This window comes from Pleurodeles waltl, chromosome 3_1, assembly GCF_031143425.1.
Source record: "Pleurodeles waltl isolate 20211129_DDA chromosome 3_1, aPleWal1.hap1.20221129, whole genome shotgun sequence".
Lineage (NCBI taxonomy): Eukaryota > Metazoa > Chordata > Amphibia > Caudata > Salamandridae > Pleurodeles > Pleurodeles waltl.
In genome coordinates, this window is record NC_090440.1 from 1,902,011,453 (window position 1) to 1,902,525,417 (window position 513,965).

Consider the following 513,965-nt stretch of genomic DNA (forward strand, 5'->3'; position numbering starts at 1 on the left):
AGGAAGGTGGTCAGCTGTTTGTTGACGGTCTTCTCTATTACTTTGGCTGGGAAAGGCAGAAGAGAGATGGGGCGGAAGTTTTTTAGGTCGCTCGGGTCAGCCGTAGGTTTCTTTAGTAGGGCGTTGACTTCGGCGTGTTTCCAGCATTCGGGGAAGGTAGCAGAAGAAAAAGAAGAGTTGATGATGTCGTCGGCTTTGTTAAAGATGAAGTGCGGGCAGGGGTCCGAAGGGGCACCGGAATGGATAGAGTTCATGATGGATTTGGTTTCTTCCGTGTTGATGTGGGACCAGTTGTTGAGGGTGATGGGCGTGGATGCCGGTTCGTGGTGTATGGTTGGGTCTGGTGTCCGAAGCTGTCGTGGAGGTCGCTAATCTTGCGATGGAAGAAAGTGGCGAGGGATTCGCACAGATCCTGTGAGGGCGTGACGGCGCTGGCGTTGGCGCTGGGGTTGGAGAACTCCTTGACGATGCTGAAGAGTTCTCTGCTGTTGTGTCTGTTTTTGTCCAGTCTGTCGGTGAAAAAGTTCCTTTTGGCAGCGCGGATCAGGTGGTGGTGTTCGCGGGTAGCGTTCTTGAGGGCGGTCATGTTGTCAGCGGTGCGGTCCTTGCGCCAGGCTTTCTCAAGGGCGCGACAAGTTTTCTTTGATTCTTTGAGGGTGTCAGAGAACCAGAGAGGTTTTTTGGTGTTGGTCTGTCGATGCGTGCGTTTGAGGGGAGCAAGGATGTCTGCGCAGTTGGAGATCCAGTTTGTGAGGTTGAGGGCTGCGTCGTTGGGGTCGGTGGTGAGGGTGGGTTGGTTGGCGGCGAGTGCGGAGAAGAGTTGCTCTTCGGGGATCTTGTTCCACTGTCGACGAGGGATGGGTTGGGTGCGGAGGTGGCGGGTCTCGCGTCGGAATGTGAAGTGGACGCAGCTGTGGTCGGTCCAGTGTAGGGCGGAGGTGTGGCTGAAGAAGACGTGTTTGCTGGCGGAGAAGATGGGGTCAAGCGTGTGTCCGGCGATGTGGGTGGCGGTGTTCACCAGTTGTTTGAGGCCGAGGTTGGCGAGGTTGTCGAGCAGGGTGGTGGTATTGGGGTCGTTGTTTTGTTCCAGATGGAAGTTGAGGTCACCCCTAGGAGGATGTAGTCCGGCGAGGCGAGGGCGTGCGGGGAGATGAAATCGGCGATGGCGTCGCTGAAAGGGGCACGTGGCCCGGGAGGACGGTAGACGAGGGATCCTCTGAGGGTGGTCCTCGGATCGGTGCGAATCTGAAAATGCAGGTGTTCAGCGGCGAGAGGGGTGTCTTCGGTGGAGGTGGTGACGCTGATGGAGTCTTTGAAGACGATGGCGATACCTCCTCCTACCTGGTTGGTGCAGTCTTTTCTGGAGATCTTGTAGCCTTCGGGGATGGCAGTGGCAATGTCAGGGGCCGAGGAGGCGTTCATCCAGGTCTCCGTGATGAAGGCGACGTCCGGTGCTATGGAGTCCAGGAGGTCCCAGAGTTCAATGGCGTGTTTGTGGACGGAGCGAGCGTTGACTAGGATGCACTTGAGGTGGTTGATGGCGCGTGGGCTTGTGGTCGTGGTTGTTGCGTGATGGAAGGTGCGTTTGCAGGAGTTGCAGGCGAAGGGTCCATGGGTGCGTTTGGGGTGAGCTTGGAAGCAGGTGTTGGAGCGTCCTGGGTTGAGGGCGTGGAGGGTGGTGGGGTCGTAGCGGGTCAGCGGGGCTTGGGAGAGCTGGGGACCAGGGGTCGTGGCGCTGGGCGCGGGCCAGGCGTGGACGGGCGCAGACGGGCTTGCCTCTGGCGCGACCTACCCTTGGGTCAAGGGTCGCTACCACTGTCGCGCAGCGGCCGCCATATGAGGTAGGAGGGGGGGGGAGGGGTCAGGTGGGGGCGAATGGGAGCTGGGGGGTGGGGGCGTGCAGGAGGTCGCGGCGGGAAAGCGCGAGGGAGGGGGGGACAGGTAGAGTGAGAAGAGCTGGGGGAGGGGAGTTTAAGGGTGGAGGGGGGTGAGTGTTAGGAGGTTTAGGAGATAAGGGAGAAAGATAGGAGTAGGGTTGAGAAGATAGGGGAGGGGGGGTTGTAGAGGTGGGTGAGGGTGAGAGGTAGAGTGAGAGGATAGGAAGATAGGTAATAGAGGGGGTGAGGGAGGGGGGAGAGATAGAGAAATAGAGAAAATAGATAGGGAAATCGATAGATAGGGAAATAGATAGAGAGATAGGAAGATAGGAGGAGGTGGAGAGTGAGGGAGTTAGATAGTGGGATAGAGAGATAGGTAGATAGGAGGAGTGAGGGAGGTAGATAGTGAACGGGTTAGATAGGAGAGATAGAGAGGGGGATGCGAGTGGGGGAGGGGGATGAGGCAGGAGCAGGAGGGCAGGCGCGGGGAGAAGAGGACGGAGGAGGCAGAAGAGCCGAAGACAAGAAGAACAGAAGACAAGAAGAACAGAAGAACAGAAGAACAGAAGACCGGAAGGAGAGAAGAAAGGAAGATCTGAAGACCGGAAGGAGAGAAGAAAGGAAGACCGGAAGAACACAGAAGAAGACCGAAGAACACAGAAGAACACAGAAGAAGATACAGAAGAAGATACAGAAAAACGAAGAACAGAGGGCAGAAGACCACAGAAGAAGATGAGGAAGAAGAGAAGAAGAGTGAAGACGGGGGAAAGAAGAGTACAGAAGAAGATTACAGACGAGGAGCGAGGAGGAAGAACAGAAGAACAGAGAAGAAGAAAAGAAGAAAAGAAGCAGGAGCAGGAGAGAGGGTGAGTAGCGCGGGGCAGAGCGAGGGGCTGGGAGGGGGGGTACTTACTGTGAGGTGGGTCTCAGGAACTCAGGAACTCAGGAACCTGGAGGAGCTGCAGCGGCAGGGGGAGCGACCTACCCTTGGGTCAAGGGTCGCTACCACTGTCGCGCAGCGGCCGCCATATGAGGTAGGAGGGGGGGGGAGGGGTCAGGTGGGGGCGAATGGGAGCTGGGGGGCGGGGGCGTGCAGGATGTCGCGGCGGGAAAGCGCGAGGGAGGGGGGGGACAGGTAGAGTGAGAAGAGCTGGGGGAGGGGGGTTTAAGGGTGGAGGGGGTGAGTGTTAGGAGGTTTAGGAGATAAGGGAGAAAGATAGGAGTAGGGTTGAGAAGATAGGGGAGGGGGGGTTGTAGAGGTGGGTGAGGGTGAGAGGTAGAGTGAGAGGATAGGAAGATAGGTAATAGAGGGGGTGAGGGAGGGGGGGAGAGATAGAGAAATAGATAGAGAAAATAGATAGGGAAATCGATAGATAGGGAAATAGATAGAGAGATAGGAAGATAGGAGGAGGTGGAGAGTGAGGGAGTTAGATAGTGGGATAGAGAGATAGAGAGATAGGTAGATAGGAGGAGTGAGGGAGGTAGATAGTGAACGGGTTAGATAGGAGAGATAGAGAGGGGGATGCGAGTGGGGGAGGGGGATGAGGCAGGAGCAGGAGGGCAGGTGCGGGGAGAAGAGGACGGAGGAGGCAGAAGAGCCGAAGACAAGAAGAACAGAAGACAAGAAGAACAGAAGAACAGAAGAACAGAAGACCGGAAGGAGAGAAGAAAGGAAGATCAGAAGACCGGAAGGAGAGAAGAAAGGAAGACCGGAAGAACACAGAAGAACACAGAAGAAGATACAGAAGAAGATACAGAAAAACGAAGAACAGAGGGCAGAAGACCACAGAAGAAGATGAGGAAGAAGAGAAGAAAAGTGAACACGGGGGAAAGAAGAGTACAGAAGAAGATTACAGACGAGGAGCGAGGAGGAAGAACAGAAGAACAGAGAAGAAGAAAAGAAGAAAAGAAGCAGGAGCAGGAGAGAGGGTGAGTAGCGCGGGGCAGAGCGAGGGGCTGGGAGGGGGGGGGTACTTACTGTGAGGTGGGTCTCAGGAACTCAGGAACCTGGAGGAGCTGCAGCGGCAGGGGGAGCGACCTACCCTTGGGTCAAGGGTCGCTACCAATGTCGCGCAGCGGCCGCCATATGAGGTAGGAGGGGGGGGGAGGGGTCAGGTGGGGGCGAATGGGAGCTGGGGGGCGGGGGCGTGCAGGAGGTCGCGGCGGGAAAGCGCGAGGGGGGGGGACAGGTAGAGTGAGAAGAGCTGGGGGAGGGGGGTTTAAGGGTGGAGGGGGGTGAGTGTTAGGAGGTTTAGGAGATAAGGGAGAAAGATAGGAGTAGGGTTGAGAAGATAGGGGAGGGGGGGTTGTAGAGGTGGGTGAGGGTGAAAAGGTGCCACTGAAAAGGCCCGGTCTCCCCATTTTACTTTTTACACTGCGGTACCAGAACCAACCTAAGGTTCACGGACCTCAACGTGCGGGGTGGAGAGTACCACTTAAGAACATCTTGAAAATATCCTAAACCCTGGGAGTGGAGGGCTTTACAGGTCAGACACAATGCTTTAAAGGATATATGCTTCCTGACAGGCAGCCAATGCAGCTCCCTAAGGCCCTCCCTAGCAGAAGCAAACTTCAGGAGTGTGAACACTAGAAGGGCAGCTACATTCTGAGTAAATTGAAGCTTATTCAAGGAGGATTGATTTATATTTAAGTACAGGGCATTGCAATAATCCAGCCTTGATATAATAAGTGCCAAGAACACTGTCACTTTGAGTTCAAGGGGTATATAAGGCAAACCTTTTTTCAAGATCTTAATCAGCCAGAAACATGCACTTATAACCCTGTTGACCTGCATGTCAAAAGTCAGGGTAGAGTCAAACATGAACCCCAAGTTCTTAGCTACTGTAATGGGGATGGGCAAAGTCCCAAAGTACTCAGGCCAACAATGGTTGCTCCAAATAGAATTATATGCCCCAAATATCAAAATATCGATTTAATCCCCATTCATTTTCAGCCCGTTCAACTCCATCCATTGACTGACTTCCCTCATGCAAGCTGTAAACCTGTCTGCCACTATTATCTGATAGAGACAATAATCTAGGTATCGTCCAAATACGGGGACACCTGGAACCCAAAAGAACGAACCAGTTTTGCCAGGGGGGCACGTAAGGTTAAATGGCAATTGGTTGACTTCATTGTCACTCTGATTTGTTAGCTTCTTCAATGGCTTGCCTTCCTTTTCTTGTGTTTGTCTTTGCTCTACAGCAGTGGTTCCTATATAGCATGGACGATGTGTGGCTTCCATTGAATTTAGAAAAGCTCCAACCTCCCTATTAAAATTCTTTTTTTTTATTTATATTTGTTTCCAAATGAAATAAAATGTGTTATCATTTGTGTATGCGTTTGATGAATGCTTGTTCTGTATTTTTTGTGTACAGTTTTGCGTTTCAAATCATCAAGAATGTTTACGCTGGGGTCCCCGGCTTCCAGTAATGACTCAGTAGGGGGGTCCCCGGATTCCAATAATGATTTAGTAGGAGTCCACAGAAGTCAAAAGGTTGGGAACCACTGCTCTACAGTATAGTCTCATTATTGTTTATTTGATTGTCTGCCTTGTAGCCTTACACTGCTCGCATCTAGAGACCTACTTTTTCCTTTTTCATTAGGCACTCCACGGGTGTCAATGTCATTTCTTGCTGTCTCATTTGCAGCTTGCCCCTGCTCAAATAACCCTGTTACTCTGTTGCTTGCCTACCTTTGTAGTCTTTCAAGTAAAGGTTTTAATTTGAAACTTTTTGTTTAGGGCTGGGCAGCTGCTTTCCCTTCCCCCCCGCCCCTCCACCCCCCACCAATTTCCTGTTGCTTTACCCACCAGCCATTCCTTAGTTGCTTACCTCCATCTGCTTCTCCGTGGCTTCACCCTCCCTCTGTTGCTTCTCGACCCCCTTATGGGCGCATATATATTATTATTATTTTTAATCGAATTTGTTTTTGAATTCTCGGCTGCTGCAATCAGCCATCTAAAAAGCAGTTTTGCATGATAAAGTTGAATTTATTTTTTAACAATCCAGGTATCATCCACTATCTTCGATTGGTAAATAAAAAATACTTAAATAACACGAGGTCCACGTCATGCCATAAATGCGTGTATGGTGACACATGCATGCACGTATGCCAACACACATGCATGCACCTACATAATGATACGTTTGCATCACTGCCCTGTTTTTTGGCCCATCAGATAGACCGTAATGCAGAAACATGACATAAATGTCCCTTTTAAAAGCTACAAATTCCAAAAAGCGAGGCACAGATCTAATAGCTAATGCTGCTCGCATATCTTAAATTGTAAATCGCGCGACTGTCCCTCATACTGCTTTCACTCGCTGCACTGAGAAACGCTGCATTCCAAAACACAATAGTCATTCCTTCGAGGCCATCACGCACAACCTGAAAGCACTTCCCACATTGGCTCAAAACTAAGACAACACGCTCCCAACAGCACACCCTACCGGATATAAAACGCTACCCACGCGGAAGAGCACTTCAGCGCCCCTCCTGTGAGTATTAAGTGATTTATAAATGTTACAGTACAATATATTAATTATCAGTTCCTTACCCAGATCGAAAAGGGTGTTATCACAAAGGGCTTTATAATAATCTGTAATGCGACGAGGCTCAGAATAAACTTGAACACTGGATTCATTTCCTGAAAGAATTCACTTAGACAAGAAACATTCCTTCAGTTGTAAATATTTAAACCAATGATTTAACATTGACTATATTTGCTGCCTTTCAGTGACTTAATGGCTTAGCACCATTATTGTTCATTACTGCAGGGGACTTGGATGCCTTTTTACTCCTTGTGAATAAATATTGCTTGGGCCTCTCATGCTTATTCCTCCTCGGAACCATTAATGTTCATTACACTCCCAGGGATCATTCAGGCGAATTAACTTTAAGGTATAAGGTTACTATCTAAATAAGGATGACACCCAGTTGGTTTTTTCGTTGGTGGAATTCTAATGGATTGATGCTGGCCTTAGTCTTTAATGGGCCCGGTGGTGGATATCTACAAAGTTTATGAAATTGAACCCCTTGAAAACGGAGCTGTAAACCACCCTAGCTGGAAGCCTAGCATATGAGTTGCTACTGTAGCCAGACATTATGGGCCCATGCCATGATCCACTGTAGGAGATCTGTACCTTGGGGAGTTGGATTGACTCCAACATGTGTACTTAACAGCAGATAGCAAAAGCAACACATTTTCCAGCAATTGAAAACCCCAGTTTCTATCATCAATGTCCTGGTCCACTCTCAACTATGGTAATGCCATCTATCTCTCTGTCCCATCCAATACAATGAATCACCTTCCAGTGATTCAGAATACTGCTGAATGCCTTACCAGCAATGTTTCAAGACATTAATATATTTTCCAGTTTTAGAACAATTACACTGGCTCTTAATCCAGAACGGTGATTTTCAAGTCCATGGTTATATTCCTTAGAGCAGTCTACCAAGGGTTCCCTAATTTCAAAGCTGTATGTTTGAACATCTGTGTTTTCAGTCAGTGCAGCCAATGAATGGAACTCCTTGCCATTATTCTTGCGACATGAATCTTTTTTCGTCCTTTTTAGGGATTTTGTGAAGATTCATGTGTTCAGTCAATAGAAATCGACATTATTCTGTTATCATCTGGTTCTCAAGTACCGTGAAACTCTGGAGTGCTTGCACTCTACAAATAACTGCTAACAAACCCTAACAATGTATTCGGTGATTACAAATTCCTACAGGCTTGGGTTAGCAATGCTTATTAAAGTCAGAGTCGCTCAAGCAGGCCTACTAATACTTAAAATAAAGTGCTATTAATACCTGGGGCCATTAATGGTTATTAAATCATGTGGCCAATAAGGTCATTCCAACTAGAGGACATTGATCCTCTTTGAGCTAGGGCTTATTGACAATACGAAATTTTGCTTGGAACCACAAAAAGTGCAAGAAAATACACTGGGAAATACATTAGTTAAGGTGTAGTTAATGTTGAATTGGAGTTCATAGTGACTTTAGCACAAAGACAGGAAATACAACTGGTAAGGTAGCTAAGGTACATGGAAAGTGGAAAGCTGTTGGCAATAGACAGTGCCAAATGTAAGCCAGTGGTTGTCTGTAGGGCCCGCCGACACACAATTATGGGGAACAACACTTATTTCCCCTCAATGGATATTTACCATGAGCAAGAAAGAGAAAAAAAAAAGAAAGGATAAAGAGAGAGAAAGAGACAGACTATAAGAAAGGCTGAAATCGGGGACCGGGAAGAGCAAGGGAATGGGCAGCAGTGTCTGGTAGTGCATTAAAGGGGACTGGGGTGAATTCAGTACTACAGTGTGTTGCTGTTCAGCGAGGCGATTTTTAATATCATCGCCATAGCAGAGCTTTGGGCACTGACACTCATTCCTTTACAAATTAAGCACTGGCAATCAGTACTTAATTTGAGGGGATAATTTTGGGTGTTTGGCACTTAATTATTAAGACCGGCACTTATGACAGTCTATGACATGGTGGTGCTGTCTGTCTAATTTTATAATGAGCACAACAAAAGCTTTATAGTTCAATATACAATAGAAATGACTAATAAATAGCTTTGAGTGGCCTGGAATAGTCTGAATTGTCACAATTGTAGGAGTGTCGGTATCGTCATTGGCAGTGCTGGCGGGGATAATGGGTGGTGCAGGCTGCAGCAGGCTCCTGAGAAGGGCCCTGGTGCTTACTTTTTTTTTTTTTTTTACAAATTCCAAGTGCCCTGATAAATCTAACGGGTCTAGGCTCATCGGAATTACAAGTTGTTGTTTTTCACACAAAAACAGATGAAATCTGTGTGAAAGACCAGGGAGCACATGAAAGAACAGGTACAGAAACAAACATTTGTGCATGTTGTTCCCCTAAATTAAGTAATGCCCATTATTTTTCAACCCTGGAATTAGCACAACTCCCAGTAATGGTTCGGGATGGGGAATTGACAGGAATGATTTTGTGGCTCTCATATCCAAGGCCTGAGTGTGTCTTTTCCAAAGTTTTTTGCATTTTCAAAAAATCAGTTACTACATTGGCGGAATGATATATAAATGTAAGTTCAAATTGCACGCTAGTATTTGTTTTCTTGTACAGGTTGTTAATTAATCAAAGAATTTTATGTTGCCACATGCAAGCTACGTTTCTTTGCATGCTGAGGGTGTCTTCCCACACTGTTAATTGCTTCTTATATAATACTGTATCTTGTTTATTTATTAGCAGTTTTATATAGAGCACACCAGACCTACAAGACCTCTACCAGACCTCTCTCTGCTCCACTTCCCCACCAAATGCCTTGAGCAGGCCATCAATTGCCAACGCACCGAACACCTGGAGAGAAGCAACTTGCTGGACACTTACCAATCCGGCTTTCGCACCAACCACAGCACTGAGTCCACCCTGATAGCTGCCACTAACAACATCAGAATCCTCCTTCACTGGGATGAAACAGCGGCCCTGATCCTCCTCGACCTCTCAACAGCATTCAATACCATATTCCACCACACACTCATCAAGAGACTCCACCACACCTGGATCCAAGGAGAATGTCTCAAATGGATTGCATCCTTCCTCACGGGATGAACCCAGAGAATATTCATTCCTCCCTTTAATTCGGAACCCAAGAGAATCATCTGAGGCATCCCTCAAAGTTCGTCCCTCAGCCCCACCCTGTTCAATACTTACATGATGCCCATCCAACATCATCAGACCCGCTGGCTTCAACATCAAATCCTATGCAGACAGCACCTAGCTCATCCTTTTGCTCTCCGAACACCCCTCCACCACTAGGACCAACTTCCACAATTGCATGACAAGTGTCGCCTTCTGGATGAGGTCCTACCGCCTGAAGCTCAACAGGAACAAGATGGAAGTGCTGGTTTTTGGGAACAACACCTCCCCGTGGAACAACACCTGGTGACCCTCCGAACTTGGAACTGCACCCACACCGATAGGCCATGCCCACAACCTTGACACCATCCTGGACAGCAAATTCACCAGGAAGTGGCAGATCAACACAGTGTCATCTGCCTGCTCCACACCTTCTGCATGCTTAGAAAGATCTTCATATGGCTTCCCGTCAACACCAGGAAAACCATAACTCAAACCCTAATCACCAGCCAGCTGGACTACGGCAATACAAGCTATGCAGGAATAACCATCCTGCTCCTGAAGAGCCACCAGTCTATACAAAACACAGCAGCCCGACTCATCCTCGAGCTCCCCAAATAGACCAAGATCACCCCTACCTCAGGAACCTCCACTTGCTCCCCATCCAGAAAAGATGCCAATTCAAGATCCTGACGCACTCCTACGAGGCCCTCCCAAGACCAAGGACCAGCATACATCAACCACTGCCGGAATTTCCACCAACCCTCCGGAGACCGGCACTCCTCCTTCCTGGCCCTTACACACAATCCCCGCATTGGCAGAAGCTACAGTGGAGAACAATCCTTCTCCTACCTCAACGCCAGGTCCTGGAATTACCTTCCCCTTCACCTCCGAACATCTTCCTTGCTACCGGAATTCAGAAAGAGACTCAAGACCTGGCTTTTTGACTGATCCCAGCAAGAACCTAGCACCTAGATACCCTCACGAGTGATTAGCTGTGATCTACAAATCCGAATTGATTGATTGATTGATAAAGAGGTGACAGGGTGCTTTATGTAGTGTCATTATGTGCAAAACATAACAATTAGTGAGGATACAGGAAATGGTGAAGTATGAGGAAGTGTCCATAATACAACATATGCATTGAGAAACAATTCTGAACAAGATAGAATATAATTATTTACAAAAGTGCACCCAAACTAATCTGCAAGGATACTTCAGACAGATTGAGGACAGATGCACATTCCGTTGTGGAGGCCTATCTTTAGAAGGAAGTGCAATTGGAACAGTGAGCTTTTCAGCTCTTTCTTTAAAGATTGATTGGATTTGATTATCCTGATGGCTGGTGGAATGGAGTGTCAGACCCTGGGTGTAATCTGGAGAAGGCTTGCTTTAGCATTTTTTTTGTTTGTTTCTTAAACAATGGAGCTTCCATAAAGGGCACAGGCCGACTGAAATGCTCAGTTTGATTGCAAGATAGATCAGAGTTACAATGTGTAGTGCTTTACACAGAGCCCACTTTAGCGCTAGTGGCACTCAGTGCAGCAATCATTTTTGGCACCTCTCCACCCCCATGACCTGTTCCTCAGAATCCCTCACTACCACTGGACAAAAATGCCTCTCATCTGTCCATAGCTCCACTCTTGCAAACATTTCATTTGTTTAAAAGCACTTATAAAGGTTGGCTTTACTAATAAGAATGTATAGCTATCCAAACAAACACTTTTTAGCGACATTAGGAATAGATAACGAAAGACTGGGGAATAAACATAACATCCAAACCTATTTTATGCAGTTTGCATGTAGCTCTTTGAGGACAATTTGTTACGGTCACTGTTCTATTTTAGGGCTGCATCTTTTGATCTTCTGTAACAGAAGGATCGTTGTGACAAAATCAGCAATCCATTCAGCTATCCACATAATAAACAGATCTGTGATCTGCATGATACATGTTCTTTGCAGCAGGCATATTAACCCTCTGCGCTACTTCATGGCGAATTAAAACTGCCACTAGACAAAACTCTGATCTCTCTAGCAGGAGCATTAATCAAATGAGTTATCGTGACATTTTTATTGCTGCCCGAAAGGCTGGCACACAAGGAACTTTACAGCATGTGTGTTTTTAAATCGTAAGCTAGCACTAAACAAGAAGCCCCCTTGAGGTCAGCACTGAGCGCGGCTGCACCCGTCGCACTACCTTATAACCAGGCCTGGCTTCACAGGTGATGCAGGCTAGTCTAAGTTTAATCAACTCGGTTTAAGCTTTGTTTTCTTACATCTAAAGAGAGCCGTTTGAGCATGATGACAGGGTGGGCCATCATGTGACCATATTTCCTCGCTACAGAGACATCTCTCAGCGGGCTGGGTTGATCTTTTGGGATTCTTGTGAGCTGAGCATTTCTATAGTCCAATCTCAATAACACTAGGGATTAAAATACTAGCTGAATTCTTCTTTCGGGACTTCCTTGGGGGTCAGGGCTGTTACTGTTCCTAGAAGACTCAGTTCATATTGTGCCCCTTTAGCTAACGTGCGTTTGGAGATTCAAGCTCTTGTCTAGGAAGAAACCAAGAGATTTCGCACATTCTATAATGTCAGGCTCACAGGTTAGCAATGTGATAGCGTAATCTGTTTGACGCTGTCATTAAGCATTTTGGGAGAGCAATTGGAAGATGCTCTGCTTTTATTAGGGTCTAGTTTGAGATAGTATTGAGGCGTCCACAATTAGAAGTCACTGGGAGGATGAGCAAGGAATGATATTGCATTTGAGGACAACATTTTCATATAATTTCCGACGAGAGGCGAGGTGGTATGGTTCACCATGTCAAAAAGAACTGACGGGTCGGGTACCATTAGAAAATATGAGTCCCCTTTATCTAGTGCTTAGAAACCATCTTCCAGTAGCTAAAGTATGATAGACTCTGCTTTGCAATCTGACTGAAAATCTGATTGACGCTGATCCAGGCTATGATTGTTAACAATAAACTGTTTGAGTTAAACCAACATTCATCTGCCAATCTAGTGCTCATGTAAAGTGCTCTAATGCTCTTGGGCCAAGCTTCCCCTAGGACTGGGCCAAATTGTAGTTACGCAGGCTTATTGGACATAATTCTGGTAATTTTGCGTAGCAACATTTACACAAAATTACAGAGATTATGCGATTATGCCACTTCATCTAATTTTGGGCAGATATTTTGACACAAGATGTACCATTTGAGTAATCTTTGAATGTGAGAAGCATTTCAGTTTGATTTACTTTAGCGGACTATTCGGGTATTTTTTTTTAATGTAAAACTACAAATCCGATCGCAAGCGGTAGTGTTTTTAATATGAGTGGTGTATTTTCAACATGAGCAGGATGTCCCTTAACATGGGGGGGTCAACAAACATTTCAGGTAGATTATTTGTACCCATTTGGACCAGTCAAGCAATCTTTGAGTGCAAAACTACAAATACGAATGCAAGCAGCAGTATTTGGAACACGAGTGACCAGAAATCAACTCATAATTACATTTTTGAGTTGATTATTTTCCCCAAACTGACCCCTTTGGTAATTTTCTGGGTGCAAGATGCATTTCAGGTAATTACACTACTGAAGGGTATGTCGTATACAGAGTAAAAGCTATTTAAATCCTCTGTATTGGCACCTGTTTTCTTTAGTAGTGGTATGGGGTGGCCTATTGTGAGACAATGAAGAGCCTTTCCTCGAATTAGAGAGGTTCTCCAATAAGGTGTCACCAAGGTGGCTGATATCGTTGAGGGAATGGGATTTATGGTTTCTGGGAAGTAAGAAGAAAGAAGGTTGGGTTTAGCAATAGTATTTATTAATTATTTTTATAAACATTGCTAGTTGTGTTTGTTTTATGGACGTGTCTGTGGCTAGCTTAATTCTCAGTAGGTTTAGTAAGAAAGAGCTCAATGTTTTTTTCTTCACTTCGGAGAAATTGGAATAGGTATTGCAGCATTTGTTGAGAGAGTGATAAAAATGGTAGTAGGCATTTTGGTAGGCTGTTTCACACTCACAAATGGATTTTAAGGCAGTTTTGGCTACATTAGTCTCCAGCCTAACATGTTAGCTTGTTCTCGAAGACATGATTTTTTTTTTTTTTCTTCCCATATTCTGTGATGAGGTATTGTGGAGCCACACTCATGCTACCATCCTCAGAACTATACACATTAAGCTTTTCTGTGTACCTTTGGCTCTTCTTTTAGTTTTTAGTCTGGTTAATTTTCTGTGGTACTAGGTTATCAATGACCTTGGTCATGGTTTCACTACATTAAGCTGTGAGCTTCTCCACATCTCCTCAATTTGGTTTAATATCAACAGCCAAGTAGACATTTTTTATTATAAAAGGATCGATTTTTCAGTGATGTACTTGATGAGTTATTAAACCAAAATGTTGTTTCCTGGGAAGTGCTAGATGATGTGCAATTTGAAGACTTATGTTTCCACTATCATTATTTCCACTGATAAATATTGAACGGGGGAAATGTGGTCATTTTTATTAGATTGGGATTTAGCTAAGACCTTTACATTTTAATCAAATTAAATGTATAGTATACTTATAGGGGCCTTCAGCCATCCCTCTTCATCCATTGATCTGTTATTGTATCATTCAGATTTTTGGGTCTGGCTACACAGCACAGCTATCGGCAGATGTAATGTGATCAGTCTACAACGTGCTTTCAGGAGTACTAAAGAGAGGGCTTTTGCTTCAACCACATGTTGGTATTCAGAAATACATGTTTTGATTGGACAGAACTTGTGTGCTTCCAAAGACAGCTGTGATTATGTTGTCTAAGCCAGGAGCATTATGCATGCCTCGGTGAGAACCTTCAGAGGCACACAAATTACACCGTAATGCTGTTAAAATGTTTTAAATAATTAGATCATTTACAGTGTTTGTTTTACTCTGGCAGTAGCACAGATGGGATTAGCACAGTCATGAGGAATCTACAGCAGTCTGAGCACTCCCCCCTTCTACCATAAACTTTAGACTTCGGAGTGCAGTTTGGCATTTGGGAGCAGTGTGGGATTCTCAAGGCTAATATACACAGATTTTTAGCCTTGCCTTGACAATGCAAGGTGCATAATATAGCTGTCAGAGTACTATTAATAGAGGGGTTTAGGCACCATCCACTTGATGGTTCTCTTGAGTACAGGATCTGATTAGGTTGAATGTGTGTGCTTCCAATAAAAAGACTGCTTGTATGGACTTTTCAACATGTGACAGGCTTTGTGCCTGATACAGAAGGACTGCGTTGCTTATGTTGGCAAGCCAATGATCATGGCTATATTTATTGTGGAACAATATAAGAACGTTAATAGGCATTTAAGTGTGTAATGTTATTGCTCTGTAATAAAGCCTGCAGGTAAGTGTGCTACATGGATTCTCACATTTTACCATAGTAGGTAATGTTTTGATGTTATTTATCTAACATTACAAACCCCAAAAATAGGCCTTCTCTGTGAGAATCATTGTTATGCCCTCTTAGAAAGATACTATTTTTCTTAGCCACCTGCAATTTAGTATACTATTCTATTTTATGTCTGTGTCTGATGGTTGCCTTGTGGAAAAGTTTACACTTGAAACTGTAGGCCTGAGCTGGTTATTGTATTGTATTGTATTATATTATAATAGTACTTATATTCCCAGCCAAGGTCATCGAGAAGATCGTCAACAGACAACTGACCCACTACCTCGAAGAAAACAACATCCTGGACCCATCTCAGTCAGGGTTCCGCAGCAATCACAGTACTGAAACTGCCCTCATCGCCGCCATCGATGACATCAGGGCCATGCTCGACAATGGTGAAACCGTGGCCCTCCCCCTCCTGGACCTCTCTGCCACCTTCGACACTGTCTGCCACCACACGCCTCCACAACGCAGGGATCCGGGACAAAGCTCTGGAGTGGACCACCTCCTTCCTCTCCAGCAGAACCCAGAGCATCCGCCTCCCCCCTTTCCGATCCGAAGCCTCCAAGATCATCTGCAGCGAACCACAGGGATCATCCCTCAGCCCTATGCTGTTCAACGTCTACATGGCCCTGCTCACCCACGTCGCCAGGCTACACAACCTCAACATCGTTTTCTATGCCGAAGACACCCAACTGATCCTCTCCCTCACCAAGGACCCCCTCACCAGCAAATCCAGCCTCCACGAATGAATGAAGGCCCTCACCGAATGGATGAAGAACCGCAAACTAAAGTTGAACTCAGATAAGACGGAGGTCCTCATCACCGGCGCCAACCCTTCAGCCTGGGACGACTCCTGGTGGCCAACCGCTCTGGGAGCAGCCCAAACACCCACCGACCACGGACGCAACCTGGGCATCATCCTCGACTCAACACTCTCCATGACCAAACAAGTCAGTGCCGTCTCCTCATCCTGCTTCAACACCCTCTGCATGCTCCGCAAGATCTACAGATGGATCCCCACAGATACAAGAAGAACAGTCACCCAGGCCCTCGTCAGCAGCAAACTTGACTACGGAAACGCCCTCTACAGAGCCTGAACTCCTCAAATGACTGCAACGCATACAAAATGCATCCGCGTGCCTGATCCTCGATGCCGCCCGCCACAGCCATATCACTCCCCATCTGCGAGACCTACACTGGCTCCCCGTCAACAAAAGGATAACCTTCAAGCTCCTCACCCACGCACACAAGGAGCTCCAGAACACCGGTCCAGCCTACCTCAACAGACGACTCATATTCTACACCCTGCCTCGCCAACTCCACTCAACCAACCTCCCGCTCGCTACCGTCCCCAGCATCTGAAGAACGACCACTGGAGGCAGATCCTTCTCCCACCTTGCTGCCAGAACCTGAAACACCCTTCCTTTGCCCCTACAGCAGACCGAAGACCTGCTGACCTTCAGGAAATGCCTCAAAACCTGGCTATTCGAGAAGTAGCAGCACCCCCCTCCCCTCAGCGCCTTGAGTCCCTTACGGGTGGGTAGTGCGCTCTACAAATACATTGATTGATTGTGATATAAGATGAGAGCAGGGATTCATAAGTATCTGGTATAGCAACTTATCTAGGAGTTATGCAATGACCTATGAACATGTTAAGCATAGAATAACATACACACACACACATATATATATATATATATATATATCCATACACACATACATATATGTACATACATACATATACATATTCAAACCATGAGTAAATATACATTAGTTACAGGTTTAAAGAGTGTGTGTGTAGTTTATTGTTATGACATAGTAGCAATACATATTTTCTAAAGAACTATATATAACCAGAATATACACACAATCAGAAAAAAATATTTATCAACATAGGCATATGCAGTCCATAGCGGTTTGAATATGGTGGTTATGAAGGAAAGAGCCAACTCTTGAGTAGTTTTCTGAAGACAAGATAGTTATCTGTGGCTCTTATAGTTGGGGGTAATGAATTCCATAGTTTGGCTGCTTGAACAGAGAAGGATGTACCACCTATAGTATTTTTCTTGTATGGTGGTGTTCTAAGGCGGGGGGCCAATCTTGAGCGGAGGTTTCTTTGTTGAATGTATTTGGTTATTTTGTTTCTGATAAAAAGCGGTCCTGCTCCATGTATAGCTTTGTGGGTGATACAAAGCAGCTTGAAGGTGCATCTTCTGGCAACGGGTAACCAGTGTAGTGCTCTCCAGGCAGGGGAGATGTGCGATTGTGGCTTTACATGTAATAGTAGCCTGGCTGCGGAGTTCTGAATACGTTGTAGTTTTTTCATAATAGATAGAGATGATCCATGGTAGAGGCCATTGGAATAATCCAGTTTGGATAGTATAAGCGAGATAGTAGCTTGCACCTTGTGTGGAAATCCAAGGTGGGGAAAGATGCGGCGTAGAATCTTCAAGGTGATGAAGCTTGTTTGTGCTAATTTGTCCACTTGGGCATTCATAGTTAACTTGGAGTCCATTGTGATTCCAAGGTTTTTAACTTCCTTGGATAATTGAGGAGGTGGTCCGAGATTGTCAGGCTAGGCGCATAGTGGGTCATGACTTTTCCAGGCACCGCATATGAGTATTTCTGTTTTGGAGGCATTTAGTTTAAGATGGCTCCAGGTCATCCACTGATCAACGGCTCTGAGGCAACTGAAGATTTGTGAGCTTTCAATATTTTTGGGGCATTCTAATTTAAGTAGTAATTGTGTGTCATCTGCATAGTTGTAGCATGTGAGATGAAAATCATTGATCAGTTCTGGTAATATCATCATGTAGATGTTGAAAAGCAAAGGTGAGATGATTGATCCTTGGGGGACCCCTGCTTTTGTGAGGTAGGGTTTGGACGGAAAGGGGGGATAATAGATGAAATTAGATCTTTTTTTAAGGTAGGATGTAATCCAGGCGAGAGCAGTCCCTTCTATGCCGGCTTTGTGGAGTCTTTGAATTAGGGTGTCATGGTCAACCGTATCAAAGGCAGCCAAGAGGTCCAAGAGAAGTAGTGCAGCAACTCCATTGAGGTTGACTGTGTTCTTAAGATCACCCCAGATTGCTATGAGTGCCGATTCAGTGCCTCTTCCTGGGCGGAATCCAGTTTGGAAGTCTGAAAGTATAGAATTGTCTTCAATGAATTGTGACATCTGGGTGAATGATGCTCTTTATATCAGTTTGGCCAGGAAAGGTCCATTTCTGATTGGTCTGTAGTTGTTGGGGTCTTGCGGGTCTAGGTTTGTTTTCTTTAATAACGGTCATATGTATGCCTTTTCAGGTCTACAGGAAAAGTTCCTGTAGTTAAAGAGTTCTTTGATAATTCTTCTTACAGGTGTGGCAGCAAAAATAGATAAAAGAATGTTCTTAAAGATGTGTGGTCGACAAGGGTCAGAAGGGCAACCTGAAGGTCTGCTTGCTTTGACCAAATCCATAAATTCACCTTGGGATATTTGTTTGAAGGACTGTAGAGGATGGGTTGGTTTATTCTTAGAGGGTATTTTAGGAAAGGGGTCGGTGCTGATGGTTTTCTTCTGTTTTAAATAGGAGTCCAATGTGTCTGCCTTGGTTGTGTAATGAGTTGCCAGTTTGTTTGTGAAATCTTGAGTAGTGAGATGACTTCCTTCCATACATGTAGGTTTTTGAAATTCATTAAGAATTTTATAAAATTCTTTGGTTGCAGATTTAGCATTTTGAAATCTGAGTAGTACCTTTTTTTTAGCTTTTTTGATTGATGATTTGTGTATTCTGTTAGGTTTGTGTAGCTGCCTTGTCTTGACTGTTGTTTGTTTTGAGCCATGTCCGCTGCAACTTTCTGATTTGTTACTTTATCTTTTTAAGTTCTGTGTTTCTCTAAGGTGTTGGTTTTCTTTTGTCATGTTTAGTTTTTCTGAGTGGTATTAGGATATCAAAAGCTTCCTGTAGCCACTCAGAGTTTAGGAACATAATTAATTGTATCTAGATCTGTGCTGGCTGTTAGTTGTGTTTCTAAGTCATCACAATTGAGTTTGCTCCAAGGTTGATAGGTGCATATATGTAAGTAGTTGTGGGGTGTGTTGATTTGTGGAGTTTTATGTCGGAAAGTTATCAAATGGGGGTCTGACCATGTGATTGGTGTGATGCTATGTAACTAGTTCAGACTTAGCAAAAATGACATCTAAGATGTGTCCAACGATGTGTGTGGAATTGTGTACAATCTGATGTAGGTTCAATGCGACTAGGCCAGTGGTGATAGCTTTTGGATGGGGCATATTGGGTTTGTCAAACCTAATGTTTAGGTCCCCAAGAATGCATAGGTTTGAGTATAATGTATTAAGGTTTGAGACTGTATCTAGAAAAGCGTCTGGGAATGTTGAGTTGTTAGGTGGAGGTCTGTAAAGGAGGAGAAAGTGACAGGAGGAAGTTGGAGTAGGGTGGTATCTGGTGAGGAGGGCTTCACAACCTTGTATAGAAATGTTGTCTGTTTTACTGAGATTTATTGCCTGTTTGAATATAATAGCTAGTCCACCTCCTCTCTTGCCTATACGGTTTTGTGTGATGGTTTCAAAGTCCGGAGGAAGGGCTTCGTGCAACACTGGGGCCATGTCATCTCCCAACCATGATTCGGTAATGAATAGTAAGTCAGATTGTGTGTCTGTGAGCAGGTTGTAGATGTGGTGCTTGTTTTTTGAGAGTGAACGAGCATTTATGAGCTGGCAGTTTAGAAAAAGTGTGTTAGTGGCGGTGTTGTTTTGCTTAGGAGAAGGGTAAGCAGTATAATTTGAGCTTGAAGCAGGTGTGTTGTTAGTTGTGATAACTGTGTGAGGGTCACAATAGTCTTGTTTTTCAATATAGTGTTCCTCTTCCAGCAGATTTAGGAGGCATTTTGTTGGGTCTGTGTGCGTGGGTGGTGGACTTGGTGGCGGAGAGAGACATGAGGAGTGTACTGTTTTTTGTAGGGTAGCCTTATTATGTAATAGACCAAGGGATGCGAAGTTGTTAAGAGTGGCATGTTGTTTATTTTGTTTGCTTCTGTTTAGTGTCGATGGAGTATGGGTTTGGGGTGGTGGAGGAGCATGTGGATCATGATGTAAGGCTCTAAATTGTGCAATGGAGGAGAGGCGAGTGAATGAAAGTTGCTGGGTTGAGGTGCTTGTGATAGGTGTTTGTGAAGAGTGAGAATGTAGGGGTAAAGATAGGACGGGATTTGTATTCTTTGGGTAGTCATGAGGGCGGGAGTGGGTGTGACAATAAGTATAATGAAAGTTTGTGTTGATTTGATGTGCTGATGTGTGTGGTCTGTATTGCATTTGTTAAAGCAAGTAAGCCTTTTAACCATTGGTTGTTATCCCATTGTGTTAAGGTTATCGACAGTTAATTTGTGAAATATAATCTCACAGATTAGCATAGTAGGTGAGAGTTTTGGCATTGGCCAAACACTGACAAATCCTGCGGGGTTTCACTGTGATGATTCTTGTTAGGCCCTGTTGAGGGGGCTGTATATTGTTTTTAAAAGATTTTCTACATATGGGTATTTTTATAACTGTGTGCATGAAGGTTGACAGCCTGACATTAACAAAGCCAAAAGGTTTGTGGAAAATTCCGGCCTTGTTGGTTTTGCCAATGCTTGTTAAATTCTTGCTTTGAATGGTACATGTATAGCTCACTGCTGCACCTGCGCCACTGTAATCTGACTGGTAGGTGCAGCTAATGGTGTCTTCTGGTTTGTCCTTCCCTGGCTGACAAGTTTAAGCAGTATGAAAGATTTGATTGTATGTTGGTGCTTCACGTTTTATCCACTTCTAAGTGTAATTCTACATATTTGTCGTACCATTTTACTTAGATGATACAATGTGTTATTGTAGGTTGTGATATCTTGTCCGCTCATAAAGATGGCATGGTGGGCGTTAAATCATCACCTTCAATATATTTACTGTCAGTTGAGGATTTTTATGCTGCAGGGGTATGTCTGTCTGTCTCCGTCCCACCCCTAGACAGGCCTATAGCTAATGTGAGCTATTGTGTCTCACCCCAATCACCTCTCAAGAGCCTACGGCCTAGTGATAAATTCTACAATGCTCTATTAGGCGACACTGCATCTGACTGTATCTCAGCTATGAGACCGGGTGTTTCTCATAGCGTCCCTTTGTCCCTTGTTTTGATTCCTCTGCTTCTACCAGTGATAGGCGGCCTGTGGGGAGGGGCGCTCCCTGGCACCTGGTGTGAGGTGAAGTGACGAGATCACCTACACTGTGTGACCTGCTCACAGCCTGTCACGGTGGGGGGAGACTGCCTGCCGAGGTGGCAGGAGACTGTAATGCACGCCGTGCCAGAGGTGCAGGGCAGGAGATACGGAAACCGACAGGAGGAGGCGGCAGGAGATACAGTCTTTGCCACGAAGTTCTTACATCGGACTACAATTACAACGCATTTTTTATAACGCAAGATTTTAGCACATATACGTCTTTACCACGTATGACTTTACCACGCATTTGAGGTACTTATAAATGTTTGTGTGTATTTAAGTATTTATGTATATATACAAGTGTGTGTGTGTGTGTGTATATATATATATATATATATATATATATATATACACACACACACACACACACACACACACACACACACTCACACACACACACACACATATATATATATATGTACTGGAAGATGCAGGATCACAAGAAAACAGCCAGCCAGGGCAAAAATCTGGATCCCAAAGGATACAATGAATCACAAGAAAATGTAATATCCAAGAAAGAAGTGACTCAAACAGATGATCTCACTAAAGAACAAAAATATATTTCTACTACAACGTTTCAGCTTCTGCCTTCCTCAGGTAGTACAAGATGGTTTGCTCAGTGGCTGCACAGCTGACACTGCTGGATTTTCAAAAAGCATCGTGAGTGAAGATTCCAATTGGAATGTGGAATCAATGCAGTCCTGAGAACTCTTCAGATAGGCAGAAATCAAGTGGTATTGTCAGTGATGTTCAGTCCATCTGGTTGCAGTGATTTTAAACGGTACATCCAGAAATTTTCTCTGATGTCCAGTAGTTCTTCCTTCAAAACATGTTAGGAGTTGTGTTACACAAACTAGAGATGGGCGAGCCGCTGAAAGCTCGAGCCAGGCTACAGCCTGAAGCCTAGCTCTGGATTAGCTAGAGCTCCTGTTGGAACCTCAAGCCCGTGGCGAGCCAAGCTTATATGTGTCTTTGCTTGCCTCGTTCCCTCTACCAGGATGAGGAATTACAGTCATAGCTGTTGACTGTCAAACTAGAGTCCCAGATTCTAGGCGAGGCATCTGCTCAACACCCTGTGATTATGGGCAATTCACTTTATTTCTCTATATGTGTGACCTTGTGTAATGTAACGGGTGGTCATGTGAAGCACTCGCCCTTCAGGTCGAGTTTGCACTATATTTAAAAAATATACTAAGAGATAAAAGCAAAGCTTTAACATAAAGAAAGACAAATGGATACTGTTGTAACTTAATTATTAATGACTATCATTCTGAAATTAATATTTCTCCTCTTCCATTCAACTTATTTATCTTTCTCTGTAATATTACTGTTGGCACTTCCCTTTTCTCCCCCTCTCCCTTTCTGACCTTGGTACTTCCCAAACTCTATGGAGCTCACTTTAGAATGTTGAGAGTGATGGGGCTGTGAGAGAGAGAAGATAGCGACCTTATTGATCAGAGCTTGGAGTTATCAACTTTACTTAATTCTTTGTTCCTGCTTCTTCTTGGCCATGTTACGACACCTCTTTATGGTAACGACAATCGGATGCTGTGTTGGGAACAGCTAATTACTCCACCCCACTAACCTTGCTCTCTGCTGATACTACTATTTGACTATTGACTGTGGTGTGGATGACCTACTCTCACTCTTCCAGACTTTGTGGTTTCCAGCACTTACTCTTACTCTGAGCCTCACTAATCTACTACTTTGCCAGTTACATGAAGAATACAGCCCTTCAAGTATTCTATAAAGTATTCGCTTTTACTGGACCGACATCACTTCTTGCCTTGGGGATCCTCAGTCTACTCCAACATGCTGCTTGTCTGCCGGATCTGAAGGATTTAGCTGCTGCCAGATGGGAGGGAGGAGTTCTCTGACCATGTGAGGTGGAGTTATGTGGTTAGTTCCTGCCTCTTCTGGATGGACCTATCTCTTCACACGTCTGCATCTTGGCATCACCTCATATGCCTGATTCCACTTCTCTATCAAAGTGAGTCCCATGTCTCTAGCTATCTGTCTGACTTGGGTGGACTCCACCAGACTGTTCCTTCCAAGACTTTTCCTCTGCGTCCTCTTTGGAGGACTGCCACACTTTGGATCATTAAAGGAAGCGTCCACCTGATGGAGCACTCCTCTGAGTCTTTTGCAGAGGCTGACTGACCGGACAGGTTTATCATCGTGGGCCAGCTGGTTGAGGAGATTTCGTGGCTTGGCCAGACGTGAACCTACATACCGCAACATACTGTGACCTAGTTGAGCTTCCTCATATGGTCTGTACTGTGAGCGTACCAACATATAATTAATACTTTTACAGGTCTCTTGCTATTGCTGAGACGCCACTTATGTTCTGTACATAAGTACCTTGGTTACGTTCTTGCTACTGGTCTGCTCTGTATGTATTTTGCCTTATATTTTTACACTTCTTGCCACATATATATTTAGGCAATTGCATTTTGATCACATCTTATGTATTTGAGTATTGCTTCTTCTTATCTTATCCAAATGTGGTTTTCTATACTACTTATAGAAGGTCAGTGGTTGGAGGGACACACTATTGCTACATTTAATGTCATAGATTGTTAATTTATCTATAGTTGCAATAGTTCCACCTACCATGGTCTTTGCATAAGGTCCCATGGTGTACTTCTTTATTTGTACTTTATTGCTGTGGAAACAATAAAGCTGCTTGAATCTTACCTGATTGCCACTGGAGGAGAGAAAGTCTTTCCTTATCGCAAATAGCATATACTGTTGCATAATTTAGAGGTACATGCAATTAAAGTATTTGAAGATTTGCTTGAACCTCTAGATTCAGATAAAGAAGGTGAAGAGGTACTGTTAGACAGATATCCGATTTGCTTCAAGAAACTAAAAAAACACTTTTCAGAGAAAATCAATAGTGTACTTAAGAGGCACAAATATTTCAGTAGATCGGAAGGAAAAAATGAAAGTGTGGCCAGCTATATACCTACTCTAAGGAGTTTGTCTGCCACGTGTGATGTTGGTCACCTCACCGACTCTCGAATAAGAGACCTATTAGTTGGGTGCACCGATGACCAAAAGAAAAACTATTATCCCAGATTCCTGATTTAGCAGAGGCTACTTACATACCTAAAAGCATTGAGCATACTGCACTTTGCATCTGTGAAATTAAGCAACCCCTAAAGGCCCCTAATATTAGCACTGACATGAATTTGGTATCTGGAACTAGAGAAGTGTGCAAAGTTAAGACGCTACACAACCACAAGGGTGCAGAGAAACAAATGCTATACGTGTGGTAACGACAATCATTTGGTAAATACTATCAAATGTCCTGCAAAGGGTGTCATATCCAGGAAATATAACAGGAAGGGACACATTGCCAAAATTTGCATATGCTTAATAAAGAAGAATAACCTTGATGAAGAAGTCAAGGAAATGTTCGTATTTAGGTGTGGTCAAATGAATAGAGTGGAAATGCAAACTACCCTACATGTGAAATTTTTCTCAACTACAACTCTGTCAATGTATATGCAGACTCGTGTTCACCTTATACTTTCACAGAGAGGCAGGGTTGTGTTGATTTAAAAGATCTGAATGCCTACATCTGGGTCGATAGACATCCCCTTCCTAAGATAAATGATATGTTGAGCCTTATTCATGAAGGGAAAGTTTTCAGTGTGCTTGATATGTCCTCAGCATATCATCAAGTTGCTTTGCATCATGATTCCAAACGCCTCACAATATTTATCACTCCTTTTGGAGCATACCGATTCCGTAGAATGCCGTTTGGCCTGCCTCTGCAGCAAACGTGTTCCAGAGAATAATGCTACAAATCCTTCAAGATAATGACAAAGTCATGTGCTTCCAAGATTACATCCTCATTTATGGGACTTTAGAAAGGGAACATAATCTGGTACTGAAAGGTGTATTCAGTAGATTAAAAGAAGCAGGTTTTAGCACCAAATTTGACAAGTGTAAGAATGGAGTAGCTTGAATAGACTACTTAGAACACACCATTTCAGGATAAATCATAAAACCTAAGTATAGTTTGGTTGAATCTGTGGAATAAACTTCTATTCGTACAAATAAGGAGGACATAAAATACTTCCTGTGGCTTGTTGTATATGTGGCAAATTTGTTGAGAAATTTGCTGGACAACTACATCCAATATGTGTCTTTCTAAAGAAAAAAATAATTCCCTTTTGTTGGAGCCCAGAATGTCAATCTGCTTTTGAAAGGATCAAACATGCCATCACAAAGGCATCTTTCATTAGGAACTGTAATGCTGATCTCAAAACTGTACTCCCCCCTCCCCCCCACTCCGACACCTGTAATGTGGGGTTTGGTGCTATGTTATCACAATTGAAGAAGGAAAGGAGAGATTAGTGGCCATTGTTTCAAGGTCTCTAGTTGGATCTGAACAGAACTACTCTACAGATGAGAAGGCAGCCTTGGCTTACTTCTGGGCTGTTAACCACTTTACATATTTCCTGTGGAGATTACCTTTCACTCTCCGTACCAACCACAAACCCTTGATTTCTGCTTTTGCTACAAAATTATTTGAGAGAACCAATATTGCCTTGTGAAATGGGTTTGGGGCTTATTAGGCTTCAACTACGGGATGGAATATGTACCAAGCATGAAGAACCAGAGGGCGGATTGCTTATCTCGCTTGCCTATAAACAAACCAGAACAAGAATGTGAATTACTAGATGAAATTGTTCTTAAAATAGGCTATACTAAAGGAAGAATGGAATAAATGTATGGGGCAGGATACCACATTATCACAAGTTAAACAAAGAATAGTGGAAGGATGGCCAGAAAAATGCAAGGAGACACCAGAAAGCATGCAACCATACTGGAATGTGAATAAAGATTTATCTATAGATGGAAATCTTATGTTGAGAGCTAACCAAATTGTCTCTCCAGAAGGGATAAGAGACCGTATTGCTGATACTGCCCATGAAGAACACCTAGGAAGGAGTCTTACTAAAAACAAGGTACTAGCAGACTATTAGGTCCCCAGTATGGTTGGCTTATTGGAAAACAAGGTAAAGGATTGCTTTGCCTATAGTATGAGGGATAAATCAAACATCGTACACAAAACATCTTTATTACCCACAGAGGTGCATTCTGAACACTGGAATAAACTAGGTCTCAATATCATTGGCCCGATCAATCTACGTGGGATTAAAGGAAACTTGACTATCATTCTCACTGGGTTACTATATCCAGAGTACACAATATCAACACCAAATCACTCTTCAATTTTATAACTGAAATGTTTTCAAGGGAGGGAATTCCCAAACCCCTAATTACTGAAAATGGTGTAGAGTTTGTATTGGAGGAAGTAAACATTTTTTTGAGAAGTCTATCTATCCAACAGATCAAGACCCTCTTATTGTCCATTTGCCAATGGATTGGTTGAACATACTGACTAAATGATTCAATTGACTCGTACAGCAGGTAGGCCTATACAAGATTTTCTAAGGGGAATGCTATTGTCGTACCACACATCTCCTAACACTGTTCTGGTGTTTCTCCTTTTGTTTCTCTAAAAGGAAGGAAACCAGGGTCCGAACTAATGCCCAACTGGTTAAACAGAGGGTGGCCCAGGTGGGTCCACAAAGAACACATGTGGAGAGCAGATCATCAAAAAGACTTCAAACAGAGTAGCCTAAAAAATGGAGTAGCTGAATCTAAGTGGGAAGTGGGGCAATGGGGAAAAGCTACAATCACACGGAACAAGTTCAACATGTATTCTAAACCATTAAGAAGTAAGCGAATAAGGAGAAATGTGATAACGTTAGAGGATGGGCATACATGGAGCATGGGCAAACAGGCTAAATGCCTCTCAGTGTTTATTCCTAAGGAACATTCATTTGCTCATGAGGTTTTTTCCTATTCCGCTATTATCTGTTCTGGCTATTTATAGTTCCCTTGGGATGGTTTGTCTTTCCCAATTAGGGTAAGGAAAAGTTTTTCAACATAATTATTTATGGCAGTTAGGCTGAAATTTTTATATTTTTCCTCTTTCATTCAACTTATTTATATCTCTGTATAATGATACTGTACTGTAGGCAGTCCCCTTTCCTTTTCCCACCTCCCTCCCTGACCTTGGTACTTCCCAAACTCTCTTTGCTCACTTTAGAAAGTTGAGAGTGAGGAGGTTGTAAGAGAGCAGAGATAGCAAGGAGAGCTTATTGAGCAGAGCTTGGAGTTATCATCTTAATAAAGGAGTTTAGCTTACTTCTTTGTTACTGCTTCTTCTTGGCTATGTTACAAAGGATACCCATTTATTGGCTAATTTGTACAAAGTGAAACCAGAAAACCTGGCTCAATCGTGGCTTTCCTGCTTAAACTGTGTGATCCTTGGCAAATGTATTAATTCACCACAACATTGTTCTTTGTTATCGCATATGAAAACACCTTAAAATATGTGAGTTCAGAATACCAAATGAATAAAATTATCAATTTTTATAAGTACTTATCATTGCCACATGTTAAAAAATCTTTTTCTGAAATTTGAAGAGACTTCAAAATATTTAGTGTAGTGTTTGTCGTATGATATACATAGCAAATATATTCAGGGCTCGGCTCGTGCACAGGCTCTAAGATCTGAACCAAAGCATTGCCTGGGCTTGTCTTAGCTCTCCCTGTTAATTTGTTGGCTTGCCCACTTTTAACACAAACATATAATAAAAACAGTACCAGAGGGTAGGGGTACAGTGCTTAATTTGTGCTTGTTGTTTCCGGTGTGGAGCACCAGCACTTATTTTTGAGGGCCAGCACTTATTTTTCTGCCTCAAGCATTTACTGGGAGCAAAAGACGCATATGGGAAAGACGGAGGAAGAGAAAAACAAAAAAGTGTCAAAATGAGAGAAAGCAGAAAGCTGCAAGAGTGAGCTGAATGGGCAGGGATTGGCTGTAAATGGATTAAAGTGGCCTAAAACAGCTTTAGGATTACCTGCCTCAGTATTCTGTGTTCGCACATTTGATTGCAGTAGCCACGTGTTTAAGAGGAGAGCTTTGGGCTTCGGAACGTTTTTATTTACAAATTAAGCACTGTGGAGGTAGGAGACACAGGATCTAAATTAGAAAGGGGAGGAATATGTACGGGCACCGTAAACAGAAAGTACCGAGGAGCAAGAGATTCGGGTAACATGGGTGGGCAAAAGGTAAAAAGATCAGATTGATGAGGAAGAAATGGCTGGACATAGAGGGGTGGCTCAAACAGTCTATAACAGGTGGGCAAGGGGAAGGAAGCACAGGACCAGGATGAAGAACTATTTAAATAGTGCTGTTTGATTCTCTGAGCTCTGGACAAGAAGCGTGTAAATAACCAACCTTGGGGTACCCAGTTTGAAAGGCATGGGGTGGACGGGAGATCTCAGTTATCTTTACAGGCATTCAAATCCGTGGCTGACGTCTTATATCAATGGAGAGGCCATCTTGTCGACCAGCAGACAGGCTAGCTTATAGACGAGCACCAGAAACAGACGAGGCATCAGGGCTGGGGTGAGGGTGCCAATGGCTCTCTTGCAAGCAAGGATAATAGCCCCACTACTTAGGGTTTGGTAGTAAACACAGAAATAACCGAGTGCAGAGGTTCCTCAATGTCCCGATGCCACTGCACTTGCTGCACTTTTCTAACCACGCCCAGGGTGAAAGAAGGAGGCTGAAAACAGAGAGGCGCCTCAGACAGACAGAGAAAGGGGTGACCGGGGAGGAGACATATAAAGGGCCAAAAAGACGGGCAGGGCTACGGAGAATAGGGTAAAATGAGGAGAGAAAATAGTTTAATGAACAAGGTCGTGGACAGGAGAAGCAGCCGGAAGTTGAAGGCGGGACATACACACACGGGTTAGACAACAGATCCGCACTTTGAGACACCGTGGGAAAGATACCAGTGATAACATAATCATGGAAAGAAGAAAGTGAGCCAGTGAGAGAGGGGGACTCACACCAGAATGTGTTCTCACCCAGGCGCTAATTGGTAGTCATACTGCACGAGGCGCTGAGACCGACAACGTGACAGATGCTAGTGTGTCGGACACCAGGCAGTGCCCGCTCCCGGCAGCTGGGGCTTGGCGCTGAGCTCTGCAGGGGTCTTTGCACCCCCCGCCTGTGAACCACACGCCAACATCCATTCCGTTTCCACACCGACTTGCTGTCACGTGGTTCAGAGGATTGCCATCTGCATACCCTTCATTAAACGTGTATTTCTTCAAAGGTGGCGCGTGTGTTTGCAGATATATTATTACACTTTGAGTAGGCCACAGAGTAAGCAATAAATTATGACAGGTAAATACGAGGCCAGTAGAGCTAAAAGGGTGAACACATGTTGCTATCGGCTTACACAACTGCTCATGTATTTTTTCAATACAATATTCAGGACTCATCATAGACATTCTACTTATTCCCGGACCAGGACATCTCAGTCTTCGTCATTGGCAAACCTCAGGTCATTGCTATAATCTAAATATTACTACCTCGCCCACCTTCCTCGTCACAGCCCTTACCACTTAAGCATCTTGCTACCCAAGGCAGGGCTCTATCACTGGCCGCTTCTTTTCTTTCAATGTTTTTCTTAGAAGAAACAATAACTCACCCATCAACTCTCTGTTCCCTTAAAATGACCCCTGATTTTCCAGCACATCTGATAAAAGACCCCATCACTCTTTGTACTGCCTCTGTTATTCCTGTCTCTGTTAAACAAGGCAGATGTTGTCCTCATGCAAGGTGACTATGGCAGGTGTTAGGAATTGTATCTTTTTATGATCAAATGCTAATACCCAGGGGATACAGATCCCTCATACCTGCACCTTAGCGAGTATGGAAGAATTCAGCAGATCTCAGTCTTCCACGAGGGATTATATGACCACACTAGATTTAGAAGAGGCTTCCAAGCATATTCCGATCCTTCCACCTCAAAGGTAATTTATTTAAGATGTACAGTGCAAGAACCCCACTATGCATCTGTGGGACTTTCTTTTGTTCTTGCACCAGTGCCAAGAGGTTTTGCAAGGGAGCTGGTGTGATTGGTTGAACATTTCCATGATCTAGATATTAAAGTGTTTCTATATTAATATGACTGGTTGATATCTGTTTCTCTATCTAAGGAGGAAGCACATACAAAGCTGATTTGTACAACATTGGAGCAGCATAGATTTCTGCTGAACCAGGTCAAGTCATCCCTGTCTCCAGTCCAGAATCATTAGTTCAAAGGTGCCCATTTCAGAGCTGACCTGAGGCTTGTCTTTATGCCAATGGGCAGAGCCTTTCCATTACGGAAACTTTTAACAGATATTTTGAATTGCTCATAGGTGTTTTCTTGGCAGTGGCTGACTTGTCAGAGTCATGTGGCAGCCACAACAGCAAAGACAAACTAGGCTCTCTTGTATATAGGGGCACTCATATATCATCTGATGGACTATTTGCCACCAACAGCAAGAGAGTACGAATCATTATTTTCAGGTAGCTTGGGTAGCAAAAGGGAGCGAGCATGGTGAGTAGATTTGGAGCACTTCTTGAAAGGGGTTTGCCTGGCTTCCTTATCTCTTGTCATTCTTACAAAAGGTGTCAGTCATGTGGGGTGGGCAGCAGTCCTTTTAGACTAAGAGTACCTGAAGGAATGGAGATGGCTGGTGACTCATTGTAAATTTGACATCCACGTACGAGGCTCTCCACTTTACTCCCCTGCTGGAAGGGAAACAAGTACATACTGACAACAAGGTGGCAAGGAGTCATGTCACCAAACAAAGAGTCCTGCTCTCTATGTCTGAAGAAGGTAGCCAAAAAAATGTATTTATTGGGGGCACATGCATTTGGAGGCTGTATCAGCAGTATATCTGCCGGGGACTGAAAATAAGCATGCTGACAGGTTGAAACACTTTTTTCCATCATTAGTGAATTTTTATCTCCATCAACAAATCAAATAGAGATTAGGTATTCCAACAACATCTGTTTGCCAGCAGGCAGGATGGCATACTTGCAACATTTTGTTCAGTTCAATCAAGTGACATTCTCGGAGAGTGATTGCAATGCCATACCATTAGCTCCAGGGTCTACTTTAAGCTCTCCCTTTATTTCCTCTCCTTCCAAAGGTATTGGAAAAGATAAAATACCAAGTGCTCTCTGTAGGTCTTCTAGCAGCATCATGGTCTCGTAGATCTTGGTGACCTTGATTTGCTTCATTTGTCAGTGGGACAACCTTTGGTCACTCTAATCCAACCGTTTCCTCTCCTTCTTCCTTAACTGTTGGAAGCAGCCCTGTAGCATCTTTATCTGGTGACCTACAGATTGCACAGCTATACCTCCAAAGAAAAAAAGTGTTTGTGACATTGTTGTTGATATTCAGACATCTAGGCATCCAGAAACATTTTAGGTTTGTAAAAGACACTAGGAACATGTTTCTGAGTGGTGTGTAAAAGAACTTGCATGCTATACTTGTCTTAAGCATTAGAATTTTTTTAAGGGACGCAATTATTAAGCCTTATCCCCTTCTTCTTTGAGGGGACAATGTGATCAGAGACCCTTTCTTATTGATGCCTTAGCAAGTCAGCTTCGGAAGAGTTTTGAGAATGGATCAGGGTGATGGCAAGCTCCAGAGACAGGTGCAGGCCAGATCTAACCAACTGAAACCTGGTTGGTAACTGTGGCCACGGTATTTTAATGTTGTCGCAGGTTGCTGCGATGGCAGTCATTGGCTGATAGGGGTCAGCGGGGCTGCCTGGGCATCCGGCAGTGGCAGCAAGTTAGGGCAAAACATACCTATTACTACCTTGATTCCGTGGCTGACCCTAACGACTGCCAATGCACAGTGCAACACCTTCTTCCAGTCCTGGAGTAGTTCCAGTTTTGTTGCAGGCAAATCAACTTTTAACTGATTCCACTGGTGGCAGGAGCAGGTCTTGGTTTCATTTGGGCTGGCAAAGGCAGTCTTTACTTAGATGGTACCTGCAATCTCAACAAAAGAAGAGGTGGGTACTGCCACCTGCACTCATCATCGCCACACAGTGGGGGTAATGATTTGGCTGCAGTGGACCGAACAGCCCTATTGGGAAACTTTATGAATTAGATCCGGGTGCAGTCATTGCATGGCCCATGTCATCTCGAGGTGAGTCTGTCAGGCTGGTCATCTAAAGGCCTTAATGTGTTGGTCAGGTGGTTGAAAAGCTGAGGGTGCTAAACACAGCATCATTAAATTACTTTGCACTGGTTTCTTCGCAGGGAGTCACTGTTACACAGGAATGAAGTTCACCTGTCAGACCAGGGTGACAGTTGTTTTAGAACTTGGTGTCCTATGCAATACAGCATTTTTACACAACAACAGGTGATGCAAGTTGGGGGAAGGTGTGGTCGGTCGGGGAACCACCCAGGCCTGTGGCAGGAAAGGAGTCATGTTTGGCCACAAAACAGGTAGACAACATTGCATCAGGCATAAAAGTGCAGGCTGATTGAAGATGGAATTGGATGTGAAATCTGTAGCTCTAACTGGGGCAGGGATACTACGGTCTCTAGTGAGGGGCTGTGAAGCCCACTATAGCAATTGTCCAAAGCCTTCCAGAGTACCCCATTATATAGCTCTGTGGGTGTGGGGGGGATGGTGGCTGTGTCAGGCAACCAAGGTATGGCCGGGTTTCCCAGGCTCATCCCCCATTGGTGCCAGGGCGTATCCCTTTATTGGGTTAGCTCTGGCATGATGGTTGCGGGGGGCAAGATTTGATGCTGGCCTATGCTCCTTCTATCTTGAAGTAATCAAAGAAGTTTGTCTTGTAAAGCAATATGTATGGGGTGATTTGCAGGTTATACCTGGGGCCCCAAGTCAAGCAAATTGAAGTTGTAGATTCTACAAGGGCCTGAGGGGTGGTCAACCATGACTCCTTTGAGAACTCAATAGGATATTACATGTATTACTTATTGTACATGGAATAATTCACAACAATATACATATTGTAAATAATATCAAATTGCTGGTTCAATTAGGTATTTTATGATGTGTGATAAATATGGCATGAGAATGGTATATTCTCTAATACAATGATGACAACTGGCTAGTCTCTGGTTATTTGTGTGTGTAATCCTCTCCCAGTTGGGAGAGAATAATACTTGGGTGGTGATTACTCTCACAGGTCTTGTTATAGTCACTCATCTGCCACAAACCAGTGGTTCGTTCTACTCTTCCCTTGTGGTACTTGCCATTAGTATTGACATTACTAAGGAGAACACCATTTGAGCCTTGGGAATCAGTTTTCCTTTCAAACTTATCATACATAATTTCGCTGGATTGGGGATTTAGGAGCTTTACGTTGTTGAGCCCCTTTTAAAGGTTTGTTTTTAGATAAATTGATATTAATACCAGATCCTTCTTTTTGTCCAACAGTCTTAATTATGTTCCATTTAGAACAGGATAGTGTATTGCCAGTTTTTTTTTTTTTAACCGAATCCATTTTCTGCAAAATTAAGGGTTTACATACTTGAGATGTACATAGGACTCTATTTGCATATCTTCATATATATTTCTCTTTTCGATTATCTAAGTATTTGTTTTTTGTTTCTTTTAAAATGTTTGCTAAAGATAAAGAGCAATCATTAGCTACTCTGAATAGTAGGCTGTTTAACTATTTAAAACGCCTATGCAGAACCACCAGATCCATTTCCCTGAAGGAGTAAAGGGCCTTACTAGGCTGCATCAGAGGGGGTATCTTTAAAGGATGTCTGTATGTCTGCTGCATGCCCTATATTTGTGTTCGTTACTATCAGCGGCACATGGAGAACAGTTTTTCTAAATCATTTGGGAAAGGTAATTTGTCAGGTTTTCATTAATGTGTATTTTGTGTTGAAAAATAAATTCGGTCGACAGCATCACTTGGTATTAGTGCTCTTCTTTTTCGGATGCTTTCTTATCACAATCCTGTGTGGCCTCCCCCCCCACCCTTCTCATTGAATCATTGCTGGCCAATGTCACAGAAAGTGCAAAGGGCAATGGAAGCTGTTATCAGATGTGCAGGAAGAACAGAATTGTTTCAAAGGGGACATAGAATTCAGCAAATATTGTGGCATAGGCCAAGAGGAGTCACTGTTCATAAATTATTGAGATTATAAATCGGTCCATTTAAACCACTCAGGAAAATGAAACCATGAAAATAGTTGTCATTTTAAAGCTCAGCATCAGTGAATGTGGGACAAGCTATTATGAAGCTGTTCTGCTCTGAGGAGGTACTTTGGGCCTTGCAGCCATGGCCCAGGAAATGGGAAGGACCCCCTGTACCTCTGCCCATTCTGCACAAGGCTGGTGCCCGTCCTGGGAGATCCCTGCACCACTGTCTAAGGGCTCCTTGTTTGTTCTGCACTCCAAGAGATTCCTTCAGGAAAGGGGTCTGAAAGAATACCCCGAAAGGAGCATGGTTGTAGGGTTACACAAATTGTCAAGGTGTTTCCACCCAGAATGCTCCCAACCAACCTTCGACTGGTTTACTCACATCAAAACCTCAGTGTGAGTAAATCCATTTACAACTGAGAAGCAAACTTTCCTGAATGAGAAAATGTGGGTTTGCACTTGTAAATCAGCCTGTACGCAGGTGTAGTCTGAGTTACACATGCAAATACTTTTAAGAATGAGGCCCTGAGTGTTCTGAATGTAATAACACTTTTGATGTATATTGTTGGCCCAACATAATTGTTACAAGATGGAAATTAGCTATATCTCCAGTACGCAGTACTGTTAGGTTGGTAACCTTATATGTAATATCCAAGATTCTTGAACAATTTAGTTGGAAGGGATTGCTTTTTTATGGAATTCCTGCATTCATAATTGCAAAAATGTCCCATGGCGCACCTTCTATATTGTAATTTTAAAAAGTGCATTCGACTTGATAGTTCTTCATCGATATTAACATGCTGAGTTCCAAATATAAAGGTTAACAGCAGTTCATAGTTTCATACAGCTACATTTGCTTTGTTTGGTTTAGTTTTTATTGCATGAAAGGTATGATTGAATGTTTTTGGACTGTGCATTATTTTTTAAGACTTATGGTCATGTATTGCCTCGAACAATCACGGCTTTGGAGCAGTAGGTAGACATACATGATTGTGTGGTTTGTGTATCACAACAAATTTGGGATATCATAAATTCACCTTGGCATTTGGATAATCCAGCCCCTTAATCACACAAACCTGCTCAGTTCCTACTCCTTACCATGCCAGATGCCCAGGACCAGCTCCGGTTATTTTTTTACCATGCTCCTAAGCCTGGTGTTTTTTGAAGGCTCTATCGTTATCTGGGGACATAATCTATTGTGGGTACCTATTAGTGTTCATCATCCTTACCAGTCGAGTGACTGGTTACTTCCTCACAGGTTTCTTCATGTATACTATGTGCTTCCTCTTATATATTCTTATACCTGAATGTGCTCTGAGGCTACAAGTGAATGGGTAGTAACGCTTTTCAAAAACCCTAAATAAAATAAATTTTAAAAAATTGCATGCCTGTACCGAATATAGATAGCAAGGTTTATATTTACACTGTGGCTGCAAAGAAGGTTATGTTAAATTTGTGATAGCCCTTTCTATAATAATGTATGATAATTATTCTTCCAATTCTTTTCTTTTGGACTTGTCCCTTGCTTTTCAACCTCCAGGGTGTCTATTTGCTGATTGGTTGTCACTATGCAAATTTAGTCAATCAGATGTTTAATGGTAGTTCTGGAGTGCACAGTCATTCATGGGTCTTTTACATGGACCATCAGGCACATGAGTCTAGGCCACACACAGCATCTAGCCATGATGGAGTTGTTCATGTGATCTGGGGCTGGCACCACGAATTAGGGTGGTCACTTCACCTTTATTATCAAGGATACCATTTCCAGTCCAACTCTTTTCATATTAGAAATAAATGCTACCAGTTGCGTTCAATTGTCAATGGAAGCAAACCAAGGCTGGAATACCCAAAATGCATTAGGCCGTCACACTAAAGCACAGACAGTGTGTGTGCATGATGACAAGGTTTGAGGTGGCCAGTCACCTTCTTAAGCTAAGCAATAATTCATTCATCCTGTCTATAAGAGTGCAAGGCCTCGTCCCGTTATGCAGAGATAACCTTGACGATGACGTCCGAACTCTTGATCATGCACCAATGACGACATCTTAAGCTTCGCAGGTTTCCATGCTCCTTCCTCTCAGTCTTCTGAACCTTTCCTGGCATGGCTCAATCGACCTCGGGAGAAATGTTCCCAGCAACAGAAAATGATTTCCAACAGGCAAGCACGCTGCTTCCTCGCCAGATATAAAATGCCACTTTCTGGTCAGACATCTGATCAAGGGCCACCCTGCTGTTGTCGAGGCATGTGGGGGTGTTCAGAATGCGGGAGACGGGCATAAACACGTTCTCATTATCACAGAATAAAAAGGCAAAATGAGAAAAAAAGAGAGAAGGAAAGTTTCCAGGCTCTTGAGCCACCTGCTGTGCCAGTAATGAAGCTGTGTCACATGACCAGGGAGCCAGGACTTTCATCTGCGCCTTCGCTGAAGTGACACCTGTCACATGACCTGGCTGAGGCGCCTTTTATGTGCGCTCCCCCCGACGTGGCTCCCTCCTGTTCTCTCACACAGTTATAGGATATCAAATTAACAAGGCGGGGCTGCGCCCGCGCGCGGAGGGGAGGCTTGGTCTCACTTCCAATCACTATCTTTGTCTCCTGTTTTAGGGATCATTAGGCCCTGCCGAAGATTTATATTTTACTGCAAATTTGTATCTCCATCACGTGACACCTTCAGCTAATCCATCCGTTTTAGGACACAGCACCTTCCATTCTGACGCATGCGGTTTCACTTTTCACATTTTTGGGCAGGGTTACAGCATGCCACATGTTGTAGGACGAAGAACTGGCTAAAAGCGACACGCTTGACTCAGGAGGACTTGCATCTATGATGAGAATGGTGCATCCAATTCATCTCCCCAATTATAACATTACTAATTCATATCAGTGTCCTCGCACTCAGAGCTCTCAAGTTATAGTTCCAGGTGTGACTCGTCCAGTCCAGTTTTTTATGGCATTCTGGGCTCTGTAGTCAATGAAAACCATCATAACACCAAGACTACAAGGCCCAGAATTCAAAGAAAATCCCTTGGATTCTCTCGCATGGAATTAGGAAAACTTAAAAGCTATTGTGAGACCATTAACCTCAATTCACCAAAATGCCAGGGGTGGCGGAAGTGACATCACACACCCTTTACTTTAAATTACATTCCCACACACGCTTACATATACACACATTCACTCTTGCACTCTTAAACACATACTCTCCCTGAAGCACGCACACGACATATACTTAAAACATTTTTTTTTTTACTTACCTCAGCTGCCAGAGAGGGCAATAGTCCCGCTAATTATACTCATTTTTTAATTACATTAGCAGAGAGCATTTAAACACTATTAACTATTAGTGTAATAAGAAAAAAATCAGAGAAACAACGAGAAAGGATCCCCAACCGACATCCATAAGGATGTGCGGCCACTGTGTTCCTGGCACTGATTTTGCCCCCTCTGAAACCAGGAGTCAAAGCCAGTGCCTGGGATCCAAGGGGCAAGCCAGGGATCGCAGCTGCGCCCCCTAAGTGACGTCTATGTGTGAGACAGGCAACTTGCTACCTGGAAGAATGAAAACTCAGCCCTCTCCTCTTTCCAATTGGCCAAAAAGTACAAACTCCCTCACAACTCTCAAAGGCGGAAGGTGCACGCACCGTGGAGCTTGTAGTAGGTATAGAGCCTCTTTACATGTCTTGTGTGAAGACGGAAATAAAGGCAACCCAAGCAGAGGACACTGAGGTTGAATGTAGCGAGGGCACCCAGAGAGAGGCTCCTGGCAGTCTTGTTGGAAGCCAGCAAGCTGCACATGTACACACTGTGCAGACCCATGGCCAGTCAGTGCTGGTGAACGTCTATTAGGCACTAGCTGGACAATCATGGCCTGGAAGAATCAAGACCCCACTTGGCCTCTCATTTCCTACCTCTTCAAAAACGTCTGCTATGTCACAACACAAGGGCTGTGCTACACAAACCTTCGAACCCCCAAGCCAGTCAGTGGCAAGTTCAAGTCCCATGAATTATTTGCATCTCACCACTGGATCACACCACAGTAAACTTGGGGTCAAATCATGGTTCGCACTTTCAAATCCTCATTTGAGGTCTCCATTACCTGCACTCTCATGCCTTCAATGCCATTTATCTCTCCTTCTTCCTGTTCCAGTTAACGGTGATGTCTGCGTATGTGACCCTGCGTCCTCTGAGGCTTAACAGAATCCTTGAGGCCTCTTTTAATGCTTTTACTAAAGGGCTTTCTGCTTGTAGTATGGTAGTACTCTGTCTTGGTCCTTGGGATCATCCCTCTGAGTACTCGGTGTGAAGTTACCTGCCGGAGAAATCTCCAACAGGTTCTATGACACTCTATCAAAGTCCATAATATCAAACTACCATACTATCTCATCCACTATGTCGACTACCACAACATCACAAGGCAAGAATATACTTACTCTCTTTACCTCCACCCGTACTTACCTTGGGAGGTGGGTATTTAATCACTGTTCTTACCTCCACCCGTACTTACCTTGGGAGGTGGGTATTTAATCACTGTTCTTACCTCCACCTGTACTTAATGTGGGAAGTATGTATGTAATTACTTTTCTTAACTTTACCCATGCGCACCTAGCTATGTAAATGGTTAGTTCAATGTAGTGTACGCAATGGTATTAACATGCAATATAACACGTGAAAGTGGTGGCAGCCATTCAGCATCCTCAGCTGTCAGAAAGTGATTGGGCCCTCGCGCTGTGGAGCTGTCAGTTCCTTTAACACAAATGGATATCCTACAATCTAAAGTTCATGCACATGTTTTGCATGTTGCAGTCAGTGGGAAAGGAAAATGCAACCCATAAAGGAAGCCCTGATGGTTGATGTGTTAGACCTTCACCCACTATATTAGTGCCATTGTTTTTCTTCAGGTCTCATCCTAGACCCTGAAAATCAAGATGAGATCGACCATATGCCAGGGAACACTTTGGATAATTTTCCTGCTGGGGTAGAGTACCTTGAGACACCCAGGTTTTCCTTTTGATAATGGGTTTTCCTTTTAATAATGGGTGTTCGTGGAATGGATAAAAATAGTTTGAGTGAGTGTTTGCTGGGGTATAATGACCCTCCACTCTCTTTTCAGTCATCATGTTCCAGTCCTTATTTATAGGTCCATGGGGTCCAGGGCTTCACTCAGGACTGCAAGTGATGCCCCAGGACCTCAGCTTGTTGATGTAAGCCTGTCCTCCTCTCTATTTCAAGCATTTCAAACAACATAGAACATTTATCATGCACACATAGGGTCTCCTCGGCCTCTTGTCTGTGTTTCCTCGTCTGGGATCACTCTGTGTGACAAGAAAGGAGTGGGGCTCTGCCCCTATAGTCACAATTGTCAAGAGTGCCACGTCACACTTAGTATGTAACAGCGCTCCGGTCTAATTTTGTCTGCCCACAAAAGGGGCTGTGAACCAACAAGGGCAATTTTATTGAGTTCATTCCTTACCCATACTCTTAGGGCGATATAACGGGTATCCTCTTTGGTAATATTACTGCCAAACTTATCAGTGGTTAAATGTCGTGAATAGCTCAGTGTCATCAATATCATATTAATTATGCAGCTCAGTGTGAAAAGTAGTTCATTACCTTTATCAATGGTTCACTGTTTGTCAGTGGCCCAGCATTCAGCCAACATTCACCGTGGTGCAGTGCCAGCCGGACACTGGAGGATTTGTTTAATGTCCTGGTGAATAAAACTACTTTGGGTTTAATGAAAAATTAATTTCCTATTAACTAAATAGCATACAGGTAGAGTGCTTTTCTATTTTTTTAAATAAGAGCGGGTGTGCAATTTCTGCATCGAAAACGCGGGTGCCATATTGCCCTGTAATAGCAACCATCAGATGCATGCCGTTAACGATCACTTACTTAAGGAATCCCTTTAACTTGCTATCTTCTCATCAGAGAGTATTATCAGGAACTCAGCATCAATGGCTCAGAGTTGCTCTGACTCAGTACCACCAGTCAATCATTTTAAGACCAATCAGCACCTCCGTACAATGACAGATCCAATTAACATATGGCTTACATTAAAAGAGCTAGGCGTGTCCACAACCTGATGTTTCTGATGTATTTGTTTTTGTAGCTGCAAATACCCTTCTGATGTCTGGATGTAGTGCAGTATATAAACCAGCAAGGAGTGAAATATGTAGGGGTACGTCTGGAATGATGGGGCTCAACATTGTCGGGGGACAATGTCTGGCAGTAGAGGAGGTCTCCAGCTATGCACAAGGTTGTATGACATCATTAATTACATGTTATGTGATACCATTGATACCATCGATAACTGCACTGCAACATCTGAAATTACATTATTGATAACAAAACTGAGTTATAGTTACTTTAGGGCACAAGTTATAATTATTTGAGATAACTATAATTGGTGAATTTCAGTGATTTTGTTAGTTTAAAATAGTATGTTTTTACTGACATTTCCGCCTCATTATAACATCCTTTTAACCTTTATTTTTTTCTCTGAATCTCTAAAGTTTTTTAAATACTTAACTATAACCATCATTTTAACCTTTGTATTATATATATATATATATATATATATATATATATATATATATATATATATATATATATATATATATGCATTGAGTGGTAAAAACTGTGAGACTGTGTGGTAAAGGCTGTTTCCTTTTGTAAAGGCCACTAAACTTGCTGAACCAGCAGAGTGAAAGAGGAGAGGCAGAGAGAAAGAGGGAAGGCAGAGAGAAAGAGGGGAGGCAGATAGCGTAGTAGAGGAAGAGACATACATGGCAAGGACAGCATGAACAACTGATAAGAAATTTAAATGTGTACATAAAAGGCCCCTAAAATCTGTCTTGCCCGGAGCCCCAAAATACTTAGACAAATAGTAACAAATAGTGGTGGGTGAGCCATTGAAAGTTTGAGCCAGGTTCGAGAGTGAAGCCTTGAGTCTGAAGCCTGGCTCTGGCTCGGGCTCAGCTCGCGGTCCTGTTTGAACCTCAAGCTCATAACAAGCCAAGCTTTCATGTGGCTTCTCCCTGCCATCCTCTAGGATGGGCTACAAAGCTCCCCACACCAAGCAAGGATTCAGACATCTTGGAAGTGGGCAAAATTGTGCACTGTGGGATAGCTAGGATGTTGTTAACCGGAAAGCATCATACAGTGGGAGAGAACCTGGTATCCCATGGGCTAGTGATCGCTTCATTCCCGAGGGCATAAATATTGCATCCCTGGCACTCAGACCTCAGGTCATATCTGGACTGGAGAGAGGACTGAAGAAGAACTGTCCTACTGACCTCTAGACCTGGCAAGAAAGGCTGCACCAACCGGTGGACTGCACCGGCTTTTCCTTGGGCTAGCAAAGAGAGGGCAGTGCCTGTGGGGCCCTGGTTCATGGAAAAGTCACTCCAGAAACCCAAAGAGAAAAGGTGAACTTCAAGAGTCAGTTGTCTGACTACCTGATCCAGGACCATACCCATAAAAGCTGAGGTTGCCCGTTCGGGCCAGTCAGTATCCACATTCATTGAATCCCTTCTGACTGCCACTGCAGCCAAGAAGACCATTCCTAAACAATCAAAAGTTGCATCTGAGTCTGTTGGACCTGGTAAAGTTGTCATAGTGCAGATTGGTCACCAGAGACGGACGCTAGTCCTCACCAAAGGAAACTGATGGACCAGCTGTGACTGGAGACCAGTAGCCCAGTCGTAACTGGCTTTCTGCTGGACCAAAGAGGACATTGAAGGACATCAACCCTTGTGGCCAAAGTCACCTCACCTCGACTGTGGACCAAGGAATAACCCCAGGAAGCCCCTCATCGACTGCACAGCATCCTCAGCATCCTCAGAATCCCCAGCATCAGGACAACTTCATTCAAGTCTACGGCGGTCCGTGCATAAAGTGTGGAACTGGACTTGAGACTGCTTTGGTGACCAGATAACTGTCCTAATACTCATGTTGGTCCACCTGACCTTCTCCCACTCAGAATAGGTCTTCTAATCTGGGTCTGAGTAGTCAAACACAACTCCTGAAACGTTGTGGAACATTTTCAAACTTTAGTTACCAATGCTTGTTTTCACTTTGGACTAAAAAGCTGAGATTTACATTTTACTTAAAAATCCGTTCCTCCAGAACCCTTTGGTAGATTCTGCTCATCTTGGTGTCTATAAATTCATACAAATATTATCTATTTTTATAAACTGGTGCTGGTTTTCTTTACTGTTGTGTAACATTTTTATTCTGTTGTGTAGTGCATCTAAATACTTCATGCTAGTTCCTTTGTTTAAGCCTTGCTGCTCAAGGCCACAGCTACCTAGGGTTGAGCTAGAGGTTTTACAACTGAACCTGTCTGGACCCAAAAAGGTTTAATGAGCAAGTTACAAAGTGAGTTTGCCCAACCACTCCATATAACATACCACAATTCTCACAGTATATATTACATAAAGTCAAAACTACCACTGTGTCAGTGTTTGTTTTCTCCTACTGCCACAGTTGAAACCATTAATATTTGCATTTAGGCTGTGATTATTAATTTATTGCAGTACTAACTTTTAAAATACCCAAGGCGAACCAACATTTATTAGGGGATATATCTGTTGTTTTGTTATATCAAAAGATCTGCACTACCCCCTCCTGCAGTCCCTTTCTCTTGATCCTCAACATGTTCGGTGAGGTGATTAACATTTCTCGTAGCTGTGCACAGTCCCATTTTATGGGGATTTCACTGCACTACCCATTTTGGTGACAGCAGGTGATGTTTCATATTCCTGGCATCGGACCTGCTCGTGGCCCCTCTCGGAAAAGGAGCCTGGCTCTGCCCACTCATCGTGTTGGACTTGCTGCTGGAATGACTGTTAACTTTCTGATAACTGCTTAACTGGTCTGGATGGCAGAGAACGCTGCGCTGATTCTCTTCTGATAGTTTGGGTCAGTCGAGACAATTCTATGATGGTGGTCTGTCAGACTCCTATCTTCTTGATGCAGGATGACCACGGGAGATCGCATGGCAGTCTATTATGGGGCCATTAGATGGTTAGCCATCTTCATGCAAACAGTGAGGTGACTACAGTGTCAGAAGCATTTTGAAGCAGCACCTGCAGTCCATTCTTTTGAAACTGCTTCTTTACCTATCCAAGATGCTAATTATTATGCTTTTCCCTTATGAGACCACAGTCCAAGATGGCCACCAGCTACCAAGAGACTGTATACTTTCTGGTCCATGTACCCTTCCTGTAAAATGAAGCATGAACATTTTCTCAATGTGTTGCAAAACAGTTGAGTATTTTTGATGGTTTTATTGTCCCAGTGGTCACATATTTGTCCCTTTTTGCCTGTACTCTCTTAGTAAGAACTTTGTAGACCCCCTCACATTCAAAGTTAGAAAAAGGGAATTCAGCCTGTTGCTAAGGAATGGATTTCCTATGCCAGTGGAAGCTAATTTGGAGATTGACAATGAGGTAGAGAGATTAATGACACCCCGGGCTTTTAAGAGCTATAATTGAGGAAGCAATCGATGGTGATGAACAAGCCCGAATAATAGCTGAAGAGCTACAAGGAACCTCACCAATGAGACAAAACTGGCAGGAGAAGCAGGATTTGCAGGATTTCCAGCATGCAATGATTGACCAAAAATGGAAATGCCACCAGTAGAAGATCTTGCAACTGTGTAGGAAGGTTTGTTCAAAACATGGCAATTGATTCTTGAGGCCTTAACCTATCAACGAAATAAAATGGATGTACAAATAGATCTGCTGAACTTAATGGCAACTTCAATCTTGTCTATTGACCAGAAGCTGGCTGAATTAATTAATGTGATCGCACGAGCACAAATTATGGCAGTGTCATCCAATATTGAGTGTATGTGTGCTCCTGTGGTTGATAAATTAGAATCCATACTGGAGGTTTTAACTTCTATAATAAAGGATTTAAGAGTAAAGTATGTTGGTCCAAATTTAATATCTCAAGGGAAATTGAAAGAGTGTAGACCCGCTAGGCAGGATGGTCAACAAACCCCAGGTTGTAATGAATGGATAATCTTAAAGGGTACAAAAGAAGGTGAATCTATTGAGCCCAAGAGTGGAAAAGTGTAATGAGCTGCAAGCTAGGGTTGTTTTGAGTGTCAAAAGTGAACCCATTGGGGAGAAACAGCAAATAGTAAATGGTACTAAAATGCAACCTCTAAATCATTCATCAGAGTGGGGAATGACAACAAAACAGAGAAATAAATTGTGTAAAGCTAGAAATAAGTGACAAGCAAGTTTTACAAGGCTGGAGGTCCTAAATGCATGGAAGAAAGGGGGAAAAAGCTGTGAGATGATAGACACAGTGGAGTAAACTGAGTCAGAAAGTATTCATTTTTCCCCAATTTTTAATAATGCTCAAGATGATCATGTTAAAAAGGCTTTGGATGCTGAGCCAATAAAGGTAGATGATCCTCTAATAAGCACAACGTAGGTAGACAAGCCTCTAATAACTTTATTCCAGAATGGCACAAAGAATATGGAATCTCAACAAGGGTCATGCAACATGGATAATAAGGAATTGAGAGTACAAAAATTGGAAGTAGATAAAAATACTGCAGACTTGCATAGTGGAGACAATACATATGAATGTCGATAAAGGACATGAGTCTCTGGTAATAAAGAATTGAGAATACAGCAGCCAGAAGTAATTTAAAAATACTGTAGAGGTCTATAAGAGAGGTAATAAATGTACAAGTCAGGTGTTGGACTGTGGAGTGGATGGAGATTGGCAAAATGTTGTAGGTAGCAAAACAATATGTAAGGCTAAAATACCTATAAGATATGAGGAATTTGATTCTGCTACCCAACTTTTGACCCCATCAAGTAAAATAAATTTTACCCTCACATGTGAATCGAGAGGCTTGCATGATGCCTTGAATCAAGGGAACATATGGAATCTATTACATGCAATTTCACCGTTATCTAAAATAACTTAGAGTGATTTATTGTCAATTGCGTTTCTTGGCCCAATGGAAGGCAAGTGCAGGAAGCTACCATGTTAACATTGCAAAATAGTTCAATGGTACAGCAAGTAATGAGAGAAAAGGTATCATGGCAGCTTGGGGAATTGAGTTAAGCTTACCCCCTATTGATGTGTATCCTGCGCCATTTGTGATGGCAAAATTAAATTCAACTGCACACTCATATGATAGGGGGATCAGATATACTTAGTTTTGAGATCTGCAAGTGGTAAGATAGAGAAACTTGTCGAGACACGCCATCCATTAAGTATAGCGGAGGAAAAAAGGGATATAAAATAAATGTAGGCTAGTTAACCGAGTCAGTGCATGGTAAGGGTAGTACATGACCAAACAGGGGCAACGTAATAACCACACAAAATGATATGATGACAATTTTCTCATGGAATATCAATGGAGTACAGACTAAGGACTCTATTCCGAGTTTGGCAAACAGGAATACCCGTGTGCCAAACTCCCGACAGGGTGGCCGCGGCCTATGCGGTGACCTCCCTGCCGGAGTTACTAAGAGTTTCCTGTGAAGTCGGTGAGTGGAAGCCTGAGTTTCCACCCGCTGGCCTAGCGGGAAACAGGCTACAGCATTGTCTCTGGCTCGTAATCCTGTAGCCTGCAGGGTGCACCAGCACCCTCTCAGACAGTGAACATTGCCACGGTGCTGGCCAGGGGGGCCTCTGTACCCATTCTACGCTAGCCTTTTCCAGATTAGGACTGCCACCATCCTCCAGACCGCCGGGGTCTGAGATCCTGGCGGAGCTGGCGATTCCCTGGCAGTCCGACCACCAGAGTTGTAATGTGGCTGTCGGACTGCCGAATTGTCAGCGGTCCTGACTGCCACCATGAGTGTGGGGGTCTAGATACCACCACACTCGTAGTCGGGTCCTAAATCTCAGAAAAAAAGATCTTGCTCAACTGCTAGAAGGAACTCGGATAATATGTCTTCAAGAAACATGGGCTCTTGAAGACTTTGAAATCATCCGGTACACAGGCTGCTTTAGACCTGCAGTTAAAATGAAGTATCGGGGGCCCCCAAAGGGAGGCTTAGCAATTTTTGTAGACATAGCGCTGAAGATTGAGGCCGCCCAGGTGAAATTATATTGGCTTATGGGGTTATTATCAGCTTGGATTCACCTGTGAGCATTTATAGCGCTATTGCAGTTAAGAATTTTCTGACGTTGTACAGAATTGGGTGTTTACTTAGAAATTTTGATAATCTGAGTCGTTATTGTGTTCTCTTTATAACGTTTATTTATTTGTGATAGGTGTGTCAATTTTATTTATCTTATTTCATTTACACTAATTATTATGAAGATTGTCTTGGATTAGCCTATTATGTTTTCCTCTATTATATTCTGCTTGTGAAGGGCATGTGTGTTATCTATAAAATGTATATTCGGCAGTGTATGAACGAGCGGATTTTTGTGCTACGCAGTTATTTTAGATCTGGTCTTATCTGCTGTCCGTTTTTGATTTTGCTGCCCTTAGACTTGAGAGTGGGAACCCGGAAGTATATTTAACTTCCGGGTTCATGTGCGCGCGATCAGCGCACTCGCTAGGCGTCCTGACACGAAGACGCCGGTATTCGGAATACGGATGTGATAATCGTGAATATCGGGGTGAGTTTGAATGTTGAGCTTAGGAGTTTGGTTGGGACTGGAATAATTTATTTTAGTGAGACTACACTAAGTCGATATTTGCTTGGGATAGATTTAAACTTTTACAGTTATTATAGAAATACGAATCATTTCTCAGATGCATTAATAGACATTAATCTCTTATGGGTTACTGTTCATGCCTAGTGGGCATATATTACCACTTTCTTGTTAAAATGTGGTAACTGCAGCCTTTTGAGATATATCTGTTCTTTTCTTGACAGTAGATCGGAACTTTCATTTGGATAATTTATACGTTGGAGCACATTTGTTTCGGATTAACTGGCATTACTGTTTGTTGCTTAAGTGTTTGTGGACAAATAAGGTATTTTGGTATAGAATATTTGTATTTTAGATGCTTTAAGGCACTATGGGTTGCATGTGGTTGCTTTTAGACTTGTTTTGAAGATGGTCTATCACTTATATAGAGCATGCTGTTAGCTTCTATTTACGTATTGGTTGTGGGTATGTTTTTGAAGGTCTTCTAGTAGGTTTCAATTTTGTGACTTACTTTCCTTTCACCAAGCTTAGGTGATTTTATTTTCTAAATTTCACCTCCCTTTGGGCTTTGACACACACTTGTTAGTAACTTGACGGTTGAGCATATTGGTTTTATCTCGTTCGTGTTGTTTATGATTTCTAGCCCTGAAGAAGTCGTAAGGGATGTAAACAATTCCTAAGACGAAACACGTGTTGGCTGGAAGGCTGGAAGTACAAATCTCTTTGGATTTCAGACTGTCTAATGTGAAATCACATTCTGAATAAACTTTGGACTTATCGATTGACTTTACTGGTTGATTCCAGGACCTGTTTGGTGCAATATGGACTGATATATGTAACTATTTTCCATGTGAATTGTATATTTAAATTCTCTTTGTTTACTTTAGGGGTCCCTCATTGTGCATTTTTTTCAGGTGAAATTAGAGAATAATAATATTTTAGTGGTTAAATTGAAAAACTGGAAAACTCTATATAATAAATATTTACATACCCCCAAGTGTAAAAAAAAGTGCTCAATAGTATCTGAGCTTCTTAATGTGACAATGGCGCCAATACAGGACTCATGTATTCCTGACATATTAATAACAGGGGATTTTAATATGGATTTAATTAATGATTTTGTTCATGAGGAACAGATCACCCAACAAGACTATGGGCCTCATTACAACCCATGGCGGTCATACCGCCTACAGGCTGGCGGTACAAATCGCCATATTTTGACCGCTGTGGTCATCCATGGTGGTTTACCGCCATGGATGTCCCGGCGGTCAGAATCCGCCAGGGCAGCGCTGCCCTGGGGATTTTGACTCCCCTTACCGCCAGCCTGTCCATGGTGGTAGACACCACCATGGACAGGCTGGCGGTAAGGGGAGTTGCGGGCCCCTGGGTACCCCTGCACTGCCCATGCCCTTGGCATGGGGAGTGCAGGGTTCCCCTGGCACAGCCCCGTTGCGATTTTGACTGTCTGCCTGGCAGACAGTGAAAAGCACGACGGGTGCTGCTGCACCCGCCGCACCGCCACATTGCCGCCGGCTTCATTAGGAGCCGGCTGCAATGTTACAGCCGACATTCCCGCTGGCCCAGCGGGGATGTCCAAATCCGTCCGGCGGGATTCCGGCCGCATGGGCGGCCGACTGGCGGTTCAGCCTTGGAGGTCGGTCTCGTCCAACCGCCAAGGTTGGAATGCGAGCCTATATGTGGTCGGTGCTCCACAAAGCACAAGGGACCTAATTAGAAGAGCACAGGATAACAGGCCAAACATTTTATTAAAGGACTAAGGTGGTCATTCTGAGTTTGCCGGTCATTACCAAAGACTGCTGTGCAAATGGCCGCCGAAACACCACCAGCGATGGCAGAAGTGAAGACTTCCACATTACGAGTAACCCACACAACACCGCCAAAATTAGACCAAAAAAAACACACCGTCAGCTCAAACGACAGTGTGAAGGAGGCGGCTGCACCACCACCACTGCCACGCCGGGAATAAACCACCCACCAAATTACGAGTCACAAATCGGCATCACGGATCCCAACACAGCGGCAATCCATTGGTGGCCCAAACCGCCACAGGGGAAAAAAAAGGCACCATCGCATTAACAGTGCACCAGAGTGGACAACACCAATACCCAACACCTGAGATACATACAAACACCTGTCCACAGCACTACAAAACACACTCCCACACATACCCAGAAACCATTGCAAATAGAAACTGTGACAGAGCGAGAGAAGAGCAAACTGAAAGGAGGCACTGCACCGAGATACCACAGGCACCATCATACTGAGCACGCATCACACAACACACCACTGCACACAAACACCACAGAGCACACGCACATACCACCACACAAATTCACAACTACAAACAGCACACCCAGAATCCCTGCACACCATACACACCCACCCACAACACAACCACCAGGGCACCACAAAAAAAGAAGAAATCGTCAAAGCAGAGCCGCGGCTGTTTGGAGCACAGGTCCAGCAGACATCCATAGCCCGGAAGAACAACTTTTGGCAGAGGATAGTCAACAGGGTGAATGCAGTGGGGAACCATCCACGCACCAGGGAGGACATAAGGAAGAGGTGGAACAACCTTAGGGGGAAGGTACGGGCCATGGCTTCAAGGCATCAAGTAGCCATCATAAGGACTGGTGGAGGACCCCATCACCTCCCCCAGAAATGTCACCCTGGGAGGAGACGGTCCTGACCATACTACACCCAAAATGGCTGAATGGAATATCTACTGGACTGGACACTAGTAAATCCACTGTACTCACCAGCCAACATGTCCCCATGCACAGCATGTACCCCCACCACCCTCTCACCCCCTCACACCACCCTAATGTGCACCAACCCACCATGGACCCTATACCCAACCCTGCATGCCCCAGCTCCCCACTGACACCATTCCCTCACAGCCCCACCTAGTGCATGTATGCCTCACACAGCAGCAAGTACCACAATGCAACACTCCCTACCCTTGCCTGACTGCTACATACAGATCACTTCTCTGCAATTGCACGTCAAACCATGTCACTTCCCATCACCAATAAGTAGGAGGAATGCACATCAGTACATGGCAATGACATTAGCAAGACAAAAAATAAATGTACTCCAAAATAGGCCCATTGCAACTTTCCACTGATGGTAACACAAGCAGTGGACTGGTAACTGTCAATACCATTACTCATCTGCAAATGCAGTTATTGATGGCATACAACCACGTGTGTCACTGCAACAATATAATCATCTAACATGATACCCCTCATTACACAGGTCCCCCAAGTACTGATACACAGCAGAGGAGCCCAGTGACAGAAAGTCCAGGCCTAGAAGCAGGTCCAATAGGGGAGGACTCCCCAGGAAGTCTGGATTCGGACGACGGACCGGGCCCATCAGGCATGAGTGGTCAGTCCAGCACCACCAGCCTTAACCTTCCCACAACTCATACCACCTCCCCTGTGGCAGCCAGTGCACAGCAGAGCCCACCTTCCAATACCTGTGTCCCAAGGTCACGTCAATCATCAGTGTGCCACACAGGACATGGGCAGGAGTCAACCGTGCAAACACAAGACAATTACGGTCCTGGTGTCAGTCGGAGGGGGCACGCTGCACCAGGGGCACCGCGGCAATGGTTAGTAGGAGGACAATTGTGGGCCAAGGGATGAGGCAGGTACAGGACACGACTGGCCAGGAGGCTGTCTCCAGAGTCCTGGGAGCCTACCAGCAAACCCACGACAAGATGGGCCACATACTCACAACATTGCAAGACACCCAAAGGCTGCAGGGGGAATACCACCAGAAGGCCAGGTAGCAGTGGCAGGCACTCAATGCCACCATGGTCCACATATTAGGGGAGTTCAAGGAACTCAATAACATCCTGCAGACATTCTCCACCCAATAGCAGGCCCCATCTAGTAGACAGTCAACACCACTGCCCTCAACATCAGCACCTGCTACTGGAATGGAGGCCAAAGCAGGAGGACTCACAGGCCAACATCACCCCTACCCCTGCAGCTGAGGAACCCCCTGCAAAAGAGGTCGCCCATCCAGACATCCTGCAGGACCTCAGCCCAAGACCAATCCCCCCCCCAGGAAGTGATCCCCCTTCTGAACTGTCACCCTTGTGTACCACTGTTAAATCCTGTTGGCTGTCCAATACCAAGGTAACATCTTTCCGAGACAAATGGATAAAGGAACTGTGAACCAAACATCTGTACCACCCACTCTGATCATCACAGAGAGCATTACCCCACTCCTCAGGACTGTGATAGTCAACACTTAATAAACACCAACTATCACAAGTCATGGTGCATGTCTCTTCATTGTTTATATTGCCAATGTCACAGGACAACAAAAGAATACACATGTCTACACAACAATAATGTCAAAGTCACAGATGTACTGGGATACTCAAGCAGGTGTGTAAGTACATCCACATTGTTGTAACATCCACTGTAAACTATGCCAACTGGCAACTCAGCAAGCAGATTGCAAACAGAGATGTCACCTGAAGAGAGGAAAATAAATGGAATGAGGTACAATGTTGTAAGGAATGTAATCCACAGTCATACATCAATAGCAGTTGCACACAAACACAGGTTCAGTGTCCCAGCAGCTATGATGCACCATATGTAAGGGCCTGCATAGGCATTCACACATGTGTGGAACAGGAAAGATGTAACATAGGTAACATCCTCTATTTTATGCCCCCCTGAGTAGTCAGGAACATGTACTTGGCACTCAGCAGCTGACAATGCAACATGACATGCCTACGTAGCAGGACAAGACTGATAAATCCCCCTAACATATCCCCACACAGACAGACTGAGGACCCTAAACCTTTAGTACAACTTTAAGGCTGTACCTCAATGGCACCAGCATTCCACATATGTACTTAGCAGCTGTGCATTTCCACTACCTCTCATGGTTGTAAACCAACATGTAAGGCTCTATTCCCCACAGATACCTTGATGCATGCAAATACTGGCTACAGATTGGCTTCAGCAATACATCTCCCATGTGCAGATGATATGCAATGCAGACATACCTGTCCCTCCATGAAAGTAGTGACAAATCATGTTAGTCCTTTTGTCATGTTCCTTATCCTCATCGGCCTCCCACTCAGCATCAGTCACCTGCCACAAACAACGCTCCAGCATTAATGTCCCCCTCCTCCAACAGTGGGATTTGCCTTCTGAGGCCTAGATTAAGGCACATGCAACAAGCAACAATGATTTTGCAGACTTTCCCTGGTCGGTACTGTAGGGCACCACCAGACACATGAAGACAATGATATCTAGCTTTCAAGAAACCGACGGTCCACTCAATCACATGCCTCCGAACATGTGCTTTATTGTACCTGTCCTCCCCTAATGTAGTTTGATGTCTTACAGGTGTCAGGAGCCAGGGCAGGTTGGGGTATCCGGAGTCACCTGTGTGGAAATGGGAATATGACCAAAAGTAACAAGGCTAGGCAGAGATCTGACTGTGTTGGGAGGGGCAAAAACGTCTGGCGTGGAGAGCAGTACACATACCTATGAGCCGGGCCCTTTCTCCCTGTAGCTATAACATCATTGCAGGGACACTGCTGTTCCTCAGGATGTAGGAATCATGTAGTGATCCAGGGAATTTAGCATTCATATATGTAATATATTCATCTGCAAGACACACCACTTGTACTTTGAGCGAATATGTACTCTTCCGGTTTCTGTAGATCTGTTCATTGATCCTCTGAGGTACCAAGGCAATGTGAGTCCCATCAATGGCCCCAATTACATGTGGGACATTTGATATGTTGTAGAAGGTTGCTTTTATAGTGGGAAATTCTGGAGGTAATGGGAACCTAATGTACCTGTGCACATGCTTGAGTAGGGCATCCAGCACATCCTGCAACACCCTGCAGAACTGGGGCTGTGAAAACCCTGCAGCCATTATCACTGTGACCTGAAAAGAGCCACTCGCCAGGAATGCAGGACTGACAACACCTGGACTGTTGGAGGAATGGCATGGGGATTCCTCAAACCCTGCAGGAGGTCTGGCTTCAACTGGGCAACCAGTTTCTTGATGCACAAACGGTTTAGTTGATAGGTCATGATAATGTGGCGCCCTTCTATGGTTTCAAGATCTATGAGTGGCTGGTAAATTGGTACATTCCTCATCACTCCATAGTGGCGATATCTGTGTGGGGACACAAATAACCTCCCAAAATGTAAGCTACCAAGTATGACACATGACAGTCATGAGGTTTTAGTCATGCAAGTTGCCTGTCATGTTGTGGGACTACACATTACTCCACCCTCCATTCCTAACCAGACGATGTCACATAATTCCTGTGGGAATGGACGTATACAGGACATGTACACGTACACCTTCCATGTGTTCATATATGCTGACAAATGTTGTGACAAGTGTGGTAATGTCAACAGACACGCACTACATGTGTCAATATCCACAATGTGTGACCTAAAGTATGTATTTGTGAGGACATGCAGGTAGTTACGCTGTGTGAACTCAGGACAGTAATGTCACAGACTAATATGGCATCCGCGTGTCCGGCATGAATTGGACAGCTGGAAGTGACTTTGTTCCGCCGGCGGAAGTCGTCATGGCGGAGGGCGGTCTGAACTGCCGTGCAACTCTTCATTGGTTAACATTGATGTCTATGAGAGACTGGGACCAATGACGATCACCACCAGCAGTGACGGTCATGACCTCTGCGGTCGTAACCGCCATTTTGTGTGGGGCAGCTCACTTGACTCCTGGCATTTGGGCAGAACAGACCTTCACTTTGTGTGCTGCTGTGTCCTGTCTCTTGAAGCAGTGATGGCAAGCACTTCTGGGGAAAGGGCCACAGCCTTCTCAACGGAGAAACTAAAGAAAATGGTGGAAGGGGTCCTATCCCAGTATGGGCAGTTGTACAGTGCTCCAGGGCAACAGGCCAGTACAACGTCCTTTGTCGGACATGTTGGGTGGTGTATGACGATGTATGTGTGTGCACATTGACATGTCATGACTAATCAGGCATGTAGCACATGATATGTGTGGGATATTTTCAGTGTGCATGGTCCGTGTTTGTTGTGTGTCACCAAACCTTACTGCTGTATTGGTATTATTTACATCATGTCCACCCCTTTTCTCACTGTTTACCATTCAGGTGAGCGCCCACCAGAAGAAAAGGTTATAGCGAGCGATCGCCAAGGAAGTGCGGACCATGGGGTCCATTGCCAGCAGAGCACCCACTGCAGGAAGCGGTGGGAGGACCTGCAACATTGGGCCCAGAAGACCCAATGTCGGAAGGGTGCACGTCAGACCCCGACACCCCCAATGGCCTGCATACTGGCGGTGGCGTACCCTGAGTTGGATGGGCGCTTGAAGGCAGTACAGCAGCCACAAGGGGGTAAGTGTTGACTGTCAGGTGACTACTGCATGGTTGTGCACTGTTACCCTCCTTGGACTAGAAAAAAATGTAGTCAGATGTGATTTAGGGAATGTACAGTCCTGGTTGTCACACCCATCACGTAGGAATGTGTGACGGTTGCTATGTTGAGCCGTGTAGGATAAGAGTGGTGGTACTGTGACACAGGTTCACATGTATGTATGGGTCTCTCAAGTATGCTATCTCATCACTGTCTGCATCCTCTATCTCTGTGCGTACTGTAGTAGTACAAGGTGGTCATATTGGTCATATTGGCACCGTATACGGGTAATGACAGGCATGTTACATGAAGATTAACATTTCTTCACTTCCTACATCAGTGGACCTCTGTACCACATGTACTCCACACATTCCTGTCAGTTAGTTAGTGTCCTCTGTCCCTCTCTGCTAAGGTTTGTATCATCCTTTAATGGATGACATGTGTTTAGGTATGTGCCTGGGCTTTAGGATTAGTCATTTTGGCAGTTGGTAGGCATGTAGGTGTCTTCATTCAGGTATTTAGGCTGCTGGGCTGAGATGACTTTATTTGGAAATAAATGCTAAATGGTCTATTGTTTCGCAAGCAGGGACTGCTATCTGCATTGTTTGTATGTGAAGTGGATGTGTGGGTTCTCATCATTTCTTCCCTTTCTGTTTTTCCCACCCTCCTTTTCTCTCTCCTCCTCTTTCCATATGTGCATTAGCATCATCTGGCGAAGGAGGAAGGGCAACGGCAAGTGGGGATGCAGCAGCCCACGGGACCCAGGTGGCTGGCACCAGTGAAGCCGAGGTGACCAGTGGGATGGAGGGTGAGGGGAGCACCACGGGGAAACTGGACCTACCAACACATCTGATTCAGATTCCTTCTCAGATGGCAGCTCCCTGGCAGTGGTGGACCCTTCTGGGACCACACCAACACCATTGTTGTCCACCACCACCCTTACCAGCACCGCCCTCCCGATAGCATCCCACCCAGTTGCCCGTGCCCGCTCACCCAGGAGGGTGGGTGTCTCCTTCGCCGCAGGCACCTCTGCCCCTGCTCCAGTCAGCCCTGCTGCCCTCAATGAGGAGGCTATTGACCTCCTGAGGTCCATCTCTGTGGGGCAGACAACGATCATGAATGACATCAAGGGACTGGCATCCCAGATGCAGCAAATGCGTTCCTGGAAGGCATTCATGGTGCCTTGTCTGGCCTCCAGAGATTTTTTCAGGCTCTTGCCTCCTCGTTGATGGCAGCCAGTGTCCCTCCAGCTACCTGTTCCCAATCCACAGCCCCTCTCCCTACACCAGTCCAAAGCACACCTACAAACCAGCATACACCCACTACAACAGACAAGGTTCGCAAAGACAGTCATAGGCATCACAAACGTTCACACAGGCATGCACACATACAACACACATCTGCAGACACAACAACAGACACTTCCCCCACCACCTCCTCTCTTACAGTCATATCTCAACTCACACCTGCCAGCACTGCATCACTGGTCCGACTACCATTCCTGTCATACCCTCAGTCACCACAACAGCAGACTCACAGACACACACATCCCACACACCACATTCGCACTCACCACGACTACCATCCTGCAACTGCAGCACATTCACCTCACTTGCACACACCACCACAACATTCACTCACACATCTCCAATTCCCTCTCCCTGCATCTCTGACCCTCCTCCTCCAAAAAAATGCATATGTACCCACTCACCCACCCAACATTCAGCCACCACAAACATACAGACATTGCACACACCAGCATCCATGTACAGCACACAGACACATCAGACAAGCACTCCCTTTACCTCCACTCCTAACCCTCAATCATGTGACCACCCCGTGTACCTAAGAAAGTTTTCCTTGCTGCCCTTGACCTCTTTCCTACTCCTCTCCCACCCAGTCTTCCCGTGTCCCCCTGCCCCTCTCAGGCCCTTCCACCTATCATTCCTTTGGTGCCCCCTCTGGTGTTTCCCCTGCTCCTCCAACCAGCAAGGATTCCAGCCCGCCCAGTGCCAAATCAAGTCTCCCAAGCCCAAACCTAAACGTGGCCCTTGCACATCCAAGCCTCCCCTACCACCTCCACACCCCTGAGGTGCCTGCCTGTCCCACTGCTGCCCCTATGACGTGGAGGCCTGTTTGCAGTCAGGAGTCAAATTATTCCCATGTTTGATGGACAATGTGTCCTGCAGTTGTGGACATTGGACTTGCCATGGGCACATTTTGTATATAGTTTCTTTTATTTGTATATGAATACATCTGCCCACATTGCTGTGGATGGCAAGATGAAATGCTTGTCCTGGTTTCCTTCTACATGGGGTGTGACATCTGTGTGAATAGGTGTGTGAGGTCTTTGTGTGGATTGTGTCTGTGTTGTTGCATGCACTGGATAGATGGTTTGGGCCATGGGGATGTTGTGATGTGTGTGACTGCTTGCTTGTGTAATTGTATGGGGTGTTGTGTGCGTCCATGTGTATACTGCTGCATGTGTGGATTTCCTTGTATGTTGGTTGTACGTGTTGTGTCACCTGTATGATTGTTTGGATGTGTGTTAACAACTATTGATTGTGTGTCAATGCTACATGGAGTTTATGGTGTGTCTGTATGTGTGGTGTCGCACGACGTGCCTGTCTATGTCAACATTGAGGTGTATGTGGTCTAGTTGTGGTTGTGTGGTTTGGAGTGTGTTGGTGTGCGTTGTGCTGTATGTTTGGCACATGTCTGCTTGGCTTTTTGTGTGTATTGGGTACTTGGCATTGACGTATGTTGTGTGTGCCTGTGTCTGCCCTTCACTGTATGTGTGTTCTGTGTGGGAGTGTATCACTGCCATTTCCTCTCCTCTGTGCTAGGTATACTTACGGTTGTCGTCTCCTTCGTTGTCAGTGGCCCTGAAGGTGTATGGCGAGATACAACGCTTGGAAGACCAGCAGTTCGTTTGCCATGGCGACCACGGAAGCGTCTCTGTGCCTGGAGGTGGGTGTTTCCTTTTATACTTTTTGTCTCTGCCAGGTTTTTCATGGCGGCAATGCCGCACAGGATATCCTGGAGGAGTGGTTACTTGGAATATGGAGGGCGGGACATTGGCTTCTGCTTGCATGGAGTCGGCTTCTGCCACCGGATGCTGCTCGTCGGTGGTGGCGGTGGTGGCGGTGCTGGCGATGGGTTGTCTGTGTTGTGTTGGGTTCTTGCCTTACTCTTTATATGGCTGCCTGCACTGCCGCCAGCGTGGCCGTTCAGTTACCGCCAATCTCGGAATGACCACCTAAGTCTTTAGGTATGCGACTGTTAAATGGCTGGTATCAATTAGACACCCCACCTTAGTGGACATATTGCTCAACCTTATCGCAGTCTATAATAGATTACACGTCTGCTATGCTTACACTTCTGGTTTGGGTAATATCTTTTTATATTAGAAAAACAGCCACTAGTGATCATGGGCAGCAAAGGATAGTAATCACTGCTCGAGTAAAGTGTCATCAAAAAAATCCATTTCTGGCTGGGGAACAGGGCACTATAAATTACCGAAGGCTTATATGGTCAGACAACTTGAAAGATCAAAGTAAGGAATTAGCTGAAAATTTGTCACAAAGTAAATTAATCAAGTTAAGCAGTGGGTGACATTTTTGGAACAAATAGTAGCCAACGAAGTAGAAAGTAGGTCCAAATGGGTTGCCGCATGTCCTTTTTAAATCAAACCCAAAATTCTAGGTACTGATCAGTAATAAACCTGATATTTAAGAAAGGAAATGGCCATCCTCCAGAAAACTACAGTCTGATTACACTCCATGATGTTGAAGCTAAATATTTTGCTGGTTTATTACAAGACGAGTTGCTTGGGTTGGCAGTTGAAAATAAACTCATGCCATCAAATCAAATGGGATTTACACAAGGGGTGGGAACTGAGATCAATATATTAACCCTGTCATTGTTAACTGATACCCAGAATTGTAGGAAGCAATCGATGTATCTCTGCTATGTCGACTTTAAGTTGGCATTTGATTTTGTGAATTGAAGTTGCTCTGGAAAAAACTCTCATCACTGGGCATTTCCCCCAGACTACTTTAAGCAATCCAGCTTCTCTATAGTGATACCTGGGTTATGATACGTGCTCGGGATGGAACTGTTTTACCCAGGAACATTTTTTATCTTCAAGGCTTAGAACAAGGTTGTGTCTTGGCACCCTATTTATTTAATTTGTTCTATTCTGTTCTATTCTATAGGATTTAATGCAGATAATTCACATGCACCCAGGTTACGTCCCATGTTTATCTCTAATCTGCTGTATGCAGATGATGTCATACTTATTAGCCAGACAAAGGTAGGGCTACAAAGACTTCTAGGAAAGTTATACAAACACTACAAATTGTTTCTAATTGGTAAACAAGTGGAGCAAGTTTGGTTTTATAGATACCTGGGGGTGCTCTTTGATGAACGCGGATGTTTCATACAGCATAAGAAAGTGCTAAAGAGAAGACGTATGCCTTTGGACTTGATGTTTCCCTCCTTAAAACGATCTCTGATTGGCCCAAGCATTTCACCATTATTAAAAGTGATATCAGCTATACTGGTACCAAGCTCAGCTTATGGAAGTGAAGCCCTTTTTGAAAGAGATGCGTTATGCTTAAATACAATAATAACAAAAGTGAATAGGCATCTTTTCTGCCTTCCGCAAAATGCATCTCCGGCAGAAATATGCTTGGAGTTTGGGCAAGTAAACCAGATAATAGCCAGGAAAGGGTTCTAAGTGAAGATCTGGTATAGAATAAGAATGGCTAAGGAGAATGAGTTGTGCCAGGCACTTTGGCAAGAACTGCAAAGAAGTTCTTGGGCTCCTGCAAGCCACCATTTAGATCAGGCAATAAATGATTTGGGTTTGCATGGTATTTGGGAAGGTGCTCCATCTATAGCGTGTTTTAAGGGAGTAGTAAATGGTAATATGAAGAGTTTGTCAGTGCTGAAGGATAAATAACTCTTATCTAAAAGGTCACGTGTGGTGAGTCCTGAATGATTATGAGACTCTTCGATACCAATCGTATTTTGAGACGGGATGGTCGTTTGTTTTAAAAATAGCCTTCTTGCATTTCCGACTGGGGAAGCTGCCAGGTGAAACAAATTGGGATTTATGGGAAAAGAAAACATTGACAGGGTGCTGTTGCTTTTGTAAACATGGTAAGGGGAACCTTATCCATTCTTTATGTGATTATCCAGCTCTGGTGCAGGAAAGAAGACTTTTGTTAATGACTCTTTTTAATCAACGTGGCATACGGACAATTAGACAAGCAGTAACCCCATATCTTAAACCAACAGACCCAATATTGAATTCCCCTATGGTGAAACTACTAAAAGTCGCAGGGAAGAAGCTAGTTCTTCATGATGTTAGTAATGGGGTATAGGTAAAATCGAAAATACCTTTTCTTGTAGCTGGTCCAGTCTATAATTGTGACATCTCGCATGTTAATGATGTGTTCTCCGATTTGCATGTACATTATTTCTGTCTAAGATTTGCACAATTGCATTCTGCACAAACGTTAATTACTGGTGATAAGGGGTTCAGTTTTTTAATCATTGTGGCACATGGTATTATAGAGAAGCATAAAATCATGACTTAAACCAATAGACCAAAAACTGAATTTCCGTATGGTGAACCCATGAACAGTCATAGGGAGGAAGACAGTTCCTCATGATGTTATTAATATGGTATTGGTAAAACTGAGAAAACCTCTCTGTAGTTGGCCAGTCTATAATAGTGTCATCTAGCATGTGAATGAATTGTTTTGCTAGATTTGTATACTAAGTAAGTTTGTTTCAGCTTTGCACAATCACATTTTGCATAAATGATAATTGCTGCAGAAAAAGGGTTTAATTTTTTGATTGGTATTACAAATTGCTTCTCTTGGAAAAGCGGCAGATTTAAAATTTTGGGTAGTACCCTGTAGTAGGATTTTAGAAAGGATCAGAGGTATTTGTAAAGCATTTTTACTTTTGTTTCTAATAGTGTATATTGTAGATGATGTTATGGACTTTTTTAGATGATAAATGGAAATAATGTTTTTATTTTTTTAAATAAATGTATATGTTTTTGTAATGGTTTAAATAACTGTATAATAAAATAATACAATAAAATATAACTTTGCAAACCCCGATTCTTCATCTCTGTGCTGTATTTTACTTCCTACTGAGACTTTTTTACTTGTTCCTCTGGATCATCTCCAAATCACGCCCTGGATCCTCTCCAAGATTCCTCTCGAATTCTCTTCAGTCCTCATTAAGACCCCGGATTTTGCTCCTCTGGCAATCTAGGACTCTTGTGCTAGCACCTATCTTTTGGGATGATTCTGAGCAGTCCAAAGAAACATTGACACCAGGAAGGTGTCACACACCTAGGAGTAGCCAAGACCAAGGCTAACCATGTACAGTGACATCCAACCATTAGCATGCTTATAAGTGAACCTTCCATTGGCCTGGAATTGCTTGCATTCATAGTTCTGGGTGGGGTTGATCTTTCTTAATCAGTGTAGTAATTATAGATATGAAAGGAATACTCATTGGTTTTTGATTGAAACATAAATTGTGAATTGCCTCTTGGATCCAGCATGAACACATTGAAGACTGTTAAGCTACAGCCTATTACGATTTTGTTATCACATTCAAATCAGGTGCCAGAATTGCTACCAAAATAAGTTCTCATTCTTAGGGTTGACCTGTCAGCATTGTTGTTGTTATTTATGACTTATAAACAGCTTTTCTTTCATTTTAATTTTAATTTTATCATAAATACAACTTTAGCTAAATACAGAACGATCCTGGTCCCATATGCACAGATGAAATATAGTTCAAATATATTTAATATAAATAATACTGATGTAAATCCGCAGATATGGCATAGCGGAGGTCAGTTGAGTTCTGAGTAAACAACAAATGAAGGCGAGAACCCCAATGGGGACCCCCATGTTAACATGAAAATAAAGGCAAATCCCCAAAGAGCTAAAAAAGAATTGCCTTTTTATACTTTATATGATCAGAGTTTAATTGGCAGCTGAGCATGCTCTGTCCGCTGTGAATAGCCCTGCCACACATCAGAGTTTTCTGTCATCAAGCACAGCAGTCAGTCCCACTTTCTTAGGAAGAGGCGTTTCGCACATCACAATCAAAGCGCACCACACCACAAACGGAACACATCGAAGTTTCCTGCCAAAACTCAATCCCTTCTGTGACACACATACGAGTTCTGTCAAAGAAGGGCTACTCAACCTATATTAGAGTTCCTTTGGATAACAGCGTAATTCGGCAACACATGGAAGTGTCTGCCAGGCATTAAACCTCCTGTCACACATACAAGAATACCTTTAAGCATATCAAATAAAAGTATTTTTCACACATCAAAACTTTTTGTCAGTCTACAATCTTCTGCCACACGTTTAGGATGCCTTTCGCACACTGTATACACTAAAGCTTTGTATCAAAGGCTTGGATCGCACACAAGAACCTTCACTCAAACTTGAAACCTATTTTTGGACATAAAAATGGAGTTTCATGTCAAAACCTGCTGTGACACCTCTATCATAGAACAAGTACTTCTGTCATACATAGAAGCGTTCAGTCAGATCCCAAAGTATTGGTAAGTACATGAACCCCTTTGCATGCCACAAGCAGCATTTGTTTAAACTGTTTAATTTCATCCTTTCAAGATGACCGATGAAGCCACTAAAAAGTGCTTGACTCATGTTCACTTGGATAAGGTCCTTTTAATTTCATATTTCCAGCTTTCCTCACAATTCCAGCATTTGGAACAGTCACTGGAGAAGCTTCGTCAGCAATGGCCGCTCCCAAGATTCCGGCACCTGTGACGTAGGAAAAAAATTGTCATAATAATTAATTAAAAAATAACCATGCATTGAACAAAAACGTAGCCTATACAACAATACTCAAATATGAGTTATTACTTATCAACATGATAGTACTCAAGGGTTTTCAAAAAAGAACACTGGAAAAATAGTTTACTAAGATCTAATCAGACTCCAAGGGCCTGATTCAGAGTTCCATGGATGGGGTACCCCATCATAAATGTGACAGATATCCTGCTCACCATATTACAAGTTCATTATATCCAATGGCACTTGAAATACGGCAGGCACAGTGGTTTAACGTAAGCCCCAGCAGCCCCCACATCAAAAGTGGTAGGCGATGAGCTGTGGAGGGGAAGCCCCTTCCAGGTACTGTTGGGGGGAAGTTTGTTATGCCATTGGACGGGTGGAATATCAGTCACTGTAAAACAGGATCAAAGTTCTTTTGTGCTGTAAAGTTACACATAAATTAAAACATTTTATGAACCTTGAAGTGAAGAAAGGCTGAGTCAGCTTTACTCAGATTCAAACCAATCAATCAATCAGTAGACTTGTAAAGCGCAGCTAGTCACTCGCTAGGGTATCAAGGCGCTGAGGGGGGGCAATAAGTAAGTGGTCATCGAAGAACAGAGGGGATCAGGTGAAGAGCCAAGTTTTGAGGTCTTTTCTGAGGTGGATGGGAAGGTAGTTCCAGGTCTTGGTGGCGTGGTGGGAGAAGGACCTTACTCTGGCTGTGGCGTTCCGGACACATGGGACGGCGGCGAGGGTGAGGTTGGCGGAGTGGAGCTGCCTGTAGAAGAGGAATCTCTGGTTGAGGTATTCTGGTCCGACGTTGAAGAAGGCTTTGTATGCATGCGTGAAAAGTTTGAATGTAATTCTCTTTTCTATTGAGAGCCAGTGCAGATCTCTCAGTAGGGCGGAGGTGTGGCTGTGTGCAGGGGCGTTCTTGATGAGACAGGCAGAGGCGTTCTGGATGTGTTGTAGACTTTTCCGTACCTTGGTGGTTGTTCCGGCGTAGCGTGCGTTGCTGTAGTCAAGACGGCTGCTGATGAGGCCTGGTGACTGCTCTTTTGGATTCGGATGGGATCCATTTGAAGATCTTCCAGAGCATGCACATGGTGTTGAAACAGGCGGAGTGCTGAGTCCAGGATGAATCCGACATTGCGGGTGTGGTTGGTGGGGGCCGGAGCGCTTCCGAGGGCAGTGGGCCACCAGGAGTTGTCCCAGGCTGAGGGGTTGTTGTCGATGACGAGGACTTCTGTTTTTTCGGTATTTAGCTTGAGGCATCTCTCCTTCATCCAGACGGCGACTGCCCTCATTCCGTTGTGGAAGTTGGATTTGGCTGTATAGGTGTTGTTGGTGAGGGAGATGATTAGCTGAGTGTCATCGGCGTATGAGGCAATGTTGAGTGCGTGGTGTCTGGCGATGGTGGCTAGGGGGGCCATATAGATGTTGAAGAGAGTGGGGCTCAGAAAGGAGCCTTGAGGGATGCCACAGATGATCTTGGTGGCCTCTGAGTAGAACGGGGCAGTCAGACTTTTTGGGTCCTGGCGAAGTGGAAGGAGGTGATCCATTCTAGTGCCTTGTCTTGGATGCCGGCATCGTGGAGACGAGTCCGGCGAGTGCGGTGGGAAATGGTGTTGAAGGCAGCGGACTGGCTGAGGAGAATGATAGCCACGGTCTCACCCCTGTCTAGGAGGATGCGAATGTCATCTGTGGAGGCGGGGAGGGGGGTCTAGGTGCTGTGGTTGCTCCGGAGGCCTGACTGTGAGGGGTCCAGGATGTTGTTAAGTTCGATGTGTTTGGTGAGTTGCTGTTGACAGCCTTTGCAATGACTTTAGGTGGGAAGGGGAGTAGAGAGATGGGCGGGTAGTTTTTTAGGTCATCTGGGTCTTAGGTGGGTTTCTTCAGTGAGGGCTTGATTTCAACGTGTTTCCAGATTTCTGGGAAGGTGGCGGTTTCGAAGGAGCGGTTGATGATGTGCCAGAGTTTGGGTGCGATTGTGCTACTTGCTTTGTTGAAGATGTCGTGGGAGCTTGGATCGGAGGGAGAGCCGGAGTGAATGGAGTTCATGATGTTGAGGGTTTCCTCGTCTGAGATGTTGGCCCAGCAGAGTAGGTGGTGGGGGTTTGGAGGAGCTTTGGTGGTGGGTATGACGGTGGTGGGCGTGGGATGGTCCTGAGTCAGGAAGCTGTTGTAGATGTCTGCTATCTTGCGGTGGAAGTAGTTGGAGAGGTTGTTGCAGAGTTCTTGTGAGGGGAGGATGCCCGTGAAGTTCGCTCTGGGGTTGGTCAGTTCTCTGATGATTGCGAAGAGTTCTTTGCTGTTTTGTGCGTTGTTGTTGATGCGTTCCTGGAAGGCACTTCTCTTGGTGGTCCTGATGAGTTGGTGGTGTGTGTTTATGGCTTTTTTGAAGGCTTCGTGGTTGGTGGGGGGTTATGTCAGTGCGACATTTTCTTTTGAGGTTTCTGCAGTTTTGTTTGGACTCCTTGAGGGCGGGGGTGAACCAACTGGCTTTCATTGATGTGCGTCTGTTGGAGGGTTTGTTGATGGGGGCTAAGGTGTTGGCGGAGTCTAAGTTTATGAGGTCCTTGGCAACTGTGTTAGTGTCGAGGTTGTCTGGGGGGGTGAGTTGTTGAGGCTGGTGAGTAGTGGGTCCTTGGTGAACTTGTTCCAGCTCCTGCGGGGGGAGTTGAGTGAGGTGTCGTTGGGGTTTGCTGAAGGTAAAGTGGATACAGCGGTGTTAGGTCCATTGGAGTTTGTGATGTGGCTAATGGGGATGTGGTTGCTGGCAGTGAAGATGGGGTTGAGTGTGTGTCCGGCAGAGTTGGTGGACGAGGTTGCTGTGTAGCCATTTTAGTTTTAGCTCCATGCACGTTATTTTAACACACTAGGCCGCTATGCACTTCAACCTAGATATATTTTATTCAGCTTCGTCTTATTATTGTTACAATAACCATTTTTACGGTCTTGTTTTATTTCCATCTAGCTAACTTTTTTTGCATAGGCCAGGACTCTGTTCTCAAACAAGACATTCTTGATCACTCTGTGCTTCTTCCAAGGCTTCAGCACGGTACATTGCCGGTGAACGTGGTAGAAGTTTAGTCTACAACATTTATAGAAAATACACATCCTTACGTAAGGACACTTTCTCAGAATATCAGCTGTGTTATTAGAAAAACACTTCCTTGTCCCTTACACGTTAGCGGGAGATTCCAGCCAGGGAACCATGACTGTATGCTGATTGCCGAATGCTTCGCTATAGATGCTAACGCAGACCGCAGGCCTTTGCTCAGGTAAGGGGGTTGATGTCTTCCCAGAGGAACCTGAAGGGCAGAATTAGAGCTTAACATGCTGTGCTCTATCCTAGCCTAGGTAGGGATTAGTCCATCGAAAAAAGTGACAATATGATAGCATTGTTTCTATGCTTCACTCTTCTCGTCACAATTTTAATACGGTCATGTTGTGTCATCCTGGTTATTGCAGCTCATGCTTTGCTATCTAAGATGCAGTCGTTTTATTAAATTCATCATTAAAACACATACTGCTTCTGTTTGTCATTCATAAATGAGACTGAATTGTAAGTGAGAGAACCGGATGAGACCTGAGTGACCAGGACTTCCCTGAGAAGCCAAGTTTGTCATGCGCTCGGCTGCCCAGTCATCACTATCCTTTGGTGGGGATGAGGCACTGCTAGTTAGCCAGAGCAAAACCCAGATTAGAGCGACAGGTGTCACCCGCAGTGTGTTAGACTTAGTCTCCCACACCACGGGCGATTCTGCCGCTCAAAATCCAGTAGTCTCATTAGAATAATGAGAGCCTTCACGACATGGCACCACCAACGTTTGGTCAGGCCCTAATTTTTGGGTCCTCCGGAGTATCTCTGTCTCATTATATATAATGATGCCTCAATACCGTATACGGAGACGTCCGTGGTACTGAGGTTTTCCACCCCAGCTAGTTAGGCTATCCTATTTGCAGCTGGAGGTTGTTCAAGCTTGAACTTTAAAAGGAAAACCCCATTTGGTGTGCCTACTCTGAACTTATAGTCTGTCTATAATGGCGCATCCACAGCAGGAACAAATAGCAGTTAATATGAGACAACCTCTAACTACACATTTATTAACAATGGCCTAACGCCCCAGGGGGGGTCCAGTCACATTCGTGGTGGATGCCCATGCAGCTTATAGAACAGAACTTTTTTTTTCTTGGGTCACATTTCCAGCAGTTGATGGGAACACAAATACATTTGATCATTATGCACTTGCAAATGTGCCTGGACAATACAGAGCATACGCATATTTAGAAATACCTTTATCTTATCAAGAACATAACAATTGGCTTGATGGCGCCCTATCCCACACAATATTACCAGTAAGGTTAGGTCCTCTAAGTAATGATGGTCCTACCTGGCCCTTATTGGCCACCTATACACCACATCCTGAAGTTGCAAATTTAGCGGTGGCTGAGGTTTGTAGTTTATATACTGAATTAACAGCGATATATAGACGATGAGTACAATTCATATTGCAAACATTAAATACAAACCCAGCACGTGCTGCTCCAGCACATCCACATGCAGCAACGGCAGGTATAAATCCTGCGACTGTACATTCAATAATGGGTAAAGTACCCGCCAAACGTGAGGAAACTCTGTTTTGGTTACCATAAAAGATGAATGCGCTGGAGGTAGTACTTCCCCATATGGGACCGCAGGATAAACCTAGAATATTAACAATGTGCTTGCCTTTTTGGAATGTCCCTACAGTAGATAACTGTAATACCTGGGGCACGGTATTTGCCGCGCTCTATACAACCGCACACGGCACACCGACACTTGCCAATTTACCGGAGTTGTTGAAACAAATTCAAGATGAGAATGGGGCTGCCCCGGCCCTAGAATTAGGGATGCAATTGATGGGCAATTTCGCCACAATTTTCTCAATCATTTTAAGTAATCTTAAAGGGGAAGCGGTTGCACTTCCGTGACGTTCCGCAACAGGATCCGGAACGCGAGCTGCCTAAAATAATCGCAGAAACTTATTCTAGCATAGGTCGAGACAGTTTTAGGGGCCAGGCCATCTAAACCACAATTTCAGGGCAAGTCAAAGAAAGATTTTCCCAAGCAAGATCCTGAGGGCAATAAGAAACGCTAGGGTAAAAAACAACAAACTCCTAAAAAAGAGAGGGAAGAATCCCCACGTATAGAGACCCTGGAGAACAGATATAATCTCAGAAATAGAGATAATATAAAAACGCCTGATGAATATCAATATACTGATACATGCCAATCTCGTTCCTTTCAGGACTCATCGGAAATACGAAATGTGAGAGGTGGGCGATCAGAGCGACGGATAGAGTACGTGAAACCGAGACAGAAATCACAACGCTCTTCTGAGGTTTCTGTTAAAAAGGAAGAGAAGCCTGCCCAACAAAAACCACAATTCAAAAAGGAAAAATTGGCAGCAGTCACAGTTCAACATGCCACTCAGGAAGAGGGTCCTCTTGAAGAACAAGAAGTGGGCTCTAGCACTGCTAGACAGCACAGCAGAGGTCACAATAGTTCGCCAGAATCTTCTAGAGCATCTGGAGGTGAAAGCAACTGATGACTTTATACAAGTAGAAACTGCGGACATACGTGTCTCCACGCCTGATAGGGCATATAAAGTAACGCTACAGTTAGAAGGAGACATTGAGCGCATAATAGACGCAATCTTTTGGGATTGTGTAGTAAACATATATGATATTTTGTTGGCCAAACAAGATTGGCCACCTGAATTTGTCCGCACCTGCCCATATGTAGAAGACGTTATTAAGCCTTCCTTCTCGACCCTTGTTCCAGAGGACCTCACTGAATCCTATGCCATTGATTGGGCTTTGGGCAAGCACCTGCGTTATACCGAAATCACGTAGGATGGGATAAAGAATCCCACTACCATGTAATTCTAATTAAAAATGAACCTCAATCCCAACCTCAGTATTCTATAAAACACGAAGCAAAAGCACCTGTGAGAGAAATACTCACGCAATTAGAGTACCAGGGCTTAATTGAACCCTTTGTCTCCCCAATGAATAATCCATTATTCCCAGTAGCTAAACCAACCATTCATATAGAATAGTCTTAGACTGCAGACACTTAAACAGTCATACATGCACTTATGCTATACAAAACTCACATAGCACAGCACTAATGAACAATATTGTGCGTAAAAATTACAAAACAACACTGGACATTTCCAATGGTTTTTTCAGCCAGAATATAGCGCCTGAGAGTAGAGACTTAACAAGTTTCAGTGCACTAGTCTCCCAGAAAAAATTCTGTTGTTTACCTCAGGGGTATAAGTACAGTCCAGGACTGTTCGCAGCTCATGTGACAGCAATTTTGCACGAGATTGATCCTGAAGCATTGTCCTATGTAGTTGATATCAATCTTACGGATGATGAACTACTACAACATTTAAGACAGGTAGCCCGCACTGTTGTAGGAATTGCTGAATTTGGCTACAAATTCAATTCCCCCCCCAAAAAAATTGCCTTCCTCAGCGTCCTGTTTTGGGATATGAGCTATCAAGTGAAGGAAAGAGTCTAGCGCCACAATTCTTAGAGAAATGCACACAGTTACAACCACCAAATACAATTTAAAAACTCCAATCTCTATTGGGTTTCCTAAATTTTGGCTGAATTTACAATTTCAGATTATGCTACATGCATAAAACCTTTATATGATCTGATACGTCCCGATTTTTCAAGTAAATTCTGGACAATTGAACATACACGCATTCTTCGAGATTTGCAAACAGACATGCTTGCAGCACAATACTTACACACAAGGGACAACAAAACACATTTGGTTATCAGAGTAATAGCTGGTGCCATCGGTTTCACCTATGTGACATTTAATGAAGGTGAGACAGTCCCGATTGCATACAAATCACACTTATATTCAGCGGCAGAACAGCGCTTTGCTCCCACTGAGAAAATTCTCACTGCTGTACAGATGGCTGTCATTAAGGAAAGACCTATTGCCAAAGGAAAACGCATTATTGTAGTTTCTCCGATCCCAGCCATAGAGGATGTTACAAAAGCCAGCGTTCCGAACGCAAAAATATTACATCCACGTTGGATACAATGGGCTACGTCTTTGACAGCCACTGATGTAGGCTACATTTTTGACCCAAAATTACAAACTCACGAATTTTTACAGTATGAAATAGAATACCCAGTGTAGGAAAGTACCATCTTGCCTGGCATGTTACCCCCATATTTCACTGTATATATGTTGTTTTAGTTGTATGTGTCACTGGGACCCTGCCAGCCAGGGCCCCAGTGCTCATAAGTGTGCCCTGTATGTGTTACCTGTGTTATGACTAACTGTCTCATTGAGGCTCTGCTATCCAGAACCTCCGTGGTTATGCTCTCTCATTTCTTTCCAAATTGTCACTAACAGGCTAGTGATCAATTTCACCAATTTACATTGGCATACTGGAACACCCTTATAATTCCCTAGTATATGGTACTGAGGTACCCAGGGTATTGGGGTTCCAGGAGATCCCTATGGGCTGCAGCATTTCTTGTGCCGCCCATAGGGAGATCTGACAATTCTTACACAGGCCTGCCTTTGCAGCCTGAGTGAAATAACGTCCACGTTATTTCACAGCCATTTACCATTGCACTTAAGTAACTTATAAGTCACCTATATGTCTAACCTTTACCTGGTAAAGGTTGGGTGCTAAGTTACTTAGTGTATGGGCACCCTGGCACTAGCCAAGGTGCTCCCACATTGTTCAGGGCAAATTCCCCGGACTTTGTGAGTGCGGGGACACCATTACACGTGTGCACTATACATATGTCAAGACATATGTGTAGCGTCACAATGGTAAATCCGAACATGGCCATGTAACATGTCTAAGATCATGGAATTGGCACCCCAATGCCATTCTGGCATTGGGGAGACAATTCCATGATCCCCCGAGTCTCTAGCTCAGACCCAGGTACTGCCAAACTACCTTTCCCGGGGTTTCACTGCAGCTGCTGCCAACCCCTCACACAGGTTTCTGCCCTCCTGGGGTCCAGCCAGGCCTGGCCCAGGAAGGCAGAACAAAGGACTTCCTTAGAGAGAGGGTGTTACACCCTCTCCCTTTGGAAAAAGGTGTCAGGGCTGGGGAGGAGTAGCCTCCCCCAGCCTCTGGAAATGCTTTGATGGGCACAGATGGTGCCCATCTCTGCATAAGCCAGTCTGCACCGGTTCAAGGATCCCTCAGCCCTGCTCTGGCGTGAAACTGGACAAAGGAAAGGGGAGTGACCACTCCAGTGTGCTCCAGACCTCTGCCATCTTGGAAAAAGAGGTGCTGCTGGCACACTGGACTGCTCTGAGTGGCCAGTGCCAGCAGGTGACGTCAGAGACTCCTTCTGATAGGCTCCTTCAGGTGTTGCTAGCCTATCCTCTCTCCTAAGTAGCCAAACCTCTTTTTCTGGCTATTTAGGGTCTCTGCTTTGGGGAATTCCTTAGATAACGAATGCAAGAGCTCATCAGAGTTCCTCTGCATCTCTCTCTTCACCTTCTGCCAAGGAATCGACTGCTGACCGCGCTGGAAGCCTGCAAAACTGCAACAAAGTAGCAAAGACGACTACTGCGACCTTGTAACGCTGATCCTGCCGCCTTCTCAACTGTTTTCCTGGTGGTGCATGCTGTGGGGGTAGTCTGCCTCCTCTCTGCACTAGAAGCTCCGAAGAAATCGCCCGTGGGTCGACGGAATCTTCCGCCTGCAACCGCAGGCACCAAAGAACTGCTTCACCGGTCCTCTGGGTCTCCTCTCAGCACAACGAGCGAGGTCCCTTGAACTCAGCAACTCTGTCCAAGTGACTCCCACGGTCCAGTGACTCTTCAGTCCAAGTTTGGTGGAAGTAAGTCCTTGCCTCCCCACGCTAGACTGCATTGCTGGGAACTGCATGTTTTGCAGCTGCTCCAGCTCCTGTGCACTCTTCCAGGATTTCCTTTGTGCACAGCCAAGCCTGGGTCCCCGGCACTCTAACCTGCAGTGCACGACCTCCTGAGTTGTCCTCCGGCGTCGTGGGACCTTCCTTTGTGACTTCGGGTGAGCTCCGGTTCACTCCACTTTGTAGTGCCTGTTCCGGCACTTCTGCGGGTGCTGCTTGCTTCTGAGTGGGCTCCTTGCCTTGCTGGACGCCCCCTCTGTCCCCTCACACAATTGGCGACATCCTGGTCCCTCCTGGGCCACAGCAGCATCCAAAAACCCTAACCGCGACCCTTGCAGCTAGCAAGGCTTTTTTGCGGTCTTTCTGCACGAAAACACCTCTGCACGACTCTTCACAACGTGGGACATCCATCCTCCAAAGGGGAAGTTTCTAGCCCTGGTCGTTCTTGCAGAATCCACAGCTTCTACCATCCGGTGGCAGCTTCTTTGCACCCACAGATGGCATTTCCTGGGCATCTGCCCACTCTCGACTTGATCGTGACTTTTGGACTTGGTCCCCTTATTCCACAGGTACTCTCGTCTGGAAATCCATCATTGTTGCATTGCTGGTGTTGGTCTTTCTTGCAGAATTCCCCTATCACGACTTCTGTGCTCTTTGGGGAACTTAGGTGCACTTTGCACCCACTTTTCAGGGTCTTGGGGTGGGCTATTTTTCTAACCCTCACTGTTTTCTTACAGTCCCAGCGACCCTCTACGAGCCCACATAGGTTTGGGGTCCATTCGTGGTTTGCATTCCACTTCTAGAGTATATGGTTTGTGTTGCCCCGATCCCTATGTGCTCCCATTGCATTCTATTGTGACTATACATAGCTTGCACTGTTTTCTATTGCTATTACTGCATATTTTGGTATTGTGTACATATGTGTATATTTGCTATCCTCATTCTGAGGGTACTCACTGAGATACTTTGGCATATTGTCATAAAAATAAACTACCTTTATTTTTAGTATATCTGTGTATTGTGTTTTCTTATGATATTGTGCATATTGTAATTGTAATCGTATTTATATAGCGCTTACTACCCCTGACGAGGCGTCGAAGCACTTTTCGATGAGTAGCACGCTACTCCGGTACCCAACAAGAATTAGTGATGGATTAGTATAATTTAATAAGGAGTACAGTTTTAGTATTATTATGAGTTAATTTGAGTTGCGGATATGAGAGTTTGTTAGTTAGATTGACTGGAGTAATGGAGGGGTGGAGGAGGAAAGAAATCCAGAAGTGTTAATTGGGAGTTTATCCTTCATTTACTCAATCCAAAGGCTTGAGATGAATAAAAGGGGAGCGGAGGGGAAAGAGGATGTGGAAGGGTTAGGGAGAGCATAGTAGCAGGGTGAGATGAATGCAGGAGAATTTAGTAGGGTTGTGTGGGAGGTCACAGAGGTAGAGTGAGGTTTGGTGAGTTAGATGTGGAGGTGGAGGGAAGAGCTTAGGCAGAGATATTTAGGAGATGAAAGTGGTCGAGGGGATTTGGGATGAGTCCGAGTGAGAATGGAGGATAGTTTGATAGAGACATGACATAAGAGTGATGAGTAGGAGCCATGCAATGATCCACAAACATGCCAGGCACAGAAACAACATATACACATACATACACATATATATATATATTTATACACACACACACATGAATACACACACATATGCACATACAATACATAATTAGAATCATGGGTAAAAAATACCTAGTCATCCATCCACCATCCTGGTAAAAGGCGGGAATTCCTTTACCTACTTCGAGGGTGGACGGGGTGTGGCTCAGCGGGCGGAGCTTACAGGTGCTTTATAAAGGGAGAACCTTCCACTCTGCGTCTCCAGCAGAGGAAGACAGAACCCGCGCGTCTCAGTCAGACACAGACTACGCTCCAGTACATCACCAGCCCACCTCCAGGAAGGATTCCAGATCCCCTCTGCCATGGGATCTCTGAGCGCACAGCCCCGCCCCATCTTTGCCAAGCCCAAGAGTCAGGGTGGCCTGCCCCTCCAGAAAGGTGAGCCTCAACTGCGGCATCTGCTGCGTTTATATTGTACACTAGGGGTACGTGATGGGCCATGGGGTAAACGTCTCCAGCAACCTTGTGTGCCTTTGGCAATGTTATTGTTACTAGTGCGTCTTTGAGGAGATGTCCTCGTGCTTCTGCGCATCAACAACGCACCACGTGAATCGGCGGTAAACGCAGTGGGGTCGTTTTGGAAAGCTGTCCATCATCCTGGTAAGAGGCGGGAATTCCTTTACCTACTTCGAGGGTGGACGGGGCGTGGCTCAGCGGGCGGAGCTTACAGGTGCTTTATGAAGGGAGAACCTTCTACTCTGTGTCTCCCGGAGAGGAAGATAGAACCCGCGCGTCACAGTCAGATACAGATTACGCTCCAGTACATCATCAGTTCACCTCCAGAAGCTGAGCTTCAAACTGCGGCACCTGCTACGATTATAATTGTAAGTGCTTCCTTTGAGGTCTAGTTTCTGCAAAATGAGCACCGTGGCCCACGCAACCGGAGCATCCTCCACGAGTATGTCAGCAAGCGCCACCTAGCATGTTCCACACGCCCCGTTTATAACACTAGTGACACTAGTGGTACTGTAGGAGCTTCACTCGTCTCCTAGTTCAGCCTAAGCTGCTCTGCTAAGCTACCTTTTCTATCAGCCTAAGCTGCTAGACACCCCTCTACACTAATAAGGGATACCTGGACCTGGTGTAAGGTGTAAGTACCCCTTGGTACTCACTACAAGCCAGGCCAGCCTCCTACATTGGTTGTGCAGCGGTGGGATAAGTACTTGCAACTACTTACCACTTTGTCATATTGTACTTTTCATAAGAGAAAAATATACAAAACAAGTTCAGTGTATGTACACCTAACCAAAAAGTTTTGCTTTTCTTCTCTTACTCTTTTTCTAAGTGCTGAAAAGTACCTCTAAAACTTTCAAAAAGTTCTTAAAAAGTTTTAAAAGTTTTTCTCTGTTCTTTAAAAAGTTCTGAAACTTTTTTTTCTTTTTCTGTCCCTCAAACTCTTGTCTATCATGTCTGGTACAGGCCAAACTCTTGATCTGGCCAGCATAGCTTATGACAACCTTAGCTGGAAAGAAGCAAGGAGTCTCTGCATAGATAGAGGTTTAGGGGTAGGGAAGAATCCCTCAAGACAACTGTTAGTTAATATGCTCATTGAACAAGATAAGACCTTAGTTGGCACTTCTGGTGAAAAATTAGCTGATGGTTCCCACTCTGATTCTGGGGCACCCCTAGGAAAAGGGTTAGAAGGATACCTTCCCAACCTGCCCCTTAGCAGGCCACCTAGCATAGCTGGTACTAATGTGACTTCTCATCACAGTAGGAGTGTGACTTCTGTAGGCCAGGGTGTTAGAGTGCCATCTGTTAGGGACAGGTCTCCCTCTGTTCATTCACACCATTCTTCTGTGTCAAAGCATGCCCAACCCACCCTCCCTGAAGACAGAATGTTAGAAAGGGAACTCAATAGATTGAGAGTGGAAGAGTCCAGGCTGAGGCTTAAACAGCAACAGCTGGCTCTAGACAGGGAATCTTTAGACTTAGAAAAAGAAAGACAGAGTTTGGGGTTAGGACCCCATGGTGGCAGCAGCAGTATTCCCAATAGTCATCCTGTAAAAGAGCATGATTCTAGGAATCTGCACAAGATAGTTCCCCCTTACAAGGAGGGGGATGACATTAACAAGTGGTTTGCTGCACCTGAGAGGGCCTGTGTTGTACAGGAGGTCCCTCAAAGGCAGTGGGCTGCTATCCTATGGCTATCTTTCAGTGGAAAGGGTAGGGATAGGCTCCTTACTGTTAAAGAAAGTGATGCCAATAATTTTACAGTTCTTAAGAATGCACTCCTAGATGGTTATGGCTTAACCACTGAACAGTACAGGATCAAGTTCAGAGAAACCAAAAAGGAGTCTTCACAAGACTGGGTAGACTTTGTTGACCATTCAGTGAAGGCCTTGGAGGGGTGGTTACATGGCAGTAAAGTTTCTGACTATGACAGCCTGTATAACGTAATCCTGAGAGAGCATATACTTAATAATTGTGTGTCTGATTTGTTGCACCAGTACCTGGTAGACTCAGATCTGACCTCTCCCCAAGAATTGGGAAAGAAGGCAGACAAATGGGTCAGAACAAGGGTGAACAGAAAAGGTCATACAGGGGGTGACAAGGATGGCAAGAAGAAGGATGGTAAGTCTTCTGACAAGGGTGGGGACAAATCTAAAAATGAGTCTTCATCAGGCCCACAAAAACACTCTGGTGGGGGTGGTGGGCCCAAATCCTCTTCAAATCAAAACAAAGAAAAGAAACCATGGTGCTATTTATGTAAAATAAAAGGCCATTGGACAACAGATCCCAGTTGTCCAAAGAAAAGCACCAAGCCTCCTACCACTACAACCCCTGCTGCTACACCTAGTGCCCCTAGTAATAGCAGTGGTGGTGGGAGCAAACCTACTAATAGCCAATCCAAGGGAGTAGCTGGGCTCACTTTTGGTAATTTCGTTGGGGTTGGTCTTGTTAGGGAGACCACAGAGGCTGTGCTAGTCTCTGAAGGTGCCATTGATTTGGCCACCTTGGTTGCTTGTCCCCTTAATATGGATAAGTACAAGCAACTGCCCCTAATAAATGGTGTTGAGGTTCAGGCCTACAGGGACACAGGTGCCAGTGTTACCATGGTAATAGAGAAACTGGTCCAACCTGAACAACACCTACTTGGTCACCAGTACCAAGTGACTGATGCTCATAACAACACACTTAGCCACCCCATGGCTGTTGTAAATCTCAACTGGGGGGGGTTACTGGTCCAAAGAAAGTTGTGGTTGCCTCAGATTTACCTGTAGACTGTCTACTTGGTCAGAAGTGGAGTTGGAGGCTCATGCAGCAATGCTGGGCATTCCTGGGCATATTTTTGCTTTGACAAGGGCTCAGGCCAAAAGGCAAAAAGGACAGGGTGACTTGGATCCTGAAAGAATGGACCAAGTGCTCCCTAAAGCTAGGGTTAGTAAAGGTAAAACACTACCTACTATCCCTCCCTCTACAGTGGATTCAACTTCTGAGGAAGAAGAATTTCCACCCTGTGCAGAACCTTCACCAGAGGAGCTGGAAGCAGGCACTGCTGAGCTTTTGGGTGGAGGGGGGCCTGCCAGGGAGGAGCTGAGTGTGGCACAGCATACCTGTCCCACACTAGAGGGTCTAAGACAGCAAGCTGTCAAACAAGCAAATGGGGATGTCAGTGACTCTCACAGAGTTTACTGGGAGGACAACCTCTTGTATACTGAAGCAAGGGATCCTAAACCTGGAGCTGCCAGGAGATTGGTGATTCCTCAGCAATACAGAGAGTTCCTCCTAACTCTAGCCCACGACATTCCCTTAGCTGGACATTTAGGGCAAATGAAAACTTGGGACAGGCTTGTCCCCTTGTTTCATTGGCCTAGAATGTCAGAGGACACAAAGGAATTTTGTAAGTCCTGTGAAACCTGTCAAGCCAATGGCAAAACAGGTGGCACTCCAAAGGCTCCCTTTATTCCACTACCTGTGGTTGGGGTACCCTTTGAAAGGGTAGGGGTTGACATAGTTGGCCCCCTTGACCCTCCTACTGCTTCAGGCAATAGGTTTATTTTGGTGGTAGTGGACCATGCCACCAGATATCCTGAAGCAATTCCTCTAAGGACCACTACAGCTCCTGCAGTGGCAAAGGCCCTCCTGGGAATCTTTTCCAGGGTGGGCTTCCCAAAAGAGGTGGTATCAGACAGGGGAAGCAATTTCATGTCTGCTTACTTAAAGGCCATGTGGAAGGAATGTGGTGTTAGATACAAGTTCACCACACCCTATCATCCACAAACAAATGGACTGGTTGAGAGGTTTAATAAAACTCTCAAAGGAATAATAATGAGACTCCCTGAAAAACTCCGCAGGAGATGGGATGTCCTGTTACCTTGCCTCCTTTTTGCTTACAGGGAGGTACCCCAAAAAGGAGTGGGCTTCAGCCCCTTTGAACTCCTATTTGGACACCCTGTAAGAGGTCCTCTAACACTTGTTAAGGAGGGTTGGGAACAACCTTTAAAAGCTCCTAAGCAAGACATAGGCCCTCATTCTGACCTTGGCGGGCGGCGGAGGCCGCCCGCCAAAGACCCGCCGTCAGGTTACCGTTCCGCGGTCGAAAGACCGCGGCGGTAATTCTGACTTTCCCGCTGGGCTGGCGGGCGGTCTCCTTCAGACCGCCAGCCAGCCCAGCGGGAAAGAGGCTTCCACGATGAAGCCGGCTCGGAATCGAGCCGGCGGAGTGGAAGCTGTGCGACGGGTGCAGTTGCACCCGTCGCGTATTTCACTGTCTGCGCAGCAGACAGTGAAATACATGTAGGGGCCCTCTTACGGGGGCCCCTGCAATGCCCATGCCAGTGGCATGGGCACTGCAGGGGCCCCCAGGGGCCCCGCGACCCCCCCTACCGCCATCCGGATCTCGGCGGTCCGACCGCCGGGATCTGGATGGCGGTAGGGGGGGTCGGAATCCCCGCGGCGGTGCAGCAAGCTGCGCCGCCGCGGAGGATTCAATGGGGCCGCGGTACACTGGCGGGACCCCGCCAGTGGTGCCGGTCCGACCGCGGCTTTACCGCCGCGGTCGGAATCCCCATTGGAGCACCGCCGGCCTGTCGGCGGTGCTCCCGCGGTCCTCCGCCCTGGCGGTCAAAGACCGCCAGGGTCAGAATGACCACCATAGTGGACTATGGCCCTCATTCTGACCTTGGCGGGCGGCGGAGGCCGCCCGCCAAAGTCCCGCCGTCAGGTTACCGTTCCGCGGTCGAAAGACCGCGGCGGTAATTCTGACTTTCCCGCTGGGCTGGCGGGCGGTCTCCTTCAGACCGCCAGCCAGCCCAGCGGGAAAGAGGCTTCCACGATGAAGCCGGCTCGGAATCGAGCCGGCGGAGTGGAAGCTGTGCGACGGGTGCAGTTGCACCCGTCGCGTATTTCACTGTCTGCGCAGCAGACAGTGAAATACATGTAGGGGCCCTCTTACGGGGGCCCCTGCAATGCCCATGCCAGTGGCATGGGCACTGCAGGGGCCCCCAGGGGCCCGCGACCCCCCCTACCGCCATCCGGATCTCGGCGGTCCGACCGCCGGGATCTGGATGGCGGTAGGGGGGGTCGGAATCCCCGCGGCGGTGCAGCAAGCTGCGCCGCCGCGGAGGATTCAATGGGGCCGCGGTACACTGGCGGGACCCCGCCAGTGGTGCCGGTCCGACCGCGGCTTTACCGCCGCGGTCGGAATCCCCATTGGAGCACCGCCGGCCTGTCGGCGGTGCTCCCGCGGTCCTCCGCCCTGGCGGTCAAAGACCGCCAGGGTCAGAATGACCACCTATGTACTTGGCCTAAGATCCAGAATGGCTGAGTATATGAAAAAGGCCAGTAAAAACCTTCAGGCCAGCCAAGAGCTCCAAAAGCAATGGCATGACCAGAAGGCTGTGCTGGTTCAGTACCAACCAGGGCAGAAAGTGTGGGTCTTGGAGCCTGTGGCCCCAAGAGCACTCCAAGACAAATGGAGTGGACTCCACATTATTGTTGAGAAAAAGGGAGAAGTCACCTACTTGGTTGACTTAGGCACTGACAGGAGTCCCCTTAGGGTGCTCCATGTCAATCGCCTGAAACCCTACTATGACAGGGCTGATCTCACCCTGCTCATGGCAACAGATGAAGGACAGGAAGAAGAGAGTGACCCTCTCCCTGATCTCTTCTCTTCCACAGAGCAAGATGCTCTAGTGGAAGGTGTAGTTTTAGCAGATTGTCTTACTGCTGAGCAGAAAGACCACTGCATAAATCTCCTGGGTCAGTTTTCTGAACTCTTTTTTTACTGTGCCAGGCACCACCTCTTGGTGTGAGCACACTATAGATACTGGAGACAGCTTGCCTGTCAAACGTAAGATCTATAGGCAGCCTGACCATGTCAGGGACTGCATAAAACAAGAGGTTCAGAAAATGCTTGACCTGGGAGTGGTTGAGCACTCTGAAAGTCCATGGGCCTCTCCTGGGGTACTTGTACCAAAACCTCATTCCAAAGATGGAAAGAAGGAAATGCAGTTTTGTGTAGATTATAGAGGTCTCAACCAGGTAACCAAAACTGATGCTCACCCTATACCCAGGGCAGATGAGCTAATAGATACACTGGCATCTGCCAAGAATCTAAGCACCTTTGATTTGACTGCAGGGTATTGGCAGATCAAGTTATCAGAGGATGCAAAAGCAAAAACTGCATTTTCAACCATTGGAGGGCACTACCAATTCACAGTAATGCCTTTTGGGTTGAAAAATGCACCTGCCACTTTTCAAAGGTTGGTGAATACAGTCCTGCAAGGGTTGGAGGCTTTTAGTGCAGCATATCTAGATGATATAGCTGTCTTTAGCTCCACCTGGGATGATCACCTGGTCCACCTGTGGAAAGTTTTGGAGGCCCTGCAAAAGGCAGGCCTCACTATCAAGGCTTCAAAGTGCCAGATAGGGCAGGGCAAAGTGGTTTATCTGGGACATCTGGTAGGTGGAGAACAGATTGCACCACTTCAGGGGAAAATCCAAACTATTATAGATTGGGTTCCCCCTACAACTCAGACCCAGGTGAGAGCCTTCTTAGGCCTCACTGGGTATTACAGGAGTTTCATAAAGAACTATAGCTCCATTGCAGCCCCTCTTAATGACCTTACATCTAAGAAAATGCCTAAAAAGGTATTATGGACAGCTAGCTGTCAGAAAGCTTTTGAGGAGCTGAAACAGGCCATGTGCTCTGCACCTGTCCTGAAAAGCCCCTGTTACTCCAAACAATTCATTGTCCAAACTGATGCATCTGAATTAGGGGTAGGGGCAGTCTTATCACAACTTAATTCTGAGGGCCAGGATCAACCTGTTGCTTTTATCAGCAGGAGGTTGACCCCTAGAGAAAAGCGTTGGTCTGCCATAGAGAGGGAGGCCTTTGCTGTGGTCTGGGCACTGAAGAAGTTGAGGCCATACCTGTTTGGCACTCACTTCATTGTTCAGACAGACCACAAACCTCTACTTTGGCTAAAACAAATGAAAGGTGAAAATCCTAAATTGTTGAGGTGGTCCATATCCCTACAGGGAATGGACTATACAGTGGAACATAGACCTGGGAGTACCCACTCCAATGCAGATGGACTCTCCAGATATTTCCACTTAGACAATGAAGACTCATCAGGTCATGGCTAGTCTTATTGTCCTTCGTTTGGGGGCGGGGGGTTGTGTAGGAAAGTTCCATCTTGCCTGGCATGTTACCCCCATATTTCACTGTATATATGTTGTTTTAGTTGTATGTGTCACTGGGACCCTGCCAGCCAGGGCCCCAGTGCTCATAAGTGTGCCCTGTATGTGTTACCTGTGTTATGACTAACTGTCTCATTGAGGCTCTGCTATCCAGAACCTCAGTGGTTATGCTCTCTCGTTTCTTTCCAAATTGTCACTAACAGGCTAGTGACTAATTTCACCAATTTACATTGGCATACTGGAACACCCTTATAATTCCCTAGTATATGGTACTGAGGTACCCAGGGTATTGGGGTTCCAGGAGATCCCTATGGGCTGCAGCATTTCTTGTGCCACCCATAGGGAGATCTGACAATTCTTACACAGGCCTGCCTTTGCAGCCTGAGTGAAATAACGTCCACGTTATTTCACAGCCATTTACCACTGCACTTAAGTAACTTATAAGTCACCTATATGTCTAACCTTTACCTGGTAAAGGTTGGGTGCTAAGTTACTTAGTGTGTGGGCACCCTGGCACTAGCCAAGGTGCTCCCACATTGTTCAGGGCAAATTCCCCGGACTTTGTGAGTGCGGGGACACCATTACATGCCATTCTGGCATTGGGGAGATAATTCCATGATCCCCCGAGTCTCTAGCTCAGACCCGGGTACTGCCAAACTACCTTTCCCGGGGTTTCACGGCAGCTGCTGCTGCTGCCAACCCCTCAGACAGGTTTCTGCCCTCCTGGGGTCCAGCCAGGCCTGGCCCAGGAAGGCAGAACAAAGGACTTCCTCAGAGAGAGGGTGTTACACCCTCTCCCTTTGGAAAAAGGAGTCAGGGCTGGGGAGGAGTAGCCTCCCCCAGCCTCTGGAAATGCTTTGATGGGCACAGATGGTGCCCATCTCTGCATAAGCCAGTCTGCACCGGTACAGGGATCCCTCAGCCCTGCTCTGGCGCAAAACTGGACAAAGGAAAGGGGAGTGACCACTCCCCTGACCTGCACCTCCCCTGGGAGGTGCCCAGAGCTCCTCCAGTGTGCTCCAGACCTCTGCCATCTTGGAAACAGAGGTGCTGCTGCCACACTGGACTGCTCTGAGTGGCCAGTGCCAGCAGGTGACGTCAGAGACTCCTTCTGATAGGCTCCTTCAGGTGTTGCTAGCCTATCCTCGCTCCTAAGTAGCCAAACCTCTTTTTCTGGCTATTTAGGGTCTCTGCTTTGGGGAATTCCTTAGATAACGAATGCAAGAGCTCATCAGAGTTCCTCTGCATCTCTCTCTTCACCTTCTGCCAAGGAATCGACTGCTGACCACGCTGGAAGCCTGCAAAACTGCAACAAAGTAGCAAAGACGACTACTGCGACCTTGTAACGCTGATCCTGCCGCCTTCTCGACTGTTTTCCTGGTGGTGCATGCTGTGGGGGTAGTCTGCCTCCTCTCTGCACTAGAAGCTCTGAAGAAATCTCCTGTGGGTCGACGGAATCTTCCCCCTGCAACCGCAGGCACCAAAGAACTGCTTCACCGGTCCTCTGGGTCTCCTCTCAGCATGACGAGCGAGGTCCCTTGAACTCAGCAACTCTGTCCAAGTGACTCCCACGGTCCAGTGACTCTTCAGTCCAAGTTTGGTGGAGGTAAGTCCTTGCCTCCCCACGCTAGACTGCATTGCTGGGAACCGCGTGTTTTGCAGCTGCTCCGGCTCCTGTGCACTCTTCCAGGATTTCCTTTGTGCACAGCCAAGCCTGGGTCCCCGGCACTCTAACCTGCAGTGCACGACCTCCTGAATTGTCCTCCGGCGTCGTGGGACCTTCCTTTGTGACTTTGGGTGAGCTCTGGTTCACTCCACTTTGTAGTGCCTGTTCCGGCACTTCTGCGGGTGCTGCTTGCTTCTGAGTGGGCTCCTTGCCTTGCTGGACGCCCCCTCTGTCCCCTCACACAATTGGCGACATCCTGGTCCCTCCTAGGCCACAGCAGCATCCAAAAACCCTAACCGTGACCCTTGCAGCTAACAAGGCTTTTTTGCAGTCTTTCTGCACGAAAACACCTCTGCACGACTCTTCACAACGTGGGACATCCATCCTCCAAAGGGGAAGTTTCTAGCCCTGGTCGTTCTTGCAGAATCCACAGCTTCTACCATCCGGGGCAGCTTCTTTGCACCCACAGCTGGCATTTCCTGGGCATCTGCCCACTCTCGACTTGATCGTGACTTTTGGACTTGGTCCCCTTGTTCCACAGGTACTCTCGTCTGGAAATCCATCGTTGTTGCATTGCTGGTGTTGGTCTTTCTTGCAGAATTCCCCTATCACGACTTCTGTGCTCTTTGGGGAACTTAGGTGCACTTTGCACCCACTTTTCAGGGTCTTGGGGTGGGCTATTTTTCTAACCCTCACTGTTTTCTTACAGTCCCAGCGACCCTCTACGAGCCCACATAGGTTTGGGGTCCATTCGTGGTTCGCATTCCACTTCTAGAGTATATGGTTTGTGTTGCCCCTATCCCTATGTGCTCCCATTGCATTCTATTGTGACTATACATTGCTTGCACTGTTTTCTATTGCTATTACTGCATATTTTGGTATTGTGTACATTTATCTTGTGTATATTTGCTATCCTCATACTGAGGGTACTCACTGAGATACTTTGGCATATTGTCATAAAAATAAACTACCTTTATTTTTAGTATATCTGTGTATTGTGTTTTCTTATGATATTGTGCATCTGACACTAGTGGTACTGTAGGAGCTTCACTCGTCTCCTAGTTCAGCCTAAGCTGCTCTGCTAAGCTACCTTTTCTATCAGCCTAAGCTGCTAGACACCCCTCTACACTAATAAGGGATACCTGGACCTGGTGCAAGGTGTAAGTACCCCTTGGTACTCACTACAAGCCAGGCCAGCCTCCTACACCCAGTTCCAGCAAATACATTGCCTATTGAACAATATCATAGAGTCATGTACACCGATGGCTCAGCACAACCTGCAATTGGCACAAAACACCAATATCCTGCTGCTTGCGCAGCAGTAAGTGGTTACATGGAGAGTGATACATTTTGTCCTCTACAAACCTTTACGCAAACCCTAGGGGATTACACAGCACAGTTGTCAGAACTAAAGGCTCTGCTGATGGCACTGGAGCACACGGATCCTGCACAGCCTACGCTGACTGTTTGTGATTCATATTATTGTGTCCAGTCCTTTAATGAATACCTGCATTATTGGCGCCAGAATGGGTTCAGAGATTCCAAAGGCAAAACCATCAAACACAGACTCCTGTGGGGGAAAGTAGCAGATCTGAAAGAGGCGCTACCAAATGTCCATGTTGTACATACACTTGGACACCACTGCGTTGGGATACACGTTGCTGGAAATACATTGGCTGATGAAGCCACAAAGTCAGCAGTGGCTGTGCCTGCTGTAGCTGCAGTGACTCATTTGAGTTCAAAACCGGACGCAGACATATGGGCTGCCGTGACAGCTATGGCTGATGGTACGCCCTATCCTAAAGCATTTCCTGACAAATATTCCTACCGAATGGGAAGTATGCTGAACGCTGAGGTTAAGATACAAGGCCTAGGGGTACGAGACATTCCCAATAGAGATATAAGATCACAATTAATTAAAGCAGCGAATGAGGGGGTGGCATCTGCCCATGCTGGTGTGGTGGCTACAATTTTGATCTTGCAGGCCCTTTATTGGTGGCCAGGTCTCTATAAAGAGACCAAGCAGTATGTCCTTTGTTGTGACATCTGTCAACAAATTAAAGTTTACACTGCCAAACGCCCACAACAGACACCCCCTCTTGATTTCCAAACAAACCATTACAATGTGTGTACTTGGATCATTCGATCCCCTAACACCGGATAGTGCATACAAGTATATTTTAGTCGCTGTTGATTCATGCTCCAGATTTTTATGGGTGTGGCTACAACGCTCGGCTGGCGCTCGGACTGTTATTAAAGATTTGCGAGTCTTTATCTGTACGCATGCGGTTGCGGCTTTCCATTCGGACCAGAACCCTGCTTTTGCCTCAAGGGCATTCAGGGACGCCATGGCTTCGTTGGGGGTCCAACTCCAGTACTCGTCTCCATTTCATCCCGAGGGAAATAGTGTTGTGTAGTGATTAATCCGTGATTTAAAGCAATCCTTTACAGTCAGAGTCTTAGGTACGGGTCGTAGTTAGCTTAACCACCTATATGGAGTCCAGAGAGCATTTAATAATCTGCCTAGAAGGTCCCTGGGGGGGGTCGTACTTCATATGAGTGCCTGTTCGGAACTCGAATGTATGTTCCGGATCTTGATGGTCCTGGCATGGAGGCAGCAGAAACACCTTTTGACATCAATGAACCTGTCACTGTCTTACAGGAATTGCAACAGTTCTGTGACGATAATTCTTCTCTCAGTGCTGCCTCCACAGGAATCAAGTATGTGCCTGTAACATCTACCAGCTGGATTCCCAGAGTTGGAGAACTTGTATGTGAGAAAGTCGCTGTGAAAAAGGAATTTGGCCCTTCTTATCGAGCACCAGCCCCAGTATTCAGGATACACGGTACCATAACTGTAATTCTAACACCGTTGGCAGTTGACAAAAAAAATCGTTTTGTCTCCATCGACAATGTCAAATTACACCATGTGGCCGATCCTGCACAGCCGACCAAGAGGAACATCCAGTAGTAACCGATTCCCTCTCACTACTGGTCAAGAAGTTCCTCTACAAGTTGTTTATACCAACACCAACACCTCTCCGAGCTTGGGGAGGGTGGAAGATGATCTTGCATTGGTTCCACTAACATCATACAATATAGAAATGGTTGACCGAGTAGACTCAACTCCAACATAGACGGATGGTGCTATCTATAGTGTGCCACCACGGGAAACACCAACTCCACCACTGACCACGGCTCCACCATTTGCACGAACTGCTTCTAGATATTTTGCCGACTTCAATGATGACTTCTCAGACTCATTCGCCTTTTTGACAGCTGACTTGTCAAGAGCACGTAAGCTAAAAAACTGGCTTAAAGAAACATACTTTGTTTTTCCAAGGAACTATCTATGGCTCTCTTTGACTGTCCTAACTTTCCTACTTTGGATTGGTTTTGTTATTACCTTTTTCTTATTAATACATGGTCATTTGATATATATGGTCCCACAGAAGTAATTCAAATACCATATGTGTTCAAATTATCAATGAATGATATTATAATATAAGGCATTGTTTCTGATGATTGGGATGCGAAAACAGTTGATTCTATGATGACTGAATTGCAGTATTATACTGTCTTTGAAAACGAAGATGTTTATCAATCTAAAGAGAATTATGGTGATATGTTTTGCTATAATTATTATGGGCACCATTTCATACATAGAGCGAGCAGCCCCAAAACTGTTTTTAATTATACACAATGGGAACATTGTCCGACTCCACCACAGGGGAGTTCCAAAACATATTTTGAAAAGTTTACATATTTTTCTGGGCACAATTTAAAAAATGCTGAGTCATATTATTTTAAGGTACCACCTACAAAGGAGATACATATATTAATGACGAATACAAAATTTATATATTCGAAATCCTTTGTTTCCCGGTTGTCTATAGAAGGCTATGAATACTGGCTGAAGTTGATCGATATGAAAAGTGTATAAGGAACAAAAAATTGGCAAATTAGGGGAAAGGAAGCTTTATTTAGAACAGTCCTCATTCCTGTACAAATGATATTTTTAAATGACACTGTACAACAAACAAGTTGTTTAGGATTAGCTAAAATTAAGGAATTAAACATGCCCAGTATACTTTCCCCTGCAAAGTTTTATAAATGGCAAAAATATACAAATGCAACTGAAGATCAGCTTGACGAATGGGTCCAGAATGGTACATTTACTGTTTCACTGACACGTCCTGGCGGGTGGTTATTGTGGCCAATAGATACCAATGGGTGTCATCAACGTTTTATCAACTCCTCGGGGGGTTTTAGAACTAGTAGGCCAGACCCTCGCTATATATGATCCGAACATGTGGGTATAGTTACAACATTTACGTAGGAAAATTGTGCCAGCAATGGTTAAAATCATCCTCACTAGATGCGGTTAGAGAACACCTCAGTCTCCTGTCTACTAACACTGACTTACAGGACTTCCTGTTAGGCCCCAGAAAACACCATAGGAAGCGTTTCTTATATGAAGTATATAATGAAATTTGGAAGCTTTCCCAACAAGAAGCAGCTGCCCGGTTAAGGCAAATAGACCAGGAAAATCTAAAAAAGGCATTGGATGTTGTAGATAATGGGATTAATACCTTGTCCGACCGGATATATACTTTAAATAAAATAGTCTCTTCTGCTATTGACATTATACAAACAGATATATCTTCTTTACACCATGGACAGAGTCAGCTAAGGTCCATTATGCTGTTGGGTTGGACACTTCAAACATTGAAGGCAAGTCGCGTTCCCTGGCAGCATGTCAGTGCGAGGGAGATATTTTCTTCCTTTAATTTAATGCAACAACAACAACTGATGGCTAAGAAGGAAGTGACTTATGTCATGCTTAACATCGAGAAATTAGAAAAGTTGCCTTTTACTGTGGATGAAATATCATCTGCTGAGTGGCTAATACATGGGGTAATTGATCTGCCTATTTCAACACTTCAATTCACCTCCTGTTTAAAACACATTCCGGTAGGCAGATATGAAAAGCTGGGAGATAGTTACATCCATGAGGTGTGGGAGCTTCCCTTCTCGTACAAATGCTTCAGTGGCATGAAAGAAGTCTTTCTTAGCGGTAGTGAATGCGAGACTTCAGTCATCCATTCAATGCTTTGTAAACAGCTGTCCTTGCATGGGGCGTGTAACGCATCTGCTGCGAACTTGGCTTGTTATCTGAAGGGAGTTCCAGTCCCCTTGATTAGACCTACGTTCCAGGTGCTTTCAAACGGCAGCCCGGAATAGTTTACGTTGTTTCAGTCTCTAAGGTCATTACATGCTGCGGGAATGTACTTTTTCCCCTCACTAAAATTAAAGAGGTAGCTGACATTTGGCCTCACATTACTACTTCAAATGTGGAATTTGACAAGTTGAGCAGACTCATGGCTTTACTATTTCAAAAGCATGTGGCCCTTACATCTGCACGCGAGACCTACGCACTTCAGGTGGCAAGGTCGTCGGCAGAGATACAGTCCCTATTAAATACAAACTTTCCGAGACACTTTGGTGAACTTGTGGGATGAATATTTAATGCGTCCAGTACAACTGGAATCGCACATTTTTTCAAAGCTGTTGGTTCTGGTTTGATTCACACCTCCTCCGTATTCGGTTTGATACCATCAGCAATCCACTCAATTTTCTCTAGTATTTTCGGGGGATTTCCGATACCTTTAGCCTTATTAGCTGGCATCTTGCTGTTGCTATTTTTTTATGCGCAATGGCTGTCCCGCCGCAACGAGGAGGAATGAAGGCACTCCCATCAGCGCAGCTGTGTCGTGAACGCATTAAGCAGTATTTTGGAGCAACACTCCTGGAGCAATTGGAGTGTGGCTGGTCTTTGTCATTCAGACTGGTCTTGCATTGTGTGCAGCCCGTGTTTCGGTGCCTCTGGTGCTCTTTTGAACACCCACCAGAAGTCTGTCTTTCGACGCAGTGCTTGCCTACAGTGGACGCTGATCTGTTGATGTTCTCGCTGAGGATTCGTTGCCGGACATGCGCATTGAGGTTGCGTTTGCTATGAGAAGCTACTTATGAGTTACTCTTCTTGGAGAATGTAGCTCACGACTCATCACTGGGCACACCACGGAATGCCGCTGAGGCTGAGGCTACAGAACACAACTGCTCCTTGATCCTTCTTGGCGATGACTTTACGACTTTAACATCGGCAGAAGTGGAAGATCTCCTATTCTCCATGACTCAGGAATCAATTGGAACTTTTCAAAATTAACTTGCCCTTTGAATTAGGTCTTATGCCACATGCTCATGTTTTAAATTGTCACATTGGATGCTTATGTGTCCCTTCGACTTGTCATCATTGACATTGCTTTTTATATATATATATATATATATATATATATATATATATATATATATATATATATATATATATATCTTAGGTTGAGCTTTTTAGCAATACATTTATATATCTTTTGCTTTGAACCACTTTCAACCGACAAGGGGAGGGTGTTGTGTAGCCATTTTAGTTTTAGCTCTATGCACGTTATTTTAACACACTAGGCCGCTGTGCACTTTAACCTAGATATATTTACTCAGCTTCTTCTTATTATAGTTACAATAACCATTTTTACGGTCTTGTTTTATTTTCGTCTAACTGTTTTTGCCTAGGCAGGCACTCTGTTCTCAAACAAGACATTCTTGATAACTCTGTGATTCTTCCAATGCTACAGTACGGTACATTGCCGGTGAACGTGGTAGAAGTTTAGTCTCCAACATTCATAGAAAATACACATCCTTATGTAGGGACACTTTCTCAGAATATCAGCTGTGTTATTATAAAAACACTTCCTTGTCCCTTACACGTTAGAGGGAGATTCCAGCCGGGGAACCACAACTGTATGCTGATTACCGAATGCTTCACTACAGATGCTAATGCAGACTGCAGGCCTTTGCTCAGGTATGGGGGTTGATGTCTTCCCAGGGGAACCTGAAGAGCCAAATTAGAGCTGAACATGCTGTGCTCTATCCTAGCCTAGGTAGGGATTAGTCATCAAAAATAGTGACGATATGATAGCGTTGTTTTTATCCTTCACTCTTCTTGTCACAATTTTAATACTGTCATGTGTCATCCTGGTTATTGCAGCTCATGCTTTGCTATCTAAGTTACAGTCGTTTTATTAAATTCATCATTAAAACACATACTGCTTCTGTTTGTCATTTATAAATGAGACTGAATTGTAAGTGAGAGAACCAGATGAGACCTGAGTGACCACGAGTTCCCTAAGAAGCCAAGTATGTCATGCACACGGCTGCCCAGTCATCACTATCCTTTGGTGCGGATGAGGCACTGTTAGTTAGCCGGAGCAAAACCCAGATTGGAGTGGCAGGTGTCACCCGCAGTGGGTTAGACTTAAGTCTCCCACACCGCGGGCGATTCTGCCGCTCAAAATCCAGTAGTCTCATTAGAATACTGAGAGCCTACGCGACAAGGTGATATGCTTGAGTCCAAGGTTGGCGAGGTTTTAGAGTAGTGTCGTGGAGTTGTTGTCATTGCGGTTCTCCAGGTGGAAGTTTAGGTCCACGAGGAGTATATAGTCCTTGGAACCAAGCACGTGGGTCAGTAATTGTGTCACAGAATGGGGGCAGGAGCCCGGCAGCCTGTAGATGAGAGTGCCCAGCATATTGGTTTTAGGGTTGGTTCCAATCTGGAAGTGGAGGAGTACCATGTTGGTTGTGGAGTCTTCGCTGCTGGTGGAGAGGCGCAGGGACTCTTTGTGGACGATGGCGATGCCTCCCTGGGGCGGTTCGTGCAGTCTTTGCGGATGATCTAGTAGCCGTCTGGGATGGCGATGGCAATCTCTGGAGCTGAAGAGGGGTTAAGCCAGGTTTCTGTGAGGAAGGCGACGTCCGGGGATGTGGTGTCGATGAGGTTCCAGAGTTCGTTGGCGTGCCTGTGGATGGAGCGAGTGTTGATCAGGATACATCTGAGGTTGTGTTCTGCTTTGTGGGTCCTTGGGGGTGGGCTTGAGTGACGGAGGCTGGTGAATTTGCAGTGTCGACAGGTGAAGGGTCCCTTGGTGTTACTTGGTGATGCCTGCTTACAGTTGTTGTCGTGTCCTGGGTTGAGTGCGATGAGTGCAATTGACGAGTAGCAGTGGTGGGCGAGAGATCCAGGGGTCATAGCACTGGTCGCGGTCGGGCACAGAGGGCTTGCCTTAGGCACGCCTTTGGTGCACCCACTGTACTCGGCAGCCATTAAATAGGGAGGTGGGGAGGCGAGGACAGCTGGGGAATCGGGAGCAGGAAACGGCGCAAAAAAGGGGGGCGGGCCGCGGGGGCAGCTGCAGCAGGGAGAGAGTGAGAGAGAGAAGCAAGAATGAGAGGAGTGATAGTAAAAACGAGAAAAGCGAGGGAAAAGATAAAGGAAAGCACAGAAAGCGAAAGGCGCAATAAAAACAGCACACTCGGAGAAAAACGAGGAGAGAGGACAGAGAAATGGAGCAGATGGCAGCGCAGCAGAAGAGCAGAGCTCTCCCACTAGACACCAAGGATGAGGCGTAGGCAGTGCCTGCGGGTGGAGTAGGGCCTCGAACTACTGACCGGGGTCAGAGTTCAGAGTCAGATGGGCTTCACTTACTGGTGGAACTATACGGTGGCAGAGCAGTTCACTGACCAGGTCAGTGAGGTTGCTCTTCCTACTGCACAGAAGGGTGCCATTAAGTAGGGAGGGGGGGAGGAGAGGACAGCTGGGAGGCGGGAAACGGCACGAAAAAAGGAGGGCGGGCAGCAGGGAGAAAGGGAGAGGAGGGGCGGCGCTGCTGGGGCAGCAGCAGTGGGGAGAGGAGAGAGAGAGAAGCAAAATGAGAGGAGTGATATTAAAAACAAGATAAACGAGGGAAAAGATAGAGGAAAGTGCAGAAAGCGAAAGGCACAATAAAAAAAGCACACTCAAAGAAAAACAAGGAGAGAGGACGGAGAAAATAGAAAAGGGGCAGAGGGCAGCCCAGCAGAAGGGCAGAGCTCTCCCACAAGACACCAATGACTAGACATCAATGACTAGAAACCAATGATCTGCAAATTAAGTATGTTTCCTGCTTCAGGCCCCAAACCAAACATCTGTATGGCTGAATGATCATAGGACCCGGATGTAGAGGTGTGGGAGGGTGCTGCAGCTCCCCCAGAATAATTATGCGGTAGTTCAGAAGGTAAATGAGCGATAAACACGCCATTCGATTCATATACTATTTTTTCACATTTGCTGTGCATTGAAAGAAGGGTACGAAATGGCATGCTATGTCTTCTGGCAAATCGCATCTTATTCTTTTAACATGAAGATTGGCGTTTACTTATCATTCTCTGACTGCAGAGTGAGAGAATTTTGTAAACTGAACTATGTGACAATCTTACTCTTGTGAGAAAATAAAAGATGCTGGGTGCCTTTATTTTTCTAACGCACACCAGCAGTTAAATACCTGTAGATTAACTCTACTAATAGTTCAAAATTTCTCAGTACTTAGGAAAGCAGAAACAAAGCACAGTTTATGTATTTCTGAAGTGTGATGGAAACAACGATTTTAATACGATCCAAACAATTCAAGACACCTTACTTAGTGAATTGCAAATGATAAACATATGCTGAAACCTCACACGTTATCTATCAATTGAGTCCTATATAGCTGTAGCAGTAAAACTTCATGTCTTGGCAAATTTAATAGCCAGTTCAATGGAAATGCGATGTCTGTAAATGGCAGTGTGCTTTCACAGATTGCTTTAGTAATATATTTGTAAGTGTGTTGCAAATGCACCACCGGCTACATTCCACCCCATACCACTCTCCAGCTTACTGATCAGAGGCTCATTTGGTATACCTTTTCTTTGTGTGACACTTGGATTTTGAACAATCCCTATGATTTCAGTGATGTAACAGTGATGGCAGCACCCTCACTCTGTCAATTGTTCCCACACCATTGTGAGTGACTGTAGAGCCAAAGGGGAGAGAGAAAATGAGAAGAGGTAGAATGTAAATGGGTTTACAATACAGTTCTTCATATTTTTTTACACAACTGGGCAGGTGTTTGCCACCGGATGGTCCAAGCCAGGGCTCAAATCCTGGGTCACTTACTGGAGGGCTTTCTGCTTCAAATGCCACCTCATTGGTTGACCTCAGACTGCAGATCATGAAGTATGCTAATAATTCATGAGCGTCCCGTCAGAGCTGTCCCTAAACATGCTGTGAAACTTGCCCCAACCAATTTCACACACTTGCATTGTTCTATCACCTGTGAAGTTTGGTTGTGGTACTTACATCCCACCCGTATGAAAGCTTACCTACCGCCACTGGGTCACTTGAAAATTAAACAGGGAATATTGACTATGTAGCCTGGTTTTTACCACCAAGGACAAGTCAAGCATGAGTTAAAACTGGCCAAATTAAATTGCGGACCTGTTCTAGAGAAATTCAATATCAGAGACTTTGAGTGTCTCTATAAACCGCAAATAAGTTCCCCTGTGAAAGGATGAACCTAGCCTTTTTTCCTGGTGTTTAGAATCTGTGCATCAGTCCTGAGAATGTGCAGTGTTTCACAGGACATATGGCTCCCTCCCTCCCTGCTCTGACTGCATCCTAAAACACATAGGGCCTGATTACGACTTCGGTTGAGGGGATTACTTCGTCCCAAATGTGACGGATATCCCACCTGCTGCATTACTAGTCCATTATTGTAATATGGCGGGCGGGATATCCATCACATTTGGGACAGAGTAATCCTTTCCTTTGAAGTCGTAATCAGGCCCATAGTGGTGTCTGATTTCTGTGATTGCATTTGCTCCTCCTAGCTATCATTTTTTTCAGCACTGCATATTCGGTGTCTCAGACTGTTCCAAGTTCGACTGCTGTAAGGCAACGTGTTGATGCATTAAAAATCACCAAAAATACTCTTGTTATACATCAGGTGCCCCCTTAGATAGCATTCATATGGCCGCATCTATAGGACGCCTAGGTGAGCCATGCCCTTCAATATTTTATCTGGTTTCTCCTCCCCTAAATCAAGCTCCCAGCCAGGGTCTATAGCAAAACACTTATCACTGTACCTGGACCAAACAACAGTGTTTCTGTGCTGGAATACATGAGATGTGGCCGCATATTTGTAAGTCTCTTCCTCCTTTCCTCTTCTCTGCCCTTCTCTCTCCAGTTTTATTGTGTTCTCTGCCCCACTTCTCTCTACTTTCTCTCCTCCTTTTCCTCTTTCTTCCTGTAGCATTCTACACGTTTTTAGGTCGAGCGTAGCAGAGCGCAAAGTGCTGCTTTTCCGACGTGTTGGTATGTATCTGGGCTTTTAACAACACCCACCTCACGCCCATCACTATCACTCGTTCTTGGGCTCGTCCCATTAAAACTCATACTGGTAAATGGTTTACATTTGTCCCTCCTTGGGTGGTTTTGTTACTGCCTTGGCCATCGCATCTGTTACATGGATAATTGCACTTTTGCCGATAAGTTTGAATGTGAGTGAACTTCTTTTTCCTTTTGTGTGTCTCTTCACGCTGATGCTCATGGCGGCCGTGGTGCTGTGAATTGGCTCGCTTATGTGAAACTGTTTTACTTTTCATTTTATGTGGCAAGAAATGTCCAGTTAGGCATTTGCATCGCTAATAGCTCTAACTCAAGCAAATGCGAGACCCATTGCATTACAAATGCTTGTTCTTCATACTGTCCCTCTACTTATTTTCTTCTTCCCCTTTCTTCTCTCTCAGTATCTGCTTCGTACAAAGGAGTTCTCCTGGTTAAATGACTGTCTCGTTTAAGGTTTACCATTTATATCCTAACACTTGAGTGAGATTTATCAAGGCTTTATCTACCCTGCTGGAAAGTCACAAAAAGTAATGCCTACCACTGCAGTGTCTTGACAGAATGCTTACCTTTCAGTTCAACACATTTCTTGCACTAGAAAGTTGTATAAAAGTAACACAAATAGCGTTTTTGTGCTTCTTTGTGTTACTGTGCATCAAGAGGACATTTCATGGGAGGTACATTACCATTCCTAAGCTACCACCCATGTTTTTTTTTTTTACACAAACCCTATCTGCTAACTTTTATACACTGGGCTTTGCACAAAACATATGCCTCCTTATGGCAGGCATAAAGTAAGAATAAACATTTTTTTCTACAATACAAACTTGTCAAACTTTACATGTTAGCTGCACTGCACAGCACACACACTAAGTGGAAAAATGTTTAAAATATGTCTGAGCCTGGTATTCTGTACTGGTAGGGTACCTTTCCAGTCCAAAACATATGCTAGACAACACACACACTTTTAGTAGATATGGCACTGTCCTGCTCTCTCCCTCTGAACAGCTCAGAGCATCAACTTTTATTGCTCTGCTTCTTGCCTCTAGCTCCTCTAGTTTTAGTGAATAATAGAAAGAAATTTAACAAATGTTTGTTCGTTAGTACTGCTGCTATTTCTAAGCACCGTAAATAGGTTTTATCATTAACATACATGTTCTCGGTTTACCAGTGTATGTAAGCCCCTGACTAGGATGTGGCAGGATCACAATTGTGATCTCTCCTTCACAGTCGGTGTTGGCCACCAGCATTTAACTCATTGCAACTTCTTGCCAACAGCAAGTAAAATTACATACTACATACAGTATAAAGCTGCATATATGTATATGGTGGTGATACAGGCTGCCGACCGAGATCTGTGGAAGGCCATAGGAGCCACCCACACGAGGGATTTATACTTGGAGGGCACCCTTATGATGTTCCAGGACATCGCTGAGATATACCCTATGCCACCTGGACAATTTCTCACATACTGCGCATTACAAAATGCACTACAAAATTCATGGGAAGCTTCCGACAGGGAACCTCACACATTGCCGGTATTACATGTTATGCTCTTGGCGGGGAGCACATGACACGCTTTCTCCACTCTATGCAGCATTACATGTGACCACACCAAGGGCCATATGTACGAACACATTTTCCCATAGACATAGAATGGGTAAAACTCTTTGATACATCTGGCCCCAAGTCTCATGGCGAACGCACGTGCCAACTGAGATGCAGTGTTATCGCATCCGATCTCTGGTGTGGACTAGATTAAAGTACTCCATCTAGTAAAAAAAGGGGTGTCCCGGGACATTAGGTTCAGGTTTATACAATTTAATTATGTCCATCAGGCTTATTTAGACCCCTGTTGCATCAAACGCCTGATCCCCCTGTTCTCCCTTGGGTGCTCACGCTGTACATTGCCATTAGTGGGATTTTATCACATGTTGTGGGAGTGCCCAGTCTTACAACTCACTTGGCCAAGGTGACTGAAATTGACTACACATGTCCTTCCCACACCCACTTCATGTTTACTATGTCTTTGCCCCTGAAAAAAGGGTGATAAGTATCCCAACAGATTTATCAACCTTGCCTTTGTACTGTATAAGCATAGTGGAGCTATGTCGTGGAAGTAACCAGCACCACCAGACCTTCACCAGTGGCTTCGTGATTTGCTGACACGTGTAGAGGCCCACACTATTCTTTGGTTACAAGCATGTGGAATCATCCGCTCTGAGTGACCTTTCTACTGAATGTAGAAGTTAAGAATGTCTTCCGTCCTCCTTGACAACTGTGTTGACCCACGACGCATGACCATTCACACATGATGGGACGCTCATAATCTATCTCGCATTTCCACTTCCAACTACCAGCCAAGCTCCAGAGATATCCACATCGGATACGCTATCCCTAGGTAAAATATGGTCTATCGCACACCACATATAGTTTCATGAGCCTGTGAACCTATGCTTGATTGTTATACAATGTTATTAACAGAATTAATAAGTCTGTTTCTGCAATCATACCCGGACTGAATCTTGTTCTAATGTTCATTGACCCAAACCGCATACGGTGGCATGTCGTTTATTGCTGTGACTATTGCACCCGATATTTCAAATGTCAAATATAAACTAATAAACACATGTGAAAAAAATATATATATATCTATATATGTGTGTGTGTGTGTGTGTGTGTATGATGCTGGTACATCGCGTGATTGCCTTAATAAGAGTGATTACAGAGACACTGTTTCTCTAAATTTAATTAACATGTGATGAGTGATGACGCTAGTCAGAATTTGTTTAGTACACATATCAACTGATTACATGAAGAGATGCACGAAGTGGCTGAAAATACAACTGGAATAAGAGACACATAGAACAGAACCTGTTTGAGGACACAATGAAAAGCATTCCTTCTCGGGAAAGTAGAAAATGCTGTGTTCCAGCACAGAGGAAAGCTCTCTAGCAGTACATGAAGAAAGGCCAGATAACTGGAGAGAGGCTGCCTACAATATTAATACTGTTAATGATTTTCAACAGTTGTGCAAATAGCTAATGTTACTGAAGCTGCATTTAATGTACAATTAAATGCAGCTTCAGTAACATTAGCTATTTGCAGATTACCAAACTCAGAATTATGGAAGCTTGGTCAGCTTTGTGACCTAACTTGCAAATGGCCAAATGTTTCGGCCCCATGTGTAAGCAGCAAGCTTTCAATTCACTGAACTATCATGCTCATTTAGCGGCAGGTGCAGTGCATAGAAGCAGCAAGGTAGTACGAGGCAAAAATGTGAAATAGCAGATTTTAAAGGTGAGGTGGCATACTGAGGCCGAAGCACTCGTAGACAGAATCAGATATTTGCAGACCATGCGGAGGCATGGGTCCCCATCAGTAGTGACAACTTACAGCAGTAGTGGAGGGAGTTAGGAACTCTGATTTTGTATGGCACAGTAAATAATTATAAAAATCAATATCCAGGCAGTAATTTTCTCTAGGGGAAGGAAATAACTATATTGTAAGTAAATAGTTCAATTAAAAAGAAGTACACATAAAAATCCAAAATGTGCTAGCACCTTCTAGGGCCAAGAAATACCCCCAAACATTATTATAGTTCCTTAGCACTAGGGGCCACGTGTCAAAGGGTTTTACCCATTGTATGCCTATTAGTAAATGAGTTCGTACATATGGCTCTAGATTTCTGTTAACATTCACCCTATGACGGATCCTATTATGTGGTTACTGTGTCAGACTGATGCAGGGAGTTACATGAGTCTCTACAACTTAGCAGAAGCAAAACTGTTGCAAATGTGGGTCTGAATTTGGGCAATAGACATAGTTGCGGTGACTCTAGACCCCAATTTAATCCACCAATGCCTCTGTGATGCAATGGGGTGAAATAAAAGGTGTCACCATTAAAGGCAGAAGGCAAGAATAAAAACGGCCACTCTAAAAAAAAAAAAAAAAAAAAAAAACGTATACCCTACATCCTACTCCTCAAAGAGCTGGGACCCCATCCATAAAAGTATCTTGTGCTTCCAATGCTGTCAATAATATTCTGGGGACTCAAGGTACTGTCACCAGTGTTCAGATATAGACATAGTACACAGTAAAATGGAGTCCATGGACATGTTAAGGACACAACCCATCTCTGTTTTTAAGGGAATTGAAGGAGATAGTGGGTCAGCTCCCTGTACTGTTTCAAAACACGCCTTTCCCTTAAGGGCCTGAGATGTGCCAGTCACTGATAAGATTATGTGGTGATGGGGTGACATGTGACCTGTAGGACTCTCAACCGTTCCTGGTGGCACCAGTCGGAACTGAGAACTGGTAAGTTTATGTTTAGGTTAAACTGTGACTACAATCAGCAATATTTCCAGAATCATAAGCACTAGAATGATTGATGAGGCAACCTCCTCCAGCTAGCGCAACTAGAACCTACACTGGAAATATTAAGTCTGACTGCTTCCTGAGCCCTCAGGATTGAAGGAGGCTGATACAGGTACCTTTTTATGCACAGGATGGGTTGAAGAAGGTTTAAGTTCACCCTTACCTCAGTGGCTGGGAATGCAACAGATCTGTGACCCTGATGCTCTTCTTGTTTCCTCCTGCCTACTAGGGTGCCTATGTGACTTCTGGACAGACTCTATTCATTGAGCTGACCTCACAAAGAGTTTCCAGTCAGCCAGGCCTTTTGCAGACTTTCCCAAGCATAAGGTCACTCCTCCTGGCAGAAGCAGTTCCGCTCATCAGTGGTCTATCGGGTCCTCCTTCTCTTGCCATATCACAGGAGTCAGTCAACACTGCAGTGTTCCTATACTTAAGTTAAGTCTGGAGGGAGTCTAGGAATCCAACAAAGATTCTACCTTGGGTCGCTCTTCCCTTCCACACTATTGTGATAGCTCCTTGGCATTTCAATGGCATATAAGGAACTAAATGCTGTAGGGTTCAAAACCTATACCCCTGTGATAGCGTAGACCAAAGCGAACCAGAGGATCTTCTACATGCAGTAGTAAGCAGACTGTGAGATCCTGTAGAAGAAAGCTTTCCCTCTCCCTGGGTAGATGTTTTTGCTTCTGAGGCCACAGCTTGCAGTCAAATCAGTTATGACTGGTCAAAGTGGTACTTTTTCACCTCCACCCATTGCCAAAGGAGAGAAGCACAACACAGGGAATTAGATCTGCATAGATTTTCTTTTTCCCCATATGGATATAGTTCTCTGAACTGAGTGAAATAAGTACTATTGGCTGAAGTAAATTAAGTTAAAGCTAGTTACATGACTGCATTAGAGCACAAAAATGTAATACATGTTCAATTACTTTTATCTTTTGTGGTACCGTATATGTACACTAACATGATGACTGCAGCAAATTTGGGGTTATTGTGCAATGATGTGCAACAGTTTGCTTCATGCTAATATTTCTGGTATCAACATTGATTTTGAGTGTCATTCAAAAGCTAGCAAGGTTTGACCAGTGTGAGGTATTTGCTGGGGTGTGGATGGGCACCAACTAAATACCAGCATTTGATTCAGGTTTCTATATGGAGAGCTGGAATTGATGTGTACGTATTACAAAGCGTTTGTTCTATTAAGGTGAAGCATTCTATAGAACTAAGTTTGAGTTGATACTAGTGACCAAATATGCTCCAAGGTACACCATTTGGAAAATATTTTCCACATCTTCTTTTGGGGGAGAACCATACTATGTTATATTTCAATCCTATCAAGTGTTTGCAAATCATGCTCCATTGATCTTTGAAATTTAGCTTTAGCCTGTATTTTTTCCATAAGCCCGATTTGTGGTAACCCAGAAATTCTTTATAAAGGTGCATTTAATGTTTTAAGTTTTCCCTTACGTTACAGATCCAGTAGGTTTTTGATGCTCCATTTGCTTTAACGTTTGACAGAAATGCCTCTGTAAAAATCCTATATCCCGGATAAAGCCCTCTTTATGTTTTTTCTATGTTCGAACAGAGTAATTGACCCAATGTTCTATATATGTACAACTAGACGCTGACATTCCCTACAATTACCTAAGAACACCAAACTCTCTATGAAGTTGCATTTAAATTATGTTCAACCAAGCATAAGCATAAATAGACTGCCATCTTGGAATGGATTGAAAGCCCATTCAAAGATGGCCACCAATGTGTGTGTGCATCTACATACCTGAGCATGCACAGGCTGCCATCTTTGAATGGCATTAAAGCCCATAACGAATGCCTGGTGCAACTCACTGTGAGTGGTATCAAAGACTCAATAACAGTGTGTGCAGAACTGCTGGACCCTCATAGAATAATAATTTAAAAAAAATAAGCACATATTGGCACAAACGTCACAGAAACTCAAGGGAACTACTTTTCTTGGCAGAAGTGCACTGTGTGCACAAGCAGAATACTATTGCTCACAGTGAAAGGGGCCATTGCCCCACTGAAAGACACAGCAGCAGGCCAGTGGATGAAGAAGCAGGCTGAAGGCCCTATAAGTAAATATATTGCATATTAAATTGACCCCATGCCCCCCCAATTTGAGAGTTAGTGGAGAGTATAAGTGTGTTGGCAGACATGCCATAGAAAAAGGGCTGTCTGTGTATAATGGAGTGGGTATGTCTGCCAGCATTGGCAAAGTGAACATTCCGTCGCTCTCATCCTTCTACATTTCAAGAGAAAACATCTAAGTTCCTACCCTAGTACTCTCTCTAAAAAGAGAATGAAGATACCTAATGCATGTGAGGACTCACTGTCACAAGAGCATATATAGAGCTGTACATAAAAAGAATAATTAAAAGGTCTCTGATAGCTCGCACTTTTTGAACAACGCAACAACCTTGGTTGGAGCTGGATGCCTAACCAGTTCCTCTTTAAATAAAGTATCCCATGGACAGATATATTGAAGCACTAACCAGGCTGGTGTTTACCTAGATGCTTCAACTGTGATTTGCTCCTCTTTACCGGAATGGGACCAAACCTGTACTATGTTGTTGATTTATGTTCATTGGCAAATAAACAACCAGAGTATTGTTTTGGGATCTTTTCATTTATTTCTTTGTTCGTCTTTGTAAAGAAAGCAAATTTAGTAGCTGTTCAGAGTCTTTGAGTATACTGCTTCTTTGAGGAACTGTGAAGGGTATATCTCCTTGAGACCCTCATGGGTGAGTAGCGCGCTCTATAAGTCTCTTTGATTGATTGATGCTTAGTTGACCGTCTCTTCTTTATGTTTCTTTCCCTTTTAGATGGTGTGAGGAGTTCTCCTTCGGAGCCATTGATAAAGAAAGACACAGGTAAGTGTTTTGCCCTTTACTGATAGGGTTTTCTCTACTTCTCTTTACTTATTCCTTGTATTTTCTTACTTAGTTTCTCTTCCTGTGTATAATTCACTTTCTGATAGTTATGGAACTTATGCCTAGATTACAGAAGGGTCTGGTATTACTTTTCTGGCCTCTAGTGATAGTTTCTTCTCTCTAACAATGGGCTTTTCTATGGTTGTATCTCTTCTCGGGTCTCAGAACATAACCAGAGGAAAAAAGAATAGTGAAGAAGGGAAAAAATAAAGAAAGAAAGAAATCTAATGGACTACTTGTCCTACTGTTGTCCAGATGTTAATAGCTTCATTTTTCCCCACTTGGCTTTTCTTTTATGTTGTTTGTAGCAAAACCAAACAAACAAAACAAACTCCAGGTTTGAAGATTCTCTGTCACTTTCCATATTGCTCTCAATGCATTCCCGAGTCTCCTTTTCCTGTCCCCCACCCTCATACTCCCTCATGCACCTGTTGAAGCCACGTTCCTCCTGGAGCATGATAGGTCTGAGGGCCTCTCTGGTAGTTCCTGCTTTCTCGCTTCTCCATCGTCTTCACTCCCTAAGAGGCTGAGTCGGACAACTGTCTAGCGGCACTGCTTGGAGTCTTCCCTGTTATCAGCATTTCCGTAGAAACCTGGTCTTTCTCGTTGACGCACGGATCCCATTACCTCCACACCTTTAAAAGCTCAGTTGCTCTCAGCTGCACTCCTGGTCCTCTTCCTGTTTTGCTCTTCCACTCTCCCTTTTTAAGATGCATAACTCCTCATTCATTCCTCCATTCGCTCCTGATACCTCCTTCCTTTCCTCATCATTTCTTGATGTCTCCTTCCCTTTTGTTGCGTTTCACTTTCCTTTTCATCAGTCCGTTTTCTGTTTTAACTTCTGTTATTCTTTCCTTGTAGGTGTTGGGTCTGCTGCAGCAGACTACTGGAGCATCTCAGGTAAGTCTTCTTTTTCATGTATATCACGTTCATTACATATGTGCTAGAGGCAATGCTGCTATGCCATCTCATCTACCCAAGATTCTTATCCTACAATAGGACACACCCTTTACTGAAAAACAAAAAGACATTCATGCAGCTCCTGTGACCACTCAAGTGAGTCACTCTAGAGACAACCTGCCTGGTGAGGATCTCTGTGTCTTCAATGGATCCACCAATGTGGGTGATGCCCTAAAAGCACAAATAAATCTCAAGCAGGTGCCACATTTGTTTGGGCCACTTATCATTCATTTGTTGTGTTACCGAACCACACTTCCAAAGCAGGAGTTTGTTTCTTCAAAACAAAAAACTGTGGGCTTGTATGCCACAATTGGATTAAGAAAACCAGTGGTGGTAGTCCCACTGTCCTAAATACTGCAAGGCTATATATGTGTATATATATATGTGTATACACATATATGTGTATGTTATTCTATGCTGAACATGTTCATAGGTCATTGCATAGCTCCTAGATAAGTTATATTAGATACTTATGAATCCCTGCTCTCGTTTTTATATCACACTGATCAAATATTTTATTATCATAAGCATTTCACTATTCTAAAACAGAGGAAAGATAAATAAATGTTAGAAAAGTACACTAATTAATTAACTTGAAATATTACAAATCTTGAAAGTCTGTGTTTATACAATACTACTTTTCTTCTCATATTAATATAGCCATTATTGTATTCCTTGGACACATATTCCCTTACTATGCATTTACATATCTGTTTATTTATTCCTCTAGTCCTACTGTACTAGATAAAAATTAAATAAAAATAAATAAAATAAAATCTATTAATAAAATTCAAATTATAAATAAGTAAATTAAAGTGAAAAATAATAATACTGAATAAATAAATAAGAATAATGATTAAAAATGTGTACATATATATATATATATATATACATATCTATATAAATACATTCATAAATAAATAATGATATACATTTACTCTCTTGTAAGCTTTACTTTGTCTACCTATCACCATATGTCATGTCTCTAGCAATGTATCCTCCATCCCCACTCTGACACATTCCAAACCCATTCTACTACTTTCATCTCCAAAATAACCCTGCCTAAGCTCTTTCCTCCTCTTCCACATCTAGCTCACCCAAACCTCAGTTTACTACTATGATCTCCCAAACAATCCTACTAAATTCTCCCTCATTTACTCACCTTTGACTCATCCAAAAACCCTCCTGCTACTATGATCTTTCTAACCCTTTCCACAGACTCTTCCCTCCATCTCTCCTTTACACATCCAAAGCCTCATCCTATGACTATAAACTCCCAATTAACACTTCTGGATTCTTCCCTCCTCTATCCCTTTATTACTCTAGGCAATCCAACTAACAAACTCACATATCCTCTGCTCAAATTAATTCATAATAATACTAAAACTGTACTCATAATTTCCTATACTGATCCACCACTAATTCCTCTTGGGTTCCAGAGTAGCATGGTACTCACTGAAAAGCGCTTTGACACCTCATCAGGGGTAGTAAGCACTATATAAATACTAATACAATTACAAATACAACCACTATGAAATGAAAATTCTGTGGTGGATAGTCTGCCAAGTCAATGGTTTTTTAAAGCAAATCTAGTTGAACTCCGCCCTTGAAAACTAGTTGGTTTCAAATGACTCTAAATGAGCCAGTAGACCTACTATTTTGGCAGGGCTGGGGACATAAACATGTTAACAGAACTAATTCAATAAAAGGCTTTTTCGGCATCAAGGGATGATTCCATCACTTCAGGCGTGCATGCTTTTACTGATCCAATTATGTAAAACCATCTTAAGTCTAGTACTCTGTTCATTCCAGGGTTGAACTGAGCTTCATCATTCCCTACCAGATCCACAAACATATCCTAAACCTAACACTGTTGTTTCTCTTTAGTACTTTTAAATGTAAGTTTTGTCTGCTTCATCCATGCCATCTTAACCACTGCCCTCAAAGTGACATGCAGATTTATATGTGAAGGATTTAGGACTATTATTTATTTTATACATGCATAGAACTCTGGAAAAGTCCACACCATCAAGTGTCCTGCGGCCGCTGCTAGTGATGATAAGTGGGTGGGAGGCCAGGGAGGAGATGTGGGGAGAATGGGGGATAAATAACAAAATAAAAATGTACATACCTGCCGCTGCTGGCCGCCGTCTGTCTGTCTTCTGTTCCTGTCCCAATTCTCCAAGGGCTGGTAAACACTGTGCAGGCTCCCAGATGCCAATCAAGACACTGCTTTCACGCTGGTAATACTGTTTACTAGCCGTGATTGGGCTGAGCGAGCTGGTTTAATGCTCACTCAGAGCCTGGGAGCCTGTGCCTCTTCTCCACCCGTCTGTGCAGCACAGCCGGATGTAGAGACCTAACTGCGCGTGTTGGTTTGGCCGTCCTTGGCCAGCCGGCCAAACCAACATGCGCGCTTACTGTGCACACTACTCCTCTGACTCCTGCTACCATCATCGACCCACCCTGTCCTAGACTCAGCTTGCTGTAGCACCCTATGAATGATAATAAATTAGTTTTATTATCATTTTATTTTTCACTTTTCCCTCTGCTGGCTCTCAGCGGGGTGGGGGTGACATTCCTGCACCATAACGGAGGAGCCACCACTGGTGTCTTGTCTTTTTTTCTCCATTGGTTAGAGAGCAAGTATTAACTCTCATTCCACTAATGGATTATCTTGCAGTGGTCTAGCCTATCTGCCAATTACTCTGCCTAGGTTAATGATTACTGTTATTTTCTCTGCTTGCCAACTAGTTTATCAGATTTGTTTTCCTTGTCACGCTGCCTGGTTTTGTACTCCAAATAATCAAATGTCCTAAGTTCTTCTGAGTCTTTCCACCTTTTTTTCTACTAGATGACCCTTATTTGGGAATGGTACATGCTTTTGCCAAAGGATCTTATTCTATTTTTCCAACTGCAAAACCTCCTGCCAAATCTTTCCTGATTTCTTAAATAGCGGAAATACAGACTCCACGCATTCAATTGTAAGTAGTTCCCACATTAATCCAATAACTTCTATCAAGCTTCGATATTCCCTAATAAACGTTCTGGATAGCCTTCTGAACCATCCAACTTCTCTCAGTCTTCGCAATGGTGTCTTAAGCCTCATCCATTTCCACTGAATGCGGCCAAGGGGAAAGAACATCTGTTGTGTGACTCAAATAATTCTTCTTTGTGAAGGCATGCAAGGTCTCTGCCCAAATGACATAAAATCCATATGAGTATGGGCTGCGAACGTATGGGTAAAAGTAGTAGTCTCTCCTGTTCCCATTGTGGCCCTCCAAACTTCATGTAAATTACACTCTGTTGCTTTTTCGAAATGTTTTATTTTTGCCTTCAACTGTGCTCCACTAGAGCAAGATAAATCTATTCAAATCTACAACAAATATGAAGTGAGAGTCACCAACTCAGGAAAGAAAGTCTGTCCTGGAGGGTCTGCTTCTTTCTACCACTTCTGGGGGAATGGGTTTCCTTATTAATTGAAAGCAGACACATTTATCAAACAAATGTTGGCAGTTTAGTGTCCCTCTTACTATGACGTTTCTACTACCTGAGTCTGACAACACCGTGTACTTCGAAAGGGAATTCATTTAATCTTTAGACAGAAACTCCCCTGGCAAAGCTGTTGTTGAAGGCCTATATAGAGTTTGGTGCGTGGCCCGATGTCCAACAGGTTGACAGAAGAGATTACATCCAACACTCTCATGGACTACTGCCGCCAAATTTAGAGATCACTGCCAGATGAGTGGGGATTTCTGTACCTTCAAAGGAGCCTCCATTACAGCAGTTCTTCTGAAAGTACCAAATGTTTGGTGGACAGCCGCTGGCAATTTTTGTTTAAAATGGGATTTTGTTTTTAGAAATCAAATAACTAAGGACCTCCACATCCAGAGAGTTAATTCCCTGGAAGGTGGGGGTCATTATTTTAATTTTTCTGTCTGTCACTGCCACGTTTTTGCATGGCAGTGATGGCTAGAAAGAAAGGACGCCTGACCATCTGCTCTGAAGATGCTGGGCAGTGTGATACCCATACTCTAATGCCAGCACTTCTTCAGGCTGTCGGAGTAAGCTTTCTGTCGATTGAACCAATGGGGTCACCGCCGATGGAAAGCTGACAATGCTACTGACTTACAATAAGACATGTGGTCCAGGAGGTTGTCAGGCAGCGTACTCTATGACATTTGTGATGGCGTACCCTATCCGCCAAAACCTAAATCAAGCTCTGAATCTTAAAATACTTACCCCATCAAGCACTACTTTAATTTCCTATAATGTTCTTTACCAAATCTAAAGAAGCATTTCAGTTGAAACATTCAATTTTCCAAGGTATATGGCCTAACCTAGGTTTTTCTTATCATGTGTTGTTTTTTTTTTACCAAAATTACACATTTGTTGCAATTTTGTATTGTGCGAACTTGGCATTAGAGTGCTTTATATAAAAATATGATTGTTACATATGATTTCTTTTTTTGGGGCTTAGAGAGAATAAGTAAGTTCAAAGATTGACAGCAATGATTGGTAGCTCACACCTCCTTTTGGTGCACATGTAAAAGTGTGTTTGCTTTGGGAGTAACATGGTGTTTTTATAATTTCTCATTATCCTCAGCCTGTCAGCAGCCTATGTCATTCTATTCTTTTTTATTGAACAGACTATTCGTTTTCTATTTTGGAAACTGTTATGCATGGAAACAGACTGGTTCCTCAAACAGTCAATTTTTAATAGGGAAGACTTCCAAACTCAAGGTCCAGAGTCAAAAGGTGTTAGGCGTCCACTTGTGTTAATTACTAACTGGTTGAGGTCAGATGCCTCTGGTTATTTCATCTACAGTCAGCAAATGGTCTACAGTTCATCACAGTAGAAATTGGTTACACCATTCCACTTACAGACATGGTCTCTAATGGGAGAAAAGAACTGGGGGAACTTTCCTTAAATAGTTACCATGAGTTATCATGGTGACAATTGATCACCAGGAGAGACTAAGAGAAACTATTCAGTCTCATGAATGTTTCTGTCCCAATCTCAGTTTTGGAAATATGGAATTAGCAACAACCAAGCTGACATTGAGGCACCGTGCAGTGCCTATATCCCAGTTAATGCTGAATACATCATTCTCATCCACCGTTTAATGAAAAAATGGGGTACCCCATTAGTGGCCTCAGAGAACGGGGGAAGTGCTAAGCAGTCAAAGAGCCTTCCCCCATAAATTACGGCTTTCATGGGACTCTGAAAACATTCCTGTTCTATAAAGATATTTTGTTGTTGGGTCAACCCCAGAATGTTCTGCTGAATAAGTAAAAGTTAGCAGGAGGGTCTCAAAAATGTCACAATGTGCCCAGGAACGTATGGTCAAGCAGTGCCTGATGAGTATAGTACCAGAAACAAAGAAGGGAAACATAAATATAAGTTTGGTATGTTGGGAACAATACTCCGAAAAAGAATAGTGGCAAACTGGCTACAACTACAGGGCCAAAGTAAACGAGCTGTGGGTACGTGGGCAACAGCAGAAGAGAGGCATAGGAATCAGACCAGGCATGATGAAAAACTGGGGAAAGCCTGCAAGCCAATGCTAAGCATGCTCTTAGACTCCCCGGACATAAGGTTGCTGTGGGCAAGCAATGGCCCTTACTACTAAAGTTGTAGGAGTTGACAACTATGAATGTAAGAGATTACACAACTTTGATCTCTTAACTATTAAAGCCGCGTTTTAGATCATCATGAAAAAACTGTCTATGTCGTCTGATGCCAGCTGTAATGTCTGAATATGTGGCATTGTCCAAATGAATGCCCTGCTCGCTGCAACTTCATTCATATGCATAGATCAGAACTGCAGAACATCTCTTAGAAGACTGTTTTAAGAGGGTGAGAGAGATAGAGACCCTTTTTACTGATGAACTCGTTAATATGTTTTACTGTAACAATAAATCACTAAGAACGCATTCCTCATTCCTTCCAAAAGGCATCTAAGACTTCCCTGTTGGACCATTTTATTATCTTCCATTTCAGGTTTTCGGGTAGCAGCTGAAAGAATTTATTGCACAAATGCAAAGCTTATGATTTCCAGAGATTACTGACAGAGGATTTCCCACACATATGCACTGGTGCAGGGTGCCCCAACACTAGATGGAGCTCATATATATTTCCTACAACGCTCACGATTGTTAGTACTGATCACATGACAACATTCTCACGAAGAGAACATGAGATGCCTAGCTGAGCCTATGAGAATTAGTAGAAGGCTTTCACCAGTAACAACAATGAAGTCAGTTTCAGGTGAACTAGCTATTTTGCAAACATTTGCATCTTGAGTGCCAGGACACAATGCAAACTGAAGTTCAGAGATGGGCTATTTAGCCTGAGCAAGAAAAAATGGCAGTGGCAGGTTACAGTATTCATGTTTCTCTGTGCTGTGATCTCTCCATATATTGGATTTTTAATCCTTTAATATTGTCTTGTTTAGACAACATATGAGTAATTCAAAACATGTTTTATAAACTGTGTGATTATTTTCACTTAGTGTTCTACCACAATACTGAGTTTTTAATATCGACCTTAAACAATGTCAATCGCAACATATTGACTACCACTAATGTCTTTATTTCTAGTTGCCTGGAATAGTATTCTCGGTCGACATACCTCTCGGGACACTTGCAGGATTCTGGTGTCTGGCAGTGGGATTATCATGCCTGCAAATCAGGCATCCAGGGAGAACGAACCCGGAACTGACAGAGGTGCTGTTGACACTGCAGTCAGCGTCTGCAGCAGGCCCCTGCCACCCTCTTTCTGCAGCATTTGGGGAGCTACAAATGATTTGCCAGCTCTCTATGCTCCTGGACCTTCCCTTGTCCCATCGCAAACTGCACCATTGGCAAAAACAATGTTCCCTCACCTATTTACCATCTGCTCCAAGCATTCTGGATGAGAAAAACGCTTTGATTTGGGCCCAGTGTACCCAGGTCCAAGAGTTATTCTCCATTCCCGGGAAAATAACTCGTAATCGTTATGTTTTGATGCAGGGATATGGGCCAGAATCTGTGATTGAGACCCCTGGTATCCCCGCCAAAAAAGTTCTCATAACTCGTAATAAGCGCCTATATCGTCAGGATCAGTGCATATGTTAGCGTAGATTTCCTATTCTTAATTCCACATCTATGGACATTGACATAATATATTTCTGGCCGAGATACTTATATGTAGTCTTAGGGTTAGTACAACTAAGTTTACCTGTATATACTTACCTTGACAATAGTGGTAGTTGACATTCTGAACTCAAGATAATTAAAATGCAGCCATATTTTGTCCAAAGTCACTTGCATAGTGACTCGGCAGCTCACAAGTCGTTGAGCCTCTAACAAAGATAGCCCTAGTAGCTAAGCCATTTATACGATTCAATGGTTGTTTTTTTCAGTCGCTGTCTATAAATAGTCTTTAAGTTGCTCCAAGCAAAATGATCACAAATGGTAGTGTTCCTTACCTGCATACTTCTGTTCCTCAAAAGCGCCAATCAAATCGTGTTTGGTGTTGCATTTTTGGGTAGGGGGTGAAAAGGTCACTGAATTCCGTTTCCAGCTTCACTCCCGGGACGGTAAATATTGATCGAACTGTTGGAAACCAAGAAAGCAAATGTAATTTTCATATTGTCAAAGTTTCAGTGCCACTAAAATGCACTTCTTGAGTTTGAAGAATTTTACCTGATTTTATGTATCTATAGTCTAATCTAGCTTCACCCCAATTTAAAGCGCTCTTACGTCGTCTCATCTAGCCCACGCTATATAGAAAGAACCAGAATGCGTTGTACCGATATACCCACCACTCTGCAATTCAGTCCATGCAGACCCTTGTCTTCCCACAGTGCTACAAGGCCACACCAACAGCATAAGTGAGCTACACAACAATCGCGTAAGGTAAAGCCCAACTACTCGCTTCAAGGCAGGTTTATAGAGGCCAGAGGTTCACTCAAAAAACATGCCGAAGTCTGTAACATTAGCTAAGGACGCCTTTCATTTATAAAAAATACCGAATTCCTTTGTACGCACCCCCACCCCCTTAACCCCCCCCCCTCCCCCCCCCCCCCTCCCCCCCCCCCCCAAGAGCAGCGCACTGCCTGGCCTAAAGCGCTTCGACGCCTCGTCAGTGGCAGTAAGGGCTATCTAAGTACAATTATAACATAATACAAAAAAGTTTTTCCATTGTGTATTCTGATATACAAAAAAACACCAAGTGACCACTAGGCACGTGCGACAGTGAATACCAGTGTATTACTAAGCTACATTCTGACATGCGCCTTGAAACCATTACATCGCCTCCTAAATCCGCTGGCTAGTCAGACGAGGGCTGTCCCTGCTAATTGCTGTGACTCAGACGCAAGGAGAGCAATTATGCGGTTTTACAGCAGGTAAGTGGTGTTAATTAGTCGTAGGGAAGTACAGACTGCCCACGCCCCGTCTGTGTACACAGCTGTAAAGTGAATGCATGGCATTTAGAGAAATACTGGTACCTGGAACCAGGAGATGCTTTTTTAAATGCCAATTGTCGAGCTGGAACCATTCTATCCCGCCGAGGTTCCCCCAAGGTCAAAGTTGTGCCCACTAGGCACACCTTATCCTGTGGCGGAACACTGAAGTGACCTAGTTGGCACATCCTTTTAGGATTTTAGTTTACAACCCCTTCTAGCTAGGCCATAGGTCTGCCCTCTTCTGCGCTAGGTTTCCTTACTGCCCACAATGTCTAAATCTCAGGCTCTGTATCTATTTCATACAGCCACGCGGTTTCACAGAGGTTTTGATTGGACTGGGCAATGCACGGAAATCCCTTGGCTAACGTAAGTCTTTAATAATAACCTGTAAATTCATTAACTTTACTTTAATTCATGTACGGGCCAATAGGGCAGATCTACACGATTTCTACACTGGAGCAGGAAATAGCTTATAAATAACACACCATTTACTCATCGCATGTGTAAAACGAAAAACAGTGCTGTTTGACCAGATTCGCAGGAAATAGTATTTCAATATACCCCTATGCACCAGTTAAAACAAGGAGAAAGATAATTAATTCACGAAAACAATGTTGTTCTTGATCACAACAGAAACACAACTTAAGCACCAAAGACACATTAGAAGCCACATAGTGAGTTCTTACTGAGTTGCAAAAATTGAAATCTTAATCTAGGAAATCCTTCTGGAACCTGGGCAATTTAGACCAACTCTTTACCTTCCCCCATGCTTCTTCCAGCACAGCAGGCATCACCCCTGATGCCAGCTACATTGTCTCACACAGGTTCTCGTCCAAGAATCTTAATGTTCCTCAAGGTCTCAAGGCTGTTACAGGCCCGACATCTCCCACTTACACAGTTCCTCTCCTCCTCCAACCCTATCTTTACTATTCCTAGTGCACTCTTTCTTCAAAGAGTCAGAGGAATATGCCAGAGTAGCAGCAGAGCAGGCTTTGTAGCAGGGGGATCCTTGAGCATATTCCAGCCTATATTTGCATGCAGGACATCTTTAAAGCCACTTGGTTTGCCTTCCTCAGTTCTTTTTCTACCCAAATGTATGGGACAAATCTATGAATCATCTATCCTCTGTCTTTGGTGGCTACCCTGTAGGGACAGCAGCCGCTAAAGCTTTTATTACTCATTGTCTAGTTTAATGGTGTCGCTATTGCAGGTAAGGTGGTGCCTAAAATCCCCACAGAAATAGTTGTTTATTTGAATGTTGCTGTGCCCAAGGCTTTCTCTAGCAGACAAAAGGTTATGCCCATGCTAGCAGGAATACCATAGACTGGTGCACCAGCCTTTCAAAGACATGTTCCTATTGAGGTGAACTATAAAAATCTACAAAAAATATAATTTACATGACAGCCTGAAGATTCTTGGTATCTTTTGTCTCCAGTGATGTTTAACGCTTATGAATCTTCCCGTGTATAAGAAAACAGAAGGGCTAAGGATTTAAGATTAACACATTCTATGCACTATATAAGTATATGTACATTTAGTCCTACAGCTCTGCAATGTCTTTCATAAGACAGGCCTTTTATCCACTAAGCACAAGTCTACTTAGAGAGAGATGGATAGACACACAGATGCACACTCGTTCTCTTCCCATGTAACAGACACTTATGTCCTGCCGCTAAGAAAAACAGATGATAAACAGAGGAGGAGTTGATAAGGAGGTAAGTGCCAGAAATGTATCCATGCTGTTTGTTTGCATGTATGTGGTATTCATATGGATTGCAAGCCTACACAACAGGCAGTGTAGCGCTGTAGAGGGCCACAGGTAAAAAGGTACAAATTATAGGAAGATTACCAGGTGTGTGAGCTGTAACTGCACCATGACTTAAGAATCTTTAAAGAGCTCTTCCCTAAATTGGGGAATGGTTGGAACAGTCCTGTTGCATACAGGGATCTAGTTCTAAGTCTTAAGTGTATAGCTGAAGACTGTTACCTTGTTTTTATTTTTTGGACTTTTTTTTCTCCTTTCTAATACTGTCCTGGCTGCAGGTGTGGTGGGAGCCACCGGAGATGGTGAGCTTGTCAGCCAGTCATGATGGTTTTGTAGATGAGGTAACTGATTTTAAAGGTGTTGTGGGCTGGCAGCAAGGGGAGCCAGTAGAGTTCTGTCAGGGTGAAGGGTGATGTGATTATATTTCTTCAGACCCTTAATGGGGCATGTTGCAGAATGCAGGAAATTCCCTAAGGATAACCAGTATAGAGACTGTGAGGCAGTGAAGCAGGTCATTAAAATCATCCAAATGTAGGAGTACATAGGATTGAACAGCACTCTTAAATTGCTTTCCGGAGTGAATTATGTCACTTTCTCATAGAGAGGTAGCTGGTACCAGGTAGCCTCGCTTTTGTTGGTGATGTGTTCCTTGAGGGTGAAATTGGTGTTCAGGATGAACCTCAGTGATTTTTCATTGGTTGAAGGTTGTGGCTCAAATCCCTCCAGGTTCATGGTGTTGAGCCAAGATTGGATTAGTTATTGCTTGTTGTCCTCCAGTGAATAGCAGAAATTCTGTCTTTTTGGGTCAAGCTTCAGGTAAATTCTGTACATCCCAGTCTGGATTAGGTGCAAGCAGTGTTTGATGCATTAGATGTTTGGAGCAGAGGAGACTTTCCAATAAAGTTGTGGGTCACCGTGGTATTGGTGAATGTTGATGTAGGTATCTGGAGTAGAGCCCCAAGGGTCTCCATACAGAGGTGGAAGATGATGTTGAACAAGACTGAACACTGGGGAACTCCATAGGTGATCAAGCTTTTCTGAGATCTTGAAATGCCCTTAGGAATGATCTGGTGTCTTCTGGACAGGTATGGGGAGAAGCAGTAAAGGACATATTCAGTGACTCCCATTCAAGACTTCAGAGTGTGGATAAGGGAGGGGTGGTAGACCATGTCAAAGGTCACTGAGAAGCTCAGCGATATTAGGCAGTGGGGTCACCTTTATCTTTGGCTAGGAGAGTGTTAGACATGATTTTTAAGGTATCTGTCTCCTTTCCTGTCATGAAGTTCTGCATAGACTGCTTTTTTGATGCTATTGCTGATGAATGGGTGGTGGGCTGGAAGATGGTAAGGTACTAGTATGGGTTTTGCCAGGCGTAGAAAGATCTGGCCTGTCGTGATTGTTTCTTGGAAGATTCCTTGGATGAGGGAGAAATTGACAAGGGTGATTAGGGATGAGAGCACTGGCCCAGAGAGAGTTTTGATGAAGGTTGAGGGTAAGACATCATCTTGTTGAGGTCCTTGAGAGTACGGGTTCTGAAGAATGACCATTGTGGGATGCAGCATGGAGGAATGGATGTCGTCGGAGAAGCAGGTATTTTGTTGTCAATGTATTGTCCTATCTTTTGTATTTTTTTCACTGAAGAAGTGGTTAATGAGGTTGCTCCTGTCCATGCAGTGTGGGATAGGAGGGTCAGGCAGAGGGCTGATGGAGTGCTTGATCATTCTGAAGAGTGATCTGCTTCTTTTCACAGCTTCTTTGATGATGTTTCTATAGTCATTGGCTTTGCCTGATATGATGAGTGGTCTGAATGTTCAACAGAGCAGAGGGACTGCAGTACCATGAGGTTGTCAGGGTTTTGTTTTCTCCCATTTTCTTTCTTATCAGCAGATGGAACAGTTGTGGTCCTCTCTGGAGTATCATGGTGCTGAAGGTTTTGGGCTTGCATGTTTGTGTCAGACTTTGTTGCAGAGAGTGGGGAATAGCATGTATGGAGCTCAGGAGCTGAGAATTGAATGCTTGCATATGGTGCAGGACCAAGAGGACTTTTGGATGATAGCCTGGCCTCCTTTCTTCTAATGAGCACAGTCAGTATACTGGATGCTGAAGCCTATGTAAAGATGGACGTCTTGGATGCTCAAGGATGAGGGGGTGAGTCATGTTCCTGTGATAAAGACTGCATCAAAGTTGTGGTAGGTGACGAGGCCTGGACTGTCTGAAGCATGAAGAACTGCAGAGCATGCATTGATAGCCATGAGATAGAGCTTGTTTTTTGTAGTTTGAGGGTGTGTGGTAGTTACTGTGATTTGTATAAAGCTGAGTCTATAGATTATGAGGATGCTTTGTGAGTGTTTGTGTGGTCTGGGTCTCTACATGATTGTAGAGATGGGTAATGTGGGGTTCCAAGTGAGGCCATGAATATAGCTTACTCTGTAGGTTGCAGATCCTTCCTGGCCCTAACTGGAAAACCCCATGTCTGTGCCTGCCATTTTCTGGGGACTGCAAGGCTGTAGAACATCCTGTGAAGTTGACTGATGCAGGGAGATGGCAGGAAGTAATGTTATTTTCTAAAGAGATGGGAGCTGGGACCTGTAGGTATGTCACTTCCTGTCAGCATGGGTGCTGGGAACTTCAGTGGCTCAGGCATTTGCCAAAAGGGGAAAAGTAAAGCATTGAAGACCAAAGTGAGGTCTCACCCATGAAAACACAGTGGGAATAAAAGAGCCACCTTGCATCTGCTCGATCAGAAAAAAACAAAACAGAAATATGTTGTGGAAGGCTGTAATTAAAGCAGAGGAAACAGCAGCCTTAGTAAGTTAGTTACTTCCAGAATAGTCAGAACTGGCCACCTATATGCTTCACCAGAATTATGCAGGAATTCTGAACACTCAATCTCATAAGGCAAACCTTTCAAGAACCTAATAGTTTGTTGCATGCCAGCAGTAGTCATGTATTCTGTACACAAATTGTATATTGACATTACATATCATGCAGCTCTTCAAATGATAAGAGGTTTGGTTTCCGGTGTTCATATAATTTGACTGATCGGCAAAAATAAGGCTTTCCCCCTTCTTTTCTTTAAAGTAAAAGCTGCCCCTTTCTGTATTCTACTTCACATTTTCTATTTTCGTAAAAATAAAAAAGAGTGCTTCGCTAGGCCTTCATCTAGCTCATAGTTTACCATGAATATTAGGACAAGAAAACCCACCAGGTTTCTGACTTTAACTGAAGACCACTTTTGAGTAAGAATGAAACAGCAGTATAACTGTTGCTATTAAAGTTTAGGTAAAGCTTTCAAAATGCACGTTAGTTACTTGAAAAATCTCCCTCTCCTAAAACTTGCTGTCTACGTTTTTCACCTTGATGAAATACAGAATGAGTTACTGCGGCTCTTTTCTCAGTGGCTTATTGAGTTGGAGCCATCAAGGTCTGGAAAATGCCTTATAGTTACAATCTAAAAGCATTAATTGGCTAGACTGTGGGCAACGTAAGATAAAAGAAAGCTTCCAGTTATGAAAATCTTAGTCTTGGCAGGGCAAGATACACCTCTCACTCACTGAACAGGACTGCCAGGCTATGGCCTGGTTTCTCCACTAACCAAAACACTAAAACAAATATGGAGATCATATTTAACTCAAACTTCTAATTCACCTGTGAAATCGACACGATGGTCGAGAGGGCAAGTATGCAACTGTTCTTCCATTGCAAAATCCTTCAGTTCCTCCAATCCTTTCACCGGCTTAAACTAGCAAAATGTCTTGTCAGGATGTTTAGTCTACTAATGTGATTTACACAGGCCTCCCAAATAACCTCGCTGTCCGGCTGTAAAATAAAGCCACACAAATGTGCCCGGACTTCCGAATGTTTGACTGTACAAAACAATCTGTGAAAGCACTCTATTAGTTCCCAATGATGCTAGAATACACTTCAGATCACTGTGCACCATCCAAAAGGCCTTCTGAAATAAAGGTGCAAAAACTGCCTCCACAGTACTCGTCAAGGACATACCTTCACTCAGCGGTGTTCCTCAGCTTGCTGCCGCCTGGATCTGCTTATAAGCTGCTGCTGCCTGAAGCTTCCTGTTTGTGCATTGAAGTTTGAACCTCTGTGCTTTGTTTTTTGTTTACTTGACCAATTCCTGCCATGCTTCATCCAGAGCCCGGGTCCTGTTCATGTAGAGCTTGCTAGAGAGTTTTTCTTCCAGCCTTGCTTGCATTTTGCTTACTCATTTTTCTACCTTTTGTCAGGTGCAGCCCCTGCGACTACTCCCTCTCTCTAAGTGTTCCTAGTTTGTTCCTTCTTTTCTGCTATTATTTCCATTGCTTATCCCTTTTGTTTGTCATAGTCCTTGCATTTTCTTCCCAGTCTCCTTGATTGCGCTGCTTGTTTGTGTGTCCTTTTACTATATTTCTCTTGCACTCTCCAGTTCCCTTGCAGTCCTAGTCCCTTGCAGGCTCTATTTCACTTACAGTTTCAGTCTGTCTCTTCCTTGTTACAGTGCCTAGAATGAGTGTGCTTGTCTCATCTTAAGTTTTAACTTGATTCCTTGCTCTAGTATCAACCCTTTTTCTTGTAGTCCTCTGCTTACAGTTTCCTTGCCTATGCATGCTACTTTACATACTGCAGTTTTCTCTCTTATCCCCGCCTTGTACTCCTCTTCAACGCAGTGTCTGGTAATGTACTATTTAGTCCTCGTCTGTGTGGGAGTATTCATTTGTACAGGGGTTGGCTCCTGGTTTCTAGAAAGTAGTTCCTGTCCCATCTCTTGTTGTATGTTACATGAACGCTTACGTATCTTAACTGTTGACAGTATGACATTTTATATTTTTTGGAATCCCCACTGGGTCTCCGGCTGGCCCCATTGTGTACAACACTAGTGGTGAGTGTTTATCATTTATTAGTTCCTACTCCTGTGTGTACACATTAGGACCGCCTTGCCTTTTATGTCCTCGTCTTGTCCCTTACCATATTTATGTCTGTTCTTTCCCGGTGTATGCCTATGCCTGCTCTGTTCTATATACTCACCAACTCTCACTTTTGCAGGTGATTTCATGGCCATTAGGGGGCTCATCTCGAGCCACATAGCACTACCCAGGGCATCTCCGCCCAGGCGCCGAGTCAAATGAGGGAGAGATCTAGGCTGTCTTCCATGTTTGGGCGTGTCAGCCCCTGGCAGAGCCCAGGACCAGAAATGCTGCCCAAGTGAAATATCTAAAAAAAACAGATGATGGACGGAATGTGGAGCCAATCAAACATTCACCCCCAGGCACAGATCTGTGTTTAATCCATCAATTCCTCTGCTCACCATGTTAACCCAGTTTGGACCCAGCCATATGCAAATCAGTCTTGACCCTGTTCCTCAAGGGAACAGTCCAGCCTGAACTGCCAGGCCAGGTCCTACCTGGACCGGAAACAAGCATCCTGGGACCGGTTTCAGGGTATCACTCTTCATCGGCCAGGCTAGCTTGAATCCAGTGGCACACTGAACCCGGGACCTATATCTGGGCATACACTGTGCACTTGAAATCTCTAGGCAACGCATACGGGAACCTTCAATGGTGGCCACTATGCACCTTCTCCACCTGCCAATCCTTCATGTTTCTACAATGTGCCTCCACCCAACACACCAGTCCTCTTTTAGCACCACTCAAAACCACTGCCCAACCTTTTATCCCTTTCTTCCTCTGTAGCCTAGAGCTGGAGTGCCATTCCACTTTGCACCCCAGCTCTGGGCTATATCACTGCTAACCTCAGAAGGAACACACCACTAGAAGCACCTAATAAGGGACCTAGACCCTTATGTATCAAAGTGTTTCTCCATATGTCTAAAATACTGTATGTTTTGTGTGTGTGTGTGTGTGTGTGTATGCATGTCTGTTTATACCTTTGGAAACATGTTTTTATATAGGTATCATTAGAAAAAAATCTCCTCTGCACTCTCAACACACACTGCCATCCATACTCTGTATAAACTCCTGATTCCCCACCCAAATCATTCTTTATTCCTCTTCCGTATTCTCAACACCGCTCATCATTATCTCCCACCTATCACTGGCAAAAAACTCCCATTTCCCCACCCAATTATTTCATCTTCCACTCTTCTTGACTTCTTCCACTATCTCCCGACCTCTCTTTGTTAGAAATTGGGTCTCTAGTTGGCAGAGGTATGTATCCTGTCCAAGTAGGGACCACTATCCCAGTCAGGGTAAGTCAGATACATAATGTAAATTAACCTGTGTTCACCCTCCAGTAGCTTAGCACAGAGCAGGCAGGCTGAATTTAGAAGGCAATGTGTAAAGTATGTGTGCAACACACACACAGCAATCACAATGAAAATTTTACAAAAAGACTCCACACTGGTTTATGAAAAATAGAGCTTATTTATCCATGTAAATCAAGACCAAAATGACAAAAAATCATTTTAGCAGATCAAGATATATTCATAAAGCTATTAAAGCAGTTCTTTTATCAAGTTACGCAGTCTAAAATGTTGCAGGGAATTCTATGATGTGAATGTGCTTAGTTTAGGTAAATTATGGTAATACTCCAGTCGCTCTCTACCCTATAGAGTGGCCAGGGGTTGCATTCTCAATCAAGTCAATTCCCCCCATCACAGCGGAGAGAAATTCTGTCAAGTACACAGGGGAAGCAGTTAGTGAGCCGGCTGCTTCAGGGAAACACTGCTACGGGGTAAAAAGCAAAGTAGTATTGTGGCAGTTGGCAATGAAGCAGACGGTGGAAGCAAGCACAAAGCTGCAGCGATCCTCCGCTACCTTCGCAGCTGGGTGGAGACTGCCACAGCTGGAATGAAATTGCTCAGCCGGCTGCAGGAAAGCCACTCTAAGGTCCTCACAAGGTGGGCGGTAGGTTGCACGGAGGCCGCTCCAACATCTTGGTAACATGGGCAGCCAGCTGATATGCACCAGCTCTGCAGTATTCACGAAGCTTGCGGCAGGATGCAGGGAGGCTGCTCCGATGTCTTGGTAATGCAGACAACCGGCTGAGATGAAGCCGCTCAGCATTCCTCACAAAGCATGTGGCAGGTTGCAGAGAGGCCTCTCTGAGGTCTTTGACGTCATGGAGACACCTAGTAGAACCGGAGGAAAGTCAGCAAGACCTTGGGGTCACTCTGACGGTAGTTCTTGGTTCCTTGTCTGCAGGGCAGATATCAGCAGGCAACAGGGCAGCACATCATGGCAGAGAAGCAGTTCCTGGGAACAGTCAATCCTGGTAGGGTGGTGATCCTGGCACATATCAGTCTTCCATTGAGTCCAGAAGTGTACTGACATTAGGGGGTCAGAGACCCAGTACTTATACCTAAAAGTGCCTTTGATATGGGGGATGACTTCAAAAGGTTTCTCTGAAGTGAACAGGTCCCCCCTTCAGCTCAGCCCCACCTCCAGACTATCAGTGGAAGTGATCAACCCATTTGTGGGGGCTCAGGCCACTACCCTTTGAAGTATAAGTGGGGGCCCTTCCCAACCTCTTCCCCAGGAAGACCCATCAGTATGCTGAGGAATGCAGATGCAATTCAGTATTCTGTGTTGTGGGTGTCTGAAGGGAATGCACAAGTGTAGCTGTCACCTAGCCTGGACCAGAAGTGCACTGGAGGCAGACTGTGGGCACACAGGACAGCGAGAACAGAGAAATGCCCACTTACTAAAAGTGTCATTCCTAAAATAGTAATAGTAAATCCATCTTTACCAGTGAAGAGGATTTATCATTACCATTCCAGTGTTAACACACATGCTGCACCTACTCCTCTTTGATCAGGAATTACAGCTTGGAACTATGTTAAGGAATTTCCAATGCTGGTCTATGAGAGGGGCAGGCCTTACAGTTATGAAAAACAACTTTGGGAGTTCTTCATTACCAGGACATGTAAAACTAAAGAATACATGTCATGCCTTTTACTTACATGGCACTCTCTTCTATGGCCTACTTAGGGCTTACTTTAGAGGTGAATCATATGCAATAAAGGGGGGTATAAGGCTTAGCAAGAGGTTTTAAATGCCTAGTTGAGGTGGCAGTGAGACTTCACACATAGGGTCTGCTGTGGCAAACCTGAGACATGTTTTCAGGTCTACTCGAGTAGGGGGGGACACAATCAGTGCTGCAGGCCCAATAGTAGCATTTAATTTACAGGTCCTGGGTATTAGGTATACCACTTTACAAGGAGCTTGCATGTAAATTGAATATGCCAATTGTAGATATACCAATGTTACCATGTTTAGGGGAGAAGCACATGCACTTTAGCACAGGTTAGCAGTGATAGAGTGCTCAGAGTCTTAAGGCCAACAAAATGTTACAGCAACGAAACAGGAAGTAAAGGCAAACAATCTGGCATAAGATCACTCTAAGGATGCCAGGCCCAACACATTGTCTTTCATAACTACATTTCAAGCTCCCCTCAGCCTGTCTACTCACTCAGCTAACATGGCCATACCTCACTCTTTGGCCATTACTGACTCACCCCTAAATTCTATCAATTCTACTTCTATTCACAAAATTGGCAGTGAATGCTTGGACAAGAATAACCAAATAACAGCTACTCTCCTGTCCTAGTATCATTAACATTGCATTTCAAAGTACTGTGCTACTTGCCATAAACATATGAATGCCTTGTTGATGCCATTGCCAGACTAAGCAACCTAAGTGTTCTGCAACTCCGGCATTCAGCAACATTCTGGCGGTGTACGGGGAAGGAGGCTAAGAAAAGCTTTGGACTAATACACTTATTTGGGGGAGAAGCGGGTATAGCAAAGTAATTACGTAGTACTGATGAAATGGAGTTCTCCCTCAGCATCAACCAAAACAGTCAACTGCCAAAGGGCTCTTGTTATGCTGTTATGCAGTTTGTTGAAGATCATCACTTCATCACAATGGCCCCATGTGGCACCAGAGGGGTTATGTTCTGGAGTTCTTTCAAGTTGGCAGATTATTGGGTGGACAAACAGGAAACATGTGTGCATCGATTTTCAGTGTTTCATATTCTTTCCAACACATATTAAGGAGGCTTATTTAATTTCGCCCCTTCTTGTTGATATTGCAAGATGCTTCGTACCTTCAAACATCTGCCTTTCTGGAGGGGCGAAATGATTAGCAAAAGCCTATATTTACTTCTAAGTGAGAGAATCTGGACTGCACCCAGGGGGTTCCATGGGCCTTATCTAAGAGAGGCCCTGAAGTGACTTGCAGGAGTAAGTTATCCAAGCCCTCTGGCCACCGAGGTCTCCCTCAGCACAGCAATCTATACTAAATCAAAAATAAAAGGGAATGACACCGGGGAAGAGGGGAGGTGAGTGAAGATGCCTCCTAAAAGAGGGACGGCAACGGACAAAGATGTTTGTATAGCTGCATCGTTAACACCCCCCCCCTTGGAGGATGCCTGTAAATGGTGTGCCTGCTGGGTTTGGTAACCACAGAGTTCACTTTGAGTTCACGGAACACCAGCTGAGTCATGCACAGAGATGACGTAGTCCACAGTGTGCCCCTGTGGCAAAATTATGATATGGTAGTGAATGAGTATGAACTAAGGAGGTATCCTGCCGTCTCTCAAGGAAGGACTGTTCTTTGCTAAGAAGAGTATGCTGGGTTGTGTCTACACCTGGTGAACCCACCTCTTGGGGGCAGACGTGCCATAGGCCATATGTATAAAGAGTCACATTTAGAATTGCCCCTTTCGCCATACAGTAATGTGAACATGGACCAACGGAGCAGTTACCCATCCAAACATAGATAGGGTTTAGGGTTTCATTGTACAGTCTGCACAATACTGATGGGTAGAACTGAGGCGTCCAAAATTTCAAGCTGTACCTTCCCAGGTGTGAGAATTTCAAATAGCCCCGGCTTTTTCGTCTTAGACAACTTTACATTCTATGCTTGCATTTTTACATGTCACATTAGAAAGACAGATATACAACTCTCAAAACAGAAAATGATGTGAGCTTATAAAGCAGGACTGGTTGAGCCTTTCAAACCTGGCACAGGGCAACCTGAGAGTTGAGGGATGTCCCTGCTCGCTCTCCCCAAGTTCAGGGAAGAGGATCTCCAACAGAATGGCATTGTTCCATAATTTCCTAGCTGTGGTCACTCGTAATGAGACTTCCATGGGATGGTTGGAGTCTCTCACGTACCACTCCCCGACTCTATCCAGGGCCCACTACAAAAGCAGATGCCAAGGCGGTTCTGTAATTCTATCGTCATCAAACGAGAACCAGTCAAGCTACAGAGGTCTGCTGACTGAAGTGGATGCAGAAAGACCTAATCAGAGAGATCCTCCCAAACCTGTGCTAAGCAGACCCACGCGCATGCACTACTGCTACTATCACCTACCCCTCTACGCCCCCCTCCAACACTGTCCCGCTCCACTGACTGAACACACGAGAAGGTGGAAATGGAGAGATGTGGGAGGGATGAAGCGATCTACATTAGCAATGAACATAACACCTTCCCCTCCAGTGACTCCTCATTTACATACCAACTCTGACAGTCTAATTATCGCAGTCTCTCCACGCTTAGAATAAATAAATACTAAAGTGGGTGATGAAGAAATGTGAAGGGGAAGACTCAGTCATCCAGACAGGGACGAGCCTTTTTAACGTGTTTATTTCCTCAGGTGTTTTTTCGGCTGTAGGGTGTATAATGAGGCCCCAGCCTGAGGTTTAATTGAGTTCCTCGGCACATGTCACCTGTCCAAACTTTGCTTTCACTTTGGTTATCATGTAGTTCGCTATTCTCAGCAGCCAATTGCACAAGGCACAACAGGAGAGTAAAAATCTCAAATGGGCTCACGCAAAGAACGGGAGTTAGTGGTTACTACAATTTTGCAAGTCCTGGGGGACACAAAGGATTGCACTTACACACATGGCCCCAATATTTCTCATGAGTAACCCCCGATGATGATAAAGGAACCGATTCATAAAGGTATACAATAAAGAGATGGCACCAAAGTCCTGGTATTCCACAGAGCTATGGGCCAGATGTAGCAAAGGGTTTTTCCCATTCTGTGTCAATGGGAAAATGTGTTCATACATATGGCCCTATATTCTGAAAAAATACTAGCAATATATTTTTGGTGAGGAAAAATCTTTACATGCGGCTTACTAAGGCATTGACATGCCAGTCAGAGACCTCACCCTTCCTCTCTGCCGCAGACACACTGTGTTGACTATGGCTCTTGTCTGTGGTTTTATCCAGAATGGAGGGTTTGCCTGACACTCACATTAGGGTCTTCTTACGTGTCTCCCCCCTCCATAATGTATTACTTATTAGTAATCTTCATTACTTTTAGACATGCCTTTCCTTGTCACAGTCATTATTAGTGAGGTGAAACCTGTGCCAGAGAAAGAACCTTCTGTGAATGTAAACTACACCCACCCATACTGGGTACCATGAAGTGGTTGGCATTCTCATCTTCCTCGTGAACTATGCAAGCCAATACCCAAACCTAACAGGTACAGCAGATGAGTGAGGTGTGATGACTTTGGTAAGGACGAGTGGGGATAGGCATAATCAAGGTTACCAGTAACTACGTAGAACACTATCTCTAAGTCCCATTTTCCCGTCCCACTCATTAATGAGGCATACCATAAAGGATTATGGCATCTGGTGCCCTAAAAAGTATACATACTCTTCAACATCATCTCATTATTTACTACACAATCTGTAAATGCTCAAGTGACAGCTGAGCAGAGCACACCAACACATAAAAGCCACCATCCCATTGTAGTCCATGGAGCTGATAGTCAGAAACACAAATATACTGAGAAGACAAGGTAGCAATTCCACAGTTTTCAGCAAGAAAAACACCCTCAAACTCTGAGCATAAGGCCACTATCCCCCAAGTAAAGCAAACTTCATCCCCAGAAGACATGGCGACCACAGCCAAAGGCTTTGCTATGGCAAGAGGATACCAAATTCACCTGATGATCATCATGTTACATGCCTTGTGACTCTGCCCTGCTGCACCATCATTAGACCAGAAAAATTATAATAAAACGTCTCACATTCGTCACGTACCTAACATGCTTCTCCACTATAGATGGTGAAGGAAAAAAAAGATGGCACACAATTTACTGGGATATTTCGAAGGCAAAGCCCCTTAGGAATGGAAACAAGAATCTGGAAGAAGAACCACATCACCTGGCCATACCTCTAGGTAAAGGTTCCTATACAGTAGCACCCTACAGTCTACAGCGAATGTCACTTCTTCCAAAAAGACTAATTTAATTCTGAAAAACTTTAAATATATTTCTCACAAAGGTTCGAAAGATTGAGCCTTTAATGCTTTAAGTAAAAGCAGGAGACTCCACGAAGGGGATTCGTGGTCCTTGACAAAGATAAACTTTGAGCAGCCAGAGTGCCTACAGCTTCCGGTCATGATACACCTCGATATTCTCAAAAAAGTCTTTAGAGCTATTGACTGAGCTCAGAGGGTAGAGACTGACACGTCACAGAGAAACCATCCCAGGGAAACTGAGGCACTACATGAATGTCACAGGGTATAGGGCCCGAACACTATTTCTTAATCAAGCAAGTGTCTTACAAAAGGCCTAAGCGTTCACAGACATCTAAATTGCTGCATACCCAGGGCAAGATGAGATGGCAACCCTCATCACTGGAGCCCAAAACCCTCAAGTTCTAAAGTACCTGGGAGCCCGCTGACTGCAGATGTGAAGGAATCTAAAAGTACTTCCATCCCAGATGGGGCTGCAAGGGCATTGAGCAGGGGAGACCATGTCCTGAGAGGTCTGAACTGAATAACGGAAATAATGGTCACCAGCACCCCTACGATCTTGGTCAACAGCCAGGTACTGACGGGAAATGTGTGAAAAGCATACACCAGGTGTGTGGGTTAATAAAGGGGACAATACATCCTTCCCTGGTGGGCGCTGTCAAGAAATCAGGTGCTGAAGTAAGGCAGTAGGGCATTTTCTGGGGAGGCAAAGATCTAGGAATAGAGTTCCAAACCGTTTGCAAGTGGCCTGTAACACTAACGCCTGCAGGACATTTTCTAAGAGTAAGGAAACTCTTCAGAGGCTTAATTTAGAGGGCAGTAGGGACTAAAACTCTCAACATAACTCCACGATTCACTGCACAACATTTACAAGTGCCTTTCCCCTACACCCAGCTTCCACTACAGCCACCAACCTTACACCCTTGGCTCCCGGCACTGCTTCCATCAATGCAGCCCTCCATCCCACCTCGGACAATTATTTGGCCCCCGGTAAAAATGTTCGCGAGTATGAAGTGCATTCCAAGTTTCCTTCTACCTAGAATTCTCTGGTTCACAAAATATGGACACAATAATTCTGGACTCGGAGACAGCAGGGCTATCACTACTGCTGTAGGGGAGGGGGTGCAGGCAGCCTCACAGCCCAGCCTTTGCCCCACTGCTCAACAGTAGGGGATAGCAACAAAGCTCCTGGCACTGACATTTTCAAAGCTGCACTCATCCAACCAACGCACCCACCCAGATGCCTCTCTAGAGTTGGATATCTGTGGTATCCCTTGATTAGGATGTTTGTTCCCCATTCTGAGAAGAAAACGTGTGATTGGGAATTTTATGCAGGAGTGCCAGCTGGGAATCACAGACACCCATGCCTCTCCCTCCCCGCAACATCCCTGCGCCAAATTTCAGCAATCTTGTAATGAGGGTTTTAGAAGTGGAAACCTGGTTCCTGAAGTCACAAAGATTTATTTTTTTCTTACACATTGTAAAAGTAGTTACATTTGATCTTTATTATGAGTCCCTGGCCTGGCCTGCCCATTAACTTAATTAGACTACTGTAAATATTTTAGGGTAGCCCCCTGGTGGATCAGGCTTGCTGCTCTGTAGGTGACCGCATTCCTCACTAGAATTTCTAATGCTAAACATGTTACGGACTCTGTTGGGCAAGAAACTTTAGGCGCTGAATGCATCTAAACCATTTTTATCTTGTAAATAAATGCTGGCCTTCACAGGCACATCCACACAGCTCTTATCCGCTGTCATAGGTGCACCACGGCATGGATACCGGAGGCTTTATCCCAGTGGCGGCCGGCAGCTTTAGGAGGGAGGGGGGCAGGTGGGGCACACACACACAGACACACTCATTCTTTCAGACACGCACGCACATCCATTACCAACCCTCATACCATTCAAACATGCACGCACGCACCAAACATTCATTTTAAAACATCACACACACTCATTCTTTCACACACGTACGCACGCACATCCATTAACGACATTCATACCATTCAAACATGCACGCACGCACCAAACATTCAATTTGAAACATCACACACATACATACACAAACACACTAACCTTCGGACTCCAGGTGCCAGGAGGGTTGGGACTGCTGCCTTACCTAAGGTCAGCCAATGAGGGAAGGCAGCAGTCCCAGCCTCGTCACAGAGTGGGATGTGGTCAGTGACACTGCTGACCCCACCCCACTCTGTGACGAAGTGTCACTGATTGACACTCGCCCTGGGCACTTCAGGGCTTAAACTGAAGCGCCCAGGGAGAGTGTCAATTGGTGACGCTTTCCTCGTCACCCAGGGGAGGGCCTCGAGGCACCTTTGTTGGGCTGAGGAGGTCACGCCAATAGGAGCTGTGATCTCCTCAGCCCAGCAAAGTTCAGCTCAGGCAGCCAGGAGTCTGCACAAACGCATGTCTGCTCCTGGCTGCCTGACCTGAACATGAAGAGTGTCTGTCAGGCTGACCTTTGTTCAGCCTGACAGACACTCTTCATGGGGGGGCAAAAAGTGGGGGGCGTGGCCCCTCCACCCTAAAGGACGGGCCGCCACTGCTTTATCCTGCCCCTTGAGCAATGGTAAGCTAGGAAAACAGCAGCAAGGTTCCTCTGTTCACCAGGGGAACAAATGAAAAGTGCTGGATGGCCGCAGGCGTCCCATGACTCATACATTGAGTATCCCTGGATCAGTTGCATTGCATAAAGAAACGAGGGCAGTTCCCAAACTTGTAGTTATGCAATTTGCACATCCCGTATTTTTAATATGCCCCTAAGACATCATGCTACTAGTCATTGAGCAATGCAGCATTTCTGGCACTGTGGTAGGTTTTCTTTAGTTGGATCATAGTATATCACCTTCCAGAGGCAAAGTCTGCTACAGATAGATTATCCACTAGTTTTAAGGGCATTGACTATCGGAAAATCGGAACCTTACAACCCTGTGGCTGCTCTACTTCGTTTATCCTAGCAGGAACATCCGCTTGTGCAACTTCACTGTGCACTGGTCTAACCAGGTGTCACAGTAACACTCTTGCCTGTGGTTGGGCGGGAAATGAGGCGCTGACAGCTCAGATTTAATTCACATAGTTTACTTTATCCCACTACTTGGATCACAGCCTAAAGGAATGTCTTATTCACTCTTTCCAGGCGTCTGCAAGAACCTATGAGGCTAATTAGAAAATTAATGTCCTGAATATGAAAGGGAATCTGGCATAGCTTCTACAATTGTAATATTCCATTTGTCATCTTCAGTATCCACTGAGTATTAAAGTAACTCATTCGCACAAGGCTTAGCAAGTCCTACCTGTTACTGTTCTTCTATGTTAATTTATGCAGTCCGTTGTACAAAAGATGTTCACTATCCATTCATTTAGAGGCTCTTGTGAAATCCTCCATGGCTTTCTGTGGGTTCCTTTTGCAAATCTACAAGTAATAGATTTTTGGCACTGTGTCTGAAAAGAAACCTTATTCTCTATATCTGCATAACATATTGTCATCTTCCCTTTACTTTTCCACCATGGAAAGGCACTTATACCTGCCTGCCTTTCAAGGGGTTACTTTTACATGAATTTCCAGAGTGGGGAACTTCTGAATCTGCCCATTCATTGCACTTTGCAGACCCACTTCCAGGTAAATTTCACTTACAATTGTAGCAAATCAGCCCTTATGGCTGATTTTCCACAGTTGTGAATTCAGGACAACAGAGAGGAAAGAAACTTTCAGCCGCATTTCCCCAACTGTGGGTCGCAAGCTGATTCTTTGGTGTGTCGCAAAGGTCCAAGCAATGAACAAAGATGCCTTTTAATTCTGTATTTATCTTGTTTACATTTGCTGTGCTTCGATGACAGAGGTCAAATACCAGGCTAGGCCTTTTGCTGCTTATTTTTTTAACATGGGTACTGGTGTTTACAAACTTTTCTCACGTTGTAGTCAGAAAAAGAAAAGTAAAGTGATGTGAAACTCTTGCTGGAGCGTAAAAGGAGAGGCTGTAGGCTGTCTGTTTTTGTAGCAAACAAAATGGAAATACCTGTAAATGAATTGTACACATTTAACCATTAGGAAAGCAAAAACCAAAGCACATTTTTTTCTAATTCTAAGATGTGATGGAAACAAAAATTTGAGTAGGATCAGAACAAATCAAGACATTTTACTTGGTGATGCACAAATATAATATTCACCGAAACCCGATTTCCACACATTATCATTTGTGTGAAATATAGTTTTATCAGTAAAACTGTATCTATGTGCAAGTGGAAAATGCGCTGTCTGTATATGACATTGCACTACTTCACAATGCGTTGATTACATTAAAAATCGCCTTCCTCATGTCCATTAAAGCTAGGTGGACTGTGAAAGATTGTGAGCTGTGGTACTAAAAAGTTTGGGAAGCACTGACACAGGTTGGAAGAAGGGTGTTCTTTCCTACAACTAACACTAACCTCTGATGATGAAGAAGCTGGTACCCTGGTGGGTTTTTCAGCATTATTGAAAAAAACTACTATTATAAAATTCCAAAATCCTTATACTGCAAATAATGATGTGAGATTTACTATCGTAACTGCAGTTTTGACAACCTAACATGCAAAAAATGCAATTGCAACAGTAAATTCCTCATGGTGTGGAAATTGATATGAAGAAGGACAGTGCAGATTGAAGTGGAATTAACACCATCTCTATAATGTTTTCACATGATTTAGCCACCCTTTTCTAGATGCATGTGGATAACACCACCCCCGGAAAAGTAAAGGGGACTGTGTTCCGGAAATGCATACAAATTATGCGTTCTCAATAATATATTACTGTAGTTTTGAAGAGCGCTGATGACAAATTGCCTTCCAGTCACTTAGGGTACTTCGTAACAGAGGTACCGTTTACATAAGAGACATTGGAATTATGCAGCAGGGAAGGGCCAAATTATGAGGCACGGTTGACTAAATTATGCGGCAACAAAAGGCAAATCATGCAGAGTAGTATTACCTCACTATTTTGGCATTTTTACACATACTAACACTATCCGGGCAAAGGTTTCCCCTCAGTAGTACCATTTTGGCACCCAAATACAGAAATAAGCAACAGAAAGATAATCAGTCAACCTTTGCGAAGGGCTTTCCACTACATGTCAACAAGTGTAACCACATTTTTAGTAACTTTCAATCCCTTTGAGCTGGAACTTACTATTTTTTGGTTAAAATCTGCAAATGATGCAGCAGATTTTGTGGCAAAAGGGGCCAATCCATAACTACTCGGAAAACACAGGGGTGAAAAAATAGCATAATTCCAGTAGCCCTGTATTTGCACGATTATTATGTAATAAGGCAGTTTAAAAAAAGGCAAACACAGAACATAAAATAATTAAGCTGCTCAACATGTAAACCGTAAACAATAAAGAAATACTCCATAATATTTGCCATGGTTAAGCATCTTGTCCCTAACCATGGTAACTACTGACCATGTGACTGATTTCTAACAATGCCAAAGAAAAAGAGAAATTAAGTTAGCTGTGTCTTAGATCGTGATGATAGGGTTGAAATGAGAAACATTTTAAATGGTAAATTAAATGATGAGAGAAGCTGAGTCTCAACTTATCAAATGCAGGGAAAACTATCCCCATCACTGCTTGCAAGTATAGGGTGGTCCCTGAACTAACAGTTGGCGACAGTCTTGAGAAAGCCCTTCTGGGAGATTCAGATTTACTGGGTGAATTGTTGACCAATACAAAGAAGTAAATCTCGCTATCACAGTCACCAGCAATTATAGTGTATCATTTACATAGCATTTATATAGTGTGTATGGTTCCCACAAGGCTGATAGTTAGGGCCTTGTTTCCATAGAAAAAGAGTTGACTTGCCCATATCTTGGGGTTGGAATAACGTATAGTAGTTAAAACTACTTTATGTTTAAAAAAAAAAACATAGAAGTTCACTAAAAAAAGCAAAGGTTACAGGGACATTGTAGTTAGGTTATAACTCGCGCCCTAAGGTAATTAAAACTCACGCCTTTGCTGTGCACAGCTCATTACTCCACATATTATGTCATTGATGAGATCTTGTATGGCATCTTTGATATCACGGCAACGTTTTCAATGACGTTATTGATAAGAAAACTGCATGGCAAGGGCATGAGTTATAGTTACCTTAGGGCCTGAGTTATAGTTACTTGAAAGAACTCTAACTACAACTGCTGAATTTCTATGGTTTTTGTACAAGTAAGTTTGGAACCTAACTATAACATCACTGTAACCTTTGTTTTTTTCATTTTTTTCAGAGAATACATATATATATATATATATATATATATATATATATATATATATATATATATGGCACAAAGCAAACTTATAGTGTGATGTATGTGGGTATGGTAGGGTTTTGTGCCTGAAGGGGAGGTGGGTACTATAGTCTTGAAGCTGCAGGCTATGATGCATCGGAGTGTTAGATTAAGAGGACAACACTTTATCACTATGGTACTATGGTATCGGTTTTATCTTCATGAACCAGAGTTGATACTCAGGCCTTTTTTCTGTCCTTCTGTGTTCGTGTACCTGGGGAGCAAGGGAGCTTCAGATTGTTTTGTCAAACACTGTGAACACAGGACATGCTGCTAAAGGTTGGCTGTACGGAGTTCTTGTCTTAAGGAACCAAGGACCAGATGTATTATTTATCTGGATAGCGATTACCTAATTGTGATTTTCTGCGATTCGCAATTAGGTAATCACTATTTGAATGTATGAAACTCCATGAGTTTCATTTAGTGATTCCCAATGGCTCGCAAATCGACCTACCTCATTAATATTCATGAGGTAGGTCGCAATTCGCAACCCATTGTGAATGGCTATAATCACAGGGATGGTGGCCTGCTGGGCTCAGCAGACCACTATGTCTGTGAGTGCTTTTAAATCCTTAAAGGAAAACTGGATGCGTTTAAAAAAGAAAAATGAAAAGTTTTCTTTTCATTTTTTCAAGAGTAAGCAGTGGTCAGTGCAACCACAGCCTGCTCTTAAAATGTATTGACACATGCATTCACAAAGGGGAAGGGGTCCTTTGGGGACCCCTTCCTGTTTACGAATGGATTACCACCTATTTGAAGTAGGTGGTAAAAAGCAAATGTTTCGTGACCACCTTTCGGTCGCAAAACATTTCTACATACCGCTGGGATTCGTATTAGGAAGGGGCGTCCTTGACACGCCCCCTTCCTAATACCGAATCAGTATGTAATCACAGTTCCAAATTGCGATTCAGTAACAAGTTACAGAACGCAAATTGGGATTCATACATACCAAAATGCATTTTTGCGTCGCAAACGGCCCGATTGGGCTGTTTGCAACCGCAAAAATGCATGATACATCTGGCCCCTAGTTAAAGAGGAAATTTCCTGGTGATGATTGATTTAGGAAAGCATCACTTGCACAAGTGCTGAAAGTAGGGATGGGAGGGTGCTGCAGCACCCCCAAAAGAAGCATGCTGGAATCCCTAAACTGAATGAGCAATAAAGATGGCTTTAAATGCTATTTTCATCTTGTGACATTTGATGTGGTTTCAAAGCCAGCCAATCAAATGCCTGGCTATGTCTTCTGACAAATTGATGCTTATTCCTTTAACACTGGGGTTGGTATTTACTTTTCTTTCTCTGGCTGTAAAATTAGAAGATTTTGTAAAACAAGCTATTGGGCCATCTTGCCAGGGGACAGGGAGTGTGAAAGGAAAGGAAAGGATGTCAGATGTCAGTTTTTTCTATCACACATTTAAATACCTGTAAAATAACTATACGGATATTTCAAAATCTATCAGCAGGTATGAAAGCACAAATTAAGCACACTTGTCTTTTGTAATTCTGAAGTGTGATGAAAACAAAGACTTTAATTGGATCAAAACAAATGAAGACACTTTAGTTGGTGACAAGCAAATGGTAAATATTTACTGAAAACCGATTTTCACAGATTATCGTTTTCGCACTAGGTAGTTTTGTCAGTAAAACTGCATGTCAGTGTGAATTTTGTGCCCATTTCATGTTCGTAAATGACTGTGCACTACCACACCATGATTTAGTAATATATTTGCGACATTGTGCTCTGAAATACAGCACTGGCTATGTACCACACACTAACAACTCTCCTACTCAATGGGTGTGACTTGTTTGCAGCACTTGTTCTTAGTGTGATGCTTGGACTGTTCACAATCTCGGACTTCAATGGTGTAACATTGATGCCAGCACCCCTACTCTGAAACTTGTTCCAGCACCACTGATAACTTGCAGCAGCAGCCCGTCCATAGGGGATAAGGTGCCATGCCCCCTCACCTTTTGACCTTCAAGAAGAGTGTCTGTCTGATCAGCCTGACAGACACTTTTCTGGTTCAGGTCAGGGAGCCAAGAGATAGACATGTGCTAAGTGTGCAGGCTCCTGGCTGCCTGAGCTGAGCCTTGCTGGGCTGAGGATGTCCCAGCTCATGTGGGCGTGACCTCCTTAGCTCAGCAAAGGTCCTCAAGGACCCCCAGTGACGAGGGGAAGCGTCACTCATTGCCTCGGGCCTCAGTGCTTCAGCTTTAACCCTGAATTGCCCAGGACCGAGTGTCAATCAGTGTCACAATGTCACAGAGGGGTGTGGGGTGAGCAGTTTCACTGACCGTATCCCACTCTGTAACGAGGTTAGGACTGCTGCCTTCCCTCATTGGCTGACCTAAGATTAATGGGACATAATTTACGGTAATGCATTAAGGGGAAAAAGACAATCTTGCAAAAATCATGGGGTAGTCTTCCACCATTGCCTGGGTAATTTCTCCAGAAGGACCACTACTAACGAGAATTCCAGTTGGCCAATCAGTGGTTTTGACACCTACTGTACGTATTTGGAGAAAATTCCAGTTGGCTCCACCAGTGTCCATAGGGGCTATGGGACCATGTCCCCTCACATTTTGCCCCTAAAGAAGAGGGTCTGTCACGCTGATCAAAGGTCAGCCTGACAGACACTCCTCTGATTCAGGTTAGCATACCCCTTATTCCCCTGCATGCAGGACTCTAAAGTGTGTACTATTAACCTTAGGTCAGCCAATGAGTGAAGGCAGCAGTCCCAACCTCATCACAGAGTGAGATGGGGTCAGTGAGACCCCACCCCACTCTGTGACGAAGTGTCACTGATTGACACTTGGCCCTCTGTGCTTTGACACCTACTGTATGTCTAAGGAGAAAACTCCAGTTGACTCCACCAGTGTCTCAGAATTTTTATCAGTGGTTTAATGGTGCTCACTGGTCTCAGTTGGTGTTTTTTGTAACTACTGGAATGTTCCTTGCTTCATGTTAAACATATTTAGTCCACTGTCCACCAACCTATGCACAGCAACAAGGTCCAGCAGAAAACCATCTCAAACTAATACAGGGAATCATTAGTATTGGAAACTTCTATAACAGCCTCAGTCACAAGGCACTAATGGGCAAATGCTTCAAACGTCTGCTTCAAATTCATGACCTGTGTAAAGGCATGTAATATTCTACCAAGGCCCAAACCTAGCTGAATGTATGCCACAATACACTTATGTACTTGATAAATGTCTGTTGTTGCCTTGTCATGTTTGGTATTTATGTGATTTCCCTCCCAGGTGTAAATGAGTGAGATTTGAATGTTGAGCTATCTCTAGCATAGCAAACAAGGGTGATTTGTCTTTGAAGTTTCTGCCCACTGGAAATTAATTGCATGTGTGCTCCTACTATAGTTTGCTAGTTTACCCACTATCAACAATGCCTAGCAGAAGGGATTACAGAATTGGAGTTATGCTCTGTTGTGAAATGCTGCTAGAAGTCTGTGGTTTCACTATAATGCTAAGTGGACAATCTACCAAACTTAAATTAAGTACCTCAAAAGTCTCCTCTTTAGAAACACTTTTCCTTTCAACTGTGCTCTGTAAGAGATCAAACAGGTCTTGGTAATCTGTCATCTCAACGTTGGCTAGTAGTGCCTTTGTGACAAGAGTGGCACAAGGCCCTCTGCCTCAGGACTAAAGGAGAGCATCATTCGGTATACATAGTATGGCAGTCTCTGGCACATGTACAGCAGGAAAGTCTTACTATATAACATAAGAGGTGTCAGAGGCTTCTCTACAGCTGGGAAGTGAATAACCCCCCACCCCACCCATAAAACATCCCTGGATGATAGACATGCCCAATGATCAAACCTGCCTTCTTCCTAAATAATCAGAAAGATCCAATAAAAGGCAGCTCATGACCGACCCTTACCGATGGGCAGCGTTGATCGACCTGATCACAAATACAGCCCTGTATGAAAGTTCTATAAGTAAGCCCAGAGGAAAAGGTATCCAGATACCAATTTGTTACTTATTTCCCAACAGTTAAACAAATGAGGTTTGGAACAGTTTTGTGGGTCTTAGACCATCTGATTGGAGGATGAATGGCCACAACTATGCAAGCAGCAACATCACTCAACCCAAGTCATTGACTGGTGAAAGCATTCTCCTGCTGAACATTTCCATTGGAAATACAGAGGAAACTGCAATGGGAACTTTATCTTCTCAGATAATCTCAGTGATGCTGGAAAATAAGGTATTAAAATCTTCAATGACACTGGTCAACTTTCATGAAAATATCACTGGTTTTGCCTCAAAGAAGCTCAATAAAACCTTCTTGCGACAACTATTTAGAAATTGGAAACCTGTTTAATAAATCTGATTTCTGATCAGTTGTTTATGATTAACTATCGCTTCCATACTCTGTTGGTGGTGTGGTCCTATAATAGGGGGTCATAAAATGAAACCTGGAGTAATTTCATGAGAGGCAAAGGGCCACTATTTATTATTAGTGTGGTAATTTCATAAAACCACCTTCCAGTTAAAGCTACGGGTCAAAAGAATCATCAGAACTAAACAAATATGGGACAAGCACGAAAGAGTAAGCAGAGGAGGAGGAAAGTACGGCAGGGTGCAGGCTTGAATATAGTGGTTGTGGTTGCTATTGACTGGAGAATGGACAGGTTACTTAGACTCGAGGCTCCGCTTCCACCCTCATTGTCAGTTACCTATTGAAAATTCCATTTAGGGCACTTGCTTATTTCGACATTGGAGTGTAGATGTACATATGTGTGTGTATGTTTGTGTGTGTGATAGATACATATATATATATATATATATATATATATATATATATATATATATATATATATATATAATTTAGCAGCAAGCTGGAACGATTAGATACCAATAACCATATCCAAGATGCCACAGTAATTAATAAAAGTTTTACGGCTGCCATAGGTTGTCGAGAACCACTTACATTGGCAAATATAACAAGTATAAGCCACCAGTACATGGCTAACTAGATTTTCCTTCAGGGTATGGTGATGGATATGTGTATCTTTTGCTGAAATTACTTGAGTCTGTTAGTATTTAACATTCTTGGTTTCTTGTTATTAACGCTTCTCTACTTGTGTTGTCATGCTTTCATAGAAGAGACACCCATAGCCTTGCATGCAATTGCAGGCAACAGACATTTCAGGCATTCAAATTAAATCCAGGAATGGTGTGATTAAAACTGGCATCGAAGAACAAATTAATTAAAATGTACTGCCAACTAAGGGTAACTGAATGGACTATCTTAAAGAATTATTCAGGATTGTTTAATAATTTACAGCTTTTCATCATATGGGCCATTGTATAACTACAATTTGAATGGGCTTTTTATTTCAGTAGGATTATAGTGATGCATGGGCCCAAAAGGGATGTGCTTCCTTTTTGCCATTGGAGATGCCTAATTACATAGATTTCTACAAGTCTGTTGCGGGGTTATAGATACAAAGATCCAGAAGTTGCAATAGGTGGAATTTAAGGAGATCAACACCATTTCTTTTAAAAGAACTGCTCCTCTAAAAGAACTGGAACAGCATGGCAAGCAAAGAAATTGATGGATTACACCCAGATCTGTGACTGGGGGTGAATGTTTGATTTGCTCTGCATTCCATCCATCATCTGTTTTTGCATTTGTTGCCCCAAGTGGGAAGGGTATGCCCAGATGTGTGGGTCCTGTGCTTACTATGCCACCAGATTCAACCTAGCCTGGCTAGGGAAACAGGTCCCAGGATGCTTGTTTCTGGTCCAGGGAGGACCTGGCCTGGCAGTTCGGGCTGGATTGTTCCCATGGGGAACAGGTTCTAGACTGATTTGCATATGGCTGGGTCCAAACTGGAATGGCATGGCAAGCAAAAAAGAAATGATGGATTACACCCAGATCTGTGACGGGGGTGAATGTTTGATTTGCTCTGCATTATGTCTATCATCTGTTGTTTTTGCATACAGTGGGCTTAGAGCTTACAACTGGTCTGCTTTACTGTCACTTTCGTTTGCTTGCTTTTTATTTGTTACCTTGTTTGGGCTTTCTCCTCTTCTCATGTTAGTACCTCCCATGGAGCATGGACACATTACTTGTGTTGTTCCACTGATAGCTTTTCAATATCTAGTTTTTTCTTTTGAGTTAAGCACTCCATGAGAGTGTATGTGTTTTCCAGCTGTCACACTTGTGTACTTCTCTCCCCGGTGCTATTCCGTGTTGCTCTCTGTCACCTCCATGTCACACTCACCCTTATGTACTTCTGCCCCTGCACTGCTTTCTAGTCTGTGTTCCTCTTTCCCACACCTGGTTCACTTTGCTCTCTCTTACCTACTACTTCCCCCTTTGGCACCCTTTGTGTTGCATCTGAACCATCAGCATTCATGTAATTTTCCCTCTTCTGTGACCTTCATGTTGCTTCCCGGCACCTGCACCCTCTATGTTGATCCCCCGACACCCGTGTCTGTGTTGCTACCCCCACCTCCCACATCCTTGCTGCTGCATCCCACCACCTGCGCCCTCCACTATGTTTCCCCAACCCATGCCCTTTAGGATACTTTCTGCATCCCCATTCTTTTTTATGCTTCCCTGTACCCACACCCTCCATAATGCTACCTCTAACTGTGCTTCAAAAAGAGAAAAAAACACATTCACACTATTTTTTATTATTTTTACTTACTGGTCCAGCTTGGTAACTAAACAAAAAAGCACTTGCATCATTTCATAGATGCATGCCTGAGTGGTGAGCACGCCTACAAAATTACACAACTGCCACATCATAGCACTTTTTTGTTTGTTTTCTTTAGCTATGCTGCACAGCTTCATGTCTGCTGTGTAGCATGGCTAAAAACATTGGCAAAGTCCATAGGTCCCAAAGGCGTGACCTATTAGTTTTACCAGTGCTTGTTGCATTGAGCTGGCAAGGTGGCTCAAGAAAATAAGCACTCACTTCTGGCATCCGATGTGTCTTGTGGGTCACAGGTGTAAAACCCAACAAGATGAACTCATCATGTTATAGCTATCAGGAAACGGGTCTGGAGAATCATTAAGATCTAGGCACGTTGGTCTGCTTTACTGGCTCTGGTACTGGGCCATGTGGTACTGATCTATAGTCATTTTGACGTTCTGTGAGCAGCATGAGGGCTAACGACAAAGCCCAGCCATGTTCTCATAGGTTTAGGCAGCTTTAGGTAGCAGGATGCAGGTGTGGGTACATTGATCATGATGGAGAACATGAAATGTTCCCTTCTTGTAACTCAACTTATTCTGTGCATTCTTAGGTCGTCTTCTTCACAGACCAGTGGTGCAAATAATGATTGATTCGAATGGGTATAGAAAGCTACTGTGCTTCTACATGAATATTTTCAAAATGCAATTAATATAAGAATTAATTATGTACAGGAAAATCAAAAAAGGCCATACAGAAGAAATACTGACTTTGAGGATTTTAGAAACTATACTGCTGTACCTAGGAAGAAGAATAAAAAACGCTCAGTGGTCAAGCAATCAAGCATGGGTAGAGTTTTCAAGCACACTAATGTGTATATTCAGAGTGATAAAGGGCCATTCAGGCTCAATAATAATGTCACATGATTAAGCCTTTGTTACACAATGATCAAAAAGTAATTTTTTTGACCCAGTTATCTGTGAAGTTGACGACATTTGTATCCTTGTTTCCCAAAGGGTCATCATCAGTACAATAGGGTATTGAAAGAAATTTGAAGCGAAAGTGGCGAAAACTTCCTAAAGAATGAGAGAGTCAATGGTTGTCCCAATGAAGGGGCTCACTATCTGAACTTAGGATAGGGGTGTGTCTAAGATCAGTCTGACCAAAAGAAGTAATCTGACGGTAAAGTGCAGAAAGTGCTCAGCAGGCTTTGGCCTCTGCGTAGCTTCCGTACTTGTCTGTGGTCGGTAACAGAAAAAATGGGTTTGAGATGTCAAACTGGTGTAGGCACCAAATTATTGAGGACAAATCACAAAACAATCAGGCCAAATTCAGTCATCTGGGTGTGCACTGAAGTAAATACTCAATAAGCTTGGGCCTCTGCACTCCTCCAGTGGGCATCTGAGGTCAGCAACAAAAGGTTGATCACCATTATGGAGGGGACATCAGATTTTGAAGGTAAGTTAAACTTTTGCCATTCAACGGGTTCAGTCTACTTACTGGAGTATTTACTTATTTTTAAAACAAGCATTGCAATGGGTCTCGTGTTTGCTCGAGTCAGAGCTATTAGCGTTGTAAATTCCTAATTATAATTTTTTTGACACACAAATTAAAAATGAAAAGTAAAACAGTTGACAGAAGCAAGTCAATTTCAAAGCGCAATGGCCGCCATGAGCGTGAGCACAAGTTATTGGCTTCCTTCATGAATGTCTAGAAAGGATAGCGGCTGAGATAAAAGGCAAACCGAAACCGGAGGATGGCCAACAAAAATGTTCACTTAGTGAAATCTCCTGGGAGGGAACTCAGCACACAAAGGAGGGACATTTTGCAAAACCGCACCAATCATAATCAAGCATTTAAGACCAGCACAACAAAGAATGAATAGCAAGAGTGGGTGTGCTTAAAGACCACAGAGAGATTACAACAGGCCAGAGCTCTTGCGCGCTCTACCCTAAAAATGTTGGCACACGATTCCATCCACAAATCAGCAGTGAATGATTTGTGACATGCTGCATAGTTCTTCTTACACTTCATAGCACAGAATTGCATTTTCAGGTTTTAATCCATTGAGTAGACCATCTATTGCGGTAACAAACCCAGGTGTCTGTTGCACTTGCAATCCAGCCACAATAACATGCCTGGTATCACTGATGAACCGCAGGGAAGTGCTTTGGGTTAGAAGGGGTATTTCTGTTATGCACGTCCATAGTCATTCAGAGCTTAGGCGTCCTGAAAATAGCCTCCTAGCCTGCAGCCCACCAGGAAAATGGCCGGTACGGCCCTGATTTTACCATCAAAGTCAACATTGAAAATGGAAAATAACTGCCATCCGGTTGGTAAGTCTCTACGGGAACTCATAAATCCACTATCACCAGAAGTGGTTCTTCTTGGAGGAAGGTCACTTTAAATAGGTGCCTTTTGTCAACAACACAAGCAGACATAAGAGGGTGTCAGATTGCAACAAAAGGCCTCCTTGCTAGGGGTTGTGGAGCACCCAAACAATTAACTGTTTTGCGTTGGTCTCTGAAAGTGCAAAGGCCGCCCCCCATAGGGGGCATAAAGGGACGGCGCCGTAACGGCCGCCTTGGCCCAGAAGGGACCAGTCAAACCGGTTTGGGGAAGGTGTGCGCCAACTTGGTGGCGGCACCCCCCTCCCCCCCATTGTTGGCAAAGGGGGGAAAGGCGCGAAAAATAAAGTGACCAATGGGGGGTGGGGGGTTGGAGTCGTTCAACCCCCCCAATGGCGTTTCGGATAATCCAAGCAAGGGGGCAAAGGGGGAGCATTTAAGGGCGCATTTGTCCCGATGGGGTCAGTTCATGATCGGGACAACGCGCTTTTGACTTCGGCACTCGCAGCCCAGACCCGCCAGATCGGATGGCAGGGCATAGGTACACGCCAGGTAGCGAGTTGGGCCTAATCCAAAGAACTTGAAGCTACCACCTGCAACAGTGTGGTAAAACAAACTCTATTGGAGTGAGCCCCCTCAAAAAAAGCGAAATGTGGGACTGCCTAGAAACCGAAGGGCAAAAGGAGACATGACAAATGGAGGCCAGGACTTGAAGGCCCAGCAGTCACTGCAAATTGTGAAATTTTGAATTTAGAACTTATTAAGTGAATAAGCTGAATGTTTTAATTGTCATAAGTAGGATTTTTTTTGGCAGTGATTGAGTCTCATGCTCAATATACTTCATTGCGGGCAGTCGCACGCTTGTCCGCGTTAATAAAGCGGCCAATTTATCACAACTAAAAAAGATTTTCAACGTCTGGTTTCATGCATGCCGATATGTCTTATGTAACATAAATGCATAAATGTGGTTCCATAATGCCAGCTCTGGAGTGTGACAAGTGCGGGTGTTAATGGCTCTGTAAATGGCTCTGCAAAATCTTTCACCAGAGCTGCCCCTCGTACACCAGGTCAAGTTTAATACGTATGGGATCCTCATTCTAAGAAGGATTTCAACTCTGTCAGGAGCACTGATAATAACTCACAACATACCTCTGTAACTCCACTTCAGTGTTTGACTGAGGCACAAAATCTGCATTGGTCGAGGGTGGCTGTAAAAGGAGCTAGCCCTCCTAAGTGGCACACGGTTGCCTCACTTGTTGAACCTAGCTCGGTGTCGCCGTGCCTCTTCCTGCCTCCTCGAGCTATGCTTTCCATGTCACGCGGCTGCCTGAGCGCGCGCTCTCTCGCTGTCCCCCGCTCCGCCTCGCGCTGTCTCCCGGCAGGGGTGCTTTCATCTCCTCCCCTCGGGATTGGAGATGTCACTGCAGGACGTGCTTGTCCGCGTCTCAGGCAGCGGCAGAGGCCTGCGGCTTTGACAAACTTCGTTTAATTGGGAGGCAGCCAGGAAGGTTTGAAAGAACTGAACCACCGATGAAACCCCTTTTATCAGGCATAATTTAAACTCCACGCGGGAAGAAAGAAAAAAACATATATGTCGAAAAGAAAAGTCAACTTCCCTCCTGCTGTGCGCTCCCGCCTCCTCCCCCGGCCCAGGCAGGTTCTAGTGAGATTCCAGCTTTTCATTTTCCGAAAAATGTCAAAGTGGATTTGCGCAGTGTGGCTGGGTGAAGGGAAAAGGAGTGCAGATGTCGCCCCATGAAGGCGGCGGCGTGCCAGGAATGGAAGCTGGCAATTCCTTTGCTGAGGGGATCTGTCAGAAGATTTTAAATAAAGCTTCTAAGGGGCTTGACGGGTCGGACGGAGAAGGTTCGCCCTAATTGAACGCATGCTGGCAGAGGGGCCGGCACCCCGGATACCACTTAGAAAGCTGGAGATCTGGGGCACTGAAAACCTCAGGAGGGAATTTTCCACTTTGGTCCAAAAGTACTGGCTTCGTGGGTAAAGTGGTGGGCACAGAATGAATATGGGTGTCATTGGTAAAAGGAGGTGGCCCAGGTTAGTGCCAGGGTAACGGTGTGGGCTTAAATGGGTGCCATTGGTAAGAAGCAGTATTACGTGGGGCAATTAAAACGGCCTCATTTATTAAAATATCCCTCCTGTCTGTTAATGCCACATACAGTGCTATACTGTACGTCTATTAATTAAATAGTAAAACCTGAGCAGAAGAGTTGGATCTGTGCAGTGAGGCAAACTCTCAGTGTATAAATGTGGTGAGATACAATGACTTTTAGACCTCGGACCCAGGAAGTAAAGACATAATAGGCGGGTATGTGCTGCCCACCCGCTGCGCAGATGTCTGCACAGGAATAAGGCCATCAAAACAGCTTCTTAAGGAAAATTGCTGGGGCAGCATCCATGAAAGATGCCTCTGGGTGGTGTATCTACCGATTTCTTTAAAATGCGGATTTCATTGATAAGAGGTGGTGTATCCCGAGGGTTTCATTGGTAAGAGGTGGCATATGACTTCAGTAGGCTATAATATGGGTTTTAGCAGGGTTCCATTGGTTATTGATGGGAGATAATATGACTTTCTTTGGTAAGAGGTGGGATACAATAGGGGGTGGGATCAAATCGGTTTCACTTGTAAGATATGGTGGTGTAATGTGGGCTTCATTAGTAGCAGGTTGGGTGTGTAATACGGGGGTCATTGGTAACAGGTGGTATAAAAAGAGGTTCATTCGTAAAATGTTGTAGTATGATATGAACTACATTGATAAAAGGTATGGGATCATAAGGGCTACATTGGAATGACATAATACGAGACTCATTCATTTGAGGTGGTATATAAGTGACACAGTGAAACATCTTGTTAAGCAGCTACAGCTGGGGCTACCACTGGGCCTAATGGCCCAGACAGGGACACAGTGAAAGTATAATTACTTCTTTATTGGCTTCTTCTGTTATTCATAGGGAAGCTCATAAATACAATTTCAGACCGCTATGACGGATGTAAGAGGTGTGGGTAGAGAGCTGGTAATCGAACAATAGTGATGGCAACAGGGAAAATAAATTATGAAAAAATATGAAGAAAGGAGCGAGAGAGAGGTGGACAGAGGTGGTCAGAGGGTGGCGGGGATGCTATAAGGTCAGAGCAGCAAAAACAGGAGGGCCTGAAGTCCCTGATCTCTCTTTTGGTTGTGAACCACCATATCCTTTATGGCTGTAAAGACCCCATCGTAAGGGCAGGCTTGCTTGGCAAGGGAAATCAGGGATTTGTAGGACTTTCCATTCTCAACATTAGAAAGGAAAGGGCATCTTTGAGTTGAGTTATGATGATATGAACACAGAGTGGTATGTGGGGGGGACAGAGGTATCCCGGTGAGGGGAGGATATTACCAAGGGTGGATGAAGTGGGTGGCAGGATTCCAGGTATCTGTATTTTATATTTGATTGGGGGAGAGTGGGTAAAATTGACTGTAGGGGGATTGGCAACAAGACAGCAGTTTTCCTTTTTAATATTTGGGCAGGGACAGTGCTTAATTTGTATGAAAGAGTGCCGGAACACAAAACCTTACACAGAAGCAAATGGCCAGAGCACTGATACATCAGCACGCTGAATAGCATGGCTGAGTAGTCTTGAATGCACCCAGGCCTCTTTAATCCACTGCCAGGCACGTCACCTGCCTTTAGCTCACTCCTACATGTCCCAGCTTTCTCCCTTTGTGCCGATTTTCCAACTTTCTCTGCATCCTTCTTTCCAGTTTGTGTGTATTTTCCTTCTTTTGTTCTTGGTTTATGTCCAATCAGGAAAAATAAGTGCCAGTGCTCAAAAATATGTGCCGATGGCCCCCACCGGCAACCACCAATTCAAATTAGGCACTGGGCAGTGAAGAGTATCGTAATGCAGATGGTGGTGGGCATGGAGCAGGACCGCAGATCATTAAAAAAATATTTTGCTGCAAAAGAGGTTAAAGCAGAGATTAGAGAGGTGGGTGACAGGACATCAAGTTATGCCTGTCACCTCCATGATTTGCTCCTTTGGGTAAATGTGAATAACAAGTCAATTTTTCACCGTGAGGTTCTGAGAGAACACATAGACAATTTACACTTTTCTCTCACTGCCTATTTGATATTTCTCAAAACTTCTTAGTGAGAAACATCTCTTCACAGTTACCTATTTATACTCTTTCATTTTATCTCTAAGGCTTGTGACTGATTTTGGGCACTCTGCACAGGACCAAGGATAGGGGTTGAAACTGCGTAAACTCCAAAAGAGTAGGAACATAGATGGGAGACATCAAGCAGAATCTAATCCTAATGCTGAAAGGAATCTCTTTGTACTTTTCATTATTATGGGAGAGGGGCACACTTATGGCATTCTAATTGGTTTTGTGAGTGAAGGGATGCCCTCACAATGTATTGTGCCTTGCCAGGTATAATAAGGGGTAGAATAAGAGTTGATTACACGAGGTTGCCCACAGGCATCTAGGCTGGTGGTATGAAAGAATCTTCTCTAGGAGATCGCCTAGAGCACTTCCATGCAGCAACTTGTGTCTGCCGTATAGGATTTTGAATTCACACTTTGGTTGACCAGTGACGAGTGAAGAGACTTCACTGTTGGGATGATGTTATTCATTCTCTCGGTAAGATGGTTATCCATGTTGTTTTATGCATTTTTGAGCTTCTGAATTGTTTTGGTCACAAGGTCTCTATAAACACATTTGCAGTAGCCAATCTGTGTCTTTTTAGACATCAATATGGTGGGGACGACTAACCGGAGGATCCCACTGAGAAAGCAAAGGCGGACAAAGACATTCTTTGATATATTGTTAGGCAGCATGGCCAATGACAATTCAAAACCAAATGTTACCCCAAGATTGAACATCAAACCAGGTGCTGGCATGGAGAAGTGAAAGCTGTCCAGGTAGAGGTGCAACTTAAAAAAAATACCCTGCAGTTCCCAATGCTGACAAACATAATCTCTGTCGTAGGTCCATTAGGTTAGACAATCAGTTGAAACTCATCCATTGTTGAACATTCGTGGGGCACCCCATTACATGTCTGCAGTAACCCAAATCCTCAGATATTCTATTGTTGGTTGAGTAGCATACATGTACTTGCCGCAGGTTTGGACTGCTATAGTTTATGAATTGAAGAGGGCAAAGGAAGGACTTTAAACATTGTTATACATAACAGAAAACATTAGTGGCCTGAGAAATTCAATGCAAATCGTACATTACTAACTTCGGTGTCTGGGCCTCAATGAGAATAACATCTGTCTTTGTAATTAAAAATGCGTTCAATCATGGGACGTGGTGGGGCCCCTTCGGGTAGCTTGGAGGTGAGGGCACCTTGGGCACAATCTGTAATGAAACATTGTGATGAGCGGTAATTTGGGGAGTGCCTTTTGATTTCGGAAACCCAACAAATCAGAGATTTGTACACAGAGCACAGCCTTAGTGAAGCTTAATAGATTGCAAATAATATGTGGTGCCAAGGAAACTTTACTTCAATAAGTGCCCTCAAATCACAAAAATAGCTATCAACCCAGAAATAAAATCCCTTAAATATCATTCAGATTATATGTGCTCATTTTGTCCCCAAAATTGCTTTTCATTTTCTGAATGTAGACACTGCATCAAACACCCAATTTTTAGTAAAAAAAATACTGTTAATGAATTACTACTTGTTATTTTCGGGAAATACACACATTTGTTCCTAAACACCAGTTTTTCTTTTTTTGTTCCCAAATGTAAGCTTATCATTTTCTGAAAATGCACTAATTTTGTCCCCAGCTACGAACTTGTAACTTTCAGTGCACACAGTTAGCAGCAAGTGCATAGACAACTCATCATATGGCAGTCATTGTCATTTTGTGCCACAGTGATATGGCTCATGTGGCAGCTATGCCATGAGGTGCTTATGTGCCAGTCTTTCCATGATGTGTCACTCTTACAAATATGCCATCCATCCCGTGACGTTCCCCCATTTCCCTTATATGCCAGCCATGCCAAGAGGTGCCTATTCTGCTCCCACATGCCTTTTACACCACGATGTTTGTTTATTCTGCCATATACCAACTTTGTCATTATCTGCCTTTCCCCATTATCAAATAAATCAATGAAATACCCTTTTCCCCATTTGTGCGAGCAACACCATGATGTACCCATATTCTGTCCACATGCCGCTCATATAATGGTGTTCCTCTCACACTCCATATGTTAGCATTGCCATAACACACCTTTCCATCTTTGTGGCCTGCCATCACATGATGTGCACCTGTACCCTACACTAAAGTAATTCCATTATCTGCTTGCGTCCCATATTTGATAGCCATGATTTGCCCGTCCTCCTACATATGCCAGTCATGCCAATATATTCTTGTTTCTCCATATTCTATCCTTGCCACATTGTGCTTGTTTCCCATATATGTTAGCTATGCTAGCTATCTCATAATGTGCTCCTTTTACTCTTATGTTAGCTCTGAACCCATTTCATCCATATGCAGGCCAAATTAGTATATGCCATTGTTCCTCATATGCCAGTCAAGTATGCCATTATATGCCAATTATCAGCTTTACTACATCATAATATGCAGTTGTTCTGTATGATGTACACACTTCCCCCATCTGCCAACCATGCCGTGAATGGTTATTGCTTTCCACATGTCATTAATGCTATTATGTGCCTGCATCCTTCATACACCATGCTATGAAATACTCCTATTACTTAATGTACCGAAAAAACATGCCATTATTTAGCAATTTTTGCCACATTCTATCCAGGTCCCTTTTACCCAATATGCTACAGATGCTAAGATGAGGCAGTTTCCCCTGTGTGTCAACCATGCTATGGTATGCCCCTTTCATACCAAATACCAGTCAATGCTACCAGGGAAGAGGCCCCTAAACACACACATGCCTTCTTATGCACGACGCAATCACACACACACCCAGAGACATATAAACAACCTTTCCCCCACTTATTACAGGTCCTTAGAAAGAAAAGCTCTGCTCTCTGCCAAATATGGTCCGAGTTTGAGGAGGTGTGGCCTGGCCGCATGGCACAGAACTGTGGCAACGTCCTGGTCCTTGAATAATGAGAGATGGAGTACTCAGCTCTCCTACTTCAGATACCATCAGGGCTGTGCTCAGCACCAGTGCCCATAACTGGGTTGTGGCATGGAGGCAGCACTACTCCATGAATCTGTAAGCTCTGACCAGAGCCAGAGTGTCAAGATTTGAATAACTTTTAATTTCATCGCCAACCACTTTCAAATAGATTTCAAGTGGAAAAAATGCCCTGGATTCTACTTGGAAAGAGTAGGGAGTAAAAGAATGTGAATATATATATATATATATATATATATATACATATATATATATATATATATATATATATATATATATATATAATTGCACCCCCTTATGTTTCTGGAGGGAAACCCAAGGTTGAGCCACCTCAATGTTGTAGCCCCAGCTTTTGTGGGTTCTAAACAGCCTACAAGCAAGGCCAAAGGAAAGGTGGTAAAAGCACACACACTGTGCTGTGCAATTATGACTTTAAAAATGATGTTTTCTCATAAGACTGATTGTTTAAATTTCTTTCCTTGTTTTCCTTAAAACTGCACTAAGGCTACTAGTAGGGGGCGGCTCCATCACTATAGTGAAGGAGTGTCTCCACACGGGCTGAGCTAGAAGCAGAAAAATAAAACAATAGTTGACTATTGTTTTATATTTCTGCTTCTGGCACAGCCAGCAGTGCAGGGAGGGGTGGGGCTGGGCCACAGGAGGAGGGGGGAGGGGAGAGTGCACCTAATTGTGCATGTTTGTTTGGCCGGCTGTCTGAAGCAAGCCAAACACACATGCGCACTTAGGTTTCTCCAGCCCATCTGTCTTTAACAGCCGGGCGGGAGAAACTGCACAGATCCCAGGGCTGATTGGTTCTGCATTCTGTCCATCATTTGTGTTTGTTTTCTTTTGTTGCCCTAAGTGTGCCAAGTATGTCCAGACGTGGGTCCTGGACTCCCTATGCCACTAGATTCAAGCTAGCCTGGCTGATGAAGGGTGATAACCTGAAACCGGTCCCAGGATGCATGTTTCCGGACCAGGCCTGGCAGTTTGGGCTGGACTGTTCCCAGTGGGAACAGGGTCAAGACTGATTTGCATATGGCTGGGTCCGAACTGGGTCGGCATGGTGAGCAAAATAATTGATGGATTAAACCCAGATCTGTGACTGGGGGTGAATGTTTGATTGGTTCTCCATTCCATCCATCATTTGTGTGTGTTTGCTAATGAAAACACTGTGATGCATCTCCGGAGACCTAGGATTCCCACACAAGGTTCAAGCTACCATCTCTCTTGTCCTATCAAAATTGCACTATGTTAATGGTCTGTATCACAACTCAACTGTGTCAACTATATGAAGACTACAAAGAATTTAGAACGCTGCCACTAGGCTTCTCCTACATGTAAAGCCACAAGCACACATCCCCTCCCCCCCAACCTTGTGGGCACTACACTTGTTACCAGTTGCTAGAGGATCTTCCTTCAAGCTGCTTTATATCACACACAAAGCAATATATAGCAAAGGACCACTGTTCATCAAGAAGAAAATCAGCAAGTACATACAGCAAAGGAAGCTATGCTCCAGAGTGTCTCCCAGCCTCATAATTCCTACATACAAGAACAAAAATGGTTGGAACATTTTTCTCTATTCAAGCAATCAAACTATGGAGCTCCCTAACCACAAACATAAAATCCACCGACAAACATATACACTTCAGACACTTAGGGGGTTATTACAACTTTGGATGAGGTGTTAATCCGTCCCAAAAGTGACGGTAAAGTGACGGATATACCGCCAGCCGTATTACGAGTCCATTATATCCTATGGAACTCGTAATACGGCTGGTGGTATATCCGTCACTTTACCTTCACTTTTGGGACGGATTAACACCTCCTCCAAAGTTGCAATAACCCCCTAAGTCAAGAGCTGGATCTTCCTCACATGATGGCTATACTCGCACCTCAAGAAAATATCTGAATAGTAAACTCAAACATGAAAAACTATGCATCTCTTTGTATGGAAAAGAGCTGTACTTTGAACTATGCATCCTGTTATAAGCAAGACACATTTATATAAGGAGAAAATATATTACACCACAAAATGCATGTGTATATTAGACCATGTCAAAAGTCCTGCTTCTATGTACATATAGGTGGGTACATAGAGGGTTATGCCTCCTACTAATAAATACAATAAGTGTCATTTCTATATTTATGTATATATAAGTTAAAATGTACTTCATGAAAAATGTGGACAGCAGACCATGTAAATATTGCTCTTTCAATGTACATATGGGCATTTAGTTAGAGAGGTGTCATCAAGCCAACAAAAAATGTCTGTGTGTGTGTTTGTATGTATATATGTGTGTGTGTGTGTGTGTGTACATACGTGTGTGTACATACGTGTGTGTGTATATATATATATATATATATATACATATATTTATGAATTATCTCAATTATTTCATTTTGCTATTAAAAAAAACCTTCTGTCCTTCCCATCCCTCCTGCCTCTGACTCATCCCAAACCTTTCTGACTACTAGAAACTCCCAAACATCCTTCTCAAACTTCCCACCTCCTTTTTAGCAATGCCACCCAACTAACAAGCACACACGAGCACTACTTACAAAACCAATCTTACTACTTCCCCTTTCTAACTCCACTTCTATCATTCTACACCTATTCCAAATAAACACACAAGAACCCAGCAGTGCAAGCACAAAACAACTAATGCACAAGAAAAAAGATTTTACTGCCTTACTTACTACATGGCTTGGGTTCCGGACTAGCATGCTACTCACTGAAAAAGAGCTTCAATATCTCATCACAGGTCGTAAGCGCTATAAAATACATTTACAATGCCCTGAAGTTTTGCAATTGCTATAATATTTATAGCATTTTGGGCAATTTTTAGAAACCGCGCTGAACGCTATAATATACATTTACAATGCCCTGAAGTGTTGAAATTGCTATAATATTTATAGAATTTGGGGCAATTTTTAGAAACCGTGCTGAAAAGTGCAGTTTTGCCGTCATCAGTATTTTTAGAGGGGGTGAATTTCCAATACCCCTCGAGAGGATCCAGTTTGCTTGGCACACCTATAAAGGTACTGGTCTATGTCATTACTTCCCCTTCAGAATGAACCATTTTTAGTGGACTGGCCCGAAGTTCGAAGCTGCCACAGCGGAGAAAAGTGTTTTCTCAGGCGTCATTTTAGATTTCTAATCAAGGATATGGGGCTGTTGTGATCTAAAGTGAATAACTGAAAGCAAGATTCTTCAGTCAAAGCGAATTTGGTGCAAATGATGAATTGCAGTCGGTATGTTTAGTAAGAGATGGTGGGAGCGGGCTGGCTAATTGGTAAAATATGGTGGGATAAAAATGGTTAGAAGTTTTTTTTTAAATAATGCACTTTTCACAGGGTCCTTCTCCAATCAAACTTTGGTTTGATGAACTTACCTTACAACAGTGATTGCAACAATAACCCCTCAACAATGTTTTCCGTGTTTACGTGCCATGTACAAAATGAATTCCTGTAGAAAGGTTGAGGGAAAGTTGGCTGAAGAGGAGTTCCTCTATGTAACTGCCTTTTGGGTTTCAGACGACTTTCAGTGGCTGTGAGTATGTGAATAAAAATAAATCTCATCAATAAAGGAAGCAAGGATTTGGTGCCACAGCGCAGCAGGAACTGAATAATGCCCCAATCATGTGGATAGTTAGGTCAACGTCCTTTTTGAAAAAGATTCCCCAAGGAAAGTGGTGATGGGCAATAAATATTTTTCCTGAGATGAATGCACCCGGCCTGCAAATCAACGACCCTCTGGGAGCAAAAGTGAACGCATAGCAATACAATATAAACCACATACTAAGGCTTCAAATAGTTAATTCATGTGCTTCTCAGAGAGTATCCATGTAATACCCGAATTAATGAATGCTACCGACTTTGGGGAAAACGCATTTAAAATTCGGCCTTTATGTGTGACACATTTGGTGCAGGTTGGTCAAAGGTTTAAAATGTTATGAAGGGAGTCCAAAAGCTAATGACTTTTCCGAACAAACGCAAACCATAGGCGACTTTCTCCACAAACAAATGGGCAAAAAACTCAACGAGAGTCCCACAAATTATTGATGCACAGCGGCCTTTCTTTCTTTCTGTTCCTTTTCTTGGCTTCTTGTAATTTCGCCCTGTCGTTTTTGATTTAAAGGCGAGCATATGAGTGTTCTCTGCCTATGCAGCAGTGCTGTACATTTCAGTAAATATATTAGTAAAAAACAAAACACTGACATACCTATATGCTCCTGGGAAACAGGCTACGGTAATTACTCGTGTCGAAAACTAATAAACTACCTGTATCACTTAATGGAGACCCAGCCCCTCTGTACTTAAGCATTTTAGTTAATGTTCAGGAACATTATCCCTTTTTCTATTTAAATTGATCAGCCCCTTAGCTATGGCTCAAACGTGTCAATGTTTGAGGACATTGCACAATGTGATTGTCTGGAATCCTTCAGGGCAAATCCACACAGTCACGATATGTAACTAAAGAGAATACCGTATCAGGAGAACTGATTTTGCACAATGCAGAAGTGGACGGTCATTGGACCCACCAAACTAGGAAGATATGGAAAACCTTTTCCTATCACTCCCTTGGCTTGGGGAGATCACGTGAGGGGAGGATTGCATGCCTTGCCTAAGAGAGAAGAAGGGTGTTGAGAAGCCACCTACCTTATATATGGTGAGCATAAAAACAATATGTGCATCTTATAGCATACCTATGTCTTCTCTCCTTTTGTGGTGTCCAAGGGCAAGGAGGTATTTCATATTTCTCACTCTCTCATGAGTGGGGAGGTATGTTTCTTACTGTCACTGGCTCAGCTGCTGTCAGTGGTGCTTTAGGTCCTAATGAGAGAATGGAAAATGGACCCCTATTCCCACACCGATTTGTAAAACATTCATACTTGAAGAACAGAGGACCCCCTCAAAGCCCAAGGCCCCACTGATAGCTACATACACTGGCTAGCATGCAGAAAGATAGCAGCATTGTTGTGATCAGTCTTAACTCCAAAGAACCGTGTAATTCACTGTATAATTCCCCATTTAGACTCAATATGATGGGTGAGTTTTCATTATGGACCATGTTATCCACCATGCTGAATAAACCCACCAAAAACCTTTTGCTGTTTTTTTGCTGCATCAATTCTAATTGTGTCTAAGCCTTCTGTCTTCTTAAGACTGACTGCTAATGCCCCCACTGCAGACCCTCAGACCAGCCCAGGTGACTTCCTACTGAGATATAGGGACACACGTACCACAACCTGTGAGAAAGTGCCTCTTTTGACATGGTTAGCTCCCCACTTTTTGCTTGGTATTTGATGTGGTTTCAAAGTTGTTTGTGCCTGGGCCCCTGCTAACCAGGTCCCCTGGGCCAGCTCGCTCTTTCACAAAAATGTTGTGATGCATTGGCACAAAAGGCAACACCTTTAGCTGCCACTATAATACCCTTGTAAATTGTACTTCAGTACTCAGGGCAAAGGGTTCTATGGGTAGGCCCTTGAGGGCAGCAGCACAGATTGTGCCACCCTCAGGGACCATGCATCCAAGTGCACCCAGCGTTGCCATTGCAGGCTGTCTTGGTGCAATCCTAAAATGCCAACTCGACATGGTACACAGACTGTGTGACCTGTCCACTACACACTGCATGCAACATAGGTAAGCCAGCACTCTGGCAGGCCTTCCAGCCCTAAGGCAGGGTGCACTAATACTCCATGTGTGGGCATAGGTGCATGAGCAATATGCCCCTACTGTCTCCTTGCCAAACCTGAAACATAGGTAAGTGTACAGAGCAGCCATTTTAAATGCATGTGCTGGATACTGGTCAGTACGAGTTTCACAGCTACATGATGGTCACTCTGAACTCTGGGTTGTTTTGTATCAAACAATTCAGAACAATAAATCTAAACTGGTACCAGTACTGGATTTATTGCCAAATGTACCCAGGGGTCACTTTAGAGGTGACCCCAGCAAAAACAAACTAACCCTGGCATTGTTCCTGGCCAGTCACAACCACCCTGCAACCACCAGACAAGTTTCTGGAACCTGGGATGAGAGTGTTTGCTCTCTGGGCTCAGAAAACAAAGCCCTCCCTGGGCAGAGGTGTTGCACCTCCTCCCCAGGAATGTGCACTGCCCTGCCAGCGAGCTTTAAAGGGCTTGTCGCCCTAGAAACTCAACACCCAGCCCTGCTGCCAGCAGCAGATGGCCGCCCTCATTGCAAATCCCCACTTTTGGCAGGAGCAACCGTGGGAAAATGCAAAAAGAACAGGAGTAGTGACCATACCCAGCCTGCACCACCCGTGAGGAGTTGCATGTGCGATGACCCCTCCATTTAATTTCCCCCATCTTGCATGGTAGGAAAATAGCCAGTCACGGATATGGAAGTGACCCCTGCCCACAGGAAGTGGTCACATAGTGGGTGTAGCCACCCTAAGGTAGATGGCCCATTGGTCACCACTAGGAACTCCCCTAAATGCCCACTAAATGCAGTATTTAGTGGGCACCCCTAGAACTGCATATCAGATTTCAAGGGTACAAGAAGGCCAGAAACAAAGAAGACCCAAGGCTCAAGAACTGCAATCCTGCTACACAAAGAAAAAGCCGCCAAACCCTGCCTTCTGCTCCCATGACTCGAATATTGCCGCTGAGGGGTTGCATGGACATTGGACAACCCTTTTGAACATCACCAAAGATCTCCCTCCAGAGTGAAGGCATCATTCCCTGCACAAAGAAGCAAAGACCAGTGAAGTTTATTTCACTGTCCGGCAGCTGACCAAGGAACTGGAGAGAGGAGCCAGACCAAATTCCGCCCGACGGACCCGGAGGACAAATCCTGCAGGTGTGCCAAGTTTAGTGGCACTGTGCCCTCCAGTGGCTGAATCATGCAATAGCCAGTGGTACTGGACCCCCAACTTCTGACACCAAGAAGAAAAGTCCACTCTGGACTCTCCAAGGGCCAGAAGCAAGCTCCAGTCGAGGGAATTCAGGACAATTAAGAACTACCCCCCAGAGTGGCCCTGCTGACCTGCAATCCACCCTCAAAGTAATTTCTAAGGGCACCTTTGCGCAAAGCTCTTGGTTCACCTATCTGCTCTGCACCCGGCCTTTCTGGGTGCTGCACCGGAGAACCAGCTATACTCTGTGTCCCCCACCCCTTGCGACCTCTACACTCCAAGGGGACCCACCGGACTCACCTTGAAATCCTCCTCTGCAGTGCTTTTCCAAGTTGTCCCCTGCAGTGGTCTTGCACCAGCTCCAAATACTTTGCAGCAGCTGCTCCTGCTAAAACTGGGAGCCGCCCAAACTTCCTCTGCTGGTCCACAGGACGTCTCGATGACCCCGACCTAAAACAAGAGGGGAGACATTGGTAAACCGCATTGCCTGATTTTATATGCATTTTAAAAGTTTTATCCCATTGATTCCCATTGTGCGTTATTACGCACAGTACAATACATTTTCTAAATTTTGAAAAATCATAACTTAAAAAGTACTTACCCGATTTTGATGATCTTTGTCTTAAAAAATGTATACAAATCTGAAGTATTTTTGTAAATTGGTCTTGAGTTATTCCTTTGAGTGTGTGTCCACATTTAATGATACTGTGCGTACAGCAAATGTTTAGCACTTCTCCAAGACTGGCCTAACTGTTCGAATAAAAATTAGAACATTAGGTGATCTCGTTTTTACCACTGTAAACCAAGGTGGGGTTGCTGGGACTCTGTGCACATCATTTTTGTACACTATCTAGAGACCTGCCTCCTACAGGACCTGCCTAAGGAATATTACTCAGGCCAGCCCCTATTTGCACTCCACTAGACTGGTTACCAACATGTCATTGCATTTCCAAATGGGGAACAATTTTATTTAAAAGCAGCCAGTGTTCTTTAAAGGACACAATTCCTAAATGGGAATGTATCCCAGAGAGATAGTTTCACTTTGCAAATGGATTACCACCTCTTTAGAGCAGTCAGTTATTTATCAATGGTTTGTGACCACAATTGCTTTGGCAAACCATTGATACTGATACTTTTGGGGGAGAGGGTTCACCCTGTTCACACCCCTTACTAATTACGGCTCGCAATGAGTCAGTAAACTGTGTTTTTGATTCAGAAAGGATTTTCTGAATACCAAAACATATTTATTAGACAACAAGAACATTTTTCAGACACAAATCCAGTGATTTTGAGTATCACAGGGTTTGCAACTGCAAAATGGCCTAGTAAATTTAGCTTCTAGTTCAGTAGCACTCCTACTTGAAAAGGTCCTATTTCTGGGCTCTGAGTTCTCTGGAGCACCACCATGCTTTAAAGTGTTTCCACGCAGGAATCTTACAAAGAGGGATAGAAATGTATTACCACATTTGTTGTTGTTGCCAATCTTGGCAAAAGATGCTGCATGCATTGTTAAGGCTGGATCTGATGCAATGCGTTGGAGCAGGCCATACTTAAGCTGTATTGGCTACCTTTTTGTTTAATGTGAGGGTGGGTCGTTTATCATTGCACTCTGCCTTACCCAGCAAACTGAGCTTGAATGAGCTTGTCTCCTAAGGATAACCAATTTGCAAAAAACAGGGTTAATGTATCTCCATGACCATCAATTGATTGTATATTATCTGTGTTTGAGCTGACTGAATCTTGTAGACATAAAGGTCTGCTAAAGAGGTTTCCCTCAGCTGTGACTGGGTTTAAAAGCAATAGTGTGGGTGTGTTTCACAAACAGAACGGAAAAGTGAGGATCTTCCCCTTAATGTCAGGTGATGTACAACACTCAGTACACAGACCAATTTTATGTGATCAATCTTAAGCCCAGAGTGAGACACAAACAATCTGACTTATCAGTCACAGGTATTTCTCCTTTTTCAAGTCTCACCCGAGACACCGAGCCCAAAATGTGTCATTTTGCATTCAGCTGTTGTGAAGGGCAGGGGACCCCTCACCAACATTTTCCAGATTAATCTGGTCCCTCGCCATCCGATGTTGCTTACTACCTGGTTCTTCAGCTCTGCATGGCATGGCTCTCAAAGACCTTGGGCAATGATTTAGACTTGGGGATTGATTTTGACTTGGGTGGCATCAGAAAACTCTCCAGTTTCTGGAAGTGAATCAGACAGTGGAACTCCACCAACATTAGTCTTGTGGAATGGATTCCATTAGCAGGTTCCCCTCTTGAACCTGTAGATGAAGACATTTCAGCTATCACCAAACTCCAAACCAGGGTCTTGCTGTCATAGGCACTATGCATATCATTCCTTCAGGTCCACATGTCATAATGCTTAGTCTGTTTAACCGGAGGTCAGACATCGCTTGTAGCATCTTTTCTTATAGCCCCTGTAGCATCTTGCCCATCCTTGTTACCTGCAAATGAATACACCACATACAGAGCTAAGTATTACGCGTCTTTATTCATCTGGGTGTAACCGCAAATGACATTCTAAACCTGCATTCACTTCACCACGTTCTAACACTTAGTTCACAGCTCTACTGAGTTCTTCAGGAGTTAAAAGGGTTCTGTCAGTCGTACTCACACAACACTACATCTACCCCTTTGTTTAGTAAAAAGAAATAAAAATTTTTTGCAAACATCTACACAATCATAGCTCTTCGATAAGCCTTCTTGGAACTTTGATTACTCGTACCAGCGATGTAGGAGGACTGGCAGTCTGGGGTTTTCCAGTTGTCCTTTCTGAACCAGTCTCTACGTTGACATCAGTATCTGAAGAGTGATGAGCCACTTGTGTGAAATGGGCGAAATCTTGTGTAATGGATTTCCCAGGATGTTGGGCAGTCGCTTTGCTAGTTACGATATAGAATGGCTCGGCATCAAATGGCGTATAAAAACGTAAATTTTCTCAGCTGACGGACGAGCACTCAATCTCCTCTTTTGAAGACAATGGCCCTCATTACGACTTTGGCGGTCAGCTGACCGCCACACTGGCAGTGGCGGTTGTACTGCTTCCAGGCTGGCAGAGATGACTGCCATATTATGACCACGGCAGTGATCCCTTCCACATACAGCCAATGCATCGCTTGAACCACCAGTGCGGTGCGGCCACCGGTCACAGCGGTTGCCACCTGCAGCCCGGCGGAACACCATTCACCGCCCACCGTATTACGACATAGCAGACCCATATAAAAGGAGAGACTCACCTCCAGGGATACAGAGAAGTCTGCAGTTGCCATGGAACCGAACTGGAAGTCCTGCCAATGCTGTACCACGCGATGGGAGTCAAGGAGCAGTGACATCGATGAAGACGACAACCGTTAGTACAGCTGCCCAGCACACAAGGGAGGGAGGGGAGAGTTACACACCCACACGCATGACAAACACCATACACACATACCACACACATGGAGAACAATCCACTGAAAAATACAACTACTACATAAGCCAGAAGAAAAGAAAGCCAGGACGAATACCTGTGAGTCAACCACTGTATTCCGGTGGGAATAGCGCCCACAACAAAACTGTAACTATATACAAAGGGCCATTGGTCAGTTCAATTGTCCATGGCAACCTACAAGGCAATGAAATAGGCCTAAATTGACTCCTGACAGCCCACGTGACGCCACTGGGCAGGGACACCAATGTGGAAGGCAGGCACCTCAGGGGGCAGGAGGGGCAGGGGTTTCTTTTTGGAAGGGGGTCTTTGGACTTTGGTTTGGGAGGGGGTGGGCTCTTGCTCCTCTGTTTAGGAAATGGTGGAGTGGGTCTGGAGCAGGGGGTGGGAGTGGCTGCCATGTGTCCTAGAGAGGAAGTCTTCTTAGCGGGGGAGGGACATTGGAAACACTAGGGGGGCCATGGGAGGACTGGGAGCTGGAGGGACTGGGCTGGGGGAGCGGGACCTTATGTCTAGGAACAACACAGGGTGGGTCAGGAGGAGAGAAGAGGTCAAGGCAGACAAGGAAACGTTTTTTAGGTACAGTAGGGCGGACTGTAGGAGCAGGTTTGGGAGTGGAGGTAGAGGGAGTGGTTGCAGGACGTGTAGGTGTGCTGGACTGGGTTGTAGGTGCATGCAAAGTGTGCTTGTGTGAGGTGGATGACTGCTGAGTGCTTGAGTGGGAGCATAAATGTGTTTTTGGAGGAGGGGGGAAGAGAGGGAGGGAGAGGACAAACAGGTCATGTGTATGTATGTTGGGGTGGTGTCTGCAAGTGAGGTGGGTGTGCTGCATGTGGTCGTGATGATGGTGGTGGTGACTGTGCATGTGGTGAATGGGGTACTAGTCTGCGTGTCTGCTGTTGTGGTGACTGTAGGCAAGGCTGAACAGGTGGCAGGATCTGGGACTGAGGATGCAGTGTTTGCAGGTGTGAGTGCTGATGTGACTGTGAGGGAGGAGGTGGAGGGGGAGACAGTGGAGGCAGTGGCTGTTGTTGTGTGAGCGTCTGTGTGTTGGCTGTGTGCATGCTTGTGGTGTGCTCTGTGGTGCTTGTGCTAATCTTTGTGAGTCCTATCTGTTGTCTTGGATGCGTGCATGTCTGATTGTGTGCTTGGGATGGATGGGGGGAGAGGGCTCTGGGACTGGGTACAGGTAGTTGGAGAGGGGATGGAAGAACTAGGGACACTGCCTGCCATCAAAGAGGAGACCAGAGCATGAAACGGTCTCTGTAGGCCAGCCATGCCAACGTGAAAGCCCTCCAGGTAGGCATTGCATTGCTGCATCTGGGATGCCAGCACCTGGGTGACATTCACTATGGTTGACTGCCCTACAGAGATGGATCTTAGGAGGTCAATAGCCTCCTCAGTGAGGGCAACAGGGCTGACAGGGGCAGGAGCTGAGGTGCCTGCGGTGAAGGAGACGCTCACCCTCCTGGGTGAGCAGGCATGGGCAACTGGGTGGGAGGCAACTGGGAGGGTGGGGCTGGAACGGGAGGTGACGGAAGATGATGTTGCCAGGGTGGTCCCAGAGGGGTCCACCACCAGGAGCTCCCATCGGAGGAGGAATCAGAGTCAGTAGTATCAGCTCTTGTCTCCCCCATGGTGCTCCCATCGCCCTCCAACCCACTGGGCCCCCCAGCATTGGTGGACACTGCCTCCTAGGTCCCGTGGGCTGCAGCTCCCCCACTCGCCAGTGCCCGTGCTTCTTCGCCAGATGATGCAAATGCACACAAGGACAGGAGAAGAAAAGGATGGAGGGTGGGGGAGAAATAAAGGGAGCACAGGGTCAATAATAGTAATACCAGCACATATGGCATGTATATCACAATAACTCACTGGCAAAATACACTATGCAGTGACAACCACAATACCACACCATTGCCTGGAAACAACAGCTGAAATGAACTCTGAAGAAACTGCCATTTGCACACCTACTGAGACTCACTAATCCAGGTCTGCCTTTTGACAAAGACACAGTTACACTTACTCCGTTACAGTGTCTGCATAACTTGCAATTGCCAGGTCATATTACCTAGGCAGTGGACATCACAGCATCACTCCAACACTGGTGAGTCAGGATGTAGGCCCTTACTGAAGCAGATATCCCAGCAAATGACTAATACCAATTGTACATACCACTCACCATTGCAATGCAGAACCATACAACATTACCTACAAGGGCAAACGAGGCATACACTGACTGTTCCTTTGGCATCCAAAGATCATGACAGGCATCAGGAAACAAATGTACACAGTGAGTACTCACCCCTTTGTGGCTGCTGCGCTGGCCTCAAGCGCCCATCCAACTCTGAGTTGGCCACCGCCAGTATGCGGGCCATTACGGGGGTCAGGGTCCGACGGGCACCCCTCCCTCGTTGTGAGGACGTCCCCAGCTGGGCCTCCGCAGTCTTCCGGGCCCAGTGTCTCCGGTCCTCCAACCTCTTTCTGCACTGGGTGCTCTGCCGGCCAGCTATGGACCCCCAGGGTTCACACGTCCTTGGCGATTGCACGCCATAACCCTTTCTGGGGCTGACCTGCATAGGAAACACAGACAGAAGGACACCATTAACTACACACTGCAGTCAGTTACAGTAACGGACTACATACTACATAGATCCCACAATCATCGTACTCATCACTCGTACCTCTGTGTACATATTGCATGCAGCAGACAATACTCCCCAGTGACACACTGCATGCACACACACACATCAACATACAGCCATGCCGCATCCAAAATACATAAAAGGTGCTCACCTGTTGATCTGGAGGCCCATACAACTGTCCATACAAGGGTAGGACCCTATCCACAAGCTTCTCCAGTTCTTCATATGTGAAGGCTGGGGCCCTATCTCCTGTAGCACGGGCCATTGTGGATTCCAGACACAGTACACAGCACCTCACGCAGTGGAGGTCTTGACAGGGTGAGAGCCAGGAGTCAAGTGACATGGGCTTCTGAAAATGGCAGTCACGTCTGTGCCGGTAATCACCGTCACCGCTGGCGGTGATCATCATTGGCCCCTGTGCTCTATAGACTTCATTGCTAACCAATGAGGAGTTGCACGGCGGTGCAGACCGCCCTCCACCATGACGTCAAACGCCGGCAGAGTGAGGTCACTTCCACCTGTCCTCTGCATGCAGGACAGGCGGGCCATTTTCTGTTTGTTGTCACAATAGGGAATTAAATGTGCACCATAGGTACTTATGGTACACACCAAGGAAATCGCTACATGTCTACATTATACATTTGGTGGCAGAATCTGGCTCATAAATAAGAGCTCATACTAAAAAAAGAAAAGTAGTTGACATATATGTTACATGTGATGGGACAAACAATGTCTCACAACTTTCATTGCATCTGTGAAGTACTATGACTATTTAATGAAAATGTATAGTATCAGAAGTCTGTTTGTATGTAGAGGTCACCTGAGCACATTCCAATCATTGGTTGCCTGAAATGTATGACAGCTCTGTTTACTGTGATTTTGTGTTTTTTCACCTTCTTGATATCACACACTTGTGATGCTTTGTTTGTTCTGATACCATCCACTGCAGAGGAGGAGGAATGCACCTGTGTACAGACCCCCAGTTGACTTGGCTACACTGGAGGAACGCCATATAATTCTCACCTATCATCTGGACAGAGCCACAATCACTGAACTGTGTGCACAATTGTAGCCAGATCTCATTACTGCTCTTCGTAGTCCTACTGCACTACCTCCCATAGTACAGAGGCTGTCAGTGCTCCACTTCCTGGCCAGTGGATCATTTCAGGTGACAGTGGGCGTGGCTCCGGTGTTTCTGGAAGTGCTGAGAAGGGTGCTGACTGCCTTGTTGAAACACATGAGCAGCTATATCACACCCCCCCAAAGTGATAAATTGCTGAATGTAAAGGCTGCTTTCCACACAATGGGACATATTCCACTTGTGATTGGGTCCCTCCCAGGATAATTGAGCAGGTGTTCAGAAATAGTAAGAGTTGCCATTCTATAAATGTGCAAATGGTGTGCCTTGCTGATCAGTATATTTCCCACGTTACTGCCAAATTTCCAGGATCTGTACATGATGCCTACGTAATGAGGAACAGCAGTGTCCCACAGATGATGGTACAACTACAGAGAGAGAAAGTCTGGCTCCTTGGTGAGCATGATGTTACACACAATGTATGTCACAGTATGTTACCTGGAGTTGTCCTCTGTCATATTGTACACATGTATTGTGAGTTTCTCACTATTTCCAGGTGACTCCGGCTACCCAAACCTATCCCGGCTGTTGACACCTATGAGGAATCCGAGCACAGAGGCAGAGAATCGATACAATGAGGCACATGGACGGACCTGAAGAGTCATTGAAAGAACATTTTTGCTACTGAAAGCCAGGTTCAGGCTCCTAAATATTTCTGGAGGATCCCTACTCTACTCCCCTGTGAAGGTCTGCCAGATAGTCGTGGCCTGCTGCATGCTTCACAATTTGGCCCTCAGAAGGCATGTGCCATTTTTGCAGGAGGAGGGGGGAGACAAGGCACCTGTGGCTGCAGAGTAAACTGGAGACAGTGATGAAGATGGGGAGGAGGATGATGTGGACAACAGGACACATCTAATACACCAGTACTTCCAATGACAGTCAAGTAAGACTGTAGTTCTGTTCATACCACCAGTTCAATGAAGACCTGTGTGGAAGCAATGGTGTACCAAGCTCTAATATGTGCATGATGAAACCTAACACTGTTCCATCTGTGGTTAGTGTTGCCAGTGGTGTTATGATTGGTTAGAAAGCTAATTCTGCCTATGCAATCTATCTGCTGTTTTGTAGTTTCACATACATGCCCACGTCTAACTCTGTCCATACAGTACTTAGCATTTGTTGCTGGAAATGTAGTGTGATTTTGAACGTGCTTACACAATCTCTCTGTGATTTCATTGTCCCTGACAGTTTGGCCTGGACTAGGTATTATAGAGGAGGGATTGGCTTACTGAGAACATGGCATAGCTAACACCGTGGTATCTTGTCTAAGGCTCATACAAAAGTTGTGTATTGCTCACAAGTAGTATTTGGAGTTCATTGCATTGCAAAATATCAAGTTGATGTGACCAGATGAATGTAGGCTGTCATGTTACAGGGACTCGTGTTGCTTTGCTTCCCTTTACTGCTAGTTTGAATGTCACTAAAGATTTCACTTTTTTCAGATGTTGGTGTGGTCATCACTGTGTACTCATGGAATGCCTACAGACTGCTTTCACACAGTTGGGTGGATGGTGACTTATGGCAAGCACTTACACTGGTAATGTGTACCCCAAGCTGTCTGTACATTGGATGGATTCACACTTCTCATGATATTAGCACCTGGAATAAAGTTCAAGACATTGCATGTACATGCAAGACATGTACAAATCCTTCTGTTGCATTAAAGTGCATTTATTACAATTACAAAAAGGAAAGGATAGTGCAATTGAGTGGGGTGATGGTGGACGAAATCTTGAGTTTAGTGGCCCAGTTCGTTTGTGGCACAGGTCCAGTATCCATGTGGCCATAGGACAAAGGAGCAGTGGCAGTCCAAAGTGAACAAGGTGTCTCATTGGCACACAAGGGAGACATGTTTGTGTGGCTCACTTCCTGGCATTGGCTTTATCTTACCTACAGTCTCTGTAGGATGTCTGGCTCACAGGGAATGTTTGCAGGGTGGTTCCTCTGCTACAGAGGGAGGAGTGCTGGTGGTCTGTGAGTCCTGTGGAAGGGCTGCCAGTTCACTAGCTGCAGCAGATGTAGCGGGCTGGTCAGTACTCTGGCTAGTGGAAGGGGCCTGCTGTTGTGTTGTGGACTCATGCATGATCGTGGCAATTTCACTGAGCACCCCTGCAATGGAGGCCATGTTGGCATTGTGGGCCTGCAACTGCTGCATGACCTCCTGGTGGTGTTCCCTCTGAATCCTCTGGTTCTCCTTCAAGGTGGTAAGTACCTGGACCATCCTGTCCTGGGATTTCTGGTATGGTCCCAGGACATGTCAGTGCCTCCTGGGCAGTCAGTTCCCTGGGTTGGCCCACCCCTTGGCACACAGATATCCTCCCACTGGCCCAGGCCCCCTGTGCCTGTGTCCCCTGAACTGTGTGCCCACTCCCACCACACCAGGACCTTCTTCGTTTTGCTTGAGAGGTGTTGGCTCCATTCCCTAAACAGGTTGGCACACTGTTGGTTGACGTGTCCTGGGGACAGAAGTTTGGGGACGTTGGGTGTCTGCTGTTGTCGCGGAGTACGATGTAGAGTTCTCTGGGGTGGACTTGATGTTGCTTGTGGTGTCTCACTGATCAGTGGTACCAGATGGGCCAGGGAGATCTTCCAGATCCAGTCATCCAGAACGGCTGTCATCACTGGTGCCTTCTTCTGGTGGAGGACTGGGTTGACGTGCACATGCTGCCGGCTGAAATTGCCTGGGGTACCTGTGGACATGTATGATAGTTGTTAATTTCACCCTTAGATACATGTTCAGCATTGATGGGTTTCCCCATGGTATGGGTGTCGTTGTTCCACATTTGGTTCGTATATGGTGATGTATTTTGGGATTGGTAGTGCTTCACGCTGACCATGCATTACTTATGTGTGTGAATGTTGACTTTGGGGAGGTGTGATTTAAGTGGGTTGGGCATGCAGGGGAAAATTGTTGTGGGTGGTTATGGTGGTGGTACTAAGTTTGGGATGGAGTGGGTTGAAGGGCTATAGGGTGACAGGGAGACATGCCAAGCAGGTGTATGTGGTGGTAGAGAAGTATGAGTGACTTACCAGTGTCCTGCCCTCCAGTGACTCCAGTGAGGCTCTTCTCCTCCCATGTTGTCAACTGTGGGGGAGGAGGTGCGGGTCCACTGCCAGTCTTCATGACAGCAATGTGGTGCCTGGATGCCATTGCACGCACTTTCCCCCATAGGTCGTTCCACCTCTTTCTTATGTCGTCCCTTGTGCATGGATAGGTTCTCACAGAGTTCACCTTGTCCACGATTCTACGCCATAGCTCCATCTTCCTTGCAATGGATATCTGCTGGACCTGTGCACCAGACATCTCTGGCTCTACCCTGGCGATTTCGTCTACCATGACCCGCAACCCCTCATCAGTGGACAGGGGTTCTTTTGTGGGGACATGCCGATTGTGTAGTGGGTGTTGTGCAGAGGGTGGAATGTTTGGTGGGGGTGCAGGGTGTGTGAGTATGTGGGATGCTGTGAAGTAGTGATTGAGTGTAGTGGTGTTGTGTGTGTTTGGTGTAGAGGTAGGATGTGTGGTGTGTGTTGCGTAAAGTGTATTGGTAGCTGTGGTTTGTGTGTGCAGTTCTAGGGATATGTGGGCTGGCAAGGTGTAGCAGAATTTTGGATTTTGCAAAGAATTGTGGGTTGTGTGGGGCTGTGTTTTATAGTGCTGTTGGTGGGTGTGTACGGTATGTGTATGTGTATAAGGTGTGGGTAATTCAATCTGGCCAATGTTGGCTTCTGTTGTGGGGTGGAAAAATCGACTGTGGCGGTCCGCATCACCAATGGGTTACCGCAATGGGTTGATGGATCGCTGTGGTGATTCGTGGGTCGTTATTTGGAGGGCGGTTTGTTGTTTGCGGGAGGTAAGGGTGGTGGGACCGACTCTCTCCCGCCTTTGTTGGCTCTGACGGTGTCGCAATTATGGCTGCTTTCTGGTGGTTTTTGGTTTTATGACTCATGATATGGCAGGGCGATTGCCCCCTCCGCAGCAGTCTTTTGGCAGCCGTCACCCCGGCGGTCTTCAGTATAGACCGCCAAAGTCATAATGAAAGCCAATGTCTTTTGCATGTTATCTCCTTTGTGCATAGGCCTTCATTTTCTTTTCTATAGGTTTCTTCTTCAATACTCGCTCTTGTGTTGGTCCATTGAGGTAACTTGTCCATCATTGCTCTCCCAAACATCAAAATTGCAGGTCTTTCACCTGTGGTCGAGTGAGGAGCTGAATGGTAAGCTTGTAGGGTGGACAGTCCTTAGGTCAAGCTTTTCTAATGCAGCACGCTGAACAGCTTTCTTGAAAGTACTCATGAAACGTTCAGCAAAGCCATTAGGCTATGACCAAAGAGATGTGCTCTTTTAATGCTTCACATTAAGCAGATTGAGAAAGGGTCTGGATTCTCGACTAATGAAAGGTGGGCCTTTGTCAGATTTCAAAATCGCAGGAATGCCCCATGTCACAAAAATGCCCTCTGTTCTCTCAATGACTCTTTCCTGAGTGACAGTTGAGAGATCTTCTACTAATAGAAAATGAGAGTATTCATCCACAATCACCATCAAGTGATGTCCATTGTCAAGTGGACCAAAAAGTCAACAGCAATTCTTTACCAAGCATGCTTTGGCAACTCTGATGTTTAAGGGGTGTTGAGTGATTTTCCATGACGGGCAGTTGAATAGATAACAGGCCTTTAATTCTCTTTCAACCCTTTTATCGAGATGGAGACACCAAACTCGATCTCGGAGAGCTCCTTTTGTGACGATTCCACAATGTCCTTCATGAGCCACTACCATTATCTGTTGTCGCAAAGTCTCCAGAATAAAAATTCTTGAACCCCTCAGGATAATGTCTTCTTGTGTCACGGACAGTTCATCTTTAGCATTTTTTAACTCCTAGTATTCACTGTCACAGGTAAGAGGTCGAGTATATTGGTTCTTTGACTGATGGGTAAGAATATCTTTCAGTTTTAACACGACACACTTGTTATATAGCCATTTTAGTCATGTCTCTGGGCACGGTGTTTTAGCAACTAAGCCTGCTGCTTGTGTCCTTTAGCCTAGTGACATTTTATTCTGCTTCATTTTAATATTTTAGAATCGGACACATTCGTGGTGGTGTTTTCTTTTCTTTATCCAGCTGTTCTTTTGCCTACGAAAGCATTACATTTCTTAGCACGATATTCTTTTCACTCTGTGCTTTCCTCAAGACTGCAATGAGATAGGATTGTCAGCACAAGTGGTACAATGCATCGCTAACGTTCACAGATGTATCCTTATATAGGGACATTTCTCAGAACATCAGCTGTTTTATTATAAAATATTTTCCCTGCCCCATACACGTTAGGGGGAGGTTCCAGCCAGATGACCACAACCACATGCTGATTGAATTTTCTGCAGCTGCTTGCTGTGACTATTGATTCCGTGACCTACCTGGGGATGGTGTCTCTATAGACACAGGCTTCCTTGCTACTGTCATATTCAGGTATGGGGATGATGTCTTCCCAGGGGGGAATCCTGAAGGGCGGATTAGGGCTTATCCTGCTGTGCCCTAACATAGCTTAGGTAGGAATTGCATATATTGGACAGAGTGACAGTATGGTGGGACTTTTCCTGTGTTTCACTTTCCTTGTCACCATTTTATTTCTAGTATGTATGTTTCATCATTCTAATTATTGCATTTCATGCCATTTTATCCAGGACACAGCTGATTCAATAAACCTTATTGAGCCATGCCTCTGTCTTTGTCTGTGTGAAACTAATGCAACTAAGAGAAAAGGATGAGATCTGATCCACCACGATTTCCCCAAGAAGTCATCATGTCATGCACCTGGTTGCCACAAATCATCCCTGCTCTTGGGCAGACATGAGGCGCTGATAGCTGTCTGGAAACGGATTAGGCCGACAGTTGTCACATGGTGTGAGATTGGACTCAGTTCTCTACAATTCAGGTGGTTTTACCGCCCAAATCCAGCAATCTCATTAGGATAATGAGAGCCCACGCAACACTATCTTCACTCATGGCACTGACAATTTGCTCCAGGTGTGTTTGATTTCACAATAAAATTTATGTGGGCTTCAGATGTCTTGACCCTACATAGGGACTCTGGAGAAGTAGTTGGCAGGGTTTTAATCTTTCCCAGGGTGATGCACGATTGTGTGGTTGTATTCTTGTAATCGTAGACCCCAAAGTTCAATGCATGGAGTCATCTTGACCTGTGGATTACCAAATATAGTCCACAATGCTTGATAATGTGTCACAAGCATCAAAGGTTTTCATTTTAGGAACATATGGGAATGTTCACAAGCCTATACTACTGCTAAACTCTGTTTTTGAGGTTGTGAATAAGCACAGTCAGTCTGGGACAAACTATTGCTTGCATGTGCCACAGTAAGTCTTCCAGCATTTGAGTGTATGTTGTACTGTGCAAGGATTGCACCTATCCTGACCAAGCTACCGCCAACAACAACATCTGTATATAGCTTTGGATCAAAATATGCCATTTCAGTAGCATTTTCAATAGCTTGTTTGATTCTCTTAAAACTTTGCTTGCATTCATGTGACCAGTGAAATGAAACATTCATTTTCTTCAACTTTCTCAATGGTGCACTCAGAGTGGCAACGTGTTTTATCTATCTGGAACAGTAACTGGCCATGCCAAGGAATGAACGTAACATGGAAACATGTTATGGGGGACTGACAGTTGACAGCTCTTACACTTTAGCTGTGTTATACCACCATCAGAAATGATATGGTCAAGTCATTTTAGCTTTGTCTTATTGAACTCACGTTTATCAGCATTAAACCTGCATCAACAAGTAGACACACTTGCCTGTGAGGTTTATCGTGTTGATTCTGTGTAGCTCCAAAAACTAAGATGTCATCACTATAGTTAAAAGCATTCATGACAGGCTATATGATACGTTTAATGACATCGTGCAAAAATCTCTGCCGCTGATGACACACCAAAACTGAGTCTTTTGTATTGAAACAAACCAATATGTGCAAAAAAGGCTGTAATGTACCTGCAATTCTCCTTGAATTCCAACTGATGATATCCTTTATTTGGATCAAGGTGTGAGAAGACTTTTGCATCAATTGTGTTATCATGTCAGCAATGTCCAGACCTGGATGTCATTCTCTTTCAGTTGCCTTGTTCACTTAACACATATCCAGGCAGATGTGTACAGCTCCTTCACTGTCCTTTTTGGGCACTACCACTCTGGAGGACACCAATGGCATCGGAGCAGTAGAATGCTCAATGTTACCATATTTAGTTCATGATTTGAGGTCCTTTTCAACAGCTTCTTGTAAATGAAATGCAATTCGTCTGTGTAATTGAGCAACAGGACGGGCATCCTCATTAATATGCAATTGTACTTTCATAGTCTTATGTTTTCATAACCCATGAAACAACAGAGGAAACTGACTTACTATTTCATGATGAGTATTAATGTTGTAGTTCACTGAGCAAAAAGAACAGATTATGGACGGAATGCTGAACTCACTGACCCGTCATAGATCTGGGCCCAGTCCACCGTATTTTTTGCTCTGCACACCATTCCAGTTTGGACCCAGCCAAATGCAAATCAGTCTTGACCCTGCTCTCCATAGTCCAGCCCGAACTGCCAGGCCAAGTCCTTCCTGAACCAGAAACCACCATCCTGGGACCAGTTTAGGGGTATCACCACTCACCAGCCAGGCTAGCCTGAATCTGGTGGTGTAACGATCACAGGGCCCACGTCTGGGCATACCTTTCCTACTTAGAGCGACTAATGCAAAAAGAACAGATGATGGGCAGAATGTTGACCCCTAGTCACAGATCTGGGCCTAAATATATCATTTATTTGTTCGCCACGCCATACCAGTTTGGACCCAGCCATGTGCAAATCAGTTTTGACCCTGCTTCCCATGGAACAGTCCACCACAGACTGCCGGGCCAAGTCCTTCCTGGACTGGAAACAAGCATCTTCAGACCGGTTTCAGGGTATCACACCTCATCAGCCAGACAACCCTTAATCACGGTGGTGTATCGAGCACTGGACCCATGTATGGGCATACCCATAGCCTCCCTACTTAGGGTGACAAATGGAAAAAGAACAGATGATGAACGGAATGCTGAACAATGTCAAAAATTCACCCCTCAGTCACAGATCTGAAATCAGTCCCATATCAGCAGCTAAACAGGCACTTGAAGCCGTACATTGAAGCACGTGAATGGACGTTTGCACTTTTTTTTCTTGTGTTTCATGGTCTCTACAAATGAGCCTTTACTTTTCAAGGGTGTCAATGCTGCCCATGTGTATACTTCAGTTTTCAGTGGTGTTAGTCACGGCAATGAAGATTGTTATATTTCTCCTCAGGCATAATATTTATTGCCTCACCACTGTTGACGATAAAAGGTATGGAACAACTGTTTATTTTCAGTGTAATCTTAAGACAATGTTTGAATGACTTTGGTGCTTTTTCATGTTGACATTTTTTTGACTGGTATTTTTCTTCACATGCGGCCAGTCCAACATGTGCACATTTTTCTGAAGTAAACATCGACATTGCACAATCATCTTCTTCACTTTCACTTGATATCAATGAACTTTTTGACAATGATTTAGATGATGATCGACATTGTTTGATGTCGATTTGTCTCAACTGATGCTTTGCCTTGTGGGCATGCATTGAACAACCCTTCTGGTGCGTTGGGTTGGCCATTTTGTTGTTGTATCGTGATGCACTTACTTTTTGCCTTGCCAACAGTTACAAAATGCTTCTCTTTCCCACAGCCTTTGCATATTTGTCAAATGGAGGACATTTACATTCATGTGGAAAAAACAATCTGCACCTGAAACACAACTTCTTTATCTTTGGCCACATCACCTTGTGTCCTTCAGCTCTGTGTTTCTGCTTGCTTTTCATGTTCATGAATCTGACAGGCATCCATCAATAACTCTGAGATGTATTGCTTCTTCATCATTAAATTCATTGAATTTACAGTGTTTGATAAGCATATTCATTCTATCAACAAATTTGTCAGTTTTCTCCAACTTTTTGTCGTCCTTGACTGAAAATGTACCTTTTGTAAACTACGTTGGGCATTGGATTGCACTTTAGATTCAAATCTTTTTTAATTTGACAGTACTTGACTTCATCAGCTTGCAGAATTTTCATTATGACTTCTTTTACACCGTCACCAGCAAGTATCTTCAGGTTCTTGATGATCTTTTTGTTATCTGTTACTTCTAGTGCATCAATGAAATCATTGAATGTCTCCATCCAAGCAATCCAGCTATCACCAATGTTTTGCTTTTTGGCCGTATCGAATGGTGACAGCATTATAACCATTTGTGAGCTTTATTAACATTGATATCGGAGGTCACTCCAGCTTTATCTGCCTTCCATCAGAACCTGTTCCATTCATACCATCAGCCAGGCCTTTTGACGTGCTGGCCTCATGTTTATCTTTTAGAACTGTGGGAAATGCTTTTCATTGGAAGAATAGCCTCCTACGGTGCCTCTCGCCGCTTCAGGTATGGACGGCTCAACCATGGGCAATTCTCCTTGGACCAATTCCTAGTGCTGTGGTATGATGATTCTCTTTAATCAGTACTCCTAGGCAGTACTGGTAAGCAGGTGATCTTTCCTTATATCTGAATTGTTGTGTTTTCTGGTGTTCCTTTGCACTTTTTGACACCTGGTTGATCTCTGCCTAAAAGCGCTGCTGATTACAACATTATCATGTAACTTACTGCACTTTCAAAACTGGTAATATCCTCTTTCAGCAATAGCGCTCCATGTATTGTATAACTTTATATCGCGTAGTAGCATGGTACCTTCCTGTACGGCCTTGCCAGTAGGTTCTTGACCAATGTTGTACTTTGGCTCCACATATGCCAAATGTGGATTCTGCACTTCAACAAAGGTACACGTGGCACACAAGCAGTTTGCTAGGACCACGGCAAACGCTTTGGGAGGTCACTGTCGATCTTGGAAATACTAATCCCCTATCTCGTTGCCAGCTGTAGCGTCCTCCCCAGCCTGGATACCCACCAATGAATACGCCGCATACGGAGCTACGTATTACACGTCTTTATTCGTCTGTGTGTAACCGCAAACTCAAAATTCTAAACCTGCATTCACTTCACCACATTCTAACACTTATGTCACAGCTCTATGGAGTTCTTAAGAAGGCAAAAAGGTTTGTCAATCATACTCACACAACACTACAGCCCCAAGTAATTAGCATTGGCTGAGATTAATTCAAGCATTCCACCCAACAATATGTTGTATTTGTTGGAAATGGCCCTTTCTTCAGGATTATCCCCCATACTTTTTGCCTTTCTCCTTCTACTTTTCTAATACTCTTTTTGTTGACTTTAGGACTCTGGGCACTTTACCACTGCTAATCAGTGCTAAAGTGCATGTGCCTTCTCCCCTAAAAGTTGGCACGATTTGCTTACACCTATTTGGCTTATTTAATTTACCTGTGCCTTGTAAAATCGTATCCCATCTACCAAGGGCCTGTACTACTGCTACTAGTGGACCTGCAAATGTAGCCTTGCAAACTTGTCTCGGGCCTGCCACTGTAGGGCCTGTATGTGCATTTTACTACCACACTGACTTGGCAAGTTAAACTTCTTGCCAAGGCCTAAGCTCCCAGTTTACTACACCTAGGTCACCCCTAAGGTAGGCCCCAGATATCCCTGTGGGTAGGGTGCTGTGTATGTAAAATTGGGGCCATGTACCCTTACGGTTTACATGTAATAGTAGTGACAAAAAGCCTATTTTGTTTTTCACTACTGTGTGGACTGCTCCTCTCGTAGGAGAGCATTGGGAATTCCCATGTATATGTCTAAGTGGTCATTTCTGATCTGTGAGGAGTAGCATGGGCATGTGTTGGAATGGTAGTGAGAAATGCTGCTTACTGGTGTATTTAGATTTTACACTACTATTTTAGAAATGCCACTTATACAAAGTGGGCATTTTCTCTGTGCTTATAACTGTAGTGCTTTGACTCCAATCCACATCTATGGCAGAGTGGCAGCTCCACTTGGTGCATTTCCATTCAGCCACAAGACAGGAGGGGCTGGGTGTGACAGAAGAGGCATCTGCATACTGATAGTCATCCTGCCCTGGGGAGAGGAAGGGTCATTCACACCTTACATGTCAATAGGCTGTGTCCTCCACTCACACAATAGACTGATTACCCTCTACTGATGTCTGGAGCCAGGGCTGGGTTGAAAGTGGGTTGTGTTTCACTTGGAAGCTTTGAAGGGTTCCTTTTGAAGTCATCCCTTCTTCAAAGATGTTTTGGAGTATAATTGCAGGGGCTATGACCCCATAATTATAGAGCACTTTTGGAACTGGGACTGAACCTCTGTCAGAAGGACTGCTGAGCTGCCCAATGGACTCATTAGGACTTCTCTTCTGCTGTTGCCCTGCTCCCTGCTACTTGCTAGGTGACCTAAAGTACTCACTGGATTGCTCTTCTGCTTGTTGCCCCGCTTCAAGCTGCTCCCTGACCCTGTTCTGCCAAGGCACTGTGGTGCTGCCAGGAGAGAACACCATCAAAACCACTGGTCTTGTTGCGCTGTTTCCCCTCTTCTCCTTTAGTGCCCAGGGTGGGGGGAGTGCTGTGGTGGAAACTGTGGGAGTGCTGTTACCTGCTCCTATGGATGTACCTTGGTGTGCGGTGAGCGCTTGATACTGCCGGGAGCCACAGGTGATTTCTCCTGCTCTTGGTTACACCCTTTCCCCACACTGCTGAATGATGCAAGCAGGTGTAGTTTGCCGCTATGGAGCCTGTCCAGAGGAGGCCCACCACCGTGTATGCAGCAGCCTGACCTCTGCCCAGAGGAGAGGCTGACGGTGAGTTGTACCCTGGGGGAGTTTGGCAGCCACTGCACAACCTTGGCTAGAGGCCCAGCCCAACCTAAGGAGAAAAGCTGAATTTATTAAAGCCACTGCGCCGCACGCTCACGGGCAGGGACCTCTTTGGAATTCTGCACATGGGAGCCCACGGAGGGGTTCCCTGCAATCCTCTACCATTTGCGTGCACCCCCATTCCTCCTTACCTTGTACAGGGCCCGGGGACATTGCTTGCTGAGGATATTGAATCACCATAGCGGCCCGAAGAGAGGCGTGGGGTCACCGCCGTGAAAAGTTGCAATAATTACTGTAGTTGTTTCTGCACCCTACGTTTTGCTGGTGAATGTAATCCTTGTCATGAGATCCCTAATTACCAATCTATGACTATTGTGAGAGCATGTGTGCTGCACCCTATGTTCCTTTGGGGAATATTTTGTGATTCATAACTGTATGGCAAACTGTGATGATTCATAGATGTTACCACTGCATGTCATGTCCTGATATAATTATGGTTTTGTTGCTTACATTATCAGGATAGCAAGTAACCTTTCAGTAATTGCATATTATGCACAGTACTTATGATTTAAGTTGTTTTGGTGTTATGATATATCAGCAATATGATCATATATATTTATACAATCCTAGGTGGAATCCCTTTTGTGGTGTATTTATTGTGTCAGTGGTGTGAGTGTGTTGCAAAAATGCTTTACACATTGTCTCTGGGGATTACCCTGACTTCTCTGTGCCAAACTAGCAAGGGGTGAGCACAGGTTATCTTTGGTGTGTAGCTTACTTGCCCTGACTAGAGTGGTGGGTTCTGCCTGGCTTCGGTGTGTAACCTAGCCAACCAGAAACCCCATTTCTAACAGTCTTCCTCTATTTCTTCACCATCATTATTTTTTTAATCATATTTTTCTTAGTCAACACAGTAGTGGAGAGGCTTACACAGAAATATCTCAATCAAATAGTAGGTTGGCTGCAAAGTCAGACAAACATTTAGCAATGGAGCCTCTGACTAGTCAGTAGGGATATGACAGAGCGAGCTGCATGTCAGGTGCAACCTGACTTCTTTCTGATTCTGCCATTGCCCTACTTACCTTTTAGAATGATAACCTTCTGGAAAAATCATCATGCCTATGTGCACGAGCTGGAAATCGGTTAGAATAGTAACCAAGTAAGTAACTCACCATCAGGGAGCTGATACAGCTGACGTGGCAAGGTCTGGAAGAAATAAAGCTCCAATGCCCGCTCGGCAGAGACACGATCTCGAGGGAAGCATTTCAGCATTCTGGATGCCAGCTCTTCAGCTCCCTTCACTCTCCCCAACCTGAAAGACAAATCTAAATGAAGGGTGCTATATGTTCCTCTTCACAGTAGTCCTCTGCAAATTCTGATGCAGTATATCCATTCTTGTAATGCATAGGAGCTTGCAGTAGCTTGCAGTAGGACAACAAAAAGCAGTTCTTCACTAAGCTGTCCACATTTGCAGGAAACCATGGTTTGTAAACCAAAACAAATCCAAGATATGCCCCCCACCACAAAATGGAGTTCTGAACTACTTTAACAAGAACTTAGAAAATTAGAAAGAATAATTACATCTTCTAATGTGTTGTCATGTGACCAGTGCATAATTTGAGCTGGTGGTTGCCAGTGGCGGCCACCAGCACTCATTTTTGGGGACCAGCACTTATCTTTCTTCATCGGACATTTTGTGAGAGCAAAAAAAGGACAACACACCAACGGGAAAGAAGGACGAAGAGAAAAACAGAAAACATTAGTAAAGGGAGAAAACAGTAACCTGCAAGAAAAAGATAAAGAGGTAGGGAGTGCCTGGCAAGGAATTTAGGAGGCCCGAGGTGGATTCAGGATTACCTAGCTTTGGTTATTGGTGTGCTGACATTTAATACTGATACCTGCAGTCGTCTGAGCAGTGCTTTGGGTACCAGCACTCTTTATTTTCCAAATGAAGCACTACGTGTAGCTGTGACACCGTTTCCATGGCCATGCTCAACAGAACGAAAGAAAAGATACATGGTCTCTTTGCAGACCAAGAGATGAAGGAGCCATGGGGCTGAGATGAGCAGACATCACCATGGCTTGGTGTCTGCCATGAAATAATAACATCCTTTGGTCCAGCCAACTATGGATAAACACTGATTTCAAAAGGTTTGGAAAACACTGAGAACATTTTCAAACTGGAGCTTTACATTGCATGGAGAATCTCTGCATGACTTCCGCCTGTTGTGACCAGGACTTGGAACTGAGGTCTGCAAACCTGCCAGCTGGGTGAGGGGACTTCGCTCAAGAGAATCAAGACCACTCACCTTGGACCACCAGCATCTGCCTGACTGCCAAGATCAGAGGACCCTGTGAGGAGGAGAGTGCCTGGAGGGAGTGAGGTCCAATGGGGATCCTATTGAGTGGATCCCTGAAGCACAGTGTGAGATCCTGCATCCATGCTGAGGACCATTGCACCGATCAGGCCATCTGCCCAAGTGCTGCTGTTTTCAACACCCATTGCCAGGTGAAGCTCATGGTGAAGATAAGAGCTATTGCCCTGGTACAGTGCTGTGGCAAGAATCGGGCTGCAACCCCTGCAGTGTTGTGACCCAACGGGCCTTTGCACAGGGTGTGTTGTTTGTGACCCCACATTGCCAGATAAGGGGGCAGTAATAAGAGCCATCACCCTGATACAGTGCAAGCACTGAGGCAAGAAGCTAGCCATCATTTGTGCAGTGTTGCCCAAAGGGGTCATCACCTGGTATGCACTGTTCATGAACCCCATTAACAGGAGGTGGCTGTGGTCAATAGAAGGGTCATTGCCCTGGAGCAACGTATGCAAGAGAAGCAAGTGAAAGGCACCAATTCCATCACCCAAAACCAGGCCCACTCGAAACTGGCTGACCGATTAGGGAAGACGTATCACACTATTGGAGAAGAGCTTTGGACAACTGCTGACTCGCTGCAGCATGCACACTTCTGCTCACAGTCAGGCCAGTGATGCGTGCTTGGCCCTGCTGAACTACAGCTCCAAGCGAGAGCATGTAAGACTTAGGGGGTTATTCTAACTTTGGAGGAGGTGTTAATCCGTCCCAAAAGTGACGGAAAAGTGACGGATTTACCACCAGCCGTATTACGAGTCCATTATATCCTATGGAACTCGTAATACGGCTGGTGGTATATCCGTCACTTTACCGTCACTTTTGGGACGGATTACCACTCCTCCAAAGTTAGAATAACCCCCTTATTGACGAACTATCGAGCTGCTGGGAAATTATCGAATAACTAAAAGTGCAACTGCACTGGAACACTTTGACTTTTAGGATGTCATTGTGAAACATCTAAGACTTTTACTTTCTAACGTTGTCTGACCTGAATGATCGCCTCACCTGATTGGGTAATAACCACCATCCTTAGATAAGGGAGAGGGTCTCAGGCACATAACCGGACAAATCTAGAGTGTCAGCAAAACGTAGACTGTGTTCATTATTTGTTGTGGGATGTATTTCACTTTGTATTATTAGTATATAAATACTACGTTTTTTATAAAAGCAAGAATCTGGCTGGACATTCGTTTATTGGGGTTGCTGAACTTGTTTTAAGTTGTGAGTGAGTCTTTGCACCACTTTGCATATACCTCCCCTATGGTCAAACCTCCCCCCCCCCAAAAGAAGACTTAAGGCCTGATTTAGATCCTGGTGGAGGGAATCATTGTTACAAATGTGATGGACATCCTGTCCCCCGTATTACGATTCCATAATATCCTATGAAGATCGTAATATGGCAGGTGGGATATCCGTCACATTTGTGACGGAGTAATCCCTCCGCCCAGGTCTAAATCAGCCCCTTAGACTGCTTGCCTCTTATCCTCATCAATGCAAGATTTTTAAAAACTTCTTCAAAATAAAGCCAAACTTCATCCTTGCCTTACACATTCACGGGGAAGTGGCTTGATGGAGAATAGGATTTTACTGCTGGCCACAATAAAAGTACTGTTTCTTGAGGGTATAGGTTAAGGCATGGATAATTTAAAAAAAGAGCAGGTGACCTAGAGATCCACAGATTCTAGAAAGAGTTCCTGATGTAAAGAATATACAACCTCGGCAACTAGATGGGTGGGTGCCAACTTTGTCTCTGGCCTAAAAGCTAATCGGCTTTTGAATGTTTGCAAGAACAGCGTGTGGACCCGGTAATTTACCCTGGATATTATACCATTAGCTTTAAGTAAAGTACTGTTTCTGGTTGCATTCTCTTCTGCTAAAACTATATTTCCTAGCATATTTTATTTTAGATGCATGCCACTACTGTAAAGGATAAAAACATTTGAGTATATAATCAAAATGGCATTGGAAAAGACAATTGGTCTCCCCTTGAGGGCGTATTTTCTTTGCCAATGGGCATGGAAACAGCATCCACGTTGCTGTACAGCATGGGTAAAGGGGAAAAAAGCTTCTACAAAAAAAGCTGCTATAACGCGGTGGTCAGATCATTTTGTAGACGTGCGCAACAACAAAGGCAGGTACCTACAAAATAAAGAAAGCAACTTTTTTTAATTGCAGCACAGAAGGGTTCAGCCACATGGAGGGGCAGCATGTGGGGAAACAATAAGACGAGAGAAGCAAATTGGAGGGGTGGGGAAAAGCAACACCGCAGGGAAGTGGTGGGAAGTGACATGGAGGGTGTTGGGAGGAGATGCAACAGGCGAGAGAAAGAGGGCACAGGTGAGGAGAAGCAACACTGAGGGTGGGGGTAGAGAGGAGAAGCAATGCACAAGAGCAATGGAAAGCAACTGGGGAGAAGCACCTGGTCGAGCAAGCAATAGGGGGAATAGTAGGTGAGGAGAATAAGCAATGGCAAAAGAGGAGGATGCAGGTGAGGGGAAGTAACATGGAGGGCGGAGTGAGGAGAAGTAGCAACAGGCAAATTAACTTAAAGAAAAGGAATTGCATTAGAGGGAGAGATGAAAAGCCATGTAGTGTCAGCGTGCTTACACAAAATAAAAAATGAGTTCCCTGAAAGCAATCATGAGAACTGTTAGAATAAATCAAGAAGTTCATTTGGTTGTTAGTAGGTTTATTAACACACCATCAGATCTTCAGCCAGAGAACAAGTGCTATTTGAAATGTTATCGGAATCCCACGACACCTTCAACTTTAAGGAACATTCCATTGTGATGGAATGCAGAGAGAGGGGTGAGAGGAACAGAGAATGAGGGAAAAGAAAATTAGTTACTTACCTGTAACTGTGGTTCTCCAGCATTGGTATCTTTCATAGATTCACATGCTTAAGTACTCCCCGTCGTTGAAGTGGGAGTCCCACGGTACGTTAATAAATCAGTGTATATATATATATATATATATATATATATATACATATTACGTTAATAAATCAGTGTATATATATATATATATATATATACATATATATATATATATATATTAGTAACATAGGCTACAATAGGAATAACATGTTATCTTAATAGCCTATCTACATCCTTTTCTTTAAAAAAGAACCAAAGTTCACTTTGAACAATCAGACGAGAGCACCCTCCAGAACCTTCCCAACAGAGGCTGAAGCCCTCAGATTTTTAAGCACTAGTGTAATTTAATTAACTGTTTATGAGTAAGGGGAGCCTCTGAGGGGATGAGGGTGGGTTGCTGTGAATCTATGAAACATAACAATACTGGAGAACTACAGTTACAGGTAAGTAACTAATTTTCTTCTCCAGTATTGGATCTTTCATAGATTCACATGCTTGAATAAGATTAATAAGCAATGAACTAAATAACCATAAATTTATTATAACCACAATAAATAGAGGATGGAGGGAAAAAACATACAAAATAGAGGCTCACCTAATCCAAAGAGGTGGCATAGCACTGCCTGTCCCACTGCTGCATCTGTTTTAAGACTCTCTTCCAGGCAATAATGGTTTGTGAACGAATGCCTGTTTGACCATGTTGCTGCGCTGCAGATACGGTGAATCAGAGCTGTCGATGTTGCTACAGCTCTAGTAGAGTGAGCTTTAACTCTGCCCTGCAAAGGTTTTCCAGCTTGTGTGTGGCAGAACTGTATAGTAGCCACAATCCATCTGGCAATGGTTTGTTTGGTAACTGAGAGTCCTTTTCTAATCCTTCCGTATGCTAGAAACAATTGGTCTGATTTCCCTATGTGATGCGTTCTCTGTAGGTAGAATTTTAGACATCGTTTGACATCTAAGGAGTGTAAAGACTTTTCAGCTGGCGTCTGAGGATTTGGAAAAAAGGTTTTTAGAACCACAGGCTCATTTAAGTGAAATTCCAATAGAACTTTTAGAATAAAAGTTGGAATAAATTTTGGGTTTGTCCTCAAAATAACGCTGTCTGCAGTGAATTGTAGAAATGGCTGTTTAATGGTAAACGCTTGTATGTCGCCTACTCTCTTTGCTGATGTGAGTGGTAGTAGTATAACGGTTTTCCATGAGATACTTGATATCAAACTTGTGAATTGGCTCAAATGGTGGTTTCATAAGTTGAGCCAGGACTATGTTGAGATGCCACAGAGATGGAGGTTTTCTGACTGGTAGAAAAGTCCTGAAGAGGCCTTTGAGGAATTGCTTAATAATGCGAGCGGACCATAAGGATGGTGTACTACTAGTTCGACAAAATCTAGAAATTGGCGATAGGGTCACTTTAACTGAAGAATGAGATAAATCTGAATTTGCTAGATGTAGCAAATATGGGAGAATTTGATGTGGTTGTGCTGTGAGCGGGTGGATGTTAGAGGATACACACCAAAGACAGAACTCTTTCCATTTGAACTTACAAGCTCTATTTGTTGCGTCCGCTCTCGCCTTTGATAGAATATCTCTGCATTCCGATGGGATGATTTCAGAGGAGAACTCATTCTATTCAGGATCCATGCTGACAAGTGTAGTGATGTTGGGTCTGGATCTTGTATCCGGTCCTGGTTCATTGTCAACAATGACGGTGTTACTTTGAGTTGGAGATGAGGTTGTTCTGAGAGGAGTAGAAGTTCGGTGAACCAGAACTCCTGGATGTCTGGGCCATCTGGAAGCTATTAGGAGTATTCTGCAAGGTTACCTCTTTATCTTGCTGATTACTTTTGGAATTGGTGGAAAAGCGTAGGCAAATATCCCAGACCAAATTATCGAAAATGCATTTCCCCACGATCCTTTCTGGGGATGCCATCTTGTGGAGAACAGACATTTCATGTTCTCCTTCGTCACAAACAGATCCAAGTGTGGTTTGCCCCAACGACAGAATAGAAAGTTCAGGATCCGTTAGTCTATCTCCCATTCTTGAGCGTAGAGTGCTTGGGGCGGGTTCCTCCCTGTTTGTTGAAGTAGAGCATACTGGTGGTATTGTCCGTTCTTATGAGGACTGTTGAGTGAGTTATTTTGGGGAGGAAAGCTTTTAACGCTAAGGTGACTGCTTTGAGTTCTAGTTGATTGATGTGCACGTTTTTCTCCTCTGTTGACCATCTCCCGCTGATCTGTAAACCCTGGAGATGCGCTCCCCAGCCTTCTAATGATGCGTCCGTTGGTATTGTGAAACTGGGCATCATTTGTAAATATTCTAATCCCTTGGACAAATTCTCGGACTGAGTCTACCAAATTATCACTGTTCTCATAACTGGTGTTATTTTGAATGAGATCTTCGAGTGAGCCTTGTGTCTGACGCCATTGAATGTCTATCTGCTCTTACAGTGGCTGTAGATGTAGCCAACGGATTGGGAGTAGAAGAGTGCACGAGGAGATCATCCCCATGAAAGATTTGTACATCCGAACTGAAACCGACTTTTTTCTGGACAGTTTGTTTGCCATCCGCTGGATTTTTTCTTGTCTGTCTTTGGAAGGATAGGCTTTGTTTTTTGTTTTTTTTTGTAGTTGGTGTAAATTGGGATTTGTGGTAATTTGTTGTAAGGCCCAATTTTTTGATGCTGCGATGTAGAAGCTTTTATGAGCCAATTGTCTAAATATGGGAATACCTGGATTCCCTGTTGTCTGAGATGTGCTACTACCAGAGCCAACATCTTTGTCAAGATTCTGGGAGCAGATTTTAGGCCAAACGGTAGCACTTTGAATTGAAAGTGAATCTCAGCTACCTGGAATCGTAGGAATTTGTGATGATTTGGATGTATTGGGATTTGAAAATATGCGTCCTGTAAATCACTAGATATCATATGATCTCCGTTGTTCAGCAGCTGTAGTATCTCCTGACAAGTCACCATGCAAAATGTCTGTTTTTATTTTTTTTAGGAATTTGTTGAGTTTTGGTAGATCGAGTATCGGGCGCCAATCTCCTCAGGGTTTTTAGATGAGAAAAAAGAGAGAGTAGAAATCCTTTTTTTTTTTTAATGATCTCTATCGCTCCCTTTCTTAACATATGGATATTTCCTTCATTAGTTGTTTCAGGTGAGGTGGAGGTGGGCCTGATGGTGGAGTGTATGGAGTATTTTGGAGAAATTCTAAGGAACATCCTTTTGAAATGATATCTAGGACCAACTTGTCCCAGGTTATTGTAGACCATTGTTGGAAATGACTTAATATTCTCCCTCTGACTCGAGCTATTGGTGAGGCAGATAGTGTTATGTTGTCATTGTTTACTAGAATCTCTGCCTCTTGCTGACAACTTGCCTCTGGATCCATGTCTCTATGCAGCTGCTGGAGCCTGTCTGTGTTGTAGTTGCTGTGAATACTGAGGCCAGTACTGCGGTTGTTCCAGGCTGACAGTGCCTATACGGTTGGTAACCTGCTCGAAAGGAATAATTTCCTCTTCCCTAGCTCCTCGAGAGGGTTGTCTTTGGTATTTTGCTGTTTCTGTGTCAGTCTTTATAGATTGCAACGCATCTTCTACATGCTTGCTAAACAAAGATTCACCGTTGAACGGAATGTCTAGAATTTTTGTGTGCATTTCTGGGTGGAAGGAAGTGGATTTCAGTCATCCCTGTCTGCGAAGCACTGCTGCCCCCACTAGCTTTCTAAATCCGGTGGTAGCTACCTCAAGTGCAGTCAATCATTTCTGCTGAGAAGCGTTCCCTTTCCCGTAGGATCTTGCATGCTTCTAATTTTTCGTTCTCTTGCAAAAGGTCTATGTATGGTGTAATGTCTGACCACATCTGGCGATCATAACGAGCTAAAATAGGCAGTGAGTGCTCATACAGTAGTGGCTGCCATTGTCGAGAATCTCTTTACAGTGCTGTCTAACTTGCGGCCATCTTTATCAGGAGGTGATGAGATTGGTTCAGAGGGGTCCTTTGAGCGCCGTTGCGCTGCCTGTGATACCACTGAATCAGGTTTTGTTTGTCTGGTAATGCAAGCTGGAGAATTGTCTGGACCTTTATATTTTTTTATCAAGATGTAGGATTACTGGCGATACAGCAGCCGGATTTTTCATGGTTTTGACCCCTTCTTCCCATATAAAGTCTATTATTGGAATCGCTCTTACTGACTTCTTCGTGGGTTCTTTGAAGTCAAACAGGAAACAGTCTATCTCCCTTGTTAATAGTGGCAGATCAAACCTTTTCGCCACTCTGTCCATAAGGTTATGGAATCCCCCAATGTCTTCTGGAGCGGAGTCTGCCTGTGTCTGTGTCGCCAGAGGTGAAGAGGGGGTGGAAATAATGTAGTTGTCCCACTCTTCTTGCTCGGATACAATGTCTTTTATTTCCCCTTCTTCTGCATCTTCCCCAGACGATATTTCCTTTTCTTCTACTCGTTGTGATACTCCCTGTGCAGGGATAATTGGTGTTGTAAGTCCCGGAATGGGATCTGGTAACTTCATTGGAGTTTGAAACAGGTGTTCCGATTGTGCCCTCTGACTTATGGGTATGGCAAGTGTTCACGGTGAAAATCTACGATAAAACTCCTGTAACATATATTGCAAATTTGTTACTGGGGAAGCAGACATTGGAATAGATTGTTCCAGATGTTCTCCATGGACTGGTTCAGCTTGTTCGCCTGCAGCACAGTACTGATATTCTTTGTAGTCATCATCTCCAGAATCCTGACATTTCACCTGTAATTGGGATAGGCTGCTAGCCACACCAAAAGGGCCTTCATCGTTTGACTCCTCGTCTTCATCCAATAGGTGTAAAAGTGGGTAAGGCAGTATTTTACTTAGGGAAGTATGCTCAGGTAAAATTTTGGATTATACTGACTTTGTTTTTATGGATATTCCTGATATCAGAGGAAATGTTTCCTGACTGGATCTTTCCATACCTCCTTTAACTATCTCCTGTGTTGGATATTTGTTAATTTCTTATTCCCTGGACTGTATTTGTGTTGACGACGGTATCTTCTTTAGATGTTTTTCGGTCGATGGGATGGACAATAGTAGTGTTGTCAACGAGGCCTTTTTCTTCTCCGTCGACGGTGCCTCCGCCAATGGTGCCTCCACCAATGGTGCCTCCGCCGACGGTGCCTCCACCAATGGTGCCTCTGCCGACAGTGCCTTTGCCGACAGTGCCTCTGCCGACAGTGCCTCTTCTGACAGTGCCTCTGCTGACGGTGCCTCCGCCGACGGTGCCTTCGTCAACTGTGTTTTTTCCATTGATGGTGACTTCGTCGGTGGTGTTGTCAACGATGATGCCTTATGTGAGGTCTTTGGAGGCGAGTCCCGTCTTGTAGTCGATATTTTTAATAACGAAGGGAAATTCAAGAAAGCTTTTGTCAGTGGAACCTCCGTCGATTAACACTCAAAAGATTTTGTGGTGACCGTCGTCGTCGAAAGCGGTGACTACGTTATAATTAACAGAGACCTGGCTGTTTTGAACATCGACGTCACTGTTGTTGATGTAGTCGTCTACGGTATTTTTTTTTCTTCTGCGCTCGTTTTTGTTTTTATTGTCGACTGTACAGACTATTTTAGCATTGATTCTCTCTGGGAAGGAGTAGTAGGCTCCAATCTAACTTTAGAGAGTTCCTGTTTTGGGGTCGAAGGATGAGTCTTACACACACTTTCATAGTCAGTGTTAGTATTTTTTGATTTTTTACTGAACTTTGACGGTGGCTCTGAAGAAGAACGCTTTGTTTCCATTCTTTTCCTTTTGCTTGAAGTTGTAGTGTAAGAGGAAACTTAACTGTCGTCCTCTGACAATGGTTTTCAACTTTTGAAGCCACAAGAAGAGCCTACCTTCCCTGTCCTTTAATGTCTTTTGTGAAAAAGTGCAACAAAATTTACATTCCTTTACTTTATGCTCTGGATAAAGGCAATAAATGCACTTCTTATGTGGATCTTCTGAGTGGAGCCTTTTCTTTTCACAGGATTCACAATCTCTAAACAGTCCTTTTTTAGATGTGTGGGACATCTTTCCCAGTCTGGAGTAAGTAGGAAAATGAAATAATACCTCTTCAGAAGAAATGTTTCTGGATTAAATCTGTGAGGAAAAATGGTTTGAGCAGAGCTCAAGGAGACTACCTTTTCACGACATGTGGTACAAAATCTGAGGGCTTCAGCCTCTGTTGGAAAGGTTCTGGGGGGTGCTCTCTTCTGATTGGTCAAAGTGAACTTTGGTTCTTTTTTTAAAGAAAAGGGTGGGGACATGTGCAAAAAACAAGCAAGAACTCTGAGTAGTTCCCAAATTAAGGTGGAGAGCAACTCCAGTAAGGAGCACCCTGCAACACCAGCGACACTCTAAATTTGCTAACCTCAAATGTCTGCTTATCTAGTAACATTTTTAAGCATAGGATCAGCACACTGCTATCCACGCCGAGATATAAATATACTGCTTTATTAACGTACCATGGGACTCCCGCTTCGATGACGGGGAATATTCAAGGATGTGAGTCTAGAAAGATCCAATACTGTAGAAGAGAAAAGACTAGCTATACATTAGTATAAACCTAAAGTCAAGTCTTTACAACACATCTCCTTATCAACATTTGAAAGAATACCAGACTATATACAACTGTGAATGGAGAATGAGTGGTATCAAGAAGGGTTACTATAGCATTAATGCATTTTGAAACCTGTGTGCCATTCATGTACCCCTCTTTCCATTTTCGTGTTATCCACGTCTTGCATGTTCTTATTCATTTTAGGCTGAGCTTGTGTATGGGTCGAGGGTGAGATGTGTCCAATTTCTAAATTTGAAGATTTTGTCCATTCCTCAGGTCTGACGATTCTCTAATATGACAACATTCTTTCCCACCGATGTTACTCTCACTGGTTTAGAGAAATTACTATTCCCCTTTATTCTATTTTCAGGTATGTTGATCTTCACCCAATTTCCCTTCTTGAAGTTTGATGTTATAGTACAGTTTCTTCTTGTTGTATATTTGTATTTATTTTGGTGTCTTTGGATCCTCTCCATTACTTGTTCCCTGAGACCACCACGTTTTTTTCATTTTAAAGCCAAAAAGCAGAGAGTTTAGTTTTGGGCTGTCTTCCTTTAACTGAAAGAAACTGTGACACCTCTGATGGTGTTTGGGGTGGTACGATATGCCCATATGGTTTCTTTAAGAGTTTTGGCAATAGGAACCTGATTTATTTCTTCCCTTTGCATGCCCTCTTTGATCATGCAGTACATGCGTTCCACCATGCCATTCTCCCTGGGACAGTAAAGGGCTGTTTTCATGTGTTTTATGGGTAGTTTCTCTAACAATTTCTGTATCTGAAGTGAAGTGAGTTGTGCCCCATCGTCTGTTATTAGTATCTCTCGAATTCCTTCTTCAAAACAAATACCTTTCAAAAACTTTGAGTGTATTTGTTGTTATGTGAACACACTTTGTTGCAACCCATCTTGTGTGGTAGTCTACTAGTACCAGTATGAATCGTTCACTGAGTGATTTGTAGTTTAGTGGTCCAATTATGTCAACAGCTAATTGGGCCTATGGTTTGTCTGGAACATTGACAGGAGAGAGTGGGGGTTTTCATGTACTCAAAATGTTGTCAGTGTTAGCACAGTCTCTACAGTTTGTAACCAATTCTTCGGCCATGGTGTCCATGTGAGGGCACCAGTAGTCCTCCCTTATTTTGTTCTTTGCTAAGCTGTGCCCAAGTGTACCTCGTGGGCTACATTTGCTATTTTTTCCCTCATTGCTTGGGGAGGCACAATCTTTTCTCCCCTACAAATACATTTTCCTATATCACTTAATTCCATCCTCACCTCCCAGTATTGTTTATGTGTCCGGGTAGTTTGCTCTTATGATGAGGCCAGCCCTCACCTATTAAGGGAAGGAGGAGTTTTAACTCTTCATCATCTTCCATGCTCTGCTCTCATTCTTTAGGCCCTAGGCTAGACAAGGCTATTACTAATACTGCATCCTCTGAGATTTCTTCTTTCTTTCAACTTTGTCCCTTGAGGTGATTCCGGAAGAGGTAATCAGCTACACTGTTCTGTGATCCCGGTAGATATTGTACCCTGAAGTTGTATCCCTCCAGCCCAAGCACCCACCAAGAAATTCTGGGTGAAGTTCTTTCTGATTATTTTGTTTTGAAAGCATATGCTAAGGGTTTGTGGTCTAATCTTATAGTGAAAGGGATCGCCCCATAAAAAAACTTAGTGTTTGACTGCCCGGTATCAGGCCAATGCTTCTTTTCCCACAGCTGGGCACTTGTATTCAGCCCCTTTGAGAGCTCTTGATGCAAATGCAATTAGGTGCTCTGCTTGATGTTCGCTTTCTGTGTGAATGGCTCCTAGCCCCTTGTTATTAGCATCTGTGGTCAAATGGGTAGGCTTGTTAGGATCAAACCTTCCCAGTGGTGGAGCATTAGTTATTGTTGTTTTTATTTTGTGAAAAGCTTTTTAACAACTCTCGTTTCACAGAAATGTAGTATTTCTTTTTAAATTGGTTCATAAGGGAGCCACTATAGTAGCAAAACTTGCTACATATTTTGAGTAAAACCCAGCAAGTCCAAGGAAGGTCTTCAATTCATCTTTACAGGTAGGTATTGGTGCCTTCTTTACTGATTCCACTAACTCTACTTTTTGTTTAATGCCTTCTTTGTGATATAGTGCGGACCACATACTCCACAGAGGTTAACCCAATGGGACATTTTTCTTTTTTTATGGTTAAACCTTTTAGTCTGTTTAACACTGCCCTGAAAGTGTTGTCATGTTCCTCAATGCTTGTGCCAAAAATCAAAATGTCATCTTGGAGACAGATGGTTTGGGTACGTTCTGTAATAAGTGTTGAATTATTCGTTGGAATGTGGCTTAAGCCAATCCAAAAGGCATTCTTTTGTACTGGAATGCTCCTAATGGGGTTACGAATAAAGTTAAATGTTGAGAGGGATGGTCTAGTTCAACCTGGTGGTAGGCTGAGGTTAGATCTAAAACACTAATGTGAGAAGCCTTGTCGATTAGTGTCAGGAATTCATGCACCCGGGGTAATGGATGTCAGTCCACCCATATATTACCATTTAAGTCCCTGAGGCCAACACATAATCTAATCTGGCCCCTAGTGGTTTATTGAGCAATTACAATTGGGACTAACCACTCTGAGCATTCTATTGTTTTGATTACATCCAGTTTGAGTAATTTATCTAGCTCTTTTTTGAGTGATGTATGAAGGAGGTAGGGAATGGGTCTGACTTTGTGTACAATGGGTGATTTGAGTTTGATGTGATGTTGGTACTTTTTTAGTAATCCCAATTTATCTAAGAACTCCTCAGGACATGTGTTGCAAACCTCTTACGCACACATTGAAGGATTTACCTCAAGGACAGGATCAGGACAATTGGGGTCTAGTTTTATACCACAATCTTTCTGATGCTTCCATCCCAGAAGATGCAATCCCTTCATACATCCCCTACAGTGCTTCTGTCTTTGAAACAGGGTCTCATTTTCACCATACCTTCCAACGATATAGCATCCCCATTGCAGCTCCCAGGTCTAATGTCCAGTGGTTCTAGTAATTTACCTCTGTTGGAAAACATAGCATCAAACTTTTCCTTACCCAATAAGGTAAATAGAGAACAGGATTCTACAAATACAGTCACCAGCTCATTATCTAATAGGATTTCACCTGATGGAAAATTCACATTCTCGTTCTCCTCAGACACTTGAAAAACAAACGTATTTTCCTCTTGGGTTTTAGAATCTACCATGTGTACCTGTTTATTTTTCTGAATTCCTACACACCCTGACAAAGTGTCCTTTCTTGCCACATCTTCTACATATTGATGTTCAGGCTTGGCAATGTATGTAGTTTGCAGGATAACCTGTTTTCCCCGGAAAAAATATTTTGATTTATCATTAACTGCTCTTTCCTTGTGAAACTCATCATTTTTGCTGGTTTGCTTTTGAGAGTCATTGGTTTTGTATGAGGTAGGACCTCTTGGTTTCTTTATGACATTCACTTCAGCACAAGATGTTGTTTGTCTTTCAGTACTTGCTCTCATCTCTTTAGTACAATCTGCTGTGTGTTCTATCCCAAATGCTACATCAATAGATTGTTTCAAGTCATGATTCTGTGTGAAGAGTTTCTCCTGTAATTTGGGATTGTTGGTACTGTCGGATCAACTGTTCATGAATTAGGAATCTGTTAAGGATTCACATATGCATGTGTTAAATAGTACTTTAAATCAGGGATATAATGTGTTACTTTTCAACTTTTTCCAGAATCCTCTTGAAAAATGTGTGTCTTTCTATGTCAACATTTAGGCGGTCATTCTGGCCGCGGCGGGCGGCGGTCGCCGCCAAATGGCCGCTCCGCGGTCAGAAGACCGCGGATGCCATTCTGGCTTTCCCGCTGGGCCGGCGGGCGACCGCCAAAAGAGCGCCCGCCGGCCCAGCGATGGAGCGATGGAGCCGGCTCCGAATGGAGCCGGCGGAGTTGCAGGGGTGCGACGGGTGCAGTTGCACCCGTCGCGATTTTCACTGTCTGCAATGCAGACAGTGAAAATCTTAATGGGGCCCCCAAGGGCCCCACGACACCCGTTCCTGCCATCCTGTTCCTGGCGGTAAAAACCGCCAGCAACAGGATGGCGGGAAGGGGGTCGGAATCTCCATGGTGGCGCTGCTTGCAGCGCCGCCATGGAGATTTAGCCCATGCAGGGGAAATCTGGCGGGAAACCGCCGGATTCCCTTTTCTGACCGCGGCTTTAACGCCGCGGTCAGAATGGGCTGGGAAGCACCGCCAGCCTGTTGGCGGTGCTTCCGTGGTCGTCGACCCTGGCGGTCGATGACCGCCAGGGTCAGAATGACCCCCTTATTCTTTTACCAAAATACTCTTGTAGTTTGTTTAGAGTGGCCTGTTAGACATCTTCTAGGATTTTCTTCCTCCTCCTCTTCTCTATCCTCTTTTGTCTAGCTTATGTCTTCATATATTTTCCTTTCCTCTGTTCCCAGATTATGTAGCAGCATGTGCTGTTTCCTTAACAGTGTGACTCCCCCTCCTCCCCGATCACAATTAAGTAGGATTCAAACAGTTTAGTCCTCTGTTTCCAGGGTAGAATTGGTTCTCTACATTCAGAAAAGGTGGGGGCTGGGACATACTTGCCGCTGACATTGCACAATAGAGGGATAGCTACCGTACGAACTTTGTTTAAATTTAGTGTAAAATAAGAATGACAATACTGAAATTGCCAATTTACAATGTGGGCTAAATATAAGATTTTTACACACAATACATATATTACAATACTGTATTTGCTGCTACTAATGCTTGTTTGTTCCAAAAACCCCAAACTACTTCCTTGATACACACTCCACAGTCCTCTTTTAATTTTTATAGGGGGAGGTTGTAGGACCAGCTTAGTTTACCAAAGATGTGTACAATAGGGTATAAGCAGAGAAGGGAAGAAGGACATAAGGATGAGTGAGAGAAGAGAGGGAAGAGAGATACTGAGGAAGGGTATAGAGATGAGAGCAATAAATGGATGAAAGAGATGAGAGGAGAGTGGGATGGAGACAGGTAGGCGAGAAGGAAGGATTAGTGGAATGAAGAAATTGGAGCCCTGTAAATTACATTAGAGTAGCAGGTGCAGTGGCACCAGGATCCAAGGATGTGATGGTTGTGTTGAACCCCATTTAAGGCAGAATTTTAATTCTGGCTGGGGTGCCTAGTTTCCTTGTTTGCACTACGGCTCTTGACCCCCAGGCTTCGCCACAGATCCTGTTGTCTGATGTCATTACACCTGCGCCCTGAGCTATCCTTAGAATGCCCACTGTGTGCAGTGTCTGAGAAAACTGCTATTCCAATTGCTGAATGTTGAAATATCAATTATAGAAACATCGTGCTACTAAAATATTGCGGCCAAAATATAAAGAAGTAAGTATAGATTTCCGATTGACCATTCCTAAATCCAAATCTGCGTACATTGAAGGTGTATGTATGTGTGTGTGTGTGTGTATATATGTGTGTATCTATATATATATATATATATATATATATGGAAAATGTCACTTATCCAGTGTACATCTGTTCGTGGCATGTAGTGCTGCAGATTCACATGCTATGCATATCCCTTCCGACATCTAGTGTTGGGCTCGGAGTGCGGAGTGTTACAAGTTGTTTTTCTTCGAAGAAGTCTTTTCAGAGTTACAGGATCGAGTGACTCCTCCTCTCGGTTCCATTGGGCATGGGCATCGACTCCATTGTTAGATTGTTTTCCCACAGAGGGTGACGAAAGGAGTGACAGAGTATAGAAATATAATGAGATGTCCATGCAAATGTAAATGTATATACATATGTACAAATGTTAGAAACTTAAACGACTACAGGTTTCCGGGGAGGAGGGAGGGTGCATGATAATCTGCAGCACTGCATGCCACAAACAGATGTACACTGGATAAGTGACATTTTCCGTTCGATGGCATGTGTAGCTGCAGATAAACATGCTATGCATAGACTACAAAACAGTCCTCCCAAAAAGCAGTGGCTAGCCTGTAGGAGTTGAAGTTGTTTCGAATAAAGTCCTTAAGACAGCTTGGCCTACAGTGGCCTGTTGCTGTGAAAACACATCAACACAGTAGTGTTTTGTAAATGTATGAGGGGTTGACCATGTAGCTGCTTTGCATATATCAACCATTGGTATGTTTCCTAAAAAAGCCATTGCACCTTTCTTTCTAGTAGAATGTGCTTTAGAAGTGATCAAAAGTTGTCTCTTTGCTTTGATATAACATGTTTGTATACATCTAACAAGCCATCTAGCTAAACCTTGTTTTGATATAGGATTGCCTGGATGTGGTAGTTGGAAAGCAACAAAAAGTTGCTTTGTTTTCCTAAAATCTTTAGTTCTGTCTATGTAGTACATAAGAGCTCTTTTGAGATCTAATGTATGAAGAGCTCTTTGTGCCGTAGAATCTGGCTGTGGAAAGAAGACTGGGAATTCCACTGTTTGATTGATGTGAAAAGGAGATACTTTTGGTAGAAATTTTTTATTTTTTCTTAGTATAACCTTATGTTTGTGCACTTGGAAAAAAGGTTCTTCAAGAGTTAATGCTTGTATTTCACTAACTCTTCTTAAAGATGTAATAGCCACAAGGAAGGCGACCTTCCATGTTAAAAATTGAATTTGGCAAGAGTGCATGGGTTCAAAAGGTGGTCCCATGAGTCTGGTATGTACAATATTTAAATTTCATGATGGAACAGGTGGTGTTCTGGGTGGAATGATGAGTTCTAATCCTTCCATGAAGGCTTTGATAACAGGAATTCTGAATAGAGAAGTATTTTGAATAGTTTGTAAGTATGCAGATATTGCAGTAAGGTGTATTTTAATGGATGAAAAAGCCAAATTATATTTCTGTAAATGAAGTAAATAGCATAAAATATCTTGAATAGATGCTCTAAGTGGATCTATGGTTTTAAATTTGCAATAGTAGACAAATCTTTTCCACTTGTTCGCGTAGCACTGTCTAATAGTGGGTTTTTGTGCTTGTTTAATTACTTCCATACATTCTGATGGAAGATTTAAATAACCAAAGTCTATGACTTCAGGAGCCAAATCGCTAGATTGAGAGCATTGGGGTTTGGATGCCTGTTTGAATTTGTTTTGTGTTAACAAATCTGGTCTGTTTGGGAGTTTGGAGTGAGGTATTACAGATAGGTCTAATAGTGTTGTGTACCAAGGCTGACGTGCCCATGTTGGTGCTATGAGTTTCATGTTGAATGACTTTTGACGTAATTTGTTGAATAGAAATGGAAGGAGTGGGAGAGGGGGAAAAGCGTAAGCAAGTGTCCCTGACCAATTGATCCATAGAGCCTTGCCCTTGGATAGGGGATGTGGGTGTCTGGATGTGAAGTTTTGGCATTTTGCGTTTTCGCTTTTTGCGAATAGATCAATGTTTGGGGTTCCCCACCTTTGAAAGTACTTTTGAAGTACTCAGGAGTGAATCTCCCATGTGTGTGTTTGTTGGTGATTTCTGCTGAGGAGATCTGCCAACTGATTGTCTATTCCTGGAATGTATTGTGCTAGTAGATGAATTTGATTGTGAATTGCCCATTTCCAAATTGTTTGGGCTAGGAGAGACAGCTGAGATGAATGAGTTCCTCCCTGTTGGTTGAGATAATACATGGTTGACATGTCTGTTTTTATGAGAACATTCTTCTGTTTGAGAAGAGGTTGAAATGCTTTTAGGGCAAGGAACACAGCTAATAATTCTAAGTGGTTTATGTGTAGCTCTTTCTGTTTGACATCCCATTGACCTTGAATGGTTTGATTGTTTAAGTCAGCTCCCCAACCGATCATTGATGCATCTGTTGTAATTATGGTCTGAGGCACAGAATCTTGAAACGACCGCCCCTTCATTAAATTGCTGCGATTCCACCATTGAAGGGACATATGTGTTTGGCGGTCCATCAACACTAGATCTTGAAGTTGACCGTGTGCTTGTGACCATTGTTGTGCAAGGCACTGTTGTAAGGGCCTCATGCTTAATCTTGCATGTGGGACTATTGATATGCAAGATGCCATCATTCCTAGAATCTTCATGATAAATCTTAGTGCATTGTTGATTTGGCTGTATGAGTGGTATTACATTTTGGAAAGCTTGTATTCTTTGTATATTTGGATGCGCTAGAGCTAGTTCAGTATTTGGGATAGCACCTAAATATGGTTGTACTTGTTGTGCTGGTTGAAGGTGTGACTTTTGGTACTTTATAGAAAACCCTAGTGTGTGCAGAGTTTCTATCAATCAATCAATCAATCATTTCATTTGTAAAGCGCACTATGTACCCGTCAGGGTTTTGAGGCGCTGGGGGGGGGGGGTGAGCTGTTAGCGGTCGAAGAGCCAGGTCTTGAGGAGTCTCCTGAAGGTGAGGAGGTCCTGGGTCTGGCGTAGTGGGGTGGGGAGAGAGTTCCAGGTCTTGGCGGCGAGGAAGGAGAAGGATCTGCCGCCGGAGGTCTTGCGCTGGATCCTGGGGACGATGGCGAGGGCGAGATTGGCAGAGCGGAGTTGACGAGTGGGGGCGTAAAAGTTGAGTCTGGAGTTGAGGTAGGTAGGTCCGGTGTTGTGTAGAGCCTTGTGAGCGTGGGTGAGGAGTTTAAAGGTGATCCTCTTGTCCACGGGGAGCCAGTGGAGGTCCTTCAGGTGAGGGGAGATGTGACATCGGCGGGGTATGTCGAGGATCAGGCGGGCGGATGCATTTTGGATACGCTGGAGTCGTTTGATGTCTTTTGTTGGGATGCCTGTGTAGAGTGCGTTGCCGTAGTCAAGTCTGCTACTGACGAGGGCTTGGGTCACAGTCTTTCTGGTTCCTGTTGGGATCCACTTGAAAATTCTGCGGAGCATTCGAAGGGTGTTGAAGCAGGAAGAGGAGACGGCGCTGACCTGTTTGGACATGGTGAGGGCGGAGTCCAGGATGAAGCCGAGGTTTCTTGCGTGGCTGGCTGGGGTGGGTGGGGGTCCGAAGTCAGTGGGCCACCAGGAGTCGTTCCAGGCCGAAGGGGTGCGCCCGAGGATGAGGACTTCCGTCTTGTCGGAGTTGAGCTTCAGGCGGCTGTCGTTCATCCACTCGGCGATGGCTTTTAGTCCCTTGTGGAGGTTGGTTTTGGCGGTGAGTGGGTCTTTGGTCAGGGAGAGGACGAGCTGGGTGTCGTTGGCGTAGGAGATGATGCTGAGGTGATGTTGGCGGGCCAGTTTAGTGAGGGGGGCTATGTAGACGTTGAACAACGTAGGGCTGAGGGAGGAGCCTTGGGGGACGCCGCAGATGAGGTTGGTGGCTTTGGAGCGGAAAGGGGAGAGTCGGACTCTCTGGGTTCTGTCGGAGAGGAAGGATGAGATCCAGTTCAGGGCTTTATCTTGGATGCCGGCTTCATGGAGGCGGGTCAGTAGGGTGCGGTGGCAGACTGTGTCAAAAGCGGCTGATAGGTCGAGGAGGATGAGGGCCGAGGTTTCGCCGTTGTCCATTTGAGTTCTGATGTCATCTGTGGCGGCGAGGAGTGCAGTCTCGGTGCTGTGGTTTCCTCTGAAACCGGATTGAGAGGGGTCTAGGATGGAGTTGTCTTCGAGGAAGTGGGCGAGCTGTGTGTTGACGATCTTCTCGATGACTTTTGCTGGAAAAGGGAGGAGAGAGATCGGTCGGAAGTTTTTGAGGTCGTTGGGGTCAGCCTTGGGTTTCTTGAGGAGGGGTTGGATTTCTGCGTGTTTCCAGCTGTCTGGGAAGGTGGCGGAGTCGAAGGAGAGGTTGATGATCTTGCGGAGTTTGGGGGCGATGATGGCGTTGGCTTTGTTGAACATGTGATGTGGGCATGGGTCCGTGGGGGAGCCTGAGTGGATGGTGTTCATGGTTGTTATTGTTTCGGTGTCGTCCACGTGGGTCCAGGCGGTGAGGCGGCAGGCGTCTGTGGAGATGTCAGGGGTGGGGTCTGGCGGCGGAGTGGCGTTGAAGCTGTCGTGGATGGTTGTGATTTTCTGGTGGAAGAAGGTGGAGAGGTCGTCGCAGAGTTTCTGGGAGGGCGGGATGTCGTTGGAGTTGGCGTTGGGGTTTGAGAGTTCCTTCACGATGCCGAAGAGTTCTTTGCAGTCGTGGGCGTTGTTGTTGATGCGTTCAGTGAAGTGGGCACGCTTGGCGACTCGGATCCGTTGGTGGTGTTCACGGTTGGCGTCTTTGAGGGAGGCGAGGTTGTCGGGTGTGCGCTCTAGGATCCACTTCTTCTTGAGCTTCTGGCAGAGGCTTTTGGAGGCGGTCAGTTCGTCTGTGAACCAGGCTGGTTTTTTCTTTCCTTGGTTGGCGGTGGGTTTCTTGAGTGGGGCTAAGGTGTTGGCGCAGTCGAGGATACATTGATGGAGGTTGATGGCGGCAGTGCTCGGGTCGGTTGAGTCGGGTGGTGGGTTTTTGATGAGGGTGCTGGTTAGTTGGTCTTGGGTGATTTTTCCCCAGCGGCGGTGAGGAGGTAGAGGGATGCGGTGGTGTTCGGTGATTTTTGTATAAGAAAAGTGGACGCAGCGATGGTCGGTCCAGTGGAGTTCGGAGGTGTGGCTGAAAGAGATGTGGTTGCTTGAGGTGAAGAGGGGGTCAAGAGTGTGTCCGGCGATGTGGGTGGGAGTGTTGACCAGTTGACGGAGTCCGAGGTTGAGGAGGTTGGAGGTCAGTGATGCGGTGTTGACGTCGTTGTTATTTTCCAGATGGTAGTTTAGATCTCCCAGGAGGATGTAGTCTGGGGAAGCGAGGGCGTGGGTGCTCGCGAGGTCGGCGACGGTGTCGCTGAAGGGGGCTCTTGGTCCTGGAGGGCGGTATATGAGGGTTCCTCTGAGGGTCGTGTTGGGGTCCGTGTGGATCTGGAAGTGGAGGTGTTCGGCTGTCTTGAGGGTGTCGTCCGTGTGGGTGTGGATTTTGAGGGTAGATTTGTGGGCGATGGCTATTCCGCCACCGATTCCGTTGGTTCGATCTCTTCTGGTGATTTTGTATCCCTCCGGTATGGCGATTGCGATGTCCGGGGCCGAGGAGTCGTTCCACCAGGTTTCGGTCAGGAAGGCCACGTCAGGGGCGGTGGTGTCGAGTAAGTCCCAGAGTTCGATGGCGTGTTTTCGTGCAGAGCGTGTGTTGATGAGGATGCAGTTTAGGTGGTTGGTGTTGGAAGTTCTTGTTGTTGGCTTCGCCGTTCTGTCGCAGGAGAAGTTGCAGGTGCGGCAGGAGAAAGGTCCTTTTGTGTGCTTCGGGGTTGCAAGGAAGCACTCTGCGGAGGGGCCGGGGTTGAGTGCGCGGAGTTCGTTGGTTGAGTAGCGGACGCAGGGGATGTGGGGGGCGCGAGGACCAGGGGGGGTGGCGCTGGGCGCGGTCCAGGTGCGGACGGGCACAGACGGGCTTGCCCCTGGCGCGCCTCCGGCGCACCAGCAGCACGGACGCGCAGCGCCAGCCATTAAGAAGGGAGGGGGGAGGGAGGAGCAGCTGGGAGGCGGGAGGGAGCGGCGAATGGGGGCGCCAGGGGGGCGGGGCCGCAGGGAGGCAGCGGCAGGGATCGGAGAGCAGGGGGAGCGCACAAGGGCAAAAGGCACAAAAAATCGAGCGAAATTAAAGGCAGTCACAATATGAAAACACACAGTATGAAATACAGTAATGGCACAGTACACGATCGGGGAAACAGCAATCAGAGGGGCACAACGGGGGCAGAAGCGCTGGAGGCGAGGCGCAGAAAAAAGAGAAAAACAACTTACAGGACGGCGGAAAGCGGCACACGGGTCAAGTGAAGCTAGTCAGAGCCCACTAGACCCCAGGGATGAGGCGCAGGAGGATGCCTGCGGGTGGAGGAGGGCCTCGAACACGCAAACAGCAGCGTGGTCAGGGGACAGAGGCAGGAGGCAGCAGGTTGGTGCTGCAGTCGTGGGGGGCGAGCTCAGGACCTGAAACAGGTCAGAGGTCGCTCACTCGCGACGCGCAGCGCCAGCCATTAAGAAGGGAGGGGGGAGGGAGGAGCAGCTGGGAGGCGGGAGGCGGGAGGGAGCGGCGAATGGGGGCGCGAGGGGGGCGGGCCGCAGGGAGGCAGCGGCAGGGATCGGAGAGCAGGGGGAGCGCACAAGGGGCAAAAGGCACAAAAAATCAAGCGAAATTAAAGGCAGTCACAATATGAAAACACACTATGAAATACAGTAATGGCACAGTACACGATCGGGGAAACAGCAATCAGAGGGGCACAACGGGGGCAGAAGCGCCGGAGGCGAGGCGCAGAAAAAAGAGAAAAACAACGTACAGGACGGCGGAAAGCGGCACACGGGTCAAGTGAAGCTAGTCAGAGCCCACTAGACCCCAGGGATGAGGCGCAGGAGGATGCCTGCGGGTGGAGGAGGGCCTCGAACACGCAAACAGCAGCGTGGTCGGGGGACAGAGGCAGGAGGCAGCAGGTTGGTGCTGCGGTCGTGGGGGGCGAGCTCAGGACCTGAAACAGGTCAGAGGTCGCTCACTCGCGACGCGCAGCGCCAGCCATTAAGAAGGGAGGGGGGAGGGAGGAGCAGCTGGGAGGCGGGAGGCGGGAGGGAGCGGCGAATGGGGGCGCGAGGGGGGCGGGCCGCAGGGAGGCAGCGGCAGGGATCGGAGAGCAGGGGGAGCGCACAAGGGGCAAAAGGCACAAAAAATCGAGCGAAATTAAAGGCAGTCACAATATGAAAACACACAGTATGAAGTACAGTAATGGCACAGTACACGATCGGGGAAACAGCAATCAGAGGGGCACAACGGGGGTAGAAGCGCCAGAGGCGAGGCGCAGAAAAAAGAGAAAAACAACTTACAGGACGGCGGAAAGCGGCACACGGGTCAAGTGAAGCTAGTCAGAGCCCACTAGACCCCAGGGATGAGGCGCAGGAGGATGCCTGCGGGTGGAGGAGGGCCTCGAACACGCAAACAGCAGCGTGGTCGGGGGACAGAGGCAGGAGGCAGCAGGTTGGTGCTGCGGTCGTGGGGGGCGAGCTCAGGACCTGAAACAGGTCAGAGGTCGCTCACTCGCGACGCGCAGCGCCAGCCATTAAGAAGGGAGGGGGGAGGGAAGAGCAGCTGGGAGGCGGGAGGCGGGAGGCGGGAGGGAGCAGCGAATGGGGGCGCGAGGGGGGCGGGGCCGCAGGGAGGCAGCGGCAGGGATCGGAGAGCAGGGGGAGCGCACAAGGGGCAAAAGGCACAAAAAATCGAGCGAAATTAAAGGCAGTCACAATATGAAAACACACAGTATGAAATACAGTAATGGCACAGTACACGATCGGGGAAACAGCAATAAGAGGGGCACAATGGGGGCAGAAGCGCCGGAGGCGAGGCGCAGAAAAAGAGAAAAACAACTTACAGGACGGCGGAAAGCAGCACACGGGTCAAGTGAAGCTAGTCAGAGCCCACTAGACCCCAGGGATGAGGCGCAGGAGGATGCCTGCGGGTGGAGGAGGGCCTCGAACACGCAAACAGCAGCGTGGTCGGGGGACAGAGGCAGGAGGCAGCAGGTTGGTGCTGCGGTCGTGGGGGGCGAGCTCAGGACCTGAAACAGGTCAGAGGTCGCTCCAGAGTATCACATAACAAGTATGTTTTTGGCATTGTGTAAGATTGCTTGATTTTATTAGCCAATCGTCTAGATATGAAAGACATGGATGTGTTGTATTTTTAAGTATGCCGCTACTAATGCTAGACACTTTGTGAACACCCTTGGAGCTGTTGTTATGCCAAATGGCAACACTTTGAACTGGTAGTGTTTTCCTGCTATGACAAACCTGAGGTATTTTTTGTGAGCTGGGTGGATGGGTATGTGGAAATACACATCCTTGAGGTCTAAAGCAATCATAAAATCTTGTTTTTGCAGTAGTGGAATAACATCTTGCAGAGTTACCATGTGAAAATGCTCTGACAAGATGTATAGATTGAGGGGCCTGAGGTCTAATATGGGCCTGAGGGTGCCATCTTTTTTGGGAATTAGGAAGTATAGTGAGTATACTCCTGTTTCTTGTTGGGGCTGTGGAACTAATTCTATTGCTTGTTTGAACAGTAGAGATTGTACCGCTTGTTGTAACACAACGGTATGTTCGGGGGACAACTTGTGATATCTTGGCGGAACATTTGGAGGGGTTGAGGGGTGGTTATCAATTCTAGGCAATAGCCATTGCGGATCATTGATAATACCCAGTTGCCTGTGGTGATATTTTGCCAACAAGAGTGGAATTGCTGTTGTCTTCCCCCCCTCCCCACAGGAGATGTGTGGAGTGGAAGGGAGGGAAGGAAGTCACTGTTTAGGTTGTGTGTTTGATTGTTTAGAGGTTTGAAATGTACCTCTATTTCTGAAGTATTGACCCCTATATGATCCTCTAAACCCACCTCATTGATACTGGGTTTGTTGTGGTTGCTTTGTTTGGGAGGTGGAAGCCTCTGAGGATTGTGGTTTAAAACCTCCTCGAAACTGTGGCCTGCGAAGTGAACCTCTATATGGGGTGGTGTACAAAGCGTCCATTGCTTTTGCAGTATCTGAGTCCTTTCTCAGTTTTTCAATAGTGGTGTCCACTTCTGGGCCAAATAGGTGCTTTTTATCAAAAGGCATGTTAAGTACAGCCTGTTGAAGTTCTAGTTTAAAACCAGAGGAGCGCAGCCATGCATGTCTTCTGATTGTGATGGCAGTGTTTACGCTCCTTGCAGCTGTATAAGCAGCTTCAAGGGCAGATCTTATTTGATTATTACTAATCGCTTGCCCCTCTTCTACTGCTTGCTGTGCCCTCTTCTGGTGCTCTTTTGGGAGATGCTGTATAATATCTTGTATTTCATCCAAATGGGCTCTATCATAGCGGGCTAGAAGTGCCTGCGAATTTGCAATTCTCCACTGATTTGCTGCCTGTGTAGCAACTCTTTTTCCTGCTGCGTCAAATTTTCTCCTCTCCGTATCAGGAGGAGGTGCATCTCCTGAAGACTGGCTATTTGCGCTCTTTCTTGCTGCACTGACTACCACTGAATCTGGAGGGACCTGGTGAGTAATGTAATCTGGGTCAGAGGGTGCACGCTTATACTTTTTATCGATTCTAGGTGTGATAATCCTATATTTTACAGGTTCGCTAAAAATTTGGTCTGCATGTTTTACCATGCCTGGTAACATTGGGAGACACTGGTACTTGGAATGTGTAAAAGATAGTGTATTAAATAAGAAATCTTCTTCCAATGGCTCTGAATGCATGGTTACCCCATGATAACCTGCTGCGCTGGATATGACCTGGTTGTATGCAGTGGTATCTTCTGGTGGAGATGGTTTTGATGGGTAAGTATCTGGGTCATTATCTGGGATGGGATCAGGGTCATAAAGATCCCATGGGTCTGCCGTATCTCCCTGTGAATATAATAAATGTGTTAGAGAAGGCATTGGTGGTGGGCTGGTGTGAGGTGAGACAGATAATTGTGGAAAATGAGGAGGAGAAGTATGAAGAGGTATTGGCTTCTCCTTTTGTTTTTGCACCTTTGCTGGTGGCTGTACAGAGTCCAGTTCCTCTTGGAAAGCCAGCTTTCTTTTTGTTCTTAAAGGAGGCGCAGTGACCATTCTTCGTGTCTCTTTATGGATATGTATTCTGGATTGTCTCTCATCCATAATTTGTCCTCCTCAGAGGCTTTATGGGTTTCTCTCAATTTTTTTGAAAGTCCTTGTTCCTCTGTATATGAGGATTTTTTCGGCTCCGAAGTTTGTTGTTTTTTCGGTCCCGAAAAGGTAGTAGAAGGTCTCGGCTCCGAAGCCGACTGCCGGATTTTCAAGTCCGAAGAATGGGCTTTTTAACTGGAGTCGGAAATGGAGCCTTTGACAGATTTACTTGACTCTGAAGTAGACGGAGGAGTGGCCTTTTTCGGCGTCGACCCCGAAGGACGGTCGCCGACAGTCTTTTTTCGGGCAGAACCATGGCCTTCCGGCAGTGATGTACTCAAGGCCTTTAAATCTCTTTTGTGCAGAGGTGTAGGGGCAGACATACTCACATACTGTCCAGCTGTGATGGGTCTGTCGTCCACCGATTCCTGTTCGGAGTCTGTGTCTCAGATGGAGACTGCTGTCTCCTCCTACTCTTCTTCAGTGACGTCGAGATGTTCACTGCTTTTCGACGCCATTTTGAGTCTTCTAGCTCTGCAATCTCTGAGAGTATTCTTTGAACTAAATGATCAACAGGCCTCACAGTTTTCCTCCCGATGGTGTGGAGAAAGGCAAAAATTACAAACCAATTGCTGGTCTGTATAGGGGTACTTCGCGTGACACTGAGGGCAGAATCGGAATGGAGTCCGATCCATCAGGCTTTCCACGCGGTAGGCCCGAATAGGCCTAAATTGGCCGCACGCGCCCCAAAGGGCGAAAAAGAAGGTTCCGACGGTACTACTGGTTCGATGCTAGATGGAAAACGCGATAGAAACAATACAGACGAATGAGGTTTTCTAAGGTTTTCCAAATCTAAATCTCTGAGCGAGAGGAAACACATCCGAACCCGACGGCAGAAAGAAAACAATCTAACAATGGACTCAATCCTGTGACTCTGAAAAGACTTCTTTAAAGAAAAACAACTTGTAATACTCCGAGCCCAACACTCGATGTCGGAAGGGATATGCATAGCATGTGTATCTGCAGCTACACATGCCATCGAACATACATATATATATGAACTGTCTCAAAGAAAATGTTCTTATGCTTTAAAACTGTACAGCTCTTGAAACCGTTTGAGAGGGGTTAATAGTCAGATTTTCTTTACTGCGCCACCTTTGCACCCTTTAGAACGTCACGCACGGGCCGCACTTTTCCTTAGCATATGGCCTCAGATTAGGCGTGTCTCCCCCAGAGTCTGCGCTGGCTTTAGAATGCTGATAACTCCAGTTATGCCACAGCGCGTGGAGCAGCGTGTAGAGATCTTGGAGCTTCCCCCTCTCCCCATTTTAACAAAACGAAGCGTTTAATATAACATCGGCACTCACATTTCTATTTTAAAGTTTGCTGTGCAGCAGGGTTTCACAGTAGTGACTGCAATGTAGACACTTCCACAGTCTTAGAAACGCTCAGTTAAGATTTCCCAATGCATGTTGTGCGGACCGAATCTCACAACAGTGGCGGCAAAGCAATTACCACAACAAAATTGCACAGCTCACTTTACTTTCACAATGTTTGCCATGCGGCGCAACCTCACAACAGTGAGGGCAAAAAGATTTCACACTGAAGTTTCCTAACAAATAGCATTTTATGCTACTCTGCGCTCACCTTAAAATACAATCTTCCTCAATGCTGAGCGCTGATGTTACTTGACTGTCTAGAAGATAGATTGAAACGAATCACTGTCAGTATGCATGATTGTATACCCTGGCGCAGTCGGTGCTGGAGCAGGTAGGCGATCACTACACTGGAGATGCTCACAGCATACTATAGTTTGTCACACTGTTAAAATTTCACTCGCTGTACAATTGCTTTCATAATAGAGTTAAGTCAATATGTTGCACACACTAGGAGCATTAAATGAAGAGAAGGCAGGCTTTGGAGCTAGTTGGAGAATTTGCTTTAAAAGTGAGCGGCTCTTCCTGATGTCACAGGCTGATTTTGCTATAGCTGGCAACACAATGCCTTACAGTAATTTGAAGATGTTCTTGATAGTTACACAGAGAGATTAAATTTTACTAATATATTAATGGCATATATGTTAGCATATGGTGACTTATGAACCTCCATTTAAAAGCCTAACAGAGAAATTAACACGAAATGTAAACTGTGCACGTTTGAAATATGGTGGAAATGTGGCCTCCATTCATATTTGACATTGTGTTTTAACATGAAAGGTATTGTTCATTTTTATTTAAGTAAGCTACTGACACAAATTAACATTAAAAGTTTTTATTAGATGAATATTAGGATTGGGTATTAATGTACAAGTTACTTACCTTCGGTAATGAAATATCTGGTAGAGACATTTTCTAGTTGCAGATTCCTTACCTTAGAATTTTCACCCAGGCGTCAGACTGGATCAGGAGATTTTTCTTCGAGAAATACCCTTGCGTGTCGCTAGGTGGCGTCGGTCGACTCCGCAGGCGTCGGGGTCGCTGTGATGATGTCGGGAGTAGTAGATAGACGCCGCCCTCGCGCAGTGACGTCAGTTTCTTTTAACGACTTTCCACACCAGAGCACAGAGCCGCTAAGAACACTGAGATTGGTGCGCCAGAGCTACGGGCCTGAAAGGGGGAATCCCTGCCCCTAGAAATCAGTTCGCAAGCGGGGAGGATGGGTGGGTGGTAAGGAATCTGCAACTAGAATATGTCTCTACCAGATATTTCGTTACCAAAGGTAAGTAACTTGTACATCTGATAGAGACTTCTAGTTGCAGATTCCTTACCTTAGAATAGATACCCAAGCAATGCCATCCTCGGTGGTGGGCTGCGAACCAAGATCATACTAGAAAGTCCTGCAGGACCGAACTACCAAAGTAGCCGTCTCGATGGACCTGACTATACATGCAGTTATGCTTAGCAAATGTGTGCAGGTATGCCCACGTAGCTGCCTGACAGATATCCAGGACAGGAACTCCGCGTGCTAACGCAGTGGAAGCAGCAGTTGCTCTGGTGGAATGAGCACGCAAGCCTTCAGGAGGTTGCTTCTTAGCCAAAGAGTAGCACAATTTGATGCAAAGAAGCACCCATCGAGAGATGGTACACTTTTGCACCGCCTTCCATTTTTTTGCACCCACATAGCCAACGAAGAGTTGATTGTCCACCCGGAAATCTTTAGTACGATTGAGGTAGAATGCCAACACTCTTTTTGGGTCCAGACGGTGGAGTCTCTCCTCCTCATCGGAAGGATGTGGGGGTGCGTAGAAGGTAGGCAAAGTGATGGACTGGCCTATATGAAATGGTGTAACCACCTTAGGAAGGAAGGAAGTCCTAGTGCGTAACACTACTTTGTCAGGGTGTACAGACAAGTATGGAGGTTTTGAAGAAAGGGCCTGAAGCTCACTCACCCTGCGAGCAGAGGTGATAGCGACCAAAAAGACAGTTTTGAAGGTGAGGAGCCGCAAGGGACAATTATGCATTGGCTCAAAGGGGGTACACATCAAATAAGTAAGTACAAATTAAGATCCTACTGAGGCATGATAAATGGAGTGGGAGGAAATAAGTGGGTTAGCCCTTTTAGGAACCTACTCACAATAGGAGATTTGAAGCGTGAGGGGTGATCAGGTAGCCTAAGAGAGGCAGAAATGACAGATAAATACCCTTTAAGGGTGCCCAAAGCAGAGCCCTGCTGGACTAAAGAAAGAATGAACAGAAGAACCTCTGACAGAGGGGCAGAAAGGGGATCAACAGATTTGTTGGTACACCATGCCACAAATTTATTCCAACAACAGGCGTATACAGTTTTAGTCGATGGACGCCTGGCTGCCAAGATAACATTGCAGACTTCGGGTGGAAGGGCAAAAGCTGTGAACTGTTGCCGCTCAGTCTCCGCGCATGAAGGCGGAGGTTGCACAGGTTCGGATGCAGAACCGTTCCCTGTTGCTGCGACAGAAGATCCGCCCGAAGAGGCAGTCTGAGTGGAGGATCGATGGACATGCTCAATAGCTCTGTATACCACACTCTTCGAGCCCAGTCCAGAGCCACCAAGGTGATTTGGGCCCAGTCAGTCCTGATTTTCTTGAGAACTCTGAGCAGAAGAGGGATAGGCGGGAAGGCGTAAAGGAGGCCGGAACTCCACTCGAGACGAAAAGCGTCTCAGAGCCAGTGCCGCCTTGGAAACTCCAGCGCGCAAAACAGCTGACATTGCAAGTTCTCTGCGGAGGTGAAAAGATCTAACCAAGGCTCTCCCCACTTGTGAAAGAGACCTTGCGCCACCTCCAGATGGAGACGCCATTCGTGATCGACTGTGCGTCGGCGGCTGAATTCGTCTGCTCTGGCGTTGAGAGAGCCCGCCAGATGTTGAACCATCAGGGTAATGCCCTGATGTTCCAGCCATGTCCAAAGGCGTAGTGCCTCCTGACAAAGGGTCCAGGACCCTACCCCGCCCTGTTTGTTGGAGTACCACATGGCGGTAGTATTGTCCGTGAACACCTGCACCACTTTCCCTTTAAGAGAGAGAAGGAATGCTTTCAACGCAAGCCTGATCGCCCAGAGCTCCAGCAGATTTATGCGGAGCCCAGACTCCGCCGGAGACCAGAGGCCTCTGATCTCTGCCTCTCCCATGTGGCCACCCTAACCTAGAAGTGACGCATCTGTCACTATAGGGAGATCTGGTTAGGGAAGGGAGAGGGATCTGCCGTTGACCCAATCTGGATTCGAAAGCCACCACTGCAGGTCTTTCTCAGTCCCCTCCGAGATCTGGACCATGTCGGAGAGATTCCCCTGATGCTGCACCCACTGGAACTTCAGGTCCCACTGCAGAGCCAGCATATGCCATCTGGCATGTGTTACTAGCAGGATGCAGGAGGCCATGAAGCCCAGCAGCCTCAGAGACATTCTCACCGAAACCCAAGACAGAGGCTGAAAGATCGGAATCATAGCCTGAATGTCTTGGACTCGCTTGTCAGGAGGATAAGCCCAAAATTGCACTGTATCCAGAACAGCTCCAATGAAAGGGAGCGTCTGAGAGGGAGTCAGGTGTGACTTCGGCACGTTTATAGTGAACCCCAGTGAGTGCAGGAGGTTCGCCGTAGTGTGAAGGTGGGAGACTACTGTCTGGGGCGAGGGCGCCTTCAACAGCCAGTCGTCGAGGAAGGGGAAGACTGAGACCCCTAACCTGCGCAGATGAGCTGCAACCACCGCCATCACTTTTGTGAACACCCGTGGGCGCTGGTAAGGCCGAAGGGGAGCACAGTAAACTGAAAGTGCTCGTGACCTACCATGAATCGTAGGTAACGTCTGTGGGCAGGCAGGATGGGGATGTGGAAATAAGCGTCCTGCAAGTCCAAAGCTACCATCCAGTCTCCTGGGTCTAAGGCAGACAGAACCTGAGCCAGGGTGAGCATTTTGAACTTCTCCTTCTTGAGGAAGTAGTTCAGGTCCCGAAGGTCTAGGACAGGACATAAGCCCTTGTCCTTCTTTGGTATCAGAAAGTAGCGGCAATAACAACCACAACCTACTTCTAGCACAATGACCCTTTCTATAGCTCCCTTGGCCAAGAGAGCCACGACTTCCTGGCGGAGAAGCGCCAAATGATCCTCCGGAATATGATGGAAGGGTGGTGGCATGTGTGGTGGTGCAGATTCGAAAGGGAGGGAGTAGCCCTTCCGAATGATCTGCAAAACCCACCCGTCCATGGTGATATGTTCCCAATGGGCAAGGTGATGGCGGATCCTGCCACCAACTAGGTGGGAGTGAGGGGAAGGACTAGGAGGGTTTGGAGGCTGCAGCGGGGGCAGAGGTGGACTGCCAGCGTGCGTGGCACTGTGGTTGGGTAGAGGACGCGACAGAGCGCCCCTTCCATGTCCACGAAAGGGACGAAAAGCGGACTGTGGTGGGCGACTGGCGGAGGAAAGACAGAGGGACCAAGTCGTAGCCCAGGAATCCTTGAATCTCTCTAAGGCCGAGTCCGCTTTGTCTCCGAAGAGACAGGTGCCATCAAAGGGCATGTCCATGAGTGACTGTTGGACATCCCCTGAGAAACCAGAAGTGCGTAACCAGGCGTGGTGCCGTAAGGCTGCTGTCGTTGCAACCGATCTGCCCAGAGAGTCGGTCGTATCCAGCCCACAACAGATTGGGAACTTCGCCGCGTCTCTCCCATCGTTCACTGCTTGGGAGACGAAAGCACAGGCCTCCTCCGGTATCTGCGGCAGGACTTGTGCAACCGTATCCCACAGGGAGTGGGTACAGCAGCCCAAAAGGCATGCAGTGTTCACAGACCGCAGCGCTAGACTGGAGGAAGAAAACAACTTCTTGCCAAACTGTTCCAGCCTTTTGGATTCCCTATCCGGGGGTGCGGAAGAGAACACATCAGAAGAAGATGAAGCCTGGATAACAAGACTCTCAGGCGTGGGGTGTTGGGACAGGAATTTTCAGTCGTTCGGTGGGGGCAGATGGCGGCGAGCGATAGTCCTGTTCACAGGAGCCCCTGTGTTGGGTTTGGACCATGTACCCAAAAGGACATCGGTGAGGGCCTCATTGAATGGTAAAAGGGGTTCTGAAGTAGAAGCCCCAGGCTGAAGCACCTCCGTCAGGAGATTAGACCTGACTTCAACAGTAGGTAGCTCTATGCCGAGGACCTCAGCCGCCCTACTGACCACCATGGTATAAGTTGCTCCCTCCGCCGTAGCCACGGTAGGAGGAGACAGCCTGCCAGCGTCAGGAGAGGTATCCAGACCACTGGCTTTGCCCAAATCCTGTGCCCAGTCCATAGCAGGGTCATCCTGGTATTCAAAAGGGTCCAGGGACCCCTCCAATTCCTCCCCATATTCATACCCATAGGAAAAAGGGTCTGAATCCGACCATGGGCAAATAGGCCCAACCGAAGCCGACGCCGCTCCGACTCCGAGTCATCGGGGAGAAGAATTGGGTCGACGTCGATAGTGGGCACTACTGACGTCGGGAGCATCGATAATCGACCCAGCGCCGGTCAAGGTCTCGAAGGTGCGACCGGCGCTGGTGCGGATCCGCGCACGGATCTGGAGATGACCTCGGTGGCCAGTCCTCACAAGGCTTGAACCCGGTCTTTGGGGGCATCTCGACGCACCAAAGTCGTACACAAAACTTCAACAAAACGGTTGAATTCAGCCCAAAAATAGCCGGGGTAGCTCTCTCTGGATCAGCGTGTGGCGCGGAAAGAAAAGAACTGACATCACTGCGCGAGGGCGGCGTGTATGTACTACTCCCGACGTCATCACGGCGACCACAACGCCTACGAAGTCTGCGGAGTCGACTGACACCACCTACCGACGCGCAAGGGTATTGCTCGAAGAAAAATCTCCGGATCCAGTCTGACTCCTGGGGAAAAATTTTAAGGTAAGGAATCTGCAACTAGAAGTCTCTATCAGATATAAATTAATCGTACTATTATATTGATTTAAAATAATTTATTAATGTGAGTTACATGTGTCCAGAAAAATAAATGCACGTTTAAACTGTTTCTAATATGTCGTAAATAATGGTTACAATTAAATAATTTGCTTCGCATATTTGATTTAAATTGTACGGTGCGCAATAGGTTTTATATGTATTAAAATTGCATTAAAAATGTATTTAGGCTTTCTTAGCTTGACTAAGCCTGAAGATTCATTTATGCAACAGTAGAGGAAAATTACTTGTTTATTCGATTCCCTCTGACCTGAATTATTTCCCATTGTATTAAAGGCTGAGAATATGTCATGATAAATTTAAAATGCAACAGTATTTGTTCTAACTGTCGAACAAGACAGGGAGCCTTAATAATTTCGTATGATAATTGTTAAACTCATCTTGGGTACCGTGAGAAAGGATCCTGAACTTCAATAAACTAGAAAATGTAATATTTTGGCAGAACTGTGTGAATTCATCAAGATGACCAAATATTTTCTCTGAGAAAATTCAGCATAGTTGCAAACTTGATGGTGACAGCGGCTACCACTGGATTCTGATTCTTGTGCATAAGATGAGCCTGCCTGGAGGACCAATCACAAACCCCTGGACATTTCTAGTTAGGGAGAGACTTTTGAAAGTTTTAGCTAGTCTGCTAGAGTCTGTGAGTGCATGACAGAGTCTGCTGATGTCTGGTGAATGTTGCTGCTGTCACCTCCACCTCCTGACTCTCTATACGTCTTCTGCCATATTTGAGGGACCAAAACTCTCGTTATGAGTTTCCCTCAGTCCCACTTGCTTATGTTGTTCAGTACTAATATGCCCAATCAAATCTGAACTGCTGTCCCAGCCTATGTGCAGCCCGGGCTCTGCACTGTCCTGATGCTGCTGTATAGTGATGATGTACAACGGTGAACTCTCTACTTGAAACTTTCCTCTCTCCTGTCCTATGAAGAGAGGTATAAACTAAGTGTGGTTTCTTGCTTCCTTTTCAGCTTAGTTAATTGCACCAGTGTATTTTTATATAAAGTTGTCCTAGCCAGATGATTTTTCCAAATTATTGTCTTTCTTTTTGTTTTGCCCGCATGTGTTAGCCCGTTCCCACACAAGTAAGTCCAAATTTGTGTTAGAGATAAGGATGGCCCAGCTCTGAAAATTAAATGTTGCTAATTTAATTTTGATGATTTACCGATGTCATCATCATCTGCTTTGAAATCTGACTTTTAATGTGTCTTGTTAATCTGTGTTATTCTTTTGGGGCGCTTAACAGTATTGATTTTAATTAGGCTTAATCTCTTTAGACGTTTGGGTCAGCCTATGGTTTTCATGTATGTTTATACCCACCATTTAATGCACAATTTACGTTACACTAGCTTTGTAGTTCTAATAAAGCTTTGAAACTTTATTCAGTTTGGTTTGTTTTATGGTTAAATTAGTCATGGTGTTTAAATATGTATGTATTGTATGTTTTTGGTTTAAATTGAATGAATGCAGTTACCACACTCCTCAGTGAGACCCAAGATCCAGACAACCTCTGATGGTGAGAGAAGTGATGGTGTCTCACCAGAGTGCTTGCGATTTCTGAACTCGAGGTGGGAAGAAGACCTCTGTGGGTGCTTCAGCAGTATCTGCCATCAGCCTGTCAATTTCTGAGGACATGCTTGCTGTGCTCAAACAGTTTTCTCTTGTACTCCACTGGTTGAGATGAAAACTGGAACTCTTGAATGAGTACAGCAAATTGGGGGGCGGGGAGTCACTGTCCACGTGGTTCTTACTAGGTTTATTAACACACTAGCAGCTCTTCAGTCAGACATCAAGTGCAAGTTGGAATGTTAACAGAATCCCAGGGCACCTTCAACTGTAAGGAACATTCCATTGTGATGGAAAAAGGAGGGAGGGGTGAGAAGAACAGAGGATAAGGGGAAAGAGAAAAGACTAGCTGTACATTGGTATAACCTTAAGGTCAAGTCATTAAAACAAGAACCATGCAATGCTCCATGGTAGAAACAAACACAATATAAATAGAAAATACATCAAATAAGAAGTGGGAAAATGAGTGACAGTGAAGTCAATTAATAGTAAGGAATAGGCAGGATCCAAGCCCCTTTCTGTTCTTGGTAAGCCCACAATATGTCTTGCATCAGATGGGGCAGGAGCTGTCTTATAGGGTCGACCTAAAATGTCCTGATGTTAACTAATGGGTTCAATATCCTTGTGGAAAACAAAGGTTCTGCTGCAATGTAGTGTTCTAGTTAGTTTCCTTGAATGACTTAACCTGCAATGAATTTCCTTAGTATTTGGGCATCAGAAAGAGACAGTTGTGAGAGTCTACTCACACTGGAAGGGCCCAACTGTAAGGCTCTGACCAAAACCCTCATTATGAATGGCCTGGTAAATGTACTAGATTTCAACCATGCCCCATCCCCAAAGCCCCTGCCACTAGAGTTACTGGGGATTTAGTAAATCTTAGTCCACTAAGAAATGAGAAGTGCCAGAAAACTGGTAATTCTAGGTCCAAGTTCCTCAGTAATTCCTAATTTTTCCCACAGAACTTTTGCCTGTTTCAAGTACCCTAAATCGCCATATGAAAGTGAAAAAATGTATCATGTTGTTGGTAATGTAAGAACTCACTCGAAATGAGGATCAAAGTGTCTAAAGTGGTATTTTAAAAGCAAATACCATGCCAGAACAGCGGAGTGACCTATGGAAGTAGAGCAATGGGTTGGAATGTCTTCAAGCTGTCGCCTTCTTGGTTATTTCCATACATTACCTGTAGGATGAGAAAGGCAGGTGCATGGAGCTCCTCCGACCATGACGTAGGATTTGTTTTAATGCCAACTTGCGGAGAGGCAGCATTGGGATAGCTGTAACTGTTTTGTGACTTTGTGGATAGAGCGCAGGGTGGCTGTGCCTTACTCCATGACGTTGGAGACTTTCCGTAATGGAGTAGGCATACCTACTTACCGCAGCCCATAATTACTTTTGTGTTACAACTACAACCACCGTTTATCCTCAGAAGAGGACAGGTTGTAAGTTTACATCTGTGACTGGTCTTGTACACTAGTGAGAGCCGAGAGTGAAGCATGTACTGACTGAATGAGGCCTTTCTAGGTACTGTGTGAGGGATGTTCATGCATTGCACCTGACAGTATAAAAGTAAAGCTTTATACTCTTTCCATTCTCTTTTCATGCTGACATTTCTTTTTTGCATCCTCCTAAAGAGGCGGCTGCAGGGATGAGTAACTGTATGTGCAGTCTCCAGTTCAAAGTGGACTTTCCCAGTTGTTATTTGTTTCCTTCTGCATAAACATACGTTCAGAGTGGGACACTTTATCTATAGTAACAGTTTTGTGTTCCATCAATTGCAAAATCTCTAAAAAAGGTTCATGTAACAATTATAATCTAATACTATAGAATACACCTCCATTCAGCCCTTCTCATCTATCCTACTGCGACTTTCCAATTACTCATTACATACCTGCCCCACACAGCACTGAGCTGCCTGGCCTTACTCGGCAGACGTCGCCACTCTGGAAAAAGAAAAAAGTCACAGTATTGAACAGCACGTTTTCTTTTATCTAAAGCGCTTTATACAACTGCATGTGCATTTCATGGCCCTATCTCATCAGAGTCAGTCTGTCACAGACTGTCACACACGTTAATTGCCACATCCAGACCAAGCTTATTTTTATTTTTTCGAGTCAACTGTAGCTGGGTGGCATAAGTGACTCCGGAATGCGGGGTTCGAAGGCATTCAGGTAGCATTGATATTAATCTAAATAAACGAATGCATTTTCGAAACGGGGCCACGCTTATTCAGGACAACACGAATAAGCAACTATTTCTTACCCCTTTGTCCTGATCCGCCCACAATTTTTAGAATACCCAGTTCGGTGCAGCTGGTACAGGGCAAAGGGGCCCAGGGGTGGGAGGGCGCCCAGACTACCCTGCATGGGCTGATGTTATTTCAGAGGCGGGGTACAGAGGGTGAAGAGTATAAGGGAACAATAAAGTAGGGAGAGAAAGGGGATGAAAGTAAAGGAGAGAGTGAAAGAACGAGGAGGAGGGCAGGAAAAGGGGCCAGAATGAGAGAAGGAAATAAGGTTAACCAAGAAATATAAGGGAGAGAGATGAACAACGTGGGCAAGGGAAACAAAAGAGAAAGGAGCCAGAGATAAGCAGAGAAGGGAAGAAGGAGATTAGGATGAGTGAGAGAAGAGAGGGAAGAGAGAGACCGAGGAAGGGTACAGAGAGGAGAGCAATACATGGATGAAGGAGATGAGAAGACAGTGGAATGGAGACAGGTAGGCGAGAAGGACGGATTAGTGGAATGAAGAAATTGGAGCCCAGTAAATTACATTAGTGTAGCAGGTGCAGTGACACCGGGATCCAAAAATATGATTGTTGTGTTGCACCTCATTTAAGGCAGTATTTTATTTCTGGCTGAGGTGCCTAGTTTCCTTGTTTGCACTAGGGCTCATGACGCTCAGGTTACGCCACAGATCCTGTTGTCTGATGTCATTAGACCCACACCCTGAGCTACCCTTAGCATGCCCATGGTGTGCAGTGTCTGAGTCAACTGCTATTCCAATAGCTGAATGTTGAAATATCAATTATGGAAACATTGTACTACCAAAATCTTGCAGCCAAAATAATGAGGGCCAAAATATCAAGAAGTAAGTATGGATTTCAGATTTACCATTCCTAACTCCAAATCTGCATACATTGAAGGTGTATGTATGTGTGTGTGTGTGTATATATATTTTTTTCCCCCCTCTCAATAGAAACCATAGGCTAAAGGGTCATTATAGTGAGGTTCAGATTTTAAACACACAAAACCATAGAAATTTAGCAGTTATAGTTAAACTTATCTCAAGAAACTATAACTCATGGCCTAAGGTAACTATAACTCGCATCCTCTCCATGCCCTGCTAATTATCTCACATATTACATCAGTCATGACATCTTCTGTGACATTCATAACATCACTGCAACATTTGCAATACAAGTATTGATGAGAAAACTACACGCCAGTCGCACGAATTTGAGGTTTATTCATAAAATACATCACAGTGAGATGAATGTCCTGGGTGTACTTGCAGGGTAATTGATGATATGAAACAGACCAGCCTTTTACGTGAGAGCACAGCTGGAAACAGCATTCTAAACACACTTTTTGTAATCACTCAAATGGAATATACCATTTTGAGCGCTATTAAGGGTGAAGCGCAACTGCAGCACCAGACACATGTTTGAGGAGGAAGAGAAGAGGATGTTGACCAGGTTCAGAAACAGGGTGTGCCCTATGAAGGTCTAGCGAGATGCCAGTGAGAAGGCAGCAAGCACAGTAAGACATATAAACTACCATCAGGATGGGCTGCTAATAGCAACAAATTCATCACTTGTAACAGTTATTATTGTGTTTATGTCTTGATTTGTCCATGAGGACAGTAGTATGTTGGCAGTACTGTCTTCCCTGTGAAAAAAAGCACCTAGAATATCTTAGGGTGAGTAAAAATGTTGACCCCCTACTACTCTGTAGCTAGAGATTGGAATCAGGTTCATGACTGTAATCCTGCCATTTTCTAGGAATTGACAGCAGTTTCCCAACACAGAGAGGCAGAGACAGAGAGAAAAGGCTGGGATCATTGGAGTCCGAATATATCATCCTTCTCAACAGCAAGTCTCCTGGGAGATTGAACCCGACAGAGGAATTGCATGTACATACTGGCTAAACCTGGATTATCAACAGCCTATTACATTATTGTGAGATTATTCAGTCTGTCCTATTTTGGTACTTTACTTGATGGAACTATGCACATTTGGGTTAATTTTTCACTTTTTCCTTTTTAGTTTTTTTTCAATGCTTTCCGGAGACCTGTATTTAGGTTAAATTAATAAGTGATGGAAGACGTTTTCATGGATATCATCTGTTTCCTTTCTCCTGGTGATATATATTGATTGGGCATGTGGGGTTTAAAAAATAATTGTCTGTGTTTATATTTAGCACAATTTGAGAAAACATCATACGGCCGCAGAGCCCGGGAGCCTATTATGTTTTGAATGATTTGTTTGTGGATTAACAATATTTATTTGTATGTGTTGAGTAATAATTGATTGTCTAAATTGTGCTTTAATTATGCAGAAATATCAAGATTATAACTCTCTTACACATGTCAGGCCAGTATTCTCTCTATTTTTTTACACTGATTAACATTTGATAATTATGTCAATTGAAGGTTTATTACTGTGACATCAGCTTCATTTTGACACAATATATTTCTGGAATTACAATCCATTACTCAGCCGGGGATGTTTGCAAAAAACAGACATTTATATATTTTAGTGAACTAAGTTTTCTCTTCCTTTTCAACATTGCACACTTCACACACAGATATTTTTTTATGTCTATAGTTGGGAATTGTTTTTATTAGTGATAGTGCACTTTGAACTCAGAGGCCATGATGAAGACTGTTATTAGAATCTTCTAAAACAAGTCCTGGAGTGCCAGTCTTCCTGTGCTGTTACCACAACTCAACTATTTTCCATGCATACATATATTACCTAGTGGCGGTCGCAATTAGGTAGTTATAGTTCATACCTAGTTTCTATACAAAAAGCTGTTTTTTGCTTGCCTGTATCTTTGGCACCGCTTGGCGAATCTTCACTAAAATGTCCCAAAAAATTCAATAGTCACGTAAGATGCTGTTTAGAAAGTTTCAGGGTGATCCGGGGTGAACCGTGAAGCGGGGCCCAAGATAAAGGGGGTTGAAATTTAGAGTGTTTCTAATGTTAATTCCCACTAGAAAAACTGAACAGCAATAGCGCTAAAACCACTGGACGGAATTACTCCAAATTTGGCAGAAAGGTAGGTCTTGGTTCAGAAAGAGACTTTGTGTTATTTGGGGTAAATCCATTCAGTAGTTTTTGAGAAATTGAAACAAATCCAAAAGTTTATATCTAGGGATGCGAAGAATTCGCAACCCCTTCCAAACTCGTGCTGAGATCTGATTGGCTGTCAACACTTCAACGAGGAAGTGCTGGCAGCCATGTTTGGACTCTTCCTCAGGAATCACCACCTCCCTGGGGCGATTGATGAAATATGTGTGGGGGGGGGGGCCGCCGCTCCCACGCTCTGGGTACCACCACCTCCCTGGGGTGAAATGCTTTTACAATGTGGGAGAGGCCACAGCCCCGGGGAACAGCACCTCCCCTGGGCGGTATATTAACATACGTGTGGGAGGACAGCATAGCCCCCCGTGCCCCTGGGACCACCAGCCCCAGGGCATTACCGTAATTGGGTGTGGGGGTGCACATCCCCCCGCATCCCTGCGGACTACCACCTCCAAGGGGCACTTAACCAATAAGGTGCGGGGGCCACACGCCCCCGCAGCCCCGGAGACCACCACCTCATTGGGGAAAATAGTAGAATATGTAAGGGGAGTCCGTTTCGGACCCCTCTTAGCCCTGTGGACCACCTCCCCGGGGCTACACATGTTTATGGGGGGCTGCACGGCCCCCTCGTGGACCCTCTGTTGGCCCTGGAGACCGCCACCCCACAAGGCTGGCTCCTGCTATGTCCAGGGGTGCTCACCCCAGGACATAATGGTTTGCTGTGGCTGCAGCCAAGTCACAGCAAACTCTCTGCTTTGTGACAGCGGGACCTGTCAAACAAGTCCCGCTGTCAAAAAGCAGAGTATGCGTGCAGGGATCAGAGATTAAAACATTGCTCCAGCAACCAGGTAGCTGCTGTTAAAAACAGCTGCCTGCTTGCTGGAGCAATGGGACCGAAAGGAGGCCTTGAGGCTCCCCCTGCTGTCCAAGATAGCCCATAAGGACTTATTACAAAATAAATAAAAAATAATATAGTCAGGGACCTGGGGGAGGTGGGTCTCCCCTGCAGACCCAGAAAGCCTATAATGGGCTAAAAGACCTTCACACTGAGCTTTGAGGGTTTGAGACCATGTGTGTTCCTGGTTGTTTGCCTCCTTTATTTTTTTTCTTCAAGAATTTGACTTCGAATGTGTTATTGATGTTGATGTTATAAACTTGTCATGAATGCTTCAATATCTGGGGTAATTAGCAGTGCGTGGCGAGGGCATGAGTTATAGTTAACTTAGGCCGGGAATTATGGCTATCTGAAATAACTCTGACTATAACTGCTGAATTTCTCTAGTTTTGTGCGAGTAGATTCAGAACGTAACTATAACATCCCTGTAACCTTTGGTTTTTAAAGTGAATTTCTAAGGTTTTTAATTCTATTTCCGAACTATAACGTCCCTGTGACCTTTGTTTTTTTTGCAGTGAATTAATGTGTTTCTTAATGTAAAGTAATTCTCATTACTATATGTTAATCAAACCACCACTGCACACAGCTGAAGGTGGTGGGGTTTGGCCTACGGCCAGCCCTACGGCCAAATCCCCCTAACCACCCAATCCCACAGTGCACACGGCCTTTGGACATGCACAGCGGGAGTTGGCCGCAGGGCCTGTCTCTCTGGGTGTGAGAATGGGTGTGAGAGGGTGTCTCTGAATGTCCTGGAGGAGCCCCTCTGGGACCTCAGCACCAAAGCTAAGGAGTCAGGGTGTTTCTACCCGGCACCTTTTCTTTTTTTTCACTTTTTTTAAGGGATTCGGCTGAAGCCAAGTCCCAAGGTGGCTGCCAACACTTCCTGCCTGAAGTGTTGGTAGACAATCAGAGCTCTGCAGATCTCTGCACGAGCTCTTATTATTCATGAAGTCATTGGGGAGGATACGTGGCCCTAGATATGCAAATTTGGATTTCCTTCAATATCTCTTAAACTTCTCAACAGATTTACACCAAATCACAAAAAGTGTAATCTGTGGACCAAAAGCTACCTTTCTGCCAAACATTTGGTGTAATTCCGTCCAGCGGTTCGGGCTGTAGATGTGTTCAAAACTCCTACGAGAAATAACATGGGAAGCAGACATTTTTTGCCCACCCCCTTTTTTTTCGGCCCCCGCTTGATGGAGCACCCCTAAACCTTTTGTGCGCAACAGGAATCACCGGCAAGCATCTTTTGTAAAATTTTCTGAAGATTCATCAAACGGTTCTAAAGATATAGGCAAGTAAAAAAAACGCATTTTTTCTGTGAAAACATGATCTTAACTATAACTATATATTTTATATGTATATGTATGTATATATATTTAACTGGAAAAAAAAGGTTAGGGGCCTATACCTGGGCACATCCAGCCAACCCAAAATGCTGTTGCAGGATGCCTTATCCATACTTATCCAAGAGAATGCAGAATTCCAGTCCTGCAGTCACTCCACTGCCTACCTATGGGTAGACAAACAATGCTCAAATCTCTACATTATCCACAGGTCATCCAAAAGAAAAGGAACACCATACCTCCAAATTAAGTGTAAGGAGTAGAAACAAAACTAAACACTGTGTTCTAGGTTTGCAAGGATCATCACATCACCTGCACAAGAAATCCATAGGAGGCACGGTTTTCACAGTACAGTCCGCCAGGCTCTGGAATATGCTACCAGCCAAGATTTTAACCATTTAGGAACATATATACATCAGAAGATAGTTGAAAACATGGTTATTTCTCAGATACTTACATCATCTGATACCCTGGGATAGAACCTAGACCGATAATTTCACCTTCATGTACAGTTTACAGTCCACAGATATGGAACAGCCCAACTAGCAGACTACTTTCTTTTTCCAAATAAGTTAAGAAGGGCTGACCCTTACCTTGCCTGGGTATTATCTAACAATGTCAATTCATATGTAACTTTTCAGGCCCTCACTAAAACTAATACCATAATACACAGCTGTCAATAGCCAATTGTAGCTCATACAGGCTGCAGAATAATCCTTATACTGCTTAATTCTATTATACTCGCACTAGACATTTCTGCCATGGGTCTTGTTCATCACCCAATACTGTAGCAGCCTATAAACCAGCCAAATCCAGTAGAAAAGGCACGGGATAACCAATGAGATCTGCCACAAACTGCTGGCCAATCAGAGGACTCTATCAGTCCACCACTGCAGTTCCCACCTAGCTACCTATTACAGTGGCTTCTTTACATTCCACAATGTCATTCAGCTATGGAATGATAATAACAAAATCCATCCATGTAGTTCTACCCACCAGTTCTCTCTCCAACTTGAATGCTCAGGACTATAAAACGGAAGACAAAATATCAGACTGGACAACATAGCATGGTAATCAGTTAAGTAGACTATGATCATAAGAAATACCATAAATGGACCCGATGAGCTGCTCAAAACTACCAACTTACTGAAAACCATAAACTGTATGTTTGTCTCTCACACCTCTTCATCCACCATACTACTGAATTCTAAGTCTCAAAGCATGATAACCCCACCAAGGTGGCCATCACGCATAGTATGAAAACACTTCTCACACAGGATCAAAAAAACAAAGATATCACCCTGCCAACCACACACCCTACACGGCATCGGTTGCTGCCCATGTAAACAAGCACTCCAGTGCCCAATATAGGAGTAGTAAGTGCTATATAATTGATGCAACACAATAGTAGCCCCTAGACGCCTTTTATGATATTTCTTGTTTCAACAGTGTTTAGGAGGCATTGCGGATCAGTATTTTTAACATTACTTATTACATGCCTACAGAATATAGATGCTGTTTTAATGCTATTTAATTCTTATATATTTAATGTTATTTTGTACTAATTGTTATTTTTATTCATAAGGCCATGGGAACTAATTTTTTTATTTTTAATAGTCGTGAAGCAGTTTTAGAGCATTATGTATGAGGCACTGTTCTAAGTTATAGAGGTCAGAATAATTTTTACTTTTACGGCAACCAGAGAAAAAAGCTCCTGAATTACTTGCACAAGTGTTGAGAAAAACAAAGATTTCTGCTCGCCATTTGCTCACAGCTGGTATGAGACAGTTTAATAAATATTTCAATTACATCTCTTTGAGAGGAATAGCTGCAAAGTCTAGCTGTATTTGTCCTATAGTTTATGAGTATGTGTGGGATTTATGAAAGCATTTGATGAAGATATGACATTCATGATGGCATGTGATGAAGGTAAAAGGCTCATGATGGGTGTGTGATCAAGGTACAAGTTTGATGGCGAGCAGGGAAAGTCTGAAGATCATGAGGGGGTCCAGTGAAGATATGAGGTTCACAAAGGGGTTGAGTGAGGGTGTGAGGTTCCTGCGAAGTCTTTTGGTGTAGGTATGCAGTTTATGAAGGGGTTCGCTGAAGGTATATGGATCATGGAGGAGTATAGTGAAGGTGTGAGGTTACGGCTGAAGTCTTGTGATAAAGGTATACAGTTCAAGAAGGGGTTCGGTTGAGGGTATGTGTTTCAAAGGAGTGTATAGAAGATATTGGGTTCATGAACATGTTTAGTAAAGGTATGAGGTTAATAAAGGCATATGGGGAGGTATCATGCTCTTGGAGGACTGTGTTGAAGGTATGAGGTTCATAACAGCATATACCAAGGTATCAGGTTTATGGCAACATCTGGTGAAAGGTGCTCAATGACCAATGCTCAACAATTCTGGTACAAGTGGGGCTGTTTTGTGGATCAGAGCTGAATTCAATGAAAAATCTTCTGACCTCCGATTTCTGCCAAACTATCTGAATCCATAGGAGAATGCGCAGGTTGAGTTTCTTCCACCACATTATCCCTTTGCTAGAGCATATTCTACCTGAGGAGTCTTCTCCTTATCTGGAGCTTCCCCAGATAGAGGAAGGTTTTCAATTACCACCCAAATCTAAATCTACCCTAAAGATGTGCTAGCTAAGGACTGTGAGATGGCCACCCCTTTGTAGATGACTACAAAGACTGGGAGAATACTTAGAAAAAAAAAAAAACTGCATTTCTGTGATTGCCAGAATGTCTATCTAGACTTCCACAATCTGATTACGACTTCATCTTAATTCACAAGAACTTATTTTCTATGGAGGATACTGGTCCGACAATGCATTTGCCAGCTGTATGCACAAATTAATTCATCCTGGGAATATCATAGGAGTATACAGCCCTTTGGCCCTCATATTATGGTCTACATGAATTATGTGATAATGGAGCACCAGATTCTGTAACAGGGTTGACTAAATTATCCAGCTATAAAAGGCAATTTATGCTATTAACGCACCATAATCTGTGGCACTATTACTTACTATTTTGACATTTTAACACACATTAATATTGTCAGGGCAAAAGATTCACCTAATGAGAACCTCATTAATAAGCCTGCCATTGGGAGTAAAGCGCCACGGTCACAGAACTGCATTATTTTGGTGACCCTGCTCATATATTAATAAGGTCCTTGAACAGTCTAGTCAATACTAGGGATGCACAAAGCATTCCCTCACAAACTTAGTATAATTCCCTAGAATACTGTGAGTACTACCAATAGTTTGGATGTTTTTGCATGTACATTTTCACATTACAATCAATAACTTCCCACTGCTTGTAAGTTGATTGGAGGAACAAATAGCAACACTATCCGTTAAGTTTCATGGCTGCAAGAAATAGTTTTAAAGTTAACTTTAAAGTAAGAAAACTTCTGTTACAGTCTTTTGCGTGGGAGACAAAAGGATGGCTTTGATTTATCACATATGGGAGTAGAAGAGACAGTATGATAGCTTCCTCTGCCCTCCCTTCACCAAAAGGAAGTGAGGAAGGTTGCGTCCACTACTCTCTTCTTTGCTGGATGTCTGCTATTACTCTCTCCTGTATGGAGAGATGAGAATGGATGGATCCTTTTACTCTCTTCTGGGCAGCACAGAGTGAGGTGTCTTCTATTACTTGTATGAAGCAGGGGAGAGTAGAGCATCTTCACTTTTTCCTTCTATGTGGGGAAAATGTGATGGCTTCAAACACTGTTCTTTTTTATCTGGGGGAGAATGGGGTGGCTTACATTACACTTTCCAATGTATGTTCTCTGGCATCTATACAGTATACAGTTGCTAAAAATATGGTTTTGTGGTGCTCAACTAGTTGTCATCCAGTGCATTCAAAAGGTTCCTTTGGTTGTTAATATCATAAACCTGTTTCTAGGTTGCCCCATATGGATGGTGCTGCAATGATGGCATTCGGTATTGCAACCTTAATCCTCAGACTATGCCAGTGTGTTTGTGTAGTGCTGTCTAATTCTGAGAGCATTTTATTCATACTAGTGAGGTGGTCCATTGCAGAATAGTTTGTCATTGTTTGGCATCCACCAAACAAATGGCAGATGCCCCTTCTGCCAAATTCAAGGGCTAATGAGATTTTGTTTCTCAGTAACAAACTCCTGTTTTAATTGTTTGTTATTGAAAAGCAAAAAACCTTGTCAAAGGGCCAGAGCTTTCAATGGAGCAGCTGCAGCACTGACTCCGCTAAAAGCACAGAGAGATTAGACTGACAAGCACAGAGGTTTGAATCAGGCAAGCAGTCCTCTGCCATGGGATGTGAGGTCTTGGCCTTTGCTGAATTGGTGGATTGACACCACAGACGGACTCTAAATGGTCTTGCAAGTCTGATTGGGGTCCTACATATCTATCTACACATATATGAGATTGGGGCGCATGTGTTATCCATTACTATTACTAATGAACCCCAAGGTGGACCAGTGATTCTCTCTCCGGTCCTGGGCATTGGGACTATAAACGCAGAGCTGGGAGATGTAAGGAGGCATAGACTGAAAGGTGCGGCATTTGAAAGATAAAGATGTAGTCCATACCGAGAAAGAGAGGATAAGGAGCTTCAGTGCTGAAGTACTGGGTAGTTAGTAATAGGTAAAAGGAGGGATACCATTAGTTTTGCACAAAAGTATGTGACCCCCAAGCTGTATGTCACTGTTTGTCCCTTCTTACGGGCTGTGCATGGGAAAAAGTACATCAAACACACTAAAGGTAATGGGGAATGCTTGCAAGATGTCTAACCACTGGCAATTGCACAAGGTAGCATTCCAACCCATTGTTCTTTTGCCCACCAAGCCACCTCAATTTGGGCCCAGCCATATGCAAATCAGTCTTGATCCTGCTCCAATAGGAGCAGTCCAGCCTGAACTGCGAAGCTAGCTCCCCTGTGAAGCAGAACGCACTCAACCCAAGTCCAGTCTTGACTTGATTGGAGCGTGTCAGTCAGCTGTAGCGGGTTCCAGTGACAATATATGCTTCAATGGCAATAAAGTACTCCCAAAACTGTTGCATTGCAAAAATTGTAAGAGTAAAGCTTTTAAGAGAGTAATTGCATCCCTCTTAAGTACTAAATATATAGAAACATGATTACACAGCAAGGGAATACATGTGTAAGGAATATAATATATTGAGATTTAAGTCGTATCGTCGAAACAGACTTTTAAGAATTGCAGTATTTGAAGTTAATTTATTTGTGTACTTTTCTAACATTATTTAATCTTTCCTCATTATTTCAATAGTGAAATGCTTGTAGATAAATAGTTAAGATATTATTTACCTATTGTGATAAATAAAATAAAAACAGAGACTCTTAAGTATCTAATCAAACAACTTATATAGAAACTATGCAATGACCTATAAACATATTCAGTGTAGAAAAATATACACATATATACATACATACTCATACATACATCTTACACATACATACATTTAACCATACGTAAAATATATATTTGTTCAAACAGGTGTAAAGAATATGTATATATTTCAAGATAAAATAGTTATTATACCTATTTGTACAATGAAATACACATATATAGATATATACATGTAATGAAATTATAAATGTTTACATATACAGGGATATGCAGTCCCTTGCTGGTTGTAATATGGTGGTTATTTAGGAACAAGCCAACTCTTGAGTAGTCTTCTGAAGATAAAATAGTTATTCGTGGATCTTATATTTAGGGGTAATGAATTCCATAGTTTGGCTGCTTGAACAGCAGAAGATGTACCAACTATTGTCTTTTTCCTGTATGGTGGTGTTTTGAGGCGGGGCAGAGGTTTCTTTTTTCAAATGTATTTTGTTATTTTATTCCTGATGAAAAGTGGTCCTGTTCCATGTATTGCTTTGTGGGTTATACAAAGCAGCTTGAAGGTGAATCTTCTGGCAGCCGGTATCCAATATAGGACCCTCAAGGCAGGGCCGATGTGGACTTGTGGCTTTACATTTAGGAGTAGTCTGGCGGCCGAGTTCTGAATGTGTTGTACTTTAGGAGGTGGTCCCAGATCACCAGGCCAGGTTCAGGTGCAGGGTCATAATTTTTCCAATCACCACATGTGAGTATTCCTATTTTTGAAGCATTCAGTTTGAGATGGTTCTATGTTATCCACTGATCAACAGCTTTGAGGCAACTGAAGATTTGAGAGTTTCCAATGTCTTTGGGGCATTCCAGGTTAAGGAGTATTTGTATGTCATCTGCATAGTTGTAGCAAGTGGGTTGAAATTCATTGATCATTGCTGGTAATGACATCATATAGATATTGAAAAGCATGGGTGAGATGATTTAGCCTTGAAGGACCCCTGCTTTTGTAAAGCGGGGTTTGGACAAGACAGGGAGAGTATGGATGACATTTGTTCTGTTTTGGAGGTAGGATTTGATCCATTCGAAAGCAGTCTCCTCTATGTCGGCTTTATGGAATCCTTGTATTAGGATGTCATGGTCAACTGTGACAAAGCCAGCTGAGAGGTCAAAGAGAAATAGTGCAGCAACCCCATTGCGGCCTATTGTGTTTTTAAGATGAATGCAGATTCAGTGCCTCTCCCTGGGCGTAATCCAGTTTGGTAGTCTGAAAGTATCTTCAATGAATTGTGACATATGGGTAAAAGTTGCTTTTTCTATCAGTTTGCTCAGGAAAGGCCCATTTGTAATCGGTCTGCAGTTGTTGGGGGTCATGCGGGTCCAGGTTTGTTTTCTTTGTATGCCTTTTTAAGGTCTTCAGGAAAGATTCCTGTAGTTAAAGTATTATTGATGACTTTTCATAATGGTGTGGCAGCAGACATAGATAAAAGAATGTTCTTGAAGATGTGTGTTGGACAAGGGTCAGAAGGGGTTTTGGAAGGCCTACTTGTTTTGACCAGATCCATCAATTCACTTTGTGATATTTGTTTGGAGGGTTGGCTTACTCTTGGAGGGGATTTTTGGAAACGGGTTCCTGGCTTTCCTTTGTTTTAAATAGGAGTCCAATGTGTCTGCCTTTGTTGTGTAAGAAGTTGTCAGTCTGTGAACTCTTGAGTAATGGGATGAGTTCCTTCCATGTACTTAGGTTTTCAAATTTCACTGAGAATTAAAAAAAAAAATCTTTAATTGCAGATATAGCATTTTGAATTCAGTCTAAGTAGTACCTTTATTTAGCTTTTTTGATTGATGATTTGTATATTTTGTTAAGTTTGTGTAGCTTCAGTTGGTCTTGAATGTTGTTTTTTTTTAACCAGGTTCATTGCAGCCTTCTAATTTTTTTGTTTAATCTTTTTTAGCTCTGGGTTCCTCCAAATGCTTGTTTTCTTTTGTCCTGTTTTGTTTTTCTGAGTTGTATTACAATATTGAAATCTTCCTGTAGTCACTCGTGAAGTTTTTTACCACAATTTATTGTGTCTAGATCTGTGTTGGCTGGTAGTTGAGTTTCTAAGTATTCAAAATTGAGTTTGTTCCATGATCGAAAGGTGGATGTATGTAAGGTGGTCTTGGTTGTGGTGATTTGTTGTCTTTTATGTTGGATAGTTACCAAGTGGTGGTCTGACCATGTGACTGGTGTGATTCTTTGAATGGTAACTAGTTCTGGAAATGACATCTAGGATGTGTCCAGCGATGTGTGTGGGATTGTGTACAATCTGATGTAGGTTCAGTGTGACTAGGCCAGTGATGATAGCTTTTGGATGGGGCATAGTGGGTTTGTCTAACTAAATATTAGGTCCCCAAAAATGCATATGTTGGAGTATAGTGTAATAAGGTTTGAAACTGTGTCTAGAAATGTGTTTGGGAATGTTGAATTGGAGAAAGTTGGTGTTGGGTCGCATCTGGTGATAAGGGCTTCACAGCCTTGTATTGAGTTGTCATCTGTTTTGTTGAGATTTATTGTTTGTTTGAATATAACAGCTAGTCCACCTCCTCTTTTGCCTATACAGTTTTGTGTGATGGTTTGATAGCCTGGAGGAACAGTTTAATGTGACATTGGGGCCATTCCATCTACCAACCATGATTCATTTATGAAGAGTAAGTCAGGTTATGTGCCAGTGAGTAGGTCGTAGATGTGGTGCTTGTTTTTAGAGAGTGATCAAGCATTTATGAGTAGGGAGTTTAGAGATTGAGTTTTGGTGTTCGTGGAATTTTGTTTTGTAGAAGAGTGACCAGTATATTTTGAACAGATGTGTCATTAGTGCTGATATTAACTGTATGAGGGTCATGATAGTGTTCTATATTGTGTTCATCAGCCAGCAGGCTTAGAAGACACTTTGTTGAGTCCTTGTGTGTCGGTGGTGGATATGGTGGTTGCGAGTGACATGGTGAGTTGTGTCCTTTTTGTAGAGTAGCCTTGTTGTGTAATATACATGGTGATGTGAAATTGTGAAGAGTGGCATGTTGTTTATTTTCTTTGTGTCTGTTTAGGGTGGAAGGAGTATGGATTAGGGGTGCTGGTGGAGCATGTGGGTCATATTCTATGGCTCTAAATTGTGCAATGGATAAGAGGTGGGTTAATGAACATTGCTGTGTTCGGTGCTTGTGGTGGATGTTGGTGAAGATTGAGAATTTAGGAGTGAAGTCGGTTCCGGATTTGTATTATTTGTGTAGTCATGAGAGTAGGTGGGACGGGAAGTATTATGAAAGTTTGTGTTATTTTGTTTTGCTGATGTCTGTGTTTTGTTTAGTTTTTGTGGAGTAGTGAGAGGAGATATTGATGTTGTGGTTTTCTGTGAAGGATTTGTATGTGAGTTACTTCTTGTGAGTGGTATTTGGATAGTACAGGGGGTGGTGATGTGTTTTAAAGAAGAGTGTATTTGGTGTGTAAGAGGAGATGGACAAGAGTTATGAGTGTTTGAGTTAGATTTGATCACTGGAAGAGGTAATATGTGTGGTGGAGCAGAGTGTAAGGATTGTATAGTTGTGTGTAATTAGTAAAAAGAGGAGGAGAGGGAGTTGGTGGATGGTATGATGGATGACTGAGTATAGGTTTTGTCATGATTAAAAGGGGTCTGTTAGGAGGAAGTAGAGGATAGAGCTGGTGTTTTGTATGAATAAGGAGTGTGTATAAGGATGCATTAAAGTTATGTATAATGTGGCCTTGTGTTGTGTTGGTGATGTGTGGATGTGTTAGTAGTATAAGACAGAGTTGTCCATATAAAAACGAAAAAAGGGGCGAAACGATCACAGCCGCATCTTTACACGCTAATAAGTTGAAGATTTGTCCATGTGCATGGTGCAGAAGTGTTGTGCAATAACATGGAATATATATGATAGAGTTGTGTTTTGTATGAGAATGCAGGTGCCACAGTGTTGTAGTTGTGGCAGAATTGTGTATAGGTGTGGTTTGCTGGGTTACGTAATGGTTGTTGAGACACTGAAATCTGTATCAGGTTTGTTGATGGTGTATGAGTAGAATGCCTTTGCTGATATTGTGCTTTGATGTTTGTGGATGTGGAGGGCTTAAGGTGGTAGCTGGAAAGTGAAAACTTGGGCAGCACCTTTGGCCCTAGGCCCGACCAGGCCCAAACAAGCAGCTGCCCTTGTCCTCTCTACCCTTAGCCTCAATGCCGGGGCTGAGACACCCTGAACCCTAGGCTTAAATAGCACTAATGGCCAATGGGACTCTTACCCTAACAAATCAGATTCCTAACCCTAAAGCCAATGGGAGACCTGGTCCTAATAACCAATCACAGCCCTAGCCCTAACAGCCAATCAAAACCTAAGTCCAATGGGAACCCAAGCCTAATAACCAATCAGAACCCTAGCCATGACAGCCTAACAGAACTGTAACACTAAACCCTTAGTCCAGTGGAAGCCCTAGTAGCCAATCAGAACCCTAGCCCTGAATGCAAATCAGAACTGTAACCTTAAACCCTTAGTCCAGTGGAAACCCACTCCTTAGTAGCTAATCAGAACCCCAGCCCGAACAGCCAATCAGAACTTTAACCCTAAACCCTTAATTCAAGAAAGATACTAGCCATAGCAACCAATCACAGCAACAGATGCAACAACCAATAGAAACTTATATGAGGGGGCAAGTGACCTTAAGCCCAGGCTGCTGGGGCAGGGCAGGGAGGTGCTCCTCCACTCAGAATTTCCCTGGACACAGACAGGCACAATCTCCAGTCACCAGAATCCACCCCTCAGGCAAGGGACAACCCTGAAACCACTGAAACACTGCCCCTTGTGCACCCACACTAATCACCCCTTCAAGCCAAAAACATCCTCCAAGCACAGTCCAAACCACAGAGTAGACCAAGCAATCTCCCAAACACACCCTGGTCAGCCACTGAGGGGTACCCAGCCTCTCCAAATAACCTGTAGGGGATATCAGTCAAGGGACAACTCAGAAACCACTGAAATACCGGCCCTCGCCAACCCAAACCAATCACTTTCCAAAGCCAAAAATGAGTGCTGCACACACCTTCCAATCACAGTTCAACCACAGAGCAAATCAAGCAGTCTCCCAAGCAAACTCTGGTCAGCCACTGAGGTGTATTCAGCCCCCTAAAAACCTTGAAGGGGTGGAAGGCTGGAAAAGCCCAGTGCAGTCTCTGCTAAAAACCAAGAGGGAAACCCACACAGTCACGGGCAGCTCAAAAACAGCAGCCCACTGGCACCAAGCCTGCAGACAGACAAGATGCATACTCAGACAGTCACAGGTAGAACAGAAACAGAAGTCCAAAAGGACAAAGCCTGCAGAAAACCAAGGTGCAAACCCACACAGACAGAGCAAAACAGCAGCTCAAAACACCAAGGCCCTCATTCCGACTCGGACATTCCCGTTGGGCCGGCGGGCGCTAAACAAGTTAGCGCCGGCCGGCCCAGCGGGAATGGGGGCCGCAACACAGGAGCCGGCTCCGAATGGAGCCGGCGGTGTTGCGGCGGTGCGACGGGTGCAGTTGCACCCGTCGCGCTTTTCACTGTCTGCTAGGCAGACAGTGAAAAGCTTCATGGGGCCCTGTTAGGGGGCCCCAAGACACCCGTTCCCGCCAGCCTCTTCCTGGCGGTGACAACCGCCAGAAACAGGCTGGCGGGAAGGGAGTCAGAATCCCCATGGCAGCGCTGCTTGCAGCGCTGCCTGCAGCGCTGCCCTGGTGGATTCGCCCAGCCGGGGGAAAACCGGCGGGAAACCGCCGGTCCCGGTTTTCTGACTGCGGCTTTACCGCCGCGGTCAGAATGGGCATGGAGGCACCGCCAGCCTGTTGGCGGTGCTTCCGTCATTCGCGACCCTGGCGGTCAAAGACCGCCAGGGTCAGAATGACCCCCCAAGTCTGAAGAAAAACAGAGAACCAAATGCAAACAGATAGCGGCAGGGAAAAAATTATTCAGGAGGGCTTCTATGTGAGCCGTAGATAACGTCAGCACTTCAAAGTAGGTCTGGGTGAAATTCTAATTACTCTAGTGTGATGGTGATTCTGTGTAACACTATTTACGCAAAACTATAGACATTATGCCATTACATCACATAATTTCAGGTAGAAATTTTAACACAAGATGTACCGTTCACGTAATCTTTTAATACACACAGCATTTCTAGCAGATGTTTTACCCAATCAGAACATTTGGACAATTTTCAATGCAAAACCACAAATTCAAATAACAGGTTTTTGAACGTGAATAACAGGTCCTTGAACATGGGCAGTCAACAAACATCTCAGGTCGATTTTTTACCACGCAGACCATTCGGGTAATTTATGAGCACAAAACTAAATTATCCGAACACGAGCAGCAGTGTTTTGAATGCGAGCAACCAGAAATCAACTCAAAATTACATTTTTAAGGTGAATTTGTACTCAAACGCACCAATCGAGTAGCTTTTTAAGACCGAAATACATTTTGCTAATTATATGTAATTTAGTCTAATTTTGCTGTCACATCGCATAATTATGGTCAACAAATTAGGTGAGTTTTTCACACGCTTAGTTCTAAGCAGAGTTGTTACACTTTAGTGGAACTACACCAGGGGTCTTAACATGGCTGTTATACTTTAGTGCACATTTCAGCATAGTAGATATCCTTCTAGTGGGAGTGTACCAGCACCTAGCCACAGCCTTCCACGCTAATAATGGATTGTAAAAGCAGGGATTCTATACATGTAATTAACAGTTTCAGCACTTCTCAGGAGAGCTGCTGTACTTTAGTAGACCGATGCCAGTACTAATCAGTATAGCCTGCTACACTACTGATGTAGAGTACTAGCAAATATAAAGTGTGAGGGGTAAGTTTGGGAACCACAGTGTGTCGAGATCAGGGGAGACTAATAATATAAGGCGTTTGACACAAACAAACCTTGAGTGTGGGAAACACGTAGTACATAACGTACATATGTAGATATAATTATGGTATTCGTATAATGCAAACATAGCCAAAAAGGCAGAGGAGCACCGTACAGTGTAAAAGGCAAGTCAGTGTAAATGGGTGGCAGGAGAGGTAGCTTTAACTGCTACTGCATTGTGATGTAGTATTCTTTATAGACGTGTCACTTCAACTCCTTTCTAAATTGGCATGGCACTGAGACTGTGCTAATGGCTACAGGAATGCTGTTCCATATATTTGAGTGCATAAATAGAAAGGCCTGGTGCCTGCTTTTTCCTTCTTACACTTATTCAGGTCTCATTATGAGTTGGGCAGAGTTTGCAGCAGCGATACCAGAGGGTTGGAATTGAGTTAACCAGCGGGTAGCTCTGCCGCAAACTCCATTTTTTACGGGTTTTACCCCCAAAATGGGGCATAACTACTCACAGCCAAATTTACTAGGTGCTTTTCTAGGGTTTTTTCACAATTCTAGTGAAAAAAACACTGACATTTTCCATCTCTGTGCAGGCGGAAAATGTCAGCAGGACTGCTGGCTGAGGTGTTGATTTATGTGTAGAGGCATTCTTCTGCCTTTCTGCTCCCCCTGGACTACAGTGGGCAGAGCTGCAGAATGCTGATTGCTGCAGCCATTCTGAGAAAACTGGTATTTCCGAGCCCGGAATTACAGGGTCCAGGGATTTTGGAATCAAAATGTCCGGGCCCTGAAACACTCCTAGTTCTGAATTTCATTATTTCCCCTTGATTTAGTTAACCGGGTGAAATAACACAAATCATAGTGAGGGCCTTAGTGTCTAGTCTGATTGTGACCAAGCTGCAAGTGTGCTGAGAACCACCAGAAATAGTAAGCTTGTCCGCAGGATAAGCAGGGGTTCTGGTCATGATGGCTTTGTAAATGATGCAGCTGGTTTTGAGGAAGGTATGGGCTGGCCAGGGGTGCCAATGGAACTCCATCACAATAAGTGTGATTTGATCCTATTACTTCTGGCCTAGGATGAGCCATGCTGCAACCTGTATGCTGCCCTTATGGGATACAAATGTGGAGTCTGTGAGGCTCAGGAGCAGGGTGTTACCATCAGTCAGATGTGAGAGTATGAGTGCTTGAAAACCAGTTAAAAGTTGGTCTTTGGATGAAACAGTTTTACTTTCTTTAGAAGTGTGACCTGGTATCAGGTTGTTTTTGTTTTTGTTTGTTTTTTGGCAATGTGTTCCTTGAATGTGAGGTTGGTGTCCAAGATAACAGGTGAGGTTGGGGTTTGAAGCCATCAAGGTTCAAATCATTGATCCAGGTTGTTCTATTTCTTGCTTGTTGTTCTTGGCAAATAACAAGATTTCTTTGTTGGGTTGAACTTCAAGTAGACATATTATGAATTAAGGATCTTTTAGCACATGTGCAGAAGGTACTAGAAGTTTTTGGAACACAAACTACGCAAGGAGCTTGGGGCAAATGGTCAGAAAGGGTGAAGAGCTTAGGGCACAAACTCTAGGGAGCACTTTGGCACATAGCTAGGAAGTGTAATAAGCGTGGAGCATAAGGACGTAGAGTATAAAAAGCTTGCGGATGGGACTAGTGCTAATCAAGGTCGCTAATTAGGGATGGGAGAACGTTTAAAAAAAAACATATAATTTGTACTGGGGCTCTTAGTATTCTTGCACAAAGGAAGCTCGGGACCCTTTGACAAGCAGGACGTAATTGCAGCATTTGGATGGATTGTGTTGCAAGGGACACACAAACTTAAATTATCGGGTGCTCTGGCCCCATAAACAATCTGGTAAGACGAGATATCAAAATAAGCAATTACTTAAGATGGGTATGAACATCAGGTCGCATGTTTGAATCCCCAGAGAGCCAACACAGACATAAATCTTTCCAAGAGCCATAAACTGAGTATCTCTAAATTGGGTGATAATAACTTTTTCTTACAAAAGTACCAATCGGCAAAACTGTGATAACAAGAAAAGCAGTTTTCTTATTATCATTACCATTATCTTTATGGACAGAGGGAGGAGATGTGAGGAGACGGTTGGCTCGGACATTGTGCTGTGCTGACTTTACTTTGGTGAATTCCTTCTTTTATGTGTACAAGAAAGCCGAAGTTCTTAGAAGTAATTCAGATGACAGTATCCTATTTTTGAAAAAGTAGTAGCATCTGTAAGGGGCAGGGAGGGATCATAAACACTCTGCACTGATCCCATATGGTAAGCTACCTTGGAAAACAATGGGGAAGCGATGAAGATGTAACCCTGTCATCGCGATGCCTTACCTTTGGCGAGAGTGGAGGAGTCTAGTTGGCACCTGGCCCGGAGCTCCCAGGATCCTGAGTAGCACAAATCTAATGAGAACTGATGAGCTCATTATCAGTGTACCCCTGAGGTGGAACAAATAACGCACATACCCTCAGCAACTTAAATGCAACACGAGCTGCAAAAAGACTAGATGCAAAGAGGCAAATGCACTAAAGCGCCTGTAATGATGCTTTTTCACGCTAGTTGATAATTCAAAGCTTTATTCTTCTAAAAATCCCAGCACCTCCAACTCTGCTGTCATAATATAGCACCTCACAGTGACCAAAACTAAAAATAATCACAATATTAAATGTTCATCACAACAGCACCCTCACCCTGATTCTTTTTGAAGGCCCACTCATCCAAATACATTACTCTGACTATTGCTTGAAAGCCCAGTTCACAAAAGACTGTTGCACTTCATTAGGCCTAGCATGGGGTCATGTCCTTTCGCCATCCCTATATTACCCAGCTGCTGGTGCCCCCGAGGAACCTATGTTCCTTTTTCCAGCTCTGGCTTCAGGGCCGGTCTAGTGTCACCATGTGGTCTTCTGACTGTGAACCTATCAGTCACATGCCAATGATGTGCTGTGGCATGGAGAACAGAATGGCCTTAAGTTAAATTATCAGATTCCCCCATGCCCTCCCCCCCACCCTTTTGGGCGCACTGTCCTGGGGATCCCCTCTGGACACCCACATATCTCTTTTCCCTTGACCTGCAAAACAGGAGGACTCTTTCCTCCTTCTCCCCCGAGTTTGGTTCTATTTTTTTCCCTTTCTCCTTCCTTATGATTGGACCTGTTGGCCCATTGACCCCTTGCCCTAGCTACATTGGGGTGGCGCTCGCTCCACCTCTATTGAGTTGTTCCCCAGCTGCACATTCTGTAGGGAGCACCTCTTGTCCACGGGCCTGCCCAGATGAGCATCTCCACAGGATCCTTGCCCTTTGCTTCAGCCCACAGGCTTCACGGCATCTCCAGGGCTGCCACATAGCTGTATCCTCCTCTACTGAACCTGCCTGGCCAATCGAGGTCTGGTTCTTTTCTCCTTGTCTATCCAAATAGGGGGTGCCTATTGACATTCATGTGAAGCCACTGTATGTTTTCAACTGGTTTACACATAGCTGGCACTGTTATATTTGATCATTACGTTTTTCGACCTGTAATGTTTATTGAAAACCTAACAAAACTGATTTTGAGTAAAAAAACATGATTTCCCCTTATGCAGAAGATATACTTCTATATCAACGGTACTTGTAATAAACAAAGCTACATCAATGTATTGTCTTTGACCAACATGCCAGCTGAAGCGCTGTTTGAGGAGGCATTGCAGGAGTCTAGAGTTTTCTTCACATTCACTATAATATCAAAGGGTAATATTTACAGACATAAACCGGATAGATTAGAGAGCAATCTGAATAAGGCATTGGCTACTGCATGAGCCTCTGAAGTTTTGGACGATTTGGAGGAAACTGCCACATTCCCATATGGGCATGATCTCTTTGTCTAAAGTGGTGCTACATCCCTGTTTCTTATATTATTGTACCACAATCCCTGAATGTATATCAGAACCAGAGAGTGTGAGCACACAAAAATACGGAAGGTAATTGCCATTATGAGAGAAGAAAGAGAGGTTATGTCAAAACCCAATCAATATAAATTACATAGATATTAATGATGGTTCAGTTCCAGGAATGTCAGAGTTCCACCAACATCCCAGAGGGTCTGAGGCATAGAAATATTCTGGTGATACGTAACCTGGACTGAGCTAGTGGCTGTAAAGTATTAGAAGAGTTAATTCCAAGCTTTAGGAGCTAGGCACGAGATGGGGCGGCCACCAGCTATGGCTCTTGAGATATGAGGGACGGCACGAGAAGAAGGCTGGCAGAAACGTCTGTTTGGACTGTGAAAGCTGATGCAACTGTTAGGGTAAGGCAGACCTAGGCTATGCAGTGCTTTTCATGTGCATGTGAGAGTTTGAACAGTGCCTGTGAGAAGTTTGGTTGGCTTGGTGCATTTGACAGAGGTTTAGTAGGTCTGTGGTCCAGGTTTCCCCGGAAACTGCATTCAGTTGCATTGGGTGGTTTCAGTAGGAGAGATTCTTTATTGGTGGTTGAGGTATAGGTTGAAAAGGATGAGGGAGTAGTTCGTTCAGGTGAGGGGGTGGGCTTGTCCACTATGATGACAAAGAAGTTGATGAAAATAGGGTCTAGGAGATGGCATGGAATGTGGGGAGTCTGAGTGTGTTCAGATTTTCCAGGAGGCTGGTAGTCTTTGGGTTGGATGGGTCCTCCGGGTGGAAGTTGAGATCACCAAAGATGATAACGGAGCTGGAGTTGAGAATGTGTGGGGTTATGATTACTGTGATGGTGTTGCAGAAGTCTTAGCCCTGATGGCCGACAGAGCAGGAATCATCCAAAAAGGGGGAGGGAGTGGGGGGGGGGGATGGAGATGTTTGAACACTAGGTGTTCTATTGGATCATAGGATTTGGCGATGTGAGGGAGCATCAGATTCATTCCTCATAGATGATTGTAATTCATCCTCTGGGTTTGCTACATATGTCCTGTTTTATGATATTATAATATCTTGCGATGTCCACAACTAAGGTGAGTTTCAGCCAGATCTCAGTGAGGAAGAGTACGTTTGGGGAGAGGTTGTGCAGGAGGTCCCAGATCTGAGTGCAGTGTTTGGTGAGTGAGTGAGTGTTCAGGACTGCACAGGCCAGTGTGGGGTGGAGGATGTGTGAGTCAATGTCTCGAGATGTGGGAGTGCAAAGGAGGAGAGGATGGAAGGGGAGTGTGCTCAGGCAGAGCGCAGGCAAAACATCAGGCAGAGCAGGAGAACCCTCTCTTGTTGCAGCTAGGCAGCCTGGGGAGAGGCATCCCGGGATGAAGGCACTGAGGGCTGTGGAGAGGTAGCATCTTGGGCTGGGCTGGGTGGGAGGAGGATAACAAGGGACGCAAAAGGGCATTCCCACTGCACACACCAATGGTCATCTGCCCTGCACCTGTCATTAAGAAAGTCTGGGAGGGAAAGACAGTGTTAGGGGCAGTGGATGGGGCTTGATAGGGCTGAGTGTGTTGCAGAAAAACACAGGAAGCAGACGCTGGAGGAGCAGGTTAGTGCGTAGCATGGAGATCAAAAGGGGGTATAATAGGCTAGGAGAAGGAAAAGAAGCAAGAGAGACTAATTCTGAAAGAGAGAAGAAGCAGAAAAAGGAAGCAGAATGGAAGATCGAAATTGATGCAAAAGGTGTGAGCCAAAAAGCTGAAAAAAGGGAAGCTAGAGTGAGACAGGGAGCGAGTGGAGAGAGTGAGAAAAGTGGGGCAAAAAGTAGCAGGAAAAGCAGCAAAAAGTAGCAAAAGAAAGGCCACGGTGAAAGTAGGAGAGTGAGTGAGGAGTGGAGAGAGTGAAACAAAGTGCAAAAAGGAGGGGTCAAAAGGTGAGGAGGGCAAAAAGAAAAAGAGTCAGAGGTAAAAGGATGCAGTTGAAGAGGTGGTCTGGAGGGTGGTGGGCCTCAGGACGAGCGGCAGAGGTGTGTGGAGTCTGCAAGGGCGAGGCCGGGCCTGGCTGGAGGGCCGAGGCACCCAGGTATGGATGTCAGGCAGGACCAGGCAACGCCTTCTCAAATCATTGATATAATTGATGGCAAGTGTAGATGATTGCATACAGAAATAAGGTAATAAAGATATCAGATGTTCGCTTTAAATTTCCACTAAGACCCAGTAGATGCCAACACCTAGTAGAATGAAAATTGAATATCTCTATTTTCTCTTCCCATTCCCCTTTCCCTTGGTCATCTTAGTACAACACATGTATTGCATGTTGGCTGAGGGAACAGAGACGTGCAAAAAAGTTAATCACTCCTTTTGGCACACTAATTCAGGATAGTAGATCATGAAAGATGAAAAGAGGTATGGATTACCCCAAGATTTGCTGAGGTGCGAGGGAAGTGCTTGGTCAATAGGGGAAAATGTTTTCCCTTGGAGAAAAAAAGAAAAACTAACATTGGGGAAACCAGTAGGTCCCTCCTGTGAAACCTATTGGCTTTGCCAATGCTTTCCCCTGATGAAAGCAAAAAAATAATGGCCGGAATTCTTGAATTGCCTACAGCCACTGTTGATTACTCAGGCCAGTTCTAGTCCATCATTCTTTAGCCCACAATGCCACCTCAGGCAGGAGCAACCCATATGTAAATCAGTCTTGGTCCTGCCCTAATGGTTACTGCCCAGCCCAAACTGTTAGGCCAAGTTCCCTCTGACTCTGAAAGGCAAGCAATTCCAGACCAGTTTCAACCCATTTAGGGCACTTCACTATGGTGCAGATTGAGTCCTATGGCACAGAGAGCACAGAACACAAGTCTGGGCATACCCATTGCATTTAGGACACCACACAAAAAAAAGTGATGGATGGTATTCTTGAATTTATCTCAGCCACTGATAAATACAGGGAGGAGGAGCGTCGCCCCAGTCGCTAAGAGCCAACAGCAGAAAAATAAAATTATATTTCATTATCACTTTATTTTTCTGCTGCTGGCTCAGCCAGCGTGTGCAGGGAGGGGAGGGACTGGGCCATGGGAGGTGAGTGGGGGGGCTGAGTGTAGTGCACTAGGTGCGCATGTGTGTTTGGCAAGCCATCTTAGGCCGGCCAACCACACATGCGCAATTAGGTTTCTCCAACCTGACTGCGTTGCACATCCGGGCTGGAGAAACTGCACAGACCCCAGTGCACTTAGCTATAGCATTAGAGCAGCACCAGAATTGCTGGTGCTTCATCCTGGAGAGGGTCTCACTTGACTTTTAGGGATGGATTGCTCATGTTCACGTGAGAAGTATGGTATTGTATTGCAGTATTTATATTGCAATGCAGTATTTATGTTGCACTTACTACCTTATGTGGGATGCTGAAGCATGTGCCTACATAAGAATCACGCTATGCAGTGTACGGTGTGTGCCTGGAAGAATGCTGTCTTTGTTTTGAACCTATGTGGGAAGTGTTTTCATGTAGTGAGTGGTGACCACTCAGGTGTGTTTAGCCTATAATTGGACGCAGCCCATAACAGTGTGATGGATGATGATATGTGAGAGAAGGACATGCAGTTTGATGGTTTTTAATATACTGGTAGGTTTGAACAGCTCTTTTGGGCACTTTATAATATTCTATATGATAGTCTGCTTAGTTGGTACTGAATTGGTTGTCCAATCTGAGATTCTTGCATAGCGGTCCTATAATGGCATGGTTGAAGGGAGAGAAAAGTAGCGAGATCTGTTAGGATGGAGATTATATTAACATCACATACCTGAGTGTCTTTGTGAGATTTAAAGTACTTAAACCTACCTCAGCTGCTAGAGTGGTGGGTTGACTTCACTGTCCTCGAATTGCATTACTTTTTGGAAGACGGAGTAAGTGCAAGCCAACGATCGTTCCTTCAATATCAAGCAATAGGATAAGTTAAAAATCTGTCTACCACAAAAAGCATCAGGGAATGTCCTGCGTAAATTACATAAATTTAAACCAGGTGCAGAACTTCTAGCCCAAAAAATGGTTAGATTTACGAACTCTAACCACACTTGCATTTAAATACAAGGAACGCAGTCTACTGAGGGCACTGAGTATCACTCTCGTTGAGGCGATTTTCACAGTTTGATCCTAATGTTTAGTTACGTTTGCAAAATGTGTTTTCAGGAGGAGGTGAGGAACAGCAAAGAAGAGGTGGAAAAGAAGAAGATTGGAGAACTTTAACATCCTTCTCCCAATAAGTGAGCTAGGGACATACACTAGCTACAAGATTATATTGCTTTATTTTTAAACTATAACTGTTGAGCATCCATGTGCTGCAAGTGGTTGCTTGTATTGCTCCGGCAAGCTTGTCTCTCCCTTTACCTAAAACTGATTAAATATTTCATGTCTTATGCATTCCTCATTTGCTAGAGCATAGGTGAAAGTAAGGATGCGGGCACAAAGTTGATGTCCAGCTGTCTGTTTGTCCCGTTAACTGAATTATAATGGTGGAAAGTGCTACTCATTGCACCCATATACTGCTACAGGTCTGAGGGTATTTTCGTCCAACTTTGCTTTATATAGCTAAATAAAAATACCGCACAAGTCAGACACGGCTTCGGAAAATGCTGGAAAAGCCGGCCATGACAAGGCCGAATGCTTCATGGGTGGGACAAACACAATAATAGGGAGGAAAGCCCTTGTATAATGAGCAGGAAACGTAAATAAGTAAGATTCCAGAGCAATGGGTTCACTCTGTACACTGTACTGTAGAAAATAGGTGTTCCACTTCACACAGATACAGTTAACAAAACCTAAAAACATGCATTCCCAGTAGAACGCCAAGCACACTACTGGAAATGTTGCAGACTCCGCCCCCCCAAAAAAAAACCAACAAGAATTCAATAAAAAATGCTTATGTTTTTATTACCTAACTGGGCCCATTGCATTCGCATAACACACGACAGGTGAAGCTAAACATGAAAACTCACTAGCAGACACATACAGAACGCATTTTATGACGAACAGAAAGCTATAATTACATATCGTCAGGGACAGGCAACCTCAGCGACCTAGGTCTGCCTATGAGGGGTTGTGCCCAAGTGGACCGCGAGGAGCGGGGGTGAACGGAAGAAGTTGTCAACCGATAAAGGCGAGAAGGGAAACAATTAATAATCTGAGAAGAAATAAAGAGGGAATAGAGGTGTTTGAATGTACGGGCCGCCCCAATCAGGGGGGCCCCACTTATGGCGGCGGCGCCGGTCCAGAAAGTGGGGGTGGAGGTCCTGTTTTTTCTTGGTAGATAGGGGGAGGGGGAGAAGGGGCCCCTAAATTGAGGTAGAGTGTAGGGGTGGTGCCTTTTGTCATACCTGTTGGGGTCTATGATAAAAGGGCCCTTACATTTAGGGCCAAATGTAGGAAACTCCCAAATTGCGACTTGCAATTTGCGAGTCCCTGCGACTCGCAAAATGCAAGTCGCAATTTGGGATGCAGAAAGGTGTCTCAGACACCTTCTGCGAGTCGCTATGGGGTCGCAAAGACCCACCTCATTAATATTAATGAGGTGGGTCGCAATTTGCGACCCCATAGCGACTCAGGGCACTCACGGGGATGAAGGCCTGCTGGGAAAAGCAGACCTCCATGTCCGTGACTGCTTTTAAATAAAGCAGTTTTTTTTTTCAAAGTGCAACCCGTTTTCCTTAAAGGAAAACGAGCTGCACTTTGAAAAATAAACCGAAACCTTTTGTTTCGGTATTTTTCAGGGCAGGTAGTGGTCCATTGGACCACTGCCTGCTCTGAAAAATTATTATTAGGTCCAGTCACAAAGGCGAAGGGGTCCCATGGGGACCCCTTCCCGTTTGCGAGTGGGTTACCATCCACTTCAAGTGGATGGTAACTGCGAGTCCATTTGCGACCGCTTTCACAGTCGCAAATGGAATTGCATACCACTGCGACTCGCAAATAGGAAGGGAACACCCCTTCCTATTTGCGACTCGGAAATGCATTTTGCGAGTCGGTTCTGAATCGCAAAATGCATTTCTACATACCAGATGGGGTTTAGCGACTCGCAAATGGCGTTTTTCGCCGTTTGCGAGTCGCTAAACCTTTCCTACATCTGTCCCTTAGTGCTTTCTAGGTAAGAAGAGGGGTTTCCTTGTGGGGGCCCATTTATAGATTTGCCTGTTCTAGTGTCCGTGCGTGGATCATGGCGGAGAAACGGTTGTGAATAGAAGAGCTCCTTGAGGCCCTGATCCTTGAAGGCGCAGACTTCTTCTTCAGGGGTGGTTGCGTCCTCTAACGAGGCTCTCCCCCAGCGGGCGGGATTCCCATCAAGCTAGGCAATCCCCCCAGCTCCAAAGAGGGTGCGGGGACAGAGGAAGGGTAAAGGCGCTGGGGGGATGCAGACGGAGGCCACCCCTGCGCAGGTTGGGAACAGTGTCAATATAGCTTCAATGCGGCCTGAGGTTAGTGCATCACTGGTAGTGGATGCGGGGCACACTGGAAAGAGGGGCCAGAGTCAGACAGCAGAGCAAATTGCGGGCGTTGTGGTCCCTCCAAAAGACAGGGTTGCGGGTAAAGACACTGGGGAGGCTAGTCAGCGGAATCTGGTAGGCCACTTGACGTCTGTATTGCTGTGGCTGTCTGAGATGGGGTTGCTGTCCACCAATTTAGTAGGGGGCCCATTGTCAGAGGCTAATGAGGAAGACGTAAGGGAACAGGCGCGATAATTGGTTTTCAGGTTGGGCACTGCAAAGAGTGCCCAGGGGTCTCAAGAAAAAGGGCCAGAGTCTAACACTAGCAGGGGGTTCAGGGGATCAGCTCCTTCTCCCCAACCCCTACAGGGGGGGACCAGTTGACTACTGGTGCGGCATCCGCGACACAACCGGTTACATCTGCGTCAGGCGCGCCGGCAACCCAGACAGTTAATCCCCCAGCGGTGGTGACCTCTGCAGCAACGACTTCGGTGGCCTGGGGAGGCGCAAGTGCAGGTACTGGTCACCCTTCACCCCTTATGGGCTTAAGGGACATTTGCTTGGAGCATGAACAGTTAGGGCTGCATGTACCGGTTGAGGTGAGGGAGAAGATTTGGAAGAGGGCGTACATCAATATCTTCGATTTACTGGTTGACAAAGCTGAGAAGGAGGAGGTGCAGCGTTGCAAAGAGTGCACGCATTCGAGAGACTGTGGGCATGGGCCACAAAGAAGGAGAGTAGAGGAGTCTTTGTCCAACTGGGTTAGAGCATTCTCCATTTATCAGGCCATTTTAGCTGAACGTTTCAGCGTCTTAGGTGCCCACTTAGCGTGCTATCAGAACAGGATCGTGGGGCGCACAATGAATATGGTGGCACGGCATGGAAGGAATATGGTAAGGAATTAAGGCATATAAGCCTTCATTGGCATGGAATCGGATACACATAATCACTTGGTTGCGTTATACCAATTGCACTCAGGGGCCAGGTCAGCAGCCCTTTCGTGGGCCTACAGGGATGGGCTCAGGAGCCTCAGGGGGTACTGGGGCCAAGAGGGGGGCCTGATGGGATTTCAACCATCGCACTTGCTCGCGTTCCCCCGGGACATGCCGTTTTAAGCACTGCTGTTCCTTTTGTGGCCAGGCCTCGCACCCAGAATTCAAGTGTTTTAAGAAATCACGTAACAAAGATGCCAAGAAACAAGATTGACGATTTGGGGTTCGTGGGTCGCACAGGAATTTTTGATAAGGCTTCGTCCCCCATTAATCTTTTGGCTATGGTCCCTTGGCTCAACTTTTACCCGAACCAAGCAGCTGCGCAGGTGTAGTATCTGGGCTTTGAGGATGGTTTCAGAATACCAGCTTATGACCATGTTGGCTCGCCCCATTGTAAGAATCAGCTGTCTTTGCGTTCCAACCCCGGGGGGGGGGGGTAAGTAAGAAAATCAAGAAGGAACTGGATTTGGAGCGGGTGGCGGGCCCTTTGATGAAATTCCCATGCAGGGCTTTGTTTGTTCTCCTTTAGGGGTAGTCCCCACGGAAGAGCCAGGAGAGTTCAGACTGATTCACAATCTGTCCGCTCCAAAGAAGCAGTCAGTGAATGAGGCCATTGATGGGGCATTGTGTTCGGTTAGGTATGCTTTTTTGAATCAGGTGATTCAAATGCTGCAGGAGCTGGGGCCTGGGGTTTGGATGGCGAACTCGGACACTGAGTCTGTGTAGGAAGTTGGCTCTGTATGTACTACTTCAAAGTAAGAAATAGCATGCACAGAGTCCAAGGGTTCCCCTTAGAGGTAAGATAGTGGCAAAAAGAGATAATTCTAATGCTCTATTTTGTGGTAGTGTGGTCGAGCAGTAGGCTTATCAGAGGGTAGTGTTAAGCATTTGTTGTACACACACAGGCAATAAATGAGGAACACACACTCAGAGACAATTCCAGGCCAATAGGTTTTTGTATAGAAAAATATCCTTTCTTAGTTTATTTTAAGAACCACAGGTTCAAGATTTACAAGTAATACTTCAAATGAAAGGTATTTCAGGTAGGTACTTTAGGAACTTTGAATTAGCAAAATAGCATATACAGTTTTCACATAAATGACATATAGCTATTTTAAAACTAGACAGTGCAATTTTCAATAGTTCCTGGGGGAGGTAAGTGTTTGTTAGTTTTTGCAGGTAAGTAAACCACCTACGGGGTTCAAGTTTGGGTCCAAGGTAGCCCACCGTTGGGGGTTCAGAGCAACCCCAAAGTTACCACACCAGCAGCTCAGGGCCGGTCAGGTGCAGAGGTCAAAGTGGTGCCCAAAACGCATAGGCTTCAATGGAGAAGGGGGTGCCCCGGTTCCAGTCTGCCAGCAGGTAAGTACCCGCGTCTTCGGAGGGCAGACCAGGGGGGTTTTGTAGGGCACCGGGGGAACACAAGTCAACACAAAAAGTACACCCTCAGCGGCACGGGGCGGCCGGGTGCAGTGTGCAAACAGGTGTCGGGTTCGCAATAGGTTTCAATGGGAGACAAAGGGGTCTCTTCAGCGATGCAGGCAGGCAAGGTGGGGCTCCTCGGGGTAGCCACCACCTGGGCAAGGGAGAGGGCCACCTGGGGGTCGCTCCTGCACTGGAGGTCGGATCCTTCAGGTCCTGGGGGCTGCAGGTGCAGTGTCTTTACCAGGCGTCAGGTCTTTGAAGCAGGCAGTCGCGGTCAGGGGGAGCCTTGGGATTCCCTCTGCAGGCGTCGCTGTGGGGGCTCAGGGGGGCCAACTCTGGCTACTCACAGTCTTGTAGTCGCCAGGGAGTCCTCCCTGTGGTGTTTGTTCTCCACAAGTCGAGCCGGGGGCGTCGGGTGCAGAGTGCAAAGTCTCACGCTTCCGGCGGGAAACGTGTGTTGTTTGAAAGTTGCTTCTTTGTTGCAAAGTTGCAGTCTTTGGGGAACAGAGCCGCTGTCCTTGGGAGTTCTTGGTCCTTCTAGATGCAGGGTAGTCCTCTGAGGCTTCAGAGGTTGCTGGACCCTAGGAATGCGTCGCTGGAGCAGTGTCTTTAGAAGTGGGGAGACAGGCCGGTAGAGCTGGGGCCAAAGCAGTTGGTGTCTCCGTCTTCTCTGCAGGTTTTTCAGTTCAGCAGTCCTCTTCTTCTTAGGTTGCAGGAATCTGAGTTCCTAGGTTCTGGGGAGCCCCTAAAAATGTGTTTAGGTCTGGGGGGTTAGTAGCCAATGGCTACTAGCCCTGAGGGCGGCTACACCCTCTTTGTGCCTCCTCCCCGAGGGGATGGGGGGCACATCCCTAATCCTATTGGGGGAATCCTCCATCTGCAAGATGGAGGATTTCTAAAAGTTAGAGTCACCTCAGCTCAGGACACCTTAGGGTCTGTCCTGACTGGCCAGTGACTCCTCCTTGTTTTTCTCATTATCTCCTCCGGCCTTGCCGCCAAAAGTGGGGCCGTGGCCGGAGGGGGCGGGCATCTCCACTAGCTGGAGTGCCCTGGGGTGCTGTAACAAAGGGGGTGAGCCTTTGAGGCTCACCGCCAGGTGTTACAGTTCCTGCAGGGGGAGGTGATAAGCATCTCCACCCAGTACAGGCTTTGTTACTAGCCACCCAGTGACAAAGGCACTCTCCCCATGTGGCCAGCAACATGTCTGGTGTGTGGCAGGCTGCGAAAACTAGTCAGCTTACACAGATAGTCGGTTAAGGTTTCAGGGGGCACCTCTAAGGTGCCCTCTGGGTGTATGTTACAATACAATGTACACTGGCATCAGTGTGCATTTATTGTGCTGAGAAGTTTGATACAAAACTTCACAGTTTTCAGTGTAGCCATTATGGTGCTGTGGAGTTCGTGCATGACAGACACCCAGACCATATACTCTTATGGCTACCCTGCACTTACAATGTCTAAGGTTTTGCTTAGACACTGTAGGGGCATAGTGCTCATGCACTTATGCCCTCACCTATGGTATAGTGCACCCTGCCTTAGGGCTGTAAGGCCTGCTAGAGGGGTGACTTATCTATACTTCATAGGCAGTGTGAGGTTGGCATGGCACCCTGAGGGGAGTGCCATGTCGACTTAGTCGTTTTATCCCCACTAGCACACACAAGCTGGCAAGCAGTGTGTCTGTGCTGAGTGAGGGGTCCCCAGGGTGGCATAAGACATGCTGCAGCCCTGAGGGACCTTCCCTGGCATCAGGGCCCTTGGTACCAGGGGTACCAGTTACAAGGGACTTACCTGGATGCCAGGGTGTGCCAATTGTGGAAACAAAAGTACAGGTTAGGGAAAGAACACTGGTGCTGGGGCCTGGTTAGCAGGCCTCAGCACACTTTCAAATCAAAACTTAGCATCAGCAAAGGCAAAATGTCAGGGGGTAACCATGCCAAGGAGGCATTTACTTACACAACCCCCCCCCCCCCAAACGAAAGAGGATGAGACTAACCTTTCCCAAGAGAGTCTTCATTTTCTAAGTGGAAGAACCTGGAAAGGCCATCTGTATTGGCATGGGCAGTACCAGGTCTGTGTTCCACCATAAAGTCCATTCCCTGTAGGGAGATGGACCACCTCAACAGTTTCGGATTTCCACCTTTCATTTGCATCAGCCATCTGAGAGGTCTGTGGTCAGTTTGAACTACAAAGTGAGTACCAAAGAGGTATGGTCTCAGCTTCTTCAGGGACCAAACCACAGCAAAGGCCTCCCTCTCAATGGCACTCCAACGCTGCTCCCTGGGAAATAACATCCTGCTAATGAAAGCAACAGGCTGGTCAAGGCCATCATCATTTGTTTGGGACAAAACTGCCCCTATCCCATGTTCAGAGGCATCTGTCTGCACAATGAACTGCTTGGAGTAATCTGGAGCTTTAAAAACTGGTGCTGTGCACATTGCTTGTTTCAGGGTGTCAAAGGCCTGTTGGCATTCTACAGTCCAGTTTACCTTCTTGGGCATTTTCTTGGAGGTAAGTCCTGTGAGGGCTGTCACTATGGATCCATATCCCTTGACAAACCTCCTGTAGTACCCAGTCAAACCAAGGAATGCTCTGACTTGAGTCTGTGTTTTTGGAGCTGCCCAGTCTAGAATAGTCTGGATCTTAGGCTGGAGTGGCTGAACTTGGCCTCCACCTACAAGGTGTCCCAAGTAAACCACAGTTCCCTGCCCTATCTGGCATTTGGATGCCTTGATAGAGAAGCCTGCTGATTGCAGAGCCTTCAAAACCTTCTTCAGGTGGACCAGGTGATCCTGCCAGCTGGAGCTAAAGACAGCAATATCATCAAGATAAGCTGCACTAAAGGACTCCATGCCAGCAAGGACTTGATTCACCAACCTTTGGAAGGTGGTAGAGGCATTCTTTAAACCAAAGGGCATAACAGTAAACTGATAATGCCCATCAGGTGTGGAGAATGCTGTCTTTTCTTTTGCTCCTGGTGCCATTTTGATTTTCCAGTACCCTGCTGTCAAGTCAAAGGTACTTAAGTATTTGGCAGCACCTAGTTTGTCTATCAATTCATCTGCCCTTGGAATGGGATGGGCATCTGTCTTGGTGACAGAATTAAGTCCTCTGTAGCCCACACAAAACCTCATCCCTCTCTTTCCATCTTTGGTGTGAGGTTTGGGGACTAAGACCACTGGGCTAGCCCAGGGGCTGTCAGAGTGCTCAATGACTCCCAGTTCCAGCATCTTGTAGACTTCCACCTTGATGCTTTCCTTAACTTGGTCAGACTGTCTGAATATTTTGTTTTTGACAGGCATGTTGTCTCCTGTGTCCACATCATGGGTACACAGGTGTGTCTGGCCAGGGGTTAGGGAAAAGAGCTCAGCAAACTGTTGCAGGACCTTCCTACAGTCAGATTGCTGTTGGCCAGAGATGGTATCTGAATATATCACTCCATCTACTGAGCCATCTTTAGGGTCTGTGGAGAGGAGATCAGGGAGAGGTTCACTCTCAGCTTCCTGGTCCTCATCTGTTACCATCAACAGATTCACATCTGCTCTATCATGGAAGAGCTTGAGGCGGTTCACGTGGATCACCCTCTTGGGGGTCCTGCTAGTGCCTAGGTCTACCAGGTAGGTGACCTGACTCTTCTTTTCTAGCACTGAGTAAGGGCCACTCCATCTGTCCTGAAGTGCCCTGGGAGCCACAGGCTCCAAAACCCAGACTTTCTGCCCTGGCTGAAATTCAACCATTGCAGCCTTTTGGTCATACCAAAACTTCTGGAGCTGTTGGCTGGCCTCAAGGTTTTTACTTGCCTTTTCCATATACTGTGCCATCCTTGAACGTAGGCCTAGTACATAGTCCACTATATCTTGCTTAGGCTCATGAAGAGGTCTCTCCCAGCCTTTTTTCACAAGAGCTAGTGGTATCCTTATAGGATGGCCAAACAGAAGTTCAAAGGGGGAAAACCCTACTCCCTTCTGAGGCACCTCTCTGTAGGCGAAAAGCAGACATGGCAAGAGGACATCCCATCCCCTTTTGAGTTTTTCAGGCAGCCCCATGATCATGCCTTTCAATGTCTTGTTAAATCTTTCAACAAGACCATTGGTTTGTGGATGGTATGGTGTGGTGAATTTGTAAGTCACCCCGCACTCATTCCACATGTGCTTCAGGTATGCTGACATAAAGTTGGTACCTCTGTCAGACACCACCTCCTTAGGAAAACCCACTCTGGTAAAAATACCAATGAGTGCCTTGGCTACTGCAGGGGCAGTAGTCGACCTAAGGGGAATTTCTTCAGGGTATCTAGTAGCATGATCCACTACTACTAGTATGTTCTGGTTCCCTGAGGCTGTGGGAGGTTCAAGTGGGCCCACTATGTCCACACCCACTCTTTCAAAGGGGACCCCCACCACTGGAAATGGAATGAGGGGGGCCTTTGGGTGCCCACCTGTCTTACCACTGGCTTGACAGGTGGCACAGGAGACACAAAACTCCTTGACCTTCTGGGACATGTTGGGCCAATAGAAGTGGTTGACTAGTCTCTCCCACGTCTTGGTCTGTCCCAAATGCCCAGCAAGGGGAATATCATGGGCTAAGGTCAGAATGAACTCCCTAAACTCCTGAGGCACTACCACTCTCCTAGTGGCACCAGGTTTGGGATCTCTGGCCTCAGTGTAAAGGAGTCCATCTTCCCAATAGACCCTATGTGTTCTGTTATCTTTCCACTGGACTCTTCAGCAGCTTGCTGCCTAAGGCCTTCAAGAGAGGGACAGGTTTCTTGCCCCTTACACAACTGCTCCCTTGAGGGTCCCCCTGGGCCTAGGAGCTCAACCTGATAAGGTTCTAACTCCAGAGGCGCAGTTCCCTCAGAGGGCAGAACTTCTTCCTGGGAAGAGAGGTTCTCTTTCTCTTGTTGTGTTGAAGCTGGTTCCCCAGTCTTCTTTCCTTTTCTCTTGGAGGGTTGGGCCCTTTTTCCAGGCTCCAACACCACTTTTTCACCCTGAGCCTTGCACTGTGCCCTTGTCTTGACACACACCAGTTCAGGGATACCCAGCATGGCTGCATGGGTTTTCAGTTCTACCTCAGCCCATGCTGAGGACTCCAGGTCATTTCCAAGCAAACAGTCTACAGGGATATTTGAGGAGACCACCACCTGTTTCAGGCCATTGACCCCTCCCCATTCTAATGTTACCATAGCCATGGGATGTACTTTAGTCTGATTGTCAGCGTTGGTGACTGGATAAGTTTGTACAGCCAGGTATTGACCAGGGGAAACCAGTTTCTCTGTCACCATGGTGACACTGGCACCTGTATCCCTCAGGCCTTCTACACTTGTCCCATTAATTAAGAGCTGCTGCCTGTATTTTTGCATGTTAGGGGGCCAGGCAGCCAGTGTGGCTAAATCCACCCTACCCTCAGAGACTAATGTAGCTTCAGTGTGAACCCTGATTTGCTCTGGGCACACTGTTGATCCCACTTGGAGACTGGCCATTCCAGTGTTAGCTGGAGTAGAGTTAGAAGTGGAACCTTTCTTGGGACAGGCCTTGTCTCCAGTTTGGTGTCCAGGCTGATTACAGCTACGACACCAGGCCTTTTTGGGATCAAAGTTTTTACCCTTGTACCCAAAATTGGATTGTGAAGAGGCTCTGGGCCCACCCTCCTGAGCAGGTTTTTGGGGCCCTGTAGAAGACTCTTTACTATTTTTCCCTTTGGATGTCTCAACACTCTTCCCCTGGGGAGTCTTTGTGACCCCTTTCTTTTGGTCACCCCCTGTGGAAGTCTTGGTCACCCTAGTCTTGACCCAATGGTCCGCCTTCTTTCCCAATTCTTGGGGAGAAATTGGTCCTTGGTCTACCAGGTGCTGATGCAGTTTATCATTAAAACAATTACTTAACAGGTGTTCTTTCACAAATAAATTGTACAGCCCATCATAATCATTTACACCACTGCCTTGAATCCAACTATCCAGTGTTTTCACTGAGTAGTCAACAAAATCAACCCAGGTCTGGCTCGAAGATTTTTGAGCCCCCCTGAACCTAATTCTATACTCCTCAGTGGAGAATCCAAAGCCCTCAATCAGGGTAGCCTTCATGAGGTCATAGGATTCTGCATCTTTTCCAGAGAGTGTGAGGAGTCTATCCCTACACTTTCCAGTGAACATTTCCCAAAGGAGAGCACCCCAGTGAGATCTGTTTACTTTTCTGGTTGCACAAGCCCTCTCAAAAGCTGTGAACCATTTGGTGATGTCATCACCATCTTCATATTTAGTCACAATCCCTTTAGGGATTTTCAACATGTCAGGAGAATCTCTGACGCTATTTATGTTGCTGCCACCATGGATGGGACCAAAACCCATCTCTTGTCATTCCTTTTCTCTGGCTAGGAGCTGTCTCTCTAAAGCCAATCTTTTGACCATCCTGGCTAATAGTAGGTCATCTTCACTGAGGCTATCCTCAGTGATTCCAGAGGTGCTGGACCCTCCTGTGAGGGAAGCAGCATCTCTGACTATCACATTTGGAGTCAGGGTTTGAGGAGCCCTGATTTCCCTAACTAGGAGTGGGGGTGGGACTTCCTCCACATCACTAGTTTCTTCCTCTAGGAGGTCATCCTCAGAGGGGTTGTCTTTAGCAAACTCTGCCAAAAGCTCCTGGAGCTGTAAGGGTTTAAACCAGCTTTAATATTTTTTAATTTGCAGAGAGACCTTAACTCTCTCATCCTAAAATGGAGGTAAGGGGTGATGTCGAGGTCCATCACATTCTCTTCTGCATTAGACATTATGGTGGTCATTACAACATTGGCGGTAAAAGGCGCTTACCGCCGTGCAGAAGACCGCGAATACACCGCCGCGGCCGCGGTAGTCCACCACAGCTATTATGACACACATCTCTGAATCCGCCGAAATTCAGACACCCACACAAGACCGCCACACCAAAGGTCAGTGATAAACTGACAGAAACAAATCCTCCACCTCCACGCCAACAGAAACACGCCCATGCTATTACGACCCACGAATCCACGCAGCGGTCTTTCAACCGCGGTATTCCATTGGCGGTACACACCGCCGCGTTCAATATACACATACATCTCCAAAACACCGCCACATTGGACAATTACAAATACACACACCTAATACACATACAAACAACACTCCCACACACCCTACACAATATAAAACACACACCCACATCACCCACAAACCCCTACGACCACAATTTCTGAAAGAAGGCCAGAGAGACAGCACAGCAATTGACAACCCCATCACACAGAGACACACAACACCATCACCCACACAACTTCCACGCACAAAACACCACACACCACTACACTCACCACACTCATCAACACATACACCACCCCACACATCACACACACCACCCCATGGCACGCCAAAGACACCCCTGCTTCTCCGAGGAGGAGCTCAGTGTCATGGTGGTGGAAATCGTACGGGCAGAGCCACAGCTATTTGGCTCACAGGTACAGCACACATCAATAGCCAGGAAGATGGAGTTATGGCGCAGAATAGTTGACAGGGTCAACGCTGTGGGACAGCACCCAAGAAATCGGGAGGACATCAGGAAGAGGTGGAACGACCTACGGGGGAAGGTGCGTTCCACGGTCTCCAGGCACAACATCGCGGTACAGCGGACTGGCGGCGGACCCCTACCTCCTCCCCCACAACTAACAACATGGGAGGAGCAAGTCTTGACCATCCTGCATCCTGAGGGCCTCGGAGGAGTCGGTGGAGGATGGGACACTGGTAAGTCAAATCTCAACTATCAGATCCCCCACCCTACCTGCATGCTATCACACACCCCCACCCTCACACCCTCCCCTATCACTACAACTCATCACTAATGTACCCATAACACAAACCACACATACCAACACCAAGCCCTGCATGACACAACTAAGCATGGACACCCCTCACCAAAGCATGCTCACTGCACATACCCAGAACACCCCCCCAACCATCATCACACAAGCCCCCACACAGGAATGCTTGCACTGGGGTTCACGCACAGCCACTCATTGCACACCATTACACACACACATGCAATAATCATGATCTTATGCCCCTGCAGGAACACGAAGGACCGTCACCACACCAGAGGGTCCAGACAACACCACTCCACCCCCAGAAGAGGCCCACAGTGACGAGAGCAGCTCTGCCCTACTGGATCTTGATGACCAGCCCGGACCATCGTGGGCCTCAGGACAGTCGGTTCCCCTTGCACAGGCACAGCCCAACACCGACCTTCCACCCTCTGGTAACACCAGCACAGCACCCACCCAGCGGGCCCAAACCTCCCTACCCAGGACAGGTCAATCAGCGGTGTGTCCACCACTACAGGGCACCCAGGGTAACCCACCCTCCCAACAACAACAGGGACCTGGGGCAGTGGTAGTGGGCACACGGTCCAGGGGACGGAGGCCCAGGAACACAGGGGAACTGGGAGGGCTGCTGTGCGACAGGGGGAGAACAGGCCAAGGGAACCAACTCTCCACGAGGCCCTCTCCTCCATCATGGGAGCGTACCACCACTCACAGGAGACGATGGCGACGGTCCTGGACAACTTGCAGGAGACCCTGCGGCTGCAGGAGGAGCAGTATTTGGGGTTCAGGGAGGAGCTCAGAACCATCAGCTCCGCCCTGGGCACCATCGTAGGGGTGCTAAAGGACATACAGCAGACCTTGAGGGACACCGTGGCACTCCAAGGGGCCCCTGACACTAGCCAGGACGATGAAATGCCCACCACCTCCGCCGGCGCTAGTGGACAGGACGCCCCGCCACAGGACCACCACACCAGCACCCCACCCCCTGCAGATGGACAACCACCACGCAAGCGGTCCCTGAGATCCAGGAACAGGACAGAGCAAGATGGCAAGACCCCCGCCAGGAAATGAGACCACCCTGATTGTCCGCCCACTGTCCCAGTTTGTTACCCTGTCCATATTCGAACTGCCCCAGCTCCACTTCCTATGCCCAGATGGGCAGTGCACCTGTGAGACTAATAGACTGGACTCTGCCATGGACATTCCTCCACTATCCCCCCTCTCCATTTTACCACCCCCTCCAATAATTAGCACTTAAATAAACACCCTTGAAACACAAAACAATCTGGAGTCAGTCTATGATTTCGTACTTTGTATTATCAATGACAGTGTGATAATGGCTGTACCATTGTAAGGCTAACATACCTCATTCACAAATCACAAGCCCTTGAAGGATGCAAGCAGTTGACACGTAGGTTACCACACCTGTGAAACCGTAATGGAAGGGTACAACTCAGTTAACAAATTGTGATTGAAATAGACAAACAGGATAGAGGTAGACGTGTGACAGTGAATGTAATGTAAAATCTGAAAATGTTCTCACCTCTGTGTCACTGGAAATATTGCTGTATGACTGACTCCCTGTTGTCGTTTTCTTCTTTCTCAGCTTCATCCTCATCACTGTCCACAGGCTCCACAGCTGCTACAACACCGTCATCTGGATCATCCTCCTGCAGAAAAGGCACCTGGCATCGCAAAGCCAAATTATGGAGCATGAAGCAGGCGATGATGATGTCGCACACCTTCTTCGGTGAGTAGAATTGGGATCCACCTGTCATATGGAGGCACCTGAACCTGGCCTTCAGGAGGCCGAAGGTGCGTTCGATCACCCTCCTAGTCCGCCCATGTGCATCATTGTACCGTTCCTCTGCCCTGGTCCTGGGATTCCTCACTGGGGTCAATAGCCAGGACAGGTTGGGGTAACCAGAGTCCCCCAATAGCCATACCCGGTGCCTCTGGAGTTGACCCATCATATCAGGGATGCTACTATTCCGCAGGATGTAGGTGTCATGCACTGAGCCAGGGAGCATAGCATTTACCTGCGAGATGTACTGGTCTGCCAAACAGACCATCTGGACATTCATGGAATGATAACTCTTCCTGTTCCTGTACACCTGTTCACTCCTGCGGGGGGGACCAGAGCTACATGGGTCCCATCAATGGCACCTATGACGTTGGGGATATGTCCAAGGGCATAGAAGTCACCCTTCACTGTAGGCAAATCATCCACCTGAGGGAAAATGATGTAGCTCCTTCCGTGTTTCAGCAGGGCAGACAACACTCTGGACAGCACTTTGGAAAACATAGGCTGGGACATCCCTGATGACATGGCCACTGTTGTCTGAAAAGACCCACTTGCAAGAAAATGGAGCACTGACAGCACCTGCACGTCAGCGGGGATTCCAGTCGGATGGCGGATCGGTGACATCAGGTCTGGCTCCAACTGGGTACATAGTTCCTGGATAGTGGCACTGTCAAACCGGTAGGTGACGATGATATGTCTTTCTTCCATTGTCAACAGGTCCACCAGCGGTCGGTACACCGGAGGATTCCGCCATCTTCTCATATGTCCCAGCTGACGGTGCCTACGAAGGACAACAGCGAAGAACCAGTCACTATTCCTCCAGGTATGTACCCACAGTTACACACAAGACTACACCACTCACAAAACCCTTCCTGTATGTGTGTTGAGTGTAGGCCTAGCTATGTGTGACGCAGTAGTAAATGAAGCCATGTGGGCCCCTGAAATGGCAGCTGCCTGACCTCTAAACTGGGACAATGGGATTGTGGGGTAACTGCGCTGGCGTTGCACACTGTCGCGGTAGGCGGTCGTAGACCGTGGCGCAATGCTGTATTGGTTAACAGTGGACCCTATGGGTCCCAGGAGCCAATGAACAGGTGCGCCGGCGGTGATGATGCGCACCGCCGCGGACGTCACCGTCATTTTCTAACTGTTCAATCACTAGATACCTGACCTTCGACAGGAGAGGACCTACACTGCTAGTGCTGCTGTGACCTCGGTCTGGAAGCGATGATGGCTGCTGCGTCTGGGGAAAGAGCCCCTGCCTTCACTGCACAGGAGTTGGAGAAACTTGTGGATGGGGTCCTCCCCCAGTACACGCTACTCTACGGTCCTCCAGACCAACAGGTTAGAGCACAGGGAGCACGTTGTATGGGCTAGGCCTGGGTGGAGAGGGCTGGGTGGAAGAGGGAAGTGGGCAGAGTTGATTGAACATTAATGCATGCAAATGAATGGGCCACATGGCCAGAGTAGGGAGGGGGCCACTCACAACGACAGTGCAGTTGGTAATGACTGTTCCTCTTCCCTTGTGCATGTCATGTAGGTCAGCGCCCACAAGAAGAGGGACATCTGGCGTGCCATCGGCAAGGAGGTCCGGACCCTGGGGGCCCACCACAGACGGGGCACCCACTGCCGGAAGAGATGGGAGGACATTCGCCGCTGCAGCAAGAAGACGGCAGAGGCTCAGCTGGGGATGGCCTCCCAACGTGGGAGGGGTGCCCGTCGCACCATGACCCCCCTGATGTTCCGGATCCTGGCGGTGGCCTACCCGGAGTTGGATGGGCGCTTAGGACATCACAGCAGACACAAGGGGGTGAGTACAACCTCATTCTGTGGACTTTGCGTGCAGTGGAGGTGTCTGGGTGGGGGAGGTGGGCTGTGGGTGTCCCTAGGCCAGGGCGAGTTCGGTAGGCAAGGCCCCTCCGTTATGTAGGCCATGTGGCACTCAACCCCACCTCAGCAGAGTGCCAAGTCGAGGTATATTTGCCCCTATGGCATCCATGTGCACAGATGTCCACCATTGCCATGTAGGCCATAACCCAAAAATTGCGTGTGCAGAGTGCAGGAGCACGGCGTAATGCAGGGGGCTGCTGCGTCTGTCTTGTCCGCCAACGGTAGCGGAATACCATGCACTAAAACTCTTGTTCCTCTGTCTCTCCCCCTTTTCCTGCTCTCCCTGTCCTTTTGTACATCAGCATCAACAGGCGGAGGCACAGTGGCACCGGAGCACGAGGGAGCTGCATCCCACATGGCCATGGAGGGCCACACCACGGACTCTGAATGCACCAGTGGGACGGAGGGTGAGGGGAGCTTCACGTCGGCCACCGGATCACCAACCAGCGACACGGACTCATCCGCCGATGGGAGCTCCCCTGTGGTGGCGGCACCATCTGTGTACACCACTTCTACAGGTACAGCCGCCACCTCCCCTACCAGCACCACCCTCCCAGCAGCCCCTCAGCGTTCGCCCCGTGCCCGCTCACCCAGGAGGGTGGGCATCACCTTCGCCCCAGGCACCTTAGGCCCTGCCCCAGTCACCCCTGCTGCCCTCAGTGAGGAGGCCATTGACCTCCTCAGGTCACTCACTGTTGGGCAGTCTACCATTGTGAATGCCATCCAGGGTGTAGAACGAGAGTTACAACACGGTAATGCATTCCTGGAGGGCATTCATTCTGGTCAGGCTGTCCTTCAGCGAACCCTGCAATCTCTGGCCTCAGCACTGATGGCAGCCATTGTCCCTGTGTCGAGCCTCCCGCTCCAACTTCCTCCAACCAGACCAAATCCCCTGTACCCCAGCCCATCCAAAGCACACCTACAGACCAGCATGCACACAAGTCAACACCCAAAAGTAGCTCAAGCAAACATAGGCACCACACATACCACAGGCACTCACACAAGCATCACACCCATACAGACACAGCAACATCCACTGTCTCCACTGTGTCCCCCTCCTCCTGTTCTCCCTCCTCCCTCCCAGTCTCGTCTACACACACACCTGCATGCACCACATCTACAGGCACCAGGAATCGCACCAGGACACCCAGCACCACAAGCCACTCACCTGCACTCACCACCTCCACTGCCATTTACACGTCCCCTGTGTCCTCTCCCAGTGTGTCTGTGACGCCCCCTCCCAAAGTACCCAGACGCCGGCAATCACTCACCCAACATCCATCCACCTCACGACAGCCTCCTGTACCTGCACCTGCACCCAAAACAGCTAAAGTAACACCTCCTACAACCACCTCCTCTTCCTCCACTCCCAGACCCCCTCCAGCTACCCATCCCAGTGTTCGTCAGAAACTGTCCCTGTGTAAAATTGACCTTTTTGCCCCCGCCCCCCTCTCCAATTCATCAGTCCTCAGCCAAAAAGCCTCCAATACCAGTGGTGCAAGTTCAGGGATTGTGGAGTGCACCGGCCACTAGGGCAGGCAGTAGGACCTGGAGCCAAGGCACTGGCAGCCCACCCCCTGTAAAGGCTCTAAAATTGGAGAGTGGACGAAGGGACCGTGTTAAGACTCCTGGTGGGACAACAACTGACCTGGGTTCGGAGGGGACTGGAGAGTCAGCTGTGACTCCACCAAAGGTGGGGAAGGTCCAGAGGAAGTCTTGCCAGCCTGTTGTGAGTGTCACGGCGGAGAAGTGCGCCATCATTTCCGGCGGTCCAGACACAACCGTCAGCACCATTGTTACTGGTCCAGAGACCACCGCCAGAGTCACAGCCCAGGAGGGCACAAGTATCGTCACTGGTCAGGAGACCACCGCCGGAGTCACAGCCCAGGAGGGCACAAGTATCGTCACTGGTCAGGAGACCACCGCCGGAGTCACAGCCCAGGAGGGCACAAGTATTGTCACTGGTCAGGAGACCACCGCCAGAGTCACAGCCCAGGAGGGCCCAAGTATCGTCACTGGTCAGGAGACCACCACCGGAGTCACAGCCCAGGAGGGCACAAGTATCGTCACTGGTCAGGAGACCACCGCCGGAGTCACAGCCCAGGAGGGCACAAGTATTGTCACTGGTCAGGAGACCACCGCCAGAGTCACAGCCCAGGAGGGCCCAAGTATCGTCACTGGTCAGGAGACCACCGCCAGAGTCACAGCCCAGGAGGGCACAAGTATCGTCACTGGTCCTGAGTCCACCGCCGGAGTCACAGCCCAGGAGGGCCCAAGTATTGTCACTGGTCCAGAGACCACCGCCAGAGTCACAGCCCAGGAGGGCCCCGGCTGCCACAGCCCCACTGGGCAATGATGGAACGTCATGCCACACACCAATGCCCAGTGTAGGGAAAGTCATGCCACACACCAATGTCCATACCAGAACCGCTATGGCAAAGCACCGCTGAACAGGGCAAAGACCGCCATGGTGAAGACCGCTGAGCAGGGCAAAGACCGCTATGGCAAAGCACCGCTGAAGAGGGCAAAGACGGCTATGGCAAAGCACCGCTCAACAGGGCAAAGACCGCCATGGTGAAGACCGCTGAACAGGGCAAAGACCGCTATGGCAAAGTACTGCTGAACAGGGCAAAGACCGCTATGGCGAAGCACCGCTGAACAGGGCAAAGACCGCTATGGCAAAGCACCGCTGAACAGGGCAAAGACCGCCATGGTGAAGACCGCTGAACAGGGCAAAGACCGCCATGGTGAAGACCGCTGAACAGGGCAAAGACCGCTATGGCAAAGCACTGCTGAACATGGCAAAGACCGCTATGGCGAAGCACCGCTGAACAGGGCAAAGACCGCTATGGCAAAGCACCGCTGAACAGGGCAAAGACCGCCATGGTGAAGACCGCTGAACAGGGCAAAGACCGCTATGGCAAAGCACCGCTGAACAGGGCAAAGACCGCTATGGCAAAGCACCGCTGAACAGGGCAAAGACCGCCATGGTGAAGACCGCTGAACAGGGCAAAGACCGCCATGGTGAAGACCGCTGAACAGGGCAAAGACCGCTATGGCAAAGCAACGCTGAACAGGGCAAAGACCGCCATGGTGAAGACCGCTGAACAGGGCAAAGACCGCTGAACAGGGCAAAGACCGCTATGGCAAAGCACTGCTGAACAGGGCAAAGACCGCCATGGTGAAGACCGCTGAACAGGGCAAAGACCGACATGGTGAAGACCGCTGAACAGGGCAAAGACCGCTATGGCAAAGCACCGCTGAACAGGGCAAAGACCACCATGGTGAAGACCGCTGAACAGGGCAAAGACCACCATGGTGAAGACCGCTGAACAGGGCAAAGACCGCTATGGCAAAGCACCGCTGAACGGGGCAAAGACCGCTATGGCAAAGCACCGCTGAACAGGGCAAAGACCGCCATGGTGAAGACCGCTGAACAGGGCAAAGACCGATATGGCAAAGCACCGCTGAACAGGGCAGGTACCATGTAGGAATGAATGTAAAGCCACATCAGGCATCCTTATCCCATGTGCAGCTGGGACAGTGACTGGACAGGAACTTTCACATGGAGACTCATCCAGTCTGGGCACCAGTCCCACCCAGTACCAGTAGAGAACTGCATCTACTTGAGAGACTGTAGCTTTGCACTCCCCAGGATGGCACAGTGGGCAAGCCACCCACTTGTGAGACTTGAGAGACTGTGGCTTTGCACTCCCCAGGATGGCACCGTGGGCAACCCACCCACTGTAGAGACTTGGAAGACTGTGGCTTTGCACTCCCCAGGATGGCACAGTGGGCAAACCACCCACTGTAGAGACTTGAGAGACTGTGGCTTTGCACTCCCCAGGATGGCACAGTGGTCAAACCACCCACTGTAGAGACTTGAGAGACTGTGGCTTTGCACTCCCCAGGATACGTCAATGGGCATGGTGCCCCGTCGTGGATCTGGCTTCGCATTCATCTGGCTGAGGTGCCCCCCCTTCCCTTCCCCCTGAGGTGCCTGTAGTATTTCTATCTGATGCCCCGGCAGTGTTCTCTCCGATTGTGGTCAGGTGTCGTTTGTGGACCTCGGCCATGCATTTTTGGACTGTTGGTGCACGGACATTGTTGTGTACATATCTGCACTACTTCTCGTATTGTATATAATTCTGAGTGATTTTCTAATATATATCAGTATATTTTTGTATGACGTATATTGGCACATTATAATGTTTGACGAATTTCGCATTGTGTTTTCATTCTTCCGGGGGGATTGTGGGTTGTTCTTGTGATTTTTGTGAATGCATTGGTGTGTATGTTGTGATATGCGAGGGTGGGGGTGTTTGGTGGGTGTCCCCCTAACTTTTGCCTCCCCCTTCCCCCGTGTCGTAGGTGCAGTACTCACCGGTGTCTTCTGCGCCTACGTAGCTGTTGTTCGTGGAGGAGCAGAAAGACAAGGGCAGGGAGTATTTGCAGCTCTGGTTCCATGGAGTCGTCGTTCCTCGTGGGATGTGTTCAGGTGAGCGTTTTCCCATAGCAAAAGCTGCTTCCGCCATGTTTTTATCCACGGTGAATCCGCCCCGGAAAAGGTGGCGGATTGGCGGGTTGTAATAGTGTGGGCGGTACATTGTCTCCCGCCTGTCTGTTGCCGGTAACCGCCGCGCTGTTTGTCTGTACCGCCGTGGCGGTCAGAGTGTTAAAGTGGCTGTCTTTGTTGGCGGTTTCCGCCAGGGTCATAATTCCCTTTTTTTTTCCGCTGGCCTGTTTGCGGTATTTCCGCAGCTTTAACACCGTCCGCCAGGGTTGTAATGACCCCCTATGTTTCTAAAAGTTGGAATACTTTTTAAGAATCTAAAACTATCCCTAGAACTTAATTCAAACTTCCACAAAACTTTTAAACTCTAAAAGAAATGCTAACAGGGACTAACACAAGGCCCTAGCAGGACTTTTAAAAATTTAGAAAAATAGCTCAAATTTCAAAAATAAGTTTCTAATGACAATTTTTGGAATTTAGTCGTGTGATCAGGTATTGGCTGAGTAGTCCAGCAAATGTAAAGTCTTGTACCCCACCGCTGATCCACCAATGTAGGAAGTTGGCTCTGTTGGCCACAGCACCGAAACCGCCCTCATCGCAGCCACGGACGACATCCGAGCCCTGACCGACAAGGGTGAAACCGTGGCCCTCATTCTCCTGGATCTCTCTGCAGCCTTCGACACGGTCTGCCACCGCACCCTGATTGACCGCCTTTGCAGCGCCGGCATCAGAGGCAAGGCCCTGGAATGGGTCATCTCCTTCCTCTCCGGAAGGACCCAGAGAGTCCGCCTCCCCCCCTTCAGATCCACAGCCACGGAGATCATCTGCGGCGTACCCCAAGGATCCTCCCTCAGCCCCACCCTATTCAACGTCTACATGACCCCCCTGGCAAACATCGCACGCAAACACGGACTCGACATCATATCCTACGCCGACGACACCCAGCTCATCTTATCCCTCACCAACAACCCCACATCAGCAAGGACCAGACTGCACGACGGCATGAAGGAAGTAGCGACCTGGATGACAGACAGCCGACTGAAACTGAACACAGATAAAACGGAGGTCCTCATCCTCGGCCCTACCCCCTCCGCATGGGACGACTCCTGGTGGCCCCCCGCCCTAGGCAGCACTCCCCAACCGACCAACCACGCACGCAACCTCGGCTTCATCCTGGACTCCTCCCTCTCGATGACCAGACAGGTCAACTCGGTGACCTCAGCGTGCTTCAACACCCTCCGCATGCTCCGCAAGATCTTCCGCTGGATCCCCATCGACACCAGGAAGACCGTCACCCACGCCCTCGTCACCAGCCGCCTGACTACGGGAACACTCTGTACGCCGGCATCACCACCAAGCTGCAGAGGAAACTTCAACGGATCCAGAACGCCGCAGCACGACTCATCCTGGACATACCTCGCCACCACCACATCTCCGGACACCTGAGAAAACTCCATTGGCTCCCGGTCAACAAGAGGATCACCTTCAGACTCCTCACCCACGCACACAAAGCCCTCTACAACCTCGGACCCAAACTCATCAACTCCCGCGTCTCCTTCTACACCCCTCCGCGCACTCTGCGCTCCACCGGTCAGGCCTTGGCAGCCGTTCCCCGCATCCGCAAAACCACCGCCGGAGGAAAATCCTTCTCTTTTCTGGCAGCGAAGACCTGGAACTCCCTGCCCAGTCACCTTCGCGCCATACCCGAACACCTCCCCTTCAGAAGGCAGCTCAAGACCTGGCTCTTCGAGCACTGACCCCCTCCTCCCCAGCGCCTTGAGACCCTTATGGGTGAGTAGCGCGCTTTATAAATGTGATTGATTGATTGATTGATTGATTGGATGTACTATTTCAAAGTAAGAAATAGCATGCACAGAGCCCAAGGGTTCCCCTTAGAGGTAAGATAGTGGCAAAAAGAGATAATTCTAATGCTCTATTTTGTGGTAGTGTGGTCGAGCAGTAGGCTTATCAGAGGGTAGTGTTAAGCATTTGTTGTACACACACAGGCAATAAATGAGGAACACACACTCAGAGACAATTCCAGGCCAATAGGTTTTTGTATAGAAAAATATATTTTCTTAGTTTATTTTAAGAACCACAGGTTCAAGATTTACAAGTAATACTTCAAATGAAAGGTATTTCAGGTAGGTACTTTAGGAACTTTAAATTAGCAAAATAGCATATACAGTTTTCACATAAATGACATATAGCTATTTTAAAACTAGACACTGCAATTTTCAACAGTTCCTGGAGGAGGTAAGTGTTTGTTAGTTTTTGCAGGTAAGTAAACCACCTATGGGGTTCAAGTTTGGGTCCAAGGTAGCCCACCGTTGGGGGTTCAGAGCAACCCCAAAGTTACCACACCAGCAGCTCAGGGCCGGTCAGGTGCAGAGGTCAAAGTGGTGCCCAAAACGCATAGGCTTCAATGGAGAAGGGGGTGCCCCGGTTCCAGTCTGCCAGCAGGTAAGTACCCGCGTCTTCGGAGGGCAGACCAGGGGGGTTTTGTAGGGCACCAGGGGGGACACAAGTCAACACAAAAAGTACACCCTCAGTGGCACGGGGGTGGCCGGGTGCAGTGTGCAAACAGGCGTCGGGTTCGCAATAGGTTTCAATGGGGGACCAAGGGGTCTCTTCAGCGATGCAGGCAGGCAAGGGGGGGGCTCCTCGGGGTAGCCACCACCTGGGCAAGGGAGAGGGCCACCTGGGGGTCGCTCCTGCACTGGAGGGCGGATCCTTCAGGTCCTGGGGGCTGCCGGTGCAGTGTCTTTACCAGGCGTGGGGTCTTTGAAGCAGGCAGTCGCGGTCAGGGGGAGCCTCGGGATTCCCTCTGCAGGCGTCGCTGTGGGGGCTCAGGGGGGGTCAACTCTGGCTACTCACGGTCTTGTAGTCGCCGGGGAGTCCTCCCTGTGGTGTTTGTTCTCCACAAGTCGAGCCGGGGGCATAGGGTGCAGAGTGCAAAGTCTCACGCTTCCGGCGGGAAACGTGTGTTGTTTGAAAGTTGCTTCTTTGTTGCAAAGTTGCAGTCTTTGGGGAACAGAGCCGCTGTCCTCGGGAGTTCTTGGTCCTTCTAGATGCAGTGTAGTCCTCTGAGGCTTCAGAGGTTGCTGGACCCTAGGAATGCGTCGCTGGAGCAGTGTCTTTCGAAGGGGGGAGACAGGCCGGTAGAGCTGGGGCCAAAGCAGTTGGTGTCTCCGTCTTCTCTGCAGGTTTTTCAGGTCAGCAGTCCTCTTCTTCTTAGGTTGCAGGAATCTGAGTTTCTAGGTTCTGGGGAGCCCCTAAATACTGAATTTAGGGGTGTGTTTAGGTCTGGGGGGTTAGTAGCCAATGGCTACTAGCCCTGAGGGTGGCTACACCCTCTTTGTGCCTCCTCCCCGAGGGGAGGGGGACACATCCCTAATCCTATTGGGGGAATCCTCCATCTGCAAGATGGAGGATTTCTAAAAGTTAGAGTCACCTCAGCTCAGGACACCTTAGGGGCTGTCCTGACTGGCCAGTGACTCCTCCTTGTTTTTCTCATTATCTCCTCCGGCCTTGCCGCCAAAAGTGGGGCCGTGGCCGGAGGGGGCGGGCATCTCCACTAGCTGGAGTGCCCTGGGGTGCTGTAACAAAGGGGGTGAGCCTTTGAGGCTCACCGCCAGGTGTTACAGTTCCTGCAGGGGGAGGTGATAAGCATCTCCACCCAGTACAGGCTTTGTTACTAGCCACAGAGTGACAAAGGCACTCTCCCCATGTGGCCAGCAACATGTCTGGTGTGTGGCAGGCTGCGAAAACTAGTCAGCCTACACGGATAGTCGGTTAAGGTTTCAGGGGGCACCTCTAAGGTGCCCTCAGAGGTGTATGTTACAATACAATGTATACTGGCATCAGTGTGCATTTATTGTGCTGAGAAGTTTGATACCAAACTTCACAGTTTTCAGTGTAGCCATTATGGTGCTGTGGAGTTCGTGCATGACAGACTCCCAGACCATATACTCTTATGGCTACCCTGCACTTACAATGTCTAAGGTTTTGCTTAGACACTGTAGGGGCATAGTGCTCATGCACTTATGCCCTCACCTATGGTATAGTGCACCCTGCCTTAGGGCTGTAAGGTCTGCTAGAGGGGTGACTTATCTATACTTCATAGGCAGTGTGAGGTTGGCATGGCACCCTGAGGGGAGTGCCATGTCGACTTAGTTGTTTTATCCCCACTAGCACACACAAGCTGGCAAGCAGTGTGTCTGTGCTGAGTGAGGGGTCCCCAGGGTGGCATAAGACATGCTGCAGCCCTTAGGGAAATTCCCTGGCATCAGGGCCCTTGGTACCAGGGGTACCAGTTACAAGGGACTTACCTGGATGCCAGGGTGTGCCAATTGTGGAAACAAAAGTACAGGTTAGGGAAAGAACACTGGTGCTGGGGCCTGGTTAGCAGGCCTCAGCACACTTTCAAATCAAAACTTAGCATCAGCAAAGGCAAAAAGTCAGGGGGTAACCATGCCAAGGAGGCATTTCCGTACAGTCTGCATTTAGGTTGTTGCCAGTGCATCGCTGTTATGCCATTAATTGTGTTTGACCAATGACTTTGTGTTTCACCACTGCACATATTAGTTGTTCAATGTTCATCAGGAGCACATTACATTCTGTATTCAGTTTAGCTGCCTATTGGCTTTAACGTGGTATTAGACATTACGGGGGTTATTACAACTTTGGAGGAGGTGTTAATCCGTCCCAAAAGTGACGGTAAAGTGACGGATTTACCACCAGCCGTATTACGAGTTCCATAGGATATAATGGACTCGTAATACGGCTGGTGGTATATCCGTCACTTTACCGTCACTTTTGGGACGGATTAACACCACCTCCAAAGTTGTAATAACCCCCTACATTTGGTATTTAGGTTAGCTGCCTATTGGCTTTAACATGGCATTAGACATGACATTCTGTATTCAGTTTAGCTGCCTATTGGCTTTAACGTGGCAATAGACATTACGTTTGGTATTTAGGTTAGCTGCCTATTGGCTTTAACATGACATTAGACATGACATTCTGTATTCAGTTTAGCTGCCTATTGGCTTTAACATGGCATTAGACATTACATTTTGTATTCAGTTTAGCTGCCTATTGGCTTTAACGTGGAGTTAGACATTGCGGTTGAGACATTGCAGATGAGATGTGTTTTTCCACATGGTTGACCAAGCTGTGTTTTTTGTTTTGAATTCACACCAAACCCTAGCTTATAAGAGAGTGTAGATTTTGTGTTTACTTCTCAATCCAGCCTGGGAACGAGTGAAGTTTGGAGACTTGGCCACTCTCCGGACTTATTCGGTTCCCACACTGAGCCAGCATTTTTGCTTTTAACGGTGGCTCTGGGCAGCAGCAAGGGGAGATTCTCCAGAACTTCAGTCAAGAGCGGACGTCAGCTGCCTGGCCTCCAGTTTGGGTGGAAAATCTCCTTCTTGCAGTTGAACAGGAGTCATCAACTTGCAGGCATGAGAAGGATGACGAGCAGTGATAGGCCCTACGGTGATGACATTTTGACTTTTATTCTTTGCTTTGAAGTTATGCTATAATATAATCAAATGTATTTGCTGTGTACATTGCAATTGAGAAGTACTTTGATATATTTTGCTTTCATTGCAGCGACTACTTTTAAACGTGTGCTTCCAACCTACTAATCTCGTCTTTCAAGAACCTCTTGGTGAAGTAATAATAGTAGTAAATGTCTTCTTTAAACTAGAAGTGCATTCCAGAGAAGTTTTGTCAGCTCGGTCATAAGATAAGAGAAGGAAAGCAAAACAATTGTGAGGACTTCTGTTTGTTGGTTTTCCAGTGGGAAGGAAAGTATTACTTTGATAGGTGTATGCCTATGGGCTGCTCTGTGTCATGTTCCTAGTTTGAGAAATGTAGTACCTTTTTGGAGTGGGTATTTAGGGACAGGGTGCGGAATAGGTGGGTTTTACACTACTTGGATGATTTCCTTTTTTCTGGGGCCTGCTGGATCTAATCAATGTGCTGGTGCGTTGGACGTATTTAAAAAAACTCATGTGGGAATTTGGGGTTCCACTTGCGGAAGGAAAGATCTCTGTGCCCTGAACAGTCTGGTGATAGGTGGTAGTGTATTCGTACACGTAAGAATATGCAAGACAATGTAGGTGTCACCAGACCATTCAAAAGAGAATCACATTAACCATGTCTGCATTGCCAAGACGTTTCAGAGGTCCCTGCAGGATGTGAGAGTGATGAGAAGAGCGGACATTTGATCAGACCATCACCATGTTGTGGTCAGGGTTAAGCAAAAACTGAAGAAAGTATGGATAGAACCAACAAACCAATGCCAGCGATATAACACCACCTTGTTCAAAGATGCACAAAAAGAGAGTGAATACTCAGTCACCCTCAGCAACCAATTTCAAGTCCTGCAAGAACTAAAGGATGACAGAGACCCAGTAGAAGGTCAGTTGGTGAAGATCAAAAAAATGGTGGCATCAACCTGTTAGGACATGCAGGGTCCCAAGAAACACCAGCTTAAAGAATAAATAAACGTCAAGACTCTGCAAATTCCATGACAGAAAGGAAAAGAAAGCTGGAGTCCACACCAGCCGAACAAAAGCAGAAAAAGCAAAAGCTCAAGGGAAATATACCAAAACCAACAAGGTAGCAAAGAGAAGCTTAAGAGCAAACAAGCGAAGATTCATCAATGGTCTTGCCACAGATGCCCAGGAAGCAGCAAACCATGGACACTTAAAAGAACTCTATGACTTAACAAAGAAACTCCTTGACAGATACAGCAAGCCAGAAATACATGTTAAATACAAAGCTGGGAAGACAATCATGGGTAACGAAGGCCATCAACAAAGATGAGTGGAGCACTTTGAAGAACTGCTGAACCAGACAATTCCTATGTTTATTTAGGAACTGCACCACAATGCAGGATTTCCTCAAAAAACGCAGAGATCTTATAGAACGAGCTACTAGCAAGAGGATATCCAAGGCACCTGGTGCAAGACTCTCTTGAGCATGACAGGTATTATATTAGAGACAGCATGTTCCAAGAAAGAACTAAAAACTATGAGAACTGGTCTGTGTGGTGCGGCACTCAAATCTTAATCACAAAACACTGATGCCACGAATGATAAGATGCCACGGCCTATCTTTGCAGTTAAAAGGAATCAGAATTTAAAGAACATTCTAGTGAAATCCAACCTTCCAAAGGCTAAGGCGTTCTGTCAGAAATCCATCACTGGTCAGAACCCTATTTATGGCAGCCATCACTGTGGATCGTGTCTTGCTTGTGAGGGTGCCGTGCTAACCAGCTCTGTGCGGTGGGGAAAGAAGAAAATTATCCTTTCTAAATGACCAACTGTAGAACGTCAAACATGGTCTATCTCATTCGATGCCCATGTCAACTGGACTATGTAGAGGACACTGGCTGTGAGTTCAGGATGAAGTATAGCAAGGACAAATCCGCTGTACGTAATAGGAGAACAAGAGCTCCCTTGTGGACCATTGGGTACAGATGGGGCACATGAAACCGGTCTTTCCTGGATCATACTGGAAAAGATCAAACCTATAAAAGAACAGGATGATGCCAGATTATGAAGAAAAAGAGAGGTTGTTTTGGATTTTTACCTTGGGAACATACAAACACAGCCTCAATGAGATAATCCTGTGGAAAAAATGTGTTGCCTTGATCTTCCATACTATCTAGAATCTTTATGTGGATAGAATTCTTATATTTCTTCTGCATGTAGGGTTATTTTCGTAAAGTTTCTTCCTGCTAATTCGTTTATCATTTATGGGCATGCCTGTGGGTAGTGTAGGTTGGCCATCTTGCCCATGCATTGGACACCACCCTGCTTCATCTTCTTATTGTTGGTTCGTCCACTCTATGCGAGTGGGTGCTAGGCTTGGGACCCCCTACTTATATCATATGATGACTTATAGCTGTCCCTGGGATATTTCTCTGGTAAATAAGGTTTCTGTACTTAGGGATTACTGCTTTAATAGATTCTGGACCCAACTCTATCTGGGCCCACTGGGATTGCAGTACATATATTTCATACTTTTTCCCCAGAGGCTCTACCCTTTTGAAGTTTCCACCATTTTCACGCAGGACTCTCTTTATACTTTTTCATTTTGGTTTCTTCTTTATCTATTATTTGTATTTAGTCCTGCCTTTCAATGTGTTTCTAGTGCACAGCTGAACCCCCTTTTATAGGTGGGGCTATGTGTCAGTTTTGTTCTACCTGGTGCCTTAACCCCATTTATTTATTTTTTATAATTTTTTCTTTCTTTTGTATTCTGTTTTTTTCTGGCATGTTTGATCCATGATTAGTTTTAGTGCGTGCTTCTAACATCTTTTCTTTATTTTTGGTCCTTCTAAGATGGCAGCCAACATTTCGGCCTCTTAGTAAAGCTGTTTCTTTAGATACCGATACATAATTTCTGCTGTGCAGGGTTCTACATATTTAAGCATGATTGTGAGGCTTGGCAGTTGCTATTTTTAAAGAAACAGGTGAACTTTTTGAATCATCCGGTCGGGATTTGAGAGGTAAGAGGAAGGGTAGCGACTTCGTCAAGTGTTTTGTGCCAGCACCAGTCTTTGCCCATCTTTGAGCTTACCCCAGGAATATGGGCAACCTTGGATCTAGACCGCTTTCATTAAAATCTCCATCCTTGGCTATTTGCAGTTAGGGGGTCCTGAGGTGGGCACCTTGCACCTTATCCCTTTTTTATAAGTGTAGTCACTCTTTATGATGTTCTCTGTGCGACCCTCACCCTAGTGTGAATTTTAGTCTGCTCCCCAGTGTTGGGCCAACATACCCTGTACTTGGTGCGGTGGATTATCTGCACAGTATTCGTACACTTCAGAATACTTTTGCCACTATTGTGGCTTTACTTGGCCAGGTCTCACATGTTACTTAGTCTGCTCGGACCGGTCAATTGAGAGAGGAGGTACCGTGGCTTAGTAGGGGACATTTAGCCTTAGGATTGCGACTGACAGATGCTGTTGTTCATTTTATCCTCCCACAGAGATTAGGATTCGTTTCTTGAGCGTTTGCATCGTTAGGATACCCTACTACAGCTTTCCGTTATAAGCTTGCGCGTTCTGGATTGAGTACCCTACAGATGTTGATATTAGTGGACCACCAGTGTTACTTCTGTCCCCTATCTCTTATTAAGGACTCTAACCTATTGTGTACTGCATGGGCCCGGACCTAGGTGTGTGGTAAGTACTGGTAGCTGGTTCCGGCTCTTATACTGAGGATATGTATAAAGTGGCTGTGGTCCCTTTACTTCTGTTGTTATGTACTTGTAAAATGTACTTCTGTTGTTTGGGTTTAGCTGTTTCTCTCCTTACTGGCTCTTGGAAGCAGCTCTATACTCTGTCCACTAGATGCGAAAGACCCCTGTACCAGGCTGTTGGTGGTATGAATTTCTTCTGTCTAGCCCCTTCAAGCTGTGGGTTCACTTGTGGTGTCTGGGGTGTAAGATTTATCAATTATGTTCCGCCATGCGGGCTATGGCAGGAGCTATGTGACTCTGTGGGGTATATGTTTTGACTAGCGGATAAATACAACATATCTGAATTTTCTTTTTGTCCCTTTTAACTCTTTTCTCTTTCTGTTCCTTTTTTTGTTTTGTCAGTTATTTGAGATATGGATATCTGAGTTTGGATATCTGCAGTGGTGTTTTGTCATGAGCACTATGTCGTTATGTGCATGTGACTGTTTTGGCACAAGGTGATGGTTGTCTAGTACATGACTGTTTATTAAATACAGTTTTAAGTTTTTGTGGATTTGTTTATAATTCAAGCCTCATTTTTATATCATTTCAAATTGGTTCTGTTTAGACCCCCTGGTTGTTGTCCCTTGGTCACCGTCTTTAATTTCCCCCCTCCTTCTTTTTTGCCTTCTGCGCCCTGAAGAAGGTGTTCCGCATTTTGGTCTTCACTGAAACGCACGTCGGAGCCCTCGGAAAAGGAATGGAGATCAGTATAACTGCACTCATTCTACATTGAAAATACTTATATTGTGTTTTTTACATTGTATTTTTGGAGTTTATAATTTAGCCTTTGAATCAATCATCATTTTAGGCTTTTGTAAACAAATGAAACTTATTTTGTTGTCATCTCTTCTCAGATAATCCAATGGGAATTTGTGGACCATAGAGAGGTATAAAGGTATATTGAAAATTTTTTACACACCTGGAGAGATAGTGTGTGCTAGTACCTCTAGTATTTAGATTTTGGTAATGGTAGTTGTGTGTCACTGCTGGTCTCTAACAAATATTTAGTTTTTATTGTTTTGTACTCTGAGTTTAGTATGAGTGTGGTATGATTGGTAAAGGTCTGGATTGTGAGTGAGATTTGTTTGTGAGTTGGAAGAAAACTATATATTATAAAACCATAAGCACAAATAGGTAGGATATTTTGTACTAGGGTGATATTTGGTGGGATTACTTACTAAGTTGAACAAAACATTGTGGTAACTAATTTTGTGTTAATAGATATTTATTCATATGTATTTCTATTAATGAATAATAACACAGTGATTGCTTTAACAAAAATATGTGTGTTTTATGACATTGTGACTCGAAGCATTTTTATGTATATAATTTTTGGATGATTCGCACCAAAGTTTAATATTGGGTTGGCAAATTTATGTACATGTTTAATTTAGTTTTCCCCTGGGATTGCCCGGCAACAACACTATTGATACAGAGGACCTTTGTTGTTTTGATCATGCCAGCTAACAAGGACTTGCCAATCCAATGCAGCAGACCAACCAAGGAAGAAATACGGCAAGCCATCAAACATGTGAGAAATGGGAAGGCAGCAGGACCTGACAGTATCCCTGCAAAGGCACTGAAGGCAAACATTGAAACATCAGTTGACACGCTCTACCCCTTGGTTGGAAGAATCTGGGAAGTGGAAAAGGTGCCATCGAACTAGAAGGTGGGATATCTCATCAAGATCCCCTAGAAAGGTGACCTGAGCAACTGCAAAACCTAAAGAGGGATATCTCTTCTATCAACCCCAGGCAAAGTGTTCAACAGAGCAACCTTGAACAGAATGAAGGAATAAGTTGATGCTCAGTTGCAAGACCAGCAAGCTAGCTTCCGCAAAGATAGAGCCTGCACAGACCAGATTGCAACACTGCACATCATTATTGAGCAGTCGATGTAATGGAACTCCCCCCTCTATGTCAATTTCATCAACCATGAGAAGGCATTCAATAGTGTTTCAATACTTTGGAAGCTCTTCCACCGCTATGGTGTGCCAGATAAATTCATAAGAATCATCAGGAGCTCTGATGGGGGAATGACCTGCAGGATAGTCCATGGAGGACAACTCACAAGGCCTTCAAAGTGGGGACTGGAGTCCACCAGGGTTGTTTGCTCTCACCTTTTCTTGCTGGCCATAGACTGGATCATGAAGACATCCACAGCAAGGAGAAGAAATGGGATCCAGTGGACACCTTGGTCACAGCTCAACAACTTGGACTTTGCAGATGACCAGTCCCTTTTCTCCCAAACCCGGCTGCAGGTGCAAGAGAAGACTGACAATATGGCACCCACATCAGCACAACTTGGCCTCAACATCCAGAGGGGAAATACCAATATCCTTAAGGCTAACACGGCCAGCACAAATACAGTCACTCTTGCAGGTGATGTAATGGAAGAGGTTGCGGCTTTCACCTACCAGAACAGTCATAGACAAGCATGGAGGCACAAACACCAATGTCAGGGCAAGAATTGGCAAAGCAAAGGCTTCCTTCATTCAGCTAAAAAAGACCTGAAGCTCCAAGGACCAGGACCGTATGCTACAGACCAAGATTAGGCTTTTTAACACCAACATAAAATTAGTCCTTCTGTGTATAGCAGAAACTTGGAAGACAGCAGCGAAACACCACCAACAAAGTCCAGACCTTCATCAACACCTGCCTGAGGAAAATCCTCTAAATCCGCTGGCCAGTCACCATCAGCAACAATGACCTGAGGCAGCAGACTTTCCAACTCCTGTTCATGAAGTAATCATGAAAAGATGCTGGGACTGGATAGGGTACACCCTCCATAAGCCAGCATCAAACACCACCAGGCAAGCCCTGTCCTGAACCCCTCAAGAGAAAAGGAAAAGAGGAAGGCCAAGAAACACCTGGCGCTGAGGCCTGAAGGCTGACTGCAAAGAGATGGGTTACATCTGGAGTCAGATTGAAAGAAAAGCCCAGGACAGAAATGGCTGGAGAGTTCCAGTTGATGGATTATACCTCAGCAGGGGTAGTAGGCGTAAGTAAGCAAGTAGATGTCTGCATTGGGAGACACACAGGAAGATTTCAGACTTTCTGAAGCATGACATTTTTCTTAATTTTAAGGTTGATGAGCGTAGTACTGCCTGGGTTCGCCCACAATCTCCCTTCTGTGAAGAGGTGAGCATTTGTTTACAGCTCAACAAAGAGTGAGGCGCAGCGTCATGGAAGGTGTCCTCCAGGAGTCCGCTTCAAGCGCTTGTTTTCACTTTTAAATATGTTAATAAGAATAAATGAGAAACAGCCCTAGCCTTCAAGCCTGTACCACAGCTCCTCCCCCACTCCCCGAAAGATTGCAGGATTGCATTAATTAATAAGCAAAAATATAAGACTTCTGATAGGAGATTGCAGCAGCAATGCATTGCTGCTGTGTTAATACTACATTTAATTAGTGTTTAATCAAGCTATCCAACAGTAAAGGTAACTTGCTTCCAATGAACAGCTGCTAACATTTTAAAATACCCAACTTCCAGTGTAGGGGCTCCTCAGTCTCAAGGGCGGAGGAGAAACATCATTTCTGGATTTCCTAAGGGGGTGCATGGACAGCCTTGGGGAGGGCCGAACTAGGGGTCTGATTTGACTCTGAGAACTAAAGCCTGATCTCAGTCATCAAAAGATGTAGAACAGGCAGCAAATGTCATGAATAAGTATGATTAAGATTTTAAAAGGCAAAAAATAGTTCTCAACATTTGTCAGTACATATAGTTATATTACTGAATTGAGTGACATTTATCAGGAGCAATATTTCTTAAACATGAACCATTCAAGAACACCCCCGTGCCCTGAAACAATTGCCACAAGTTACCCAAAATGTGTCTGTCATGTTCTCTATTTATATAGTGCATATTGTTAGAAAACGTGAAACAAGATTATTTTACATTTACCAGATATAAATGGGGTTTTTGTGGAGCACAGATCCTGCACTTAAATACTTCAGTGCGCTCTCCAACTGGATCATGCAATTTGATCAAGTGGGCAAGCAGGGATACGAGTCCAGGACTGTATATTATGAAGTTCATAGACTGTTCCGTTTAACAGCAATGGTCATTGCTTTGTGTTCCGAGTTATGAATTGATATATATATACAGTCATGAGATTTGAAGGTGTGCTTTTGTGTTTGTGACAATGATGATCAGACACGTAGAGAGAACATGCCTGTATGAAATTATGTTGCACTTCATAAGGTTCTCCTTGAGAAGAAGCAAATTCTCTGTGGGCTGCAAGACCTCTTTCTTTTTGCTCATTATTATTTCACTGTGGCCACTGAGGTGTCGAGCCTCTTCTAAAGTTCTCGCAAGTCAGCTGAGGCAGCAGTAACATTAACATAAAACAGCATTCCTGCTTTGCCTTACTCTGTTGGCTCAAGTGACTTGACAAACAGAACAATTTTAGGAGAGGCTCAACATCTCAAGGGCCACAATTAAAAAAGTAACAAAACAACAAGGTCATAGAGGCCCCCCTCAGAGAGTTACTCCCCAGGGTACAGTGCTTCAGTGAGATTTGGATGCCGTGCTGCTTGGCTTCAGAGAGCAGGGCCTGACTGGGAACCTAAAGCAGCCCTGGCAACGCTTGTCAGACCAGCCCCCATACGGTGCATAGTGAGCAAGTGTAGCAAACAAGACTCACCACTGCAAGAAGGGCTGGCGGGACATTTGGTTAAAAATGTCAAAAATTGTGCCTCCTACATTTTTCACTATATATTCAACTGTATTAGCTTTTAAAGCATAGTAAATGATCACTTTAGAGTGCACCTGGATACAACAATGACTGTTGGGGCCCTTCAATCATTCCCTCATCACCCTCCAACAGTGCCACCCTCCAACAGTGCCCCTCATGTCTCCATGGCCCTTCTCTCACATGTATTTCATTTGTATTACAGAACCTCTTATACCAGTGTAGGATGGCAGAACACTTTACATCAAACACACAAGACATGTAGAAAATGAGACAAAAGGAAATACCGGGTTTAGGATTTACATGTCATCCATAATGGTAGGCATTTTTTACGCATGTTTGGTCTGGAGAAGCACAAACTCAGGAGTCAAGATCTAACACAGTAGTTAGGGTTGGATTCACTAATAAGAAGGTATTTCTACCCAAATTAGTCACTTTTATCAACATTAGATTAATGAAACACTGGGGAAAAAACATACCTTTGGAACCTGAACCATGCAGTTTGCAGGCATTTCATAGCTCACTGTGCTATATTATGATTGAAGCTATGAAATGCAAGTTACAAAAGGCACTTTGGGACAAAAGCATCAACCCACTGAGCTATGCACATTAAATACAGTTTTGTGATCTGCATGGTGCACGTTCTTTACAGCCGACATATTAACCCACTGCTTTACTTTAGATTAGCCAAAACGGCCAACAGACAAAACTCCAGTATCTTTCCAGGAGGTCGATTAATCACCAGAGATATCAACTTTTACACTTTTAGTGTTGCCTAAAAAATGCTGGATATAGGAGGAGAGTGAGAAGTGAGTGATTATGTTTGCCAGGCCTGCCTAATTTGTTACTGGAGGCCGATATTACAGCACTGCTGCAAAACTGCCCCCCAGTGACAAAACTGGCACCCCGGCCCTTCCAGCCTCCCCGGAAAATTCCCAATGCACTGTATGGCCAGTCCGGCCTTCTCAGAGAGATATGCTGTGTCTGTCACTGTTGATTCATCAGTTTACACTTCGAAATCTGGGGTAGTGGAGTGAGGGGTATAGTCCAATCCATCCCCCACTCCATAATCTGGGGGGGTGATAAATCTTTCCTCTCAGTTACAAAGCCCATACTCACTTTCTGCTTATCAGGTTCCCTAGGACACTCCTGCCTGCAACAGCTCTCAGCACTTTTAACAATGCCAACAAACTACAAATCTCAGACACGTTACAGCAGAAAACCTCTGCTCAGAGGAAACAGGCCACTCAGCAAGTGTACTGGTAAACATGGGAAGTAAAGCATATAACCCGAATGCCCCAGTAGGCCCCCACCCAAAAGTCCCACCAAACGAAAACTGACAGAATACAAGTGTCTTAGCATTGGGAGAATATTTATTAAGAATACACGCTTTTAGTACACACTGTGCAAGATTAGTTGAATCACCTCTGAAAATTAAAAACAATACATCATAAAAAAACGCACCCTGTAAATCAAAGTCATTACTCGGGTCAGTGAAAGGACTCAAAGCTTCGCTGGACACGGGCCATGAGGGCCATATGACTGCACCATTAAAGTGTGCCAGGAAGGACGCCCATATGTGTAAATCTACCTTTACCTCAGCAGACAGACTAGTGAAATGGTGTTTTTCTTTCAGCCCAGACATAGCCCTAACTATGGACCAAGAGAAAGGGCGAGCCATGGGGATGATTCTCAGGGCAAAATTGAGCTGACCCACCAAAATCTGGAGTTGATGAAGTGGGACTTTCTTTTGCGCTAGGACTGTGGCAACGGATTGACTGAATGCCTGAATCTTATCTAAGGGGAGGTGACACTTGCCGGCTACTGTGTCTATCTCAATGCCCAAAAAATGAAGCCAAGTGGAAGGACCAGCATTTTTTTCAGGAGCAGTGGGACCCCCACCTCCTCAAAGAAAGTTGTCAAGGCTCGTAGGGCCAACTGGCACTTCCCAGAATTAGGAGGACCCAAGACCAAATAATTGTCCAGGCAATGGATGATTTCCTTGTGGCCTATGTGCATAGTGAAACTCCACTGCAGCAACAAGCTAAATTGTTCAAAATAATTACAGGACACACTGCAGCCCATGGGCATACACATATCGTAGTAATATGACCCCTCAAACTGGAAGCCCAATAAATGGTAATCATCCGGGTGAACAAGCAAAAGGCGGAAGGCAGATTCTATATTCGTTTTTGCTAAAATTGCCCCTTTCCCCAATCTGCGCAACATAAACAGAGCATGATCAACTGTTGCATAACGCACTGAACATAATTGAGGGTCAATGGCTTTGTTGACAGAGGAGCCAAGAGGTTATGAATCAGCCTGAACTGACCGGCTCTTTTTTGGGGACAACTCCCAAGGGGGAACATATAAAATCACCAAAGGGGGGGGGGGGCTGGAAGGGTCCCGCTATGCGTCCCAATAATCTCTCTTTCTCTAATTTCTTTGTATCTATTTCGGGATGCTTACGCGCTGATAGTAAATTGCGGCAATATGGGATGGGAGCTACACCAAAAGCCAGAATCCTGAAACCCTTAGAAAAACCTGCAAGCAGTCGCTCAGCCACATCTCTTTGAGGGTATGGATGTAACCAAGAAATTAGTCCTGAAATCCTTACTGGAGTGGGCAACACAAGTTTAGTTTGGAGGCTTACTCCCTTCTTTACTTTTCTCTTTGGGTTTCTTATTGCATTTGAGTTCTGGGTGTGAAGGGTGACCACAGAAGGAGCAATTAAGTTTGAATTTACATGGGCCTGTTGGAAGACAACACACTTTCCTGTTGAATGCCCAGCAGAATCCCTTTCTATCGCTAGAATGGTAGTTGTGCCGAAAAGGCTGCCTCCCTGTCACTTTGTTGTTCACGCATTTCAACCACACGTGAACTCCAGTCTGGTCCCAGCCTATGTCTGGATCATCTACCTTCGCCCATCTGAAATCCCTGTTGTATTCCAACCAGGCACTGCCACCATAAAGGTGATGCGCTTTCAATATCTTATTAGAGTTGAAAATCAGTGATGGTGACAATTCTGGTTTCTTTCCCAGGAGAACTGTCATGAACACATTAAAACCAAACAGCTAATTTGTAATGTTCTCTTCAACCTTAGGTTTTTGCTCCTGTGAAGAAGAACCTTTTGCATTCTTATCCTTCAGGTCCACTTCCCTCCTCTTTGCCTTAATGAGCGAGAACATATCTACAAATTTCCCTTTCCAGATTGCTATGGCATTGAGCTGGCGCTTGATCTCCTCCAGTGCATTCTGTAGCATGTCTGCAGGGGCCCTGGGAGCAGTAGAAGAACCTGGGGCAGGAGAACTCTCCACCAATGACAATAGCTGGTTAGGCGACAGTAAAGCTTGTGCAGTTGTCTCCTTTTTGTGGGTATTAACTATTGCAGGAAGGGGGCTTACACCTCGACTATGGGTGATGGGTGGGGGGACATGCTGTGTTAGTACTGCCTGCCCCAATCCCTGAGGTGTATGTGAAACTGGTGGGGTGGGGGCCCTGGCTGTGGAGTAGGAACAGACCCGGAGCTAACTCCAGGCATATTGGCCACTAGGGCTGCTATAGCCTGGTGCATCTTCCCAAGACCCAAGTGGTCCCCCGTCGGTGAGACCCTAGACTCAGCAGGAATAGCTGCTACGGGAGGGGTAACTAGAGAGGGGGAGGGCACAACCGTGTCTAAAGCGGGCGCTGGCCTGCCCGTGGCAGATGCCGCAGGTGATAATACTTCAGGGGAGACCACAAGGCGCTGCTGTGCAGTTTCTTTGGTGTTACAAGGGGCTCGTTTCTGGACCCTGCTTTTTACTGGGGGAAACGCAAAATTAGGGGGAACATGGGAGCGCCTAGGGCATTCCTCCGTTGCCTCATACTTATCTGATTCCCCCAAAGACCTATCCTCTCCGTCGTCCCCTAGCTTTGCCAGAACCAATTTCAACAACTGAGCTAATTCGAGGTCCTTGGCTTTCCTCTTCCCTACTCTACCTTTGCTTGACGCCATGGCCAGGCTCAAATGAACTCACCCAAACCCAAGAAACAGCGACAATTAATCGGGCCCCCAACGAGTAAGCTAAACTAGGCAGGCAATACAATATTAACTGCACATAAAGATCAACAAAGGACAGTTATTGAATAAGTGTTTTGATTGATCGTATCTTGGGGTGAAAACCTAAGACATAATATGTATAAAATGAAATTGAAGACAAACCCCAGCATTTAAAAAACAGTAAACCATTAACCATGCACTGTAAACCAATATTTCATCAATTAAATCAAAAGCAGCCCCAGCATTTGATGCGGTGCGGGCCGGAAGTGCGCCCACCTTCCTGTACTTGCATCTCTACTTCCGCCCCGCCTGTCTCGCAAGATGGGTGGGGCGGAAGTTACCCAGCAGCAACGCTGGACGGGCGTATGAGGCCAGGGGCCGCGGTGACCCCGGGTCCTAGACGCCACACCCCTCCAAATGGGGAGGCACTCTGGCAGATGAAAGGAGTTTCTGCTTGCATAGTTGTACGAGCAAGAGAGTACCAGACATGCCTAGGGCTCTTCCGTGGTAGCAGTGCAAGATATATTCAAAGGTCTCATCACTGCAGTGGCATAAATGAAATAGCTACAGTGTTGTGTCCATCATGTAAAAACAAGCATTGGCAAAGACAGTAGGTTTCACCTGGTTTTATACTGTTTACTGCAGTTTACTGTTTACTGCAGCCAGCCTGCCAGCTCCTGCTCAACTCTGCTTCAGGCTCACCTGCTTCAGCTCTAATCTTACCCAGGTCCACAAATTCAACCTTGCAAGAACTATCCTGCAATTGGTAGTGCCTTTCAACTTTTTCCTCCAGTGCTGTGAGGCAGTACTGCATCCTCTCTATAACCCATGTCACATCCGGGGATAGACAGCATGGCTTTGGGAAATGTTGACCCTTTCCTAAGAGCCTCTAGGAATATTACCATGTACACAGTGCTCTTGTGAGGAACAGAAAGTTACAGTCTGAATATTTCAGTGCGACTCTTTCTGGTTCCATAATGTTGGATTTAGAAGCTGTGATCTCTTCTGCCCCAGGTACTCTGTTTATTCAAGCACTGCATCACAAAAGCCAAAATGTCTCATCTTTGGACTACTGGCTTTGCCACAAGTCTTTAGTGATTCTGTACAACATCCCTGAGGCTGTTAAGTATAGATAAAGAGAAATAAAATAAAGCCTGGTCAACAAAATAACACAGGCACTTTCTTTCCATGTTATTTACTGATCCGAGTTGGATTGGTAAATAAAAAGAAAAAATGCACAAAAGTTTTTTTAAAGTGGACAGGGGAAGCAAAAACGAGGCCCAGAGCATCATGTGGAGCAGATACAATGCAGGGAGCTGGGGGTGGAGCAACACTGGGTTGTGGTGGGTGAAACAACATAGAGGACACTGGTGGTGGGTGAAAAATGCAAACGGGCAAGAGACAGAGAGCAACGCTACATGACAGTGAACCCGTGTTAAGCAAGCCTTTCCATGTTTTTGGTAAGCCCATAATATGTCTTTCTCAAACAGACAAATGAGCTGCCTGGTAAGGTCGACCTAATGCCCACCTGAAAAGCTTACTGGCTTGCTGCAAAGACCTAAAGACCCAACTGTGGGGCTATCGTGAGCTAAGCCACGGTTTATTGCTCAGCTATTCCTTATGCTTCCGAAAGCCCATCCTTGTGCCAATATTTCAATATCTTGGTAGGAAAGATTAAATGGAGATTATAATCTGATTCAATCCATTTGCAGCCAGGTTCTATGTTCTCTGATCCTCACCATTACAAGAAAAGTTGGAACTCTGAAGGCGACGGGATATACCGTTATAGTTCTGAACAGCTACAAGAATGGCTGTAAGTGAGATGCTACAGTGCAACTCTCTTTCAATGAGACTCCGAGACTCCATTCCAACATGCCCACCAAACACAGACTCCACTCCTAGATGTTCTACCAGTTTATAAAAAGCCTCTGATCAGTGCAGCAGTACCTTGCAATTCTTTCAGTGTGGATTATTTGCTCATGCTATCCTCCAGTCCAGAATTTTCGAAGCCTTCCAGCTCTGCTCCATCTCTGCTAGTTCCAGCTCCAGCCCTGCTAGTTCCAGATCTATCTCTGCTAGGTTCAGTTCCAGCCTTGCTAATTCTAGGTCCACATCTGCTACTTCCAGCTCTATCTCTGCTAGTTCCTGCTCTGTCTCTGCTAGTTCCAGCCCCAGCCTTGCTAGCTCCAGCTATATCTTTGCTCCGGCTCAGCTCTGATCCAGGCATGCCAGCTGCGGTTCTGCCCTAGCCCTGCTTTTACCCAGATCCAAAACTTCAAACTTGCATGAACTGTCCTACAATTGGGGCACATTGCTTATGTTGTCACACTACTTTCCAGAGGGCATTCTCTATTTAACCCATGTTAAATCCTGGCACAGATAGTGTGGCTTCCAGAAGGGTTCACTCTTTCCTCAAAGCCTGTTAGAAAGAGGTGAAGGATCAACCCTTACATCCAGCACTCAACACTAACAACCCATTGCAATGAAAGAGGGGAACGTATCACTCCACTCCCAATGCAGAGTCCCTTGAGGTGGCCATGGCCTAAAACCTCTGTTGCACGTGCAAATACTCTCAACACATGCACACTGGCAAGGGAAATAGAATCCTTCTACCAGCAGCTCCACTGAGACCACCTGTCGCCTGCATTCCATAACTGATTCGCCCAGCCCATTAGCCTGAGTCATTCCCATCAGTACCTCTCAACCCTCTCCTCTCCAGTCATGCGAATCATTCTTGCTTCCCCTTGTCCCTTTTGTCTCCTATTTGTCTCCTCACCTGGCTGCCCGAGGTACTCTGGTCCGCCGTATAACTGCTCCCAGAAGTGTTCACAACCATCCGATGGCCCTCTACACCCCCCTCACTGTCCAAGGACACCCTCCTTTAAGCATGTCTGCTTGTCCTTTATCCCTAGCACTCACTGCTCCCCCAGGCTGCCAGAGGAGCTCTCAACTACCACTCCCTCCTGACAGGAGTGCTGATCGGGGAACAGCAGCCCAGAGCCAGCCGTACTGCCAGGGAGAGAAAAGACAGACTGGAGCACCAGCAGAAATAGGTATATTTAAACAAATAGAATAAAGTAGCCTGATGTTGTCTGCATCAGTCTGTGCATGTAAGTCCGTGTGAGCTTCTGTAAGTGTGTGCACACATGCATGGCAAATGTGTATGAATCCTTTGTTCCCCCTAGTTAAATGCTGATCCTCACACAAGGATGGTAGTACTTGAAAATGTACAGGCATCAAGAGATGATGCCCATTGTTCATTGCTGGTAAAATGTTGCCCCTCGCGTAATGTGGTAATTCTTTGCAAATGTGGACATCCATGGAATGATGATGCCTGTCCCAGCAAAATTCTGGCCCTAGATTAATGGTGGCAATTCATGCATGCTAAGAGCAGCCACGGAAACCTAAAAAGGGGTGTTAAAGCATATGGCAAAAGCAGTAAATATTGACAGCGACTTCCTGAAGCAATAGCAATAGACACTTCTTTTTTCAAGAGTACCCCTCTAATCAGATCTCCTTTCGCAAAAGAGCAGGCAATAACGCTCAGTGGGTTGAGAGCCTGCTGCAGAAAGCGGGTCAGTAAGTGGGACCCATCTTTTCATGCTTCTGAGGTTTATAAAATTAGCAATTCTGAATTGGGTGGTAATGAGTAGAACCATCCGAGCCTCTCTTGGGTAGATACATATAGATAATTACAGAAGTATCCTGAGAATATAAATTGTGTACATGATGGGTCATAATACTTGGGAAGTGGGATCTCCTTAAAAGCAATAAAGCCAGTTTTACTGTACACCAACGTGTGACTTTCCACTGTGTGAAAAAATAGTATGTCTGTAAACCAAAGTTGGGGAAAGTCAGTTTTGATGGACTTTTTTTTTTTATATATTGGCCTATTGGACGATCTTCAGAAGTCTCTATAGTCTAATATGTTTTTGGCTGTGTCCCATCTCTGCCATATTTTCCTGGTGATTTTCTTGCTTCATCCGTGTTACTAGTTTTCCCAGTGTGAGATTTTGACAGCTGAAGTCCAGCCCGGGTAGCTGCTCATTAGAAGTCCTCCAGGCTCGTGATTAAGTTGTCTTCTTTGCAGCCACGTAATCATGGATCCCCTGCCTCATATGATCCTGGGTAAATCGTGGCATTCTCCCTGGGCCTCTGATCCCTTATCGCGCAAAATTAGCACCATTTCGAAAGAAACTAAATACCGCTATTAAGTGCTATATAAATAGAGAAACACTGTGCATTTACATGAGAAAAGTAGATCGTCAACCTTCCCTTCTCTCTCACCAGTCTAACACTGCCAAGTTTGCTCAAGAGCCCTGCACAGGCACAGGTCACGCCACTCTGATTAATGTGTAGCTGCTAATTGTGCGCAAAATGGCCGCCCTTTGAGGCCCTGTGAGCAGCGCATTGTCCAGCCAATGGCGGCGGCCTCTCTTAGCATGTGAATGCTGTGCTCCAGCCCACACGTCAAAAGAGGGCTACTTCTTGGGGTCACGGGGCAACGCCCCTTTCTTTGAGGGACTGTTACCATGCTCTAATAAACCTGTAAACCTCCCTCGCCCTCTTTCCCCTCTCCACCCTTTTCCCAGGGTGTCAGAAGACATGGCAGTGCAGCTGGATTTATGGCGGGCACCCCCAATAATGGGCATCTTTCATCCCGGAGCTGTCTGGGAATTAGTGCCCTATCAGCCTGGACGGGACGTCTGCTCCTGGGAACAAGTACTGCACAAATAAAGCTAACATAACAATAGAAACATTTAACAACTAACCATGACATGATTACACATACCGACAGAATCCAACCATGTTAGAGATAACCGAACCATCCTGATGTTAGTAATATTAGAGCTATGTTACAGAAAACTAAACAGAACACAACCAAAAAGAACAAAGTAAGCATGACGTAAGGTAAACTACAAAGGCACACAGACAGAAGATTGATGGAGGCATAACAAGAGATAGAGAAAAACATATTCGAGCAGACAAAGGCATTCGCATACACCAGAAGGCAGACAAACAAAGACAGGTAGGCAGGCAGAGGGAAAAGCTAACGAGCATTGGCAAAGCCAATAGGTCTCGTCTATGCAAGTGCTAATGGCTTTGCCAATGTGTTTTAACCATGCTGTACACCAGCTGAGCTGCTGTTAAACATGGCTAAAAGTTGGTGGCATAGAGGAGAGTGCCATGAAGTGTCATGGTGTGGAATGGCAAAGAGTGGAGTAGACTGCTGTAGACAGAGAGTGTCTTATACTGAAGTGGCATAGTGTTGAGTCGCATAGAGTGGCATATACTGGAGTGGCACAGAGTAGAGTGAACAGGTGTAGAATGAATTGGTGGAGTGTTTCAGAGTATAGCAGTGTAGAGAACAATGGTATTGATTGCAGTGGCATTGAATTCAGTGGTGTACAATGCAGTGTCGTAGAATGCAGTAGTGTAGATAAGAGTGCCACATAGTAGAATGCAGTGGTGCAGAGAGCAGTGGTACAGACTACAGTGGCACAGAGTAGAGTGGCACATAGTGGAGTAGCACAGAGTAGCGTAGAGTAGAATAGCGTAGAGTAGAGTGGCATAGAGTGGTGCAGAGTGAAGTGACATAGAATTGATGATGCAGATGGCAGTGGTGCAGAGTAGAATCAAGTCGCATAGAGTGCAGTGGTGTAGAGAGCAGAATAGAGTTGAGGGGCATAGAGTGGTGCATAGTAGAGTAGAATAGAGTGGAGCAGAGTAGATTATATTGCCATAGAGTGCAGTGGCATAGAGTGTATTAATGCAGAGTAGAGTCTTAGAGAGTGCAGTGGTGCAGAGTGGAGTAGAGTGACATAGAGAGCATAGAGTGCAGTGGCTAAGAGTTGAGAGGTCTAGAGTGCAGTGGCACAAGGTAGAGTAGAGTGCACTGGCATAGAGTAAGTTGTTTCAGAGTAGAGTGAAGTGGCATAGAATGGAGTGGTGCAGGGCAGAGTGGCATAGAGTGTAATGGCATAGAGCAAAGTGGTGTAAAGTGCAGTGGTGCTGATTAGAGTGGCATACAGTGGATTGACATAGAGTGCAGGGGCACAGAGTTGACTGTAACAGAGTAAAGTGCATTGTTGTCGAGTGTATTGGCATACAGTGCAGTGTTGCAGAGAGACACAGAATACATTAGTGTTATCGTAGAGTGGAGTTTTGTGGAGTAAATTAGTGTGGGCTAGACTGGAGTGGTGTAGAGTGCAATGGAGAAGAGTGCAGTGATGTAGAGTGGCAAAGAGTGCCTTTGCATAGAGTAGAGTGGTACAGGGTAGCATGAAGTGGGTTAGAGTGCAGTGGTGTAAAGTGGAGTGGTGCAGAGTAGAATGCAGTGATGTGGATGCAGAGTAGAGGGGTTACAGACAACGCATTTTCAATTGAAATGACCATTACATTTGCACAGACATACAGTTTTACTAATAAAACTACACAGTGCACAGACCAAAGTGTGTGGAAATTGCATCACCTGTTGTAATGATTTGTTTTGATCATATTAAAGTATTTGTTTTCAACAAACTTCAGAAATATCAAACAAATGTGATTCATTTGTGTTCCTAAAATGTTGATGTATTCTGAAATACTTACACAGTTCATTTAAAGTGGTCCTGTGCTAAAATAAACTTTTCCCTATCCCACTCCCCCAGTACCCAGCAAGATTGTCACATAAATCCACTTGAAGTCAGAGAAAGAAAAGTAATCAAGTGCCCTCGGAAGACAACGCCTGACATTTGACAGTCTTTGAATGCACAACAAATGTGATGAGATAAGAACAAGATTTACAGGCCTGTCTACAGAAAGGGGCACTCAGAAGGATATTGTAAATAAGATTTGGACACAGGATGGTGCAAACTCAAGCGGACAGCCTAAAACAAATAAATCCTGCAAATGGAAAGCAAGAAAATGTGAGTTATAAACCACAAAGCCAATGGCAAGAAACATGCAGAATGGATTCTTAGGTCTGCTTTCTGAATGTCCCCAAGATCTCTTTAGCAAACCAGACAGCTGTACTGTCTGGTAGTCTGCGACCTAAAGAGATGAGTTATAGGAGGGGGAAAGGAAGAGAGGAAGTCAGTGAGCAACACAGGCGCAGATGTGCAAATGGAAAGAAAAAGGGTTGGAGAGAGAGTTGTATGGTGGGCATTTTATTGAGTTATGTTGTGAATGAATGTGATCCCGTCAGACAAGGAGAGAGGCAGACAAACAGAGGCAGAAATGCATACGTAATTGACCGAAAGATGAGTAATCAGATAGCCGGACCAGGATAGCAGTGAAGGCGTACAGCAAAAGACTGATAGAGGTGCACAACTGGAGAGGTCAGGAGATGGGAAGGAAAACACCAGAGAGAGACCATCTGAGAAACAAGTGTGGAGATGGAGGGAGCAAGGGAGAACTGATGCACATGGACACACAGACAGGCAGACGGATCGACAGAAGCTTTTCACTTAACTTCCACAGGATGCCACACAAATGAATTTCCTTTCTAATAATGTGGAAGTCAAGAGCGGACTGGGACAGAAAATAGGTCCAGGCACCAAAATAAGTGTCCCCCCTATTAGCAAACTGGATAGCTAGAAAGTGGCCAAGTTTGCAAATAGGGCAGTTTTGAACTCATAAAGCCACGTTGTAAAAGTGTTCTGCAAAGGTACAGAGAACTGCTTGCTACATGCAGTGTTTGTGGTAACGTAAGGGATATCAACAGAATAAAAACATCCCACCAGATCATAAAATAGGTCCACAAGCCTCCAAAAAACCAGCCCACACACTGACCTATCAGACCAACCCCTCTGGAACTTCCTGATTGCCCTAAAGGCCAGCCCGGCCCTGTATTTCCACTGTCTCCACTGTTTCTGAAGTCGAAATGCATCAATGCTTATAATCCTGGCTGTGACCAATCAGATTCATTCAATCAGTTTCTTAGCTCGGACATAGGACCAGAAGGCCGAGCAGCCACTCAGATTTCCACGAGTTATAACGGTCTGAGCAGAGGAAGTGGAATGAGGGACACAGGAGGTTTAAGGAAAGTAAGCAGGTCATCAGGAGCCACAGCTGGAAGCTTTTTTCAGATATATCGAAATAATGGATCCTTGAGTGCCTGCAGCCCCTCTTCCCCCCGTTGTCCTTAACAAGGTCCAACAAGGGATTCACTGGAACAGCCATGTATGGAAACTTAGACAGACACACAGTTCCTGTCGAGAGACAAAGTATAGTGACAGGCATAAAGTGATCATGGTGTATAATTCCATAGTACGACATGCACATATATAAAACCGCTGGATGAGCTATATGCTAATCATGATCAGTGAAGAAGCTAATAATGTATCAGAGCACGGCCAGAGTGATTTAATGGCCAACCTGGGCTGCAGTCCTACCTGTTCTGTAGTTAGAAAGCGATGAAACCCCTGGCCAGGATTCCTCATTCGGAGCCCCCATCACCTGCATAAATTCAGAGATAGATGATGGTGAAGGAACTTAAAAAAAAATCTCGCTTCATATACGAGGTACCCTTACGAGAGTAGCAAAAGCCAGCAATAATGAGGTACACGGGATGGCCCAGCAGACCTAACATAATTTACCTATGCATATTTATTTGTTGCGTACTGCACAGAGGTTATGTCCAAGGGATATGTAGGGATGTAGCAGTCGCTGGTTCCAAAACACACTGGGGCATATTTACAAGCACAATAGCACCACCACAGCGTCACTTTTTGTGACTCCCCGGTAGCGATGTGCATTATGCATATTTACAAGGCGGCACTAAGCCAATTTTTGTGGCTTAACGCTGCCTTGTAATTATGCCCCGACGCAGTTTTCTGTAGCAGAGGGGCGAGCAATGGGTGCTGCTCTGAACGTTTCACCGGAACACTCATTGCTTTTGATGCTGCCCCTGATTTACAAGAATCTGTAAATCTGTGCAGCAAAAAAACGAATGCAACCCCAGGAGTGGCGTTAGCATAGCGCACTGAGGAGAAATGCTTTCATTACTCCTCGTTTTTGCTTTTTCTATGTGTGCTGCATTCTGCAGCACACATAGAAAGAGCAAACCGCCATAAATGATTATTTATGTGCAGGAAAGTGTCTCTTCTTGCACATAAACAATCATTCAACAAGCATTCGCAATGCAATGAGTCTCGCGTCTGCTCCAGTTGGGGCTATTAGTGTTGTAAATTCCTAACTAGACTTTTCTTGCTACATAAATTGGAAATGAAAAGTAAAACAGTTGACATAAGCAAACTGATTCAAAGCGTCATGGCCGCTATCAGCATGAGTGCGAAGGAGAGACACAGAAGGAAAAAGAAGTTTGCTTGCAGTCAAACGTATCAGCAAAAGTGCAATTATCCATGTAACAGGGTCAATGGCAAATGCGGTAACAAAACTGCCCCAAGGAGGGATACACATAAAGCATTTACCAATGATAGCAAAGGATTTTTGAAAGGCAAGCCTATGAACGAGTGATAGTAATTGGCGTGCGGCTGGCGTGGTTAAAAGCCCACAGAGATTACATCATGTCAGAGTGCTTGCACACTCGACCTAAAAATGACTTTTGGTACTTCTATGTGTGCTGCATTATACAGCACAAATAGAAGTGACAAATTGCCATTGTAGATTGTTTATTTGCAGGAAGGGATACCTTCCTGCACATAAATAATCAATCCCCTCAACACAGACACCCTGGCACTATATGGTGCAAGAATGCCTGCGATGGCAGGCACATTTAGCACTGCCACAGGGGGAAACACAGGGGTGCACCGTATTCTTGTAAATATGGTGCATCCCTGCATTTCAAAACTGGCACAGCACTGCTGATTTTGCTGCAACACCGAGCTGTGCCAGTTTGTTGTACATCTGGCTCAGTATTTGGAAAGACTGGCTAGAGGGAAAATTCAAAATGATTCTAGTAAGGGTTTCTTTCTGCTAAAGTAATACCGTAATATAACAAGACCACAATCTCTGTGGGAAACTGTGGAGTCTACAAAGGAACTAGTAAAGAGTTATGGGTGACATCTTCAAAATAGATCCCACTTTGAGTCTCCAGATCAACGCTGTGGTAAAGGGCATCAAAATCCAGCACTTTATGATTCAGAAAATCCTCCAGCTCCTTGAAAGCCAAGCCAGCAGATTGCAACTAATCAGACATGTTGTTGTTACTGGAACACCGTTTACTCCTGGTTGCCTGAGCCTGGACCACTAAGCCTACAAAAACAAGATATAGTAGACCTGCCTTGAAATCACTCCACTGCCTTCCGGTGAGGTCAAGAATTAAATTCAAGAGATTATTTGCCCTACGCAAGGCTTAAAAGAGCAATGGCCAGGGTTTGTTACAGAAACGAATACCTGAATACCCATCAACCAGGCCTCTTTGATCATCCATCTCTAACTTGATACAGCTACAATGATTCTAAAGATTAAAACAAGGCATAAAGGAATCCTAGCACCGGAATGGTCCAGACCATAGGCTAATTACAATATCAAACCATATGCAACCCAGGACTTTTCATGCTGCCAATCAACTGAGAGCCTGCCAGGAAGATGATACCAATTGAAGAATATTGAACAGGAGGCCACACCCCACAGATCGATAAAATCCAACTATTCCTGTTCAACTTCTATAACCTCTGCTGTATACCCGGCGCTCTAGCATGACCATTGCACTCTAGCACCGTGCAAAAAGCTACAATATATGGGATACAATGGCCCCAGGATACTGCAAGCCAGGAAGCCATTTTACTAACATATTTTGCAAACATATAGTGTTTCCTTACAAGGTCATAGAACTTTCAGGTGGCTTGCATTATTGTCATACGTACAGTTGGGGATATTTTATTCTTTACAGTACAATATATGTCCACTCAAATAATGCATACGTAAATAGAAAGAAATACCAGAAATTACATGTAGCATTACCTCATGCAAAACCAATGATATATTTGTTCAGTTTGTGAACAGCACTGGACATGCCAAGCAATGAAATCAAAGAGCACTAATGATACAAATACGATTATTGAGGAAAGAGCATGTTTTCAATGTATTGACTTGATATTCTTGGAACAAAAATTAATTACAAATTAGAGAGAAGCAGTGAGAGCATTTCATGACATCATGATTGATTAGAATTGCGTCTACTCTGTGGCAGGATAACTGGTCCGCAAAATCGCAATCCCTGCACTTATGCTTGTTTGTGCAGGGATATTTACGGCCATATAATTAATGGGTGCGATAAAGTTTGCACCCTCCATTGAATTCTGCTTGGTGAAACCTGTCGGAATTTAACAGAAGAAAAAGGCCCGGAATTTTCCAGGACAAGTAGACTTTGATGTGCTAAGTATCAAATACTGCAATTTTTTTTGCCAAACAGACAGAATAGGTGCAATTCATTGCACCCTATAAGGTCTGAAGCCCAGAGTGCTGTATTTTCTCAAATGCGATAAGTTCTGAGCATCTCTCTGGGGCAATTCTGGTGGAGGCCATCCGTTTCTACAGAGTTGTGTCCGAAAAGGAATGGGAAGATAATACGGTGTGTTTGTTTAACATGTTTACTCGTGAGGCATTACAGGCAACACGTGACAGTAATTCTCATGATTGGTGAAGTTTGACGTCAGAACTCACTCGTGACAAGAAACGAAAGGATTGTCCTCCATAGGGATGAGGCAAGTGTCCACGCATTATAATAAAAACGTCTTTACGTAAAAGCCATGGAAACAGGATGTTATTAAATTCCTTCACTGAAAAATAAAATGTACTGTGTACTGTAAATGTGGTCTTTTTTGGCTCGTGGTACATGAAATAGGCATCAAATTGTCAATCATCATTATCTCCAGGTATTTTAAAGAACGAACCCTATAGTTGCACACCACATCACTACACCTATGGAGGATATCGGGGCCGCTTTGGTCAGCTTCTTATCACTTTATCAAACTTCCTTCTGCAGTTATTTGTTGCTTTCTCCTGAAAGCTAAGAATACATCAAGAAAAATGCCTCATACAGTCTTGCCTCGATGAGGCAAATGTGTATAGATACCTGGGCTTGCATTTGTGTCACCGAATTATCAAACTCTTTCCTCTCACAAATCACCAGGTTTGTACCTCGTATTCCGAATTTTCTCTACACAGTCAGTCTCTTGTTGCTCTACACACGTCTCATGTAGCTCCATAGGACTGAATAAGAGTGACGTGTTAAACTGCGTCATCCATGCAACCCCTCTTTGCACAGGTGTTGTAACTCCTAGGGGATCGGGGTTTTCCACTGGTCGAGTTTTCTGCTGGTAAATATCAACAGCTCCAATCTGCCGATATCTACAGGGGAGTAAATGGCTCAGAAGATACCAAGGTGCCCGCATTTTGCTTCGATGAGCACCAAAAGCTGCATGTTACACCTCATACCTGTTGTAAAATTCATAATTGTCATTATTTCTTTTATCTGATAAATAACAAACCCCTGGGTGTCGTTATTTTTAGTTGCGCCAAATAACTCTTCAGTAGTGGGGCAGTCATAATGGAGGGCACAGTCTAAACGTGTTTGATTTTTTCTCATATGGTTCTGTATGTTTCCATATATCTCTAAGTCTTTTGTAATATAAATGCTTAATTTGTAACATAATGAGTGCCGGTGCCCACAGTTCTGCCCAGAAGCCGGAGGCTGATGCTATTAAATGCCCCCGGGACCTGTGCCAAGGCTGCATGGTACAGAATCCACCTCGTGCCTCTTTCATTGATGCCAGACTCTCCCTGCAGTGGCGTAATGCAAGCCTCCGCGGCCACTGCACCGCAGGTGGCCCCAACCCTTCGGACCCTCCACCCAAATCCATCAAGGGGGGGGGGCATTCTGCCCCAAGGCAAATTCATACCAGTGAGATATGGGAGACTCAGGGGCCCTTCTTCACATTCTGCAGGGGGAGGGGGGCACCAATGGCTCCCTGCCCCTTTTTCTGACTCTTGCAGGCTCCTGTTTCCCCCTTCTTGACAGCTTTTCCTTTTCTCTTCCTTTTTCTTTCAGCTTTATGTGCTTTCCCCTCTCAGAAGAATGTCTGATAAGGAAAAATCAGTGCCAGTTTGCCCTACCGGCCCCAAAAATTAGTGCTGTGAGCCCCACCAGCAAGCACCGGCTCAAATTAGGCGCTGGCTATATTCCCAAACTAGTCACAATAGGGCCATCCGGTTCCAAATATTCCAGAAGTATCCCTCCATTTACAGCAAGCACAAGCGCCGAGAGGCCCATCGTTTAGAGAATCCCTGCCCTGGCCCGAGGGCCGGCTCTGGGTTCCTCCCACTAGGTTACAGACTTCCAGACACTCTGTAATTTCGGCTATTAGCATGTTGACGTTCAGAAATAAAGTGCAGCAGTTTACAAAAGAGGTCATTTAGTAAAGTGGAGGTGCTCAGACAGGGGGCGCTGGGAGGGCCATGATCATTACTGTCTTCGGCTGGGAAAGGCTTAAGTACACTCAGACCAGACCCTGGCAGTAACCACACCCACGATAACATTTGAGGACTAAACAGGAAGTCAACTGCAAGTGGAATCCATTAGACGCACCATAAAGAGAATTAGAGGGAGACCGAGGCAAGATGAGCTGTAGGCCATCAGTGTAAACAGGGCAGGGACTGACACAGTGGGCCATGAAGGGCGGGGTTTACAGCTTCGCTGAGGCAAAACGAAGACACAAACTACTTGATTTTGACTGTTCCTGTCTAAGAGATAAGTTGCGCTCAGGAAAACTGATTGTGTGATGCGTGGAAGTCAGCCACTGATGGAAGTGATCTGTGTGAGTGTGCTGTGCTGGCAGCTCTGGTGGCCATTGGTGTTAGTTTCACTAAAACCACAAATGCTGTGAACAGCTCCGAGGCACGGTCTGACCGTACACAGCATTTTAACGCACAGTCAGGGGCAGTAAGCGCTATATAAATACTATTACAATACAATACATAGTAAGCCTATCAAAGCACAGGAGCATGTTCCCTCTACAGTGGTGAATACACTGCAGCGCCTGGGCGAAGGCCCGCGACCATAGGAAGCTCAGAGGGCCGGAGCAGAAACCACTCCGAGGCCCTGAGCAGAAACGCGTCGGATAGGGCGCGAAAACAAGAAATAGCGGGGGACCGGAAACGCCCCCGTAAAAACAAGCACCCTGTCTCCCCCCCCCCGTTCCGGCCCTGTCGCAAGTGGGGCGCAGGGCGGAAACGGAAAGGGGAGGGCATAGAAGGAAAGATGGCCCAATGGGGCGATGCATTTTTTGAACTAACCCCAACAGGCCCCAAGGGCCGAAAAGGGTTTAAAATGAGCTGCCCGGCACGAAACTCCAATACATATCGAATAGAGGGGCTTCACAGTGCACAGTAGTATAAAATTATTGAGATACATGGTGAAAATGCAGCTTGAAGGCAACCTAGACATAAGGGTGAGGCACGTTCAGGGCGCAGTGAACACTAAAGCGGATGCCCTATCTCGATTGCAGATGGGGAAATTCAGGAGCCTGGCCCCTGGAGCAGAACAGGAGATGACGCCATTTCCTCCCAGACTGTGGGGTCTGGTGGAGGGGACCTATCTGCATTAATAGAGCACGCCCTGGCGCCAAAGACGGCAAGGCGTTATGCAACATGCGCATGCATGGGGCTAGAGGTGACAGGTTTAAAGTCTTTTGAGAATCACGAGGAGGCCCAGAGAGCAGTTGAGAGATTCATACAATGGGCTTTCACGCAGAAGAAAACCAAGTCCTGGCACAAACACACCTGACAGCGGTCGCACACTTCAGCAAACTAGCAACAGGTAGGGACCCCTCCAACTCATATTATATAAGAGCAGCAATGAAGGGGAGGCACAGGCTGGAAGGTCCCACGTGGGACCAATGGCGCCCAATCAAATTCAGCATCCTGAAGCAGCTAGTGGGGGCGCTCAGTAGCATATGCCAGTACAGTTTTAAAAGCACGCTTTTCAAGGCAGCATTCACAGTGGCGTTCTTCAGGGCCTTTAGAATAAGCAAGCTAGTGGCCCCGGCTAGAAACGGGCACACAGACACAGGCATCCAGAGGCAAGATGTCCAGGTAAGTTCAGGAAACATGCAGATCTTACTAAAGAAATCTAAAACCGATCAACTAGGAAAAGGGACAAAGGTAGAACTAGAATGCCTGGATGACCGCGAGGTATGTCCAGTTTGCAGCGTGCAGGAGCTCTTGAAAGTAAGCCCAGAGGGGCAAGGGGCACTCCTAAGACACAAGAATGGGGACTGCTTGAGTATATTCCAGTTTAAAGCAGTACTCAGAAGAGCACTGACCAGTGTGGGGCTCCCAGCAAGCAAATTCGGCCCCCACTCCTTCAGGGTAGGGGCGGCAACCACAGCAGCATGTCATGGCATGTCGTCGGAATGCATAAAAGCGATTGGGAGGTGGGAGCTCCAACGCCTACAAAGGTTACATCAGAAGGCAACATGGAGACGAACAGAACTAGCTTCACAACAAAACCCTCACTGTCCCCCTTCCACATGCAGGTGAACAAAGAATGGCATGGGTGATCAGGCACTCTTTTGTACACCGAACCCAAACCTGGTGGGAGTCGGGTGGCCCCGTGAGGGGACAGCGCCTGCAAGGGACAAATATAAAATAGTTTGGTTTCCCGGGCAAGAAATGGGAATATTTCCAGGGCAGACTAGGGGATCTCCTAGCCTTCCAACAACCCAAACCAGACGTGGTAATAATACACCTTATTGGTGGGCAATAACCTGGCACAAGTAGGCAGGAGAGGTTTGTTGGAAAGCATTAAGGTGAACCTCGTGGTGGTGGCAAGGTGTCTGGGCAACACCGCAATGATTTGGTCAGAAATCATTCTCAAACAGAAGTGGAGAGGGGCCATTTCAGTGGGGGCATTTGATAAGTCACAGAAAAAATTTAATGTTGCAGCAAAAAAGTTCTGCGTCCAAAACAGCTGGGAGAGCATCAGGCATGGGCTTATCAACCTGCTAAGACCGGAATACTTTGGAAAGGATGGGGTACACCTGTCCCGCCAGGGGTCAGAGGTCTTCTGGAATAACCTATGGGCAGCTAGCAGGCTGCGAATAATCAGACAGGAAGGAGGGGAGCTGCCTTTGAGCGGTAACCCAAAGGCGGCATGGCGGAAAGGAGAGATAAAGAACAACAAAGGCCACACCCAACGCAGCGGGGTGGCAGGGCTACTTACCTTGGGATGCTTCACGGCAGGGTAAGGCAGTCGAGGGAGGTACTCGGAAACATAGCACTCGCAGCCCGGGTCTGCCGGAGAGCTGGACACAAGGACTAAACAAACTAGCGAGTTAAGCCTAAAGGGAAACAAGTACCCTCCTACATAAAAAAGGAATAACGGCAAAGGACCAAAACGCGACACTGATTGAAAGCAAAGGAGTGAAGGGCATGTAACAGGAAAGTTATCGTCAAGCATAAGGTTGTTAAGGTACAAAGCGATGTATGACACAAATGTACCAATGGGAATCACAAACCCAGGGTCTGCTAACCTCAAGGGAAACATAGCGTTATTGACAACCCCTAATTGCTTATAACAATTATATGACATAATGATTTATGACCCTCATAAAAGCAGGGCGGACATGCTGTAAACCAACATTTAATCAAACTGCGGCCCACATTTTCCAAACAAATAACTGACTGTTGTATTGTATAATCATTGCGGGAATGGGCCAGCTGGAGGGGTTTATGATCTCAGATGCAACAATCACACCTCGTTAGCCCACTTTCTCTGTGTTTTCGTCTTCCAGATTAGCACCAGGTCCCTGCGGCAGTTCGCTTGGAAGACTGAGTACTAGGAGAGCCCAGGGATGTATGAGTGGCCCCCATGATAGGAACTGGGATGCCACAGAATGACACCGGTGCTTCCGTGATGAAGACAAGGTACTGAAGCAGCAATGGTGCTGCTCCTGCTGGAGACAATGTACTGGCAAGGAAATGGTGCCTTGTGCGCTGAGGACAATGTACTAGAAAGATAATGGTGCTTTACCTGTTGGGGGGCAATAGCAATACTGCTTCATGGAGGGCACTGGCCAGCACTAGTGTAGATACCTTACATGCTGGGCGCTGTACACTGAAATAGATCTGGCTTTTTATTGTTGGGGCAGTTTAATGGAACAGCAATGTGTTGTCTATGCTGCGGGTAAGGCAATGGTATGCCAATGTGGTGCTGTACATGCTGGTGAAATGTAGTAATTTTTTGGTAATGGTACTTTACATGCAGATGGCATGTACAAGAATACCAATAGAGTTGTACATGTTAGTGGCAATGCACTGGTATACCAGTAGTGCCTTATATGGCCGAGCAGTGAATCGTTTTTGCAAAAATATTTCACATACTTCAACCAAAGCTCTGGAACGACAATGGTACCTGTTGGAGGACAATGGAGATACTGTACATGAATGGCACAGAGGCCATATATGCTGTGATACAGTACAAGAATGGCAATGGTGCTTTACATGCTGAGGCCAGCACGTTGGGATGGTCACCCTAATTTACATGCTAGAAAATTGCACCTGAAAGACATCAGTGTTCTAAATTCTGTGGCAAAGACACTAGCATCTCAGAGCTTTACCTACTGCAGAACATATATTGGAGTAGAAATAACATAAGTAAATGGTATTCTAAAGCACTTGTCCACCAACAAAGTGATCCATTGGTGTTGGTAGGAGATGTTTGTTTTTAATCACTCAGTGGAATGCATGTTATCAACCTCAGCAGAAAGAAAGACTGAATTGACCCCAGGGGATTAATACTTGTGACCACATGGTTCAAACAGGGAGGTAGTGGATGCATTATTTAATTGATCAGCTAGGTCAAAAATAATACTTTACACACTGCAGCCAATGTTTTGGAATGTTTAGAGAAAATGAGGCGTACCCCCAACCCTAGAACCTGAGTAGTTAAATAAGCAATTGAACAATGGGCATACAAGGGGAAGTAAAACGCTTGTCTTCCTGGGAAACAATTTTTAAACAATCTTCAAACATGTGCAAATGTTGTCAACAGTTCATATTTTATTATGTAGTAGGTGCATATTTCTTTACTAAAAAACACAGTCATTCTTATACTTTGAATTCAATCATTATGGTGCTCCTATAGTGACGGTTCAGTGAAAGTGAAATTAGTGAAAAACGTTTGTGCAAATGTGCTCTGTACATTATATAAAAGATGTGGTTAAAACATCATTTTTCTGCTATCTTCTATAAACAGACTCCTATTACTCCTGAGGTCCAGAAGTCACTTTTTAGTCTCTCAAGAAAAATCTGCACTATCCAAGTGTCGACGTTTCAACCCCATTTATGTAGATCAATCTATCCGGGGTCATCATCAGGACTGTTAGTTTGCCATAGGTAACACCAGTCAGTCATCTTATTCTGTCTCAGGGTGATTGTTTAATCATCATCACTTGTAGTTTCTTGTTTGACAAATTAACTATGGATGCAAAAATCCCAGCATTCCCAATACCGGGTTCTCTGAATGCCTCACTCATGACAGTGGACCACTTGGAAACTATCTATGCCTCAGACTTAACAACATAATTACTTCCCCCATCCTCTTCAGCCTTTCCCTTACTACACACTTGGCTCCATTCCTGTCTATATCCCCAACTCAGGGTTCCTAAAGAGGCCTGACCCATATTGGTGCTTACAAGTACCGCAGTGCAATTGTGGCTATAACTACCTATTGCTGTGCATTTTGAAGATGTAGTGCACAGTCCACAATACAACCCTTTGCCATAAAGAAAATGTAATGAGACTATCTATACTATGGCAGAACTTGTCTAAATGGGTATGAAAGCAGAACGATTTTCCTCAGATCCTTAAGGCGATACAAAGAGGATAACGGAATTCCTCCTACTACAAGTGCAGAAATGAAGAGAGATCGCTTCTTCCCGGGCTGCCTGCAGATATTTGCATTTCTGGAAGAGTATTTACACAAAACAGAGTCACTGTGACAAGCTTACACAACGTGACAGCAAGAGTTTGGCTGCACTATTTTGTAAAAGGCAGGAAAACGTGAGACAAGGACAAATGATTAAGGATGTCATCTCTATGCCAAGAACCCACTTTTTCTAAAACACTACTGTAATATTTAGCCTCTAAAGGTGCTTACCCCACCCTTCACTAGGAAACCTGCAAGAGTCCCCTCCCGTACATGACAGAAATTGTAAGTGGCAGAGCTGGGCAAAACAAAATTGTGCTGCATCAATTATGCTTTTGATTTAAAAAAAAAAAAAATCTTGTGTTATGCCTCTCACTTACCAACCAGATCTTCTCAAGCTGGTCTGTCACATTGCAAATCCCAGGCAATGCAGGTCGTCCTTGAAGCATTTCAATAAGAATGCATCCTGCACCCCTAAAAAGTAAGGAAGGGAGACAGTAGTATATTTTAATTTTTAGTAGACATTGATCGGGTAAAGTTAAAGATTTAAGCCTAGCACACATTCAAAAATGTTCTATACGTGTAACATTACTTCATGTAAACATTTTTTTTTTTTTTGTGTAATGAACATATGCGTTCTTTGGGTGTCCTCTGCATTTTGTGTGCTGCTGCCTTTCCCTGCTCTTCTAGGTGACTATTATGGTGTGGCAGGAATGAGATTCAAGGGCCAGGAACCCCTGTTCCCCACTCTGATTGGCTAGAGTGGGTATCAGGGAAAAACAAGCCAATCTGCTGTGATTTTCTTCAGTTGCAGCTCCCACGGTGAATAACAGGAGCTGCGCTTCCTCTATAATCTTAAGATCTCAGTATTTACCAGGTGCTGCAGTGGCAAGGAGATGCTCTCAGGTCAGACGTGAGGTGCATTGCTGGACCTGGATGGGTCTCAGTAACGCAGCTGTAGAGGGAGCTGGGACATTAACAGAAGAGCTCACAAGAACTTAAAAAGTAAGGATTCAATTCACGAAGGATGCCCATTGGCGGCGCTTGTCACCACACTATCACAGATCGCCACTTTAAGACCTTGAGTGTTGCCAGGCAGGATTGAGGTGCCTTGGCAGAGCTTTGTGTGGGGTCCTGAAACTGGAGTAACAGAGAGCGGTTCAGATAAGAACAGGGGTCTTTTGGCAAAAGACATTTCCAGCACTACTGGAATTGTGGTTGGTTCTCAAATAAATTAGACCTCTTCCAATGTGATAAATAAGCATAAAGCATTGAGTAAAAAGCTCCTTGGCTTGCTCCTAACTCTCCAGTGACAGGGTGTTTTTGACTAATGTTTGAGAGATTAATTCTCCCAAAGAATATACATTCAAACCATGCTCCAAACCTTCCTGGGCGTGGCACTTTATATAAAGATGGCGAACTATTAGATCAGAAATTCTGTTTCCAGCAGTTCCAGTTCCAGCAACTACAGATTATTTCAGTAACAGCATTGGGCAGATGTAAAGCAAACTACGGAATCAACAAGTAGAGAGAAAACACCGCTGGGGAGGACTTTGTGACAAACATAAAGGATATTACTTGAGTTCAACTAGATTTGGAACAGATGGTGTTGTTATTGGGAGGCCCAAGCTGTGTAAGCAAAAAAGGTACCCCAAAATTTAGACACCACAAAGTTTACTTCAATCAGAATACCCACATTTACTGGATATGAGATGGTGTTAAATCTGAGTTTCATGAGGCAATGTGTCCCCTTGATAAGACACCTCACAAAACATCAAAGATCAGAAACACAGTTCAATAAGTGAGATCGACTGAATGGACCGACTCAACAACTTAGTTCCAGATCAAGGAAAACTTTTATTACAGAATTAAAAAATAAAGCGGGGGCGTGTCCAAGATGGCGGAGCGCTAAGACGTGCCCGCCAGCGCTCCGCCGCCTCGACCCAGCAAAGTGCCTTTCGGCCCGTCTGGGGGAAGCCTGGAGGCCCCCCCGCATTATGAGGCTCCCCCGGGGGGTTCTTGCCACTCGGCTGCAGCCGGGTCCGCAGGGAGAGCTGAGTTCGGCCCCGGAATCGGGGCGTGGCCGCGGAGAGGCGCGAGAGGCGGCCTGGGTCACGGGACGCGGCCTTCCCTGGCAGCCCTTCTGTGCGTGGCGCCGAGGGACTGGGTGCCTGGGGGCTCACTATGGGCCTCAGAGCAACTGGATTGCGCTGCGGGCCCCGGCACCGGGAGGCTTGAGCGCCCTCATGTGCCGTCGGATCGGGAGCTGCAGACGGGTAGGGGCCCAGTTGCCTGGCCCCCGGGCTGCTTCACTTCAACATTTAAACTTTTAACAAGTGTGGTCCTGCATTCCAGTGGGAAAAGGCGTCAGGAGCGAATCGCTGCAGGTGGTGGCTGCTGGGGGTTGGACCCAGGCGCGGCCCCAGACAGGGCGGAATATACTGATCGGCCTCAGACGGAGACCCTGGAGGCCCTGCGGGATTGAACCAGCGAGGCGTGACCAGGCCGGTGCACCATGGCGACATCAAAACCCAAACGTGAGCGCTCGGTGAGGGACATACTTGCAGGGGCGCGCCTGACATCTGGGACTGTGGCGGAGGACTTACCTGGGAAGTGGGCCTTGGAGGGTCGGGTGGAGACAGATCCAGAGGAGAGTTCTCCCGTTACGAAGGGCTTTCTGACCTTCCTGTTTGAGTCGCTCTGGGGCGATATCCAAGAGCTGCGTAGGGACATCTCACAGGAGGTGAAGGAGTTACGAGGAGAGGTTACCTCCTTGGGTGAACGTGAATCGCAGATAGAGGACAGTGAGATCCCTCGTGGTGAAGAGGTGGCGGGCCTGCAACAGGAGGTAGTCCGCATCCCAGAGCAGCGGGACCTCCTCCAGATGGCGGTCGAGGATTTGGAAAATCGCTCGAGGTGACAAAATATTTTTCAAGGATCTCAAGAATGAGTCCACATCATCAGGGGCCCCGGTCGGTGCTGAAAAAGAGGACAGTGGGGGCTACGTGGTGGCCCTGTTTTGCTCCCTGCTTGGCACACACGAGACACAGGAGGTGGTCCTGGACCGGGTACATCGAGTTGGGCACGCCGGGGGCCCTGGAGACCACCCTCCAGACATCTTAGCCTGTCTCCACAATTTTGTCCTTAAAGAAAAGATTCTACAGTGGGCCCGCAACCTCCAGCGTGTACTCTTTCAAGGGCATGAACTCCAGCTATTTCATGACCTATCTGTGCGGACCTTGCAGAGGTGGAGAGAATTCAGACCGAACACGGATCACTTGAGAGCGCACAATGTATCCTATTCCTGGGGCCACCCGTTCCGCTTCGTCTTCCGCTGGGAGGAGCAACTCCGGCAGGTGAAATCCATCTTGGAAGCTAGCCTCGTCCTGGGTCTGGAGGATATAGGCCGGGAGGTGAGCGAGGGGACGATCCTGTTGGCAGGGGGGCCCTCCTCATTGGCGGAGAAAAGAGAAGAAAAGGAAGCTGCCGCGCCCGACGGCCTCGGAGCTGAGATCGGAGAGAGAATCCGCTTTGAACAGTGTGGCCGCCGGAACTTCAGCCTGGATTGCCGGGGGCGCCTGGGATTGCTATTGGCCACATTGCTAACAATACGCTGATCGTCGAAGAGGGTCAGGGCGGCGGGGGCGATGGATCTGGTTACCTGACATGGTTGGATATACTGCCTCGTGGAGACTTCACCTCGCAAGGATGGACGACCGAGGACTTCTGTGTTCTGTGCACCTGTTGTGCTTATTAGTTGTCTGTTGTTGGGTTTCCCTGCGATACTGGCTCTTTGTTGAGTCACCCTCAGGCCTGAGTGTTCTAGGTGGTCTAGATCTTAATGTAGGGGGTAGTCCTCTGTCGTGCTCCTGCCTCTTCTGCTTGTTTCCCTCAGTATAGGCTATGACCATTAAATGTATAAGTTAAAATGTTAGGGGGCTCAATAACCCTACCAAGAGGTTAGCCATTCTATCAGCCTTAGAGAGATCGGGGAGTCATATATGTCTCTTGCAGGAGACGCACCTTGTCTTCAAAGATACTTACTGTATGCGCTCTAAGTGGTTCCCCAGGCAGTTCTGGTCCTCGCTACCATCAAAACATGCAGGGGTGGCAATACTTTTATCACGCTCATTTCCAGGGGAAGTGATATCAAAATTGCACAATGTTCCAGGGAGGCTTTTGGCCATGAGGCTTAGACTGGGGGTTTTTCCTTCACGATCACTTCCATATATGCACCTAACTCCCAACAAGAAACCTTCATAAGACAGTCTTTGACTCCGCTGCTCCAATCCCCTTATGGTGCTGTATTGCTGGGGGGCGATTTTAATTTGGTGATGGACGGGGACCTGGATCGCTCAGGGCAGACGGGGTCTTTGTCGGAGGCAGGGCGGCAGTGGTTGAGTGAGTGTGGTCTGGTGGATGTGTGGAGGAGTGCGCACCCCTCGTTGAGGGACTACTCCTTTTACTCATCAGCAACTAAAACATACGCTAGACTTTTTCTGGCAACTCAGGAGCTTCTCCCCAGGGTGAGAGACTCAGCGATTGAGCCGCGGGCCCTGTCAGATCATGCCCCGGTGACAGTTGAGATCCACATGGACATGGAGAGGGTCAGTGCATCGGGATGGTGATTTAGGGACTCGATGCTTCAGAATGGTGCAACGTTAGAGGCGATCCGAAGGGCAATAACTGATTATCTTAGCTTTAATGATGATGGGACAATAAGCATTGCAACGCTGTGGGAGGCACTGAAGGCTGTCTTGAGGGGCGAGGTGATTTTGCTTTCTTCTAGGGACAATAAGGCAAGGAGTTGATTCAGGGGGGACCTAGAGCAGCGAGTGAGGGTGTTAGAGCATTCGCATAAACACACCGGTGCTCCTAGAATATGGCGAGAGCTCGAGAAGGTGCGAAAGCAGCTGAGGAGGTTGGACTGGGACAGGGCAGAGCATGCGGTAGTCCGCCTCAAACAAAAGTACTATGCAGGAAGTAACAAGTGCGGGAAGCTACTGGCACATAGGTTGAGAGCGCAGCGTGCAGTGTCAATGATAAAAATGGTGCGCTCCCCTTCTTGAGCAGAAGCGCGCACGAGCGACCAAATAGCGGAGGCTTTTGCAGAATTCTATCGAAGTCTATATAGGGCAGAGGAGCCCGGCACCTTAACTCCAGAATCCTTCTTAGAGGGTATAGCAATTACTCCTTTGTCTGTAAGAGAGGCAACCGCGTTAGATCAACCTATAAGGGCAGAGGAGGTTATATCAGCGATCGCTCGGCTGCAGACCGGGAAGTCACCTGGCACCGATGGTTTTTCTGCGCTTTTTTATAAATCCTTCTGTGTGGAACTTGTTCCCGTTCTTGTGCGACTCTTTAACTCCTTTAGTCAAACGGGCATTCTTACGCCTAGTATGTTAGACGCTACTATCGTGGTTATCCCGAAACCGGGGAAGGATCCCGAGGAATGCGCCTCGTACAGGCCGATCTCCCTCATGAATATTGATGCCAAATTATTCACTGGCATTTTGGCACACCGTTTCAACTATTATATGCCGGGGCTTGTTGATCCCGACCAAGCGGGATTTATACCGCATAGACAGTGTAGCGATAATACCAAGCGACTGCTTCATCTCTTGGATAAAACCGAACGTTCTCGTAGGGCGGCGCTCTTCCTATCTATCGCGGCTGAAAAGGCGTTCAATAGGGTTTACTGGCCATACCTGTTCAAGGTGCTTGAGTGCTTCGGACTGGGTCCAGGCTTCATGGCATGGATTCGCTGCATTTATCAGGCGCCTCGGGCGGCGGTTCGAGTTAATGGGACACTTTCTTTACCATTCGCTGTCCAAAGAGGGACCAGGCAGGGGTGTCCGCTTTTGCCCCTCCTGTTCGCGCTCTACATGGAGCCTATGGCGCAGATGCTGCGGGGCAACCCTCAGATCAAGGGCGTGAAGTTTGGGGGGGATGAACATCTCATATCGCTAGACGCGGACGACGTCATCCTTACTCTGGCAGAGCCTATGACCTCACTACCGGCGCTAATGGGTGTTTTAGAGGAATTTGGACAGGTCTCAGGGTTCCGAATGAACATGCTTAAATCGCAGGCTATGGGCACATTTATCAGTGCAGAGCATGAAAGGGACTTGAAGGCCCAATTCCACTTTATATGGTCCTCCTCTGGGCTTCCATACTTGGGGATCAAGCTGGGCTCCACAGTCGCCCGCGCGGCGACGTTGAACTATGCGAAACTAACCCGGGAGGTGCAGCGCGACTTAGAGACATGGGGGAGACTCAAATTGTCCTGGCTGGGCAGGGTTGCGGCAGTGAAGATGACCATCCTACCACGTATACTTTATCTCCTTCAGGCGCTCCCGTTGGAGCCCCCGCCACGAACGATAGCGACCCTCCAAACGGCGGTTCTAAGATTTATATGGGAAGGGAAGGCGGCGCGGTTATCGCAGCAGGTGCTGAATCGCCCCAAGAGGGAGGGGGGGCTGGCGGTCCCCTGCCTCCTTCGATACTTCCAAGCAGCACAGTTGCGTTTCCTCTTGGAATGGAGCCGACCGTCTTCTGAGAAGCATTGGTGTTTAATGGACCAGGCAGCGGCTGGCTCTCACATATGGAAGGAACCCTGGCTCAGGCGCCGTCACAGGGCGCAGAGGTTGTATATATCCCCGGTCACTGAGGTTTCGATGAGAGTGTGGGATCGGGTGGGTTTGACGACCTTCCCATCCCCAATGACTCCCCTGGGTACGAACCCTGATTTTGGTCCAGGCCTACAGTCTGAAGCATTGCGTCGATGGTATGAGGGGGGCTGTAAAAGGGTGGGATATTTATTCGACGAGCAGGGGATTATCCCCTTTGACCAGCTGAGGGAGCTATATGGCCTAACCGAGTCTGACAGGATGATGTACTATCAAATACGACACTGGGCCCTGCTTCCAGCCAATAGGATATTAAGAGACAGGCCGTTAACACCGTTTGAAAAATGGATTCTCATGAAAAATGTCGATAAGCGCGTGGTTTCTGAGCTCTATGTCCTCTTGCGGGGGGAGGCCCGTTCACCCAAGACTAAGGGTCAATTGAGATGGGAGAAGGAACTAGAGAGGGAGCTATCGGAAGATGAGTGGGAAAGTGTTTTTTATAGGGCGCACCACACAGCTTACAATTCAGCAGGTACACAGACAGCCTATAAAGTAGCCTCCTCCTGGTATTACACCCCAACTAGTCTTTGCTGAAGGGGGTGTGGGGGAGGGGGTTCGCTTGTGCATTTACTATGGCATTGTCCCAAACTACACCGGTACTGGAAGGACATAATAGACACTGTGGACATTGCTTTTGACACTCAGGGGCATATTTATACTCTGTTTGCACCAAATTAGTGTCATTTTTTTTTACTCTAATTCGGTGCAAAACTAACTCCAAATTTATACTTTGGTGCTAGACCCCTCTAGCACCAAATTTATGGAGTTAAAGTCATTTTTTGAAAGTGGAGATCTACTTTGCCTTAATGAGATGCAAGGTAGGCGTTCCCGTGCAAAAAATGACTCTCTGGCCTTAACGCCATATTTAGGGACATATTTATACTCTGCAGCATATTTATTCTCTGTTTGCACCGAATTAGTGTCATTTTTTTTTACTCTAATTCGGTGCAAAACTCACTCCATATTTATACTTTGGTGCTAGACCCATCTAGCACCAAGGCCCTGATTTAAACTTTTTTTGCACCGCATTAACGTCATTTTATGACGCAAAAGTGGCGCAAACTTACAAAATATTGGCCCTTATTTATACTTTTTGCTGCAAAACTGCAATAACTCAGTTTTGCACCAAAAAGTTTAGCACCGGCTTGCACCATTTCTGTGCACCAGCCGGGCACCATATTTATGGAATGGTGCAAGCTGGTGCAAAGGGTAGGCTAGAGTTGGCTTTAGGCAGGTTAGAGTAAAAAAAAATGACTCTAACCAGATTAGCGTCATTTTATGGTGCTAAACCTACCATGCCACATGACTCCTGCCTTAGAAAAGGCAGGAGTCATGCCCACCACCCCAGTGGCCAGCACAGAGGACAGGGGTCCCCTGGGCATGGCCATTGCACCCTGTGCCATGTATGGGGGCCCATTTCAGGGCCCCCTATGGCACTTTCAAAAATAAAATGCACTTACCTGTACTTACCTGGGATGGGGTCCCCCATCCTCGCAGTCCCTCTAGTGTGGGTGGGGGTGCCCCTAGGGCCTAGGGAGGGCACCTCTGGGCTTATTCCATAGTGTTCCACCATGGAAATAGGGCCACAGGTCCCCTAACGCCTGCCCTGACCCTGGTCTTAAAAAATGTGGCAAAGCAAGCTTTGCCCCATTTTTTGACCCCTCCTCCCTCCCTTGCACCATTTTTACATGGGAGTATAAATATGGTGTTAGGGCCATAGAGTCATTTTTTTGCACAGGAACGCCTTACCTTGCATCTCATTAAGGCAAGGTAGGTTTCCACTTCCAAAAAATGACTTTAACTCCATAAATTTGGTGCTAGACGGGTCTAGCACCAAAGTATAAATATGGAGTTAGTTTTGCACTGAATTAGAGTAAAAAAAAAAATACCCTAATTCAGTGCAAACAGAGTATAAATATGCCCCTTAGCGTCAAAAAATGATGCTAATCTGCTCAGAATAATTTATTTTGACTCAAAACTGCCTAACGTCATTTTTCTTTTAAGCTAGCCTACCCTTTGCACCGGCTTGCACCATTCCATAAATATGGTGCCCAGCTGGTGCTAAAAAATGGTGCAAGCCGGTGCAAAACTTTTTGGGGCAAAACTGCCTTAGTGCAGTTTTGCACCAAAAAGTATAAATAAGGCCCTCAGATTCCCAATCCTCTCACTTTTCCCCTGAGATCATTGAAGGGACGGCAGATGGCTTTAGCCTTAAATGCTGCAATACAGCTGTTGCTATCCGTGTGGGGGACCGAACGGATCCCGATAACAGTCTCGTGGCTGCACAAGCTCTGTTTTATCCTCGCTATGGAAAAGCTCACCCTGACTTCTCAGCAGCGGAGAGGGGACTTTAAAGAACTTTGGCAACCATTCTTACGTATTCTACCCGGGGAGTTTTCAGAGCTGACATGTCCAACTTATTTGAGGGTTCTGAATTTGAATTGAGTGCAGGGGAGTGTACCTTCAAGGAGATGTATATATAGGACCAGAATTATATTGTAAAAGAGCCTGAGATTGTGTGATTCTTGTACTGTCAGCCAGCTGTGGAGAAACATAGTTGTATTGTGTATTTAACCTTCTTCTTTTCTATTGTTTCGCATGGAGTAAGTGATGTAGTGCATATGCGATGTTCTATATTTGGAAAATCAATAAACAGATTTGATCCATAAAAAGTAAAGCAGTAATGAAGCAATGCCATGAAGGCTCTCAATGTGATTGTAGTCTTTTGAGGACATTTCATGCCTTGTCTCATCAGATGCCTCTTCAAGGGGAGCCTGATCGTACCAGATATCCAGCTCTGAGGAGTAGTCAGTGGCTCCGAGCAGTACATCAGGAGGTCGGTACCAGAGCGTCACCACCTCGGTGGAGTAGGTCTGGCTAGGGACAGACTTGGCACGTGCAAGACCTGCCAAAGAATAAGACACCATGAACAGCAACAACAAAAGAGCAAATTTGGCATAGCAAAGAAGTCGGCCTTATGTGACCGTCACTGACATGTTCTCATTCTTTGTTTTTGTGCCACGGAAAGCCCAGAAATTGTAACAAAGGAAAGTGCAAACCAGTATTCATCTGGGAGTTCAGTAGCACTAAACAAAAAACATTCTTCAAGGATTATTTATGAATAAATGATCTTTTGCATTTATGTGTAGGTGCGTGGAAATATTGGTCCAAAACTACGGAAATCTTGTTCAATCTCAATCTGAAAAAAACACCGACTCTCAACACATTCATATATGAATTTAAAAAAAATGGACTGAAAGATAGTATCATTAAGTTATGCTTTTTTGGCCCGTGAACCTGACACTAGCTTTGCATTTCTGCAATAGTGGTGCCTGTATAACCTAATATAGCCTGTAAGTACTCGGAGGTTACTTCATTTTGACTGATACTGACTGACCTATTCCATGTATTGTGTGATTAACTGTGTTTATATCTTCTATAGTTATACATTAGCTTTCCCGTTCATGGAAGAGCCTGTAACATATCTTTACATGTCAAGCAATCCTGACTCGCTATAATTTAATTGTTGCATATAAATTATTGTAATTATCATTTTATACATATACTTTGTGATTTTCTGCTCAAGCAAGTTTTTCACCATATTTTTCGATTTCACTGATACTACATTTTTTATGCTATTATTGTAACATTTTATGTTTTTCTACATACTGAAAATATTTTTTAACAGCATTCCAACGCCCTTGATTCTTGGTCTGTGCTATACTAATTCATGTGAATGAATACACTAAACGATTAGATGAAATTTATAATCAACCGATTTACTTTTTGTAGCACATAACTCAGTTCACAAAAAAGTTTTTGATAAAATCTAGCCCATTTCATTGTAATTAGATAAATAATAACAAAATGAGAAGAAAGTACTTTTGTAGAGGATTTTAAGACAATTTATGCCTTCATTATGAGTTGACCACAATTTGCATTCCCAAAACAGAAATAAGAAGTTTTTGGGTAATTCTAGCCAGAAGGTGGTGTACAGGTTGCCATAAAATGGCCCGTAATTCAGGGAAAACATGCGGAAATGAAGCTGCCAATCCCAATTTCCTCACCATATTCCTCCAACCATATACACCTTTAGGGGATAGCTCGCAATCCCCGTAATACCATAGGGAGATAAGATATTGATAACTCCTGGTCGGGTATTCCTACCCGGAAATAAGGGATAGTTTTTAAAATAGGCAATGATGTAAATCATGTTAAGTGTTTGGACTACTTACAAATTCAGCTGCATTCCCGGGGAATGACTGGGAGAAAAGAATGAAACAGCAAGAAGCAAGTAGAGTATACAACTGCAAACTAAAAAGGAAGGGTTCCCTGCTAAACAAGGGTATGAATGATTTTGGGGGAAATTATTAGAGGATGAAGGCACTATTTTGACGGCTGGTCTTTTTGACTGTTTTAGCAGGTAAATGCACAATCATTTTAAGGTACGCCCTATTTGCAATGCAAATTATGAATAACATTAGAATTGACTTTAACATGAATGATATATTTAATCATTGTGAATAATTAAGATCCTTACCACTGATTTCTAACGTGGTTGAAAAGAATTATGGGTTTGGATAAACCACATTTCAGAGTCGGTGCTATCTGCATGGATACTTCTACTTAAATAGATTAGGTGGCTTTATTTCAATATGCAAAGTTTTGTGCAGCTCCATCCAAGGTTGAAAGTTAAGGGGTGATGGGTCAAAAGAAAGTGGCAAGGTCAACGGTCATAGAATGTTTTGCTCTTCTCTATAGCAAAAACACGCAGGACAGAATTAAACAAACTTGGCATGAAGCTAGAACTTTTCTCAGATTAATATCTTCTTTGCTGTGGTATGAATCCTTTCAGTAGGTTTTGAGATATTTGTGTTACAAAAAGGTGATGGGCTGGCTTCTAGGGTTAATCATAGATGGAACTGTGCATCTATTGACAGTTTATTCTTGGATTACTGGCAGATCCATGTCTTCAAATCTTCTGAGGAGAACAAATTTGAAAAATAAACAAACCTCACTGGAAGAAGGAACACTTTCATCCGATGCGGGATCCGTCGATCCATTAAAGTTTTGAAGATCCAGGCAAATTGATTGGCTATCAACGACTGAAATTTGTTGTTGCAAATCCCATTATAGGATGCCACACACTAAAGCCTGTATTTTGAAATGTAATGATACATGGAGTTTACGTGGATAGGGAGGGCAATACCTGATCACAATGAGGATGAAGGAGGGGCCCTAAATAGATAGATAGATATATACAACCCCAAAAATTAGAAAAATGCTCCATATTTTTCTCCCAGGATTAGAATTTGAGTCTGTGGGTCCCCAAATCTGTGGCTAATCAGCAAATTGTTAGAAAAACTCTATTTATATTTTTGCAAATATTGAAAAAAAAAGAAGACATCAAAAATCACCATGCAAGTAAGCATGGCATAGGTCAGGCACAGCTGGTTCACTTGTAGCTAGTAATTTAGCTAAAAGGCCAGGTGCAGATGATTGGGTCACAGAGATGCTGGGCATGGGCCAGGCCTTACACTAGGAGAATACTGTGCACTGCTTAGGGCCATGCACATTTGTTTCAGTGGCATGGGGCTGGTGCAGGGACTTCACTCAGAGCCAGTTATGCACAGTCTAAGTCTTGCACGACTGATTCAGTGGTGTATGGGACTGGCTGACATAGGGATTGGCACAGCTGGTTCATTGCACAAAGTCTGGTGCATGGCACACACTCACAGCCTCTTAAGCATTGTTGAAGGCAATGCACAGCTCGTTCGATGCCAGTTGGGCTGGCTGGTTTAGGGATTGGCAAAGGGCCTGGTCAAAGACTATGCACAGCAGTCTGAAGACATGGGGCTATCTCCTGGCCTAACTGTAAGCTAGACCCTGCGCCCAGAGGCAAATGAAAATGCAAAAAAAGAATTACAAAAAATTGTGACCTACCCAGGTTCTGCAGTAGCACAGTAGTGATGTGTGCTGGAGTCTGTTACTATGATAGGTGAGCCACACAGAGATTGGGCATATGGCCTGGCAGCAGGCCCGTGGTCAACCCCTGCCATGCATGGGCAAATGCAACATGTGTGGCAAATGACCCCACTGGGCGCAAGGCTTGGCTGCAGCCCAGGCCCTATGACCACCTCCCACTGTGCACAAATCTTTCTAAGGGGCAGAAATTGCCAGGATTTTATGCTGCCAGCATGCATTTTGGGTCTGGCATTTTTTGTTTTTACAGTATAGCTATCAGTCAGTGAATACTTAAGGGCCAATTTAGAGTATGGCTGTCAAAGTTCTATTTATCGGGATGGCTGCCATCCTGAGGGACCTCTATCTGTCAAATTTAGAGATATCCGCCAGCCCCATGGACATTTCTCTACATTAAAAGGAACTACTGTCATGGCGGTTCCGGTCAATGTAGGAATGTTTGGTACCATCAGCCATGATGGCGACCTTCAAATTTTCAAATATTTATTGTTTTTCAAAAGTAAACTCCCTAGGAGCTCGTTTTTGACAAACAAAAAACTTCTAACCCCCACATCTTGGGAGTTTTCTCTCAGAATATGGGGTAATTTGTTTTTTTATTCCTGTCACTCACTGCCAGCTTTTTCCTGGTGGTGATGGACAATGACAAAAGGGAATTACATTGTCCATCCTAAATAGGTTGGACGGTGTAATGCGCTTCTATTGATTGCGTCTACTCAGTCAGGCTCTTTGAGGAAGTATTCAGTCGAGAGGGCCAACCCGGGCTTTGTTCACAGAATACTAAAAGAATACTTAAAGAATACTTAAGGTCTGGCAGATGAGAGTTTGGCAGGCAGGGTACATTTGATGGAGCACCCTGTCCACCAAACTCTAATTAGCCCTTTTTCAGGCTCAGATCTCTTTCTAGCCAAGCCAATCAGGCTGAACCCGCCAACCATTAGCATTGTCTTTTCACTCCCACAACTTCCCCCTCTACAGTACCCATACGTTTTTTTGCACATAGACCACTGTGTGAGAAAAGCCCACTTTAGCACTTTAGTTTAAGACACCTCCATACCAGGCTGAGTCAGGAAGTCTGTGTTACCAGGTAGCCATCAAAGTCTCCACTAATATTCACAGTCAAAACGTCTCCACTTTCAGTTACAGTTGGGAAGCTCTTCATTAGTTCTTAGAGAGATCCTCTAGTTTATTGCTAATTTACGTTCATAAGAAAAAGGCACAAAGTATCTATGTTTGAAATTATCAGAACATTTTCAGAAAAGATGCAGAGAAGGATTCTGCACTAGGCCCTTTAAATGGAATAACTCACTCAGTAATAACCCAGAAGGACTTTCAATCAAAAAACAATGAGGACACCAGCTCTGGAACTATGATAGCTATTTATGATTATTATTAAAACAGATTATATCGAGGCTGCAGAGCTGTACAACAGAGAAGAAAAACTTCATCTCACTTGATGAAGGATGACCAGCCTGATGTACTTATAGTCACAGAGAAGGTTGTATGTCAGAATATCATGGATGAAATATGGTCTTACAAAAGTATTATTGCCGAAATATTGAGAAACAAACATCATGATGGTAAGTATATACAGGATAGTATAGATTTACAATTCAGCATTCACATACCTTGAAGAAGAGCTGATGAGTTAACTTCACACATTTTTGGTACTCAGTGTTCTTTTAATATTGGTTTTGTGGGACGATATTGCGGTAAAACACCAGTGGAACTGATTGATGAATCTCAGTTGTCACTGGCAGGGTGTAGGATGGGCTCCTCAGTCTTGTATTGTTGTAGATTACCACATTGCATCTACTGCGGCTAGTAGAGTTTTAAAACTTTAAGTGGTGCAACAAGAGTCTCTCCCAGGTGACTGAATGGGGTTTAAACAGAATATTGGAACCAAAAATATCATGGGCCAAAATATTGTGTCAAGAATATCAAGGACAAAATTGCTGTTAAGGTAAGTTTCTATAAGTAAGTAAAGTTTTAGTATAAATACCTCCACATATTGTACCTTGATGATACATATGTACCTGCAAGGTATGTAGATGTGGAGTTAAGTATAGTAAGTCTATACTTAATCCTCAAGATTTTTGACACGATGTTCTGTCCACACAATACTTTTGGTTCTGATATTCTGTCAGTGATCTGACTGGAAGGCTTACTCCTTGTTTCATCATTAGCTAGCGTACATGTTGGCAGTTGTGGGTGTGAACACTGTGTATTTTTTTTTTTTTTAAACATGACTGCACCTAAGATAACATAAGGAGAACTTCACTCTCTGCACTCGGTGGATCCTACTTTTGAAACATTCATGGATATAAGTTGCGAGTCTAACAGTGTCTTACCAAAGTCTGCGAGTTTTAGTTCTCCCACGTAGCTTATGAGCAGGTTCTGGGGTTTCAAGTCCCGGTGCAGAACATGCAGACGATGGATGTATGCCAGGCCTCGCAGCAACTGAAACATGAAGAGCTGGCGAAGGGAAGCAGAGACCATGACCACATTTGTATGGTTTGTTCGGTCATCAGATTAGATGTACTTTGCAAATACTCACGGTGCATTATGAGTGCAAAAGCATTCTTGGAATATTGCATAGCTGCACCTCCTCCGCGGAGTTGCTTACTTTTTGGTGTCAGTTTGTAAGGTTTACCACGTACTTACAGATGCACTCACATGACAATATGGACTGAGGAACATAGTATGCTTTGTTGAATATGTATGAAAGTATCTTTCTGAACCTACTATTTGTGATATGTGCACGTGTGTACGTAGATACTTCTGTCCACCTACCTTTCAATATGTTCTATTGCACTTCTGTACCTCTGTAGTTTACGTATGTATATCTTCGGCTACGGATGCATCTTTCTCCGCATCTCTTTGTCCATTTTACTGTAATGGGCTCTCAAGTTGAAATATCGTTGTCCTCACTGATGAGAAACTCAAAATAAGCAAGTAACTAAGCAGACAGGTTAGGGATAGGTGTTGTTTTTGGTGTTAAATTTGTGGGTAGCATTAGTGTTTTTGTTAGGATTTGTGGTAGGATGACGTTTAGCCTCACAGCTATGTTTAGAGCTAGTTTTGGCATTTGTGACCGGTGTTTGGATTGGTTTAAGGTTTTGATTAGCATTAGTGTTACACTTACAGTTAATGTGAAACTTCATGTAGAGGAGTACACTAAAGGGACTTCCAGTGTTTTCCCCTACTGATGTTCTCCCCACCCTCCGCTTCCTCCCACGTTATACAGGACGGGGAGATGCACAGTTCGCAGTGGTGATGCCACTCCAGGCTCTGCCATTGAATCTTCTATATAGCAGATGTGAAGTGACTGAAAGGACGTTGGACGGCTGCCCATTTTAGGACAGCCTCTCTGATTCCATTTCAACTGGTGTCCATTCTGTGTTCTCGTACCCTTGCAAAAGTAATGGAGCATATGTTTCTGACATGCTGATACAAACTCCGTGTGCCTAAGACATTTTGAATGAATGTCCTGGAAAGGGGGTACATTTCCAGGATCTCTGTAGGACTAGCAATGGTGAAGGAAAGATGGCAGATTATAGGGGACATGAAACAAGGAGTTCCAAAAGGTACTGGTACTTGGAGGAGTGGCTGAATAGTGAGTCAGGGGGTCTGGAAGCCACCACACAGTTCGTTTTCCCCTGCAGTGGCTCCTGCCATGCCAGCTGAAGCTGCTTTAAATGAAAAGAGCTGTGCCACATCAGTGGAGACCGTTGGTAGTTTGTCTGAAGCCGATGTGGTGGAGCAGTCCATTGCATCCATGGTTTGAATCAAGCTTAGTCTTATGTCAAAGACTGCTGCAACAGTAGTCTCTACAGCTTCTAGGCCTCAAACCTAAAACTTTGATTCATTCTGCTGTTGATCAAAGCCAAATATTCATTTATCATGAAGAAAGTATTTTGCAGGCTCTCTGATTTTACTTAGACCCTAGTCTACCATTCGCCATATTTAGAGATTCTTGCTTTCTTGGCAGGGAACTGTATGCTGTGAAGTCTCTCATTTAAAAAAGGACAAGCTAGAGGCATGTTTAAAGTGCCAGCTTGCAAACGTTTTTGTTCAGAGAAAACAAACTCCCAAAGAAAGAGTTTGCTTTCTCTGAACAAAACATAGATGGCTCCAACGCATAAGGAGTTTTCTCCCTATGCATTGGGGCCATTCTGTAATTTTCCTGTCCATGTCTATCATGCCTCACATGATGGAATATCAGTCATGGTCACCCTGACTTCATTCAGGTAGGATGGCAGTAACTTTGATCTAGCGGCCTCTTGGCGGGCAGGCCACAAAGACCGAGGATTACACTAGCAGAGCCAGGAAGCAACACACTTCCTCTAGATATACGTAAAGTGGGGTATCACCATTTGGTGGAGTGACAGCAGAGCACCACCCATTTACGGCAGTACTTCCGCTATGTGAACCTCAAAATGAGGCTCTTTGTGTCCAGAATGGTGCGCAGATGTGTTAAAGAGATTTCTTCAAAAGTCAACTATCCAATGTCAACGAAAGAGGCAATGGTAATCACATATAGTTCAGATTTTTGGGAAAGTGCTAATCCTTTTACTCCTGTGATCCTTTTATTGTGGTGCAGCACTCCTTGTGAATAACTGATGGAGTGGGTCCTCCCCTCTGGTGAGGAGTGACTCCCTGTACGCTTTAGAAGTGGTACATCATGTGGTGCCACAGAGGGTGGCAATACCTGGCAGTTGGTACCTTTAATAATGTCCATCCGCCAAACACTTTAATAAAACTAAAGCACAAGCTCCTTTCCAGTGGGGTAAATAATGTGAATCCTCGTGTCTCCATGCACGTCCTTACATTTTACTTGAAAGAGCAGTAAGACCAATAAAATGCCCATGACTTCCTGGCGTAACAAGAAAGATCCAACTGGCAAGGTAGTACCGTGAATGAATGTTCGCTTTTAACATACACTTTCATTTGCTTGTAAGGAGTTTGAATCCAGCAATGCCAACTCAGCTTTCAATCCGTCCTAGGTTTACATGCTGAGTACCTTAAGTCGGGCCTTGGTAATAGCTGTTTTTACATCACTTAAAAATGACAGAAATGTACCCTGAAGCTCCAGTTAAATATAGAAGTTATTATTATCATTACCTCTCAAACACGCCCTCTTATAGACAAATCAAACAGTTGTGTATTAACAGGCATGCCTACCAATTGCATGATGAATGACCTCAGGCACTCTAGGATGTATCAGCCATTGAGCCAGCAGGCAGAGATACATATGCATTACAGAGTGGTGGTAGCCACTACGTAGTTATACTTAGGGCTACCAGAGAGAGAGATTCTTTGGATTTTTGTTTCTTAATAACTTTGCACCCCTTTGAGGAATCTTCACAAAACTTTGAGACCTACTGCACATGTTACATTGGTGAAGGATTGAAAGTTTGGTGGCATTTGGTTAAGGGGTGCATAGAAAAAAGGGGATCCCAAAACATACTTGCACTCCAATGCATTTTACAAAGACTTTTGTATTTCACGTAGTGGCAAAACGCCTGAACGGATTGTAATGACATTTCAAAGCCATATACATTAGACTATGTAGATGATTCTTTTTGCTATTGCAAGTGATGTTATGAAAAAGTTATGTAGTTATAACTGACAACAACTTAGTGATATTTTGTAGCACAATGCTACTAAAAATAGCAAGGAAGCCCCAAAAATAAACTATACTGCATATGTGAAATTTCAGATTTACTACACGAACAACTGAAAGACCCATTTATGGTCACATGCTAATGGAAACGTATAAAAAAAAAAGCATAACAACTAGAATACATCCTAATCTACATCCATTTTCTTTGCATGCTTTCTGGCTAACAAAATAAAACTGTGTCTAGCAAGCCAAACTAAATATGTCTTTCTTATGCATCCCTGTGCAGCAAAATGGAAACTTGACCTAGCAGTGAGCCATGGATGTTATTTAGGGGTCGCCAGGGGTCGCAACTGTGACCCCCCCAGCTCGTCCCTTCAGACCCCTGGCACTGCCTCTGTGACCCCTGGCTTAAGAGGTGTCAAAATCAGTGCCAGGAAAACAGGGGCAGCTCATCCTTATGAACGCTGCTTGGGGCTTCACTTCCTTGTTCTCAATCAGTTTTTAATTGCACTAATAGAGAATAATGTATCATTCACTATTATTGAAATAATAAATGGAGAACAGTTAGCTAGACTATGACCCTTCTTGGTAGCTAAGGTTAGTAAAAAAATACTTTTAAATGTACGTTGTGTGCAGGCTTGCGGGTGAGAGTGTGCCTATGTAAAAGAGAGTGTACATATAAGTGAAAGTGTGTGTATGGGTAAGCGTGTGTGTGAGTGAAAGTAAAGATGAAATGGTTCCGCAACCCCTGGCATTTCAGTGAATTGACGTCCATGCAGTGAGCTACACAAACTACTACAGGGAGGACATGATATTTGGTCATTAGGAAAAAATAATGTAACTTCATTTTTATAACAGCAATGATTGGCTTGCATTCACTCTGGGCTTCATCTGTAACGCAATCCTGCTTCAGGTAGCAAGGAAGCCAAAAAAATAAACTAGGCTGCACGTGTAAAGTTTCAGAATTACTACATGAACAACTAAATGACACAATTATGGCCACATGATTATGTAAACCAGTAACCACATACATAACAAATACAATCAATAAAAATAATTAACATTAAATCTGATTTGGCAGGGTTTTTACTTTATGGTGCAGAGATTATGCTTTTTGGGTACTGCAGGTAATTATGGGTAAATACTTTGATGTTATAAGGCATTTAAACTTAGTGATATCTGTCACTGCAGTACTTTAATGATCGTCCACAACATTTTGTGAAATTACAGTGGTACATATCCATAAACCCTTTAAAAAATATAATAAAAAATATAAATGCATTTCCCTATCCATCACCACTTTAATAAAATGGTAATAGGTAGGGACCTACTACCTATCTATATTTAAGGCCCTAACACTGAACACAGCCAGACTGTAGTACAAACAATATGGATACTTTTTCATTCTCTAAAAACAGCAATTACTTAATGATTTACTGTGCCAAGGTATTCTGCAAAGTTATCACTGTATTCCATGGCCCAAAATATAACTATGTCCTAGCTGTACTATTAGTTTACAGTGCCCTTGTGTCACTATTGGTGGGGCATGGGTAACACAGTACTTATGTCAGATTTACAAATCAATGCAAGGCCACCAATCGTGGCCCTGCATTGATTGGTAAATCTGGAGATATGCAAGACAGTGCAATTCACTCTTTTGTGTTACTCTGCACACCATAATCTGCATTGCTGTTAGATTTCACATACATTCGTACTCCACACCACTGTATGCCACTCCAATACTATTCTACTCTATGCCACTCCACTCTAGGCCTCTCCACTTTACGAGAATCCACTCTACGCCACACCACTCTAAGCTATTACAATGTGTGCCACTACACTCTATGTTCTTACACTACATGCACCTCCACTCTATGCCACTCCAGTCTGTCACTTCACTGTAAGCCACTCCACTGAACGCTACTTCACTATACGCTATACCACACTACGATATTCGACTGTACGCCACCCTACTCTACTCTATTCCACTGTATACCCCTTGAATCTTCAACACCCCACTGCACGTTATTCCACTGTATGTCACTCCACTGTATGCTTCTCCAATCAACGCCACTCTACGCTATTACAATGGACTCAGGTCCACTCTACACCAGTCCACTCTACGCTATTACACTGTATGCAACTCCATTCTATCCCTCTTCAGTGTACGCCATTCCACTGTATGCGACTCCACTTTGCGCGATTCAACTGTATGCCACTCCACACCACTCCATTTTACACTATTCTATTGGATGCACTCCACAGTACGCCACACCACTGTATGTCATTAAATTCTCTCCATTTCAGTGTATGCCACTCCACTCTATGCCACTCCACTCTATGCCACTCCACTCTATGCTATTCTACTCTATAATATTCCACTCTATGCCATTCTACTCTATGCAAGTCCACTGTAACCTACTCTACACTATACCGCTGTACACCACTCCACTCTATGCTATTATACTGCATGCACCTTCAATCTTTGCCCCTCTACTGTATGGTACTCCACTCTACCTCACTCCACAGTACGCTATTACACTCTACCCACCCCACAATACGTCACTCCAGTTTATACCACTTTACCGTACGCCACTCAACTGTACAACACTAAAATATACACTAATACCCTTTATGCCACTCCACAATACACTACTAAAATATAGCTATTACACTCTATGCCTACTCCACTGTATGCCACTCCACTCCACGACATTCCACTCTATGCTATTCCATTTTATGCCACTCCACTGTACGTTGCTCCACTCTACGTCACTCCTATATACTATCCTCCACTCTGTATAACTCCACTCTACAAAACTCAACTACACTCTATGCTACTCTACTTGACTCTATTCCACTCTATCCCCGTAGACTCCACAGTCCAACTTTGAACTCAACTCTATGCTTGTACCCTCTATTGTACAACACTGTTGTGTGGTAGAATAGTGGACAGAGTCTCATACAGTGTATTGTTGTACAACGAAGTATCATTATTTGTGAGAAGACTATGCATGGTAGAGTAGCAAGATATAGGTAACATTGTCTGGATAGAGACCTGAAAAAAGTGTGTAACTAGGTCTACTACTTATAATTTGAAGGTGGTGGATAAATTGTAAATTAAAATTATAACTGTAACTAGAATTTTTAAAGTTTGTGTAGTTTAAACCTGGTTTGATAGGGAAGATAAGTTTCCCTAACTCTAACTAAGCTTCAACATTTGTTTTGTTTTCATTGATATAAGTATACACAGGTATTTTTAGAGTGCAAACCTAAATGGCTCGGCTCTTGCAAATTTCAGGCTGGGTTTTGTTTAGTTTGTTTTTTGCTGTTTATATAGCCTGACCTCAACCCGAATGTATTGATGCGCGTTACGCGAGCACCAGTTAAATTACATACATTCTGTGTTTTTTTTGTTATTGGCAAGGTGAGATCAAGTGATTTGCCCAGAAATCACCGGATGTTGAGCTGAGACTTCAACCTAGTTCCCCAGTTCCACAGTCAGCAGCTCTCAATCCAGGATTACCAAAGTGGCAGCAAATTCCGATCAGTGCCTGAAAGATGTAAAGCCCAATAGAGCGGAAACTGTTCTGAGTCAGCCTTTTTATTTGTTCAGAGACAAGCTTCCTGCTGTCAAGGTTAAAGGTCTCCCACGACTTAGATTGTCCTTCCATGAACTAGCCGTACACTTTTAGAGCCCGTCCCGGTGCCAAAGTCCACTACTACAGACGAAAACGCTTTGCTTGTTTGCGCTACTTCTTTTTGTAGCAGTCACTGCTGTTTCATGGCAGCGAAAACTGAGGATCGTAATTTGTGTATGTAGACAAAATACAAATTGCAGACAAAATACAAACAACGTATCTTTGCGCTGTATTACCGATTGACTACGGCAAGAAACATGAGATGACACCCTAACAATGTGTAGTGAGGCGCTATGTAGCCCACTCTACAGACAGGACGCTTGATGGAGTGACGTATTCCTGTCACAGGTGCCAGGAGAGAATAGGCAGCAAGTCAACTAAAATTAGCGTGTCAGATCATTCGCTTGTCAATTGAATAAAACGTATTTCAATAAAGAGGCTCTGCTTACTATGAACCTACATCTAGCTTGGTGGCAACTGTAAAAATGATAAGGAGACATTTACAAGTCACTCCGATAAGAATTGCATTACATTTATCTCTGATGTTATGATATCTTATCTGAACATTTACTTTCATCACCGGGACATAAACGTAGATCATGTTAAATACCCAATCCTGCTTGACCACTACAGGGTTCTCCTGAAACACTATTTAGCTCCGTTCTGCAGCCATGAAGTATCCACATTATAGACTGTGCTCCATATAAGTTTAAGGCATGGAAGCCTTATTGGCACAGGGCTCAGGATTCAGAGCTACGTTGTCATTCCTAGGCCATTCCCTTGGCCATTGGGTGCAAGAACCAGGTATTCTACTCAGCTGCACATGGCATCTGCTATAAGCAGAGTGGCATGTGTGAGCTAGGTCCAACCACTAATTTATATTTTTAAGATATTATCACTCATGGCAGTGAGTAAAAAGTAACCAGAACAGTATTGGATGCTTAGTACTCACCCTGACATTGTGAGGATGAAGACCTCCCGGGTGCTGGGACATGTATTGTGCCAGGTCTGTTTGCTGGGGATGGAAACACAAAGTAAACAGAACTGCAGAGAAAGCCTCTATGCCCAACACAGAAAACAAGACCACATGACCACCCTCAGTTTAACCCTAGTTTTGTACTACCAGCCAATGGTGCTTCGGGCCTTGTGACATTGCTTTCCCATGCGCTCCTAAATCATGTTTAAATGTTAATTGCTAACAGAAGCAAATAAAGCCCAGACCACTGGCTCACTACATCCTTGATGTTTTGATTTTGGGTGACTGATCTCCTATTAGGCTTCCTTGTTCTCTGTCTTTTGGTAAGCCTGTGAGAAGTCCTCAGCACTGTTGATTTGGGCACTCACACTTGCAGTACACAATGCAATATTTTGTCCACAAACTGTTTGCAACCACAACACCCCAGAGTGCTGCTGAGATCTCAGAACCCAGCCTGGATACACCAACCTACACAAAGATTACATTCATTGAAAACCTGGTGTGTCTAAGCAATGCGAACTCTTTTCGACAGTAAAAACACTGTCACTTCTTTTAGCACCCTTATCACTTTCTGATTCATGGTGCACTTGAGTGTAATGTATGAAGAGCATGCTGAAAAAATACACACGCGTGACTTACTCAGATCTTTGTGTTGTGAATGAAAGACTACTTGACATGTCTTACATATGGATGCATCGCAGGTGGAGTTCTGGCAAGTCTTCCAATGTGTGAACACAAGCTTTTCAGACAAGAAGTCAAAAGCATTTGAAATTGGGGTAACATATGTATTTTAGCAGGGCTTAAATACAGAGCCTACAAGGAAATCAGGACTTCCCTAGATGCCATGTGTAGCTGAAGAGACAAGTAGAAACGAAGAAGAGTTAGTTGTAAGAAGAGGCATGTCTTTGGCCAAGAAGTGGACAAGTCATCTTACTCCACGAGCATCCTCTGTGTGGGCTTCAGATCCCATCCCGGGGATTAAAAGGAGATTAGTCATCGTCACACCACTCACCACATACTCAAAGACGAAGGTCAGGGACTCGCAGGTTTGGATGATATCGTGCAGGAGCACCACATTAGCGTGTTTTAGGCCTTTTAAGAGAGAACCTAAAAAACAAAGCCATCCGTGAGTTATTTGGTATCTGTGTCTTGTTTACAAATAAAGTGAACACTGTATTTATTTAGTTTAAACATTTCTGTGTGTCTTTGTATCTTAAGAAGATATTTTAGCCTTAGTGTGAGGCTAGAGGTTGTTTAGAAGATTATAAGCATCTTAAATATCTCGAACAGGGTGCACACAGTCTAATTCTTTCTCTGAAAAATATACACTTTGAGCTTATATTGATTTATTAAAGCATTTAACCCTGTAAAGCCATCTAGATTTACTGGACGCTGATAAAACTTGTCAGCCAGATTCACCCTCTCCCCGACCCAATTACTGCTTTCTTTCTCTGCGTTTTTATATGTCAACCCTAGTGCCCGGGCTTTCTCTGTTTTGAAAGCGATCATAATAGACATGCATTCACTTGACAGCCTATGCACAATTTTCTCAGGCTAAACTTGATTAAAATGTAGAATAGAAACTCAGGGCCTGATTTAGATATGGGCGGAAGGGTTACTCCATCACAACAGTGACGGATATCCTGTCCGCTGAAATCTAAATCGCATTGAAAATAATGGGATTTAGTTTTCGCCAGATGGAATATCCAGTAACCCATCGGCCAATATGTAAATCCGGCCTGCAGTCTCAAACGTAGGTCTCCCCAGTTTCTAGTTTGATACAACAGGCCTATATGGCCTCCAGCGTCACCCGCACTTTTTCTGCACTGTTGTTGTTCACTGTCTGCCCAGGGCCTTTTTGACCTCAGTTCGGACCCAGCAAATTGCAAACCAGTCTTGACCCTGCTCCCAATAGGAGCAGTCCAGCCCGAACTGCCAAGCCAGGTCCTCCCTGGATTCAAGCTAGCCTGGCTGATGAAGGGTGATACCCTGAAACCGGTCCTAGGATGCTTGTTTCCGGTCCAGGGAGTACCTGGCTTGGCAGTTCGGGCTGGACTGTTCCCATGAGGAACAGGGTCAAGACTGATTTGCATATGGCTGGGTCCAAACTGGGGTGACGTGGCAAGCAAAATAACAATGGATTAAACCCAGATCTATGACTGGGGGTAAGTGTTTGAAAAGTTTCAACACTCCGTCCATCATTTTATTTTGTTATTTTGCCTTGTGCGCCCTAAGTGGCTAGAGTATGCCCAGACGTGGGTCCCTTGCTTGCTGCGCCACTGGATTCAAGCTAGCCTGGCTGATGAAGAGTGATACCCTGAAACCGGTCCCAGGATGCTTGAATCCTATCCAGGGAGGACCTGGCTTGGCAGTTCAGGCTGGACTGCTCCTATTGGGAGCAGTGTCAAGACTGATTTGCATATAGCTGGGTCCGAACTGGGGTGACGTGGCAAGCAAAATAACGATACATTAAACCCAGATCTGTGACTGGGGGTGAGCGTTTGAAAAGTTTCCACACTCCGTCCATCATTTTATTTTGTGATATTGATATCGATAGATTCTAGATGGCCGCTATAAATGCAGGTAGATACACAGCGACCACCAGGGGCGGCTCCTCCGCTAGGGTGGAGGAGCGTCACCCAACTCCCCTCCCTGCCGAGGTGCTCCCAGCCAATCCTGACACTGCTCTGAGCAGTGTCAGGATTGGCCGCAGGGCAAGCTGGGAGCCTGTGCCTGCACTCAAGGATGGAGGAGCGCAGCGCAGTGTTAAGGTAAGTTTTTTTTATTTTTTATATTATTTTATTTCTCCCCCAATGCCGCGCTGTGTGACACCGCCCCTTTTCCCTCCCACAAGCCTCCACTGGTGGCCACTTTTGAATTGTTTTCTTTAGCACCAGAAAATTCATTCAAAGATGCCTGCAGTAGCGGAGCATGCTTGCGAAGCTGTCATGTAGTGAAAAAGCATTGGCAAAGACAATTTTTTATTTACCATACCACGTTCTCTATGTTAAATTAAGACACAAATGCTGACAGTATTCAGTAATAATAACAAGTTAACTGTGGGAGATGATAAACACATTGTAAAGGTAGGATAAATAAGAAGAAATGTAAAACAGAACCAACTCATCTTAAAGAATAACATTCTGATCTGGGTCTCTCCAACTAGTCATACCTATAAATATTCAGGAATAAATTTGATCTGTTGCGAATAATCCACTGTTGTGTTGCTGTAGTGCAGGCTACACCATCACACCTCATAACCATTGCATTGATTAATTAGTTGCACCAGCAATGGGTGCATAGTTGGTTTGGTAGGAACAGTTTGCAACAAACATTAGAAATAACCAATTTCAAAGCAGAAAATGAACACCATAAATTACCAGCCCACACAGGGAATGGTCTCCCTAACTGAGAACCAGCAATATATTCTTGATAGATATTTAAAATACTATCCTCCTCTCTCGTTTTACGCCCTTAAATTTTCATAATGTGGCCTTTCTCCTTACAACACTGGCATCACCTGGCAACAAAAGTTCTGCCTTATCCTGGCATTCAATAAATATATAACATAATTGAGACGATTAGCCTAATTACCACACTTTTGAAAGAGAAATTTAGATTAAAGCAGAAAATACTCCCAATTTACCTATCTGGGTGGGAAACTAAGATGCAATTACGCATGTTTCTAGACCCACTACTATTACAGTGTTTGACTCACAATGGTTTTGCAAGCCTATGTGCTCCTTCATTGTGCAGACAAAAGATGTATTGTTTAAATTCTCAAAACCGGATTCAAGGATTGAGGAAAAGCAAAACTTTCGAAGCGGCAAAGTATGCTTTAAAAGGCAGACCTTCCGGTAGTGGGGTGTAAGTTGTGATCAAGCAAAATGCACCACAAGTCTACACTCTTGTAAGTTTATGACTATTCACAAGCATTTGTCAGGAAATACCCTACAATGGAAGGGCAATTACAACTAGGATACTAATGGGGCGTCTGCCAAAAATCAGCAGGTTTCCCAACCTACAACCTATCAGTCTCCCCACCTCACCTAAAGGTAGGAAAATCACTAACTTTCCTACTTGCCGTCCGCAAACATCTCTCTCAACAGCATTAGAAGGCCTGCTCTATTTTAGGATTGACTTCCAGTACTGTTTTTAAGATCTTGCCCAGAAAAAGTTTTTGCTACATACACCTTTTTAACAGAAGAAAACCATAGATACACATAGATATGTACATATGGGGGCTTTCAGTAAACTCTCTTCATACTCTTGTCTGTTCATGTGTCATTCAAATTTGGCTTCCACCGTCCACATTGGACAGTGGGTCAGTCTTCTCAAGCCACTGTTTCTCTTCACAGTGAGTGATGAAAGTTTGCTTGTACATGTTGGCATACCTGCCTAAAAAGTAATCCACTTCAGTGCCAAGGCTGGCAGGGCAATCGCAATCGCTGCATTCATTTCTCCTTCCATTTCATGTTTTTTTATTAATTTATTTTTATGATGAGTAGTTTTTACATTTTTGTGCGTACATATGCACACCACTTTTAGATAGGGGTAATTTTAGGTTTCACTTGAGACAGCACATGCACTGTTTGCGATGAACTGTTGTTAATCTTATTTTCTTCCTTTTCATTGGTGAGCGCCTGTCAGCATGTGCCAGCTTGACTGTTTCCATGTGTTTGTTTTCTTTCCTGGAGCATGGACCAGGCACTGACTGATCTCTTGATTAGTGTTCTGCGCTGCTTGTGTTCGGATTGTGGCTTTTATGTTTTTTTTCCCTTTTCCTTGCAAAATAACTTGAAACCATAAAATGTGAAGCATGTGCTTCCCGGTATTTCCAAGAGCTGAATGCAAACAACTAACAAATCTTTGTTGCATGTGATCAATGTCTGACACATACATTGTGTCCACCTGTCGCTCTAATTGATGATGAAGCTGTAATCATATTGCCTTTGTGTAAGACTGTTGCCATACAGTATGTGTTTTTCTGAATTAACGTTTCCGGTTGTGACATATTTACTTACATGATGGTTACCTCTTTCATAGTTAAGAGGATGTTAATATTCAGATTTAAACGTGGTGTTTTCAAAAGGTCGATGTTTACCCTTACCTCCTTTTACCTCTACCTACCCCTAAACCCTAAAATCACCTTACCTTCAACTACCTCTACCCACCCCTAAACTCTAAACCCACCCATACCTCCCTTTACCACTATCCATCCCGAACCTTACAATCACCCTAACTTCCCTTCACCTCTACCCAACCCCAAAACTCTGAATTACCCTTACCTCCTGTCACCTCTACCCAACTTCAAACCCTAAAATCACCCTTAACTCCCTTTACCTCTACCCACCCAGAGCCCTAAAATCATGCTTACTTCCCTTTAACTCTATCCACCCTAAACTCTGAAATCACTTTTACCTTTCTTTAAATCTATCCAACCTGAACCCTGAAATCATCTTTACTTCCCTTTCCCTCTACCTACCCCAACCCCTAAAATCATCCTTAACTCCCTTTGCCTCTGCCCACCTGAACCTTCTATTCACCCGTACCTTCCTTTACCACTACTACAGAACCCAAAAATCCACCTTATCTTCCCTAAGCTCTACCCATTCTGAACCTTAAAATCACTCTTACGTCCCTTTACCTCAAACCCATACTGAACCCTAAAATCTCCCTTTTCTCTTTACCTCTACCCATCCTGAACCAAAAATCACCCATGCTTCCCTTTACCACTCCCTACTCCAAAACCTGAAATCATCCTTACCTCTCTTTAACTCTATCTATCCCTGAACCCTAAAATCACACTTGTCTCCCTTTACCTCTACACACCTCTGAACCCTAAAATCATCCTTACCTCCTTATTCTTCTACCCCCCTCTGAGCCCTAAAAGCATTTTTTCCTTCCTTCACCTCTAATTACCCTTGAACCCTAAAATCACCCTTAGCTCCATTTACCTCTACCCACTGCTGAACACTAAAATCATCCTTACCTCCCTTTACTTCTAACCACCTGGAACCCTAAATTCACCCTAAAAAGTATGTTGTTATAAAAGAAATACCTACCTGCACGGTAGAGGTACAAATAGTTACCTGAGTGGTACTTACTTGCATGGTAAAGACTGCTTGGTAAATTTCCTGAGTGGTGAAACCTGCATGGTAATTGCTGTTTCCCCTCAGGCAGGACACATTTTCACCCCTCTATAAACACTCTCTTGATTTCACCTTACATGTTTTGGGGGCACTGTTGGTTGTTTATGCATTGTGTTATCTTTGGTGGGCACCTTCACCTCTATGAAAGTTTGCCACTTCTCCCCTCCCCCCAAACCCTATACTTTAGGTCTTGCTTGAGACAGTGCATGGGCTGTCGCTTGAGAGATATTTTGTTCACTTACAGGGAGCTTAGAGCCTGCCCAATGCTTACCATTGGTTGGCTTCATCATCACTCTCATTTGTTTGCTTCTCTTTGGTCAAGGAATGCTGGCTTCACGTTCTCTGTGTGTTTGCCGTTACACTGGAGCATTGCTGAAGTACTGCTTCTTTTGCTCAGTGCCCTTCCTTTTCTTGCTGCTTTCAGAGGTATTTTTTCTCCTTTTTACTTGCACTCCCTTTCTCCTTCCCCTATCCTGCATTGCTGCTTGCCCCATCACCTACATCCAGCATTGTTTGTTTGGTCCACCCTCCCCCGTTGTTTGCTTGCCCCGTATGCCCCCTAACTCCTCCTCCTTCTTTGCTTGCCCCTCCTGACTGCTAGGGAAAAACACTAAGGGGCTGATTTAAGAGCCCCTAGCGCCTCCTTGTGCCACATTAGCGTCATTTTTTTTTAATGCTAAGGTGGCCCAAGGAGGCCATAACAGTCACACCAAATTTACAAAGTGGAGTAATGCATGCATTGCGCCACTTTGTAACCCTTTGCACTACATTATGCCTGCGCCTGGTATTATGTATGAAAAGGGGGCGTTCCCCGTTAGGGGGGGCCAACAAATGTCGCAAAGAAATCTAAGAGATTTCTTTGCATCATTTATTTTGGCACTTTCAGCGCCTGCTCATAGCAGGCGTTAAAAGGAGGCATGCCATTGTTTTCAATGGGCCTCAATGAGCTTTGCAGCATTAGCGTCAAAATTGTTGACACTAATCCTGCAAAGCTCCGAACTATTGCCAAAAATGTTGATGCTAGTTTCCCTAACTACCGTCCTGGTGCGCCATATCTTAGATACGGTGCACACATGGTGGCGTTAGGGGGTGCTAAGGTGTGCAAGAAAAGTGGCACTGCACTGTGTGCAGAACCACTTTTCTAAAATCAGTGCCTAAAAGTCTTGCCAATGGGTTGCAAGATGCTACAAACATGCAGAAGGTGCTGCGCTCCCTTCACTGCATGGCCTTTTTTGAGCTGTCTTTGTGTGGGACCAACATGGCAAAATTCAGCTCAGAGGTAGACCATTTAAACAAGTGAGTTTTTACCTTGAATGCCTTTTATGAGTTTCAACAATTTCTTGTTGATTTGTTTGCTGACGAGGTGTGATTGTCAATTGTTCTGTTTGATTTTGTGTGAAGGCTGGGAATAATTCCATACTATGAAAACAAATCACTAGCCCTCGTGGTCAGCTCTGGCTGCGTCATAGCACTTTTTCCCTAACTTTCAGCCACACAGCATAGCAGCCGAGCTGCTATACAACATGGCTAAAAGACATTGGCTAAGCCAATAGCGCTTGCATAGGCAAGGCCTACTGGATTTGCCAATGCTCATTACTTTTAAACTTTCTAAGTCTCTTGCATATATTTCAACGGTTAGTCCTGTTGACTATGCTTTTTTGTTTATATCAATCACTATGCAATGCATGGAAGCTGCAGGAAAAAGACAACAATGTCCCCTATGTACTAGGAGAACTCTAGCAATGTGTCATAACAATTCCACGACAGTTTGTTTCTGAATAACAAAAAATAATGATAAGCCTAAATGTGCTGCCATGAAGGACTTGGAAAAGTTTTTTATTTGCAGTGATTTATCTAAGAAGAACAGAGGTCAGGCTTGCTCATTGGTATTCCCTGTGATACGGTATGAATGCAAAAATTGGCCAGTGAAGAAGTAGAACAGAACAGATGCCTTTGAACTATGGTATTAGAGGGCACTTCTAAGTATACCACGGACCCCAAGGAATACAAACACATTTATCTTTGATCAAATCAAGGCAAAGCCTTCACAGGAAGCTGACATGATAAGATTGAAGCTCTCATGTTTGGACACATAAAGCAAGGACCCAGTTCCTTGGCAAAGACTGTAATGCTGTAAAACTTCAAAGGAAAAGGAGGAGCAGGATGACTAGCAGCAAAGTGGTGGGGCTCATTCACAACCACATTGAAAACGCCATAGAGAAGAAACAAAGGGAAGACAGGGCACTTTGGGGACAGTCTATCAACATGGGCACCAAGATTCATCATTGAGGTGATGGCACCGATTGGTTGGGTGATCTGTCCATGCAAGGTGTGGAGGGAAGGGCTCAATGGGAAGGGGTTTGAGAACTATGGACAAAACAATTAAATGTGCAAATTCACATTTCTGCATCGTTTTCTCACTACTTGAATCAATCTGTAATCAAACCAAAATAAAGAACTGTTTAGGATATTGTGAGAAATAACCGAGGCATTAAAGTAGGCTCTTGTCATCTGTGATCAATGTGCAAAAATAGGATGACCTTTTTTTGAGAATGAGAACCTGAAGATCGGGGATGCTATTAATGAAAAGCTGTACATGACATTTGGCACCCCAACTGGACCTACAAACCGCCTTCTCGTCCTTTGAAGCACTGTCTCATGCAAGTGCACAAAGCAGATGATATAATGAAAGCATCAAATATCTCTTTGGAAAATTGTCCAGAATATATACTTTACTACCACATTCCTAGGCATAACCCATAGATAAAAAGAATTATAAATGTTTAATTCCAACAAGGATTAGAACTGGTTGCCATAAGACACACCATAATCACACCCTTACTAAAGAAATAATCAGCCAGCCCATTAAAAGCAGCAAACTAAAGATCCACCTGAAATCGCCACTTTATTAGAAAAACCCAGGATGGTGAACTACACAATAGCTAAAAGAATCTGTAGAATTATATAATAGTCTACACAATATATAATCAGGATTTCGACTAGCGAGAGTGGCAGAAAACACAGTAGTCGATGTCACAGATGGGCATTGTCCTCTTTGATATGGGGCAACCGGAATCCCTAATCTAATCATTCCACAGTATACACCATAGTGCACCATAACATTTTATTGGAGTGCCTAAAATAATGTCCTGGATCATGTAAAGGGTCTGCCACTGGTGCTGAATATTCTTATGAAATCGCAGTCAGTAAATCTGTATTTTTCATGTTGAGCCTCAAGGACCTCCACAGCCACCTTCGTTTCAATATGGACATAGAACAAATGGTCCAAGGTGCCTCTAAGCATGACCTATTGTTCCAGACATATGCAGATGATATCCAACTACACATCCGTCTGGGCAGTCAAACAGAACCCAACCAAAATATCAGTAGATGTTGAGAACATATATGGCTCTGGATGAGGAACTTTTTAGCAGAATGCCATGATCTACCGTATGAGAGGTTGCAGAGAGGTCAAGAAAAATCAGGGCTCACTACTGGTATTCAACAAAGAGGATAAGGAGATTCTCTAGTAACAATAACATCTATTTTCTGTCAATAGCACCAAGAGACCTCCTGGAGGTGAATGTGCGCTGTCCAAATACGTTGCTTATAAAGTTCTAAATGTACCTAAAGCTTGGCATAGCTCTAAAACAAAAGTGTGCAATAAAGGTCAAAGGGCGAAGGAACCATGACAGATTTTCCGTAATCTAAAGTTGAAACATTTACATAGTTATACTAAAATTCGGATTTAGCTATACCTTTGTGGAATTATGGTGGACTTCATTGATCTACAGGGTGTGATTGTAAGCATTGGATTTGTTAGCAAGCCCTATTACTTAATTATCTTTCACAGGCTTTGACATGTAGAAGAACAAAGCAATTGTAAATACTTCCCTGACCCCCTTTAACCGTTTTTCCTGTTTGTAAAATCCTCCTATTGGCTTATGTGAAAGGGTACCTTACAGGCCACCTTTCATTCCCAAAAGCAAACAAACTTGTCTTTCCTAATTTTTGGTTTGAATACCTTCATTTTACTGCAACTTGCATGGATATATCCACCTACAATCATGCCTCAAGAGAGCTGACTTCACACTGTTCAGTCAATAAATGTTTATTAAGACAAATAAGGGGTCATTATGAGTTTGGCGGACGGAAAAGTCAGTCCGCCAAACTCCCAGTGTCAGGTTGCCGCCAGTGCAGCTGCCTTCCCGTGGGCCCCATTAGGACTTTCCCACTGGGTCAGTGGGCAGAAACAGCAGAAACAGTCTACAACATTGACGCCAGCTCATAATTGAGCCGGCGGCAATGCTGCAGTGCGTAAGGTGCACCAGCACCTGTCACGCTGTTCACGTCCAATGAACAGCGCAACGGGGCTGGCCATGAGGGTAGCTGGGCTGGCCATGCCAAGTGCATGGGGAGTGCAGAGGCCCTCCTTGGACCCCCTGCACATAATCTCCGCCAGCCTTTACATGGTGGTGCTACAGCCATGTCAAAGCTGACAGATATGGGAGTCATAATCCCCAGGATGGCGCTGCTTGCAATGCTGCCCTGGCGGATGAGGACCGTCAGCACTGCCAGTCCCTCCAGGGTCATAATGACCCCCATAGTCTTCAAAACAATTAAAACATACATTTAAACATCCTAAAATACACATAACAAAACCCTCCTAAAACCTCTAGGGTACATACGATCTGGTCATAAAATTCATAAAATCAGCCTATACAATAATTCTTTCTAAAAACATCTTTAACTTTTTGCAACCAGTGACACTGCCATACAGGTAAATAATCAATATAAAACAAGAAGCCCTCTCATAGTCCCATTGAAAATCCTCTCACAGCAATCATACATCTCCCTATTGCACTAGCAACATCCAGGTAACGCATGTCTGTTATCAATGTGACAGCTAATGCACAATTAAAAGTACCATATTTTAAAAACAAAGAATTCACACACTGTGATTGGATATAGACTGAGCATTTAATAATTGGTGTATGGCCTCTTGGACCCATGTCCCACAACTCTGGACAGCGCAAGATAATCTGTTAATCTGTAAGAAGTGAGAGAAGAAAAGAGGAAGATACAAATACATCCGCCGGCTACCACCAAAGCAGGTGAGGCAACCATGCATAAAGTCCCACACATTATCAGATAATCCAACCAAGCAAATAAGCTCTAGCTGGAACCAGATCGGACAAAGCCACCACATTCATCAGTAAAGACAAACCCCACACAGAACTTCATCACACTGACATGCAGAAACAGAGATGCAATGTAGTCAGCCTAATATGTACTACCCTGCCCCTATCACAACACATGCCTGCTTACATACAGAGTCAAGTCACAGTGACAGGTCTGGAGCACCTCCAATGGTTCAAGGCACAGAGCCAATCAATGCTTCTCACATAAGCCTAACTATAACCATGTATGCTGCCAAACATGAACACATGCTCTCTGGCTCGCACCGAACGGCCAAGGAGACCCAGCAAGTAAAGGTTGGACATGCGCCAGAAGGGACAAGTTAACTGCATAAACAAGCTGCAGCATATAGCAATTCCGACAAAGATTCCCGGTATGAAAGTCCAGCACGGCCAGACTGGGAACTCAAAGCAGCCCTTGTGCCTTTTTCTGACCAGCACCCTGGGGTGGGCAGGGGGTACCTTTGCACACACAGTGAGGTCTTAAAACTGTGCCTGCAAAGGTACCACGCACAGTTTTAAGACCTCATTGGGGTGTGCAAGCGCAAGCTTGATGCTGTTTTGGGGGCTCAATTCACAGCACTGCTGCAAAACTGGCCCCCAGTCACAAAACCAGCCCCCACTGCTCCAAAACCGGCCCCCATCCTTCCAGCACTCCTGGAAAACGCCCGATGCCCGATACGGCCATTCCGGCCCTGAAGTCCAGCTTGCAAGGTGGTGGACAAGGTAACTATTCATGCAAGCTCCATCTTGCATCTTATTGATATAAATGTCAACAGCATTACATAGGACTCGGAAGCCGCCAGCAGGCCCTTACCCCAACGCCGGTCATACACCAACCGACAAGACAATTATTACGTTGGAAGAAGTATTTATTTTATATATTTTCATTCAAAACAAATACTGTTAATCAATTTTATGGAAATCATTTTTATGCAAATTACTCTCTTAAAAACATTTCACTGCAACTCTACATTCATAAATACAGTTATAGGTACTTTTTACTTTGTAACCATAAATCATTTTTGACAGGATCCCTTCCTGTCCTGAACCTCCTTTGGACCACACAGGGACTGGTCGTCACCTGTATCCCTAGGGGGGGCTGTACCCCTGCTTCCTCTGTTCCTTGCCCCCATGCTCAGGGTTTCGCCCCCTCTCCAAACACCAATCAGCCAAGGGGTGTACCGGGGCGGCCCAGGGCATGAGCCCAGTGACCACCCCAGTGATCTGGGCTCCCTACCCCCAATCTGGTGTGTCCATCCGCAGGTTGGTCCAGAACTTCAGGATCCTATCTCTGTTGTTATACCGGGGCCCCACCCGTGGGGTCCCCTCTGTTGCTTTAGGTTACTTTAGTCTCTCTTCTTCCGCCTAATACTAAGGAGAGGGTGGGTGGGTCAACAAAAAGCCTGACCGTTCAGGCCGCCGCGCCAGGACGAAGAAGGCCGAGCCTTCTGGGGGGGGCGCTTTTATGCCCCCCACTGGCTCGCGGTGGCCCAAACTGGTCTGACTCCGTCGTTGGACCGACGTTCTCCCAAGTGGTGCAACTTCTGCTCCCACGCCTCGCGAGGCGTGCGAGCGGAAGCCGCAGGCCTGCCCGCGCACAACTAGTGTGAGGGTCCGGTCCCCGACCCCTAAGTGGCCGCGCTCCCCCCATGTTGGGGGGCGCTTTTCCAGAGTCACGACCGTGGCAGCTACCGACTATGCAAATGGCAACAGAATACAAATGCATAACTAAACGTTTTAAACATCTCTATTGCCTCTGGCTGAATCGTCAATGAAGGGAGACTGGTTTTGTTTGACACAGCATTTTTCAAAGAGAGTGATGCCAATACCCTCAGAGAGAAGGACACTTGCCTGGCACACTACACAGTATTGGAATACCTCAATAGTGCACCTTGAGAAATTCAGAACATTAATTTTAATGAAGATCTTCCCGGAACACTCTTTCAGGAAGTCACGCTAGCTTGCTTTACTAGTTCAGTTTGAAGTGTGTGCTTATACCCAATCACTGTCTTCTATGGCATCTTTGATATTATCACTGCAACATTTGCAATACAATGGTTGATAAGAAAATTCACCATGGCAAGGGCGCGAGTTATAGTTACATTAGGGTGCGAGTTATAGTTACTTGAAATAAATGTAACTATAACTGCAGAATTTCTATGGTTTTGTATGAGTATATTCAGAACCCAACTATAACCTCCCTGTAACCTTTCTTTTCAGTGATTTTTAAAAATATCCTATTTAACACACATATATACATATGTATGTGTGTGTGTGTGTTAAATAGAATGTTAAAAATATATAGTTTAACAATAAATAATATATATTGAAATTGTATTTTACTATACTTTTTAAATGTAAATATTTTACTATACTTTTTAAATTTAAGAATAAATGTAACTTAAAAAAAAAATTACTTTATTCTATACGTGACTTTTTTTCACTTGTAATTCATAATAAGTGAATACAAACATTTAACTTCACTTTAGGTGTTTCTTAAATAATTATTAAAAAATAGTGTTTACTTAATGTAATATACTTAAACTAAGCATTTATTTCAAAATTTTATTTGATTAATCTGTAGCATTTTTTATTTTGTGAAGCACTTAACATACATATAAAAACATAATTTACATTAATATTGTGGATAGAAATGTTTGTTTATTTTTTTTTTAAGTTTAGTTTTCATTTTTCTTGTACTTTACACTAGCCACATCTCCACCCTGGCAGCAGAGCACTTCCTATGGCAAAGCTTTGGTAAAAGCTAAAAAACTTTAATAAATGTAACTTAAAAAAATTATTTAAACATTTTTACATTGAATATTAATGTAGATTAATTTTATATATAAATCTAAAATATAGAAAAAATAAAAAACAGTTACAGCATTAATAACAAGTTAGGTTTACAGTTTATTCTGAACATATTGAATTAAATTTAAAATTTAATGAAGATTAAAAATAAATCCCTTGTACAGTATAACATTGTGATATTATGTTATGTATTATAATTAGAAAACGTATATAGAATTAATTAGAAATAATTATATTTATTGAACATTAATGTTACATTCACTTTTAAATTAAAAATAGTTATTAAACATAAAACCATAATTGTTTTATTTTTAGATTCTTTAGCATAAATTACATGTATTTATATGTGTAACTAGTTTTAATAATTTATTTAAATATTTTTTTCTATGGGTTTTATTTTAAGTCTCTACTTCCATTATTTTCTATGGGATGATGGTACAATACCTGTAGTTGGCCATGGGTGGTGCTGCACTTACTCCAGCTCTGAGCTGGAGCACATTTGAGACTGCTGTGGGTCCTTTTTGGCTGTAGTAACTTTAGAAGTCAAGGTTGTGTATAGCAATAAGCTTACTTTTGTGAGTAGGGGAATGTCCCTCCCTAGACCTCTCCTTAATCCTCCCTAATCCATTGTTACTCCTGCCTAACCTCCCACCATTTAGTAGTAAGTAACCCCCTTTTTCCAGCCACTCTCACTAGTCCCTTCCACAATTACTAATAAGTAGTAAACTTACATTAGTGAGGTTCTCCCAATCGAAAAATAGAAGATGAGGTGGAGATTCACACTCATAGGTCTGAAAACTGCAATTTTAGTATTTAAGAAGTACTACTTTACGAACTACAAAATGTCGTTTGTGAATCAGGCCCCTAGGTGTGCATTTCTCGCTCTCCTGTTTTGCATGAAAGGCCCGAAAGATAGCAGCTTTGTTTTTCATTTTTGGTGCGTGATTTAGAGTGTGGAGGCAGTCAGAAGCCATATGAAAGCTCAGCGAGAGTCTGAGGCGACGGACAGCCAGGTATCTGGTTCGAGCCTGGCTCGATCTTTTAGTGGCTTACTCAACTCTAGATACAGGAGTAAATGTGCTTGTGTATATTTATCGTTGTGAATAAGGCCCGTTCTATGCACCCCAGATGGAAAAAATAAAGGCAGGTCACTTAGGGCTAGGTTCAACATACCTCATGACATGTCACCAGGCAGTTGTTTCGAAGTTAAACAAGGTCACATTATATTGTCTCTTTTCTGTTTATCTTCCCGTAACTGAAAAGAGCCTTCCAACTTCGATCTCCAGCTGCCCTCTAGTGGCCCATTTAAAGTTTTCTCATGCAGCGCTGGGCGTTCATGTATTTAATTATAAGATACATGCACAGGGTAAGAAAGATACTCTTAGAGAGAGCGAGCTAGAGAGGCATGGGAGACAGTGGCGAAAGAGAGAGTTGAAGGCTGTAGAGAGAAAAAGGGAGCGGTGGCTGGTATGAGTCATTTTCCAGGGTTGCTTTTAATTGCCTAGTCAGTCCGGACATGGTACTGTCAAGGTTTACTGGGTGGAGGGATGGATGACGGGAAGTGCTATGTTCTGTTACACTTTTTTTTGTATATGGCAGCATTCACCCTTTCGATGATCTCTTGGCTGCTGCTTCCTGGTTATCCCAAAGGTGGGAGGTCTGTAGGCAGGATGGGAGGTAGTCTCGCAACCTTCCATTGAAGCCCTGTGAATGTGGTGCCAAGGAAGCCGAGACCAATATCCTAGCACTCCAGCTGCAAAGCACACAGTGCGCATTCCGACGCCGCTGAGCAAGTGGGACCATGCATGGGCAGTGCTGGAGCCCCCCCCGTGACCACTGGCACTGCCTTCCCACCAGCCTTTTCATGGCAGCTCCCTACCATGAAAAGGCTGGTGGAAAGAGGGGTTGTAATCAGCCAGGTAGCACTGAGTTCAGCACTGCCATGGCTGGTTACAAGCCCAATCACTGTCACCCCGTTGGGATCTTTACGCAGATCCATCTGCCAATCATGTATTGTGGCAGTTGAACCACCACAGACGCAGCAGTCTGACCGCCACCGTGGGGCTGGGGCTCCTAGGACCACCAGCCTCAAAATGAGGCCATCAGTCTCTTTATTGGAGCACCACTCAAGACCCCATGCAGAGCACCAACACTTCCCACATAGGCTTTATTTCTACCATATACACTACCGAAAATGAGCACATGTTCAGGCTTGTACCAGAAGGTCCAGAGAACCCCTCAATTCAAAGCGCTGAGGTGCAGAGGGCCAGTGTCCACAGCAACTGTACCCACAAGCTCTAGCTTGCACCAAATGAAACAAAGCTCCTTTCACTGGCTCAGGGACATTGTGTTACCTGGGCTGACATTAATACGTTCCTTGTTACTGCGTTAATGTAGTCCATGCACCATCTATGCGTATTCCCTGTCCTGGCGATACTGTATTCTCAAAACTGTACCTGAGAAGGCTACAAGAGCAGGCACCTCATGTCTATTCCATCTCCCCGACAGATACATTTATTTTTAGAGCCTGAGTCGTTTTTTTGAAGGACAAGAGCTTAAAAGGGAGAGCCAGAAGTGCCCCTAAACAAAGGCTGAGAGCATAGCCGGATGGCATGGCATTTTGCATTTGTTTCCCTAAGTTGAAATGTATTCCCAGATGTGGGTCCCATGCTTGCTATGTCACTGGATTCAAGCTACCCTGGTTGATGAGGGGTGATACCTTGAAACCGGTCCCAAGATGCTTGTTTCCGGTCCAGGGAGAACCTGGCCTGGAAGTACAGGCTTGACTGTTCCCAGGTGGAGCAGGGTCAAGACTGATTTGCATATGACAAACTGGGGTTGCATGGTGGGCAAAAAAACAATTGATTGGAATGTGGCCTGAGCAATTGCCATTGACTGAAATTAATTTAAGCATTCTACCTCTCCCTTGTTGTTTTTGCATTTGCTGGCCTGGAATACACCTCCCTCTAACTATTTTGTGCCTGACCTCCTCCTGTAATGTGGAAATGCCTGGAAGGAGATTCCCTGCACTGAGTCATTGGAGATATGGATTTTGAACATGGCAAATCTAATGATTTGCCTTGCCCTTGAACTAGGTAAGAAATTATTCTACAAAGTTACTTCTTTGTATTCATCTGGGATTAGGCCAAAAGCTCCGCAAGACAAGTACAGAGCAATGTAACCAGAACACACCAATTTTCTGTATCCCCCAACTGGGACAGGGCCTAGAACCTAGAACATCCGTTATGTTGTGCTTTGCTAGGAAGTTGTAGTCCAGCTTTACTACTCCGGAGACAAGATGAGCTGTCTGACTCTTAGAAAAGCTCAGCTGATATAAGCCTCTTTGGATTCAATAGGAAGACGGCTTATACTCCAACCTATGATAAAAGTGCAGAATTGCAATAAATTGTGAATTAAGTTCAATTGAAAATGTAGAGATGAAGCAGCTCAATGTAACTGGCTACAACCCGCAGGATGATTTCACTACACTGTAATTTGTACCATCCAATGTGCACCTCTATTGTAAAGTATATTAACCAGCACAAGTATAAGGCTACGCAACTGAAACAATGTAAATGCACATATGTGACAAGCATATATCTTTTACCTTCTCGGATGGCTGTGAAAGGCACCCCCTCCTCCGTCTTCATGCTGATGACCTTCATAGCCACAAGCTGACCATTTATCCTAAAGGGAGGTAAGTAGAATTAAGGCAGTAACCTGCTACATGGACACAAAGAGATGTTTCATTTACTTTGCAGTATGTTCATGACATTTTTGTTTAAATCTCTTTATTTAATGAAATAACCACAATTATCATATACAATCAAGCGTCTTGGTGCTACCAAAATGACGTGACAATGTATTGTCCACTGATTCAAAAGAAGAAGAATTAAGAAGAAAAAGAAAGGAAAAAAGGTGTCAGTCCTGAACACAACAGGGGGTGTGACGGTGCAGGAGGATCTGAATGGCTTACTAAGACCGGGTGGTGGGGAGCGAGCCAACTGATCATTGACGGCATTCTGAACTGTGTGGTGAACTTTGTGGATTGTGGTAAAGTGGGGGGAGAGGCACAAGGGGGCATAAGGAGGAGTTGCAGCACTGCAGGAAGGAGAGCGTCTCCTTAGTAATTATATATGTGAGTTTAATATATTACAGCCCTCTTGTTTGTTATGGGGGGGGGGGGACAATGAAAGAATGAAAGAGGGCACCAGTGCTGATCATTTAAACCTGTCAGTCGTTGTGAAAGTCCCTCGCCAACTCCTCCCACCAACACATCGCGGTTGAGTCCACTTCAAGACCAGTCCTCCTCATCCATTGCATAGTATTTCTTATGCGTTGCTTGTACAATAAATATCATATAATATGTTGCAAATGTTGTTTGATCTAGGGTCTATGTATGTGTTTTGGAGCTCCCTGTCCAGTTTACTGTCATTACAGCGTCAAGAGCTTGAGTCAGCTTGTGAGCTCGTCACATGACTATGACAATTATGTAGAACTAGGGCCACCCCCAGATTCATGGTGGACGAGTGTCATCTTTGGTTTTGAGTGATGTGACGAGTGCGTCCCATATGTCCAGTTCTTTGATCAGCACCCCTCTATCCCTAGGCGAGTGCAGCACTTGTGCTTCCGTTCTCGCCCACTTCAGCATATCCCTCCACTGACGGGCATCCGGCGCGTTTGGGGCTTTCCATTGCTTTTCTATTAAGCGTTTGAATAGTATAAAAGCCAATTCGATGCATCTTTGTACTTGTTTTTTTCCTTTCAATTTTGGGTGGATGCCCAATAAAGAGGATGCCGGCGTGGGAAAGAGCGGGCGCCCCATCAGTTCAGCTGTCAGCGCAGTGATGTCCTGCCAGGCCCTGTGTATCGGTGGGCATTCCCATATCATGTGGTAAAAGGTAGCGTTGGGATCACCACATCTGGGGCCCTCTTGGACAGACTTAGGAAACATGCGCTTCAGCCTACCCGGAGACAGATAAGTCTGGTGCAGATAATTAAATTGCGTGAAGCGGAATCTGGGGTTGCGAGATACTGTGCGTGTTAGATTGAGCGCAGTGCTCCATTCTTGTGGAGTTAGCGGAGCAGGTAGTACCTGGTCCCATCTGATCTTCGCTTGGGGCTGAGCTACCTCTGGATTACCCAATAAGGCTTTGTATATGTGAGATATGCTGCAATGACCTCCTGGGCCAGCTAATAATTTGTGCAGTATGGGAGATGTCTGGGGTTCCCTGTCTCCACATTGCCATGTCTGGTGCGTAGTTCGCATTAAGTCATGAACCATCCCTGGTCCACTTCCTCATATCTCGACATGAGTTCCATATATGTCATCATGCGGTCTTCCGTAAATATGTCCCAAATCGTTTGTATTCCCTTCGTGGACCACTGAGATAACCTATGTTGTCTAGTTAATTTGGAGATCCCTGGAATGGAAAGCAACGTGATTCAGGGTATGGTGGGTTCTGATTGCCATCAGTTATGTACTTGCGCCAACACCTGTGGGCTACATGCATCAGGATATGACGCTGACCGGTCAGATCATTACGATCCATCAGCCATTGTAACACCCCCATATCACCCAGATTGGCGTGTACTAATTTCACCTCTGAATTCGGGGGAGTTTGCATCCAACGCCACGCTCACTGTATCTGGGCAGCAGCGTAATATAGTTCATAGTGCGGGGTGACTAATCCACCCATTTCAAGCGGCAGTTGCGTGGAAGTAAGTGCTATGCGCCGGCGGCCCTCCCTCCAAATCAAGTCAGTCGTGAGGCCACTCAATGATTTAAAAAAATCACGAGGGATTAGTAGTGGAAGAGCACTAAAATGGCACAGCAAGCGTGGGAGTATAATCATTTTGGCGATCGCCACCCCACCCATGGGCGAGAGCGGAAGTGATCTCCAGAAAGGCAAGGATCATTTGATTGATCAGAGTGCATGTCTCAGATTGCCTTCCCTTAAGTCATCAATACCATGATATATTTGAATGCCTAAATATTTAAAGGTGGTATAAGACCACGGGAGTGCGTGTATCGGGGCAACAGAGCGAAGCTCCTCTGGAGTCGGTGCTAGGGGAAACAGGCAGGACTTGGACCAATTAACCCACAGACCCCATAGGTCTCCAAATTGGCTTAGTAGTTGCAGCAGACCCGGGAGTGCGGCTGTGCAGTTACGCAGATAAATCAGCGCATCATCCACATATAATGAAGCAATCTGGCGGCTGGTGCCATGCATGATGCCCCAGTCCAGAGTTTTTTTCCTGAGTTGTGCAGCCAATGGTTCGATCGCTAGAGTGAACAGGAGCGGGGACAATGGGCATCCTTGCCTCATACCCCTCCCAATAGGAAACCCATCAGAAATGATCCCGCCCGTTTTAACACGAGCAACAGGGTCGGCATACAGGATGCTAATCAACTTTGTGAATATCGGCCCAAACCCCATTTGCTGTAACGTCTCCATCAAGAAGGGCCAACCCAGTGTATCGAACGCCTTCTCAATATTCAGGGAGACCGCTACTCGGTCATGGTCGAACATAGGTGCATCATGTATGAGCTTTAATAGACGCCTAATATTTATGAAAGTGTTATGACCTGGGATAAAGCCCGATTGGTCGTCGTGTACCAACAAGGGCATCAGTGGCAGTAGGCGGTTCGGCAGGATCTTGCCTATAAGCTTGCAATCCAGGTTCAGAAGGGAGAGGGGTCAGTATGAACGCACATCTAGGGGGTCTCGCCCCGGTTTCAGGAGAACAACTATCACCGCCTCTGCTGTGACCCTGAGAGCCTGCCCTTCTCGAACACGTCATGCAACATTTCTATGTATGGCTTGATTAGTTGCCCAGCGCATGTACGGTAGTACTCTACTGGGAGACCGTCGCTGCCTGGCGCTTTGTTGCCGGCTAATTGCTGTAGTGCTGTCTGTACTTCCTCTGCGTCTATTATTTTATCCAACTCGCTTTGCTGCACTGCAGAAAGACGGGCCAGGGGAAGTGCCTGAAAGATTTTTCCTAGCTGCCCTGTCAGCGGCGGGGGGGTGCGCCGCGTATAAGGTGCTGTATTATTGTCTAAATGCGTCATTTATTTCTGCTTGGGAGTTGACCACTTCACCCGAATCTAGTTTTATTGCCCCTATTGGACCGCGCTGTTGCTCTCCTCGCACCAGCCAGGCCAAAAGTCTACCCGAACGATCCCCCTCAGAATGTGTTCTGGCTACATAATGACGGTAGTCAAATCTTCGCAAGCGAGTATCAATCTCGCTCGTACTCATACAGAGTGGTTTTAGTGCTTCTGGGGTCACGGCGCCTGTCACAGATCTGTGCTCCGCATCAATGAGCACAGCCTCCGCCCTCACCAGCTCGTTCGTCAGCGCTCGACGCGCTCACCCGGCTGCCGACATGCATTGGCCTATGACCACTACCTTGTGGGCATCCCACTCCATGGCCCGCGATGACGCCGTCCCATTATTGAGTTTGAAATAGTTGGAGTTGGAGATGTGTTCTATCAGCTCTTGATGAAATGGTGGGTCTAACAGCAAAGTCGGTTGCAATCGCCAGGTAGGAACACCCCAGCCAAGGACACCCAATAGTGGGCAGTGGTCCGATATAGTTTTAGCTAGGTAGGAAGCCTCTAAAAAGCTACTAATAAGCTCAGTAGAACAAAGTAGCAAGTCTATGTGGGTGTGAAGGTAGTGGATGGGGGAGAAAAAGGAATATTCCCTGTCTTGGGGATATAGTGTACGCCACACATCTACAAGTCTGCACTCTGAGATTCAGGTCTGAAACAACTGTGAGGTTTTCCTACTGAGAGCGCCATCCAATGGGGGTGTGTGACCTATCTTTGTCTATGTCCAGAACGCAGTTCCAGTCGCCACCCCAAATGTAATTAGTTGTAGGGTCTGGGAACAACCGGGGTGTGAGCGATAGGAGAAAGTCTCCTTGCTTTGAGTTGGGAGCATATAAACCTGTTATAGTGAGCGGCCTGCCGCCCAGGGACGCCACCAGCTGTACATACCATCCATCTATGTCAATTTTATGGTGTTCTATTGTGTAGGGTACTTCCGGAGCAATCCATACTAATACTCCTTTGGCATATGCAGATGTCACGGTACCAAAAACCAAGTCACGCCATCTATTTGTGAGACTGCGCAGTTCGTCTTGTGTGAGATGAGTTTCCTGCAGTATAGCAATATTTGTTTTGTGTCTCTTAAGGTCCGCATAAAACCTGCAGCGCTTACTAAAATTAGCCATGCCTCTTACATTCCAGGTTATGATGTGATATTTGGTCAGTCCCATATGGGTGAGAGGTTGCACAGAGACGATAATGTTATCTGGTGGTCTGCCTGGTGTGAAAGTGCTGTGCTGTATGAACCTGGCTCCCTGCTCCCCTCCCCCTCCCCATTCCTCATCCCGGGCCCACACCGTCTAGTGCGTATGAAAAAGGATATAAAGAAAAAAGGAAGGTAAACAAAGGAAGGGCTCCTGTGACAGTAGCCAACTTGGGACACAGTGACACAACTGGTGGCACTCATGATAAACAACATGGTATGGTCCATTAGGTGAACCAGTAGTGCGTGGGGGGGCGTGAGAGTCGGCGATGGGAGGTCCAGTCATGACAGCCCTTGCTGGGTTCTGGCACTCCCCTCTCTGCCCCCGCCACTCTCATGTCCCTTGACGTATATGTCCCCTTCCAAGAAGAGAACTCCAAAGGGGGTCGGCTAGCAGTGGAGCGTCGATCCATCATAAGTCCTGATGGATCATCCGGTTAAATCGTATTCTGTGGTACTTCGGTGTACGTTCTTATTCTGCACTAATTGTCATCCGCCATACGTGGCGTGAGTTCTGGGCCGAACATCGACGGAGAAGTAGAGCCACTGGAATGATCCGTCGAATGATCTAATGTTGCGTTCCCAGCGACCGGGTTGATCTGGTTTAGCAGCGAAGCAAACCAATTGGCTTCCTTTAAAGCTTGTTTTTGACTCTCAGCCACTTTTTCCCTGGATGGGAGTGTGTCAGTCTTTGATTTCTTCCTTCTTAGGCGAGGCTGTGGGGTAAGCCACGTTCCCTTTTTAGAGTCATCATTTTTAAGTTGGGCGAGACCCTTGGCATGGAGCCAGGTCCAAGCTTCTTCTGGCGATGGGAAGATGTGGATCTTTTCCCCATCTATCACCCGGAGTCGTGCGGGAAATAACAGGGAGTAGGAAAAATGATTTGCTCGCAATAATTGTTTCACTCTTGTGAAGAACGCACGTCTGCGTTGTACCTCAACTGTGTAATCTGGGTAGGCAGTTATTACATTGTTGTCCATCTGTATCGGGCCTTGAGTTCTAAAACTTTGGAGGATCAGGCCTCTATCATGGAAGTTTAGCAAACGCGCAATAAGGGGTCGTGGGGGGGCTCTCGGGCACGGCGGTCCGCTCGGGATCCGATGAGCACGCTCCACTGCGAACATGGGTGATGCACTGGTCGTTATCACATTATCTAGCAGCCATTTCTCCAGGAATATTTCAGCATGTGGTGATTCTGTTTGTCCCTCCGCGTCCTCCGCCCGTCTCTGCAGGTGGATGACCTCTGTGTCCATGCGTTGCACCTGATCCCGTAGCTCCTTTAGGTCTGATAACGTTTCCTTGAGCGACCGTTCATTATCTGTGACCCTGTCCGCTAGTTTGCATTGGTCTGCTCTTAGCAAATTCACTTCAGCTACCACAGAGTCTATCTTCCCTTCCAAGGTGGTTTTCATGTCTAATACTGCTTGTAGTAATTTGTCGAATTGTGCGGAGTACTCTTGAAGCGTTAAATTCATTTGTTGCAGCGCAGCTGCTTGTGTTTCTGCCGGTCTGACCGGTGTCTGCTCATCCATTTCAGCTGTCGGCTGTGGCCTAGGCAGTTTTGGCTTGACCATATTTGTGCAGGATGTCTGGTCCATGACCCACTGAACCATCTAGCAAATAATCTCTCCAGCTGCCGAATGAGGCAACCACAAAAGTAGTGCTAAGTATTGTCTTTTAACCCCCTTGTGGGAATGTCATAAGTAAGGTTGCATTATAAAGTAGCAGCTCGTTTTCCAGCTGTGTTGGTCACTGCGTGACAGTTTGATTCTGACTGTGCCTGCCTAGTTGTCTTACTTTGGGCGCTGTTGAGAGGCGTCAGGGTTGTAGCTCTGCGGACCTGCTGTGCCTAGCAGCACTCTCTCAGGCCAGTTTGCCGCATTTTGAACGCCAACCCCTCTGCACAGTTCCCAGAAAAGGGCGATTTCCACAGTGGTTACCTCCTGTATGGGCAGTAGTGCTAGGCCCCTTGAGGAAACCCACTCACAGCTGGCAGGAAGAACTGCGCAATTGTGTAGGCCAACCGTCCCGCTTTGTTGAATGGGCACTGTGATCATCCCGGCTGATAAATGGTGATAGCTCCGACTTCTAACTCGCTTCGTGTTCACTCATTGTTCATAGTACTTTCATCTTCTTCTCTGCTTCATGCAATGGCCCTCTGCTTCCATCCGGCAAACCTGCTAGTGCCCCGGGTTCACCAAGGCACTCCTGCTCTCCGGCAGGCAGCATCAAGAAAGTCTCCCTCTTCCGCTGGCCCCTATGTGGCAGTCTGCGATCCGCCAATCGCTGGGCCCAGCAAAAAAAAGACTAGAGCGCAACGGCGCTTTCCCACACATAGAGCCGGAACTGTGGTGAGCCAGGTAAGTATTTGTGTGCAGAACCAGTGCGGGTTTCTAGTACTCCAATATCAGGTCCCACGGGGCGATCCCAACAGCGCGCGGGGATCTCCGCGCTTTATGGGCCTGCTGCGCGGTTTAATATGCCGGATCCACAGGCCGTTACCTTCTCGACCGGAGGGTCCTGTCGATCCTTTCCCTCCGCACGTCACCGCCCATCAAACCCCCTTGTCTCCGGAGGCGATCACATGGCCCAGCTCTGGGTCACCATTGCATCTTCGGCAGGGACACCGCTATCGCCGGCCCAGCGCCACCGCCAGTCGGCGCTCCGCACGGCCCAAGCGCCGGATCACCACTCGGCGCACAGCTGGAGGTCTGGCGACCAGCTGATCGTCGCACCCCCGATTTCCCCAGTTCTGTTGCGCCGATGGGTATTGGGGCGGGTCATGGAGGAAGAATTTTAGGAGTTTTTCTCTGGGCCGTGAGCAGAGCTCTTAGGAAGTGTCCGCTCTGGCCGCCATCTTGGACACGCCACCCCAGTATGTTCATGACATAATGCTACTTATGTACAGGCATATACATAGTGCTACATGCACATAGAAGTTTATACTGTAGTTTTGTACAAGAGTTTTGAGTGAAGACTGCAGTACTGTTATTGAAAGTCTTCAAAGGTATCTACAGAGTTTAGAGCCAGCTTGGAAGCTTATTTCAGTGCATCTACCAGACAAACCTATAGGGGCATATTTGAGAAAAGTGCCACTGCACACAGGGCAGCACCACTTTTCTTGTGCCCTTTAGCACCCCCCTACCGCCACCATGTGTGCGCCGTATTTGAAATGTGTAATTTTATTTTTACACTATTGATCTACTCCTGCAGAGTACATGGGGCCCATGGTATGTAATGGCATGCACGCTTTTAATGCCTGCTCTGAGCAGGCATTAAAAGTGCCGAAAAAAATGACGCAAGGAAATCAGTTAGATTTCCTTGCGACATTTCTTCGGCTGCCCTAACGGGGGAAAGCTCCCTTTGCATACATTATGCATGGCGCAGGCATAATGTAGCACAAAGGGTTACAAAGTGGCGCAATGCATGCATTTCGTCACTTTATAAATATGGCACTGTGTTTTTGGCCTTCTAACGCCACATTAGCGTAAAATGTTACGCTAATGTGGCGTGGGGCTCTTAAATATGCCCCATAGTTTACAGGCATGGCAACTCTGTTCAAGGAAAAGTCTTGAAGCCATTAGGGCAAGTCACTTACTTCGTCACAATTAAGGTCTCTGGAATTTGTTAATAGTATTTTCTGCATATTTAGAGCGATGCATCATTTATCACATCCTCCCTATTCGATGCATAGTCTGTAGAGTTCAATATAAATGTTCTAGCTAAATATGATCGAAAATTACTATAAATACTGCATTCGTAAGGAATGCATTTCCTTATACATTGCAAAGATAACAGGGCACTCCACTCCTTCTGATTGATTTATTCATGCACTACAAAGTAAGGCTTTCACCCAGATTATGTTAATATCTCTAATGCATTGGGGTCAGTGCTACAGTTTACAGCAGCAAACAAATGCTGTATGTACATATTATATTTATACTTAAAATGGAGTGGATAAAATGATTTATACTTTGTGATAAAAATGTTTTGTCTCCCTGTTGAGACCAATTCTTGCCTAGTCTGCACAGCACACATAATTTAAAACAGTCCCAAACATTTTTCATTTCTGGTTTTTAATTTCAAATCTTTCTAGTTGCGATTGTAAAACATTACACTTCCAGAAACAGTGAACAAGACCACAGGGCGTGCAGGATAGAATTCAAAATCGTTTTAACAGTGACCCAGCACAGGGTACAATCCCAATCCATCAATAAAAACTCCAACGAAAAAAAAATAATCAGATGTTACTATCTGGAAAGCTGTAGGAAAGGGGAAGAAAAAGAAACCTGAGTGGTAAACATGTGAATGCAGCCTATACAGTAACCAGGTCAAACGCCAGGCATAAACACTCCCATTGGAACACTCCACAGGTGAAATCGTGGGAAATTCAGGTGTAGACTCAGTCAGCCGCAGCTTCTGGGCTCACCAGATGGTACTGCATGACTCACAAATAATGTCAACCTTCATGCTTTTTCTTCAGTCCATCAAAAAAGGCTCAGGCAGCCTCCTCTTCTATGAATAAACACATCTTGCCTTCAGATGACACTGCTAGCTCGGATAGGTAGCTCTTTGAAGCAGGTATCTCAGAGCTCTTTTCTGCTATACAAAAGGGCCTTTTTCTTTGGTGTGGTCACCAAGCATATGTTTGGTATCAAGAAAATCCGTTCTATTTCAGTTCTTTCCTTTTGTCGTAAGCCGAAGGGCCTTATTCTTCTCTCTAGGTAACTTAACCAACAACATAGCTGTCTACTTACTTTTTCTATACTCTAGAGTCATCAGTGGGTTGTCAGAAAGTGCTGCCTATTAAACTTGATTCTGAATCCACTTCAGTCACAGAGAAGGTTATCCAGTATGACCATCTATCATCATAGCTAAGAGGCCATCCAGACCTTCATCAAAGGGCAGACCCACCAAGCATACACAGTTTACACTGTGGGCAGTTTCCAATGCCTCAGCCTGTGACTTCAAATATAACATGGTGCAGATTAGTGGAACTCACCAAAACCTCAAACCGAGAATTTCCTAGTAAGGTGGGATCCCTCAAGGATGCCAGTCCACTCATCTTCATGTTATGACTCCTCCACGGTCAATGCTCCTCCAGCCAGACCCTACATTTTGTTTCCAGGTCTTTAATGTCAACTTCAGTGGTTCCATTCTTTGTGGTAAGGACCGTGTGAATGGAGCTAATGGACCACACAAGAAGCCTCTCCCTTTAATAAACGCTGGATCTTCTGTGTGACCATCAAACTCACCTGCTTGCTTTTAATTTCTGCAGAGGGGCAAGGTTTACGTTAAATAAAAGAATTGACTCCCATTTATTTCGTCTTCTGTTTGCCAGAGACATTGTAAGGCCAGCAAACCTGCAGTTATTCTGCTGCTACTGCCACATCTAAACAGCTTAGAAAAGTCACACAGCTAGTAGAGATCACGGGACAGCTGGCTTGCAAGGAGCAATATCCACTCACCCTCGCCATCTCACCATCATTCTGCAGGATAATGACCAACACCTTTAGATGGGCAAAGGTTCAGACGTGGCTTACCCAAGACCTCCATCCCTCACTTCCACCATCCCTCTCTAACTTCACTCAGCATCTAGACCACAGACCATACCGTGTCAGATACATCGCTCCCTAGAGGCCTCAAGCCTGTTTTCAGAAGAAACATGCCTCCATCTTGACCACCAATGTGGCCCAGCAAAGGAGAAAAAAAAAAAAAAACAAGAGAGCCCACTGTGCCTCTGCAGATCTCTTGCATTTCCTTCTATGGCTTAAGTCTTCAAAATTAAAGTGCATCTGAATGGAACACATTATAATATGTATTTATTTATATTGTATTTACTTAGTGTGAGCCTAGTGGAAAGGTAGTAGAGAGCTGCACATGGCCAAAGACAAAGACACAATTGATATGTGATAGAATGGGTAGCTGCTTTGTGGACTGTTACAGAATCATGATGTAGTGATTGTTTTTAAAGAGCTGAGTCTTGCAGCTCTTTCTTAAATTATGGCATGGTTGGGGTGGTCCTGGTGGGTACAGGGATTCTGCACCAGATCCTTGGTGCATGGATAGAGAAGGCCTGTGGCCTTGTTTTTTTCTTTCTTTGCACTTCATCTCTATTCTGGTGGAACTTACAGCAATGGGTTATTTCTTATTGGAAAGGGGTGTTGGTGCTTACAGAACAATCTTGTCATTGATTGCTAGGAATTATATTTAAATAAATTATTTGGAGATGTGGTCACAGTGCTTAATTTGTAAATTAAAACGTGCCAGTGCCCAAAGCCCTCCTCTTAAACACGCAGCTGCTGCAATTAAATGTGTGAACACGTAATACTGAGGCAGCATAATCCTGAAGCCATCTGGGGCCTCTCCAATCCATTTACAGCCACTCCCTGCCCCTGCAGCTCACTCTTGCAGCTTTCTGCTTTCTCCCATTGTGACGCTTTTTTGTTTTTCTCTTCCTCTGTCTTTCCCATATGTGTCTTTTGCTTGCAGTAAATGCTTGAGGCAGAAAAATAAGCGCTGACCCTCAAAAATAAGTGCCGGTGCACCGCACCAGAAACCACAAGCATAAGTTAAGCACTGTGTGGTCAATGCCTAAAAACATGGACATTTCATGCCATACTCTAACACATTGGAAAGACTGGGATTCCTTCAAAAGCAACACTTTTATGGAGTCCTGGTGCATTAGTAGGAGACACCTGAGTACCCTCAGACTTTGAGAAATTTCAGGCTTTGTTCTACAGATAATTAGAAGATAACATAATCAGAGAGATCTTACTTGTTTACTCCTTGTACTGTTTCTTGAATTTGTAGGAAGACTGAGGACTGTGCAACATACATCCGAGTATAGATTGAAGTGCACATATGATTTAAGGGAGCGGACTGGCAGAGGTTAGAGCCCTGCTTCCTGGGACCCTATTAAGGTCTATACTGAAGCTAGGTGCCATACCGCAGCTGCCTTTTAGAGAAGAGTCGGGCTGGAATGCACATTCAGAGAAGCTGTTTCAAAGTTAGAAAATAATGGTCCCTCTGTACATTGTAAAAAATGCTCAAAAAAGGGGTCAGATATTGAAAGGACCATAAAGACGAGAAAGGCTTGTTTGCCAACCTTTGAGAAAGGATACAGAAATTTGCCTCCGTCAAAAATATCATAGAAAGATCCAATGTAAGAGGCGTCTAGGCCTGTGATCTCAACTTGGGCACAATCTTTTTAGGGAGGAGAAGGACTTCAGTTATCAGGTTGGGCAAACCATTTGAAATGTTACTCATATGCCTTAAGGAACTAGAAGAGAAAGTCAACAAGGAAAGAAGAGGAACCAGCAAAAGGATGTGTCTGACAAAATAGGGAGCACTGTCATTTAGAAGAAAGGGTTTTGAAGCTTCCTTCTGAGGCGAAGGGTGATGACTCAACATTGTTTGCTACTAAGTGGGTTACCTAACTCTTAGGCTTAAATGCCATGGATGAAAATGAATCCTTTATGTAGTAACAAAGAGCTGGAGGTGCTTAGTTGTAATTACATAAAGGTATCTTTTCAAGGAACCTCAGAGTAATGGAAGGGGGCTATCTGTATGTTATGTATGACTGACAAGAGTGGCTGAGACTAGGTTCTGAAAGCAGAGATAAAATGTCAACTTAGATATTTGGCATTCACAAGAGCCATATATTTCATGAATTAGCTTAGTAGACAGTGAGCAAAGAGAAGATCTGGATAAAATCATAAATACGTTTCAAGTCAAAGGGGTTCATTAAAAACAGCTGTTCATTCAGCCAAGCTGTTGGTGGCATGTTGGGTGATGGAATGCCTTCTGGGTTCCCAAAGAAGGTCCCAGGGCCGGCTTTAGGGCAGAGCAAGCAGTGTGATCGCACTGGGCGCTGACCTAGGGAGGTGGTGCTGACCTCGGGGGGGGGAGAAGGTGCTGTGTTTAGCAATAACTTTCATTTAAAAAAAAAACACCTGCTGCATTGTTCCTTGTGCGTGCAGCTGTCAGGCAGCAGAAAAAATGTTAACATAACTCTTGTTATTAATATTCCTGCTCGATTAGAGATCAGAGTTTTGTTTAGTGGCAGTTTTAACTCACCGTAAAATAGTGCAGACGGTTAAAATGCCTGCTGCAAAGAACGCGTAACAAGGAGATCACAGGTCTGTATTTTAAGTGGCTAGCTGAGTGGATTACTTCTTTTGTCACAGAGATTCTTTTGTTACCACAGTTCATAAGATACAACCCTAATATAGATCAGTGACTGTTACAAACTGTCATCAAAGTGCTGCATGCAAACTGCATAAAATAGGTTTGGTTGTTATGTTTTTTCCACAGTCTTTCATTATATATTCCTAATGTTGCTAAAAAGGGTTAGGTTGGGTTGATATATATTCTTATTAGTAAAGCCAGCCTTTAATAGTGCTTTAAAACAAAAGCAATGTAGGTGAGGGAGGGGCTAGAGATGAGGGGCACCTTTGCCTGGTGGTAGTGAAGGAATCTGAGGAGGAGGCCATGGGGGGCTCACCAAAATGATTGTTGCACTGGACACCACCAGCGCTAATGCCGGTCTTGGAAGGGCCAAGCAGAGTTATACTCTCTCTGAGGGACTTTCCATCAGACGGAGGGACCCAAACGGAGTCTGCGTTTTGTACCCATTCCATACTTCTTGTAACCCTTGGATTTATGGCAAAGGGAGATAGTTTCTGAAATGTTTTTTTTCTAAAGGAATGGATTGGGGTTTTCAGCCAACCTGCTAATAATTGTTGTTCACAAATTAGATGGAAGATGGGGTTCACCATCTCTCCAAATTTTTTTCAGCCTTCAGGAAAATTGAAGGGGATTTTGCAGAGGATGAACATGGCTATTCTCATTAAACACCTGAAACCTGCTCTCAATATTTTTCAATCCAATAATCCACCTGTTGTCAAAAATCGGGTCCTTAACTTGGGAGGAGTAACACCAACCAACTTAATAAACACAATATGGTTAGGTCAAACACAAGTTCTGAAAGAATCTCTGTTCCATTCTTGGTAGTTGTGGTACAAGCAGCAGGCAATCCCTAGAGAAACTTGTGTTAAGTTCAAGCAGGAGCAACAGCATTAAAGTAAAGGACACCAAACAGTGAAATTCCCAATCCAATTTATTAAAAATAGAAAAAAAACATGGCATCAAGAAGGTGTTGCATGGGTGGTACATAGGCCTTCCCACTCTACTTGATGTAAAACCTCATCTACTAACAATGCTAGACAGTGCTTTGTGCAAACAAATAAGCTCCTGAAGTCAGGTACAAAGATGAAGAAATGTTTCTAATTCTACAAACTTTTCAAATTGCATTGTAAATCATGCATGCTCAGTGGAAAACATTTTAAAATTAGCCTAAGCTTAGTGTCTTTTACTGGAAGGCTGCCATTCCAGTACAAAAAAGATGCAGATGTCTTCTTCCTGCAGGGCGTTCTTCAGGTGGATTTCTGCCATGTCCAGGAATGTTTTCAGGAGGTGTTGGTTGAGGTGCTTGATTTATCCAGTAATCAGTCAGTGAATCAAGAGTTTTTTTCTTAGTCCTAACTGTATTCTCACAGTTCACCACCTTCTTTGCAGCACTTCCTCTTGTTCCCCCGCTTCAATATACAGAACACTGCTGCCACCAAGCACGGCTGTCTTTGTCTCCTTAATCACTCTTCTAATGAGAAGTGCTTTCTTCCATCTGAGAAGGTCCAAAGTGGCTCTCTCCTTCACTTTGTCTGGGACTTGAGTGTCTTGGAGAGTCCTTGGATTGATTAGGATGAACCCTGCTTGCCATCTCCAAGTGAAAAAAGGTAGTTCTAAAGCTTTTATTTGTTCTGCCAGCTGTTCCTACCCATTCCCAGTTAGCTAATGCCTTGTAAGTGGCCGGCAGTTAACACCACTCTCTCCTTCATGGGCTTAGATGCAGGCCATGGCCTTCTGAGCAGGGCAGTCAGGTTTTCCAGTCAAGGATGTACATTTCAGCTGTAGAGGTGTTATGAGTGGCAGAACTTGTTTTAAGTCTTCTCTGGCGCAGGAGCTTAACATACATTTCAGCATTACTTCTGATGTTGAAAACATAAGTTAGTAGAACATAACTTTTAATGATTTTAGTAGCACATTTCCTGGCAGAAATATGTTAATCCCATGTATATCCCTCCTACAGAAAATGTTGCTGAAACTACATAGTGAAAAAGCTTTTAGGCCTTCGTTGCCCAGGAGGGCACACTTTAATATATAGTATAACATTTTTGCCTTGTGGACTTAAAAGGAACACTTTAAAGGTGACTTATTAATACATAATATAGGTTTTCCCATATGGCAAGGCACTTTTGCTTGCCACGTGTTACTGTAGTGACTTTAAACTGCAGAACAACCAGATCACCAGGTTGCTACTTGCAGCCACGTAGTTTCGTCATATATGTAGGTGGTGTAAATAGCCACTGCAGTCACATTCAATATTTAACTACCATGTCATTGGTATTTTTTGTGTCATCTAACATGGTCTTACAGCTAAATTAAATAGACCAATTGGGTTAAACTAATTTTACCAATACCATCTTAGTGCCAGAGACAAGCACTGGGACACTGAATAGCAGTGTCACAGTGTACAGCAAAATTAGTGTCCAGATAAAGGAGAACAATCTGGGGGACCATGTAGAAAAGTTTAATTTGCTACAGTCATGATATCAACGTACGATACGTCTGCAGAAAATTAATTTGAAAGGAACTAATTTACATGGTCCGTGGCTGTCATGATTATCTGGCAATGATCAACCTCTCTTTGACCTACATTGATCACACCTTTACACCATAGATGTTTGATTTATATGTGCATGAAAATATATGAAAACTATAAAAACATATTATGTGCAAAATAAAAGAGGTAAGCCTTTCATTAGAAATGTCTACATGAAGGTTTTTAAACATCTAAGTGACAAAAAGTGTATTATGAATAAAACTGTGTACCTGTGCTTCCATGCAAGACAAACCATTCATTGCTATTGAATAGCATTTTGAATAATGTCTACTGAATGTAGATACCTTTGCTTATCAAGAAAGATGTGTACTTTCTAGGGCTCCTTTTTGCATTATTAACTATGGAAGTCATTTAGAACCTGGCAGAGGATTCACTGGTCCACCAAAGTGGGGCCTTCGTCTCACTGTGGAGAATGGTCTGCCCTACTTAGATATCCCCTCCTGCCTCTCGAAGATCTGTGTGCGTGAAAGAAGCCATCACTGCTCCCCTCCCAGCACTGTAGGTTTTTCAAGCAAACATGATGTTTAAAGAGCCCACTCAGCATACATTTTTGTTTGAAGTAAACAAACTCTTAAAATGTAAGTTAGTGTTCTTCAATCACACAACAAAACCGACCCATTGCACAAATAGTTTTGTCTCTGGGTGTCGGGCCCCTCTGCCTTTTCTCTATCTGGGTCCATTATGACTGGGCCTGTGGTGGACCGACAGGGCAGTGGTTACTGTTGGCAGAGTTTCTGCCAACAGTTCCCAACTAGCGTCCCTACCTCTAAATTGGGTGCTGAAACTGTTGGTTTTACAAAGTAGGGGACAGCTGCTTTACAATGGTCCTCCTGGTCTGCCAAAATACGAGTGGCACAGGCTACGGTTATCTATGCAATTATAAGTACCTCTTAATGAAGAGGCCATAATTCCACGTGTGGCAAATGAGATAACATTACAAAATACATCATCTCTGGCACAACTGATATAGTTTCAAGAAAAAACAATAACATCACGGGTGAACCTTAGAGCATAAATGAAACCTAGCTATTGGACAACCCATCTACTCCCTCCATGAAGCACTGTTAATGCCATTGTTGGAGTCGTATGTGAGATGATACATTAAATGAAATTAAAACAGTCATATGACTCACTATATAGAATCCAATTTCAAGGCGCTACTACCAACAGTGATGTCACTGATTAGATCATTACAGAAAAAGATGTTTCCCTGAATGTCTTGGGCTTGACCGCTGTTCATGGTCTCTGCAGTGCAGACTATGGCCCTCATTACGAGTTTGGCGGTTAGTGGACTGCTGCAGTGGTGTTGGGCACGTAGTACATCCCTCAGGACATTGCTAAACATGGGCTGCGACATCCCTGCTGGCAGACCTACTGTGATCTGGAAGGAGCCTGAGGCAAGCTAGTGGAGGACTGACAACACCTGCACTGTGGGAGGGATGGCATTGGGATGACAAATGGCAGGTAACAGATCCGGCTCCAACTGGACCACTAGTTCCATGATGGTCTCACAGTTCAGGTGATAGGTCTGGATGACATGACGCTCCTCCAGCATGGCAAGGTCGACTAGGGGCCTGTACACCGGTGCATTCCTCATCCTCAATCTTACATCGTACCTGCGATCAGGAGAGAGTGGATTTTATGTTGTGCACCATAGACTGTGTAGATATGTTGATGTAGCCACAGGTCACCAATTGTCACCAATGATGCACTAACATTTCACCCACAACACACATTGGGCATCTAAAATGGCAACCGCCTGCCCTGCATGCATGGGACAGGTGGAAGTGAGCCCATCCAACACATCATGGCAGTACGCGGTCACGACTGCCGTGCAACTCACCATTGGTTAACACTGTTGGTTAACACTGAAGGTTGCCTATGGGAGGCAGGAGCCAACGGTAATCGCCGTCAGTGGTGACAGTAATGTCCACAGAGGCCGTGACTGCCATTTCATGTGCTCATGCTCACTTGACTCCCGAACCTTGTGCACTGAAGACCTCCACTGCATGTGCTGCTGTGTTCTGACTCTGGTAGCCAAGATGCCATGTCCTGCAGGAGATAGGGCCCCAGTCTTCCCCCAGGAATAGTTGGATAATCTTGTGGATGGAGTCCTGCTCCTGTATGGACAGTTGTATAGGGGACCAGAGCAGCAGGTGAGACCAATGTCATTGTTCTGTATGTGAGATGGGTGCATGGGAATGGGCGCCTTGGTGGGTGGCAGGGTGTCTGGAGCATGGACATGGGTGAGGGGCCTAAGGCTACGTTGGGTGACGATGTGTGGGTGTGGAAGTGTGACGTGTGCTGTCCACTGCTGTCCCAGGGATGCCACTCTACATGACTGTGTACTTCTTTCTGTGTCTCCCATCCAGGGCAGCGCCCATCCGAAGAAGAGGATTTGGCGTGCCATCGGCAAGCAAGTGTGTACCCTGGGGGTCCATGCCCGGTGGAGCACACACTGCAGAAAGCAGTGTGAGGACCTGAGACGCTGGGTCCAGAAGATTGTGGAGGCCTAGTTGGGGATGTCCTCCCAATGAGGAAGGGGTGCCCATCGGACCCTAATCCCCCTAAGGGCCCGCATATTGGCGGTGGCCTACCCTGAGGTGGATGGGCACTTGAGGGCAGGCACAGCAGCCACATGGGGGAAAGTACCCACTTTCATTTGCTACATGTGTTGCCATAGTGGCTCTGGGTGGGCACCATTGGTAGCTGTGTTGTGGGTGCTTGGTACAATGATGTCCACTATGGGTAGTGTCCATCTGGGCAGGATTGGCATCACAGGTGAGGGTAATGCCATGCAGTCAGTGGTAGCGGGGCAGCTTCCTCCAATGTTGAAACAGTGTGACCACCTACTATACAGGGAGTGCAGAATTATTAGGCAAATGAGTATTTTGACCACATCATCCTCTTCATGCATGTTGTCTTACTCCAAGCTGTATAGGCTCGAAAGCCTACTACCAATTAAGCATATTAGGTGATGTGCATCTCTGTAATGAGAAGGGGTGTGGTCTAATGACATCAACACCCTATATCAGGTGTGCATAATTATTAGGCAACTTCCTTTCCTTTGGCAAAATGGGTCAAAAGAAGGACTTGACAGGCTCAGAAAAGTAAAAAATAGAGAGATATCTTGCAGAGGGATGCAGCACTCTTAAAATTGCAAAGCTTCTGAAGCGTGATCATCGAACAATCAAGCGTTTCATTCAAAATAGTCAACAGGGTCGCAAGAAGCGTGTGGAAAAACCAAGGCACAAAATAACTGCCCATGAACTGAGAAAAGTCAAGCGTGCAGCTGCCACGATGCCACTTGCCACCAGTTTGGCCATATTTCAGAGCTGCAACATCACTGGAGTGCCCAAAAGCACAAGGTGTGCAATACTCAGAGACATGGCCAAGGTAAGAAAGGCTGAAAGACGACCACCACTGAACAAGACACACAAGCTGAAACGTCAAGACTGGGCCAATAAATATCTCAAGACTGATTTTTCTAAGGTTTTATGGACTGATGAAATGAGAGTGAGTCTTGATGGGCCAGATGGATGGGCCCGTGGCTGGATTGGTAAAGGGCAGAGAGCTCCAGTCCGACTCAGACGCCAGCAAGGTGGAGGTGGAGTACTGGTTTGGGCTGGTATCATCAAAGATGAGCTTGTGGGGCCTTTTTGGGTTGAGGATGGAGTCAAGCTCAACTCCCAGTCCTACTGCCAGTTCCTGGAAGACACCTTCTTCAAGCAGTGGTACAGGAAGAAGTCTGCATCCTTCAAGAAAAACATGATTTTCATGCAGGACAATGCTCCATCACACGCGTCCAAGTACTCCACAGCGTGGCTGGCAAGAAAGGGTATAAAAGAAGGAAATCTAATGACATGGCCTCCTTGTTCACCTGATCTGAACCCCATTGAGAACCTGTGGTCCATCATCAAATGTGAGATTTACAAGGAGGGAAAACAGTACACCTCTCTGAACAGTGTCTGGGAGGCTGTGGTTGCTGCTGCACGCAATGTTGATGGTGAACAGATCAAAACACTGACAGAGTCCATGGATGGCAGGCTTTTGAGTGTCCTTGCAAAGAAAGGTGGCTATATTGGTCACTGATTTGTTTTTGTTTTGTTTTTGAATGTCAGAAATGTATATTTGTGAATGTTGAGATGTTATATTGGTTTCACTGGTAATAATAAATAATTGAAATGGGTATATATTTGTTTTTTGTTAAGTTGCCTAATAATTATGCACAGTAATAGTCACCTGCACACACAGATATCCCCCTAACATAGCTAAAACTAAAAACAAACTAAAAACTACTTCCAAAAATATTCAGCTTTGATATTTATGAGTTTTTTGGGTTCATTGAGAACATGGTTGTTGTTCAATTATAAAATTAATCCTCAAAAATACAACTTGCCTAATAATTCTGCACTCCCTGTATAGATGTGCTTGCCAGCTCGTGGCAACAGGATGATTGGACATGGGGTGTAAGGCCATTGTGATCAGTCCTTGCCAAACACCGTGCCAGGAGTGGATCCCGGGACCTCAATCAGCTGGCAGGCACTGCATGTGTAGTGGGGTAGGGTGCGGCAAGTGGTCAGAGTGCTAATTGACAATAGCCAAGTAGGCCTGCCAAATAGCCATGCAGGATTCTGTTGGGTGTGCAGTCCATTACATGCCTGTTTCAACGGCCATGAATAGTGGGAAGGTACTGGACAGGTGTGGCGGGTATGCCACTCCTCATGTACATGTTTGCATCAGTCAGACCATCAGCGGTTGACCTGTGCATTATTGTGGTTTCCCCCATGGTGTTTCTTGGTTGTAGGATGAGCATGGGTGGGCATAGTGTATCATGGCATGGCATCAAATGCTGATGTTCTATCCTGTGTTACTGTAGTGCTGGCATTGACTGATTGCTCTGTCTCTCTCCCTCCCGGTCCTCCTCTGTCTTTGTGTGCATCAGCATCATCTGGCTAAGGAAAAGGGGCACCGGCGAGTGGGGAAGCTGCAGCCCACAGGACCCAGGAGGCTGACACCAGCGGAGCCGAGGGGACCAGTGGGACAGAGGGGGAGGGGAGTGCCACAGGGAGACAGGATCGACCACACCATCTTCTGATTCCTCCTCTGATGGCTGCTCCCTGGCGGTTACGGACCAATCTGGGACCACCCCAGCACCATCCTTGTCCACCACCCCCCTTACCAGCCCACCCTCCCTGTAGCTCCCCACCCAGTTGCCCGTGCCCACTCACCCAAGAGGGTGGGCATCTCCTTCACCACAGGCACCTCTGCCCCTGCCCCAGTTAGCCCTACTGCCCTCAGTGAGGATGCTATTGACCCCCTGAGGTCCATCTCTGTGGTGCAGACGACTATTGTGAATGCCATTCAGGGACCGGCATCCCAGAAGCAACAAACCGGTGTGTTCCTGGAAGGCATTCACGGTCGGTGCCTTTGCTGGCCTACAGAGATCGTTTGAGGCTCTGGCCTCCTCCTTGATGGCAGCCAATGTCCCTTCTTCTTCTGTCCCCCCTCCAACTACCTATTCCCATACACACATCCCTCTCCCCTCACCCATCCAAAGCACACCTACTGACCCATATGCATCCACATCAACAGACACAGTACACAAGGACAGAAATAAGCACCACAAATGCCATCACAGCCATGCACACACACAACAGACACATGCAGACATGACAACATTTACACCCTGCACCGACTCCCCCACCACCTCCCCCTCACAGTCAGTACACCACTCACACCTGCAGTCAGCACCACATCAGCCATTGATCCTGCCACATGCCCTCACTGCCACCGTCACTACATTATCTGACCCCCATTCATGCACCCCATACACCACTGGCACAGACACCATGACTGTCAACACACCCACATGCAGCACATCCACCCTACCTGCAGACACCACCCCAACATACACTTGCACGTCCCTCCTGCATCTCCCTGCATCTCCTCCCCACCTCCTCCCAGTGCATCTAAACACCCACACTCACCCACTCAACAGTCCCCCAGCACAAACATTTCATTCACCCACACATCTGTACTCAAGGCACCTCCACGTACACACCTCACAACCATACCCACTCCCTCCACTCCTAAACGTCCTTACCTTGACCTCCCTTGTGTCCCCCAAAACATTTCCTGAGAGTTTTCCCTGTTCCCCACCACTGCCCCAGTCCCTGTTCCCCCCAGTGCCCAGCTACCCTTCCAAGGCCCCTGCCTTCTGCCTCCCAGTACACCACTGCCCCTCGCCGTGCCCCTCCACCACCTGCCACTTCTGCCCCTGTCACGTCCACTGCTCCGCATTCCAAACCCAAGCCCATGTCTGCTCCCTCCACTTCCAAGGCCAAGCCCAACCCACCCCGGCTAAACCCCACTTCCAAGGGCAAGCCCAAGGAACCCCCCTCCAAGCCCAAAGCACACCCACCACAACCCTGATGTGCCTGCATACCCCATTGATGCCCCTGCCCTTTGGAGGCCTGCACTGTGCAGTCAGGAGTCAAGTTGGGGCGTCACCTTGTGCCCAGTGTGCTCGGGGCACTGTGGGACATTTGGACTGGCCCTTACATAGTTTTATTCCAGATTTTAACATTTATAATATATGTGCACACAACACAGTTGGTGTCGATGGTACCTACCTAGTCCTGGCTTTCCTTCCACATGTATGTGTGGTGGTTGTGGGTATTAGTGTGTATGCATGTGTGTTGGTATGGGTTTTTGTTTGCGTGTGTGTGTGGGCGTGGCTTCCTGAGTCATGTGTGTGTACTCACTTTGTTCCCTCCAGTGTGTTCTAGGCTGGTCTACTTACAGTTAGTATCATGGTTGCCGTCATTAGTCCGGGAGTTGCATGGCCAGGTAGAGCATTGGGAGGAGCTTCAATTCGCATGCCATGGCTCCTACGGACGTGCCTGTGTTCCTAACGGTGGGTGTTCCCTTTTATATTGTTCGTTTCTGGCAGGCTTTTGGTGGCGGTGGATCAGCCCCAGAAATCCTGGCGGTGTGCAACCTCGCAATGTGGTCGTAGGATACTGCCTGACCGCCGGCCTGGAGATAGCTGCTGCCAGCTGCGCCAGCCCCTCCGATGTGGTGGGCTGAACGGTACCTTGGTTGTGTTCTGCAGGTGCCTTCCCAGTACTTGTGATATGGCAGTCTTCACCGCCGGGCCAGCGTCTGGGCAGGTACATCCGGTTCTCCCAACATGCAAAATTGCCCACTGTCAAGGCTGCGTTCTACAGAGTGGCACACGTTCCTCATGTCATTGGAGCCATTGATGGCACCCATTTTGCCTGGTGCCACCCAGAAGGAGTGAACTGGTCTATAGGAACTGCAAAAACTTTAATTCAGTGAATGTGCAGGTGGTGTGTCTCATGGACCAATACATCTTCCAGGTGACGGCCAGGTTCCCAGGGTCTGTGCATGATTCCTTCATCCTGCAGAACACCAATGTCCCACACATGATAGCACCACTTTTGAGGGACCGGGCCTTGCTCATCTGTATATACCCCTGCATATGTGTACCCCTCAGCTCTCTGTACTCTTGTGTCCCGGCCCTATCGTCCTCCCGGTCTTGACATGTCTCTTACCTCTGTGTACACAGGTGACTCTGGCTATCCCAACCTGCCCTGGGTCCTGACACCTGTGATGCATCCAACTACAGATGCAGAGGACCGTTACAATGAGGCCAGGGTCATACCAGACGGGTCATTGAGAGGTGCTTCAGCCTGCTGAAGTTAAGATTCAGGTGTCTGCATATCTCCGGGGGTGCCCTGCTCTACAACCGACAGAAGGTGTGCCAGATCAATGTGGCCTGCTGCATGCTGCACAATCTGGCCCTGAGGCATCACAACCCATTGCTGGATGCAGAGCAGGGGGTAGCTGTACCAGTGGCTGATGAAGGGGACATGGGGAGTGATGAAAAGGAGGATGATGAGGATGCAGCTGCATCCAGGGCAGAGCTGATTTGACAGTACTTCAACTGAGATGCAGGTGTGTGTCAACTGTCTGGTATGTGTCCTCTATGTCTGTCTGCCTTGTCCCTGCTACCACCTGTTGTCTGTGACCACTGATGGTACTGGTTTCATCTCTGCCTCTGGGTGGGTTGGGTGGGGTGTCACATGTGCCCATGACTTAAGTAGTCACAGTATTCAGGTCAGGCCTATAGTCAGGCAGCTGTTGTGCTGGTGCACTAGTGTCATCAATGTGTATGTACAATGTTCCCTGAGCTGCCAGTTCAAGTGCTATGTGTGTGCCACACAGGGTTGTTGCATTTGTGCAGGATCTATCCTGGGAGTCGACATTGGGTGGCAGTGCTACATTGTTGTTAGTGGCAGTAGGTATGGGGTTAGGTCTGGCGCTGGGTGCTGTGAGGGTGGTACCATTGGGTTGGTATGTGTTGTTTTTGTGTGTTGGTACTGGCCATATGGTTGTGGACTTGACTGCCATATCTACCTTGGATACCTGTTCCTACAGTGCACTTGTGTTGAGTTGGCATCTGTGACTCCAACAGTGATTGTTGTCCTCATCTTGCTCTACTTTCAGGACATTGTGGAGGTGTACTCTGGTCCCTGCCTGACCTGTTGCCTCCCTTGATACATATCTCCAGCCACTGGCTGCTCCACGATCCACCTCCCTGCATTTTTCTCCCACCTCTGTCACCCTCCCATGCATGTGCTGGGCGATGGGTTTCCAGTTGCACATGTATTGGCAGTTCCATTTGTACTCATGACAAAGACATAGGCAGTAACTGTGCTCAATGGTGTTTATTGAGGAGGGACAAGTGCAAGGGGTGATGAGTGGGGTCATGGCGGCTGAGATCATCAGAGTGGTGAGGCCAGCTGTGGTTAGTCCAGGTCCAGTATGCTGGCCATGGGAAAACGGAGACATGAGAGAGGACAGTAAACAGGGTGTCTCAGTTACACACAAGGGAGAATGATCAGGAGAGGGTCACTTCCTAGAGGTGGTCGTGGTCTTGGCATCGTGTGTGGCTGGATGTCTAGTTGGACATCCTTGCTTGCGTGGGGGTTCCTCAGCTAAAGGGCCACGGGTGCTGGAGTCCTGCGGGTCCTGTGGTGGGGCCTCCATACCACTGGCTGCCGCTGACGTGGAGAGCTCTGATGGGATGTGGCGAGTGGAAGGGTCTGCTGGTGCTTGGTGGACTTATATATGATGGTGGTCAGGTCCTTGAACACCCTGCTATGGAGGCCATGGTGGCATTGTGAGCCTGCCACTGTTGCATGGCCTCCTGATGGTATTCCCCCTGCAGCCTCTGGGTCTCCTGCACGGTAGCGCGGATCTGGGCCTCTCTGTCCTGGGTCTGCTGGTATACACCCAGGACGTGGTTGAGGGCCTCCTGAGCAGTCAGTTGGTGTGGCTGCCCCGAGCCTTGGACCATGGTTCCCCTACCACCACCCCTGGCCCCCTGTGTTCCTGGCACAGTGTGCCCACTCCCAGTAGCGGCAGGGCCTTCATTGACTGGGGTGTGTGCCCTTGACTCTGGCCACAGTACCCTGGGGCACACCCCTGATTGTGGGTTCCCTGGGTCACAAGTTTGGGGTTCAGGAGCTGGCTGTGGTGTTGTTGCCACATGGGTGGGGGCATCCAGTATGTCCAGGGTAGATCTGCTGTTGGTGGACTGTTCAGTGGCCACAGATTGCTCAGGCAAGTCATCACAACCCAGACATCCAGTGGGGCCTTCATCCTGGGGAGGGCTGTCTGAGCCTGGCATCCTCTGCAGGTGGCATTGGCAGGGGTACCTGTGGATGGAAACAGTAGAGATTAGTTGTGTAAGTGTAGTTGTTATGTCTCTGTTGTGATGCATGCAGTGGCTCGACTTGCTTCACAGTGATAGCAATGACAGCTGCTGCACTGCAGACATTGACTTGACGTAGGGGTTTGTGGCATGGTTTCCATGAAGCATGGAGGGTTGTGGATAGTGGTTGGCATTGCTGTCATTGCCATGTGTTGGGACGAAGTTGTGGCAGCCAGTTAGTGTGGGCTGTGGTATGGTTGTCCATGCAGATGTTCCACTGTGCTGTGTGGGTTGTGCAGGATTGTGGGAGCTGTGGTTCTCCACATTGTGGTTGTCACCCGTGCATTAGGAGTGAATGAGAAGGGATGGTGGGAGTGGGGGGTGTGGCATGCAGAGCAGGGGCTTGAGGTGTTTGGGACGGGTACTGTGGGGTGTGTTGTAGTAGGTTGGAGGGTGGTGGGGAGGCACGCAGGGTAGGGGTGGATGGTGCGTGGGGGGTATTGTTAACTTACCAGAGTCAAGCCCTCCGGTGATGCCAGTCAGGCCCTCGGGTTGCATGATGTCCAGGACCTTCTCCTCCCAGGATGTCAACTGAAGGGGAGGAGAAGGGGCCACAGACAGTCTTGTTGATGGCTATCTGATGCCTGGACGCCATGGAACAGACCTTCCCCCATAGGTCGTTCCACCTCTTTCTGATGTCCTCCCTTGTGCGTGGGTAGGTGCCGGCTGCGTTGACCCTGTCGACGATCCTCTGCCATAACTCTATTTTCCTGCATATCGATGTTTGCTGTGCCTGATCTCCCATGAGCTGTGGCTCTGTTCTGATGTTCTCATCCACCATGACCCAGAACTCATTGTCGGTGAACAGTGGATGCTTCTGTCATGACATGTTGTGTGGTGGGTATGTGGTGTGCATGTCAGGTGCAGTGAGGGGCGTGTGGTGATGTGCGGGTATTTGGCTGTGGGTGCTGGTGGGCTGTGGTGGTAATTTGTACAATGTGTTTAGTGTGATTGTCTTTGTTGTGTTTGGGGTGTGCTTCATGTCAAGTGTATCTGCTCGTAGTTGTTGCTAGGGACTGTGGATGGGTGTGTGGGGGTGTTATATGATGGCATGTGCAGGTGTGTGTATGAGTTTCAAGTGTGGGATATTCGAACTGGCCAATGTGGTGTTGGCTACTTTTGGCAGTGCCTTTTTGTTCCACCACGTGTGAATTGCCAACGGTTTACCACTGTGCATGTACCGCTGTGCTGGAGGTTGCCTCTAAATATGATGGTCGGAATGGTGTCGGCGTGGCGGTGCCGGCGGTTGATCAGTCACTCTTTCGCCGTGGGTTGGCCTGGCGGTGTTGGTTTTCTGTCTGTTTTTGGGCGGTTTGTGTTTTGTGACTTGTAATGCGGCAGTCACTATACTGCCACCATTTGTGGTATGGTGGTGCCATTTCACATGGCCGTCTTGCCCGAAAACCGCCAAACTCGTAATGAGGGTCTATGACCTAAGAGGAGTACTCCTGCCAGCAGTCTTTAGCCAACAGCCATGTCCACATGGTCTGCACACTTTAGGCTATCCTCACTAAAACAAGACGGTCTAAACTTTGGGACCAATTTAGAGTTTGGTGAAGAGGGTGCTCCATCACAAAGGCAACCCAGTACCCTCTCTGCCAAACTGAAAGTCAGCCTTCCTCATTTAGAGTCAGGCAGGCCTACAGAATGTCAAAGGCGGACAACCACAACGATTCCATGGAGTGAGGATGAATGGAGGTATTGTCATTTGTCCACCTGCTCTATTTAGAGTGGACAAACAAATGGTTAGTTTTCACCTCAGCCTTCAAATGGATTCCCAGATTGCAGATGCAAACATCTTCAGGCCCTGGTAGCCAATTAATAGGCCAGTTCATATTCAAATTTTTAACTCTGGTACACCTATGCATTTTTAGCAACTTTCATATTGTGATTTTACAACACTGCTGGATTGATTTACACCAACCCAAAATAGCCTGATTTGCGCAGATTGGTACCGATTTGTTTTGTTTGTCTATCAAGCAGTTTTGATATTTTACTGACAACAAATTGCCTACAGGAGTTCATATGGAAAATTAAACTCATAGGGCCACCTAAAACTCGGTCCAATCTAAATCAGGTTTTCTTGGATCAAATTTCGATGAATAAATACATCCTTGAATATATGGAATTGATCATTCTCTACCTGACCTACGCTGGATACGCCTTTACACTTTAGATGTTTGCTTTATATGTCTATGAAAATATAAGAAAACTATCAAAACAGATTATGCAGAAAATGAAAGAGGTAGGTGTTTTATTAGAGGCGTCTCTTGTGCACCTCAGTAAAACAAAGTTTATTCAATCCAAAAAACCTGTTTTCCTTACCCGTGATATATTGTAGCTCTAGAGATGCTAATCCCATCCTTGTGATACATTAAATATATATTTTCAAAGCCAGCAATAGTGACCCTGTAGTTATGGTCTAGCCTACCAGGCAGCAGAAACTGTCTGTTTTTGCGAAATGACCTATAGTCAGCTTACAGTGGGCTTAGAGCCGATCCATTAGTTGGCTTTATTTTCATACTCATTTGATTGCTGTTTATTCACTACTTTTGTGTGCTTCCCTTCTTGTATTTGTCCCTCCTCTGGAGCATGGCCTTATTACTTGTGCCACTGCTTACTTTTTTCTTTTTGGTTAAGCACTCCATGAGATTGCATGTGTGTAACAGCTATCTGCCTTCGTCAAACCCTCTCCACCCCATTTGACCCTACCTAGGATGTTTTGTAATAGTTTGAAAATATTTGGCTACAGGTCATTGCAGGTCCATCAATGGGGAATGTTTTTCTACTTTTAAATTAAGCACTCCTCTTTCTCTGAGGAGTACACTAGCTGCTGTCCAGCTTTAATCCTATCTGGAAGGAGAGAAGAGAAGAGTAAGCAGTGGATTAGCGATAGGATACTGACTGTGGGCTTAACTTGTGTACTGTGCTACATGCAGTCAACATACTTTGGGGCTTATTTACAAGCCCCTTGTGCCGACAGTGTGTCATTTTTTACATGGGAAAAACTGTTGCGGCACAAGGGGCTTATAAATAAGCCCCTTTGTTCAGAATCTGCAGTCTCCGCTTTAGTCCTCAGTGGCACAGCTGGTGCTGTAATGCAGCGTGGGTTAAAAGAAGTGAGGAACACAATGTATAGTCCCCCAATATACTACAAGCACAGCCAGTGAGTTACAAGCACACCTTACCAGCTGTCCAACCGTCACCACAACTGACATGGTACCATTGTGGGTCACAGTTATCAACTCCATTCACACCGTATTCCAGTGAAGAGCTGATGACGTGGTGGAACACAATATGAGCTGCAAACCTCTGCACTTGGTATTTCTTCGGTTCATGTCTGAAGCTTCTGCTCTCCCATTGCCTATCGGGGGTTGAGGGGCTGGGACTTTATTTGTGTTTTTTGGGCAAAGCAGGAAGGTCTACTGAGGACGTGCCTGGCTCTAAGCTCAGTCCCCTCTCCTTGGCCCTTTCAAGGCCTTTCTGTGATTTTAAGGACAGCAAGGGGCTCAAAGCCCCACCCCTTCACCAAACCTCACCCCCTAGCATGGTGAATACATTTCATGGTTGCTGTACTCTCCCATTATAACTGTTAGTCAATGTAAAGCTCAGATAACATGCATACCAGCATGTTTCAACAGGAAAGTGGGAGATTCTGAAAAAAAATGGGGGAATGCATTTTTCCTCTTGACATATTGAAATAGAGGCAAAATTAGTTGGAGACAGAGTCAGGTGTAATAGTTTATGTTGCCAGCAGGTGGCGCACGTTGACCAACTGTCGGAAGCGTCTTTTACAGTTATGGACAAGCCAGTGTATTTCGTTTGCAGAGTTTTAATACAAAAAAGGCCCGATTTACAAAGCCCTAGTGCTTCCTTGCGCCACATTAGCATATTTTTTTTTTTACACTAATGTGGCTCAACGAGGCAAAAATCGGAACACCATATTTATAATGTGGCACAATGCATGCATTGCGTCACTTTGAGACCCCTTGCGCCACATCATGCTTACATCAGGCAGAATGTATGCAAGGGGGCATTCCGGCGTTAGGAGGCCCACAAAAATGGCACAATGAAATCTTCAAGATTTAATTGCACCATTTTTGGAGTCATTTTTAACAACTGCTCAAAGCAGGCGTTAAAAGGATGCACCCATTGAAATCAAAGGGCCTCCTTGCACTTTGCTCCACTAGTGTCAACATTTTTTAAACTAGAGGAGCAAAGTGCCACAATAGCGTCAAAAATGTTGATGCTATTGGCCTAACGTGCCCCATGGTGCGCCGCAATGTAAATATGGGGTAGTTAGGTGGCATGGGGGGGTGCAAGAAATCTGGCACAACAGGACTGATGTGCCAGATTCTTGTAAATCTGGGCCATAGAGGGGTGACTTAAACTCAAAGTTGATGTCACACATGTAAATTCGTGGAAATTTCAGAATTCGTGTGAATTATTGTTTTGATCCAGAGAGAGGGCGAAAGATTTTTTGTCTGATTTCCTTACCAAGCGGTAATTCAACCTCAAGCAGGACAATGTGTTTAGCTTATGAAAACATCACACCACTGTGCTAAGCTTCACAAATTCCCTTTTCTTTAAACCCCAACCTCTTAATTAAAGGTGAACAAAACGTGAGCTTGCTAATTGTGTTCAGGGTCCGTTATCGGCAGTACACTGCAGAGAGCAGGTTCACAACCCTCAGACAGATGTCAGGGCATATTTAAGAGCTCTTGGCGTCTCCATAACATCATTTTTTACGCTAAGGTGGTGCTAAGGTGATTTTTCTGCCACGCCATATTTACAAAGTGGCGCAATGCATGCATTGCGCCACTCTCTAACCCCTTGCACTACATTATGCCTGTGCCAGGCAGAATGTATATGCAAGGGGAGCGTTCCGGCACTAGGAGGCCCACAAAAATGGCAAAGTGAAATTTAAAATATTTCACTGCGCCATTTTTAGCGTCATTTTTTAACACCAGCTCAGAGAAGGCGTTAAAATGACAGACCCATTGAAATCAATGGGCCTTCTTGCACTTTGCTGCACTAGCCTCAACATTTTTGACACCAGTGTAGCAAAGCACCACAATAGCATCAAAAATGTTGATGGTATTTTGTTAACGACCGCCATGGTGCACTGTATTATAAATACGGCACAACCACGGTGTTGTTAGTGCCGGCAGGGGGGCGCAAGAAAAATGGCGCATCATCTATGATGCGCCACTTTTTCTTAAATATGGGCCGTCATTTCTTAATCTAGAAAAAAAACGTTTTCACTAAAATTCCATGTTCTAAACAACATGATTAAACATTTTCTTCTTCATTTGACTGTACAGTACCGTCCAGTATTTCAATTACTGTTTTGAATAAACATTGTATTGGTTTTTTAAAAACGCATTTTCATTGCAAGTAAACTAAAATAAAAATGCAAAATATAAAAATACATAACACGTTATGGCCTGAAATCTCTACCTATGGATTCTGGCCAGCACAGAGCCCCAGATAGTCTCTCTCTCTCTCTTTAATGGCAATGGGCTTGTTTATAGTGAAGATTATGATGCCAGCTTTGTACGTGTATACAATTTATGTAGTCAGAGATTAAAAATTGCCACTGACCAAATAACATCTATGTATACGTTTTCAAAGAAGCAGTGATTTAATATTAATGTGTGGGTCTCCTGCAATTGTTTAGTAAAGTCAAAGTACAAAAACGCATTCCAAACCTCCTCTAGACTTTATCACCTCATTAACTCCCTAATGCAGCAATGCATGTGTAAATGCTTGATAGCTCCCTTTGCGATCAACAGCTCCAGCAATGACCTTCGTCTCGGTCATTCTGAGTTAGAAGACGCTTTGAGATGGTGGGCAGGCTCGCCACGTTCATGGGGGGGGGGGGGTACTACAGCAGCCTTTGAGTGACATCTAGTGGTGACATCAAGTAGCAGTAAAATCAAATCATTAACATTTATAAAGCGCGCTACTCACCTGTGCGGGTCTCAAGGCGCTAGGGGAAAGGGGGGGGGTTACTGCTGCTCGAAAAGCCAGGTTTTTAGGAGTCTCCGGAATGCAGAGTGGTCCTGGGTGGTCCTGAGGCTGGTGGGGAGGGAGTTCCAGGTCTGGGCTGCCAGGAAGGAGAAGGACCTCCCACCCGCCGTGGAGCGGCGGATGCGAGGGACGGCAGCGAGCGCGAGGCCAGAGGAACGGAGGAGACAGGTGGGGGCGTAGAAGCTGAGGCGACGGTTGAGGTATTCCGGTCCCTTGTTGTGGAGGGCTTTGTGTGCGTGGGTGAGAAGTCGGAAGGTGATCCTTTTGCTGACTGGGAGCCAATGCAGGTGTCTCAGGTGTGCGGAGATGTGGCTGTTGCGGGGTACGTCGAGGATGAGGCGGGCCGATGCGTTTTGAATAAGTTGCAGGCGTTTTTGGAGTTTGGCGGTGGTCCCAGTGTAGAGGGTGTTGCCGTAGTCCAGGCGGCTCGTGACGAGGACGTGGGTCACGGTTTTTCTAGTGTCGGCGGGGATCCAGCGGAAGATCTTGCGGAGCATGCGAAGGGTGAGGAAGCAGGCGGAGGACACAGCGTTGACTTGCTTGGTCATGGTGAGAAGAGGGTCCAAGATGAAGCCGAGGTTGCGGGCGTGGTCTGCGGGGGTCGGTGCGGTGCCGAGGGGCGTGGGCCACCAGGAGTCGTCCCAAGCGGACGGGGTGTTGCCGAGGATGAGGACTTCCGTTTTGTCAGAGTTCAGCTTTAGGCAGCTGAGCCTCATCCAATCTGCGACGTCCTTCATGCCCTCTTGTAGGTTGGTATTGGTGCTGGCGGGGTCCTTGGTGAGGGAGAGTATAAGTTGGGTGTCGTCGGCGTAGGAGGTGATGATGATGTCGTGCTTGCGTACGATGTCAGCGTGGGGGCTCATGTAGACATTGAAGAGTGTCGGGCTGAGCGATGAGCGTTGAGGTACGCCGCAGATGATCTCGGTGGGGTCTGAGTGAAACGGTGGGAGGTAAACTCTTTGGGAACGGTTTGAGAGGAAGGAGGCGATCCAGTCCAGGGCCTGGCCTTGGATCCCGGTGGAGCGGAGGCAGGTGATTAGGGTGCGGTGACAGACGGTGTCGAAGGCAGCCGAGAGGTCGAGGAGGATGAGGGCGACTGTTTCACTGTTGTCCATCAGGGTTCTGATGTCGTCTGTGACTGAGATGAGGGCGGTTTCAGTGCTGTGGTTGGTTCGGAATCCGGTTTGTGAAGGGTCAAGCAGGTTGTTGTTTACCAGGAAGGTGGTCAGCTGTTTGTTGACGGTCTTCTCTATTACCTTGGAGGGGAAGGGCAGGAGTGAGATGGGGCGGAAGTTTTTCAGGTCGCTCGGGTCAGCCATAGGTTTCTTTAGTAGGGCGTTGACTTTGGCGTGTTTCCAGCATTCGGGGAAGGTAGCAGAAGAAAATGAAGAGTTGATGACGGCCTGGAGGTGCGGGGCGATGATGTCGTCGGCTTTATTGAAGATGAAGTGAGGGCAGGGGTCCGATGGGGCACCGGAGTGGATAGAGTTCATGATGGTTTTGGTTTCTTCAGTGTTGATGTGGGTCCAGTCGTTGAGGGTGATGGCCGGGGGTGCGGGTTCGGTGATGCTTGGTTGGGTCTGGTGTCCGAAGCTGTTGTGGAGGTCGCTGATCTTGCGATGGAAGAAGGTGGCGAGGGAGTTGCACAAATCTTGTGAGGGCGTGACGGCGTTGGCGTTGGGGTTGGAGAACTCCTTGACGATGCAAAAAAGTTCTCTGCTGTTGTGGCTGTTTTTGTCCAGTCTGTCGGTGAAAAAGTTCCTTTTGGCAGCGCGGATCAGGTGGTGGTTTTCACGGGTAGCGTTCTTGAGGGCGGTCATGTTGTCAGCGGTGTGGTCCTTGCGCCAGGCCTTCTCGAGGGTGCGACAAGTTTTCTTCGATTCTTTGAGGGTGTCAGAGAACCAGAGAGGTTTTTTGGTGTTGGCCTGTCGATGCGTGCGTTTGAGGGGAGCAAGGTTGTCTGCGGAGTTGGAGATCCAGTTCGTGAGGCTGAGGGCTGCGTCGTTGGGGTCGGTGGTGAGGGTGGGTTGGTTGGCGGCGAGTGCGGAGAAGAGTTGCTCTTCGGGGATTTTGTTCCACTGTCAACGAGGGATGGGTTGAGTGCGGAGGTGGTGGGTCTTGCGTCAGAATGTGAAGTGGACACAGCTGTGGTCGGTCCAGTGTAGAGCGGAGGTGTGGCTGAAGAAGATGTGTTTGCTGGCGGAGAAGATAGGGTCAAGCGTGTGTCCGGCGATGTGGGTGGCGGTGTTCACCAGTTGCTTGAGGCCGAGGTTGGTGAGGTTGTCGAGCAGGGCGGTGGTGTTAGGGTCGTTGTTTTGTTCCAGATGGAAGTTGAGGTCGCCTAGGAGAATGTAGTCCGGCGAGGCGAGGGCGTGCGGGGAGATGAAGTCGGCGATGGCGTCGCTGAAAGGGGCGCGCGGTCCGGGGGGGCGGTAGACGAGGGATCCTCTGAGGGTGGTCCTGGGGTCGGTGCGAATCTGAAAATGCAGATGTTCAGCGGCGAGAGGGGTTTCTTCGGTGGAGGTGGTGACGCTGATGGAGTCTTTGAAGACGATGGCGATACCTCCTCCTACTTGGTTGGTGCGGTCTTTTCTGGAGATCTTGTAGCCTTCGGGGATGGCAGTGGCGATGTCTGGACCCGACGAGGCGTTCATCCAGGTCTCCGTGATGAAGGCGACGTCCGGAGCTGTGGAGTCCAGGAGGTCCCAGAGTTCAACGGCGTGCTTGTGGACAGAGCGAGCGTTGACCAGGATGCACTTGAGGTGGTTGATGGCGCGTGGGCTGGTGGTTGTGGTAGTTGCGTGGTGGAAGATGCGTTTGCAGGAGTTACAGTGAAGGGTCCATGGGTGCGTTTCGGGTGAGCTTGGAAGCAGGTGTTGGAGCGCCCTGGGTTGAGGGCGTGGAGGGTGGTGGGGTCGTAGCGGGTCAGCGGGGTACGGGAGAGCTGGGGACCAGGGGTCGTGGCGCTGGGCGCGGGCCAGGCGCGGACAGGCGCAGACGGGCTTGCCTCTGGCGTGCCTCCGGCGCGCCAGTGGCGCGCCCGCTGCGCAGTCGTGCAGCGGCCGCCATAAGAGGGAGGGGGGGGGAGGGGTCAGCTGGGGGCGAATGGGAGCTGGGGGGCGGGGGCGTGCAGGAGGTCGTGGCGGGAAAGCGCGAGGGAGGGGGGACAGGTAGCGTGAGAAGAGCTGGGGGAGGGGGTTTAAGGGTGGAGGGGGGTGAGTGTTAGGAGTTTTAGGAGATTAGGGAGAGAGATAGGAGAAGGGTTGAGAAGATAGGGGAGGGGGGGTTGTAGAGGTGGGTGAGGGTGAGGGTGAGAGGTAGAGTGAGAGGATAGGAAGATAGGTAACAGAGAGGGTGTCGGAACGGGGGGGAGAGATAGAGAAATAGATAGATGGAGAAATAGGTGGAGAGATAGAAAAATAGGTAGATAGGAGGAGGGGGTGAGTGAGGGAGTTAGATAGAGAGATAGGTAGATTGGTAGATAGGAGGAGTGAGGGAGGCAGGTAGCGAACCGGGTAGATAGGGGTGATAGAGAGGGGGAGGCGAGTGAGGGAGGGGGGTGAGGCAGGAGCAGGAGGGCAGGGGCGGGAAGAGACAGAAGACAGAGAAAGCAGAAGAACAGAAGAACAGAAGAACAGAAGATCACAGAAGAAGATACAGAAGACGAAGAAGCAGAAGACAGAAGATCACAGAAGAAGATACAGAAGATGAAGAGCAAAAGGCAGAAGACCACAGAACAAGATGAGGAAGAAGAGAGGCGACAGGAGAGGCTGAGAAGCACACAGAAGAAGAGAGAAGACGGGGAAAAGAAGAGTACAGAAGAAGATTACCGAAGAGGAGCGAGGAGGAAGAGACAGAGAGGAGGAAAAGAAGCAGGAGAGAGGGTGAGTAGCGCGGGGCAGGGCGAGGGGCTGGGAGGTGGGGGGGTACTTACTGCGAGGTGGGTCTCAGGAACCTGGAGGAGCTGGAGGAGCTGCAGCGGCAGGGGGAGCGACCTACCCTTGGGTCAAGGGTCGCTACCACTGTCGCACAGCGGCCGCCATAAGAGGGAGGAGGGGGGGGAAGGGGTCAGCTGGGGGCGAATGGGAGCTGGGGGGCGGGGGCGTGCAGGAGGTTGCAATGGGAAAGCGCGAGGGAGGGGGGGACAGGTAGAGTGAGAAGAGCTGGGGGAGGAAGGTTTAAGGGTGGAGGGGGGGTGAGTGTTAGGAGTTTTAGGAGATTAGGGAGAGAGATAGGAGTAGGGTTGAGAAGATAGGGGAGGGGGGGTTGTAGAGGTGGGTGAGGGTGAGAAGTAGAGTGAGAGGATAGGAAGATAGGTAACAGAGGGGGTGTCGGGACAGGGGGAGAGATAGAGAAATAGATAGATGGAGAAATAGGTGGAGAGATAGAAAAATAGGTAGATAGGAGGAGGGGGTGAGTGAGGGAGTTAGATAGAGAGATAGGTAGATTGGTAGATAGGAGGAGTGAGGGAGGCAGGTAGCGAACGGGGTAGATAGGGGTGATAGAGAGGGGGAGGCGAGTGAGGGAGGGGGGTGAGGCAGGAGCAGGAGGGCAGGTGCGGGAAGAGACAGAAGACAGAGAAAGCAGAAGAACAGAAGAACAGAAGAACAGAAGAAGATACAGAAGACGAAGAAGCAGAAGACAGAAGATCACAGAAGAAGATACAGAAGACGAAGAGCAGAAGGCAGAAGACCACAGAACAAGATGAGGAAGAAGAGAGGCGACAGGAGAGGCTGAGAAGCACACAGAAGAAGAGAGAAGACGGGGAAAAGAAGAGTACAGAAGAAGATTACCGACTGCATTTGGCCTGGGACATGAAAATCCAATCATTCAGGGATTCAAAAATATAATTTCACAAGAGTATTTATGAGTACAGTAAGTAGCATTACAAAAAATATTTTTCACATACTCCTACTTATCGTTGTAATTGGCTCTGAAATGTCCAACTTCCTACTAGTAAAAGTGTAAAATTGTCACAGTCTTTGTGTACAAATTATACATGCACATTCCCTGTATATTCACATTTTGCTCCTATTATGGATTTTTAGTTTTCAATTCACAAAGTTATGTAAAACAGTACTACTGGCGTACTATTGCATGTACTCCAAAATGCCTCTGTAAATAGGCCCCCACGTGAAACCGTGCTGCACATGCATTAGAGAGCATGAATGCCCTAGTGAAAAGTCTTGGAGGTGAGGCACAAAGTAACACAGTGATTATATGTACACCGACACACTGCACTCAATACAGGGCTAACAGGTAGATGCGGTTGAGCCAAGAAATTAACATGGAGAACCGAGCCAAGGGTCTGGCTTGACTCTAGAGTCCTTGAATGAGCCAAACTCTAACAATGTTAGCTATGTAAATCATAGAAAAGACATCACATAAAACACAATAAAGTCTCTTTAAAATTAAAAAAAAAGTGGATTTTTTTACATTAATACTTCACATTATACCACTTCACTGAAAGTACTTATTTAAATGAGAGCTTTTAAACATGAACTTAGAACCATTCCTGCCCCCGTTCCCACAGTGGCGCAGTGCCATTAGTGAACCAAGAGGCAAGACAGCTATTATGTAAAATCTGTATGTGGCCCAGATTATTATAGAGCAACATTAGTCTATTAAATAAAATACAGCTGTTTTTTTGTGCGCATTTGAATTTATGTATTTTAAAATGTTTTTATAAGCAAATATGAAGAAAAAGGAATTTTTATGAAATTAAATATTTACCTAAGATCACACCATTGAAGCTGCTCTTTATCAGGTTCTCTTCTTTCATTTTGCACAAATCAGCCACTAAATAAGCATCTATTTGTATCTCCTTTTATGTTAATGCTTTGTTTTTACCAATTTGTACATTTTCTGAAGTTTTTATATAGCGCAAACTTGACTCAAAGGTATTTGAGCTGTTTACCTGAACAACAGTTACATTACACAAGGTCACGTTCATCTATGGTTTCTAGGCATGGGGAGATTAAGTGCTGTGTCCAGAATAACAGGATGAAGAGTTGATGCCCAGAGTCAGACCTGTTTCCCCAGTTCCAAAGTCAGCAGTTCTACCCTATCACTACATCCTGGTTAATGGAAGGGTGGCAGGCAGAAGCCACATCAAAGCTCTGCTCATTATGGGCTCACGGTTCCAAAAGGACATCGAGCTGAGTTAGAGCCAGGCTTTAAGCTCAAGCTTTCAGTGGCTCACCCACTTCTACTAACAGGGGCAGCGCCCCCTCCATGGGTGTTATTTAGGGTTTGCAGCTGTGACCCTCAGCTTGCCCCTTGCAACCTCCAGCACTGCCTTTGTGACCCCTGGCCTTGGAGGTGGCAAAATCAGTGCCAGATAACTCAAGGGCAGCTCGTCCTTATGGATGTTGCTTGGAGCTCCACTTTCTTGTTTTCAATCAGTTTTTTGTTACATTAATAGTGAATAATAATATATTATTCACTAATAGTGTAATTTAAAAATGTTAAAGTTAGCTGAAACATGACCCTCCTTGGTTGCATAGGTAAGTAAAAAACACATTCAAATGTATGTTGTGTGCATGCTTGCGAAAAAGAGTGTGCTTATGTAAAAGAGTGTGTATGAGTGAATGTGTGTGTATGTGTAAGCATGTGTGTGTGATTTAAAGTAAGGATGAAATGGTGTGTTATGTCACTTCCACTACCCCTGGCATTTTGTTGAATTGATATCCATTGACCCCTTTCTAAGAAGTTAGGAGGGACACTCCCCATTGAATGAGGAAGGACATTCCCTCCTCGCTGAATTGGTTACCAAACATGAGACAATAGAATTACAGCAAGTCATTGAGAGGTGTAACTGCTTATGTTTGATGGAAAATAATCCTTCCACAAGTCAAATTTGTGGCATAACGTAGGAGCAGAGGGTTGTTGTATTTTTTCTCCTAGTAAATGGAATTTTTCATTCAGTAAGTAATTATTTTTCGTATGGTATCTCATCTATATGCATACGTGACAAAGCTTAACTATGGCAACGAAACAATTATTTCAGCACAACACAATATTTTCTGTCATGGGGCCTGATTACGGGTTTGGTGGTCGGACTTGTGGGGAGGACGCCACTGTCATACCAGTGGTGCCCCCCCCAAGCGTATTACAATGTTGCCGTTGGGCAGACCGGTATGAACAGTGCTACGATATTGGTATTGGCTCCTTTCAAGGGAGCCGAGATTAATATCAGAGCACACCATCACCAAAGCAGACAGTGTGCATTCCAATGGTGCTGGGTAGGGGGCTCCTGCACTACCCATGCCCCCCTTTGGCCCGCAGCACTGGCCTTCTGCCAGCCTTTCCAAGGCGGGGTCCCCGCCATGGAAAGGCTGGCAGAAAGCTGAGTTGTAATCAGCCAGGCAACACTGACTTAAGCGCCACCGTGGTTAGGCCACCGTGTAAGCCCATCAGGAATCATGTTCCTGGTGGGGAAGGCGGTCCTCTGGTGTCCGGCCGCCAGCGTTGTAATGTGGCGGTTGGACCGCCTGGAGTATAGCGGTCCAACCATCACCACGAGTGCGGCTGTCCTCGGACTGCCACATTTGTAATCAGGCCCATGGTCTTTTATTCAGTAATTTAATTAATTGTGATCATAATTGCATTTAATAACATACAGTATTAAAATGCAAAAAGAATATCAAGGACTGAAAACAGGGCACTCCAATCGCACAGGGATAAACAGTCACCCTACCAAATGAGAGAGGTGGCTTAAACGTAAGTGGTGTCTCATGGGCAGCAGACTGCATTTTGCATTTTTACATGTGGAACCACTGATGATCCAAGGTCAACACCTAAATACATCTATTAGCAATTGACCTGCCTCTGCGCACCATAAGACCCGCCACCACACTGGAACTTGTGTTATAGCGTTATTACTAACTTTTTATCTGTTTGAGCTAGAGACAATTTATTTTGTTTAAAATCTGCAAATTATACAGGAGATGATAACTTAGATGAAAAGCGCTGTAAATTAATAATTATGGGAAAAATGGGCTGAAAAATTACAACTTCAGTGGCTCTGGTTGCTTGAAAAATGAAACTACAGAATTGCACCAGGTAAAAGGAATTAGGTTATTGTTCACATAAAATGTCTGAAATGTAATGCAGTCTACATCAGTGACCTCGACTACTAAGGCTTCGTGCAGGTTGAGCTAGAGATCAGTGATTTGAAATGTCGTACCTCTCTTTTGTGTGGGTTCATGTATCGGCCTGGTCTAGTGGTTCACCCATGACAAAGAAGGAAGTAAGGACACAGTTTGGCCACACTGCCAGGCGTGGCCACTAATGAACCAGCTCACCAAGGATGAGAGGTGACAAAGACCCATCTGGTCTCTGATTTTGGTCCCTGGAGAGGTTGCTCATCCATTCCCGACCCCACCCGTGCTCAGTGTGTCTACCTGCCTGTTAAGGGAACGACACACACCACAAGCAGTTTGTTCCGCCATCCACCCCCCCAGGAGGATCGATTAAATCTCCCTGTGCCTTCCCTCTAGTGCATGCATCTAGGCCAGCACTTATCCTGTAACAGGCCTGAGGCCGCCGGGCGGACCTTTGGTAAAGGCGCACAGTGCAAAACTGCACAAAAATTCACCACCACACCACACAAAAAAACAGTCCACAATTGACCCTTGTGCACCGGCCCATTGCCCCGTGCCTGACTGCCCGCACCGGTAGGCATACCAGGTGGGAACAGGTGAGATCGACCTGGAGGAGGCCGCGCTGGGCTCCCTGAGGTCCCTCGATTGAGGTCACACTTTGCTAGGGCTCTTGGCCCAGGGCGAGCCCTGTGCAGAGGGTATGCTGTTTTGGGCCCTCCGTGGAGGCAGCAGAAGACGACTGCGAGGACAATTAGACCAGGGGAACATGCGGTGGTGTCATGGCCCTGCTATCACAGGGCCAGTAGGGACGGAGGCCCTCATCTTGGCAGCTGGGGCTACTGGGATGCCAAGTGCGGAGGTGCGGGGCCCAGCACGACATAGCACATAAACTGAGGGCTGCAGAGAAGAGCGTGGGAGAGAGCTTGCCCAGCACTATCCTGAACCTAAGCTGAAGTCATGATTGATGAGCCATAAAACAAGGTACTGCTGTGGAACTGTGCTCTAAGCGGAAAGCCCCAACGGTCTTGGGACTATCTTCTGTCACTGGAGGTGGTCTACATGCCATATTACATACTGGGCTGCTCATGGTGCACAGTGCTACATCGACTCAGATCCCTTGCAAGTGGGCCCGTGGCAGCAGACTTGCCCTCCTTTCTCCCACCCGACACCAGCACCCCAGCCAACACCTGGATACTTCCCTGACTCACATTCTTCTCCTTGGGATACACAGGCTGATCCACAACTACTGCACTGGACATTGCGAGGAGCCACAGACCACTTCGCCAGCTCATCTGCTTATACTACGAGGTGCTGCATTGGATTTTGCCTCTTGCAAGCAGGCTCCCATGTACTGAGGTGCATCTTCTTGATCTGGACGGTGGGTGGGACCACTGCCAGAAATAGGCACCTGAGCTCCAGGGCTTATCCAGTGTCCCCTACTCGTCGGCGTCACCCAGACTAGCCTCACAAGACATCAACTTTTCAAACCACCCAGGTGGCAGCCCTTCATAGAATACAAATTGGACCTTATCCTGGCAGACATAGAGAAATCCCAAGTGTCGCTGGAAAATAAAATTGGCGAAGTAGCATGAGACCTCACCCTGCTGCACAATGATCCCCGAAACTGTCTTATAGAATACACAATGCAGACCAGTTCTTGGCCACCAATCAGCCGCAAGCACAAGGTGCATGGATCCAGCTGAACACACTGTGCGATTGTGTCCTGGTGTTGGAGAAGAGTGGAAGATACTGAGGGCTGCTCTCGCAGGAACAATGTTCGCATAGTAGGCCTGCCTGGGAACATGGAGGGCAAGGACTCAGTAGCCTACCTGGAGTCATGGTCCCATAATATTGTCCCCTCTTCTGTGCTGTCCTTATTCTTTTCCATCAAACTGGCGCATCAAGTGCTGGCAAGGAGGCCGCACCGCCCCTGGGTGCCATGCCCCAGCCGCTTGTGGTTCGACTTCTACACTACCAAGACTGCAAGCTTATTTTGAAAGAGGCCCATAAACTCAACAATCTGACTGTGGACAATGCGTAAATAATGATTTTTTAAGATTACACGCAGATGGTGCAATGACAATGGAGTTCGCTCCTCGCTGTCAAGCTTAGACTCTGCAACTCAATCTTTAAGTACTCACTCTGCTTCCAGCCTGGCTCTTAGTCCTGGCAGAGGGCAAGACCCATTTCTTCACTGATCCAAAGAAGTCTGGGACTGGCTGGACCGCTGTGGACTTGGGAGCTCTGCCGCACCGCGTCACCTGGCAGCAGACTTGGGAGGTAGGGATGGTGGCTGGCATCATCGGCTGGGTCGCCATCTGGTGCAAGCTCCACAGATGCCAAGTTTACCAGACCTGAAGCAGGCTATACGAGAAAGAAGACTGGTGCTGCAGGCAGCTGCGGCATTCCGGGACCCTGCTCATCCCCCGGATTCTGAGGGCTCCAGGTCCATCAGTGATGATGGCTCCTTGACAGCTTGCCCTCTCCAGCTCAGTTCCGCCATGCCGCCTACCGTAACCCCCCACACAGCAGACAATATCCTTTAACTTTCATTGGACATCGACTTGCACTTATGACATCTTTGTTATCAACCTGTTATTGTCACTATGTATGGTGTTTGCTTCATAGCTGACTTAATCTTGTCTTTTATGACTTGTGTTGTTACTAACAATATGTATCACACCTGTCATATCAGATATATGATCGACCTGAAGAGGCGCTGCTCCATGGTGCTGGGCCCCTACCCTGTTTGGGTTATGGTGACCATGACTCATCCTCCGGCAATGTTCCTAGGAGGGTGATTGCTCGCACCCCTTCTTCCCCCCTGGAGAGACTAGGGGCCACTGGTCTGGGCCCACCTGTCCCTGGGGCCCCTTTACAGACACATCCTGTGATTGGTTCCCCCAGCCTCTGGCAGGGGCCCTGCCTGCAGCCCCATCTGCAAACAAATACTGTCTACCTCCCCAGGCTTCGGGGCAGTTTTTCATAATAAATGGCAGTTGTCTAACAATTATTTAACACTGATGATTCACCGCGATAATACACAACACATGCTGCTGCATACCCACTTGTCGGTAGCCCTCCCCTGGCACCTAATGTTCATAAGTTTGGGATGAAACACGTTGTACCTCTGTCCTGTATGGTATTTTGAGTTGAATTGTATTGATGTCTATTCTGTAGACACCTGTCTATATCCCGGTAATAGTAGGAAGACCCCACAAAATCTCCTTAAATCTAGCCAGAAGTCATCTCTTACCCAGCATCTCATGATGGTTACCACTAACATACACATCTGGAATGTAAGGGGTATGCACCCTCATTCCTGCAGATATGCAGTGTACTCTTATCTGCACCGTCGACCATAGCAAGCTTTCCTGCAGGAATCCCATTGTACTCAGGTGGAGGCTGCGTGTTTGCCGAAGCACTGGTGTGGGCAAGTCTACTCCACTAACTACTCCACATATGTCCATGATGTAATGGTATGGATTAGAGTTGGGGTCCCCTTTGTTGCAGACACCACAATCAGAGACCCAAAGAAGCGCAAGGTATTTCTCAATGGTCATCTGGAAGGGCTGCCCTATACTGCTTGGAGCTATATACGTCCCTAACTCTGAGCAAATGATGCTTCTGGACACCCTGTTGTGGATTCTGTTGCAATGGAGTGGGCTCCCTTATTTGCTGGGAGGAGACTTCAACAGTGACCTGTGGGTAGACCTGAACCGCCTCTTCACTCCTCTTCCTCTCACTGTGGCCACCTCCAAAGTGCTTGCACTGTCCTACTGGCTGACTCACTGGCAACTACTCAATATGTGGTGCCAGCGTAATGCATTCCTAAAAGTGTACTCATTTTACTCCCATGCCCATTACTTTCATGTCTGCATAGAGTGACTGGTCAGCACCCCTGATCTAATTCCCCATGTCATTCACATTTACTATTGCGGCAAAACTCACTCCGATCATAACCCCCAATACCCGCGCCTAAGTTGGGATCATGGTCCCCCTCCCATACCCACATGACGGCTGCAGCCTGAAGCATTGGAAGACCCTCCCTTTTGTGCTTCCCTTGACAGCAGCATCACAGCATGTTTCAACCTTAACACAAACACAATTACCTTCCACTTGATGGAATGGAAAGCCTTTAGCGTGGAGACCAGAGGGCACTGCCTGGCCAATTCCTGGAATATTCGCCGACAGCTTGACTGTGATATCACTCAGATAGAAAGTGATTTGATGGGATATGAGGTAAAGGTGCAGTCATCTGCAGAGGTAGGGAAATGCATAGCTTGAGCCCAATGCTAACACACTGCACTACTTGAAAAGGCTATGCTGCCTTACTTATGAGGCTCATTCAGCTAGGCTACACACTGGGGTGTATATATCGGGTAATCTGCTCACCTGGCTTTTCCACCAAGAGCAGCCTCTGCATCCTATACTAGCCCTACATGTTGCATCTGGAACCCTTCTGCATGCACAGAAAGATATTCACACTGAGCTCACACGACATTACACCTCCTTATACACATCAGCGAATACTATGCCAACAGAACAGATTAAGGGCCATATTTATACTTTTTGACGCAAAACTGCGCTAACGCAGTTTTGCGTCAAAAAAATTAGCGCCGGCTAACGCCATTCTGAAGCGCCATGCGGGCGCCGTATTTAATCAATGACGTTAGCCGGCGATAGCCGCCGGCGCTGCCTGGTGTGCGTGGAAAAAAACGACGTACACCAGGCAGCACCGGCGTAGGGGGATATGGAGCTTGGGCGCCAAAAAATGGGGCAAGTCAGGCTGAGGCAAATTTTTCGCCTCAACCCGATTTGCGTCATTTTTTTCGACTCCCAAACCCCATAGAAATGACTCCTGTCTTAGCAAAGACAGGAGTCATACCCCCTTGTCCAATGGCCATGCCCAGGGGACCTCTGTCCCCTGCGCATGGTCATTGGGCATAGTGGCATGTAGGGGGGCACAAATCAGGCCCCCCTATGCCACAAAAAAAATATTAAAAAATACTTACCGGAACTTACCTTAATGTTCTTGGGATGGGTCCCTCCAGCCTTGGGTGTCCTCCTGGGGTGAGCAAGGGTGACAGGGGGTGTCCCTGGGGGCATGGGAGGGCACCTCTGGGCTCCTTCCGAGCCCACAGGTCCCTTAACGCCTGCCTTGTCCAGGCGCTAAAAAACGGCGCAAAAGCGGCCGTACGTCATTTTTTTTGACCCGCCCACTCCCGGGCGTGAATTTTGCCCGGGAGTGTAAACACGGCGCACATGCCTCGGAGTCAATTTTTTAGACGGGAACGCCTACCTTGCATATCATTAACGCAAAGTAGGTGTCCACGCTAAAAAATGACGCAAACTCCATGGACTTTGGCGCTAGACGCGTCTAACGCCAAAGTATAAATATGGAGTTAGTTTTGCGGTGGAATTGCGTAAAAAAAAACGACGCAATTCCGGCGCAAACAGAGTATAAATATGCCCCTAAGTCTTTCTTGCCTTCTGTGTCACTCCACCAAGTGCCCAATGACCAAAGAGGAGCTCAATACTGACATCATACTTTTCAAAATTAAAGAGGCTACTTAACCACTTGCCACTATGAAGACCAAGGGTCCAGGCTGGCTTCCACCAGATTTCTACAAAGCATACGCTCCCCTTCTTGCCCTGTACCTGAATACGACTACATGATGAGTCCTTGACAACTGCCTGCCTTCTACCTTCACTTTGCAAGGCCATGCTCATATCATTACCAAAGCCTGGTAGGGATCTTTCAGTGCTGGAATCTTATTGACCACTGGTGCTCCTTAACGTGGACTACAAGATTCTTGTCGAGATACTAGCGGACCATCTTGTTCCATTGGTTCCAAGCTTGGTACTTTCAGACCAATACGCAGACTCTTTCATGTTATGGAGTATGCCCTTCCCTTCTGGCACCAAGCTGGCTGTTTGGTGCTAGACTTGGAAAAAGCCTCTGATTTATTGGAATGGGCTTACCTGCTTGAGGTGCTACTGCAGTTTGGTGAAGGAACTCGGTTCATCCTCCTGGTCAAACTCCTTTACACCCATCCGCTGGCACACATAAAAACAGGCTGCCTTATAACTGATCTGATAGTGCTTCATAGAGGCACCCGTCAGGAATGTCCATTCTCCCCCTGCTGGTCTCTCTAGCAATGGAGCCACTGGTGCATGTTCTTCAGGAGTATGGACAACACTGGGGTATACCGTTGAGTGACAGTCTGTATTCAGTTTTCCTTTATGCAGCAATGATCCTGTACCTTAGGGACATTCACAATGTTCCGACAGAGATAGCACTGGCACTCAACAAGTTCATGGAGCTCTCAGGCTTGAAGGTCGGTTGGTCTAAATCCTGCCTTTTCCTTCCCTACGCCACAGCTACTGACCCCGTGCTTTATATCAATGGTGGACTATTGACATGGCAAGCCATTACATTTTGCTACCTGGGCAGTTGAGTTCCCCACACCTTCTTCGACCTCCTAGATGGTAACCAAACACAAGCAGTGACCTCGCTACAGGCACAGATGACATTCTGGAGGACCCAGTCTCTCTCAGTGGCAGGTCGCATAGTTCTTGCAAAAATGAGAATGATATTGTGCCTTTTATACTTCTTTGCTAACCCCTCATTGTACATCAACAAGCCCTTCTTTCGCTCAGTGAAGTGATTGACAGGTGATTTTATCTGGCATGGCACATGTTGCAGGATTTCTCTTGATAAACTTAACTTACCGACTGGACAAGTATTTAGCATTATTATTTGGCCTCTCAACTGCAATGGATGGCCCAGTGGCTGTTGGGCTGCCAACTGGCTGACACTACGACTGACTTCCCCCAGTAGGGTGCAGCACACATTCTACACCTCTTCCACACCATTTCTAGAGCAAAATTACCCCGATCCACTCTTTTGCGAGTTGTCTACTGCTGCTACCAGAGATGCATTTTCCTTGCTTGGACAGTGATGCCTTGTGCTCCAGCACTCCCATTGCTGGGGACGCCACAGGGCTGGGGGGTTTGACACTTTCCTTGCAGACTTGGGCACCTGGCATGAGGCGGTCCTTCACCTCCTGGAGGACCTATAGGACGGCACCCTCCTCTCCATGGAGGCGCTCACTACAGAAGCTGAACTGCACCCGGGCCAGTTCCTGCTGTACATTTCGCTCATTCGAGCGCTTGGAGATTATTGGAGCACAATACAGCAGCAGCATGAAATGCACCTCACAGTTCAATATCTACATGTCATAGGGACCAGTTGTCATCTGCCCTTAAACCAACAAAGAGTGGCAGAATATCCTGGCTTACCCCATCCTGGTGCCCTGCAACGCCTACTTCCGGCTCATATAGTATTACATACTCCATAGGGGCCTACCTTACCCCGAACAAAATCAACCACTATTTCCACCGCACGGCACTGCCTGTCCCTGCTGATGCATGACCGATGTAGATGTCTTACACATATATGTTCTGAGCAAGCCCATCGTTTATCCAATACTGGCAGGATGTCACAAATCACCTGGCATGCTGCACGGGTAATACATCATTACGCACATGGAAGGTATGCCTGCTGAGCATGCTGTACCAGACCAAGGAAAAAGCTTTTGATCACACACAGATGGAAATCTCCCACCCCTCCTGTAATCTCTGCTTGAGCATGCTCTGTGAGTGCCTGGACCCAAGCCAAGAGTGTGGCCTTGCATAGAGGGGAGATTAGAGGCCTGAGCAAATACCCTATCTCTGCCAGCAGGGACACACTACTAGCTGTTCCTGCAGTCAAGCAGTGCAGGCCAACTTAGTTACTTACTTTCTTTAACTTCAATTAACATTTGAATAAAGGGTTGCCTGTTAATTTAAAATCGTTTTTATTTTTGTGCTGAGTCGAGTAAACAGAAGCCTACTGATACTGCTGCCCTGGGGGCTGCACGTAAGGTTCAAGAGGCCGCTTGCGCCCCCCAGGATGTACTTTGAGTATCACTGCTTTTCACTAAAAAAGCCTACGCGGCTTGGTTCGTAGAAACAAGAGTGTGCCTTTTTGTCTGAGTGAGTATTTAAAAATCCCAGGTAAAATCCGACATACACCTTCCCTTAGCCGACTGGAAGCTCCTGTACCCAACTATTTGTTAAATAGTACATTAATTGGGGGGTGTAACACCCCAGACACCCCCTCTGAAGTTACGCCCCTGCTCGTACAGCACGGGCTCTCCTTAATGGTGGCTTTTGGAACTTGCGCGTTCATGGTCATACAAAGACAAGTTTCTTGCTGGTCACCTTTCTCATGGCCACAGTGATCATTTCCTGTCCTCCTTTTCCCTTGCTTGAATTTACTTCCAGCTTCCGTCAGTCCCTGAATCTTTCTCTTTTGTCTGCCCATCTACTGAGCCAAGACCTCAGTAATGCCGTGTGGTGAAACCTGCTTCCTTATTCCCCCAGCCACAGGGAGGTAAGGACCGTCACGTGACCAGTAAGGCGCCATGTTTACCACCTACTGCCTTCTTCCTTGTAGTTTAGGGTCCTAGATGTGGTCCAGTCTCTGTCTTAGATAATGGTGGGTCGAGCCTGCTGAGGGCAGGATGGGGCACGGATGCCAGCCATTGAGACAGAAAACCAGTCCCAAATACTTGCCCCTCTAGGCACTGTCCAGGTGTCAATGCCTCTGAAAACTACACAATTCACCTATCCCATTGATCAAGCGACTCAATGAGAAACTGGAATGGGCTCGACAACCAAGTCCATTCTGTCTAGTACACTGCAATGAGTTTGCCCTGACAGTAGGGGGCGCAGTAGAAAAGCAAACCATATTTTTGTGCTTTTATCTCATTAGACTTTCTTTTAGTGGTCACATTGTGGACTGTGAAACTAGAAGAGCTGAGTTCTAACCCAGCCTTCTTTTTCTTCAAAGCAGGTGATCCCGGGAAAATCACTCTATCTGGCAATATTCCCTCATCTGCCCATACTCCTTTGTCTGTCAGACCAGTGAGGGTTCAGAAACAGGCTGGCCCCATTGCCAAGCGAGATATCTCTGCTGCCTTTTATCTTCCTCAGCATCATGAGCACTGGGAGGTACTCAGTTCCACTGAGTGTGCTCTATCGATGTACACTCATACACCACACACACTCACCTGCTGATGCCTTTGTAGACCGTGGCGTATGACCCTTCACCCAACTTCTCCAAATTCAAGTATGAGGAGGCGGTCCCGAATGGCAGCCCCTTCCTCTGCTGTGCAGGGATAAGGAGACAGGTAAACAGACATGCAAACCCCTCGTGGTGCCCACACATCCCCACCCACCCCAGGATATAGCAGAGAATTACAATCATTGTGGCATGAATGTATGCTGATAAAAAAAAAATCATGCTTAGCAACAGCTGCTTCAAGTATGCATAAGGCCCTATTGTAGTCAGAATACACAAATAATCACTGCACTGTCTAATTAAAGCATGGGCTAGTTCGTAGGTTCTCACAAACATTTTCCCTCGGGCCACAAATGATGTTCTGAAGTGAGCCCGAGGGCCCCACTATCAGGATGGGAGTGCAGCTTTATGGGTGGTTAAATAGTGCAGGATACTTTATTTTCTTCGTTTTCTTTACTCCAGTTAGCTTGTAAATCAAACCTCCCTCCTTTATTTAACATAGTTCTAAGTGTTAGTGCCCTCTGAAGTAAACAGCAACCCAATGCTGCTTTAATCCGGGGGCCGCATGTGGAGGTTAGGAGGGCCGCAGGTGGCCCCAGGGCCGTATTTTGAGTATCACTGGGCTAGATACATGAAATAGAAAATCGCACATCTTTTTGTAGTATTTCTTATATTTTTGGCGATCCTGAAAGTGGCACTAGCAGTGTTTTTATTGCCTTGGTAGTGTTTTTATTACAAGTTAAGTGCAGGAGACTCGGACTTACCCACTGGAATCCTTTGGTGACTGCCCTCTCCTGCAGCGGGTCGCTGTGCCTTCGCACTCGCTGTGGCCGGACCCTGCGCTCCTGTATGGTGTGATACCAGCCACGCTGAGGCGCATTCACTTCACGCGGTACCTCTTTCAGATCTGTGAGCTAGAAATATATTAACACAGATGAGGTGAAGCTAACGCGTGGGGCGTGGCTACAGATTTCAGACAATTGTGTGCTGCTGAAGAAATAGAGACCAATCAAAGAACAGAAGATGGCACAACTACCCTACAGTGATGTCTGTTTGGGAAGTCCCTCTACCCACTCCCAGTACAATGCCTCCAAATGTTTCTGAGAGTAGGGCTAAGACCTCTTCAATCAGATGTCAATGGGGCTAAACCACCCCACCCATTTAAGGATGAGGCTAACACCACCGTTAACAATTATGGGTGGAGCATAAACCCACATAAAGTAAGACCAAACTATAATATAACAATGTAGATTTTCCTAGTAGTCTATGACGGAAAGTCTTAATTTTATTAAAGACACGGAGGCGAGTATTATGCTTCTCTTACATGCTTTAATTTAAATAGCAGCAGTCAAGAAAACTACAACTCCCAAAAGGCTTACCACACGGAAGCCAATGGGAGAGAACAAACGTAATAAGTAATACACCAATCAGAAACCATGGATAGTAAGTGTAACCAAGCTTGACTGCGACCAGCCCTCTTTCTTGATGCGAGAAGGCTAGGAGTTACGAGAAAACAGTGGAAAAATTGCAAAGATTATAGCAATTGCTAAAGTCAGAGAACAAAAGTCTTGAATTAATGCTAGACAAAACTGAAGCGAAGCAGTAGGGAGCAGAGAAAAAACTTTGGAGGGAATCCGACCGACCAGTTGATATGTTGGTGTTTGACCAAATCATCTTCTGATCATGTAGAAGGTTGAGCTGGAGTGGAAGTAACTGCAAGGGAGGGAAAAAAACAAGATAAATCAGAGATATCTCCTTGTTGAGGCGGGATAATACTCACCTCTGTGTCTTTAATAAAATTAAGACTTTCCGTCATAGACTACTAGGAAAATCTACATTTTATGTCAAGAACGGAGGCTCCTATTATGCTATTTTAAAGCATATTAATCACTATAGATGTAGCAGTATGAACTGGTTTACAATAGAAAGTCCTAAATACATTATCATTGGACCAATCAGCAGATCTCAGAATGTCCTCTAACCTGGATCCAACCCAAAAGGCCTTGGAGGCCATCGCACCTCTAACGGAGTGAGCTCCAAAAATGGAGGTATCAATACCCGCAAGGGACATCACCCATCGAACCCATCTGGCAAGAGTTGCAGCAGACACGGGATTGTGAGGTTTTTGAAAGGAAATTAATATTTGGAAAACAGAGGACTTTCTGAGATCAGCTGTACGTTCTTCATACCATTTGAGACATTGTCCTACGCAAAGCTTAGGTTGAGCTGGAAAATATGGATAAAACACTGTACGTAAGTTAGTTTTTGTACGTTTATTAATAGAAAATAAGACCCCAGTGGGGGCAAACTGTCGGGAAGTAACCTCAAGTGCTCTAACATCAGACAGTCGCTTAATAGAGACTAAACAAAGTAACATAGTGAGTTTCGCTGAAAGCATTTTCAAAGACAAGTCAGCATTGTCCTGCCAAGACAAAAACAAATTCAGAACCAAATTGACATCCCATAATTTAGAATATTTAGGTAATGGGGGAATTGAAAATCTTACTCCCTTCAACAGCCGACAAAGTAGAGGGTGTTCACCAATCGGTTTCCCGTTGACATGGGAGTGATGCATAGAAATAGCAGATCTATATAAATTAATTGTCCTGTAGGACTTACCTGCACTGGCTTGCGCTGCAAGAAAGTTGATTACATAATTTAAATCTGCTGAAAAGGGATTGAGGTCCCTTCCCATACACCAGCTAGCCCAAAGAGACCAGGCGGAAGAGTATGCTTTCCTGGTGCCGGGGGCCCAGGCCTTATTGATGAAGTCGGAAGCCTCTTCCAAAATTGGGATGGTAGATGGGGCATTCCTGAAACCTTCCACCCTGAAAGGGTGAGTGTCTTGTTGAGTACCAACGGATGAGGATTCCCAAAGGGATCCAGCAACAGGGAGGGAAAAGAGGAGAGGAGGATGGGAATGTCGATTGCCAGTTCCAGAAGAGGGGGAAACCAAATTTGAGATTGCCAAAAGGGTACCACTAGGACCAGAGTCGCTTCCTGACGCCTGACTTGGGCCAGCACTCTGGTGATCATAAGAAAAGGAGGAAAGGCATAATTGATTGATTGGGACCAATCCTGAAGGAATGCATCGGAGTCTAAGGCTGAAGGGTCTGGACGCCAGCTGAAGAAAAGAGGAAGTTGGGTGTTGAGACGGGAGGCAAAGAGGTCTATACTGAAGGTGCCCCACTTGTGAAGGATAGATTGAAACGCTGAAGGGTGAAGTTTCCAATCGCTGTAGTCCCTGAGAAAGCGAGAATGCCAATCCGCTGTCAGATTTAGAGAACCGGGAAGATATTCCGCTGTGAGCGATATTTTGTTGTTTAGACAATATTCCCACAGACTTTTTGCCAGGTCTGCTAACGGTTTTGATCTGGTGCCTCCTAGATGATTTATGTATCGGACAGCCGAAACATTGTCCATACGGAGGAGAATGGTACATTGCACTCTGCCTTTTGCCAGACTCTTTATTGCAAAGGAGCCTGCAAGCATCTCTAAATAGTTGATGTGCAATCTGGACTCCCTTAACGACCATGTACCTCCAGTCGAGATTGGTCCACAGCGGGCGCCCCAGCCCGTCAGACTTGCATCGGACTCTAACACAAGATCTGGGGCTGACGGAAAGATAGTTCTGCCATTCCAGGCATCTAAATGGTCTATCCACCATTGGAGTTCTAGACGGGATTCTTGATCTAGAAAGACTATATCTGAATATGCTAGACCTTTTCTGAGATGACGTATTTTTAATCTTTGTAGAGCCCGATAATGTAAAGGGCCGGGAAATATGGCTTGAATTGAAGAGGACAAGAGGCCTACAATCCTGGCTAGAGATCTTAGAGAGATCTGAGTTTTCCGAAGCGTTCTCCGAATCTCCGATTTGATGGAATTCACTTTTTGAAGGGGAAGATGAAGGGTGGAGGAAGAGGAATCTATTTCGAACCCCAAAAACTGGATTCTTTGAGAGGGAATCATACTTGATTTCTCTTTGTTGACTTGGAACCCCAGTTGGGAGAGGAGAGAACAAGTCAATTGTAGATGGGAGAGAAGAGTGCCGCAATTCTGGTGTAAAATGAGGATGTCGTCCAGATAAATCAGTAGCCTGACGCCTAAAGATCTGAGGTGCGCTGTTAGTGGTTTCATCAGTTTTGTGAAGCACCAGGGTGCCGACGAGAGACCGAATGGAAGGGAAGAAAACTGGTACGTTCGACCAAGCCATTGAAATTGAAGGTACTTGCGATGATCCCGGTGAATAGGAACCAAAAGGTACGCATCCTGAAGATCTAATCGTACCATGAAGTCCAATGGGAGGAGAATATCCCTTAAATGGAGGATCGTTTCCATTTTGAAATGTCGGTAAACAACAAACTGGTTGAAGTATTTTAAGTTTATAACTGGCCTGAACTTTTTGTTTTTCTTTTGGACTAAGAATAATGAACTGAGGAAACCTGAGGGGTCTGGAGGAGAGATTTGAATAGCGTCTTTGGCAAGGAGAGACTTTACTTCTTCTGAGATAAGGAGAGACATTTCCGTTGAAAAAACTGGTGGAGGGGGAAAATAAACTTGGAGGGGCTGTGAATAGAACTCTATTTGGTATCCCTGAATCGTATTCAGAACCCATGGATCGGTAGTTAAAGAGTGCCATTTTTGAATGAAAATTTTTAGTCTGCCCCCTATTGGAGGAGGGCCAGAGGTAAGGCTTACCTTGGGTTTTGTTGTGTCTGAATCCACGTTGTCCACGGCCCCTGTATCCTCTGCCTCTTTGAGGGTAGAACTGGGGTTTGTAGGACTGATACCCATAGTTGGAATAGGAGAATGCGGAGCCTCGGAATCCTTGTGGATGGGTGAAGCGGCCGGTAAAGCGGCTCCTGCCTGTACCGGCCCTGCCAAAAACCCGTTGATTAAACACTTTTTTAATGTTTTGTTGGGCCTTGTCGATGGAGGAAAAAGTTGCAACAAACTTTCCCAGGCCCTAATGAATGAGTCCCCAAAAAGACGACCCTCGGCTTTCATACCAGGATCCCTGGACGCTAGATTGGATAACTTAGGGTCTAATTTGAGTAATAGTCCCTTCCTTCTTTCGTGGGTAATGGCAGCATTAGCGTTGCCCAATAAACAGAATACTCTCTGAGTCCATAGGGAGAGTTCTGAAGGATCGATGTCTGCATTGTCTGATTTGGCTGATTCTGCGAGATCGAAAATACGAGCTAGAGGACCCACCAGATCAAGGAGCTTATCCTGGCAATTGGACCAGGCCTTATCAACCCCTTTCTGGGGGTCCTTGCAAACTTAGAAAAGAAAGTCAAGAGTGATTCATCAATTACTGGGGTAGAAGTGATGTTGGAAGAGAGAGAAGGTCTGGGGCACTCTGACCTTAACTTAGCTCTCGTTTGCTTGTCCAGGGGAAGCCTTAATCTGGAAGCTATATATTGTCCCACATGGCTCGCAGGCGACCACTCCGTAGAGTTAGGGTGGTGGAGATAGGATGGATCGAACATGGGATTGCCCTCTGAGTCTAAAATGATTTTAGTGGAAAAGGGGGTAGATTTTTCTAATCTAGGCTTTTTCATGGGGGAAACTTGCGAGAGCGAGCCCCCTACATCAGAATCATCGTCATCTTCATCCATATCACCGAAATCATTATCGGTATCCGAAATGTGTGTGATTATCACTTGTTCTGGTGCTGAAAGAATGTTCTTTACTTTGGACTTACGTTTTCCAGAAACGTTATGAGTATTCCCCTCCTGAGCAGGAGGCCTGGGAGGCATATCATCCTCAGTCAAGGGTGAAGAATTTTCACCAATCAAAGCACCATCTTTTTGCATTACCAAATCCTTATTTTTTCTCTTTCTGCTATCCCCCGCAGAATGGGCCAAAAAGGATTTAAACACCATATTCTGTACTGAATTTTCGATGTTCTTCGACATTTTGCTCATTGTGGCAGACATTGCCTTGGTTATAGCCTCATTAATAAAGGCTCCGATTTCATTAGTATTGGATAATTCAGGAAAAGGGTCTTGCCCTTCCATTATAATGTAATAGGGAAACAGGGAAACGAAAATCTGACAGGAAGGGGTTAAAATATAAAGAAGGCTGAGGGAGGGAATAAACACGCCCAGGGAGGCGTGTCCTCCAGAGCTACAGTGAGGGAAGAAAAACCGGAAAGTCGTCACCTCGTAATGCGAGGTCCCAAGATGAGAAAAACGCTCCCCCGGCACAGCGGGAGAAAGAACAGCCGACGAGCAGGTAAGCGTCGAGCTCTTCGTACCAGCAATAACTGTTCAACGGACGCTTCTGAAGTACAGCGCGTCCGTTAGAACGTTCCGAATGACCTGCTTGAGCCGCGCGCGAGCGCGCAAGCGCGCAAGCCGAAACCGGGTCACAAGACTCGGGAAAAGAACAGCGAGCTGCCGGCAACACAGAAATAACAACGGTAGAGGCAACGGAATGCAAATATGAAAATACTGTAACAATTAGGACAAAACAGTCACCGTAAAACAATTATATATATAAGGAAAGAAAGAACGTGACTTATCTTGACTGCGAGCAGCAAGAAAGAGGGCTGGTCGCAGTCAAGCTTGGTTACACTTACCATCCATGGTTTCTGATTGGTGTATTACTTATTACGTTTTTTCTCTCCCATTGGCTTCCATGTGGTAAGCCTTTTGGGAGTTGTAGTTTTCTTGACTGCTGCTATTTAAATTAAAGCATGTAAGAGAAGCATAATAGGAGCCTCCGTTCTTGACATAAAATTAATGGTGTGCAGCAGTTTGCCAACAAAATGACTGTAGAGAAACAAATGTCTACTTTGACCACTAGTTAGGTAACCCTCCTGCCATTTATCATGGAGAGAATTAGTGGAAAAAGAGATGTTGGCTATCCCTAAATTGTGTAGCCTATAAACCATTGTGTGTTGTGTGCCTCTTTTCATGGTTTGGTTCTTGGAAAAGTCCAATGAGAGTCAGCAAATTACCCAATACCAGATAGCAAAGCTTCTGCTGCTCAGAAGGATCTCTTAAATATCCCACAAGTCTTTAGGGCAACTTCTGCGTTCTGCATTGCTGGGACCCTTCATATAAAAGATGGTCTAACATAACGCATCAGGTTCTGCAATCCCTGTATAAAAGCCTGTCTCAATTTCTTTATAATCAGTTACTTGTGACAAACCCAATCGCAAAGACGTCAAAACTTAACTGTAATAATTTTTTGCAGCTGAGTTCTGCTTTCACGATGTCTGCCAGAGCATAATTGTAGCAGCTGATTATAGAATGAAAACGAAACATGGCTTTTCTTCCCTTTTCTGTTTTTCTAGCTGTAGAGTGACAATCAAGGATATATTTATGACAACGTGTTTTTGAGCTCCTTTGGTAGTTAAAGAAAAGTCAGAATCTTTCTCCATGTTTCTACACATTCTGATTTAGTGTCCCCTTTTAAAAAAAAAAAAACCTGGCTTGCATTAAACTAATTTTAATATCTTCTTGCACCAAATATCACACAGCTTTTTTGATGTATTTAATTTTTCACTATACATTGTATGTGTGTTCTTCATGTTTACAACCATGCTCTCTCCCTTTATATGAAAGAACTACATACCACGGACTTAAGTGGTTTGTGGGAAAGGTGATGGTGAGACCAAGTATTACGAGGGATAAAGTAACCCCTTTTGTACTTCGCAACGATAATGCAAGCCACTTTGGAGTTCCATAACTTTATAAAGGAACTCAGGCATTCATCCTTGTTCCTCTATATGACTATGGAACTCCTCTGTGACTTGCATTATCCTTACAATGCACAGCAGGGGGTACTTTAGCCTATATATGATGGACAATCAGACTATAGAGTCTGGGCTGCTTGCCCTCCCATTGATACTATGCCCTACTATACAATCATCTTCAGTACAGTCAATTGTCAGTCCTCTGAAGTCCTCTCCAACTTGGCACACAGTAGTAAGTGCTTATCTTTGGAACTGTGGACTCACACACTTCTAAAGCTCTAGAAAAGCTCCTGCCACCAATTTGTGACATCAGAACTTCTGATTAGCATTGAAGCCTCTTTGACTACTGGCCAGATACCCCTAGAGAAGAAGCGGATGTTTATTATACATTTGTTGTGTAGCTCTCGAAAAGAAGCCATTAAAAAAAACATAGAGTTGTCATCCACTTATTCATATCTCTGATGTTTCGATTTTCACTATCTGTTAGAAATGGGGTCCCTAGCTGACAATCAATTTACACTCTGTTCAAGTAGGGACCCTCGCTCTAGTCAGGGTAAGGGAGATACAGATAACCCCTGCTCAGCCCCTTGGTAGCTTGGCACAAGCAGTCAGGCTTATCTCATAAGCAATGAGTAGAGTATTTGTACCAACACACACAGTAACACAGTGAAAACACCACAAAAGGACTCCACACAAGTTTATAAAAATAACCAATATTTATCTTAATCAAACAACACCGAAATGAGAAAAATCCAACATACACAAGCAAAGATATGAATTTTTAAAGTAAAAGGAGTATTAACCCATAGAAATCAATAGATGCGTTGTTTTAGCACAAAGTACCTGGTATGCCTCAAAAATAAAGCCACACGGGCGAGCGTCCATCGGAAAAGCAAGCGATGTATTGATTCTTTATTTGCAAGTGAGGCCATGCATCGATTCTTTCTCCACCAGGCAAGCAATGCGTCCATTCTTTTCTCATAGGGGAAGAGATGCATCGATTTCCGGACAAGCCGCCTGAGATCCGTGCAGTGATGTTGCAGGCTTTGACTCTCAGAGACGATGCGTGGAAAATCCAGACACACTGCTGCGATGAACCTGCGCTGAGCTGGCGATGCGTTATTTTTACTGGCACTGTGCCAGTTTTTCAGCCGCGGTGCAGGCCCTTTGTCAATTTTTCTGCTGCTTGGCTCTGGTGCGTGGATTTTCACCTTGGGTTCACCAGCTTCTCCCTTCAAGGGACCAGGGACAGGATGTGGCACCACTTGGCAGGATATGGGTCTCAGCAAGAGAGCCCAGGTGCTGGCAGATGAAGTCTTTGATGGCCTTGAGACTTCAGAACAGGGGTCAAGCCCGGTCCAAACCCTTGGAGAATCTTCACAAGCAGAATACACAGAAAATTCCAGTCTTTGTCTTCTTTAGGCAGAAGCAGCAACTGCAGGCCGACCCAGCAAAGCACAAACAACCAAGGGGCAGTACTCCTCCCCCAGCTCTTCAGCTCTTCTCCTTGGCAGACGTTACTCTTGATCCAGAAGTATTCTAAAAGTCTGGGGTTTTGGGTCCACTACTTATACTCATTTCTGCCTTTGAAGTAAGCAAACTTCAAATGAAAGTTTCTGTCGTTTACAAGATCCTGCCTTACCCAGGCCTGGCCCCAGACACACACCAGGGGGTTAGAGCCTGCATTGTGTGAGGACAGGCATAGCCCAATCAGGTGCAGGTGTCAGCTCCCCTCTCCCCACTCTAGGCCAGGAGACTCATCAGGATATGCAGGACTATCCTCAGCTCCCTTTGTGTCACTGTCTAGAGGAAATTCACAAACAGCCGAACTGTCAGTCTAACCTACACATGGATTCCACCGGCAAGCAGAGGCACAGAATAGTTAAGCAAGAAAATACTCACTTTCCAAAAGTGGCATTTTCAAACGGACAATCTAAAAAACAACTTTACCAAAAGATGTATTTTTAAATTGTGAGTTCAGAGACCCCAAACTCCACATCTCTATCTGCTCCCCATGAGAAACTGCACTTAAAAGTTACTTAAAGCCAGTCCCCATGCTAACTTAAGGGAGAGATAGGTCTTCCAATAGTGAAAACCGAATATGGCAGTATTTCACTCTTGGGACATGTAAAACACACAAGTATATGTCCTACCTCTTAAATACACTGCACCCTTCCAATGGGGCTATTTAGGGCCTACCTTAGGGGTGACTTACATGAAGTAAAAGGAAAAGTTTGGGCCTGGAAAGTGGGTTCACCTGCCAGGTTGACTTGGCAGTGCAAGACTGCACACAGAGACACTGAAGTGGCAGGTCTGAGACATGTTTACAGGGCTACACCTGTGGATGGCACAATCAGTGCTGCAGTCCCGCTAGTAGCATTTGATTTACAGGCCCTGGGCACCAATAGTGCACTTTACTAGGGACTTACTGTAAATCAAATATGCCAATCGGGGATAACCAATCACTGTAGGAAGCTGGCCTGGTGTGTGGTGGATACCTGAAGTATCCCCTATTAGTGTAGGCAGTGTCTAGAAGCCAGGCTCTCTAGAGGTAGCTGTGGATGAGCAGCCAAGGCTTATCTAGGTGACATGCAAGCTCATCCAATACCACTGTAGTCACACAGCACTTACACACATGAAAGAAAACACTTAGGCTCTAATTTTGACCCTGGCGGTCTACGGACCGCCAGGGCCAAGGTGGCGGATTCACCTCCAACGGGCTGGCAGTGAAGACTGCCACATAAGGAGTCTGGCGGGTTCGCCTCTGCCAACACGTCACATCCCCAGCCTGTACCGCCAGGGTGGTTGGACCAGCCGGCCCGGAGATCAGCATCTCCGACACGGCGGTCGAATGAAGACCACTGGCGATATTTGGAGCTGGCTTTCCACCATGGTTTCTGCGGCGGTAGCACCGCCATGAAAACCCTAGCAGAAAGGCTACCGGTGACAGGAAATTTCTTTCCTGTCACCGGCAGACGACTCGAGGCACCCCTCTCCCAGCAAGCCCAATACCCCTCAACCCCCCCTCCATACCAGAACCCACCACCCCCTACCAGAATAGCACCCCACCCCCATTCCAGTGCAGCTCCCCCACGCATGTACGCACACAGACTCAAACATGCACTCCGCATACTCATTCCTGCACCTTGCATACACTCATACAACTACACTGACATACACGCATTCACTCACAAGCATCCATACACGCAGTCACTCACAAGCATCCATACATCCACTGACCTCAACATTCATACACGCACTCACCTCAACATTCATACACGTATTCAACCACGCATATACACACATGCATTCAATACACTCATACACACAAGCATACACACACGCATACACACACGCATACACACACGCATACACACACGCATACACACTTACATTCACACACTCAGACAACACCCACTCACAAAAGCACACACAACAACACCCACCCTCCCACCCCCTCCCCTTTTGGACACCCGACTTACCTTGTCCGGGAAGGTCGTCTGGCAGGGAACGGGCGCTTTCACCGCCAGCAGCGCCCCGCCATCAGGACACTGCCAAGCAGTATTACTGCGCGTAATATGGCTGGTGGAATCCTTTTGGCGGGCGGGGACCGTGGTAGAACCGCCCATGAGCCTCAGACCACCAGCACAACTACTGGAGGATTTCCGCCCAAAATGTGGCGGAGATCCTTCAGTACTCGTGATCTGGTGGGCGGAAGACCGACAGCACTGGTGATCTTCTGGCACCTGCGGCTTTGGCGGACTTGGCAAAAGACAGCCAAAGTCAAAATGAGGGCCTCAGTGTTACAAAGATAAAGGGCCTTTATTACAGTAATATACTACCAAAACACTAGAAAGGCAACCCTCCAATAGGAGGTAAGTAGACACACTAAATATGTACACTGGTTATCAAAAAGAGGCATAAAAAGTAACAGAAAACAGTGCAAATTCAAATAGGCAATAGTGACCCTAGGGGGAGCCCAAACCATAAATACCCAAAAGAATGGAATGTGAACACAGGACCCCACCTAGGTAAGGGGAATGTATAGAGGGGAGCTGGGGGTACTAGCAAACCCCAAAGGTAAGTACCACAGTGCCCCCTAGTGACCAGAAAGAAAGGAGTAAGTTACTGGATTTTCCCCAATGGCATGGAAGAGCCACCAACAAGCCTTGGCAAAGGCAGAAGTCGTGATGAAGGAAAAGTGGAGCTGCTGGGGACCAGCAAGGTCCAGGAGGACTCAACCCACGGGGGGAGTCCAAAGGGGACTCTTAGCAAGGCAGAAGAAGAAGCTGCCCCTACAGGAGACCTACTGGATGAGGAACCAGGAGTCACAGAGGAGCCCATGCAGCACATCTGGAGAAGGGTCCCACACCACAGAAGAACCGCACAGAGAGCTGTGCATCACAGAAAGGAGTGCTGGGGGCTAGGGCTAAACAGAGCCTGAAGATCCCTTGGAGGAGATGCAAACAAGCCTTGGTAGCTGCAAGAGACGCAGTGCATGGGAGTACTGTCCGATGCAGGAAGGCAAGTGCTTACCTCCACCAAAGTTGAGCAGCTGGCAGAGAGGACCAAGAGGACTACTACGGACCACCACCCATGATGCAGGACTCACACAGTTCAGGATGAGAGGAGATGCACGCAGCCGGTCGTCATTGCAGTTGGTGCCTGCAGATGCAGGGGAGTGACTCCTTCACTCTGAGGGAGATTCCTTCTTCCTTCTCATGCAGACTGAAGACTTGCCACCCTCAGAGGATACACAGCAAATGTTTCAGAAGCTCGAAGGAGCTGTAGAAACAATGTTGCAAGCAAAGTCTTTGTCGTGGATGCAGATTGTCAGTTTCTGGAGGGCCCTTCGCGGTTCCAGTGGCTAGAAGTCAAAGTAGAGGTTGCAGAGGAGTCCTGCTGGAATCTTGCAAGCTGCATCTAAGGGCCCACCCAAGAGAGAGATCCTAAATAGCCATGAAAGGGGGATTGGTCACCTAGCCAGGTGGCCACTTATTGGGAGGGGGCTCTGACATCACCTGCCTGACCTGGCCACTCAGATGCTCTCAGAGGTCCTTCCAACCCTGAAATCAAGATGCCAGTACTCAGGCACCCTCTGGAGGAGCTCTGGGCACCACCCCTGGGGTGGTGATGGACATGGGAGTGGTCATTCCCCTTTCCATTGCCCAGTTTCACGCCAGAGCAGGGACTGGAGGTACCTGAACCAGTGTAGACTGGTTTATGCACGGAGGCACCAATTGTGCCCTTCAAAGCATACCAGTGGCTTCAGGAGGCTGCCCCTCCCAAGCCATGTAACACCTATTTCCAAAGGGAGACGTTGTTACCCCCCTGACCCAAAGGAAATCCTTTGTTCTGCCTTCCTTGGATTGAGCTGTTCAAGCAGCAGGAGGGCAGAAACCTTTCTAAGAGGTGGCAGCAGCTGCTGCCCGGAAAACCCCAGAAGGCTGGGGATCCTCTAAGGAGCCCTCAAAGTGCATGGAATCATACTTCCAATACTGGCAACAGTATGGGGGTATGATTCTGACATGTTTGATAGCAAACATGCCTAGGTTCACTGTTACCATTATGTAGCTGGACATAGGTAGTGACCTATGTCCAGTACACATATAAAATGGTGTCCCCACACTCATGACATTCAGAGAAATGGGACTGGAGTTCATGGGGACACCTCTGCTCGTGCAAGGGCCCTCACACACAGGTACTTTCACCCTGCCCTGTGGGCTAGGAGGGCCTGCCATAGGGGTGACCTACAGTGACCTGGTGCTGTGACCTGAAGTGAAAAGGGTTCATGTACCCTTTCGCGCAGGCTGCAATGGGCACCCCATGGGTGGCATAATACATGCTGCAGCCCATGGGGATCCCCTGGTACCCCAATGCCCTGGGAACCTAGGTACCATATACTAGGGACTTGCATGGGGGCACCAGTATGCCAAATGTGGGTGAAAATGGTACAAGTTATCAAGTTAGAAGGGAGAGAGCATAATCACTGGGGTCCTGGTTAGCAGGATACCAGTGAACACAGTCAAACACACTGACAACAGGCAGAAAATGGGGGCAACCATGTCAAGAAAGAGGGTACTTTCCTACAATCACCAATACAATTTAGAGAGAGAGCACACGCACTTTATCATTGGTTAGCACTGGTAAAGTGCCCAGAGTCCTAAAGCCCAAAAAAAAGGGTTAAAAAAAATAGGAGGAAGGAGGCAAAAGGTTTGGGGATGACCCTGCAAAAGCACCAGGTTCAACACTGCCTTTATGTGAAGAAAATGAATTTGGGAAATGTGGCTGGCATTGCACTGATCCTTCACTTCCCTTGAGTCTCCAGAAAGCCAAGGATTTCAATAGAATGGAGTATGATGGAAAGCTTTCTATCCAGAGGAATGTAGTTGGGGACCTGGCATTGTTAACTGTTGTTTCCTTTGCTTCCCAAATGCCAGCCTCGACCAACAGCTGACAGGGGTTTGTTTCTCTTGTTGCTGACAGACCGACGGACAGCATGGTGCCTGCTGTACGCTCTCCCACTGAGAGCCGAGCGCATGCCCCTCAATGTGGGAAGGGAAGGTCAGAGGACGTGGGGGCAGGTGGAAAGATGCTAAAAATTCCTTTTTTTTAAACGTATTGAAGAATGGTGTGTGGGGAGGCACAGAGGGAGGAACAGCGCAGTTGCAGTAAGGGGGGTAGGGGGCAAACCAAACCCATGCTATGGATCCGGCTCGTATCTTAGAGTGCGAGCTGAGCCCTGAAAATATTTGCCATGTAACTCATTCATCAAACATCAATTAAAGTAGGATAACATTCCAAAAGTGTATTTCCTTAATATGGGTAAGCTTGGACATTATTAGGGCACATTATAGCACTGCAATGAGAAGTACTTAATAAAAGTGATAGTTTTGTACAACTGGTAGTCTGAATGCACATATTTGAAAGTGCTTCAATAGATAACACAATTTATGCATGGAAGTCGAGATTTATCCTGGTTATCTGGTTTTGTTTTGTACAAATCAGCCAGTAAATGGATATCTATTCCTACAGAACCTCGAGCAGTGCCAGAGCCATGCTTCTGGCTAAAGTCTAGCTTGAGCTTTCAGTGCCTCACCCACCTCTAGGTGACAGACCACCTTTGAAGTTTGAACTATAGTATCAACTTCAGTATTCATCTCATCAAGTGTAAAGGTAGTACTTTTTCCATGGTTTTTAGGTGAAGAATATTGGGTTTCTTTGGGTTTTTTTTCAGCTTGATTAATTACTTTAATTTCATTTTATTTTTTCCAGTCATAACCATAGCAAAAGGTTCATTTCTAGATGTAGTCCTGTGTGTTTTTTGTTTTACATTCTAATGTCCTAGCAGTAATGTGGGTCAAATCCTCACATGTGTTTTTCCATGACCAATGGTGGAGACAGACGGCATGATTCCCGCACGATGGCAGCTGGCAGCGTAATTTTTAGGTCACAGCCTACCAGACAGCACAGCTGTCTGGTTTGCTCAAGACATCTTGGAGACATTCAGAAAGTTGACCTAGGAATGCATTTTGCCCATTGTTTGTCATTGGCTTTGTGGTTTGTAGCTCACATTCTCTTGCTTTCCATTTGCTGGCTTTATTTGTTTTAGGCAGTCCAGCTTGAATTTGGTTCTTCCCCAGCCACAACCTTCTTTATAATATCCTTCTGAGCCTTCTCTTATTGTAAACAGGCATGCAAATCTTGTTCCTATCTCATCACATTTGCTGTATATTCAAAGACCAAGAACAAATGTCAGACATGTTTTGCAAGGGCGCCTATTTACTTTTCTTTTTCTGACTTCAAAGTGAGAGGATTTATATGACAATCTTGCTATAAGGTGGGTTAGGAATGTTTTTTTTCTAGCACACAGCAACATTTTAGTGAACTGGCTACATATTTCAGAATATATCAGAATTAGAAACACAAATGGAACACAGTTTTTGTTATTTCTGAAATGTGTTGAAAATAAATATTTTAATATGATCAAACAAATGATTATACTAGGTGAATGCAATTTCCACATATTTTTGTCTGTGCACTGTATAGTTTTATTAGTAAACTGTATGTCGGTGCAAAGGTAGTAGTCATTTCAATTCAAAATGTGTTGTCTGTAATGGCAGTTAGCTACCACACCATGAATACTCCATTCTGCACCACTCCACACCACTGTACTCTACTCTGAACCAGTCCACTTTATACCACTCTATACTACTACACTTTTGACTACTCTACTCTATGCCACTGCACTCTACTCCTCTCTGCTCTACCCTGTATCACTCTACTCTATGCCACTGCACTCTTTGTTACTCTACTCTACACCACTGCACTCTTCACCACTGCACCCTACACCACTCCAGTCTAGGCCTTTTCAATCTACTCTGCACAACTACACTCTACGCCACTGTACTCTGTCACTCTGCAACACTACACTCTACGTCACTGCACTCTATGCCAGTATACTCTATGCCAGTGCACTTTACTCTGTAACACTCAAATCTATGCCCCTGCAGTCTACGCCAATCCACTGTAAGCCACTCTAATCTACTCTGCACCACTGCACTCTGTCAGTTCTCTCTACATCACTTTACTCTACACCATTACACTCTGACATTCTACACAACTGCACTCTACACTGCACCACTGTACGCCACTTCACTCTACTCTGAAACAATCTACTCTATGCTACTGTTCTCCACTCTGTGCCACTGCACTCCATACCACTCTAATCTTAACCACTGCACTCTATACCAATGCAGTACACACAACTGCACTCTGTCACTGCACTCTATGCCACTGCACTCTACTCTGCATCACTGTACTCTATGCCAATGCGCTCTAAACCACTGTACTTCACTCTACACCACCGCACTCTGACACTCAACTCTGTAACACTGCACTCTCCACCACTGAACTCTCTGCCACTGTACACTACGTCACTCTATTCTGCTTTACTCCACTCTAGGCTACTCCACTCTACACCACTGCACCTAAAGCACTAAACTCTACTCTGCACTATTCTATGCTACTCTACTCTACTCTACACCACTCTCCACCACTGCACTCTTTGGCTCTCGACTCTACTCTGCACTGTACGTCACTGCATTCTGTGTCACTCTACCCCACTCTGTGCCACTGCCCTCTGCATCACACAACTCTACGCAACTCTACTAAGCACCACTGTTCGCCACTGCACTCTGTGTCACTATACTCTGCCCCACTCTTCATTGTGCCACTGCACTTTGCATCACTGCACTCTACACCACTACACTCTGCGCCACTGCACTTTGTACCACTTAACTCTGCACCTCAACACTCTAAATGCACCACCCTAATCAACGCCACTGCCTTCTACAATGCTGCAATGTATTTCACTAAATTCAATACCACTGCACTCTACGCCACTGCACTCTATGCCACTATACTTTGCAACACTCTACACCAATGCACTCTACACCAGTCCATTCTACCCTGTGCCTCTCCAGTGTATGCCACTGTACACAACGCCACACTATGCCTCTCCAATACACAACACTCTCTGCCACTCCACTTTACAACACTCCACTCTATGACAAGCCACCCAACTCTGCTCTACGCCAATAACTTTTAGCCACGCTGAACAGCAGCCTTGAGGGTGTACACCACTAAAACACATTGGCAAAGCCAATAGCTCTTGCATAGGAGAGACATTTTGGCTTTGCCAATGCTTGTGTGTTCTTTCAGATGTGGTTTGAGTTGGTACGCTGGTTGTTTTTGCTTGCTGGAGTACAGCACAGAGCATGTACTGAGATCAGGCACCTATTCTGTCTCTTTAGTAACCTGAATTCTGTCCGGACAGGTTGCTGTTGAGCTCGGTACCAGTCACATCTTTAAAGAATACGGGGGGTCACAAAGAGGAACAACTCACCAATATCACAATTACTGTCAGCCTCAAAAGCAGCTTTAATAAGTCTCTGGGGCCTAAAGCTAATTTTCTGCTGCCTTCCCTGCCTCACTCCATTCACCTCACGCCTGGATTTGGCAAATGGTAATTATTTGGATATTCCACAGTTTCTGATTAAGCTAAAAAAATGTACCTCGCTTACTAGTTCTGAAATATGAGAACCATTTTCTACGCTCATTAAAAAAACAATGTTATTTGTATCTTGACTAACAGAAGTAACTGGCATACATATTATTATCATAGGAATCAGGCACTTGAGTGTTGGATCCTTCGAATCAGGGAACCGTGGAAAGATCAGAGATAATTAGACAGCAAGCATGCAAAACCGAGCTTATGAGTGTATCCCCTGGACCAGTAGATCGGATCTTCTATTTGTGAGTGTATTTCCCGCAGCCACTTGTCCTGCAGCTAAGCTCCCTCAGGCCTCCAGTATTTGGCAATGTCTCTCTTGACCAGAAGTGCTCTCAGGATCAGAATCTGTTCCCCTCTGGAGTTTCCAAATTCAACTGCTCCCACAAATAATAGCTTAAGCCAAAGGCCAATGTGCCTTAATAATACTGTAGACAGTGTTTGGATATCTTTACACCAATGTAGCTTATTCGTTGGATTGCCATGCCATGTAAAAAAGTCCCCAAATACTGCCTGGCATTGGGTGCAGTCCAGGTATTGAATCTGCTGATTGAAAGCAAGGAAGTGGGGCCCCAAGCAACTTCCAGGACGAGCTGCCTTTTGTTTCTAGCACTGATTTTGCATCTCTGAGGCCAGGAGTCGCAGAGGCAGTGCCAGCGGTCACAAGAGTCAAAACTTTCGACCCCTAAATGATATCCATGGGCGTGCTCCCCCACAGAAAATACTGCATAGATGCAGCCCCTGGTGTCTTGTGGGCTTTCTGCCCACCCCATCTCCCCTGTAGAGAGCAGATTGGGGGTTAATACCCCTATCCACACCCCACAGAGGGCTGAAATTCTATTGGGTTCCAGGGGGCACAGGCCCATGACTGGGTAAACAATACTGATTATAAGCAGTCTCTGGTGTCTAGTGCGCGTTCTGCATAAGGTGAGAAAGAAATACTTCGTTAGGTGAATTCAAAGTCTCCTCAATGAATTGTTAATAAGCTAGGCGCAGACAAGAATATAAGACCAAACTGTAGCATGGAGAATGTCGGCAACTTTAGTCTTGATTCCAAGAATAAAATTCTTTGAGATGGTCTTTTACCATGTAGGACTGTGCTCCGCTCTGTTTGGGGCATGGCACGCTTCTCTGTTCAGCAGTATTGGTGCAGCAAAATACATCTGCTCTGCATGTTGCAGATTCAGCCATGATCCCCATGTTTCACTTCAGGCATTCCTGGCTTTGCCTCCGGCCACTTGTCGTGGATTAGCAAACAGAACATTGAGAAGAGTTCGGCCGGATATTTTCCTTGGGCTGGCGTTGGAAGTACTTAATCTAGTTGTTGCATTTTAGGTATAACAGAACTAGCAATGGTGAGTACGGATCCTCTTTTAGTTCAGTAATTTTCAGTGCTAGATATCACCCTCGAGACTTCGAAAACTTACCTTATCGTATATCTCTAAAAGTTAATTCTCAATTCATCATGGCAGTAAATCACTTCCTGTTGTTTTCCTGTTTCGTGTCACCTCTTGATGAGCATATATAAGGACACTGATCAGTCTCTTCGGTACATCTCAACTTTCTCTCCGCTCTTTGCTTGCTCCGAAAGGATTCCAGTTTGTTTCCTCCTTCAGCTACAAGAATCCCATATTCTTAGAGGTTTTTTGCTCACAGCTTTTTTCCTCTATGAATTGAACTTTTCTTCAATCTGCCACCATTTCTACTTTTTCACCAGCTCCATCCAGCTGGATTCAGAAGTGGAAATTGAAAGTATCAAGCATTATCTGTGCCTCAGAAGGTGTACATCGAAATTTTTAGAAGACATGTTCTTCATGGGTACACTTTAAAGAACTGGGTACAACAGGCCAAGGAGCAGCTGCAATGTCAAGCTGGACCCAGTGCTACATCTCGGATGGATGCACTAATAAGCAACTTTGAGATGTTCTTTGACAAGAATCGCATTAGACTTATCCTGACTTCATCCGCTCATTAATATAACATCATTAATGGAGACTTTGGCCACTGTGCTAAAAGAGGGTACGGAATAGGGATTAATGGTATTAGAAATGATGGTGATCATTTATATAACACACATAACAAAGTTTCGGCTTGGACTTGAATAACAGATAACTTTGTTATTGAATTCATGGGAATTTTTATTACTTCACAGTGATGAAAGACTGTGCCCGCACTGCCAGCACTTAAACCCTCGTCCTACATGTTAAACACAGATTCCTGCAGTAGCACTGGAACAACAAGTTAAGCTATCAGAGATCCTTCTAATGTACTTCAACTTTGTTAAGGTGTAAGCCAGGGTTTTGTTCTGTTAGCAGAACTAATTAATAGACTTATCTGAGAAGTCTCTTGTAAGTACTGACAAGTTCTGTTTACCACCCTATGGTAGTGTCCAGGTTACTAAAAATCGATCTTTTTGTGAATAATGCAGATGTTTATCTGTGTAAAAGATGAGCTCTGGTCGTGCTGGTAATGGCCCACAAAGCATTACCTGGCCTACCACCTTCCCCTTCCACATGTGGTTTGGGTATTGTGCAACATTCAATGTACAGCATATGAAGAGGTGCATACGGAAGCATCACCCTGAAAAAGCGAGGCAAGCTTCGGTGCAAGCTGCATGTGCCAGCTCAAGGGGTGCATACAGATGCATCACCCTAAGAAAGGAAGGCAAGCTTCGGTGCAAGCTACTTGTGCCAGCTCAAAGGGTGCATACAGATGCATCACCCTAAGAAAGGGAGGCAAGCTTCGGTGCAAGCTACGTGTGCCAGCTCAAGGGGTGCATACAGATGCATCACCCTAAGAAAGGGAGGCAAGCTTCGGTGCAAGCTACTTGTGCCAGCTCAAGGGGTGCATACAGATGCATCACCCTAAGAAAGGGAGGCAAGCTTCGGTGCAAGCTACGTGTGCCAGCTCAAGGGGTGCATACAGATGCATCACCCTAAGAAAGGGAGGCAAGCTTCGGTGCAAGCTACGTGTGCCAGCTCAAGGGGTGCATACAGATGCATCACCCTAAGAAAGGGAGGCAAGCTTCGGTGCAAGCTACTTGTGCCAGCTCAAGGGGTGCATACAGATGCATCACCCTAAGAAAGGGAGGCAAGCTTCGGTGCAAGCTACTTGTGCCAGCTCAAGGGGTCCATACAGATGCATCACCCTAAGAAAGGGAGGCAAGCTTCGGTGCAAGCTGCGTGTGCCAGCTCAAGGGGTGCATACAGATGCATCACCCTAAGAAAGGGAGGCAAGCTTCGGTGCAAGCTACTTGTGCCAGCTCAAGGGGTGCATACAGATGCATCACCCTAAGAAAGGGAGGCAAGCTTCGGTGCAAGCTGCGTGTGCCAGCTCAAGGGGTGCATACAGATGCATCACCCTAAGAAAGGGAGGCAAGCTTCGGTGCAAGCTGCGTGTGCCAGCTCAAGGGGTGCATACAGATGCATCACCCTAAGAAAGGGAGGCAAGCTTCGGTGCAAGCTGCGTGTGCCAGCTCAAGGGGTGCATACAGATGCATCACCCTAAGAAAGGGAGGCAAGCTTCGGTGCAAGCTGCGTGTGCCAGCTCAAGGGGTGCATACAGATGCATCACCCTAAGAAAGGGAGGCAAGCTTCGGTGCAAGCTACTTGTGCCAGCTCAAGGGGTGCATACAGATGCATCACCCTAAGAAAGGGAGGCAAGCTTCGGTGCAAGCTGCGTGTGCCAGCTCAAGGGGTGCATACAGATGCATCACCCTAAGAAAGGAAGGCAAGCTTCGGTGCAAGCTACTTGGCCCAACTCAAGGGGTGGATAGAGATGCATCACCCTAAGAAAGGAAGGCAAGCTTTGGTGCAAGCTACTTGGCCCAGCTCAAGTACATGGAGGTCAGTGTCGGTGGGTCATCAACTTTTGGCCCACAGTACTTTCGAGCAGTGGCATCATAACACCTCCTGCAGAATGTGGTGAGTGTCCCCGGAGACTCCCGTATCTCACAGACAATAATAGATTTTAAGATGAATGGGGGCCCTCCTGAATCATGCCTCCCTGCTGCACCAAGTTGTTGCAGCGGCCTTTTTTACACCCCTGCTTTGTGGTTGTAAAACTATGCTGATTAAACATAGAGTGCAGCCTTGGGTTTAATATGAAACGGCAGGTCCAGGAAAGACTTTCTGTGAAAATGTATCTTAAGTCCAAAATGTGACCCACCCTCCCTTGCAGGCCAACTACGTTGCAAAAATCTCACGCATAGATAACCAAACTGTACCACAGTGGCACACGCTCATCAAACTGAGATTAAAGTCGACGTGCAGCGCGTGGGTGGCTTATCAGGTACTCAGCAGCAAACTGCTATCAGTCTCCACTGGAGAAACACTTCCTCTGGGCCTCTAACAGATTCTGGGTGACGCAGTGCGTCATACTACAAACTGTAAGACCTAATTTTGCGTCTTCCTAGAACACAGACACTTACATGTGCACAGTACTAGCACTCAGACCATTAACTCCACGACTCTTCAGAACACACCTAAACGTGCCTGTCCTTCCCCAGAGATATGTTACCATTCATCTAGCACCCTTGCCGCAAATGTGCATTCTTTTGTCAGATAGACTAGATCTAGTATCGATAAAGTACTGTAATTACCAATGTTATAAGCATGTCCCCTATCTCACATCACCCCTCCCCCAATAAAGCAAACTATACATGGTTCAACTCTGATTGTTTGCATGTAACCAAGCTAATGAGTCACATTTCATGCCCTCCCCGGAATCAACCAACTATCTGCACTGTTAGTTTCTCACTTGTGCAATATGCCTGTACTGGACAAATATGACTTATGTAAAGGTGACAACAGAGCTATGGGAGTAAGGGACCTGTCATAAGTCAATGACACACATTGACAAGGATGCAAAATGCCCATATGTACTAGGTCAGGAACTCACCTCAGTACCCATTCCTAATCTAGGCCAAGTCCTGCCACTGGAGACTCTTTTTGGCCACATGCCAGGATGTGCAGGTCTACAGGGTTTGTGCATGGTGCCACAGTTGCATAACCACAGTAACTCTACCCCAGGCTGGACTATGTCTCATAGCAGCAGATACATTAGACAGGCATTTGGTCTCTGCAGGCTGGGCATACAGAACCTATATGACACTCACATTTCCATAACTTCCATGCATGACAGTACATCATGTGGCCATCATCAATGTGGGTTGTGGCTTGTATGGCACTCTAAAGGGCACAGTGAGTTTTTATATGCTTCTCATACAACAGTTTGGCAAGGCCAGATGTAGGCTGAATGATCTGTGGCACCATACACATTACTTACAAGATCCTCAGATGAATCAAACATTATACATACTTAGCTCATGCTGTGATGCACATATATGCTGTTTGACATTTACAACCATCATATCCAAGGATGTGTCACTGTATGACTGAAAAGTATCCTTGCCTAGATATATAAATGCAACACAAGGATGATATAGGCCTTAACAAACATCACAACATCACACAACACAATGTTAATGAGCAGAACATGGAGTACTTTTCTCCACTACCTGTACCATGAACATCCCATGTATGGCGTACAAAGTGTGACAACAGGCACACAAAAAGTCTAACTGGCTCACAGAGGCACATTGTAGACTGTGAGGAGGGAAAGGATGGAGTTGACCAAACATACCTTTGTATGTTGGATGCAATCTCTGTCGGTTTGCTACATATGATCAAAAGTGTGTTCTGTACTACAAGTACATACCATACAAACCCACCCTGAAGTGGCATGGGTCTACATTGAGTAGGCCACATGTCCACACATGCACAGGGAAGAGACTTTTCGTGCCCCTCCCCCATAGCAGCCCTTTCATTGCCACTCAAGCATTAGGATAAAGTCTGTACTATGGTAGTTGCCTGTAGGGACTGTATGCAGTGACTCAGTTTTGCAGAATGTAAATGAGGCTGTCCAGTCAGGCCCAAGGAGTTTACCCTTCAGAAGGCCACAGTGGAGTGTTGTGTTTCAATGTGGCTCACATCACAGTCCATGTTGCTAGAGCCTGGGCTACCTGATGTCAGTAGGCTTGCTTAGTCAGTGCAGGCCAGGACCAGGTTAGAAGGTTAGTCTGCAGATGAATTCAAAAGTATGTAGTCATGTCCCTGTACTTATCAGCATATGTGCTTTACACTTGTGGTGTGTAGAAAATTACAATTTTTTGTCCTTGGTGTTTCTGAAATGTGTGTGACACACCCATTTGGCAAAAAAAATTATTTGTAACCTTTTGATTTGTCTCTTGTATCCATATAGATCAACACCCATCAGAAGAAAGGGATTTGGAGAGCCATTGCCTGGAAGGTGCGTACCATGCGGGGGTCCATAGCCAACAGAGCGCCCACTGTCAGAAGGGGTGGGAGGACCTGAGACGCTGGGCCCATAAGATCACAGAGGTCCAGCTGAGGCTGTCATCCCAACGAGGGCGGGACACATGTCTGAGCCTGACCCCCCTAACGGCCCGCATTCTGGAGGTGGCCTACCCTGAGCTTAATGGGTGTTGTTGAGAGTAGCACAGCAGCTACAAGCGGTGAGTATAGGGCATATTCCTGCATGTTATATTGCCAAGTTGATGTGTTAAATTCTGTCATCTTCCCCTGAAGATTGGAGATGGGCCATGTGTGATACCCAAGATGAGTAATTGTTTGTGTGGGTATGGATGTTTGTGCATGCTGATGTGCCTTGCCTATTAGCTGAGTGACCTGGGACACAACCAAGTCCAGTACATTAACTCTCCAGGGCCAACACATGGCTGAGTACAGTGATCAATCAGGTCATGTTGTTTGTTGTTGTGGGTGTAATTTGTACTCAATAGTTCTCTTCTCTTCAGGGTGACAGCCCAAACATCATGAAGTAATAGATCACTGTCCTCAGCCAGGTGTCTGCTCAAGTGAGTATATTGGCATCTGCCCCTCATAGGCCACTTGTCTTCATTCTGTCACAAGTGCTGATGCCTCACTACTGTCTGTCATGTGAAGGTGGTGCTCACACATGTGACAGAGCATAAATTGCTCTTTGGGTGCAGTCACAGATCAATACTTTCCCTTAGTAAGTAGTGAATGTCCTGTGACTGCTGTTTCATGCATGGTCTACCTGTCTTCATGGGATGATGTCTGATTCCCTCACATGTGTGTGCCTGCCAACGTGTTTGGAATTGGGAATGTGGGATGGGGCTACAGTTCATGTGGTGCCACAGACAGGAGTGTGTCACCCTTGCTTGGTGGCTCACACATACCCTCACCCATCATTGCATGTAATTTGGCATGTACAACTGCAGTAGCAATGTCAATCTCCGTATTGTGGATCCAAGTAGTTGTGCAAAATAAATCGAAGTCCAAAGAACAGATGACACTGGATATTTATTGACATGTGAAAAGGTGTGGTCAATGTTCCAGTCACAGACCGCATAAAGCACAAATCTGAACAAAAATACTTAGACAACAAACAAATTCCCAGGGGCTTGCGTATCATTCTATTCCCCTCGTTTGAGGATTTGAGTCCTGAACTTCTTAAGGAGCGGAACACCTTTTAGTGACCTCTTCTTTTGGCATGATGGATATTCTAATTTGAGATGCACGTGCTAAAAGAGATAAACTTGTAGAGGACATTCTTGCACTTGAAAAATAAATCAAAGATATCAATCTTCCAGAAGCCAAGGAGAAAAACTACAAGATACTCAAAGAAGTGTTACGTAAACACTAGGAATACATTAAGGATAAAGAAATACGCAAACTCAAAAGAGATGATGGAGATTATAAAAGTGGGAGGGTCTTCACCTACGCACGTAAATTTGACAATATTAAGCTGGATAGACATGAGGTTTCTACACACACACCAAATGAGGGTGCAACCTCCATTACTTTCACGAGTGAGACAGATCTTTTGAGTTCATCTAGTGTAGGTGACAGTGACACAAGCAATACAGCACACCAGTCCACGATCTCTACCAGCCACAAATCTCAGTTTTTATTAGAATTAGAAAGATACAGGAAGGGTTGAATATTGAATCGCAAGAGGGAAGAGCCCTTTACAAACCCATCAGGAGAGGCAAGACAAAAACGTACAGTCACAATAAAGGAAAGAGAAGGGATGGTCACGAGATCCACAACCCGCAATTAGAAATAATACATTCGGACTCAGATACAAATAACGAGATTTCAATCGTTAATCTAACAAATGTCGAACTCAGTGAACAGCAAATAAAAATCTTGAGCAGAGGTTTGGGATTCGTGCCTTCATCATTACGTAATTTTACTGAATTGCATGTGAATCTGTTCAAATTTATTCGTAAATGTAAACTTTGCAAATCTTTTGAAGGCAAAACGGCTTTGGCCGACTCTCATGTACCTGATACATGCCCATGTAGCAACTTAACCATCAAGGACATAAAAGACATCCAGACTCTTCTTTCTTTGGAACAGACGTCGGGTTTGTCCCCATCCCTATCGGACATTGTTTCGGACTTGGATATTGATCCGTTCTTGCATATTGACAGTGGTCTTAAAACCTCCTCCAAATTTACACCAAGTCTAGCAAGTGACAATGTTATAGATATTTTTTATGAACGTGTTACATCTGACTTTTACCGCCTTGAAGACCTATACCGTTCAGGTCACAAAAATATTACACACAACATTACTATTCCTGAAAGAGAAGCCCTACACTCCCTTATGAACATGAAAATAATTATCAAGGAAGCTGACAAAGGGGGCAACATTGTTATTATGAATACATTTGACTACATTAAAGAAATAGATCGTCAATTGAATGATACAACTGCATACTTGGCTTTACCACATAATCCATTGGGGAACGTCAATAAACATATACAACAAAGATTAACCTTCTGGAGGGACAGATGCCTCATTTCAGATTTGGAATTCAAATATATGTTCAATCCCACCCCTACTTCCCCTTGTATGTATATTCTACCCAAAATACATAAATCGGGTCCTTTTCCACCAGGCAGACCCATAATTTCGGGTATTGGTTCACCCACAGAAAAGATTTCGGAATATATTGACTTATTTCTACAACCCTTTGTCATCAACCTTCCCTCATTCATTAGAGACACTAAAGACCTGCTTAGCAAACTAAGCGACTTTGAGCGGACGGACGGACATTTTCTAGTCACTCTAGACGTTACTTCCCTTTATACATGCATACCGAGAGATATCGGCCTGCAAGCTATCCAACATTTTTTGGATACTCGTGATGCTTCATTTTTGGAACATTCCAACATGCTTATTGACTTAATTAAATTGGTTTTGGATAACAACATTTTTGTACATTACGGGACATGGTATAGACAAATCCAAGGGGTTGCAATGGGGGCAACATTTTCCCCATCTTTTGCCCATCTATACATGGGTTTTTTATGAATTGTCTCATATATGGAGGGAGTGCTCACCAGAATAGACCCAGCACATCCTTTATTGGGGTAGATACATTGATGATGTCCTCTTATTTTGGCCAGGCAGTCTTGACCTACTTAGGCACTTTCTACATCATCTAAATACGAATACCTTCAATATCACCCTTTCTGGGGAACATAGAACGTCTCATGTTAATTTCCTAGATCTCACCCTGTACATCAAAGGGGACAAAATCTGCTCCAAGTTATATAGGAAACCCACAGCAATCAACTCTATCTTACACGCCAAGAGTTCCCATCCTGCCTCTCAAATCAATGCCATACCCTATGGGGAGCTCACTAGGATCAGGAGAAACTGTAGTGAGGACACAGTCTTTCTGGAAGAGTTAAAACAAATGAATACACGGTTCACATGCAGGGGTTACCCCTTCAAAACTTTACTACAAGCTAACAACAGAATTAGCCAACGATCTGATCTATTGGTCTCAGCCATTAAAAAGAATAAATCATCTAGACCTCTTTCTTTTATTACTCCTTACAATGCGTTGAGCTCAAACATATACAGAATTCTCCAGAGACACTGGTCTTTTCTGTTAGCAGATGGGTATCTCAATAAGAGTCTCCCTCCCAAACCCAGCATCACCTACAGCAGGGGGCCTGCCATACGTAATTACCTGTGTCATAGTTCCTTACCGCCAGATCCCAAAGACACTTGGCTACCCACAGCACCTCATGGATCACTTATATAAGTGTGGACATTGTAATATGTGTTGTTATATTAAAGAAAAATTGGTGAAATTTCAATACAATACACCAGTTATATACAGGATTGACAAGTTCATTAATTGCAATACCAAATTTGTTGTTTACTGTTTGATTTGCATCTGTAACCTCATCTACGTGGGTAGTACCATTCGACCTCTCAAGGAGAGACTACAAGAACATATTAGAGCTATTCGTAATAATAATGCAAACTATCCCTTTGCGGTTCATTATAACACAAATCATGGACAGAGGGAGGTTTTAGGCATCATTGCACACAGCATCGATGCGGTCAATACACTACCTAGAGGTGGTAACAGAACTCTTATTCTGAGACGGCTAGAAAGTAGCTGGATTATCAGACTTAGAGCAGTGGAGGAGGGTATCAACATTGATAAGGATCTACACACCTTTTTATAATATGCTTCATTCGCTACTATTGTGACCCATAGACATTGTAATGTATATGAATGTACTCTTTCCTTATATTCTTGGATATGCTATGAATACTGGCTTTTATCCTATGTAAATATGTTGTAATTTACAATAACTCCTTATTATCATATCGTTTTATCTATGCGTCAGATCACTGTGTCTAGAATTAGGAGTACACTACCGTATGTCACTCACTTACTTGCTGATTTTTGGATGTTACATTTGCACACTTCAACATTTTTCCTGGTGATCTACTTCCTTACCTCTTTCAAAAAGATTCAAGCTTTTGTGGCCCACTCACGCTATTTCTATACTTTTTCTTCACTTATTGGGGGAAGACTGGTTTCCTTTCCATTATTCTGCCCTTCCACTCCGCTTTAAAATGGCCCCCATTTTCGGGTTACAAGGTCCTTCCGTTTTGTAGTCCTTCTTTTATTTTTATTTTTTCACTCCAGTTCTGTTTATATATAGCTGCAAAGTATTGGGCGGTGTTCATGCGGATTACCAACGCCTTCGGCACGGTTTCTTACACTTCTCTCAGGTAAGAACACGCGGCTTTATTATAACAACCACCTGCGTTCTTAATTTATTTATGTGACCCACGTTTTATGACGTTTGGCTACAGTTTTGGGCATGTAGCATTTCCTGAACGGGCATTATGCAGATTTCCATTTTGCCATTCACTACCTCGAATACATCCACAGGGTTGTTAATCACAGCTCCACTGGGCGGCAGACTCAATTATCTCACCCGCATGATTATTTCACTTTTTACAGTTTTACATATACTCTTGGTTTGTCTCTTTAGTACTGCGTATGCTGATGATATTTAAGCTCTTTATCCTGGAGCTCGCACTTTCTCAATTGGTTTTTACCTGCTTAAGCCATTATTTTGGTCACTTTTTTACCCTTTCACTCTACTCTAGCTCACTTATTTCACTTAACAGGCCTTTCTTAGACTGTAGGTCATAGGATTTCGTTATAAGTCATCTTATACATTTCCTTATTTTTCATTTACCATTATTTTTACGCCAAATTGGACGTAGAGCGTTTCATGTTTTTTTTTTACAGTTTGTTCTCTGTTTTTTTGCTTTCTTCAGGCTTATCATGGCCTTCCTACTCCACCTGCAATCTGGATATCATTGATCCACATGGAGATACACAACATGTTTGTATTTGAACTCCTTCAACATATCTTTACCTACATCTTCTTGCATATCTGAAGGTATTTTACCTCTGGGCATATGGACTCTTTCCTCTTTTTTTACTCTCTTCTTATTCCGATGGCGTTCCCACTTGCTACTTTAGTTTGCATGGTTTGTCTATTTGATTGTACATTTTATTTGTGCATATTAGTGCACTTTCATTTTATGGTGTTGGGTCTTGTCTTACTTTGTATCAAAGAATTTGACCTTTTTGTTCTATTACACACTGCACTTTTCCCTGTGTGCCTTTTTGATCACACATGGTGCGCATCCCTCAAACTATGTCACACTTTTCTACTATTTCTCCACATACTCAAGAAAATAATATTTTTTGTTCGTATTATTTATCTAGTTACAATGGGCTAGATGGTGGGGTCTCTTTTCCACATGTATATTGTTTGTGGATATTAGAGTAGTAAATGTTCCACCCTATCTATATATACATATTGTTTATTTATTTCACAGCCTTGACAAAGTCTAGGAGACGAAACACGTGTCGGCTGTTGGCTGTTTGGATTTGTGCTTTATGTGGTCTGTGAATGGAACGTCGACCACACCTTTTCACCTGTCAATAAATATCCAGTGTCATCTGTTCTTTGGACTTCGATTTATTTTGCACAACTACTTGGATCCACAATACGGAGATTGACTTTGGGTGTACCCTGGGGGGAGGAGCCAAGATGGCGACCGAGAGGGACGCTTAACAAAGCGCTCCGTCTCGGGCTCGCCACTAAACAACTGCGGGGCGCCCCGGGGACGCCAATATCCTGATGCGGGGGAGAGACCCGCTCCGGGAGCCTCTCTCCTCTTGCCGGCGGCTCCGGAGGCACTCAGACGGCCGTGAAGGGAGGCCGCCGAACAACAACGCCGCGTCAGGAATCGCGGCCGCCATCTTTCTCTGCAGCGTGGACTGGAGCTCCGTCCTGGAGCTCCGAAGGTGAGGCGGGTGTGCGGTGGCGGGGGGTCCCCTTTGCGGGAGGGCAGTGGGCCCATCGCTGGGCCCTGCACTGCCTTGAGTTGCCCCCATCCCTCCCCCCCTCTATCACTGGAGATCCCTCCCCGCTGCTGGCGTGGGGGGGGAGTGGAGAAGCGGAGAAGTTGCGGACGGGCACCCCCAGGGGTGCCCCCTTCGGCCCACGGACCGGCAACAGGACGTGCCCCCCCCGACCTAGGGGGGACATGGAGAGAAACCGCGGGACACCTCTGGGGCGCCAACGACTCGGAGCCGGGGGGACTTGCTCCCTGCGCCCCCCGCCCATTGCTGGTGGCTCAGGTAATTTCTGGTCCTCCGTGGGCCACGGAGGAAGCGCACTTTACAAGATAGTGTGTCCACCATCATTCCCCTGGCACGGGGATTAGAACCCTGCACGGCGGCCTAAATAAATAAAGAAGTGCGCACACGGCGGTAGACATCGTGGGAGTAGGGGGGCCCTCATCCAGGCCCTAAGTTGTCTGGGCCGGGTGCGCGCAGACCTCGCCCCCCCTCTCCCACTGCCTGTCTCCCTCCCGCCGGTGCTGGCTGTGCGGCCTGGAGGCAGACGGCTGAGCAGGAATTCACTTCGAAAACACCAGGCGGGTCGCAACCTAAAAAGAACTAAAGCGCACGCCGGCGGGGACCCGTGAAAATACACAGCCCTCCTTATCTGTCCAACCCAGGAAACGTGGGAGTCCACGTGGGTGCAAAAGAAACAGGGACCCTCAAGTCGAGACAAAATGGCTGGGAGATCAAAATCAGCGAGGAGCCAGGACCGAAGCACGCATGGACCAGCGCCTGGGGACCAACAACCCATGCCTACCCTACAGACGCTGGAATCTACACTGCTGGCCCACTCCTCACAATTTGAGAAAGTACTTCAAGCAATCATGGACACTAAAATTTAATTGGAAAACAGAATAGATACGGTATCGCAAGACCTGAACATTCTCAGAGCGGACCACTGCAAATTATCCGAAAAAGTGAAGTCAACGGAGGAGCCGCTAAACAAACTGAACCCCAAAGTAACGGACAACCAAAAACAAATCCTCCGCCTAGACTTAGAGGTAAAAGCACTGCAGAGAAGAGCAGAGGAGGCGGAGGGCAGATCCCGCCGTAACAACATACGGTTTCTCGGATTTCTGGAAAAATCACTGGATCAAAGCTCAGAGCTTCTGTTGGAACACTGGTTAGCTAAAGAGGTCCTGAATGGAGCCCCATCTAAATTTTTCTCGATTGAAAGAACACACAGGATTCCTGGGCGCCCCCGGTGCCGGGCCAGCCCCCAAGACCGCTGATAGCCAGGTTCCTGAACTTTAGAGACCGAGATGCGATACTGCAACAATTTCGCAGTAAAGGTCCATTCCAGTACGAGGACTCAACTATTCACGCCTATCCAGACTTCACTCAAGAAGTGCAAAGACAACGCAACTCTTTTGCTCAAATAAAGCGACTTCTCCGTGAACATGACATAAAGTATGCCCTATTATTTCCCGCCAAACTAAGAGTACTAACAGATGAACGCACCCACGTGTTCACATCGCCGGAAGACGCTTGGACATGGCTGCACGCCAAGGGGATTGCCCACCCCCGAGAAACAACCGAAATCAACGAAAACTGGTCCACAGCGCCCTCACGGAAACGCTCCAAGAGGCGCCCCAGGGGTCAACCCACGGAGAAACAGGCTGCGGAAGAAAGAGCCAGGGCCTTGAAGGAAACTCCCCCGCTGATACAGAACTCTTTTGAGACTCTCAGGACCCACCCGGAGGAGGGCTCGGAATCGGACTCGATAAGTTCGGATTCCACACTAACGGAGTCACTGAAGGGCCCAGAGATCACCCCCCGGACCGCAGATATACTCTGAACGAGTGCTGACGACCTACCCCCGCGGCGGGACCCGTCGCCACAATCGGAGAGCTGAACTGATCACTGAGTGCCTCACTGGTAGCGGATGGACACATTACCTGAACTTATGTATCCTTGTCTTTCAGCTCTTAATGATAACTCCTTTATTCATACTGCGCGTAATTGGTGGCGGAGCGCGGCGGGGGAGGGATGCTTTGCTGTGCCCTGGGGACGCCCTACACTATTCGCAGACTGTGTCTGCAGAAGGATGCGAGCCCCTATAATGAGCCGCACCCGGATAGTATTATTGCTCCCCGCAGACATCCACATGGACACAGCCCAGGTCGCACCCCAACGGGGGGTGCAGTTTCTTGTTGGTTCACAGTTGGGGATGGGATCCAGTTGGGGAGGGAAGGAGGGTAATTACTAGTTTGTACACCACGGGTCTGCGCATAACACAGGATACACGGCTAGGGGCAGGGGACTGGGCTGCCGCGGCGAAGGGGACGGGTGAAACTATCCGGGTCCTGTCGGAGGGCAGTGTGCTAGTCGCATCACTACAAAATAAATATGGCCCAACCTACAGCCTATAATACACACAAATATGACATAGTCACCTGGAATGTTAGGGGTCTCGGGAACCATATCAAAAGGTCTAGGGTGCATGCAAGACTTAAACGTCAGGGCACACACATTGCAATTCTACAAGAAACCCACCTGCGGGATCCAGACCTACAAGAACTGCAGAGCAAATGGGGAGGACAGATTGTAGGAACATCTTATTCAACCTTCGCGATGGGGGTCCTTATATGGATAGCAGGGAGTGTCCCATTCCTCCAAACATCATATAGGATAGATCAGGAGGGTAGATATGTAGTAGTGGAGGGTAAATTAGATGGCAAACAACTATCACTCATAGGTGTATACGCCCCCAACACTGCGCTACCTGAGTTCCTGAACACGCTCACCCCAGCATTATTAGCGAACCCCGCAACACCCACAATATGGGGCGGAGACTTCAATAATACGCCGGACCCGACACTGGATAGGTCTAGCCCCCCCACACATCTAGCGGCCAATAGATACCCCAGGCGCCCACTGTCAAAATGGGCCAGCGACATGGGCCTTCATGATTTATGGCGGATGAAGCACCCACAAAACAGAGAATATTCATTTTACTCAGTGCCACACAAAGTGTACACCAGGATAGATTTACTATGGGGTACTCAGGAAATTTGCACAGCAACCAACGGGATTGAATACTTAGCTAGGACACTATCAGACCACTCGCCGCTTAAAATAACTTTGGACTGGGACTTGGAGACTACAAGTGGAGGCGCTGCAGCACCCAGCATTCACAGACGCACTAAAGCAATACTGGGAACTAAATGCTGGCACCACAAATTTAAGAGCAGTGGAATGGGACGCACATAAAGTAGTGACTCGTGGGCACTGTATTTCTACTACATGGGGGGTGAGACGCACACTCCATGCAGAGGTTAGCAAGCTGGAGAAGAAACTAAGAGCACTAGAAAATGAAGTAGCCCGCAACGAAACGCCATACACGTCATTAAAAGATGCGCGTGCAGAATACGCAGCCGCCGATACCACACTACGCCTTCATGATTACAAATATCACCTGACTAGATTACAAGCGGAAGGCGACAGATCGGGTAGGCTGCTCGCATGGCTCCTACGGGAGGAACGGCAAAGCCCTCCAATCGGGGCAATAGGGATAGGCGCAGGCGCACTAGCAACCACACAGGAAAAAATAAACGATGCGTTCAGGGAATACTACACACAACTATACACTAAACGTACATCATGCACTCCCCAACAACTCAGGTCTTTTCTGGCGGACTCCTCCTTGCCCCAACTCACACACACTGATAGAGAGACATTAGAGGTCCCCATCACAATAGAAGAACTCAACAGAGCTCTTGAACAATCACCTAGAAATAAAGCTCCAGGGACAGACGGCCTGCCATCAGAATATTACTCCATCTTTGCGACACACCTTAACGCACACCTCCTAAAAGTAATTGAAGAAGCAGAGGTTAACAGAACTCTGCCCCCCACAATGAGAAATGCAATGATAGTGGTCCTCCCGAAACAGGGGCGTGACCCCACCGACGTTAGGTCCTACAGACCCCTGTCTCTGCTGAACCTAGATTGCAAAATACTTGGTAAGATACTGGCCAACAGGCTAGCTTCCCACATGCATACTTTGGTACACGAAGATCAGAATGGATTTATCCCAAAACGCAACACCTTCCTCAACATTCGCAGGCTGCTGAGCGTAATAGGCGACACCCCTCCGAGTGCATTTGAGGAAGCAGTGATTTCACTAGACATCGAAAAAGCGTTCGATACACTAGAATGGGACTTTCTGTTCGCCACCATGCAACAAATGGGTATAGGCCCAAAATTTATAAGATGGGTACGCATTCTGTACACTAACCCACAGGCCAGGGTGAAGACGGGGGAGTCATATCAGAGAGCTTCCTGATTAGCAGGGGAACAAGGCAGGGGTGCCCCCTGTCCCCCCTGCTGTTCGCCCTGGCGATGGAACCATTAGCCGCGCGTGTCCGTGCAAAAAAAGAAGAATGGGGAGTGGTAAGGAGTGGAACCTCCCATGTCATATCATTGTACGCAGATGATGCCTTGATATATATATATATGCAGCACAGAGGAGGTGTTGCCCTCGGGGATGTCACTGCTGTCTGAGTTTGGAGAGATCTCGGGCTTGATAGTTAATTGGGGGAAATCTTGCATATTCCCATTGGTCAGATGGTCCCCAGCGAGACGTGAGAATACCCCATTAGGCCAATTAAAATGGTGTTTTGACACATTCAAATATCTAGGGGTCAACGTCTACCACAGAGCGGAAGACCTCAGTGATGGCAATCTGGGGAGAGCAGTGACATCTATAAAGAACTCAATACGCTTCTGGAATAAATTACCGCTCTCACCACTGGGAAAGGTTGCTATAGCCAACATGCTAGTACTGCCCAGGCTGCTGTATTACTTTGCGGCCCTGCCGATCATTATCCCCAAAAGCTTTTTCAACAGTTTAAATTCTGTACTAGTGCAGCTGGTGTGGGGTGAGGGCAGAAGGCGGGTCGCACTCACTACACTACACCACCCGGTGGCGGCGGGTGGATTGGGCGCCCCTAACTTTGAGCTCTATTCCGCGGCTGCACAGCTGCAGTGGATCTTAAATTGGATCCATAATCCCAGCTCACCGGAAGCTACCTGGCTGATAACCCGGCTCCAGGGAGTCCCTCTGCTCGAGTGGCTCACGAACAAGCAAACCAAAAGCACACGCGTAAACCCACTGATGGCAGCAGCACATGCATGCTGGAACAAGCACGTTCAAAAAGATGCCAAAAAACTCCCCTACTCACCGCTCCTACCACTAGAACGGCTCCCTGGATGGTTGGAAGCCGGATCTCATTCGTCCACAACCTGGATGGATGCGGGCATAAGCACAGTGGGAGAATGTTTCGAGGAAGGAAAACTAATGTCCTTCGAAGCCATACAGGCCCTCACAGATATCAGCCCAGGGCAATTTCTGACATACCACGCTATATGCCACGCCATTAGAAATACATGGGCGTCTGGGGACGCTGAGCCAGGCACCTCGACTACTCTGCACCATATGCTGAGCTGCGACACCCGAGAAAAAGTAGTCTCAAATACATACAAACTTCTGAACAAGCCCCTGGAGTCTAATTTGCAGAAAGCTCGGGAGAGGTGGAATGCCGCACTGCCTGCCCCGATCTCAGAGTCAGAATGGCCAAAAGCCCTGAGTCACACGCGCGAGGTCTCAAGAAACCCCAGATTCCGATACACACAATTTAATTACTTACATCAGACATACTTGGCGCCAGCCAGGATCAAACGTATGTTTCCTGGGACGGACCCAACATGCCCCAGATGCAAAACCCCAGCAGCACAGTTTTATCATATGGTATGGGAGTGCCCGCGGGTGCAGGGGGAGTGGGCCGAGATGACCACTGTACTGTCGGAAATGACTGGCCTGAGCCTGGACGCGAATCCCAAATCCTGTCTACTTGGCCTCAGGACAAGGACAAAAAGTAGCAAACATATGCACAGATTCGTAGACCTGGCTTATGCAATGTACAAAAGACTGATAGCCATGAACTGGAAGGCTCCTAAGGCTCCTGACCTTGGAGCCTGGCTCACTCGCACACTTCGCTGGGCACGTGCTGAACATCAGGTATTAACGAAACTGGCTCGGGGCGGATTGCGACACTCAGGAAGTGAAGCATGGGGTACACTGGTCTCCAAACTAGAAGCGAAGAGCGACGAAAAACCCCCTTGAACCGCAGATAACTACGATCACCCAGATAGCCGCAGGCTTGCCCTGGCTACAATGCGACAGCAAATCAGGAGATACCCACACATCTGCCAACAGTGCCTAGACACTAATATCAATACACCACACCCCCAAACACACACAAGTCATGCAGCACACACAGACCATCACGCCTAATTAACAGATATAGGCTCTGGAGAACACCAAGCCACCCCCCCCCCCGTTCCCCCCTCCCCGAGGGGGAGCCCTTCATTAGAACCCCAACCGGCAATGAAACCCCCGCACAAAAGAAAACCTCAAATGCTCGATCTGGCAATGCTCGAAAGTATAGACACAAATGCGCGGACCTAGTGGTGTACGAAAGTTGTTAGTTGTTTGTTAAGTTTAATAAACGTGTGCCCAGATAATTACTGTTACTGATAACATCCTATTATTGCTGTCAACTGTGCACATCGCAATGTATGATACTATTGAAAATTCAATAAAAACATGTTAAAAAAAAAAAAAAGACTTTGGCTGTACCCTGGCCTTTTTGTTTACATTGTATATGTAACCACTGACTGGTTTCCAGTTCGTGGTCTCTTGACACCTGGGGTGGCAGATGCCTGGCTAGCCTAGCACCCACAACTATTTGCTGCTTGAAACAACGATTATTTATGGACACTTGCCAAAACCTGTGTTGATGTGCGAGCACTGTGGCATTCTCCACCTGGTCTTTTTGTATTCTAACTGCAGTAGCAATGAAGGACATGACTGGTAGAACTACAGTTTTCACCCGTAATGTGCATTTCCATGCCATTGATGTAATTTTTTATCAAAGTGCTTAGCACATGATAAATGGTAAAGGTTCATTACTTAAGTGTTCAGATGCATCTGGGAGTGACTTGCAGTAATGTGGGAATCATATGGGTTTGTGTACAACCATTCATCCAAGGGAATCCATGTTTGCATGACAAAAAGAGACAGTGATATGCCTTCACATTGAGCAACATGTTAAGGGACTTCTTCTTGGACATGAGAAATCCTGGGCCTCTATAATGCTCAAAGGACTATTGGCTTCTACTGATGCAATCAGAATATGGTATTGGCAGGAGTACCAATCAAGCAAGGTGATTTCCCTGGGGCTAGCTGATTCATTGTCAAGACAGAAATCCTCATCCTCGGGACCTCCCCCTCCGCCTGGAACGACTCATGGTGGCCCACCTCCCTCAGAACCCCCCCGTCGCCCACCGACCACGCCCGCAACTTGGGATTCATCCTCGACTCCGCACTCTCCATGGACAGACAAGTCAACGCCGCCACCTCCTCCTGCTACAACACCCTCCGCAGGATCTACATGTGGATCCCGACCGACACCAGGAAGACAGTAACCCACGCCCTCGTCAGCAGCAGACTGGACTACGGCAACGCACCCTATGCAGGAATCCCAGCGAAACACCTACAACGCCTCCAACGCATCCAAAACGCCTCAGCCCGACTCATCACCAACGCACCCCGCCACAGCCACATCACCCCTCACCTCAAAGGACTCCACTGGCTCCCCGTCAACAAAAGGGTCACCTTCAAGCTCCTCACCCATGCACACAAGGCACTTCACAACGCCGGCCCCTCCTACCTCAACGACAGACTCAAGTTCTACACTCCAACCCGCCAACTGCGTTCCGCGAGCCTCGTCCTCGCCAACGTCCCCCGCATCCAACGAGCCTCCTCCGGCGGCAGATCCTTCACCTACCTCGCCGCCAAGACCTGGAACACGCTCCCTACCTACCTCCGACAGACCCAAGACCTACTCGCCTTCAGAAGACTACTCAAGACCTGGCTCTTCGAGCAGTAGCAGTCCTCTCCCCCCCCCCAGCGCCTTGGAACCCTAACGGGTATGTAGTGCGCTCTATAAATATCTGTGATTGATTGATTGTGGCGTGGATTTTGTAGAAAAATCTCCCTGACATTTTGCCCAACTTGTCTCCAGTGTACATTTCTGTGCAAGATGTGTTATCTGAGCAACATTAGCACAACCTTCATGAGTCCATGTAGACAATGTACATATGGTGAAATGACCATTGTTGATTTTATCGAGTATGACATGGGTGTTTCCATGTCACCTTCCTCCGGCTACTGTACTTCTTTCAGCAACATGGCTGGATTATTTGGCCATAATTACTTCTGGATGTGGCATTAGGTATATGAAAATTACCTGAATGCATGAACTTGTACAGGATCTGTGGAATTGAACTTGGCATTGCCATACTATTTTGTGACAACAGGTAACTGAGGAATGCTACATGAGACAAACCATTGAAGGTGATAAGGTCTCCTACTTGTTCCATGGGTACTGTGATTGCAAAACTTCACCCATGCAATTGGAGTTGTCTGTGATTCTGAATTTCCTGTGGGCAACTGTTGACAGTTCATGTAGCATGCATGTATGTGGTGTTGCAAATGTTCGATACACTTTGGTGGAGCTTGTGGCTGGGTGTTGCTGTATGTCATGATAATGTTGGCTAATTACAGCTGTTGTTCAAGTGTGATCAGGAACATGTAGTGACCCTATTTGTCTTTGTAATTTAAGCATCATCCCAGCCAAGTGGAGGAGACAGGGCCGAACCAAGTAGGGAAGAAGCTGGCCTTAGTACCTCCAGTAATGAGACAACAGAAACAGAGTGACCTAGTGGTTCGGAAGGTGAGAGGAGTGCCGCTGAGGGCACAGGATCCACGTCATCATCTTCAGATTCTTCCTCCAGTGACCATTCCCTAGTGGTGGAGGACCCATCGGGACCTGCTCCTGTTCTGGCCTTGTCCACCACCCCCAGATCCATCACCAACCAGTTAGCCATGCCGCTCACCCAGGAGGGTGGGCGTCTCCTTCACCCCAGGCACCTCACCCCCTGCCCACCTTACCCCGGCTGCCCTGAGTGAGGAGGCTATTGACTTCCTGAGGAGTATCTCTGTGGGTCAGACTGCCACTCTGAATTGCATCCAGGTGGAAGGCAGCAAGCTCCAGCAGACGGTTGCATACCTGGCAGGCTTTCATAGTGCCATGTCTGGCCTGCAGAGATCTTTTCAGACTCTGGGCTCACTGATGACAGCCATCCACCCCCCCACAACCCTCCCCCATCACCTTCCTCTTCCACATCCAATTCCCCTACCTGTCCCAAGCACACAGACACATCCGCACACACACACCTCAACACACACAAGCAGCACATATAAACACAATCAACACAAGACACAATGGCATGCAATATTCAACAGTCACTCACATACACCACAACAACCACCAGTCCCTCATACAGCACCCCCACCAACCCGCACACCAGAACCACCATACCCACAGACACCACCCCAATACCCATTGCCACAGCCATCACACCCAACATACACCCAGACACCCCCTCAACATCCACTGATCCACACACCACAGACACCACCCCAACACCCACAGACACAGCCACCACTCACACCATACCCCCAGACACCACCCCAACACCCACAGACACAGCCATCACATCTAACATACCCCAACACCCACAAACAAAACCACCACATCCACCATACCCCAGACACCACCTAAACACCCACAAACAGCCACTATGTCCACCATACCCCCGGACACCACCCCAACATCCACAACACATCCACCATTCCCCCAATACACAGCACCTCCACCTCCACCTCACAGACCCACAAGAAACTCAAACCCCACACTCACACATGCAACAGACACCACCCAAACCCAAGCGTACCTCAGAGACGCGCACACCAGCAGCAACAACACTCACAGGCAAGATAAGCACTTCCTCAACTTCCCAACCCCTAATCCCTTCTGAAGACCTTACCTATTTTCCCAAAGAAAGTCTCCTTTTTTACCTTGCCCTTCCCCCTGTCATCCTCACCACCCCTCCCAATACCAAAAGAACCCCACCCACATCCCAACCCATCCCTTTGGCAGTGATCAGAGTAAACCTGGTGCATAGTACTGTGCATGGATGTGCTATGAACTGGCCAATGGCCTTTGATCATCATCATTATGTCTAATAATAAACCCAAGTTGTTTGTTTGGGTACACATTTGTCCTGAAATTACTTTTCTGTTGTTCCTTAGTAGTTTGTGTTCTATACCTACAGTTGTGTGTGTTTCACCCTGATTGCTGATCCATTTGCTGTGGTTGGAAAGATCAGATTTTGCGGGCAGTGCCGGTGGCACCCAGGACAAGGGAAGATGTTCACTGGATGGTAATCTAATTGGGGTGTTATTGCATTGTGTTTTGTTTGATATGGTAAGTATTTCAACTTGGCTTAGCCAATGTCAACATGTATGTGTTAAAGTTGTCCCCCTGATGTCGATTGGACATTTGTCTCATGTGTGCAAGCTAGAGTTTTGTTTGTCCACACATGGGGGGTGTTCAATTGTACTACCTTCCTATACATTTGACTGACCATGTGTCCATTTTCATTTGTGTACCTTCCAGCTACTTCATCTACATCAGTGACCCATGCTGTTGCTGTTGTATTTGCTTTGTTTACTTGCACTTACATATTTGGCAGATATGTATTTTGCACTTACATATTTGGCTCTACTATTGGTTGTCACTGAGATACATAAAGGGCCAGTTCCAGTGCAAAGGGTGTTTTAGGGGCATGTGCAAAGTGAAATGTGTAAAGCAAAACACAAACGCTGTGGGATAGCGTAACTGGATGGACGGAATGCGGAACCAATCAAACATTCACCCCCAGTCACAGATCTGGGTTTAATCCATCCATTATTTTGCTCACCATGCCACCCCAGTTTGAAATGTGTCCCAGGGCAGCATCCTTCCTGGAATGCCCCTAATGCCACCATCCCTATTCTGCAGGTATTGTTTACATTGTGAGCTTTGGATATTCGTCTCACAAAATATTGTGTATCCCATTGCCCTTCCATTGTGTTGCAATATGGGTGATATGTGTGGGTCCATCACAGGGATGTTTCATGCAAGATGTGTTTGGGTTAAATGACACATCCATGTGTCTTCCATATTATGACAGGCCATGGCATGTGAGCAATGTGAAGGTGTCTGTTTAATTATGTGTGATGCTGATGTGGTGTTACTGTTATGTGACACAATGTTCTGTCACTGTCCCTGAAACTGGGATGAGCAGACACATATTTTTGTGGAGTGTGGCGGTGCAGTGTCAGTTACCTGCCTAAACGGGGCATCATGTGGCTGTGTATGGGTCATTCGTTGTGAACGACTCCGATCCGGGACACAATAAAAGTATACTTTGGCCACGTAGCATAACCCACATTGCAGTTGGATGGTGGCGTGTCGATCTGTTGTTGAGTTTCAAAACATGGGTAGGTGTGTGGTCTTCCCATCGGTTCTGTCTAGAAACAGCAAGGATTTTGTGCTCCATCAATGAGCAGCGGGAGGACGTGTATGATAGACTACATGGCAGCATAGGACGTGTAACGCTACGTCCAGGTGAGTTCCTTCCCTTAATATCTCCTTTTCTGCCAGTTGGGACGTGGTGGTTGGACCGCCACAGTCACATCGGCAGAAGTCAACATCATAATCTGTCCAGCGGAAACACTGGTAGCCTCATTGGCCTATCTCGCCACTGCGGAGGTCTGCACTGCTTGATGGTGCCAGCAGGACTGCAGCAGTCTTTCATCTATGGAACTGCATGCATCGTACCACATAGGTTCTACCACCAAGCCGACGGCAGTTGGACCGCTGCCATGGTGGTCCACGGACCACCAAACTCGTAATCAGGCCCTAAGACTCTATTTTAGTTTATTTTGGACATTCCCAAGGGCAGTTTTAAATTGTCCTCAAAGTAATCTTTTTTTACAACATTTATTTGAAGAATATATAAAAAAACTAGTTTATCACAAAAATGTATTTTTTTGATTTTTTATGAATTGTATGTCAGGCAAAAGAAATGTTTAGTTATTCAGAAGATGCTTTCAATATCATAATAATATTTTTAAAATGCAGTATGCTTTGAAGATGAACAAAATACAGAATATAAATAACAGTTTCCTATACAGCAATCTCAACATCAGACAGTCAACATGAAAAGAGCAGTGGCAAAAGAAATGTAATAAAAACATCTAGCTATATATAGGGTATGTATTAGAGGTGTTTTTGAGCGGTATTTATGTGTGTCTAACAATGTAGGCATGGGTTAAGAACAAGTTTAAGTGAGTGATTGTACATTTCCTTTTAATGAGAAAGAGAGGGATTAGAATCCCTGGCACCACATTAGTGCTGTTGTGAAGAGACAGCCAACATAGCAAGTGGTAGTGCATTGTGAAGAGAGCAGCCTCCTCAGTGGGGCGAGACAGAGACAAGATACCAGTGCCCCTCCTGGAAGAGCTTGTGCCAGCTGGATCGTGAAGATCTTCTCCTTCACTAACCAGTGGTGTAACGAAAAAATAATGTGGCACCCCTGCAGAATGTGAAGAGGGGCTCCTCATACTCCTATTTCTCACATATACTAATTTGCCTTGGAATAAATGGACCTGCCCCGAAGGTTGATGGGCCCTTTATGGGTAAGGGCCCCGGTGTGCTGCAGGGGCTTCGAGAGCATTACCCCCTGTCACCCATGTACTCTCATCTTGCGTCCTTCTTAATATCCCCCACAGTGCATGCCTGCTCCCTCTGTGCATTGACACAGCCATTCACCTCCTGATTGCCTTCTGCGTTCCATTGAGGCTGAATGGAGGCAGTCATTGTAGTTGTTTGTAGTCTATTACTGCAAATTAAAATATGATTTAAGTATAAGTGCTGTCTTCTGCAGGTACTGAAAGACAAGGAGAAAAAAAGCAGAGCCTGAGATGTGGGTAGTACTTACGTTGTTGTAAGGGAATGGATGTCAGGTGTGTTTGATTTGGCTCAGGTCTATGTAATTCTTCTATTTCCTTCCATGCAGAAGTGTTCTTCTCACATATGGGGGTCCCATTCCCCGTTGAGGAGGTTTCTTCTCTAGGTATGGAGGTCTCCAGCACGTGTGTGGAATGTAAAATATAGTGGTACAGTTACAATTAGTAACTTCACTGTCATAAATTACATTTATTCAGAGTCCATCTCTAAAACTGAGGGGGTGGATAAATGTAAATCTACATTTTTAGTAACTTTACACTGAGAAATGTTGAATAGTCAAAAGTTATAGGAAAGTTTGAGTCAATTTACCTGTATATTGTTATTCATGTGTAAAGTTACCTTTGTGAATAGGCGTTCGAGTTTTGCTACCATCTTTATCTTACTCTCATGAACTAATAAAGAGGTCTGCTCAGAATTATTAATCAACAAAAATCAGTATGCTGTTTAGCATGCAGGGTACAATCCTGCCCTAAAAAAATTTTTTTTTTCAAATCTCAATCTGCTTTGGAATCACATTTATGGATTGGTTTGTGATTAGGATTATACAATGGTCGAAGTGTTTTGCAAGAAGCAGGGACAGAAATAGGATAGAAAGAGAGAAGATCCGATTGGAGATGGTCACTAAAAGGCAGAATCCAAAACGAGCATTTTGCAGCATGCAGAACTCGTCAAATACATAATCCAATATATATACCCCTAAATGTGCATCTTCCTAGCACAGACAAACCTAAAATGACCTGTAATTGTGTATCCTCCTAATAATGTTTGTTTGTATGCTTGGGTGTTTGTAAAGTGTGGCTTAGCTACAGGGCAAAAGCACACTGAACAACTGGACAGTATCCTAAATGTGCATCCCCGTAGAAGCGAGACACCTAAAAGTGCCACTGCTTCAGCATGCGTACCCCTTTTAACTCAAATATAATTTAATATGTATTATTCAAGCACAAAGTCCCTTAGATGTGCAAGCCAGTATCACAGTCTGTGGGAGCATAGCAGTCATGCACAAATCACATTTCTCATGTTTTCACTTAAAAACCTTATGGAAAGTCATTTCAAATAGCAAATGTCAAATGAGAAACACACGATATTGAGTTATGGCCATTTATGATTGGTTCGTGGTCCAGCATTCACAAAAGAAGTACTTAGTGAAAAACGGAAACAATAATAAGAGCGCTGGAGCCATGGAATCTAATTATCCTGAGTAGAAGGATGCCAAGGGGCACGTCTGTAAACAGTAAGAGTATTGGTATTCATGAATAAAGTAGTGTTGTTTATCTATGTAATTCAGGCATTTATTCTTGAATTATATAATGTAATTTGTTTACTGGAATGGAAGTGATCACATGCCACTATTATTCTTTTTGACATAAGGAGTAAGAGTTCAGAGGACTAATGGGCCAATGCACGATATTGGAGGAAAGACAAAAAATAGAGCAATTTGAAGTGATGAAATGGTGATCACCTTACCATAGACGATTAAGGATTGGAATGAAACTAAACTCCTATCAGACACAATTAAATGTACACAAAAAGTTATTAGTTAAAATATATCTAGTCTAAGGCCCACCTCACTTTTCCCTCTTTGGCTCTGGTGTCTGTGGGGTGGTAGCACTTCCCAACTCACCGAGACCGCCAGTCTCTGCATTCAATCTCCTGCACCACTTCATCGGGCGCCTCTATCAACTTCTAATTTTCCTGCAAGGTCCCTCCAGAATGGCAGGCCCTGTTGGTGTCAGCAGGTGGAAGGCAACTGATTGAGGTATGTCGGGGTGGGGCATATTTCCCAGCCAGGGTACTTGCCAATAACTATGCCACACACGGAGCTATGTTTTACAAGTCTTTATTCTTCTGTGTGTAACCGCAAACTCAACATTCTAAACCTACATTTACTTCACCACATACTGACGTCACCGCTCTAGGGAGTCCTTCAGGAGCCAACAGCGTTCCGTCATTCATGCTCACACGACACTACATAAACCTCTCTGTTAAATCGAACAATACATTTTTTACAAACATTTACACAATCATAGCTTTTTGATGAGCAGTGGTGCTGGTTTGATTACTAGACCCGATTGTGTCTTCAGAAACTGAGAATCAGCAATAGGAGTGTCCATGATCTGCATTGACAACGCAGAAGCAACAGCAGTCTGGGGTTTTCCAACTGTCCTTTCCAAACCAGTCTCTACGTTGACATCAGTATATGACGAGCAATGAGCTACATGTCTAAAATGTGAGGAATCTTACGGAATGGATTTCCCAGAACATTGGGCAGACACCATGTGTCCTTTGCTGGTTACGACATGGAATTGCCCAGCATCAGTGAAGCAACAGATTTATGTTTTCTTTGGCTGGGGGACGAGCACTTATTTTCCCTATGTGAAGACAATGGCTTTTGCATGGCATGTTTTGTCTGCACGGCCTTCATTTTCTTTTTAAGATCAATGGGCCACATGTACAAATAATTTTTCTACTCGCAAACGGGCCGATTTGCAGAATTGACCCATTTGTAACTAGAAAAATGCTTTTTGGGATGTACAAAGCCCAAATTGCAATTCTGTAACTTGTTACTGAATCGCAATTTTGTTTTTTTGATTCAGTATTAGGATCATGCGTATTCAGGCCGTCCCTCCCTAATACTGAATCTGAATGGTATGTGTGATTGTTTTGTGACTGTAAATGTGGTTGCAAAACAATCCCAGTTAGCACCAATTTCAAATTGGTGATAACCCACTCGCAAAGAGGAAGGGGTCCCTAAGGGACCTCTTCCCCTTTGAGAAATCATAGGAAAACATTTTCTAAGAGCAGTCGCTGGTCCCACGCACCATGGCATACTCTTATGAATGAAACTGAAATGTTTCATTTTTTTCTTTTTAAACACATTCTGTTTTCCTTTAAGGCAAATGGGCTGGCTTTAAAAAAAAGTCACAAACATGGTGGTCTGCTGATCCCAGCAGGCACTGTGTCTGTGATTTTTGCGATTCCCAGTGGGTCGTAAATTGCGACCTACCTCATTAATATTGATGACGTAGGTCTAATTGTGACCCACAGGGAATCGCAAAAGAAATTCAATGGAATTGCGATTTCCTAAGTGCTTAATTTGTGCTTGTTGTTTCCAGTGCGGAGCACCAGCACTTATTTTTAAGGGGCCAGCGCTTAATCTTCAGTCTCAAGCATTTGCTGCGAGTAAAAGACACATAAGGGAAAGATGGAGGAAGAGAAAAATGAAACAGCGTCACAATGGGAGAAAGCAGAAAGCTGCAAAAGTGAGCTTGAAGGGCAGGGAGTGCTTTAAATGGATTGAAGATGCCCGAGATTATGCTGCCTCAGTATTCCGTGTTCCCACACTTAATAGCAGCAGCCGCATGTTTAAAAGGAGGACTGTGGGAACCGGCACGTTTGTATTTACAAATTAAGCACTGGATTTCCTAATTGCGATTTGCATGGAATCGCAATTCCAAATGTTCATACATGTGGCCGCAAGTCTTTTATACAGGTTTCTTCCTCACATTGATCTTGTCCATTGAGGTAACTTGGTCATGATTAGTCTCACAAACATCAACAAGGGTAGACCATCAGGGTCGGTATATTTCTGTGACAGGTACATCTATATGGAGAACCCCTCACATTTGTCTGCATATATGTTCCTCCTCCCCTCTGTCAGTCCTTCATAAACTTGGTCACAAGGGTTTGTTGTGAAATTCCAGAAGGGCACACAGTGATTGGGTTCAATTGGAATGGTGTTCTGGACCACTCGGTAAATCAGTGGCGCATGCACAGCCCATCCCCTGGATCTCCTCTACCTTTCTTTGTTTATGCCTTAGGTTTGGCAGATATCTGGAGGGCACACCACTCACGTCGGGAGAATACACAGTTTTCTCCTCAGCACACAACTCCTTGTCTCGCCTTGATTACTTCCTTATCCCACATTCATATTTACATAGAGTTTCTGCACCGGGGCTCTCTGATCACTTCCGACTCTGTGTGGACTGTCAGCACCTGGTGTTCCACTGGGGCTTGTCACCTTAGCACTTGCAGAATCCGGACTACAGACTCTGTATCGAGTGCTCCACAGAGGAATATTTTGCAGTTAATACTGGTTCAATGATATCCCGCACAGTGCTGTGGGTGGCTATGAAATCCATACTGCAGGGAGCAGATATTAGTTTCTCTACTGGGGAGTGGCGACATCAGGCACAGGACTTTGTGGATCTTGAGGCCCGGATGGTGGACTTCGAGGGGTGACAAGTCAAGTAAAATGCTCCACAGACTGTGCCAGGTTCCCCACTGCCCTCCCTCCATGCCTCTTGTACGTGATTCAATGGTCACTCTACTCACTGATCCTAGGGAAATGGCCTGTAGTTTTGCTGCCCATTTTAAAGATGACTATGCTTGAGGGGAGGTCCTATCTCAAGAACAGCTAGAACACTTTGTGACGGCGATCCCTCTTAAAACTCTCTCTTCTACAGATCGTGACTTATTGGACAGTTCTCTCACTCGGAGGAGCTCTTGTTGGCTCCGGTGGGGCTGCACCCTGGGAAGTCCCCAGGGCCCAACAATTTCCCATGTGTGTTCTTCAAGGCCTTCATACCAAACCTCCCAGAGCTGGGGGTGATTCAATTGGTAGTTGATGATGCTACTCTTCTCCCTGACTAGTGCCACTCAGAGATAGTTGTGTTTCCTAAGCCTGGCCGGCCAGTAGATGACCTCTCCTCCTATCGCCCAATCTCCCTCTTAAACATAGAGGTGAAGATCATTGCGAGGGTGATGGCAAACAAGCTGATACGCGTTATCACAGACTTAGTTCATCCTGACCTAGCCACTTTTGTGCCCCATTGTGCTACCGGGACAATATTTGGTGCTTGTATAATGCCCTGACATTGGCAGATAGGTTAGAGGGGTCCTCTGAGGTTCTCCTTGTTGATATTGACAAGGCTTTAAATTACGTCAGTTGGGTATATTTGTTCGCCCTTCTTCGTCACCTGAATTTTGGTCCCAGATTCTCACCCTACCTTAAGCTATTATTCCCCCGGTTTGACAGCAATAGGTTAAGGTTGCCTAGACTAGTTGGACTCTTTCCCAACTCAGCGGGAGATGAGGCAGGGATGCTCCCTTCCTTCCCTACTGCTTGCTCTTGCTATGGAGCTGTGGTTTTGAATGGGAGGCCTCTTACTTCCGGTCAAATAGCACTATACACAGATGGTGTTGTTTTCTTTTTGACCACCCTGCTGCCTCTGGGCTGCGTATCTTACAAATCATGCACCTTTTTGGTGAATGCTAGGGCCTTTATCTCAACATCTCTAAATCTGTGTTTCCAGTTGGTGTCTACCAGCAGGATCCTTGGTTGGGCATCGGGATTGTGAATAGCTATGGGTGGCTATAAATACTTAGGTGTTTTTGTATCCCCGGCACGACATTTGCGTGGACATGTAACTTAAAGTCTGTTCTGGCTCACTTAAAAAAAGATATAAGCTTTTGGTTGGTTCTGCCTCTGTCCCTAACCGGTAGGTCTGCAATATTAAAAATGGTATTGCTGACCCGGTTCTTGTATCAATTACAGAAATTTCCTTATGCTATCCTGCATCAAAGGTTTCACTCCATCAATTCTATCCTCAATAGTTTTCTTTGGGAGGGCAGAACCCCCTTGCATTACCCTTGATAAGTGTTTTCAATCTACATACTGCTGGGGTATTGCAGTGGCAGCTGCCACTGAACGGGGGTGGCGGGCAGGGAAATAAAAAAGATAAAATGTTTAAAAAAACACTTACCTGCTCTGAACGGACATGGGTTTGTCTTCTTTGTCCTCGCCTGGAAGCATACAGGCTCCCAGACTCCCCTGAGCCAATCTCGATGCTGCCAGCATGACAGCAGCACCATGATTGGTGTGAGCAGCCTGCTTCGGCACTCACACAGGGAGAGGGATCATGTGCACTTTCTCCTCCCAGCTGTACAACACAGCCGGGAGGAGAAATGTAAAGAGCACATGTCTCATTGGCCGCACATACACGGCCAGCCAAACAGGCATGTACACTTATGGTGCACACACCACTTCCATCCCCGCCCCACCCTAAAATGGCTCAGCTAAAAATAAAATCACAATAACGCTCTATTATTATCATTTTGTTTTTCTTAGCGGAGGAGCAGCCGCTGAGGTAATATCGTGGCTGATCCTGAATCGTATTATCAGGCTTCGCATCTTCTAGTCATTAATGATTGGTGGTAGGATGTGCAGTGTGACAATGCTTTCATGTGTGAAACATGGGCAATGGGGGAAACCCCACTTCTTTCATACCTTTACGGCAGGGGCAAGTGCAAGGGTCTTCCCCCGGCAACTAGAGTTGTCATGACCTAAGAAAAGCACTCCCTCCAATGGAAAGGGTGGTGGGGGAGCCTGAAACAGTGGACACCGATGTGGCATGGTCACTGGCTGCCGCAGGTGGCTGCACTGGAGGGATTCAGAAGATGGGATCTCATTGGAATCTCCACCTTGGTTGATGTCATGAGTGGGATGGTCATTAAATCCTTTCAGACCTTGCAGACAAAATATCAGCTCCATAGCAGCCAGTTCCATGGTTACCGGCAGCTTTGCCACGCACTAACTCCATATACTGCTGCCTTATCTGACCTTCCTGAATTCAACCCATTGGAGGACAAACTCCTTATGGGAGATCTAGGTTATCGCAAGATTGCATAAGTTTACCAGATGCTCATTTCTACATGCTCCAACACATTCATAGCTCTCTGATGGGCATGGGAGGCTGAGTTGGGGGCTCTTGAGGATGAGGATTGGACTGAGGCTCTGGGCATGCCTCGGAATGTGCCTATTGCAGTCTGGCTCAGGCTGATCCAGCTTAAATATCTTCATAGGGTATACTTCACCCATCACTGACTATGACAGGGGTGATTGCTTCCCCAACCTGTCCTCATTGTGAGTCAGGGAATGGCAACTTTCTGCACATGTATAGGGCTGACCTGCAGTGGATTGCTACTGGCGAGGTGTGACATCTTGTTTGGGTGGGGTCCTGGGCTGGACAATCCCGATGGATCTGAAACTCACCCCCTTCATATAACGGATGCTTTGGGGGGTAATTAATACAAGTTGTCCTTTATGTTTCTCAGCCTGAACCCTGCGAAGAGAGACGTAGTGAGAGAGAGGAAGGCTACAGCTCCCATGTCATTGGCAGTGTGGAAGGGAGGTCTAGATTACTGGATGGGTCTGGAAGTGGTGGTGGTGTATAAGGCCCGGGGCTGTTTGCAAAAACACTCAAAAATATGGCAGGCGGATAACAAGGGCATAGTGTTAGAACCTGTCTGTTCTGTATAATAACTGGTAAATGATTACATTTGTCTGTTTGCGGGTTATGGTGGGATTGGGTGGGAATAGATTGAGTGATTCAGTTTCCGGGCTTACTATGTATCATCTTGCAAGAATGTGGGTGGGGGTGAGGAGAACTGTGCAGGTATTTGTTTTTGTTTCTGCTTTTGCATGTTTTCTTTTTCCTGATTTGTAGGCCGTTCTGCTGTGTATGTCTTAAAAATTCAATAAAATTTGTTAAAAAAAAAATAAACAATCACCATCAGGTGATGTTCATTGTCAAGAGCACCGAAAAAGTCAACACCAGTTCTTTCCCAGGCATGGTTTGGCAACTCTGGGATGCTTAAGGGCTGTTAAGTAGATTTCAGTAACAGGTAGTTGCATAGATAACAGACTTTTAACTCTCTTTCAACTCTTTCATCGAGTTGAGGAAACCAAACTCGGTCTCAGAGAGCTCGTTTTGTGGCAGCGGTTCCATGATGTCCTTCTTGGGCTACTTCAATTATTTTTTGTCTCAGATTCTCTGATAATTCTCAGACGCCTTGAGGATAATGCCTTCTTGTGTTATGGATAGTTCATCTGTGAATTTTTAAACTTTTGGTTGTTACTGTCACTGGTAAGAGGTTGAGTATGTTGGTTTCATGACTGATGTGTAATTATGACTTTCAGTTTTAACATGTCACTATCTTGACTCATGGCAGTGACAATTTGTTCCAACGAAATGGCAGCTGGTGTGTTCGATTTCACAATGAAGTTTATGTATGCTTCATCTGTCCTAGAAGGAGTACCTTGACACAGCAGGCAGGCTTTTGATCTTTCCCTGGATGATGCACAGTTATGCAGTTGTACCCTTGCAATTGTAGACCCCAAAGTTCAATTCAAGGAGGCATCTTGGCCTTTGGATTGGGAAAGATGGTCAGCAATGCTTGACGATCTGTCACAACTGGTTACACGGCTGCGGTCCAGCATCACAGAGTCTCTTTTACCAGAGTCAAGAAATTGCTGCGCCAGGCTGGTCTAACATACTCATTATGTTCCCAACTTGACTCAAGATCATAGCCAGCGGCACTGGCTTCTTTTTCACTGAGAACACGGACCCCCGGGACTGGGTAGAGCAATGTAGATATGAGACTTTCACGTCGTCCTCACCACGAATACATACTCAACAGCCACGAAGAAGGAAACGAGGAAGAAAAATCCTTAAAGAACCTGATCCCGACAAAATAAAAGGTGCTCCTACTCCAGCGTGCATGGAACAAAAGCAGGCCCTGTCAGCGGCATCTGTGCTGTGGTTGGCGGGGATCGATCCAGTCCCACGACAGCAGAGGGTGACTCTCTGAATAAGAGGCCTCTACCTGTGAGACTCTCTCTAAAATACTAGGTCACCCCGCAGAGAGTGGACTCATTGATTTAGAGGAGTCCTGAACGACCAAATGCGTGCTGCCCCTCTGCCACCTCCTCATCTGCCCAGCTGGGTGGGATGGGCAGAGGAAAAGAACTTCAGGCCCGAGATGAGACACTGTATCCTGATAGTTGTTATCCACTGCGAGCCAGGCAGCACAAGCACTGAATGCCGCCCCTGTGAAGCCGATTTAGTCGAAATAAGGAATGTGTAGACAATTCACCCCCACATCCTGCTCCAGGGCGCCCAAGGCCTTTGCCACTGGGCTAAGTGGAGACCCCACAGGTTGGGACTTCATGTTCAAGGTTTGGGCGTATTCTTAAGTTCGGAGATGCCCTGGGATTGGAGTTGCGGGTAATAATTGCAGTTATATCCCAGTTTATGGAAGTCACATAGCATGCGCAAGCACAGGCCCAGACTCGGGCCCACAACAGAGTGAGAGCATACTTCTTGCATCCTTTCTCCTTATTGCATTTGAATGGCAGACATCAAAATAGTTACTTTGAATGTTCGAGGTATGGGCACGATTCGTAAGAGACACGCAATACAACAGTACATCCGGCGCCGTTCGCGCAGATAGTGCTATGCCAGGAAACACACATAGCTGGGGTAAAGGACATCAGGCTGCAGCATAGATGGAGAGGACAATGCTATTGCACTATGTACTCTGGGTTTGCGAGCGGAGCCATGGATTTGGATCCATGCAGGAGTCCCATTCCACTCTACTAGCATAGAAATAGATCCCAACATCCGCTATGTTTTTGTGGAGGGATTATTGGATGGTCGGCAGGTGCTGCTGGGCAGTGTCTATGGGCCTAATATCTCCCAAATAGCTTTCTTTACACAACTTCCCACCGTTTTGGTAAGATGGATACACCTTCCATGGATAATAAGGGGGTTTTCAACAGTCTATTTAATGTTGACTGTGACCGTTCATATCTCCTGCTGCCCACTTCACCTGTTGGGTCTATGGCGGTACACTTCTGATTGACATGTTCGATTAGACCACAGGCTTTGTCTGCCCTCTTTGCAGTTACTGGCCACCACTGCAGAATACCTAGTGAAAACGTTCTCTAACCACAATCCCCTGCTGGTGCAATTCCACTGGGGGCTCCAGCGACCACCGGTTCCCACATGGAAGTTGCAGCCTGTGGCACTGGAAGACCAAAGGTTCAGGGAAACCACACGGGAGACCATGGAGCACTATCTAACCGATAACTGGGGCATAGCAGCCATTCATTTGGTTGACTGGGAAGCACTGAAAGCAGTGATACGTGGACACTGTATACGCACAATGGTGGGGGTTCGGGCAACAATACACAAGGATTTAGTACAGTTGAAAAATAAGCTGTGGGAAGTGGAACTCCGATCACACACCTCCTCTGAGGGGAACCGCCAATTTGTTAACGCCACCTAGATGCATGCCTGACTAGTGGGGCAGCTCCCCTGCCTGGGCATTAAAATCTATCATGCTTGGATTCATGCTGAGGGGAACAAATCGGGCTACCAGCTGGCATGGCTGTTGTGGAGCTCAGCCCCCCTGTCGCCCATTATGGTGATTAGGATCTACCCCACATGCTTGCTAACCAAGCAGATATCCATGGGGCCTTCACTACCTATTACCGGGATTTGGCCAGCCCCCCACCGTTGATTAGAACTCAGAGGATAAATGCCTTTCTTGAGGGTGTCACGCTGCCGGCACTACCTCTTCGCAATACAGAGGCCCTTAACGCACTCTGCATAACGCTTGATATAAGCAAGGCTGTAAAGGCGCTAGCAATGAATAAGACCCTGGGTTAGATTTGTAACCCACTGAATTTTATCTGCTGATCTTGGCCCGCAACTTGCTAGAAGTCTATCATACTGCGTTGCAAGAAGGCAGACTTCCCCTGTCCATGAGGGAGTCCTTACTCGTGTCTCTCCCCAAACCAGGCAGGGACCCTCAGGAGCTGACTTCCTACGACCCCCTCTCAATGTTAGGAACTGATTACAAGATTCTAGGTAAAATTATCACCTCCAAGTTACTAGAACAATTGTCCCAACCGATACATGTAGACCAGAATGGATTTGCTCCAGGAAGGTCCACGATGCTTAATATCTGTAGGCTGCATAGAATTATGGAGTGGGCGCCAGCCCAGTGGTCATATGCTACATGCCTGGTGATAGATCTTGAAGAAACTTTGATATGCTGGACTGGGAATACATGTTCTCAACTCTCACAGCCTTTGGCATCACTGGCCACCTACGTAGCCTTATCAGCCTCCTGTATGCAGATCCCATCGCCCGAGTGAGGGTGGGTCGGTGTATTGTCCCTCTTTCCCAGTGAAGAGGGGCACGTGTCAGGGGTGTCCCCTATCACCCCTGCTTTTTGCCCTAGCCATGGAGCCACTGACTCAGAAACTGTGGCAACAGGGTGGAAAGTGGGGGATCCACCGAAAGGGAACACTGAAAACTGCCTCTTTGTATGCGGATGATGTGCTGATTTACATTTGCGATATCAGGAATGGCATGAATGCTATAACTGAGATCCTATCTGAATTCAAAGCAGCATCAGGGCTAAGAGTAAACTGATCTAAATTCTGCTTATATTCTCTTCACCCACAGTGTCCTCCACAGCAGTTGCTGGCGGGTTCACAAGAGGTTCAATGGGAGTCTACTTCCTTCCGCTATTTAGGCATACACATTTATCATACCCTCCAAGACTTGCTGGACGGTAATCCTATAAGGGCCATTACCACTGTACGCTCTCAGATGGCTTTCTGGAGCACACTCCCTCTTACAGTTCAGGGTAGAATTTCGCTGTCCAAAATGGTTATACTCGTGCGCCTGTTGTACTTCTTTCATAGCCTCCAATTGCCTGTCCCTAGAAGAGTCTTCTGCATGATTCATGCACTCTTACAGAATTAACTAACGCACTGACTTACACTCTGCCAAGAGTGCCCTACTGGGCCTCTTCCATCGCCCCAAACGAGCAATAGTAACCAACTGTTTTATCGATTTTGAAGTTAGTCATTGGAAGGTGAGCCATCACTATAAGCTGGAAGTCATCCTTGCTCCCGACCCTTTCCCATTGGTAGGCAGCGGTTTTGGAGTGGGGTAGAACTGCAATAGTGGCATTCAGGTGGGAGGAAGCGAGAGGATTGCAAAAGGTCCCAGTGGCTGGGACATATACATGCAAGAGCTGCAATTCTACAGAGAATGCATACAGCCCTGACAGTTTCCAGATGATAACTAGGCTAGTGAGGACCAAGCCGGCCGGGACCAGCACACTGATCCTATTTGGGCACCCAAGCAAGCGAAGCATGTCCCCACCTCACACTGCAAGTTTTACAGAGAACAACTCCTAAAGTCTCACATATTGTCTGAACCATGTAATAGAAATCTTTGAATTATTGATGTAAATATATCCTGTCTATTGTGATCAATGTTGTGGAGCGATGGCACACATCACTTATCAGAATAGTCATCACTTATCAGAATAGTACAAAAGTGCTAGTCTGTAACTATTTTAAACAGTGCTGAGAAGATGATTCCTTCTTTGTTAACCAATTGAGTTAAGTTCATACTGTTGTTTTCATTGAACCAGAAACTCCTGTCTTGCATATGGTGAGAAAGAGTACAGCTATTTCTCATGCAAACAATGTATCTATGTATACACTTAGCAATGTTGACTGATTGATATGTATACCTGTGAATGAAATTAATAAAATTGGTTAAAAAAATGTGACCAATGGAATAAAACATTCTTTTTTCATCAGCCCTCTCAATGGAGCCCTCACAGTGGCAAAGTCTTCTATGTATCTAGAACAGTAACTGGCCATGCCAAGGAATGAACGTGACATGGGACCGTCTCATGGGAGGCTAGTATTAGACAGAGCCTGCACTTTAGCTGAATCTGGTGTCATGACCCCATCAGAAAAGATATGGCCAAAGAATTTTTGTTTAGTCTTATTGAAATCATATTTCCCAGCATTCAATGTTAAACCTGCATCAGCAAGCAAATGACACACTTGCCTGAGAGCTTTATCATGTTCCTTTTATGTAGCTCCGAAAACCAATATGTCTGCTACAGTTGAAAGCATTCATGACAGGCTGTATGATACGTCAAAAGACATCTTAAAAAAGCTCTGAAGCTGATGACACACCAAAACTTAGTCAACTGATTCTGTCCTTTATTTAAATCAAGGGGAGAGAAGATCTTTGCACCATTCAATTGTGTTATCATGTCAGCAATGTATGGATCTGCACGCTGTTCTCTTTTAAATGCCTTGTTCGCTTGACGCATATCCACACAGATGTGTACAGTTCCATTACTGCCTTTCTTAGGTATTACCACTATGGGACCAGACCAGTAGAACATTTTATGATATCATGTATAAGTAATGAGTCAATTTCCTTTTCAACAGCTTCTTGTAAATGAAACGTAATTCTGTGTCTTTGAGCAGCAGGAAAGACGTCCTCATTAATATGAAATTGTACTTTCACAGTCTTAAGTCTTCCTACACCATGGAACAACAAAGGGAACTGACTTACTGTTTCATGATGAGCATTTATGTTTTAGTTCACAGAGATCAGTCCCATATCAGCAGCTGTGCGAAACTGAATAAGGCGACTGGGCGCTTGCACTTTCGTCTTCTTGTGTTTCATTATTGCTACAAATGAACCTTCACTTTTCAGTGGTGTTGATGAAGCCTGTGTGTACACTTTAGTCCTTGATGGCATCAGTCGTGGCAATGAAGACAGTTTAATATATGTTCTTCTCACAGCCTTTGCATATCTGTCCAATGGCAGGACATTAAACTTCATTTGGAAACGACAATCCACACCTGAAATACAAATTCTTATTCCATGAAGACATCACTTTGTGTCCTTCAGCTTTCTGTTTACTTTTCATGTTCATGACTGACTCACTTTGTGCACCTCCGGCCTCCATGTCAGCAGCATGTCGATCCACACGCTCTTCTGCTCTGGAAGCTGTAAGAACTCACTCCAGGTAAAGAGTTTGTCTCAGCGTTCATTGTCTCAATGAATCTGACAGGCATCCGTCAATAACTCTAAGGCGCACTGTTTCCTCATCATTGAATTATTTAAACTTACAGTGTTTGATGAGTGTATTCAGTCTCTCAACAAATTTGTCTATGCTTTTACCAACTCATTGCTGTTCTTGGCTGAAAACCTACCTTTCATGTCACTTTTGTCTTCTTGTGTTTCATCATTGCTACAAATGAACCTTTACTTTTCAGTGGCGTTGATGGAGCCTATGTGTGCACTTTAGTTCTCAATGGGGTCAGTCGTGGCAATGGAGATGGGAAACATCCTGAACAACTAGGTCTAAACCACTACTTGCCTGAACCACTACTGCTAAACAACTAAAAAGTCTCTACAACTAAGTACTGAACAACTACTGTCTAAACAACAACTGTGCCTGAATAACAATTGCCTGAACAACTAATTTTAAGGTAAGGTTTTCTTTTTGGTTTTTATGGTTTATTAGTTGTTTGAAATATATATATATATATAAGTTGTTCAGGCAATTGTTATTCAGGCACAATTGCCACTCTGTGCAATCAATAATCTTTGCACCATAGAATCAGAGAAACAGAGGTGGGTTCCATAACAATTGTTGTGATTAATTAGTTCAAGCGGATTATGGTGCCATATTAACAGGCACCACTGTGGCCCAAATCAGAGTTGCTATATGCAATATTAAGGGAGGACATTATGCACATAACACTGATGCCTACATAAATATGGCATTCAAAAGGAAATACACCTAGAGCAGTGGTGTAACAAAGGCCCCCGCGCTCCAGGGGACCCGCTCAGCAGAGTACACTGTGTACGGGCGGCATGCCCCTGACTGAGTCCAGGATGAATGGGGCCCCCTCCAGGTACTTTGCAGGGCAGTCCCTTCACGTTTTGTTACGTCACTGTTCTAGAGTTATCTGTAACAAGGTGTGTGGAGGCATAAAGTGTAAGGGTAAACATGGTGTACGTAAAATATGTTTTTTGTGACCTTGAGTTGAACACACAGTCATGATCTGCCTAGAGCAGTGGTTCCCAACCTTTTGACTTCTGTGGACCCCCACCTTATAATTACTGGAACCCAGGGACCCCCACTGAATCATTATTGCAATCTTGGGTCCCACCCCACTGAGTCAATACTGAAAGCTGGGGACATAATCTGTTAATATTATTTAATTTTCTAAGCAGTTGCAGACGCCCCTGAGGAGGCTTCGTGGACCCCCTGGGGTCCCTGGACTACAGGTTGGGAACCACTGGCCTAGAGTCCTGCAGATCAGAATTGTGTTACAGCAGCTTTTATTCAAGCACTTAAAGAATATTTAATTTGTAGTGTGAGCTATAACTAGACATTAATAATAGGGGCATCAGTCCAAAAGCAAAGCAAAGGCAACTACATCAACTCAAGTGACGCCTCTTGTACTCACGCTTGTCAATTACAAATATTTGCATTCCTCAAGAAGTCTTGCAACACTATTATTAACAGGATTCTTTGAATTGTAGACAGTAACTTCCTTTAATTCCCAATACAGCAACATAAAGGTCAACCTGTCACCAATGGATGAGCTAAGGTGGAGTGGGGAGCAGGTATATAGCTGAGGACTTTATACTGTAAACGTGCTTTCTTTCTGTTGGTCAAAGAGTGAATTAATGATATTTTCAGGAACAGCAGACTCCTCTACAGAGCCCTATCAGTTTTCTATTTCTTCTTGTATTTTCTCTCTCACATTCTCTTTATGTATCTCTCCAATTCTGTTTCTCCTTTTCCCACTCTTTCTTTCTCACACACATCTTCACTGTGCTAACATCTCCCTCTTCCCACTTTTTTCACACACGTTCTTCCCTCTCCTCTCTTTTTCACTACCCACATTCATCTACTCATGTCTCATGGTCAAACCCCGGCTCTATGCTCTCCTTTTTTCGCAGTTCTGTCCTCCTTCTCTCTGGAAGTAAAAACGTATCCGTTCTGTTTTATTCTGTGAATTTGATTCTTATAATTTTGCTGTTCTGTTATAAAAAGTATACTATATGCTCCCGAATACACTCAATTACAAAGCACAATGAACTACTCAATCACTTCTAAGCAAATACAACTGGAGGACCTTGTGTTAGGGACTTGGATGGCTGTGCCTCAGTTGATGACCACCTAGCAAGGATTAGACACTACATAACATCTGCAACAGCCACATTAACCCAATGAGCGGTCTAAAGAGAGGCTGCTGGAGAGGAAGGTGGGCAAAGCATGAAAGGAAAGAGAATGTAGAGTTGCAAAAAGGAGAAAGTAAACAGAAGAAGGAATAGAACAGGAAAACATGTTGCTGGCGAGAGCAGCCGATGAAGAGGCCAAATGAGATAGATGAAAAATGCAACAAGAGAGAGAGATGAGAGCTAAGACAGTATGACAATAGATGAGAACATGTAACATATGGTGGTACTAGAGTGACTGGATTACAGAAAATACTGCCACAGTGTAGCACAGCATATTTCCTTATCTTCGCATTCGACTACCTAGGAAAACCTGTTCTTTAGTGACTTGAAATGCTGAACCGAAATAGCAAGAACTTCATAAGAATTAAGTAGCATTTACCCCAAACAGCAACAACATTAGGGGTTCAATCATTTTTTAGAAGGGACCAGTGTTTGTTCTCATCTGTCTTGGAGTGAAGGAGCCTTCCTTAGAAACTAGCTGTGTCAGACTTATTTATGAACTTCCCCTGATTTTAAAATATCCCTCAAATGAGGGAAGCAAGTTTAAATGCTACCGGGAAAAAAGTGAGGCGTGTGTTCACCATTGAATATGTACATATGAAAATTGGTTACAAATGGTGCACCAATGGGTCTAAGCACTGACATCTTGGTAGAGCAGAGACAAAATGGTGAAGATAGGTGCCTTTGAATCAGTTAGGTTCACATCAGTAAAATAAATGTTCGTCGGGAAATACAGAATAACAGAATGGAGTTTTAAGTGCACAGTGCATATAAGCCAAATAAGCAAGATGGCTCAGTGAATTAATGCATGCCACAGACATTTGCAATGATCTGGAGATCACAAGATCGAACCCTTGCTAGGCAGACTCAGAATTCCAGCTTTCCAAAGATGCTCACAAATGGCAGAAGGGTAATGTATTAAAGATACACTACACGTAAGAAATCAATTGTGTGTGAGTGTGTCGATATGTGTTGAGGGCTGTAAGGCGGTTTGAAAACAAGACTATTTATTGCCCTGGTCGTGGTGGCTTAGGCCAAAATGGCACTAACCTGCGTGCACCCATAGGTATCTCTAAGAGGAGGGGATTCTCCTGACGCTCATTTAAGCGCATGGAAGCCACCGTATACTATGCAGTAGAGGTATTAAACCTCCAATAATATATATACTGGTGCCCCGAGCTGTCCCTTACACAGTAGAAGTCATGTTCATCACAATCCAGATATTTCCAAATTAACTCAAAAGCCCAATTATTTCATATGTTTTCTTATTTTTTTGTCATCTTCAAAGGAGATCCAAACGCATCCAAGTGTGGTATACATATCCATGTAATTCATATTCTCTTGAACTTTATACAGATCACGTAGCCAACAAATGTTTCGTCACAATGGCAGTAAGCTGACGACGCCGTCAGGGCTACAGCAAATGCTTAGTATAAAGGTCATTAAAACAAAGTCTGTTACCTATCTTGACACAATAAGACCAATGTGTCTATTTTAAGGATGAGTTTTAGACAATTGCCAATTTTATTATATGCCGATGACGCCGTTTTAATTGCCCGCACGGCCAATGGTCTACAGACCCTTTTGGATCTTTTTTTAACACATACACGAGAGCTTGATTTGAAAGTCAATTTTAAAAAGTCACATGTCATGACTTGCGGCCCTAAAAACACACGCACCAAATGTTTTACAATGGGGGGGAACACCTTAACAAAGTTAAAAGACTTTTGCTATCTAGGCCTGTACCTAAGTTCCACTCTGTCATGGAAATCCCATTTGAATTTTAAGCTCCAACAATTGGAAAGAAATGTTGAGGCAATCTTCCGCTTTGCCCGTAGATTAGGGCATAGACCGGTCCACCAGATCATCACGCTCTACAATTCTAAATGTGTCTCGGCGGCGATTTATGGGGGTGGCCTCTGGGGATATACCAGTCCAAGCATTTTACAACTGGCAGAGAATAAATTCCTTCATCGGTTACTTATGGTACCTAAGAACGCAGCGAATATTTTATGCCATGAGGAGCTGGGAATCCGCTACATTACAGATTTGATAGATATTGCCCCCCTTCTGTTATGGATAAAAGTATGGTCAAATCCGGCGGCTACTTTAACACATGATTGTGTAAAAGATTGTATTTCATTAGCAAATTGCAACAAAATTCCATGGCTAAATTTTGTTCACAATGGTCTTCAAAACTTGGACTTGGAGTTTATGTATTTCAAACCAGAGCTTTTGCCCACCAATGCGAAAGAAATTGTTAAACTCCGACACAAAGAGCATGTTATGAACCTTAGATATCAAGTGGCAGAGAAATTGAGTTCTTTTAATTCATATGTACAAATTCCATCATCGGACTTGTTAGAACCTTATTTTGTTTGGTTCCCGATCCCTTCTCTATATTCTTTACTCGTACTTTTTAGATTTAACATGATCCATTTTAGAGTGGCGTTTCCGACAAAATGCGTGTGGGAAAAAACATTACCGCCATGCCCTTGTGATAACTTTTCAAAACAAAGTACTTGCCACTTTATTTTATTTTGTACACTTTACTCAGCTCCTAGGAAAACCTTTCTACTACCTATTTTGCGTAATTTGCACACTTTCTCTTATAAAGAAGGATTGATTGGCATTCAATGAATTAGTAATGGGACTATTTATTAAGAGAAACCAGATATTGTCTTATTGTTATATACGATTTTATGAGTATTTATTATTTTATACCGATTTAGTAAGCTTAGGCGGTAAGCTTAGATCTTATAGATTTGCCTTCGAATTATGTAATAAGTACTGTATTTTATGATGATTTCTATGTATGCATGTGTACTTTTATGGCAACGCGCCGAATAAAGTTATTTTGACTGACTGACTGACTGACTATATACTGGTGCCCCGAGCTGTCCCTTACACACTAGAAGTCATGTTCATCACAATCCAGATATTTCCAAATTAACTCAAAAGACCAATTATTCCATATGTTTTCTTATTTTTTTGTCGTCTTCAAAGGAGATCCAAACGCATCCAAGTGTGGTATGCATATCCATGTAATTCATATTCTCTTGAACTTTATACAGATCCCGTAGCCAACAAATGTTTCGTCACAATGGCAGTAAGGTGACGACGCCGTCAGGGCTACAACAAATGCTTAGTATAAAGGTCATTAAAACAAAGTCTGTTACATATCTTGACACAATAAGACCAATGTGTCTATTTTCCCTTTCAGTGTGAGCAGAGGAAATAGAAAGATAAAAGTCTCAAATGCAAGAAATCAAAAGGTTAAAGCAACACCATGTTGTGCGAGTAAAGTAAGTAAGTCAAAGATTGCAGGAGAAAGTCCATAGTCACCAGCATTGGGAGTCCACATGCCCCATACGTGTCAAAATTGTTACACCAAAATGAGCCTGTATCAAAACACCAAGAGAAAACACACTAAAAATCTTACCAAAACGTTCAGTGGTCATTATGGCCAGGGTAAATGTGGTGGTCCCACTGCAAACAGGCTGGCGGTGCAGACCGCTACATTATGGGTGTGGCAGACGCCAACCCGCCACATCTCCACTCATACCGCCATGGTGGGTGTAACCGCCAGGCCGGAGATGAGCATTTCCGACCCGGCAATTGACAGAAAACTGCCGGCGGTATTAGGAGCCGGCTTCCCGCCATGATTTCCACGGCAGTAGCACCGCCACGAAAACCATGTTGGAAAGGCTACCGGTGATGGGCAATTTCTTCCCTGTCACCGGTAGATGACTCTCCCACCCCCCAGCAAACACTAGGCCCCCCTCCAGCCACAGTACCCCGTCCCACAACCCCCCAGCCCCCTCCAGACACAGCTGCCTCCTCCCACACACCCCTATCCTCCCTCCAGACATAGCAGCCCCCTCCCACACACCCCCACTCCTCCTCCAGACACAGCGCCCCCACCCTCCCTTCCCACATACATGCACACAGACACCCACACGCACCATGCATACACCCATTCACCTACACAGACGCATTCATTCACTCGCATCCATACACGCATTCACTTCAACATTCATACATGCATTCAAGCACGCATACCCACACCTATCCAAACATGCATACTCACACCAATCCAAACACGCATACTCACACGCAAGCACGCATTCACCACAACACTCACAGTCCCATACACACACGCATACACACACTCATTTCAACATTCAGACATGCATACACCCACGCATACACACATTCATACACATACCCATACACCACCCACTCACACACAGCACCCCGCCCTCCCACCCCCTTCCCTGTTGGACAATCACCTTACCTGTTCCAGGGAGAAGGCCGTCCGGCAGGGAATGGGAAGGGGTGCTTCCACCGCTGACCGCACCCTGCCATCAGGACACCGATAGGCCGTATTATTGCCCATAATATGGCTGGTGAAGTTCTTTTGGTGGGGTAGGGCCGGTGGGGGAACCGCCAGATCACCTCCGCCCGCCAGCTAGACTGCTGCCGGATTTCTGCCCAAAGTGTGGCGGAAATCCGGCAGTATCTGTGATATGGCGGTCTTCTGGCTCCTGCGGATTTGGTGGTCTTCTGTGAAGACCGCCAAAGTCATAATGAGGGCCACAATGTCTAGAATGAATCTTCATGTTGTTCTAAAAAATACAATAACTCTATGATTCCTCATATATGTGTGTCTTAAAAACAACTTTTCGGAATATGACGACAGCCCCTTCCTAAAAAAATATATATGACCCTGATAACCATGAGAACTACTGATTCATTACAGGGCTACCTTTATTTGCCAGAGTCGTTTGCTACTCACCTGGACAACTTCAAATCTGAAAACAAGCTGCCCAGTACGTACCAGTATGGGTTTCAATAGGGCCACAGCACAGAAACCTCTACGCTCAATATCACAGATGATTCCTTAAGGGTGTTTGATGAAGGCAACCATATATGTTAGTACTTCTCTGCAACTTCCGATACCATCGACCACAAAAGCCTGTTTCACACTTTATCTAGTAGGATGGGTACTGAAGTCACTGTATCAAACTTATTCGAATTCATATCTTTTCTGTCCAACAGAACCCTAGCACCTCCAAACTGGACTTTATGGCCACCACCTTTGGGGTACCACAGCAATCCATCCTAGTCTCCGTGCTATTAAAGAAGTAAGCTTACCAATGGGTGAGATTTCTTCCAAAGATGATGTGGACGTCAACCAGTACATGGTAATACGCAGTTGTACTTGTACCATAAGAGTGACAATTTAGATAAATTGACATACTAGCCCAATGCCTATCTCACATCACTTCTCAGATGTCTTGAGTGAAGTTCAATTTTAACTCACCAAGGGCAAGTTGGGCTTTTTACTGGTTGCAAGTTGAGACTAGTACTTTTGCGACCAGTAAAAACTTAAACAACCTATGTACCATTCGTAAAAAACAGAACCAGATTGAGACACAGTGCAACCTACCTAATAATTATAGATATTTAATGCCAAGAATTTATATTTATTAGGTAGGTGGCAAAGTGCAACTCAATCTGACTGGCCACAATTACATGGATGTTGGCCTGCACGTGTCAGCATGCCATCATGGCTGTAATTGATTTTGAAAAAAGTGACCTTTTTTTTTAAACCCAGCCCATTTTCTTATAGGCATTTAAATAAAATGGAAGCATTTTTTTAAGTTTGCCTAAAACATTTTTTTATATTCTCAAAGAGGAAGGTGTCTCAAGCTGACCCATTATCTTTTGCAAATGGGCCGTCACCTCCTTTGAGGTTTTGATAGTTTTTCAAAGTTTTGCAACAGGATTTCAGTCACAAAACATTGATACATAAGATACCAATTCTGTATTTGTAAGGCTATGCGTACAACATGCCCCCTCTAGATACCAAATCAATATCCATTTGGAATCCCATTTTAGGAGTCAGCGAACTGGTGCAACTTCTATAATGGGATTAGTACTGGTTACAGATCCTGGATTAACATGCCTTTGGCAGGACAGAGGATAAGCATAAACTTCTGTTTGATTTACATTATTCACGATTTACATAAGTGCTGTGTGAATCTGAACAACTGTGTATATATTTTTCCTGATCTAAGTTATTCCTCTAATTTAAGATGTGAGGCTTTAAACATTTGCCTTAACCCCCACGTTATGCCATGTTCTACTTGTACCATCATCAAGAGGGTTGGCCCTAAAAAATAGGAGAGGCACTAATATAGCCTTAGAACCCACCGTAGCGGGCTCTACCGGCTATTAAAGGCCCGCTCCCGCGTTAAAGGGAGAGGGCCTTTACTAGCCGGTAGAGCCCGCTACGGTGGGTTCTAAGCTATTAGAACATTCTGACACTCAGGGCAGAATGTTCTATTAAATAAAACAAATTCCTCACGGAGCCTGAGGGGATTAAAATCTCCTCGGGCTCCGTGAGGCTTTGTTCACAGCTGTTGATGTGAACAAAGGGAACACTGGAATGTTGGCACTGCGGGCTTTTACCGGCCAGTAAAAGCCCGGAGCACTTCATTGTTTTCAATGGAGCTGTCAACGTTCCAATGTTCTAATTAATAGTTACACCATTCATATAGAGTTAGCCACCCTTCTTCATGTGGTATCAAATTAATGTTCCCAATGCGGTATTCTTTGTGACAGTATTCTTTTCTTTATAAATCATTCATCAAAATAGCATCAAATGAGTTTCGCCATTATCAAGAATAGCTTTTTCAGAGCTATTCATAGGTTTTATCAGCTTATTACCAAAATCTCAAACACACATCTTGTTTTATGCAACTAAGATTCCAATTATTAATTCACAATGCTGAGTATCCCTAAGGTTTGATGACATAATAAAAATGTGCCTCCGATCACAACCCTAAACAATGCAGATGGGATCGGAAATACAGGGTCAAAGTAAAGTTTGAATTTTTGGGGGTCCAGTTCGTTCTGAGCTATGATATTTGTTCTCAAAATCAATTAAAAAAAAAAATTCTTGAAAACAATAATGTTGTATCTGCCAAATTCAATAAACATAAATAAGAGTAGAATCTTGGTTGAAGCAATTTGCCTTGCAAGGCAAACATAGAAGATTTACATTAGATATACAAAAAACACAACAATTACAATTTGAAAAGGCTCAATCATACAATATAAATTGGATTACAATGGAAGTAAAAAGCTGGGAATGGCTAGATAACAGAATCTTTCTGGCATAAACACCTATGTATTTTTTGTGGTCAGCATGAAAGAGCAGTAAAACACATAGAGGCACCACCCCAAGCACTGATATGATAACTGACGAGATTTGTGACAAGGATAATTCCAAACAATTGTAGCCCAGTCGGCCTGACTTCACAGTAGCTCTGCCTACGTTCTTCTCCACAGCAGTAAATCCTATTCAGCAGTCCTTTGCCAAAGGAATATCCAACCTCATGGAACTCTTGTCGGCTACAGCCTCTAGCTTCGTTCCGCTACAGATTTTCCACTTTCAAAAAAGAGACTAAGCCTAAATGTAAAAATCTTCACCATGACTTCAGCCAGCAGCTCCCCAATTATGATGCCTCTTCCTCAGACAACGCCTGCAGCCTTGTCCCACTGAACTTTACCCTCTCGAAGATTTTTTCTTCAAAAATTACTTCTGAGGACAAAGATAAGTGCCGAACAGGTCCAATCCACTTTTTGCATCTGACTCGCACTCCCTCATGGTAAGCCATATTTTATTTTAGTACTATTGTACTTGGTGATTTTCCTTGTGACAAATGTTTTTAGAGCAGTCTACTAATTGTATTTCTCCATCTTGGCAAGAAAGTATACTTTATCCATTATTTAAGAAAGGAGACAACTAGTTTCCCAGACAATACTGACTGATAGTCCTAATTGATACTAGTGGGAAAGTTTTTCAAAAGTCTCAAAAAAGGACTTCACCAACAGGTCTTTTGTATGTAAAAAGTAGGCTACAGTGCACACCTGTCTGACCATGTGTTCACCTACAAAGAAATATATTCATTGGACAAAGTTAGCAACATTCAAAGTCACCACCACCAAACAAGGTTTACCTTCTGTGAAGAACGTTCATGTTGTCTACTGATTCATTACTTGAAAATGGAATTCTACTGACTGTAAATCAAAGAAGATTTCCTCATTCAAAATTGCTCAGCAATCTCCCTCTGGTCGACTGGTGCACATACAGGCCTGTAGTCCTAATTATATGCATGGCCTACAACTATGACCAATTATTAAACTTGTTCATTATACGTGGATTATTAGCAAAATACTTGTAGAAATAAAAGTACAGTATGCAAGGCTTTAAAGCACAGAATACTTTATGATGTTTTTAAAATTATTTTTGTGATTGGTTGTACTACTAAATATCGACACCCCCCTCCAGAATATCATGGTACATACACACACAGACACACATATATATATATATATATATATATATATATATATATATATATATATATATATTACCTATTGGCTACTTGCCTATATCTTTGGCACTATTTGACGAATCTACACAAGCTTTTTCCAAAAAAAAGTGTCAAGTTGGGTCTTGTTGTGCATGGAAACTTTTAGGATGATCCATCAAGTGGGGGCTGAGAAAAAGGGGGTCAAAAAAGTGTGTTTCCCATGTTAATTCCTATAGACTCTTTAGACACGCCTGCAGCCCATCCCACTGGACAGAATTACACTAAATTTGGCAAAAAGGTAGCTTTTGGTCTGCAGACCACCCTTTCTTTTATTTGGTGGAAATCTGTGCAGTAGTTTTGAGGTATTAAAGGAAAGGAAATTTGCCATCTAGGGCCACAGATCCAGAGAGATCTCCTGCTGAGATCAGATTGGCTGCCATCACTTCAAACAAGAAGTGTTGACAGTGATTATGGGACTCGGCTTCAGCCGAATTCCGCAAAAATATAAAACAAAGAAAAGGAAGAAGGGTATATATACCCTACCCCACTAGCCTTGAATGAAGGGTCCTCCTGGGACCCGCCCAAGGCGTAGAAGCATTTTTTTTTAAATCACAGAGAAATCCATGGTTGGATCCGCTGATTTTTTCCGTGATAAAAAAAAAAACACAGTCTCCCATGTGTTGTAAATGCTTTTGTCCCCGGGTGGCCCAGTTCCCAGGGGTTATTGCAAGGTAAAATAAAGGAGGAGGGTGCACAAGGCCCTCCTCCTAGGGCTTTTAGAAACCTCAGGGACCACCACCCCCAGGCTATGCTCAATAAATATAGGGGGGAGGCGCATAGCCCCCCGTGCCCCAGGGGCCACCATCTTCATGGGGTTAATTTAATAATATTATCAGGGGCGTCCTGCAGACCCCACCGAGCCCTGGGAACTGCCACATCCCCGGGGCTACGTGTACAAAGTAGCCCCCCGCACCCTGAGGACCAGCACCTTCCCAGGGCACTATGTCTGAAAAATAAAAAGGGGGCAGCCACCTCCCCGGGGCTACAAAATGCTTAAAGGAAGGGGTCTCTCTTGCGGCCAAACATGGCCTTGGGGACCGCCACCCCCCAGAGCCGGCTCCTGCTACTTCCCAAGGCTGCCCACCCTGAGGAGGTGCTGACAGCTCCCGCCAAGCAAAAGCAAACACTCTGCTTTCAGCAAGCAGGAGCTTTAAAAATGCTCCCACTTGCTGAAAGAGAAGATTTAGGCCCTCATTCCAACCCTGGCGGTCGGTGTTAAAGCGGCGGCCAACCCGCCAACAGGCTGGCGGTCCAAAAAATGGAAATCCGACCCTGGCGGGAACCACCAACACAGCCCGCCACTTTAACACTTCGACCGCCACGGCGGGACAAGCAAACACTGCGGCGGTCACCGCCAACAGACAGGCGGGAGACAATGTACCGCCCACACTATCACGACCCACCAATCCGCCACCTTTTCCGGGGCGGTTGCCCTGCCGATAAAAGCACAGCGGAAACAGACTTTTCTAACGGAAAACGCTCACCTCTACACACTCCACGAGGAATCTGGACAGCATGGAACCGGAACTACACATCCTCCCAGCCATTGTCTTCCTGCTCCTCTACCAGGAGCACGAACGCCGGCGCAGACGACAACGGTGAGTACTGCACCTACGACACAGGGCAGGGGGGAGGCAAAATATTACGGGGACACACATACGCCACACACCCACCCCCACCCTCACCCACTACAACACACACATCAATGCAGAGCAACAAGTCAGAGTGACACCCCCCAAACCCCCCGGAAGAATGGAAAGACAAAATAAAATGATCATTAAAAATGAAGTATATTATAGCATAATTGAAGTTTAGTGAAATATTAAATATATAAATAAAATATATTACATCATGAACAATATATACATAGGTCAAAAGTCCGGCCCATATTGGCTATCATCCATTGTTCATAGGCCAATGGGCCTAAACACATGGGTAAAGCCCACACATGAGACCCGATTCCATTGGAGAGAACACTGCAGGGGCATCAGATAGTAAAACTACATGCACCTCAGGGAGAAGGGAAGGGGGGGCACCTCAGCCAGTTGAGTCCACGACGCCAGATCCACGAGGGGCCTCCATGCCCACTGTACCATCCTGGGGAGTGCAAAGCCACAGTCCATCAAGTGGATTACAGACTCCACTGGTTCTGGAGGAGGCATGGTGCCCAGAGTGCTTCGTGAAGCCCTGGCCGACACAGATCCGGCCCTGCCAATGGGCCAGCGGTGCTTGAGATGAAGGGCCCAGCGGAGCGGTGCTTGACAGGAAGGGCCCAGCGGAGCGGTGCTTGACAGGAAGGGCCCAGCGGAGCGGTGCTTGACAGGAAGGGCCCAGCGGAGCAGTTCAGAGACGGCGGTGCCCAGCGGAGCAGCGCTTGACAGGAAGGGCCGAGCGGAGCAGTTCAGAGACGGCGGTGCCCAGCGGAGCAGTGCTTGACAGGAAGGGCCGAGCGGAGCAGTTCAGAGACGGCGGTGCCCAGCGGAGCGGTGCTTGACAGGAAGGGCCCAGCGGAGCGGTGCTTGAGATGAAGGGCCCAGCGGAGTGGTGCTTGTCAGGAAGGGCCCAGCGGAGCAGTGCTTGTCAGGAAGGGCCCAGCAGAGCGGTGCTTGACAGGAAGGGCCGAGCGGAGCAGTTCAGAGACGGCGGTGCCCAGCGGAGCGGTGCTTGACAGGAAGGGCCCAGCGGAGCGGTGCTTGACAGGAAGGGCCCAGCGGAGCGGTGCTTGACAGGAAGGGCCCAGCGGAGCGGTGCTTGAGATGAAGGGCCCAGCGGAGCGGTGCTTGACAGGAAGGGCCCAGCGGAGCGGTGCTGGAGATGAAGGGCCCAGCGGAGCGGTGCTTGACAGTAAGGGCCCAGCGGAGCGGTGCTTGACAGGAAGGGCCCAGCGGAGCGGTGCTTGACAGGAAGGGCCCAGCGGAGCGGTGCTTGACAGGAAGGGCCCAGTTCGGCGGTGCTTGTCACGGCGGGGCCCTGTTCGGCGGTGCATATCACGGCGGGGCCCAGTTCGGCGGTGCTTGTCACGGCAGGGCCCAGTTCGGCGGTGCTTGTCACGGCGGGGCCCAGTTCAGTGGTGCTTGTCACGGCGGGGCCCAGTTCAGCGGTGCTTGTCTTGAAGGGCCCTGTTCAGCGGTGCTTGTCACAGCGGGGCCCTGTTCAGCGGTGCTTGTCTTGAAGGGCCCAGTTCGGCGGTGCTTGTCACGGCGGGCCCAGTTCGGCAGTGCTTGTCACGGCGGGGCCCAGTTCGGCGGTGCTTGTCACGGCGGGGCCCTGTTCAGCGGTGCTTGTCACGGCGGGCCCAGTTCGGCGGTGCTTGTCTTGAAGGGCCCAGTTCGGCGGTGCTTGTCACGGCGGGGCCCTGTTCAGCGGTGCTTGTCACGGCGGGCCCTGTTCAGCGGTGCTTGTCACGGCGGGGCCCAGTTCGGCGGTGCTTGTCTTGAAGGGCCCAGTTCGGCGGTGCTTGTCACGGCGGGGCCCTGTTCAGCGGTGCTTGTCACGGCGGGGCCCTGTTCAGCGGTGCTTGTCTTGAAGGGCCCTGTTCAGCGGTGCTTGTCACGGTGGGGCCCTGTTCAGCGGTGCTTGTCTTGAAGGGCCCAGTTCGGCGGTGCTTGTCACGGCGGGGCCCTGTTCAGCGGTGCTTGTCACGGCGGGGCCCAGTTCGGCGGTGCTTGTCCCGGCGGGGCCCAGTTCGGCGGTGCTTGTCCCGGCGGGGCCCAGTTCGGCGGTGCTTGTCTTGAAGGGCCCAGTTCGGCGGTGCTTGTCACGGCGGGGCCCTGTTCAGCGGTGCTTGTCACGGCGGGCCCTGTTCAGCGGTGCTTGTCACGGCGGGGCCCAGTTCAGCGGTGCTTGTCTTGAAGGGCCCTGTTCAGCGGTGCTTGTCACAGCGGGGCCCTGTTCAGCGGTGCTTGTCTTGAAGGGCCCAGTTCGGCGGTGCTTGTCACGGCGGGCCCAGTTCGGCGGTGCTTGTCACGGCGGGGCCCAGTTCGGCGGTGCTTGTCACGGCGGGGCCCTGTTCAGCGGTGCTTGTCACGGCGGGGCCCAGTTCGGCGGTGCTTGTCTTGAAGGGCCCAGTTCGGCGGTGCTTGTCACGGCGGGGCCCTGTTCAGCGGTGCTTGTCACGGCGGGCCCTGTTCAGCGGTGCTTGTCACGGCGGGGCCCAGTTCGGCGGTGCTTGTCTTGAAGGGCCCAGTTCGGCGGTGCTTGTCACGGCGGGGCCCTGTTCAGCGGTGCTTGTCACGGCGGGGCCCTGTTCAGCAGTGCTTGTCTTGAAGGGCCCTGTTCAGCGGTGCTTGTCACGGTGGGGCCCTGTTCAGCGGTGCTTGTCTTGAAGGGCCCAGTTCGGCGGTGCTTGTCACGGCGGGGCCCTGTTCAGCGGTGCTTGTCACGGCGGGGCCCAGTTCGGCGGTGCTTGTCCCGGCGGGGCCCAGTTCGGCGGTGCTTGTCTTGAAGGGCCCAGTTCGGCGGTGCTTGTCACGGCGGGGCCCTGTTCAGCGGTGCTTGTCACGGCGGGCCCTGTTCAGCGGTGCTTGTCACGGCGGGGCCCAGTTCGGCGGTGCTTGTCTTGAAGGGCCCAGTTCGGCGGTGCTTGTCACGGCGGGGCCCTGTTCAGCGGTGCTTGTCACGGCGGGCCCTGTTCAGCGGTGCTTGTCTTGAAGGGCCCTGTTCAGCGGTGCTTGTCACGGTGGGGCCCTGTTCAGCGGTGCTTGTCTTGAAGGGCCCGGTTCGGCGGTGCTTGTCACGGCGGGGCCCTGTTCAGCGGTGCTTGTCACGGCGGGGCCCAGTTCGGCGGTGCTTGTCCCGGCGGGGCCCAGTTCGGCGGTGCTTGTCACGGCGGGGCCCTGTTCAGCGGTGCTTGTCACGGCGGGGCCCAGTTCGGCGGTGCTTGTCTTGAAGGGCCCAGTTCGGCAGTGCTTATCACGGCGGGGCCCTGTTCAGCGGTGCTTGTCACGGCGGGGCCCTGTTCAGCGGTGCTTGTCTTGAAGGGCCCAGTTCGGCGGTGCTTGTCACGGCGGGGCCCTGTTCAGCGGTGCTTGTCTTGAAGGGCCCTGTTCAGCGGTGCTTGTCTTGAAGGGCCCAGTTCGGCGGTGCTTGTCACGGCGGGGCCTTGTTCAGCGGTGCTTGTCACGGCGGGGCCCTGTTCAGCGGTGCTTGTCACGGCGGGGCCCTGTTCAGCGGTGCTTGTCTTGAAGGGCCCAGTTCGGCGGTGCTTGTCACGGCGGGGCCCTGTTCAGCGGTGCTTGTCACGGCGGGGCCCAGTTCGGCGGTGCTTGTCACGGGGGGGCCCTGTTCAGCGGTGCTTGTCACGGCGGGGCCCAGTTCGGCGGTGCTTGTCTTAAAGGGCCCAGTTAGGCGATCCTTGTCACAGCGGGGCCCTGTTCAGCGGTGCTTGTCACGGCGGGGCCCTGTTCAGCGGTGCTTGACATGTGTTCCCAGGGAACCAGATCGGGCCAATATTTTCCCCTCAGTCGCCATCCGACCTTTCGCTTGCGGGGCCTTCCTGTGCTGGAGTCCTGGGCCCGTGGGTGTCCTCCTTCACACCCGAAATGGGGCTGGTGGGGCCCTCCTTGGCAGCTCGCCCGCTGCCGGACTTGTCCGCCCTGCTGCCCTTGCCCTCCTTCGATGATTCTCTGGGGCCCTTGCCTCCCTTTGTGGATGTGCCAGGTGACGGTGCCAGGGTAGTGCCTTTGGGGGCTGCCGTCTCTGGCCTCTCGCGCCGGCCCTTCCCTTTTTTAGTTTTTTTCCCAGGGGGTGGGCTGGCTGTCCCCTTGCTGCTGGCCGATGTTGCTGCCCTAGAAGCTGGTGGACTCCAATAGCCCTGGACTATGGTCCTTGTAGGTGCAGGGCTTGTGGTGGCTGAGGTGCTGTTTGGACTCTTACGAGATGGAGGGGGTGGGTCAGGTGATGCAAAGAGGTTAATTTTGGAGAGGAAATTTTTTTTAGGAGCAGTGGGAAGGGTAGGTGCAGTGGGTATGGGAGTGGAGGAAGAGGATGTGGTTGTAGGAGAGTCAAGTGTGGTGTCTTTGGGTGCAGGTGCTTGTGACGGAGGCTGTCGTGAGGTGGATGGCTGTTGGGTGGGTGGCTGCCTGCGTTTGTGTGGTTTGGAAGAGGGGGTGACAGACACACTGGGAGAGGACACAGAGGACGTGTAAATGGCAGTGGGGGTGGTGACTGCACGTGTGCGGAGTGTTCTGGTGGGTGTGCTGGTGATGGACGTACTGGCTGATGGTGGTGTGCATGCAGGTGTGAGTGGAGACGTCACAGGGAGGGAGGAGGGAGACGAGGAGGAGGGGGACACAGAGGAGGCAGTGGCTGTTGGCATGTCTGCATGTGGATGTTGCATGTGTGAATGCTTGTGTGATCTGTGGTGCTTATGTCTGGATGAGCTGCCCTTGGGTGTTGATGTGTGTGCAGGCTGGTCTGTAGGTGTGGCTGGGATAGGCAGAGGAACAGGGGAGTGGGACTGGGATGAGGAAATTGGAGGGGGGAGGCAGGAGACAGGGACACTGGCTGCCGTCAGTGCTGAGGCCAGAGCGTTGAACGATCGCTGATGGGCAGCCTGACCCGAATGAATGCCCTCCAGGTATGCATTGCTCCGGTGCACCTCCCTTTCTACACCCTGGATGGCATTCAAAAGGGTAGACTGCCCAACAATGAGCGTCTGGAGGAGGTCAATGATCTCCTCACTGAGGGCAGCAGGGGTAACTGGGGCAGGGCCTGAGGTGCCTGGGGCAAAGGAGATGCCCGCCTTCCTGGCCGAGCGGGCACGGGGCGAACGCTGAGGGGCTGCTTGGAGGGCGGAGCTGGTGCGCTGGGTGGCGGCTGTACCTGTTGTAGCGGTGGGCACGGATGTTGCCGCCACCACAAGGGAGCTCCCTTCCGAGGACGTGTCTGTGTTGCTGATGTCTCCACGGGTCCCCGTTGTGGAGCTCCCCTCGCCCTCCATCTCACTGGTGAACTCGGAGTCGGTTGCATGGCCCTCCGGGGCCATGTGAGATGCAGCTCCCTCGTGCTCCAATGCCACTTCTCCTCCGCCTGATGATGCTAATGAACACATGAACAGGAAGACCAAAAAAAAGGGGGGGGGGAGAAAAAATGACATGTTGAGTGCATGCATTGGCAACACCGTTGGCAGAGAGGACAGACACAGAAGCCCCCTGCACTATGCCGCGCACTCGGTGTACACTACTCAATTATTGTGACTTAGCCTACAAGCCTATGGACGACAACTGCACACATAGGTGACCCAGGGCCATGGATAGCTGTACTTAGCACCCTACAGAGGTAGGGGGCGGGGGCACAGGGCCATGCCTTATGGAGGGGCCTAGCCTACAAAAATCGCCCTGGCCTAGAGATACCCACAGCCCTCCTCCCCCACCCAGACACCTCCACTGTGCGCTAATATAGCAGAATGTGCTGGTACTCACCCCATTGTGTCTGCTGTGATGTCCTCACGCGCCCATCCAAATCGGGGTAGGCCACCGCCAGGATCCGGGACATCAGGGGGGTCAATTGCCGTGTGGCACCCCTCCTACGTTGGGAGGCCATCCCCAGCAGAGCCTCCGCGGTCTTTCTGCTCCAGCGGCGGATGTCCTCCCACCTCTTTCGGCAGTGGGTGCCCCGTCTGTTGTGGACCCCCAGGGTCCGGATGTCCTTGGCGATGGCACGCCAAATGTCGATCTTCTGATGGGCGCTGACCTATGTGACATGGACAGGGTGGGAAAATAAATATCATCATTTTCTGCATGGTCGATGTGAGTGGCCCCCCCTCTCCAACCTTGCCATATGGCACATGCTCTTATCTGTCGTGCGATGCATGCCTCATTCGCTCCCCTCCCCACCATCTTTCATCCACCCCACTCAAAACAGGCATTGCCCACAAAGCATGGTCCCAGTGTACTTACCTGTTGGTCTGGAGGACCGTAGAGTAGCGCATACTGGGGGAGGACCCCATCAACAAGTTTCTCCAATTCCTCAGATGTGAAGGCAGGGGCCCTTTCCCCAGTCGCAGCAGCCATTTTATCTTCCAGACCGAGGTCACAGCAGCACTTGCAGTATAGGTCCTCTCCTGTGGATGATCAGGTCTCGAGTGATTAAGCAGATAGAAAATGGCGGTCAGTCCCCGCGGCGGTGCGTACCGCGACCGCCGGCGCACATCGTCATTGGCTCCTGAGACCCATAGGGTTCAATGGTAACCAATGCTGCTTTGCGCCGCGGTCTTCGACCGCCTACCGCCACGGTGTGCCACGCCAGCGCATTGACCTCACATCCCATTGTCACACTTCACAGGTCAGGCAGCCGCCATTTCAAGGGCCCACATGGCTTAATTTCTACTGCGTCACACAGGCCTAGGCCTTGCATTGCCACTCATACAAGCCATCCAATGCATAGCGAATCGTGTTCTGTGCAAGCTGTGGTTACGTACCTGTGGGTTGCTTGACTCTGTGCTCCATGTTGTCCTTCCTAGGCACCGTCCGCTGGGACTTGCGAGGAGATGGAGGAATGTTCCCGTGTACAGACCGCTGGTGGACCTGTCGACAATGGAAGAAAGACATGTCATACTGACATACAGACTTGACCGAGCCACTATACAGGAACTGTGTGCCCAGCTGGAGCCAGACCTGATGTCCCCCATTCGCCAACCCACAGGGATTCCCCCTCTGGTGCAGGTTCTGTCAGTACTCCATTTTTTGGCAAGTGGATCATTCCAAACAACAGTGGCCATATCATCAGGGATGTCTCAGCCTATGTTTTCTAAGGTTTTGTCCAGAGTGTTGTCTGCCCTGATGAAATACATGCGGAGCTACATTGTTTTCCCTGAGGTGGGCGATTTGGCTACAGTGAAGGGTGATTTCTATGCCCTTGGACATATTCCCAACATCATTAGTGCCATTGATGGGACACATGTGGCTTTGGTACCCCCCAGAGAAAGTGAACAGGTGTACAGGAACAGAAAAAGTTATCATTCGATGAATGTCCAGGTGGTCTGTTTGGCTGACCAGTACATCTCCCATGTAAATGCCAAGTTCCCTGGGTCAGTGCATGACGCGTACATCATGCGAAATAGCAGCATCCCTTATGTGATGGAACAGCTACAGAGACACCGTGTGTGGCTAATTGGTGACTCTGGTTACCCCAACCTGTCGTGGCTACTGACCCCAGTGAGGAATCCCAGGACAAGGGCAGAGGAACGGTACAATGAGGCCCATGGGCGTACTAGGAGGGTGATCGAGCGGACCTTCGGCCTCCTGAAGGCCAGGTTTAGGTGCCTGCATATGACAGGTGGATCCCTAATGTACTCACCAAAGAAGGTGTGCCATATCATCGTGGCCTGCTGTATGCTTCACAACCTGGCTTTGCGACGCCAGGTGCCTTTCCTGCAGGAGGATGGTCCAGATGGTGGTGTTGTAGCAGCTGTGGAGCCTGTGGAGAGTGAAGAGGAGGAAGACGACGGGGACGACACAGACAACAGGGACACAGTGATACAACAGTATTTTCAGTAGCACACAGGTATGAATCAACCCCGCCATTTTACATTTACTTAAAGTCTCCTGCCTCTCTACTATATGTGTTTCCCCCCAGTTCCTGTTAACTGAGTTGTGACTTTCCCTTCCGTTTTCAGAGCTGTGGGCCCCACTGCGTGACCTCTGCTTTGTTTGGCCATGGACTACAGCTGTGTGACAGTGGTATGTTGTCATCACAATGTAACTGAACATTTTGGCACCGTTATGTCTAATACATTTGTTCAAAATACAAGCAGACTCCAGATTTTTTAAGTGCAATAAGTGATTTTATTAAAGTGCTAAATTTAGGGACATGATTGTAAAACGGTGATGGGTGATGGTGGAGTAATGTCCATGGCAGAGTCCAGTTTTCAGTCTCACAGGTGCATTGTCCATATGCCTGTGGAAGGATGGAGCAGGGGCAGTTTAAGTTTGGACAGGGTGACAATGTGGGACAGTGGGATGACATCAGGGGGTATCGTTTGCTGGCGGGGGTCTTGGCATCCTACTCTGTCTTCTTCTGAGATTTCAGGTACCGCTTGCGGGGTGGTTCTTCTTCTGCAGGAGGTGGGGTTCTGGTGGCCTGTCGTTGTGTGGGGGCCTCCTGTCCACTAGCGCCGGCAGAGGTGGTAGCCTGGTCTGAGTCCATGCTAGTGACAGGGGCCCTTTGTGGTGCCACATGGTCCCGCAATGTGGTGACTATCTGGTTAAGGGCCACGACGATGGTCCCCATTGCGGAACTAATGTTTCTCAGTTCCTCTCTGAACCCCATGTACTGTTCCTCCTGCAGTACCTGGATCTCCTGAAACCTGGCCAGTACCGTAGCCATCGTCCACTGGGAGCGGTGGTATGCTCCCATGATGGAGGAGAGGGCCTCTTGGAGAGTCGGTTGCCTGGGCCTGTCCCCCCCCCTGTCGCACAGCAGCCCTCCCAGTTCCCCTGTTTCCCTGGGCCTCTGTCCCCTGGACCGTGTGCCCACTACCACTGCCCCCAGGTCCCTGTTGTTGTTGGGGTGGTGGGTCAACCTGGGTGCCCTGTAGTGGTGGACACACCGCTGATTGACGTGTCCTGGAGACAGAGGCATGGGCCCGCTGGGTGGGAGCTGTGCTGGTGTTCCCAGAGGGGGTTAGGTCTGCTGTAGCCTGTGGCTGTCTGTGGGAAACCGACTGTCCCGAGGTCCCCGATGGGCCGGGCTGGTCATCTGGGTCCAGGGAGACAGAGCTGCTGTCATCACTGGGGGCCTCTTCTGGGGGTGGGATGGACATCTCTGGAACCTCCTGGGCGGTGTGGTGGCGTTCGGGTCCTGCAGGGGTATAAGAGTATGGTTATTTCTTCTGTGTGTGCCATTTCGTGTAATGGGTGGGTGGCCGTGTACCCCAGTGCTGGCATTCCCTTGTGGGGGCTTTTGTGACGGTGGCTTGTGGGGGAGATGGGTATGTGCAGTGGGCATGCTTTGGTGATGGGTGTCCATGCTTTGGGGACGCATGCAGGGCTAGGTTTTGGGATGGGTGGGTTGTGATGGTGAGCCATTTGCAAGGAGTTGGTGTGATGGGGGTGGGGGTGAGGGTGGGGGTATGATTTGGCATGCAGGTGGGGTGGGGGGAATGAAGTAGTGAAGATTTGACTTACCAGAGTCCATTCCTCCGCCTACTCCTGCGAGGCCCTCAGGATGCAGGATGTGCAAGACTTCCTTCTCCCATGCTGTGAATTCTGGGGGAGTAGGTGGGGGTCTGCCGCCAGTCTTCTGCACCGCGATGTTGTGCCTTGATACCATGGAACGCACCTTCCCCCGTAGGTCGTTCCACCGCTTCCTGATGTCCTCCCGATTTCGTGGATGCTGTCCCACAGCGTTGACCCTGTCCACTATTCTTTGCCATAGCTCCATCTTCCTGGCAATGGTGGTGTGCTGCACCTGTGTCCCGAAGAGCTGGGGCTCTACCCGAACTATTTCCTCCACCATGACCCTGAGTTCTGCGTCAGAGAACCTGGGGTATCTTTGGGGTGCCATGGGGTGGTGTGGATGAGGTGAGGGGTGGTGTATGTGTTGTAGAGTGTGGTGAGTGTGGTGGTGTATGGTGTTTTGTGCGTGGATATTGTGTGAGTGATGTTGTGATTTGCCTCTGTGTGATGGTCTACTCTATTCTGTGCTGTCTCTCTCTGTCCTTCAGTCGCAATTGTGGTCGTAAGGGTTTGTGGGTGATGTGGGTGTGTGTTTTATATTTAATTGGGTGTGTGGGAGTGGTGTGTGTATGTGTCTCAGGTGTGTGTATTTTGAATTGTCCAATGTGGCTGTGTTTTGTAGAGGTGTGTGTATTTTGAGCGCGGCGGTGTGTACCGCCAATGGAATACCGCGGTTGAAAGACGGCTGCGGGGATTTGTGGGTCGGAATGGCATGGGCGTATTTCTGTTGGCGTGACGGTGGAGGTTTGGTCATCGTCAGTTTTTCGCTGGCCGTTGCTGTTGCGGTATTTTGTTGATGTCGGGTTTTTGGCGGTTTGCCAGTTGCGGGTCAGAATGACCGTGGCGGTTTACCACGGCGGTGTTATGGCGGTCTTCTGACCGGCGGTAAGCGACTTTTACCGCCGAGGTCAGAATGACCCCCTTAATCTCTTAAAGAGATGAAAACATTGCTCCTCCACACAGGAAGATGCTATTTAAAGCAGCTCCCTGCATGCAAGGCAATGTTGGCTCCCACAGGAGACGGGAGCAGTAGGGACGGCGGGGGTCTTGAGGCTCTCACTCCAGTCCCAATAGGTTTTAATGAGTGCCCTGGGCACCCTTGAATGTATTGCAGGGCCCCGAGGGACAGGGTCCACAAGGTCGAAATCGGCTTAGGGAGGAGTTTGGGGGGTCCTTGCAGCCCCCAGAAATATTTTTTAAATAGCCCCAGGGAGGTGGTGGTCCCTGGTACGGGGGGGTCCACCTGGCTCCCATACATAGTTTTAAAATGTAGCCCCAAGGACGTGGTTGTTCCCAGGGCACGAGGGTCCGTACGGCTCACCCATATATTTATTAAATGTTGTTCCGAGGAGGTGGTGGTCCCCTGGACCCTTTCTGTCTGTGTGGGCCCCCCCCTAATTTTTTTGGGTTCAATGCCTCATGGAGATGGTGGTCCCCAGGACCCGTTGGAGTCTGTGCAGCCCCCCCCCCCACTCTCCCATATATTTTTAAGAGTTGTCCCAGGGGAGGTGCTGTTCCTCTGGACTAGGGGGGCTGTCTGTGCGCCCCCCCCATATATTTTTTAAGAGTTGTCTCAGGGGAGATGGCCCCCCTCTTTTTATTATGTAGCTCTAGGGAGGTGGCGGTCTCCGGGGGGGCTGGTGTGGCTCAACTAAATATATATATTTTAAAGTTACCCCCTTCAAGCTCCAAACCCCTTTGGCCAGACCTGGTTTGGGGTTTGGAGCTTGAAGGGGGTTGACCAGGCCATGCACTGTTGGCAACATCTGCCGTGCACGACCAAATGCTGTGTGTGCTGCAGGGTTGGTGAGGGTATAGGTTATAGTGGGTTGGCCCTGCAGCCAACCGCCATTGTGCATGGCACAGGGTTGGGTGATTACAGGGGTGTTGGCCGCAGGCCAGGCACTGCGGCCAATCCCCACCATGCATAGCCAAAGGCCATGTGTGGCGGTGATTGGATCAAGGTAATCAAAATTACTTTTTATGTTAAAAAAACACAGAAATTCACTGGAAAAAACAAAGGTTACAGGGACGTTATAGTTAGGAAACAGAACTAAAAAAAAATTTGAAATCCACCTAAAAAAACAAAGGTTACTGGGACGTTATAGTTAGGCTCACATTTTAAATGCACAAAACCATAGAAATCTACCTGTTAGAGTTATTTCTATTTGTCATGCCCTAAGGGAACTATAACTAGTGCATCGCTGTGCACTGCTAATTACCCCATATATCACAGCACTCATGACATCTTTTATAACATCTTTGATAATATCACCATAGCACTTGCTGTAAAATTATTCATAAAGAAAATGTGTATGGCAAGAGCACTGAAAAAAACTAAGGTTACCGGGACATTGTAGTTAGGAAATAGAATTTTAAAAAACATAGAAATTCACCTAAAAAAATCAAAGGTTATAGGGACATTATAGTCTCATATTTTAAACGTACCAAACCACACCACAGAAATTCACCAGTTATAGTTAGTTATCTCAAGTAACTATAACACGTACCCTAAGGTAACTATAACCTGCGCCCCCACCATTCACAGTTTTTTCGTCAAAAATGTTACTGCAAATATTACGTTGATATTAGGAATGATGTTATCAAAGATGTCACAAGTGCTGCAATTTGTGGGTTAAGTAGCAGTGCATGGTGAATGCATGAGTTATAGTTAACGTTAGGGCACGAGTTATAGTTACTTGAAATAACTATAACAGGTGAATTTCTATGGTTTTGAATGTTTAAAATGTGAGCTTTGCAATATATATATATATATATATATATATATATATCAAAAACGAAGTTGTCCTCATGTGAAAGCGCACTCCCAACAGGTTAATTAAACGGGAAGAAAAAGCAAAGCCAGCAACTCACAGTGAATTTCTTTAAGCTGTTTCATTATTCCAGGCCTTTGGTTATAAAATCATCTCTGGACACGTGTTTCTAGGTCAATCCTTTCTTCAGCAGAGAAAAATATAGAAGTGTTTCACCCTCGTAGGTGCAGCCAGTGCTGGAAGTGTTCCAGGCATTTCTTTCTTGTTGAAAAGACCGGCATGGCTTCAGCTTGTCTAATTGCAGGCACCTGATTAGTCTCTTTAAATACCAGTCCGCCCCAGTGGGCCTCTCAAGTGAGTACAGTGCATGCTGGTTATGGTGGTCCTGCAATTTTTTAATTTTGCCCCAAGTGGGTTGCTGGAGCCAAACGAAATAATGAACCCAAATGCAAAACCTATGTAGGCGAATCCAAAGTAAAATTGTCAGATTTGCTGTGAATAGCCCAACCTGATTGCTCTTATGTGACAATCCATTTTTAGTCACACAGACCTGCTTCGATGTGCAGTGGTGCTGCTTTCCCAACTGGACGGGCCGGTTAGTTATCAAAAACGAAGTTGTCCTCATGTGAAAGCGCACTCCCAACAGGTTAATTAAACGGGAAGAAAAAGCAAAGCCAGCAACTCACAGTGAATTTCTTTAAGCTGTTTCATTATTCCAGGCCTTTGGTTATAAAATCATCTCTGGACACGTGTTTCTAGGTCAATCCTTTCTTCAGCAGAGAAAAATATAGAAGTGTTTCACCCTCGTAGGTGCAGCCAGTGCTGGAAGTGTTCCAGGCATTTCTTTCTTGTTGAAAAGACCGGCATGGCTTCAGCTTGTCTAATTGCAGGCACCTGATTAGTCTCTTTAAATACCAGTCCGCCCCAGTGGGCCTCTCAAGTGAGTACAGTGCATGCTGGTTATGGTGGTCCTGCAATTTTTTAATTTTGCCCCAAGTGGGTTGCTGGAGCCAAACGAAATAATGAACCCAAATGCAAAACCTATGTAGGCGAATCCAAAGTAAAATTGTCAGATTTGCTGTGAATAGCCCAACCTGATTGCTCTTATGTGACAATCCATTTTTAGTCACACAGACCTGCTTCGATGTGCAGTGGTGCTGCTTTCCCGACTGGACGGGCCGGTTAGTTATCAAAAACGAAGTTGTCCTCATGTGAAAGCGCACTCCCAACAGGTTAATTAAACGGGAAGAAAAAGCAAAGCCAGCAACTCACAGTGAATTTCTTTAAGCTGTTTCATTATTCCAGGCCTTTGGTTATAAAATCATCTCTGGACACGTGTTTCTAGGTCAATCCTTTCTTCAGCAGAGAAAAATATAGAAGTGTTTCACCCTCGTAGGTGCAGCCAGTGCTGGAAGTGTTCCAGGCATTTCTTTCTTGTTGAAAAGACCGGCATGGCTTCAGCTTGTCTAATTGCAGGCACCTGATTAGTCTCTTTAAATACCAGTCCGCCCCAGTGGGCCTCTCAAGTGAGTACAGTGCATGCTGGTTATGGTGGTCCTGCAATTTTTTAATTTTGCCCCAAGTGGGTTGCTGGAGCCAAACGAAATAATGAACCCAAATGCAAAACCTATGTAGGCGAATCCAAAGTAAAATTGTCAGATTTGCTGTGAATAGCCCAACCTGATTGCTCTTATGTGACAATCCATTTTTAGTCACACAGACCTGCTTCGATGTGCAGTGGTGCTGCTTTCCCGACTGGACGGGCCGGTTAGTTATCAAAAACGAAGTTGTCCTCATGTGAAAGCGCACTCCCAACAGGTTAATTAAACGGGAAGAAAAAGCAAAGCCAGCAACTCACAGTGAATTTCTTTAAGCTGTTTCATTATTCCAGGCCTTTGGTTATAAAATCATCTCTGGACACGTGTTTCTAGGTCAATCCTTTCTTCAGCAGAGAAAAATATAGAAGTGTTTCACCCTCGTTTTGCATTTGGGTTCATTATTTCGTTTGGCTCCAGCAACCCACTTGGGGCAAAATTAAAAAATTGCAGGACCACCATAACCAGCATGCACTGCTCACTTGAGAGGCCCACTGGGGCGGACCGGTATTTAAAGAGACTAATCAGGTGCCTGCAATTAGACAAGCTGAAGCCATGCCGGTCTTTTCAACAAGAAAGAAATGCCTGGAACACTTCCAGCACTGGCTGCACCTACGAGGGTGAAACACTTCTATATTTTTCTCTGCTGAAGAAAGGATTGACCTAGAAACACGTGTCCAGAGATGATTTTATAACCAAAGGCCTGGAATAATGAAACAGCTTAAAGAAATTCACTGTGAGTTGCAGGCTTTGCTTTTTCTTCCCGTTTAATTAACCTGTTGGGAGTGCGCTTTCACATGAGGACAACTTCGTTTTTGATAACCAACCGGCCCGTCCAGTCGGGAAGGCAGCACCACTGCACATCGAAGCAGGTCTGTGTGACTAAAAATGGATTGTCACATAAGAACAATCAGGTTGGGCTATTTACAGCAAATCTGTCAATTTTACTTTGGATTCGCCTACATAGGTTTTGCATTTGGGTTCATTATTTCGTTTGGCTCCAGCAACCCACTTGGGGCAAAATTAAAAAATTGCAGGACCACCATAACCAGCATGCACTGCTCACTTGAGAGGCCCACTGGGGCGGACTGGTATTTAAAGAGACTAATCAGGTGCCTGCAATTAGACAAGCTGAAGCCATGCCGGTCTTTTCAACAAGAAAGAAATGCCTGGAACACTTCCAGCACTGGCTGCACCTAAGAGGGTGAAAAACTTCTATATTTTTCTCTGCTGAAGAAAGGATTGACCTAGAAACACGTGTCCAGAGATGATTTTATAACCAAAGGCCTGGAATAATGAAACAGCTTAAAGAAATTCACTGTGAGTTGCAGGCTTTGCTTTTTCTTCCCGTTTAATTAACCTGTTGGGAGTGCGCTTTCACATGAGGACAACTTCGTTTTTGATAACCAACCGGCCCGTCCAGTCGGGAAGGCAGCACCACTGCACATCGAAGCAGGTCTGTGTGACTAAAAATGGATTGTCACATAAGAACAATCAGGTTGGGCTATTTAAAGCAAATCTGTCAATTTTACTTTGGATTCACCTACATAGGTTTTGCATTTGGGTTCATTATTTCGTTTGGCTCCAGCAACCCACTTGGGGCAAAATTAAAAAATTGCAGGACCACCATAACCAGCATGCACTGCTCACTTGAGAGGCCCACTGGGGCGGACTGGTATTTAAAGAGACTAATCAGGTGCCTGCAATTAGACAAGCTGAAGCCATGCCGGTCTTTTCAACAAGAAAGAAATGCCTGGAACACTTCCAGCACTGGCTGCACCTACGAGGGTGAAACACTTCTATATTTTTCTCTGCTGAAGAAAGGATTGACCTAGAAACACGTGTCCAGAGATGATTTTATAACCAAAGGCCTGGAATAATGAAACAGCTTAAAGAAATTCACTGTGAGTTGCAGGCTTTGCTTTTTCTTCCCGTTTAATTAACCTGTTGGGAGTGCGCTTTCACATGAGGACAACTTCGTTTTTGATAACCAACCGGCCCGTCCAGTCGGGAAGGCCGCACCACTGCACATCGAAGCAGGTCTGTGTGACTAAAAATGGATTGTCACATAAGAACAATCAGGTTGGGCTATTTACAGCAAATCTGTCAATTTTACTTTGGATTCGCCTACATAGGTTTTGCATTTGGGTTCATTATTTCGTTTGGCTCCAGCAACCCACTTGGGGCAAAATTAAAAAATTGCAGGACCACCATAACCAGCATGCACTGCTCACTTGAGAGGCCCACTGGGGCGGACTGGTATTTAAAGAGACTAATCAGGTGCCTGCAATTAGACAAGCTGAAGCCATGCCGGTCTTTTCAACAAGAAAGAAATGCCTGGAACACTTCCAGCACTGGCTGCACCTACGAGGGTGAAACACTTCTATATTTTTCTCTGCTGAAGAAAGGATTGACCTAGAAACACGTGTCCAGAGATGATTTTATAACCAAAGGCCTGGAATAATGAAACAGCTTAAAGAAATTCACTGTGAGTTGCAGGCTTTGCTTTTTCTTCCCGTTTAATTAACCTGTTGGGAGTGCGCTTTCACATGAGGACAACTTCGTTTTTGATATATATATATATATATATATATATTACCTAGTGGTCCCCACTAGGTGATTATAGTTAGGACCTAGTTTCTATAGAAACAGGTCCCGCTGTCAGATAGTGGACTTTTAATCTTTCTTCCCTGCATGCAGAGATGTGTGCAGGGAAGACTGATGAAAACATTGCCCCAGCAACCAGCTCCTTGCTTCCTGGAGCAATGGGACCACCGGAGAGGCCTTGAAGCTCCCCTAGAGGTCCCAGACAGCCTGTAAAGGGCCACTGAAATTTGTTTTTAAATGAGGTGGGGCCACATTGGAGGCCTTGAAGTTCCCACCTCCCACCTCACGGTCCCAGATAGCCCATATAGGGCAAAGAAAGTAGCTTAAAAAAAATTGTCGTGAAGCGGTGAAGGTGACAGAACTTCACCGTTACAGGGTTTGACTCCACCTAAAGTCATTTCCCTCTTTAATTTCTTTTCAAATGCAAATGTTTAAGGCTCATACTGAAAGGTGATCTTACTATTTTAAATTGATATATACATTTTTATTTTCAATTTGTGCAGAAATATATCATTCTAAGTATATCATACATCAAAGCCTAAAGAACTCTCTATCACTCTCTCTCTTCCTCTCACTCTCTCTCTCTCTCAATCTTTCTCCCACTCACAGACCCACTCAGATACTCACACACCCACTTACAGCTCAACTCAGACCCTCATGCACCCACTCACAGCTCAACTCAGACCCTCACGCACCCACTCACAGACCCACTCAGATACTCACAAATCCACTCACAGACCCACTCAAAGTCTCACACACCCACACACAGACCCACTGACATCCTCATGCATCCACTCACAGACCTGCGCAGACACTTATGCATCCACTAAGACACTGATGCATGCACTCTCACACCCAGATAGAGACTCTCACAGCCACTCTCACCCCCAGATACAATCTCTTACACCTATTCCCACACTGAAAGAGACAGGCTGCGGCCAACTCCTGCCACTCAGGGCCAAAAGGCAATGTGCAAAGTAGGGTTGGCTGATTAGGGGGGTTGGCCGCAGGGACTGGCTGCAGGCACTGGCTGCAGGCGAGGCCTTGCGGGCAACCCTTGCCGCGCACAGGCAAAGGACGTGCACGGTTGGGTGCCTATAGGATGGATTGATGACGGCCAGGCCCTGTGACCAACCGTCACCGCGCACGGTCAATGGCTGTGCATGGTGGTGGTTGGATTAACATATAATAATGAAAAATACTATACGTTTAAAAAAACATAGAAATTCCCTGAAAAAAACAATGGTTACATGGACATTATAGTTAGGAAATAGAATTTTTTTTAAACATAGAAATTCACATAAAAAAACCCAAAGGTTACAGGATCGTTATAGGTAAGCTCATATTTTAAACGTACCAAACCATAGAAATTCACCAGTTATAATTAGAGTTATCTCAAGTTACTATAACTCGTGCCCTAAGGTAAAAATAACTTGCGCCCTCACCATGCACTGCTAATTTCCCCACAAATTACGGTACTATTGACATCTCTGACAACATCATTCATAATATCAATGTAACATTTGCAGTAAACATTTTTATGAAAAAACTGTGCATGGCGGGGCGCAAGTTATAGTTACCTTAAGGCACTCATATTTTGGAGAGGGCAGCAGCAGAGTGACAAATCCTCAACACTGGGCCTCTCTAGGCCTCTGTGGCCTCTGTGATTTTAACCCCCATTTAATAGTGCTGCAATTAACCCCCTGCACTGTGCCTACAGACACTACCCATCTGAGTGAAGGTATATAGCTACCAGAGGGAAGTACAAGAGGGACATGTCACCTTAATTTGCCATACTGAACAGAGTGCAGGGAATATAACACATGTGGAGGCCCTGATACCCTACTGTGTCACTCTTGGACAGTTGCTGGCACACAGGGGCCTACGCCAATTTTCATTAGCTTGCCGGGTCTGCAGAGCTGCTCGAGATGCACTGGGGCAGGGGCGCAAACAAGCTCTATTCCCTGCTGGGATTGATTGCTGTACCATCTGCAGACGCAGAGGTTGTTGGGGGCTCCCTTCACTAAAAATGACGGTGCTGCTGGTGCTGCACATGCCTGGTGACCTAACCGTGCATGCGGGCCCCATCCAGGCACCGGTGTCATCAACCACACAGTGACGTGGATCAACTGGGTAGCCTGTTATGGCCGGTGCCCATCATGGAGAAGGACAGACCGCAGAGTTGGGCTCAGCAGACCAGAATTGACCAATTTATAGCCCCAGATTTGAGAACAGGGTTGCATCCTCCACCACTAGAGCCCCCAGAACACGCACTGGAACCACAGGGTCTGAATAGTGCACATCTAATAGCCGCAATAGAGGCCTCAAGTGCAGTTGTGTAGGCAAAAGGCAAGAATTTAGTCTGTCTCCCAGGGTGTAGGTCTCCTGCGTGCGGATCTCTGTGGAGCATTATCTTACGAGCAGGTGGTCTCCAGATTGCAGGGGAAAGTTGCCTTTCTAGGGACTTAACCGGTGTCCTTATCAACTAGAACAAACACATTGGAGACCAGAGCGGAGGATGCGGAAGGCTGCTCGCGTTGCTGCAACCTTCACTTCATAGGCTTCCCGGAGGGCACGGAAGGCCATAGTCCAGAACTCTTCCTTGAATGCTTGATAACTACAATGGTCCCTTCGGCTCAATTGTCCACATGTTTCGTAGTCAAGAGGGCTCTACGCGCACTGGTGCCTATCCCCCAGCACACTCATAGCGAAGGTTCTCAACTATAGGGAAAGAGATGCTATCCTTCGAGCACTCCGCCAGGATGGAGGCCCCATGTTTGAGAATCATGTAATCAGTATCTTCTCGGATTACACCCGACAGGTGCAACAGTTGCTCCAGACATTTAGGGGAGTTAAAAACTGAGGGCTATAGGACTTCGCTATATGCTTCTTCACCCAGCAAAATTGAAAGTACTGAACAATGACCACTTGCACTTCTACACCAGCCCTGAGGCAGTGTGGGATTGGCTGGAGATCCATGGTGATGGTAGAATCCCGGCACCGACCCTCAGGGGCTCTGATGGCCGTGCGGAGGACCTCCTCAACTCCAGCTGATCAGGGAAAGGGGGAAGATGAGGGGGAAATATACGTTTCGTGGCTGGAGGGAGGTGTGCAGTGGAAGGGGCCCTGGAGTTCAGTTGCTCACAACAGGGATGAGCTCATACCATGGATAGTTGATGTTGGCCTGTAGCGGCTTGTGCTGGGATGCATGGGGCTGGCTGGACCCGCGCATCCCCTTCTTCTCCACTCCTTCACTTCTGCTCCTGGGCTCTTCTGAGTGCACTGGAGTGTGGGTGTGAGTGATTGGATGTTGTGTTGTATGAGAGTGTGTTAGGCGCGCTATAGTCGTGTGTATGGGGCTAACAGGGTCTGTCGGCGGTGGCCAACACAATGGCCGGGCTCTGACTGCCCATTATATTATTATGGTTGAAAGTTGTTTTGAGTCGGTGTGAGGATTGTCAGTTTTAAGATTGTTACAGTGGGGTGAACTAGAGATTGGGTGGGTGCAATTGGTTTGGGGAAATTGGGAATACACAGGTTGCTCTGGAGTGTTTACCTGGTGGGTGGGATGGCTTATTTCCATTTGAATTGTGTTTACTGTTGCAGCGGGGTCACATCAGTAAATGGGTGGCGGTTGGTCAGGGCAAGCCATTGATGTTTTAAGGGGCAAAATGCAGGGGTGTGAAATTCCTATCGCCCAGTACCTCGGACATATTGTTTGGGGTCAAGGACAACAAGGTTTCAGGCTTATTTTGTCCTTGGGATACTCATGTCCAACCCCCTGCAGCACAAACCCTTTGGCTGCCAATTTACATCAAAGGAGAACTGACTGCAGTTGAAGTAATATTTGTATTTCTTTGTTATTGCTGTTCTAACGTGTATTTATGGTTCATTAATGCAAATACTTTACTAGTAGGGTAGCGCTGTAAATAAATGTCCGCTCAGGCTGCACTACTGACAGTGGTTTCAGTAAAAAAATGTGTACACACGTTTGAAAAGTTTAACAATATGAGGCTACGTATAATGCTCACAGAATGCTCTCTAATTATGCAAATATTTTCAGAAGCTTGAAAGCAGGATTGATGATTTTTTGCTTTCAAATAAAATGTTCTCAAAAATGCAACTAGGAAAAAAGCATTTTACTAAACTACTGTAAACTTTTCAGGTATCATTTCTTTGAAGTACCATTTAGTAAGATGCCTTGATGCATGCTAGTATTTCCAAAAAATATTAATGACGGAAAGTCAGTGTAACCAGTCTCAACCCGATTATAGGAAATATGAATATAAACAAGCTTTGGCAAAGCCAATAGGTCTGACATTGGTGGTCAGTCTTTTGGTTTTGTCAATGCGGGTCTTGTTTTGACATGGCTTTTGTAAAACGTTATTGTTGTGGGAGCTGCTGGGCCCTCAACATTGTAACAAATATTATCAAAAAGCAAAAATATTTTTTCATCCCAAAAGGCACACATTGCCACAAATTCTTTACACTGAGCAAAACTACTTTGTGTGCCGATGTGCTCCTTATGAAACAGCAGATTGCGATCATAGTAATGTAATGTAACATGGACTTGTAGAGCGCAGAACTTGTCACCCGAGAAGGTAATCTGGCGCTGAGTAGGAGCGGTTTCTGCAAGTACAATCAGTCACAGTTAAGCAAGTTGCTAGATTGATAGAGAAAGAGAGAAATAGAATTTTAAAAAACAAAAGGTCTTGGTTAACGCCAGACCTATTTAGAGGGGCAAATTCTTAAAGAAAGTCACAAAAGTGCACCCATGGTATATGGCTTTGTATTAGAGGAGATTTGCATATTTCATGAATTCACAAGAATTTACAGACGTAGAACAGGAAATCGTACTCCTAGATAATATTTATGAATTATACTTTAGCACAAGCAAATCTGCAGGTGTAAATTAGCTCAAGCAAAATCTGTTGAGCGCTTACCCATTCAATTTCTCTTTAACCACCTTTTTCCCCAAACCTGGAAGAAGTTTTCCTTCTGACCCTTGTCAGGAGTAAATTTTCAACATTTCTCAGTATAGGAAATGATTAAAGAAGAGCTGGGAAAAACGCTTAAAACAAGCAAGATAATAGGTTTGCACAGACTCAATAGGGCATTCCAACCCTAAAAGTATTGCTTATGGCTTCCTCCAAGCCCCGTAAGTAGATGTGCGGAGAGGTGGCAAAATATGGAAGCTGCTAGTATTCAAGCCCTACCATAGTATTAACCATGGCATAATAAGAGAGGCAATTATCAGAGCTCTTATATAATGAGATTTCTGCCATAATTTGTTGCCGCACTACATGGCACCAAAGTGAGAAGTAGATTGTTTTACAGGACAAGTAGATTTATGATCCAACCTGTCGTATGGCCACGTAGATATTGTATTAAATTCCACACCCCTGAAAATGGTTACACACTATAAAGTTGTGACTTGGAATGTGCGGGTCTCAACTCCTATGTCAAGATATACAGGGTCCACACATACCTCAGGCAGCAGGGTATACAGATCGCCCTACTGCAAGAAACTCATCTCCTGGACATCGAGGCCCAGAAGGTTCAGAGGAAACGGAGGGGGTAATTCTACTTGGCTACATACTCCAACTAAGCCTGAGGTGTATTCATTTGGGTTGCACCTCAGGTCCCATTCCAGGTGCAAAGTTTCAGGGCAGATGTAGAGGGTGGAAACCATTTGCTATGTGCTCTACTGGACGGAAGTCTGTTTCCTGAATGTGTACGCCCCCAACAAAGATGATGGGTCATTCTATTTTGAGCTGGAACACAAAATCCTCCCTTATTTGGGGACCCCCCACTACTCTGGGCTGGGACTTTAACTGTGCATTGGACGGTGAGTGGGATCGTCATCCACCCAGGTTGGACACGAAGCCTGGTATGGTGGCTGCACTGCGTGAGGTGAAGGGCCGGATGGGCTATCTAGATGTCTGGCACATGAAGCACCCAGACAATAGGAATATAGATGCTATGTCCCAACATAGAAACACATACAGCCGCCTGAACAGATTCCTGGCTTTGGTAGATATAGCCACCCTAGTGGTGCGGTCATAGATACTGGGTAGATTTCTTTCAGATCTTGCACCACTGCTACTGGACTGGGAGGTGGGTGGTGGGAGACCACTGGTGCCCTAGTGGAGACTTTGCCCAGAGGCGATTACTGACCCCTGTGTCAAGAGGAGCTCAAGTCTGTGATGACTGGCTATTTCAAATCTAACTGTTCTACTCCGACCCGTAGAGGCATAGAGTGGGACTCCTTGAAAGTGGTGACAGTGGAGAGTGTTTGTCAAGTACCAGTGGCCACGGATGCTGCTTGGAGGCACAATTGTTGGAGGAGGAAAGATATCTGACAGACCTTCAGCTGGACACTCCAGTGTTGGAGACCCAGAGTGAGCCACTTCTGAAGGCCCGTAGAGCGGTGGAGGGGACCTGGGATGAGCTGGACTGATTAGTTAGCCGTGACTATTGCCAGACACTGCATCAGGAGGGATATAAATTGGGACGCCTGCTAGCATGGCTGCTTTAGAGGGAATGACTTCCCCCAGTGATCCTTTCTCTGAGGCGCCAGGATGGCACACCTTGCAGTTTAACAGACTGCGGTTAACCTCCTTCTGCGGGACCATCTTGCATCAGTTTATAATGCCCAAGGAGCTAATGGATTTAAGAGAGCACACAACTTCCTAGTCCAGCTACCACTCCCTCATCTTACGACAGCACAGACTGAATGTCTAAAGAGTGAGTTCTCACTGGAGGAGTTAGGAGAGGTGATGCAGGAGATGGCCTGGTTCAAGGCACCAGGCCCAGATGGGCTGCCAGTGGAGTAGTTCCAAAAATATTCAGAGCTACTCCTCTCCAACCTGTGAGAAGTGCTCCTAGAGGCGCGAGAGCGTGGGATTCTGCCATGACAAACTTGAACTTCTCAGCAAGTAGGTTGTACTTTCCAGCAACTATACCAGCAAATGGAGACATGACTGATGTGCATGAAAAAGAAGGCATCAACACTTCTCACCAAGAGCTTAGAGTAACAAATAACAAGGGTGGGTGTCAATGTTAAGCAATTTTCAAAAGGCAATGTGGTTCAAGTAACAAAGGTTAGAGCTTAATTATACTTTAAACACTACTGGGCAGGGTGATTTTTGGCTCTTACACTAAAATCCTCTTTACATAATAAGTGAAAAATTGTGCATGGAAATCACATCGGGCTAGGTTTACTGATCAAGAGATGATAAGCTAAATTCTACTTAAAATCTTCAATCACCATTTTCCACATGTATATAGCTACCATTGTGCTCCTTTAGACTCTCTAATGCTTTCTCTCTTCTCTCACCATCTTCTGTACTCTGCCCCCCACTGCATCTTTCAACCTTTTCCCCAGTACCCCTTTCTGGTTGCATCTATCTTTCCCTTCCTGTCTCTCCTGCTCTCACACTTTCTCTATGTACTCTCCTTCCTTTTTCCCCTTCTCCTCTCCTCTCCTTTTCTTTGACTTCTTTCTATTGTCTCTTCTATCTTCTCTGTATTTCCCAATATTTGTATTCTCTCTCAAGCCCTTTTCTCCATATACCATGTATGGCAACTGAAACTTTCCCTTGGCTGTGTATGTCCATGAACAGCAGCTGCCAACTTTCTCATACCACTGTGCTTTTCACTGTTCCCCAATCCGGGAAGCCTACCACCCTGGGCCTTCAGAAACTGGAGGTTTCCTACAAGCATGGAACAAAGGAGTTAGTGCAATGTGGCTATCATATCCCTGCAGCTGGTTGCCCATTCGTCTTGCACAAGACATCAGGCTGCATGGATTTGTTGGGCTTTAACTGCTTTAGGGCAGAGGCTAATCCATTGAAGTTCACCCCTGTACCTTCACAGTGTGGTGGACGGCAGTGGCTCACCCACAGTACCGGAACAGACAATGCTTCTGGTAAAAACACCGGAAACAATTTCATTTCTAAAATCAAAGTCAGGATGGGAGGGAAATGCTCCTTTAGAGTCCCATGTTTGACTTTTTTCTTTTCGTTTTTCTGTATTGCGCGGCACACTGTACACGGGGTCATCACAGTAAAACAAAACTTAAAGCAGGTTTTGCTAATAAAATCTGCGTGGATCCACAAATGCCCTGCCACACAGCATTTTTGCACTTCTCCCAATAAAAACGGTACCCCGCTTGTGTGGCTAGCCTATCACCCATGAAAGGAAAATCCCTAAAACACAAGGAAACAACAAGATTTTGCCTTGCGAATTGACCCATTCTGGTGATGTGGGTGCCCAGAATGCCCTGTAAACAGCAACATTTGGCTAAATCTGTTTTCCTCATATAGATGTAAAGTAAAATTCCAGGGTATGTGAGGGTCCATAAAATTCCTATCTCCCAGCATTCTCACACTTCTCCCAATTGAAAAGCAGCCTCATACTACACAGATCTTAGAATGCAATATATAAAAGTCTAAAAATGTTAGCTGATGTTGTGCAAAGATGTCTATAGAGGTCAATTATAATACAATTGCTTTCATCCTCAAACCCTGATTATGGTTTCCACAGTATTGATTCAAGTAGATGAACCTCAATGTATTGATGTTGGCAGTGTTCTCAATCAATCAATCATTGGATTTATAAAGCGTACTACTTACCCGTGAGGGTTTCAAGGCACAGGGGGGGGGGGGAGAGCTGTTGTTACTGGTCGAAGAGCCAGGTCTTGAGGAGTCTTCTGAAGGTGAGTAGGTTTTGAGTGTGTCGCAGGTTGGTGGGGAGGGTGTTCCAGGTTTTGGCGGCGAGGTATGAGAAGGATCTGCCGCCGGAGGTCTTTCTTCGGATGCAGGGGACGACGGCGAGGTTAGTGGAGCGGAGCTGACGGGTGGGGGTGTAGAAGCTGAGTCTGTTGTTTAGGTAGGCTGGTCCGGTGTCGTGGAGCGCTTTGTGAGCGTGGGTAAGAAGCTTGAAAGTGATCCTTTTGTCCACGGGGAGCCAGTGAAGGTTTCTCAGGTGGTGGGAGATGTGGCTGTGGCGGGGTACGTTGAGGATCAGCCGGGCGGAGGCGTTTTGGATGTGTTGGTGGCGTAGTAGGTCTTTTGCTGGGATGCCTGTGTAGAGTGCATTGCCGTAGTCCAGCCTGCTGCTGACGAGGGCCTGTGTCACTGTTCTTCTTGTTTCAGTCGAGATCCACTTGTAGATTCTGCGGAGCATGCGGAGTGTGTTGTAGCAGGAGGAGGAGACTGCGTTGACCTGTTTAGACATGGTGAGGGAGGAGTCGAGGATGAAGCCCAGGTTGCGAGCGTGGTCGGACGGTGTCGGTGGGGTTCCTAGTGCGGTGGGCCACCAGGAGTCGTCCCAGGCGGAGGGGGTGGGTCCGAGGATGAGGACCTCCATCTTGTCCGAGTTCGGTTTCAGACGGCTGTTTCTCATCCATTCGGCGATGGATTTCATTCCCTCATGGAGGCTGGTTTTGGCGGTGCACGGGTCTTTGGTGAGTGAGAGGATGAGCTGGGTGTCATCAGCGTACGTGAAAATGTTGCGGTTGTGTTGTCGGGCCACTTGTGCGAGGGGGGCCATGTAGATGTTGAACAGCGTCGGGCTGAGCCTTGGGGGATGCCGCAGATGATGTCAGTGGCTTCGGAGCGGAAGGGGGGGAGGCGGACTCTCTGGGTTCTGCCGGAGAGGAATGAGACGATCCAGTCGAGGGCTTTTCCTTCAATTCCGGTTTTGTGGAGGCGTGATTTCAGGGTACGGTGGCAGACTGTGTCGAAGGCGGCAGATAGGTCCAGGAGGGTGAGGGCTGATGTTTCGCCGCTGTCCATTTGGCGTCTGATGTCGTCTGTGGCGGCGGGAAGGGCGGTTTCGGTGCTGTGGTTTCGTCTGAAGCCGGACTGGGAGGGGTCTAGGATGCCGTTGTCTTCGAGGTGGCTGGTTAGTTGTGTGTTGACGATTTTTTCAATCACCTTTGCTGGGAAAGGGAGCAGGGAGATGGGTCGGAAGTTCTTGAGGTCGTTGGGGTCTGCTTTGGGCTTCTTGAGGAGGGCACGGATTTCGGCGTGTTTCCATTTTTCAGGGAATGTCGCTGTTTCGAAGGAGATGTTGATGACCTTCCGTAGTTGGGGGGCGATGGTGGGGTCGGCTTTGTTGTATACGTGGTGGGGGCAGGCGTCTGACGGAGATCCTGAGTGGATGGAGTTCATGATCTTGCATGTCTCTGTGTCGTTCACGTTGGTCCAGGAGGTCAGGTGGTTTGCACAGGTGGAGTGTTCAGGGGTGGGGTCTGGCGTGGGAGTGGCGTCGAAGCTGTTGTGGATGTCGGTGATCTTCCGGTGGAAGAAGGTGGACAGTGTGTTGCAGAGTTCTTGGGATGGAGGGATGTCGTTGACGTTGGCGCTGGGGTTGGAGAGTTCTTTCACGATGCTGAAGAGCTCTTTGCTGTCGTGTGCATTGTTGTCCAGGCGGTCTTTGAAATGGGATCGTTTGGCTTGTCTGATGAGTTGGTGGTGCTTGCGGGTGGCGTCCTTGTGGGCTGTGAGGCTGTCAGGTGTGTGTTTAAGGAGCCATTCCTTTTTTAGCTTCCGGCAGTCGCGTTTGGAGTTTAGGAGCTCATCGGTGAACCACGTGGCTTTTCTTCTGGCTTGGTTGTCTGTGGGTTTTTTGAGTGGCGCAAGGGTGTTGGCGCAGTCGTTCCACAGGGTGAGGTTGTGGGCGGCGGTGTCTGGGTCGGTGGAGTCGGGGGTGGGTTCTGGGCGAGGGCATTGGTAAGCTGGTCTTTCGTAACTTTGCTCCAGCATCGGCGGGGTGGTTGTTGGGTGCGATGGTGCTCGGTATGTTTCTTGTAGGTGAAGTGGATGCAGTGGTGGTCGGTCCAGTGGAGTACGGTGGTGTGGTTGAAGGTGATGTGGGCGATTGATGAGAAGATGGGATCAAGCGTGTGGCCGGCGATGTGGGTTGGTGTGTTGACGAGCTGTCTGAGGCCGTGGTTGGTGAGGTTGTCGATCAGGGTAGTGGAGTTGGTGTCGTTGTTGTTCTCCAGGTGGAAATTTAGGTCCCCGAGGAGGATGTAATCCGTTGAGGTGAGTGCGTGGGTGCTGGTGAGGTCGGCGAGGGATTCGCTGAATGGTGCTCGTGGTCCGGGGGGTCTGTAGATGAGCGTTCCTCTGAGAGTGGTGTTGGGGTCGGTGTGGATGCGGAAGTGTAGGTGTTCGGCGGTCTTGAGGGAGTCGTCAGTGTGGGTGTCGACCTTGAGGGAGGATTTGTGGGCGATGGCTATGCCTCCTCCAATTCCGTTGTTGCGGTCCCTACGGATGATCTTGTAGCCGTCCGGGATGGCTATTGCGATGTCGGGCGCCGAGGAGTCGTTCCACCAGGTTTCGGTCAGGAAGGCTACGTCTGGGGCGGTGGAGTCGAGCAGGTCCCAGAGCTCGATGGCGTGTTTGCGTGCGGAGCGGGTGTTGAGGAGTATGCAGTGGAGGTGGTTAGTTTCGGTCTTTGTTGGTTTCGTTGTTCTGTCGCAGGTGAATCTGCAGGTGCGGCATGCGAAGAGTCTGTGGGTGTTCCTTGGTGAGGGCTGGGAGCATGCTGTGATGCGGCCGGGATTGAGGGCGTTGAGTTGGTCGGCCGTGTAGCAGCATCTGGAGGTGCAGGGGTCTTGCAGACCAGGGGGGGTGGCGCTGGGAGCGGTCCAGGTGCGGATGGGCGCAGACGGGCTTGCCTTAGGCACGCCTTCGCCACGCCAGCGGCGCGGCTGCGCCGCGGCTGCCATAAGAGGAGGGTAGAGTGGGAGCTGGGAGGCGGGAGGCGGGAGGGCTTGTCCTATGAGAGGGCTGGGGGTGGGGCCGCATGGGATGCAGCGGCGGGAAAGGGAACTAGGAAAACGGTGAGAGAAGGAGGGGGGAGGTGGGAGGGGACGCAAGGGACGCAGCGGCGGGAGAGGGAACGAGGAAAACAGTGAGAGAAGGAGGGGGAGGGGAAGGGGCAGCGGCGGGAACGAGGAAGACGGTGAGAGAAGGAGGGGGGAGGCAGGAGGGGCCGCAAGGGACGCAGCGGTGGGGTAAAAAGCAAAGGGGGAACGGGCAAGGAGGTGGTGCGGAAGGCGGAGCGGGGAGAGACCTACCTGCAAGCAGGGTCAAAGGTTGCTCCCTGCTAGCGCGCCGCGGCTGCCATAAGAGGAGGGGAGGGTGGGAGTGGCAGCTGGGAGGTGGGAGGGCTTGTCCTATGAGAGGGCTGGGGGGTGGGGCCGCAGGGGACGCTGCGGCGGGAAAGGGAACAAGGAATACGGTGAGAGAAGGAGGGGAGGCGGGAGGGGCCGCAAGGGATGCAGCAGCGGGAGAGGGAACGAGGAAAACGGTGAGAGAATGAGGGGTGGGGCGGGAGGGGCAGCGGCGGGAGAGGGAACGAGGAAGACGGTGAGAGAAGGAGGGGGGATGGGCCGCAAGGGACGCAGCGGCGGAGAAAAAAGCAAAGGGGGAACGGGCAAGGAGGTTGTGCGGAAGGCGGAGCGGGGAGCGACCTACCTGCAAGATATTTAACCATTTTTAAAAAGCTAAATAGGCAGTTATAGCAACCCTTTGTGACACTGGCTGGCTACAATGGGTCATTTAAGATTCACACTACTGCTAGTTAGGGTATTTTCAGACCTCTGCACTAGGCACATTAACTTAACAAACTATCTGGCTCCTGCAAACAAAATAAAGATCACTAGAGACGATACATTATCACAACAGGCTATATTTCACAACAGGCCAATGCTCCTGTAAAGGCTGTAAGCTGGAGAAATGTCAGTCAAATGTCAGTCATGCCTGACTCGCTACGACTAGGACCCAGACCAATATGCTAATCAAAGCACTATGCCATATTGGAATCTGGAGATTTCCTGATTGGAGATTGCTTCTGAATGGCTGATAGGTTTAGGCAGTTGGCAAATATTTATATAAAAAGAATAGGAACAATCATTAAAGTTGCTGGCTTATGAGCAAAAGGACTGAATGTCCTGCACAGTTGTGCACTTTTCTCACACAGCAAATTCTTGTTTGACATACCACATGTGAAAGGTGAGAAGGAAGTTCAGCTAATGCCCACTGAATTCTTGGCCTTTCAGCTGTTACTGCAAACTAGTGTTGGTACCATCTTCGCATCAGCTCCTCACACACAACGTTTTAGCGTCCCTCAGGGGTCCATCACATCCCCTCTATTATTCAACATCTAACTAACCCCCTTACCAATCGTGATTAATTCATACAACCTCACATGCTACAACTATGCCGATGACACCCAAATCATTTGATGTCCTGGAGGACCTCACAATTTAAAACTTGATGACTTTCTACAAGCCATAAACATATGGCGGTTGAGTAACCATCACGCGGTATTCCCACACAGGATTGGAAAACAAAGACAACATCCATCAAACCACACACCCTATATGGTATAGCTTGCTGTCTATGTAGGTAAGTGCTTCAGTGCCCTAAAAAGGGTAGTAAGTGCCGCATAAATGCTGCAATACAGGGTAATATTTATCATTTGTGCATCACCAAGATTCAATTTGATACTATTAAAATCATTGTTTCCCTCACACTTCATAATTACAAAACAAAATGTGCTTACATAGCTGCTGATACATTTTTAAATATTTGTTCTGTTCATTTACAGGTATTTATATTTTGTTGTGCATTACATAAAATTGACATACTAAATTATTTCATTTTGCACTCCTCTACTTCAGCGAGATTGTCTCTTAGTTAACTTTACAAAATTATCTCACTTTGCAGTCACTGAAGGAAAAGTAAACAGCATCTCCATCTTAAAAGAATTAGCAGACGTTTGTCAGAAGACATAGCCTGACATTTAAGCTCTGTCTTTGAATGCACAGCGTAAGTGACAAGATAAAAACAAAACTTAAAGGTATTTTTATTGCTCATTCACCTTCACCCCCACTGTTGCACCCCTGCTTCCAGCACCTATGCGTTTTTCTCAACTAGATTGTATATATTCAAATGTGAATGCAGATTGTTTAAACTAAGTTTTCTATACATATTGTGCCAGTTGCCTCTGTCATTTGCGGGGTGGGGGCAAATATTAATATGGCCCTCAAATGCCCCCCGTGGGTGCATATCACCCTGTCCCCCCCGAGTCACACAGTGAATGCTAATGTGAGGCACAATCCTACCAGTTCACATCAAGCACACCACTCTGTGCTGCTGGGTTGCACAGGGGATTGATTATCTAGTATGTGTGAAATGGCGCCTTTATTCTGTTATCTCTCTGCATGTTTTTCTGTATATTGACTGAATTGTATGCATGGATGCCAGTATGTCTTTAAGTCTCTCCTAATGGGTGCATGTAGCTGTGTTGGTGCATATTTGTGTTCTGTGTGTGCATATGTGTCACTGTGCTGTTCGATTCAGTGTACATGCAGTAAAAAAACTGCAAACCTATTCCATTGCCGGTGATTATTTACACTGTGTTTCTGTCAGTCACTTGTGCTCGTAGCGCAAGTACACAATGGCACTTTTATCAACCTCGCAACACTGAAAGGCTGTTTTGGCTACGTCTGTATTTGAGCTGGAGCCCTATATCTAAAGAATCAAAACTATTTCAGAAGAAGGCACGTCTCATTATTATCCGTACCCTTGCTGACATTTTTCAGAGTGGCAAAACTTTAAGAACAGAGTGGTTTGCCGTTACAAAACCTGCAATTTGCAAATTCACATGCTGGACGACTGGAAGACAGAGTCACAAAGCGGAAAGAGTCCTTTCTAAGTCGGAATTGCCTTTGGTCTAAGCAAATAAATCTGTGCTGCATTTAGAATCCTGAATAAAATATTTTTAAAACGCCTGCTTTGGTAAAAAGAAAAAAAAAAAAAGCAAGGAATGACTGCTTTCAGTACTAGTGTGTGATGATTCAGTGTACCTTGGACGTGTAAAGTTGGTAACAGTGGCGCTTGCAGACAGCAGGGCTTTCAAACCATTCCTAAAACACGGCAAACTGTGAAAGTGAATGTTTGTGGAGGTATGGAGATCAGCTGTTCCTCTCAGGCCTCCAGTCCTACATTTGGAGCCATTCACAATAAGTTCCAAAATAAATCCTGTGTCAAGCAAATTAATGAGGCAGGGGTTTTGCGAATCCTTACAAATTATGATTTTGCATTGCTAGCAATTTGCACATCAATCGAAGCGCAAAACTTAGGTTGGGTCAAAGAGCACTCCGTGTGCAAAAACACAGACACGGCTAAGTACATTGGGCCCTTTTCCCCTCATCATCTTCCTAACCAAGGTAGGTGTAGCCTGATGGGTACTGACACCTTCTGTTGTATATCATTTCTGTGTTTCTAGGGCTGACGGAGTTAGTAAGCAGTAGAATTCACACAAGCACAACAGGCGTTTCTATGCACTATGTATGTGTATATTTACATGCATAAACATCAGTGCTTAATTTGAGACGGTGGTCTCCGATGCGGGGCACCTTTGAGGGCCGGCACTTATTTTTCTGCTTCAAGCATTTACTGCGCGCAAAAGACACATATGGGAAAGACGGAAGAAGAGAAAAGCGAAAAGGCGTCAGAAAGGGGGAAAGCAGAAAGCTGCACAGGTGAGGTGAAGGGGCAGGGAGTAGCTGTAAATGGATTAAAGAGGCCCACGGTGGCTGCTTGCTCACACATTTAATTGCAGCAGCCACGTTATTCAGAGGAGAGCTTTGGGCACAGGCACGTTTTTATTGACAAATTAAGCACTGATAATGAATGTACGCAGATGTGCGGGGTTTAAAAGGATACTATTATTGTTGAGTAGGGGAGGGGGCTTGGCTCACCAGTGGTGACGCCTCTTTTCCTCTCTGCTAATTACATCAGTGGTTAAAGTCATGCTCTTTTTCGTTGTAGTTGTAAACAACGATATGTGTCCCAAACCAAACCACAAGGGGATTAAATCACGGACGTCAATTCACCAAAAGTCCAGGGTAGCGAATGTGACATCACATGCCATGTGTCCTTTACATTCACACACACAGGCTTACACAAATATACACTTTCACTCATACGCACACTCTCTTGTACATAAACACACACTCAACTGCAAGCATGCACACATTATACATTGAAAGCATGTTTTACTTACCTTAGGTGCCAGACAGGGCCATATTCCAGGTAATTGTACTCCATTGTACTCTTAATACACGAATAGTAACTCATATGGTATTATTCACTTGTAGCGTTATAATAAAACTGCCGGAAAACAATGAAAGTGGAGAGTTGCACTGATTTGGCTACCTATGAGGCAGGGGTCGCAAAGGCAGTGCCAGGGGGTCGCAACAGGCAAGACCGCGACCCCTAAATGACTTCTATTGGTTAAATGCGTGCAATGAGCTGAAGTCACGTTCAGTGGCTTTTGTGAGTTCTGGAAGAGTTGTTTTCCACGTAAAGAGGTTGCAGAATGTTATCTCTGAGGTGTTGTCTCACCCTAGCTGAGCTGTACTGAGGTATCAGCATGGCATTTGACATTTGAACTGTAGTAATAAATGGGTGAATGCACTTTTATTGAGCTAGGCTCCTTTTCACTGGCTTTGCAGGCACACACTCTAGCGCACGCTAGCACTGGTCCACACATTTAAAGGCAGAAGACACACACAGAATCCTAGCTGGTCTTAATGTGGCTGTTTTATATTCGAGGCCAACATCTGAGCTCGAGCATAGCAACATACTAAACGTTTAAAGTGGGATATTGTGAAAACAAATCGGATGAATATATTCCCCCCCCCCCCCCCCCCCTCCGCTGACTTTTATTGAAGCAAGAGGCTATTTGGGGTGGGAGATAGCTAAAGTTGAACTTTTTTTTTTTTACTTTAAGAATCGGGAGTTTCCCGACTGAATCGGGATCAGTGCCCTGTATGTGAGCTGCACAAAAGTGACAATTACTTTTGTGACATTTGTTGAACAGCACATAACAAATTCTCGCCATCATTTACATAATTATTTCAAAATTAACGACCACAGAAGACAGGGGCAACGCATTGGCAATGTTTGAAAGACCCTAACATGACTGTGTCACAAGGCCGCGAGACTGTGGCCAGCTGTACCTCTTCTGGCTTACACTGAAGGCTACAGGCCGAGCTCCTCCGCTCCGGTGGCGCGCGACGACACCCCGGAAGGCACCATACGACCCCCATGGCCCACGCCTGTTTCAGGAGAGCCCTTCTCCAGGTCCAAAGCGCCCGCTTGTGTGTCCAACGCGTCTTTCTGTCTCCAAGCTTAGCACCTCTCAGCCTCTAAGACACCATTGCCTCCCAAAGCAACCCCCTAGCACCAGCAAGGCACCTCTGTCTCTCAGGGGCACCTCGCGTTAGCTAAGGGTCCTCTGGAGTCCCAAAGCGCTTCTGCGGCCCGAAGCACATCCCCGTCTCTCAGTTTGGCACACACCTCCCTCCGCGTGTTTTTCCTTTCTTCCCCCCAATGGTCATGAGCACTGGTGCGTTCGAAGCGGGTCACATGAGGGCTTCAAGCTACCAGTCTCATGACTAAATAATATTCCACAATATCAGCGCTGCAGACTCAGGCCTGGGAGACCAAAGGCTGTCCTTTTATTACCTAAACAAATTGTAGACGCTCAGGGCGAGCCGGAGACCAAAAATCTGCCATGGCAAAAACATTCAAACCAGCCCCACTCTGCAGTAGGCTGAGACTGGAATGGAGGCCCTGGGGCTTGCTTGAGTCGTGACAGCCCACCCTTCTCAGAAAGCAGCCCCCTAGCCTGCAGCCTACCGGGGGAATGCCAGCGGCAGAATGGAGAGTCCGGACCCTATTAGATGCTTAGTGTAACATTAGACGAGATACAACCCCAGATACACTTTATGGTGTATAATTGTGTTAGGCTATATCATATTATGTTAGGCAATGTTATTGTCACATTAGATTTCTGGTTCGCCTTAGTTGGGATGCCATTAAACAGCGGCGGGCGTTCCTTGTCCATTCGGATAAGGGGCACCTCTGCTTATGTTCACACCTTCTTGCAAGCCTGTATCTTCCTGAGATGAGAGCCCTCCTTAGCTTCATTGCTGCTAGCTGGACCCAGATCACCGCGACGAGTTACAACCAACCCTAGTTTAAATCACATCTGCGCTAACCGTGCTAGAACTTCTAGGTTCGTATTTAACATTAAAATTAAACTGCAACTCCCAGCATGCTTAGTACTATTGGCTTAAAAACAGGGCAGTGTGCTAGTAACCTATATGACATGGGGCTGGTTGACAGCTATCACTCCTTCTAAGTGGGTGAGTGTATTAAGAAAGATTTGTCAGGATGATTTCAGTACTTTACTTGGTAATGATCAGAGTGGCTGTCTCCAGGGGAGATTTGGTATGGATCGCCAGCCTTGCTAGGGAGGGAGGGACGTCTCTGATGCCTTCCGGTAGTCCTATAGATCTGGCTCTGGTTCTGGGACGCACATCTTCGGGGGAGACACAAACAATGGCATGAGTCTTTTCCCTTTCTTCCATGGCCCAGCACACCTTTCCAAACGAGACCATGGCTCCTATGTTTTCTCTTAAACTCATGCTGTATTCTGTCATGGGCCAGCCGAAAAAAACATGTCTTAGAATGGATCCACTTTCTACATTATTTGTGCAAGAGATATGGACAGGAAAGGGAAGCTACTTCTTCCCCCTGCCGAGAATCCACACTTTGGGCCTCATTATGAGTCTGGCGGCTCAGGACCGCCAGGTTGGTGGTGGCAGTCGTACTGCCAACAGGCTGGTGGAGAATACCGCCAAATTATGACTATGGCGGTATACACAACTGAATACAGCCAAAGCACCGCTAGCACCGCCACGCGGTCTGGCCGCCACGGACGACAGTTGCTACATGCAGGCCGGCAGAGATCATGTTTCCGCTGGACAGATTACAAGGTTGCACACCGCCAAGTTTTCCGCCGTGGTCGCACCACCACGGAAACCCAGGCGGAAACCAATAGCATAAAAGGAGACACTCACCTTCAGGAAGCCATACTTGTCCGGAGCCGCCATGGAACCAGAACTACACGTCTCCCGTTGCTCCTGCTCGCCCACAGACTCCGGAATCTGCGACGACTATGACAACAGCAACCGTAAGTACCTGGTACTGTGGTAGATTGCCAATTTATGTACACTCACGCAACAGACATTCGGGAAGGGGATGCAAGGGCGACACACACAAGTAACCACACACTTACACGCACACTCACACACTGTCACACACCCACTTGCACATACACAACAAACGCACCACGGCCACCAAACACACACACAAACACACACACATCACTAACACACACAGGTACGCACGGAAACACTGCACAGGCCCACACTCTCACAGAACCACACAACAACACAACAAGCCACAAACAACACAATAGCACCATCTCTAATCAATTGAAAGGAACCCACAGTGGACACTACCCAGAAACACACCACACATACATCATAACGTAACACCAACAGGCAAAAAATACATACAATTACACAATCACACGACTTAGAGATCGACTTACCAAGAGCAGTGTATCTAATATTTCATGCACATAACACACACACAGTCAAAGCACACAAAGCCACACAGCACACCAACAAACATAACTCAACACATACAACACACAATACCAACACAACAAAACAGCTTGGACAACCAATTGTCCGTCACACAACAGATACCATACCACTCGAATACAAAAGCACTGCATACAACCTCACATATTGCCTAAACAACACACGTAGCCCAAGCAGAACACACACACACACACACACACACACACACACACAACTAATGTCAGCCAGGAACAACTCTATACTAGGGTAAGAAATGCATGACAAAAATGTAACCAGGAAACCAACTACATGTTGGTTCAAGTAATTATTATGTAAAAAAAAGTTTGAATAAAACAAAGGCCACAAGCCATTTTCTTAACAGTCTGTATGCACACAGTGCACAGATGTGTGCCCCGAACTTGACTCCTGACTACCATGTAACCTCCCCAGGGAGGGGCATCTATGGGGCAGGCAGGTATCTCAGAGGGTATCTGGGGGGGTGGGGGTTGAGGAGGGGGTTTAGGTTTAGGTTTAGGAGGGGGCCTTTGGGAATAGGTTTGGGAGGGGGGTGTTTGGGCTTGGACTTAGGTTTAGGGGAGGGTTTTAGGTGGAGGGGTAGATGTATTGGCAGGGGGAGGTGCATGGGAACCTGCAGGGTGGCAGGGGAGGACTGGGTGAGGGACACAGCACATTTAGGGGTATCACGGGGTGGGAGAGGAGTAGGGAAAAGGGCAAACTCCGAAAGGAAAGCTTTCTTAGACACATTGGGATGGTAATAGCAAAAGGGTTTGGGTGGGGAGGGAGAGGAAGTGCTTGTAAGAGTTGTGTTGTGGCTGTCTTGGGTGCATGTTTGTGTGAGGTATGCTTGTGGGTGTCTGTTGAGTGGGTGAGTGAGGGCGTTTATGTGTCTTGGGTGGCGGAGTGGAGGTGCTGGGGGATGTTGTGGTGGGTGGGTGAGTGTCTGTTAGGGTGGTGACTACAGGTATGGTGTATGTTCTGCCTGTAGACATGTCTGTGGTTGTGGTGTCTGCAGGTCTGGTGACAGGTGGATGTCTGAGGGTTTGCTGTGGTGCTGTTTGTGGGCAGGATAGGTGTAGTGGCTGGATCTGTCAATGCTCGTGTGGTGTGTGCAGATGTGTCAGGTGTGCTGTCTTAAGCTAGGGTTGGATGGGGTGTCAGGGCAGGTTGTGACTGTTGCTGTGTGTGCATCTGAATGTTGCTTGTGTGCATGCCGGTGATGTGTCTTGTGGTGCTTGTATTTGCAGAGCTACCGTTGGATGTTGAGGTGGATGCATGCTTGTCTCTCTGTGTGCTTTGGCTGGGTCGGGGAAGAGGTGTTTGAGATTGGGAAGAGGAAGGTGAAGGGGGGACAGCAGACTAAGGGGGTCATTCTGACCCTGGCGGTCACCGACCGCCAGGGCCAATGACCGCGGAAGCACCGCCAACAGGCTGGCGGTGCTTCCTGGGCCATTCTGACCGCAGCGGTAAAGCCGCGGTCAGAAAAGGGGAACCGGCGGTTTCCCACCGGTTTACCCCTGGCCCAGGGAATCGCCGCCATGGGGATTCCGACCCCCTTCCCGCCATCCTGTTCCTGGCGGTTTTTACCGCCAGGAACAGGATGGCGGGAACGGGTGTTGTGGGGCCCCTGGGGGCCCCTGCACTGCCCATGCCACTGGCATGGGCAGTGCAGGGCCCCCTAACAGGGCCCCATAAAGATTTTCAGTGTCTGCTTTGCAGACACTGAAAATCGCGACGGGTGCCACTGCACCCGTCGCACCCCTGCAAATCCGCCGGCTCCATTCGGAGCCGGCTTCCTCTTTGCAGGGGCTTTCCCGCTGGGCCGGCGGGAAAGTCAGAATGACCGCCGCGGAAATTTGACCGTGGTGCGGTCTTTAGGCAGTCTCCGCCCGGCGGGCGGTGCCCGCCGGGGTCTGAATGACCCCCTAAGTGTGACTGGCTGCCGTCAGTGTGGAGGCCAGAGCCCTCCAGGAACGCATTATTGTTGGATCTAAGTTGCCAGTCCCTGGAAGGCATTCACAATGGCTGACTGACACGCAGAGATCGACCTCAGGAAGTCAATAGCCTCCTCACTGAGGGCAGCAGAGGTGCCTGCGGCAAAGGAGACTCCCAACCTTTTAGTTGAGCGGGCACGGCTATCTGGGTGGGGAGCTACAGGGAGGGCAGTGGTAGTAAGGGGGTTGGCAGACAGAGATGGTGATGGGGTGGACCCAGATGTGTCCACTGGAGGAGGTCTCGGAAGATGAAGAGGTGGATCCTGTCTCTTCAGTGGCACTCACCCTCCGGGCCACTTGGTCCCTTGGTGACGGTAGTATCAGCACTCCGGGTCCCATGGCCAGCAGCTTCCCCACTCAGCTGTGCCCTGTCTCCTTCGCCTGTTGATGCTGATGCAGAGAAACAAAGGGAGAGAGAGGGTCATCACATTCTCAACATACACATACATTATACAATACACAACATTAACAACAAATCTATGTCTAAAAAAGCCACAGTTAGGCACCATTCAGAGCCTACATCATCTTACAACTACATACTTCTTACAATCCAATATGACAATAGAATCATCACAACATAAGGCAACCATCTGACCACTACATCACCATCCCATCAAATCTGCTATAACACAAACTATTCATGCACAAGATGAATTGGCTACATCCAAAGTCCCTCCCTATACAGATCATCACTGTGTATCAACAAATCAGCCATAGAAAAAATGCTGTTAACTGACAACACAATATCTTGCCTTACCCTAATCCACACTTGCCCAGTCTATCACTAGTAGTCATGTTACATGAATGTAAACTCATCTCACTTCTAAGACAACAAAGCATGTAGCTTTTCAATCACACACCTAACGTGGCGCTGTCCATAACATTCACAATGTCAAATACTTCAGATCAAATCACTACATGTGGCATACCCAAATAGTGAGCCTCATAAAACTACATAGCATGTCATACAAACATCTATCAAAAGTATTTTAAAAAGGGTTAGAAAGAGTCTGGCAACGCACTAATCTTACTCATTGACACATAGACAAAATGTACATGTCCAGCAATAGGGGCCTAGTTAGCACACTGGATACACCCACAGTTAACCACAGGGAGCATGCCAACACCTTCAATACAATGGACGCTGATCATGTGCATAAAAGGCACATACTGTTCTAATATTCATGCTGAGTATAAACTTCAACATGAAGACATCAAAATACCTGCTATCACTAACAAATGTCCAGACGTGTGTAAGTGAACAGTTTAGGACTAAAGTAACACTGACATAATCCACTACTAATTTAATCATGATTTACACATACAAGGCTAACTCCAAAAGATGGAGAGGGTCCAAGGCACTAGCTTCCTGTATAAACTGCCTAATTAGTTTGTGAAAAGGGACTTGACCGGAGGACATGGACCCAAGTCCTCCTAAGATACAAATAGACTGGTTGTGGGGAAGTCCCTCAAAAGAGTCTTTGCTGCAGAGTCCAAATACTTGGAAATTGGATAAAAAGTAAGGCGAACACAATTACATCAAAATTGATCCATTGATTCCTTATTTATTATTTTGTTTATTTTTTTGTGGGTAGAACAAATTATTTCCAAGGTAGATAGCATCAGTAATAAGTCCAGAGCAACAGCACAAAAGAATCAGCCAACACGTGTTTCGCCCCAAGTGGCGCGTAAGCCGGGGCTTTCTCAAGGCTAAAAGAAAAAAGGAAACAAGGTCCAACTGAGAGTGAGTCAATCATAATAAAGAAGTTCTAAAGGTCAGACACCACCAGGAGGTGTACGAATCCATGGTGCGTATAATTAATTAGTATTTGTCAAACACAAGTGATGCTTGGTAAGGAGTAATGGACGTCATTATTATAGAGAGAAACCAGAGAGGAGAATCCAAAGTGCGAAAATGCTTATTATTAATTAGCTGGCTAATGTGAGTATATAAACCACTGTGAGTTAAGAAGACACGAAATAAGTAACCCCTAATATCGTGAGCATCATAAAATAATACATGCGGAAGTGAAAAGGTTTTAAAGATATTTTAACAGGTATCTAAAGGAAGTGTTAATAGTGGACTCCAATATGGTGCTTAAGATTAAGAAGAGAAAAATTATTTGTGCCTGCCAAGTGTAAAAAAGTGAGCAAAGATTTACAAGCTAAAGAAAGAAAGGAATAAATTTGAAACTATTTTGAGGCAAGACGTTACCGTCTGGGAACTTTAAAAGATTCACGAGCAGTACTACCAGATACTTCAACAGCTGTTCCCAGTACTTCAGGCATACAGACTTGTGCTTGCAGCAAAACGACTCGACCCTGACCTCTGAACGATTGATTGTTAACCTTTCTGACCTTGAACTCACCTCAACGGACCAATCTATTTTGAATCGTGGTCTGTCCTTCTGTCCTACTAATTTTTGGGATATCACTCAAACTAAGACTGATTTCTTCAAATTCATAAGTCATCTCAAACTGAAGTCCTTCTTTTCTTCTATGTCTCCCTCTGCTATTCCACTTTCTCCCGCACCTAGTTCAAGTGATCTTTCTGTCCAGGATCTTACTGATATTTCCCTTCTTTGTAATCTTTCCAACACGGCTGATTCTGATCTTCCATTATCCTCTATTGCTCAAGAACTCAATCTCGAGACTAACCAATACTTTCCCTTTCATCTTAGACCTAAATCTATTTTCACTCCTATTCTTCCGGCTGGTAATTCTATTAACTTGTTTTCATCAGCAGTGTTAAAAGACCTTGACCGTGAATATAAAAGATATTGTGATCAACGTAAATACTTGCCCTCCAACATTAACAGAGGTCAAGCAGCAGCTTTATCACATTTGTCTTCTAACAACCAAGCTATCATCAAAGAGGCCGATAAAGGAGGGAATATTTTTATCCTCAATACTCATGATTATCTGAAGGAAGCCTATAGACATCTCCAAGACAATAATTGTTATAAAAAACTTTCCTATAACCCAACAACTGAAATACAACAGAGACTGTCTGATCTCCTGGAATTTTGGCATTCACGCCATATTATTTCAAGTCAGGAAAAATCTGCTCTCTTTCTTCAGTCGCCCACGATTCCTACACTATGGCGGTCATTCTGACCCTGGCGGTCATTGACTGCCAGGGCCGGGGACCGCGGGAGCACCGCCAACAGGCTGGCGGTGCTCCCAAGGGCATTCTGACCGCAGCGGTACAGCCGCGGTCAGAAACGGAAAACCGGCGGTCTCCCGCCGGTTTTCCGCTGCCCTGAGGAATCCTCCATGGCGGCGCAGCTTGCTGCGCCGCCATGGGGATTCTGGCCCCCTCAGGAACAGGATGGCGGTGAGGGGGTCCTGGGGCCCCTGGGGGCCCCTGCAGTGCCCATGCCAATGGCATGGGCACTGCAGGGGCCCCCGTAAGAGGGCCCCTAAAAGATTTTCAGTGTCTGCATTGCAGACACTGAAAATCGCGACGGGTGCTACTGCACCCGTCGCACCCTTCCCACTCCGCCGGCTCCATTCGGAGCCGGCTTCCTCGTGGGAAGGGGTTTCCCGCTGGGCTGGCGGGCGGCCTTCTGGCGGTATTCTGTTGGGGAAAGGTTAGAATCACCCCTATGTCTTCTACCAAAAATTCACAAAAAGGGTCATCCACCAAAGGGCAGACCCATAATTTCAGGGGTAAATTCTGTTTGTTCCAAATTGGGATCTCTGATTGATAAGGAGCTCCAACCCTTTATGATCAATCTTCCTTCTTATGTCAGAGACACTAAAGACATTCTCCAAAAACTACAGAACATAGATTGGCAACCTGATTATCTTTTAGTTACTATTGATGTAGTCAGCCTCTATACTTCAATTAAACATAGTGATGGCTTAGCGGCAGTAAGCAAATGTCTCTCCACCAAATCGGTTCAACACATGGCACGGAACTCCATCATATTGGACTTGCTCAAATTTAGTCTATAAAACAATTACTTCCTTTTTGATGGCCAGTTTTATTTACAACTACAAGGCACAGCGATGGGGGCAAAATTTGCTCCCCCATACGCCTGTATCCTTATGGGAGCAGTGGAAAACTCTTGGCTTTGGAGTGATCGATCCGAGCACTTTACTGAACATATAATATTTTGGGGACGTTACATCGATGATATCTTGCTAATCTGGCAAGGTCATCAGGCTATCCTTCGTGAATTTATTCAGTCCTTAACACCTAATGCCTGGAATATCGATATCACCTATAAAATTTCCAATTCCTCAATTGAGTATTTAGACCTATTAATATTTGTAGAAGACAACAAACTTCAGACCAAGTTCTTTCGGAAAACCACAGCAGCTAACTCTATTCTTCACGCCACTAGCTGTCATCCTTCCAGCACCATTCGCAATATTCCCAAAGGAGAACTGAGGAGAGCCAGACTTAACTGTACTAACCTCTTTGATTATGATGCTGCTTCCACTCAAATAATTGAGAGACTTACTACTAGGGACTACAATCGCAATTCACTTAACATTATACAGGCACATCTGAGAGACTCGGACCGCAATCAATTGCTTCACCAATCAAAACAGACTAGCAAACAGCAGGTTATTAGGTTTATCACAGTGTTTCACAATGGTCATCAACGTATTCGCAAACTACTAAGGAAATATTGGTATTTACTACTGAATAATTCTTCCATCCGTCAATATATAACTCATTCCCCTCAAATTGGTTTTAGACGGGCCCCCAATCTCCGAAATAAACTCCGCTCATCATTTTATCAAGAGAAGCCAGTTTCTACCTTTTTACCGCCCAAACCAAAGGGATTCTAAACCTGCAGCAAATGCTCCATCTGCAAGTTGGGCCTTTCTAAATCCAGATCTGTTACCATCAATAATTTAACTCACCATATTCATGATTTCATCAATTGTGACAGCTCCTATGTTGTTTATGCAATTTGGTGTCCATGTAATTTAACCTACATAGGCAGCACTATTCGGCCCTTAAAAACAAGGATTCAAGAACATTACCGTAATGTACAGAAGTTTGATAACAAAGCTCCATTAGTAGAACACTACATGGAATTTCATCCCCAACAACGTACTTTTACTTTCAGTGGACTCCGTCACATCAAATCCTCCCCACGAGGCGGCAACGTGCTCTTAAGATTGCGTCAAGAGGAAAGCCGTCTCATCATCAAGTATGATGCAGTTAATCAAGGACTCAACAAAGATCATGAATGGCGTTTCTGGTTAATGTAATATTGGTACTGTCTGTTGCACCTATTAATTTCATTTGTTAGTGATCACATAGGTTCTATTCAGTACCTAAATGTTGATTTCATACTTTTCTCCTATGTCAATTCTTTTATCCCTAGGTTTACAGTGTCTTCGTTCAGGCTTTATTTCCTAATTTTTACCAAAGATTTGTAGAGCACCTTCTCAATGGTGCCTTAAAAACATGTTCTTTTCCCTTCACAAGTTGTCATGGTATATATACCTCAGCAATATCTAGTCTGTGTCTTTAAATCCCTTACTGCTGTTGTTATTTTTTCATTTCACCAATCCTTTCCATTTCTCTAATCTTTTCCCATTCTTGTCCCCCAACCATTATTTCCATAATCTTTATGTTTCTCTTTTTCTCGGCTTTATCTTTTTGTATGCTATTTTATCACTGTTATTTTTTCACTGCTCTCTCTTTCCTTATTTTCCCTTATTCCTTATTTTTCATTTATTATTTTTTGCCCTTTAATTTTTCCTTATTATTTTTCACTTTTAATTTTTCACCTTCTACTTTTAATTCCCTCTTTTATCTGATTCTTATTTGTTTTTGTCTTTATCACCTTTTTCTTAATTACCTTACTTCCACTTTCCTTACTTTCACATGTTAGTGCTATTTAGCCTGGTCCCAAAATGGCGGCACCCATTAATACTCATGTCAGTCCCTCTTCCCTCTCTGCACCCCGTCACCAACATTGAGGTAGGACTTTTAGTGTCCTTTTACTTGAGGCTCAGTCTATAAATTTGCTGCCGGCGTCTTCGCGTCCGACCCGGCATTTTCAAATGGAAACGGACGCGCTTTTGGATTCGCAATTGTATTGTTTTGATTAGGTAAGCCGGGTGGTTGCACTCTCTGCACCACCGCAATGTTATCGTTTTTCTATTGTTTTCGAACCCTTTAAACGAGTGGCCCGTCTTATAACCTTTTTTCCCCGCCGTACTATCGATACGTAGCCTCTGTTGTAACGAGGCCTGTAGCAATATTTCAAGCCTTTTTCTTTATAGTCTCATAACTTCTCCCCGAACGTTTTTCTTTTTCTTACACATTATATACTATAGTTAATCTGTCACTATTATATCTTGTATTAGTTCTTTGCCCTAATGAGGCTTTACAGTGATCTAAATCACATAAATCATTATGTTTTTTAAACATTTTTCCACATGTTATACTTTTTCTCTGTTATCTCAGTCAGTACTTTATAATTTTAAGGTTATATTAACGAGTTAATAATGCATTTTAGATGATTATATCACTGTTTATTAGGGTTGGCTTGTCCTCTTAGAGTATATATCTGTTCGAATGTATTTTTTGCAGATTAAGAACATACCAGACTATCTTATACAACAAATTGGTTTGTTTTGCACTGCCGTGCTCTATCTTAATGGTATGTCCGTTTTCAAAATAGTTTCAAATTTATTCCTTTCTTTCTTTAGCTAGTAAATCTTTGCTCACTTTTTTACACTTGGCAGGCACAAATAATTTTTCTCTTCTTAATCTTAAACACCATATTAGAGTCCACTATTAACACTTCCTTTATATACCTGTTAAAATATCTTTAAAACCTTTTCACTTCCGCATGTATTATTTTATGATGCTCACGATAATAGGGGTTACTTATTTCGTGTCTTCTTAACTCACAGTGGTTTATATACTCACATTAGCCAGCTAATTAATAATAAGCATTTTTGCGCTTTGGATTCTCCTCTCTGGTTTCTCTCTATAATAATGACATCCATTACTCCTTCCCAAGCATCACTTGTGTTTGACAAATACTAATTATTAATACGCACCATGGATTCGTACACCTCCTGGTGGTGTCTGACCTTTAGAACTTCTTTATTATGATTGACTCACTCTCAGTTGGACCTTGTTTCCTTTTTTCTTTTAGCCTTGAGAAAGCCCCGGCTTACGCGCCACTTGGGGCGAAACACGTGTTGGCTGATTCTTTTGTGCTGTTGCTCTGGACTTATTACTGATGCTATCTACCTTGGAAATAATTTGTTCTACCCACAAAAAATAAACAAAATAATAAATAAGGAATCAATGGATCAATTTTGATGTAATTGTGTTCGCCTTACTTTTTATCCAATTTCCAAGTATTTGGACTCTGCGGCAAAGACTCTTTTGAGGGACTTCCCCACAACCAGTCTATGATTTACACATACAACTGGAGTCCAGAAAATTGACTGGCAACATATCCCATTGCATCAAACATATGTTTGTCAAATATAACCCCAACTACACTATTAAGTGAGGCAGAAATGCACTGATTCATTACAATATCTGTCTCAAAGGCCTCAGATTAGCAAAGGTAACTCTGGCTAAGTAGGGGCCTCAATATAACAATAGGCACAAAGTAACAATTGACACATGATGTAGGCACAAAACAGTGTATGTTGCACCCATATAGGTATGGTACAGCCCTATTTAGCATGGACAAAATATATGGCCTAAGGGATCAGCAGGTTACTCACTTCCCTTCTCAACACCATATACATGGTACATAATGCTTGAAAACACATGTCAATGATATGGCTAGTACTGTAAATGATTCATTACCACCATGCTTTCCACGATGTAGGATGTCCACCCTCATCAAGCATCACAATTGCCAATGTGTAGTTCAGACATAACAATGGGGACACATCCTTACACCTCAGAGGGAGTGTAGTAAGTATGCCATGTCACATTCCTGTTAGGGATGGCAGCCTCACATGAAGTTTCCAATGATATCAGGACACAGGATAACTTGGCCCTGTTACTCATCTATTAGACCCTATGTAGCACATTTAGATAGATCCAGTGGAATAGGACTGGTCAGAGACCAAAGACCTGGACTACTTGTGTATATGGACTGTGGAACAGCAGATGGGAATGATGACACTGCAAGTTACACATCTGTATAGCAGTGTAGAGGCACACATATGACACTGCCACATGTGCATCACCACATGCTGTCATACTCTGTGGTTGACATTGGTGAGTAACATGTCCCTATACACAATGCCATGTCCACACCTCTGTATCAAAGTCGGAAACTGTAGTACTATTTCTCCCCAGGATACCCTTTACCTGTATCACTTACTTCATTGTCACGCCTGAGATACTTAGACATCATACACCTAACTGGCATAGGCATAAACATGCGTTAAGTCAAAACTTAGCCCCTTGTGGCTACTGTACTGCCCTCAAACACCCATCCACCTCAGGGTAGGCCACCACCAAAATGCAGGCCATTAGGAGGGTCAGGGTCTGACAGGCACCCCTCCCTCGTTGGTAGAACATCCCCAGTTAGGCCTCTGAGGTCTTCCGGGCCCAGCGTCTCTGGTCCTCCCACCGCTTCCTACAGTGGGTGCTCTGCCGGCTGTGGACCCCCAGGGTCCGCACTTGCTTGGCAATGGCACACCAGATTCCCTTTTTTTGATGGGCATTGACCTGCATGGATGACACAGACAAAAGCAAAAAGTCAGGTCTACATGCACCATACCAACGCAAGTGGACAGAAAACTTCAGTGACAGCAAGCAGGCAAACATTACCAACCTCTCAATTTACACTCAAGCACAATTTCTCATCTGCATGCATCAACATCTACACAACTTCATATTTCAGGTACCCCATCATACACCCCAACTTACACACATTGGAATACCACTGGACTCACCTGTTCCTCTGGTGCACCATATAGCTGTTCATACAGGGGTAGGAGCTTCTCCAAAAGCTTGTCAAGCTCTTCAGGGGTAAAGGCTGGGGCCCTATCACCTGCAGGACGTGGCATGATAGCTCTTGGAAGCAGTACACAGCAGCTCAGGTAGTGGAGATCTTGCTGGCAGCAGTGTCAGGAGTGAAGTGAGCAATACAGCAGAAGATGGCGGTCACATCCGCCACGTACAGCACCGTCACTGCTGGCAGTCATCGCCATTGGACCAAATTCGCCACAGGCAGCAATGTGTTCCGATGGCAATTTACACAGCGGTTGTCACCGCCTACCGACATGACAACATCCGCCGGCGGAGTTAGGTCACTTCCACATCCAGTACAGTAGGTCAGGCGGCTGCCATTTTGAGCACATTTCATGTATGGAAAAGGTTTTGAATCTGCGTCATTAACAAATCCCTATATTGTGCTATCAGTAAGGACAAAATTCATGTTTATTAGTCTATTTGTGAATGTGAGTTGTTAAATCAGTGTAACAGAGGTATTTGTGCTGATATAAAAGTGCACCGATTCTCAACATACTATGTGCATTGGTAATGTAGATAATGTGCTAAAACTTTGTTTCACGTGTAAAGCTGGTTGGACTAACAAACCCTGACAGTCACAGATTAATATGCATGTATAGTGCATTACAAAATTGAGGGAATGTGCACCAAGGGGAGTGTCATAGGATGTACAGCAATTTGCGGTCCTGTAGATGTCAGAAGTTGTAACCAGCCTCAAGTGCAGATAGGTGTGAATTGTATATATACAAGTTCTTTATGTGTGCATCGTTCAAGTTACATACAAATTTCATATGGTTCCACATAGTCACCCTGGCATGAGGAGAGGAAGACAACCTCCAGTGTACTGGCCACTAGTAGACCTGCAGACCATGGAAGAGAGACATACTATCCAGACACATCGGCTGAGTAGGCATACAATCATGGATCTTTGTGATCAGTTGGAGCCTGATCTGATGCCTGCCATTCGCAATCTCTATAACATACCTCCCATTGTTCAAGTGATGTCAGTGCTACACTTCCTGGCCACTGGCTCCTTTCAGAATACAGTGGCCCTTACTGCAGGGATGGCTAAGCCCCTGTGCAGTCTGGTTTTGAGGAATGTACTGTCAGCATTGTTGAAACACCTGGAAAGCTACATCAGGCTTCCCCAATGTGCGGATTTAGCCTATGTGAAGGCAGAGTTTTATGCAATGAGACACATACAACATGTGGTTGAAGCCACAAATGGCACCCATGTAGCCTTGGTACCCCCCAGTGCCAATGAACAGGTATACAGGAACAGGAAAACTACAACTCCATCAACATTCAAGTTGTGTGTTTGGCAGACCGGTACATTTCACAAGTCCGTGCAAAGTTTCCAGGATCTGTCCATGATTCCTTCGCCATGCGGAACAGCAATATCCCACTGCTGAAAACACGACTCAACACAGAGGGGGCCTGGCTGGTTGTTAAGTCAGATTTGACATGTTTGTTTGCAAAGTTTATCTCCTGCTATCACAATTGTGTATGTCCTCGATATATGTTTATGTATTTCTACCTATTTGCTCACGGGTGACTCTGGCTATCCTAGCTGTCCTTGTTTGTTGACACCAGTGAGGTACCCAACCACGCCAGGGAAAGTCTGCTACAATGAAGCCCATGGAAGGACAAGGCGTGTAGTGGAGTGGACCATTGGGCTCCTGAAGGCAAGATTTCACTGCCTGGACAAATCAGGAGGAGCCCTCCTCTACTCACCCAACAAGGTATGTCAATTAATTGTTGCCAGCTGCATGCTCTGTAATTTTGCCCTAAGATGTCAGATATCATTCCTACCAGACGAGGGGAAGCCAGCAGGACCTGTGGGTGGAAATGTAGATTTGCCAAGTGATGATGAGCCAGATGAGGATGAAGCAGGAGACCCCAGGGCAGATATCATCAATCATTACTTCAACTGACTCAAGGTGTGTGATGTATTCTGGATGCAGTGATTTAAATTAGTAACCTACGGTTGACGGGAAGAATGTCACCTCCTTTTTTACCATCAGCTATGAGGTATTAGGTAGCTCCAATGTCTATGATTGAGTTGTGTATGCAAACTGTAATTTGGTATTGTGGACAGAACAGAGTGGTCTACAGTGTCATGTGTTGTTAATGCGCATGCAAAGTCACTCTTGTGAAAATTACTTGTCTGAATTGAGGAATATTTTCTGCTACGTTTGTGGGGGTTCCTCTGCGACAAAGGGTGGAGTATCTGAGGCATGTCCGTCCCCTGGCAGGGCCTCAATTCCACTAGCAGCCACAGATGTTGAAGGGCCTGAAGACTCATCACTATTGGAAGAGGCCTGATGTGCTGCAGTCCTACTCAGGGTAGTGTTGATGTCCCTCAGTACCCCAGCAATGGAAGCCAAGCAGGCATTTTGTGCCTGCCACTGCTGCATGACCTCCTAGTGGTGGTCCCTCTGCAGCTGTTGGATTTACTCCACCATGGTGATTACCTAGACCATCATGCCTTGGGAATTTTGGTATGCTCCCAAGACTTGGGAGATGGTTTCCTGGTCAGTATTGTCCCTTGGAGCCCTCAGCCGCTGGTCCACACCATCCCTCCTACACACCCTACCCCGACATGCCTGTGCCTCTGGCACAGTGTGCCCACTCCCAGTGGCAGGACCATCATTGTCAGGGAAGACAAGTGGGGACTCGGGTACCTGTACTGTGGGGGACCCAACAGATGATAAAGTCCTTGGGACACTGATTTGAGGGCACATGGTTGTCTGTGATGTAGAAGCAACAGTGCTGGGAGGAGTCAATGTGGGCAGGGTGAGGTTGACTGACCAGGTGTCCCTGATGGGCCAGCTTCCTCTTCAGTGTCCATACATCCAGGGGTGTTCTCCTCACTGGGGCCTTCATCCAGAGAGGTTGTGGCAGTCTCTACTATTCTGTCCATGGCGACACTGACAAGGTTACCTGTGGTAGAAGTGGAAGACAGAGTTACTGTTACATTTAGGGTATTTTTGAAGTTGTGTGAGTTACTGACAGTGCCTTAACATGATCACCAGCAATGACAAAAACAGTTGGTGCACAATCGTGCTTTGTACAAAAGGAGACTATTTAATTTCAGTACCATACACTACCATACACCAGGCTTGCAGCTGTTGGCAGTGATTGGACTACTGATGCCATCTTATGTTGTCTGATTATTGACATGGGTATTCATCTTTGTTGCCTACTGAAGTGTCTGACATGATACATGGCATGAAAAATGAGGTGCACAATGCACAATAGTGTCAGAGTAGTGACACAGAATGGGAGTAAGCAATGGACATGCACCTGTAACTGGATGTCCTGCATCTGCATCCACTTTGGCATGTAGATTTCCACACCATGTGGGTATACTTCAATCTTAGGAATCTTTATTCTAAGGGCATTGTGATTGGGCACTCAGCTATAGCTGTGTTTTGCTTGTGATGATAGTGGGAGTGGGCCACTGCATTGCTGTAATTGCCATTCACTGTTTCACACTTGCACAATCAAGATGGCTTATATTGGTTGTTAGTTTCACAAGCATGACATCTCACATTTGGTGCACTGTTCAGATTTTAACAATGGTGGGATGTTGCATTCTGGGAATTGTAGTGCTATGAGTTGCCCGTACTTCATGTGCCATTTCCAAGGGCTGTGGATCCAGGTGAGTTTAGTGGAAATGAGGCATGCTAGTGAGGGGGATTGGAACATTTGGACAGAGGTGTAGTGGTTGGTATGTGAAATGGGGTGGGTTAAGGTGGTGAGGGAGCATGCAGGACATGACAAATGGGTGACATGAATTTTGTGGGGACTTACCAGACTCCACTTCCCCAGGTATTCCAGTCAGGCCCACAGGATGCAGTGTTTCCAAGACCTTCTCCTCCCAAGATGTGAAAGTAGGGGGAGGAGGTAAGGGCCCAACACCATTCTTCATAACTGCCAGCTGGTGCCTGGATGCCATGGAACATACATTCCCCTGAGGTCATTCCACTTCTTCCTGATGTCCTCCCTTGTGCGCGGACAGCTGCCTACAGAATTGACCCTGTCAACTATTGCTTGCCACAACTCAATTTTCATGGCTATTAATATTTGCTGGACCTGTGCTTCAAACAGGTGTGGCTCTACCCTGACAATTTTGTCCACCATGACCCTCAACTCCTCATCCATGAAACGTGGGTGTTTTTGTGGAGATATGGTAGTTGTGGTGAAGACGGTGTGGTAGTGTTCAAAGAAAAGAGGCTGTAGTAAAAGATGAATAGTGAGGTGTAGGTGCTGTGATGTGAGTGGGTGATGGCTGTTGTGGATTGTGTGTGGTAGTAAAATGTGTGTTGTGTATGTTGTGCAGGTGTGTGATGTGTGCGAAGTGAAATGTATGTGGATGGCGAATGTAGGTTTTTCAATATCTGCGTATGATATTGCTTGTCTGTGGCTGTGTGTGGCATTCTGGTTGCAAAGGATTGTGGGTTGTGTGGGGTGTCTTATATAGTGCAGTCTGTAGGTGTGTTGGGGGTGTGGATGTGTGTCAGGTATTCAAACTATCCAATGTGGTGCTGAGTTCATTGTGATATGAGTTTAGACCGCTGCGGTTCGCACGCCAATGGTTTTCCACCATGGAAGAACCGCTGTCGTGATTTGTGGATCGTAATCTGATGGGAGTACTTTTGTCGGTCTGGTGGTGGACCCGCCTCTTTTCCGTCCCCTTGTGTCCTGGCTGTTTTCTAAAATTGGCTGTTTTTTGGCTCACTTCACAGTGAAACTCTTAATACGGCGGTCTGGTTACCGCCAACATGGTGGTCTTTTAGCGGCCACCACTACGGCGGTCTTACCGCCAGCCCGCCAAACTCGTAATGAGGCCCTTTGTCAGGAAGCTTAGACATGGTCAAAGAGCTCCATCTCTGTAACAGAGCTGTTGGCCTTCTCTTGGTCTGGCAAGAAAATCACAGCACAGTATCTCGGCTGAGACTGCCTTGAACAGAGAGCAGGCTCCTACATTGACAGTGGACTTCTAGGAACTCAACTGCCTTCCTGCCAACTTCCCCTGGAGACAAAGCAGAGCCTCTGCTGGGCAGATTGCAGCTACACTTTTTCGGAGTCCTTATATAAAAGGACCTTTACGCTTCAATCCATGCTGAGCCATATGGTCACACAGACTGACCCCTGCTTACCTAACTGAAGTGCTGCGTCTGCTGGGGAAATAATATATGTACCATTTCAAATGAGATAACACTTGAACAGTACATGACCTCAATATTTGGTTTGTTGCTACTGAGATCTACACAAGATATGATGTACATAGAATACAAATAAAATATTGCCCAGAGCTCTCTATGAGCATCAGTATGCTAGTAATTTTCGTGATGTGTATAGAGGAGGATGCCACATCTGGCGAGGACGTGGTGTGAGTGAGAAAGAGACTATGCAGTAATCAGATCAATCTGCTAGAAGTGTGAAGTAATAAACCCCAAGACATAGTACTGTGCAGCAGTAAACCCCCACTAGTTAGTACTGTGCAGAATACATTGCATGTGTTAGTATTTTTGGTGTACCCCTTTAATGCCATCATGTATGCATGTCCACCAGCTAGTACTGTGCAAGAGTTAGTGCTATCAGTAGCACCTCTGCTAGTATTGTGCATTCACCACTCACAATTAGTAACTGTTATGTAGGCTCAGAGCCAGATTTAGCTCTGTGGCGCCTAGTGCACAAATCGTTCTTGGCCTTCCACCCATCATTGACCTCCTCCAAGGAGTCTGTCACTACCAACCTCCAACAGTACCTCTCATCTCTCTCTATAGCCCCTCTTTCACATGCACTTGATTTGTTTTAAAGCACTGGACGGGGTTGGCTTTACTAATAAGCATGTATATCTACCCAAATCAACCCTTTTTAGCAACATTAGGAATAGATAATGAAAAACCAGGGGAAAAACAGTTCTAACCTATACCATGGAGTATGCATGCAGTTCTTAGATGACAGTACATAGGCCACTATGCTATATTAGGATTGTAACATGAAATGCTTTACAAAAGGATCTCTATGACAAAAACAGTAATCCACTGAGTTAGTCACATAAAATACAAATCTGTGATCTACAGGATCCATGTACTGTGCAGCAGGCTCTACTTTGTGAAGAGTCAAACTCCGTTAATCACCAGAGTTATGTTGACATTTTTATTGCTGCCTAAAAACTGCTGGACGCACAAGGAACTCTGCAGCCGGTGCTTTTAAAACCATACGTTAAACACAGCACCTCCCCCTACCCGAGGTAAGTGTCAAAGCCCAAAGCCTGCCTTGTGTAGGCTACATGCCAATCAGTTCTGTAATGGTGTAAATCCCATCAGTATGTACTGAGCAGTAACCAGCCCTTTTACATGGTACTGTGCATTTTAGCCCTACCGTCTAGTATTGTGCAGTGCACCCAGTATTGTACTGTATCCACGCCGATTAGCCAGTATTTACGAATGTGAAAAACAATACATAGCTTAATACAACGCAGTGGTCAGGGTGGTCATGGTTTACGTGCGCGATGGTGGTAGAGGCACTAATTGCTACAGGTCTAGCATGCCGGGGAGGCTGAGTGACAGATCATAGCTCTCCAGGGTGGAGAGCCATTCATAACCTTTTGCTTTTCAGTCGCGATGTTTTGTGTTTATGCGCGCACACAGCACATGGGTCTACTTTTTAGCACCTAGGTAATGGTTTATTTTTGCTGAAAACAGTTCCTGCTTTTTGGCAGAAAGTACTTCATACTGATTGTATGACAGAACATTGACCACAAAAATATATTTACGTGCATATCGGGTAAAGTAGAAAAATATCGCGGGCAAAAATCTCATGGCCCTAAATATCACTACATTTACAATAAGAATATATATATATATATATATATATATATATATATAGATTTATATGTCTGTATATATATATATATATATATATATATATATTTCATTGCAATTAACATTATTATAATTTAAAATAAAAGTTACATTATTTTTTAACAAATTACTACATTTAATTGACAACTTCAGTGCAACAGGTATGCCCGGACGTGGATTCTGTGCCCAATGTGCCACTGGAACCAAGGTATACCTAGCTGAGGAGCCCTAATCAGGGTGAGACTGGGTTGCTTGTGTTCTGGTTCAGGAAGGACCTAGCCTGGCAGTTCAGGCTGGGCTGTTCCCAGTAGAGGATGGTCAAGGCTGATTTGCACATGACTGGGTTCAAAGTGAGGTTTCATGGTGGGCGAAAGACGATGGACTAGGATGCAACTCCAAGAGATTGTCAGTGGCTGTGATTAATTCAAGCATTCCACCCATCACCTTGCTGTTGCAGTTTGTACCCTAAGTGTGACGGGTAGGCCCACATGTGGGTTCCATGCTCACTCTGTCAATGGAACCAAGCTATGCCTGGCTGATGAACCCTGATCCGGGCAAAACCAGTACTGGGTTGCTTGTGTTCTGGGCTAAGGGAGGACCTGGCAGTTCGGGCTGGACTGTTTCCATTGGAGCAGGGTCATTGTATATGGAGCGGCCCAAACTGTGGTGGCATGGTGGACAAAAATGATGGACTGGGATGCAGCCCGAGAGATTGCCAGTGGCTAAGATTAATGCAAGCGCTCAACCCTTAACCTTGTTGTTGTTGCTGTTGGTACCGGTCATAGCTCCCTTGGATGGAGAGCCATTCATCACCTGCTATTTTTATATAAGTTCAGTCGCACTAATGTGTGCCTGTGTTTGCACACAATGTACGGGCCTAATCTTTATCAACTAGGTATTGTTGGGGTTCTTTTTGGCTGGAAAGAGCTCCTGATTCTATGGCAGGAACTGCTCCATACTGAAAAAATATTGTATGACAGAACATCAATCACAAAAATGTATTTCATACATATAGTATAATTTGCAGAAATATTATGTCAAATAGGTCATGCTCCTAGTAAAAGTAAAAATATATATTTGATCACAATTAACATTATTTTAATTGAAAATAAATGTTATATTGTTTAACAAATTTCTATATTTAAATAAAAATACAGAAACACTAATATATATTAACTTTATTTTTAAATATTACATATAACTAAAAAATAATAATGAATACAAAATAAAGTTATCAAAAATTAATATTTTTAAAATACTAAAAAGTAAACAATTTTAAAAACCTAAACATAATAGAAAATTAATCAAAAAGACATAATTTTAAGTTAAATATGCTCAAAATATTTTTAAAAAGTCTATGATAGCATATAGTAACCTACTCAAACCATTACAAAATATGAAAAATTAGGCCAATAAAATAATCGTTTATTCTAACTACTATCCAACAAACACTGGGGAAAACACATACATTGTGGTGATGAGGGACATTGGTTCAAATGTACTTTGTCTAACTCCCATCAAACAAATACTGGGAAAAGTGCGTACATTAGAGGGATCAGATTCACTATTCTATTGCCAATCTAGCAAACAATGAGTAATATGCAAACATTGGGCTGGGTCAGATTTGCTTTTTTATCTTGAGTCTAACAAACACTGGTGAACGTGCATACATTTAGGGAATCAGATTCACTGTTCTATGTCAGTCTAATAAATATTAGAGAAACTGCACACATTGTAAGGTCAGGTTTACTATTCTAACTCCACTCGAATAAACACTGGGCAAAGTGCATACATTGGGTTCAGATTTGCTATTCTAATTCCAATCTAACAAACACTGAGGAAAGTTCATACATTGTGTGATAAGGGGCGGGGTGTGGGTAGATTGACAATTCTATCTTCAGTCTAGCAAGCATTAGGGAAGGTGCATACATTGAGGGTGGGTCACATATAACATTCTAATTCAGTCTAGCACACATTGGGGCATGGGCACACTTTGAGTGGGGCGATGGAGTGGCAGATTTACAGGTCTAACACCAGTGTAACAAACATTGGATAAAGTGCACATATTGGCAGGGTGAGCTGAAAGGTCAGATTTACTATTACAGTTCCAGTCTACCACATAACCAGTAGAGTGCGCACATTGGGAGAAGGGGTCAGATTTATTGTTCTAATTCCAGCTGAAGAAATAGTGGGGAAACTGCACACTTTGGTGTGTCAGATTTACTAACTCCAGTCTACTAGACATTTGCGAAGTAGATACATTGATGAGGGAGGAGGCAGATGTACTCTTCTAACTCCTAATCAAATTAAAACTTTAAAATTAATTAACTGAAAATGTACACATGAAGTATGGGCCTTATTATGACTTTGGCGGTCGGAATAAGCCAATCACCAAAGCTGCGGGGAGAAGGCTGCCAACATGCTGGTGAACCTCTCCCCCCCCAGTTGTATTCGGACATATTATAGGCTGACTGGCTGAAACATCATATTATGCCGTTTCCGATGGTTAGACCAGCAGAAACAGTACCACGGAATTAGCCTTGGCTCCCTTAAGGGCCAATGTCATGGCACAACAGCACCCTCGGAATGCACACTGTCTGCCGAGCAAACAGTATGCATTCCAAGGGTGCTGGCAGGGGTGCCTCTGCACTGCCCATGCCATCGGGATCGGCAGTGCAGGGGCCCCCCTTGTGGCCCCCACACTACCTTTCTGCCAGCCTTTTCACGGTGGGGACCTTGCCATGAAAAGGCTGGTGGAAAAAGGACTCGTGATCAGCACGGCGGTGCTGAACTCAGCAGTGGCATGGCTGACCATGACTCCAACTGCCATCACCCTGTCGGGATCCATGATCCTGGCAGTGTCAGCAATCACCTAGCATCCGACCGCCAGGGCCATAATCTGGCAGTCAGACTCCCAGGAGCGTGGCGGGCCAACCACCACTGCGGATTTGGCGGTCCTCAGACTGCCAAACTCGTAATAGGGCCTTAAATTATTATTGAAAAATAATTAAACATAAATTTCACAATAATATAAATAATGAATTAACATAGAATATAATACAATAAAATAACATAATAAAAACAATACATATTCACTTTCAATAATTTTGTCCACAATATTTTTGTAGTTACAAAATCTTAACCAGGATACTATGGTTACACAATATTTTGAGTCAATATTTAGTTGTTTACAGAGGTAAAATGTCATGCAGCAGGTCTTGACAAACTAACACTCAGAAAGGACACCGGCAGGAATGGCGTTAAGACATACCCTTCTGGAACATTATCCCAAAAAGTCATGCCTTCTGAAAGGGGGTTCACAATGGTCGACTGCCAGCAGTTCCCCCACTGGGAACTTAACACTCCTCTGCACTCTAAATCGAGACGGGTCAGTGGGAAACCTGACAGTATTTGGTATTTGACCATTAGCCACCCTCCAAAAAGTGAGACCTGTAGTTTTGCTAATATAGAAGGAATTTCAAAATTGAAATATATTTGTTTTACTCTCCTCAATCCAGTTGTAAGCCAGAATATTTTATACAGAAAAATACATTTTGTGTACTAAATCTAATTTACAAAATATTGTCCCACTATGTGTAGATTTTCTACTATCAACTCCAGTGTGGCATATTTTGTAAATGATATTTAGGACACAATATTTGAGTACGGTAACATTTTGACAATAATGTTCTGGTAGTACACCATCTAATCCTTTTCCTTATCAGCAACAGAGGTCCTCATTTACATGGATTTGTCATTCTGGGCTCAAAAGAGATATAATGACAACAATAACAAATATGAAGGCATTTCACATTGGCTACTTGGTAGAGTCATTTATTCATATACTCTCAACATCAATAACTCAGATTTGTTAAGGCAGAAGAGATCTTACAGAAGCATGTCCACTGCACAACAACGTGTGGGTAGCAGATTTGTTATAACATAGTTAAAACCACGTTGTTTAAAACTTGAACATTTCAGGAGACATTGGATGAATCCGTGGTTAAGGTAACCAAGAAACTGGGTATGCTTGACATACAGAGAATCCAGCATGTTTTTTTTTTTTTTTAACTTTTAATCAACTTTTGTGTTTCAAATACATCCAGGCTTTAAAAAAAAAAAAAAATTATTAACTTTTCTGTTTCAAATACATCATGGCTTTGTTTTCTTTCATTGGTAAAATAATCAACATGACATAGAGCAGCACATGGGTACAACATCAGATCTTCTTTTAAAAACATACAGTGGTATATGCAGGGCCTGCAGAGCCAAAACCTTGTCCCATCTGCCCTCCATAGATGATACATCTCCCGGTTCAGACATCATCTAGTGGAATTCTTATCACAGGAGAATCCATCATGTTGATGAACATTGTTGGGTCCCATCTTCACATATACAACACAAACCTTTGCAGTTGAAAATACTTTTATTTATTCGCTTCTGTTTATGAGCCACCATACAAGAAGCTGTCTTTCTGCCCTGCTGCTTCAGTTCTTCTTCTCTCCTGCCAACCCCAAATCATTCCTGTCTCCTTCCCTTCCAGGAAGTTCCTCTGTTAACGCTGAATTTACTTACTAATGAATTTTATGTATTTTGGATTTTGAATCTGCATAGAATTTGACTAATTTAGAAATAACATGCAACTTGGAAAATGTGCTCACTTGAGTGGCCGCTATTAATCACGAAGTGTCATTATTAAATGCATATTCATATTAATTGAAGTGCCCACATTAGGAGCGTTTGTAGTAATGTGTTATAATAATGATTTTGCATTATGTATTTGCTTTATTACTTATTGGCCTTAAATTAGCGAGGTTTGGGCCTAGTCTGCACAGCCTTATGTTAAGCTGCACTGTTTAATAAAATCGTGGGAATGTATGTCTAAAGAAATTAATTCAGGTTTTATTTAAATTGTGTTGCCCAAACATTAGCAGATGTCTTTAACTTTCTCATGAGAACTGCCTGCTAGAATATCTTGTATTAGTAATTGTTACACTGTATAGTTTGATGCGTTAGACAGCGATGTTCCCAGGAGCTAACAATGCATGCCCTGACTGGAGTACGGATGGATACAAAAATGTTACCTGACGATGGGAACAGGAGAAGCCAATCAACGACATGTGAAAGACAGTTTAGTTATATCTTAGATTTGAGGTTTAATCCTTATTGGACTAATTGTAAATGTAGGATTCCTTGACCAATGTCAATGTTTAACTTAGCACAACTGCAATGAGAGGTGTGTCCTTTTTCCTACTTTGATTTCCTCCTTAGAGGATTATTATTTTCCAGATCAAGGAGCTGAATAGTTCCTGATGATTTAGTTCTATCTTTAACTTTATTGCTTCGGCTTTTGATGCCAAAAGCGGATCCTTTAGACATTGCTTCCTAAATGGTTTGAATAGCTTAGAGTCCCCGTTTCTGAACCATTCCCTTTCCTGGCCCGTTGCTGATCGAACTGATGTCCAAATGACAAAGATAATCGCAGCTTGCTGATCCGTATGAGGAGAGGTATAACAAACTGCTATTGTTCTTGTTGTAAGTTTGTCTTTCGTTTATAGATACCAACTGCCATTTTGATAGAGCCATAGATAGAGGTTTTTCCAAAATTGCTTTGACTAAGTTGTTTTGCATGAAGCCCAGTCAAGCTATTTTAATCAGAAGGCTAGTTAGGGAAACTGTTAACAAATTATTATCGAAAGAACTGATGTTGCTCTTTTGCGGAACCTAGGTGTATGCTATTTCTGTTGCGCAATTGTTCTTGCTTTTAATTTGTACTGTAACTCTCGAATGCTTAATAATCACTGCACTAGTTAAATTGACTAGTGTTGTTTACCAGCTGGTTTTGAGACTAATTTACGCGATATTTGCATTGTTACTATAGGGAAATAAACTTTCTAACTTTTACATAAAGGTGTGGTTATTCGTGACCTGATGGGTCATGATGAGTGAAGATTACTGACTCCAAAGGTACTTTATGTTGCTTATTGATTATGATGATGTATTTGCATTGAATTTGAGGCTTATGGTGGGAACACTCTAAGCGTATTCAAAAGGTTCATCTAACCTCTAACGTGTCCCCTAATTAATTAAATAATAAAAGACCAAATAAGAACAGATGTGCTAACACCTCTCATGGAAGTCATTTAGGGATCGCCAGGGGTCGCAGTTGCAATCTGACTTCAGAGGTGGCAAAATCAGAGCCAGAAACAGAGGGGAAGCTTGTCCTAATGGAGGTCAGTTTGAGCCTATTTTCCTGGTTTTCTGTCAAATTCTTTATTACACTAATAATGAATAACATTATTCACTATTAGTGTAATAAAAATGAAGTATAATGTGCTGGAATATGGCCATATCTGTCAGCTAAAGTAAGTAAAAAAAAATGTTTTTAAAGTATATTGTATGCATGCTTGCGGGTAAGTGTGTTTATCTGAGAGTGTGTGAATGTGTGTGCATGCATAAGCATGTTGTTAGACCTGGCATCCTTAGAGTGGTCTCCCCTGTCTTTTTTGTCTCTGCTTCCCATGTTCTAACTGTGAGCTGGGCTCTGTTTTTGGTACTCTGGGCACTTTACCACTGCTGACCAGTGCTAAAGTGCAAGTGCTCCTGTGTAAATTGTATGGGTAATTGGCTTTTCTATGATTGGCATATTTGATTTACTAGTAAGTCTCTAGTAAAACGCACTAGAGGTGCCCAGGGTCTGTAAATCAATGCCACTAGTGGGCCTGCAGCACTGATTGTGCCACCCACATGAGTAGCCCTGTAAACATGGCTCAGACCTGCCACTGCAGTGTCTGTGTGTGTGCAGTTTTAAACTGCCAATTCGACCTGGCAAGTGTACCCACT

At 45.7% G+C, this 513,965-nt stretch overlaps 1 protein-coding gene across 4 annotated transcripts; it reads right to left on the bottom strand.

Moving 5' to 3' along the window:
* Positions 1-61,052: 61,052 nt before the first annotated feature.
* CDK15 (cyclin dependent kinase 15) lies at positions 61,053-487,142 on the bottom strand. Of its 4 annotated transcripts, none has more exons than XM_069226052.1 (14): positions 486,781-487,142; positions 384,366-384,515; positions 383,591-383,685; positions 335,071-335,150; positions 318,312-318,406; positions 317,276-317,338; positions 309,408-309,531; positions 303,862-303,982; positions 294,769-294,862; positions 283,890-283,953; positions 210,834-210,885; positions 173,733-173,872; positions 109,143-109,269; positions 61,053-62,152 (listed from the first exon to the last, which is right to left on the bottom strand). In XM_069226052.1, the coding sequence occupies exons 1-13, from the start codon at positions 486,868-486,870 to the stop codon at positions 109,160-109,162; spliced, it is 1,278 nt and encodes a 425-aa protein (XP_069082153.1). In that variant the 5' UTR covers positions 486,871-487,142; the 3' UTR covers positions 61,053-62,152; positions 109,143-109,159. The 4 variants fall into 4 exon arrangements, with proteins under 4 accessions (XP_069082153.1, XP_069082152.1, XP_069082155.1 ...); XM_069226051.1 differs by having other exon boundaries at positions 383,591-383,688; XM_069226054.1 differs by lacking the exon at positions 383,591-383,685 and having other exon boundaries at positions 486,795-487,142.
* Between the last annotated feature and the right edge of the window lie 26,823 nt (positions 487,143-513,965).

Excerpts from the sequence above, each read along its gene's own strand:
- CDK15 (XM_069226051.1), bottom strand. The coding sequence starts at position 486,870 with ATGGGGGTCGTATGGTGCCTTCCGGGGTGTCGTCGCGCGCCACCGGAG. Across the intron at positions 318,407-335,070 it reads TTTCACAGCCATCCGAGAAG|GTTCTCTCTTAAAAGGCCTA; the intron begins GTAAAAGATATA and ends TTTGTTTTTTAG. Across the intron at positions 294,863-303,861 it reads TCCTCAGAGCTGGATATCTG|GGGTGCAGGATGCATTCTTA; the intron begins GTACGATCAGGC and ends CTTACTTTTTAG.